This window comes from Maylandia zebra, linkage group LG15 (assembly GCF_041146795.1).
Source record: "Maylandia zebra isolate NMK-2024a linkage group LG15, Mzebra_GT3a, whole genome shotgun sequence".
Lineage (NCBI taxonomy): Eukaryota > Metazoa > Chordata > Actinopteri > Cichliformes > Cichlidae > Maylandia > Maylandia zebra.
Window position 1 is genome coordinate 10,908,314 of NC_135181.1, and position 443,314 is coordinate 11,351,627.

At 40.2% G+C, this 443,314-nt stretch overlaps 8 protein-coding genes across 22 annotated transcripts; 3 read left to right on the forward strand and 5 right to left on the reverse strand.

The window, feature by feature from the left end:
- Positions 1 to 3,151: 3,151 nt before the first annotated feature.
- Positions 3,152 to 5,901, reverse strand: ccdc167 (coiled-coil domain containing 167). The gene is made up of 4 exons (XM_004541763.6): positions 5,745 to 5,901; positions 5,473 to 5,567; positions 4,628 to 4,680; positions 3,152 to 4,157 (listed from the first exon to the last, which is right to left on the reverse strand). Exons 1-4 carry the CDS (start codon positions 5,793 to 5,795, stop codon positions 4,039 to 4,041), a joined length of 318 nt encoding a protein of 105 aa, XP_004541820.1. The 5' UTR covers positions 5,796 to 5,901; the 3' UTR covers positions 3,152 to 4,038.
- A 10-nt stretch (positions 5,902 to 5,911) lies between these two features.
- Positions 5,912 to 17,511, forward strand: kif25 (kinesin family member 25). The gene is made up of 15 exons (XM_004541762.3): positions 5,912 to 6,335; positions 6,483 to 6,548; positions 8,133 to 8,255; positions 9,775 to 9,916; positions 10,892 to 10,995; positions 11,081 to 11,166; positions 11,264 to 11,303; positions 11,384 to 11,451; positions 11,546 to 11,620; positions 11,803 to 11,949; positions 12,068 to 12,244; positions 14,064 to 14,218; positions 14,313 to 14,558; positions 16,057 to 16,212; positions 16,392 to 17,511. Exons 1-15 carry the CDS (start codon positions 6,267 to 6,269, stop codon positions 16,541 to 16,543), a joined length of 1,806 nt encoding a protein of 601 aa, XP_004541819.2. The 5' UTR covers positions 5,912 to 6,266; the 3' UTR covers positions 16,544 to 17,511.
- Positions 17,512 to 19,154: 1,643 nt separating this feature from the next.
- wasf1 (WASP family member 1) lies at positions 19,155 to 82,274 on the reverse strand. 4 transcript variants are annotated; one of them, XM_004541758.4, is made up of 11 exons: positions 82,188 to 82,274; positions 51,809 to 51,963; positions 50,225 to 50,359; positions 40,457 to 40,610; positions 35,627 to 35,744; positions 30,758 to 30,841; positions 27,263 to 27,319; positions 26,384 to 26,547; positions 24,156 to 24,335; positions 21,589 to 22,157; positions 19,155 to 20,859 (listed from the first exon to the last, which is right to left on the reverse strand). In XM_004541758.4, exons 2-11 carry the CDS (start codon positions 51,939 to 51,941, stop codon positions 20,702 to 20,704), a joined length of 1,752 nt encoding a protein of 583 aa, XP_004541815.1. In that variant the 5' UTR covers positions 51,942 to 51,963; positions 82,188 to 82,274; the 3' UTR covers positions 19,155 to 20,701. The 4 variants fall into 4 exon arrangements, with proteins under 4 accessions (XP_004541815.1, XP_004541813.1, XP_004541817.1 ...); XM_004541756.4 differs by lacking the exon at positions 82,188 to 82,274 and adding an exon at positions 81,802 to 82,178; XM_004541760.4 differs by lacking the exons at positions 30,758 to 30,841; positions 82,188 to 82,274 and adding an exon at positions 81,802 to 82,178.
- A 513-nt stretch (positions 82,275 to 82,787) lies between these two features.
- On the forward strand, positions 82,788 to 100,168 carry cdc40 (cell division cycle 40 homolog (S. cerevisiae)). The gene is made up of 15 exons (XM_004541754.2): positions 82,788 to 83,003; positions 83,418 to 83,504; positions 84,466 to 84,595; positions 84,686 to 84,772; positions 84,895 to 85,034; positions 85,394 to 85,490; positions 87,450 to 87,589; positions 88,507 to 88,581; positions 88,770 to 88,815; positions 90,335 to 90,436; positions 91,574 to 91,689; positions 92,712 to 92,845; positions 95,327 to 95,403; positions 98,920 to 99,064; positions 99,594 to 100,168. The coding sequence occupies exons 1-15, from the start codon at positions 82,812 to 82,814 to the stop codon at positions 99,769 to 99,771; spliced, it is 1,746 nt and encodes a 581-aa protein (XP_004541811.1). The 5' UTR covers positions 82,788 to 82,811; the 3' UTR covers positions 99,772 to 100,168.
- Positions 100,169 to 100,919: 751 nt separating this feature from the next.
- On the reverse strand, positions 100,920 to 140,487 carry mettl24 (methyltransferase like 24). 3 transcript variants are annotated; one of them, XM_004541755.3, is made up of 6 exons: positions 139,758 to 140,401; positions 137,698 to 137,785; positions 118,560 to 118,658; positions 112,346 to 112,479; positions 106,903 to 107,128; positions 100,920 to 101,386 (listed from the first exon to the last, which is right to left on the reverse strand). In XM_004541755.3, the coding sequence occupies exons 2-6, from the start codon at positions 137,707 to 137,709 to the stop codon at positions 101,042 to 101,044; spliced, it is 816 nt and encodes a 271-aa protein (XP_004541812.3). In that variant the 5' UTR covers positions 137,710 to 137,785; positions 139,758 to 140,401; the 3' UTR covers positions 100,920 to 101,041. The 3 variants fall into 3 exon arrangements, with proteins under 3 accessions (XP_004541812.3, XP_023010246.3, XP_023010252.3); XM_023154478.3 differs by lacking the exon at positions 137,698 to 137,785; XM_023154484.3 differs by lacking the exons at positions 118,560 to 118,658; positions 137,698 to 137,785 and having other exon boundaries at positions 139,758 to 140,487.
- A 4,359-nt stretch (positions 140,488 to 144,846) lies between these two features.
- On the forward strand, positions 144,847 to 158,155 carry slc22a16 (solute carrier family 22 member 16). Of its 2 annotated transcripts, XR_190948.4 has the most exons (9): positions 144,847 to 144,998; positions 147,372 to 147,848; positions 148,732 to 148,849; positions 151,056 to 151,617; positions 152,949 to 153,076; positions 154,288 to 154,397; positions 154,764 to 154,863; positions 155,002 to 155,233; positions 156,537 to 158,155. XR_190948.4 is itself a non-coding variant. In XM_004541753.4 (8 exons), exons 1-8 carry the CDS (start codon positions 144,955 to 144,957, stop codon positions 155,167 to 155,169), a joined length of 1,707 nt encoding a protein of 568 aa, XP_004541810.1. In that variant the 5' UTR covers positions 144,847 to 144,954; the 3' UTR covers positions 155,170 to 155,454. The 2 variants fall into 2 exon arrangements, 1 of the variants encoding a protein (XP_004541810.1); XM_004541753.4 differs by lacking the exon at positions 156,537 to 158,155 and having other exon boundaries at positions 155,002 to 155,454.
- A 56-nt stretch (positions 158,156 to 158,211) lies between these two features.
- On the reverse strand, positions 158,212 to 217,498 carry usta (uronyl 2-sulfotransferase a). Of its 2 annotated transcripts, XM_004541751.5 has the most exons (9): positions 216,956 to 217,498; positions 191,300 to 191,416; positions 185,421 to 185,464; positions 180,028 to 180,183; positions 170,518 to 170,597; positions 170,251 to 170,404; positions 161,114 to 161,211; positions 160,841 to 160,998; positions 158,212 to 159,978 (listed from the first exon to the last, which is right to left on the reverse strand). In XM_004541751.5, exons 1-9 carry the CDS (start codon positions 217,182 to 217,184, stop codon positions 159,686 to 159,688), a joined length of 1,329 nt encoding a protein of 442 aa, XP_004541808.1. In that variant the 5' UTR covers positions 217,185 to 217,498; the 3' UTR covers positions 158,212 to 159,685. The 2 variants fall into 2 exon arrangements, with proteins under 2 accessions (XP_004541808.1, XP_004541809.1); XM_004541752.4 differs by lacking the exon at positions 191,300 to 191,416 and having other exon boundaries at positions 216,956 to 217,494.
- Positions 217,499 to 221,065: 3,567 nt separating this feature from the next.
- Positions 221,066 to 384,117, reverse strand: sash1a (SAM and SH3 domain containing 1a). 8 transcript variants are annotated; one of them, XR_190947.6, is made up of 21 exons: positions 382,608 to 384,117; positions 262,610 to 262,738; positions 253,959 to 254,009; positions 253,704 to 253,753; positions 249,181 to 249,221; positions 248,220 to 248,309; positions 248,017 to 248,129; positions 246,814 to 246,912; positions 241,916 to 242,051; positions 241,220 to 241,641; positions 238,045 to 238,119; positions 237,708 to 237,851; positions 235,985 to 236,117; positions 235,028 to 235,197; positions 233,868 to 234,077; positions 231,674 to 231,824; positions 230,718 to 230,846; positions 225,645 to 226,663; positions 224,106 to 224,237; positions 223,410 to 223,722; positions 221,066 to 223,263 (listed from the first exon to the last, which is right to left on the reverse strand). XR_190947.6 is itself a non-coding variant. In XM_004541747.6 (20 exons), the coding sequence occupies exons 1-20, from the start codon at positions 383,106 to 383,108 to the stop codon at positions 223,462 to 223,464; spliced, it is 4,056 nt and encodes a 1,351-aa protein (XP_004541804.3). In that variant the 5' UTR covers positions 383,109 to 384,117; the 3' UTR covers positions 221,066 to 223,461. The 8 variants fall into 8 exon arrangements, 7 of the variants coding, with proteins under 7 accessions (XP_004541804.3, XP_004541807.3, XP_076729984.1 ...); XM_004541747.6 differs by having other exon boundaries at positions 221,066 to 223,722; XM_004541750.6 differs by lacking the exon at positions 382,608 to 384,117 and adding an exon at positions 291,981 to 292,126 and having other exon boundaries at positions 221,066 to 223,722.
- Between the last annotated feature and the right edge of the window lie 59,197 nt (positions 384,118 to 443,314).

The following is a 443,314-nucleotide window of genomic DNA, read 5'->3' on the forward strand; positions in this document are numbered from 1 at the left end:
GGCACCAAGCAGCAGCTCCTTCAACCTGCTGTTCAAACCTTCTGCTTGTAAGAGGAACTATAGATGCCTGTTTCAAAAAGCAGGTGAAATAAGGGGCTGAGTGTCTGCAATGTGGCCAATATAAAATAAACAATGAACATTTTTGCAAAGTGAGTACTTTTATATTTTAATACTATAATAAAGAAAACTAGCTAACATGTTTAAATGTAGGTGTGGATGTGAGTCTGTCGAGTAAAATGTAAACAGACTTTAGGTGAGCTGACCAAAAGGGACAGCGTCCAAAAAAACTTATGTAATGACATCTGACCCGGGTGGAGATGCTGGGCCTTCACTGCAGCTCAAACATCGTTCTGTGTTAGAAACAAAAGAATTCAAAGTGACATCTGGCATTTTCATGCTCAAACAGACCTCTTTTTTTCAGTTATTTCATTGTTTTTAAGTCATGTACTTTCATGACTTCAGGAGACTTAACACGGTGTGGCATGAAATATGAAAGTGAACACAAGGTCACTCGCTGACTGCAGGAGGAGCAAGCAAAGGCTGAATGTGCAGGAAGCACATGGTAACAGCTGACCAAAAGTAAAGCTAAAAAGTTTTTTGGGTTTTTTTTGCATGGGAGTATTTGTTATTGATTTATTTCTAATTCAAGAAGTTTTTATTTTATAAAACCAATTATTTTAAATGAGCAATAAAATCAAATACAAGGTGAAAATGAATATTCAGAGACTGCAGTCACCAATTAAACCCCACAGTCGTGTTGCATAATAGGCTTGTTTACATTTATTTTATCTGGGGCTGAGAGAATGAGTGTGCGTAGGTCTGACGAGGACTGAGTCGGTGATAATAGACAGCGTGGGAGGTAGGGCACACACACACATTTGTTTGGTAAGGTGTGGTTATGTTATATAGTTGTTTTTTGTTTGTTTGTTTGTTTTTTACTGTAACCAATGCCAAGTAGCAAATAGGGCAAGCAAAAAAATGCATCTTAAGTTTTTCTGCGTGGAAAAAAACCAAAACCAAAAACAAACATCGTTCAGTCCACTTCCTGATTGGGCAACACATCCCCCCGCTTTTCCAAAAATACTTACTTGAGCATTTAAAATTTGTTGTCATCTGTGGCTCGAAATAGCCTCACTGTTTGTACAAAAATTATGCAAGGTTCAGGAAAGGAGGAAAAGCCGTATAGAAATGTATTATAATCATAAAACATCTGTTGAAATAAAACACACACACCGTCTCTACCGTCTCTACACACTGCTCCCTGAGTGCTGGATTGGTAGCTGTCCACTGCTTCACATTTAACATGAAAGCAAGATGAAATGCTTTTGTTTTACAGTTTGGGAAAAGTGCAAGGTAAAGTGTGCCTAACCCAACAACCTAGACACAAAGAATTTTATTTCCTGTCTGATTTCCATAAATATTGGACATGAAGAAATGAGCTTTAAGAGTAAGTCCACAAAAAGGGTGATTACTGATCACGCAGTGGTGAAAGTCAGGTTATAGAACTAGCAGAGGTTGATAGTTGGCTTCCTTAATGACCTTTAATTTCTCTCTCTCTTTCTCTTTGTTGTTGTTGTCTGTTAACACCATATCAAGAAATAACCCACCCGCTCCTTGTGGAACATCTGAAGATCTATTTAAAGGACTTGCTGTCCTTTTTTAAGTTGTCTAAACGTGGTAATAAGGCACAAGTTTCAGATAATCAAAGTTTAATATTAGGCTAACGTCACCAAAATATATATTTTTCTTTTTTTGTGTGAAAAAGCAGTTAACAACTAGTTAACTAATAACTAGTTGTGCCACCCTTGGCTGCAAGAGCTGCAATCAAACCTTTGTGGTGACTGGTAATGAGTCTTCTACATTGGCCCAGTCTTCTTTGAAGAATTGTAATTCATTCAGCCTGTTTAAGATCATTCCAAAGCATCTTTCACTGGGGCACTAATTTTTATTTATATTTATTCTATTTGGTTTGTTCGTTTGTGGAGTTGTTTTGGATGACTGTCCTGCTGCAAGCCCTCTTGAACTTCAGAGCATGAACTTACGGCTGAACTTTCTTCTTCAGGATTTTCTGGTAGAGATCATAGTTTCATGAATTCACGTCCAGATCCTGAAGCAGCGAAAACCATCACACTACCACCACCATGTCTGACTGTTTGTAAGACGTTCTTACAAACAGTAAGTGTGTTTTTGGTAAATGTGAGACGAGTCTTTTTGTTCTTTTTGGTTAGCAGAGCTTTTCTCCTTGGAACTCTCCCGTGGATGCCATTTTTGCCCAGTCTGTTTCTCATTGTTAAATATTTAACTCTGGCCCTCATTGTTGCTCACTGGCATCCCAAAGCCTTATAAATGGCTTTGCAACCCTTTCCAGACTGATAGATATCAATGACTTTAGATTGTGACATGATATCATCATTTAAAAATGTACCTTTTATATTTATCATGTTTTTTTGGTCTAATATTAAAACTAGTTTGAAGATCTTAAACAACCTATAAATAAATGCATTTAAAAAATCTCACACTGCGATGGATTACAGTGCTGTCATAACCGTACACTGATATTGCTTTTTACAGCTGTCCAGCTCATCTATAAGGTCAGATCACATATAAGTAAAGTGTACAATATTAAAAGAGTACGATTTAAAAACTTCTGACTTGCTGACTGTTGTAATGCTTCTCACGATAACAATAAAAGAACAAAAACAAAATGCAGATCATATTTTGGTGGTTTTAGTCCCTCATGTGAATGTTGCTGATGAAAAAGGACAGGCTAAACAGATGTCGATACAAATAAGACACAGGAATGCTGCTTTAATCATTACATTCTCAGAACTATAGGAAGGCCTTAAGACTTTTTAAATCAGACTTCCCCACCCTGCCACAAAAATCCTGCAATGGCTGTGTGACTGGGTGAAAAATGTCACCTCTGACACTAACAATATGTTTCCTGAAGAGATCACGCCTTCTGTACCTGTGAAATTATAAAAAAAAATCTCCTACATGTTCTCTCAGAACATGATAAATCCTAGTCTGCTACTTTCAGGAAGAATGAATGGATAAGTTATCTAAATAAATAAAAAAATAAATAAAGGTGTCACTAAAAAAAAAAACCCTAGCACATTACAAATAGTACATAAACAGTAAACAATATGCATTGAATTTGGCACAAAGCATTTATTATATGGATTTAAAAGACATACGCACAAATGGCAAAAAAAAAAAAAAAAGCATTTAAACAGATCAATTATTTAAAAAATCCAAATTTCAGAGCATAACTGTGTACAGTCATATTTCAAAGGACATTTGTGAGCATGTTGGCCATTTCTGGAAGCGCAGTTATTAGGAGGTAGGTGTACGACCAGCATGAGTATCGATAAAAGGAAAGAAAAAAATCTCCAGGCTCGGCCTTTGACTTAATGACAATACAAAGGGCACAAATATCAAATATTTTCATGCATTTAACTGCACAAATACTGTGTACCATGCATACAAACACTTACTGAAATGACTGAAAAGCAGACTTGTCCGGCACTGCTTGATAAAGTATCTATTTGACATGTTGCGCAAAATACAGCAAGTACATGGTGGTTTGTTAGGAGCACGATGCTGCTTTCATTTGATGTTTCCTGTCAGACTTAGAAAGTCGAAGCATCCGCAACCAAAACTGCAACACTTGTAATTTGTACTATTACTATTATGTTTCTGCGACTTGCTAAAAAAGTCACATGCAGAGCAATGTTTTTTTAAGTGCTAAAAGGCAAAACAAATCTCACATTTCCTTACTTTTGTTACCTTACTAACTCAGGGTTGATGTCACTCCCAGCTCGGACATCTGAGGCAAATGGAAGGCAGCATAAGGTAAACATTCAGATGAAGAATAGTGTTACAAGTGTACAGAGGTCAAATATATAAAGGCATAACCAGAATTCATTTTCTTTGTCTGCTGGGCCTTTTCATGTGTTCACAACCGTGTCCCTGTACCAAGATGGCTTTGAGTTTGATGCTCTTTGCAGAATCATGGGTCCCATTTTTAGTGTGGTTTTATGACTTGTCTGTGTTGTAGAAAAACCCGTAGTAGAAGAAAGCACTGATAGCCAGCAGAGCGACTGACAGCAACATGTTCCTCCGGTTTTCACCTCGTAACATCTCCAGCTCCTTGTCTGGAAAAGCAAAAGAAAAACTGTATAAAATATGCAGCAGCCATCACTTTCTATTTATTTTTAGTCCTCTGGCACGAGCAAAACCAGCAAATGATCTGCTGTCGCAGCCTGGGGCCAGTTTACAACATACTGAAACTATTTTTGTTTTTTTATATGGGAAAGCTGGCTCAGTCAAAAGAAGACAGAAGACAAATATTTTGTATACTACACTCAAAAAGCACGACATTCTTCAGTTTCCTTAAATGTGTCATCAATAAAATTTTACTTTCACCTGCTTTCTTTTTAAAATGCACCTTTCAGGATGACTAAATATGACATGTTGATTAGTTTGCTAATCAGTTTGTCAATTAACCCTTAGTGAAAACGGGACTATGTGGTCCTCGAGCGCTCAATAAATATTACAAATACACAGGAAAAGTAAGAACACACAGTGAATACACATGAACAAGAATTTTAATATTAAGGCTCACCTAGCTTCTGCACCCTCTCATTCATGATGGTCATTTCATCCTCCAGATCTTGTCTGATTTTTTTTTTTAAAAGAAAGAAAAAAAAGGCAATATTAAGGAGAAACATCACTGTTGGGTGAAGTTTTTACATTCTTTCTTTCTTTTTTTTTAATCTCTAAGTGGCACAAGATGCCTTTTCATGAGTTCTTGCTCACTAAAGAGCCACGCAGACCTGCAACTACCACAAAACAGCCACAAACAGGAAAGCCAAAGACATGCAAGAGCAAATCCAACACAAATCCTTCACACCTCATGCAACAGAACAACACATTCATTTGTTCCCTTATGTTCATCGTTTATTTCAATCCCTTTTTAAAATCTATATTCTCAACTCATACACTTTATTTAGACTTCAGATTAGTGTTCAACTCATTAAAATATTGTTTTTTGTATTAATAGCTACTTTTGGTTATTTCCTTATTCACAAGGGGTTTCAAAAGCAGGAAGCTTGGCTGATTTTGACAGACACGCTTCCTGAATTCCTCAAATGTGATGGATGGGCAATTCATTTTCCCAAAGAGCCGCATGAGAAACTGGGACTGTTGTGGAGGGCTGCACCAACTGAGTTCAGCTTATTGGTGTAGCCCTCCACGAGGGGCACCAAAAGTTGATATCACTGAAAACAGGTATAATAAATAATAACGTGCTTTAAGCAGGAATAAATAACAAGTATATATTTTAACAAGGACAGTCTTGCAGGGAGTTTCCTCCACAACAGTCCCAGTCCCAAGGCCAAAGTTGCCTTGAAATGCCAGTGGGAGGTATACACACTAACGTGGAGTCTTCATCATCTCCTTCAGCCTCACCTCTGCTTTTCAGAGAGCTTCTCCTTCCTGCTCTTGAACTCCGCCCTCTCTAAGTTGTCCTGGCAACGCACCCGCTGCTCCTCCAGACGATCAATCTGTAGGATTTTACAGGTGTGACACACGGAGAGGTCAACGTACAAAACACAGAGGCAGGGAGCGACCTAAACGAATGAATTTTAAGAATGTACACGGGGAAAGCTACAGCACCTATCAGACGTCAGCTAAACAGAGAGATAGATGGGAAATGTGAGACAAACGCTAAAACACTGTACCTCGGAGGCGACGCTGATTTTCTCTCGCCTTTTCTCTTTTAGCCTTGCCATGTTGTGACCAAACCGGAGAACCACAGTGCAGTGAGTCTCCTGCCTGACAGGGGAAAGAAAAACCTGTGACTATGCGGAACTATTTTTCTTCTTCGTAATGTTTACGTCTTCCTTTTGACGAACCGCTCTTCGCGCACTTTGCTGCCCTCTGTCGGTGGAAAGTGACAAACACTTGGCCGCATAAACACAAATAACTCCCAACACCTGAAAGTGAAGAAAGCCAAGTCATTAAAAAAAATGCTGTCATGCTCAAATCACAATTAAACGGTTATTGTTCTCATGCCAGTATGAAGGCAACATACTGTAGTCTGCACCTGCCAAACACAGACAGGTAAAACAGAACTGAGAGAGTTGCTGCTGAGCGTTGCTAATCTGATTATGTGACCTGAGAGGACAACACATGATCAGCTGAGAAAGAAAAGGGACGAGGCCAGGCAAGCTGCTCTATACTTGCTTCCTTCCTTCTACAAAATGCCTCTCTTTATAAACCGAGACCAAATATTTGCTCATCAGGTACACCTGCTGGAGCACAAATTAAGGGTGAGTCATTGTTAGACATTAGGGAATGGTTTATTAGATTATTATTGGTTTATTATTGGTTTATTAGATATTTTTTTACAAGTTACTGAACATGAGTTGTGCAAACTGCATCCCAAATCCTTCAGGACACATTTCTTCGTATTTCAGAGTAAAGAGGAGAGAATACTTGAACTGGAGACCGAGAATGCCCTTCTTCATTTAAGACTTGCAGAGGTGAGAATACTTTTGACATCTAACACACATATAGGCTTATCTTTAGCCAAAAAGTAGATTTTGATCATTTTATTCTAGTATTTTCCTGTCTGCACCTTATTTATCATGGTTTTTTATGGACCTCAGGCACAGCTTTTGTGTGCATAACTTCTTTCTTTCTTTCTTTTCTAAATTATTTTTAGTGCCAATAGGCGTTGGAGTGTGCTTGTGCACTTACTTTAAATGCATGAGGTTTATTACACCTTAGTACTCACGCTATGTGCGGGAACATTTGAATCGGTCTCTATTTGAGTGCTTTAAATGGATGGTTAACTGAATGTGTATCTAAATGGCACATTGGGACAAAATGGATCATAATTTCTATCAAGCTGTTTCATTAGTTAGGCATGTAGCTCAAATGCACCAGAATTATGTGCAAATGACTGTTACCCCCTTCACTGTACTTTACAGATCACTTCATCCTCATTTGTTTGTTTCCCTTCCACTCTCTAAGACTTAGATCCATAATTTATTGGGCAAAGGCACATTTTATTTTGTACACCACAGTACAAAGGCAAACAATCAAGAAGTGATTGAAGTGCAAACTTTCAGCTTAAATTACGTGTTTTTACAAGAATTTGGCAGTAACTTTTTAGGACTTACAGCTATTTTTATACACAATCCACCACCTTCAGAGGCTATGAATTGGACAACCGAACATAATTTTAAATATAAGGATTCTTTTTGTTACATGGATGATGATGTTTTGCTTCTATTTGACTTCAGTTTTTTCTTCAATAAATAAAAACCACATTCTCTCAGGTTGACATCAGGTGAATGACTTGGCCACTAAAGCATATCATATTTCTTTGCCTTAAGGAAATCTTGGATTGCTTTTCCTTTGGATCATTATCCATTTGCTGGATAATGAGTGCTGTTCGATCAGTTTTGCAGCATTTGTCTGAATGTGAGCAGAGAGTATAGGTCTGTACACTTCATCCTGCTGCTTCTATCGGCAGTCACATTAGCAGCCCAATGTCATCACACAACTGCCAACGTGTGTGACAGATCACGCAGCGTCCTTGAGATCTTGAGCTGATTTTCTCCTTCTCCATACTTTTATGTAATCTTGGTTTCATCCGTCCAAAGAAGTTTTTCAAAACTGTGCAGACTCATTTTGATGTTTTCTGGCAAAGCCTAATCTGGCCTTGTTGTTCTAGTGTAACCAGTGGTGTGCAGCTTGTTGTTAACCCTCTGTATTTCCATTCATTGATCGCAGACCTTAAAAGTGATGTGGTAAGTTTTTCAATTCAATTCAATTCAATTCAATTTTATTTATATAGCGCCAAATCACAACAAAAGTCGCCTCAAGGCGCTTCATAAACCCAACAATCATATGACTTCCTATGAGCAAGCACTTTGGCGACAGTGGGAAGGAAAAACTCCCTTTTAATAGGAAGAAACCTCCGGCAGAACCAGGCTCAGGGAGGGGCAGCCATCTGCTGCGACCGGTTGAATTGAATTGAATTGTTGATGTTGAACTACGTTTTAACTTCATATAAAAGAGAAATTTTGATGACTCACTTTTGCACGTTTGATTTTCAGTGTTCGGGTAGACAGCGCCGGGACCATGATGAGGGAACCAAGGCTGTGAACGATCATCAGCTTCAGAGTAGTACACGGAAGATAACCCAATCAGCCCTCATCAAGCTTCTCTCAGGGGTTCAGGTAAAAATATATTGAGATGTGTGTATATGTGGTAGATAGTAACTTGGGTTCAGTTCACTTTACTTCAATTCAGTTCAATTGTTTATTTATATAGTAGCAAATTAGAAAAAAAAAACCCAACAATCAGGCAACTCCCTGTGAGCAAACACTTTAGGATAGTGGGAAGTGGGAAGCCACGACAGGTTGGGAGTGAGAGGGGAGAGAAGAGAAAATAAATAAGAGAGCATAAAGAGACAAAACACAGACTAAGAGAGGAAGAAGACAAAGGCATGCTGCAGTGTTGTATTAACATGTGTTGACTGAAAAGACAGTGGTGCAGTCAGCACCAGTCTGAGCTTATAGCAGCATAACTAAAGGAGGCTTTAGAGTCACCTGATGCAACCTTAACTATAAAATTTACCTTAAATCTTAAAATTAGACAGTGTCTGTCTTCTGAATCTAAATTGGAAGCTGTTTCCACAGAGGAGGAACGTGACGATGAAGGCTCTGCCTCCCGTTCTACTTTTAGAAATTCAACAATAGGATAACTTGGTGGGGCCTGATTGTTCAAGATTATGTCAGTCATGATGATCATGGATTTTAAATTCAGTTCTGGATTTGTAAAGGAACCAATGAGGAGAACCCAGAATAGGAAAAATCTGGTCTCCTTTTCTTGTCCCTGTCATTAGTCTAGCTGCAGTGTTTTGGTTTAACTGATCTGTTTAGGTCGGGTTTAGATATAACTGAGTATCATCTTCATAGCAATGAAAATATATGCAGTGTTTTCTAATATTATTGTAGAAGAGAAGCATGTATAATGTATATAGTACTGGTCCCAGCAGAGTGCCCTGTGGAACTCCATGACTAACTTCTGCATGTGAAGAAAATTCCACATTTACATGAACAAATTGGAGTCTATCAGACAGATATGATTCAAACCCCAGCAGCCCAGTTCCTTTAATGCCAATAGTTTGTTCTAATCTCTGTATTAAATTATTGTTATCGAACGCTGCCCTGATCTCTAACAGGACAAACATAGACATGAGTCCACTGTCAAAGGCTGTTTCTGTGCTACAATGTACTCTAACTCCTCAAAGAAACTATCCCTCTGCAAACTATAAGTTAGCTGTTTGAAACTAGGCTTTCAAGAAATGTTTACATTTCAGTGCTGGAGATTGGTGTATAATTAGCTACCGGTAAGTCAGTTGGGTCAAGTAAAGGCTAAAGTAAAAGCTATATGTATATCCTCCTGAGAACCAGCCTATTCATTTATATCCTGTGTAATTTGTTTTTTGTCTATATCTTTTTACTTATTTGAGCTACCATACTAAGTCCTGATGTACTAAATAGAGGACATCCTGGGCTTTCCATTGATATTTCATGTGTTTGGGTGGCCTCTTTTAGCTCCAAAGAGGCAGGAAATCACAAAAAAGTTGAAGGGGAAGGTCCTTTTTTCCTCGGTTCTTAGGAGAATATGTATAGTTAGGAAGGCTTTGTGTAAACACTCCCTTCATTTGTCCACTCTGTGTGTTTGTGGCAGGCTGTGAAGCATGACCTGAGTGAGTTGTTTGCAGTGTATGTGAGTTTTGCCACCGAGTTGGAGGAGCAGAGCAAGCAGCTCCTGGAGAAAGTAGAGCAAGCCAACTCATCTCTGAACGGTCACAGTGAGGATGGATTTCAGAGTAAGTATCTGAATGGAACCTCAGGTTAATATTAAAGTACCATCTGTAGGCAGTGACGGTGATACTTTTGGTGTTTTGAAACCTTTTTTGTTTAAAATGTGAAAACTGCAATGCATCCCGAAACAGTGAAGCAGCAGTTAGAGGAGGCACATCTTAAAGCATGTGGACTCTGACTTTAGGATTTCATTTGATTGACTAAAATTTCACATAAAATTATTTTTAGGCTGACAATAACAGTATTCAGAAGTTTAAGATGTTAAAAGGTTCTGCTGCAGATGTCACCAGCTGATCACAAAGACAGAAGGATATTAGATAATGTTCAGGTAAACCTGCCAAAAAATACGATGCTGTAAGTTGATTAAAACTAGGTGCACTTTGATATATGAATACCTTAATATCCATGCCTTTTACTGTATATTAGTGTCAGCTTTCTGAGACGATATCCTTTATATTAAAGTCCAGTCCATTTTCTCAAAGCTTCCCCAATAAAATAAAAGTATTTTCTTATAGTTTCAAATAAGGTTTAAACACAGAGACAAAGTTGTGGCCTTTCACAGTTCATTTTTACAGTCATGATAAAAATCAAATGGCATCCTTTTCAAATTCTAAGGTTTTACATATCAAAATATAATTTAAAAAATAACATGATTTACTGGTCTGAAGCATTTAGGTGGCATCATCCCAGCAAATTCAGCCCAAAGTCAAGCTGTGCAATGATCAGAGAAACTGCAAAAAACCCAAGAGCTACAACTCAAACTCTACAGGCATCAGTTAGTATGTTAGTTGGTGTAAATGTTGGCGTTCATCTGAGGTTGTGTTGTTTACCTGATATGTAGAAGTTTAGAATTAACACAGGGTGCACTTTCTTTTTACCATGACTGGATATGTTGCTAAAAAGAGGACAGCATGATGTTGAATATTTGTGTGATACACTGAACCTTAGTTCTGACTGAAAAATGTGCACACCATGTGCAGATTTGCAGGTTCGTGTTGCAGCCCTGGAGCACTCTCTGGAGGAAGAAAGGGAGAACTGCAGGGCAGAGAGGCGGAAGCGGAAAGAACTTCACAACACACTGGTGGTAAGAAGACAAAAGTGTTAGATGATGGAATAAAAAGAAAGAGCTGTACTGAATCTTTTAATCACTGATGTTTGTTTCACTTCAGGAGCTCAGAGGGAACATTCGGGTTCACTGCAGGGTGCGTCCAGTTCTTCCTTTTGACCAGATCCAGTCCTCAACTTCCGGATCAGGGTGAGTGAACAGGCAATGCAACATGAATACACAATTAAATGAAGAAAAGTTGCTAAAAATGAGAGAACTTAAGATAACCCAGTGTTTTCTCCATCAGGTCTGCATCATCAGAGGAAGTAATCCAAGCAGTCAGTGATGTCAGTGTTGCCGACTCTTACAAATGATTTTCATTGATTGCTGCATACCTGCCTTTACTTTAATCCCTCTTTTTATTTAGGATACAGTGATGGTGAATTGCATGAAGGCGGGGATGCTGGTGCAAAACAAAATGTTTGAGTTTGAGAGGTAAAACAATATGCTGGCATCACCATACAATGGACGACATTTCTCCAATTATTTTTCAGTTGTTAGTGACTGTGGCAATGCGCACTTCTTTCAGGGTACACGGACCAGAGGATTCCCAGGAGGCTGTGTTTGAAGAAGTCAAGTCACTTCTAACATCTCTGCTGGATGGGTGAGCATGAAACTATGCGGAAAAAAAGAGCTCTATATCAAGTCAAATGTTATTCCGATGGATTAATTCAACTGTCTTCATTTAACACTCTGGTGCGTGAATGAGCGGAGCAAACTGAGCAGCATAATATGACTGCATGGCTTCGACAGTAATTGAATGTCACCTTGCTTCCTGCCTTTCAGCTATAATGTGTGTATCATGGCATATGGGCAGACAGGCAGTGGGAAGACTCACACCATGATGGGATCCCAGTTCCTGGATGAGCTCTCAGGGACACAGCAGGAGGCACAGCAGGGTATTATCCCAAAGGCTGCTGCTGAGCTCTTTCGGTGAGAGAAAAAAGGGTTGGATGTGTTTCTCAAGTCTTTTTTAGTAGTTTGATCCACAAGAAAGCATAATATCTACTTTGTTTTGCTTCTTTCCTTTCTGTTACCATGTGATGCCCAGGCTGATCTCTGAGAAGCCTGCAGAAAGTCACACAGTGGAAGTGTCAGTGATGGAGGTGTACAACAATGAGGTGTTTGACCTGCTGGCCAGGGATGAGCACAGCAATGCAGCTGGCCAGAGACGGGATGTCATCACCTCCTCCTCCGGTGCCAGCCAGGTCCCCTCCCTCACATCTGAGTGAGTAGAGCCAGAGCTAAGATACAGCAGTTTATGTGGGCTTTTGTATGACTGGTCTACATACTAGAAGAGCAATATACTAGAAGGCTTTTCATAAAAATACTAAGACCAGTGTACCAATCATCATCATCACCATTCATAAAAAAGAGGGCATGTATACCGTTGGGCCCACATGGAATTACAAGCTGTCCTCCTCTGGTTTTTCAGACTTTATTTAGTTCTTGATCACACAGACAGGAATTCTGCTCTTGGCCACGTTTCTGGATGTAGTGGGCAGAGAAAAGAAGCTCAGCCCACTCCGAGCTAATCTATGAACGCATGTTTATGAAGCTTTAAAAAGATAAGACGCCAGAAATTCAGCTCCGAATTGAAAAGTGGTGAAAATGAAGCTAAAGGAAAGCAAAAGGGTGACTCCTGACTCCTGATGAGCTCTCAATTGCTTGAAAGGTTTTTACCCTTAGCAACTTCATAAAACTGGAAAGTTTCACTTTTTTCAGCAGCAGAGTTGAAAAAATGAAACAGCTTAATCCTTAAACCTTCACTATTTTCTGTTTATTGGCTAAATTAAATTAAATCTAAAATGAGTAGTGGTTGTAGTAGAACATTTTAACGTCAGCTAACAATCATTATTGCTTCACAGTAGTTTGCCTTTGCCAGCCCAACGAACACATATTTCCACCCATACAGGTCGTGCCTCATCTAAACAGAAGCCCTTAAGATAGAGGTCCCTGTTTGTGAGGTCATTTTTGATGGTCTGGATAGCTTCTTTCCCCATAATAAATAAAACGATCATTTTAAAACTCCATTTTTGTATTTATCCGGGTTATGTTTTTAATATTAAAATTTGTTTGATGATCTGAAGCGTGTAAGTGCGACAAATATGCAACAACAACAAAAATCAGGAAGTGGGGAAATACCTTTTCACAGCACTGTATATAGTGTACATGCTTCAAATATGCATGCTACAGACACATTTTCAGCCCAGCAGCAAAGCAGATCTGTGTAATCACCACCTCTCCATATCCCTGGCACTATTGCTTCGCTTTGTTTACTAAAAAACAGGTTTAAATTGTCTCGTATTCCTCTAGCCATTAAACGTCTAAACACTGGTGACAGCCAGCTTGCTGCAGCAAAGCTAAGTTTGCCATGTGTTTTACCACAGACCAGCTCACTGTTGAGGATCTGTTATATAACTCAAGAATTCATGTGCCAATTATGACAACATCCATCTCTCCATCAATTTTTCTTACTCATTATTGAGGCTGGATTGAAATCACGTGATATTCCCATACACGTACATGGAACAAGCATTTCAACATAAAAGCATACAATATATGCAGACAAAGACATCCTCTAAAGCGCCCTCAGCTGTGCTACAGATGTCTCCTAGTTTGACACAAAGCCCCTGGGACCCTCACAGCTGATTGCCCAAAGCGGACAGGCACACTGGGACAGGAAGGTAATATAGAAACTAAGAAAGTGGAGCTGTCAAAGAATGCAAACAAGTCTAATCTGATTACATATGGCAGTGAAATTTAGTAGAAAGGTTGTTGTTCCTCTAGATATCGAGTGTTTTACAATTAAATGAACAAGCATTGTTGTCGCCTTTTAAAGCTGATTATGAATTTTTAAGAATGCCTCTGATGTGTATCCAAGAATCCAAGAATCCAAGAATAAAACCAGCAGACTCCACAGAGCAAAGAAGAACTGCAGATTTGACTGATAATATAATAAAGAAATCTAAAAATACTGAAAACAGTTTTAATAATGTAATCTTTTTTTTTTTGTATTTTAAGGACTTTCCCTTTATGTTTTTCAGGCCCGTGAGTAATGCCTCTGAGGTGATGCAGATTATTAGCAGCGTTCTGAAGCTCAGAGCTCACTGTCCCACCCTTGTCCACGCGGACTCATCACGCTCTCACCTCATTGTGACCCTCACGGTTTCCTCCAAGAGTCCCAATGCAGTGGCCCTGGGTGAGATGCATGTCTGGGAATTCATTGAGGACCTCTTTCAGTGACCTGCCGTTCACACGTTCTTGCATCGTAACCCTTTCGCTCTTCCAATCAGCCCGCAGGCTACAGAGTGCCAAGATGGACATGCGGCGCTCCACCCAGAAGGAGTGGTGGAGTCCACGCTGTCGCCGTGCCAACCTCGCCGCCCACCACCCAGCGGACGAAACCTCTGCAAGCCCCGCGTCCTCTCCCTGCTCGACCCCGTCCCTTTCTCCCTGCCCCTCCCCGAGACACAGCATCACTCAGACTCCATTCAGGACAAAGCTTCAGCTGGTGGACCTGGCTGGCAGCGAGTGTGCTGGTAGGTGCTCCGTGCAGGAGGACATTCTTTGAAAAGGTTGGCATTCTGGGAAGTGGTTTATGGTGCAATAATTTACTGGGAAACCGGAGACTCGAGACATGACAAATCTGTCTAGTGCTTAGTTTTCCATGACTATTTTTTAGTCTGTTTGAGCTAAATATGCAGTTTAGAAGTTTCTTTTTTCCAGTCAGAGCCTGGACTAGGAACTACAAAATAATTAATCAAAAGGTTGGGCTTCAAAGTACAATACAATACAATACAGTTTTATTTATATAGCATATTTAAAACCCGAAGGCACACCAAAGTGCTCCACAGTAATATGGAGAATCAACATAAGTCAATAACAGGGTACAGATCAGGCATTAGCACAGACAGGATAGAGGCACTAACAGACCAGAAGATTTAGATAAATACAAAATCCACTAAGAAGACAAAAACAGCAGTAAAATTAATAATAAAATAATAAATTTAATAAAATGTAATAAAAAATGTAAACGATTTAAAAGTTTAAAGTTTAAAAGATTTAAAAGGGTATTAACTGGTCATGAAAGCCAAGTCAAATAGATATGCTTTCAATCTTGATTTAAAGGATTGGATAAAGTCCAAGGCTCGAATAGAAGCAGGGAGGCTATTCCAAAGGTTGGGTGCAGCTGAAGCAAAGGCACGATCGCCTCTGGTCTTCAGTCTAAACTTAGGTTGGGCCAGGAGTAATTGACTTGATGATCTTAATGCACGACAAGGAGTGTACAGATTGAGGAGGTCAGTGAGGTAACTGGGCGCAATGTTATTCAAGAAAACAAAAGTAAAACAATTCAGTTCAATTTCTTTTTGTTATACTGCCAAATCACAACAACTGTCGCCACAGAGCGCTTTATATTGTAAGGTAAAGCCCTACAGTAATGGAGAGGAAACCCCAACAATCAAAAAATGCCCTTTGAGCAAGCACTTGGCAACAGTGGGAAGGAAAAATTACCTTTAAACAGGAAGAAACCTCCAGCAGAACCAGGCTCGGGGAGGACAGCCATCTGATGTAACCAGCTCTGGCGAGGGGTGGGAGACAGGACCAAAGTTATCCTGTGAAAGACAGCCAGAGATTCTCTTTCTAGTCCCTGTCAGTACTCTCGCTGCATTATTTTGGATCAACTCAAGACTTTTGAGGGCATTTTAAGGGCATCCTGATAATAATGAATTATAATAGTCCATCCTAGAAGTAATAAATGCATGAACTAGTTTTGCAGCATCACTCTGTGGCAGGATGTTTCTAATTTTAGAGAAATTGCCCAAATGCGGGAAAGCAGTCCTGCATATTGCTATAATATGCACAGTAAAGGACACATCCTGGTTATAAGTGATTGCTCACAGTGTTACTGGAGGCCAAGATAATTCCATCCAGAAGTATGTGGTTAGACACCATGTTTCTAAGATTTTTAGGGCTGACTACAATAACCTCAGTTAGAGAGCACATTATCTAACTTTAGGCCGTCTAAATGTGTCCCAGGTATGTCTGGAGTTTCAGGTGCAGCTCTCTGGGAGTCATCATGTATAAACCGTAGTCTCTCGGCTCTGTCCGATGTCCTTGGAGCTCTGGCTGAACACAGACCACACATCCCTTACAGGAACAGCAAACTCACTCATCTGCTGCAGGATGCCATAGGTGAGTCACACACACATTATTTATTCTTTTTATGTCCAGTGACTCACTATTTCCGGGTCTTCTGGAAAAGATTAACTCAGCTCCACAATAACCAAATCCAGGGTTGAAATTTGTACCCAAAAATGACAGGAAAAACCCATCTGTCTTCCACCTTATGTACCTCTCATTTCATCCACCAGGTGGTGATGCCAAGCTGCTAGTGATGCTCTGTGTCTCCCCGACGCAGCGCTTCATCACAGAGTCCCTGCAGTCTCTTGGTTTTGGCACGCGGGCACGGCAGGTACAGAAGGAGCCACCCCGAAGAAAAAATAATAGCCTCAAAGTTAAATAAGAAAGCAAAGGAAGATCTTTAACATAGATCCTTTATGAGTCATTACAACAGATAGAAGGGCGAGTGTTATAATAGGGGCACAACATTCACCCTTATATTCTAGCCCAGTGGTTCTTAACCTGGGTTCGATCGAACCCTAGGGGTTCGGTGAGTCGGTCTCAGGGGTTCGGCAGAGCCTCCACCGTGACATGCACCGCTCATTTTGTGCACCAATAAAAAACATATCTATGTCTTGAATTTGAAAAAAATCATATTTTATTTTTCACTAAAGAGGGGTTCAGTGAATGCGCATATGAAACTGGTGGGGTTCGGTACCGCCAACAAGGTTAAGAACCACTGTTCTAGCCTTAACTAGTATAAGAGTATTTTTGATTTTGCAGTTATTGGAAGTTTGGTTACTTTGTGCTGGAAGCAGATCACATTTCACCCTTTCCACAGTACTGTTTTCCTTACTAATAATTATGCAGGCATCTTTTAAGAAACATACATATATGCATTTACTTAGAATTTAATGTCTTAAAGTTTTCTGAAACTACTGATTCTTAGGAATGCTGTGTGCAATGACATTCTTGCACTGCATGTGTAGTTCATGATATACAAACTTAGTACATGTGAGAAGACTTTATTAGCACTTTATTAAATTGATTAAAGCTAAAATAGAAAACATGCCAACAGCAAACAGAACTGCACTATATATGGAAAAACAAAAGCTGTTTTAATCCTAAGGCATTCTGCTGTAAATTCATTTCAACACTACCTACCCCTGCTTTGCCTTCTCTTTTGTTTTGGTTTTCCACCCCAGCATTTATGTTTACACAGTATATATACATATTTTTTGTTACATATTAAAAATCTTTCTAAATATTTGATGAAGTAGAAAAGTGTATCCGTATTAGAAATAAACAGCTGACATGCCTGTTCTTGTGTAATCAGTCTTAAGAATCCTATAAATAAAAAAAGACAAATCATTTAAAGTTTATGGCTCACGCTTTATATACAAATTACAGTGGGCTGTAGTTCCACTAAGCTCTCACTTCTGTGTAGATAACACGGGGGATCCATGCACGTGCAGGTAGGGAGCTATAAAGTTATTAGCCCAATGCGACATAATGCATCAGTGTGATCCTAAAATACACACCCTAATGATTATTTGCAAATGCAGTTTCAGGTCGGTTGACTCCAGTTTAATGCTGGGAAGAAAAATCACACAATTCCCTCTGAAGTGAACCAGTTGGACATCTTCCCAGCACGAATAGAATAACACACTGTATCTGGTAATTAAATCTCTTTTTCATCAGCTCCCCTTAGTTCCACACACTCGCACTTATTAATAAGGCTTCCTCCTACCAGCAGGCTGCAAACTGCGAAATGTTGTGATTCTCTAATCCGTGCAGTCCCAAAGCTGGCATGCTATTGAGGCACGCATGTCATGTGCCACCCTGACAGGAAAACTGAAAGGCCCAAAGTGTTTTGTTTTTTTTTTGTTTTATCTTTTGTTTTGTCTTTTGAAAACAGCAGGCTTAGAGGATAAAGAGTGACAGAAGAAAACAAAACTATGACTTGAACAGAAGTGAGAAGATAATAAACAAGGAAACTACAGGAGTGTTTAGGGAGGTGACAGACGAGAGGAAATGTGAAAATGAGCTGAGAGAGAAACGGGAATGAAGGAACGTAAGAGTGTGAAAGCACATGTAACTGAACTTTTACTTCAACCTTCACTCTTTATCTGCGTTATTATGTTTCTAACAGGATGAGTTTTTGTACAGCGTTCAGGATATGGATCATCTGTTGAAATTCTCCTTTACACATAGATTACCTGGAAACAGATTGATAGGTAAGAATGTGTATTTCCCAGCCGGTTGGTTAGTGTTTGTTGGAGGTGGCAGGGAGTCACTGCGAAACATGTTGCTTAAGCCCCAGTCATGCAGATCTACAGACTGGTCAGTGACCCTCCCTAACAACCACAGTTTGCTAGGAAAATATATTGGTTAGTGGTTGCTTGCAGTTGCTTGGTGAAATTGGTTGCAAAAAAACCAAAAACCTCGTTCTGAGTGCTTTGGTCTCTCAGCAGATTATGGCGAGCCAGGAAAGCCAAATATCACCAAATATCTCCTCAAACCCATCTGTTGGCTCAGCTGGCTTGCTGGCAATCAAGTTTAGCAATCAGCCTTTATTTGGTTCATGTCAGCTGGAAATATTTCCTTCAATTCCCCCCAAATACTGGAAATACCTTACAATCTCCCAAATTAAATTTGAGTTGTCTCTTTTTTCTTAATGAACAGATATTTGTAGGTTTTTCCACTATATTTAAGTATTTAATTCATGTCATAATTATAAAAGCAAAATTGCACCAGCTTAATGAAAGGAGCAACTCGTCTCTAAAAGCAACTGGTTCGAGGTCTTGGCCATGATCCAGTTACTTGTGAATAAATCTGCACTTTTGGAGGTTTAGGGGCCGCTGCTCTTATTAATTTCATTTTTAATCTGTGTAGCACACTGAGAAATCATGGCTTGTGTTCAACCGTAATCAAATTAAGCTAACTCGGTTATTGTTTTACAGAGAACAGGACTCCGATCAAGCAACCTCAACAACAACAACAACAACAAACCCTGAAACATAACATTAGATTTTTATTAATTCAAGCAAACTGTTACAGTAAACAGTTACATAAGTTACATGGTATACAGTATTGATCCAATCTTTTTTTTTCCTCCTTTCAACTCCCTCCCCCCCAGCCAAACATAGAAACAGCGAATTCATACAAGCGCAGGCAAGTAAGTAGTAACAGCACAATACATTCATCAACTCAACGATACGTTTTGTACGAACAATAAGGCAAGTAGAAGAAAAAAACAAAACAAACGAACGGAAAAGGATGGCAGACATTTCCTTTCAAATGAGCCAAAACAAGGCAGAATGTAAGCTTCTTGTCTTACGCCTCAAACGGCAGTACTACACAGAGCTGTAGTCCCAAACGAGGTAAGGCTTCCCGTTAGTGAGCAGTTAAACAGTAAAAGGGCATCTGAGAGAAAAGCTGCCATCAGTGACGTTGACTGGTTTGCATCTGGTGTCAGTCAGATTCCCAAAACTCGAAAAAGTTTCTCTCTGTACACTGTATTTTTTATTTTTTTTTTAATAAATCAGGGATAATAAGAGAGGCAGGAATTCTGATGTTTATCTACAGAATCAAGTTGCTTCCACCGTCCATTTCTGCGGCAACAAGCGTGAGAAAATGAAGGGAGCTCGATATAAACAATGGCTTAGTGTTTCTCTTTGACAGCGCCTGATGTCAACAATAGCAGAAATGGCTCCTCTGAACCCAGACAGCTCAGTATCTAGGCATACATTTCCCTGGGGTAAAGGTTAAATGTAAGTGGATGGATATGCACACATGTGACCAAAGCAGCCATATGGTTTCCCCCATCATTTCAGCCATACAATATTTATCACATGACACAGCAACACAATCTTTTGCTTGTCCTTAGTGGTAAAGTCATTCCTGATAACAAAAAAAAGTGTGTGGGGGGGTGACGACAACCCAGCCTGTGGTCAGGGTTTGATACTACTGGCCTGTTAAAACAAGTGTTTCAGTTGTACTAGGTAAATAAAAGATGATTAAAATAAAGCAGCATTCACTCAATGCCATGTTCAGCAAAACCATATTGGAGAACTAAAGATAGATGCAACATGCCTTCATTTGTTCTTTTCAAATTTCTTCTTTGTTTTTGTTTTTCCCCAACATCAAGGTACAGATAAGAAACGAAAACAAGTGGCTCTTCAAAAAAGTTATCTTCGTGTATACCGATAGTAAACATGAGGGATTTCATCACAAGAAATCCAGCCGAAACAAAGTCGCGTGGTAGGTGCAGAAGAATGAATTCGAAAAAAGAGAGAGAGAGAGAAAAACGACTCTTGGAACACTAGAAAGACCGACAACGGCGACGTGGAGTCCCTCCACTGAACACAAACCACAACGAGACAGACATATGACAAGATATAAACCAAAAAAAAAAAAAAAAAAAAAGAGAGAGGAAAGGTGGTCGTAACGGTGTTTCGGTTCTTTGATGTCGAGGTGTGGAGTGCAGGGATGCGATACTGCTGGAGGGTGGGGCACCTCCATCCTCCCGGTATTCCTTCTGTTCTCTCCCTCGCCGCCGTCATTCCATCCAGTCTCCTTCGTCAAACTCGGACTCGTCCTCGGAGTCGGAGTATTCCACGGCGATGCGGCGTGACAGGATGGTGGCCACATCATTACCCACTCGCTCGTGCTTAGCCTCTTGTTCTCGCTGCTCCTCCACTTTTCGCAGCTGTATGCCTGCAGCAGGGAAACGGAGAAAGATGATTACATATCATCGCTCCTGAAACTCCCGATTAGGATTATAACGACTACAGCAACAATAACTTGGATATAGATGTGTATTTATCCTGCTTTATTAAAATGTATTTATGTGAAATATTAAAAACTGGTCTCCGATTTGATTAATCTGAATGAAGCTGGATCTTATAGACACAGCGTGACACTATGTGCGCAGCACCTGCTCCCACTTGCTATTTAAATCTGTTTGCAAGTGCCAGCCAATCAGAAGAAAGCTTGCTTAAAGGGAGGGGTAGGAGAGCTAAGAATGAGAGGCTTGTTTTATACAGTAGATGAAACTGAATGCAAAGCTAATCTAATAGAGACCAAGCTAGGTGTTCTTTTCTCTAACCATTTAGTGTGAAAAATGAATCCTATGGTCCTAGAAGAGTAATGAAAAGGGCGGTAAACAAAAGAGTGGCATCTTCAAAGTTATTTCACGGCCTTCTTTTACAGATTTACAAAAATACAGTTATCTATGATGTAAGACGAGAAAAGCAGCAAAGATTGGAGGAAGTTTTGCTTCAAGACAGGCTTAAAAATATCTGAATATATTCTCTTATCATCACATGCAGAGCTGGCATTACACAATCTTTTCAAGATTTGGAGGCAGTTAAGCTGCTACTATGAAAAAGTGGTCACAACATGGTTTTAAAGAACTATTTGCACATGCATTTACAAACACTTCACCTTTTCTGATAGCCTCCAACAGGACACTGCGTGCATCGCTGATGGGTGGCAGATTGGCTGGATGGTGCCTCTTGGTCCCCATGTCGTGGACGGCGTGGGGGGGAGGGGAGGCCATGGCTCCTGCTGAAGGGAAGGCGGGCACAGGTGGTGGCCCTGATAGGCACGGTGATGAGCTCCGCGCTCCTGTGAGGGGCAGGGGAGGTGGTGGCGGTGGAGGAGGCAGGATGGTGCTGTCTGACTGAATACCAGAACCCGAGGATGGACCTTTGTCCAGGACCTGCTGGAAACGAGCTGGAGATGAGGAGTGGAGGGGAGGTGCCACGGGTGGAGGGGCTGGATGGAGAACACCCGGGGCTATCTGGAGGGGAGCGGGGGGAGGCGGGATGGCTGGGGGATGCTGCTGGACTGGTAGAGGAGGAATAGGAGGAGGAGTGCCGCGCAAGCCTGTGGAGGGTAAGGGTGGAGGAGGAGGGGGCAGAGGGGGAGGCGGAGGAGGAGGAGTGTTGGAGTTGTGGCCTGCTGTCCGGGCTGGAGACTGGGGTCTGCTGTCGGAAAAGCCCGAGCTGGAGCTGGAGGGAAGAAGAAACACGAATGAGGTGGAGGCAGTGGTGGTGCACTGCTGTGGCTCTTTAAGCCTTTCAGAGTACCTGAGAAAACGTTCACCAACAGGTAAAAAGGAGGCTGGACTTTGGTCACCATGTGCTTCATGTGCAAAATTTGAGAGATAATTGAGGTAACTTCAACTTTTTCCACTTGGGAAGATTGTTATATGCCATAAATTCTCTCAAAACACAACACCCACCAAAACAGCTTGTATATACATGTGCACTTCAGTTACTAGTTGTTTTTTTTTTAATTAATAGTTTGACAAAATACATGAAAACTGTATATAGTGATAGAGGTTATGAAATATAAACATGCCAAAATATTATGGTTCCAGCTGTCTGCAAATTGTCTAGTTTTCCTTTGGTAATCTTGATCATTTAAAAGTGCATTGAACGAGTGTATGCAGGCGAGATCAAGATGATCTGGTGAAGTTCAATCTGAGCATTAGAATGGGGAAGAGAGGAGAGAGGATATCTGGTACGAGGAGAACAGTTTAACAAAAAACCATTGAACTAGCAGCTTAGTCAAGCCTCAAAATTGACTAATATTTGCTCCACATTTTGCAGCGCTGAGTGTGATCAGCAGAAGAGCACATTCCACCTGGCAGGGACAGTCTAACACCAGGCTTTGCATTTTCCCAATTAAACTTTCTATGAAACTAATTTGACTCAGACTGCGAAAGAAGAACATAGCTGCTTATTTATATCCATGACATCCACCTTTTTAGCCTCAGACCATCTGTAGCACATCATGCATAATAAAACCCCCCCATAACTCCAAAATTATCTCTATCATCTGTCTGAATTTTTAAATCTGTCACCGACAAATGCACGTGTGCCAAGTAAAACGGAAAGCCTGACTATTGTAACGACAGAAACTGCCTGTTCACAAAAGGTGCATGTCAAGAGCCGAGTTTGTTTCGTTCTTATCTTTTCAATTAAAAATGTGCAGCAATGCGTCAGAAGCAGCTGCTGGGAGTGTGGAAGTAACCATAAATACAGCTGCTTTGTGAAACTGCAGAGTTGTCACAGGAGCATGGATAGAGTGACGAGGCCAAAGTATTTCCACTTCACTGTCAGTTCAATAAATTAGAGGTTAAAGATCACCGAGCAACCGGCTTATTGTAACTTGCACATTAAAGACAAGAGTGTGAATAACAGTGGCCGTTCACTGATGCCAAACCTGCGGGGGTTGGTACACCGCTAACACTGCGACACAGAGGAATGTGTCCACAATCAATCCTCCTCCTGTGGTGAAGGAGAAGGGGAAAAAAAGGCACAGCAGGAGGAAGAGAAGACGGAGGAAAAAATAAAGTGTGGAGTGTTTCCTCTCAGGACAGCAGTGCTACTTAATGTGCTGTAGTAAAGGAAAGTTTTCAGAGGAGGTGAAGCGAGAAAATGAGATACAATGGAACATGGTGACGGGAACTTTTAAAATGGCAAAAAAAAAGGAAAATCAGCACGAATTAAAGGTCAGAATAAAGTAAATAAAAGAGCAAGAGGAGAAGGCAGATGCAAGGGCAAGTGCAAAAAAAATAAAAAATCAATGCAAGATTTCTCCAGTGTTACCTTAATCATTCCCTCTGATCTCTTCATCCTTTCAAAAACAGCTACATAAGCGGCCAATATGTGCAGCAGAAAAACAACCTGTAATATGTTCAGTGGCCTTAACAAACAGCTGATCCTGCCCTTCAACAAGCCTTTTTCTTATTTTACTTCATCTTTGTTCCACACACTCTCAAACCACACATTCATCAACCTCTTCAGAACCAGTAATTGAAGGTCGGTCTATGATACTGACAGATGTGTATGAGAAAATGAGATAAACAAGGCTAAGAGATGGGGAGGGAATCGCAGTAGTTACAGATAATTCCTTAGCACTTTTTTAAACTGCTTGAAACACACATTTATGTTTTAGGTGTAGGTAGAACAACAAAGTGAAAACTGAGGCTGATGACTCACCTGATCACAGAAGGTGGCTTTATCTCTCCCAGTGGGTGCATAGGAGGTGGCGGCGGTGGAGGGTCGTGAGGTCGGGAATACATTCTGTCCCCTGTACGGTTAAGCAGTTCGTTCATCTGAGTGTAGGGCAGCGCCGCCAGTGAGAAGGGCCCGTCCAAATGCTCCATGTACAAATGAGTCCTGAGCAGAGAAACCCAGTCATTCATTCACACTGTGTTTGGTTCAGCTGTGAGTCTTTGTGTGTGTGTGCAGTTTTGTGTTCTTTGCACTTACTATTCTTACCCGCATAAAGCTCATCTGTCAGAACTTAAATCATGTCACTTAAACAAAACCCTACATATTCTGGGTAGGTGGAGGTGCTGTATATAGAACTGAGGTATGTTCCCAATCATTTTACCTTGTGTGTGTAGAATATTTGTAAAGGATTAAACAAAAACAAACAAGAAAAACAAACACAAAGCAAACTCACACACAAAAAACAGAAGATATACTAATACTGATATACTAATTATATTTACTGTGGAGTTTGTGTTTGATTAAACACAGCACTAAGACTTTTTGATGATCAGAAATTATGTAGTAATTGGGTCATGGAATTCACAGAGTCCAGTAATCGTAGCCAGCAACACAAATATTGAAAGCCAATATTTAGTATGAGCACCTTTATTCTCCACTACAGCCTGAACCTTTCTTGTCATTTCTTTAAGTCGTCTTCAGGAATAGTTCTCCAGGCTTCTTGAAGGACATTCAGAGCTCTTCTTCAGATGTTAGCTGCCTTTTGTTCTGTTCTTTGTCAAGAAGATCCCACATTGCCTTAATAATGCTGAGGTCACGGACCAGTATGCTTTTACTGTACTGGCAGCGTGTTTGGAATCATTTTCATGCAGAAAAATGACAAATTAATGTTTTCACTCAGAGACCATCTAGATGGTCTTGTATGGGGGATCAAAATATGATGGTACATTTCTGTGTTCATAATTCCATCAATTTTGACAAGATCTCCAACAACACTGGCTGAAACGCAGCCCTAAATCATGACAGAGCCTCCACTGTGTTTTACAGATGTCTGCTGTGCCTCTCTCCTGATCTCCACACCGATGATGATTCGAAAATCATCAAAAAATGTGGAATCGTCACCACATGAAACTTGTTGTTCAGTTGGCATACCTCAGCAGTGAGCGGCTTCTTGACCAGCTGAGGGTTTAGATCCATCTCTCAGGTCCTGAGTCCAGTCTTTGCAGGATTTCTTTCTTAGAACAATTTTTAACTCTTCATCTGCTGGGAATAGTTTTGTAGGCCTACCACGTCTTCATTTCTCCTCCACTTGTTTAGTTTCCTCGTTTTAAGGACACTAAGCCTGAAGAACTATTGCGCAAGACCTTTTTTTTTTTTTTTTAAATGTATGAGGATGACTGGCTTCTTTTAAGCAAAATACTTTTAAAAAACGACGTGTGGCACAAGACCTGCGCTCATTATGTTCTTTAAGGTCATGTTTATGGTTTCTTCTGGCCATTACAGAGATCTGGTCACACAATATACATATACACATAAAAACAAGTAAGTAATAATAAGTAAAGAGGCACTTTTCATAAAACAAACGTATTCTCACAGGCCACAAAAGTATACACACTTCCTGTTTCCATTTCTCAGCAGTTTAGAATATTTTTTATTCACAAGAATGAATTTCTGCTACAATTATTCTGTTGACAATGCCGTTGCAGTCTAGGTGAGTGCCCATCAAAAGACACTGTTATCCACAACATTGTAAATCAAATGCCGACAACCACATCTACGGTCCATTTGCTTGAAATCTATTCTCATCAGTGCTCGCAGAAAAGATTTTGTGTCAGCTATCCACGCTACTGACAAATCCAACAAAACTACCAATTTGCATAAAATGTTTTCTTATTAATCACATTGACTGGCAGGGAAATTACTGAACACGAGTGGCACTGCAGCTCTGAGGCACAATAAAAGCAATCACAACTTTGAAGGACCTTAATCATCCCTTTTGTGGCTGCATTTCCCCAGTGCCACAGAAGTGTAAATTGTGTGAACAGATTCTCTGTGGACAGGACACTATTTATTTTTGTCCATAGGATTGATTTAATCCTGCAGATGAATCCGTTTTTATCAAGTTTTTCAGATTTTCAGCTCTCGTGATGTAATGTGCACGTCATTTCCACCAGGTGACACCTGACTAACTAGTGCCGTCCACCTTCACTCACCTGTTGTCGTGATAACCCGCCGATCCGTTGGCCTCTCTGTGTTTGTCTTCAGGTAAGTCCTGAGCGAGCTCTGCCCCCAGTGCCAGTTTCTGCCACTCCTTCTTACGATCGTGAGGTGCTCGCGGTATCTTCTCCGGCTCGTGTGGACGGTCGATCGCCTTCAGCTTTAGAAGAGGAGGCGAAGATGGTGACGGGGATGGAATAGTTAAAAGGAATAATGGGAAGTGGTGGATGAATCCACATGAGGTGTTTTGGGGATGACAATGAGGATGAGAGTGGAAGGAGAAGAGCAGGAGACAAAAAATAATATTAGCCATTAAATATATTTTCCAAAACTGATGGATTGTTAAACATTTGAACGACAGAGCTTGAAAATTACAGTCAAGATTTATCAATGCAGAAGTAGAAAGAAGCGTTCACACACTCAAACAACCAAATCCAAAACTTAATAACTGATCCAAACTGTCCCTCTTTGTAATTTACTTTAAGGTGCCAAATAAACATCAACCTACCACAACAGTCTTAACAATATCTGTGCTTTCTAATCATCTTAAACTTAAAAGCACATTTTTTTAAAGGGGTAGCGCTTCACAGAAAATACTGCATCACACAAGCTTGGGAGCAGGGAGTGCTCATTGACTGACTGAATCAAATTGTGGGTAAATATTTTTTTTTCCCCAAAGCTTAAAAGTCTATAAAGAAAGATGGGTAATATTTTGTGATAATCTCGTGCCCATCGTCAAACAGCAATCCCTGACTCCCAGATTTCAGCATGACTGATTTGCAACAGAGGGAAAAAAAAACAGCAGCAAGCTGCTGAGGTAGAAGTTTGTTCTTTTTTTTGTTTTTAAATCAAATAATCGCTGTTTTTTCACATACCTGCCCTGGAAGGTCTAAGTACCTATAGACCTGATCATACATGCGGGGGTCCTGCAACTACAAGAACAAAAACAAAAACCACAAGAGAAGCACCAGGGGTGAGGGGACGGGGTTCAAAATAATCAACACGGCACAGGATTGAGCACAGCACTGCTGCACACAGTCAACGGGGACAAAAACAGAGTGGGCGGTGAGAAGTAGGACAAAAGGGAAAGAGGGGGGAAAAAAAGTGCTGTTAAACAGAAAAATGACAACGTGCACAGCGCGGGGGACGTCACAATGGCACGCAAAGACCCACACACACCCACGGTGAATATAACAGAGCGCCGCTTCATCCCAAACAGACAGACTAAGGCAGAAAAGGAGAGATCTCACTGGAATGGGGGGAGCAAATCTACAAAGGTGTGTTTCTACATGCGATGCACAGCAACAACCCACACTGGAGAATGACATGCAAAACAGAAAATGCACACACTCGTGCTAGCCAACCCAAAACAATGAGAGAGCAGATTATATTAAAGAAGGGCAATAAAAACATAAAGGGGACTTTTCACAGTCAATCTAAATATAAAGATATGCATGAAAACACTTTACAATCTTTAGTCAACTTAAACCAGCTAACAATATAAATCAATGTGAAAAATTATTCTCAACGCTAAACATAGACAACTGTAATAAAAGCAAACTTACGAACTAATAAAATAAAACGTATTTATTCTGCAAAAACTGGATAAAACAAGTGAGTTTGGCTTTAAATATTATGTTTCTACTTTCTATCTTCTTGTGGTGCTCAGCTTATTTGCTTTATTAAGGACATGCATGTAAATTTTCACAAATATATTTACAGTCTACAGCTGCGTATAGCGTAGATATTAACCAATACACCATTAACTTCAGTTTGCAATTAAGAGTGAACAGCATATTGGTTCAGGGACTCTTTTCAGCTGCTGGTCTATACACAGCTGGCACTTTGGAGAATATTTACAGTATGTGGGAGCAATTGTGTTCATGATAATGAGGGATCATGTCAGCCAGTACAAGTGCATCATGTGGCTGTGATTTAAAGAGTTTTACAAGAAGAGGGGGGAGGACTGCAGCACAGGAACACTGGTTTTTTTCTAAGGCTACACAGACAATACCTGTTAGTGGGATGCTTTTATGATGCATTTTTTGTGCCTTTTTTTGACATCAAGACAAAAAAAGAAAGCACAGACATGCTTGTGTGTTAGTAATTTAACAAGACGTATTTGTGCTGATTATAAAAACACAATCCGTTTCAAATAAAACTATTTACAACACAAGCCGATATTCAGTTAGGGTATCAAACAATACCAATATTATATCTAGCTGTAGACGTACCAAACAAGAGTGAGTGTGAGTGTGTGTGTGTGTGTGTGTGTGTGTGTGTGTGTGCGCTCAGATGAAGCATGTTGGCTGAGGTGACAGGTTGTGGACAGCATCTTCTCTGGTTTGGTTAAATGATGCTGATTTTGTTCGCTGAGAGAATAAATTCCAACTGTAACGCACATCGATTCGGTTCTGAATCATCGTGGCCTATTATCCCTGATGAGGCATCGACTGAAGAAAAGCATCTCCGCTTAAACACACACAGTCAGACACACAACCGCCTCCTCCTCTGCTTAAACACATTAATATATCTTAACTAAAACTTTATTATTTATTAGATTGTCAAGACCTTTTACCGTGTCTAAGCTGCGCTGGGCCTCTAAAATCCAGCTGCAATCATCGAATCAGTTATGAGTTTTACTTTTCCTAAACTCGGCTTCCTGAAAGGTTTTCAGTTTTAGCCTCGTGGCAATATAACATTAAATAACACTTGAAATAAAAATAAGCTAATGTACTATAAAATTCCATCTATGGGTCTATAGACTATAATGAGTGAATTTTTTGCTTTAATGACATAAGAAGAAGGGTTGGCAGGAAGGACAGGTGGCAGTCAAACGTATAGTGTGACACAAACCGTCCATCAAACAGAGTGTCTGAGTGATGGCTTTAATGCTGTAGTGCAGCAATCAATGTGAAAATAAGTTTTTGTTTTAATGGAGGGGAAAATAGATTAGATAGTGTTCGTACAAGAGAGAAAATGAGACATTTTTTTCTGTGAGAGTGTGTTTGTAAGCGTGCATGTGTGAGTCACAGCTGTTATATATGTAGCTAATTTTCAATGGGCTGTGTGCCTCTGCTAGGTCGTCATCTTTCATCTGAATGGACTGGTACTGGCAGAGGAAGTGCCGCTGTGTAAGCACAGTGTGTATATGCAACACAGTGGTTATAGATTTATTTTATATACAGACTGTATTCCTGTGTGCACACCTGTGTCCAGACCGTTATACACACTACAGGCATCATTTGTGCGATCATTTGTGCGTATAGTTTCAACTGACAGACTCAGCAGAATCGTGGCTATGTAACCCCCCCTCCCCAACCCCCATCACAGGAATGCCCACAGAGGCATTCAACCACTGCTGACAATAACGCTAACCTCTCACAATATGCACGCATAGCTGCTGCTGCTGATCTTTGTAAAATAAACCATTTGGATGCAAATCCTTAATGAAGCCTCATGTCAATACTGAAATAAAGTCCTAGCAAGGTGAAGAAGGCTCAAAAATAGCACGAAATATGAAAAGTTACTGATGCCTTTACTGCAGCAAAAGCAAATGTCTTCCTGTACAATGCACTCTGACGTGTGCTTTTCTCAGTGTGCTTTTGTAACAATCCAAGCAGAAGACGTCCCGCTTTCATATGTCCTTTAGTGTTAGTTTGACCAAACCACAAATCAAAAGACATGTGGAGGTAAGTCAAAAGCACTACCAACTACCACACAGGTAAGTTACTGCTCTGAGTTGTTTTGCAGTTAGTATAGTGAGTTCTCAGCGCTGTATCCCAAATTCCTTATTTTCAAAAGGTGTGCACTGACACGCCTACAGGTATGGCTTGAAATTATTCATATTTAAACTCAAACAGTACACTTTTTTTTTTATGTCATTGTTCATTGCTCATCGTTAGACTGCACTAAAGACGTAAACATAAAGTATTATTAGAAGATTAGAGTATATTAGAGTATATTATTATTAGAGTATATTATCTAGAAACACACAAAAGATGTTTTACTGAGCAGCATACTTTGTGTGTGTTAAAGCCACAGCCGTATGTATTTAAAGCTCATGTAACCACAGGCTATGTTTAAAACTTGAGTTTTGTCATCTGCCCTTTTTTGTAGATTGTTGGTAAAAGGCACATCAAGGGCTCTTGCCCCCCCCCCCCCTTTTTTTTTTTTTTCTTAAACAGAACTGGGATGCAGGTAAGTGTTAGAGGGTTGTTAGTGATGGGCTTGAGGTGGGCAGCTCACTTGCCCAAAGCAAACCAGAGGGGGGAGTGGAGAAGTGGGAGGATAGAGAGGGCTGCAGGCCACTGCAAAGCAGAGCAGATGCTCTGGTGGAGGTGGAGAGAGGACAAGGGAGAAGCTCTTACCTCTGGGGGAGTAAGGGAGGGAGGAGGGGTTTCAGAGAGGACTCTTATAAGGCTCTTGGGACACACAAGATAAGGCATTTCCAGCTGCACAGAGTTAGATAAAGATTCAGAAAATAATGTAAAAGCAATGGTAGAGAAGAACAAGGACAGTGGAAGCTAGATCCTGAAGCAGGATCTTGACTGAACTTTACTGTTAAAACATTACTTGCTTTATGCTTTACATAGTATTAGCACTTAGCTCAAAATTTAAGCTAAAATGGAATCAAAAAGCTGTAAATTGACTGTAGACAAGCTGAGTTCATATAAATATAGCTAGTAAATTGGGATAAGAATACTGCACTGTCTGCTTGTCTCTTTTTTGCTTATTAGCCATCGTTGCTATTGCAGTAACAAGCTATTAAACTAACACAGCTCCACTAGCCTGCAACAAGCCATAAGAGCAACAGAAGGAGGTGTACTGTTATGAGGCAGGTGGCAGAATTATGCCTTGCGTTGTAGGTGCAGATGTCTCCTCTACATGTGCCGTAGTATCACAGAAATTCGATTAGAAATAAACAGTTTCTCATACCAGTCTCCTAAAGCAAAACATCTTGATAGTTAAGGCTCTCTAGCATATATGCAACAGTGACTGCAATGTCGTTTCAGAGTCATTACATTTACTCGGGATGACTTAAGCTTCATGAGAACCTGAAAACAGTCACAGATCTGCAGCTGCATTATCAGTTGGTGAGCAAAAAAGTAAAGGACGACATTGTCAGTGGAGACATGAAAGTGACTTTTCTATATCATGTGTTTAAAAAAAAGAAAAGAAAAAGCCATTCCAGTCCCACTCAGGAACAAATGCTAGAACTGCCCACTATTAAACAACCAACACCCACTGGTGAACTGGGAGCCATGTGAAAAAAATGTATTCCTGCTTATAGGGAAGTATTTAAAATTGGGGGGAAAACATCAATAGATATCTGCTCCAGCCATGAGTGCTTTAATGAGACAGGAATAGCAGAGGAAGAGCAAAGGGGATTCTTCATAAAGGGGATTCAGATGTTGGAGATCTCAATGCCTAGTGGACCCAAACACTGATCTCAAAGAGAAACACACGATTTTACGTCTTTCTCTCTGTTCATGTTCTTCTCATTCGCTGAGACTTTCACCCTCCGTTTCCTCTGACTAGCTCAGCACATAGTCTACTGCTAATCCACTGAGGCTAACACAGAGGCTAATGAGATTAGGAAACTGCAGGTTTCTTCCCCCCCTCTCTCTGCCATATGCTGCTTGTCATTTATCACTGGCTTCTAGCTGGCTGGGCCTGTGAATACCACAATTTGTTAAATGTGGCTTCAGTCTAATGATTAGTGATGTGACCATGTAAGAAAATAGTTTGGGGATGAAGAAGATTAAATACAGTGCTGGGAAACACTTACATGTTTGAGATCATGAAACTAATTTATAATATTAGTTAAAGATAACAGATTTAATACAAAATGTAGTTAATTAATGAAATCATCATTTATAAAGTGGGAAAAAAAACTATCCAAACCCTCAGTTTTTAGCTTTCAGGCAGTTTTCCTCGTTCTTACTTTAATCATTCCTTCAGCTTTCATATGCTTACCACATTTTCCACGGCCGTGAATGTGACCTTTCAAGTAAACTTAAGACTTATTTAACTTTGTCTTGATTCCTTCTTTGATTATTCTTAATAACAACCCTTACAAATTGAGTTCATTCTAGCACTGACATTTTAAAAACAGGAGACATCAAGGTTGCTCAAGAAACTGACCATTTACTTTAATAAATATCAGAAATGTAATTTGAAAAAAAGAAAAGAAAAAGAGGTATTGCTTAAGGCGCGTGTTTAACATTGATATCGGTTTCATTATTCTGGCCACTGATCTATGATGGATGTCCTTGTTGTTACTTTGTTCAAGGAGTTATTCACTCCCAGCCTTCAACATCGTGAGCTGAAATAATATATGTAATTTTTTTCATTTTTTGTAGTTTAAGAAAGAATGCAGACGTGACCGAATCAGCTAAGCTGAGTCTCTGTTTGAAAAGTACAATAATTCAAAATACCCACTATACAGTATATGCATCAGAAAGCTTCTATGTTTAAATATGTGTGATGGCAACGAAAACTATATTTCTAAATGATTATTTATTGACTTTTTGTGTGGATTAATTCTCAGAGCAAAAATAAGCAACCTGCCTGGGGACTGCATTTAATTCTTTTCAAATTTGAGACTAATTGCAGTGAAGGCAGGTTGCTAGTGTGAAGCAACCTGCCTTCACTGCAATCAGTCTCAATCTGACTCAAGATTGTGCATCCACACAGTGACAAAGGTTGGTGGCAGTAATTTTGGCTGTCCTAGTCTCCAACCACCACCTTCACTAGTGTGACTGCAGCCTAGATATACTGTTTTTATGTTATTATAATATGTTATTTAAAATTAATGTCAAATGAAAAATGTAATTAGAACTTTTGCAGGTTCAGTTTAAAAAAAAAAAAGAAAGAAAGAAAAAAGTTTAAGGTTTAAGAGTTTTGTTCTTCACGGTACAACTTCATCTGCTACTCCAGTTTCATTTACTAAAAACTATGGCGTTCACACCAGATCACCATTAAGGTCTAGAGCAGTACATATGTGACAAGAAAAGCCATCAAACAAAAAACTAAACTAAATAAATAAGACGAATTTAAAAATATAATTCAAGATAAACAACACAGCTGCTGCAGCCAGAGCCCAGAAGCATAAGCGTAATGTCTTAGTATCTCGGCATCATCATTAAGAATATATCTGACTTTAATTAAAACTGTGCATCCATTAAATAAATGTGTTATTTAGATGGATTCTTCTGGCGTGTAAAATAGTTTTAGGCTTAAGTTGCAGTGTTAAATGATGTAAAGAAAATTATTTTAACTATTAAGTTAAAATAAATATTTACAATACTTACAAATATTTTATAAGGCCAATGAGAGACCTATTAAGGTTTAGTGCCTTTTGATTTAGGATTAGGTAGCTATAGATAAAAGCTATTTAATTGTTGTATATTTCAGTTGCTTGCAGCTAGTAAGGAAGAAAAAAAAAAAAAAAAAAAAAAAAAAAAGGAAGCACTTAATAAAGTTTCTATCTAATAACTGATGCTTATGATAGAAAGCAAAACAATTTACACAGTCTGTAGCTCCACAGACCCTCTTATTATCCACACAGCCCCAAATTATGGTCACTTTGTACATGTTGATCTATTATCTTGAACAAAACCTGCTCCGTGATAAAAAATGAACTTGAAGCTTCCCAGCTAATGTTAATGTTGTCAGAAAAAAATAATTCAATTTGGAGGAGCAAAGCGTCTGCAAACTTCTGAATTTTCTTCTGAAATTATAAGATGAAGTATCAATGGTAAACATAATTACAGCTACAAATGCATAAGCACGCGCACACACACACACACACACACACACTGAACCCCATGACTGAGAGGGCCATTAAGATGATGTGGCAGAACCACTCAATCAGCAAATTGATGAAGTGTAAAGTTATCAAAGATCTAAACCCGGAATTTATGTGTGTATATGCGAGTGCTTTTTCTATACTTAATCTTTTCAATGAGTGATTCTGCATGCTTCCAGCGCGCATGTATGCACGTGCACCTTCTTTGAGCCATCTTTGTCCTGTTTCTCCATGTGACCATGTATCCACCATGATGATTACACAAACCACCATATATGTTTGTGTAATAGCTCTATTCCTCCATATATCCGGTTCTCCCTGTGAATATCTTTAAGGCCTTTCCATGGGGTCTGTCTAAGTGCCATTGTGGTGAGAGGGAAATGAACATGGCTTTACAAGCTGAGCCCACCCGGAGCTTTAATTAGAAGGAAATCATTGGAATGAGCTCTGGCTGCAAGCGGTCATATCAGCCTAACCCTCTGGAGCAAATAAGCTTTACCTAATGTTGCATGTTGTAGCTTTCTGTTTCATTTACTGCTTAAAAAAAAAAAAAAAAAAAAAAAAAAGTGCACACAGACTAGTAAACAACCACAAATATCACTACAGTTACTCTTATTCTCTCAATCCTCCAACTAATTCTCAGCAAAACTTGTCCTCTGTGCGTCATTCCCACAATCATTAAAAACCTCATAACCAGCAAATTATATCCTCAGTGTTCACATAAACCCTCAACAGAAAATCTCTTTACTCCTCAGTGACATGATTGTAATGAGCTTTGATTGACTGCGAGGGGGCAAAATGGGGAGCATGCACCGCTTCCCACGCAGGAAAATGCAAGCTGGTGCTGATTAGAGCTCCTGATGCTGAGGGTGGGAAACCCCTCGGTTTGAGTTGGGGGGGGTCATAACTCAGCACTTGGCGAGGAAGAGCCAAAGCCACATAATTTAATTTGTCTGTGTAAATACATTGAAAAATAAAAACAACCTCAGAATGCAAATGCTTATAGATATTCCTCATGAGGCTACGAGTGACTGTTTATTTGTCGAGAAGAAGAGACGTGACGCACAGCGCAGGGGCAACTGAAGACCAGATGCTCCCATTAATTAGATGTAATGATCACACAAGCAATAACTAAGAGGGTTGACAGAGGGAAGAGTTTATAATCTATGAGTGGTGACTAATTAACTCATTTGGATGTGTGGTATAAAGCCAGACCTCTGAATCTATTAGTGAATCACCCTGCCAGTTTTTTCAAGCAGGACAGATCAATCTGTATCTGTGAAGCCTCTTCGCTCTTCTACTCGCTAACCTCCGTGTGCTGCTGCCTGTCATAAACGCCTCCGTCTACGGCAGTGCACTCGTAAGCTGCTGTGTGAAAAAGCAAAAACGCAGCCGAACCTGTGCTTTTTAATTCTTCTAGACTTACCTTCTGTTTCCGCCTCTCCTTCCTCTTGTCCTCTGTGTCCTGAAGCATCTTTTCTCTCCACAGGTCAAAGAAATAGGATGGATTGGTGTAGAACTTTAGACCCTCCTTTCCATCGTCTCTGTAGACGAGCAAAAGAAACCAAGGAATCTGAGATTCGTGATTAGCAAATTTCAAATTAAAGCTCATTTATTTTCCTCTGAATCCCTGTTGGGGTATGTAACCTTTCATTTAAAAAAAAAAAAAAGAAACATCACTTTCTTTTCTTTAAGCATTTACTGCTCCTAAAACTTATTTTCATTTTCAGCGAATCTGCTCGCTAATAACTGGATTAAACATTTGATCTATTAAACACAGTGACAGCTTTTAATGTTTTCCTCCCCGTAATTTTACTAAGACAACACAAGACCAATTAAAGCAGAATATTCTAATGTTTAAGGAGCTAAAAACCAAAAAATATTTTGCCATCCATTCCTGAAAACTGTGACCCAAATATCAAAATACTTGCAGGTTTTATTTTTATATCTCCTGAATAATTGTTTCAGTGCTTCACAGTGTAGGCTGGCAAGAGTGAGAGGAGGCACAAGACAAACTGCAACAAAAAGTCATTATTCTGATTTATTTGCTTTTTTTTTTAATGAAGAGTTTCCAAAAATGCGGGAGCTGCAGAAGTTGAACATCACTGAAACTCAAGAGCAGAGGATGAAAAAGGAGGGTAATGTTTATTTGCTTGTGCCCCTGCTCGTCTTTGTCTCTGTTCCCTGTGAAAACAAGCACTTGTCATGAATAATAACTAATGGTGTGTGTTATCATTCATTCCCAATTCAACTCTCATTCTCTTTCTGAATTCCTCAGTAGCATTACAGAAGGGCACGGTGGCTCGTGGTGACTGGACGAGATCAGTGCTGCGAGTATAAGGAGGGAAACATAAAGGGACATCTGACAGATGCAGATAGTTATCGCATAATATCATTTCCTCTTGACAAGGAAGTAATCATACACAGGTGCCCCCAACATGCCGCCTGGAAATGCCATTTGATATCAGTATGGGGTACGACTAATTTGCTCTGCTGATGTCTTTGTCCAAATAAATTCAAAAAATCTTTCACTGGTGTTTAACTCATCCGTCCAGAATGTTTTTAAAATAAATGATTATTGTCATCTGCCCTTTTTTGTAGATTGCTAGTAAACATGGAATCTTTCTGGCATGTAGTCACCAATGACTCAATGACTAAATACTACTACTACTATTACTATGGTTTCGTTTATCATGTTGTTCTTCATTCTCTCCTCGCTAGCAAAGGCAAAGCTGTATTTACGTATTATCACCTATCACCTGTTCATGTGCATAGCTATATTTTTTGAAAATGTGTGTGTCTAACACAAACCTGTATCATCACACTAATAGAGTAAGGTATCCACATATAGAGCCAAGCCGAAAGGTGACGTGAGGGTGAATTAGAATTGCGTAGCAGCTCATCTGGCTCAGTTTACAAGTCACTGCCCGTAAGACAGCAAATGTGACTCTGGCCTCGAGCACAGTTTGGATGAAGTCCCATTTGGGTAATCTCTGTGTCCAAGTTCCTTGTGAATTATATAAGGATAGACAGACAAATGACAGATGCCTGGCTGTAGAATTAGCTTGTCCTTCATTCGGATGAGTTAAAACCTCCACGTGTGAAAGTATGTGTCCGGATATTGATACAGACCCAGAGAAGAAATATGATCTTCTGAAGGCTACTCAAGAGAGAGTATCCCCATGATGAGATACCGAGTGAATGCTGAAAAGAGAACTCTTATTTTTAACCTTTTAAACCTCGGCCAAACCAGGAGCAGGAACTGCGTCGGCTGAGGCTGTGTGTCCAGACCGTTCGGTAGTCCTAACGTGAACCTGTGAGCACTTGCATTCACCCGCTGTTGCCCACGCCTAGGGAGTCAATTATTTGGCAATGTCATGTTCATGAAAAAGCGAGGCTTCAGAAGGCAAGAGTGGAAAGTTTAATGATATGCAACACAATAAAGGGAAGAAAAGCTTCTGCGGTGTGCACTGCAGGTCCTCTTTGAGAGTTAAAGTAAATTATTATGCCTGCTATTTTTTTGTGTAGTTGAGGTGCATGTTTATGTTGTGTATGAGAAAGAGAAGCTCTTTTCAGGGTGGATCTGAGAAGTAACGGCATAAGGAAGTATCCTAGGGAGCCTCTTAGTAGAGAGAGTATAAATACAGGAAAAAAAGGGGGTGGGGGAGGAAGGACAAGAGGAGGAGGGAGAAATCTAACAGCAAAGAAAATTCAAAAGATCCCAAAATATGGCCAGATTCTAATTAATTAAACAGAAGAATGAAATCACCACCCATGACAATCCTAATCATTAAGCCAGTGCTGATGAACAAAAGATAAATAAATAAATAAAAGCAGCTCCAGATGACTCCAATGACTGTAGATGCCAGTCTTTATCTCAAAGGAACATCTAGTAGAGAAACTGTTCTCTATATAACGGCAGTTACATCGAACACACTATTGGACTATGTGCCCAAAGCTACCCTATCACTTACTGGAAAGTTGAAATTATTTTTTCAAACATTAGCTGTTAACCTCTGAAAATAATAAATGAGAATAAATGAGAATTCGTTTTCTGCTAGCGTGACAGCAAAGCACTTAAGCGAAGCAGAAACCTGTACCCGGCTCTCCCCTGGTCTAGGCCACGTCAAGGCCCATGGGTTAAAAGCACAGCAGTGACGAGGTTTGTACACCTCAGCCTACCTCTCTCTTACAGTGCACGCATCTCTATAAGCACATCCACCAACAAAGAGATTATGTTTGGCTTTTAACCTTTTTGCAAGTGGCCCTGTCAGGGGGAAAGCATTAGATAGAAAAGGAGGGGAAAAGGTGAGTGAAGAGTGAGGATGAAAAAAAAAAAAGGAACAAAGTGAGAAGGTCATAAAATAGAAGAGAGAAAGTGCTGCCCAGCAGAACTTTTTATGGATTATTCATCTTTAAATGCCTCGCTCTTCTTGCTCTCTTCGCCCCCTACTTGTCCACAAGAGCCAGGAGAGATGCCTGGTGTCAAGGACTGACAAGCCTGCCAGTAATAATAAAAAAAACAAAACAAAACAGTGTCCTCTTGAGTTACACTTTAAAGCCAACCCAAAAAAACTGTCCAGACACAAACCACACAAAATAATGTTTAACTGTTTATCCATTCTAAATTTAAGTAAAACTGCCACATCAGCATCAGTGTCTTGTTTAATGAAAGCTTTTATAATGGTAGGCACAACCGTAATACGAGTGAATGGGCCGAATGAAAGCTGTAATTGAGGACCGTTTGGGTACATTTTGCTGACACAGTGGGGTGCAATCAGCCTCTTCTGGTGCCCATCAATAAAATACGAGCGCAATAATGTTTTCCGCTCTCCAGAGACAGAAAACACAGGGTAAACTTCTATTAACGGGAAACATGCAATTGTAGGAACATCCCCTTCTTTTGCAAACCATTTCCAGAATGCTAAATTAAACATGTATTATAATTGTAAAAAATACAAATAAAAAATACTGGTGGTTGCCAGTCCCGCCCTTTAGACTCCTAGTAAATGCACCTGTGATATCAATTTGAAAATCTTAGGTGACATGTTTTCATAAGATTTTCAGAAAACTCGAGGTCAACATCACTGATATTCATATTTGTGTGAGATTTTTAGGAAATGCACCTATGGTATTAATTTAAAAATCTTGAGTTATCGTGTTCACAAAGTTGTGTCACACACTACCCCAAGCCTATTCAAATGGCGGCCCGCGGGCCAAATGCGGCCCAGAAGCAACCTGCGAGTGGCCCTGCCTGTGGTCCTGGCAGAAACACAGAGAAAACGCAAAAAATTAATTCATTAATTAATTTTAAAAAAATTTAAAAATTTAAAATTCCCACAGCGTAGTGTAGACTGTGAATGCAACACTCCTAGTAGCCTAGCAATATTTAACCCACAATGCACCGTGATGTAAACATATTAAACAATCATCGTAATATATGATGCGACAACAGCATGTCTTTCTCACTCCAAAAGCGCAAAATTGACAATGAAAACTGTCGGTTTAACCCTGCCTGGACTGACAAATACTTATTCATTTTACCGAGTTTAATAATCTTACAACCGGAGTTGTACTACCATGGTGAGGGTCCTGTACAGCCCAAGAGAGAGCTGCAGCATCTTTCCTTCGTGTTTGCTTCTTGGCGAAGAAGAAAAGGCCTTTCACAGATTCTGAAACAGTGAAATACTGCATGCTGGCCGTGGTGGATGCGGTGAAAAGTGATGAAAAAATTAAAGTAAGTGTGACATCTGCTATTAAAAACGTACCCCTGTAGGACAGTTCAAATATTCGTAGAGTTGAAGTTCTGGCGTCAGACGAGTTTGAAATGCTGTTAAATGACCTGAAGAAAACTGATAATGCACAGTTGTGCATATATGTCTGTTTTTTGGATGTGAGAGATCACCAGATTTACAGGGGAAAAGGAATAAAAAAAATTACTTGTTTTTCCAGTACAGTTGTGTGGGTTTGAAATTGATCATGATCTGCTGCTTACTGGCTTCAAAAAAAAAAAAAAAAAAAAAAAAAAAAAAAAAACCTGGCCCAGATAAATTCCCCGGTTTGAAAATCTGGCCAAACTAACTTCGTAGTTGAATAGCCATGCACTACCCGCTTGCCCACTTGGTGGGATGATGACAACACCCCATTACCCCATCAGTCTTTCATGGTTGAGAAGTAAAAACCCCAATACAATAGAACCAGTTACAATGGTTTGCAAAAAGGATCCCAGAGTCAGTGAAACTGGCTGGATTCAGACCTGTAGGGTGTGAGGATGTTGAGCGGTGGGGGCTGCTCGCAGGTGTGGTACGTCTCCTGCAGTGGGACAGGCAGAGACGTGCGATCAAACAGCTGCTGGTCCTGAACAGTAGAACTCCTGAAGGCCTTCCTCATGGTGATGTCCTGAAGAGACACTAGGAAAGGAGGGACAGATGGAGAAAAGAGAAGAGAGGGGAAGAAAGCAGGTTCTTTGTGAAGCATCTGCCACATGTATGTTTGCTACCTCTATGAAGGTAGAAGGAGAGACAGCATTTTAAGACCAACGCTTACTGCTGTTTGACTGTACCTGCCTAACAATGTTCAGAAAACACACACACACATCCCAACCAACAGGCTCTTTGTCTCTCTCATGTCATTGATGAACACAATAATTAGCATCTGGTTCCGTCTCCCCATTATCATCATCAATCTGACATCATCAATCAAACATTCACAATCAACATTACAGCAGACTAAACCTATTATAAACCACTAAGCGTCCTCCCTCAGGCTAACGCTACATTGCTGTCCTAACTGGTCGTCTTCAAGTCCCTTAAAGTAAACAACAACATGATGAACAAGATAAGCTAGGCTAGGCGAAGCTAAGGTCGTCTCTCAGAAACCGTAGAAATGATTGCCCTTCTTTCATCCGGGAATAACTGACATTTTCAGAGGGCAATAAAAAAAAAAATAACAGAAGAAAATCAATTCTGTACAGACGAAGCTCACAGAAAAACAGGATGGAGAAAGCGCTAAAGGGAAGATGGGACACACACACACACACACACACACACACACACACACACACACACACACACACACACACACACACACACACACACACACACACACACACCAATGCTAACCCTCAATCTGGTAAACAGAAAGTCTTGGAAAGAGATCTAGAACGTTGCAACTAGATCTGAATTATACATGAGGAAGTGACAAATGGATGTACTTTAATGGTGCCCAGAAGAAGCTCAGGAAAAGAAAAAGAAAAAAAAAAAAAGTCATGGCACGGCAGACCAACAAACATGACAGAACGAACGTACAATCTAAAAAACACTGCAAGGAAATCACTTACAGTCATTTAACCATTGCCTCAGCAAAATGAGATAAAGCCCAGTAAGGGTCTACTAACACAATTCAGTCCTCTACATTGCAGCAATGCAGCTGGATAATGACTTCCACAGACTGTCAGTGTTGTGACATACCAGCCACCTGAGGCACTGAAGTATCATTATGAACAAACACCATGAGGGAGCTGAGCTTTCGTGAGTAACACTCTGCAAGGGAGATAGGAGGCCATAGAATGCAAGAGGGAGATAATAAAATGACTTGGACACACCAGAGCCGGTATAATGGCAACAGGGGACAGACAGAGACGGAGAAAAGATGTACCAACAGTAAAACAAAGAGCAGCAGCTGACATGAAAGAACCATTCGTAAGAAATACTGGCAAACAAATGGTGAAAAGAGAGGAAATTTGAAGAGAGAAAAGACCTAAAACTAACATGGGAATGTGCAGCGAAAGAGAAGGAGGGGGCCGTATTAAAGAGAAAGAGACGGAGAGAGAAGATACATAAACACATCAAGTAGGATTTTAATAAGAAAAACAGAAAATATCCCACAGAAGCCCGGGACCCAGAGAAGCACAGTAACCTGAGCAGAGCCAGAGGGTGGATTAAGCTTCAAAGACAGCACAAGGGAAAAGCTTTAACAGCCATTTATACTGGATACACACACACAGGAGGGAAAATAAAACATACTGCACACAGCATTTTGTCCCAAGTTAAACAGAAAAGGCTACAAGATGACACTGAGGGGGTTGATCTGTCTTCTGTGGCTTCCTGCTACAAGATTTATGGAAAAACTACATGCATTTTAAAATGTGCTGTGTACCTGCATGCATATACACATAGCATTTGGAGCACCTGGGTGGGGGGATCCCATAGCTCATGATCAACTTAACTGTCATTTTTGTCTTATATGTCTAATACAAGTAGCTTTAAAGTTTATCCATATAAATTAACTCATGTACCTTACACATTCCCACTGACCTGTTGGCTTGCATTTAAAAGTGCACTCTATATGTATTTAGTGTTTGTCTATGCAACCTGATTAAACTTTTAAATAATGATTTTGGTTTATTACAACCTTGTTCATAGTTTTGACAATAGTTTCTCATCTTTATGATAAAGTACTACACCAAATACGATGATTCCGCTGATTTAAATACCTATGTATCAGTAGAACATCGTGTTAGCCAGGCATTGGCTGATGAGATTAGTCTCTGAATTCAAAGTTTGGGTGTTCTTACATCAATTTTGTGGTGACAATGAAGAGCTGAGGTTGTATTTTGTATTTCCTCATTTTTTCCTGGCATGAAAGTGGGAATAAATAACAACAATAACATCGCATTTCTATCCATAAAACTTGAATTATGCATGGTATAGCATGATGCCATCAACTTGCCTAGCAACCACCTAAGAACAGACTAAAAATCACAGACCAAACATGGGCATGTACTTGCTACTGAAATCTAGGAACAATGTAGCAACGTTAGACTTGATGATCAGCTGAAAAAAGCAATTTAATGAACACAACACTGAACACAACTGCAGTAGCATGAGTCAGAGCAGGAAGTCAGTATGTAATGGATGTTTATGATTTACAGACGTAACGGTTAACTTCAAAAAAAGAAATATGAGTATGTCTAACTTGTGGGGCTTTTTCATGTATATAATATTGTTGCCTGCCTGCTAGTATTAACTTGTTTGTAGCGATGCTGCAGTCATCAGCCTCCGCATATCTCCAGAGCTCGAAAAATAAGAACCCATGCTGAAAGAGAGATTAATCCTTTAAGATTTTAACTTGCGCTTGTGCCGGGGGTGTAATAATATACTTCAGTCGCTCCAAGATCAGACACACCAGGGATGATAAGGGCAAAAAAAAAAAAATCAAAGTCAGAGCTACAGTGGCATGACAATTTGACTGCCCACAGTGATCAGAGAAGAGCCAGGGATAATTGTAGGAGTAATGTTGAGATCTAAGAAATTAAAGTGCATTTTCCTCTAGCTGAAAAGGGAGAAGGTAAGGGATACAGACGTGGGAAGGGTTATGAACATTAAAGTGATATTTTATTATTTTATACTTTAGTGATCCCTGTAGGGCATTTCTTTTTTGTACTACCCCTGTTCCACAGGAAGGTTAGGCTGAAAGTCAGGAAAGTGCACCATGAGCTGATGCTAGTACTCCCACTCCCCGCTTGCAAATGTACAGAAAAACCCCACAGAAAGGACTCTTATAGCCACATAACAGCCTGTGAGGGCCAGGTACAAGCAGTGGTCAAAGGGTGAGTGCCAATTTGGTATTGTTGTATGCTGAGCAAGAGCACTGTGCCCTGCTGCCCCTGTGAATTAAGGGAAGTGCATGAGGCTGTCAGATGGTGTGACAAGTAGGTGCAAAAGCGACAAATAAGTGAGAGGCAGCGCACAAGTCTGTGCCAGGACTCATTTGATGCAGCGTGAGGTGCTATAAACCTCCACAAAGCAATACTAGAGCTTCAGTGCAGATTACTACGCTAATCAATGCGGGCAGAGAAACACAAGGCACACAAACACGCGTGCTCAGATGGATCTCTTAACATGAGCATTTACATCCTAATTACAAAATGTCATTTATTCAGCTGAACTACCAATTAGACCCATTTAACGAAGACATTTAGTTAATGTGAAAAATGTGAGTGTATGTATAGGAGAATGAAAGTAAATTAGTGAGAGATATAGCGAGTGTGTGTGTGTGTGTGTGTGTGTGTGCGCGCGCGCGCGCGCGTGTGTGTGTGTCTCAATTGATGAGTGGCCAAAATGCTCTCAAACCTTGAAAGAACTGTTTGAGGGTTAAGATTTGGTTTTAGGGTCCGTGTAGGAATTGGGATATGGGGTCCTTGCAGAGGCATAAGTAGAGTGTGTGTATACGTGTATGTGTGTGTTAGGTCAAGCAACACCAGGTGCAGCAGACTCTGATCTCAGGATGTGAAGCTTCTTATCAGCAAGCCAGTTCTGGAAAGTTTCTCTCTATCCCTCATATCCTTCTCTTAAACAGATAGCATCTGTCTAAAACACTTCAACTAAAGAGAGGTGAGGAAGTTCTTGTCGTTCACATACCCCTCCCTTCAGCTCCCCTCCTAGTTTCACGAAAATTATGTTTTCCCTCTTTCTTCATTTCATCCCCCTATCTCATAGACATGCAGTCCTATGCGCAGCAATACTAGATAAGAAAAGTCACAGGCCAAAGTGTCTTTTAGTATGCAGGCACGTCTCCCGCTGCTGTTGTACTTCAATGCAAATGTTGCCCTATATTTCCCCTTCTGCGCAGTTCTTCACACTCTTTCCTTTCCCTGATTCGGTTTTTGCTCCGTCTCTCCGCCCAAGCTTGTTTATTGTTTGTCCTCTGTCTTTCATTTTGTCCTTTAGTCAAATTTATCTAGAAGTTCTTCCATGTGCATAGAAAACCCTCATAAATTACAAGTGTTATGCACAGTTTTAGAGTAAACAGAGTGAGTCTTGTACTGCAGTGAGACACACTGTTGCAGAAGAAGAACAAATAAAAGACACACGAAGTGCATGCCAACCATCTGAAATTCGTACTGGGACATCGTGTTAGTATTCACAACTGCACTGTCAACTAGTGTGTACTAAGAAGAAAGTATAAACTGTTGAAGTCACCTTATCAGTTTGGGGTTGACTTCAAGTAGGCTTTCATCACGGCTGCTTGCTAGTCATCACTCATAATGCTTTTGGGTGTGCAAATGCTCTTTTAGCATCTGCATAATTGTCTGAGTCTGCCTGAAGAAAAACTTTGTCACATGACCATGTCCCACTGGTTTCTACATAAATGGTGAGGCAGACCAGAAAAACCATCTAGTGCAAGAAATTGAATGCCTGGCAAATAAAAACATTTCATAATACAGTACTTTCAACACAAAAACAACACAAAACATAAACACTGACAGAATTATAGAAAAATGTCTATAATGTTATATTAAAATTAATAATTAAATTATACATGTAATTATGTCCATTTTTATTGCATTATTACTTGTTTTCTATTTTGTTTTTTCCCCCCGGGTGTATCAGCCCTCACTTTTCAGCTGCTGAGGGCTGCACTTTTGCTTTCCTGTAAGCTTTTACCAGGGCTTTTATTCAAATCATCCATTCCTTCACAGAACCATTCATCCATCCGCTTATCCAATTCAGGGTCACAATGAGACCATCTTAACTGTCGTGGATGAGAGGCGGGATACACCCCATCGCAGGGTTAACAAAGAGAGACAAACAACAGCACATTCACATTTAGGTTCACCAATTCACCAAGCAAGCACATCTTTCAACTTTGGGACGAACCTAGAGTAATAATAATAATAATAACTTTATTTATAAAGCGCTTTCAAACAAAGTGCTGTTCAACTATTTGACCTAGAGTAGACATAGAGAGCACCACACAAGCACCAAGAGAACATGCAAACTCCACACCGAAAGGTCCTAGCTAGGGTGGATTAGACCCAGAACCTTCTTGTTGTGAGCCAAGAAGTGCCACCATGGGGGATACATAAATATGTATACATAACAAAAGAAGAGGACATAAATGAGAAAAAAAAAACCTCAATCTGAACATTATTTTCCCTGCGATTCTCAGGGATGTGTATACTATAGATCTGACCACTTGATACACTAAACACATTTAAACAGATGCTTCCTCTTACTATCTCGGTCTTTCCAGTCACAATGGGAAATGGAGACAAAAAAACAACAACAACAAATCGGAGCTTGGGAGAAAACAATTTAGCCTTTTTTTTTTTTAAATGCTCTACCTTTATATACTCTGTACACATGTAGTACTTTGTAAAAGATAAAACGATAAAAATATGAGGAAAGATCAAAGGCAAGAACAAGAAAAGTGAGAGGAGTCAGGGAAGGTTATCAAGCAACTGAAAAAAACTGAAGTAAAAGAGAGAAAAGCAAATACAAAACGATCAAAAAAAAATCATGTTAGAAAAGAAAACTGGTGATAGAGGAAATATAAACCATGTATAAAATAGGTACACAAGTAAACAGATGAGAAGTACTAATAGGGGAAGCGAGAAATGGAATAAGACACCACATAAAGAAAAGTGCACAGGGAGTTGGGGTGGCTTTGTGGCCTTCCATAATGGCCCGCAGCCAGTGCAATGATATAACGGGGCCATTAAATAGGGGATACAGGTCATTAGTTTGGCTGGCTACAGTGATAGGGGGAAGAGAGCCTGACAGCACACAAATAGCATCCACGCAAGATGGAGGAAGAGCAGAGATCAATCAGAGAGATGAGAGTGAGGAGGACAACAAAGACAGAGGGGTGCAGGGGGCAATGCAGACAGAGACGAAAAGGGGAGTGGCAACTGAGGTCTAAAGGGCAGAGTACCCTTTGAAAAGCCTGCAGGATGTGGGCAAGCTATGGGTGTGTGTGTGTGCGCGTGTGTGTGAGACTTAACATACTGTATATAAATTCATGTGATATAAAACTCTTTGACCTTAACCACTGCAGGGATAGCTCAGTAGGTAGAGTGGTGGCCCTGTGATCGGAAGGTCGGGGGTTCGACTCCACTGAACGGCTACCCTGAGGTACCCCTGAGCAAGGTACCGTCCCTACACACTGCTCCCCGGGCGCTGCACTGGCGGCTGCCCACTGCTTCACTGGGTGAATGGGTTAAATGCAGAGGAACTATTTCCCTATGGGGACTAACACGCACACACGTTACGTGCACCAGCAGTGGCACTGCATACATCACTATGGCCATTCCTTCATCCCACATTTCTCTGCGACCTTCAGCTGAACTTCTTTCAAGTCCCCTACTTTCCTTCACCCCTTTTCCTTACGATTTATACTGTATGTCTTTAAGCGGCAAAGCTCATTTAGACCCATACAAGCTCCGTATGTACATATACACAGAAACAATAGGATGTGTCTGCTCGTCACAGGTATTATTAAACCAACATTTGCAATCCTCGGTGCGCAAAAGGTTTAAATTTAGCCCTTGGGTGTAAAAATACCAATTATGATTCAGTGAAAGGTGCTAATCTAACAAATTCCAAATATCTCATCTTATTTTAAGTACAGCTATAACACCATTAAGGTAACAGGGAGCAGTCATTATCACCCACCATTTATTTCATAAAGCAGTCATTCTCTTTCTGTCAGGTGCAGATTATGTATATTGGCAGAGTTGGCAGAAGTGCTTATTATGATATGTTATGCCTACCACAGTACACTTTTATGGTGTTTCCCTGCATCATTGCTAACCATGACCCCTCTGGTAAAGCTAATGTGAGATTTACTTTTTTTTTTTTTTTTTTTTTTAAACATACACTTTTTTTATTGTTTAAACCTCAAATCAAGAGTCTAAGAACTTAGACTCTTTGATGGTTCATTATTTAGACTACCATCACTATAGACTACCCTGACCCGGGTGCCTGAGAACCATCACAAACAATTCAAGATCTGAAAACTTTAATATGAAAAACTCAATATTTCACATATTTACAAATCCTGTAATAATTACTGCAACACTGATTATGCCTGGCAAATTAAAAGTATTAGCACTGAACATGATGATAACTTAATCACAAATTACAGTATGTGTGCACTAAATTCAGTAGCACCAATTGCTAATAGCTCATAAAAGGTTTTAAATTGTCTCACAGAAACTTGTTGTGGTTTTGTGGACAGCATCTGTAAAATATAAGTGCACTCCTCTACCTTGCCTGTGCCCCATCCTCCACCCTATCTTTATTCCTTCACTGTCCTGATTTATGGTCCAATCCCTTTGTGCACTCATTCTCCTCTCCTTCACACCTCCTTCTCATGGCAACCACAAGGCGAAAACACACACTCGCCATATTACAAAGCAAGCTATGTGCTTACTCTAAAAGCATACAGTTGAACTGTGGTGTGTGTTTGACCATGAATGGGTAAAGAAAGAGGAAAGGGAGGTGGTAAATGCAGGGTCGTGTTTACAAAAACCCTAAAATCTTCGCACAACTGATCATCTTTCTGTTCATCTCCTGTGCAGTCATAGCATACTCGCTTAGTTTGCCGTTTATAACTTGATTTCACTAATCAGTTATTAACATATTACGAGAGAACAGTAAGTGTGGGCTTTTTGATTCAAAGACAACTTTCTCTTGGTAACAAATGAATACCGAGGAGCTGAACTGAGTGGGAAATCTCTGTAACCTGCAGAGGAGGCCATTTCAACCTGGCCCAGAAAATTCTGCGGTACAGTCCTTTTACACACCACTGGTTTTTGCTGCAGTGTCCTGTATTATGCACCCATCCCTCTATCCTTCCATTTTTCTTACTCTCCACCCCTCCAGCTCTCCCCCACCACCACCACACACTTAAACTGCAACTGAGCTGATTCTTATCCATTGTCTCTCAAGCCAATACTTTGAGCTAAAAGGGGATAAGTCAGGCTTGTATGTGAGGGGAGATAAGACCATGGACCACATGCACACAGCGAATAAAGACAAAATCATAATCACATATTTATCAACTCAATCACAGTAACATCACATGAACAGGAGCTAGTAATCTTTTACTTAAATGATACAAAGATTGACTTAGTTTTTGCTTGGGTATTTCCCAAAGTAAATCCATAGATGTGTCTCTAAAATAATAAATATTTATAGTTCATACTCTGCAGGCTAAGACAGTGAACCTTTTGAGGAGTGCGTGTTAGCCCACACGTGTTTCCCCTCCAACCTCTGCACACAAAAACATCTCACTTCCCAGCAAAGACCTGCACAACAGGCTTCTACAATTAGATCACTTGCAATTATCCATTCAGCACAGATATTATATGCGGACATGCTCAGGATAAAGGGTGCAGACAGGATGGGGAACAGCTGTGAGGAGATGATGAAGGGAAAAGGTGAAAATGGTGTTGATTAAAAAAAAGAAGAAGAGTTTAAAGTGATTTGGTTAATGTCAAGGTATCATTGCACGAGTGGGAAAAGAAAGAGACCAAAGTGAAGATTGGAATGTGCAGTCTACCGTCTATCTGTGTTTAAAATAAAAACCTATAATTCTGCACAAAAAACGAAACAATTCATTGCCTTGTTTAACAAAAAAAAAAAAAAAGTCTCTGGTTGCATTCACAGAAAAGTTATAAGTGAGTACAACTGAGTGAGCATTTTACCGTCTCTGTCAGTGACAAGGCAGCAGTTACAGTAGCATTGTGCAAAGCCGTAAACACACCGCTGGCCCACAGGAAATCGATATGGCGCCTTGGAGCATGGTATTATACAGCTATGATTCTCTCCCCTTTTAGTTTGCAATGCATTCCCCACTAGATACCCTATTGTGTCATCCTGCCTACCCTTTCTCAGGATAACCTAGATTACCTGACAGTCCCACAGATGATCACATTCCATTTTTGTTACTGCTAACAGAAGCTACATTCTAACCACTGGATTTCTCCTCACATAAAAACTTTATTGGGTAAAGAAACTTTTTTTTATTACTGGCCTGGGTTTTCACCACCGGGAGGGTTGGAAAATTTGTGTTTAATATTAGTGGAGGAGATTCAGTTTAATCATCCAACAGGCACATTTACACATACACAGAGCTGTCTTACAGACACACAAATCAAAGTAAGAGAGACAAAACCAGAAATTCAAAAAGAATGGGATGTGGTGTGTGAAACGGCTCGTGTGGATACAACACTCACGTTCCTCTTCTTTGGGGTCCAGCTGTGTGACACTGATGGAGAGGCGGTCCACGCGCTCCTGCAGGGAGTTGACCCGGAAAGAAAAGGAGTGTGCTTCATTGAAGAGCTCTCCAAACAGGTCCTCTGCATATTTACCTAGGCACACACAGAATTGAAAAACAGAGATGAAAATAAGTACTGAAATGGACTGAGTAGCTTGATTAAATATATTTATTTTAAAGATATTAAGAGCCGAAAGGTATTCAACTGGTGGCTGTGGAGGTAATTTTTATGTAAAGCGAACTTCCTGTTGCACTTAAGAAACCAGATGAGATGATTTAAACTTTGTGACACGGCTGCTGGAAACAACCATTAGAATATCAGCAACAATACTCAGATAGGCTGTGGTGTTTAAATGACACTCAGTTTCTTGGAGTGTGTCTTCTGCATACCGTGGCTATAATGAGTGGGTATTTGAGGTACTGTTTCTTTCCCTTTGGCTTAAAACAGTCACTGTCCTCTGACAGTCAGATAACAGACGCTCATTGGCTAATTTCTCTTTTTTGGACCATTCTCCGTAAACCCTAGAGATGTTTGTGTGGGAAAATTGCAGTTTCTGAAACGCTCGCACCAGCCCATCTGGCACCAAAAGCAACACCACCTTTCACTTAAATCATCTTTCTTCCCCATTCTCTATTTTCCACTGAAGGCAATGGATTGTTTTGCAATTTTAAAGAAAAATGTGCAAATCTTCTCCAAAATTCAGTGGATTCCCTCTTTGTCTCTGTTCAACTGCTTTACCAGTTTTCATGGAATTTGGCACCATAGCTTTTGCATAGCTTTTCTGACAGACAGACAGACAGACGTCTTTCCTTTGCCTGAGCTGTGCAGTTAATGATAGTAGGGGAAACACTGGCTCACTGGTGAGGTGGAAAGCCATTAGGGACATAAAGGTGCTGCCTGACTGCTTTGAAAGAGACGTAAGCATTGATGTGTGATAACAAAATTTAATTTAAAAAAAAAAAGAAAGAAAGAAAGAAAAAATGGTGTAGATTAAGCCAGAATGATAAAACTATTACTTTCTGCCAACATTTTCTTTATGCTAATACATTTCAGCCAGGTTCACTTATACATCAGCGTACATCCCAGTTTCTGCCCTACTAAATGTAGGCAGTGATTTTACATTATCACCCACCATTTATTTCATGCACTGAATTAATTTTTTAGCTTCTATAAAATGAAGTGGATTCATGCCATGGCCTGTGAGTCATAAACATATGCTGCAATATGCAAAATGTTTTCTCAAATTTCCCAGCACGAATGAATTCATCACAAACTATGGCGACCAAAATATACTATGAATGAGATGATTTACACTCAGGCATGTTGGTAGAATTTTAGAGCACATACTACTTAAACTAGAATTGTGTACAGTGCAAATATCTCAGTCTTTAACTATGGAACAACCTCACTGCCAATATAAACAAATTTCATAAAAGTTATTATACTTAAAGGAAGCAAGTCTGTGTATGTATAGTGTGCCGTGTCTGTTTAAATTATGAAAGAACACATGTGTCTGTACACGAGTGTCCTCAGGTTACTGACTGAGGCTGCTGAGCTGGCGGATGACGTTGGCCAAGGAGATGTTAGTCACACATTCCAGCTCGTTCTTGATGTTTCTTGGCAGCACCGTGTGGCACAGGTGCCTGGGCTCGATGGTGCGCTTCACCAGCGGCATCCTTCTGCTGAGAAACTGCTACCTGATAGAGGAAGGGGGGGCAGAAAAAAGAAAGAATACAAAACTTCAGTGAATCAATTCTTGTCATAAATCTACTTTTGCTATTTATTACACCTTCAAATATAAGAGGTACAGAAAACGCAGTCTTCACTCACACCCCGACTGAGAGAACGAGAGAGATGGGCTGCAGGGTGAATATGAAAAAGGACACGTATAGAAATGGAAATAACTGTGGAAAAGGGTCTCAAGTTATAGAAAATGCAGAAAAATAGGACACAAGTAATGTTTTGACATTGCCAATAGCCATGTTGCCTCATCTGTTTCACTGACGTCCCGCTGTCTTGTTCTTTTCATCATGCATAGCCTGCATAACACACCTCAGCACTTTGTCTGCCCACTCAACCATGCTAATGGCATTAAGGCTGCACTGAGAGCTGCTAAGGCTCACATCTCCTCCTGTCAAACTAACACAAAAAAGAAGGACAGCTGGGTAAAACCACAGAACACAGCGATGATACACACCCACGACTACTCACTGTTGTGTCACCTAAAACACCCTTTCACCCCCAAAACTATACGAGAGGTGTTAAGCAGTACAAAGGTATAAAGTGTAACACGTGGAGTATGCTTAAAGTTCACTCCGTTTATCTTGGTTTGTTTTTGACTCATAACCTGCCGGTGACCAGGTTTTCTCCCACAAACAGCCCCTCCCCTCCTGCTGCACCCAAACCAGGTCATTTCATTTCCCTATTACCGGTAATACATTCACTATTAAAGCGCATGAGTGCAGTCATTCACTGAAGTTTATATCTTTACAAACACAGACAGGTGTTTGACTTTGTTTTTTATTCTTTATATTTAATAGAAACACTGCTGGGTAAAAGTCTTGATACACCCTACGTTTCTTTATATTTTTGCTAGGAAAATTAGAAAAATTTGGAGCAACGATTTTCTCAAAAACACTGGGAAATACTGTACACTGCATGCGGCAAAAACAGAATTTGAAGAATTCTAACAAGATTGAATATTTTTTATGACCGCCTTTAGTCTTCAGCACAGCCTGAACTCTCTTAGGCAAGCTTTGTTGTCATTTTCAAGAATAGCTCTCCAGGTTTCTTGAAGGACATTCAAAGCGCTTCTTTGGATTTTTGGCTGCTTTTTGTTTCGTTCTCTTTCAAGATGATCCCACACTGGTTAAGTAATGCTAAGGTCCAGGTTTTGGAGAAGCCAATCAATGACTGATCGTATTCCATGTAATAAAAAAAGAGACCAGTAGCTAAACATAGCCATTCGCTAGCATGATACAAATTGTCATATATAGGAGTTATGAAAATAAGGAGGAAACAAGGACCAGCAATAGCAAGTAAAGAGGGCTTAATGCATGTCTCCCTTAGTGACCAATATGTGCAATTTCTTAAAGATCAAGTACTCAGATGAACCAGCGGACCAACTGACAGGTATGGTAAATGGCCTGTATTTGTATAGCGCTTTACTAGTCCCCAAGGACCCAAAAGCGCTTTACACATCCAGTCATCCACCCATTCACACACACATTCACACACTGGTGATGGCAAGCTACATTGTAGCCACAGCCACCCTGGGGCGCACTGACAGAGGCGAGGCTGCCGGACACTGGCGCCACCGGGCCCTCTGACCTGGTATGGACAGTGATTGACATGTGATGTTTCCAGTGCCCCAATATATTATTAGAAATGCTTCCATCATTGAGGAATAATCACAACTCTTCACTGTAACCATAGAAATGTAAGACCAGAATGTATCCTGGCTAAGGATGGTAAGATGAGAGCGAGAAGGTCCAGAAAAGACTGTGCTGAGGGGAGTCATCTAGGAAGCATCTTAAATGGGAGCATCAGTGTCCATAAAAGGAAAAACCAACAACATGTGCCTCTTTTATGTGTTGCTGAAATGGTTTGAAAGAAGAGTGGAAGTGATGTTAAAATGACACAAACCCAAACATGGTGCCAATCTCTGCCCACCACTAAAATAACAAGAGATCCTCTCCACTTCAGAGATCCTTTGAGTGTACACACACTCACCATCCTCCCCTCACTGGGAACAACTCTTGACACAATGGACACTTGTCAGAATCCAGATGTCTTCAGAATATCAAATCTACCTGCCAGCTGTTACCATGTTGACCTTTAACAAGCAGGCAGAGCAGTACTACCCAAAGTAGCATGTAGGAAGATCATCTTGAAATGCACATTTCCAAGGGAAACGCATGCCATAAACTATACTCTCATATGAAAAATATTTGCCACTTGAACATTTTGAATGTACATTCAACTCTGTTTAGCTTCTACTGGTTGTCAGACAACTGGCTCAAACCTAACCCAAATAATTCAACACCTAGTCTGAGGCTTTTTACTTTACTAAAGATTAAACAAATGAGCCATAAAATATAAATGAATTAATTCATTGCTAAGAGGCTCAGAAGTGTTGATAGGGCTAGGCAGATCATGCCTTTCTCCCGGCTTCTGGTCTTTGTGTTATGTAAAGCTGCCCAGCTGCTGCTGGCAGCTTTGTAAAGACTATGAGTCCACTTTTCAAAATGTCAAACTCTTCATGTCCAAAACAGTAATATTTGTCATCTTAATTTATAGTCTCTTCTGAAAATTAAGCTGCATCTCCCTAAACGTTCCTTGTCAGAACTCTTTAGTATGAGTGCTGTGCTCCTTAAAAAAAAATAACTCCATCTCTTATGCAGTTTTCACATCAGAAATCAATAACACATTTATTTATCTATCTATCTTTAATTAGTTTATGTGCAAAGTAAGTCACTTTAGATTGTATATACTCAGCATATCAGAGAGGTTCAGTGAGAAAATGGGCAGACACGCTCACACACAGACGTGCGCACACACACACACACATACACACTTTGTAACATGTGGGTTTATTTCAAAAGGGAAGTTAGTAAAAAAGAGTTTAAAAAAGATACGTTTTTTTAGTTATTAAAATGACCTGTGAAATTATAAAAAAAATACTGAGTTAAGTTAAATGAATCTGGGAGAAAAAAAACAAATTCAATGAATTTAAAATACATACATACCTGGATAAAAAAAAGACAAAAAAACAATAGGACACCAACAGTCTTCAATTGGCCTTCCCAGAGCACAAAACTCAACATTACTAAAGTGTCAGATCTCCTTGAACAGCCAAAGAAGAGATCTGAACGTCTTTCAAGAAGCCTGGCGAACTATTCCTGACGACATCTTAAAATAAATGACAAGAAAGCTTGCCTAAGAGAGTTCAGGCTGAAGAAGTTGAAGAATAGAGATGGTCATATCAAATATTGACTTTCAAGCTTGGTAGAATAGTACAAATTCTGCTTTTGCCTTATATATTTTATTCCCTTGTAGTAATTTTCCTGGCACTAAAAGAATAAAGAATAAACGAGGGGCTGCTCAAAACTAAAACAACTGTTAATTTACATTAAATAAATCAGAAAAGGCCAAGAGCCTATATGATTTTTTTTTTTTTTTTTAAACAGTGAATGTGTTGTCCTTTTAACAACCTTCCTTCTAACCAATCACAAGAGTTAGTTTTTTTTAAGCTGACAGAGAACAGGTTTGTTTAAAGGGGGGATTAAAAGCAAACAGTGACAGAATATTAAGTTTCCAGACAGCAGCGAAATAACAATGAGAAACAGGAGAAACAAACAATTTTTGGCAGAGGCGGGAGGCGTGCACAATCTCAATATTAGTACTTTTATTTTCATCTGCCTTTTTAAACAAGTACGGCAAGGATGACAGACTTGATTTTGATTGTATCGAAAACAAAGCAGCAGTAGATAAAACAACACAAAAAAAAGCACAAAAAAAATAGATGGTAAGTGATAATACTGATCCTTCTTGGTGTGGGCATTTCAAATAGTAGACACTAACAGTTTTCTTTGGTCTCAAAAACAGATTTATGAACGATTTAAAAATACTCTGCTCAACGATTTGGTCAAACTGAAGCGGTTATGAATTTCAGTGTTTCAAAGTCACCAATAAAAATCAAAGTCAATGAAGAGATTCACTTCTCTTATCTAGCTTTAATCTTGTTTTCCAATAAACACGGACAGAAGGAGTGTTGATCTAGTACAGGCAGGCAAGGTTACTGCATTAACTTAAAATAAGTTGGCACATCATTAGTAAGTAAACACAGTTAACTTCACATTGCCTTGCTTTTCAGTCAGTGTCTTGCCGCACTGCATGAGCTTAGATTGTGATGAATGACTGCAGCATACAGTACATACTGCCTGCTGACAGGATATGAAATAATTTAGGACTGCCGTCCATGATGGAGGAAGATATTCTCTACCCACACACGATTGCTCACAAACTGCTAGCACACACTTTCATTCTGCGTTTTTACACTTACGTTTCCATATTATATGGTGGCATGATGAAGTATATGACAGCTTTGCTCCTGTTAGAATTTCTTCAGTCATATATACAATCTTGGTTGTGATCAAGAGATAAATTGGGAAAATATAAGAGAAGAAAAACAAAGAAGGGCTGACGGGACAACTGCAGGGCACTAAGCTCAAACATATTCACATTTAGAAAACTAACAAAACTATAAATATTGTCCTGAATGAGATAAGGGGTTTGATAACAGGTCGGTCACGCTAGAGTAAAAATTAGATGGCATCCTGCTTGACCTCATTCAATCACAAACTGATAGTAGACTGACTTCATACTATTGCGGGTTCATTACAGTCTTGATTCACCAAACTCACTTTAAAGATAGCAACTGACTGCAAGTGGTCGCAGACCTGGTACCCAGTTTCAAAGGCAACGAGATCACAATTTCATTAAAGACGGTCACAGTAATTATGGTCATGCTGGGGCCTCCAAGCAGTTTTTCCAAGTGTGCCACAAAACTAACATTCAGATTAAATAAAGAACTCAAACATGGTGATTATACTCTGGAGTATAGAGACACCATAGACAGCAAATTATTCTTGTTATAGTTCTTCAAAGTCTGACTGAAGTTTGCCTGCAGGGCGCATGCATAGTTAGTGTAATGTAATGTAAAATCTCAGCATATGAATCAACCTGGATGCTTGCTCAGAGACTTGCACTGGGTGAAATTTACGTCACCCAGGCCCAAGCAGAGCCCATAAAAACAGCTGCGTTAACGACAAACCACCGAATAGGGGATTTATTGAAACACCCCCCCCCCCCACCCCCCCAAAAAAAACAATACAAAACAAAGCAAAGAAGTGCTCAACACCCTGTTAAATAATGAATGCTCATCTTGAATGGTTAATCTTATGAAAAGGATTGAAGCATTTTCAAATCTGAGAGTCAACGGTGTGCATTTTGTGGGATAAAATGCTATAGGCATACGGATACAGTATATTTTGTTGTTCAAGCCCTGAGGAGATGATTGCCCTAAAACTGAAAGGCAAAATTGTAGGTTCAGCAGAAGAGATCATTTCTATGGAGAAAGTACAGTTCACATGACAGAAAAATTATTGTGTATGCATTTTTCTGTTTCAGATTTGGTCTTTGTAATGTGTGGCATAAGCACAATGAGTTGCAAAATATAAAATCTTGTAATTATCTTAGACTTTGATTCACTTTTACGTCTAAGTATCAAAGTATCGAAATAGTTTTCACACAAGTATTCTTAGATTTTTGACAATGCTGCACAATAGCTGTTCAATGAAAGAAACGTATGTAGATGACAAAACTGACAGCTCATATTAAGGAAATATTACACTGCTCCATTTTCTCTTTTATCTTGATTCAATCAGGAAGACACTGGATAGGTGTTTGAGAGAGTGCCACGGTCTCTCTATACTTTTTCTCTATTGGGATGATTACTACACATATACGCACACAACAAATTAACATTCATGTGATTTTACTTTTCCCCCCCCCCATCCCATCTACGGACTAGTCAATCCCTGTCAGCACACCCTTTGGCACTCTGCTACTACTTTTATGGCTCATTCATCTTGATGGGAGGGCGCGGGGGGTGCTTCCCGCTGTCACCTATCACCATAGCAACAGCTGCAGTGGGATGTCATCGGTCACTTTATAATATCGCATGTTAGGCGGGGGGCAGGAAAAGGGAAGAGGAAGTGAATGGGTCAAGATCACAGTGACACTTCGCAACAACGATAGCACTTGATGAATAAATGCAATATGAGTGGGAGAACAAGCCAGAGATCAGGGATTGCTCATCCATTGTGTACAGGCACAAAGTGGGGTGAGGGACGGCACATGCCAGGAGAGAGCTAGGGGCCTCCTCTGGTGCAGCTCGTTGCACCCGAACAATGAGTCCAACTGAAGGCTCTAATGAATCCTAATGGAGTATTTACTCACTCACACTGCAGCACAATATAGCTCCCGACCCCTCAATGTGGAGCTAGTCAAAGACCTTTTATGTGGAGGGTTTTCAGAACTGCCAGACTACACCATCAGATACACTATGAGATAAGAGTGGATAAAAATGTAAGAGAAAACAAGATGATTTTTGTGTGTTGGTAAATTATACAAGGAATTTTAAATGAATACAAAGAAACCTCAGATAAGACAGAATTTGCATTTCTTTACAAAAAAAACAATAAAAATCCAGCGTTGATCCAATTTGCTGAGTCTTAGTTTGCCATTAGTAGCTGCATCAGAGTAGTTTGGGGAAAAATAAATATATATTTAAAAAAAAGAAATATTTTTAAAAAATAAATAAATAAAAATCACAAGATGACTAAAGTAAGCTGCGATAAGGAAGCCAGCCAGTGGTAAGGAAAGCAAATTGCCTGGGTCTCAAGAGAGATCTCATCATTAAGTGATGTAAAATTCATGGTCTGAACTCTGATTTTTCTGCTGGATCACCATGAAACAGAATCCAACACAAGGCACACATAGAGAGTCTGCATGCGCTCATGCACTGATTCTAAATGTAACTTTTTTGAAATTTCCAAACAATATGCAATTTCCTATTTCATCCACAAGCGTACTGACCTAAGTACGAAGAAAAGAGAAATATTCGGATCCTTTTTGTTAAAAAGATTTTTTAACAGTTGATTTCTTAGATTAACAGTTTGACTGAGCTAGTATGAACTTTGGTTGATGTTTTTTTTTTGGGGGGGGGGGGGGGGGGGGTGGATAAACAAAATGTTCATTCTACTTTCGTTCAACTTAACACTTCCCTATGACGTGATCTAGGGCTGGGCGATATGACCCAAAATTCATATCTCGATATTTTTTAGCTGGATGGCGATATAAGATATATATCTCGATATTTTTTTTAAAGCCATAAGTTGAGAACAAAAAGAGAGTTCTTAGTCACACTGTGTCCCAGATGTCACACGGGCACTTTTATTTACATACAGCGTAGATGTACATGAAGAAATTACTTAAAAATAAATTATCAGCATTTATTAAATAATCATGGTCCATAAATAAAAGAAAACAATGTTGTTTTTGTGCATAACAAAAAGCTCACAATTGTGCAGTCAAAATGTAAACTAATAGACGCTGAGCATAATAACAAAGAGACAGATTTCACAGCTGCACCACCTCTCTGAACAGGTGCCATTTGTGGTCCTTATACACACACAGTACGTATCACTCCGCGAGGCTCCTCCCCGGTAGCCGTAATCCTCCGACAATCCATCAAGCGGTGCAGCTCCGTAGCTTAGCAAAGTCATATTAAAACATTTTTTGACAGATTGCTGAGCGCTGTGTACCACATAAAATCGGTTCGCGGTCAGTAAGCACAACCAGAATTCATACATAAGGCGCACTGACGATTTTTGAGAAAATGAAAGGATTTTAGGCCGTGCAGCCCCTCCGGGCTGCATGTCGTTAGCGCGGTTAGCTCGCTAGCGCGGTTAGCTCGCTAACACGTTGACGCCGTCCAGCCCCACGCACGGTAACTCGCTAACGGAGATTTTCCGCTTTCATCTTGTCATTGCCTGCAGGTGAAGCTATGAGGGAGGCGGAGTTGTGTTCAGTGAATGAGAGGCGAGGCAGAGTAACATTGCGTAGAGACAAAAGTGGACGAAAGAGAGGCAAACCTGCGGCTCCACAAGTATAATTATAACATAACATAGACTATATCGATATAAACGATATTGTCACATCTTATATCTCGTATGAAAATATATCGATATTTTTTAAAAACTCGATATATCGCCCAGCCCTAACGTGATCAGTATCCTTGGAACTGTAGCTTGCAGTAACAGCATGGTATTGAGTAAAATCCAAGCTATAATTAAAATCTACGCACCGGATGAAACCTCTGCATTCCTAGTATGCTAATAAAAAACATCTTTCATCTGTACATTACACATAACACTTTTCTATTTCTGAAGCAACATAATTCAGTACTTCTTCAGACCATCCTATTTGTGTGCTATCACATTAAATGCACAGAAAAGAAACTGCAATTGAGTTAGTATCTACATGCTGACATCCAGTCACCTGTGGAGGTCAACAATTTAGCTAATGAATCTGGCGTTCTAAATCCAGCATAATAGTTATACCACTGGCACCATCTATAGGTGTACGCCTATAGATGGTGCCATCTATTAGGAAACAAAACAAAACTCTCATACTGACAAACTGAACCAATCTGTTAGACTCTGTTTTGAAGATTTCCTGTGTACTGATGTTTCCAGGGAGGATCTTTGCCAGTTAAGGCACTACTTTGCACAGGAAGTATAATGAGGGATTTCTCGTGCTCACTGCACAGATCTACGATTTCTGTGTCAGTGACATCTTACTTTCTTTTTGCATTGATCCTGCTGCAAATTAAAAATGACAAATTAGCAAGACAGAGTGTGCTGCTAAGCAACAGCCATAGTGACATGAGCATTCGAATGAATGGTCATGACCAGGTGTGTTTAAAACTAGCTACAAGTTTGGTTGGTGCAGCTCATAAAGTCTGTAGACAAGTCTTAATAGATAGACCAGTCACTGCAACCAGCCCTTGGGATTTAAAAATGCAGCTTCAGAGCATTTTGATTCTTACAGCTTAAAAATTAATGCATTTTCTGTGTCAAATTAGCCTGAACATTTTGTCCTTTGTTCAGTGACTCTGGGAACTACAGCTGTATTCTTAGAGTTCTCTATGAACTAAGAACAGCTGCAAACACAAAACACGGGCATATAATCAGTGAAGCTGGCACAGCCTCAGCAAGCCAATGGCACTGGGTTAGGAGTTCAAACTGGCAACGCTTAATAACAGCTGGTTTAAGTCAGTAATGCAGATTTGCAGTGCAAGAAAGCTACTGCAGTTCATTTTCCAAAGAAAACATAGGCAAATAAAATAACTGGGCAAAGCTGAGCTCAAGCTCTATCAACAGGTCTGTTTCTTCCTTTAGCCTATTTAAAAAAACAAAAAACATTTTTAACAGCTGCAGAGGTTAACAGGAGCAGTACTATATCTGGCTCATCATCCAGCTATTAATTTTTTAAATGCCATTTGTTGTGACTGAAATTCTCTTTGCAACACATTTTAAAGCAGCTGAAATGTTGTTACATTTTTAACATAAAGAATAAAATTCTGAATTCACTTTGTTCTTTAGGCAGTAAAGTAAATCAGAGGGTACAGAGATGGAACAAAAAGACAGATTTTTTTCAAATCAGTGATAAAATACTGAAGGAAAGAGGGCCTAATGTTAAAATCAATACCACTGAGGATTTATTAGGTGACCTATCTAAGCCGGACACCTCCCCTTTAGCCAGAGTGTCCAGGGTTTAATATGCTTCAAAGAAAGTGCTTATCAGATTATAGAGAATCAAATCTTGGGGTTAAGAGCCTGCTTCAGACAACTTTTGTGACATTCTGAAACAGAAAAACCAGCGAGTCTGATGCAAGATGCCTACAGACTTATAAAAAGAGTGCCTGTTCAAGCAACCCCCTATTAAAGCTTTGCTGCAGTTGGTGGGAACAGACTGTCAAGCCTGACAGATGAGGTGAGTAGCCAGAGGAGCGATCATATGTACAAAATGAAACAAAATGCACAAATACCCTGATGATGTTGCAATCTTCTGACAGCAACCTACGAGACCGGTGGAGTTTCTCATCAAAGCATGTATTCAAATAGCAGGCCCGCATCACAAGAATAACCGCATACATGCATCAGCCCCTGCTCCCCACCCTCAATTCTTCAACTCACCCATCACAGCAGATCACGTTGGCAGAATATATCATGGCATGCGCCAGTGTGTCATCCTCCCAATTAAAATTATGCATCAGCAGACCCCCATCCCCCTTCTGGGGTGAGTTGTCACCTTGCAGGCCCTCACCAGCATGGTGCTATAACACACAGACACAGAGACCTCTTGTTGTCGGGCTATAAATATACCTGCAGCACCAGTGCTGTCACTTTTGGCTCACACAGCTATGCTAACTAGGTTTGCTGGTAGTGGGAAACTTTAGAGTGCTTGTGGCAAGGGATAAGGGAAGATAATAAGCTTATTTCCTCGTCTCAATAACTGAATTTCTGACTGCACCATTTCTCATGTTATCCTGTCTGATATGCTGTATTATTTGCAGATAAACAAAAGCTTTTCCTCCATAGTGGTGCAAACTTTATTTCAAACTGAAGGCTTCCTTGGTGGTTTTCCCTCATCTGAGCTCAGCTGTTTGGACCCTGGGTCAATCTGTGGACTTTTTTCATGTACACTTAAGCAAGGCAGTCATTTACCATGATGCCCTGCATATCCTTTTGATCAAGGTAAGCATCTTGGAACACTGGTATTCAAATGATACATATCCACTCGCTGGCTGACTTTCTGAGCTGTACTGATGCTGCCTGGTAGCTGTGAACAATTTTCAAGAGTTGTTTCAAACAACAACAAAAAACTGCAGTTTGTTTGTGTTAAGAATTAACAATTTCCATCTAATATAACATTGAATTGATTGTAAAGGTCTTGATAATAATCAATAAGTAATTGAATCGTCAAGCATAAACAATTTCTAATCTTAAATATGCACATAGGCCCAAAAAAACCCTCCAGATTTTGTTGTTTCATTGGTTTTGGCATGTACTACTCCCTTTACAAAATAGCGGCTGTATAATGGGTTCCTTAATCCGCCACCCACACACACACACACACACACACACACACACACACACTGCTGTGCAAGTTGTTCGCCTGCCAATGATGCAATTAAAGGGAACTCGTTCTAGCCCGCTCTAAGACCTCAATCACAACTGCCCCTAGAGGATAGCAAAGAACCGAAACGTTCCTGTCATCAAGCGTTATCTGTCGGTGCGCTTGTGAAGAGAAGTCACTGACTCAACAGTGAGTTTCCGTCCACTATTCTTTACATTCAAAATCTTATTCAATGAAGAACCTTACACTGACTGAGCAGCTGGACACAGGCCACATTGTGATTGGTTACAAAGAGATTTGATCCCTTCGGACGTTCATTTAGCAAACATGCTTTATCCTACTGTAAGACGTGCACAACTAAATATTCATGGACATCTGTGTGCCAGCGTCAATGAGTAAAGTGTCTGATGAACAAACAGACTCAAAGAAGTTTATCTGCTGAGTGCACAGAAACCCACTGGTATGAATAATGAAAGCCCGCTGCTCAATTATAAATGTCTGCATGCTTGCACTGTGCAGCTGCGCTTGTTTGGCCTGTGAGGGAAATTTCATTATACTAACTCCCTTGTTGTTCATACAGACGTGAAGGACATGCACACACAGTTACCAGAGCAGCCACCCCAGTCAACTTAAAACTAAAAACACTAACATTTAAAAAGGAAAAAAAGAAAGAAAAAATTACCAAAAACTAGAAGCACATACAAATTTACAAGCCCAACACAGAGTAGATATATTTGATCCAGCTTAAAAGCTGGTTGGGAGGGCAAAATAAATAAATCAAAACCATTTTCTCACTTTGGAGAGTGAGAAAACGTTAGACATTAAAATAAAAGGCATTTGACCCGATTAATTTTACGTTTTTGTTGCCTTAATATTGACTGGCCATTAGTAGGTAGCCAGTTCCTGTAGAGATCCACTTCCCTGTAGTCCGATTCCTTGGAACCGTTAGTCTGCCTGCCTCTCAATCTCTCTTATCGGTTCTTGCACTCTTGCTACGATCTTGCTCCTCTGTGACGGAGGAAAATAGTGGCACAGTTTACAGTGTGGATATGGAGATTACTTTTAATTTAATTGCAAAAAAGGACGAGTGCCTTGGTAAAGCAGGAGCACCTGCACAGCTAGCACGCAAACGCTAAGCTAGCCAAGTGAAGTTAAAGCTGAGTAAATGCTGAACCGCCATTCACGGTGAAGCCAGCCACTGCTGAACTTCAACACGTAATAAACTAATGATCAGTCAGACTGCAGCCTCTGTTTCTACCTGGTCATGTTTCTACAGTCGAATCACCGTGACGACGCTTTGAAGTCCCTTTGTGCTGGTTTTAATTTTTGATTTATGCTCTTGGCTTTGGGTTCATACTTAAATACTAAGAGAAAGATATACATGTTCTCATGCGGATAGGGATTTGTGTTGGTGTGTGGGGCTGTAGCCTGTAGGTTTATATTGTTAAATGGTTATTATGAGACAGTGTGTTTCAGATCATTTTACAGAGTAACATAAAAGTAACGTAACGAGTCATATAACGAATGTCTTTCTCCTGGTGTAATTAAGTAATGTACTGTATTACTTTTAAGTGTTCTGTATATGTGTAATACCTTTTTTACTTTACCTTTTTTGAGTAATGACCCCACACATCACAACAAAGAGGGGAAATACCTCTAACATGCACAAACATTCGACTAAGCGACACATAAGTTGTATCAGTGTAACAATGTAATGTCTTTGATGTGCTGCGTAGAGATGGTGGTGACTGATAAATTATATCAACAATGGAATTGGAATCGCAACATTCTTATCAATTCTCATCTGTTTGGATGGTCTCCAAACGTCACATTTTAGTGATGATAGGCTCAGCTCTGTAGGAGTGACTAACTCTATGATTTCCTAAATAATAACAGTGATGTTGCAATAAGATGACAATGACATAAAAAATAATCAACACCTAGCAAGAGCTGTTGTTTTATGTTTCACTAGTGCAGCTCTCGTTCAAGAAAAAGCTAGATCAGAACAGTCCAGCTGTCAACAAAACACACCACTGATTAGACCTACCAATATTTGGTTGGAATCCTCAACACTCTTGAACTACAATCCAGATATAAAACATTATCTGGCCTGGTTTTCCACACATAGGCTAACATTTATTCTCACACAGCACGCATTTGGACTACTTTTGGCACCTCGGGCTCAGTTTGGTTGTCACATTTCGATACACAATGCTGTGGGGTGAAGTCTGACAGCCCTTGGAGGTCCCCTTACGGGCTGGTGTGCCATACGGTTGAGTGTCATGCCATTTCACAAGCTGCATCTCTGACTGTTGTAAAAGTGTCACAGTAAACAACATTTAGCCAAAATATAGACATCCAAACAACTTCAAACTCGACATCGCACTTCCTTGGATCAAAAGCAAGACAGATGCCAAGTGAGAAATGGATCAATTGTTGGGAAAAGTGAAGAACAGAGACACCCACCCACCCAACAGATTCTTGCTTTACTAGATTACTGGTCAAGTAAAGCAGTTCCCTTCGGTTCAGAAACCCAGGTGCTGCTTTATTTCTTTTCAGCATGTCATTGTAACACCAAGGCTTATTCTCATCTTCTCTAGTGTTGGTCTCATTCTTTTTGTGACTTCTTGAACTCTTCTTCTTGTACTAAAGACATAATTTCAATATTCTTTTACAGTCTTTTTATGTTTCAGTTTCAGACAATGAAATCACTCACTGATGGTAACATCTGCTATGGCGTCGTCCTTGACGTCTGCACAATTTGTGGAATGGGAGAGCAAGACTGTCTCTCAAATGGCAAATCCAAATCTCTTTAGAAAAAAAAAATTAAAAGGTCATACATTAGCTTTCTAAGAAATAAAGTCATGACAAATTTGAAAAATAGTTTTATTTTTTGTGCATTTTGTCATGTTGTTATATTTTTTTAAAAAAAATGTATGCCAAGTCATTATATTTACTCCATCTTCACTATTCATAGTTTTGTTTTGAAGATTCTTTGTGAAAGAAGACTGACATGGTTTCTTTAAAAACAATATTGTGCAAAAGTTTTGAGCCGAACCTCCTATCTTTATATGTTGCTTCCAAGGAGGCAGACTTTTTCATTTGGTCTTGAGAAATAGTTCTCTAGACTTTGAGGGTCTTTCAAAGTTTTTCTTTGGACTTTGAACAAAAAAACAAAACAAAACAAAACAGGATCTTCTTTGATCATTCATACAATGCCAAAGTGTCTGACTGGCAACAACTTTATTTTTCAGAATGACAATGATGCCTATGGATTAAAAACTTACCTGAACAGAAAAAAAACATATGCCATGAGTTGCCTTTCCTAAAGCCTGGACTTCAACATTATTAAAGCAGTGTGCGATCATCTTTGAATGTCCTTCAAGAAGCCTGGAGAAAGCCTTGATGAATACTTAAAGAAAATATAAAAAAGTTTGTCTAAGAGAGTTCAAACTGAGTTGAAGAATAACGGTGGTCATGCCAAATATTCACTCTTAAGCTTATTAGAATTGTTCAAACTGTTTTTGCCTTATATACCATAAATCCATTTATGTTTTCACATGTTTCAATAATTCACTGCTGCTATTCTAGGAAAATGGATGTCTCAAGACCTTTGCAGAGTACTGTACACAGTACCACGCAATGTATAGCTCATGTATAGCGGTGTGCCCTTTTTAAGGTATCTTCTTTATGAATAAAATTGGACAGACTTTCACAGAAGAACCATAACTTCTTCTGCAAGTTTAAAGTTTTCTGAGCTCTGTTCAGAAATAGAGGGTCTCCAGACAAAGAGAGAAAGAGAAAAAGGGGGGAATATGAGGTGGGCTGAGAGGGGGATGCTTGCGGCAGAAAAAAGAAAAAGCTGTGTGGGTGGTATCAGGGGAGAAGGAGAGAGATCATCTTTTCTCATTGAGATCAATCCCTGAGTCTACAACAGGGCCTCTGTGTTCTAGGGCAGAGAGGAGAAGTAAAAAAAAAAAAAAATCTGGACAGTAGAAGCTAATATTTCATTGATACTGCAATTTTTCTCATATATTGCAGTACAGTAGGCATTGTTATTCAGTACTGTACAACATACCAATTCACATTCATTTGACTGAAATAAATACCCCAGGGGGAGAACAAGTCAGAAGCAGTTATTCTCAAAATAAAGTGACATGAATCACAAGATATGGCACCCTGCTATGCTGCGCCTGCGCCTTAAGCACTCACATTTTCATGTTGATCACTGCATCACACCTCTATCTACCTACCTCTGGTGCAAAAGTCCAAATTCAGCACACTATAGTTGAACTGTTCTTCTGTCAATTCCCTTTGATCTACATCTAAGAATGCATCATGGTCTGAGACTGAAAAGACGAGAGGAGGTTTGTAAAACAGCTTGGAGGCAAAGTGTATTTCAGTCAGTCTCTCCTGCACCACTGCCTTGAGTACAGTGAGATGTGTTTAAATAAGGCCAAAAAAAAAGTCTTTAACTTCCAAAGTTTATATAAATAATTTTTTTAAATTTACATAATAAAAACCAAACAAAACAACCAGTTCCATAATTTTTTTCCTATGCAAATTTCATATGTTGAGACAACCTGAGACATGCACGCACAAGGCACACCTACCATGAACCAATGTGTTTGTGAATACAACAATAGCAACATCCATTCAAGACCATTTAACGAACCCAGTAGCATTTGGCAGGAATTGCGAAATGGTTATATGAGAGAAGCAAGAGGGAAATCAAGGCAGATTTGTGGTCTAAACTAGACCGATCAGACAGTGCCCAGAGCAGCTGTGCAGACCTCTCATGGGCTGTCTTGTGGCTGTGTGCAATGTCAGTGTTTGTATGTATCTGTGCATGAGAGATGATTCTGAGAATATGGCGCCTGGAGACCAGAACAATGATGGTTAGTGAAGATGCCCTTGCTGTGAGGAGGCTTAAGGCGGCACCAGTGGTACAGAACAGCAGGGCTGACCACTGGGGTGATATCAAGTGCTCATTTGAGCAAGCTCTAACTGATTCAGCTAACTATAACATTTTCTAATGATACATTCCTCAAGCAAGCATGCCATGAGCTGCATCCTCTTTGTTCACACTGTAGCTTACCAAAACCAGGGACGGTCAACTAGTGTTGTGCCATGTCATATCAAATTTATATGTGAAATAAAAGTGTCACAGCAATGACATTGCGACCCCAAGTGTTCACGTCCTCCAGTACAAACAATGAGATGAGCCAGGGATGTCTGAGATCAGGCATGTTGCAGCATGTTGCCTTCCTCATCCTGGCTCTTCCAGAGCTTTCTTCCCATTATGAGAATGCACTGTCACCAAGTGCGTTCTCATAGCGGGTCATCTGGTTGTTGGGGTTTTCTCTGTATCACTGTAGGGTCTTTACCTTACAATATAAAGGGTGTTGAGATGACTGATTTGGCACTATATAAACAAAATTTATTGAATTGATGCCCTTCCCAACACAACCCTGTGTCTCCTGCCAGTCTCAAACCGAGTTGTTTGTAATGCAAATTTGCAACATACTTCTCCAACAGCTCTGGAAAATACACTTCATTTTGCTTGCACAAATAAATGCTTCTGCTTGACAACTGCATTCCCCAATAAAACATCACCATTTTTTAAAATTTCATCATGAATATCAATATTGCACATTTCCTTTAAATATCTTGATATAATTTTGAGTCCACCCCTACTGTCAGTCTAATTGTGACTTAGAAATAAATAATCAGTGTTTAAATATAATTTAACTGACTTACCAAAAAGAAGTGTCAAGTTACTTGACACCGTAACATAATGCATTTCTCACCAGTGTTGGTCACGTTACTTGAAAAAAGTAATCAGTAACTAATTACTGAAGAATCCGCGAGTTTGTCTGTGAATTTCCCACTCCGTGGCAGCGTACTCTGTGCTTGCTCGGACATTTAGGGTTTTTTTTAGCTGTAAAAATAAGTTTTCTTCCCACGCAGTGAACAGCGGACGCTAATGTTTTTGTCACTTTTTACGGAATCAAACTCAAAGTAAGGTCAGTACTTCCACGCTTTAAATGCTGCACGCTCATACTCTCTCCCGCACTCGATATATTATCCGTTGTTGATCTGCACACAGCTGTTGCCATGAAAATCGCACTCGCTTACGTCACTGTCATGAGAGACACTTGCAAAAAAAAAAAAAAAAAAATCATCACGGTTTTAGTAATGCAGCGTGCTTACGGGAAAGTGGCAGTAATCTAATTACCTTTTTTGCAATAGTAATCCCTTACTTTACTTGTTACTTGAAAAAGTAATCGGATTACTGCCCATCTCTGTTTCTCACTGCTGACTTGCATTTGTGTAAACAACGACAAAGAGCCACATGGGTCAGTATGACTTGGGTCAAACACTAATTGAGCACCTTGAAAGTGTAACTAGTCATTAAACAGATGTAAAACAAAAGGATATAATAAACTACAGTATCAAATACATATCTTAAACCTAAAAAATGATAGTAATAGGTGGTCCTACAGTAGCAGCCAAGAAGGCAGAGGCCAGTCACTGCCCTTTAGGCCCTTTTCCATATATAGAAACAGTTTGCTCATTAGGGGTCAACAGGTCAGCCGCAGGCATTTTTTGACCTGTGCCTTCTGATATCTCATGACCACCACACTGGCTTCCTCCACCTTATGCACACGCACACATTTAATCCTGGACGATTTTAAAATCCCTCTGCAAGTCAAAATGGTAGATGCTAATCTAGACAACTGGGTGGGAGGAAAGAATGAATCTCTACAGAAAAAAAAAAAGAAGCTAAAGCAAATTATAAAATGTGGTCTAACAGGCTTGTATTAACAGTACTATAGAAGATTTGACTCAATTAAGGCTTTGGTCATTCACTTACTTTGTCATTACATTGAATAATGGTAATCTCCAGGCTTACCAGGCAGTTTTTCCAAGCAATGAGAAGACATTTTTATATTATGGCAGACTGTTACTTAAGGTGTCTGCATGATTCAGTTCACTATATTCAGTGAATAGGAGCGCTTGTGTGCATGCTGGTCTACAGACACAATCCTGTCTTCCATCTGCATCCACACACATGGACACACATACACACACAAGTCATCCATATAGATTTGATCATTAGATCAAAAAAAAAAAAAAATCCAGTTTCTTGTCTCTAGAGAAAGCAATACGGGTGACAATGGTACAAAGATGAGGGAGACAAAGCACCTCTTGGTCCCTTTTCTCCCTCTTTCTGTTGGCTGTCACCAGGCATTGTGAGGCTCTCTGCTCGTCTCCTGTTGGCACATCTTGAAAGGGAAGCAAAATCCAATTCTTCCGACAGGTAGAAAGCCCCTGACTTGCGTATTCCCTCTACCTGTTTGCTTCTGGGGTTTTTTTCTCTTCTTATCGGTGGGCATATTTCAAGCCTCTAGTCTCCTCAGCCGCAATAAGTGAGGCTTGCGTGTGTGTGTGTGTGTGTGTGTGTGTGTGTGTCTCTACACAGGCAAAAGTAACAGACGAATAAGAAAGAGACATAATCTATAGTAGCCATTATCTCTGCTCCCACACGATTCTTTGTTATCTATTACGGTTGGTCAAACTTTGGCTTCTCTGCCACCCTCCTCATCACTGCACCCCTGAGAGTGTGTGTGTGTTAGGATATCTGAGACACCCTGCCCTTGTCAATCATAGTCACCACTGCATCATTCGACAACCCAGAGCTCTCGATGCTCCTCTGCTACTAGATAAGCACTTCCTAAGCTAAACTAATAGTCCAGCTCTCCCTCCCACACATAAGAGCCCTTCACTTTGCAAACATAGAAGTGTCTTCCGCCCCTTAACAGATATGCAGGAGAAATTCAGGAAAAGAGGCCCCCTGCAGTAAATACACTACATATATTAATCAAGTAAGCTCAGACTCAGGAACAAGATTCGTTAAACTCCCCAATGCATTTTAATAATTTGTGATCCAAATCAAAGCCCGGGGAAATAAGTTTCTTCTATTTTCTATAACTAAGCAAAATTTGGGTATTTGCAAGGAATAATAAGACATTCAAGTTAATGCACTCTCTCAACAGCATTTCGACTGAACAGCTTGATGGTTAGTGGAAAATTTTCTAGAACGGCACCAACTACTGCCTGTGTTTACTTTGGCAAATTTTGTGCCTTTTTACAGTGAAGAAAATGCTAACACATGCTAGCATGTTAGCATGTGGCTGTGAGCGAGCTTATGGTGCTGTGCCCATATTGCACATGCATGAAAGAGAAGATCAGGGAGGCTGACTGGCCAGTCACCAGTAAGAGCCGAGAACACTGGCAACTGATTCCAGACTAAGTTCTCACCGGCTCCATTTTGAGAATAACCACCGTTGCCAAGCAGCAATAAGGAAATTATATTCATGCAAATTAGTTGCATGCTGTGCGTCAAAGGTTTGCATGTTTGTTGAGGTATTTCCCCTGTTTGTTGTGATCACTGTTAGAGTCGTTACTCAAAAAAAGTCATCATTACACATATTACACAAAACGCTTTTCTTAAGGGTAATGCAGTACGTCACTTAACTACTCCTGGGAAAATGTAATTTGTTATAGTACTTGTTAAATTACTTTCATGTTGCTCTTTCATGTTACTCTTTAAAACAGCTGAAACACGCCATCTCATAATCGCCATTTAAACCTGAGGCTACAACCGCACTGACCAACACAAATTCCTAATGAGTACACACATCTCGAAGATCTTTCTCCTGGTAGAATACAAACCTAACCGCACAAAGCAAAGATGAAAACAAGCACAAAAAAGCAACCGTCACATTGAATCTGCTTTAGAAAAGGGAACAGGTAGAAAGAGAGGCTACAGCCTGACTGCTCATCTGTTTGTTACTTGTTAAGTTAAGGGTCTGGCTGCTGGGGTCGGCAATCACTAAGCTTTTACTCTGGGTTCTTGCCTAGCTTAGCTTAGCATGCCGACCTAGTAGATGCTTGCAAAAAAACAAACTTGTGTTAGCAGCATAATGCGGTCGTTTCTTTCCTGGATGCAGTTTTCTACTTTACCACGTTACCATTTATCTCGCCCTTTTGTGCAATAAACATAAACGTGCATATCCATGCTCTAGACTGCCTCGCTATTTTCCTCCTCTGACTTTCGAACTGAAAACAGCTGATTATAGTGAGAGTGCAAGAACTGATAAGCAGGATCAATAGACAGGCAGGCTAATGATTCAAAGGAATTGAACTACTATGAACTGGTTTTCTACAAGAACCGCTTCTCGATTCCAATCTCTAATATGCTCTCTGTTTCAGTTGCAAGGAAAAAAAAATCTGAACATTGAAAAAAAAACAATAATAACAATAATAAGGTGTGAACAACTTTATGTTTCCACTCTCTTTTTTGATATTAAAAATTAAAATAAATAAATAAATCAGGAAATGGGATTTTTGACCTTGTCAATGAATGATAAACCTAAGGGTGACAGGTTTGCAACAACAAAATACAACAACTCACGAAGTAAGCATGTTAGTGTTAAGGAAAGCAATGAAACCAGTGACTCTTTTAGAATCAAACCGTGATAGTAATACACTGACAATATAAACTTATCTTTTAAATTTGATAACTTGAATTAATTAAATACATTTTTAAAGATTAATATGGTTTAACTTATATAGGAACTAATTTTATTTAATTTAAATCAGAAAAATAATGTTATGAAAACCGTGAAATAAATTTGATTCCCCCCTGCTTGTTGCAGGTGTCTATAGAAAGTGAGAAGGTAACTGTCAGGTGTTTGCAACAGCTAAATACAATAAACAACTCACCAAGTAAGCATGTAGGTTCTAATGAAGGCAATTAAACTAGTCATGCTTTAGACCATAGGTGTCAAACTCTGGCCCGTGGGCCAAATTTGACCCGCAGCCTAATTACATTTGGCCCGCGAAGCCATACCAAATTACTATTAAAGCTGGCCTACTGGTATTATACAGCTAATATATATATATATTGTTTAGTATTAAGCTTTGCTTGTTCCATATTCAGTTTTCCAGCAAAACTTATTTGAGTCCATAAGGAAAGATTCATTCTTATTTTCAATAAATATTAAAGTTAGCCCGCGACTTTGTTCCAGTTTTGAATTTTGGCCCACTGTGTATTTGAGTTTGACACCCCTGCTTTAGACTAAGACCTTGATGGTAGTATAGTGGCAATTTAAAATAAGCTTTTAAATTAAATAACTTAAACGAATTAAATAGCTCAATTGGCTGAAAAAAAAAAAACTACAAATATTCTTTTTTTTTTTTAAATTAATTATGCATTGGGAAAATTATATATAAAGCTCTAGGCAACATGTGCCCTTGTTTCTTCTGCTTCCTCTCTGTTACCGTTACTCTCTGTCACCTTTCCTTGCACTCACTTTAAATCTGATCAATCCTTCAGACATGGCTGATGTACAACTACAACTTAATGTTGACTGCAAAACCAGCAATCATGAGCTTCACCGAAAGCAGTCAGCAGTGAATGTGCAGCTTCTGCTTATGTAAAGTAGGACACGACAGAGAGGAATATAATATATATGTGAGAGGCAGTGGATGAGAGGTGTGAGTGAGACAGGAAGCACACAGGAAGCTTGTAATGAAGAAGGCGAGACAAACTAAGGGAAAAAAAGAAAAAAGAAAAAAAGCTTTCCAGCAGGCCAAGTGCCGAGGCCAGGTCTGTCTGTCAGCACCCATCTGTCCTCCTGAGGCTACGCAAACTAGACTTCTGCCTCAAGATGCCGCTAGCATTTATACAACCAAACACACTAAAGTAAAATGGTTCTTTGACCTTATCCTACACTCCAGGAAGGACCTATGTGGGCTGCCTCTTTACTCTTTAGATAGAGGAGGATGGCTTTCCTCCAGGCAGCTCACGCTATGCTAATCCAAATAATGACCTGGCATTTAACCAGCTATAAGGCTGATTAAGCAAACACAAGCAGACAACATTCTTTGGTGAATACCCATCTCCTATATGTCATAATCTGCAGCTCAGAAGGGAGTGCAGATTATGACAGAAAATCATCAAATTTAATACTCAGAGAGCACCTTAAGTGATCACCCACCATCCCAGCGATTGACTCTTTTTTTTGGCTCTTGCCATTATGGATTGCTTTAGAGCCTAAACAAGGGCTGAATAATCTTTCCTGCAAAACAACAGGACCATTATTACTGCAGTCCACATGCCACCGTTCACAGAACTAACTTTTCCAGGTTATCACGGATGTTTCATGTGGTCCGTATGTATTTCTGTGACAGTTTTTAAATGTGACCATTGTGCTACTGAATTTGAATTTACACCTTGCACCAATAGGTTGGAATAAAGGCACGCAAACGTCTTTAAATTTGGGAGTAAAATTTCAGGCGGCAACAAAAACCTTCCAGATATATGTATGTTATTTATCCAACTGGTGCACTAGCCTGAACACCTGCCATCTGGGGTGTACACTGCATCTACACCCTAGATGGCAAGATAAAGTGAATGCATTTTATTTTCATTGTGCACTTATGGGGGAAAAAAAAAAAAAAAGTTGCTAAAGTGAACCCAATGATCTAATTTCTAGTCCCATCATTTTATTCTGGATACTTTTAGGGCAGCTTTGCATGATTCACAGTTCAAAATAATTCTTATTTACCTTATCCATGGTGTGCATGGTGTTCCCTCAGTTTATCTGAAACTTTGGCCACGTTTAATCCAAATATAAATGTAAATAACCTTAATAGTATACATATCACAGAAAATATAGAAAGGGATAAAAGGTAGCCTTTAAGGTCTTCAAAGAGCCTTTATTCATGTAATGGGGAGGTGTGGTGCTAGAATTATGTTTTGTTTTTAATAAAGGTATAGCAGAAGAGAGTTGGGATTCAGGTGTAATATGCAAGTACCTTCTAAGAACTTACTTTATACCTGTGTAAATGGCAGATTTACTGACTGCCATGTTGACTGTATTCTATTGATATTGGTATGCAATGGAAACGCAACTGACAGAGCAAGTAATTTTGAATAGAAATGCATACTGTACTGATAAAGTTAGGAACTGTCAACCAGCCAGTTGCAACACGACAAACAAAATTAACATTTCTCTGCAGCAGGAAAAGAGCAGAATTTCCTGCCGTGGTGAGCTAGCACAATCTGTTATGTCATTCACTATATTAATGGCGTGGAACTAGAACACATTAGAGGTTTCAGCTTAAAGTACCGACTGAAATAACTGTCATCAGTATTCTTTTTGCCACAGTCCTATTTGCATTTTTGTGTTCTCAGCTCAAACTAATTCTGCAATGGGCAGACCATAGCCATCAGTGTCCTGCATCATAAAAACAGCGGAGTAGTAAGTGGCTATGTCAAGCGGATGACAGTTCACAGTTACAGCTCACTGGCTGGCTACACTCTGACCTCTGAGGCAATGAATCACATTCACACATCGGCCATCTTGTGACCCACTCAACAGCACTAAATGTTTAAAAATAAATAAATAAAAATGCACCAGGATATGCGTGATGTCAGGTGTGATACACAAGCAAAAAACACACACATTGATCCCCCACCTATTGCTCTAGATGTACAACTAATAAATAATCCATACTGGTAATGTTAGTCTAGAAACATAACTTATCTCAAGATGTATCATCTCTAATGTATATGAACACAGAGGATTTTTCTCTTTCTTACATAACAGTGAGCCTAGACACGCTCTTAGCTGTGGGCATGTGTCTATAAATGAAAGACTGTTATGTAAGCAACTGCTGCATCTCAGACCATTCCCATGGCTTGGCAGTTTAGAATGACTTTGATTCAGCATCATATCAGATACATTTTACTCTACTTTAGAGAGGCCTGACAGTAGATAATCACAATCAATAACTACCTCCATATTTCCTCTGGCCACAGCAATGAATTTTACAGGAAAATTACAGCATATAGGATTCTACTGAAGCAAAACCTTCACACATTGACGCCCTATCCTACAGCCAGTAACAAATGCCTAAACTCCATCTGACCCCTGCTCTGGAGCAGTTTTTGTGCTGGAGGACTGACAGAATCGCTTTATGATAAGCATGTATTTTAAAAAAAAAGAAAGAAAAAAAGATGAAGTGGTTACTGAATAGGAGGTTTCTTGCAGAGGGTTTAATTGAATTTGGCATTTGCTGCTAACCATCAGAGACAAAAGGAAAGGCGAGCCTCCACTTCCGATCGTCCCATCTGAGAGGGAAGAGCAGCTTACACTCACAGCCTCTGCTGGGCTTCCATCCAGTGCAAATCAGACAAGCCTTGTACTTGGGCCTCATGCAAATCAAAGCAGAGCTGGATCCTTGCTGCGAGCTGTAAATGAACAGCCAGATATTGGCTTCTAATTGAAAGCAGCAGTTGCCTGTGTGCACAGGCACCCCTGCTGTGAAACAGTGGACAAACACACTGAAGGTGTACACTAAGGTTACTGCTCCATTTGTGTCCTCTTTTCCCACCATTTTCCTCCATCCCTTTTTGCATTTTTTTTTATTAGCCATGGCTTTGTTTTCCTCTTTTAAAGACTACTATTTAAATAACATTTTATAATATTAAGATCTTTTATAGCAGCAGCACTTCTAACAAACATGGTAGTCTTCAGGGTAACAATAATCCTGAACTAGATCTAAAGAAATTGTGTAAAACATAATACGCCCAAGAGAAAATCTCATCTGCATCTCTTATTTTCTTCGTTATTCTTGATGGTAACGTATTCCCTGCTCCACCACAGGGAGAGAAACAGAGAAGAAAAATGAGTGCTTATGAAAATCCTGATGAAAATTCGGTGCATCTGTAATTGAACACAGACATACTAAGTCTTGACAAGAGAGATTCAAGCTGTGGCTGTGATAAAGGTGCTTTTGCTTTCCATTTTTCAGCCTCCATCAATCATCGCACATGATCACAATGACCAGGGCATCAGCCATTCCAGCTCAATAAGAACCAATCAGTGAAATGGGCAAAAATAGGAGACTGAAGATATGGCTGAAATCAAGACAGAAAAAGAACACACGTATTCAAAATGAGGAAGACGGGTAAAACAGAAGAGATTATATTTTTATTCTGTGCGAAACATTATGGCTCTATTTTGCCTAACTTTGAATATTCAAATGCATTCAAATATGCACATGCTCTAAGTGCAGCTGAGGAGATCGTTTTGAAGTCAGAAAGCAGCACTGACTAATGGTAGCAAACAAGGCAGAAAAAAATAAATGGTGATCTAAATTGAGAAAAGGCAACTTACAATTTAACTGCTTTGCCAATATAAACACCTAGAAAACCCCCAACTCTGGACATCATATACGCACAAATACAAACACTGTTAGTCTCTGAGCCTAAAGTTCCCAGGGAGAACCGTGTATCCAGTTTGCTCCTAAAGCAGATGAAGCCTACATTGTGCCGAGAAAGGGATCAGACTACATTTACCTTCCAAACATACACTTGACACCAGGGGAGTGGCTTCAACCGTCCACAGTTTACCCCATTGTGTAGCGATTTTGGCTTTCAGCTGGCAGAATAAGCCAGGTCAGTCATGGGACACCATGGTGCTCCATTTCCCAAATGCGTGGCTATTATGTCAAGTCCAAAGAGGATTCTTTATTAAATTTGCAGCATGTGAGCCCAGAAAAGACCTCATGATTGTTATACTATGAGCTGGAAGTTGACAAAATATTTTTAGCCAGAATTTCAAGCCTTCAACCTTTTTTCCTTATATTTTTATTTATTTATTTATTTACTTGCTTGCTTGTTTTTTTGTTTTGTTTTTTTAATCAGCTCTGTACCATAGACTGCTAAGACAGCACGTACATACACTTCCTATTCCTCAAGCTGCATCTGACAGATATGAAATACAGTCTCAACTCAAGACAAATCCTTTTTAAAACTCGTCAGAGCCTCAAGTGATGTAGTGAATGAGAGAACTCTTGCATGTGTTTAAACACTGTGCAGCTGTGGCAGCAACAGCGTGCTGTGTAGATATAACGAAGGCAAATAAACTGAAGGGAATAACGCCTTGTGTTCCATTCAGCTTTAGATGACGGAAAGACAGATAACAGATCGTTACAGATGGGAAAGGGGTACCCTTAAACTCAGTTGTGATATCTTTCTTTTTGTCCAGTTGACTGTCCCTCTGGCACTATCAGGCAAGTCTTTTTCAGAGTTACCTTGTCAACTCTAAGAAAGCCTGTCAACACCCTCTCCTCCCTTGTGTGAAGATAAAAGACAAAAGGCAGAGAGTTACTTACTATGCCAGATTTATAAAAGACATGGTATAGCAGATTTTTAAGACTAAAGATCAAGTTATGGTGCTCTGTGATCAAAATTTTGGATTTTATATATCTTTGGAGATATTAAGCCTTTCTTCTCAATAGAAGTAATGTATTTTATTTCTGAAAATGGCGTTCTACCTTTGTTCCAGGGTGGCATCACTGAAAGAAAGCAAAACATTATCTGCCATGAGGCACAACAGTAAGTCCTGAGTTAAGGCACACTATGACAACTTCCATCCCTGGAGTTTGACCGAGGACTGGATTAAGACATGGAAGCAAAGCAAAAAATTAATAAAGGAGAGAACGTGGACAGCATCCCCTACTGAAGAAAAGCAAGTTAAAAAGAAATGGTTAAAGAAATACAGTGAGGCAGTTGGTGTAAACTCTTGGAAGTGGTGGAGGCAGTGGTAGTAAGACACAAGGAGCACCAGTCAGGGAGGCTTAACCGTGCACTGGTGTCTCTCTGTCAGACCAGTTCACACTGCAGACAGAAGCAGTATTATAGAGCTGTGGGCCTGGCCAAGAAGAACAATAGCTCCTGTGTGCTGGGCCCTCTGGAGGATCCTAACAGCTGGGAGATAGGAGGGCTGCCTGTAGCTCAACTAAATGGCACGCAAGCTGGCATTACACATTACGCACACTCGCATTCATTTTTGCGCTCTCTGCCTTTCCCAGAATCCCTAGCCCACCTTCCTCCCACCACCTCCTCTCGCCTCTTCATGCCAGGCACCCATCACTCACTTAACTCTCATCTATTCCCCTCCTTTCTCTTTCTACACACTCTTTCCTTATGACCCCTGTCATTCTGCGTCCCCCTATCACCCTTCTCCTCCTCTGAGGAGAAAGACCAAAAAGAAAGACCCTAAAAAAAGACAGCAGAGGAGAAAGAGATTTCTTGCTAGCATGAGAAAGTCAAAGACTGGCAGAGGATCAGAGCACTGTCAACAAATAATAGACTTCCAAAAGCCTCCACAGGAGGCTGTTCAGTCATGAGGGCCTATGAAACACATTTAAATAAAAAAGCACGAGAAGTGCACACTGATGAAATGTCATCCCTCACAGCAAAAAGTTCACAAACAGCATAACATAAAATGGCAATAGGCTCGATTCTATTCTGAGGAGACACCTGTAGCAAAACTGAGAAACTTTTGTATATATTCATGTATCAAAGAGCGGCCAATGTGAACAGAGCCCTCAACTGTGTATTTGTCACCTTGGCATGACGTTTTTCAGGACCAAAAAAGACATGCATATAACATAAAGGTCAGAAAGTCGCCTGCTTTAAAAAGAAGTTGCCTCAAACTGAACTACTGCCTCTTGTCTGGACCACATCAGACATCCTTTAAGACATGTCCACTGAGGCTGAATCAGACCGGTGGTTAGGGGACAGTCTCTGGATTATGTCCTCAAGCCAGCTCTGAATCCAAACAATATGACAAATGGTCCCTGCATGATCCCTCTGAGCGCTTATGAAAGCTAGGCTATAGTTCTCAGTCATGTGATAGTTTGGAGGCCACTCCTGCAGGCTGATATATTTAACAGCTGCAATGGCCCACAGACCATTTTGTTTCTGCCATATGCTCTTAACCTACAGATTTTTTTTTAAACGTTTTTAAAAGATATCCATTCATCTGGAGTCTTGGTGACATTCACTGCACTACTGTAAATTTTACTCATCTGCAGTTCAGGTCACATACAGTTGATCAGAACAAGACTAAAGTAGTATTTCCCTTGAAGTTGAGTTCTTCTGCTCCAGCCATCATACAGGACCATGACAGATCTTCTCGGCCCACAAAGTCTTTTTCAGGTGGAACTAGGTGGGTATTCAGTGGTTGTAGCCAAATAATTTTATTTATATATATATATATATATATATATATATATATATATATATATATATATATATATATATATATATATATATATATATATATATATATATATGTGTGTGTGTGTGTGTGTGTGTTTGATGTGGGCTAATTTGATATAACAGGTAAATATTTAAGGTCATCTGGAAAGAGTCAACATCTTCTCTATCTGCATTAATTATTAATGCAGCTTCTGATCAAATCGAGGAATTAAGTCTTATTTATGCATTCCACTGAATCACAGCCAAGGCAATGTGAGTGTACAGAGCTCTGCATTTGTTGATTTGGACAAGATGTCTAGCCTTGTAGGATAAATAGCTTCTTTCTTTTTTTTTTAACCTCACTATTTATTAGAAAAAAAAAAGAATAATTATTAAATTCCTGCCATCACATGTAAACCCTAGTTTACCTCGCTCTGTATTTGTTATTTTAACACATCAGAGGCACACTAATCCACTGTCAGAAGCAGCATCCACAGTGGCATACATGGATTTTTAGCAATAGCTCTGCAGCTGATGTTTCTAAAGGTGATTCATTCATCATCAACCACGAAGCTGAACCCACACTGTCACTACAGGCTGTTCTTACATTTACTATTGCATTTTTAAAAGAGGCAAACCATGAAATATGCTGCTGGCCACTCAGCAGGCAATAGTTACCTGCAGCAATCCAAAGACCCAACTCTTAGTTTGTCTCAACTGGACAGACTGTAGAAAAGATATGCTCACTTTGATGAAGTGCAAAGCCCATATTAGCCGGCCTCCTGTGTATCAAAGAACATATTCGTGCTGTCACTACATATAAAAGCTGATTACTGCACAGCGGTCACAAAACGACGATGCCCCTCGTGCCCACTTTTCTTGTTGCACTTGAAGTAGTACAAAGAAGGTTTCGGATTTCACAGAGCATGATTTTCACTGGGCTGAAGGCTTACCATCCCCCCATGACTGCAAACGAAGCTGGCTGGAATAGACCCCAACCCCTGTCCTCCTTCTCCTCTGCCTCGCAGAGGCAAATCAATGCATTCTTATAAAATTAACTGCCCGTGGTTCCCTTCATGACACTGTAGCAAACTGCCCACTCCACAAACTCGCTAACAAATAAAACACACTCTACGTCTTTTTATTTATTTGTTTATGCACGTTGGGTTAATTGGGGAGCATTGCAAATATTTGCTCTCTGCTTTTCTCACTAGTGTGATATTCTTCAGATTCACTATGTCAAGACGCTGCAGCGGGATCTCATGCAGATGTGCAGCTGCAATTTATCACCCAGCGGTCCCATTACCAATTCCTCCTTTAGTCATTCAAAAATAAAAATGCTACTGGTAGGTAGGCTACTTTGTGGGATTTTGACCACTTTGGTAGCCTAACGTTGTTCTCATTGCCACATTTGTCAACTGTACACCGGGTAAACGTGGGAGTCAGTGATGGCCAGGCAGTTTTAAATTACCAAGACCGTTATTAGTCGAGCAGCTCCAGTTGAAGTCTAATGTTACAACACGGTGACTCGGTTTTATGACGGTAAGTTGCCGCTGTGCTAATAGCGATAACATAACGTTACTAAAGTCCCATTTTGCATGATGCACTGCAGTGCAAAATTTAAAAAGAAATTATTTACCTGATACGTTTGTAAGAAGAAAAAAAAACCCTCTTATTTTCTCTCCATCCTTACTGAGCAGCAGAGTGTGCCACCGTGTCCAAAAATTTAAATCCCCGGGTCGGATCCATGGTTGTACTGTCTCCGTAATCAAATGTACTCCTGCTGGAAGAGGCGGCGGCGGAGATGAATCCAGCCACTTTTTTTCCAAAGGGATTCTCTGGGCAAATGTTGATGAAATTGGCAATAAAGCTAGTCCGGTTAAGATTACATCAGGTTTCACGTCATAAAACCACTTTGATTTTTACCCGTATGCGACATTTGTTTTCTTTCTAAGAGAAGTAGTGTGAAATTACGTATATCCACAAGAAAACGTCCCCATTGAAATCGGTAATAATGGTACGTACCACTCTATTGTTGGGGCGCGAGAAAACGTCCCATGCTGCTGCTGAAGTGTACTCGTGGGAGGCTCGTGCGCGTTCGCGGTATTGGCTTATTATCTCAAACCTTGGTGTTGTGCTGTCCAATCGATTTCAGGGAGGGACACACTGATTTGGATTATTTCAAACATTACAGTTGAAGAGAAAATAAAATCACACAGTGAATCAATATATTCACAACAACACATTAAACAACATACTGACAGCTTATCTTGAAAAACAAAATACTGCCTCGTTAGTATTTCGTCTCATTTTACAAACTGCCGCCATAATTTTGGTAGTTTTGCCTAAAAGTGTTAATTGTAATAATTCTAATTCTAGCAAAGTAATATTTAAATGAGTAATATTCTAGCCAACTGAAATATCTGTTTTATGAATGTCTTCAAAATATATAAATTAATACATTTATATTTAATGAATGTAATGAATTAATAATTTTAAGTTAATAATTCCGGTCATACGTATAAGATTCAATGCTATAGTTCTTTAAATTCTCAATCCTAGAGAATAATAAATTATCTATAAATTCTTTCTTCATTTCTATAACGGAAGTACCGCCCTTCTGCTTCCGCCACATTCACAACATCCAAGATGTCTGCTGCCATAGCTTCCCTCGTTTCATACGGCAGTGATTCCGATTCAGAAAATGAGTCTGAATCTAATACAAGTGTTGAAAAAGTGAACCCAGTCGATACGGACGCTACGGCTCACCTTAAACCGTTGCAGTCAGAGAGCAGTATGTCTCTGGCTGTTTTAAATTCCGCCCCTGAGGTCGCTGTCAAGGTAAGCTAAGCTAAGCAGCTAACGTTAACCTCACTTTATAATTAGATTATTGGGAGTAACTCTGGCTTACTTACTTGTTATGCTGATAATAATAAAGGTTATTCAAATTACTGTGGAAAGGTGGTGTTGTAATTAGAAGTTATTTATTCTCTAAAATTACAGATTTGTTCTAGTAGTACTAAGCGGGAAAGATTCCGCAAAGTGTGTTGTAATCTTTGCGGAATTACTCCTGAGCTAATTCTAAAAAAAATACACACTGATTGAGCTCTGTGTAACTTAAGGTCCAACTACATGTATCTTACACTGTACTAGTTAACGTGTGCTTGTGTAAAACAAAACATGCGAATTACCAACCTAGAGCATGTCTCCTTTATCAAGAAGCTCGTTTGCTCATTGTTCGAATCCTGATTTTAGGAGGCTGTTGAGACGGGCATACACCTGGACCCTGCTCTGAAAGAAGTCACTTATAACCCAACATATGAAACCATGTTTGCACCCGAGGTAAGTCTGAATATTTGTGAGCTGGGTTACACATATAGTTAGTTAACTGATAATATAACATGAGTGGCATTTGATCACTTTGTTATGCAGTTGTGTGAAATACATATATTTAATTATTTTTAAACGGCACTAAACGATAAAGGTGATACATATATGAGCAACATGACAGAGAAATTAGAAAGTTATTTCAATTATTCATCCTTAAAAGACATTTCATCAACTGACATAATATTCTAATATGGAAAAGGTAAATTAGCCTTGCCCTTAGAATGTATTGTATTATTGTCAGAAATAACTTTAAAAAAAATAGTTTGCTGAAAGCCTTGACCATCTTATGTGCAGAATCACTTCAATGCAAGATTTTTGTCCGATTCCTGCCTGTTTCAAGACCCCCTGCAACATTTCAGTTGCACTGCAACCCAAACTAGTAACATGAATGTGTACTTACTTTTTTTAGGGTAGGTTTTGCAGAAGATTTGCCAGAATTTGTCAGTATCAGAATAAAATCATATAAGAAGGTAAACAAGTAAATTATTGTTTACCTTCTTATGGTTATTTTGTTTCAAATTGTGACCAGATGGGAGTGATTTTTAAGTTTATGAATCAGAGTATTTATTGCTGTTAATGGTTATTAATGTTAAATTATTCATGATTGTTGTCATACCACTGCAGTGTCCCTAACCTGAGTATTTTATGTTATTCATTGATTTTTTTTTTTTTGTAAAACAGATACTTAAGGCTGCTTACGGTAATTGCTCTTAATTGCTCCTGCAGCCTATCAGTCTAACTGCTGGTACATTGATCACTGTATCAGTTGTTATTGATGTTGTGGGGTTTTTTTTGTTTTTTTAAGATCTACATGTATGAGAGGGCTTGTGAAAAAATAAATTCGTTTTTTATGAGGATCCACAGAAGTTTATCTGTAGCATTGCTAATGATTTTATATTTTTTTTCTTCATAGTTTGGCCCAATGAACCCTTTTAAAAGCCAGCAGATGGCTGCCCCCAGGAACATGTTATCTGGCTATGCAGAACCTGCTCACGTCAATGATTTTATGTTTGAACAGCAAAGGAGGACTTTCTCCTCATATGGTAAGCCTAGTGATTTGGGTTTGGATGATGCAGTGTATTGATGCTGTTTAAATTTTAATGACTTTACAATTCTCCCTTCTTTGCTTAAAGGTTATGCTTTAGATCCATCTGTTGATACACACGAGTCATCCTCTAATACCTACATTGGTGCAGTGGAAGAGGCTGAGAAACATAAAGGTAAATATTATTTATATTCAATATGTTTGAGTGTTAAGATCTACTGATATGTTCAAAAAGCTTTTCAGTTATTTAGTTTAGGGGAAGTTTGTGATTCTAGTACCATATGGCTTCTCCTACAGGTCTGACTGTGTTTGAGAGCGGTCTGAAGAAGTCACAGAAGAGGAAAAAGGTCAAAGGTGGAGATGCAGGAGAAATTGACAATTACCTTGGACCATGGGCAAAATATGCAGATGAGAAAGATGTGGCCAAACCAACAGAGGTAATTTTGACTGCTTCTCCGTGTGATTAATCTATTTGTTATCCTGAAAGGCATTTTTTAAATACTTTATTTATATTCATATATTTTGCCATAATGCAGTTAACGTCCTCTAAAGACAAATTTTTTTAATCTTCCATAGTGCAGGTGATGCAATGGAACATATTTTGTTTAAGTTATGTAGTTGTGTACTAGACTTTAATAGATGACATGCACAACTGGCCAAATGCTGATTATTACTCACATTTCCTTTTTACATCTTAGATGAAATCCATTTCAGTTCGCTGTATTTGTTTTCATAATTATATAAAAGGCAGTAAGTGTGAAGTAATCCCCTGGTTGTGATTATTGTTATTGTACAGGATGAGCAGAAGGAGCTGGATGAAATTACAGCCAAGAGGCAGAAGAAGGGAAGGAATGAGGATGATGCTCCTTCAGAAGAGAAGACTATTCTCCATGGTACTGACTTTTTTGTTAATTTTGATCGGCTGTGGCAATTAGAGACATGATTGAAAATGTAGCCTAAACGAGCCTATTTATTTATTTATTTTTGAAATTATATTTTGTGCTGTTATAAACAGCATACAGAAACAACAGGTCATAAATGTCTTGATGCATGCTCAATTATCCAGGTAAGTAAATTCCAAATAGTTGATTCTGTTCATCTGGACGTAGCGTTTTCAGTGGGAGAAACATTTCGGCACTCGTCCAAGTAGGGCTGTTCGATATAACGATATAGATCGGATGACGATATAAAAACGTCTATCGTTTCATTTTACACTATTGTTTGTTTCGTGGTGTCACAAAATAAACTGTTTGCGGCAATATTTTTTCATCATTTTGATGGTCACTGTAGTGGCTATATTAATTTCTTCTTTCTCTCTTTCTCTTATATTTAATATAACCACACTATGGACGGACAAGCGCCTGTTTTTATGTGTTGTCGTTAGCAATAATGACGGTAAAACCATCGTGTGTCCGCTTGTTTATCTTCCACATAAACCTTTCACAATAAAGCTCAAGATCCTGTTGAGACTTTTCAAAATAAACTGAATCACGTGAAAGAGTATGCAGAGTGTTTACGGATGAGAAGCAAAAAAGAGCCGCCAGGTGCTAAAAGATAAACCTTAGACTCAAACATTAGAACAGGCTTTTCCCCGCAGCACGCCGTGTAATAAATACTCACAAAGAAAACGGCGGCCTTTACAACTTATGTCTAAAAATGCATTGTTTCATGCATCGGTTAAAACACTCGACTCCAGCTACAGGACGCGCAGCTGGAAACGCTTCACGCAAGACGAGCTGCTCGAGATTCACAGAATTTACAGAAAATGTTAAATTTTTGTGATTTATATCGTTATTGGGACGATAGATGTCTTATATCGGGATATGAGATTTTGGTCATATCGCACAGCCCTACATCCAAGTGATTTCTTCAGTCTCAGCTGACTGCAGGTTTCCCCAACCTTATAAACAGTACATTTGCACAATGACTGAAACGAGTCCACTGACTGGACCTCATACCACAGGCTTTACCCACGGAAATCTACACCAAGTCTGTATGGTTTACTGAAGGGTGTACCTTTAAGACCATTTGTCTGTAGGACCAACTCAGTCACCCATAACGTCTCAAAGTTTCTGTGAGTCCTTATATGTCAGGACTATCAGAACAGTTGAGAGGTATTTTTTCTAAACACCGCATCTCTGTGGCTTTTAAACCCCACACCGCGCTTTGATAAAAAATTGGTCCGCCCAAAGGATCGGGTCCCCCAACATAAACAGAGTAATGTAGTGTACGCTGTGAAATGTTGGGAGAATTGCCAGGGAGGAACTGGGAGGAACGCTGGTTTGAGCGCGGAGTCAAGGAGGCCATTTACGTGAAAACGGAAAGACCATCTCTGAATCGAGGAGGGCGCCTAAGGGTACATCTTTCGCCATCTTACACTGCTGTGATTGCAGCCATTCCCCAACTCTCTGTGAATAGTATTCATGGCCATTGATCAGCGGTCTTTGATCAATGATCAATGAGCTTTGATCAGTGGTTGTTGATCAATGGTCATGACAATTTGCATATTAATGATCAAGGAACTGACCTCACAGCCCATTGTTGCCTCAGTGGTGCTAGTTTCAGTCATTGTGCAAATGTACTGTTTATAAGACTGGGGAAACCTGAAGTCAGCTGAGACTGAAGAAGTCGCTTGGATGAGTGACGAAACGTTTCTCCCACTGAAAATGCTACGTCCAGATGAACAGTATCAACCTTTTTGGGAACAGGTCGTAAAGATATTTCACAAAGTTTACTCATTTCTGTTCTCAAGTACTTAATATGTCAGGTAGTTCCTTTGTCCGGCATAGATCCAAATACTGCAGGATTCTTTTACATCACATTTTGTCTGTTTCTTTTGTTCTCTCCCACAGTTAAAGACATGTATGATTACCAGGGCAGGTCGTACCTTCATGTCCCACAGGATGTGGGCATCAATCTGCGTTCTGCGGATGCTCCAGACAAATGTTACCTGCCAAAGAAACAGATTCATGTCTGGTCTGGACACACCAAGGTCAGTTTGAGGCGGGGGAAAAAAGTTCTAAAAGTATTTGTTTTAATGATTTTGAGAGCAGTGAAACATGGGCATTTGTGTATACATATTTCATTATCCAATCCTTGTAAAATGTCTGAGAAAATCCATAAAACCTTGTAGGTATTTCTGAACACGGTGATAACACGGGCATATACCAGCTGCTTCGCACCGACATATCTGAGATTATTTTGTTTGATTCAAAGCCATGTCTTTATAATTCACATATAAAGGCAAACACTGGGTTATTCCAAGAAAGATGTGATTCAAGTGTCTGATCTGCCAGTGCGCTTCAGGGAGAGGAAATCACTCAAGTTTTAAATTGGCTCCTTTCTGCTTTGTGCAGAAAGTTACAGACTTCAGAGTCTAATTTGAATACAAAGAAATTTGAAAAGGATAAGTGTGTGGAAGTGCTGATGTTGAGATAATAGTTGGAGAGTGGCTCATGTGGTGTCACCAAAGTTTTGTGACACTTTGAAACTTTGGTATGTTGCAGAAAATCATGGATATTTTCGATAACTATTACAGAATTAAGATGATAATAAAGAGTCTGCACACATGCTGTCCTGCATGCATTATTGTTTTGGCCGGTGTGTCCAACTTAAAAATCTTTGAATAGCAATAGCCTGGCCATGGCTTTGTGATTTCAAGTCACATTTATATGATATACATTGCAGCATTTTCCTTCTGCTAGAATATTTTTCTGTGCTTCAGCCAAGAGTAAAAAACCCCCCAAACAAAACAGAAAAAGACCCCCAGAAAACAGATAAGCACAATATCAAAATTTACAAAACAGCTTGCTTTTACTGTAAATCAGCCATAAGCTGTAACAGTGACTGGGATACTCAAAATAAAGAGTCTTGGTTAAATATAAATTTCTCATCCCGTGTATGTTCTAGGGTGTCAGTGCAATCCGATTGTTTCCAAACTCTGGTCATCTGCTGCTCTCCTGCTCCATGGACTGCAAGATCAAGGTAAATAAGCTAATAAGGTTTCTGGAGAAAAGGGGGGTGGGGGTGTATACACATTTATCTAAGATGTGATCTTTATGATTGTGTAATAATCTCTGTAGCAATAAAGTAGCCTGTTACCCCGTATTTTAAATACGACAAAGTATAAATCAGTTTTTTTCTCTTTTGTAACTGTGCTCTCGTCTTCACAGCTGTGGGAGGTGTATGGTGAAAGGAGGTGTCTTCGGACTTTTATTGGTAAGTGTGCAAAATGCTCATCCTACATCATCTATCATAATGATGTGGTACATGATAAGTGTTGGTGTCGGTTAATAATTCGCTGTATAAAATTGAATTGTGTCGTTTATTCAAGTAAATCCTTTTATAAATAATAATGGATCATCAGCAAAGATGCTGACATTAAAATATGGTCAAGGTATGAAGTGCGCTCAGCCTTTTGGGAAATACAAAGCAGTGACACATTGTGAGCTCAGCATTACTGGAGGACTAATGACATGTCTGCTGACCGCTGACAGAGCGCGGGGGGATTTGGGATTTTTTATTTATTTTTTTAATATACGGATATATGCGTATTTGGAGTCTGGGGGCAGGTTAGGCTAATGCATGCAGGACTCTCTTACACTCTTTCCAGAGATGGCACGCTGTCAGAATAGAGATTGTTTGCAGCTGTGGTTCTGCTTGTCAGCTCCTTCACTGAATATGCATAATTCAGCAGCTCAGAGGCCGGGGGGAATGAGGGGCAAGGGAGGGCACAAGACACGAGAAGATACAGAAGGAGAGAACACAGTTTAGGAGTGAATAAACTGACAGAGATTGACTAGCTTAGAAAGTAGTGAGTAGGAGAAACAGCAGAGCTAAATATGATGTGTGTTAGAGTTATTGGCTATGCCTTGTGGACAGAACCCTCAGACTGATATTGATATTCATATTTTCTCCAACAGCTTAAAGAAATATTTCTGGGGTTTTTTGTGTTTTTTTTTAATTTTCTAGAGGAATTTGCACATAGCTGTTTATAAGGTGATGTTGTTTGTAATGTCTACCAAACTAAGCAGTGATCAGCACTTGCTTGGTTGTGTGCGCCTGTTTCCGTAGTTTTAATTGCAGTCTGTGTGGCCTCAGTGGGCTCCGTTAATGCTGTAAAAACAGTACAGCCCTGCTTAAAGACTTTTTCAATGTGGTAAGCCTTTGCTTGCATGAGGCCCACAGGGACCTCTCATCACCTCTACTGTATGAGGGGGAAAACCCAAAGGATTACTTTAGTATTTAGTATTTATTTATTTATTGTCATTGTCAAGAACAATGAAATTGCGTTTGGGGCTTCCATACAACCCAAAAAAAAGAAGAAAATAATAAATACCCCTTAAAACCCAAGTGTACATATTTAACCCAGTGTGACTCCAATGCAATAAGACAATCCTTAGCAATAATGTTCGTAGAAATACATAGACTGATATTAGGAGACAATAAGAAGGTGTGTCTTTTTTCACCACCCTGTTTTACAGGCTCATTTTAAGATTCCGTTTCCTCCATTTTCCCAGATTCCACTTCATCTTCCTTTATTCATCTCCCTTTTTTAATTCCTTTATTCAGCATCTTTTATTCCCCTTAACCAAATTTCATATTTCTCAAATGATTTTGCTTTCAAAGGAGGACAGCTGGGGGATTCTTGGTAACAAGATTGGGAAATGCAGGAAAATGAATTTTAGAGGATGTATTTATTTGTCTGTAATATATGTGTGGTCTGTGTCTGTGTTAGGTCACAGCAAAGCAGTGCGAGACATTTGTTTCAACAACACCGGGACCCAGTTCCTCAGCGCTGCATATGACCGCTACATTAAACTGTGGGACTCTGAGACAGGTACGTGGGCCACTGACAGCAATACATTCTTTATGTAGGCGTACGGCTCCTTTTTAAATCTTAAAGTGACCAAATCAATAAAACTTCAAAGAAATAATTAAATAGAGAAATATATAAATGATTATCTTGAAGATGAATGATTTAATTAACCATATATATTCCTAGATGATAAATATTTTCTCTGCACGAACTTTTTAGTAATATAAACTTGTTTTCAGTCCAAGATCACATGAATTTTATCACTAACGCTAAAACCAATTAATCAACAGAGATTTTAATAATTAATCATTTAATTTTTTTTAAGCAAAACTACCAATACTGTAATCCAGGATTTGGATTTCTTTTTTCTTTCAGTAATTTATATCGGATGCAAAAATAATAATTTACAGGTTAACTGATTTAAAAATGGTTATACCCGGTTAACATAATAGATCAATTAGGATGAATGACATGATGTCTAACACACCTTTATTGTGGAGGTGAAGTCTGCTAGTAAAACCAAATTTTAGTTGATCTGCTCGATCTGTGTCAGTCTGTGCTCCCTCTAGAAGTTGGGCCCATGGTTTCCCTTTAAAAAAGAACCCACTTGGCTCATCTGTCACATTTTTACCCCTTTCAGCTCAAGAGTGCCGCTCCAGCAGAGGGCAGAAAAGCATTAAATCCCCCACTTGTTGATATCAGTGGAGGACACATCATCCAAATACTTCTCCTAAAAGTTGATTTGCTTGAGTTAGATTTGTCAAATGAAAAGCATTGCTTACTTTTTTCACACAACTAGTTGTTGTGTTTTGTTTTTCTGGGGATTGTTTCTTCCTATATTATAGCAGTAATATAAAAAGCGTGCTATTTTAGCATACAAGTGCCTCTCAGTGTTTTCAGTCATTTCAATTTCCTGTTTCCTTGGTTGTAGCAGTAGTTGGAGCATCATCCCTGTGATGATTCACCTTTACCGAATGAACACTAGGAAATTTTTGTGTGTTACAGCTGAGTTGTCACCACCTGCAGGGATATGGAGCATACAGCATTGAAAGTTGTAGAGTGTGTCCTTAAATTTTAAAGCAACTTCAGTGTGCCTTTGTGAGGGAGCCACTGTGGATTATTCTGGAGCTCTGACTTTCAATTTGCTTCCCACCACAGGCCAGTGTATCTCCCACTTCACCAACAGGAAGGTACCATACTGTGTGAAGTTCAACCCAGATGAGGACAAACAGAACCTTCTTGTGGCTGGCATGTCAGATAAGAAGATTGTTCAGGTAAAGCTGACCATTTCTTCCACCGCAAGAAAAGTCGATCATGTTGGCCAAGCAGGTTGCACACATGAATTTCTCTGTTTACTCCCTGTGCCCGCAGGACCGTGAAATATACTCCTGTCTCATCCTCCAGCGCTAGTGTGTGTAGTTGTGTGGGAGTTGTAAGAGGTTCAGTGGCTGACAGGACTAGAGCAACTCATTAATCACAAGAAGCATTAGGGTAAACAAGAGGCGAAGGAAAGAGAACAATATGTGATAAAAGTAGGAAATCTATAAATACACTATCACGTTTTTAGAACGAGTCATGCGAACCTCTCAACATGCTGAAAGGACAGCTCAAGTGTGATATAGTTTTTATTTTCGACATTTCAGAGCAATGGATGTTTGGAAATCTCTAGAAAGACATTTTAATTCTGGGAGATTAGCTAATAGGGGAAAAAATGTTGAGTTGTAATTGTCAGTCACAATCTGGCACAATAATCAGGGTTAGCGTTAAATCATGCAGGTCCCCTTTTCGGGTTATGAGAACAGATGGCTGTTCACCCCAAGGGTGGGGAAAAAATGGAATTTGGTGTGAAAGCCATCCGAACAGACGAGCTTCATTTTATTTATTTATTTGTTTGCTGTCCCTGGAGGGGTTTCTGTGTGGTTGCCTTTTATATTTTAATTTGTACATGCTGTTTTCTCTCAAAATATTAATTTTTAGGACTAAAGTCTGTTTGATTGCTAATCGCTGTGATTACATTAAGGCAATTTAAAAGGTTCATAACATCGGTACAGTTTATAGCTGCTCTCATAGGGAGTCTCCCACAGTGAGCCATATTCTCTGTTTTTGCAGTGCGATTGAGACGAGCTGTATTTATTTTGGTAATCATCACTCCATGCGAATATAGCAAGGCGCAGTGGAACAAGTGTTGGAGGGATTGTGAATTCATTTTAGTACTCCACTTTTCGACTCATGGGATACATTTGTTTACCTCCCTTCTGTCTGCTGTGCTGTCTGTGCCTCTTTGTGTCTCTAAAAGTGGGACATCAGGACAGGCGAGGTGGTTCAGGAGTACGATCGTCACCTGGGCGCCGTCAACACCATCACCTTTGTTGACGAGAACCGTCGGTTTGTCAGCACATCAGACGACAAGAGTCTTCGAGTTTGGGAGTGGTAAGTGCCGAGTGCAGCCTGAACTGCTTATGCCATAGTTGAAACTTGAGAGTGCCGCTGTAGTTGTTGCTGCCGTTCTTCCAAGCAAGTCATGTAATCCTCCTCCCTAATGCTCTGCGTTTAATAACAGAAGACTGTAACTGATATTGGCTTGGAGAAATCAATCAACAATATGAATGTAAAGCAAGAAGGAAGTGAACCAGTGTGGACTATAATTAAAAAACGAAACAATCAGGAGTTACAGACAGCTGGGTATTCAGTGTAATTTTGAGCTGTGCAAGTATTAGCTCTGGATTGTATTTTTTTAACTTTGTTATAGGCTTGTTAAGATGCACCTTGGGCACATCAAGTGCTTTTATATATTATTGTTCTTCTGTGATGAGCAGGATACAGATTATAGTGTTTTACGAGATTCCTTTTATATACGAGTGTAACTAACTAAAACGATGTGAATGAAATGATTTGTAATGTGTATGTGTTGGGATGACTGGAAGGTTTAAATCCCACTTTTGGGGATGGTGAAAGAAAACGCGAACATGAATTTTAATAACAAAATTAAAAATGTCCATATCCTGCTGTTTATAATTGTTTGGACAACCAAAAGACCACCGGGAAGGGCTTGTACACTGTCTGGGGTGCCCTGTCATGGTAAACAAACTCAGCTATTTGCTGTTTATAGATAATAAATATTTAAAAACCACCAGATAAACAGAGCTTTCCATGGAATGCTTCAAGGGGAGGTTTTGTATCAAGGGCAGCCATTTGTATTTAGTTTGGTTTAATTGTCAAAACTTCCTCATGAGCTTGTGAGATGGATTATCTGCTTAAAAAAGTTTTTTGCACACTTTAAGTCAATGTGAAAGACAGAATTAAAGATAAACACAACAACAACAACAAGCTAAAGAATTAAATCCTAAGAGTCTGCTTTGGGCAAACTTCGGGCTCCCATGAGCTTTTTTTTAGTGCAGCGTGGGAGTAAGCGGGCAAGTGGTATGTCAGGCCAAAAAGGGACTTGACGGTCCCGCTTTTTCCCATGGATACCACCTGGCTCTAGTCCCCCTGCCCCACTCTCCCTGTGAGAGCTGCATTAGGCTGAATTTACAAGAATAGTCTCATGTTGCAAGAATAGAAGCGGCGTCTAGCAGAGAGGGGCATGTTGAGAGCACGCAGAATAGACTGCGAGGCAGCAAATCCACAAGCCATTCACGTCATAGTGAAAACGTCTACACGCAATTTAAATTCTGTCCACGTTCTCACACATAGTGTTCCCAGGATTGACTACTTTATCTATAGCATAGGTTTGTCATCAGGAGAGTCTGTGAATGCTTTCCAGGAGGATTACAATTGATTCGAAATGTACCAAACTGCACAAAACAAGGGGAATTAACTCTTGATCATAAAGACATCATGTAGAGAGCGATGAAGCCCACGGGGACACTTGGAATGATAATAAAATGAGAAGGAAAAGGATAGCGGGAGATAAGTGGTGGAGACTGTGGAAGCATATTGTAGGAATCACTCAGGATGGTCAAAGAACTGCTAAACCTCCCCAGAACTTGATTTCTTAAAAAGCCTGCTTTTTTAGAAGCGGTCGATTTATCTCAGCTTAATAAAACTCCCAAATCGGAATGTTCTTAGAATAATTTGAAAAGGAAACAAATGAATAAATGAATTAAATCTGTCAGTGCTTGTTTTGTGAAACCATCCTTCGTTTCAAATTAGCACATATAATGAGATAAATTATATTATAGAAATCTTAATTTCAGACCCACTGAAGTAGTGTGTCTAAAAACAAAGTGTGGGTTCTTAGTTATGGAGTTTAGTTTGGCTTGACTGCAGATTCTGGCTTGAACAAACACAGAAGCTCCTTAATCTCTGACCGTGTGACGGTCGTGCAGCCCCAGCTGTCACTCGTCACAGAAAGAAACAAGGACGTGGTTTTAGTAAAGCTGATGGCAAGTTGAGTTTAGGACTTTGCTTTATTTTACAGCAAGTCTCAGCAAATTGGCACGCTGTCATCCTGACAGACACACATACATGCACTGTACATTTGAATGATCTTCTTCAGACAAGTTAAGATCAAATAGCCAAGTTTGCTGTTTCTCCCAAAGCAGAGAGACATAGCAGAGCATAAAAGAACAGCGAGGCCGGGTGAAGGAGCAAAGGAGGGTTTCATAAATAATTGGTGGCTGGTGCAGCATCAAAAGCATCTTTCACATTATTTACAAGATTTATTTATTTACTGTAGCACTAATGGTGAAACAGCCTGTTTTTTTTTCCTTCTTTACCTCCACCACAGCTCTTCTCTCTCTAGTAAATAAGCAGTTTTGAGCTGGCATAAGCACCTTCAATGTCAAACAAACAACAGCTCTGTCGATGTTTTCCCATAGAGCTGTTATTGCTAAGGGCCTTCTCACGTTGTTCTCATCCACTGTTTAACCCGTCTTCAAGTGTACTCACAGTGTTTTGTGCCTTTTTCAGGGACATCCCTGTGGACTTTAAGTACATTGCTGAGCCCAGTATGCACTCCATGCCAGCTGTGACTCTCTCCCCCAATGGTAAGTAGACTAATCATGGCCAAACACTCATAAACACAGTCAAGGACAGGCGACTTGAGGGAGTAAAACCTGCATTACCACACTGAAGTAGAGTCACACCTTCTGAGATTTGCCATCGCTCAGGCAAGGTGGGAAAAACAGATATTCTCAGTGTAGTAAGTTTGTTGTACGTGGAGATTTCTGCTTGCCACGAGATCCAGATTTTCTATCAATACATGTTAGCTGTCTGTGTTTCCAGTTCTGTGTTTAGCTCTGGCTGTTTAATCGTCACAGATAATGCATTAACTGTTGGATAACAGAAATATTTGGACACTTGAGTGACTTAAACTGTGTACATTTGATGTCAAAACAAATGTTTAATATTTGAGAAATTTTGCCTTTTGGACACTGGAGCAGTAAGATTAGACAGGGAAGTGGGGCGAGGGAACAAGAGAAGACACACAGGGCCATGGGTCGGACTCAAACCTAGGACCTGTTGACTGCTCCATCAGTGAGCTACACTGGCACCCAATGCTATTTATTTTTAAGATGAACAGCTGTATGACTGTATACTGTCAGTTAGCATACCGTCGTGTAAAAAAGAGGGTTTTCATAGTGTAATGGAGGAGGTCACGAGAATGGGTTGCCTCACCGCTCATTGGCTAAACGGCAGCAGTATGCTGATATCTTACTCAGCAGATGTGGCTCCGTTCGTGAGTTCTGCCGACTGGCTGGCCTTTTGTACACATAGGACTCAGTGCAGCTGCCATGTTTATTTTAGAGACAAGTCTTTCTTCGGGCAGCCCTTCCAAGCAAGCCACACTTGTTCAGTCCCTCTTTCTAATGGCACTGTAATGTTTTCCACTTTTTCATTGTGGAATTATGGACTTCAAATCAATTTGGCCTTATAACCCTTCCAAACTGATGGGGAGCAAAAATGTGATTGTTGATTGTTGATGTCTTTCTCCACACGAGCAAAGCTTTTACTTCTTTGATAGTAGAGATTTAGGTCAGGGTTGTAGGACTCTGTTATAAGCCTGTAATTTTTTTGTAATTGCTGAATTTTACATTTCTTTTTGTGTAAAGTACCTTTACCATGCCTTCATGCAGTGCCGCCAGATTTCAGAGCAGTATCACTCTGTGAGATCCATATATCCATTCATATTCTTACCAATTACCGAGGTTATGGTACTCTTACCTGTACTGTAAATAAGCTGCAGCCAGGAAATGTTATGTTGATTAGACCCAGTTAACAAATTTTAGATTACATAATAGGAGTGGGCAATAAAAGCCTCAAAATTAAATCACAATTATATCAAGAAAATTTGTAATGTTATTGCTGTGGTCTCACTTCATAAGAGAATTTTTCTGAAAATTACTCAGGATTTTTTTTTAATTGTAACATTTTATCTGTGATTGCAGGCAGTAGCGTTTGTAGTGCAAACTAAATAAAGGGCATTTTTCATCTTTGTTTTTTCGATATGAGCTACAGCCATTGATGAAAGAATTTACTAAATCTATTACTACATGGTGCCAGCAGCATAGTGTAATAGGAGATACAACATGGATCAAGTATTACCACAAAAGTAGCCAAAGTAATATTTTCCACTGTGATTTTTTTTTTCTTGATCAAGGCATTTATTTGTTTTTATAATATAAAAGTGATCACATATAACCAAAAATGTGCTCTGATCACAGGATAAAAGAAAAAAAGCATAACAGTCAGATCACACAAAAGAAAAGAAAATGAATTTTAAAAGCCACTTATTCATCACAGATCTTTTGCTTCTATATTTGACACCAAAGACAGAAAACCATTTAATAGATCCTTTTTTTAAGCAGTGCATCTTTTTCCCCTCCCCAAGTTGTAAAAAGTATCTGATGTCACTAATACTCTGTCCTTCCATTTGTGAAGATGAACCTTCCTGCCACAAAAGGCTGCATTTGGGGTAACAATGAACTATTATTTTCCAATAAATTTAGAAAACTTCTTATGTATTGGACATGAGCAATTGGATAATTTGGGACATAACCAAAACATATGAGCATAAACATGTGCTCTAGCCCTCATGCCTGGGCTTGTTGTAGGGATGTAGACGCATGATCACAAAATTTAACAGATGAAGCATAGCTTGTTGAAGCTGGCCTGTTAGTACAGGATTAACTTTGGCTGGTAGTCATTAGTTTCCAGGACTGTCCTTGGTTGAGCTGCTTCTCTCCACTGCTCCCAGTTTCACCCTGTGTGTCTGCTTGAATGCGTGTGTTCTGTGTGTAAAGCTCTTCCCCACACATGGAGCAGAACCTAGCAGAGGAGAATCTGCCCCCCACCCAAGTATATTACACTACCATTTTGTATCCATGGAAACATCTCCATTGTAATTTATGTAATATCTCTGTAGGCAACCTACAAAAACCTTTTTTTGTCCTCATTTGTTCTTTTCCTTTCTACATCCCCCCCCCCCCAGTTTTAAATTTTTTCTCTCCTCCTGTTCTCTTCGTACTTGCCTTCTTCCTTTGGGCAATATTCGTATTTGTTCCAGCGTGGTTTGTTTATCTTTAGCATGTGAATAATGAATGAGCTCTCAGTGGGAGACCATTCAGTTTTCTCTCAAGCCTAAATGGCGCCCAGCCCCACTTGGCACCATATATACAACCCCCCCCCCCCCCCCCGGCTCTTCCCCATCTCTTTTTCATGTTGACTAAGCAGACAGGGCTCCAGTGCGCTGCTGAAATTGGTCAAGTTGTTTTCATTCTCCTGCACTTATTCTATTTGACATTTGCTGACAAGTTTTCTGGAAGTGGTGTAAAAAGAGGACACACATATCAGAACTACATTTCTTTCTCAGATCGAATTAGTAATTTCCTCATGTACACTTTTAAAAAGTGCGGAGAATTGTATAATGCTTTGACACTAAAGCACTGCCTCTCACCATCGTGCAGTGATGTTGAAACTGTTGGATTGTCAGGGGCTGAAATGCTCTCTAAAGCAGATCTCTGCGGAGCAGCCACTGATGCAAAACCTCGTTTTATTTTTTTTCCCTAAATTGCCTCAATCTTTCCAATTCACTGATGGCAGAATGATGAGTTCATGCCCTTTTCAAAGGGCTGTCCACTTCAATCCAAATTTCCAGTTTTGCTGTTTTGAAGAATTTTGGCCATGAGGCAGTTTCTACCATTTACTGTGTAGCTGCTGTTAGTTAATGTCCCTCCAGATCACAGTTTTTGCACTGTCAGGTTTAGCGCATGCTAGCAGTGTCATCAAAATACCGCACTGAAGATCTGAGGGTCTGCTTGTTAAACACTTGGCTGTACAGAATCATGCAAATAATACATTTAAAAGGTTTGGGGACAACTTTTAAAATTTATATGCGTTTGAATTTGAATTCAAACATTACCTTGAAATTTCAATGTGAACAACCAAAAATGCTTTTGTTTTCTCTTTGATTTTTTTTTTTGCAAGAAATGTGTATTGTGTTATCAAGGGCACAAGTGCTTTGCAGCATAGTTGGCCAATGGTTTATTGTTTTGTTTTTTAAGGTAAATGGCTCGCCTGTCAGTCCATGGACAACCAGATTTTGATCTTTGGAGCCCAAAACCGCTTCAGACTAAACAAAAAGAAAGTCTTCAAGGGTCACATGGTAGCTGGCTATGCATGCCAAGTGGACTTCTCCCCAGACATGAGGTAAGCCTTCACAATGTCACTCTGAAGGGCAGTTTTATTAAAGCTTTAGAATATTCCACTAGTAAATACTAAACAGTACTTATGAATAAAAATTTGCTATTAGTGTAATGGGTGAATTAAAAACTGAGTCCAAATGCACCATTGTGCAGATGATCAGTATATTGAGATATCTTTGCTTGTATTCTGTAAGCTGTTTCTCATCCTGAGCTTTAAAATGCATCCAGGTAATGAAGCACTCTTGGTGAAAAAAAAACATACAGCCATCGCTAGGAGAGCTCACAGGACATCTTCCTATTTTTACACAAAACGCCCATTAAGACCCCTTTTTGTCCCTCTTCTCACCCACCACCCACGACTGTGAGCAGGTGCCCTCACTTCCTTTCAGTATCCATGGCAACATTGCAACCCCTGCCTAGATTAAATACCAAAAATTCCAACTCCCACCTTTTGGCTGCTGAAGTGAAGATAGAAGTTATTTCTTTATTTTTATAACCATGTGCTAATTATGAAACACGTTTCTTTCTACCAGTTATGTGGTGTCAGGAGATGCAGATGGAAAGCTGAACATCTGGGACTGGAAAACCACCAAGCTTTATCACAGGATCAAGGCTCATGACAAGGTGTGCATCAGCGCCCTGTGGCATCCACATGAAACCTCCAAGGTCATCACCTGTGGCTGGGATGGACAGATAAAACTCTGGGATTAGATCTGTCCCTGAGGACGGGTTTCTGGAAATAATGGACATGACCTGACTGGTTCAATAAAAAGGAGGAGGCCAATTGTCTCATGGTCTGGAACTGTTTTTGAGTCGAAGCCAAAAGACTGGCATCCAGTCTGATTGTACAGGTGTATTTGTTTTTTTACCCTGTGTAGGATCAAAATACTTAGTCATGTAATATCTGTACAAACAAGAACTTTCAAAGTATTGGTTCTACTGCAGAAGAAGTATTACAGGGGGTACCTTGTTATTCTTAATGTTTCTTTTTTTTGTTACTGTATTTTCCAATGTTCTGGTAGTATACCTTTCATATTCTTGATAAAATATATTCTTTGTTTTCAGCTGTATGGCCATCTCTTTGTGGAAATAAACAACCTAAAGTCTACCTTTTCAAAAAATGAAGCACTCCTTCCTTTGGGGGGGAAACCCCCCCCCCCAAAGTGTTTATTCTTTAAAATCAAAATCATGAGGAGAAATTCGGTTCATCATCAAAAGGTTTGGTAAATTTCAATAACTGAACAATGTTGTTATTTTAAAGTGTTACTTTTCCTGATTGTTGGCAGTGTTGCGGTGCTGAACAGACAAACGCCAGCTGAACACGAGGAAGGGAACTGATGGTGTAAAATTCTTATGTGTGAAGGTTTTTTTTGGGGGGGGGTTATTCTATTATAATTCCAGAAACTGGAATTACAGTTGTTTTTCTCTTACTTGCACAAATATCCACGTTTAAATAGCCAACAAGCAAACTCTGTACAAGTGTACAGTCCCATTTTTTCACATTGTCATGCTGTGGTGATGCATGGAAACTACTTCTTCAGGAGCAGATCCCGTCTCTTTCCCGCCTCCTTAAAATATTCACTCACTGTCGGTGACCCTGTAACGCTGTATCCGCTTCCTTGAATTCATAATTTAGCTCGTGGACTTCTGCTGTCTACTATCAGGTAGGACTGCCTGGCTTTGGGCCAGGCTTAGATAGGACCTTGATGATTTTGACTGTGACTTTCCTGCAGCCAATAATACAGCCACTATGAGGTAGAACACAGAGCCTCTGGAGGTAATTATGCTGCTCCTTTACTTGGCTTAGGTCATCGCAGGCCAGCAGAGGATGAGCGGGAGGATAAGTAGGAGCAGAGATTTTTACTTTTTTTTTTTTTTTTAAAAGGTCGGGCCAGATAAGAGCAGTGTATTTGAAGAGAGCTGTGCCCCAGAAAGTCCATGTTACACATTCAGATTTCCAGTTATCAGCGACGGTAAAAAGTTATTTTTGAGTTCTATCTGGTTTCCCTAAAGGCTTCCACTGAGTATTCACCCAGCTCAAGGTGTAAGCACTGCTGGCATTAAGCACATTCTTCTGTAGAAAAATGTGAGGTTTAGTAGGATCGCTGTGGATGTGGAAGAGGTGGAAGCCGGAGCGCTCAAGCTCCTTCAGCAGGCTGTACCAGTACCGCACCACAGATGGCTCATCGCCACCCACCTCAAAGCCTGCCCAGTGCAGGTGAAGCTCCAGCAGCAGCTGTCCCACTGAATCCAGAACTCTTTCGAGGATCAAATTTTCCAAAATCTTCCATTCTGCACTCTCCATGTCTGCCTTCAGTACATCCACCTGAAACACAACCAGAAAAACTTCCGATTTAAATGCATCTTGTTTAGGTAATAAATGACACCAAGCTGCATGGAGTTCTTACATGCAAAAGCTATTAAAAGATGAAAAGTGAAGCTTGATTTTGTTCTGCGCCGGGGATCTTGATGATGGATTGAGTGAAAGAGCAGCCTGACAAGACTTGCTGTGATAGAGCAGGGAGGAAATTTTCAGAAGATGAATGTTAATAGCACCCTTAGGTCATATTCATGTAAGGACATTCATGCATGCTCAAAGTTTAATGCATATCCTCAGGACACTGGGTTTCCTCTCAGGTCTAGTATAGCAGAGTCTTTCAGGCTCACCAGTATCTCATAATTTTCTCAGGAAGTCCATCATGTAGCCATAGTCAATAATACATTAACCAAAGAAAATATCAGGGATTAGTGCATTAAATAGTCTTTCCTACAAAAAAAAAAAACTAAACAAATAGGCTGATAACATTTCTTGAGCTAAACTAAGTGTCGGGTGGTATGGCAGCATATATATTAAACAAGCTCCTCTCCAATTGATGCATTTGACACCGCACAATATCCCCAGACCTCATTAGTGTAACTGAACAGGATTCAAAAACAACTGTGGCAAAATATCGTCCTCTGTCCTCCCCACCATTGTCCCTCACTCCCACAAGCAGAAACATGTTGTTTTTTTTGATTGGACAAAAATCACGTGATGGAAAATGATGAGACATCGCTGAAAACTAATGCTAATGTAATTTCTATCTGCTTATGTGTGTGTACATTGTGTTGTGTTGTAAGGATTATAGATGATCACACAGCTTCACTCTATCTGTCGTCATTTTTCTCTTCCGTGGACTTCCCAGAAATGGCCTTTTTGCCTTTGTGGTCCCATATCCATGTCTATGGGTGGAGCATGGGGGTTATTTCTGTTCAAATATTCTGATTTCCTTTGGCTTCATGTTTAACTGCAGACAAGCGAGCATTTTTATTTTCATGTCTTCTAAATGGAGTGTACTCACTGAACTGGTCAACAGTCTAGCACAGGTCCAACACAGAGAGGCAGATAAACATTCACACTCACATTATGTCAATCCAGTTAACCCAACATGCACATTTTCAGACTGTGGGAGGAAGCCAGAGTATCTGGAGAAAAGCCACACTAGCACAGGGACAACATTTAAACTAAGCAAAGAAATGCAGTCAGGTTCAAAAAAAGGAGGTCATGGGGGTGACAGACAACCATTATGTACATCTGTGAATTCACTCACGATAGTACGCTTATGGCCATATCACCACGAGCAATCCCGATCTGTTTGTATTTTATATTTTATTATATTTAACAATGTTAACTTTTATCTTTTAAGCTTCATTTGAATTTTAAACTGTGCCAGCAAATCAAAAAGCATGCATTTCAGTGGCTGTCTTATTAAAATTCATTTAGAACTCAGGATTAGATTTGAAACACACACAAAACACAAAGAAAAATTGACTCTGCAATAATGAAGCTGATCAGCCCCGGTGGATAGCTTCCATAGACAATTTTATGTCAAATGACTTTGCACGCTGTAAAATTCCTGCCCTCCCTAACAGAGATATTAATGTGAGACTGCTGTAAACGGTTTTAGCCAATGAGCAATGAGTTCCTCTGCTTCCAGTGAGTCATAATGTATGTGATTACTTCTGTACAGCAATCTCAGCATTAGGCATTGGAACACATTTTCATTTTAGAGAGGCTTTTGATAAAAAGTTGTCTGAGTCTGTGTAAACAAACAAGTTTGCTGATTTGAGAGCAGAACAGCAAAATGGGAGTTTACATTCGGGCTTGTTAATTAAATGGAAATGTATTTATTTGAGATAAATCCTAGCTATTACCCAGACTTTATTTTTTCTTTTTATTGCACACAGAATACCTCAACTGACCAGCCAAACAGGACACAAATCCTGACATTATTACTAGGAATGTGTGCCTTTATTGGTGACTATGCCACCAAAGAGCAGATCATACTTCCAAATATTAATTTTACTAGAATCTAAAAGGTTGGTGAAAACACTTCAACAGCTGCATTAACCTCTCTTTGGGCTATTTCTGCAACCGTTTAAAAAGCAAGCAAAAATGCGTGAGTGTAACATTTTTTTCTCTAATTATTTCAGTGCATCGTTTAGGCACAAAAAGCACATTCTTAGTCCAAAGATTGTTAGATGTAAGTTTTTCTGCTTAGGCTAATTAAATCCCGTATGGTAGCATCTCTGGGCAGTGTTACGCAATTACTGTCATGATCGATTGTCCAATGTGCAGCTCTTTTTCGCTAAATGAGATGTGACTTCCTGCTACTGACATTTGCACCCGCCGTGACAGTGTGTGCGCTGTGTCAGCTGGTCACTAGAGCTGTGTGAATGAGTCATCTGTGTGTGTGTGTGTGTTTCTTTTTTAACTAACGGAGATAAGAAGTGCCGCACAAATGCATATTTTGACCTTTCAGAGCGACTCCCGTCTCTTGATTGCTGCCTTTCCTGTCGCCGAGGATTGGAGAAGAAACAGTTCTCCTGCTGTTTGCTGCTTGCTCCTCCTGCACACTGTGTACTCACATTAAAACCTCATTACAAGAATGCATGTGTGGCTCTGCATTTAAAACAGGTGAGGTGTGTTATCTATAACGCAGCATGGTGTACAAACCCACCCACACATACTGTAAACACGCCAGCCCTTATTTGTTCATATCTCGTCACACACCGACATCTTCATATCTTTGCAAATACCTTCTATGATTTGCGTGTTTGCTTTTTACCTGCAGAAAAGGGTTTAACAACTCGAACCGCTCAGCTTAAATCAGTTAAAGCAAAGCACCTGGTTTCTTCGCCAGGGATTCTGCTTTAGTCTAATTTAAATTTAGTCTATTTAAAACAAAAAACAATGATAAGCCCAGCTAGCAATCAATATATATTAACTGAAATGTTCACTTTATTATAGGAGAGAGGGTTAGTGGAATAAACTTTAGAGTGTTAACAGTAGTGATGCAAAAAAAAAAGATTTTGCCCTGGAGGGTGATACAGATGCTCTGCAAAGCTCACCCCAAGAAAAAAAAAAACAGAAAAAAGGATAACCTCTGTGTAAAACACACACTTTATCCTGAGGGTGGAGTGGGAGCCCAAATTTCATGAATCAGTTTGGTTTTCTTTGGTTTTTTCATACACCAGTGAAATTCAAAGAAAACAAATAAGCAGGAACTTGACTATCAAATTGTGTTCACAATAATTAAAAGCCACCCACACCCTTTAACAGTTGGATTTAAATGCATCATGGGTGTTTACGTCAGCTAGAACACGTCTGCGTTTACACCTGCTTTTGTCACGTCTCCAAGCTATCCAGATGCCCACTGTTGTTCAGATTTCATAAATATATCATAATCTGTTGCCAGTAAAACACCACATTTGTTCAGAAAATGCAACATATATATATATATATATAATCCACTCATAATATCAGCAGGACCAAACCATATGTGAAAGGCGAAAGGGATAACATGAAACAGGGTCGCCGCACCCTGAACTGATTCTTGTTATGTCCCTGTGGGGGACACATCAGCGAACATGACCGTTTACACTAAACCCATATGTGACCACAGAGTCTCAGGGAAAAGGATTTGGCTTATTGTGCAGCATCATAAAGCTCGCTGTACTGTAAAAGCTAGTACTGCAGAGCAGCTATACTTCCAGCAACACTACACGTACAGAACAATTTCTGCTGGGAACTTTCACATTTTTCAGCAAAAGAGCCTTCAGCTGCACAAATGTTTCAACTTCACTGTGTCTTCACTGGCAGTTTTATTAACGAGTGCACTTTAGTCCTTCCTGTCCTTTGAAAGTTTGTTGTCCGCAAGCTGAGAAGTACCTGATTCAGCTGTGTTTTGCTGGAAGCTGCATGCTGAACCCCGTTTCATATTTTTAGTTCATGCTGACTTACAGATATGACACACATTCCTTGAACCAAGGTAGAAATTGGTTATATTCCTGTTTTGTGTGTGTGTGTATGTGCAGAATTAGTGGCACAACACAGCCATTTGCACTGTTAGCAGGTGCCTGTAGGCTTCTTTCAGCTGCTCCCTTACTTATGAGCAGTTGCCACAGATTTGGCTCTGAGGTATTTGTACCTCTTCCTGAACTCAAACCGAGAATACCGCACATGTTAGGCAAATGTGTGAAACACAATACTGTGGAATCACTCATATCTATGACTCCTCTAACAGGAAAAAGGAGGATAATCAGAAAAGGTGGCTGAGGGAAGTGACAATAATGGCTTTTAAAAAACAAGCAAACAAACAAAAAATTACATATTGGATCCTTAATGGTATCAAGGCATTTATGTACCAAACTGAATGCTCTGTCTTTAATCAGTGTTCTGTAACCGTAACTATTAAAGTTACCCGGTGAAGTGGATATATTACAAGAAGAGAGCCTTGATGCCTTTAAGTCATGATTTAATTACCTCTTTAGAGAAGCATGGCTTCCTTGACCTTGAATTACCATTTAGCCTTCCTATTCAGGCATGCTTATTGGCTCTATAACTGTGTTTATTAGCATGCATGCTATGACTGGGCTTGGTGCGTGTGTTTATGATTGAACGTGAATGCAGATCCCTATCTGATGAGGTGAAACACAAACCCTGAGGAGTTTTGGGGAGGTAATACATCCAGCACAGTCATATTTACAAGAAAAAAAGTCACATATACGTGAAGATATTCACCTGGAGTTTAAGACAGACAGAGGAATTAATCATAATGAGCTGTTTTATGTTGAGGCGCGCAGGAGCAAACCTGCCCTTGCTTGCTATGCATGAATAATGCCGACGTTGATAAAGGAACACCTTCATCAGGTTTAAGGCAGAATCTACAACCATTTATCCATTTTATTCTGCTTATCCAAATTCAGGGTCATGGGCAGGCAACTGTTAGGGGACCTAGACCGCTGTGGGACCACTGAGAGCTGACAAGCTTGCAGTATGAAATGTCACTAGGATTGACCTGACCTCCCTAAGTGGGCTCCACCTGACTCCACTCACTTATGTATGCATGATTCTGTTTAAACAAACTGGAAAAACCACAGAGAAAAAAAGGAAAGAAAAGAAAAAAGAAAGAGGAGAAAAGCAAGTTAGAGGTGAGCGGAGCAGACAACCACCATTAAATAAAATGCTAAATAACTAAACGCGGCTAGCCTAGCCTTAACTGTGGAGGGCAGGCAGTTGAATGACTTCCACTATCATCATGTTAGTTCTTTTTTTTAGTTAGATCTTTGGCTAATTTGGCTAGCAGAGTAGCCTAGCATGTTATTTTTGTTGTTGTTGTTGTTGTTGTTGGTGTTAGATTATTACACTGGTTGTATGTGCCCCCTTTGGGAGGAAACTGGAGAGAACCCATGCCAACACTGGGAGAACATGCAAACTCCACTCAAGAAGACCCCAGTCTTGCTGTGCATGCCATGAGCACGCCTATCTAGAGCCTCAGTGGCCTATTCTCTATCTCTTACCTCTCTGTGTCCAAAGTCATTAAGTATGGTGGCTAGTTTCTTCGTGCTGGCATACTGACGCTGGGCAACAACGGCCGGGCTGGGATCCCTCCAATCTACAGAAAGACGATGGAGCCACATTTCAGCTTGTTGCAGGTGAGGCTGCTTAAGGCTGGGATCAAAACAGTGAACTTCACAGCCTGATTGGGCGAGAGAACTTTCCAGGGACCGGTCATCCACTCCTAACCTAGAAAACACACAAAAATACAGACAGGGCGAATATGTGAGAGTCAGCTCCATTTACAGGAATGCATATTTCATCGTCTTGACTTCATTTGTGTGAAATGTTCCAATGACGAGATGAAGAGATTCTTCATGGGACACATGAAGACTAAGTGGTACGAGTGGCCCAAATTATGATATTTTGACAAAGTTATATGGCAACTAGCTATTGAATTTCATACAATCTCACCCCTTGTGCACATTTTTAAGGAAGTCAAAGTGTGGTACAGGTACAGACAGTCAGGTAGGAAAACACAGGTATTAAAAACTTTCTAAAAATAGCCATCGTTAGAGAGGGATGTTTGCATGAATGCAGCTGTATAACTTCAATGCGTGTTTATTTCATGCAGGGTTGGATTTCATTAGAAATTGGTCGCCTACTATAAAACCATCGTCTTTATTGTTGCTCCATCATTTGATAGGGCCAAGTGCTTATGAGACCCATATGGAAAAGATATATATAAATCTTATAAAGTTTTTATCTGTCTTGTATGAAACTTGTATGAAAAGCATACAGGAGTGAAAACACATATAAGATCCCTTGAAAAATTATATAATGAAACTTGTATGTTTTATATACTTACTAAAAAAATATATGAAAGTAATGAGAAAGTGGCCACTTTCATGAGTAAATCATATATGTTTTTACTATTTCTTTTCCATATGGGGAACAACGCAGGATGAAGCCCTTCTGTTGTATTCCAGTGATCTAAAACTTTAAAAATGTGCTCTGAGGCGCCACTAAAGCGAAAACATTTGATCAAAGACCCAAAGATCGGTTTTGTGACATGAAACAACACCTTAGCCGGTCGTTACACGTGTCAAATGCAACAGAGCGAGTAAAACTGATAAAAGGATACAGACAAGATAACACCACGGCGTCACTGTGATCTTACTTGGCCTCCGAGCCAGAAAAGAATCAATAATTCAAACGAAGGGAATAAAGATTTTAGCCAGGAGATACTTGACGCTTGTGTTTCTCTCTTATGTCTCCTTTGTTTCATGTTTCTCTCCTTTGCTCTCCACATCTCTTTTCCTACAAGTGGCCTGCTTCTCTATTTTAAAATGTGTAAATCTAAGCAGACAGACACGTTCCCTCGTGTCTCTGTCTCTTTCATGCCTTCTCTCCCTTCTCCCCGCACTTTTTCACTAACCTCTCTCACTGCTGTTCACTGTTTATTCCACCCCTCCCTTCTCTAATTCCACAATTTTCTCCTTTTCTTCCTGTCACTGTCTCTGCATCTGCATTCCCCTGTGTCTTGTTTGCGCGGCGGCTGTATTCTGTAATCGTGACAAAGGGAGTAGATTTCACAATACGCGTCTTTTACAGATGAGGCACCGGGTCCCCAAATGCATCACGCTGGTGGGAAGATGAGAAATGAGCATATGTGAGGGATTGAGATGCAACTAGATGTCTCTTTTTAAAGCACTAAATATTTCATTGAGAGTTTTTCATTCTCTGGTGAGGTTTTGGTGAGCGGCTGAGAATCAGTGCAGCGAAACTACGGGGATCGGGGATGACTCATGAGGCGGCAGGAGCAAAAGGGGGGAGTCACAGTGCATCACATGCCCTTCAGAATAACAATGTTCATAAAGGAGGGTCTCTACTAGGTCTCTCATGAGAGCAGGAGGGGTAACATAATGGATGAATGGCTACATAAATGTGGGTGTTCTAGAAAGAAATTTACTTCATACACATTCTTTATAGAGGCTGTAAGGAGACTGCTGTTGATGTAACCAAATATGAAGATCTGTGATTGTTTAGATTCTTGGTCACAAACTCCCAGAGGATTGTAAATGTAATAAAGAGCTATGAATCCACCTGACCCATTATGTCAGCAGCCTGTCTGGGTGTGGTGAAGTCTGGGGCTGATTAACAAACCCTTGGTGGGTCGAGAAACTGTCCCAGTTTGTGCCAGTTTTTTCTCATTCTGGCCTCTGTCACTGTCTGTCTCTCACTTTAAATTTCACACTTGGACAAGATACAAGGGAATTGGTGGCAGAAAACCATAACCACTGGCGTGGCTTTGCCTCAGGCACAGGTATAGCAGTTCGACCCCTGGCTCCACTATCTTCGGACAAGATACTGAACCCCGAGTTACTTGTGACATATTCATCAGGGTCTGATTGTTATATTGATTTCACTTAGGCAAAGAAACAAGATGTGTATTGTTTCTTTGAGGGTCCACGTAGAGAAGAAAGGGGCTCTATACCAGTCAATTTAGAGTTACTAGGAAACCTAAAGGCCAAACTGAAAATATAATCAAGAAGATAACGACATGAAAATAGTAAAACTACAAAACACCATAAACACAGGAATCCTAATGGACTAGAAATAAAGCAATAAGAGGAATAAAACCCATTGCAGTCCAAATACTAATAGAAAAACTCAGAGTTAAGGAACAAAACCCAATTTTATGACAATATTTGTCTCCAAAGGACATGAATAAACATGTCCTTTAAATGTGAAAAGGTTTTTTTGTTTGTTTGTTGGGGGTTTTTTCACCCTCATGTCCATTAGCCTGTGTTGATGCTCTAAAGTTGTGTCATTCATTCTACAGGTAACTTGTCAAGTTTAGACCAGTTTCATAGAGCAGAAATCTTTTCTGCCCTTCATGTGCAAATCCAACATGACTTCACAGTTCTGTCTCCTTGAATGTTGACTAAAAATGAGACAGTATGATCTGAGCAAACATTTTCAATATTATCTGTGAACTTGAATGTTGCCCCTCCAAAGTTTTACCTGCGAAATAGAAAATGTGGAGGTGTAGTCAACGACAAATTTTAACGACAAACTTTTCAGCATCTCGCAGGAAAATGACAGGTGTAAATAATTAAATTAACACTGCTGTTGCTGCTTCAATTTCAAGGTTATGGTTATGGTTTCAGGCTCACTGTCACACTAATGGATTACTGATCGCTGATGTCATTAAAAACAGTAAAAACCCAAAACTTACAGTTTGTCCAGTGGTCACTTGACTAATGTTTAAATGCCCAACTTTACAGCAGAAATCCTCTTAATGAGAAGTAAACATCTTGACAGCCTCATTAAAAAAGGTCCTTACAGGCTAATTTAACCATTTTTCGCAACACTGTTCATGTTAAGCTTGTTTTTTTTTAAAAATTTAGATTATTATCAGGTTATTGTGACTGATGGGTTGCTGCCAACACAGGAAGAAATGTCTAATAGACATCTGCAAATACACTGATTTGGAAATCTCAATTGGCCTTTTTTAATAAGCCTGTGCTACAGTTTTGATGAGTGAAATAAGAGTATATGTGTTGTGTATATATTTAGCACTGAATTTCTTAGCACTGTCTCTTAGAACCCTGTCAGGTTGCCAGTCTGTTGCAGGGCTTGGCTTCACATCTATCTTCGTCCAGCTTCTATATAAAACCTATGGTTATTAACTGGTTGTGGGGGTTTTGTTACACTTATTTAGTTCATACTAAAGCCATCACTCATAGAATAATGCTTGGTTAACTTCCTAAAAATCACCAAACAGCCTTTACTCTGGGAAGAACAATAGGTAATGGTGATGAGATGGCTGATTATCATATTTTCTTAATTTTGCCCAGAAGGGGAGCTAAAGGAAACAAAGCATGAGAAGCCAGAGCCACCGTTGCTACTAGCTATACTGCAGGGATTTATGCTGTTATCCACTAGCAGCATCTCACATGCCCACATTTATGTTAAAAGTCAAGTCACTTTATTTATGTAGCGTATTAAAAATGCTGGACCTCAATATTCGATCTCAAGTTCTTTCCACCGGAGGCAGATGGACTAATTATACAAATACTGAAGAATACACGGAAGACAAGGGATACAAGTTTAAACAAAGCCTGCTTTAATTTGAGCAGAATGTGGGCTGTTTTTACAGCAGTGTAAAAGGTGGCTAATTGGTCTTTCATGTGGAAAAACATCCTGCGTCCCCCCCTATACACCAACATGTGACAGACCAATCAGTGAACAGCTGCTCATCCTTCCCAGGCACAGCCATCCCCGGCTCGTTGCACATCATGCAAATGAGATGTATCAGCTGCACACGTTCAGCAAAACACACGAAAGTGTACCTAGATAATGTGCTGAGTTCAAAGGCACATACAGAGGCGTACTAAAAGCATTTGGCTTTTCTATTAAATCCCTTTTAATCTTCTGCAGTTGACTACAGTTGAGGGCTTTGCAAGTCAGAGAAACTCTCCTGAGAGTAGGATGCTCAACATACCTGGCAAAGAGGCAAGAGTATGACCAAGAAGTGTGTGTGAGAGCATGTGTACGTGTATGCACGCGCGCGTGTGTGTGTGTGTGTGTAATGAATGTAGGTCAGATAGGGGACATGGGGAGGAACTTCAGAGAGCAGTTTGCAGGCTGACTTGATTAACTCTCTCCGTGAGATTCTAGGAAATTTATTTTGTTACTTGGGAAGTTTAATTTTTTTTAAAGAATTTAATGTCTTTTTGGGACTCGCTTTTACTGTATTCGACAGAGTTGAGTTGACGTAGTGTAAACTGATTTAATTCCAGAGGTATTAAGTGATCAGTTAGATAGGAAGAGATCGCCAAGTAGCTTTCATTGATTTGAAAAATTAGATCTGAGTCACATTTTCCAAGCCGATATTCAAGCCAAATATCAAAATGTTTGTATCAATCTCTGAGATGTTTGATAAAACTCATTTGAATTTTAGTGCGTGTCCATGTAGCTTGTCTGCACAGAGTGCCGTTGCAGTCAGCCAGAGGATATCAGATGTTTTTTTCTCCTGTCTATTTGGCCTCTGACACCCTTTTGACCTCCCCGCCCCTCCTGCCACTCTCCCACACCTATCTGCGCCTCGCTTGCCTTGATGCCAGCACACCTGTGCTGTCTCTCAACGGTCAAACTAATAAGCCTTCTCTCCCAGCAGAAAAATCCCTTCAACCATTGCTGCACCTCAGCATTGGCCGAGCAGACTTAGACTGAGCCGATCCATGGCACAAAGCTAAGAGTGAATGACAGCCTGGGCTTAAGAAGGTCAAACGCCTTGGTGGTCTGGCTGACTGAAGTCAAGGTTACATGCCAATCCAGTTAAAGGAACCAAAGGTAGAATAGTTATGTGTTATGTGTTCCCCTAACAATTCCTTGTTAGGGGAACACACATTTAGCAAAAACAAAATTATGTGTGAGTGTCTAACAAACAATACTCACCCAAAAGAGTACACCCTGCAGTGTCTGCTCTCTATCCTGCGGATCAGTTTATAATTGGGATCTAGGCACACAGCCCATGCCCCAATGGACCCTTCCTGGTCTGCTTTCTTGCCTCGAAGTGACGCACATGACACCTGGACAAACATAAATGTAAACACAAAGCAAGACATAATAACAGCCATTTTTCCAGGAACAAGGAGCAGAACTTATTGTCAAGACAGCCATGTTATCTGACACAGTGGGAGTCCTGTATTGCAAATATAAATGGAACAAGAAATGAATGACAGAGCAACAGAACCACATCGACTCGATTCGCAAAGCAAAAATAAGTGTCTGTGTCTGTATGCTGGACATTCAAGACCACCTGCGCTGTTTGGATATTGATGTCCAAGTCTGTTCACTGCACTGGTCACTGAATGTGAAAGTGAACTAGTCGTTAACTGGGCAGGGGGTTGTGGTGAGATAAATCTTCTGAGAAGCGGGCATTTCATGTATAAGAGCGCATTACTCTTTGACAGCATTACTCCAACCAAACGAGTGAGATTTCATTCTGTACAATAAATGGAGTCCTAGGGATTTCAAGCAAACACGAGTCAAATGTGGCAGCATAGTTGACACTCTGATATATCCTGATTTCTTTAGGTGAGTTCTACAACTCAGACTCAGACATGATGCACAGCTGGTGCTGATGCACTGCCGAGTGTCACTGGGTTGACAGAAAGAAACTAAAAACGAGGACTTTAAATCCTTCATTTATGATTAAGATTGTACTTTTACCCCCTTTAATCCACAAAATTTGTTGGATTTAAAACACAGTATCCTTTTAGCTGCTTCCATATAAAAGTCTTTGGATCCTGCCATATCTTTAACAAAAATATTTTTTCAGTACTGTACAATAACAGTGTATTGTTCTACAATGTTGTGGATTATATTTTTCAACCTTAAAAATACAGCTTTCATAATCAATTTCAACCAAGACTCCAAGGACCAACATTTGCAAAAATGCTGTATACACACCTGCATATACCAGTACAGAGCAGGAGCTACTGCTCAAATGTTTGCTGTGCGGTTTCTCCACATTCTGTCTGATGCCGAGATTAACTTTGCAAGGGAAGAAACAATATTGGCTCAGACATCAAATGTCTGGCTTTACTGTACTACACCATTCAAGTCCAAAGTAGCATGTTCACAGCTACACTTTGTTTGTGCTACTGCATCTTATCACAGCTAGAGAGTTGCTAGGTAAAATCATTTGCAATGACGTATACAGTGGTGCACTGAAAACCTCCATGCAGTTGCTTTGGTTGCCAGCAGATTGCCACTCTTACATAAAGATGCTGATTTGTCTGCAAACTACCCTCTCCGTGGCAGTGAAACTGTGTGCAGAGAGAACATTTTGTGATGAGAATATTTGCCTTCAAAAGTGAAAGTTGCGCCCTTTTAAATGTCTTAGTTGCAGCAGCAAGGGGCAACTCTTAATTTGAAAGCAAAGCAAGCATTTTCGGTTTGCGTCACTTTTGGCAACCGCTTATTGAGTGGTTGGCAGACAAGTTAGCATTTTCTATGCAAACTACAGGTGACTTCAGCAATTTGCTAGCAAACAAAGCCACAAGGAGGTTTTTAGCATCCTCTTTGCGACTAATTTCACCAACAAACAGCCAGCAACCACTCACCATCTAGTCGGGGAGTGCATATTTTTTCCTAGTGATCAGAAGTTGCCCGGGGATTTCTCACCAGTCTTTAAAAAAGCTAAAATCTCCTTGAGCAAGAGACCAAAGCTTATATTATTCCCAATAAAAGGCATCCACCTTGCACAGCAGCTTCCACAAACTTCTAGTCTAAAAAGAGAGCCTAATGTGAAAGTATGCTGATTACCATTACATATCTTCTGGCTGCAAAATGAAATCTGAGTGTTTAGAACTCTGTATTGAAATGAGCTTTTATCTCCCCTGATTCATAAAATCAAATTGCTTTCGCAGCTTTCTTTATTTCCTAATCAATCTCCCATTTGCTATAATGTCTGCTTTCCAAACACAACACATTTAAAACACTCAGCCTAAATTTTCAAAATGGCACTTTGATAACTAGTAGGTGACGGCTATATCCATCTTTCATTTACATTCATTGGTGAATAAGAAATACTTTCTAGATCCTAACTCAGGTAAAAAGACACAGATGGCAGACGTTTTGCAGCCAAGCGAATGTGTAAGAAGAAATGTACTATGTCCCAGCCTCTTATAAATCCACTTACTGTTCCTAAAATAGAAGAAATTTACATTTGAAACTGTTCATTAGCCGTGTTTACATTGCCAGCCTTCCCTTTTTTGGCAAGCTGGATTTGTACAGTTTCAAAAGAACCTCTTAGGCGTAATTTCTTACTGTGGCTTTTGTATAAATCGCCCATTTTAATGAGATCATTCTGTGACAGGTCACGCAGGAAGGAACCAACTGAATCACTGAAGTGCAGTGTCACCATCTGACAAAGGACAAAAGTTGCCCGATGTGTCTTTGTTGCTCTCTATTTAAACCAATTCTTACATATTGAACATTCTCTACAATGTCCGTCATCGTTAATGCGTTCGAGTTGAAAGCGTTTATCTGCATACAATGCACTGTGGAAAATTAAATGCGAAATCACTCTTGATTATTTTGCCACTTCACATCTAAAGACATATCAGTTGCATTGAGCTGCTGAGTGCTGAACAAAGCTAAAAAGAATACTGAGCTGTAAAACCGAGAACATTCACTGAGCGTGAATGAGAAGTTCATTCTTATTGTTGATAAGCTAATCAGAAATTGATCCCACGCTCCTGCTGCCTTATTCTTTCACACTATTATTAGTAGTATTATTAATATTTTTATATAGACTTACTCTTATCTGTGCATGAACACGTGAAAGCTGCTGACTGGTATTGATTGGACAGTTGTGTCGCAGGCCATCTCTCTTAGTAACAGTTCCACCAGGCACTATGTCAGTCAGCATTACAGCAGAGGATGCTGCTATCCCCACACCAGCTCCCTCCACCCTCGCCTGTCACTGTCAATGACAGACAGTTCCCTTCCACAGCTCCTCACAAACACACACTTGTACACACATGCTCACAAGATCTCTTTCTCTCTGTTCCTGTCCTTGTCCCTTCCTTCCTCACGCACAAAAATCCAAAAGTACCTAAACACACACACACGCACATCCCAGCACTAATTCATAATGAACTAAATTTCTGCTTTGTGAAAGACAGACTGAGTGATGCTTAGTCATTTGGAGATTGGTACTCTGTGCTCTGGCTATGTTGTGTGAGGGATAAAGATAAGATGTTGATTTGTCTCCAAGCCAATTTACTGCAATAGAAAAACACACACACGCACACACACGCACACACACGCACACACACGCACACACAAACTACATGAGTTCAAAGAATGCCTCCATCATAGAGACAAAGATTTTCCAACCTTCCAACCAGAATTCCAACCTTTCTCAGTTCCTTTTTATATTTTTCCTTTTTTCCTTCTTCTTATTATTATGATGCAAAACATCTTCATTGATTTGTAGTAATTAATACTGATGCAGTCCAAGGAGCAAACCACAACAACTCATTGATTAGATCTGAATAGAGTGGCTGTGAGCTCCATCTGTATAGTAATCAATAGAGTAATGAATTAGTTGCTTACTGTCAGGGCAAGATAAATGTTTTGGCTATGCTGAATGTGAAAGAGATGCCAGTGCAGCTCAATCATGGGCTAAGAGATGCAGTCTTATTTTTTTTTTAAAAAGCAGCCAAAGGTATGTGTCTCATGGCTTAACTACTTTATTTATTTTTGCCTCAAACTCTAGTCTTAGATTTGCATTCAGTGTCAGGTTAATTTTTGCTTTGAGGACAGAAAATGTGATTAAGAGTTAAAGATGATTAATCCCCCAATCGATGGTGCTTGCACTGCATCATTAAGCACAGCCAATATCGCAAATAAGAAATAAATAGTAAATATAAAGCACATTATGTCACAGTAATAATTGAATAGGGCTTTAATAGTGGACATCAGGAAGGTGTAGGCAAGCTATAAAGCATCAGAAGTAAAAGTACTTATTCTCGATTTAAATATTTCCCTTAAGAGTTAAACGATCAATATGCATCATAGTCTATTAAAAATCACATGTTTGCATTATGGCTGTCCTGTCATGACCAGATATCTAAAAATAATATTAAAAGTGCTTTTAATGAGCTCAGAAAACAGACCTAGACCTCAATTAAAAAAATTATATTAGAAAATATTCATAAAAACAAAAAGAACCAACAGGGGGTCGATCAGGTTACCTACTAATCAGAAGGTTGGTGGTTTGATCCCTGGCTGCTCCAGTAAGCATGCCAAATATCCCCGGGCAAGATACTAACCCCAAGTTGCTCTCCAACGCATCCATCAGTGTATGCATGTGTGTGAATGTTAAATAAAAAGCACTTGTATAGAAACAGCATAGAAAACAGCTTGTGAGAATGAGTGTGAATGGTGTATAAAGTGCTTTGAGCGCTCAGGTAGAGTAGTAAAGCACTATATAGGGAGTGCAGAATTATTAGTCAAGTTGTATTTCTGAGGAATAATTTTATTATTGAACAACAACCATGTTCTCAATGAACCCAAAAAACTCATTAATATCAAATGATGAGTTTTTGGAAGTAGTTTTTAGTTTGGTTTTAGTTTTAGCTATTTTAGGGGGATATCTGTGTGTGCAGGTGACTATTACTGTGCATAATTATTAGGCAACTTAACAAAAAACAAATATATACCCATTTCAATTATTTATTTTTACCAGTGACACCAATATAACATCTCCACATTCACAAATATACATTTCTGACATTCAAAAACAAATCAGCGACCAATATAGCCACCTTTCTTTGCAAGGACACTCAAAAGCCTGCCATCCATGGATTCTGTCAGTGTTTTGATCTGTTCACCATCAACATTGCGTGCAGCAGCAACCACAGCCTCCCAGACACTGTTCAGAGAGGTGTACTGTTTTCCCTCCTTGTAAATCTCACATTTGATGATGGACCACAGGTTCTCAATGGGGTTCAGATCAGGTGAACAAGGTGGCCGTGTCATTAGTTTTTCTTCTTTTATACCATTTCTTGCCAGCCACGCTGTGGAGTACTTGGATGCGTGTGATGGAGCATTGTCCTGCATGAAAATCATGTTTTTCTTGAAGGATGCAGACTTCTTCCTGTACCACTGCTTAAAGGTGTCTTCCAGAAACTGGCAGTAGGACTGGGAGTTGAGCTTGACTTCATCCTCAACCCGAAAAGGCCCCACAAGCTCATCTTTGATGATACCAGCCCAAACCAGTACTCCACCTCCACCTTGCTGGCGTCTGAGTCGGACTGGAACTCTCTGCCCTTTACCAATCCAGCCACGGGCCCATCCATCTGGCCCATCAAGACTCACTCTCATTTCATCAGTCCATAAAACCTTAGAAAAACCAGTCTTGAGATATTTCTTGGCCCAGTCTTGACGTTTCAGCTTGTGTGTCTTGTTCAGTGGTGGTCGTCTTTAAGCCTTTCTTACCTTGGCCATGTCTCTGAGTATTGCACACCTTGTGCTTTTGGGCACTCCAGTGATGTTGCAGCTCTGAAATATGGTCAAACTGGTGGCAAGTGACATCTTGGCAGCTGCACGCTTGACTTTTCTCAGTTCATGGGCAGTTATTTGGCGCCTTGGTTTTTCCACACGCTTCTTGCGACCCTGTTGACTATTTTGAATGAAACGCTTGATTGTTCGATGATCACGCTTCAGAAGCTTTGCAATTTTGAGACTGCTGCATCCCTCTGCAAGATATCTCACTATTTTTGACTTTTCTGAGCCTGTCAAGTCCTTCTTTTGACCCATTTTGCCAAAGGAAAGGACGTTGCCTAATAATTATGCACACCTGATAGAGGGTGTTGATGTCATTAGACCACACCCCTTCTCATTACAGAGATGCACATCACCTAATATGCTTAATTGGTAGTAGGCTTTCGAGCCTATACAGCTTGGAGTAAGACAACATGCATGAAGAGAATGATGTGGACAAAATACTCATTTGCCTAATAATTCTGCACTCCCTGTATAAGAACCAGTCCATTTACACTTAATCTGTCAGTGGTTTTAATGTTGGCATTTTAAATGAATAATAATCAAAAATACATTTCGGTAGCAAATGAAATTTAAAAAAAAATCTCACTTGCTGAGTTGTGATGTAGCTGAGGAACCTTTTAGCTTCATCCTCCAGTGACTGACTCTCACTGGCCCAGGGCTCCAGGTCTATATGCCACCGTGGAGTCTGAATAGGGGAACATACGCATATACATGAACAGTTACAATGTAAATAATATGAAAATAAGCAACTCACTAACATCAAAGTAGGCCACTCACAAGAAATCCAGTGCAAGGACAACAATAAAGGGAGCTTTATTCTTTCAGGTATTATAACCCTCTTGTGTATAGCCACTGATAGAACTAGGTCACAGTGTGCTCTGAGGAAAATTTCCCCCCCACACACGTGTTAGCGACAAACAGCTAAAGTTCATTTCTGTTGTTATTTTAGTAAAATGGGGACTGCTAGCCTATTTACTCACGTGTATGCTTTGCTGGAAGGTATGGATTGAGCTTTGTTTGAAAGTGGAAGAATAAGATCTTAGACCCCTTCATCAGGGGGCTTTAGCAGCTTTAGCTCTGTGCTGCATTCCTGAAACGTGGCAGAACCTTGCTTTAAAGCCTGCTTCCATGCTACAGGAATGCGCCTGTTTGTGATTAGAGGAGGGTTAAAGAGTATGCAGTACAGAGGGCGACAGAGACGGCTCTGTGATGATGTATTCGTTGCTTGTACAATCATTTCTTGGGTCAAACACCACAGCCAAGTGTTCATTAGCAGCCCTGGAACAAATTATCTGCTGTGGTTTGATGAGAGTGCACGTCCCTGCCTAGGGCGCTCCTGTGTATGGGCACTGCAGTTTATTTCATAATTTCCCATAGCTGTGCAAATTAGATTAGGCTGTCTTTACTGACAAGATCGTGTTTAGGTTTGTTGCTGTGGACACGTGTGGCATGGTTCTCTCATGGTTAACGTGGCCTCAACACAGAGGACTATAACTAAGACATTTGACACTTTCACTAACTGATCCTTCTTTTAATCTTCATTGCACATGTACACACACTAGAGCTTATACATATATTTAAAAAAATATATACTTGAGTCTATACAGTGCACACTTTGCTTGACTTTTTACAGGTCTGTACGTAACCCCACACCACTCTGCTAATATGTTATCTGACAACACCATATGTGTTATTTTCTTCTCCACTGAGGCAGATCCTGGACCTGCCAACACACAAAAAATCTGCTTTTGCTTTAATGGCTGCAGAGCTTGATCCACACGACACTTTTCAGTGTTTGGCATCAAGCCTTCAATCGATTTACAGAGTGTCAAAACATCCGAATGCTTGCCTTGCCTCAACCCATCCGTTCTTTTCTCTGCTTCCTTTTATATCATGGCTTCTGTTTTCTTTTGTCTTTCTCGGTCTTCTAATATCCTGTTGCTCTTTTCATTGCCTGTTTTTTCTTTCTTCTAACATCCTGCGTCCCCATTGATTGTTTACTTCTGCTTTCTGCTGGTCTCTATCACTGACCTCAGCTTCGTAGTTAAAAAGGCACTCAGGACCCACAGACACTCACCGGCCACTTTGTTAAGGCCAGAGGTCAGAGGTGAACAGCCAGACTCCTTCGAGCTGTTAAGAAAGTAGTAGTGACCACTCGTTACAAACAGTGCACATGACATCAAACCTTGAAGGCGACTGGCTACTGTAGCAGAAGACCACACTGGGTCACACTTCTATCAGCTAAGAACAGGAAGCTACGGCTAAAGTTTGCGTTTCCTTTCCAAAATTGCACAAAAAAAGATTAGAAAAATGCTGCCTGCACGAGTCTCAATATCTGATGCAGTATTTGGATCAGAAATTGGTGTAAACATCATGAAAGCATGAATCCATCCGCATTAGTATTAAAGATTCAGGCTGGTGATGTATGTGTGTAATGGCTCATTAGTACAAGTTAAGCATTTATGAAATGCCACATCCTACATCCTGAGTATTAATGCTGAAAATGTCCATCTCTAATACATGTTTATATAAAGAAAAATGCGATAACAGACACTGAAAACAGAACAGGTTTTGTTTTTAAAATCTGTATGTGTATCAAGCACAGAAGAGATCATTATCTGACAAATATGCTTGCGCATTATGAGATAATTTGAGTGCTATAGTGGCAGCTATGAGTGATGGGTTGAAGATCCGAAGAGTCAAGGTAAATAGTCATATTGGCATTAAACCCATGGTAAAGCATATGTCTGAAGTGTCTTGAACATAAACTGGTTAATTGGTATAGTCATATATTTACTTCTGGACAAAACATCTCCAGTGGAAATATGCAGCTTCTCAACAAAAAGAGCTCAATTCAATAAATTTAAAGCTATTTAAGCATAAACCATCATCATTAATGTACAGCAGGGCTGCACAGATTTTGTGTTTATTTAATATCAGATGCTATGAGTGTTAACAATCATTGGGCTGTCTGTCTTTTGATTTTTAACTCGTGGAGTATTTGTTGTTTAGATTCCACCATATAATTTTAACTCAGGCCATAAAAAAAAATCTCTCTGGCAAAGCCCCCAGTCTGACAAACAGCCCCTGACAAAAAGAAGAAAATAAAATGCCACTTCTAATCAACATTGTTCCTAAACTGCAGTATTGAAGCCAGGAGGGTTTTACAGAGACAGAAAGACGGCATTTGAAGTACATTTACACGTGTACAAATAACATCTACCTTTCTGCATCCCGGGGACTCCCAGAGCTCTCTGTCTGTGAGCTGCCCTTTTCATCTCCTTACCCAGTCCTCCCTGAACAACTCAGCTGTCAGGCCCCATACATCACCCTGGTACAGGTTGGGACTAGGGTACTGATCAGAGGGCAGATATCTGGGACAATGAAGTCTCTGGGAGGTTGCAGTATGTGCTGTAAGCTGCGGTTGAATAGAAATGGAAGAGGAAAAGGACAATGGGAGGTTCCAAAGTGCTCACACAAGCACGAGTGATCCAGCACTTTACAGCAGAGAAGAAATGGAAATATTTGGAAGCATTTGCCAAGGGAGGAGGTGTCTGTCAAAGATTTTATGGCTACTTTGAGACTTTATGGCAGTGCTGGACTGGAATAGCCAGCCTGACTTGTACAGTGCAAGTTTAAATCTAGTGTGTTTATACTTCCCTCAGAAGTTAAAATGATTTTTGCCTTAATGGGAAATTAAAATAAATTCAATCTTTAATCAATAGGCTTAAAGTGCAAAATAGAGACTATGGGTTTGTGCAGGTTCTACACTGTGCATACCTATCAGGATTTTTTTTTCCAACTGGTGATTATTGCTGAGCAGTGATGCGATTAGTGCTAAACTATGTGTTCAGTCAAGCAACAACAAGTCATCAGCACCTAAGGTAGACAGAGAGAACATCACTCATCAGCGATGCAGCCTTAGTCCTGTGAAATTAGACATAATTCTGTCCTCAGCAAGAGATTTTAAGGTTGTTGCCTTTACATAGATGACATGGTCAGTGGAAATGAATTAAATAGGGGGTTCGTTAATCTGAAAAAAAAAATGTACATGAAACATTATAACAAGAAAAGCATGTCTATTGAGGAAAGCAGCAGCCGAAATACAATTACAGCGTCCGATTAAGTGTGTGAACTGAGTGAGGTTGAAGCATCAGGTGAATTGGAAGTGCTGAAAACACTTAAAGATTCAGTTTTACCCTCGAGCACTGAAACGAGTGGAAATGTCTGCGTAAGTGTAAGTGATGAATTAAGGTTGAAGGGTGAGTTAGAGTGGAGGAGCTGAGAGAAATTAGTGTCAGTTCAAGTGTGTCAGCCAAACTTTGTCAGTGGAATGACAACAGGAACTGTAAAGCTTTCCAGAGGCTTGCTGCGGAAAGTCTGAATTTAAAGAAAAAAAAAGATTTCTCACAAAATATTTCAAAGTATGTGGCAGCTGAAATTAAAATCAAGAAGCATTTAAGACATTAAATAAAAATGATGAAGGAGACTGCTTGCCGATTTCGGTGTGAGAGCTCAGTTAAGTTGAAGTATCACTTCAATTAAAAATCCAATGAAATGGTGGAAGACGTGCTGATATGTGCTTCAGTTTAAGCCTGGCGAGCCGCATGAAGCTGAAGCACAAATGCTGAGACAAGCAGAAGTATCAGATCAGATTTAGCTAAACTTCAGCTGCTGACAGGAGATGAACATGCAGGTATAAAAAAACTAATACGTATTGTTGATCTTTGAAGTTAGAACTAAAAATATATGCAGAACACACATTTTTATTTTTATCACCATAAAATCCCAGAAAATGTTCCAAGAAAATTCTACTTTTCCCTGGCAGGTAGGAAAACCAAACCCCTGGTATGGAAGAGAAGCTGCAGGAAGGGTTTGTGGTCACGGGAGTAGTGACTATGGAAACAAAATGATTTGAGTACATAAAGTAAAGACTGAGCTCTCTGGCAAAAAATGAGCAGCATTAATTTAAAAGAGCACCTTGCCTGCTGCTAACCAGGTGGGTGGGAAATACTTTACTTTAGGGTTTTTGGCAGTCATTGGCACAGATAGCAGGAAGACGGGATATCTTTAAATGTCAGCAAATTCTGGATGAAAATGTCATGCACTCAAATAATGAAACAGATCCGAGACATACCCGAAACACCATCACTGGCAGCTTTTATTATGAGGTGCTCAAATATCTGCACAAACTACAGTTAATGTTTACACTTTCCATGAAATAAAGATTTGAGGGGGTTTTGTATTTCCTTCTTCTTGCGTTAACCCCCCATCAGAGATGTAATCTGATTACTTTTTTCAAGTAACGAGTAAAGTAAGGGATTACTATTGCAAAATCGGTAATTAGATTACCGTTACTTTCCCGTAGGAACGCTGCGTTACTGCGTTACTAAAACCGTGATTTTTTTTGCGAGAATGTCTCATGACAGTGACGTAAGCAAGTGCGACGTTGGTGACAGCAGCTGTGTGCAGATCAACAATGGATAATATATCGAGTGCGGGAGAGAGTATGAGCGTGCAGCGTTTAAAGTGTGGAAGTACTGACCTTACTTTGAGTTTGATTCCATAAAAAGTGACAAAAACATTAGCGTCCATCGTGCGTGGGAAGAAAACTTCTTTTTACAGCGAAAAAAACCCCTAAACTTCCGAGCAAGCACCGAGTAGCTACGACGTGATGAGAAACTCACAGAGACACTCGCGCGGATTCTTCAACTGACCGCAGCACACCTACACCAGGGTAACCCTCCGCCTACCCTGCTCCTGCTTTACAGGTGAAAATAGAGCAAAAGGACCGCTGAGTCTTTGACTTTATTTATTTTCTGCTGTGTTTTACTTGCATCTGTTTGAAAGAGTGAGTGAAAACACAAAAAATATTTTATTTTATGTGCTGGAATGTGTAGAAAATAGGTTTAAATGTTAAACTAATTTATTCAAGTCAGAGAATGTTGCATATAATTAAATGTTTTGCTTGATGCATAAAGTTAAAAGATTAAAACTGATAAAACAAGTTAAAAAAAGAGACTTTTCCATTTGATTACATTTTGTATGATGGATTATGTAGAAAAAGTAGAATTGGGCTGAAAGATCTATCACTTTATCACCTCTTCAGGTTGTAAATCGTGTTTTTAAAAAGTAACTAAGTAACTAAGTAACTAAGTAATTAATTACTTTTGAAAATAAGTAATCAGTAAAGTAACGGGATTACTTTTTGGGGGGAGTAATCAGTAATTAGTTACTGATTACTTTTTTCAAGTAACTTGACCAACACTGCCCCCCATCCACCAAAAAAAAAAAAAAAAAAAAAAAAAAAATCAAACAAAGATGGAATTTGCCCTTCTCCACAGCCTGGGAGCTGGGTGTGTTATTGGATCGGTGCCTCTCAGCCTGGGAGAGAGGTGTGAGCAGCCAGGCCAAGCATGAATAATCCCTTGGGGAGAACAGGATGGATGGGTGAACAAGAGATGACTGGATAAAGCAAGAGAGGACTGTCTGCCAGAACAATGAAGGCGGTAAAAAAGAATGGAGAGGTGGGAGGTAAATAACATTGGGTGGAGCTGACAACAAACACACAAATTGTGGAAAAATGAGAAAAAAAGGATGAGTTACACTTTTTTTTTTTTTTTTAATTGCCTTTACAACAAGAATGAATTAAGTCTGTGTATGTAGCGATCGCTGACAGTGTGGGCAGAGTGTCTGAGAGGACACGGCACAATCACCACTTGGATAAACAAATTCTCATTAGTGTATCAAATGTCATGCAGGACCAAGCCACAGGTGGGTTGGGTCTGCCTATTTCGAAAACATAAGGTGTCAGAGTGAATGCTGCCAAGTCACTCCTATCCACTGGTAGAGTGCCAGGGTGGCTGAGTGTCAGACCTGCTGCTCATTTTAAGCTATTGCTCTCATCAGAGTCCAGACACTTCAGAAAAATATCACCAGGCTGTACAGTTAGGAGGTCAACGCTTTTAGTTCAACAGCATGTGGACTGTTTTTTAACACCATGAACTGTCCTAAAGTTCAAAAAATGGTCTTTGACGAGGTGTATTTTTCTGACAGCTTGGACGGAAACCCAACAGTATCCAATGGCAAGCGAAGGTCAAGACGTGAAACGGGCAAGTGGGCAGACAGAGAATCTGCGGTTTAATGAAACAGCTGGTGGCTGATTCACATTAACCTCCCTCTGTTTCTGAGTGGGTGGTGAACCCAGGTGTGAGATCATATCAGAGATTTATGTCCCACAGGGTTGTGTTAATGTGGTTCAGGGAAAATGCAGAAAGATTCTGATTTTTAATGGTGTTGTAAACACTGGTGCAATGCAACATTTATCACACGACGAAGCTTGATTTCTTTTAAATTAAAATCTGTAACTACTATGAAGCCTGTTACTAAAGACAAACAAATCTACATAGTACACACATGACTTCAGTGGCAGATGGGGACATTTCTGAGAGTGAAAAATAGTTTCCCCTTCCAGATTTCTTAGGGTTTTGTTTCTTTTTGGACATTTGTGACACTTACATGTTTTAGTTAATAAAGCAAATGTTAATTTTACGCAAAGACAAACCCAAGTAAATATAGTTTTTGATGATGAAAACTTATCCAACCATACCTGGCCCTATGTGAAAAAAGGCTAAACCTCATAATGGTATACTCACTTTTCGTTTTTACGCCAGATTCAAAGAGTTTAACTTTTATCTCGTCAGTTCATAGACTATTTTCTTGCTGATCATCAAGATGTTTTTTGGGGGGGGTTTGCAAAATGACCCCTTATGTTCTCTTTAGTCAACTGTTTTCACCATGGAACTTTCCCATAGACTCTATTTATACACAATCTCTTTCTTATTGTTCAATAATGAACACTGAGCTTAACTGACATAACCGAGGCCTGCACTTGTCTCGGTTAAGCTGGTATAGAGTGTAAGATATGTACATTAGTAGATCCCACATGCTGATTTTAATTTGAGATACAATGAATTCTGATCCTACAGTCTTACGTACATTGCTGCTAATTGTAATGGTCGGATTCCATAGGTATCCATGTATACTTGGGTTATTTAGAGGAGATGGACGGCCAAAATTATTATATTAAGAGCAAAATCAATCATCTATTTACAGAACTGATAGTCTTTCAATACGACGTGACTGTTCTGAATGGTATATAGAGGATAATCTCAAAGAATGATCCTCACTAAGCTCTATCATTCTGACTAATCTGGGATATTGTGAGACTTGGATATAGACCATATACAGTCATCTCTATTCCTCTGGCAGGCCCGGCTCATCGGCCAATCCCAGCTCACTGACAGCGTACAGTGAGAGACAGGGAGGGTATAACAGAATTAAAGTGGAGGATTACACTGATCTTTTTTAATAAAGGCAGTAATCTCAGAAGACTTGAGCCTTCATCTCGAAGGCAGTGGAAGGCTGCAGAGGAGTGGAGGGATACACGAGGAGGAGGAGGGCTGAAGCAAAGCGTTTGGATGAATGACGAAGAGAAAGCAAGAAATTGGAGGTTGAGGCACAGACGGTGAGGAGGGAACGTGAAGATCGTCTTTGTATCTACGCTGTTTCTCATTTGCAGAAGTCTACGAAGCCACATCTGGAATGCGTTTACTGTAAAAGAGAGACTGTAACGTATGAATCATGTGGGTGAAAAAGAGAGAAGCTCTAACTGGAATACAATGCACCCGGTCGATCCCAGAAAACTGTTTTGCTTGACTTTGAGGTTTTGCATTCATGCGCAACACAATGTGTTACATCACAGATATTGCTGCTGGCAGCAGAATTAACCGCCCCCGTGCTGTAGACCAAAGCTGGTCGAACACCGGCACATGTCCATTTTGACTCTGCATTTTGTCATCAATTGCATGGCAGCAGCATTTTGTGTCCGTCTAGTTTAAACCGAAACATATCTGCAAGCAGCACCCAAGTGTTTTGGGTAACAAAGAGCTACATTTCCTTTTTTGCAGGTGTATCACAAGCACACTCAATAAACTGTGCTGGATCCATGAGTCTTTGCAGCCTTGAATTTCAGGAGTAACATAGCAGGAGAATAAATAACAGAAATTGAACTTAACTAGTTATATAAAGCATCAGTTCACCAAGACATAAAAGAACAGGATAGTTTCCTTTAAGTGTCGAGGAACAATGTTAGAAAACCTATCAAGAACTCGGTTGCGATTGCTGACCATTTTCAGCTCAATATTTGCAACTCTGAATGGGAAAGGAGAAATCGAGGCACTCCACAACAAGAGCTTGTCGCTTTGCCATTAAAGCTCAATCTTTTTCAAAGCCACAGCGGCTGTTAGAGAAAGGAAAGGCAGTGGTGTCTGACTTGGTTTGATAGATTCCTATCAGCCAATTGTGGTTTCCAGTTAACACTCAGCACATCCACCGGGTTAAGAAGCGGCTCTTGTCAGAACAGAAGCTGATCACTGTCCTCCCTATTTCATGTACACACACAAGCGTGCATATTTGAGACCTGTGTGTGGTTTGTGCAGTCGTTTGGCTTGTCATGACACATGCTATTAACTTCTATAGGAACCGGCTGTTGCCTTGGAAATGCCTTCCAGTCACATCATGGTAATTTTGCTCATGCATGCATTCATAAACTCAACACAGGTATAGGTGCTCCCATGGACTGAAATATTTCATATATAGCTATTTCGCATAATAGAAAAAAAACAGAGTGACACTGCTGAAAATACCCCGTCTTCTGTCTGGATTGTGTTGTGTTTGAATTGGGCCCTCTTGGCCAGCATCTCAGGAGACAGATGGGGCCTCATTGTTTGCAGTTACAATCTCTTTGTGTGCGTGTCTGTGTGTGTGTGCGTGTATGTGAGGCGATCTTCCTGGACAATATCCTAGATCTGAGATTTATGTTTGATGTCTGGTTGGGAAGAGCAGAGGGAGCATGCTGAGCACCATATGACACTTTCTTCCGAAGATGGAGTTGGAAAAAAGACCCAAAAAACAAACAAACAGGGAAACTAAGACAGACACATGGAGGCAGCAGTTTCCACTCTTGGCTCTTCCTCATTTTCTTTCTTCCTTTATTCATCTATTAGTCCGTTTGTGTCTTTTGTGTAAATAATTGCAGTATAGAAATGAAAAAAAAAAGATGGCTATATCATATAGCAGTATACAGATATCTTGAGCTACCCCTCATTTCATCATCCTTTCTTATTAAAATACAAAATAGTACAAAGATTTTTTGACATTAACATGTGCAAACATACATGGAAATGTTGCATATGAGGCAAAAACAGACTTTGAAAGTTAGCCAACGTTTTTTCTGTTCTAAGTCAAATTGATCCCTCATTTCTTCAAGAATATAGAGGTTTGGGCTCTGAGGGGGGCAGTTCATGACTGATAGTTTGCCATTGTGTGTTTTTCTACCTGAATATAGTTTTACTTGAGTGGCAGTTTGTTTGGGATCAATGTCATACTGAAAGTTGAAATTGTTTCCCTTTTTTACGAATGGCTTGTTTACAGCCATCTACTGTTTGAAGAAGAGTAGATACTTCTGAACCTTTAGTTGATGTATCTTTCAGACCCTCTCTCAGGTTGGACAGGCTGGATTTTTTCCCTGTTTTTAAAGGACAGGACTTTCAGATATTTTTCATCTTCTCTAGTTTTTTAGGTCTGACACTCTTGTGTCCTTCACATGTGCAGTTTCCTAATTTTTTTTAAGTACACACTGCACATAATGCTGAGATATTAAAGATTTTTTTGGCTAATAATGCTTTGGGAATCAGTTTGTTGGAGCAAAAATAATATATTTGTCAAAATGTGTTATCCTTGGCATCTTTCATGGATTCGACTAAAGACATAGGAACAAATTTTGTTTCTGCAACAGGAATTCTCTTTTTAAGCAATAAAGTTTTTTCTTTGTCAAGTTGTCTGTTATGTCTAGACACAACACTTTTTGTGCTTGAATGGTTCATATATGTAAAATGGCTTAAGGAGCAAACGAAATTCCTCGAAAATGGTCAGGTACAAGGACTGGACTGAAAATGAGTGAAAAAGCAGCCAATGACCAAAGACAGCCTGTGAGACCTCCAGAAAGCCTGGAGAACTATTGCTCAGGGAGACCACTTTACCTCTTACTCCTTGACAGCACTGTAAAAAATGTGATTATACTTCAACAAGAGATTCACTGGTGTCTAAAAAGTTGATGTTCTCTCTTGCATAGAACATGGGGTGGCTCAAGACTTTTGCACAGGGCTGTAATTTTAACGATAATCCTTTTTGTGATATTCATGTATAATTGTTTTTTTTTCCTTTGTGTTTCCCATTCTCATTCTCATTTCACATTTGTTTGTCATTAACATAACTTTTATAGAGTGAAAGACTTTAAGGCAGAAACTTCCTTTCCAAACAGAGATAGCACCGATTTAAATGAGTCTCAAAGCAGCTGCATTCTCTTTAAATGATTGTTCTTGAGGTTCATTGGCCTTCTCTGCTGCTGAGTGGTGTCTGCTGCCATATTAGCATGGTGCTACTGAAATTTCTGCTTCATTAACAAGCAAGTGTTTTGCTGACATTCTAAGCACTGCTAGCTTGAAAGCTGAATTCACAACCTGTGTGTGCATGCATTCATAGATGGGCATTGAAGGTGAGCAGCAAAGATGGGAGTGAGGGTGTCCAGTTTCAGAGGTCAATGCACTTATTCATGACGGTTTGGATGGAGGCTGAGAACTTTCTGGAATGTTCCAGACAAGTCTGAAGGGAGTATTGTGCGATCAGGACATTGGACTCAGATCCTGACACTGAACGCCCTCTGTCCTCCATTGGGCGTCTTTGTGTGATGGCAGCTAGCACACAAAGCAGACTCACTGTAACATAAAGTGCACTGAGTGATTTGTGACTTTCCTCCAGCAACATGTGGTTGGAGGTTGGGTTTGTACAAAATAACACATTTAAAAGTTGAGAGTGAAAGCTCCCAGCTGTTATCTTAACAGTTTGACAAATCAAAAGAGTATTAATATAGCCTTGGCTGCACTAGGCCATGTGCTCTCAGTTGTTTCTCATGGTTTAAAAAAAAAGTGCAGATAGCTTGCTCATGAAAGTAAAATAGTCATATTTCTATAAACTCTTAAGAAAATAGGTAATTGATTATCTGAAAGCTCTCTTTGTGCTCTCCCTGACATAACTTGGCACAACCACGTAGTAGCTTGTTTTCTTTTGGCTGGACTTTGATACTAATCTCATATTGAGAAAAAAAAGCTACGTGCCTGTCTAGAGCTGTTTGTTTTTCTAGGGGATGGTCTACGCATAATCTGTGCTGCAATGTCACTGCAGCAATATGATCCAAAAGTTGAGAAAATCAAAGGTTTTGTATGTCTAAACATATTTACACCCCTTTCTGTGATTTTTCTGCCTGCGGTTAATGCACAACTTCCTATGTAGCCTGCTTGTGAGGTGCTTGTGATCCTGCGGTAAAAGCGGATTATTCTGCTTGTGCTGTTCTCTAAGAAAGATCACTTAAATAAAGTCGGTTTTGCACTCAGTGTGGCAAATGCAAACCTGAAATGCCACAGCAGTGCGCTTGCAAGTTTCAATGAATTAACAACAAAACCTAGATGCTTTCTTAAAAGTTTATAGTTTGCAGATGCATTTGCTTTGCATTTGACTTTATAAATATTCGACTTTAGTTTAGTCAATTGCCCCCCCCCCCCCCCCCCCCCCCCAAAAAAAAAGAACAGGTTTCAAATTGTGAGTTTAGATTGGTGAAAAACACTAAACAAACAAAAAGATTTATGATTAAATCTTTGCTTTGTAAAGTGACTAAGTGAAGATAGTGTCTGCATAGCCTTTACTCAATACATTATTTATGCACAGTTCATCTGCAGAATTGCATGGCAATTGCATTATTTTTTTAAAAGTAATGCAGACTTGATGGTCACTTTGATGGAGTACACTCTGATGTAATGCTATAGGGTTTAGGTATAGGGTAGTAAATGTGCTAAAAACATACCAAGCCACTGGTATGGTTCTTTAAAGCTTCATAGACTGTGCATTAGTGATGTGTCGGTCGCAAACGAAACGGATCTTAGAGCCGACTCTTTGAAGTGAACGATGCGAGCCGTGTTTTTTTTCTTTTTCTTTCTTTCACCCTCTCTCTCTAACTTTTTGTTCCGCTTCACTCCGCACGCGAGCCTCGTGCTTTGCGCTGGGAAGAGGGGGGAGGGCCGGTAGTTACACTCGCAGTAGCACAGGAACAGAGCCGGAGGGAAAGAGAGAGAAAGAGAGCCAGGGACAACAACGTCACATTAGAAAGGTATAGTAATCATCCACAACTATTTTCAGTTGCGGATGATAAAGGATTCAGAAAGTTTATTCATGCAGGCCCATATGACAGAGAATGTCCATCCATCCATTCGCTTCCGCTTATCCTTTTCAGGGTCGCGGGGGGCGCTGGAGCCTATCCCAGCTGTCATAGGGCGAGAGGCAGGGTACACCCTGGACAGGTCGCCAGTCTGTCGCAGGGCTGACAGAGAATGTGTATCTTCTTTTTGTTTTCAAATTTTTTCATATTTATATTTGATTGTGTTGTGGTTTGCAGTGTTTTGTGTTGTTTCACTTTAAATTTGTTTAAAAGGAAAAAGCTGAAAATTTAAATAGTTAAAAGTTGAAATGTAAATAGTTGGTTTTTGTATTATATGATTGATTTATTACATTTTATGTGGAGTGAATAAATAAAAGTATATTTACGATGGCCCCTAGAGACAAAGCACGTACAAACTCCGAAGCACGTACAAACACAACAGAATGCTCCAGGATGCTAGGGGGCAGTGTTGAGCTTTTTGTTACCTAGTGGCTACACTAGCCAGGAAGTACCAATAACTGGATTTGGTGTGTGGTAGTAACAGGTAAATGATTTTTTTTTAAATTATTTGAATATATATGAGTGCTTGTGTATAAATACACAAACAATACACATATGCTTTCAATTGTGTAATTTAAGTGATCTAGGTAGCTCTGTTTTGGAAGTTCAGTTAACGCTAGAAATGCATTTTGGAGTTTGTACGTGCCTTGTCCCCAAGGGCCACTGCATATATTCATATATAAACATATATAAATAAAACCACTTTTTTTTTTACATTAGTAACTCCTTTTGTGCATAATTTTATATTGTTGTTGATAATAAATTAATTAAAGCAACACAACAACCTGAGTTGCCGGTTGGGAGCCGAAAGAGTCCTGTCATAAAGCTTGTCTTTTTAGTGAGCCGAGCCAAAAGAGCCGGTTCTCTAAAAAGAGCCGGAAATCCCATCACTACTGTGCATACTGAGAAGTTTCTCAGGCACTTTTATCTATATTTATATTTATTTTTGGCAGGTGTGTCAGATTAGCTAAAGTTTATATTGACATTTCTGACAAGTGACTGAAGAGAAAAATAAAGCTCTCTTATTAAACATAAGAAAATGTACAGTGACTACTCAGCTCATGTGTTACAAATTTGTCATTATAAGATTATATACGTTTTTGTGGAGTTCATATAGAGATGTAAATATTTTATCTGCAACATGCAGTGTTGCTAATGGATATGGAATTTTTAGCTTAAGACCAGGCAGGTAATGTACCAGCTTTCTTAGCACTTAGTTCTTGTGACTTCTTAGTTCTCTGAGCATCTCAGTTGGTGCTTAAGGGTGCCAGTGATCTGACTTGAGTCACACCTTTGGGATTATACAAGGTCAACCTCTTTTCTTCTTTTCAGCAGTCTTTTATCTTGCTCTCTCTGTCTGCAGAGGCAAATCTTTCAGTTTTCCGTGACATAAGGGTGTCTGCTTAAGAAAATCTACTGGGACCTGATACCGCCTGGCAGAGATTGAAGCAGGATTGCTTTTTCTGTTCTCACTTTATCCTAACTCTGAACTAATCAATGCTCAGAAGCATAGTGTTCATTGATAATCAAGCTGTTACCCATTTGAACAAAAGTAATTAAAAATTGCCTTGCAATGAATGAATTTGTGTCTCAGCTAATTAAAAGGATCATTTGAATTAAACTGGAGACTGCTTTGGCTTGTTGGTTGTTTTTGAATATTATAATTATAGGTTTTGAGGCCATATAGTAGCGTTTATTCTATTCCTACAGACAACAAGCATGTAGTTTGCAATTTTGATCATCTTTCACTTTAGTGGTTTGATTTACTCTCATGAGAAAAAGTTTGACACGATCACTGTTTTTGTCTCTCACAGATGTAAATTGATTCATTTTGACTCAAGGCTACAGATAATGTGAATTAGATTTTGGAGCATTTGTCTTTAGATGTCATTTGAAGCTGGAGTTGGAGCAGTCCCATCACATAAAAAATGTTAAAAAAAAAACTAAACAAATGCAGTGGTTGAAAAAAAACCAAAAAAAACCCCCCAAGAGCCAAAAACCTCTGGAGACCTCACTCTATACTCTAAATTTACTTTTAAGGGAATCATAATGTATTTTGCATATATTCCTTTTGTTTTCTTTATAGTGCAGTAAAAATCAGGCAAGGGTAGCATGACCAATGTTTACTGTGATTCCACAAACATTATGTAGGTAGCAGGTAATGGATAATAACTGGACACGAGTAACTTGAGCTTAATATTATAATATAACATTTCTAACTAGGTAGACAGCTCGTTCTCTTTCTCTTGACAATGCTTTCTTTAAAGATATAACATATTTTGGGAACAACTTGAAAGAATGGCAAATAGCGTGATATTTAGAAAGCCTGTATGCCAATATCGTTCCCTACATGTTGTCGACAAATATGCAGTTTTCTACAAGACTGCAAGAAGCACAATAGCGACAACGACAACATCTGACTGCAGCCACAAGACGGCAGTAATGTAAAGGATGGATGCACATATTAATTGGCATGCGACAAGCTTTATGACAGGACTGTCTGAGATGAAAGGAGAGAGGTCAATTTGCTTTGGTACATTTTCACTTATATCTGTTTTTAGATTTGACAAGGCAAGCAGTGCCTGCCTTGCTTGTCCTGATGGAACACCACTGGTAAAATAGTCTAAAATGAAAAGAGAATCCATGGTTCATCTTTGCTTTTCACTAGTGATTTACTGTATTTACAGCCTGTCTGTGGGCTTTGAGGTTCAGTGTGTTTGACATGTGATTGGCAGCCGACCTATCTACAAGTAATCTCTGAATAATGCTGCCACTGAATTCCCGAGTAAAAGCTTTACAGGTCGCAGACTCTCAAAATACATTCACAGTGTGAAATAGGACACTGTGGATATGGAAGGGAGACTTGAGAAGATAGCTATGAAGTGATTTCTGGTACAAGTAGCAATTTATGAATAGTACTCCATTTCTATATGAATTTTGATGATGATGATGATGATGTTTTAATATTAAGTGATGGCAAGGTTGGTTTTAGATTTTAGAGTTCATTACAGAGAGTAAATGCAGTAGTAACAATCAGTAATGTCTTTTTTTAACAGGAAGCAGTCAGACTGAGTAGAAAGTGTCCTTAAATTAAAGAAAGTTGCTCCAAGCACAGATTTCTTCCTCTTGCTTCATAGCAAAATTGTGGACTGAAACAACATCACTGTATTAAGATTGATCAGTATGATGCATGCTGTTGTTGCTGCTGAATTTAACTGCGTTTAAGCAGTAAATGATTACAAGTCAATACTTTGAAAAGCATAAGCTCTATTTAATGTTACATTTCAGTGTTATCCATTTTCCTCAGTGCCAGAAGTGTCTTTCTGTAACACAGCTGAAAACTTTCTTAAAACAATATTACTACAGATACACCTCTTAATTCTGAATGCTCTGCTACGCTCAGCTAAAGAATTTTAAACAACACAGTAATTTGTCTTTTCAGTTTATACAACCTCAAAACATCCAGGGGTCAGGGGATTAACATTTCTTTACAACATACTACATCTTTTTATGCTTTTTATAAAGATTATTTATCTAGAAGACTCTTGAGATGGACAATCTACATTGATTGTTGTATTGTTAGGTTTGCTGTACATTTGTAAATGTACATTTGTAAATGTACAGCAAAGACAGCACTGAAGTATTGATCACTGGTAGTGCAGGTGAGCTGTTAATACAAAAACCTATTAGCATCACAAACCATACTGTACACAAAATTGGACAGGGCACTAAACTACTTCTTAGTCATGCAAAGCTTTAAAGATAACAAGATGTTTAGTCTTCACAACAGATGCAACAAAACTTTGATGCCCAACTCAGAAAAAGTTGATATCCGACCTGAGTGCTTCCTCTCGCCTTAACATCAGCATAAAAACTGTGTGCCAGAAACTTCATCATGCATGTGCATTGTGTAATTATATTATATGGACCATACAGGGAAAAATTGAGATTACATACAGACTCCTAATACTGACAATTTGTTGCACCACTACAACTGCTACACATCAGGATATATTGTTACCACTTTTTTTGTTGCAAACCTTTTAACCTTATTATGGCTACATTATACAATGATGGTATTTGTTACTATTATCCAGTTATGGCAGTGGCGGCCCTTCCTCTCTAACCAATGGGAGGATAGTAGGTCAAAGCAGAATCCGCATAGAAAGAATAGTTGCTTAAATTAGCAGATATAATATGGTGACTTCTCGTGACTTTGCAAGTCGCCAGCATTTCAGCTTGGGAGATGGACCTGCGTTGGAGTGTGTAGGTTATATATTTTGTGTGTGCGTCACTGTGAGAAAAGGCCAGCAGTCTGTTTATTGCTGTTAAAGTCAGGGGGCTGAGTCACCAGAGCCCTGCTGTGTTTGCTCTCTTCTGTCTTTCTTTCTTTAGCCCTTTTCAAACATTGGATATGTAACATTGCTATCCCTGTAAATGTGTTAAATGTGACAGAATTCTGCCATTCAGACACTGGTTTGCCCGTGTTTCCCCTTCCACCCCCGCTGCTGTTGTTTTGACCAGCACATTTTATATGTGTCTATAATTTACCAACTCACCCCTCTGCTCCTTTCCCAGTGGGGAAGAAAGACTGCATGAGGTAAATGATTCAAGAAGACTCACGCGTGTGTGTGTGTGTGTGTGTGTGTGTGTGTGTGTGTGTGTGTGTGTGTGTGTGTGTGTTTTAACGTGGATGTGTGACAGCCAAGAGATTACATTTCCTTTAGATTGGTTATAAAAAAGACCCTGAGGCTCTAATTCACACTCATACCTGTACAGTTTATTAAGGGAGACAGAATGTGTCAGCAACCGTCTGTTATTCAAGGTGGTAAAGTGTGGTACAGTAGCAACCTCTCCTGTGCTTTACCCTCTTGAATGAGTTTTAAAATGAGATTTGCCTTTTCTAATGACCTCTCACTTCATCTTGCTCAGAAAATGCCTCAAAGCTGAAAATCGTTAATGTCTGACATTTTCAAAGTGTAGCAAAGATGACAGATCAGCAAGTGCTGTGTTTATAAAGCTGTTGTACTTAAGTTGCTGGTGTGCAGTAGCAATATCATCGACCAAGCAGCTAATGTGAAAGAGAAAATATTGTATATGGATTTGTACAGACAGCTATACATTAGATCTGTGTATCATTAAGCCCTAATTACTAAACACAGGCTTTATTTTGTTCTTCAATTATCTTTTACTTTTATTCGCTTTTGCTCAGAAGAACCTAAAAACTGTTAGGCCTTGTGCATTTTTGATTAAATGGATGACCACTACTTTATCCATCCATCTGGGAATCTATCCCAGGTATAACCTGATAACCTTTTAAACCTATCCTCTATTTACAAATTAACATCTTTTGGTAGGGGGATGAAGCCAGATTACTCAGAGAGGCACAGGACACAGAAACTCTTAGAAATTTGACCGGTGGATTTGAACCCTGACTTCCTTGCTATGAGGAAACTGTGCAGCCACCTACTTTGTTCAGTGCTTGAATATTTTGTGATCTAATGACTTGCTTCTTTATCATATATGTGCAATGAGAAGACCTGGAGACCACAATTACTGTAAAAGGCTTAAAATGTAGCTAAGAGGGCCTTAAAGTGCGAACCAAAACTGCATATATAAGTATCTGCACTCAAACATTATTTTCTCTTGCAAACACAAAGCAATAGTTTTAAGTAAAATGAATCTGAAATCTATAAAATCAAAGATTTATTTATTCAAATAACTACAAATTTAGGATAATTTGCTTGGTATAAATGGAATGCATACCAGTCATGTCAATTTCATTTGACCTGATGTTTTACGTTGCACTTCTGTAACAACACTGCACGGAAAATTTACATGTAATCAAATAACTTCAAGTCAGCCATCTGGTAATAAACGTTATGTGACATGCTGAATTGTTTTGTCAAATGTTGTTTCCCTTCTCAAGACTCGTGTTCAGCTGTTGCTTGTAGCATTTTCAGCAGATCTGTTACAGATTTTTAGAATCTGAACACAACAACTGATACTCTAGTCTATTTGTATGGGGTTTATTAATGCACCTCAGTCTGAATACTGCCTCACGTACATGTTATCAATTGTCTGGTCAGAGCTGTTTAGTTTCATGAGTCATCTGTAACATAGATGCAGTCACATGCCCCTTCTTTTATGTAATTCGTGAAGATCATCCAGCCATATGAAGAGGTATAAAAGTACGATTATCTTTACTAATTATCAATTACCTTCACCGCAGCTCACAAGGAGGTAAAAGTGTGAATGAAACCAGTTGTGTTCATGGTAGGTGTAACACTTTCCACAATAGTGGCATTAATACCATCCATCTTCTTCTGCTTACCCAATTTAGCATCAGCTGGAGACTATCCCAACAGCCATAGGGTGCAAAGAAGAGTGCAGCTTGGTCAGATTGCCAGTTTGTTGCATGCCTAACACAGAGAGAGACAACCATTTGCACTCACATTCACACCTATGGGCATTTCAGAATAACTAATTAACCTAACCCCACTAAGTGCATGTCTTTGGAGTATGACAGGTAGCCAGAGTACCCACAAACAACATGCAAACGCCACACAGAAAGGCCCCAGGCTTTGTGCCGCCGTGGTGCCTTAACTGATACCCAGATCTTTTAAATGGCATAGAAAGGTGGACTGGGATAAGGTCTACATGCTCTCATTTTTACAGTACCAGGAAATGCTGAACTGAACAAATCATTCAGTACATAAATTCCTAAATCAGTGAGCGCTTATAAAAGCACAATGCTTTACAAAGCCTCACCGGAAATTAGGTTTTAAAATGTAATTTTCCTTACGGCAGCCTGCAGCTTTTTATTTTATTTTATCTGAGTTGCATGAATATGTTCAGGGAGAAGAAAGCAGTATGCTAGTGAGACAGCAAGAGAGCGATGTTCAAGGAAAAGAGAGAACATAAGAGAAAGACAGGTTAGAGAAAGTGGAAGGCGGGTTTGAAGTTTTAAAGTGATTCAGACAGCAGAGATGAGGAAGCAAAACGGAGCATGAGAGGGACAAGGTAACATGACAGAGCAAAAGCGTTAACACACGTCTTCGAGATGAGAGGGAAAGGAAAGAAAAGCACAGTCTAGGTAGAGAGGAAGCGAGAGAGCTAAATAGCAGCAGCGCATGACACAGAAAATTTTATCTGGGCACCTCCGGGGCATCTTAGGAGACAAATTTTATGTTAGAAATTAGGTGGAGTGAGCATATGGTGCTATGTAATATTGATGGTGCACAAGTGCCCATCTCAAGGCATGGAATGATAGCCCTGCAGTGATTTTTCACGGCATTTAAAACTCTTGTGCTGAGGCTTCTTTGTCTCTAGTTTAGGTCATTAAAGATTTAAAGACAGAAAAGCGAAGAAGCATTTATTATCCCAATGTAACAGAATGAAAAACTAAAGTAGGGTGGAAAGAGCTCACCGTGTGTGTGTGTGTGTGTGTGTTGCTGGTGGGAGGGTTGACAGAAATTGGCAGTGAAAGGGGAACAAAAGGAAGAATGATGGATGGGAAGATCAAATGACAACATGAAGGCAACGGTGGAGAGCAGAAATGAATCAAAGAGAAATGCATGAAGAGACAGCAGAGGGGAGGGAAGTGGAGGGTTGTAATAATGTAATGTAATGTAATGTAATGTGTATGTGTTAGTCCCCATAGGGAAATAGTTCCTCTGCATTTAACCCATTCACCCAGTGAAGCAGTGGGCAGCCACCAATGCAGCGCCCGGGGAGCAGTGTGTAGGGACGGTACCTTGCTCAGGGGTACCTCAGGGTAGCAGTTCAGTGGAGTTGAACCCCCGACCTTCCGATCATGGGGCCACCACTCTACCTACTGAGCTATCCCTGCCCTTGTTAAGCTGCTGCACTAACACACCCTTCGTGGGTCACAGGGTCAAGCTTCTGGAGTTCATGCATGTGTGTGTTTGAGTGTGTGTAAAGTAATGTTTGCTCCAGAAAAAAAAAAAAAAAAAAGGGGGCAGGGATAGCTCAGTAGGTAGCTATCCCTACACTTTAGAACACACAAATGAAGTGTTTCTTTGTTAGAGCTGACTGTCTTAGATTTGCAGCTGATGCACTAAGGGAGTGCTTGATTTGTCATTGTGTGTTAGGCCAACACTTGTCTCAGAAAAATAAATGCAGTCCTGTACTGCCAGAAATCTGAGTGGCAAACCCTCTCTTCTTTGACATCAAAGCATTTCAGAGGCACTCGTTGAACATGCATCAATTCTGCTGCCTGTTCTTCCATCATCACCCTTCTGGGATTTACCGAGCATTAACTCAGTAGTTCTTACTCAGTAAGAAACCACTGATCTAGGAATCAGATAAACCTGACAAAAATCTTAAACACAACAATTAAGAGCTAAGAAGTTGATGGTATATCAAACATACCTTTCTGTGTAGTTGCAGAGGCGGGCAGCATCGTGGTGAGGGGCCCTCTGTGTCTCCCTCAGTCTTCCTAACTAGACTGTCCTTCTTCAGTTTGTGAACATAAGAAATTCTCCTTTTAATGCTTTTGCCCAGCTCCTCTGCTTCTTCTGCAGACACCTGTTTCATTTTACTCTGTTCACCCCACTTTTGATTAGATTTAGTTGGACGTCTCAAAGCCAAGGGTGCTGAGGCACCCTGCCAACCTCTCTCCAGGTAAAGATGAATGCACACACACACAGCAGTGAACAGGATGCCCAAACGCAGCAGCAGTCCCAGAGTGAGTCGCTCTCTGCCCATATCCATCCACTGTTTTGTCCTCCCTGTCTCTCTGACTCACCCAAATCCAGTGTCTCAACTCAAGGTGTCAGTTTGATTGCTTTTTCTATCCCATTTTGGAAGTTCTCTTCCCCTTTGTCTCAAGGTTAAAATCCACCTTTACACCAACAGCGGTAAGTTAATGAAATGCAAACATTTCCACCGTTGCTCATAAACCAGCACACACGCACACATATTTGTGCTTCCTGCAAGGCTGTGAGGCTGTGTAAGTGCTGAGGCTTTGGAAGCTGAGAGTGAAGTGCAGAATATGCCACCCTCTTTGAAAACTTTGGAAACTCCCTCCTCACACTTGTAAGTCTCTTTCTTTCTCTCTTTTTTTTTAACCCAAACACACGCCCCTTTAATTTGCTTTCTTTTTCTTTCTGAGGTTCACATCACACTCACACACACAGACACACACACCACTCTGTTGTTCTTCCCCCTCCTTGGTGCTGCTTCATCCCGCCCAGCAGAATCTCATGTTACGGTGTAGCTCCAGTTATGGGCTGTGTCTCCAGCTCCATAACGGGTCCATGCAAGATTTCCTCTCAGCATCTGTTGGGCTCTCTCTGGAAACAGCAGCGACATTCATACACGAATGAAAGTTTAAGTATTTGTGAAAAGTCATTTGAGGTGCTCCAATGCAAACATTTTGTTAGAGTGATAAGTTTCTAAGAACTTTTTGTTTTTACTCATTTATTTGAAGTCATTACTCTTGAATTTTGTCTGTGTGCACATGTTCTAAAAAAAAAATACTATATCAATTCCTATATTTTTCTCTGTTATTGTACAAATTTAAGAAAATGTGTGGGTTTTTTCACATAAATTCCATACTTCTCTCGATTCCTGATTTAATGAGGGCATATTTGATATTTTGGACAAGAAGAGAACATTCATCTGGTGTTTTCAAGCTTCCTTTTTTTGTCTTTTTTAGGGGTGGGGGAGGATTAGACCTTACAACAAAACTTGAGAATTAGAATTTGCTTGACGTGGCACTGCTAAATGTAAGAAGAGGCAGATAATAAGAGAGCTGATCTCCCACCTACTGTTTGGAATCAGTTACAGCCTTTTTGAGCCTACAAATAATTCTCTGCTGCCCCCCTTTGAAGTACAAACAACACTCCTCTAAATACCAGCTTCGGCACACAAGCCAATTACAGTGAATCAAATAAATTAGATCGGGAGAACCAGAGAGAATAAAGGATGTCGGGTACAGTAAGACGATCTCTGCTGCCACCTAGTGGTTAATTCTAAACAGCTGCATATGGAACTGATTACTGTTTCTTCTGTGTGATTACACATAAAAGCGTCCAGCTTTTACCTCAAAAGAAGTTGGAAAAACTCTAAATTTTAGACGTGTGTTTTGTATCAAACATGTAGCAAAACAATGTTTCTTTTGTGAGATGCAGGAGACTTCTCTCTCTCTCTCTCGCTCTCTCTCTGCAGACAGCATTATTCATATTGGAATGATTTGTCCAGATCTGGTCAAAATCAGCTGCCACGTGCAATGCGTTTGTTTCTGGCTGCCCCCCCCCCCCTTTTTTTTTTCATATCCTCCAACAAAACAGGGTCCAGAGAGACAGAGAGAGGCCGTTTAAGCTCTATCTACTCACATATACTTTAAAAGCAGTGTCTCAATATGGGGCCTGATATCACAGACCGATAGACCACCTGCTAATGAAGCAAAGGCAAAAATGCCTGCTGGATAAATTTGATAGCGGCAAGGCTTATAACCACACAGTAAGCTCTAAGAGGGCGAGAGTAAACCCAAAAGGGCTCATTTTGCTAATTATAGGTTACAAAAAAAATATCTAGAAATGAAAATCTCTTTTCATGGTTAGATAAGATAAACTGTCGAAGTTGCTTGCAAGTGGAATTTACTCCATGGTATTTTGTAAACAGCAGCTGGTCTGATATCTGCAGTGGCAAATACAGGTTTCCTAACACAAAAAGCAGGAAAACTGGAACAAGCTGGACTAATACAGGTCAATCTGCACCATAAGATCAATGTGCTTCTTGTATTTTGGGAAACACACCGATGTCTGGATGAACTGCTGAAGTTTTGCACAGTGGGAAGTGGCCAGTTGTATCAGGAAGAGGTGAAGGTTACCGTGTGTTTACTTTCAACTGGGGTCCAAAATGACACACACACACACACACACACACACACACACACACACACACACACACACACACACACACACACACACATAATAATAACTTGATTGTTTTATAAGATTCAGGTCCTCAAAACACTGTAAGCACTGTAAATACATAATAAATAGCTGGCAAGGGTCTCAGCTCACTACTCTTGAGCCTTGTGAGATAATTGTGTAAATGGTCTAAGTTGCCTTGAAAAATGACAATATGTACAACTCACGTGACTGCAGAATAAACGTATTGTTATAATAATATTGTTATAATAAGCTTGTAGTTAATGACCTTAAGTAATAATTCAACAGTTGGGATTTTTGTGTACATTTGTGTAGTCTCATCTAATATGTACACATTGCACAATCAAGATTAACTGGATCATCAAATAAAAAAATAAATAAAATAATAATAAAAAATAATAATAATAATAATAAAATAATAATAATGATCTTAACGTATATTTTTAGCTTTTTATTTACAACAACGGTAACATGCTCACATACTGGTTTAATAATAAGCATTAAAAGGGTCAATATGTTACAAGGTTACACATCTGAGGCAATAAAATAAACCTGTTTGACCTTTTTTCCACACCTCAATAAATGATTGCACAGCAACCAGTGGCAAAGATAAGCACCTTCTACCCCGAGAGACCGCATGATATACATATGCATACATACAGAAAAAGCTGTGAAAGTTAGCAACACTTCAAAAACTGGGATAAACGATCAAACCTATTAACTGGACTGACATAGATGTAAGAATATAAGATATAGTTGCTTATATTCCACACCATATTAACGCCATACAGCCTCACTTAGATGTGGAAGACGATTTATAGCTGACCATCTGTTTGTGTCATAAAATCTTACCCTTTTACATAAAACAAACACATTTGTGAAATGCAATTGACACAAATGCAACATGCAGTCTTGCTAGTAATGTGTCAATTACTTTTTAATGTCTAAATGTTAAACCTGATGACTTTCAAAGCAGACCTGCAGTTAATTTCACGGTAACACGCTGTTTAACAAATTGCCACAGTCAGCACGTACAACCTATTTCAATGATCCTTCTCCCGTTTTATTTCCCAGATGAGAAGGTGGAGTGAAAGCAAGTCAGTGTGATGGCAAAAGCAAACGCTGTTTAGTTTATAGTTTGTATTCGTATTCCTGCTGAATCCAGCCAAGACAAGATGCAGTGAGTCAATACAAACACAACGGCTGAACGTATCAATCATTAATCAAAGGATTCGTTAGGAGCACTTGGAGAAGCAGAGACACAGAACGGGCTTTTAAGTTCTAAATGTGGGTCTTGCACAGACGTGAATAACCTGTGATCTCACCCCACAAAAATGTGGTGGAGAAGATTAAATGCATTCATTAAATGTTTTTTTAGTCGCTCAAACTAAAATCAAATAAAATGCACACTTTCACAGAAGTAAGGACTTGGTCTGTAATCCATTGCTGTGTATACAAACACTACCCAGGCCAGCTATGTGTTTATGGTTACAGCTGTTTTGCTTGTTTTAATTCGAAGCAAACTATACATTTTGGAAGTTTGGATAGTTTATTAGAGCCATGTGAGGATGCTACTTTGGAGTCTGGGCATTTCTAGTTATTTCTTACTTCTTAAAATGTTAAATGCTTACTTAAATAAGCAATTAAAATAGCCATTGTTGCTGTTGCCACAATTTTGAGTGAGCTAGCCAAATAGAAAGAGGGAATGATTGCTGGTGCAGAGACAGGACCTTGAGATTATTATGAACCCAGCAGCTCATTACTGCTTTGCTTAAACTGTAAACACCAGGCACATTTAGAGTAACTAGTTGTTTCAGTGGCCGCTTGTTTATGTTGACCCTGATAGGGGTTAAACTTTACACGTGGACGTTATGCAAGGATAACCAGTTAACAACAGAATAAACAGATCTAATACTTCTACACATCACATCACACTACATCACAAGATCTTCAGTTTGCAGATAGGTATAGTCACAGGTGTATCAAAGCAAACAACTCTCATCACTACTTCACTTTGTATCAAAATGTGAAAAAAAAAGCCCTTGGATACATCATAGGTGCCATTTCCACAACAAAAAGTTCAAATTAGACTGATAAAACTAATGTAATCAAAGAGGTGATGTCATCAAACAAATGTTAAGTCATCATACAGACCTTTAAGTTTCCAAAACGTCATCATCATCACCAGTGATTTTCCCAGCTCATTTGGGGGTTTTAAGTGAATCTGAAGTTGGAAAGACACCAGTCTATTTATTAAAACCACCCAGTCACGTGTTACCAATTATGAAGACGCAATTCTGGAAAAGTGTTGTGCTGACTTTTTCATTTTAGTATCGCTGAGGTGTTGCACTCTGTAGAGAGCATGTGTCCAGATTTGAGGGCGGCTCGCTTAGTTTAAAAATAAAAATTAAAAAGATTTGGGGCAGTTGTCTATTTCATTATATCTGGGAAGAGAAGAGAGGGCGTTTTTTTTTAACACCAGCGTCTCGCTTATAAGGTAGTTGCCCCAGGAGCTCGAGTCTGTCAATAGCCGTGTGTATGTGTCTGCCCCTCCCACCCTGCTTTCGTGAAGGCCTCTGTTCATTATTTGGTGCTGATCCGCTCAGGAGCTGCTGCCCGCCAGGGAGAGACGCACCGGGAGCCACCGCACACAAACGCGCCGTCAGAAAATGTCTGTGGAGAAAGTATTCGACGAGCTCGGACATTTCAAAAGGTACCGTGAGGATTGGCATGTTTTCTCTATAGTCAGTTGAAACTTTACATTTTCTTTATTCTTTATTCGAGTGGGGGGAATTTTGTGGTAGGAGGCACCAACTTTAGAACCGTAAATATTACACATCCCACTTCACATTGCTATTTTGAAAACAAACACTATTGAAAGTGGGAGATGACGTAATTTGTTTTACAGCAATGATACGGTATTTTTTTTTTTTATCTATACAGATATATCCATGTTTCAAAAAGGGGGTGGACATTCGCTTAGAGAAACTTTTGTCACCTCTTTGTAATTTTGAAAAATAACTAATTACAGTTAGAAATGGGCCTGTGTATCTTTAGGAGACACATGGTTAATGTATTTAAACTATAAAGTTTATATATTCGTTTTTAGTAGGCTTTTTCAAAATGACTTAATAAACACACCTAGAATTATTTCTTTCTGTGCGGGTTGGTTTTACCTGACTACCTCTCCATCAGTCAAGTTGTTTTCCCACTTTTTAACCTAAAAACGTTTAGGGTTTTATTAAAAAGCTGGTAAAAAAGTTTTACCTTTCCACACAGGTTGGGTACACTGCTAAAATCGCGAGTCACCATTAATTTCTTTATATTTTGAAGATGGAGGAGCAAGGGTTGGATTGAAAATCAGTAAAAAAAAAAAAAAGGCAGCCAGTGTCCAAAGAAGAACATGGATAGATTTTCAGAAAGCCCAGACAACTATTGCACAAAGTCACTTTAAAAATGACAAGAAAGTCTGACTCCTTGGAAGAAAACCGAGGCATGAGGGGTGTCTCAAGATGCTGTCTATGATATGTCCAGTGTTGGGAAGGTTACTTTTAAAATGTATTCCATTACAGATTACAGAATACATGCCCCAAAATGTATTCTGTAACGTATTCCGTTACGTTACTCAATGAGAGTAACGTATTCTGAATACTTTGGATTACTTAATATATTATCATGCTGGTTCATCAAGCGAGGGAGGGAGAAAAAGGAAAAGTACGAGCTGTCATCGAGCAAAAACAGGAGCTGAAGCATGTAAATATAATAATAACCACTGCAGCCAAGAAGAGTGCCTGAAGAGCCCAGTTGTAAGTAAGCTATTAAGACTTGACTGCACACCGTGTTCCTCTGAAAACAATAAGTTCCGTTGGAGCAGTCTTTCAACGCCTCTCTCTGTCTCTCGCAAGCAAAGTTGACCCACACAACAAAGTAAAGCTATTTTTCGGCTAAGAGCCCGACACAGAACCCACCATATTAGCCAGAGGTCCCTTTACTATGGTTCGGAGCCGCAGACCTTCAGTAACAGTAATAAATCACACAGCAATAGTACATTCACGTAGTTGTAAACAGCATGATAATATATTAAGTAATCCAAAGTATTCAGAATACGTTACTCTCATTGAGTAATGTAACGGAATACGAATACATTTTGGGGCATGTATTCTGTAATCTGTAATATGTCTGTGAAGGTTCTCAGTCATCCAGGTCATCGTAGTCAAAGGAGCTTGCAAAGAAAAGCGTCTGGACTTCTTTAAGTTGCTTGAAGACGTTTCACCTCTCATCCGAGAAGCTTCTTCAGTTCTCCCTCTGTGGGGGGTCACTCCCACTAGGTTTATATCTGGGACTCTCCACCATTTGACCTTAGAACTAAAGAAGCTTCTCAGATGAGAGGTGAAACGTCTTCAAGCAACTTAAAGAAGTCCAGACGCTTTTCTTTGCAAGCTCCTTTGACTGTAATCTGTAATGGAATACATTTTAAAAGTAACCTTCCCAACACTGAGCACGGACTACACTGCCTATGATGCTACATTCTTTAGAGCTATACCTGTAGCATTCTGCCTATTAGCTTAGCACAACAACAACAAAAAGTGCTCTCTCACCCAGGAAACACGCAGAGAGAGAGCATCACCCTGTAACCATGGCAACCGTAACGCCTGGAACAACAGAACATAGCTGTCAAACAAAACCCAAACAGTCCTGACCCGCGACAATATGAATTTCATATTATGAAACCGGAAAGTACCGCCGTGTAATCCACTTATTTCAACAAAGTAACTGTATTCTGAATACCACCTTTTTAAACGGTAACTGTAACGGAATACATGTACTCATATTTTGTATTTTAAATACGTAACGGCGGTACATGTATTCCGTTACTCCCCAACACTGGATATAGACTTGTTTTCTGAATAAATTACTACATTCAAAGCAATTGTCTTGAAACGATAATGCTGTTGGATACCTGGAAATGTCTTTTAGATTCCATTAAAAGTTGAACTATTAAGGTTGCCTTTGTAGAAGTTTTTTGTTTTTGTGGTGATACTGTAAAATCACCACAATAATTTTCCTGTATTCTCCTTCTGTCCAGATTTCAGGCATGTCTGTACTTTGCAGCAGTCTTCCAGGCCATAGCTTGTGGAATCCACTACCTGGCCTCAGTTTTTCTGGTGGAAACTCCAATTTTTGTGTCTAGCGTGCCCGGCAACATCACCGACGTTCTGTATGGTAACGTGACGGCAAGCAGCCTGGAAGAAATCTTACCAGTCTTCAAATCAGGTAGTGGACCACTGGTGGTGAAGACAGCAGAAGGAGAACAGTGGGAGCTAAGCCGGTGCCGCTGCACCCTTCGCATCAACCCAACACACTTTTCGTATGACTTCGATGGCAACAAAACAGTGAAAGAATGTACAGGGAACTTTGTTTATGACCACACCGAAGTTTACCAAAGCATTGTGACCGACTGGGACTTGGTATGTGATAAAGAGTGGCTGGCCAAGCTGTGCCAGCCCACATTCATGCTCGGGGTGCTGATTGGAGCGCTGGTGTTTGGGGACGTTGCTGACAGGTAAGCAGGGGCTGCTGTAAGATGAGGTCAAGGTTATTTTCAGGCAACATGTAGAGTCAAAGACAGGGGTTAAATGTTACCATGTGACACTTTTTGAGTTAAGTTTTAAACAGGAAGGGCTGTCCTGGCATAGACTATATGTTTAAAAAAAAAAAAGGAACTTGCCAAAGTAGTTGTAATTCATGTAGTTGTAATTTCAGGATGTATGGCTTCACATTAGGTCAAGAAGGTAGTGGAAAGAAATTATTATAGTGAAAATGAGGCAGGACAAGTGAAAGCATAGTTGATGTAGATTGGGGGAAAAAGAAGTGGAAGGTAATGACTGGAGCAGAATGCAAAGCCAGATTTGAGTGGTTAGCATTTACATGTGCAGGGGTGGCTGTAGCTCAGGAGGTAGCGCAGGTCACCTACTAATCGAAAGATTGGTGGTACGATCCATGGTTGCTCCAGTCTGTTTGCCAAATATCCTCTGGCAAGAAACTAAACCCCAGTTGCTCTCCGAATGCGAATTCGTTTGATTGTTAGATAGAAAGCACTTGAGCAAAAAAGTGAAAAAAATGCTTGCATGAATGGGTGAATGAGGCTTGTTATATAAAGAGCTTCGGGAGAGTAGAAAAGCACTATATAAGAATCAGGCCATTTACCATTTACAGCAGTAAATTTTAGCAGAAAGCAGTCAGTCTTCTCCGTAACTTCATGCACAAGTATCATATTCCTGTCAAGCACTCCTGTCGAAATGATTTAAAACCACGTGCGACTGTGACAACTTTATAAGCCCCTTTTAATCAATTCCTTAACTGAATATACAAGCTCTTTTCTCTTCCTTTATTGGTCTGCTTGTCTCTGTAATTCTTTTTCACATAGTTTTCTTTCTCTCCACCAGAGTTGGGCGTGTGAAGATTCTGATGCTCACCAGCGTTTGTCAGTTTGGGTTCGGAGTAGCTGTAGCATTCTCCGGAAACTACTATTTCTTTGTGGTGCTCCGCTTTCTCCTTGCTATGGTGGGTACGGTTGTGAATGGTTACGTACCTGTGCGTGCGTGTGTTTTATAAAAAGCCAACGTGGGACAAGAGAAGTGGCATATTTGCAATGTTCTTCTTGCAAACAGCCACCAGTGGATGTTTCTCAGCTAAACAACCTCTTGTCCAGTCCCTAATGTTCTCAGGTAATATACTTGAATACACCCCCTGTAGGCATATTGCAGCTAAGCCAACATGCAAACCAAAAATACTCCTTAAATATGTAATTTAAGGAAATGTGACACAAACAGTGACAAACAGGTTTAGTTTCTGTCTTTATATTTAAACATGGGTTTGTTTGCTTTAGATGCAGATTATTTCATATCTGCTTAAACTAACACCCCTAAGGAAGGCGGTCTGTATGGTTACAAGTCCACATGTCAGTACATTAGCAGTGGTAGGGCAGCTACAGCTGTTGTTTTTCACATAGAGTCAGGCCCTTGTACACTGATACTGCACAGCTACACTATGAAACCACACGGCAAACCTACAAAGACTTATCCCCAAATCATTACTATGAACTATAAATTTGTTGTGTGCTGGTACTGTGTACAACAAGAGCATGCAGTCAGTTTCTCTTTGTTCATAAGTTCATAAGGTTGAACACAAAGGATATACTTCAGGTTTACTAGCATGATCATAACCTTATATTTAAAGTCTGAGGAACATAAGTTTTAAAAGACTAATACAGATATTTGCTGATTTAAAAATCTGATATTCCAATATATCGACCGATATTTTCCAAAACAGATTTCCCTAACATTTGTTATGTGTAGTTATTTGCTTATTTGTTTATACTCTGTCCGACTCTGTTGGGATTAGCTGGTTGTTGGGCGTTTCAAACACGGTTGCCAGCAGGGAAGCTGCAGAGTGCCATCTTGTGGACAAATTATGGTACTGTGCAAAAGTCTCAAGCCACCTCTCACTCAGCATTTGCAGCTGTTTATTGAAACATGAGCTAACATACAAGGAAATACAATAAATAGGACAGATTCTGCAAAGGTCTAACAAGTTTTTAGGGAATATTTGGTATGACCACCTTTATTCTTTGACAGACCCTGAACTCTCACTTTTTAGTAATTTCTTTAAGTTGTCTACAGGAATAGTTCTCCATGCAGCGTGAAGGACATTCAAAGCTCTTCTATGTATGTTGGCTGTCTTATGTTCTGTTCTCTATCAAGATGATCCCATAGCACTCTGGGGAAGCCAATCCACGACTAATAGTGTTCCACTGTGATTTTTTTTTCTGTCCAGGTGTAAATGGGTTTAGGATTATTGCCAATATGAAAAATGAAGTGCAATTACATTATTTCCTAACGGTATTGCATGGTGGATCAAAATCTGATGGTGTTCAAATATCCATCAATTTTGACAAGATCCCCAACATCACTGGTTGAAACGCCACCCCAAACCACGACACTGTGTTTTAAAGATGGCTGCAGACAGTCGCTATTGTACCACTGAACTGACATCCTCTGTAAATATTGATGATGACTTAAACCAAAAAATTTAAATTTCGATTCATTACTCCATAAGATCTGTTCCCACTCAAATTCAGTTCAAGTCTTCTATAATTTGGTATACCTCTGCCTTTTCTCCCATTTCCCTTTCATAAGAATGCCTTCTTGACAGCCACCTTTCCACTCAGACCGTTTCTGGTGAGGCTGTAACCAACAGTAAATGGATCAACTGATTGACCAGATCTATCTTTCAGATCTTTGCTGTCTTTTCCCCCCAGTTTATCCCTGAATGATTCATAGGTCAGTGTTAAGTGGCTTAACAAACAAAGAAACAAAAACCACAAACCTCCCAAAGACAAATTAAACAAAAGCAAAAAATTTCAGCCACCAGGTCAGGTAAAAAGTCTGGACTGAAAATGAGTGAAAAAGCAGCCAATGTCCAAAGAAAAACTTCAGAAGGCCTGTTTCTCAAGTGCACTTTAAAAATCTTAAGAAAGTCTAGCTCCTTGGAAACCAAATATTAAGAAATGATGGATGACTCAAGACTTTTGCACAGTACTATATACAACATCAACATCTGTAACATGTTAGAAGGGCATTTTGTCCATCTCTTATTTTATTTTTTTACATTTTCATTTCTTGGCCACTTTATCTGTTTTCTGTGGAAAACTGCTATTAAACTGCTATTAAAATGACTAGTTCCTATTTCTCATCTTTGCTTTTGACAGGTGTCTAGTGGCTATCTGGTGGTGGTCTTTGTCTATGTAACAGAGTTCACTGGCAACAAGGTACGCACATGGACATCGATGCATGTGCATGCAGCCTTTGCTGTTGGCGTCATGATGGTGGCTCTGACTGGTTACCTGGTGCGGGTGTGGTGGATCTACCAGATAGTCCTCTCCGTATGCACCGCACCTTTCTTGCTCTTTTGCTGGAAGTTTCCCGAGACTCCCTTTTACTTGATGGCCAAGGGCCGCTATGAGGAAACTGAGAAACTGCTGAATGTGATTGCCCGCGTCAACGGCCTTGAATGCAGGCTGAAAGCTGAGGATCTCCTGGAGCCAGGGAAGAGAGAAGATGGCAAAAGTCTGCTGAAGGGAGACACAGACGAGCAGTCATCCAAGCCTGAGAAGAAGCTGACCATCGTGGACCTGTTTGGCAGCTGGAGGATGGCCGGTCGTACATGCACAGTGTGGGCCATCTGGTTCATCGGCAGTCTGGGCTACTACGTCTTCTCTCTGGGCTCAGTAAATCTGGGAGGAAACCAGTATGTTAACCTCTTCCTTGCTGGTAAGTGATTGTCACATGAGTGTGAATTTGGTACTGAGATTGCAAAACTATAAACATGTATTTAATATTGTGATCATATTGGCACTTTTTTTTTTTTTACCTTTGGTGTCAGATGTAGAATAGTGTCTCTGCTTCTTACTCTACTTCAGAGTGTTTCCAGTGAGTCTGGAGATGATTTAGTTCACCTGTTTAATCTAAAAACAACTCTTGCTACTTCTAAGTTGAGCAGAACCTTATGTGGAAATTTCAAACACAGTAAAAATGATATGTTCCTCTACTTTGCTTTGTTTAGTGCTCTGTATATGTAACCGAGAGTGAAATCAGACTGCGAGGACTCAACAAAAATAGCAGCGCTCCATCTTTAAGCTAAATGGCTTCCTCGTGGTTTTCTGTCTGATTGAGAAAATAGGATTTACAGTCTAACAAACATCTTTTAGTTGAACTGATATAGTGTTCATGTAATGCTATTTGAAAACACGGGATTTTATTTAACCTTTGACTCAGGACAGAGGAGGTGGAGCCTGGACAAAACAAAAGGTTAATAGGGAGAAGAGACATCCTCCTGGGGGATGTAACAGTACGATCACTTAATTATAAAATAAGTTTGCAGAATTTATTACTAGCTGTGACTTAGGTAGGTAGGTAGATTATTAATCCCACAAGGGAAATTGTTGACATTAGATAAGAGTAAAGATTGTGGCAGATAACCAAATGTGTAACCAAGTCGACCAAGAAAAAGTCCACTTACCTCCATCTTTACCTAGAGGTCGAGTAGAAGAATATTTCTGCCACCTCTCCCTTAAAACTGTCATGAGTCTAGAAGCATGATTGGATAATGATGTTGTTTGGCTTGTTTTTGGGTTTTTTATTGGGGTTTTTTTGCATTTCACAACTCTCCAGTAGATTTCCATTCAGGACAGTAAACTTGAAGGTTTTTTTCAGATTTGAGTGTTGATTCTTAACATGCAGATTGGATGTCTAGGTCATCACTGAAATTGAGGTTAACATCAAAATGACTGCTGAAATGTGTTTCAGGATGACTGCTTAGAAATATAATTGTAAATTATGTTAATTCAAGTCACAAAGTAATTGTTTTAAATGAATTGTCTTGTATCTTCACGCTCAACGGAAAGTGTATTTTTAATCTTGATCATTTAATTGCCAGAGGAATATTTAGTGAGTGATCCCCATTTACTTCCATTAGAGGCACAGTGAAGAGCATATCTGGGAGGCAGCTTTTCAGATGGTTATTTAGGTCCTCCAGATAGAATGTCACTGTCAGTGCCAGTGATAATCCCTGACAGAGAGCGGCTGTGGTTGGTTGTTTCCAGGTGCAGTGGAGCTCCCCTCTTATCTGGTTGGCTGTTTTGCAATGGATCGAATTGGAAGGAAGAAGACGTGTGCCCCATCTCTGCTCCTGGCTGCGGTCGCCTGTTTTCTCGTTATTGTGGTACCTGCTGTACGTACAGAGATGCACCCTACCCCCACCCCCACCCCCCACCACCAAAAAAAAGTTCAGCTGTTCACAGAAATCTGCAGTCATCTTTAGGTGCAAGTGTCAGAGTTCAACAGTACCAGCCCAGTGACAAGGCGATAAATCAGACAGTCCAAACTGTACAAGTACATGTACTTTAAGAAACTCTCTCTAACATGTGTTAAGTTCTGAGGCAACTTTGCAATCCTAAGCTATACCGCCATGTCTTTTTTGGAGGGAAGAGGCTTCGTCTTGGTAACTCTTACAAATGAGCCATGCTTGTAATCCTGCATCCTAACTGCATGTGGAGCTTTACACATGTGACAGTGATGCTACTGCTTACAAGATAGAATAAATATAGCATAGAGTTACTTAAAGTACTTGTACTCTAATGAACTCGACTGTTATTGCGATGTATTTTGTGATCACTGACCAGTACTAATGAGATCCGACACTTGAAGCTCCCAACATGTGTTCTGAGCTCTGGCCCAAATTAGCACTGTTCATGGATGAGCTGGCAAACAGCTGGTACTTCATTTTTAAATAAATATGACCTTTGATCTTAGGAGCCACGCAAACAGTGAAAGATGGAAAAAAAATAGCAGCATGGAGACAGGGGACACGTCTAAAGTTCTGTGTCGCAACCCTGCTGACACGGCAGTAGCGACCCTTTTACTCACACCTGTTCATTCCAGCTGTCATGAATCCAGTTGCAGTCTCATTAAGTTCCAGTTTGTTTCCAGCACTTCTTAATAGAAACCACACGATAGCTTGGCTGTATACAGTTTATACACTGCTTTGTAGTCAATGGGAATTAATAATCAAATACATTTCATTTTACATTCAAGCTTATTCTTCACTTAGTTACCATATATTAACATGTATGTTTTTATGGATGTTTTAAGTCAAGGGCATGTTTGACACACAATCAGAACTTGTCAGAGAGTATAATAATGAATTAAATTATAGTGACTGACAGAGCAACACTTATTAAGTTCGTTAAGTCTCTGATGAGCAAGGGCAATCAGGTGTACAAGTACTTAAGTACAAGTACTTACTTGTGCTTTCTTGAGTTTTTAAAAGTAGTATATGCACCTGGAATTTAGTTTTGTTATTTGGTGCTACGTGATTAAAGCTAAATTGAATTGAAATCTTTGTCTTTCTCTTTGTTTTTCTTTCTCTCTTCATTTCTACAGGACATAGAGATCCTAACTATTGTTCTGAGTATGATAGGAAAGTTTGCTATTGCAATTGCCTTTGGTCTCATCTACCTCTACACCTGCGAGCTTTACCCGACTATCATCAGGTAAGCACGCTAAAGAGTTTTGTTTTTGTTTTAAGGGTTTGCTAAAACTGCTAAAACTATTATTTTTTTCATATTGCAAAAACTAAAGAACTCTTTATACGTGAAACAGAAAATTCATGCATTCATATACAACCATAATTTCAGGTTAAAGTTGATTTGATTTGGAAATCATTGCATTCTGTTCTTGAGAGCTTTACTGGAATAGGGGTTTGTACTTTGCTGCTATATTAAGGGCAAAGTTTCATGTTTGAATCTTCCACTTTAGAACTAGCTAGACCTGTGAACTAAATTTAAAAACTGAAATCAATGTAATATTCCGACTTTTAATTAATTCTAACAGAGGGAGTAATGCTGCTCTTTCTCCAGGTCTTTGGCAGTAGGTAGTGGCAGTATGATGTGCCGTGTCGGCAGTGTGGTGGCCCCTTTCTGTGTCTACCTGGCTGACATCTGGATCTACCTACCTCAGGTATAGAAATGCATTTAATGTTTTAGCTGTCAACTTCCATTTGTTCTCATTTATCATAGTTTATTTCTAAGTTTACCCTGGCAGCACTGCTAAATTAAAAAATTTCCCCCCTTTTTCTCAATCACAACCTGTGTTTAGCTTATTGTAGGAATCCTGGCATTAATTTTTGGAGTACTCGCACTGTTTCTGCCTGAGACCCTTGGCAAACCTCTGACAACCACCTTGGAAGAGGCTGAATCTCTGGGACGTAAGCCCAGCAAGATGAACGACAGACTGGAGCTGAACCAGCATGGAGCAAAAGCTTGAGCCGTACACTTCAGGGAACACAGAGATCTACACACAAGGAGACAAGCTGTGGAAGAGAGACGAGGTAACAACAGTTAAATACCTGGAAACAAAAACGACAGATTAATAGGATGGTTGGAAAAAAGTGAAAAACAAGAAAAGATACGTTTTTATGATAACTTGTGAAGTGACTTTTTTGTTGACATTTTGTTCTGTAAAGTGACCAACAGCTTGATATTTTAGGAGGCCTGAGAACTTCCTCACAATCTTCTGCTCTATCATGTAAACACCACAAAACAATGAAAATCATGTGCCATGTGTGGTAATTTGTGAAAGCATACTTTGAGTCTTTTTTGTAGTTTCGATCATAATTTCTATTACTGATTTTAACTTTGTACTTAAAATTTTTTTCAAAATTTCTTGGAACACAGCTACAAATAAGACAGACATGACAGACAATAGAAAGACTTTATTTATTTTTAAATCAAATGAAGTTTTTGTAGTTATAGGCAGAACAAAAGCAGATTTTTATGTTAGGTCGTCAGGTGTTTCTTGCCCTGTTGGGCTTCTTTCAAGCAGTGTTTCAGCGGGTATCCTCCTGCTCTTACCACAGTGTTTATATTACCGACAAGAAGTGATGACCAAAACTATTAAAATCAGACTCCAGCTGTACTGAACCAAGTCATCCTTTAAAACAAAGTTATCAAAGCTAAACTGCTGCACATTTTTTGGCATCTCCGACCATCTGACCAGATCATGGCAGTGCCTTGGTTATTTTATACCATAATAAATCGTATGTCGTGTATCTAGAATGTATTATTCTAATATTAAATAAGTGCCTTCAACTTGCCTTTTAAGGCTTTCTTTTAATCTCAGGACATCAGTTTTGCTGTGAATCTATCACTGGATTTATTCTCAACTGCCTCTTGTTAAAGATCAAATATTTAAAGGTAACAAAAGAGCAAAGTTTTGCACACCATTGTTAGACCTTTATTAGTTCTTCTTCTTCCTATTATTGTGACCTTTATTAAAGGTTAATGAATTTTCTAATTACCCATAAACATTACGGCGATCACAATAACAGTGTGCAGGAGTTTTTTAATTGCTCATCTTGTCTAAGATGCCATTGCTGAGCTTTACTATGCCTTTGTTATCTAATCTGTGTGCATGTGTGGGTATAACTGAGTAGAACAGTCAAGTTAAGATTTTTTTTATATGCGCTTATATGCAATCAGACGCTAGGCAGATTAAGAAAAGAAGCATAATAGTACCTTATAGAGTCTTCAAGAGTCAAATATGATCTCCAGATGTTTGGACCAAATACAGGGATGGACCACAACACTGTGGAGATGTACTGTATATACCTGATTTACAATATTATGTTACAGTTATGGTGCATTAATCCAAAGGAGAAAAAGAACAGCGGCTGGTGTTCTAAAACTGGTGACTGGTCTGCAATCAACAGTATGGACTTTTCCATTAATAGCATCCTCGTCTTATTTTGATTTACAATAAATATGCAGAGGATTGACACTGGGGTTTATGGCTTTTTCATTCTGTTCATATGAACTGGCTTTAGTTAGCACAGTTTTACAGTGATACAGAAAGAGACTTTATAAACCTCGGTAAAGGAGCAAGTGAATTCCTTCCATTTGTCAATAAGGAAAGTTTGAACTTGGTGCTGGAAATGCAAAAATAATACAGCAGGTCTGAGGATACGGTGCCTATATACATTAACAGCTTTGTGTTTGATGGTGAAGGGGAAGTCCCACAGCCACAGTGACATTCCCATCGCCATTACCGAATACATAAAGGTCCTCTGTGTTCAACTTTTCAGGAGAAAACTACCAGTTTTTATGTGTGTGTGCTTATGTGTATGGAAAAGTACTAAACATGAGTTCTTCTAACGTGAACTTCCAGTTCTGGCGTGATACTGGTGCCTCAAATAGAGTGGGGGCTATTACTGGGCTAAATGGAGCGAGTAAGGATGTAAGGATGTTGTTATCAATCTGCTTCATGTAAGTGATTATCTCCTGTTGTTGACGATGTGCCAAAATTCTGAAAATGTAATGAATGTTTGTGGATATTTCCAAAAACATTTTGTCACTCAAATTTTTCAAGATTTAAATAAAAAAACATTTGAGTATTACAATGAGTGATGACTATTTACGCTTTATTGAGTGCACCTTGCTAGTATTCGGTTGGAGCACCTGTTGTGTTCAGAACAGCTTTAGTTATTTGTGGCATATATTCAACAAGGTGCTGGAAATATTCACACATTCACATTGTGCTCATAAAGCAGTGGTAAGATGTGGCATTTAAACACTGTTCAGGTCCCAGAATACGGCAAGAAAATGTCCCACACCCCATTTAAACACCATCTGTGGCCTGAACCATTGATATAAGTCGGTATAGATCATGATGGTTTTCATGATGTTTACGTCCTAGCATAAATGTCTGAGCAGAATTCAAGATATCGGGCAACATTCTTCCAATATCCTGTTGAATTGTAGCCACAGTTTCCTGCTCTTAGCTCAAAGGAGTGGCACCTGGTGTGGCTGCTTTAGGCCATCTGCTTCAAGATTTGACATGCCAGAATAAATACTCTTGTGCATACAGAGCTGCATGCTAGGTATGTATAGTAACTCATGCCCCGAGTTACACAGTTACTTAGCTTGAAGTGGTATGGCCATTCTCTTCTGACCTCCGACATCAGCATGGCATTGTCACCCAGAGAAATGCTGCCAAGTGGATATTTTCCATTTTCTTCTGACTCTACTCTGTTAACCCTGTGGTGGTGTGGGAAAAATCCCAAAACATCATGGTACCAACAACATGCCTCAACGTCCCCAAAATTACCTTTCTGTCTTTAAGGGCCACTTTTTTTAAAGTGGTCAGTGAGTGAATGCCCTCTCTTAAACAAAGGTTCTTGGAAAAAATGCCTACATATTATATATATACATATAGTTAGCAATTCCCCGAATGGAGTCACCATAATAAGTCTGTAAAAAGTACGTTTTTTTCTGTATCAAAACCATTTTTAAGTAAAACAGGGGCAATAGCTGCAATAGTAAGAGGACATTTATTGACGGTCTTTGTTAGTTGTTCATTCATTGTCCATTGTTCATTCTAGACACCCTTAAATGCCGAAAATTGTTTTATAGCCACCAGCATAAACAACAACAAAAAAAATGTGAGCGTTAAACATTGTTTTTTTTTTATCTTCCTGAGAATTTTATATGGAATGCAAATGAATAGAAAACAATAAATAAAACTAGCAAAAAACAAAACATGGAACATAATGATGAAGATACGCAGAACAGAGATTAAGATGGTAGAGTGAAATGTTTAGTCACGTAATAGCTTATGGTTAATTGTTTTTTTTAAATCTGTGATGAAAAAGCACTGTGGAGCTGCTGGATAATTAGAAATAAGTATTAACTGGGCTTGGTAACACTTCACACACTTTGATGATAACATTAATATACAGAAAACCCTTAAACAACAAATAATCTGAGTTGAAATGACAGGCAAATCAGCATTCAGTTGTGACCAAATCCCTCATTTTGCTGCAGATGTTAAGGAAATGTCACCTAACACAAAGTGCAGTGTATTCATACAGTTTTGCAAAAAAAACTGCTATTTGGCAAGCTCAATCTTTTAAACTTTGGAATACAAATTAGGCTTCATAAAGGCTTTTAACTCACTCTACAGTATCAACATATAGCCTGTCCCAAATAATAAATCTTTGCTAAAATACACAGCTTGTTTGGTCAAACTCAATCATTCATGCACACTTTTGGAATTCTCTGAATTCATACTTGAGTGCTCGCAGTTTAACCCTCATTTACACCTAATAGTATTTAACAAATTACACAAAATTACACAAAATGTTATAAACCAATACTAAAACAAATGAACTGACTATGTCACAACTCTGCCAGCTGTGCACAGAACTTTCTGCCACACAAATCCCAGAACCCTTAGTAAGGTCTGACAACAGTCCTGGAAGACTAATATACCTAAAAGGCTTATGGCACTTTTTAAAATTCACAACAACATCCAGCTTTCAGGACATCAAACCTCTCATAAAGTAGTAATCTGTCTTGGGAAATGCCTTTAATTCCTCTCCTATAGTAAACAACCTGGCGATAACATTTAGCACATTTCCAATCACAGTTAGCTGTCCAGATCTTGCACTAATCTCTCCCTGGAGATGACAGCGACAGTACGGTTTTTAAACGAACCCAAAAAGAAGCCCAAATTATAAAAAGGAAAACTTGAGTCAAGCAGATTGAGTTGAATATTATTTCCCATTGCCCTTGGTCAATTTATAAATAGAGCATTTTGTCCATCCAGTTTCTCAACTCTACAGTTTTCAGTGCTGAGCCTGTCAGTTTGGGAGTTGCACCTCAATTCTCTGGGTGACGCTGAAAGATTGAAACTCCTCCCCTTTGTCCTCAGGGTACAGTTTTCTTTAGCCAGTCCTAGCTAAGCAGCCGTTACGTGGCTGCGTCTAATGTTCATCGAGCATCCCTTAGGGATGAACCAGCCAGCTATTTGCATCCTCCAGATCCGTTTCCAGTTCCTCGTCTTCATCCAGAGGCTCTGGGGTTCGAAGGGCCAGTTGCCGCAGGAAATCATTTGAATAGGCGGGGGGTTTGGAAACAGACTTCAGGCCGATTTTTTTCTTCGTGAGGTGGAACTGGTCACGGACGAAGTTGTAAAACTCGTACTCATAGCGCATGCGGTGATACAGCACCTGCAGGGCCTCTAAAGTGGGGGTTTGTTTACGCACAGTGCCTGTCATGTTTCCCATTTTCCTATAATCTGCAACAAAATGATGGAGAGACAAAAAAACAAAGTTCAGCAAAGACTAAAATCAAAATGTTTTAAAAAAAGTTTCAAGCACATTTATTTAGACAGGAAATTACTTAATAACTATATCATATATCATCATCTTAAGCCACTTATTTTTCCAGTTAAGTAGCAAGTGATTGCTGTTTAATGTGAATGATTCATATATCACCTCATCTATTTAGATATCTTGCTACTAAGTCATCATGACAAGCGGTTCGCTAAGCTGGACAAAAATAACATGCAGCTCTTGGTATTTCTTCCTAGCTATATCTGTCACTATGGCCTTCTTGCTCTGCTTGTCCACCACTACTATGCCCTGTTGGTTAGCCATCACCAGTTTGTTTGTCTGTATCTGGAAGTCACAGGATCTTGACTACTATCCATATGAGTGCTAAGAGTGCTACCTAACTCTTATTGCAGCTCTTATAAAGGTGATATTTTTGATAAATCACATACAAAAGGTGTTGCTACCTTTTGTATGAAGTCACTAAATATTTCTCGTAATAAAGATCACCCCAAATCATGTAATAGCACATTTTTATGACATTCAAAATAAACAGATAAACTGTATCTTGTGATCAGAACCTCATTAAAAAAAAGGTATGGATAAATCAAATCATGAGAACTAACTCTGTCCTGTGTGGAAGTTAGAGCATTTTAACGGTCACTACCAGGCTATGCAAATTTGTGACAAAATACCCGCAAAACTATTCACATTCTAATTACGTTGATCACGTTACCATGCTAAAGACTTTTTTATTGTCTTGTATAGGAAAACATTCACTCGATACTCTGACAGCATAAAACATTCTATATCACAAGGTGCAGCTACCAGGGCTCTTGTAGATGTTGAGTACTCCAGTAAAGTAATGAGGTAAGAGCCTCTCTAGCAGGAGCAGAACGTCCTCCAGCTCTTCCAATATCCCCACAAGGAGGTAGTTCTCCAGCACATTCTGTTTGGCCCTCTCCAAAGCCCATACTCCTGGCTCTCTGTGTGAGACAGAAGGAAAATAAGACCAAGAGAAAGTTTGCACTAGAGTAGCATTACTTGGAAAGAAATATTACCAAGCTTTTGTAATGCAACTTGACAAAATCTCATAAATACCTGCACTGAGGATGCTGTCCACAGAAGTAGGGGATGATGTAGAAAACCCTTGGGTTGGAGCACTCAGGGTAATTCTCTAGGATGCAAACATTGATGTCCTGAAAGCAGACAAGCACATATGAGTCTTTATATTTTTGCTTTACTAATAATTTATGCTTTTTATTTTGATCTCAATCAGAATTGCAATTATTTCTTTTTACCACTAGAGGAAGCTATTCACTTGCACTGCCGTGAACCTGGACTGCTTGCCTGTCATTACCCCACAAGCCAAAGTGCTTTGTCAAACCACATCTTGTGCACAAAGATAAGCTCTTCCCTCTCATCTCAGTTGATCTCATAGGCTATGATACCACATAGGAAGAGAAAGTATTTTCAAATGAATTCGTGTTTAACTTAAAGATGTCACGATTAAGATAATGAGACCAGAGTTGTGAAACTTGAAAAACCACTTATCTGAAAAGCTATTGAGTAATGAATGGAAAAAAGACAGTTGCAGGAGTGAAGCTGGCCAGCGACTGAGTGCCACGGAAACAGCAGTCAAATCCATGTCAGGTGACGTAAGCCTCAGGGATAGCAACAAGTCCTGAGCAACAAAACACTCCACGAAGCATGGCTCACATCCACACACAGCAGCAGGCACATGTGTGCACAAGGCTTGCGCTCAAATATGTCACCTACAGTAGGACCAGACTACATGCATGAGGCAAATTTAGAACATTTTGTCATAGGTTGTTGTTTAGATTTATACCATAATGGCTCTGTAATGACTAACTTAAACAGCAATTTGGCAAAAATAGTCTAAGCCTAACATGGATCATCACAAAAATGGCCAAGTCCGACAGGACAAAAGTCAGAGAGCCTCACGAAGGATCCAAGCTGCTGCTCCTGCTGCTGCAGGTGTGGCATAAGAAATCATCTGAGTGCAATAGGAAGCTTGAAACAGAGATGCTGACTGGAGTGTAAACATAGAAAAAGGCATAAATCATGTGTAGAAGAGCATGTTTATATGCTTAAGTGTTTATGTGTCTTGGAGACATTTGCACACTCATTGCTAATGTTTCTATTAGCCTCGACTTATTTATTTCCAGTTGTATTTTCTGGCATGAAAGCCTTACGAGAACCCCTCATTGAAAAATGTTGCCATCAGGTCTGCTCAGGGTTTTTCATACAGTCTCAAACATCTTTTTCTAAGGTTGTACAACCTTTGTTCTCAGACTACATAAAGAAAAACTGAACCCAAAAGCCTGTTAAAACAAATGCAAGAAAGATCCTGGATCCTCTGTAGGAGGGGCAGGATTGCAGTAGATGTTGCATAAAGTCTGAAATACTTGCAAGTAAAATGACTTAAAGGCTCCAAACGGAGAAAAGACTCAACTACAACATCATGGACTTGATATTTGAAATAGTGATATCACTTTAGCATCTATCTAAGCTGCAATCACAAGATGAAGCCTTGTGCAGCATGCGCTGGAATGAAATAAATTATTCACCTGATTAGTTAGATTTTTCTTGCGGCTGAAAACTGTGGTACAATTGTGCCTCTGATTCACAGAGTGGCTGCAGGGTGTGTTTGAACTTTATGAGTGACTCCTCTCAGCTGTGCACTGGGAACAGGACTTATTGGTGATCAGTGAAGCAAAAGACTGGAAAACCCTTCAAAGGGAACCACAACAATACCCCAGAGGAACCTTCAGGGAAAAAAAGAAAAGTTCAGCACTGTACTATTGTTAGTGTACAAGTCTTGCGCAGACTTGCGTAAAGTTTGCCATGTTTTTCTTTCATTTTTCATTTCACTAGCACGGACCACATCTTCAAGACATTGTTTCTTGAAGGAAAACAGTAGGTGGAATAAAGCTAGATCCAGGAATGGAGATCTAGACAGCGGTTTTGGTGAAGGCCTCAGTGAGGACTGGAAGGCAGCTCGCGGACTGGGCAGATCCCCAGGTACTAATGACAGGTTTATGAAGCGCCATTCTATTTAAAGAATGGTGATGTGAGTGGATCCAGTTTCATCAATTATGAGTATGTTCTTTGATGGTAAAAGATGCAAAAGCCATATACACTAAAACAAACAAAAACAGACAGGAAGTGGCACATTCGCTGACAGAGACCCTCATGCGTCAACATTTAGGCGATTTCTGGGAATCCAGCCACAGCTTGTATACAACAACGCACACACATACACACACACGCGCAGACAATACGCACTCTCTTTAGAAAGCCTTATTAGTATTTCAAAGACAGTTCCTGTGTGCACACTCAAGCTCATTGTTCCTTTTCTCACTGTGGATTATGCCAACAGAGCATTCACAGAAACTGTAGCAAAATAGGCACTAATCTGTACAATGGTCTCCCATTTCACTGAATGGAATGTAGACATAAATTAAATCAGGGGTAATTGATGATGTTAACCTTTCCCATGGGACGTTTTGCATTCAAATTTGAGAAAACAAAAAAAGAACTTTTTGTTTGTATTTGCTATCTGGAGGCAGTGGAAAGACGCTTTCGCTTTTTGAGTTAATCTTTTGAACACATGAGCAAGTGGGTGCCTTTTAAACAGGTACATCAGCATTTCTAGTAAAGATTAGAGGTAATAACTGTAATTTTAATATTCTTTAAGTTTTAGGCCTATTTTGGGCTTAACCATTCCATTTATTTTTCTGGTAATTTTACAAAATGGTCTTGAGGCTTCCTGACTGAATTTAATATTTAATGTTGGTAATCCACTTAACACTGACCTATGAATCATTCAAGCAGGAAAAGGCATCTAACTCAAGGGATGAACCAGCGTCGTGTCTACATAAAACAGACAAAATAGCAAAGAAACTATTTAAAACTTTACCTTTAGGCACTTTTTACGCGCAGCCTGTCACAAGAAAACAGAATCTGTTCCCATGTCTTTAGTCGAATCTGTTAAAATGCCAAAGTTGACTAAGTTTGACATATCTTGGCATAGTTTGCAGTGTGTCCTTAAAGAAATTTAAGGCAGCAAGCCAAATTAGGTTTTAATTATTAAAAGAGTGAGGACCTATGCTTTGCACTCATGGTTTTCCTCAGTATCAAAACACTGATTATAGTTATGTTACACAAACCACAGAAATTCATTAAAAAAAAAAATCTGTAATGAGTGAACCTTATGTGTTCGTTGTGCCTTAGGCCAACAGTGTGACACACCACCTGTCTGTTATTGTAGTGAAGGCAGGCTAAGGCAAGACTGGTGCCAGTAAACCCTCTAATATAATTTGTGTATTTATTTAATAAGTCTACTTGTCATTTTAAATGTTGGATTATGTCAAATTACTGTGGGAATCTCATCTGATCGAACCAGTATTTCCAAGTCTTGAGAAAAAGCTGGGCCTTTTAGGTTCAGTGAGGACAGACACTCTTTTTTTATAAGTGTTTGCAAGCGTATTCATATGTAGGCTGCCACGCATGCACTTTGTACTTTGCGGCAAGACAGAGGTTGATTTAGTACTGTCAGCGGATGCATCTGTATTTTGTTTTAATTCATTAAAAAACATGCACATGCACACACACAAAACAGTCAAAAACTCAGCTCAATACAATATAAATTATCCAACCACATCATTCCAAGTTGGCATTTTAAAGCAACTTAAATTTGCATAATGGTTCACAAAATAACTGCAAATGTGGTAAATATCATGTGTGTCTGAGTGTGATTAAGTGTGTGCGTGCTATGTTCAACTGACCAGTGCATGCCTTTGTATAAAGTAGCATGTGTGTATGTAAAAGGGGGTGTGGGCACTGACGGAAAATCCAAGCCGACCACAGGAATGTCTCAGTAACACGTGCATCAGGCTCCCTCGGCCCCGGCTAGCAACTGACAGCGCTCTTTCATCAACACCTCACATACAAAACCAACACAGGGCAAGCAGGCTGAAGCACACCAGGTGGAGGATACAGCCATGCCCAGTCTGAGGGGTGATTCTTAACATTAGGGGTACTCTTTCCGTACATACTTGAATTTGTACTTATAGTGTGGACATTCATCTTCCCAATACTGTCAATGAAACTTTAACCATGAAAGACCTACTTAATCTCCCTATAGAGGTGACTTGCCAAGAATCAATGCAGTCATCCTCCTCTTTTCCAAAAGGAAATGGTCGTGTGAATATGATGCTCTTCACTGATTTGATATTCTTCGTTTTTCTTGTTTATTAATTTGTTGCTTATATGTGTGAAATAAATATTTGATTGATCAATTGATACATGAAGCCCTAAATGTATCTTTTTGCATATAATACATTTCTGTGCATATTCTGCAGTGTGTACTGTTTTCAGCAGCCGTGTACACCGTGCAGATGGAAGGCATATTTTTGCAACAACTGTTTTTTTGGTTTTACTGATTAGATACTAGAACTAGGTTGCTGCTGTTGCTAATAAAGACAGTACAAAAATAACACCAGGAGTAGCAGTGTAACATAAAAAGCAAAGTAGGAAACCAAAGGAAGACTGAGTTTGAAAAAGTTTTGATTTATGAGATGCTGCCACGAGACACTTTATGCCAGTACAGTAAGACAAAATCTGTGGAACACCATCAACATATTAATTCCTGATATTTTCAGAGCTTTTGGTCAGTTACTTCAAACCTTATAAGACACTCTAGTGATTTAAGTACAACACAGCATTCCTAAACTATACTCAATTAAAGGATTAAGCACCATGGTTATAATAATCTAAAATTTACTTTTCTTTACCATTTCTGGAATACTTTCTCCTCATAAGTGTATCTAAAGCTAAATGCACACACAGGTAGGCTAGTCGATGACAACACAGCCTTCCCCTCTCCTTTAACTGTAGCAAGGGGCCCCTGTGGTCTGCATACTTTAATAACTCAACTCACATGGTCCAAAACTGCAGGGCAAACAGTGCAATACTTAATTACAGCGAGTCAGACTCAAGCCAGAATGACATTCGCTCCTCTTGTTAGCTTCTCAGAACAGCCTCCTGAACCCTTTAGGTCTCTCATAGCACTTACTGTGGGAGGAAAGAATGAGAAGAGTTTGTGCCTAATCTTAAACAAATATTAATACGATTTTGTTTTGACCTCACTTTTGTTTTGACACACTGTTTTCCGTTTTTGTTGGATTCCCCCTAAATTTTATATGAGGCTTGGGCGTCTCACTTCAGGGGGATTTCCGACCTCCGATCAGATGCTTCATCTCACTTTTAACTTTTAACTGTCATCTGCTTAAAAAGTATATAAGGGAATGGAGTGAACACAAAGATCAAAAAATAGTAGCTTGAAAATTACAGTATGCTTCCAAATGGTAGGTAGAGTTAAAAAAAATGGTATGCAGTGACTTCAATCTGGTGCTACAGGGATAAACAACTCTGTGAGGCAGATGTAGGATATCAAGTTTCTGATGTGGTAAATCGAGTCTTTAATTCGAATCCTAATCAGATTTATATATTGGGTTAGCGTCAGACTGCCATGAGTTTACAATTTGCCATCCACCCTGGAGCAACACCACATGTGGAACATCTTCAAAGAGAGTAGAGTGTGGTTTTAATATATTGCTTATATTTTTGAATTTAGGAAGTTAAAATTTGTCTTGAGACAGCAACAAACAGAAATACAGAAGAAAAGGGCTAAAGCAGAATATTAACGTCAGGAGGATCATCTCTTCTTAACATTTTTTAAAGAGATCCTGCAGGCTAATTACAGTGCAGTGTATAGTATCATTACTACATATATGTAGAGCATGTATAAACATTCCTCAATATACATGCCCCTTTAATTAAAGTCTACATCATGGAAACACCAGAATAAGACTTCATTATGCAACATTTCAGTTCATGTCTCTACTGAGCATCACGTTGCGAAAATAGTGAGCCTGCAACCAAAGTTATTCAAATTTAATGCACTGTTACCGGCCAACCAGTGATTCACGCATAGCAACTAAGTGTGTTAGCTTGTCAAACACTTCTAATGCATTCATATTTCAAATCACAAGCATCTCTGTCACTGATTTAGCAAATGTCAATATGAGAGCAAATGGGTTTGGGGCACTCGGACCAGCATTAAAAGCAGACAGAGGAAAAAGGTTCAGTATTTGTTTGACCCATTAAATAATACTGTTATAGTTTGTGGGCACTGGATATTGTGGGATCACAACACCATGGCGACCAGATGTCTTGCCCCCTCAAAAGTCACAGCGTCACCTGCTGTTACGAGTGTGTTTTCTTATTGTTGAGACCTTCTCTGATTTGGTTATTGAATTTGAACATGCGAACATCAGATTTTTGCAAAGTGGTTTGTGGACTATAATTATGACCACATAGACCTCATTGTGGTGAGTTTTTAGCTAACCTTAGCCAGTTTGGTTAGTATCTGTGAGTTAAGTGTGATGACCCACTCCACGTTGCCTTCCTGTTGGCCTGTTTGTGGTGTAGGTATTATCTGCTGGCATTGGAGAGCTGTTGTGTCCCATTTTCCATCAATAACACTGTCAACACCTGGGCCCAGTGTGGCAATGCTTTCTAAAAGCCATCGAAGTTGCAGAGTGGAGGCTCTCCTATCTGAAATAACCTTTTGGATTTTGTTCATTTTTTGGGTTTTGCAATAAATGTTCCATATGCCATTTTTTCACCCTGACTGCACACGCCACAGATGATTTCTTTCCTTGTTTTTTATTTTATTTAAAATAGTCTTTTCATTGGCATTTGTGTGCATCTTCCCCACTTGTTTGTTACAAGTACGACCTTATCTATTTAAATGAATTTGTTTGTGGCTGTTTTGTTTTGTTGTTTGGGTTGTTGCCATTACATTATGTTTTGTGTGAAGCATGCAATATGCATTGTGTTTGCTGCAACTTGTGTCCAGGAGATATATTGTGAGTCAGAACTGAGTTGTTTGAATTTGACTTGTTTGGTTAATTTGAACTGTGTCTGTCTGGTAAGTTTTTGATCCTACAGCTACTGCTGTGTGTGTGTGTGTGTGTGTGTGTGTGTGTGTGTGTGTGTGTGTGTGTGTGTGTGTGGGTGGACACCTGGGCAGGTGTGAGCTATTAGCAGTGATTGCATGGTTCTCTAGTATAGTAGGTGCATATCAATGTGGCCCATTTGTGCTAGTTGTAGGTTTTTTGTTTTGGTTGTGTCAGGTGAGTCACCAGCTTGCTGCTGTTTAAATGGCTCACCTCTAATTTCAATGAAGACTAGGGTTCATAAAGTAGGTAAGCAGAAGGAGGCTTTTCCGCTTTGGTTCAGGGACATGTTGTATCTTTCATGTACTAACCGACCTGGGGCAATGCTGTTTGCTGGCTTTGTTTTTTTCCCCTCTCTTCCTGGGTCTTAGACTGAATCATGGCAGGGATGGAGGAATTTGTTGCATCACCATTAGACGGTTTTCTGGATTGTTGTACAAAAGTTCACCTTCTGATATTTACAGACAATTATGAACTTGATTTGACTGGTCTTGGTGATAACTGTCATAAAGAAAACACAAACTCTGAGAGTAACTTGCAGCTGACTGAAATAGGAGAGTTAGTGGCTGTGCAAATGAGAGCTGATCACACATCAATACTGTCACGTGTGGTTACACCAGGAAACCTGGCTTTTGAACAGCAGAATCAGAATCATCAGAGTCAGAATAATTTATTAACCCCTAAGGAAATTATGTAAATGACTCACTTTGTTGCAAATGACATATGAAAAGGAAAAGCAAAGCTGGAGATTGAGAGGCAAAAGCTGGAAATGGAAAAGGACAAGCTGGAGGTTGTTAAACAAAGGACAGTTGAGCAAATGCAACATGAGCAACAAGCAAGATAGACTTGCAAAATACTTGGCTGGGTTTGGTAAGTTTTGCTGGAGGAGCGAGTTTTACTGGGGTTATTAAATCGGTGAACAAATAATTGTTGGGGACTGGCAAATGTTTTAAGCAACTTACCGTTTGTGACTGACAGCAGGTAGACTCTGGGTTTTTTGCACTAACTGACACTGCATACACCATTTCTTTGCCAATGCACTTATTTACACTTCTTATCATACTGACTAAACACAGCATGAAGTTCTTTACTTGTTTGTTATAAATGAAAAAACAGTCTTTTAATTGGCATTTGTGTGCATCTCCCTTTTTTAGTCATGGCCATGTGGCCCAGTTTGTGATAAAGGTCTACCATATTAATAAGATCTTTAAAAAAAAACAACTTGAGCACAGACTACTTAGGCAGCATGTTTATTACCATTGACCTACTTTATTTTGTGAACAAAAACTGCATTAAAACCATTCTAAGAGACTTAAACCACAATAGAGGTTCAGATCAAATACCCCCCAAACTAGTTGCTTCCTGTTAAAGGGGAGGTTTTCCTTCCCGCTGTCGCCAAGTGCTTGCTCACAGGGGGTTATCTGATCGTTGGGGCCGAACTGAATTGAACAGTTAGGAATGACCTCTTCAACAACTGTCTTTTAGATTATTTATCTGAATTTCAGGTTCGGGATCACACCTCATACACTCCCCTTCTGGTTCCACGGCTATATAAACCTTCCTACACTATAAGTTAGTTCACGATTTTGTGCCCCACCCTTCCCCACTTTTCTCAGCTCTCACGCCTCTCATTAGTATTTGGGGATTTGCCAGGCCTGGGAGCAGCCACCACTCCTCACTGAGGCCTTCCACAAACTGCTGTCTCAAACTTCGGTCTATCCTTATGCCACTTGTCATTCTCTGTTAAGAATCACCATCAAATCAAATTGAGGATGTGGTGCCTTCTAGTGAACTGAAGCGTAGCACGAGAGGCCAAAACTATTTTTTGTACTATGCCGTAAACATGTTTCTCCTGTAAAGTTGACCATTTCGACACTGGAGTTTATGGGAACTCTTTTGCTTTTGCAGCCAGCCTCAAGTAGCAAACAGCTTTGAAGAACCGCAGTTTTTGCCGCTCTGGTAATGATTCCTTTTTGTTAGTCTCCGAGGCTGTGGTGAGTTCAAACCTCTTTGTTTATAAGAAAAGCAATACATTTATTCACCAGCTTGGTTTCTTGTTGTTTCATCAAAAACGAAAGCCCAAAAACCCAAAGCATAAGACGCATATCTACGAGAACTTTAAGCAAGTAAGTCCATGTGCACTTAAGGCTTTTCAAAAATAAAATGTATCTCTGCAGAAAAGCTTCTCACCAGGTATCTCTCGTCATCTTTCATCCCTGGAGTTCGGATTAGGTGGTTCTGCTCGCCCCTCCAGTCACCAAAGCGACGGAAGAAATAGTTGGAGAGGAAGCGATTGATGGGATCCCGGATTATGTTGATATACACAGGCTGCTCTATCTTGAACCTGACACAGATAAATAAAAAGCACTCAGTAAGAACCAAAAAAAGAAACCCAAACAAAAAAAAAACAACCCCACATTTTAGCCAACACTGATGAAATACTTTTGTAGACATTACCTTGTAAAGTTGAGGAAGTGAACGTGTCTGGTATAAAGGAATGGCTGAGGAATACTGCTGATATTTTTCATTAGATCCACCTGGGGAAAAAATGAATATGCATAAAATCAAACATCTGCAATGGATACGGGCAATTTAGACAAAACAGCATCTTTAATTTTTGTTTTTTAAAGAGAAATCAAAAATTCCCATCTGAATTAGTTAAATATTTGACCTCAAATAACCTCTCATAAAATAAACAAGTCATTATGTAAATAGCTATGGGGCAGCCTGGATTCACAATAAAGAATCAGAATGTAATATCACTGTTTTGTTCATCTCACAATGTTCATCACCTCAACATCTTGGATCTTTAGCCAAGATTTTGCCAACACCTCTAAAGCTGTTATTCAAAGTTTCTCCACCCTCTGCAGAATGAACAAATAAATCAATTAAGAAAATGAAATAAAAAGATTCCCACTGGGCTTCCAGGTCTGCATGGAGAGGCAAGCAAAAAGTACAACTACAGAGTGCAGAATAGCATAAATACTAAGCAACTGGATCCAAAATCTTAGTCATTCCTCACATAAAAGGTTCCATATTGGAGTAATTCACTATGTAAGATCCAGTTATCAAAGTCACACATGTAAAAAGTTAGTTTAATTCAAGTTATGTCTCTGCATCAGAAAATGATGCAGTATGCCTAATTTAAAAATAATAAAAACACAGAACAATGACTCAAAATATTGGCTAGCTTGTAGCGACATTTAAGTACTTTGAGTGGCTTTTACTTTAAGATGTGAGAGTGCAGCACTCTTTTCCAGTTTGAAATATACTAAGCTGCATTTGTCTATTTGTATGCAAGCTGTGAATTTATTTTCCCCTTACTCATTTGCCTTTCTTCATTCCAGTCTCTGTTGTGTAGTTTAACTTTGGCAAGTTCATTTAGCTGAGCCTTTAAAGACAGAAGATAAGTGTAAAAGAGATTATAGGCCCAGTCTTTCAGTATGGCCACAGGGGAAGTTAAAAAACACTGGTACTTTGAGTCCAAAGATGAATGTACCTCAAGTCCAAGTAGCTTCTGTTACCCATTTGTCTCGTCTTACTTTAATTTTCTTTCATTTAGTCTCTCAAATTACGGAGACCTTTTCTCCTGCACCAGAGTCACTTTTAATTACATGACACATTGTTTTCAGGAACTTTTTCTTTTCATTTTACCAGTGATAAAACTGCAATAAAGTTCATCCTATTTCTCTATATCAAAGCCCTTTCGACCAGTGAGCAGGAATCAGCACTGCAAAGCCAGGAAACAGACCGCACATTACAGCTCGAGGTCATATTCATGTGAAGTTTAAGTCAAAAGGTGTGTTTGTGTGTCTGCGTGTGACTTTGCCCATCAGTTTCGACAGAGAGATAGAGGCTGAGGACTGTACTGAGAGGCAAGGCTAACCCACAAAATTAACTGCAGAAGACGGGCAGAGATGGTCTCAAGGCAAGGTTATAATGAGAACCAGCATGACCATGTCTAGCACGAAACAAGCTCAATGGCAGAACAATGCAGGCGATTTGAGAACAAGGGAACAAAACATAGTGATCCCAACTCCTCCATCCTAACTATATATAAAAGACTGACAGAGCTTCTGATACTTAACAATTCCTGAAAGCAGTATTGAAGCACCTTAAAATCTGTATTATTTTCTACTGGCTATCAGCGGCGACTGCTGTGGTTGGGGGAAAAAAAGGTCAGATAAGGAACGGTGTCCTTTTGTAAGAACCTATCTTGTTTTTAAAAACTCATTATATCCCACTACTTCTGAGTGATATCCACTTCTAGCTTGTCATATCTGCTTCAAAAACACCCAAATGGCTGAATTGCTCATCATAGGGTTTCAGGATGGGACTTGTATGGTTGCCCTCAAAACTGCTGTGATATAATTGCTTCTTTTCGTTGTATTCGTCTTTCAGCTTGTCCCTTTATTGTCGACACAGCGAATCATCTGTCATCTCACCCTATCCCTAGCATCCTCTTCTTTCACACCAACCCTCTGCACATCCAACTTTACTATCCGTGAATCTTCTCTGTGATTATCCTCCTTTCCTCCTTCCTTGCAATTCCACTCTACCCAATTTCCCCCCCTCTGCCCAAACCATCTCAACCTTTGTCTCTCTTTGTCTCCAAACCGCTCAGCCTGAGCTGTACCTCTGACATACTCGTTTCTAATTCAGTTCATCCTAGTCACTCCCAGAAAACCTTAACATTTTCAACTGTCACCTCCAGCATGGCCTAATGTCTATTCATCAGTGCTGCCATCTTCAAACCATACATTACAGCTTGTAAACCTTCTCTTTCACCCCTGCCACTATTCTTCTGTTACAAATCACAATCCTGACACTCATCTCCACCCACTCTACCTTGCCTGCACTCGTCTTCACCTCTCTTGTGGACTGTCCATTGCGTTGGATATAATAGATTTAGATATAATTGGTTCTTCTTGTAATGCCTTCCATACTCCACACTTATCAGATGCTGTCACTGTCACCTCTGAATAACAATATTGTTGCTACAGAGAGCCATAGTCATTTCTGTCTACAATCTGCAATTCTACATTGCTGCAAATTCAACAGCATGGTGTGCTTGGGTAATGAGGATCTGTAAGACGTGACTCTAGCACCTTAAACCCACATCTTGCATATCTAGCGGAATCTGGATTGTTGAGATCTACCTTTTATAGAGGTGCAGAAAAAGAGCAAGAGAACTTCAACAATATAATCTCAATAAATCAGTCTGTTTTTATTTGTGTTTTTTTGTTGTCGTTGGGTTGTGGGGTTTTTTTACATTCCATGCAAGGTTTCATTCATTTATTTTAAAAAAGAGTGGCTGAAAGGGCTTCTTTGTGTTCTGCATTGGTCCATGTCCTCCTTTTTTCATCCAGTGGCAATACACAGAGCATGACTCTACCGGGAGAGGTGCCTGCTGTTAGATCATTATCGCAACGAGTACACACAAAACCCTTCAAAAGAAAAACACAGTCTTTGTAGAAGAAAACGAAAATCTATAAAGCTGCAGCAGGAGAAGAGGACACCAACTTGGCACATTTAAAATTCTCCACTACTGCACAGCAGAAGGACAGCGGAGGTGAATTATGCATTACAAGGGAATAATGGGCACATTAAGAAAATGTCGCTGCAGGCAAATCCTTAACAAGTTGGAAAGTTTCTTTTTTAATCTTGGCTTCCAGGTTACAGCGGCTAGATGTCAATGAGCCAAGACTCTCTCAGTGATGAGTTTGTGTGTCCATCAACAAGCTCCAGGAGAGACCAAGCACAGTTATTTCAGAGGTTACCAGCAGCAGCAAACTAAATGCAAGGCAAAGAAAGGTCGATTACATGAAATTTCTTTCAAGACTTTATTTTTGAATACATGACCTGCAGAAAGGTGCAAAGACCCTTTCCTCACATCCATCAGGTAAGGCTAAGAAAAGTTTGGGACTCAAGTGTTTGTGTTTGTTAAAGTTGCTTTAATGCGTTACTTTTCCTTCTTTCTGTTTCCCATGATCCATGACGTCAAGAGTAAATCTTAAAATACAAGTGAAAAGTAAGTCTTGGTAAGTTGGGTTTCACTTTAAGACGTAAAGTATTGTCATTGTCGCAGAATAAAGATTACTGTAATTGGCATAAACAGTTTCTTAATACTCTCAATACGTCTGTAAAACTGGGGCCGATTCTCAAATCTTACTTATAACGGTCATGTTCCCTGTCGTTACAGTTTCGGTCTTTATTTAAAATGCTCTCAGTCAAATGAACCGATCGGTTAAGTAACAGTTTGAATGACCTGCTCTTAAAAAACTACATACAGGCAGCTGTTATGTCATAGACTTACTGTTTGGATAGCAACAGTAATATGTATACTTGTTTATGTACGGAGAGTGGTTAATCTGAGGCCCCAATCAGATTTGGGCTCAGTACATTTCCACTCACTCTGCTTCCCCTTCTGTGGATCTCTCCTGCTAGAAAAGTAAAAAAAATGTAAGAGTTTCATTAGCACTGTGGAATTTGTTAAGCCACTCTACAGCATTTATTACTTTACTTGAATTACGCATATAAACGTACATTTTAAAAAACATTTTCCCCTGATGTTCCCACCCCCGCGCCCAGGTTAACATGCAGGCACTGAATGCATTTAGCACGTTTGCTGTGTTTGTGTGTTTTTCCGCCCCACCCCTTTAGTCCGTCTGGCCAGATCTCACTTTCATTCACCAGAAAGAAAGTAGAGGACGGTCTGAGATTCCAGGCATACCTGCAACCCTGCGAGCCCCTACTACCTCCTCCCCACAGCTCTGGTGGTGTCCTCACAGGGCTCATCAGGGGAAACGAAGGGGGAACCACAGAAAGATTTGACTGCTGCCCTGGGTTCAGTTTGCCTTTATATCACAATCAACTTGTTATAAGCCTAAATAATCAGTAAGTGTGGTAAGGTACACACTCTTATCTTTGGCCAGACAGTGGTAGGAATCATGACTTCGATGGCAGACAAATGGATGGTAAAGAATTTTTCTCCTTGTTTTTTAAAGGTCTTACGTTTATTTTTTATAATTATTATTCAGGAAATGCCACAAATCTCTTTCACTAAGCCTGTTCTGGTGCACAGATAGTTCACGATACTGTGTGCCTCAAAGCCCATAGCAGCTTTGCAAAGTTCCAGAGAAACATGGCACCATCACTTTTGGTAATCAGCAAACAAGGCATCGACCCTGGGCAAACCCATTAAAGCACTACTGGGAGTGCCAGCAGGAAACCCATCCAAAACTGCAGTCCAGAGCCAGAACCACAACTGATGAGACCAGCATTTCTAAACTTAGGTGACATGCGTCTGGATCTGCGTAAGTCAACACAGAAGTACACATGCGAGAAGAACACACAAACACAAGCACAGACTTACACTCTTAACCGGACCCCCCTTGAATGTGCACAGTCTTTCTAAAAAGATGTTTTATACCCCGTGAATTAATGAGACTAACCGTGTTCTGCCACTGTCTGTGCAGCCAGCATTCAGAGATTGATGAATGGGCAAACAAGTAACTGTTTCAATATTAGTGTAATATTTACATCAGTTTGGTCAGTAATGGTTATATATATTTAGTGTCTGCTGACCATTCAGAAGTGGTTAGCAGTACCTTACTTCGAAAGAAGGCTGCAAATGTGAGTCACTACTGCAGCACTCCCACACAACCACATGATTAAATTTCTTTTTTGCCCAGATGGCTTAAAAGAGCATTGCATTACTGAAAAAGTGAAATCTAAAAAGTACATGTGACTGGTATATGATACAATAATTCTAAATTACTCCAACCCACAATACAAAAAAGAGAGAAGTAAGACCACACAAAGGTAAGGACTGGCAGCTCGCAAAGGAGACCCTAACCTCCAGGAGCATAATTGATGCATACATGATGGATGATTGCGAGCATATTTTGAATAAAGTTTGATGCTGCGGGAGAGGAGATCAGAAGTTAACGATAGACAGCGATAAAGATGCATTTGATGCTGAAGGCTTGTGATGAGTAGACACGGTTGAAATGGTGTCTAATTTATATGACATCGATGCCAATAAGACAACATTTACTGTAACATTTGCTATTTTAATGCACAGGAAAAGATGGGCATAGGAGATGAAGTAGCAACAATGAAAATTCAGGACAGTTGTTGAAAGTTTGACAATTTAGGTCCATTAGATAAAAGCAAAGATGGCAGTTTCTTCTTCACATAGATATTTCTACCAAGGCTAGGTTGTCTGCATGAATGAAAATGGATTTATCAATTTGCTTTATGCCTCCAACGCAGAGCTGCAGTTACTACAGAACAAATTTAAAGGCAGCTAAGAACTGACATGAAAGAGTTTAGTGATATTGACCAATTCTTTGAATTCTTACTGGTTCTTCTTTGGAGTTCCTGCAAAACCCCCCAATACCAGTGAAAGGAGTGGCATCTGTGTAGAGTTAATTTGTGTTGGAGGACATCTTAAATGTCAAGTTCCTAAAAGAAGATACCATTTAAACTCACAAGCGGGGTCACCGAAGGCACATTTGTGATTTAGAGGAGCTGTCATGGGTAATTATGCTGATAAGCAAGGGTGTAAATGATGCAGCGAGAGAGTGGCAATGAATGACTGGTCAAGAAAGATGATGCACAGGGCTAGTATCAAGTGCCAGAAGAGGGAGCAAATTGGGGCAGGAAAGGGTAAGAAGAACATTTTGTGAGGAGGACTATCAGACTGATGCTGCTGAGTTTCACAGAGTAAGAATTAGATGGTTCCTGCCATGGCATGAGGAACTTGGAGGATGTTGTCACTTTTTGTTATTATCGATGTGGATCCACTACCAGACTTTATAGAGCTGGCATCCGTAGAACGGAGAATTGGCTCTCAGTAGTTCAAGGACATAGCAACCAGTAGCTAAAATGTAGCCAGATGATGAAAATGCAATAAGCAGTATTTACATCTGGCAACTTATGCTAAGAAAGTTGATGAAGAAGCAGGTTGAATTGTTAATTAATCAGTGCATCAGTTTGCCAACACTTAAAAGCCATATAGTGAGACTGATGTGCCAGAGAGAGGTACAGAAGATTTTTAATTTGTAAATGTCGTCAGTGGTTTCTGACAGGAATGGTTTAGAGAGTAAAGAGTGTTAATGGGTTTGACAAGCACTGGATGTTTAACTTAACACAGCGTGCCTGTAAACCCTGCTGGACAAAAACATAGCGCAACACTGGCTTGTCATTAATAGATGGAATGCTTGATCTATCTGTTTTCCCTGCATATATGTATTTGTTATTGCAAGAAAAGGAACAAGACCAGCTGGTGCAGAGAATGCAGATTCTTTGAACGCAGCCCCAAAGAGACTTGAAATGATGGGACATCAACTGGCATCCTGGTGCCAAAGATGAGCCAAGGGCACTTAAGAGCAATTTCATTTGCATCAGTTTCCTATAGTTTCTTGATTGAACTATGAGGAATGATTGTCACAAGTGTACCCAGTCAGCAGTAATACACCTTGCTGTATTAAATGACAGAGTACGCCACAGACCACCGTAATCCCATTTGAGGCAATACTTGTATATGATAGCATCTCGTTGCTATGTTTTATCGAGGCTAAACGCAACCCAGGAGAATGGTCAACTGTGGGGATGGAGAAAGATTTGGCAACCTGGTCCTAGAAGTTGGAGTAGATAAATATAACAAGTAGGACAGAGAAATTGCATCTGGCAACCCCGCTGCCTGCAACTTTTTCAACATACTGAAGTATGTTGAAAAAGTAAGATAGAAGAAACGGAAACTGGCATCCTGGTGCTAACTGTGGAAGTAATGAAAAGATGGTGCTGAAAACGATGCCATGAACTATGTTCTTGAAGGTAGAGGCTCATTGCTGCTCAAAGATTAACCTTGCTGAATGGGCAAGTGGAAAGGATACTGATGCTGTAGTGGGGTCAGACTAGAATAATAATAACTTGATTTTCCTGGTCTTGGACCGCGAGCATCATTAGGGTAAAACACTTTCAATAAGTTAGCTGTATTTTTTTGAGCAATAATGGCTCATCCTTTCACTTGGAGGACTCACTGCAAATTGATTCAATTATCCCAATCACACTCCCAGTTTATTAAAACCATACCTAGATAGAAAAACAGTTATAGATTGACCTCCTCAGAGCCTAGACCTCAACAATACTAGAACAGTGTGGGATCATCTTGACAGGAAATGGAACAAAAGGCAGCCAACATCTAAAGAAGAGCTTTGAAGGTCCTTCAAAAAGCCTGGAGAACTATTCCTGAAGACTATTTACAGAAATTACAAGAAAGTTTGCCTAAGAGAGTTCAGGGTCTATTGAAGGATGAAGGTTGTCAACCAAATGCTGATTTTCAGAATTGTACATACTCTGTTTTTCCCTTTAGCTACAAAAACTTCAATTTTTCCTAGCAAAATCTATAGAAATGATGGGTGGATCAAGACTTTTGCACAGTACTGCATATATCAATTAGAAAAAGATTTAAGAAAGGGCATTATTTATACACCTTAGCATTTTCACTCTTATTCCTACTAGCATGGCTGAGCACTACGTCTTAAAAAGCTGTGGTATTTTTAAAGGAAAGCAGTTTTTCCTCTGTAAACCCAATGCTCATGTCTTCAAGATATTCCAGGAAATAATAAAAGAAGATTCATGATCCTTCAGTCTTTTTCTCACAATAACTACAAAAACAAGCACTGAATAAACCGCTGCTGTTAATTTGACACTGACCACACAGTTATTTGAACAATGCACAGTTGCTTTAGCTTCACCTGGGGGACACACGCTGCTACTCGAAGGATGTGACAATATCATCTGGCTGTTTAACAGTGAAATGATTTAGACCTGTTTAACTACACTCATATAAAAACAAATGATGAATGAGTTAGGAAACAGTTTAAAGTTGACGGATTTGAAGACCACAAACCCTCACATGAAAGAAATTATTTTTTAGTGTCATTTTTTCCCCCATATTTTCCAGGATGATTAAATTGTCCAAGTAAAAGGGAAGAGAAGAAAAAAAAAAGTTACATTTCCATGGCAAACTAAGTTTAGATTGTTTTAAATGATCCAAAACTGCTATTAAGGGACTCCAATGTAGACTTTTGATAGTTCGGCTATCTTTTTGTGTAATGTACAGTACACTTGTTGTATTGTTTTACATGTGAGATGTAGTGCTTCGGCGAACCTTATTTTTGGTACTAAGCTTGCATCTACTGCTCTGAAGAGCAGCTGGCAGATTTTAAAGCCTTGTGCCTCTTTTTTCTTCTTTTGATGAACTATTAAAAGGACGTTTTTTTCCATAGCTGAACTGCAAATGATTTTTTAGGATGAACTAGGATATTGTTTGGGGCTTTCACTGACCGTAGACTTATTTATAGCTTCCAAGACCCCAAAGAGATTTTCAACATAATTTTATACAATTCTGAATTGTATACACACACACACACACACACACACACACACACACACACACACACACACACACACACACGTTTTCATATCTTATCGAGGACATCTCATTGCCATAATGCTTTCCCTAACCGCTTACCATAACCCTAATCATCAAAAATGAATGCCTAATCCCAACCTTCAACCTAAACCTATCCATAACCTCATTGTAACCCTGACACTAAAACCACATTTTGAGCCTCAGAAATGCCTTCAAACTCTTGGGAAGAGCATATTGTCCCCATAAATGACTGTTGGTCCTCACAAGTATAGTAGCATGACAATGTTCTGTCCTCACAAAGATGTCTTAACATCTAAACATGTACACACACAAAATATAATACGAAAAAGATAGATTTTGCTATATTTTGTGCTTTCTCTTTTGTTTCCGTTCAGTTTTTTGGTTCTTTCTGTTGTTCCACAATATAATGTGTTATGACATGTTAGATCTTCCCCATAATCTTCTACCAGTCTTTTAAATCCATGCATCACTGGACCACAGTGCGATCTGGGCTACCTTACCTGTTCATGCTTAGTGAGCCGTGTTTTGTTGTGGATGTCAGAGGAGACCAGATTGAACTGGTGTTTCTCAGCGAGTAACCTCAGTAAGATGACCACCGTCCGGCTGCCGCACTTTCCCACACGATTATAGATCACCTGGCTTGGGAAGGGGAGTACCTGCGAGGACAGAAACGCACACATGTATTCTGTATTTTACTTTCACTGTTGATAAGTGAAATGTGCATTTACTCTGTGCCATTTTGACTATAAAAAAGCAGCTAAGGAAAAAATATTGTGAAAAAAGCAGAAAAAGGGAAATGAGGAAATGTATTAAATTCTTACGACATTCTCCTGTAACTTTGTGTCTGAACTTTGACCTCTAGTTATAACCTACTCTCTCTAGAGCTGAACTAAACTGCCTTGACAACACATTAATAGTACATTAAAAATAACAGACACAAAGACCTAATATGAGTATACAGTGCTTCACTGTTCTCCCCTTAAGCTCCTCCACAGAACTTAGTCAAAACGATACTGAGGCAAAATCACTTGGAAGTTCACACATGACTCACCAATTAGCTCATCCATGATTCACAAACTTAAAACTGTCGATACCAGTCTATTTCATTTCCAAGAAATTGACTAATGATTTACATTGGAAGGTTATCGCTGATGTGTAATTTAAATATGAAACACATTTAAGCACAAGGTCAGCAAGAATGCACTAATTTGGCATTTATCTCTAAGAGTTCACAAGGCTTACACAAGTGGCCCCTAAAGAATGAAAGCACTCTGAGAAAATTTATCAGTGAGAACACCCCCCTCCCCTCCCTGACACACACACACAAAGCCTTATTTTTCTGATTCTCCGCTAAGAGCAGCCCCACCCCAGCATAGAATCCGTACAAACAGTGAAGGCCTCTCGGACTATTTGCCAGAATTTAGTGGAAAAGCAGAGAAAACAATAGGACTGATGTTGAAGCGTTCAAGGAGGGAGAAAGAAATGATGAGAGGGCCAGAAGGGAAAGATGACACCACCGTATCAATATCACTTCCCGCATATACGTCCCAGAATCAAAGCCTGTTCCTGGATTTCATTAGCAAGTGAATACGTTTGATTCAAATACACGAGAACACGCCCTCAGATAAAGAGGTAAAGAACTGAAATGACAACATAGCTTCAGTTAGGATAAGATTATACAAGTTTAGAGATTGTTTTTTTATTACCTAACAAGAAAAGTTTGTTATTCTAACAAAAATATGAAAAAAAAGAAAGAAAAAGAGCGATATCATTACATTTGGGAAAAGTTTTTGAGCTGACAGGAAATAGATCTCTTGGACAGCAGTTCAACTTTCCACAGTGTTTGCCAAGTAACTACAGGCTGAAATACATTCAGTGTTTCACAGGACAGCATATCATGACAAATGACTGTCAGACTTCTAACATCCTGCTGCTGACTAACAGGAATAACAGCAGACATGCCTTCAAAAGTCCAAATCTCCCGCTGGCACTGACAACACAGAAAGGGCAAGCTTTCAGCTTGTGCTATTGTTGTTCCCACTCTGTAGAGCTTGGTTTCTGATACACGCTGGGAGAAATGTCCACAGGGTCTGCCAGTAAAGATTCTGTCAGAAAGTATTATGTAACCATGCTGTTTCCCATCATGTTAGAGAATGACACTTTTTCCTGTTAATATTCATGTTGTTATGGGTTTTTTTAATCTCTAGCTTATATCAAGCAGACTCGGAGATGAGCAGTCCACTTTCCTATTCTCCTTTTCCCCCTCTCTTACTTGCTATTCCACAATTCTTCCCACACATTCACACAAAAAAAAAAAGTATCGAGTTTCTTTTTCTTTTGCACAGTTTGAAATGTGTCATTAGTTCAAAAAACACACATAAATTATTATGAGTTTCTCATGGCTGGACCGGCCATCTCTGATATGAATATGATTAGCGGTCATTTTTCTCAATCTTCAATCATCTAACAGGAAGTTTGAGAAAATGTCCCGGTCGGCTGCGCGTTACGACCACAGCACACACACTCATCTGTCTTTTGCAGCTGCTCCAGGAAAGCCACACACCGATATGCTGCTAACCTGCCCTTTGTTTGTGTTCACCCTGGTTTTATTTAGGACTGATTTGGGTTCAGTGCTCCTTAGTATCAACGGCTCATTTATCGCTAAGTGAGGGGTGGCAATTAGTGTTAGGGTGCAGTCGACATTCTCAGCAACTTCCTCTAAATACTGACCAATCCATTCTTCTTCACTCTCATCCAAAAGAGGAGAAAGGGAGTCTTACTGCACTCAGTAGCAGTAAAAGTGGAGTTTCAAAGTATCTAAATAAGCACCACTAATGCTTTACATTAGTTGAAATGAACAATGACTTGATTTGTGCCTTAACAAATGAGACAAGAATAATTCAACTCAGTTTTAATCATATAATGCCGAATCACAACAACAGCTGCCTAAAGGCGTTTTATATCATAAGGTTATGACCCTACATTAATACAGAGAAGACCTTAACAATCAGATGACCGACTCTGAGCAAGCACATGGCAACAGTAGGGAGGAAAAGCTCCATTTTATAACATGAAGAAGCATCTGGCAGGACAAGGCTCAGGAAGGTGCAGCCATCTGCCTTTGGAGGAGGGAACCAGGACAAAAGAAAGCTGTGGAAGCCCGATAAATAATAACTTGGATAGTAAGAGAAATTAATATAAGATACTTGTGCTGAACGGCCCTTTAGGATTATGCTTCAAGTTTTCTAGTTTAATTAATATGCCTCTATAAGCAACAGGGTTCCATATGATGCTGGAGTTTAGCTTTGGTTATTGGTTCCTCTTATAAAGGGGGATGCTGCAGCAAGCTGCAGTAGAATTAGCCTAACACTGAAACGTTTGTCTTTATTGTCAATGTATGGGCATATATGATGTAATTAAGGTTGTTGCTTATGTGTTGTATTATGTGTTATTTGAGTAGATCATCATTTTGGGATTCTTCAGTCACGGGGTAAAGGTACTACACAGACTGCAGTACCTCTCAAGGCCTTGAGGGAACTATTGTTGCGACGCTATGTAAATAAAATTTAATTCAATTAAAATAGTGTCAACAAGAGATTATGCTTTTCAGTAAACATGCCATTTTTGCACTTCCACAGCAGAAGTTCATAAGCACCATGTTGTGTTTGATGGAGCATAATGAGGTCCCCTCTAGCATATATCTGAGCCCCCCCCCCCCAAATCTATACAATAACAAATTCATCAAAGCTTAAGGGCAGATGGCTTCTCCTAACAATTCTAACAATTAAATAAACTATGTAATTATATTGAAAAGTGCTGCAAAGTGTGTTTCATAAAGTGACGGATATACATTTCACACATGTGCAAAAATTGTAGAGAGGACATTCTTGTAGTGCTTGCACACACAAAGGCTCATAACTCTATTCTGAGAGCTGCGTGGTTTTTCCATACACCCTCATTCATGCTGAGCTTTCAACTCGATTTCTAATCTTTCCCCACATTTACCCAAAGCTCGACCTTCTGCACACGCATGCTACGGAATGTCAGACCTCTGCTGAAGGTGCAGATCAACTGTAACTCTAGGGGGATGTTAAAACGATAATGAGAGATGAGGCTCATGTACTGCTTGCCACTGACATGGCAGTTGCATCATCTGTCTGGGAAGAGATGACAGAAGATATGGAATCAGTCAATGCAAGCAAATAACATATAATCACTAGTCTGTGCCTCCAGATGCGCAGACTACTCAACCTAGTTTATATATTTGGAGGCTGTATTTAGTTATCAAAGCTGCTACAGTGGTTGCACATGGCAACTGTCATCTAATTTGAAGTCAGAGCCCGAGTGAAAAATCTAGGAACTTGGTGGGAACTTTAGAAATAAACCACCGCCAAATTAAGAAAATAATAGTAATGATAATGATAATGAAGCCTAAAAAAACAAGAAAGAAGTGTCCTATACTTATACTTCTGTTAAATCAATGTATGAACAGTCTACCGAGTGGGTGTCCGTGTCTATGATGCATCCACACGGTTTAAAGCTGCACCGTGATAACCAAGCTACCAAGAACACCATCATTGGCTCTAAAAGAAAAACAACATGAGATGTTAAACCAGAGATGTTCATCTTTTATGTACAGTCTATGCTTTAGATTTTATTGTTGTAAAACACCTACAACTAGAAAGTGAGCAAAATTGTGATATCAAGTTAGTTATAGACACAGTACACATCTTTAATGATATTTAATAATATCTGGTAATATATTTAGACATAAAGTAACAGATTCAATTCTTAAATGATCTCTTGTTGTTTTCAAAAGTTAAAAATATTCCCCCTTTTCACACTTTTCTATGTCAAATGAATTCCAGAGCTTCTGTGTTTGCATAATAAATATTATAATAAGATGCCTCGGGACATATTTAAGCTGTCCAACTCTATTCATTCTTCAGGAGAAACTTATGGAAACGATTTGTAATTTATTAGGCCTACTTGAAATTCATTTTCTGCAATATCCTATATGACATTGAAAGCTTGACATCAACCCTGCACTATGCAGTTTAGAGACTAAGAATACTTGTGGGGTCTTGCTCTAAGTAAAAAAAAAAGTTTCTTTCAGATAACAGTACCGTGTTAAAAAATAAAACCGCATAAAGGAAATTACGTCAATCTTTCCACTGTGTTCCAGTCAGCCACAGTTTGTTTCACGTACTGTAAATAAGACCCCACTGTTCTCTTTACGAAACAAACACAGCAGCTGCCAGGTTTGTCTGAGTGGCCAAAACGAGTTTGAAACACACAACTCACAAAGGCCAGATGTGATCTAACCAAATCCAAACAGCTGCTCACATCGGCCACAAGCAAACCTCGTAACCATACTTGATAAAGCCTCAAGTTAGCAATGCAATAAATCCTGTGCCCGGCAATATAAACACCAGTGACTCCTTTAACTAAAAAGTGAATAAAGCAATTAAGAAAGGGATTCAATGAGGTGAAAATGAGGTGATTGACTATAGAAGCAGATAATAAACAAGGGGCCGACGGAGACAGAAACAAGTTGGCAAGGAGAGAAAAAGGGAGCACAGAGGAGAGATAGTCCCGTAGACATGCAGCTGGATGAATACAAGGCCCCTGTGTCGGCACTCTGTGTACGAGAGAGACTGCGTTCAAAGCATTACTGTAGCACTGAAGCCAGGTCTAGCTGGTATTTCGAGTGCGTTTGCACGCAGCTCCCTTGCACAGACCAAACCATTATCCTAACTGCACTTAACTGCAACTGTGAGGAGATGGGGAGGTGAGAATGCAGGACAAAAAAAAAAAAGAAAAAAAAAAAGGAAAATTAGACAAAACAGGAGAAGAAGCACAGTGACACTGAGACATGATAACAGTGACTCACTCTTGGAGCAGGCTGTCCGTGATCATCCAGATACGTGGATCCACCTGCAAAAGCAAGTATCCAAGTTGAAATACTGAAAACATCATATTATATATATATATATATATATATGTATATGGAGAGATTATATTTTATAACGAAATAAGAAGTAAACTAATCAATAAATAACATGAGGGTAAAAATGACTCATTTATATCAAAATAGAAAAACACCTGAGCTGTATTGTCTACACGAATGCTTTAGTTCAGCCACATTCTTAGATCTGATATCGGATGTTTCTTTTTTATTAAGGTCATTCCAGAGTATCTCTACATTTTTTGTTATCATCTATTCTCTTCCTAGGCTCGTGCATATACTGAAACTATTCTGGAGTTGAGTTGATCAAAGCGGTCCTATCGCACGCCTCGATTTTTGTCACTGACTGGTTTCCAGGTTTGCAAACTACTGGCTCTAATTAGTTTTTGCTGATGCCAGCAGACCCAAGGGTTCATGTTTCCCAGCTATGCTGTGAATGTTTGAACTTTCTCCCTTTTATGACTCTGTATGTTTATTTTTGGCCGTTTGGAGTTTTTCAGGCAGTGAAAGACTTCTCAGAAGTCATAGTTGTTGTGTAAAAATTGTAGAAAGGTAATAGTAACAAGGAGAAAAAATTGCATGCAATGCCACTAACCCATTGCAGCAAATTTTGATCATCAACTTGTCAACACACTGAAATATCGCTATCATGAACATAAAAAGTACGAAATCAGTGACATCAATCATCACATTTTAGTTTCCACTGATATGTTTTACTGATGCGAACGCCTGTCTTTTAAACCCTTCTTCCTTTAACCACTTCCTCTACCGAAATGCTTCAAAACCCTGCCGCATCTAACCACGTGAAAGCCTGCATCACACGGCGCAGCTCGACCCAACTCTACATCATTCGTCGAAACCACACATGGCTCTTCAGTGTTAAAGGTGAAGATGTTGTGACGAGAGCTCTAGTCGAAGTAGCTCCATTCGTAGCTGTTTATGGAACAGAATAATGGTGTTCATTGAAGGCTGTTCCTACACTGAGGATCTGTGCCCGTCTTTCGGCCCACGCTCCAAATGCAAGCCCAAGCCTATGACAGCGACCTTTTCTTTCATCACCTGTTTAGACACAAAGGCTGCCCATCACATTTACAGCACTTAGACTGCAAGAAAGAAAGGGAAAAGACAAGCTGGCGAGCGTGCATGGGTGGAGTCTGAGTAAAGTAATAAACTGAGGAAATATTACATAACAGAACAATCTCTCCTTTTGTCTCTGAAATGTGATCCAGAAGAAGAAAGAAATGATGCGTGAACACACACGTTGTTTTATTTCAGGCCAAAGTTTCCCACTTGGCACATGCTTGTAGATGTTACTCTGCTGGAAGTTCATAGCTTTGTAAATACTGTTTACACTTTAGATAGTGGTGTGTAAGCTTTGGGTAATTAGTCTTACAGTGACATAAAATCTGCCTGACTGTCTTGCTTTCCCACACACACACACACACAGTAGTTACTATATATAAGACTTGCTTGGATTCAGTTTGATGTCGCGGCTCATTAATTCATCGGGCACTGGATGTATAAATACAGCTGCACTCTGCTCACCCTCAGGTGTTTCTTAGTCTCGTTCTATCTTTTCATCCGTCTTTGTAGCGCTTTCGTGGCATTACACAGTTTTCCTGAGGAATGCAGCGGCAAGCGCACATTTGCACCTCTACTCCGAGGCATTTCAGGTCACGGCAGGGTGAGGATGCAGAGACGCAGACAGACTCTGTTCCTTCCTCTGTCATCCATCATAGACAACCACCCCCCCACCTGCCACCACCGCGACCTCCAACCCCTCACTGCCTCCTGTGTGTGCTTCTCATTAGCGTTTTGGATAGAGGATCGGAACTAATTTTTTCCAGGGTACGAGGCTCGCAAAAGCTGACAGCTGCCCTCCGCCCCCACCGCCCACAGAGAGAGGAAAATCAACTTAAAGAGCCACTGTACAAACTGTACTCATTGACCTGATTGTGCTGTGAGCCTATGCCAAATATCAGAGACGACAATGACAGTCTAATGGGACTTGAGTAATAAATATTTTAATTCCCAAACTGACTTTTTATGACTGCCCTGGACATAATTCTTTTCCACTAAATAATCTGATAAGAATGACTTAACACATGTAGCCCAAAACAGCCCATAAAGGAATGTCCTTTAAAAACTAGCGAAAGGAATGCAAGTTAATTGGAAACAATACACAGTGCTGCTGTTATGTCTCTTATGATTTCTCCCATGCTCACAAGGGAATTTGTGGATCAATAGGTTGATTTAAAATCAACAATCCCATCACTAACATGAGGAAAACTCCAGGGCCATAGATTTCAAAGATCAGTGAAGTTGCTCTGACAGCTTTTGTTAGGCTAAAGGCTGAATGTGGGTCCCAATGACACATGGGTCAAGAAAGGTCAAGTAGAGAAACTATTAGGTTACAGGAAGAGCAAATTTACAAATTTAATCTAAACTAATCTCACATTTGAGCATATCGTCAGGTTAATGGTTGTATTTTGTGAGTTTGTGTGTGTGTTTGTGTCAATGGCTGATTGACAAGGAAACTAATGGAGTGTGGGTTTGCATTGGTATGTAGCTAAATGGTTAATTGGATTACTGAGTCACAAGATCCATGGACTTGTTGTTAAGAACAGCTGCATTACTATTTCCAACTCCAATTAATCAATACCACATCATGGGCAGCATAAAGCAGCAGTGATTTTAAGTTTTAATCACCGAAAATATGAAACATATTATACTCACAAGTGCAAAGCTAATTTAAAAATGCACAAAACCAATAAAACAACAGAGCCTAAATGGCCTAGAGGGAACTGTGCCATGCGGGGATGCCAGCATTCTGTAAATTACTGTTACATCGTCTCCCAAAACAGATTTTCAAAAGATTTTGTCCCCAACAAATTAAAAAAAAGAAAAAAAGTAAGTATCGTACAGCTTCAAGCTGAGATATTACGCAACAGGATTGATGCAGCAAAGAAAATGTGAAATTCATTAATGCACAAGATGCTGTTTTCTGCACTGATTAAGAAGCCCACAAGAACTAATAAGAGTAATGGAAATGTGTTGAGGGGAATCACAGCCCAGCCTCACAATCTTCAAGAAGTTTAAGAATATTAATGTCTAAAACTCACACCAAAACCAACAACATTCAGTTACATTTTAATACAAGCACACACACACACCAGGCCAGCAGCTGCCCCTGTTCAGGAACTTCTTAAACCAAGTGACCATGCACATCAATTAATCACCTCATTAGCTGAACTGATTTGTTTTTCTTCAGTGGAAGAAAAAAAGTCACTTGTTGTTAAGTCAAAAAGTTCAGGTATAAAAAAAAGAAAAGAAGAAAGGTAAAAGTGCATCCGTCTGATGTTTCTATCGTGATTACTTCAAACAACAAAGCTAAGACTGGCTTTATTGTCGCGCCCACAGCTAAAACAGGCACAAGTATAGACCTCCGTATTCAAATTCCTAAGCAAACAAAATAAAAATCTAAGATGTGGACAGACATTTGGAGGTTAGGTACTACAAAACACACAGGTGGAACGCCAACATAGCTGGAGGAAAAAAGCGTTTGAAGGAAATTTTGGTCTTTAGGATTGTATTCTGTCAACAAAGCCCAGAATCAGTCCTTCAAACTCTGGAATTTTCCGTTGTTGTTGGCCTACTCCAGGAATGCTACAGTAAGTTTGGGAATTTTATAAACATGTATTTAGAGCGTAGACCATTTCATTTGCTTTGCGAAGCTGGCAGCATGGCTAAGTAGAGCTTAGGAAAGAACACGTCCCAGAATAGGCAGAGGTGGGAGTGGGAAACCACACAGGAATGGCTGCTGAGAGCAAGGCCAAAAGGACAGGCACAGGGTTGGAGTTAAGAGTCCTCTAGCTTTGCTGTGGGACGCGACTGAAAGCGCTGATGGAAGGTTACAGAGCTGCTGCCATGGAATGTTCTACAAGTGTGTGAAACCAGATTACAGGTTCCCCATGTTGTGAAGACTAAGCTCTTTCATGTGTAACCACATCCTGCTGTAGTTTCTCTATACCAGACGGAAACGACTATTAAAGGTGTCGGCGTGCTGAAACTCAAGCAGAGAAAAGAAAACGCAGGACTGTTAGATACAGAGATCACGTGATGTTCCTCAGTCCAGTCAAAAGTGACATAACTCCAGCCTGACCAATCTGTGTAAAAACACACCCAGTTAGATTCTCCACACGTCTATTGTTACAGCCCTCACTAAACACTTGTGTCACTATTGTCTGCACAGGCAAACAAAGTGAGTGTGCAGGAGTTAGATACAGTACAGGCTTTTCTATGTGTGTTTGCTTGTGAAATGAGGGTGTGCGGTCACCCGACCCTTTGATCCGACATGTGGGAGTCGCTCTCCATTAAGACGAGAATCGCGACCCATGTCGCTAATTACAGGAGGAAGCTAAGCTGAGGGTCAGGGTCTCCACCCACTTCGCCCTGCGTCAGCTCAATCCCACAGTCACTTGAGAATCAACAATGATCAGACAAGTTTGTGATATAAATAGAAAGGCAGAGCCACTGCTCTGTTATTCCAGGTGCCCAAAGACCAAACCCTGGTCGGCAGCCTAATTTGTGGACTTGATGCTCCCTTAAAATTTTGGTTGCTGAAATATAGTAAGAACATATACATGGGCATGCAGATGTGCAGGGGATGGGAGCGTTCAGCATGACTGTTGGTATATGATTTGCAGGCACCAGTGGTTGCCACCATGTATATTGTATGACAGGGAAGTACCAGTAAATTGGTGACCCAGCAAAGCAGTGTTGACTTTAGTGGCTGTGCAGCTGGGAATGCCAAGAAAGCCCAAAATAAAACAGATAATTTACAGAACAAGAAGAGGTAAAGCTGAAACATTTCCAGTGATTTATGTTAAACACAGAACAAAGACATCTGACTCAAGAATTAATAATAAAAAAAGAGGAGTATAACTGACAGAGATGATAACTGGTTTTTGAACTGAAGAACACAACTCTTACGGTCGCGCTTCTCTGATGTTTGGGTGGTTGATCAGCACATTAGTGCAGCTAAAATTGACGTTACAAATAATACACTTTGAGCTGTTTCTCCCAAACTATCATCAGTAGATTTTACAGTTGTCAAAATCAATTGATTTACGGGACCCCCAGCAGGCCATTTCATGTCTCCAAACTTGGAGAGGACTAGAAGCAGTCATCCAATCAAGTGAGGCAATTTAATCAAGCAAAGCGATGAGCAGATATGCATTCACTTCTTAGAGCCCCAAAGCCACGTTGCTGCTGCACTCTTGTATTTTAAATCTGTTTGGGGGTTTTTTGGACTGAGGGACTCGCTGCCCTTTCAGAACCAAATTTCACAGCCCACAGCAAAGACTACTCTCCATCTGCCTGTTATGAGTAAACGAATTGAAATATTTTTCTTAGGTATGCATCGTGACCGTGTGAGACCTTAGTCTATCCGGCAGGCTGTCACAGAGTTTACGAGCGCTGAACGCGCTTCGAAATGAGGTGGCTTTGAAATGAAGAAATGAAGCGTGAAGTAGAAAATTGGACAAGTCTGACGCCACACAGTCAAAGTCAGCAGCGTAATCATCCTCATCAGCTAGTGAAGAAGTGATGCGAGGAACAATGTTCTTCTTTCTCTGGGATTTTCTGTGGGTGATGTTAGTATTTGCGCAACGGCAAGAGACACAAAGTACTGGCGCGTCACAGATGTGATGCGCTCGAGGATTTCTCATAATCTGAATGCTTTGTCAGCCAATTTTGGATAATTCTTATTAAAGGGCACTCGTGCTTGTGCAGTTTGTACATACCTTTTCTCCTCTTGCAGTCATGTAGGCACGAGACCAGATGTCTTGCTACCCTGTCCTTATGGATAAAGAGCCTGCTGGGGGCCAGTTTGACTGACCAGTGATTTTTTCCACATAACCCTACAAAAGAAGTCAAATGGAGGGGACCTTTTAAGTCTGACTTCTAGATTGTTTAATTGAACAAAAATAGCCATTGGGGCCAAGGGGGGCATCATATAAAAACATAGTTGTTGGTGTAAGACTACAGATGTGAACAAAAGCTATATATAAATATATAGTGCATTTCTTTTATTTTAAATATTTTGCCAGGAAAATGGGAAAGAGTTGCAGAAATTTATTGAAATGTGCAAATATAAATGGAAATGCAGTATACAAGGCTGTAAAATTCTAGAGAGCTTGAAAGTCAATATTTGGAATGATCCACTTTGTGCTTCAATATAGCCTGAACTCTCTACGGCAGGGGTCCCCAATCCCAGTCCACGAGGGCCGGTGTCCCTGCAGGTTTTAGATGAGTCCTTGATCCATCGCAGTGGATTTAAATTGATAAATTACCTTCTCAACATGTCTTGAAGTTCTCCAGAGGCCTGGTAATGAACTAATCATGTGATTCGGGTGTGTTGACCTAGGGTGAGATCTAAAACCTGCAGGGAAACCAGCCCTCGTGGACTGGGATTGGGGACCCCTCCTCTAGGGGAAGCTTTCTTGTCATCTTTTGAATACTCTCCAGGAATAGTTCCTCAGGCTTCTTGAAAAGCTCTTCTTTTTAGATTTTGACTGACTTTTGCTTCATTCCCTGTCAAGATGATCCCACACTGCTTCGATAATGTTGAGGTCTTGACCAGCGGTCCCCAACCCCTGGGCCATGGACCAGTCCGTGAGTCATTTGGCACCGGCCCGCGAGAGTTGAGGCTCAGGTGTGAAAATCATAGTTTTCAGGGTTTTTATCATTTTTTAGCGTTATTTCTTTATCGTTAACTCAGTTTCCCTGGGTCTTTTCCCTTGTGTTTTTAATAAATCTTCTTTTTTTGGTATTGGTACTGGTTTTATTTTGTTGTATTTATCCACGACACCTTAAAGTCCGGCCCACAAACATAAACCTGTCCGTGGTGCAAAAAAGGTCTAGACTGTGGGGAGGCCAATCCATGACTGATACTCATCCATTCTGTGTTTTTTCTTTATTCAGCTTTGCTTTTACTGCATTGGCAGTGTGTTTTGGATCACTATCATGGTGAAAAGTGAAGATGTTCCTGTCTCCATAACTCAATCACTGTTTGAGTCATATATATATTATATATTGGACTGAACTGCATATTAGTTGGTAATGAAAATGTCTTAAAAGTCCTTCAAATTTCTTACGATTTTTAGATACAAATATTGGTACACCCATATGTACAACAGCAACAACACCAACTATCCTATTAAAAGCCAACCGCAAGCAGGGTAACTACTCACCCTTTGTTACTTTGCACCAGCTTAGACTCATAAACACACACCAGATGTGGAAATGCATCTTGCACAAAGGGCTGTTCCCCACTGCTACACCAACACAAAACTGGTGACAACTGAGCGATACACAGCTGGAAATGACTGAAAGATCATAGTTTCATTACTCAATTAAACAATTGCCTTGTTGTGAGCACTAAGATCCTATAAATACACATGGTTTTGTCTAGCATCTGGCTTCAAACTGGTCTTTTTATAGTTAAAAACAAAACTGTTACTAAGTGTTTTCACTGTAACTGTGAAATTAGGGCTTTGTTATTCAGGAAACAGAAGAAAAAAAAACAGTTGCTTTTTCTTGTACTATTCAAGCAAAAAAGACCTTGTTTCGTTTGCTTTATTACAGTGTTTTTCGGCAAGATCACAATTATTACTCTTTAAATTTACCACAACATTTTCTCTGGGGACACAAGGTTCTGCTTGAAGCTACGAAAAGACACAAAAACACCCTGCTTTAATTGTTTGTTTACAATACAGCTCCCTTGGCCTTGAGCCTAGACCAAGCTAAAACAGTTTTTGAAAAAAAGAGCACATTTTTTTTCCCAACATGCAACTGCTTGTTTGTGGCTTGGTGGCCTGCTGCTGTGCTTATCTTGTATATCCCTGCGCCGATAATGGTTTTCCTGGTGATATGTGGGAAACATAAGCAAAAAACAAAACAGAAAAAGTGAATTTTTGTGAACAACCAGGTATGAGTCTTAAGCTCTTGTTCATTTTCTTACATGCACACTGCTGGAATGCTCATATTAAACATGGTCAAAGTTTCAGACCATCAGGCCTGCACATGACCAAGTTATTTCTGTGAGACAACAGCTCGGGCTTCAGACTGTCGTAATCATTCGGTTTCAGTAGCTTCACCCACCTGCGGTTCAAATCTTCTGTTTATAAGAAGGAACCAATCAAAATTAAGTTGGCTTAAAGGAAAAATTACCAGACAATAAAAGGTGCTAAGACAGCTTCTTTCAGATAGTACAAGCCTTCAGTTCATCCCCTAAGGAATAGAATAAGATGAAAAAGGAATATTTTGCACTATGAATCATGCATAACTGCTCTGATAAAGAATAAAGGTAGAAGCTGGAATGAGGGGCATAATTGGTCCCCTTGAATATTTTTCATTAACACACTTTTTTAAAAAATATACGCATACGTTATTGCAACCATGCAGCTGCTGAAGCTTTAAACATCCTACACACATCTTTTTGGGATCAGTGGTGATGCTTCTGAATCTTGTTTGAGGCATAGCATAGATAAACATGTCAAAAGACAAAGAGCTGGGTGCGTACTCATGCCTTCCTGTACATAATAAAAACATCTAGTGTTTTTTCTGTTTTTCTTGGCATGTCATGCTGTTAGTCATGAAGAGTTCTTTTCCCACATAGCCACTGATCAAACTAGAAAAGCAGCCTTAAGCCAGAGAAACAGCTGCTTATAAATGCCAAGGAACTTTGCTACATACATGTAAGTGTCGCACAGAATTTCAAAAATGGCTCATGAGTCTAAACCTGAAGAATTTTCTCCTACTGTGTGTTTTTTCACAGAGTGCCGGCTATCTGTTTGGTTTAGGTTTTATGCTCGGATGTGCGTGTAGCCACCAAGAAAGCCTTGAAGATTTATAGATGCACAGAACAGCTAGCTTGAAAGGATCTGAAAGAGAATCAGGAAAAGTGTCTGAACGCTCGAGAAGATTGACTCAAAAATGCAGGGAAAATTAAACACTGTCACACTCAACGATACGAAAACTATTACAAGTTCCCAGTCTGTAAGTTACGGGAAGTCTGAATTTGAGCCAGGAAACAGTTAGTTTAGATTAATGTATAGCGTGAAAGCAATGGGAAACAGAAGGCCTTGCTTTAATCAAGGGTGAAAAAAGCCCCAAACACTTTTAGTCCATCTGAATCTCACTTAGTAGATTTAGAGATGCACATCAACAGATTTTATTATCTTTTGACAGAGCCGGACTAGCTGTTTTCCTATTTCCTGTCACTGTTTCCTGTTTTATGATAAGCTAAGCAAGTCAGCCACTGGCTGAAGCTCACACATAAACACAACAGTGGTATCGATTTTCTTATCCAACTCTTGGCAAGAAAACAAATGTGCATTTTCCCAAATGTCAATGTACTCTCTTCAACCACATATCATATTATGGTCTCTTAAACCCTGAAAGGAGAAAAACAGAGCATGCAAGCTCTCAGACAAAAATCCATGAATGTCTGTGGTGTGCTATGTAAATCGCCTTCTGCCACGTGCCCTGTGGGGGTGTTTGGGGGGTTGGATAAAGTTCTGGATGGAAAAATAGGAAAATGCTAGAATGGGATGTAAGAGAAAGGGTAAGAAAAAAAGCTATATAAAGGAGGAATGAGAGGGAGTTTGTGATTTATTACATTTCGTTGTGTGGCACAAAACAGATTCAGGAAAAGCAGGTGTTATACTATACAGCACACAGGAAATGAAAAGAAAGTCAGGAGGAAGGATCAAGAGGGGTGGAGTGGGAGACAGTGAACAGGAAGAAATTATTACCTAATCAGTTTGTGAGCCCTTTCTGGAGGTCAGCAGAAGAAGATGAATTGCAATATTTGAAATCTAGGGGTTTTCCAATGACCTTTGCAAAGTGCCTTCAACAGAGAAAAGCATACAGATTCCACCAGGAAGTGCACTCATGCACGTACACACACACTGTTACAGCAGCCCCTAGATACGAGTACATATGTACTTATCTGAATGTTAATGAAAATTAGGAACTCATTCATGAGTTATCTAAAATGATACCTGATGGATCTAATGATTAAAAAGTATATAGGATAGGGAGTGTGATGGTGCTTTATTGCTTCTTGACAGATGTGCTGGCTCAGAAATTCATCCAGCTGTGAAAAAAAATCATCGTCTTTTCAGCGATGGCGAGAGATACATGCATTCCTCTTTATATTTTTATAAGCTACGACAGCACTTTAATAATAACAATTTGTGTGTCCATGTGTGTCTGTGTCGGCGTACGTCTGTCAAGCATTCGCGCACACGCACAGAACCGCTCGAGTCTCAGATCTAATATCTAGTAGCTGTCTATCTCTCGCAGTAGCAGCATTTCTCATCAGACTTCGCTCACCAGCAAGGCCGGGATAGAGCTGACGCTTGGTCCTGCAGAACAAACAGACTGCATAAAGCACCCCTGTGTGGTGCTAAGTCTCACACTGAAGTGAGGGGCAGAAGAGAGAAGAAGAGAGAAACATAAAGGCTTTTCAAAGAATGATGAGACGGAGGTAGATGTAACAGCAATGCACAGCGAAATGATGAAATGGAATAAGAGACTTATAGTGCAGAAAAAGTTTGGTTCTTGTAATAGCTTTTTGGATGCCTTGTCAAAACTGAGACCATGTCATAAAATATTTCCAGAGGGGGGGGAAAAAGTGAGAGCCCTACACAGTATGTGACTGTGGTCAACTGAAGCATGCGACTTTTCTCATGGGCCCCAACAAAAGACCTTTCTAGGACTTTTACAGTGCTCTGTTTGACACAGAGAGGTGTGATTTCAGCACAGACGTGATCCATTCCAGATATAAGGTACACTACTGACATATGTAATGGTCAGTTAGCCATGTGAGCAAGTTTATCCACTATTCATATCTGCTTATTCGTCAAGAAAAAAAAAGCAAGCGCTGTTTTTCTAATTTGTGTAACTAGTCTTCAGGAATAGTTCTCCAGCGTTCTAGAAGGGCATTCAAAGCTCTTCTTTGTCAGCTGCTTTTACTCTATCAAAATGATCCCACACGGCTTCAATAACGTTAAGATCCCGGCTCTGAGGAGGCCAAACCACGACTGATAGTGTTCCATGTTGGGTTTTTCTATTCAGGTATACTTTTACTATACTGACAATGTGTTTGGGATCATTGTCATAGATCCTTCTAAAAAAAAGAACCTGTTAGCAATCAGATACTTTTCACATGGCATTGTACAGTGGTTTAAAACCTGACTGTACTTTTCTACAGTCATTATTCCATACAGTTTGAAAATATCCCCAATATTACTGGCTGAAAAGTAGATCAGAATCATGAAAGATCCTCTAACATGTTTTAAAGATGACTGTAGACACTCTTTTGTATCTCTCTCCTGATTTCATACTGTCAATGATTTGACTTGAATTTAGATTCATCACTCTACAAGACCTGTTGCCACTTATTTCCAGTCCAAAACCTATGAAGTTGGCATACCTCAGCCTTTTCTCCCCGTTCCCCTTCCTTAAAAATAGCTTCTTGACAGCCACCCTTCCACTGAGATCATTTTTGATGAGGCTTCAGCGAACAGCAGTTGGATTAGGGGCCAGATCCATCTCTCAGGTCCTCTTTCGTGTCTTTGCTGGATTTCATAAGGACGTGACTTTCAGATAATGCTCATTTTATATAGATCGTTTCTTTTAGGCTTGTCACTTATTCATTTGTCCTCTACTTGTCCAGCTTCATCAGATTTTTTTAAAATAGACACACTGCACAGTGTGTTGAGATATGCCAGGTTTTCAGCCAATAGCACTTTGGAAATAACGTGTTGGTGCAAAAATAACATTTTCTGCCTGTCAACCTGTCTTACATGAAGCGAATACAGTTACACAACATGGTACTTTAAAGATACTATTTTAAATGGGTTTGTTGATAAGTTTTCTGTTATGGGCAGACACAACACTGGCTAATCGTTTAAGTTAAGAGCTTTTTTCATGCTTGAATGATTCACAGGTAAGTGTTAAGTGGTTTAACAAAAAAATATTAAGATAGTATGTCCTCTGAAAATGGGCAGGCAAGAGGACTGGTCTAAAAATATGTGAACGGGCAGTCAGTGTCCACAGAAAAACTTTGAAAGAGCTTCAGAAAACCAGGAGAACTATTGCTCAAGACCATTTTTTAAAAAATGACAAATAAAGTCGGGCTACTTGCAAGCGAAATATTAAATAAAAATGAGGGGTAAACTCAACACTTTTGCAAAGTATTGTAAAAATAAGTCTCATAAAAATAAATCTTAAACATAACTACAGCAATTGAAATTTCATAGACATAGAAATATATCATAAACTGCCAGTAAAGGAATACAAAGGACCTTACGGAGCTTAGAAAGAAGGTGACTGGACTTTAAGTATACTTGACCTGGATAATGGAGAACCTACACAGACAACACAAAGGAGCCAAAATCCATTGATTTTTTACACACACACACACACACACACACACACACACACACACACACACACACACACACACACACACACACACACACACACACACAGCTAGTCAGATATCATAATGAGGTAATTGCTTCGCTTTAATTAAGCTAATTTATCATCATTATAATCATATTTTGGAAATGTTTTTCTAGCTTAATTGCAACTTCAGAAGAATTAAACTCATCCAAACCATGAGTCTCCCTCTCTGGATTTAACTGTTTTCCATAAACAGCAGTGATGTGCAGCTGTAGAGTACAGCAGCTGCCAGTGGGCATGTGCTTCACATACATAGAGTATGTGTTCTTCTGTACTGAGACTTGGTCCAATCAGAAAATAGGCATGTGCATGCACATGAAGGTCAGCTTGTCAGCTTCACATGTATGCGATGAGTGCCTTTATGCACGTGTGTGTATTCGCATGTGTCACCGAAACCCCAAACCACTCACTAATCACACAGTAGATGGTGGCAGGGCCCTGACCTCTAAGCATGCATCATCTGTTACATAAATACTCATTTGAAGGAAACTGCTGTCAGCTTCCATCGGTCTAGAGAACTGGTCAGTGCCAGGTTAAACCACTGCTGGATCAGGACATGGCCACTCCCTTGTTTTGGGCTCTCTTGTCTCGGGATATATATGCATGTAAGTGAATGTGGAAGTTAGGGGGCACAAAAAAAAGAAAGTGCATGCGTCTGTGTGAGTGTGTTTCACAGCGTATGAAAAAAAGGAAAAATGCTTGCGTATTTTAAAATGCAAGTCAAGGACATTTTGCAGTTTTGGTAACAGAAGCCACAGGATGTGCGTCTGCAGCAGACCACCTTGTACCACATGACATCATTCCATTGCCTCCTGACGCTCCACGCACACAGGCAGGGACGCTCGCTTCTCAATACGCGCTATTTTTTCCGTATTCTCATCAGGTGCCAAATAAAGCGCACTTGCCATGTGTGGACCACATGTTGGTGACGCTGATCTGAGCCAGTGAAGAAGAGAACTTTAACACACTTGTTGAAGAACACTTGAGAAATCAGATATCGCGCTTGTGTAATCAAAAACATGTTCACGGCAAATCAGTCGAGTTGAACAACTTTTTAATATGGAGATTAAAAAACTGTGTAATCAACTAAAGTGAAATGGAGTGACAATGTTTGAACAGTTTGGTTAAAATGCAGTGACAGGCATTTGGTGCCTGAATGGACCACAGTGGCCAGAAAGAGAGTAAAGAGCAACAACTGAACAATAAACAACAGATGGTAGCTCGCACTTCCAAGAACAGCAAAGCAGTGTTTGTAGATGAAGGCCTCCGAACAGGCTCCTCACTGCAGTTAAAATTGGGGAATTTCAAAGTCTAGGAATCAGATTTAACGGCAAATCCCAAACATTAACCAGTTTGTAGTGTTTACAAGCTGATGCATTTATGTACTTTGTGGTCATTTAAATATTTGACGTAAGTGTAATTATCCACTAAACAAGGCTGGTATTTGAGGTAAAACTGTCGTATAAGGCTCACTTTATAAACTGTAGTTCACTCAGCTGACAGTCATATTAAAGAATGGGCTGTAATAGTACTGATCACATTCTTTGAATTCCAAGTACAGTTTTCGCGATGAGCGCCAACATTTTTGGCATAATAACAAAACGGATGCTTCGGTTGGTATAGAAAAGATTTTTTAGATAGTTCAGTTCCAGCAGAGCTACTCCAACTCTCAATTAAATGGTGTCTTCATCATAGGTGGATTTTTTTCTAAAACTTGGTTTCTGGCCCAGTGTCCAAACTCACTTTTACCATTATAGAGACTCTGACTATGATTCTATTAATGTCTGTCCAATTAGAGATAAAATAAGAAGTGCATGGAGATCTTGGAGCATAGACCCCTGCTCAGATTGCGCAGTAGTGACAATACCAGTCAGCAGTCTATGAAAAGGCTCACAAAGCAAGACAGCTGTTTATGTTCATATGCACAGTCACATGGTCAATCGCTAATCCATTCATCCACATACTTCCGCTTATCCAATTCAGAGTTAGACAAGGCGGGGTAGATCCCAGACAAGTCGCCAATCTGTCGCAGGACTAACACAAAGAGACAGACAACCGTTTATGCTCACATCCACACTTATGGCCAATTTTGAATAACAAAAAAAAACTTAATATACATTCCCCTTGAACGGTGAGAAAACCTTGGCAGGCACACGGAGAACTCCAGAAAGGCTCCAGAAAACCAGGATGTCTTAAGCCCAGGAACTTTCTGTGAGTTGACAGGGCTTTAAGTTTTACATTCATTTATAATTAACCTTCTTTTAGTAATTAGTGTAAAAAGACAAATATCACATTGGATTTCAACAATAGCTAACAGTTACCACGTTATATTACATTTAACTGGTTATGATAAAGAATCTTTGATAATACACGTGGTATTGTTAGCTTCTGAGTATATTTTAGTCATTTCCCTTTTTTACCATGCCTTCTTACTTCAGCACTTCTCTGTCAATGAAACCCAAACCACAAGCTTTAAGGAGAAGCAGTGAAGAAATATATGGCTATTATGGGTCATTAGAACATAATTTTCGTCATAAAGTGGGTTCCCTTGTATTAACAGTGGATTGCCAAGAGTACTCCTTCTCTGGTTGTCATCAGGGGCAGAGGGAAAGGGCATTAGAAAGGCTTACAAGTGCTAAATGTGCTGTGCCGTGTTAAGGCGTGGTCACATTTTGGCCTTTATCACATCTAGGTTAGAGGCGGCACACTAAAACCTTGTACTGTATCCACCTTCCCAGCAGGGACACTGCTTAGTCTGACAGATCTCGCTCACTCTCACACACACACATATCACTACTGTACACAGGCATGCAAGGCAGAGGCAAACAAACACGGCATCGACCCGCCGACGCTGTTGATTTATGCGCAGTGGTGGAGCAGCAAGGCCTTAAGGTGAGAGAAACTCTCTTACCCTCGACTGGCCTGTTGGAAACACGGGCATGCCTTCAAATTCAGGCCAAATATTAAGTCAGAGAACTGCAGCAAGAAATAACTAGCCTTCATTCATAAACACCATCTGACGGTCAGCTTGTTGTCATTTGAGGGCAGCTAGGACAATTAGCTCTTAATTGTGGCTAGGCTGTTTGGTTGTGAATGGCTGGCATTCATTCATGGTCTGTGACTGGCATGCGGCTTAAAAACATGTTGAAAACTGAACCCGGTACTGAGTAATGAGTTGATATGGGCCGTAAAACTACTGAACATTGCATCCTTACCCAATTTCTGAACTATTGGCTTAGTCAGCGTTGTCTGGATCCTAGTTATATTCTCACCTCAATACATGTACTCTATTTAGGAAACATCAGGACCAAGCCGCACAACAGCGGTGCTCCTCCATGTGTCTAACTGCAACTCCGAGCAGGTCGTGGTCATTTTTGGTCACATCCTCCTGGTCACGGTTCAAAAACGCAGACAGTCTGCACAGACCTGTAATTGCTGTGTCAGTTGTGAGATTTTGTGCAGGCAAATGCTTGTAGCTCGCCCTATAAATATAAAGGCAGGAATCTGTCTGACTCATTAAGATTCTAGTCTGGGAGGTGGCACTGTCAGAGGGATTTCAGAAGGAGAAAACAGAGGGAGAGAAGAGATAAAAGAAGCAGTAAAGTAAAGGACATCTGGCAAATGAGGATATAGTGCCAAGCGGGACGCCATACATTTCCATCCGGTACCCTGAAAAGCACTTAATATTCCACAGCATAAACATCGACCGGATCGCACAAACCCTTTTAAAGCTCGACTCGAGGGGCGTGGCTTCTATCTCTGCAGAGCAACACAGCCGGGGAAGCTTGAATTGTTTTTTGAAGAGAATAACCCACATGAGTCCAGTTTGAGCTGGTCCTTCACCCCCTTTATTTACACCAACCCAGAGGGATCCTCTACTCTTATAAATAGACCGGCACGGCACCAGCTTGTACAGCATAGCGTGTCATTAAGCAATGGGTACCTCTCCATTAATGCACATTTGGTACAGATTGTCCGCAGCCGAATCACTGGTGTGGTATTAACTGTGTACATTTATTACCTCATTTGATTTTGAGGTCCTCATACTGTAATGGAGCATTTTTAGGTTTCTTCTGAAAAGAACGATCCCCCTTTCTACAACACTACATTTATCTGACAGCTGCAGCATACATAAAACACTACAACTGATTAAAAACCTGGAACAAAATAGAATAAAACTGTTGCACGTAACTGTAAAGGCAAAAATCTTTTATACTGGATACTACTGAATACTGTATACTAATAATGTCCTGTACAAGCTCTGAATAATACTTTCACCAGTTGGTGGCAAAAAAAGAGTTAAACAGGAACTATCATGATTGAAAAAAAATGAAGTCGAAGTTAAGTGTCAAAAATGGCATTTCCTCAAACGGCTAATTATGGCTCCAAATTAGTCATAATACTAAAACGGAAACTACTCAAACTAGTAGGTAAGCTAATGATGGCTGTCTAAAAGCACAGCAGATCATGTGATCATCTGCCACCATCTCATCCTATCCTTTGTACTGTCAAACAAACTTTCTCTGTGGTTTACCTCCTGCATATTTAACATCCTTCGCTCAGTATATCCACTATCCCTCCTCTGCACATGTCCAAACCATCTCAGAGCTGACCTCACTTCCTCTTTGCTAATCCTCTGCACTTCCTCATTCATTTACTTTCCTCTCTCCATCCTCCTCTCTTTCATTTTCCCCACTCATCAAAGCACTCCTTCCATCTTCTCAGCTCACTCTCTTCACTTGTTAGTACATTTCCATCTATATCTTTAATCATCCTAACCTGCTGCCCATCTTTTCCAGCTCGATCTCTGTCTAGCCAATTGATACAAGTCATCTTCTTCTTCATCAGTGTCCACCCTCACACACACACCTGAGTAAAAGCCTTTGGCACCTCTCATTTTGCCGCAGCCCTAGACTTCCAGTACTCCTCTCTACGTTACAAGACATGAGAGGACAAAAAAGGGCAAAAGTTAACCTGCATGTTTTCAGTAACGCGCGTTTTTGGCTCATATGTAAAATAACTCAGACACAATGCTGTGTAACTCCGATGTAATGCCAAAGATAAAGCAAACGTACTTGGTCCTGCACTTCCACTATTTTTCCACAATGTTTTCTATGTTTACCACTCACTAAAGTGCACTAGCCTACCATCTGTGAGTGCTGGCTCAGGCTAAGCCTGGCCTTAAAGATCAAGCTTCTCTTTAATTTGGCAATGTGGGCTGAGCTACGCTAGCTGGTGGTGAGTGGTTTTCTTCAGCCCTTCAAAAACACCTCATTAGAATTGAATGGCTAATTATAGAAAAGATGACACTAAGCTCCATGGTAAATGTGAAACAACCTGTTATGAAACGCACAAGTGAGAGACAGAAAATTTTTGAGGGTCGTCTTCGCTGTCGAGCAAAGAGGCTCAAACATATCTTTTGTGCTCCGAACCCAGACATAAATATACGCAAGTGCATTTGCAAAATTGTGGACATGATGACACTTCTTGACTTTCTGTAGACACACACAGACAAATCTTTAAAAAAAACATGAATAAACAGTAACACACGCAGATGAATAGGCAAGCGACTGAATAGAGGATACAAGAGAGGTTTTGAAATTGCGTGGTTGAGGATGTAATGGAATTGCACATAGTGATTAGGGGCAAATGTTCCAGCTGGCAAGATCGCACGGCCGGTATACCCAGTGGCACATTTGTTTGTGTCGCACATGTCTACTGCAGTGTGCACTACAACACAGAAGTTGCATCTGTTTGCTGTCCAGGAAAGAATTTAGATGGAAGGTTTATGCAAACACTTCCACCAGAAGAGGGGTGAGTGGGGACTTGGAGTGATACATAACATTAAGATGGAGGCCAGAAATGTAAGAAAATGGAAAAAGCAAAGCAGGATTTGAGTGTTGCAATACCTCTGGTGAAAATTTGGGTGAAAAAATTAGAGTTTTTACAGATTGATGGATGGATTCAAAGGAATGGCAGGTCCAGCTGGCACAAATTCAGTACAGTCTAAACCAGACGGGTGCAGCAGCAGAGTGGTGGTGGGCCAAAAGACAGGCAAGTTGTTCTGGGCAGGTCAGTGGAAATGCTACACAACCAGGATCTGTGCCAATGAACCAGGCCAGACAAGTGATGGCTTTTTAAGGGATGTACCAACACAGTAATTGTAAGAAGTAACACTAAATTATGAACAGCAACCCATTTAACTTCATACTGGATACATCCGAAACCTCTCTGACTGGTTTTAAAAAGTAGACACCGTATAAACTATTACAATTTAGCCCATCACTTTCTCTTTTGCACACAGACACACAAACACTAGTCAGATACAAATCATCCCTCTCCAACCCTGTAATTAACACCTCTAACCACACCTGCTGATTGCTTTGTAGAAGCAATTCTGTGGGAAGAATAGGGACTCAACCTCAGTCTGGACTGTAAAACTGGACGGGAAAAAGAACAACTTCTTGGACGCTACGCGTTCTTGGATAAAGACTTTGTTAACTTTGTGTTGCTTTCACTCAAGATGTCTTTTTAAAACATCTGGAAAATGCGGTTTCCCCAGCGGAGCAGAACATTTGTACAGGGTTACAGCTACACTGCTACAGTACATCTCTGCTTTAGTACTTGAAAAAGCTGTTGTTTTGAGGGTAAACGTGACAACAGCGACAAAAGCGTCGACTCCTATAATGTCCAACTTTTTTGGAATTGTTTGATGAGAAGTTAGCTGTAATTTTTTTTGTACACTTGACTTTTGTACACATGCCTCGTCCCTGTACCAAAGACGCCTCGTCCCAGTGGCCCCCAGGATTACAGGCCCGTGGCACTGACCTCCCACATCATGAAGACCCTGGAAAGGCTCATCCTGGACCAGCTGCGACCCATAGTAAGACCACATCTGGATCCCCTTCAGTTCGCTTATCAGCCTCGTCTCGGAACAGAGGACGCCATCATCTACCTGCTCAATCGTGTCTACACCCATCTGGACCAGCTGGCGAGCACTGTGAGGGTCATGTTTTTTGACTTTTCCAGTGCTTTCAACACCATCAGGCCGACCCTCCTGGGTGATAAGTTAGCAGCGATGCAGGTGGATGCTTCTCTGGTGTCCTGGATTGTTGATTACCTGACAGGAAGACCACAATATGTACGTCTCCCACAGTGTGTGTCTGACAAGGTGATTAGCAACACAGGGGCACCACAGGGGACTGTCCTCTCCCCCTTCCTCTTCACCCTCTACACCACAGACTTCAGCCACTGCACAGAGACATGCCATCTTCAGAAGTTTTCTGATGACTCTGCGGTGGTTGGATGCATCAGCAGGGATGATGAGACAGAGTACCGGGCTATGGTCGACTCCTTTGTCACGTGGTGTGAGCAGAATCATCTGCAGCTCAACGTGGCAAAGACCAAGGAACTGATCGTGGACTTCAGGAAGACCAGGAAACACTTGACCCCTGTTTCAATCCAGGGGGTCAGTGTTGACATTGTGGAGGACTATAAATACCTTGGAGTACACATTGACAATAAACTGGACTGGGCTAAAAACACCACAGCACTTTACAGGAAGGGCCAGAGTCGTCTATTTTTTGAGGCGACTGAGGTCCTTCAACATCTGCCAGAAAATGCTGAGGATTTTCTATGAGTCTGTTGTGGCCAGTGCGATCCTCTATGCTGTTGCATGCTGGGGGAGCAGGCTGAGGGTCGCAGATGCCAACAGACTTAATAAACTGATCCGTAAGGCCAGCAATGTTGTGGGGATGGAGCTGGACTCCCTCAAGGTGGTGTCGGAGAGGCGGATGCTGTCCAAGATAAAGACAATGTTGGATAACACCTCCCACCCACTCCATGAAATGTTGGTCAGTCACAGGAGCTCGTTCAGTGAGAGACTGAGATTACCGAAAAGCACCACTGAACGACACAGGAAATCATTCCTGCCTGTGGCCATCTCCCTGTACAATGCATCCACTTAACACACTGTTTGCTGCTACAACTACACATGTTTCTTTTCCAAATATTTATTTATAAGTGACTTATGTATGTATGTATGTATATATATGTATATATTGTACTATTCTTAGTTAGCGTATTGTCTGTCTTGTCTTAATGTTGGTTTAAAATGGAGCACTGTAACAAAAAATAATTTCCCCCAGGGATCAATAAAGTATTCTGATTCTGATTCTGATTCATATAAGCGGCAGGGAGGGTGTTGAAAGAAACAAAAATGTAATGAGGGACACTGGGACAGAGGTGGGTTTCAGAGGAGAACACATTCTGAGACAGAGGTGTGAGATTTGGCACAGGTGATGTTTGCTTTTCGCTGGGGACAACCACATTCCATATTGAGAATGCTTTTCGGGCTATGATCCTTCAAACGCTCTAAAATAATTGTATTTTCTTAGGATGATAACTGGACACATTATCGCATTTATTTCACCTGTTACGAGGTTTAAAAAAAGAAAAACAGCTGAGAGTGTCCAACAATTTGCAAAAACGAAAGTAAATGTAATAATGTGAGCATTAAAATGTGCGATTCTATAATAGCCCACTGAAAGCAGAACACACAGGTTTCACTTCGAGCTGTTTCAGTGGTAACAAACTGCGCTGTGTAACAATAACAACTTCTATGACCAAAATGTGTCAAAGTTTGTGCTTGTGGTTGTCTGTCTATTTCAGTCTCGTGTCTCTGATACAAAGTGACAAATTGAAATATAAACCAGCTACCTAAAGCTTTGTTCGGGTGGGGAGTGGAGGTTGTTACTAGAAGTGCTTGCTTGTGCATTAAGGTATGGAGTCTTGCTCTAAAAAATTTTTTTTAATACTCATCACAAATATATATTTTTTTCTAGTTTGTGTGAGGAGTGGTTTTTTTTTTTTCAAATATCAAGAATATAGAGGGAGAAAAGCTCATATTAAAGAAAGGGAGAAGCTGCTGGGCCGTGAAGTGGAATGAAATCGATAAAGTCAATATTTGCACCACTTGCACAGCAGTGAAATAACGGCATCGTCTACGTGACGTGTGGGTTTTTGTGCATATGTGTAGGACACCCTCACCTGTTTATATACAGTGCCTAACAAATGTATTAGACCATCTGTAAAAATAAGAACACGCAAATATTTTAGGAATACTACTTTAAAAAAGTTTGATAAAAAATAAAAATGACAGAATTCATGTTTTTATATCCAAATTTGAACTTGTACACTGGACTGGACAACATCGGTCACCTCAAGGCACTTTAATTTGTAATGTATTAGACCACCTGTGGCAATACAGTGAAAACACAATTAAAAATGATTTTGGTAAGATACAATAACGTATTGTTTAATAATCCCAGAGTTGGGAAATTCCCATTGCTACAGCAGCAGAGTCCACAGGGCAGTAATAAACGGCAGGTAGCTACCACTATTGTTAATTTAGGGTGGTTGTGACAAAAAACCTTACGTAAATTTGTTAAGTACTGTATGTAACCAGTAACTGTAATAATATCAGCTTTATCTTTGTGTCAGGGTTTTGAAGTAGATGAAAGACTTCCTACAATCTTAAAAGCTAGAGGTTATAGAAAAGGCTAAATTGTGCTTTACGAAAGAAGTAAATTCTCACTAAATCCTTCAGCTGCCTGTAGTACATCGTTATTATAGACGTATTAATAAGTGCAGCTTTGAAGTCTCAAATATACTCAAAGATGACTTTTGCAAATAAACTGAATCTAGAAAACAGAAAAACCAGTTTAACTCCGCTGAACCTAAAAAGGGAAACAGGCTCCATAAAACTTGCAATGCAGTTCCCCAAAAGTGCATGTAGTGGTTTCAAGAACATGGGCTGGGCCCTCCCACTATATCTCCCCTGCTATATATTTAAGTCAGCTATTTTAAACTACTTCTTACTTTTTCACTTCCATGAAATGAGGGTGGGCTGACCAAGATGTGGTAAGTTCACTCTGAGAAAAGTTAACCAGGCTTCCTTGATCTCACTGACCACCGGGCAAATATGTTTCTCTTTAACAAGTCCTGTGGCTTCTGGTAATGTGTTTCACACTCTCAGTCCAGTTGCTTGATAAAACTGGAAGATAATTGCTTGACTTTAGTGACCTGCTGTTTGATCGGAAACGTATGTGGCCAGCTGGCAGAAACAAGTCCTCAACATTTCAGATGATCTGTGGCAATAAACTGGGGAATGTGGGGTTATTTACCACTCGCCAAAGTAAACAAAGAGACTTCCCAAATGGCTAACAACACCAGGACACAGAGATATGAGGAAGGGTGCAGCTTAAAAAATTCTCATGTAGCAGGGTGCAATTATTGTATTTCTATTTTTGACATGAAAGGACTTGGATTCAGATTAAAGGTCTTTTCTTTCTGAATGAACAGGGAGGAGTTGATTAAAGCCGGGAGCTCAGTTTACACGCTGTAAGCAGACACTTAATTCTCTCACAGGACCTCTATTTATTTGGTCAATGATGTTTTAAATTATGGGATATGCTGTGTGTAGTCACCTTTTTTCAAAAGCATGAGCCTGGGTACCACCCAGTGGCTCCGGGCCTTGAGCCACCCACCCATTCACACATCACCACAAGCACTACCATAAAAGTCAACACAGCCAGCCGTCATCAGTGACTTGGCAACCCTTTAAAACAAGACAAAGCTTTTTTGAGATGATGTATTCTTGACTACACAGCATACAAACAAGTGAAACAAACAGAGTCCGTTTTATAAATGCTTATGGGGTATTTTCACATCATAAACTTAATAAACTTGAAGCAACCACTTTGCTTAGCTTCCTAGACGCTCTGTGAATGGGGGGAGACAGCTAGCTAGACTCTTTATATGACAGCGAATCCATCTACTAACACCACAACACATCAATAACTAAGAAGGTAGAACTAAAAACTACTTTCGGCTGCTCCTTAATTCACAAGTGGGTACCCATATGGAAAAGAAATAGTAAAAACTTATATGTGATTACTCATGAAAGTGGCCACTTTCATGAGTAAATCATATAAGGCTTACATGATTTACTCATGAAAGTGGCCACTTTCTCATTACTTTCATACATTGTTTTAGTAAGTATCCAAAACATACAAGTTTCATTATATAATTTTTCAAGTGATCTTATATCTATTTTCACTCGTATATGCTTTTCATACAAGTTTCACACAAGACAGATACAAACTTTATAAGATTTATAAATAGCTTTTCCATATGGGTAGCTCCACATGTTTTGATTTGGCAGATTTTTGCACTAGATGCCCTTCCTGATGCAACCCCAAAGGGGTTTGGTTTGAATTTCCTCCCGGGAAGCCGCAGATATGCTTGAAGCACGTGGCCCTTGACAGTGGTGTTGGGGATGTGGCCCTTGACAGCCCTTTTATACTTGCTGCTAAGCAAAGCAGAAGAAGAAGAGGCAACATACAGAAAGTATGCTACTCCGATGAAACATAAATGAGATGCAGCAGATCAAGAAGGAGGGAATTTTCCTTTGAGCTGGCACAAATGATGGTGGCCCTTTTGTCGTTTGCACGAGGGAGACTTCAGTGAAGGCTAGTTAAAGCCAGTAGGTCCTCCAGCTCTTTCATTTAGCATATGAGTCAGGCATGCTGTGCACATCGGGTTACCAAAACTTTGGATATGCATGACAAACGCCACTGACAGGCCTAAAAATGCCACTCTAGTGACAAGCGTGAGTGCCAGCACATTTACGGCTCAATAATCAGAAAATATCGTCTAGTTTTACAAACCATGGGGAAAGGGTTCATACAATTGAAGACTAAAGTTAGTAGCATGCACTAATTGCTGCATGATATATGCAGAAAAAGCAGGAAAGCAACTGCAAAATACCCGCTCAATTTACTGAAACATCACTGAAAACAGCATTACAGAAACAGTTTAACTGGACACATCCCAAGTTTGTAGAACAAATTTCATGTTTTTCTTCAGTGACATGCAAAAAGAAGAAGCACTGTACGTTCAGTAGCGCCGCGCAAAAACCCGATCACAAACCATTGCCCACAAATTCATCTGGGATTTCTCTTCGGTTATAACCATCATTGCTCAGCAAGCCTTGAACAGCAGTTGCAGTTTAACAGCACTGGTACATTTGTAATGTTCTTTCCATCTGCTCTCTTTTCATGTGGCAAAAACAAATGCACTAATGAAAGATAATTACCCTGTGTTGTTTTAGTGTTTGCCTGTCTCTCTGGAGAGGGAGAGCAGTCTCTCAAGCGTGGAGATGCTAATTGGTAATGCTAATTGCTTCCATTATGTAATGACAGGGTCAACACAAATATTTTTTTCAAATGATTTCCTATCCTGAAAATTCAAAACACACAAAAAAAGATAATAGATTATCATCAATGCATGCCTAACGGAGTACTTGTAACAATCATAAAATAATAACTTAATGACTGCATGTCTTCATTGCGAACCCCTCTAATTTGAAGCACTGAAGCTTTTCCCCTTTGGTTTCCATTCAGTAAAAAAAGCCGATTATCCTTTATTGACCCTTAAACTCAGTTAGAATCTGGCGTGTTACAAAGCAGGTAAATACTCTACTCAGCAGGCAAGGCTGCTTGTTTTACCAACCCTAAGAAAATTATGGGCCATCTGATTGTTTTGGCATTTAAGTTGGATGTGCTGCCAGTTAGGGGTTATTTTGGGGTCTAGTGGAAGTAATGTGTAGTTTTTCTCAACACTTGAGTCCTGCAGTTAGAAGGAATACAGAGTAAGTAGACCAAGCTGTCCTGCCTTCACTTCCTAATGAGGCTTGTCAGGTGGAGGTGCTGGATGGATGCAAAATATTATTCTAAATATTGGATTATTTTGAGTCTTTAGCATTAAAAATAAATGTATGTCTGTGCTTGGGTTGGTAACCTCTGCTTATCTGCTGCACAAGTCAATAACAAAAATGAAAAGGTGTTAAGTAAAGAATTAAACCGGGAGCTCAAGCACCTTTCCACATCACCGATTTCACTTAGGCTCAAAGTGCACATCTGGCAACCCTGTTAGGCAGCTGAAAATGCTGACTGACAGCTTGACCAGCACTGGCCTGATTTTCACTCTATGTGACATTTGGTATACTGCCATGAAGCCTGGAGACTGTCACTTTGGGCAAAGAGTCAGTGCCAATAAATCTGTCATTTAAAAGTGCAAAATATGATTTAAATTTTAAAAAGAGCTTGTTTTTAATATCCTTTAATAGGAAGTGGGTGTATTTGTGTGACTACAGTGGCGAGTTTGCTCCAGAATTCACACTTACATGACTGCCTCATTCAAAAAAAGCTTTTTAATGTGACTAACTTGTCAGCTTTTTCAGTATGAGTGTAAACATAAATGTGCATGCATGTGCATAAAATATATACTATTAACTGTGAACTATAAAATATTTAAATTCAAGCAGAAGGTGAGATTTGAAGTTAGAGGTCTGTAAAGGTCACCGGTGCAAAAGGTAAAGCGAAAAGGTTATTCTGATTAGGGCTGCCACAAACGATTATTTTGATAGTCAACTAGTCACCGATTATTTTTGCGATTAGTCGACTAATCAGATCATCATCCATTAGACGTAAAACTACAGCTTATTGCACCAGCAGCATCTGCTCTTATATAACTATCATTAGCTTACAGCTTTAAGTGTTTAAGGTCTGTGCTAACTAAAAATAAAGACAAGATGATAGTTTATTAAATTTTAATGAAATTTGCAGATTGTTTCGGTGAAGTTTAATAAACTCCTTGCTATCTAAAATATAACAGGACACCGGAGTATATTCTGGAGCATCTCACACTTCTGATAATCAGCTGTCTGCTTGACGTTTATTCAGCTGTGTAAAAACTATAACTTTAATCTCAGACAAACTGGTTTACTCAGGAACAAATAAAATACTAAAAAAAAAAAGCCAAACAATAACATTTTAAGTTATCTAAGTGACTCATATATATTTAACCAGAGTAGCGAAAGACGGCGGTGGGTTTGAAAACGATTTGCGGGGAGTCCGGTGTTCTCACGGCGCTAGTGAGCCTAGCCCCCGGCTCGCTAACGAGCTAGTGGGTAACAGATGTCTCCGAAAACGTCGGAGCGCTTTTGAAAATATGTGGTGTCCTGATAAACTGAGCAGATATTTGAGGTTTACACAGCTACATTCTCGCCTGAAAATATGTTAAACGTTTATTTTGTGACCCAGAAAGAATAATAAGAGTAACATTAAAACTAACTAGCTGCCGCCATTGTTGGAAACTGCGCTGTGCCGCGCTATGAATTCTGGGACACAGCTGCTTCTTCTTCTTCTTCTTCTTCGGGGTTTAACGGTAGCTGACATCCTTGTACATGCAATGCTGCCATCTTCTGTTTCAGTCCGTTATTACACTCTTAAATCCTGCCACTTATTCCTGCGTCTTTTGTGATCGTACAAAGTTTCAAACAACGCGTCGACTATTAAATCAGTCGTCGACGATTTTGATAGTCGACGTAATCGTGACTAGTCGACAAATCGTGGCAGCCCTAATTCTGATGTGAAATAAAGGAATGATGAGCAGTTTAATGCATCTGATCTTTGACCACCAGAATATCAATGATGTAGTAGCTCATCTGGCAGGTTAATATAGTAGTGAAGCACAAAAAGAAAGTTGTAAGCTGTCATTGGTTCGCTGTACAAACCAATGAGAATTAAAATCCATGAAGAAGGCAGGAAGCCTCTCAATTAGACATATTCAAAACAAATTAATCTAATTTCACTGCAATCTGAGCAATACTCAGTGAGGAGAAGAGCATAAAAATTGGAAAAAGGATCCATTAGTTGGTCATTGTGTTCAATCTTCGCTAAAATCTGCTCAGCGCTCTAAGAAAAGTAGCTAATTTTGTGAATTGTGGAGGGAGGGATGGATGGATAGACACACTGATGGACGACAGAGGCCTCGCCATCTCATTAACTTCCAGACTTACTTACAACAATTACTCCATTAATGGATTCACACCTCAAACTCCATCATTTATTTTAGAAAATAATAAGCATACAATAATATAAGTAGAGCAATAGAAAATAAAGGTAAGCACAATATATCACCAAACTGCTATTTGTTTATTTCCCGTACTAGAATCTAATTAATTCAGTTTAGTTTAACTTTGTTATCACCCACACTAGTCTGGTCCACCCCACAGTTTAAGCACCTCTACATTAGCGGTTTCAGCCCTGTTAAGGTATGTAAGACACAGTGTTATACTCGTTGTGTATTATTCATGAGTCTGTAGGAGGTCGAGGAACAGTATGTGTTCTTCCCTTTCTCTCTCTGCAGCAATTCCCAACTCATCCTCCCTGAATTTATTATATACATATAAAGTGTGTCACTACACCTACTAAGCGTTGACCAGCCAAACTAAACTTTATTTGAATTCACTTAAAAAGTTTGCTTTGAACCAATTCCTGGCCAGCAAAGGTGCAAACATGACACAAACTGAAGGGAGGCCGAGCGACCCTAAAGCTTCTTCTGTGTCTACGCATACTTGTCTAATCCCTAATACCGCCCCAGAGTCTCCAACTCGGACACTTTACTGGCCCGTTTCTGAAAAGTTAAATTTACGTGTGTGTGTTTTAAAAAGGTTAAAGGGTTCTTTTGAGAAGCAGAGCAAAGTTAGTGGTGAAAGACTCCCAGCCACATCAAGTTCAGCATTTATGATTCATGGCAAGAAGACTGGGGGCTATAACAACACACAAACACTTAGAAAGACGTGCATACTTAAATGTTGCTTAAAAGTCCATTAAATCGAAATATATGTTAAAGGAGTAAGTGCACCATGTATTGAGTAAGAGCACAGTTAAAGAGGACATTTTGCTTCGCTCTGTTTTGCTGTCTCAGCTCCAAGCACTTAAAAATATGGCATAAAATATGAAGAACGCTTCTTTCCCAGTCGTTGAAACTTTGTTGTAACTTTTCATTTATATACAGATTTTTGCCACACAGACGTGTCCATACACCCCCTGGCAAGAAGAGGCATTTTCTGGCAAGGTAGCTGGGTCAGCATACAGTTTATGAGCAAAGGAGGGAAAGACAGACACGAGAAAGTGTTAGACAAGGTCAGCGAGTGTGAACGCACAGTGGTGAGCAGGCTGTAAATTCAGCAGGTTTAAAGGTCTGCACGGCAGTTTAGTTACTGCGACTATACGGCATGTTGAGTGACATCCTCATCCACCGACCTCCCCACCGAGCCAAACAAAACAAGGTCTGTTCCCTACCGGCAACATCTGACTGAGAGAAACCCACACACCTATCACACAATCACACTAAATCAAGCTGCCAACCTCCACGTGCACGCCCACACTCACCCACCTCAACAGGATTCCTCACCTTCATCTTGGCACAGCGCAGCCAAAAGTAACACAAGTTAGGTCACACGTGTGTTTAACGAGGCACAGCAACAGACATAAAGTATCTCTTCATCAGAGAAAATGTGGTGCATTAGTTAGAAATGCCAACGCCAGGCTTAGAGCTATTATATTAAAAGTAATTGATTTATTTTATTCACTAGAAGGAGGCATTTATTTTAAAGGTCTGCTTCTCCTCATAATTCTGGTGATTTGTGAAGTTTCCCCTTATACAGTTTTTGGAGCTTGCATCTGGGTTCTGAATAACAGACACAACAAACTAAGAGTGAAGACTGTGTGAGCTCTTTGTGAAAATGACTTTCCTATGAACCTGTTCAAAGCAGTCCCAATCACAGGAGTATTTTGTACTGTCCCTCCTTTATCCTAGATTTCTTCCTTCCACGGTCTCTCCCTCAAGACCACACACACTTCAGAACAGAGACAATGAGCAGACCACATCTCAAGCTCTTTCACACACCAGCCCAACTGGATTTCTCTTTCTACAGCTGTTTTACATGCAACAAAGTTACCTGAAATGTGTCACAAACCTGCTGACTCAGACTCAGGAAACAAAACAACATCAAAAAAGGCTTTAACTTTATATGATCGATTTGACCCTGTCACAACTTTCAGCTACAAAATCGTTCTTCATTGCCTCAGCATCATAATAAATGCAGACGATTAGTCATCCACATCCCAGTTGAGGTGCTACACTGTGGCGCTGTTACATAAAGAAAAACCCTCCCGAACTCCATACACTACAGTGGAGTCACTGTTTAACAAGGCTCAGGTCCACAGGGTCTCTGTGTAGAGATGCTGTGGAGATCAATCGTGGAGGTGGGAGCAGAGACTAGATTTTCTAGAGGGATTCCTCATCCTGGTCCACAAGGCTGAGTGTCAATGGCTTATGCCCTATAAGCCATTAACACTCAGCCTTGTGGACCAAATTATACATTTCTTTTTTCCTAATGGTGTTTTGATGTAATTTGCTTGCTTGCTCGTCTGTGGTAATAGCACATACATCTGCCCCATCATCAGCCTAGGCATATCAGTGTATTTGTTCAGAATAGAGCACTTCTTAGAAGCAGTACTGCAGTAAGGAAGCTATCTCACCATGCATGCATTAGCTTTGTGCAAGTACTTTAAAATAAAATAAACTGGTGTTGACTGCCATGATTTCTAGATTGCATTATTAGGCTCCAAAGTTGAATGTTCTGCAGTGTGAACTTTTAATATTTTAGCACTCTTCAAAAAAAAAAAAAGGTAAAACGTTCTATTTTAGGAATCTGTGCTTATGCTTTGAATGAAATCCAAGTTATTTTTGACAATATTGTGCAGCTTTAGTCTGCCTATGTATTTGTATGCCAGTCGGTTAGACTGTGTGCTTGTGTGTGTCTACAGGAAACCAATCTGACCCAGGGGATTAGTAGCTGACCTGGAAAGTGACTCTCATTCTGTTCCAGATGTTTATCACGTGATAAAAGGTTAGCCCCCTGTGAGAAATAGGTAGAAATGCAACCTAATTTTTTCAAGACACAGGCCGTGTTCTCGCTGGAAAATCACCTTTGCATCTGATTCTGTTTAGGGTATCAAAGAGGTTGAAGTCACAAGATCAGACTTGTACAAGCAGACACTGCCTTTTGACTCTTGACAGATCTTATCCTAGAGGCTGACACTCAGACATATGTCTATGGCAGATGTGGCCACAAATGGGCTCTTTTTCACACACACAGTAGACTTTATCCACTTTACCGTAGTTAAGATCCAGTGCACTGTAATGACAGAAATATAGCTGCCAAGTAATGTTAAAATATATCTATATAAATATTTAAAAATAATCCCTTCAGGCCAGAATATTTTAAATTGGAAACCTGCCTGACATTAAAAAACTGGCAACACTGTGGCGTGCTTTTTATTAAAACAACCACAGATGCACTCTAGGCTTTAAATAACCGCATAAATTCAGCCTTTCACCCCTTGTTCAACCGGTGCAAGCCGTGCGTAATGAGAGCTGCGCGGCTGGAGCGCACCAGCTGGCTGTACAAGAAGAGGCGTCAGTCTTCAGCATGAATCCTAACAGTTGCTAAGTTCTAGTTGCCATAACACCTCTCAATCATGCTCTTAGAACTCACAGCGGCGTAAAAGTGACGATAAATACCCCAGGTTTAGGTGGTTAAACAAAATGAGTGAAAAAAACTTCACATTTTTTCACACATCTTTGTAGACTGACGGGATGATATTGACTCGGGATGATACACAGCTGTGTATATGCAATAGTTAGTGTCTGCATTGATATTAAAATGTGGGGGTCTTTTTGGGTTTAAAACAAACTTCACATGGATAAATTAACACTTAGAAATAAGCACGAGAGAAAATCGGTTTCGTCCACCTGGGCTGAATGAGGTTGAGGAGACGATGTGGCCTCCGGTGGGTTTCATGAAAGAGACCCTTTCCATTTTTGATAAACGTTTCTTAATAACTCCTACCGATAAAAAAAAATGTCCAGACGCGGAGAGCAACTTCTTACTATTATTTTGATAACGACCTTCAGGAAGGAGGGTTTTTTTAAGGAAAAGTTCTTACCGAGATACTGTCTGATGTCTAGCAGGATTTTAGGAGGTCCTCCGTTCAGCTGGTAAAATAGGGAGCCGAAACAGAAGAGAAACAGCGTAGCCATGCAGACCCCATAACCTCGGAGAGAAAATCGCAACGGTAAAACAGAGAGTAAGCTGTACTTTCTGCTGTTTCGCTCTCTAATGTGGTTGGTAGACTGGCTATGGCTGTGAAGGGCACTGCTGTTGAAATTCTTCATCCTCTTCTCCTCACAAAGCGCTGCGGAAAGTCACCCATTCGCATGCGGAAAGTGAAACTTGTCGCTTTGAGATCATTTGAGTGAGACGGACAGTTAACTGGAGACGCGCTGGCACCCAGATCTTCTCCGCTGCTGGAGCCACGGGGCTGTTTTTTGCGTACAGCGTTTCGCTTCTGCTCGCTCCTGCTCGCTGGATGACTGCTCCTTCCTTCCGTCCTCCCAGCCGAGTTAAGGGTCCATCCTTCTGCTCAGAGTCTGGGTGTCAGATTACTAAACGTGGAAATCAGAAAAACTTCCACTTCACACAGGATTTGGTTTGGATTGCAGTGCGTAAAACAGCGTCGCCTAAAGGCCAGGGAGCGGACTCTCATATGATATCGGTGGAAACGAGTCAATTATCATGCAGCAGCTTTTTTTTTTAAAAATAATCGTAGTTCTGTAATTTGTGTTTACAGAAAATTTTGAAAAAAAAAAAAGGCTTTAAAAAACAGACGGAAAAGTTTATATTCTCTGATAAAACGGTCATTACTCGGAAAAAGCTTAAAATTGTCTTATCACCAAATGAAAAGGAAGTATTTGTCTGATAAATGTTAAAAAGAAGCTACCGAGTAAGTTTATCTGCTCACCCCTCGTGTGTGTGTATGTCGTAACTTTCTCTTTCCCCCTCAGGCCTGTTGTTAGAAGCTTTGCTTTCCACAGCACAGCCAGAACCCACCATTACACTACACCTGTACTTAGGAGGCCATTCAAAACAGTAACTATTTCCTTGACAGCTACACAGGAGCTGTGACAACAATTTGACTCCACAGGGCAAATGTAATAAAGAGGAATAGAGAAAAAACTGTGCGCACACTGAAATGAACAGCATAATGCAAGCTAGACACAAAAATAAGGAATTTAGTCAAAATCTGCCATACAGCACAGAAGTTTATTTCATGGTACTACAGTATGGAAAGCACTGAGGACACCACAGTACCTCAGGCGTAGTCTAATTAGAATTACTGGACATGGCTCCAAAAGTCTTCTCCTTTTGATGTGTTTCAAGTCTCACATGCACCAAGAGGAAGCTCATAGTCTGCAAGGCCACTGCGAATGTTTCAGATGTTGGTCATTTAGATGTGTTTACTTTTAAGCCATCTTAACTTTAAAAGACTACTATGAAGATACTATAAAGATATTACTGACCAACTCTGTGTTGGTCAGTAATATCTTTGGACTGTAGTACTACTGACGTTTCTTTGAGTTTGCGCTTTAACATAGATGCACTGTGCATCTGCGAACCAAGCTGTGACTCCTCAAAGATTTGTGTGAACTATACAGATTAGTAAAAGCTTGAAAAATACCAAGAGGAACAGAAAATGAACTTCAGTTTTGCACAACAAACCTTGTGGTGGTGGAGTTATTTAAATCAATATCGACCTCTTTTATGGGATAAACGGTGCAAACAAATTTAATGATGGATTAAAGTATTGCATTGTCTTCAATGTATCACTGTGTTTTGTAGAATCTTGGGATAATGAGGACACCTCTCAGTCTCATGGGACTAAATTTGCTGGTGGTTCCTGCTTTTGATGAAGTCCACAATGATCCAGTCACACTCGTTGGTCACTTTATTATGTAAACCTTGCTAATACTGACTTGCACCCCTTGCACCTCCAAAGTTCAAAACACACCTCAGAGATTTTGGTCTATACTGGCATGAGGAAATCACACATCTGATTTCTTCATGTCAGTTCTCAGTCATCCAGGTCGTGGTAGTCTAAGGAGCTTGGAAAGAAAGCGACTGGACCTTTTGAAGTTTCTTGAACTTTCAAAAAACTTAAAGACGAGTTGCTTTCTTTCCAAGCTCCTAGAATAGCACAGTTGCAGACATGCCAGCTACACATCCATCATGTGAATCCTCCATTCCACCACATTCCAAAGGTGATCTACTGGATTTAGATCTTGTGACTGTGGAGGCCATTAGAGTGAAGTGAACTCATTCTCATGTTCAAGAAACCAGTTTAAGATGATTTGAGCTTCGTGTAATAGCATGTTACCATGCTGGAAGTAGCCATCAGAAGATGGGTACGCTGTGGTGAGTAATGATACTCATGTCGGCTGTGGCTTTTAAAGAATGCTAAAATAGTACCAAAAGGCTCAAAGAGTGCCAAGGAAGTATTCCCTACACCAGGGGTGGGGAACTCCAGGCCTCAAGGGGCTGGTGTCCTGCAGGTTTTAGATATCACCCTGGGTCAACACACCTGAATCAAATCATTAGTTTATTACCAGGTCTCTGAAGAACTTCAAGACATGTTGAGGAGGTAATTTAACCATTTAATCTAGCTGTGTTGGATCAAGGACACATCTAAAACCTGCAGGACACCAGCCCCTTGAGGCCTGGAGTTCCCCTGCCCTACACCATTACACCACCAGCAGCAGCCTGAACTGTTGATACAAGGCATGACGGAGCCATGGTTTTATGTTTACTTTAAATCAAGAATCATCAGATCAGCCAATTTTTGGTGAACGTGTGTGAATTGTGGCCTGGATTTCTTGATCTTAGCTGACAGAAATGACACTCAGTTGGTCTTACACATGTTGTCTGTTCAGAGATGGTCTTCTGCACTTTAACAGTTTCTACTTATCAGCCCAAAGCAGTCTGGCTATCCTCTGACCTAAACAAGACATTTTTACCCAGAGAACTCTGCTCACCGGATATTTTCTATTATTAGGACCTATTGATGGTTATGTGAAAAAATCCCAGTAGAGCAGCAATTTCTGAATACTGCACACCTAAATACATTGATATGCTGACGCATAAGTGCATGTTAGATGTGTACCTAATAAAATGGCCAATGAGGTATCATGTATGGTGGATTGTTCTATCAAGAATCCCTCAGGATCTTAGGGAGCTTTCATTATAGGCTGTGGCAAGATGAAGTTATACAGCATCCATTCAAAAGCTTGGAAAGAGAAGTGATTCAGAATAATGGCAAATCAGCTAAAGCAGACAAGGTTCACTGTAAACCTTTCCCCCTGAAATATGTCAGTTTCAATGAGCAGTGGTTCTTTCTGACATTGAGTCGGGTAGGCATAAAGTATAACTATAAGACTATAAAACTATAAGAGATTGTTGAACTGTTGCTGCTTATTTGTTGGAGGGTTTCTTTTGCAGCCATCACATATTTTTGATCTTATCCATCTTGAAGGAAATGCTTGTTTAGCTGCGTTTTCACTCCGAAGAAAGATAGATATGAGCCGAGATAAAAGCCATGCAAGTAAAATCGACTCCCAAATGGCGCATGCAGTCATCGACAGGGATGGGGGGGGGACATATAACCAAACCGGGGTTTACACTCTGCTCTTTATCCATTTGTGACTCCTCAACATGAATAAGACTGGAAAACCTCAGTGCGCTTTCGCTGTCAACAGCTGCACTGCAACAAAGGCTAGACAGACTGCCTGCAGAACAAATTTGCTTTGGATCTTGTTGTCATGAGCTGATGTGTGTATAGTTTTTGAAATGAGGCATTATGAGCCAGACAAAAGACACTGTTTCTAAGCTCCTTGTCTTTACAGAGTTCTGCCAACTGAGCCTTTGGCATTATAGTATCTACATGAGGTTATTCAGATCTGCCAATTCCAAACATGATAACAGATCATCTCTTGCCTCTTTATTAGTTTTCTGTGGCACAAGCAAGTTCTCTAAAAACAAAATGCGCTCAGTACAGTGCAAGTCTTGGGTCTTTGGTTTTTTTAGGTTATTGTTTTAATATATATTTAAAACAGATCTCAACAGTCCAGCACACAGGCCCAAAGCCAGTGTATAGCTTACACATAGCTTTCCACTACTTTGCCTTTGTGGGTACAGCTGTATAGTTGCAATGAGCAGGCCACAGTCATTGCAAGAAACAGTTTATTATATTTCAGAATGACAAATAGTTATGGACATTGCTTTTGTTGTTTCAATACACAGGCAAATCTGTATGGACAATCATTAGGTAGATGAAAACCAAATAAAATTATTTGTACACATATTTTACAATACATACTGTCGCTCCTTACTGGCTAAAGCAATATGCATTACGCAGGAAGGTATTGCTATTCATATAATACAGCTAATTACAAGATGACATGAAAAAAAAAAAGCAAAAAATAAGTTATTTAAATATCAATTACATATACAGAATGTGCAACTTCTGCTAAGCATTTCATATATGTAATTAAGAATTTAGGTTGCAAAACAAACTGGAAGTGAGTAACTGGAACTCAGTTGAATTAAACTTGGCATTGGGAACTCAATACTACATTAAAATACCAGCATAACCCCTTTGAAACTCTTTACATTACCTGACAAAGTTGTCCATTAATGGACCTGTGAACAAAATGTAGCCAATTTTTGCCTATAAAACAGTTAGACCATCTAAAGTGCATTTACAGTGTCAGTATTTTCAATCTTTACAAAACACTTTTCGGGTCTTCTACTAACGACCCCCTCTCCTCACTTAGCCCAGAGCACCACTTTGATTGAGAGGAAAAAAGGCATCGTATATCCATCGATCCATCTGCCTGCCAAGTGCCCACTGCAAAACATAACCTCTAAATTTTGGAGTAACTGTTGTTCAGAATTTCGATTAATGAAATGAAGTAAGTCATCAGCTTGATTCTGGCTACAAAAGTTATAACTGTTAGAAATAAAAAGGGAGGGAGAGAAATAATATTTATTTGTTCAGTTTCATTTAGCGTGCGCAAACGAAAGACTAATGAGATTCTGGATAGTTTCAGTTGTGTTTTTGATCCCAAGATTCCCTCCCCCCTCAGGCCGACCTCGCTCAGCATTTCCCTGAATTTTAAAACTTGTTTTTCTGAACACGGAGGTCAGCTTTTCACCTGATGTGATAGCTTGCATCGACTATTCCTTTTAACTGTTTGACAACTCATACTAGCATTGATTTGAAGAAAAGAAAATACATCCCACACAGCTTATTGTTCTGCTATGATTTAAATTCCTCAACGCTGCAGCCATTGTCGACAGTCCAGTAAATTCGGGACCTGACAGCCCAGACGTCAGCTGTGTCTTCGTGCTTCCCGGTTCCATAACCCCTCTGTAACGCGTACAGTCAGTGTGTTTTAATATGGTCCAGAGATGTTCAGCAAGCAATGGTCATGCCTGTGGCAAGCCTGTGGTGTTGTGGTATTAGCCTGGCTTCACTGGAATGAACACTTCAATCACTTAGAAACATGTTCTGGGCTCCACATCCATGTATATCAGTGAAATGATCTAGTTGAGAATGCATGTATAATATGTATAGTATAGGATATATGCCACAGTTCAGTCTCAGTCTTTGTAGCTCCTCAATCATAATGGTAAGGCAACTTAAAAGGTCCGTTGACACACCAGGGAATGTATTATTTCAGCGAGAGGTGATTGTAAATTCTACAGCAAAACAGAGCTTTCTTTAAGACGTTATATAAGAGCAAAGTGCCCATCCAGGATATTGTTGTGAAAGGGTAAAGTATAAAATACAGAACTATAAAATGACAGGGTGGGCTCGAAGTAAGCCCGCAACGATCAAAATGCAAAACACAAATTTTAACACGAGTCATTTTGAAATTAAGATGTGCACTATGCTACAATATATAAGCATGACACAAAATAAGCCACCTCGAAGCCATTGTTTGGTGTGTGTATTTAGTCGATTAACAGTCCAGATATTAAATGTGTCGCGTCATCGTGAAACTATTAGTGGGTAGCAAACATCGAATTATGTTGCTTTGGCTGAGCTACTTCCTTAAATGACCCTCAGATTAAGTTGCCTCTGCCACACGACAGATGAAAAATGAAGCACTTATGAAATATGCAGAAAATAGTCTTTCTTGGTTTTCTTTTTTAAAAAAAAATCCATCCTTAAAAAAAAAAAAAAAAAAAAAAAACCCTGTGTGCTATCTTCCTTAAAGGCAGATCCAAGTCTTTATTTTAAGACTTTGGGAGATGTCTTCAGAATGGAAGTCATCCCACACAGTGAGTCTACAGTCTTTTTTGTCTTTTTTCTTTTAAAGGCATCTGATATCTTGTCTTGGCTGTTTGGAGGAACTCCTCGATGTCGTAAACATTTGGAAAAAAGACAGCGTGATAAAAGAGAAAGGAAAAAAAAAATCAGAGAGCAGGATATGTCTTTAACATGTGCGAGAAGAAACGCTGTAGTGCCGTGAGGGCCAATTTACCCAAGGCCACCTACTGACCACGAGATGGTGCGGATCAGTGAGTTGATGCGACTCGACTCCACCAGCATGATTACGACTGAACCTCTCTGTGTGCGTGGACCGATCGCGCCTCACAGATCAGGCGGCGGACGTGACGTTCGTCCCGCACCCCAGCTTCCCACGCACTGCTCTCGGTTAACAAGGCCACGCGGCTCAGCGTGTCAATCCCTGCTGTTGCCAGAGTTGTGGAGTACATGGGTAGGCCGATGGAGATGAGCCAATCGGAGACTGTGCTGATGTTTCCTAAGGTGGGAGGCTTTCGGCACATCTCCGTCAAACCTCCAGAGGGGATCTGAGTGACACAGTGGTTTAAAAATCATTAGTTTCACAGGATGATGGTGCATTTTGTAGGCAACTTTGGCCCGAAAGCTCTGTTTCTGAACAACTCATGAGGCTCTATTAACATCTTTAGTGCTTTTACTGTTGTTTCATAACAGTAATTACATAGCCATTCCCTTTATTATTTCCACATTTAGCTGGACCATTAGATAGCCAAACAACCGTAATTTGCACTTCACCCCAACAATGGCTTTTGGTCCTTCGAACTGACCAATTTTCCAGGCTTCATTGTTACATTTCAGAAAAGCCTCACAGCATTTATCTCACACTAAAATGCATAAAATTGCCCAAAAGTGGACTCTATCGAAACACTCAGGATAATTATTGTTCCCTTACAGCCATGCGGTGTTGTTTACGGAGCTCTTTGACTCTGAGCTGGTCTATGGTAGACGCCACGTCTTTGACTGGCTGCTCCAGATCCTCGGAGTAACGCTGTACCAGCGGGTGGGGGATGCCGCATCGGCCGTGCTGAAGGAGGAAAGTTGTGAGAAAGACATTGAATATGGCTAGGAGAGAACAACACTTTGAAACCACTTAAAGCTAGTATCATTAAACGCCTTCTAAAATCAATAAGCAAATGCGTTCCTGTTCTTTGAAACGTCTATTCTTTCATTTGACCTTTTAGACAGCTATTCATGCAAATCACCTCCTCCCCATTTCCAACATCAGTGTCATCCAAAAGTGTCCATCTGCTCCTTCACCAGGAATGTATGAACCCCTGGGTCCTGTCCTATTTCCTACCTTCATTCAAAACTTTGCTATGCTGCTCCATCAAATCGCAAAACACTTTCATCTTCTTTCCCCCCCCCCCCTACAATCTCTACTAGCCATGCCCTAACGCCCTCCTTCACTGAAATCTGTAGATACTGATTCACTCATAATCTAAATCATTCATTAAGTTACCTAACTGACTTCTGACAGCCAGAGTGAAGCCTCAAGGCGCACTGGCACACGTTGCTAGTAAGACAACAATGCGCCTCTCATGTCTCTGCCAGTCCACTTATGACTAACAGGAATCCAGCAGAGCTCTGCTGTGGTCGAGGGTCCCACTTCTCACCTCATCACTTGATGCCTCTGTTTGCATATGTGTTGTTTTCTTGCCAGTGCTGGGGGCTCCAACATGTTCAAGGGGCCCAGCCTGGGGTCTGGCAAGAGCCAGGAGGTTTTATAACCCCGTCTGCCTTCAGTAAGATTCAGCCCATAAACTTAACAGTCTGAACCGCATCATAGTGAGACTCAAGCCACAGTCTTTCCTTCTCAGCTCCAGCATATTTATTATTGCGCATGCACACACACACACACACACACACACCCTCACCCACCCACACTCACAAATAAATGCCTTTAGATATAAAACGGCATGCGCACACAATGAGAAACACACAGACTCTAGACTCTATTAGCGTCTATTTTTAAACCAAGTTCCAAAAGCAAGCTGCTCATGTTTTTGCCCTGAACACAAAATTATTTGGATCAGAGCTTCGGTAAAATTATGACTGAGTTAAGTTAGGCATGTTACAATGCTGAACCAAAAGACCCTGACGCCAGAAAAGTATGGCCTGAAGGTGGTTTGGATTTTTATAAATCAAATATTTTTCTTGAGCACTGAAAAGGATGTGATTCTTTTTAAAAACCAAATATCCTATCTGTGTGTGTACATCTATTTTTCAGCACAAAAACTTCTGCTTCAAGAACAAACAGTTACTGAAGGAAACCAGTTTTAAGCTTTTTAATGATTCAATGTTAAACTGTCACCCTTCATTTTAATGGTATCTGAACTGGTTATAAATTCATCTATCACCAGTGAAAGTAAAATGTAATTTGTAATGTAAAATATGAGGTAACTTTTCATGTTTTAGATGATGCTTAACTAACCTTGTCAGAGTAGGGCTCCTCGGTAAGATCAATGCCCTCACTCTGCAGCCGTTGCTCCAGGAGGGTAAAAAGATCAGGACCTATCTTGGTATGGGAAAGTTTCCTCGTAACAGCCATCTTGCCTCCAAGATCCGAGAGCCAGGGAGGGTGCACCGCTGGTGGAGTGCCGGATTCCTCGCCCATGGATGAGGCTGATGAGGTGGCACATGGACTGGCTGGAGTACTTGGGGTCTTGGGAGGCAGAGCAGGGGCACTCAGGCCAGGGCTGCGGATTATAGGGCTGCTGGGTTGAGAGCGATTGAAGGAGTGGGTAGGCGAGGCGGTAGGGGATGGCGAGGAGGGAAGGGAGAGAGGGGGGTGACGAAGGCCATTGGCTAGTCTCTCTCTAGATTTCTTTGCAGGTACAGGGGGAGGGATGGGAGGCTTTTTGGGGTGAGTCCGCATCACCCTCTCCCCACTAGCACTAGAATCAGGAGGACTTGGAGTGGGGCTGGAAAGGGGCTCTGGAGGGTTGGAGGACATTGATGTTGGACAAGAAGAGCGTAGGCGAAGCTGTGAGGGTACTGGCGGCCTATCAGCCCTTCCTTTAGGACTAACCGTTGGAGTCCCATTTTGAGCTGGAGAAACGGCGTCTCTACAGGGCTTGATGGGGCTAGTTTTGCCTGATTTGGGTATTTCCTTACTAAGCTTAAGCTCCACACTGAGATCGTTCTTCTGCTCAAAGTTCTGCAGATCTCCCAGAGAGTGGGAGCGCTTCCAGGGTCCGGTGGGCTGCGGGGGACCATCAAGGTCCTCGCAGCTGCGGCTGGCTGGGATTGGAGACCGTCTTTGGGCTTTTCGCAGCCCGAGCAGGTTGAAGCCCTTAAGGGAGGGCTTGATGAAGAAACTTTTTGGAAACTTTGTGCGCTGATTTTTGCTGTTCTGCTGAAGAGCCTCTGTAGAAAGAGTCATGGGCAGTGTTGGGTAATCTGGAGACTGGTGTCCTGCTGAAAAATGACTGGTTGCTTTCCTGCTTTTACCTGGAAAATAAAAAAAATTCTCTTAGCTTTGAACTCTAGATAGTTTCCAAGGTTTCTCCCTCTTTACAGTGAATACGTTTCTCACTCTTCCACTTCTCATGGAAAGACTTGCGCTAATATAAATACTCTATTCATGCAAATACCGTGCATGACTCAGCATGAGTGTTCTTTACTGTCTTGGCTGCCTTTCCTCCCAACTGTTTTACATTTTTATGTCTGTAAAAATTCAGCAGCTTGCACACTGCAGGACTCCAATTTGTCCATTTATTGCACCACAGACATTTGCTGTCCTCTGTGATGACTTTTTGCAAAAATGAAGAAAAATTTATTAGAGGAAAAAAATGAATTAACACCAATACTCACTTTCCTGTGGGTCTGAAAACTAAATAAAAAAATAAAACTGATAGAAACATCATATCCTTACAACATTAGCCAGTCAAAAGCAGACAGGGCTTCTAAAGATGAGATATGAAGATAAGTGTTCTGATTCATGAACTTTTGTTGGCACTATAGAAATAACCCCAAAGAAAGCTGCCTGAACGGGGGACTTCAAAAGCCTTGGAACAAAAGTATGAAGTAACTTACCATATATCCTTTGATTTACAGAGCAAAATGGATGAATGAAATGGATGAGAGCCATATAGTGCAACTCAACAGTGGAATGACAGGAAGGAGTTCAATAGATGAAATCCCAAGAAATGCTTCAACAGTTCTCATGTGTATCAGAAAAGTTTGTTGACTGACTACGAAGGTTAAAAAGGATGGTAAGCTATACCTTTAAATACATAATTGCATAATTATGCACATACCGTTGCATCACTCTTAATTACAATCTCTAAATTTAATTATTTCTTTAGTCAGGATACTATACTTTGCTGTGACAGCGGCACACAGATGGGAAACAGGTAACTGGCTGAACTCTGTTCTGTGACTAATTTAGCATCTTTCAGATTATAAATGAAATATAAGCTGAAAATGTGTTTGGGCATTCAGTCATTTTTGGGGGAAAATACCTTAATGGACTGCATTGATGCCCCCAAAAAGATTTGTTTAATAAAAAAAATACAGTTAAAAAAAGTTCTGTGTGCACTCATGATACACATACACACACAAATTACATATTATAAATAATATTTTTAGCCAGCATTAATTAATGCATTAAAGGAGTATTTTAATAACCGAGTTATTTAATGATTGGAGGAAGATCTGCTGCATCTATACAGAGGAATCAGAATGTTAAAGAAGAGCAGACATTCAGGGCTCTACAGTGACGTTTTCCCCAAAATTATAAAGTTTAAATGACATCTGTTGGTTGGTTTTGAGTTATCTTCCATTATAAAAATTCATGCTGCCCTTTGCCAATACTCTAGATAAATAAATATTCAGAAATACTCATTAATATACAATAGCATATTAATGAATCTATTCTTTACGTTGGAAACATCCTTTAAAAGAAATGGAAGCCTTTCCCATTCCCTCTAATAGTAACTACTACCAAGTTTATTTTGATATAAAAAGTCATAAAATACCAGATAACATGCCGGATACTATTATTTACTCCTAAAAAGTATTCATTCACATTTTTCTCAAAATTTACCAGATTCAGATTTAATTGTTTTAATTACGGTACTTTGCAAAAGTCTTGAGCCACCACTTTTATTTTTATATTTTGCCCTGAAGGAGCCAGACATTCTTATAGCTTTTAAAAATGGCCTTGAGCAATAGCTCTCCAGATTTTGGGGCATATTTTTTCTTTGGACATTGACTGCTTTTTCAATACCTGACCAGGTTCAGATTTTTTTTGAGTTTAGTGAGTCAGACGAGCACAAAAAGGCACCCGACTCAAAGCATGAACTAGTGTTGTGTCTACACATAACTGACAACTGAGAAAGAACCAATTTTAAACGGGCCTGTGTAAATGTTTTGCAGATCCAACAGGAACTTCAAAGATAAAAGTTTGATAGGCAGGAAATCAAATGTATCTCAGCATTGAATGCAGTGTGTCCTTAAAAATAAGGAAACCGGACAAGTGGAAGACACAAGAAGTGGTAGGCCCAAAAGAATATGTACAGCAGATGAATAGCATCTGAAACTCATGTCCTTAAGATATCCAGCAAAGACCCGACACAGGAACTAAGAGATGCATCAGGGATCTTGTCAAAAATGATGGAACTATGAATGGTTAAAAGTACTGTCAGGTTTAGGCAACAGCTTCATTTTTCAGCATTTTAGTGATTGCAAACACACCCAATGAAACGCTATCAATCATGGATTGGCATCCCCAGAGCCCAGACCTTAACATTACTGAAGCAGTGTGGGATCATCTTAACAAGACTGGAACAAAAGGCAGCGAACATCCAAAGAAGAGCTTTTAATGTCTTTCAAGAAGGCTGGAGAACTATTGAAGACTGACAGTAATGACAGGAACAGCTTGTCTAAGAGAGTTCAGGCTGTGTTTAAGAATAAAAGCAGCCATATCAAATTCACTTTAAAGCTTTTTAGAATTATATAAGGCAAAAACTGTATTTCCACATATGTTTGCACATATTTCTATAAATCACAGCATCTATTTCCTGGCAAAATATTTAAAACAAAAAACAAGCGTGTGGCTCAAAACTTTAGCACAGTATTGCATGTTGCATGAGAAAATATGAAAATCTAGTATCAGGTCTAAATCTTAAATTAATAATAATAATTGCATTAGATTACACAATACTAATAATACAAAATGACTACTTTTCCCTTACTGATTTGTACCGAGAGAACAGCTGTGGAGCCCTGAAAGCACAAGAAGAAATGCAGAGTGTTTACTAATTGTTAAGGAGCTAGTTTGTGAACAGCGTTTAGAGGCATGAAAGGAAAAACAGACAAAAAAGGCGAAACAGAAATCAAACAAGCAGCACCAGAGTCCTTTTTTAATCAGAGAAGTGGTTTTATTCCACAGCTTAAATCTCTACTCTTGCAGACTGCAAGAGTAGAGATTTAAGCTTTGCTTTGCTCTTCAGCCTTAACAACATATATGTACATAAAAGGGAAACCAGTAGTTACACTGGGGCCATACAGATACAGAAAAAAAGCAGTAATCGGTGAGTGTTTGAGCTGTTAAAATGATCCTACGTGTGGAGGAAGAATACAGTCTTTTGCAGAGACCAGTCTCAACACGTACACAATCGATTGGAAAAATAAGACCCCAAACCTCTAAGAAAAACAACAAAACTGCACTATAGTTTGAAAATGTTTTCATCCACATCATTTTAGGCACATACTGTATATGACTGTGCAATATGGTCGCTATAAACAAAACAAATAAAACAATGAATCGGTGATGATAAGATGAGCTGCTAGCTGTGATCTGACATCTGACTGTTAAATTTGTCTAAATTTCAATCGGCTGAGAGAATCAGCACTGCAAGAAAGCTCAAGCGTGCACTGGCAAACTACTCTGCAAGTTTATATCTGGATTAGAAACACTCAACAGAAATATTCTCTGAGCTCACAATCGTCTTCCTCGTATCCACCTACAGGCCTTGCGCCCACAGGTGAGACAGTTGGGAAGCAGAGTCCATGAGTGGGCAGTGATTTTGTTCTCTTCAGAACGGTTTTGTGCATTGGGGAGCGCGTCCCCCTCTGTGTTCCCAGTATTGTGGGGTGGACTAGGCTTAGTGGTCTGGGGCTTGGCTCCTTCTCAGTTACAACTGGACTTAGGCACTGATGATAAAGAATGCCTATAAGATGAAAAGAGTGGTGAAGAAAGTAGAGTGCAAGCACAGTAAAAGTGTCTGAAGTGAATAAGGGCTTTGTAAAGATTGGGGGAAGGTAAGGCAGATGGAAAGATGAGCTTTTAGGAAGATGCTAATTCAAAGGAGTGACATGGTCAGGGTGTTAAGATGCAGTGCAATACAAGTGATGGAGAGAGGTGAAGGTCCAGACAGGAAAAGGGCAAAGGAGTCACTGTGGTACTAGGACTAGGGTAGAACAAGAATAGGCCTTAGTTAGCCTAATACCCAGTGGGCTTTGGGTAATGGTGGCACAAACTAAGTAAAGCAAGCGTTACCATTCTCCAGGTTCTCATTGCTCTCGTAGCACCCAGAATCCCGTGGGGAGTCTCCCACTATGCTCCGACCCTCCAGCAGCAGCTTTTCCTGGGAACCTGACATTCCACTGCGCTCTGGATCGCTGCTACCTGCTCACAGAAAGTCACAGAAAGGCAAATGATTTCCTTGTACTTTAAAGTATTATTTTCTCATAATATATACATAATACATACAGTGGTCCCTCGCTATAACACAGTTCACCTTTCACTGTTTTGCTGATTTTTTTTTGTGCAATTTTGAATGCCTTTTTTTTTTTTTTAACAGCGCATTGTGTTCTGTGTCCTGATTGGCTGCAGACCATTGTCAATCAATCTCGTGCCGTGTCTCCTATACAGTACAGAATGCGTTCAGCTTGTCAAGTTTACATAAGTCTTCGATCGCTGGCAGTGTGACTCTGAAGTGCTGTAGTGTATGTTGTATTTAAGTTTTCTCCCCAACAAACAACAATGTCGACGAAATGTTTTGGTTTCATTCTATAATACTGGACTTATTTTTCTACGAAGGTTTGAACTTTCAGAGTGTTTAAGCAAGAGAGAAAAGTGTGAAAATGTTCATGTCTGTCTGAGAAAACTGTATAAAGTGTGTAGTGAGGGGTTTTACAGCCTTAAAACATCTATAATAATTGGCTACTTCGCGGATTTCACCTATCGCGGGTTATTTTTAGAACGTAACTCCCGCGATAAACGAGGGACCACTTTTTAGTCACTTCCTTCAGATTTCCCTTTCCCTGTTTGGCTCCTGTAATCTGCTGCTGCATAAATCTAAATTTATATTTCAGTTTGTCAGGTTTCCTTCACTGTTATCCTAAAAACTCTGGCACACAACAATATTTTGAGGTTACATGAAGATGTCCTTATATAAAAAAACCACAATCAAAAACATAAACTCATGGAAACAGTCTAAACGGTCTACTTACTGTCATACTCCTGCAGCAGCTCCACTGCAGTGAGCAGTACAGCTCTGTGCTGAGGATCGCTGATGTTCAGTTCATCCAAGTCCTCTTCTTCCAGCAACTTGAACGTGTCCAGGTCCTCGTAGCCATTGAACAAGAAAGTGGGCATGTAATCCTATTCAAGAGAAAGCAACAAGCTAAGCTCGAGGCTGTTTAAAGACCAAATAAAATAAATGCAGCAGACTAAAGAAAAATACACTGATCTCAGTCACACGACCAGGAGCAGAAGCATAAAATTCAACAGGTTAAAAAAAACAAAAACAAAAAGAAGAACTTCTGTACAACAGATACTTTTCATCTGCTCATAATTTCCTGTCTCCATTTTTAAACTGCAGGGCAACATCTGAACTGCTATTTTGATATTTTTGGTGCCATGTAATCACATTACGCCACAGCTAATTCTGTTATGGCTGCTAATCTGTCGACACATTTTAATGTAGCGCAACTTTTGAAATGGTGACAGATATATGAGGCCAAAAATAATAATAAACGAGCGAGCTAGCATCACCATCGTGGAGAACATGGCCACAGCTGGCTGTGACCAAAATGGCAAGCAAGATTTTGAAAAGGAAACCAACACATGTGGGAACAAGTGAGGGTTCAAAGAGTTTCATCAAAATACTTCTCAACCACAGATGTCAATGTATTACCCACCAACACAAACACACACTAAAGCAAGTCACTCAAACCACTGTGTTATCTGAAGTGACACAATGAAAGTTTTTTTGATTTTATTTTGGGATACACCCCGTGTGAGCGCAAAGTCCACTGACAGCAACACAGCGACCGCTTCCACTTTGAATATCGCTCGGTTCCACGCCTGTGCGACCCACACGTTTTTGTTGGACAAATATTGAGACCGTGTGTCATGAGCAAGACCATCAATTACAACGCTGGAGTCCAGGGCAGAGAACTAGGTTGGTCTGTCCCGTTTCTGCTGGATGATGCGGGACTAAACAAAGGACCACCAACTAACACAAACACAGGCAGCTGGCTCCTCTCATTCACCAATTTTTTCGTGTTTTTGTGCCAGCTGAAATATGTAAACACGCTCCACATCCGAAGACTATTTGGCAGAGTCCACTGGTGGAAAACAACAGGGATGAGGAGATTTACACTTCAGTTACAGAGAGGCCCTGTTGAAATCTGATTTTCCAGTGTAACCAAATGTTGGCCTAGAAGTTCCAAAAACACAAAGTAATACTACTACTTTGGCCTGTGACAGCTCAATTTTAGAATATTTAGTGCTTAGATAGCTTATCCTGCTGGGATGGATACTGCAACGGAGGAAAACCTGAGAAAGGCTGGAACTATAAAAGATTACTGAGGCATTCACTACAATTGATTTACATCTAGTATAAAACTGCCACTGAGGTAGCCAAAAATGATCTGAAGATAATGGATTATTTTGTCTTTTTTCCTTATTCACTAACCAACTTTCACTTTTTAGGTTTCTAGCTACTGGGCTCAAGATGACATGGCAGGCTAAAAGGAGAGATCGAGAAAAATGTTGAGCTTGAAGTTATTTCTCACGTTTTCTTTGCCATTTAAACCACCTGAAAAAATGAATGCACTGTGGTTGTATATCATGTATAACATCCGTTCCCCACTGCACAAATCTGGGAGGACATGAGCACTCTGATGCACTTATAAGAGCCAGATTCACAGCTTAGTAGCATTAATCTTTAATCTGCGGCTTGGCCACCAAATTGGAATGGGATGAAAGAGACAACACACAAAACTTCTCTCTCTATTTGGGGAAGTGAGGCCTGCTGGCTGCCCGGGTGGGAGGAAATGATATCACGCTCACAGTGATGTGTAGGTTTTGATGAAAGATGCGAACTATTTGTCGGGGTGTGGCAGTCACAGTGTGGGTGTTAATGTTTATGCGTCAGTGGCAAATCAAACATCCAAAGCTGTGCAGCCTGTAATTAGATATACTATATTTATCTCCGCTTGTTTGCAAATGTGCTTGAGATATTTGCCTAACACAATATTTTCATTTGCTTCAAAGCATTTGTTTGCTTTTACCGAAGTGCCAGATGGGTGGGCTTATTATCCAGTTAAGACAGCCGACTGATTGCAACCAGCGAACGTAACTTTTTACATTAAAGCCACTTCACTTTCAATACATGGCAAAATCTGGCTGGTAATGTACCTTGAGATCGATACGATCCAGTAGCTCCTCCACTGAAGTGGGTTTGGGTGGCCGGCCCTTCCTCCTCCTCCGAACTGGCCTTTTGGGCTTCTCCTCTTCTTCAGTCAGCACATCCACATAGATGAACTTGAAGGTGCCTACTTTGTTGTTCAGCAGGCCCATCCACGTTCCCATTGGAGGCTTGCTGATGATGTCAATCACATCCCCACGCTGGAGAAAAGATAAGTTAGCTGAGCATGACATTTTAAATTTGACCCTGAGGTTTCAAACCGCTTTGGCTGATAGAGGATTCAATGTTTCTGTGAGGGCAAGGAATATGCTGAAAGCCTATTATTACATCTGTAAATAGATTATAGTAGAAAAACTTTCAGAGTTACAAGGCAGCATACAGTATTGTGCAAAAGTCTTGAGCCATCCATCCATTGTGTGTTTTGTTCGTGCTCATTCTCATGCTGAAAATAGAGCAGATGCTTTTCTGATAAGTCAGAATAGGGCTGCAGTTTTCTGCGTGCATAATTCCATCAGTTGAGACATGATGCCAAGCACCGCCGGCTAAAATGCAGTCCCAAATCATCGCACCTTACAGATGTGCAGTGCCAGATCTTTGCTGGATTCTTTCCTATTTCTTAAAGAAACGACTTTCCGATACTGTTCATCTGCGCTAGATATTTTATTTAGTTTCACCATTTCTTGTGTCCTCCGCTTGAGGAATTTCCTCCAATTTTTTAGGGGAACACTGCACACCATGCCGGGTTATGCCAAGATAATAACGCTTTGAGAATCAGCTTGTTTGGGTAAAAATATTATTTTGTTATTATTACTGAGAGTCCGCTACAGAAATGGGAACACATTATGGGTTATTGTGACAGGCTGTTAGACTGGCTCATGCCTTGAGTTAGGAGCATTTTTATGCTCAGGTGATCGATAAGTCAGTGTTAAGTTGTAAAACAACCAACAATAACTAGACTAACACTGGACTCAAAAGGAGTGAAAAAAACAGCCACTCATTCTGTCCAAAGAAACACCTTCAGACAGTTTGGAGAACTATTGCCCAAGACCACTGTAAAAAATGAAAAGAAAATCTGGCTCCACAGTAGAAAAACAGAGATATGAAAGGTGGCTCAAAACTTTTGCACACTACTGTCAGTGTCCAATAATACCTTCAGTTTGAGGGAGTCCGTATCGTAGGGGCTAGGAGTGAAGTCTGTATGGACTCTGGCACGGCCACAGAATGGTCCTCTATAAGGAGGCTCCTCGTCATCGCCGTCCTCCGACTTCACGCTTTCTCTGTTACTGGTTGATGAGTCGGTGGTGCTCACCGTCTGACCACCTGAGCATAGAGAGGCAAAATAGTTAAAAGCTACAAAATAGTTGCCTATAAATCCATTACTAAACTTCTCGAAATAAAAGTGCAGGCCTTCCATTACACTCTACATCAATAACCATGACAATAGGTAACAGGTAGCTTTACTTTTTACAGTGATTGAAACTTTAAAACTGGGTTTTCATCACTTGTATTACAAACTATTGGGAAAAACAACACATTCCCTCTGATTCTGAGTGAAGTGTGTTGAAATCATGTCGATGTGTGGGAATATGAGAGCTAAGACTTCCTGTCTAATCATTACCATATGCTGGCCTGTGTGTCTGCTCTGTGGCTCACTGAAACTTGGCCAAGTCTTCATTTCAGCCACAGCTTGAAGTGATGCAGTGTATTTTTTTTTTCACAAAAAAACACAAGGTTGAAGACTCCAAATAATGTAATTAAATGAAATAGCTAAAGAGATTAAAAGAAAAAAAAATTGAAAACTCCAAGGCCATAACACAAGGATCAGGTGGTAGGTCTGGGTATAATCATGCCACAAAAATCATAACTGAAGCAGAGAAGAACCAGCCAGCAGCAAATGCTATAAGCACCATCTAGTGTTGTGGCTGCCTCAAAACAACTATTTTTTTTGTTTAAATCTATGCAAATGCATAAATTGTCCTTATTATTTGTTGATTTGAAAGAACCTAAATACAGTTTTTATTCAGAATCGGGTAGGAAAAATATGAAAGCAGCTGTTTGCACAGTCAAACCCTTGTCTGAATAAAGGTTCTTTTAAAAGAAGTCTTACTCATTGAACTCTGTCCGCTGAGTGAACTGCGCAGGCTTTCCACAGAACCTCCGGCCTTAAGCTTCGGTTTCTCGAGAGAGTCTGTGTCAGGCAGAGGGGATTGTGGAGAACCAGGGGCTGCATCTGGACTGGACTAAAAGACAAATGGAAAGGAGAGATCCAGATGTGTAACGAAGGAAGAGAAAGGCACAAATGATTTTGCATTCAAGAGACGAAAGCATGTGATAAACAGCAGGTGGACGTATAACAACAAGAAAAAAAAAAGAAAATTACGTAAGGGAGACAATCATAGCTTGGTTAAAATGCAGGTGAGGGTATGACAGGGAATGTCAGCATTTTTTGTTTAAGCCATTAATCAAATTTTTTACCAGCTAGCAGGATTAGGGGTTAAACATTTGCGTGCGTGAGGCAAAAAACAAAAACAGTATGAACCCATTAATTTATTCACACCATAATCAAATCATTAAACATAATGAGAATAGCAAATGAGGAACACATTAGTAACAACTAGATGAAAAACCTTTGATTATTGGTCAAGTCTTCTCAGCTAAGCTTTGAATGTCTAAAAACAATAAAAACATGACATCTTTTTATTGACAGTCGGTCAAATGTTTAGTGCTGTTTCTTTTTGAAAGAAAACAGATTAGAAAGATGTAAATATTAACCGCTCGTTCTTAGCTTTAGTCATTTATGATTTTTAAGAGCACATGTACGAAGACCCATTTTCAGCTGGCATCACTCCCATGCTCCCAAGTGTCACACTGTGCTTCTTGATAAAGTTTATTATGTTCTTCCTTTACCTTAGTGCAGGTCAAACATCAGGCTTTATGAGATGATTAAAATTTCTTTGAAAGTCAAACGGATTTCTAAATGAAGGTAAACATATTGATGTATGCTCAATCATCCAGGTAAGTAAATCTCCAAAAGTTGATTCTGTTCATCTGGACGTAGCGTTTTGTGGGAGACGCTACGCCCAGATGAACAGAATCAACTTTTGGAGAAATGAAGGTAAACTTTGGAGCAGTGATATATATTTTTATATAGTGACAGGTCAACATTTGCTGTTCGTGTCTCATAAATCCACTAGGTGGCACTGTGGTTTATCAAATAGCTGACAAACTGTAACATAGCAATTCATCTTTCTTCACTCCTCCTCAACCAGTATCTCCATGACTCATGTGAGGATATCTGGGTCACTTTGACCACCATGGCAAGCAGATGGCCGACTGCATGTTAATGACACGTCCTATGAGGTGACATCAAACTGTGGAGCTGGACAGGCCACTGGTAAAGTGAGAAGATGCCCAGAAAAATTAGGTCAGTGCAAAGGAGACGATCCTTTTAGACTCGCATACTTTAACTCTCCATCTCCTAAGTGCTGGCCTGGGGGAGGTTTGCATCACTCCCTGAGCTCAACTTGAAGCAAACACCCCACCCAAGACACTTAGTCCAGGAGGGGAACAGCAGAGAGAGAAATCCAAATGTGAATGTGACGTAGTGCTCTCTGTTTATCTTGTAACCAACATAAATACTCCCAACCCAGCCACAGCTGATGGACAGAATATGCAGCTTACTCTGCAAACATCCTTTATATGTGTACACGATAGGACTCTTTTTTTAAAGCCTTATTTTAAATACTAGGAAAAATAAGGCCAAGATAGGGACAAATGAAGCATTCAAAAACTGCATCCACGTCTGCATCCATGTTATATTTATGTCAAACCTGCTCAGAAGGAGAGCTGCTGTACTTCTTCGACATGCGCTTCCTCATCGTCTCTTTCACTGACTTGACTTTCTTGCCCAGTGAAATCCGAGACGTAGTGGGGGATTTGACCACTTCTCTGTATATTGCCTCCTGCTCTTTACTCTGTGATCACAAGATAGAAAAGCGAGAGCAGAAAAAGACAGAAAGACAGATGAGAGGAGATGGGAATGAGACGTTACAGATTGCACAGGGTACGACTAGGACCAAGAGAGATCACAAAAACAAAAGGGAAATCAGCGCGATTAAGCGTAGCAGGAGAGTTTAGCTCGTGCTCTTCTGTTTTATTACCACTTACATTGGCCTCATTGCCTGCGTTGACCACATGGAGGGAACGGTTGGACAGGTCAAAGCCTCCAAAGCTGCATGTTCTCTGAGGGAGAGCCAAAACACAATCAAATGAGTCACACTCACCAGGCCACGTTACAGAACTTCCCCTTCCACACCCAACGAGTCAACTCACAGTGATTCATGCTCGGCACAACACGGCAGCAGTTTGATTAATGCGCATGGATGTATGGTTCGCATATATGCGAGGGCATGATGTCATATGGGACTGCAGACAGCCAACAGACATGATGTAACAAACTTTTATACTAGCTCCTCTTTAAAATTGCGAGTTATTGCTTGGTCCCAGTCAAATGAGCTGTTATATTGTCGGCTCCAAAAGGTCCCTGATATGCTCGGACAACATTAAGTTTTTCTTGATGTGGCTAAGCTACTTTTACATGTGGATATATATAGTCCTTGCATCTCAACCCAATGCAGTTGGCCATGGTTAGCAAACATGCACAACATATAGAGCCAACAATATATTAGTCTCGCCAGAAACATTTTCAGAAAGAGCCAACTGTTTCTGCTGAGAGGACAGAGAAATGTGGATTTTTTTTCTCAAGATCAAAAACTAAATAAAGGCAGACACAACAGAGAACTTCGACACGTAAAGAAAAAATAAATTCTTTCATTCGAATTGCTAAGTTAAACTCTAAACACAAAGATGGAGACACGGACATGCACACAAAGCATCTGCCAACAACGCTCACAGTTCAAGTGGGGCACGTGATGGCATTTCCCTTTTGCTTTCTGAGCAATTACAAAACTGCTCAGCTCAACCCTGAACAAGTGGGTGAGCGGTGCACATTAAGAAAATGGCCTTTCTACTTTACGTTTAATGCTGCGATCAACGCCACAGCTTTCCAGGAAACATAACCTGTTGCAAAGATGCTCATAAATAAGCCTGAATGTGATGATGGTGTTCAATGGAATGGACATGCACCCAGATAAAAAAAAAAAAAAAGATGTTTCTTGGAGATAATTACAGAGAAAGAGAAGAAAAATAAAAATCACATCTGCAATAGAGGCACGGGCCAAAAAAGAAGACGAAAAGCAAAAACAGAAATAAGTGAATTCAAAGTTTTTGGATGAGAACGACCTCCAGTGACGTCACTAGAACACGATAGGATTCAGGTACCCTCAAAGCTGCAGGATAGCTCTACTACGTCTTTACCTCTATGTGTCACTATTTCTGCTGGTATACACAGATTATTGAGACACATCACTACTAGCAACGTGACTTTAAATTGTCCACCATTTTCGACATGTGACAGGGTTATGGTGACAATGCAGAGTCAAGTCAATAAGGCCCGAGTCACACAAGCCTAGAGACCACAACCATCTGGTAACCATCGGTCGTCAGGGCAAAATTAGTATTCCCCATCTGGTTGGCAACAACCTTTTTTTGGTCACTAGCTGATTTCCGCCTGTAGGTTGCACGGCAGTGAAACTGTGACACAAACTGGAAACCAAAGGCCTTCATATTAAACATTTCATCTTCTGAAACAAGCTGACTGCAGCACAAAGGGAGAACTTTTACTTTTCTGGTTTTCGTGGTAAGTTTTACTGCTGCTTTGGTTAGCAGTTAGCAAGTGTTTGCAAACAAGGTGGCATTTCTTATGTAAACTGCAGGCAACTGCAATCAATGCAGCACCCTTTTTGCGAGCAATTTCAGCTTAGTGACAGTGTGGAACTCTGCAACCACTCTCCAACCAGTTGGGGAATAACTGGTGGTGTATCATGTCCAATATGGTGGACAACTTTCGATCAACGTGCAAATAACCTCATAACCTCACATGACAAACCTCTATAGGGAAGGTTTGCCAAAAAGAACTAAAATATTTAAAATTCCACCAGACTACTTTCATTTGGGTTAAAGTCAAAAAAGTCATTACTGGCTTTTTACAATCACTGTATGATGATTAAGGTTTTCTGACCTTTCCATCATTTTGTTGCTATTCACAGCCTTATAAATGTGCAAGACAATAAGCATGGCGACTATTATGTCACTGAAGTTCACCTAACGAGTCAACCCATTCAATAAGTCTTTGAGTGTTATGTGCTGCAGTTATTATGAGGATGAGCAGCTCCGAGCTTGTACAACATCCCCTGCACCCACAGGGATCAGTGCGACTACTGATCTGTAAGTGCATGCGTTCCTCAGGGATCTGACATTTATAAAAGGCACTTATAAAACCTCTGCTGTAACTTAACCTCCCAAGTAGGGCACTGCGCTTTCCATAATCATTTTATATTCAGCTAAAATAAAAAGGCTTGAAGGCAAAGGCATTCGCTTAAAGGTCACTGAAGATGGCATTCTTATAAGGGCAGTTAGGTCTGACACTGATATGCCAGCTTTTGATGTTTTCAAGATAAAAGAACTTGTGCAATACCTGCATGTTTCCACATACACTATATTAAATGGGTACGTTTAATATAGGGTATGTAACAGCTGACCTGTTATCTTATTTGTGTATGTTTGTGCGACAGTCACCTATAAACCTCTGGGCTATTCTGCAACTTTGAAGCACACTGAGTCCTTCTCACACGAGGCGGCCGATTTAAACCTGTAGACCTAAACTCACAGACTTCTGCTGGATGCGCAAGAGCACACGCTTGGTGCAGCGGTCCACGCTGGCCGCCCACTTCCTGTCCGCCTCACGGTCCTCCTCCAATAGACAGCGCCGCTCAGCGCGGCTGAGTGTAACCGGGCGGACCAGCTGTGCCCAGTTGAGGTGACCGTACAGGCTCCGCTCTACCACATAGGTGATGTTGAGCTCACTGACTGCTGTTCGCCCACGCAGCCTGCGAGAGGGGAACACCCAGCCCCCTCCCCCACTTCCAAAAACCTTTGATTTGGATACATCACAGCGGACGGGGGAGGATGGGGTGACTGACAGGGGAGAAACGGGGGACTTAGCATTGCGCGAGCGCTGGTACAGGAGGTGCTTGGTGGAGTATGCATAGTTGGGATCAGGTTTCCGGTGCGTCCAGCTGCCGTGGTGCCGGCTGGCAGGTTGATGTTTGGGGCTGCCTTGCGGACCGTCATCCAGGGAGATCAGAAGGCGGGACTGGGAATGGGGTTTGGGGCGAGGTTTAGTCAGGCCATAGAAAGCATACAGGGCCTCGTTGCTACTTACCCCATGGGAGATGGAGTTCAGGGCCTTCCTCATCTCGCCATCAGTTGTGGAGCGTGACAGCTTTCCATCATCGTCCAATCCACAGCCATCGAGCTCTGAGAAGGAGGAGCCACTACCTGTCACACCAGGAATAGAGCCTCCCAGGGCACTGGAGCCCGCTGGGGTCCTCCTGGGGGGCCGGATAAGACCGTGGGTACTAGAAGACTTATTGAACGTTTTCACCAGCTTGTGTCCAGACCAGGTGTCCAAACTGCTGGAGGAAGGGGAGGTCGTCAGGCCATCTGTGTCTCCATCCAGAGAAAGCTGGTCATGGGTGAGTGAGGGCAGAGACGCCTCCTGGTTTAAAAGGGGCTTCTTTAGAACCCCAGTGTACAGAGCGGTGTTGTCTTCACAGGTGGGAGGTGTCTCCAGATTCATAAAATCTAAAGAAACACAAACAGTCAGTTAGAAAGTTTGTTACTCAGGAGGGTTAGACAGGAAAGTCTGCCTGAGTTAGCTACCCATCAAAAAATTTACATTCTTAAAATCTGAGAATCGGGAAACCCCAAAAACATTAAAACGCCTACAGCAGTTATTCGTTGAAATTAATGTAAATCCAATTACATTAACATTATTTAGCTGGTTGGAGTGTGTAATAAATCATAAAGATAATCAAGTAATCAAATGAATATATTGCTGCCAGACAGAATCACAAACCTTCGGAGGCATGTTTCTTGCCCTCCTCCACCTTGATGAGTTTTTTCCTGACCCGGCGTGTCGAGTTAACCAATTTGTGAAGCCTTTTGAATTTCACAGAGTCCTCTGATTGCTCATCATCTGACTGTTCACGAGACTGGTGGAGAGAGAGTGAGAGAGGGCTGATATTACAAAGAAGAAGACGAGAAAAGGTAGCTAGGGTCAATAAAAAGCAAAAAAAAAAAAATTAATAAAGAATTAAATAAATACATAAAGAAAAAAAAAGCTAACACTGAAAATTTCTTTCCAGTTCAGCATAACAATTCATGGTTGCAGTTGTAACAGAAACAGGTGGTTTAAAATGATTAGGCAGAGAAGGTATAACACTTGGATGAATATGCTTTGAGATTTTAAGAGATCTTTTACAACGCGTCAGATTGTGGAGCTCTGTTTAGGATGGCGGCAAAGTTAGTGAGGTGAGGGATGGAGGATTGGAGGGATGGTGGCACACTGCATTGTGTGAAGGTCATATTCAGTTGAGACATGAAATGCACTAAAACAACAAACCAGGTGGCATGTGATCTGGAGGAAGTGACAACCAAATGATGTAATCAATCAGTATTTTTTTTTTTAAAAATAGGTTATCTTGAGTTATGTTGCCTTCAAAGACTTTGTTTCAGAGGAAACCACTATTTAAACAACACACACAGACAGACACGACTTTTTTTTTTACTCCAATTTCTATTTAATTTTACTTTTTATATATTGTTTTCAGTGTTATAATTTTTTTTTTTACATCTTTATTAGCGTCATTACTTTCACTGCGATTTCATTGTTTTGTAGTGGTGATGTTTCGACTGCTGCGAGAACAGATAAAGCTTTTTGTTGTCATTGTCATGGAAACATGCTCCCAGCTCACATTCATGGGAACATCTTTTGCAAAAGGACAAAAGTGTATTTATCTTTTCCTACACATAAACAACCATATCTTAAAAAAAAAAAAAAAAAGTCAAATACTTTCCATACACACTTTTTTGAGTAAATTAACCCTCATGTGGTCAAGTGGGAAGAAAACTCACAATCCTATTACAATTTTCTTGTCCCCAAAACACAGAATATTAACATTTGCTTTTGTTGTACTAATGTAGTCATTTTTTAACCATTTTTTTTTTGTCAGTGTTTGAGATTAGAAAAGCATGCACACGCTTCTAAATCTGACAAGAATAATATGCATGCACATTTCTGCCTTTACGTTAACACGCAGTTTTATGCATCTGAAAGAGGAAAAAAGAAGAAAAAAAAAAAAAAAAAGGCTTTCCCGCCACCCTAAAAACAGACCACAGCTTGGCGCAGAGGCTGTTGACATATAGTCAGGATGATGTTAACAACTGTGGCTCAGTTTGAGCAAACATTTGACAGTGACCACAAATCCCAAACAACACCACACCAAGGCCACAACAACATGATGACTTTTCATTTTCTGCAGGTATGCAAGTACAAACCTTAACTGTTGCCAACGTGAAAAGGGAAAAACTACACATCATTCCTAAAAGTGTCATTGAGTAAGTCCGTGCTTTCCACTTCATCATTGCTTTCAGAGCTACATTTTAGGTCTGATGTAACCCTTCTTATTAATAGATAACACATGTCACACATGATCATATTTTTCATATATGTGGATATTGTGATAGACTGTGCATTTAACATTAAATCACTGAATGAAACTCCCACAGGAAAACAACTGTCCTGCACCTCTGCACGAATACAATGAAGGCCCCAAGGGTCCGATCAATACATTTTTATACTGAGCTTGAGCAGTGTGCAGGATATTTCCTTTTTTGAAACTGTAGTCTTCTGCCATGTCTGCCCAGAACACCAGACCACTCGTTTGGCGGATGACAAACCTGCAGAAACAGGCTAAGAAACCCCACTCCACTGTCCCTCCAACAACTTAACCATGTTGGTCTGACTGCTATGATAGCTTTTTCTACTTGCCATTCACCCTGGGTGATGTTTGAGTGCATTAGTTTCGTTAAATTCAATGTAAAGAGAGTCTTAGTTTAAAAAACTGGAAAAAAGTCATTTTATCATATTAAGAACTATGTGCAGCGCTAATGCCCTAGCAACGTCAGGGTTGAATGATGTGATTCTTCTTCTATTCTAATGAATAGAAGATTTAGAGGAGATAGTGACATAAATCCCAACCCATTCCCAAGAGGCACTATCCATTTGAATGACCACATAAACAGGGGAATGGGGACAAACTCAGAAAGAAAGCCTAGCAAAATGAGGACGTAAATCAAGCTGGCCAAAAGGCTGCCATTTAAAACATGGGAAAAGTAAAAATGCAAACGGCGACTTTACAAACATCTATAAACAAAAGCTACGACTGAACGTCCTTTTCAGGCACACGAAAATTTCTCTGCAAATACAGAAAAAGAGCATTTACAAGAAAATCTAACAGTGAGCTCAGAAAACCAATAGAACTTACCACTATATTGGAAAAAGCAGGGCAGCACTTCCTGTGTTAATATTCCATAATTCAATCAAGCAGGATCATCAAATCCGTAGTGCCCTGAGCACATTCCCTCGCATGCACAATCCAAAATAATATCTGTGCCCCTGTGCACATGCAGGCAGACACAAACGCAGCCTATTTAGCTCAGAGGAATGAGGGACTGTTTGGAAGGGTCGTGCTTCATGGCTAGCAGAGAAAAGGCATGTTGTGCATGGAGAACAATCCCAGCGTTTGAGCCCCTCTGACCTGCCTTGGCCCCCAAATCGCTAATGGCCAGCCCTGGAATGCAGGTTCCGTTGCCGGGGCAAAAAAGACCAGAGAAAAACAGCATCAGGACGGAAAAAGTCACAGAGCAACCAAAAAAAGGTTTATTGCAAACATTTCAGCTACAACCATCAGCTGTATATTTGTGTCCGTATATAGCATACAGGAATGCACGGACGAGCAAATCTACTGATCTTGGAATTAACCTAATTCTATTCACTAGAGAGGAGAAAGGGCAGTATGTGACACCAATAGAGGCCCCAGCAGAGAAGAAATATTTCCTGTAATGGCCAATTCTGGAACATGGGGCAAAGGGAGATGCATAGCTCCCCCTTTCCTGGCCTTGGGGGCTGAGTCTTTATCTTAAGTCTCTGTCTCCCTAGTTTCCTCTCGGCTTCCAGCATTTGCCTCCAAGGGCCAAACTGTGTGTTCTGCTAAACAATAATCCTTCAGTACTGTAACTCTTCCGTCTTCTCTCAAGTCTGTAAAATCCCCCAAATGATCAACCATCTTCCCACAGGAAGTGAGCCGCTAACAACAGAAAGTTTCAGGAGACTGACAAGCTGATCAGCATACTGCACTACATCAAAGAACCAGATAACAGATACAAGTTATGCATGGCATAATTGACCTATTTTTCCATGTGAATGGATATCATCAATCATTACCCAGAAGAATAAATAATGGAGCCCCTTGATGGTGTGAGAAAACTGTTTGGCATGGGTCTTCATTCATAAAGTTACTGATTCAGTCATATAAAGAAACGGCAATGCAGATCTGATTTCCATATGAATGCAATCGTTACTTAAGCTGAGGAGTCACACTGGGTGAATGTGCAAAAGTCTAGAGCATTAGTCACCGAAGCATGTTCATTCACTTAAATGAAAGATTATGGTACTCAAACTCTGCTTGGACTGAAATCTGTATTTGTCTGCAGAACATGGGGTCAACTTTAACAATAAGACCACCAAACGCATGTTCATTCAATTAGGTGGATAAAGGGGAGAAACAGGACAGGTAACAGACTCTGGTGAAGAACCGATGGCATTTTCTTTTCAAAACAACATACATGTGTGTGGGAGTTATTTTCAGGGAGCTTGGAATTTTTGTGTTTGTATAAATTCACTTCCTGCAAAGAAAAAAAAGTGGGTCACGCATAAAACTTTGCATGCTATTCCCAAGCGATGCCATACAGTACATTCTTTATAATCTGCGTGTTCACATACAACTGCCCTGACCACTGCAAGTCTCGATTCTGCATCAAGGCTGACCTCCATTTAAAAAAAAAAAACACTCAAGCAAAACACACACACGTAGCAGCACATAATAATACACAAGAAAAGAACCGACTGATTGTCATCAAAATCCAAACAGCGGCCAACAAAGAGGTGATTGTCGGCGCTCCTACCTCTGAACACATAGCCGCCGTTATGCAGCTGACTTTCGAACATCAAGTATCCTCAATGCTGAATGCTGCAAAAGTTTTGGAGTGGATTTTGTGTGCCTCTCCACTTGGCTTTCCAAAAGTTACAATTATAACCAACTGATGTAAACAGACCTGCCCTAAATTTCCACAAGACAATTTCCCTGTCACTGCAGCAGCCAATTATGACGTTTGGTGGGACAATTTTCTAATGAGATGCCCAGGCGAGGATTAAACTGATGACTAAAATATGGAAGAGGACTTTCAGAAAATTGCACAGTTCTTGTTCTGACTGCCAAAAAGAAAGAATGAGCAGAGCCTAAGGAAAACCAGAGTTGAGCAATGAACTGAAATGTTCAGAGGCAACATCAATACTACTAGGATGCACTTGACATGGTGGAGAGAATGCATATGCAGAGGCAGTTATGTTGTAGTTTGGCTATCGAATGCAGAACAGAGAGCGAAATATAAAGGAAGAAAAAAAAGGAAATTCAAGAGTAAAGTTGAATCATTCACATTTGGATAAACACATTCACATATATAATCAACTCAATGTCGCTGTTCTACATCCCATCCTTCTCCTGTGAAAGTTTAAACTCAAAGTGAGAGTGGCTGAGGTGAGAGTGTTAAGAAGAGGGAGAGTAAAAGGGAACAGATCAAGGCTTTGATAGGCTTGGGTAACGGAGGAAGGGGCAGGGGTGAGGGTGTACTTACGTTGCAGTTTGAGGACTGGTTTAGATTGGGTGCAGATCCGTCAGCCCACTCTGCAGTGTCAGTACTGCTGGACTGTCTGCTGCGCTCATACTCCTTCAGCTACGTGGAGAAGAAGAGGTCAGAGAGGCAGAGGAACAGGGCGGGACCACCCACTCTCACCCAGCATGCTATGTCTCACTATATACTAGACTGGAAAACATCAGCAGTGTGCATTCACGAGGATAGAATGGCTACTATAGTTTGTGAACTGACGGCTGAAGCCGGTGACCATGAGGGAAATTAGCAAGGTTACTGATTTTATAAACAGGTCTCTGCATCCTTTCACCATTTTTTTTTCTTTTTCAGATTCTATGATTGGTTTGACAGAATGTCAATCATAAGACAGGTAAAATCCTCCAATTTAAAATTAATATCCTGGAAGAAAATAAAAAGACATGTAAAAGGAAAATTAACATCTGCCTTTGGGAGAGCAATCCAGTCTTCTAACTCTGATGGCCCGGCATGCTACCCAGGAGAAAAGCACCATAAATTGAAATTGACAGAAGGGGAGGAGATGAAGAAAAAAAAACAGACGACAGAAAAGTCACAAACCAATCAACAGATATTGATTGAGAGTCAGATCAAAATGAAAGTGCATTGGGGAAAAAAATGGATAGGACAGCCAAATGAATATCCACCATGTCCAACTAAAGAGAAAGACCACAATGCACCACAGAATCCCTCCAACAGATGGGGCTATTGAGCTACTATGACCGTCAACCTCGCAAGTATGAGCTGAACAACACACCCACACACTCCAAGAGCTCACACTCCAAAATCCCTGGACTCCTCAACCTCTGGAGACACCATTAAGTCTGGAGTTATGTGTGTGTGCTGTGTGTGTGCTGTGTGTGTAAAGAGGACAATGCAGGCGCATAAAAAAAATAAAAATAAAAATTATATATATGTATATATATATATATATATATATATATATATATATATATATATATATATATATATATATATATGTATAGGGAATATATATAGGGTAAAAAGGGAGGGGGTTGGTTAGTAAGAGTAAGTCGTTTTAGAAAGCCAGAGCTGCTGAGGGAGTATGAAGAAAGGGAGGGTTTAAAGAAGATTACAGCCCATCAGTCGTTGGGGCATGAGGGTCGATGAGGGAGGGGATAAAGTGCAAGAGACAATGAGGGAGGTTCCTACCCGAGCCAGAGCTTCTTCTACGGTGATCATCTTCTCTTTCACCATCATCATCAGCTGGATCCGCTCCTCATCGCTCATGGTGATCTCGCTGGCCACGTAGCCAATATCTTCTCCTGATTGTGGTAAAGACCAATGAGCAAAAAGGAAAACACGAAGCAACAAATATCTGGTGAACCTAATGTGTACAATAGAGCCGCACAAACCTTTGGACGTCTGTCGTACAACGGGTTTGTGCTGAGATTTGCGGAAGTTCTGCCAAAAAGATTTGTTCTTCTTCTTACTGTCCCATTTACCTTAAGGGAGGAAATAAAAGACGAGGTTACACACAAGCAAGAAAACACAATGAGCATGAGAAATACACTAAACCGGGTTATGCACTTTGCTGTTTCAGGAATACAGGAAAGAAACTGTTCGGTTCAGTGTTTCAGTGCTTTAAACACGAAAACTAGGTCAGTCAAAACAACTCAGTTATTAAACACTAGTATGTACTCTACAATGGTTAATCCTGTAATGGAATTTCATTAGAATTACTCTGTCTGATAAATGTCAGTGTCTTTTAAACCACAGCTTGAGTTTATATCAAAGGCAAAATTGACGATCCCACTATGACATCATCGGGATTTTACTTCTCAAATCTAACAAACCTTCTCCTGAGCACAGGAGACAAAATATAACTGTTTTCATAAGATCTCTACCCATGACTGGAATGTGTTTCACTCTAAAATTTTATATGTTTACTAAATTAATTAATGTAAAACTAAAATGCAATATTACACTTCATTCAAACTTCTGCTGCCTCATCGTCCAGACCTGAGAAGATGTGAATAAAGATGTGAGTATGATGCTGGTTTTAGGTGTGAGAGATCCTGAGGTTAAACCACACAGGGTACCCACTTATGCTTCCACCCTGCTTGATGTAGGACATGTAAAATGATATTGGAGGTTTACATAAACAGTTATTTTGCCTCACCTATGCAACCAAACTCTAAACAGATTAAAAACAGCAAGGAGATTATGATTACCCTAAAAGAGCATCAAAACGTAGTGACTATCCCACAGATAGTGTCAAAAATAGGCAATTTAGCCCAGACACTTTGCACCGTTACTGGAAGTCCAGCTGGGTTCAAGGTGGCATAATTGTATATTGACTTGAAATCTATTTACCTCCAGATCCATCTTCAGAGCTGGACTTGTGTAGAGACATTCTGAAAGAAAACAGAAAAATATCACTGTTTAAAAAAAAAAATGAAAAATTTACAGTGTCTCTTCTAATCTCAGTGAACCACATAAAAAGAACACTGATGCTCAGCGACAATTATACACGTTCAGGGAGTGGGTCTGCATTTCTGTGTATCCACCACTTGGGGTCAGTGATGGTACTTTAGTGATTTAGACCAGGCTCCTGAGGCTTGAGAGGGAGAGGGAGGAAAAGAGATGTGGGTAACAACACCCCTGCTGCAAAAACAAGTGGGTAAGATGAAGATGGCAGTAATACAGAAGTGTTTAAGGAGCAGTACAGAAAGCAGGAAGGTCAACAAGACGAATGGAAGAACAACCATTTAACAGTGGTGCGCAGATTGAAGAGGGAAAGTAAGGAACTGAGGAATAGAGAAACAGAAGGAGACAGATGGGGTAGGAGGAGGAGGAGAAACCACAGGGCAGACTCAGCCTGTTTGTGTTTCCACTTCCCTCCACAGGATAGACAGTCACGAGGAAGAGAGATGGGAGACTGAAACTAAGGGCATAGAGAGAGATAGAAATGGAAAATGTGTGAGTAAAAACAAATACCCCAATGTGCGCATAAATCTGTCTCAAAAAAAAAAAAAAAAAAGAAGTAAAAGCCTCTGGTAAAACATGAACTGCGGTGTTCTGATGAAAAAGCCATGTATGAGCAACCTCTTGCCATTTTCTCGAAAGTTCAGCAGCATGTTGGATCTCAGCTGACTCCCTGGTTATGCAGAAGTTGACAAACCACATCAAGAACTCTATTTTGGTCTTAAAAGTTGTGGATAAAGCAAAAATATTGAGTTTTCATGTATAATAGTGTGGGAGTGATAATGAGTGGTGGTGGCTGCACACTGTAAGCTGTTCTTTCAGTTAAATGGAAATAAATCACAGGGGGAACAGAGTACTTTAAATTTATCCAGCTGATAACCTAAGAGACTTATTAAGCTAATCTCTCTTCTAAAGGCATGTCTCGCTCTTTTACCGTCTCTTACCGGCCGGTTTTCACACACCCGTCTGTGAATTCAGCCAACTGCGCACGTGCATACAGCTGCTGAGTCACACACAAAGACAGGTGGTTGTCGCTGAAGCATCATGAAAGAGAGTGACGGGATCAAAACAAGATGAACAGGTCACTTTTCCTCTCCAGTTGGTACACGGCCCTGTATGCGCGCGCATGCGACCACGTACATTTGTTCAAATATGGTAGCCCTTGTCTAGGTGCAATGGGAAATCTTTGCACGGCTTAAAGCCCGGCTGCCATGGCAACGTAATGAGATGCTAATTGAATGGATGCCTGTATGGTTTACTCCTCTGCTCCCCCTCCCAGACAGGCTAGGGCCAAAGCTAATGCTAAAAGAACTCCCTCAATAGAAGCTTTTCTGTAGCGGCATCGTCACCCCCCACCCCACCTTCATGCTCTATAAATTAACCTCCCATGCAGCGCACAGAGACATGCACTCACGCGCACACATCCGCTCGCTAAAAGAGCCTGAATGTCTTCCAAAAGTGTGTTAACCCAGCATAGTGTGGCTAGGCAACTTAATTGGTTTAACCTTAAATCTTTGGCATGCCTTCCTATTTCAATTCTCCTCTCTGCAGTGAGAAGGGAACATGTAACTGCTAACAGAGGTACTGTATAACATACAGTATCTCTACTATGGGTTGAACCTGTCCAGGACAAGCACAGGTTGCTTCTCATGATGTGTGTACAATATGAAAATTAAAGTTACCATGTGTTTGCTTATTTAAGCCCATATTCACTATACGTGAATGCTTGCTTTGCGCTCTGAAAATGATATGTTTGTGAGCACTATTCCTAGCTGGGATGAACAGCATGAGTAATTTTCAAAATGATAAGCTGCAAGTACCATTTGTGTTACAGTACAGGGCTTTGAAACTACTGCAGATATGTAATATAGCTCATATGCTGTGTGACAGAGGTGCTGTCTAGAGCAGATGATGATAAACCAGCACATGGGAAGATTTGAACACAGCTGTGTGAGCTCATGTTTAATGGCATCTTACTGCCATTTTTTTGCACTGCGCTCAGGTGAAATTACGGGAATGGACGCATGTTTGTACACAGACACTGTGTTTTTTGTGTGGTTACAAGGTTGGCCACCTGGAGCAAAGCAATCCCCGGTGTTCTTGACGAAACAATGAGAGGTGACAGTATGACGGTAGCAGTGTCCACAGGAAGAACAGAGGGACGACCTCTTTAGGGAGTCAGAGAGGTCACTGCAAAAGGGAAGGCAGGAAAATAGAAAATTATGCGCTTAGCTGAAAAAGTACGTGGATATCAACTACGAGCGCACTTTCCTGTCGTTCAACTTGCCATCTACTTTGTTCAACTTAAGGCTACAATACTCACCAGCACAAGGTAAATGTGCTGACAAGGTGCTTTAGTTTCCCAACGTGGTGCTTGTTCTGAAACCGATTCTTCCATCTGATTATTGCGCTTTCCAGCAGCACAGATGCCTCTAAGCGCACTAGCATTTTCAAACCCAGTTGGAGCCGCCAATTCGTATATTCTGTTTCTGCATGTGCGTTTTCATCAAAATCCATTTACCTCTTTTTTTTTTTTTAACCTTACTGATAAGCAAGGTGCCCATTCTGCACAGCAATATCCACCAACCAATCAGCTTCCAAAAACAGGATGTTGCAAACTTGAATCTTTCAGCCTTCTGGGAGCTCTCTGTCAACACCACTTGTAAACCCGGCACAATCAGAGCTGTGCCCACGTCTTGCCAACAAAGTGACATAGAAACAGGGAAAAGAAGGGTGACTCCAGCCCCTGGATGAAGACTGGGAAATCTTATCTGCCTGCTATTGTCCCGCAAAGAGGCGACAGTGGGGTACCCGTGCTTGTGCGCATGAACGTGCAAGCGTGCCTTTTGTGCGGCTGTAAGGAATCGGGTCCCAGGAATGCACGGGGCATGCCTATCAGTCTGCCTGCACATGATAAATCACTCCACCTGAAATCCATTCACCATGGTGGAAAGTGGACAATGGACAACTTAATAGAGAAGAGAACTGGGGTGAGTGGGAGCAGACAGGCTGCCAGTGAATGATAGATTAAAACAAAGAGGGTTATTACAAGTGCGATGTGGGAAGTTTTGTAATTTAAGAATAAAAACTCAGAGAATGGTAGGTTTACAAGTTATATTATACACACACATATATATATATAAATATATTTATTGGTGATGGTAAGGGAAAGAGAAACCATGCAACGCATGAGAAAGAAACCAGACTGACAGTAAGAAAATGGATAATATAGTACAGTTAGGGGCTCTTTTAGGGTCTCTTTCAAACAGTAGAGAGACGTCATTTTGGCATCTGGATCCCATCATCTTCTGCATTTGTCTGTGCAACATATAAAGCCATGGGAATAGAGATCATGTCTGCGGTATGCACTTCACTGGTCATCACGTGAAGATGGCAGCTCCACCGGGGCTGATTACTTTCCTAAAATTTGGGGGTTTTCTTTATCACTACCAATGACCAACACTGCCCAAGGAGCTTATTTTGTAACGAGGTCTTTACTAGACAACTCGTCATGAGGAAACAAATATATTCTTAACATGCCGTCTCATTTATCAAACATACGTGGCCATAAAGCGACCGTGTGTGTGCGATCAGGCCATTTAGCCAACTTGGATCGCTTTAAATTTGCATAGCATTGTATAACAGTGACCTCATGGTGGGCTACGACCTAGAAATTTTATGCAAGCAAAATACAGTGGTATTCAAAAAAAAGAACATACTTTTGTGTAACAGGATCCAGTAAAAAGGAACCCCACCCATGCCCAGTTCCATCCTGCTCTTTCGTTCATGCTCTTTTGCTCTAATCTTTTGGCCATCACCCTCTCCGTCTCCCCCCTCCTGTACATCGCAGAACACAAAGGCAGGAAGGAAGTATAGACGGCCTGGAGAATAGAGAATGGCTGCTGGTCCAAGCGAGTCAGCCAGAGGAAGCAGTCACTGGGTTTCCTTTAACTGCAGCAGCAATGTGAGCAGAGAGGCATGGAAGACCAACTACATCTTTTTCGAGACGTCCATTAGTGCAGATTGCTCCTTAACTTTAAACTCTCTTGAAAATGACCTTCTAAATAGTCAGTGGGTAATGTTTTATTACCATCATTAGAGCAAATATGCACACGTAAACTAGCATCTTCTGCTTTAAAAAAAACAAACAAAAAAAAACAAAACAAGGTTCCACATAATAGATCTACCAAACACATTAGCTGTGTCTGAAGCTGTGTGTATTTCTCTCCATATTTAGCCGTGGACATGAAGAAAGTGTGATTTTGTGTGCAGGCATGCACAACTTGATATGAGCCAGACACAGGCTGCAAATTGTTTGGAAATGCAGCAGACAGACATCTCAATCCAAGCATACTTCACAGATGCGCATTTGCTACAGTCACATTTTATCAGGGACAAAAATGGAAACTTACTTTCTGTCCGTTTCAGGAGTGGACACCTCGCTGCTGAAGCCTAAAGATTCCTGGAGAGAGAGACAAGGAAGGGGGTGGAGGCACGTGTCAGACTTTTGGTAACAATGACATCTGACATCTGATTTCTCTGTATCTATGAAGCGCCTTGAGGCGACTTTTGTTGTGATTTGGCGCTATATAAATAAAATTGAATTGAATTGAATTGAATTGACGGTATTTCACAAGTGCTACTCTTATGCAGGTGTCTTCGCCTACCTGGATCTCATTACGGAGCTGCAGAGAGGTGCTGCTTGGGTCTTGTTTCTCCTGAAAAATTAGATGGGGAGGAGTGAGAAGGTCAAGCATCACAATCCAAGAGGCAAAGGAGCAAATCACAACACCGGGAAAGTAAAATAGTTCTTTAAAGAAAGCTAAAGACGAAAGGATAAAAAAAAAAAAAAAAAATACAGCAACAGTGGAGGGAATGCTTCACAGTGCACTCATGCATGTACAGACGGTTTTTTTAAAAATTATTGTCAGAGTCAGACATACTTGAAAAGGCGTCAAAACAAACACAAGCACGTGTGTGTACACCAACAACTGCTGCTGGGCAAGTCATGACTTGCTTCAGGCGCCCCAGTCTGCGTGAACAGTTCTGAAATGTAACTCTGCACCTGCAAAACTGGCTCCGTGCATCTGATTTTGTAATGACAATTACATCAGTAAACTCGCTTCACTCAAGACAAACACCTGCTAGTTTGCCTCTTATCTTACATTAGAATACAACATGCCATATTTGACTAACTGCACAGGCAGACATGCAAAACAGACATCCAGACCTGGCTGAGCTTTGCTCGTAAATTTAACGGTGGCTTTCACTACAACTGTATGAAAACAATATAAATCGCATTTATTTTTAAACTCTCTTTATACACAAAATGTTGCCAAGTTTTTCCAGCTTTTAAACTCGCTGTCAGTGTGTTTGCACTACTTGGCTGGAGCTAATGAATGTGTCTGAAGCAGGTGCATTTATAACAACTCCAGATACAGATGTGTCTTGAATAAAGTGCTGAATAAAGGCAGACACTGAGGCAGATACCATCACAGCGAGTCTGCAACAAGATTTTAACTTGCAGCGTGTGAGTATTAATAGCCAATTAGACTCCTTGAGGGAATGGCTGACTACATAGTTCTGGCGGCACTCTTGTGTCCTTTTGAACTGTCAAGCAGGAGATATCATGACTCCCTATACTGAGACTTGCCCAGTGCTACCACTGTTTTTAAACTTCAGGCCACTAACCAGCACAGAAACAGACACAGTCAACAACTTGCTTAAGGCTGGTGAGCATATTTTTTCCAAAGGCTCTCAGGCTTGAAGACCCAACATCTGAGGTTAACATCAGGACAAAGCTCTTATTTGCTGAAGGTCATACCCCTACTCGTTGCACAGTTATCATTATGTGACTTCACTCTTAATTTGTTGTCATCCCTTCTATCATGTGAGTAAGCAAGACTGGAAAAGACCCCATTAGTTGCCTTAATTTGCAACATATGTAAGAAAATGTCAATTATAACATTGCTAAAACTACTAATGAAGCACTAATAAATGATCAGAGTATGCAGGGCTTGGGTTTGGGGGTCTTCAACCAGATGGGTCATCGAATTACAAAAAAGGTGAAGACCCTCGTGAAGACCCCTTTGGTTTGGGTCACTGTCAGCAACATTTATGAGATTTATCAGGTCCACCTAAGAATAGAAACCAAAATCTAAGACAAGTTCGCACTTCCACTTTCTTTCTGTCTGACCTTTATTATTTAGCAGTTCATGAAGAATTACAGGAAACAAGTCCCGATGTAAATGCTGATATTACATTTTTATTTTTGGTTATTTTGTCTGTCCTATTATATTGAAATTGTCCAGGATTTCTTAACACATCTAAAATTAAAAACCATTTCCCCATCTTTCTACAGAACTCTAAGCTTTCCGTTTCACTGGCTCTCTCGCTGCAGGATAACAAACACGATATAGGGGATGGTTGAGGGTTACTTGGACTGTCTTGACTTCTACAATCAGTAAAAAATTCTCTATTATAAGCCCATTAACAAAAGACAAATGTAATCTAGAATTTCCCCGAAATGGAGAGCGGGAAAGGAAATTGGCATCCTCATCCTGCATCTCCACACCCAGGTATTAAGCTGACAGCAGTCACGGGAAGCATAACACAGACAGTTTCCTACAGTTAAGAGAGTCACGCTTCCTAATCTGGACGACCTCCAGTTTAACCTTTTTATATTCATATAATGGTTGAGGGAGTGCAATCCTTCCACACTGTTGCCCCATGAACATGAGTAAGGCATGAGCAAGTGTATTAGTCAGGAGTGACATAACTACCTTTAAGCGTTCTTTGGAACTTTGGAACAACCGTAAGTTGCAAGTCAAATGAGGAGAGGACCTGAAGTGCTAAAGTGGCTTAAAACCTCTAAATTAGCCCAAGTCCCACAATAACCACACACAACTGAGAGGTGGCTGTAAGGATTTTAGCGAGACAGTCATTAAACAATCATTTTTGCTCAACACAAGTCCTACTGGCCATTTGTGTATTTGTCTGTTACTTCAATCAACGAGACAGAGACATGTGACTGGAAGCTTCTTCGTGAAGTAAATCAAGTCATGTCGGAAGACCATTTAATTTGTACATCCCAGGGAATATGGGGATTCCCATAAGTCAAAGAGCAGGTACACATCTACAGTCGTGGAAGCTTGTTTCTACAGTCACCAAGCTGCACGTAAGGAAAATCTCGGAAAGGACTGTTTGTCTTTTTTCTTGCAAAGGCAGAGATTACGAGAGACAAAGACACAACACATTCATCCCTTAAGCAAGCACCACTTTGGCAGCTCTATTTAAACAAATGAATTGTGCAGAATATTGTGGACCCACGTTAAGAGGGAGGCTGTGAATGAGGAGTATACTCCCATGCAAACACAGTGCACAAACGCTTTCTAAAAGGTAGTGGTTGGCTGGTTTTGCTATCAGATCCTCTTTGCGGCTTCTCCGGACAGCAGCTACAGGACAGATACCAGTTTCACCAGTGGGTAACTGTAAGCACCATGCCAGCTCGTTGTAAAAGTGATTTTAATGTACAATGTCTCTGTACTGCTTGGATATTGGATAAACACAAAAATACAGCCGGACACTGACCCTGGCATCGCCACATTCATTCCACCACAGACATAAACCCAGTTCAAGGAACATCTACACACATTCACACATCTCGCCCCCACTTTCACACACACTAAAAGACCTATAAGACACAATGTGGCTCTCTGTTCCTCCTACTCATCCTCAGCTTCCCTTTATTTCCTGTCTGTGCGTGCCATCTCTGACATGGAAAGAGAGTGAAAAGCTGAAAAGATGAGTGAAAAACAAACAAAACCTACATGTTGTTCACTCTCCGCTAGAGATCTGTGGGATTAATCTGTCACAGAGCAGGATGTGATGAGACAAACAGTAAATGGTTCCAAAAGTAAATCTCCATTTCTCTCAGACACACAGTTAAACGATGAATAACTTGCTGACACGGTTACTTGAAAGAGAATATCAAGGCAATCTGTGTTTGAGGCGGTGCCTACGAGCGTGTGTGTGTATAAAGCATAGATCCCACAATGCATCCCCCCCAGAGGCGGCAGGCTATCCTTTACACGAACTTTGCAGAAAAATCTTAAGATGCTGCCCTACTTACCTAAAAGTGGCATGTAAGCGTGTGAACGTGCATGCGTTTTTCCCCTTAGATGTCCAAAGGCGTTGCTTGTGCATGGTTCGCTTAGTGTGTATGTGCATGCAATTGTGATGGGAGAATGATTGGTTAAGCATGACTGAATTAAGTTAAAATGAAAGGGAGAAAGAAGGGAGAGCTCTGACTAATGAGGATCACGATGTCTGAGCACAGGGAAACTGGCATCGGAAACGACTAAACCCTAACACACAAGCGCTACTGAAAAGTGACTTTACTTCCAAAAACCACAGTGCTTTCCATCATTAACCTGGAAACTACAACAAAGTTTAGCTGCGCAACAGGAGATCCAGATATATTTTTTTAATTAAAGGGAAAGCTTCAAAATACAGATGAGTGCTAAACACATATTCCATTCACTGCAAAAGCCTGTTGAAGTCACTTTTACTTCACCAAAATTACTCCCAACCTCAGATGGAAAAAAAGGTGTATGTGTAGCAAAAAGACCAGGTGGCGCAGTAGAGGTAGGCCAGCTGGCATGGCTGAGTGAACCTGGGTGGGCAACTGTAAGTAGCCCTGTAGAAAGATATGTAGTGGAACAGGTACCTACTGCAATCCCTGAAAAAGACGTTAGAGGTGGAACTAGTACAGCACAGTGCAAAACCTGCGGGACTGGCTGTTCTGGAAAATCCACACACACACACAAAACCCACACTTGTGTTTTCTGAAATTCAACCACGCCACACCAATCAAGCTGCCGCTTGCCTAAATGTTTTTTACAAGAAACACATTAGCACACCAACATCTCCATCCTCTTCCTTCCAAGGACGTCTGGGAGAGTGTGTGTACGTGCTCGCCGCACAGGGCTGCATTCTTTTATAGCGCGTGGAGCATTCCTCAGCTTTGAGAATCCTCCTCAGCTTTGGTATTTCAAAACAAATACCAAAGTTATTACAACCGATGTCCCATTAGTGACAAATAAATCACAAAATACATTTAAATATACCACTTGCTTTCCACAAGGGTTTTGCCAATAATAAAAAAAACACAGCGGCACGAACGTCCTTTGAAAGCAATCTTACAGCAACAAAGTCTCTGCTGTTTGAGCGTTTGACTTTGCTATGTTTCTAGGCAAAAATCTGAGAGTAGAAAGGATAAATAAGCAGCAGAGTTCACAACACGGTTTGTCTTTCCTCTACACTGTAGTTTTAACCCAGCTGAACTGACGCACTTTGATGGTTTAACTTCATGTGGGCATTAACCACACGGTTCCTCGTCTCACGGTAAAACAAAAACACAAGTCCGTGCCTGAGTCTTGACCCACGGCTGTCAGGCAATTCAGGTATAAAACAAATAAAACGCCTTCGTTGAGTTAGCAGGTTACGATGAACAGATTTATGATTGATAGGATGCTTTGTTTATGCAATTATCTAAAATTATCCTCAAAGATATTACCACACACAGCAGTGCAATGTCTCATTATGGTTAACAGCAAGTGTTAAAATGTTTGCCCAACAACCACAAACGCCAAAATGAGCTCTCTTGATTTATATTTAGCGTACTTCATTTATACTATTGTGCTATGGTTAGAAAGTGATGTCAAAGTAGAGTTTGGTATTTCTCTCCCTTGGCCAGACAAGATTAGTCATCCAACAACCAGTCCCTGCATGTTTAAGGGATCCCTCCTCTGGTGTTTTATGTCTGCGTTTCGGCACTTTTTTTTCTTCCCTTTGAATTAAACTAAACTTGCACTGACATAACTGTAGCGTGACTTTGTGGCTGCTCATGGAGATAGCTTGAATAACTTTTCCAACTGCCTTGATGTTGAAGAAACAAGAAGAAAAAGACAAAAGTTAACTAAATGTATTTACTTCAACTTCAGATGACTTCTATGGAGCAGTATTTAAAATGATCATCATCCGCTTCAGAAACCAAAGAATGTCATATATTGCAGTTGTTAGCAATGATAATATGCAATGATAATTTATGCTACTTCAAAGCCACTGGTTAAAACCTTTACAAACTTCTGCCTTGGTGCCTTTTAAGAATCCGTCCACATCTAAAACAGATCTGCAAACCAGTGATTGAATTGTGTTACTAACCAAAATTGGGATCATTTCCTGGAATCTGTGGGCTGCCAATCATTGTTTTGTTTTTTATTTGAGGTAACCTCTACCATAGCCACCGACATCACTGTTTTCAACATTGGGCCAAGCAAATTTTCGTTGCTATGCTGAAATTTAAAACTCACTTTTTAAAAATTATCGTAAAAATAAACTACCGTGAAGCACCTATTTTGAAAAGGGACACTGAAAAACAAATCATGTTTATGGTTACAGATGTAAGATACATTAGGACGGTCAAATGCATCTACTTTATTCTAAAATATAACTAAATTCTTTTTTATTTAGCTAAGAATTAGAACACTGAAGACTAAAATGTAACTGAATCCCAGGCAAAAAAAAATAAAAAATAATTTATCCTTCTGACCTGACCTTTTACTGACCCGTTATTAGAGACAACACACTTTATTAAAACTGCTGAATATATTGCTCTTTTCCAGCATTTCCTGTCACTCCAATAATAAAAATCCTCACGCAGCATCCGAACATTAATGTATAAGAGTGCTGGGAAACTGCGAGGCCGTCGTGCTAATCCATATCCACATTCCCAAAGAGGATGTTTATTTAACCCTTTGTATCCCACTAACTCATAAAACTACAGAGTCACAGAAACAACTGAGAGGAAGCCACGCAGAAAGGAGGTGCATCGATAGCCATCTAAGCGAGAGCTTCCGTCATCAACTCTTAATAGAGAGAGCCCCTTGCTTTGCAACAACACAGACAGCCATCACTATGTTAAAAGGGGCACAATGCAAGAGCAGGCTAATAATATTGTGCAAGTGGAAAAAAAAAATCCAAATGTTACATTTCTCGTTACTTTAAGGAAAAGAGCCCCAAAAAACCAAAAAGCCCCCAAAACCCCGAAAGAGAAGCTGAATGGTTCCCATCATGAGCAAACTCGCCGTACCAAGAGTCAAGTTGAGAATGCTTTGGAGAACAGAAACTTAAAAAGGCCTTCTTCTTACTTTTTGGTGTTATAATGTTGACCACAGCAACACTTTAGACAGTGGGGCTTTCGCATGGGAATTTTCCAGTAGCAAATATCCAGTCAGTGTTTTCCTCAAGTTATATTTAACCTGGAGTATGAGGACTTCCATCACAGATTTACTGGCAACCAGACAGCTTTCATGGCGTCTTCTCCGATACCACATTTATCTAAACTTCAGCCTTCTCTAGTACAGCATTGCAAACCAAGAAAGGTCAAAGCTTAGGTGACTTTTACCCTAAAATCTCTACTACATAGATCAGATCTGAACTGAAAAGCATATAGTAGGAGAGATCTGAAGAAACAAGTTAAGTACTAGTAAAAATAATAATAATTTAAATCAATAACTGATCTATAAATCTGACATTATGAAACGCATGAAAATTAAGACAATGGCTAAAGAGAGGTGAGCCTTATGGAGTCCTGTCTGCTTTACCATCCACCTCCACTAATAAAATCTGTCTCTATTAATGTGGCTCTTATGACCTTGCCTAACCATCTGGCACTGGTCCCAGGGGTGACGACTGCATGACGCTGGCTTGCAGCCACTGACTTCTGGACACACTTCAAAAGCTGTAACAGTCATTTTGTTACTCTCTTTCTGACTGGGTGTCCGTTGCTCTGTCTAAGCTCATTCTCAGTTCATTTAGTGTCCTGTGCTCTGTCTCAGTACACGCCTTGTGTATTACTTTCACAATGCCTCTTAACAATATTGTCTAAGAGAAGAAAAGTTTGTCTTAATCCATTGCATCCTAGAAGGGTTGGTAAAGAAAAGACTGTTCTGGACTTGAACAGCACCCAAAACTAATTTTAGAAAAAGGCCTGCACTCAAACGCAAGGCAAGGTTAAATCCATATAGTGTGGGTTGATACTGCACATTTGAGAGCTCTTGATAAGGTGTTGTCTGACCTATATCCCCTCCTCCATGTATTTTTCTTCTTTTCTTCTATATTTTGCTGCCAAACTCTGCAGAGTGGCAGGACAGCTGCAGGCTCTCACATACTCCACTCCTCCTCTTCATTCCCCTCATCCTCCTTCCTTCTCATTCTTCCACTATTCATGTCGTTAGCCTCCTCCTGCACTGGGCTTCAGGCTCAGGTCCCACTCAGCACAACCCCCAACCCCTCCCCTGAGCCTTCACAGCTTCCTTTTCCCCTGTTTTAAGAACTCAGAAGGAGAGCTTCCCTTCAAAACTAACAAAAAAAAATGCCCGAAAGGTAAGCACAGATCAAAGTCTGCAGCCAAAGAGACAGCACTTAATCTATAATAAGATGCAAAATGCATTTACAGTCTATCATGAAAGCGGTGACAACTGGATGTCTGAAATCATTAAATGCACAGCACAATAAATCAGCTGTGCCTTTCAATGCAAGCTGAGCCACATGGTCGCCTTGGAGCAAGAGGGGCCGCCTATTAAACTGGAAACGTGATGACAGAAAAACATGCGGAAAAATGGGGAGACAATCGGCACAAGGTCTAAAATAAGAAAGTCCAACGTGACAACAATGTGTGCAAAGTCTGTGGATGGAGAACTGAATCGTTGTTTTATCAGGCAATAACACTACTATGTCTGACTTTCTAGCAAATGTGGTGGAGAGCGGCAGCTAGCTTAGCAGAAAAACAGAATTGACCATTTGTTTTTGTGTGTGTTTGAGAATTTATTTGCCCAAGTTCTATTTACAGGGACTTACTGAATTGATCTTATACTTGCTCTTGCAAGCATGTGGACCCATTGGGTTGCATGCTGCACAAAGCTAGGCCCTCTGCAGCAGCACCAGCAGCATTCCATCATAGATTTACTTGCAACTTGGCAACCAAAGAAGTGTCTTGGTATCCTACATCTCTCTGAAAAGGACTTGTAGTGGTGTTCAGGCACACTGGCCTCGGGGAAAGACTTGGACATTAACACAAATTCATCTTGTTTGTTCAGTCTCTGCTGTTCTTTGTCTGGCAGTTAGTAAAGAGCGTAAAAAAAAAAAAAAATCAAGCATGCAAGTTCAGAAGCGAGGCAAAGAAAATGCTGTGCATGAATAGCCGTTCACATGATTTCATTAGGCGAGGTAATTACATGGGTGAGCGTGTATTTACCATGTCGAGTTCCTGGGAGACTCGTCGTTTGCGTAGCTCCTCCATGCGGTCGTTGACGTCACTAAAGCAGGTATTGTAGTACTCAGAGTATTCCTGTGCAAGGTCATCTATGTTGCCCAGAGAACCATCCTGAGGAGAAGAAGAGGCATAGTTTTAGCCAGAATACTAAAACCACTAAAACCACTGATAATTTCGCTGACAATGCTCCCACTGGAAAAACTCTTTGCATGAATTATGAACACTCAACTGCTTTGTTTCGATTTACTTTCTGCACTTGGTCTTTCCTTTCCACGCTTTCATATAACTGCACTTCACAATATTCCACCAGTACTGCAGGGAAAGGAAAAAGCCTAAACGAGTTAGCACACTGCGTGACATTCACATCCCCTCAAAACTTTGTATAACCAATGTAACATACACTTACAATTAGTGGCAAATAGAAGTTAACTAGGATGCATTTTTGTATGCCTAACACAGACATTCCCTCTCACTCCTACGCAGTTTTGGATAAACTAAATATTTTCTTGGATAAGTAGAAACAATATTATTCTTTATATGCATTCTTCTTAGCGATGCCACTAATTTCAAAGTGTCAACTACCGTTCAAACTGAGACCACGCTGCGGCAAACTACGCCACACAAACAAAAAAAACCTAAAAATACCCCCGGTAAAAGGGCTTTAGGCCCATTTATTCATTCTTATCAGGTTCCATTCAGTGTCACTGGCAGGCCTTGGTTTGTTCCTGGGTTTTTGTCTTTATTTCAAGATGCCCTTTACCTCCTCAGACATTCACCAAGCTCCAACCCAAACACACTTTTTCCGGCAAGCTTCAGTTTACATTAGCACAGTTCCTGCCTTTGTGAGGAAGATCTGTTTAGGAATAATGGAGGAAGTTCTGCTCCAAACATTAAAGAGCTTACCAAAAAGAAGATAACACTATGAGGTAGTCGAGCACATTTTAAATTCAGGTTTTATTGAAATGCGTAGCTGAACATAAACTGTCAACATAAAGGGGCCGGTTATAAAGCAATCTATGAAGTTAATTAGGGTGACTTGTGTTTATGTCGGCCCACCTTTCAGATTTAGAATATCTTAATTATTTTCTCAAGGCTTAAAAAAAAAGGAAGAAAAAAAGCACTTAAATATTAATTACTTTCTTGAATTAAGTCATTGATATTTCTTTGCAGGACATAAAGCAACTTTTGTATAACTTTTGTGGGAGAGAAGCTCATCTCCTGCGTCTTGCCTTGGTTAAAATCTAGGCCATTCTGGCAGCGATGGCCCACAGTTGAATATTCATCAGTGTTGATCTAATCTGTGCCAGGCAGACAGCTAGCATTGAGTCACTGTGCAGGGTCCAAACAGTCTCCCTCAGTCTCTGTCTTTCTCAACTGGACTCCCTATCTGGGTGCCAGGCCACAAATGAATGGATCACTGTGAGTAAGGTGTCACACGCACACCCGTGCATACACACACAGGTCTTCTTCAGACCTAGGTGTCTAGTCGGGGAGAACACACATTAGTATGCGCACACATTGCATGCTGGGGATTTCAAAAGCATCAGACCAAAACAAACTGAGTTAAGCCAATCACAAACACAGCTCGGTGAGACAGAGTTATGATTTATTAATTGTAAGATGAGCACATTACTGAAAATAAAACAACAAAAAACACACAATTGCTTTGTCTCAAATGCACACTTTGGCTTGCTGTGATCTGTCCTCCCAGCATTTTTTCTTGAGAAATCCTGTTTTGGCCAGACATGTGGTTTGAGCTGACTGAGGATCCCAGTGGAAACACTCCCCAAGCAGACACATGTTTTCGCCTTCATTCCTCACATTGACTGAAAGCGCACACTCATTAGAGAATGCCAAAATGTTACAATCAGACATCAAGACTGTGCACATATATTTGCAACATCCAGATAGAAAGACTAATGCCCGTTTTAAAGTTGCACAAATCATTTTTTTAGACGACGACTCCAATTTATTTTTAAACAGTGATGGATTTTTCTTTTTTCTTTTTGCAGAAGAATTATTTACGTTTTCAAGTCTTTTGTCTCCACTTGCAGTACTATCTCTCAGCTGTGGACAGGTAAAGCTGCATATATTTTGATGTTTTCAGATAGACTGCTAAAACAGCCCCCCCCCCCCCCAAGCCCCGTGTGTGTGCAGAGATGACTGAGATTCCTCTGATTCACCAGTGGGATTACCTCATAGGCGCTCGACACAGCTGAACCTCGAGCCTTCACTTCCACCGTCACTTTGTACAGTGACACATTCACATGTTCTGTTGTATAATGACTCCAGATGCTTTTGGGTGAATCACAGCCTTAAGAAAAGGTAAACCAGCTGTTTTCTCATAATGCCTGGTCATGTCATCGCACGAACAAGTGCTTTGTCCACATTTTAGAGTAAATCTGTCAAAGTGGAAGTGAAAATGTGGTAGTATTGTTTGGAAATTTGGCAGGAGGGTAGGCATTGATGCTGGAAAAGGGATAGTCTGTGGATTACAAACCAGGGCAGCTGTTTGGTGAGAAGAGAATAAAACCGCTGTAATCTGATAACAGAGATCCTTCATTTGGTAAGAGACTCTAACGCATAAGTCATTATGTAACCTAAAACAAAACAGGCTCTGTTGGCAATAAGTCTCAAAAGATCCTTACTGTAAAACGCTTACTCTGAAGCCGCTTTACATGCGCACATATAGAACTATAAACACATCTAGTTTCATGACTGTGTGCCGATGTACGTGATGTAACAGCTACTCCACCCTCGATGTGAAGGAGGCCAACTCCCCATTTAAACTTGAACAATAGCAACAATAGTCGTACCAAAAACTCCACCCAAGCAAGAATGGGTGAGGTCGCTTGTATGAAATCAAAGAGTGTGCAAGTGTCACAAAAGCTCATCATTCCATTACGATGGGTACTTCTAATTTCAAGATGAAAAATTTCCGTTTTGTTTAAAAAAAACAAAATTAACAAATCACTCGTTTGTGTGAAGACCACTGCAAATTAATGGCTGACATGTTGCGCCACCATCAAAATAGAAATTAACAGCGCTTATTAATGCTGAATGATTTGCGGTACCTAAAGTTCCTTTACAATTGCTTCAAAAGAGATGATTTACATCTATGGCAGAAATAAAAATGAAGTCAATATGTATTTCTACACAAATCACGTATAATCTGCTTTATTTTAGATATTAAAAAGTAAAGATATACATGCATATGCTTTGTATGCAAAGGTTGCACAGAGAAGGGAAACAGCATGAAGGTTTAGTAGCCTCGGGTCAATTGGCCATGGAATTCCTTGCATTCTTACTGACACAGGGTTCCTCTACAGACATTCAGAAAGTCAATTTGGAGAAGCATCACTTTAATCATGAGGCATGCCTGTGCGCTAAACTTCAGCAGCTTCAATTTCAGGCTCTTTTTTTTAAATCATGAATTTATTGCCAAAAAATAAAGTAATATAATTACAAAATATATATATTGACATGCACCCCCACTGTTACATTATGAAAATGAAACCAAGTAAGCGCTTTATACTCAAGTAACCAACATCAAGCACATATTAAATATAGTATTTTAAATTAAATATGATATAAATCTGGAGAGGAAATTCCCCAGGATTTAACACTTTTGCTTGAGCGTTTCATATAACAGAATACATAAAGGGCTGATCAGTCCTTTCAAAAGAGGCAGTGCACTGTTGAAGTGACAGTTTCTTTAAGAGGGAAAAGTCAAAACTATGTGAAAGGCACCCAATGAAGGTAATTCACACAACTAGCATGCAAGGCACTGATAACTTGCAACCTTGGGAACATCTGCTCAAAAGCGCTTTCTTGGTATATCGGTGACATGAGAAGAATATCTGCTAAGGCTGGAGCTTCACTCAGTTTATCTTCTTCACATCATGTTACAGAATATCTAAACAAAAGCTTGGTTGTTTATTAGCTGAAGAAAAGCCAGTATATAATACGTAAAAAAAAATCAAATATTTTTGTTCTGTTTCAACCTTTAACGTCAAATTCCTCCATTTATCATACCGGTGTTTAGTTTTACATGGGCTGAATAGAAGTGTAGATGGTATTAACCATTGTTACAATCACACCCTTGTGTCTACCCATTTTGTGTGTTCGAGAACAATGACAATGGATGACAAAAGAGCCGTCTGATGTAATGCTAGAAGGTTAGCAGCGTGATCACTTTCACTTGCTAAGCAAACTCAGGACAGGACTGGCAGACTGAAACTGCTGCCAGCTGGGTTGCATTGTGGTGCACTGTACTAATGTTTTTATAAGTGAATCTCTTGAGTCACCAACACTAACAATACATCACCTCTCCAATAGTCCAAACATCATAAGATAAATTAGCCAGTTGTTACTACATCCATCAATCTACTTAGTTCCTCAAACGCCTCCATAAACTAATCCCGCCCTGCTTCTCTGGATTAATACCATTCTATTGGTAACAAATAACATGAAAGAGAACATGCCATCTGTTAACAGTATAACACAAAATATACATTTGACAAAAAACTATTTGATAAAAACATCACTGGGTGTTGCATCAGCCGGCTGCAATTCTTACAAATGTTAAAAGTGCTGCAGGTGAGCACGAAACAAATCCCCAAACCAGGAGACATCTGACTAAAAGTTGGCCTTCAGGCCAGTAGAGGAAGACTGTTAAGGAGGGTAAGGCCAGGGGCCACAACTCAGTCTTTTAGAGAGCTTCCTCAGGATATCCGTGGCTTGAGCAGAACAGTACTCTGCCATCGCAGCAGAGGAAACCTGCCAGATCTCCGAGTGACCTCAATAATGAGTCTGGTCAGGGAGGGGTAGCAAAGGAGAAGTGACCAGAGTTGGACTTGGCACCAATAGACTAAATCCAGCTATTATAGACTGTGTTGAGAACACTGTTGGCAAAGACAAACTGGCCCAGCTAACCATGCTTTAAGTGAAAGCAGACAACTGAAGGACATGCTGCCACTATGTATAAAATGCTATGTGGGAGGAAGCACCTAGGGGTCACATCATCTAGCCATATATTTCCCAGACACAATCAATAATCACGTCTCAAGAGCAGAATCACATTCTTAGGTTTAAAGATGGAGCACTGTCTCCTACATAATCAGTTTTCCAAATGGACAAACTACCACCCACACTGTGTAAAACACCACAAAACTCCTTTCAAAAGACAACAAGGACTCCCTGCAGGCAAATAAAATATTACCACGGCTGTGGATTCAGATGGCCTTTCAAGCAAAAAACAGAGGAGAAATTTCTGGAGAGAAGGAAAGAGGGAGTGACTGTCAGCTGTCCAGGTTAGTGAGCATACCTTCCTATACGGTGAGGGGGTACAATTGAAAGCTTGCCTTAGGCCACTGCATATCTGAAATCTCTGTTCTGTCTCTCCTCTACATAAGCAGCAGTGAAGCAGCAGTTATTCCAGTTAAAGTCAAATCCCACAGGATATTTCCCAAATGGGATCCAATGAAAAGGAACTGAAATCTAGACCACCTCCGTACAAATTCATAAAGCACATTTGTGTTTAAACTCAGATTAATTTAAAAGCTAGTGAAGAAGTTCTGTTCTGAGGGACACCCCCATATCTCCAGACGTGGGGCGGGCCAAGCAGAAGCAAATTCCCTTTTCAGACATGTGTAAATCCAACCACTTAAAACAATTCACAGCTCCTACGCCACACTGTCCTAAACTGCCTTTGAGTTTTAATTACTTCAAGAGCTATTTACTGAGCTTAAACCGCACATAAATGAATGGCTTTCTAAGGTATTCTTATTAAACACATTGCACCACACGTCACTGTGGATGGTTAACCTCAGAGACGGGAAAATATAAAGCAGATTGAAACAGCATTTGATTTACAGTTAAAGCATTATGAAAACCTATTTTCAAAGGACAAACACTTTGCTGTGGAGCATTTTGGTGTTTATCTGAACGGTTGCTTAAAGTTTAAGAGTACTTTCCAAGTTTGGTATGTGTGCTGAAACATACGGTAATCTGTGGAAGATGGAGAACAGTAAGAAGTCTGACCAGATCTTTATCATGATAGAAAACTATCTCTAAAGAGGTATTTAGGCCTGTTTCCACGTGCAAAGACCAAAGATCAGGCACATGTGCAACAGTGAGCTAAGTTGGGTCAACAAACTAAGACCAAATCCCAATTCAAAGGGCAAGCTCTCAAGCAAAACAAAAGGCATTGAAATCCATAGTGGGTTGGTTATATATAGCATCCATTTTGCTGAAGGAGAGCGCGGTGTTCATTGTGTTCAGAATCTCACGATGTGTTTAGAGATATGAGCGTGAGCAAAGTGTTAAGCTCAAGGTTCCCCGTGAAATGATTTAGTTAAATGTTAACAATTTAGAAATGTTTTCCAATACGTAAAGAAACACTGTAGTTAAGTGCAGCATTCTAAACGAGCAGAAACTGAATCATGTAAGCAAATTAAACAAAAGCAAAGAAATACTGGCCTGGAATGAAGGGACATTTCTGTTTAAGTTTGCAGAACAAACAAAGTAATATCTCATAGCCCTACGCGCCAGATGTTATGTTATGTTCGTTCTTTTCTTTCATCACGGTCGTTAAATCAGTTATGGGCTTGCCGATTCTGCTAAAGACACTAGTTTTCAGAAGCTGGAGGAGGCCAATCTACATTCGTTCACATTTCTGAAATTTCTTGCACAGCAAAATAGGAAAATAAGATGATCTAAAACGACAAACTAATATGGGAAAAAACAGCAACAAAGCTGAGGTCAGTGACATTGGGTTGTTTCTTTGTTGTTCTTTTTCAGTGCCCTTCAGGCTGTTTCTTCATTAGATGGCCAACTACTTGGAATTCAAGGTAAAAAAAACAAAACAAAAACAACAATGTTGTCAAAAAAAAAAAAAAAAAACTTTCCAAGGATAGGATTTTATTTTCACTGTTATCGTGTTTGAAGCAATTTGGGGGGGGGGGGGGGGGGGGGGGGAAGACTTCAAAATGATGGTAAAACATTGGAGTGTATGCAATGCACTTTAGCAAAACTTGTTGCTTTTCCCTGTATGCGTGATTCCATTCAAGGTGAAAAAACCAACAAAAGAGAGCAGCCTATCAGACATATGCCTCCAGAGGCAATAAATCTAGATAAATTGCGTGGCTGGGAGCCAGGTCTAGTGTCAGCATTCTCCTTCCCCATATACACACAGTTCTGTACACCATACACACATCCCTCAGTATCAGACCAAAGGGACTCCAGTGTCAATAGATAACAGATCTATTACATCCCATGTAGGCAGTAAAATAAAGAATGCATTGAAAGCCACACAAAACATTGCTTCAGGAATTTGGTTTCCTCAACACAGAACAACTCTGAAGTGATAACGATTTCAAAGCATAAACCTGTAACATACACTAAACTTCACTTGAATGAGATAACAGCAGTTTACAAAGACAACAGGAATCTCAAAACTATATAACCCATAAAGGGTAACTTTTCGGTGCATAACACACCACACACAATCAACTCCTGTTTGCTTTGATCTCGGACTGACTTGGCTGTATGAGCTCATCATTGGCAGCCTAGAGCCAACTCCAGTAGAATACAAGGCTACACGCAGAGCACCGATGGATTTGGAACATGGGCCTGTTGGAGAGAGCTGATGCGTAATTTGCATACGCCTATAATTCGGCGAAACAAACACTCATTTCGCAATACAAGTGTTAAAGGAAACAATTTCAGTTAGTTGGGAGTCTGTGATGTCAACCAATTATCACGTCACCCCTCCCCCCCAAACTTACCAGCATCCCCATAACGTCCGACCACAGTTGGGAGAAACTGTCGGAAGCAGCAGCGCTATCTGCCTGAGGCTCATCGGAAGGCGCACCGGTCCCCTGATCACCTTCCATAATGTTAGAAAACTTTGTTCAGAGTCACACCAGTATTTTGTAGCTTGCTTCCAAGCCCACAGGCAGGAACCTTAATCTCCAGCAGTAAACAAGATATCGGTGCCAAGGCTGTTTCACAGACAGTTGCCCTTGACGCACTGGTGAAATGCTCCAGCATTGCTTGGCACGATTTGAAGTTTAGTGCGCAAACTGCGTCCCGACATGTTTAGCAAAACTCCGAGAGAGAGACCAAAGGTAAAGAAAGTCGGCCTTGAATTATGTAAACCCACACCCGGTCATTCGTCTGAAAACTCTCAAGCGCGGTGTCCCCTGCTCCACAGTCTGCAATGCACGGATCCGGTGCCCCAGGGTATAAACCAAACCCCACAACTGAGGAAGAAGAAGTCGTCGAAATGGGGCAAAAGTTTCCGAAAAGTTCACAAAATCCCCCAGTAAGTGTCACAAAACTTTCAACACTGCAACAGAGAGCACACTCAATCGTATTTCCATTAAAAATTCGAGTGAGAGAACGCCCGGAACACACAGCAAAGCCTCCAAACAAGGCGCCTCCCCCTCTCTTCACCCCTGCTCCTCTCACTCCCTCACTCTCCTTCCCCCTACACACCCCTCCCAGCATCAGGAGTACAATGTCCCGGAATTAGCGCACACTAGTGACCAATTATTCACATGATCGATACATTTTTCCCTCCAAATGAGTCTGTTGCATTTGATTGAGTAACCAACTTCACTGTAACCTTAAAAACAGACTTTGTTTAACCCTCCCCTCAAATTTCAATCATCTGCTAGTCACTGACAACTTTGCAATGCCCAGTTAATAATCATTTTTATCTGTCTATTGCTTTCTGTGAATATATTTGAATCTAGACTTTAGAGTTTTGCTAAAACTGAGTTCATTTAAGGGATTCGGTCAGAGAAATCGCTTTAATCACATGCTGACATGCCTTCCACCAATACATCTCTGCAGCCTAGTGAATAGGGAACGTGAACAAAGCACATTCTCCACACAATTGTTAGAAAAACAAAAAAGCCTATGGGAAAAAAATGTTTTTAAGAGGTTCATGCATGTGGTGCCCTATGCCCTCGTAAATCTGTACAAAACGCTGGACAATGACACCGAAACACTAGACTTTTATTGAACCATAAGATTCTAACTTGATTTACATATAGTCCAACAGCTATGTGATTTTTTTTTTCTTTTTTTGTGCCACAGATGCTATTTGAATAAAAGTGGGAGAGAGATACTTTATGCATAAGCATGAAATTGCACAGCTACCCTGTCTGATCAGCTGTTTGTTATGCTCTACCAGCAGGCAGGCTTCTCTTTTGTAATGAAGTCCTGAAACACTCTGGCTCTCTCTGTTGTTGTCAAGAGCATATTTTCTATGAGCAGCTACAGCTGCCAGAAATAACGGAAATTAAGAGTAAAATTGAAATTTTCAGTTCACACTAAGCTCCAATCCCTGTAGTTTCAAGTCAGCATAAAATGCTGCCTTAGCTGCTGTTTACCACATAACTCTGCCACACCAGGACAAATTTATTCAAAAGCAGCATAACCAAAGATGAGATAGCAGACAGAAAATTTGTCAACCCCACAATCTTTTGCGCAAACATGAAAACAGCTACACAATAATCCATAAAGCTGCAGTTTTGCTTCGAGAACTGCTGTCAATTATGCAAAAGGCTCCCAGATTTTACTTTGTTTATAAGCTGTTTATTACATATCAGTAAGGCCTTCCCCAAACTGCAGTGTCTTCTTTTAATCATCATATCATTATCAAAAAACAGTTGAGACTGTGGTCCTTGAAAGTGATTAAAAGCAGCAGATACAAAAAAAGAGGATGTCAAGATGTTGATAAGCAGGTCATCTACCAACTGGAAGGTTGGCAGTTCAATTCCTGGCTCAGATAGCCTGCATGTTGAAATATCCTTGGACTAGATACTAAACCACAAGTTGTCCGTGATGTATCCATCAGAGTTGGTGTGTGAATGTTCGGCAAAGAGCTTAGGCATGGAAAAAAGTAACTGTATGAATGTTTGTGTGAAAGGGTGAAAGAGGCTTGTGATAAGAAAGCACTTTTGGTGCTCAAACTGAGTAGAAAAGTGATATATAAGTAGAGTCCATTCAAGTCCACAGGATTAAGACTAAAGGTCTGTTACACAAGATTAAAAAGTAATCTGTGAAATGATTTCAGTCTAGACTAAAATGTTGGACTCCACAACACAGCACTGTTTGTGTAGCTAAAAAAAAGAATTTGATTTTGCTGCTCTTCTGGGACTGTTAATTCCTTTATATACAATATCGCGGTTTTAAATTTGTGTCGGTGAGCAATGGCTTTGGATGAGTGGCAGCTGCTCAACAGTGTCCTGCTTACAGTCTAAACACACAGAACACACGTTCAAACAAGAGCAGCTTTGTTGGATGACATGCTGAAAGTGCGGGGCTCTGCACTACTGACTCGTATTTGTAACCTTGGGGTGGCAGCAGCAGCAGCAAGTGGCAGGACTACTAGTGTTTATAATGGCATTGCGTCATTGCTCTGCCCATCAGCTCTCCTTTGTTGCTACAGAATGCTAACTATGTTTGATTTGTAGGTGTGATTTCAGAGCACCACCCTGATTTCCCTATTATTTTCAGTTGGATTGAGCTCTTTGGAGTCATGCCCTTAAACACACAGACACACAAGCGCACATATCGCTCAGTATGTACAAACACATGCTGGAACTCCCTTTACTCAAAGACAAGAAAGTGTGACCCCCACCTGGAGTTGCTGCAAACAGAGGGGTCAAACTATTAATGAGAGGAGGGCATCTGTTGACTTATCAAACACTGCTGGTGTGTTGTCTCTGTGTGTAGCTGCCGAGTTTTACTCTTTTCACACTAACCACTATTCAAGGTGTCATGTTGCCAGACAAGAGGAAATAAAACTTACTTCGCAGATGCTAATTGCACATGTTAACAGTCTTTTCTCTCTCGACAGGCTCTTTGGAAAAGATTCAGAGTGAACATTTGGTCAGAAATGAGGATAAAATGTGTAACATATGAACGTGCAGAGGATACACCTGCAAGCAATTCACGGTGGAAATCTGTTGAGAGGAATGGAAGAATGTATTTGATGGTTCTCAAAATATATAGATGGCTCCGTCAGGAAAAGGGTGATGTCATGAACATAAATTGCTCAGATAGCATATTTTGAACAGACCTCTTGAAAGCCTTGGGGCTTGACTGTGATTGATTGGTGTCAATTGCTGTACTTATGTCGACATCTTCCCCGTCTTTCATCTTTTCCCATGTTTTAATTCTCAGTAATAATCATTTTAATATCTTATTAAACTTCATTTTAATATTATTTTCTGATCCTGGTGAATTGTGGCACAGTTAGAAAATTGCACCGTCACTAGGATTTAATTTACATTAGGAATCCTGAAACTCAGTTCTTCATGTGTGTGAGATTATTTGCTGATTGTTTGCTTATTAGCAGAAGCTGGTCAGGGCTAATAGTCTGACAACTAAAACACTGCCTAAAATGTTTACTTTCCAAATAAGAAATACCCTTATTCGTGCTTTGTACTCTATAAACTGCCCCAAATTACCTTCAATTAAAGCATGATTAGGGCTTAGAACTAGACATTGTGATGAGAATGGGACCAATACTGCTAAAAAAGTTCCACTTTCTGGAAAGAGAATCACGTGTCCTGCAGCTATCAATACAGGCATGAATTGAGAGACTCATATACAAAAGTTCTCATTCGCCATGGTGAAAAACAGACAGCATGTCTAAACAAACTCACAGGAGATGAGAGGAATCATTGCGACTCGGCTGAAAGTACGTAACTGTAATATGTACAGAACTGCTGAAAAGTCGAGGTTAAGATAGGTCATCGCTTTTTCACTTTCAACACCGAGTTGTTAGGATTCCTCAGTGGAGTGATGAAGAGAGGAATAAGGGATGGAGACGGCAGCTCTAAGGAAGGAATGAAGATAGACAAAAAAAGAATGCATATCATGTTAAAGCAAACCAGGGCTGGACCTCCGCTGATAGCGAGTGTGACCCTTCCTGGAGGTCACTAGACCTCGGGGCTTTAAAAATAGCTCCACAGGGAGTCACAAACCCCACTGGCAGGGTGGGGACAGATGTTCATAAATATGGTGGAAAGACATTAAGGCCACCATACTTGAGTGATGCCACAGATGACAAAATAATAATTACATGTATATTCTGTTAGATCAAAAAGAATATGATTACTCAGTTTACAGCTTTCATCTTTTCAGAATTAAAGGTATAAATCAGTAAAAGTCTGGTGACATTTTGTTAGTTTTGCCCTTCTAAAACAGGCTGGAACGCATAAAAATCAGCTCTTCATAAAGCAATTAGTGGAGCCGACAGGATGACATCCAGTCCTGTTATACGAGCATGACATGACTCATCATCACCTCTTCTCACCCTGCACTGCTATATTTTCCTCCTTTGTTCAAGTTAACGTATTTAAGTTTACACTCAAAGCTAATTGGATCCAAAGTCTTGAACCCTTATCCCTTAGCTCTCAGGCTGCTTTCTCTTGATAAATAATTGGGATCAAGATTTTCGCATCATTAATTCTTCTTAGTCGATGGGTCAAAGGCCTGACAGTCCCTTGGCATTTTCTGTGAGCTGTTCAGAATGTGAACGTTTGCCTTTCCTATTTATCGGTGTGTGTGTGTGTGTGTGTGTGTGTGTGTGTGTGTGTGTGTGTGTGTGTGTGTGTGTGTGTGTGTGCGCGCATATACATGCATGCTTATGTGCATTTCAATGTACAAAAAAAAAAAAAATGTGTGCGTGAGATGAACAGAGAGGCAGGCCAGCCCCAGTGTGCTTCACATGCGCGTGAGAGTTATCATGCAGACATGCGATAACTCCCACACAGACCCAATTAGCATGACAACTAATTACTGTTTCCTTGGTCCCCTCCCTCAGCTAAGCTAACTCATTAAATTAAATCAACACTCTGGTCTGAAAACAATGCTTTGAGGGAGTAATAATGATCGCCTGCCACTTGCTATTTATGTGTTCTAGGTATTACTTTTCATAGGGCGGTCAACCATAACACTGGAGCCTTTTGAAAGCTGAGAAAATGTTAGCTTCAAATATCAACACAGGAATTACCTCTGGGCTAGAGTGAGGCAGAAAGCAGAAAGAAAGAGGATGACAGCTGAGAGTGTGTGAAATAAGCACACCGAGTGATATGCATGGGCAACAGGGAGAATACTGAGAACAACAACAAACAGATATAGAAAAAAAAAAAGGAGATGGTCTGCCTGGGGTATGAGGTGCATGTGATAACCAGCTGTGCATAGCATTGAGCACACTGGAGGAAAAACAGTAAAAACGTATGTCAGTAAAAACAGTCTGGATAGTGCTGTCAAAAAAATGCCAACTCTGTACACACAGATCCTACTGGATAATATTATGTGCTTTAATGAGATGCAGGAATTCAGGGAAAAGGAGAAAGTTTGTGTCACTGAGATGTGGAAAGAAGAAAAAGTCTGGAATGAAGCAGGAAGTTCTCAGTGTTACAACATGACCTTCTAACACTGTTGATAAAAAAGGAAAAAAAGACAAAGCATTTTCTTTGGAATCGCTCTTGGTGCTCATTTTGCCCCCTCCTCATGTTTCATTTAAGGGAATTAAGTTGTAAGACTCCCGCCACTTAAGCATGCATACCACTGAAAATGTCTACACGATAAATAATATCACCCATGGCCACATGCATATGCGAGTAGCATTCGCAAGTCTTCATCCATGCTTTCAGTAATGCACTTGCAATTGCAGGCCCCTTTATTGTGCTTTGTGTAATATAAAAACAAAGCATATTTCCGCTAAGCCCCGGATTCCCACATTCTCCATGCAGTGCAAGCCTCTGTGGCCATGTGGTAGCTGATTAAGTTACGCCATTGTGCGTGTGTGACTGAGATTCCAGCGCGTTTTAATCAGGCCTGACTGAAAGGACAGATGTTGTTTTTGATGTGAGCGAATTCCAAAAGGTACGAGCAGCACAGAGCAGCCGGTGTTTAGCGTGCGTGAGCTTAGTGATCATTTGGATGTATGTATGTGGGAAAGACTAAAGGCCATGGAAGAAGAGTGTGCTGCATCTGTGTCAAAATGGTGTCCGCAGGAGTGCTGGGAAAAAAGTAAGCTAGCTTGTTTGAGTCCACGGGTGCAGGTGGAGGCGACGGGCTGGTCTCGCTAGAGATGGAGGTCATGAAGCTCGGCCGGCAGCTGCGTCGGTGTCAGGGTGGCACTGCCAGGGTGACTGCTAATGTCCAGTGAGTCATCTCACTCTGTGTACTGGGGGTCTGCACTAGATGCACTGCGACAGGCTAGTTTTAGAGAATGGGAGAAATCCAGAACTGAACACAAAGTCCCACAAAAGAAATTATACTTGTGCTGACGTATCACTATGCAAATATATACATGTACACAAATGATTAAAATTAAATAACTTTAGAATAAACATTTTCAGCAAATATTTTCATCAGTGCAGTTTTATAATAAATTATACTAGACTGATATGAGTACAGCCACAGGGTGTCATTCACTGTCTACATGGATGCTTGTTAACTGTTATCTGGTGGGCAACTACTTTAACGTCTATAATGTGTATAATGAATTGAGGCAAAATAAAAAGGACGTTTCATTAAATATAAATACTTTGACATGATTTTTTGAAATTGAATTCCTCACATTTGTTAGATTTATTAAAACTTAAAAAAACAACTTTCACCCTCTTCATATTCTTCCACGTGCCTTTATGCGAGAGTGAATATGGGACATAGTGGGTCCCCCTGCTGTTGCCTTATATATTTACAAGCCACAGTGCGCATGCCCTCCTCGCCCTCTCCTCCATGCAAGACACTGGACTGTTAAATGCTCTTGCACATATTTTTATGTCAAATCAGCCAGGCTGCCATATGTTAGCCTCAAAGCTAGATACAGTAAAAATAGGCTTGGCCCCCAATGTTATTAATGACCATGTGTGCTGTGAACACGCTGCATAATTATCCCCTGCAGTTTTATCCAAAAATCAGTTTTATAGTACTGGCTTCAGGTTTATGGGACTCAAATACACACTGAGGAGCAGAGACATGCATGCACACTGAAGCTTACGCAACCAGAGAGGGGAAACGATAACATAGCTTTTCCTTTACTATACAAATCCAAATGCTAACAAGACAGTAGCCAGTGGGGCTCAATAAAGATTTCATGGGTCTGTCTCTGCTGTGTTTCTCTGCCCAAGTACTCTCACCTGTTGTTGCATCTGATGTTAGTGAGAATTTAAACACCACAGGAAGAACAAATATTGGTCCAACATTCAATTACTGAGCACTGCCTGCAGTGAAATAGATACTTCTTTAAAATCTGGGCTGTAAAAACTAGGTGTGTATTATTTAGAGAGCCCATTTCATGGACCTTTTTCACAGCAACCACTCTGACATGAATTAGGGGAGATGGGAGTTACAAATGAAGGTTCAGGTCCATTTAGATGTGAGCCTTCATTAATGTGACTGGTAATTCTTGCATTTAGTGCATGGCAAAGCAGCTGATGTGAAAAAGGCCTGTTAGTGGAAACTAGAAGACAGAACATTCAGGTCCTGCAGGAGCACAGAGAGACGGCGCTTTTATGTGTATGGCGCGGAGAAGAGTTCCTGTTCTAGAGATGCCACATTATCCCTGGCGCACGCGCGCACACACACACACACACACACACACTCTAACTGTCAAAATAAGAAGCAGCACGCAATCTGCAAATCAAATCTAAAATACCTCAAGCCCAGATTTATCATCTTTTCAGTTAGCTATGCATCACAAGCATTTACAGCTTCCTTCACTATCCCTCTAGATTTATATCACTTTGCAAGCAGCAAACAGAGATGGCTGACATTTGGTTATGTATTAGATGTTATAATAACTTGTTAGTCAGCCAGCTCCAGGCTGCTGTGGTACACCCTTCTGTAATTACTGTCAGCATTCACGCAGCCATCATATATCTCACACGCACACAACCCGCAGCACACGATCTGTCACACATATTTGGCCATTTGCACATTAAAGGAAAATAAACAGCCATGTTGAAATACATGCTGACTCGCACTGGTGGATGGATATCAAAACCTCAGCGCAGAGTGCTTTTCAACACAAACATGTGCCCTAATGCTCTCTGCTGTTAAAGTCTTACTGGTAAAGATATTGGTATGCACTCGACCAGTACCACAGTTGAATATTTTCCCAAAACTAATATTTAATTTCAGGAGTCAAAAATGGAAAAAATAAAATAATTTTTTTTGTTCCCTCGCTTGTGTGACAAAACCTCTATTTAAACAGAGATAATGGGATTTAAAACCTCTGCTGCTTTGCTCACAATCTGATTCATTTTCTTATGTTTTCAATTTTCAAACTGAATAATTCAACTATAAACACTTTATTACCACATTTATTTCTCAGTATTAAATCACAAATTCTCTGGTGAGGCCTCTAATCAATAAACTACATAGAAATACATTTTTAGATTTTTCTTGCTAATAAGATAGACATGAAATCTGAGAAAAGGAGAACAAAACTACTGTTTAATAATAGATTAAATTACAGATGGGCACAAATTAAAAACCTTAAGCTTCAAAGCCCACAGTCCATTGGCTCTGTTAAGTTAAGCAGGGCTTTGCTGGTATGGTTTGGATCCATTTGTCCCCTTAAACGAAAGGATTGAAGGAAAGCTTCTCTACCAAGATGACAATGTCCACATTCATAGAGCTTAACTAGTAAGTGAATAGTTTTGTCAAATGAAAGTGATGTGAATCAGATGCTGTGGCTTTTTGCAGTTCCCCTGGTCTCCATGGATACTGAACACCTTCTGGAGATTTGGACGGTGCTCTCTGCTACCATAATCAAAACACCCAATGAGGGGATATGTTTTGAAAGAATGGAGTTAATCCCTCCAGTAAGAGTTTCCGAAATTTGGAGAGTCGGTTCCACGACCACTGAAGCCGTTGTCGCATTGTGGCTCAACACCTCAAAGTGACTTGGTAGATGTTTTTCCATTAATTTCGATGTTTCGTTAAGTGACCATAAACTAATAATCTACTAGTGTGAAAAGTTATAAACCGTGGCCTCTGTTCTTCAGAGTAAATGTGTAATTCTGTACACCTCACTTTGCTTTCCACATTTAACTGTGGTCTGACAGCATGTACAGTATGTGGATTGGTTAGAGCACATTACATAAGACATCCCCACTGACACCAGCGGCTAGTTCGGTTAGCAGTCTATACTTCACCACAGCGCTTTCACATTTCCTTTCCAACATTTTCTGAGTCCTACTTGTCGTTTGTCTTTCCACTGTCCATTTATATTTCCTTATGCATCCTGGTGGGACATCGAGGTTTATGCTTGCACATGTATGTGTTTCAAGCAACCAGTATCTCAAATAAAGAGACTTAACGGCTGACATGAACATCAGAATTTAAAGTGGATTTTTGTGTAGATACACTTTGATGTTTAATTTAATAATCACAATTTGAGCAACATAATTCCATTTTCTTACGAAGCAGCATAGTTGATTGTCAAGCAGGATAATCACTATACCAACTGTTTAAAAAAAAAAAAAAAGAGAAAAAAAGACTTCTCTTTGTCTAAGAGTAACATGTAGCAGTTTCAATCCGTCTCTGTCTGTCTGGCTGTCTACTCAAAACTCAACCACACAACACACAAACATAATGCAAACTCAGCTCAACCACTGCAGCCCTCCACTTTCACAGGAATTTCCCCCTATTTCGGCCCAGAGGATCCTGCTTACACCGACAAAATATGAACCCAGTGGCAGCATTGAGCCACAAAAAACACAAAACAAAACATGTATATTTTCCCAATGACTTAAAGGGGTTCACATGGTGATGTACAAAGCACTGGTCAAACTTGTGGATTTTGCTGTCAAGCAAGTACTTTCAATTCTCACAGACACAGTTTTCCTGTTCTCAGTAATCTGCTTCTGTTCAGTAAAGCCTTTAGTTTCAAAACTGTAAAGCGATGTGGGTGTTTTTAACCATTTTTCAAAGTAAATAAGTTTTTGTTATAGAAACATACCGATACCTTTAGTACGTTTTTGAAATCCATTGCCAAATACTCCCAATTAAAAACGGGGTGTCTACAAAAATCTTTAGGAAAAATTGACAAATCTCAATTTCACCTCTATATTTTCACCTTGCCAACAAACATGCCAACATCCGAGCCACCTTCTCATCTTTGTGTATAGCGCATAGAGATGCATGGCAGGAATGAGTTCTTTTCAAAATCCCCCTTTCCCTTCTGCCATCTATAACCATAATTATTCCATAAATCACTACAACCAATAATTGAAAAACACAACTGTCACCTTTGCTGCCTGAATGTTTTTAAACCACATTTTTGTTCTGTAGCTGCCTCATTGAAACAAAACCTCTGAGATGGTAAAGTGACTTAGGTTACCATAGTGATGGCCCGATGTTTGGCAAACCTGTGTTGATGCTCGTTTCGACCTGACGAGACCTCATTATGGGCTGGTGGGGAGTCCTGTCTGAAATCTCTGGCCCAGACGGTCACTCAGACCTAATTAAACACACCTTTCTAAATCTGACTCGATTCCTTCGTCACTCTCCGTTATCCAAGTCCCTGCAGATCTAATCAGCGTGCAACCTGCCAACTTACAAACACAAACAGCAAGAACAAAAACCCCACATCCACGGTAATAAATGACACAAACGAAACAGTCGGTGGTCATTAGCTTTGTGGCTTAAATGGTTGTCCTTCCTGTCTGGGTTAGAGGCCAGCCAATGAACCAGTAAAAGGCCTGCTCCTTTGCCCACTCTCCCTTCTGGAAGAGCGAATCTTCTCTGAAGCCAACACAACTCAGTGGGACCAGAAGCAGGATAAAGGTTAAGAACCCCATGGAGATAAAATTCATGTCGGTTAAAGTAGAGGTTTGGCTACAGATTAATTTGCCTCGAGTAAAGACATGTTTCTAATAATAGTTGCTGCTTTTGAATAGATAGTAGGTTTCCTTACTGATAAGTAAAATATGCTATAAAAAGAAACAGGCAATCCAAAAATGGGACAGTTATTAGTTTTTAAGTGATTTTGTTATTAATAATATTTTCATTATTTTTATTATCACCAAAAAATGTTTCCTGTAAAGGTGCCATGATCAAAACTTGGCCCATATTTGCGGAAAAGGGGGGGGGGGGGGGGAGAAGAAAGAAGAAACCCTGGTCGATCTAGTAGGTTTCAAAATATGTAGAAGCAAGATAAAGAATGTGGCAAGGCACTGATGGTCAGAGGGATGAGATCCCCCGGGGGACATCCAAACACACATATATGCGCTCACAGGAGGCCTGAGTTGGCAAAGACATTTTGTGCCGCAGGGTTTGGTTCTGAGCCCATGCTGGCTAAAAAGAGATCCATACCCTGTGGCGCTTACCTGGCATTTAGCCGAGACCACTCTTTGATTATACAGAATTGTGTTTCTTGCACCGTGTTGTCAGTTTCTAGAACATTTAAACAAAACAAAACATACCAACCATACCATACCAAAACAAAACTTCATACCACTCTGTTTTTGATCAGTTGTATAAACCTAGAAGTAGTTCGATATAAAAATGGACACACCAAGAGGCAAATGACATGAAATATCATTACCAAATCCCAATCCAAAGGCACACACATGTGAGCACATATGCTCAAACAGTGACACCTCAGTTTTAATTATTTTCTCTCCCTTGCTTTCCTTATACACACAATTTTTCCTCTTCGTGTCAAAGCCTGGAATATATTGAAGGACAGCTGCAAGATGATCTGATCCAGATGATCTCAAAGGAAAAAAAACCCCCCAAAACATAAGCACACATGGTCTATAAAGCACAGACCTGACGTGAGCAAAAGAAAAAAAGAAAAGTAAAAATGATGGCTTAGAAACTTATGTTGTTTTTTTCCTTTAATTTGTCATCTGGCTCATTTTGTCTTGTGACCACAGATAAATAAACTCCAACTTCATTCAGGTAATTCACATGTCACTATAATTAGAAATAAATGAGCCATGTTGAGGTATCTCTGTTCTCCAGGTACCACAGAGTAAATTGCCGACTGGCTCTTGTATACCTCACCCTGCTCTCTAGATTCAACTGTGGTCTGAAAACATGTAGTGCATGTGGATTGGTCAGAGCACATTAAGCACTCCTACTGACATCAAGAGCCTTGACCACAGCTAATTTAACTCCTTTGATTTCCTTCTTAGTTGCATGTGATTCCTACCACCGTCCTCTGACAATTATATCGCTTTATGGCATCACATTTACACATATACATCTATGTGTTGTCTGAAAAAAACAAACAAAAAAGAGCATAACTTAACATTTTAGGTAACAAAACAACCTCTTATTTTGGACTTAATTGCTGTGTGTTTCAGTCTGTAAAATATATTTCGCTTGAATGGCAGTATGTGATGCCCCAAAACCTGCATACATCCTACTGCATTAATGGTGCCTTCACAGATGGGCAAGTCACCAATGCCATGTGTGTGAATGCACCTCCATGTCAACACAGATGCTGAACAAGCTGGATGGTCCCTCTCCTGTTTACGCACTATTGTACAGATATTATTATTTCAACTAGTTTAAAATTGTAATTACACAGTTGGTTTCATAAAAGACTGGGCGATAAAACACACACACACAGAAACGTAAACCTTTTCTAACCTTAAAATGTGGGGCATCAAATTTAAAATGAGCATATACTTATTTTATTTAGCATTAAAGTTTGATATGTTGTGTTTGAAATTCAGTAAATATGGGGTAGAATGTATAGCACAGCAAACAACCTATAAATACTATAATTTATTATGATACAAAATATAAGCATAATGAAATGCAAGGTTTTTCCACTAATTACCAAATTAAGAGGCCACCAAATAATATAACAGCATACATATGTACCTGGTGACAAAACATTTACTTTAGTTACTGAGACAAACAATTTAAGCATGCATGGTACTTACACTATATGGGTGTTAAATATCTAAAGGAACAGATTTACTCACAGAAACAGGAAAAGAAGGAAAAGATCTCCAAGGATAAAATCAGAAGTGCCCAACACTGCACTTTACTTTAACTGGAGCTGGAACAAAGTCTGCTTCGATTTTCTCCAACGTTTAGCTCAGTCATAACCTCAGCTAGACGTCTGATTCAGTCTGTTTATGCACGCAAATGACTGGCATTAGAAACCCATGGACATGTGGTGGAAACATGTTTACAGCTGTGGCCTCGGTTTGGGCTATGATGTAATGGCAAAGAGAAAGGTGGGGAAAAGTTTGCCTTTGTCCGTGACTTGAAAATAGGGACATTTTTGGTAAACCATGATGAGAGCAAACGATTTAAATAGGAACGTAAATAGAAAACATTGATTGAGAAGTGGATAGAACAAAACGGGGAGGTTAAAAGAGGATGTTTCATGGGTCCAGGGGGTAGGAAGGACCAAGGTAGGACAACACACAGCTGGAGCAACAGCTCCCCCTGGGGCAAAGCACTGATAATGCTTTAGAATTTCTAGGTCAAGTTACGTTGAGCCATACAATTAGCCATGAGAATAAACCACTGAGAACTGAATAACATCAATATATTCCATGTCCTCCTGAGAAAGCTTGGGCTCTGGCATTCAAGTGTCTATTATTTTCACATGTTCAGTTCAATTCAATTTTATTTATACAGGGCCAAATCACAACAACAGTTGCCTTAAGGCGCTTTATATTGTAAGGTAAAGAACCTACATAATAGGTTAATAATAATACAAGGAAAACAGAGAAAACTCCAACAATCATATGACTCCCTGTGAGCACGCGCTTTGGCGATAGCAGGAAGGAAAAACTCCCTTTTAACAGGAACCTCCAGTGGAAGAACCAGGGGGGAAATCAAAGGCTCTGCCTCCCATTCTACTTTTAAATACTCTAGAAACCACAAATAAGCTCACAGTCTGAAAGTGAAGAGCTCTAATGGAGTGAAATGGCACTATAAGGTCATTAAGATAAGATTGGGCCTGATTATTCAAGACCTTGTATGTGAGGAGCAGGATTTTAAATTTGATTCTGGATTTAACAGGGAGCCCGTGAAAAGAAGCCAATAAAGGAGAAATGTACGCTTCTCTACAGCACCATGTCAGTGCATGTCACTTAAAGCACTGACATGGACTAAAAATGTAGATGCTGACTGTAGATGTGAATCTAAACTAGCATCTGCATGATGTGTTGGGCCAAGCCCTGTCCATAGAAGCCCCACCCGGAACCCACAGGACCCAAGGCATCCAGTGCCAGCGTCCTATGCCAGATCCCACAAAAGGCCCCATACCCCAAAGGGTAGGCTGTTTTGACAGCATACAGGGCAAGTACATGATATTTGTAGTTTCTGCACATCATAAGTTCAAAATAATAGCGCCTAATTTTTTTGTGGAAATTGGGTTGTACTGATTTGTACTTTCCTCTGTTCTCGCCACACTCTCAACATACTGTTTTATGCGTTTACCAGCCAGCAGCCATTACACACCCACCTTCGAATGACACATCAATCAAGGCAAATGCAAACACGATAAATAATTCACCCATTGATTCATTAGTGGCAGTTGATCCCTCGATGTTTCATAGTTCACGACTCATTCACACACCAACAGGTTCATGAGCACACGTGTGCTTGCAAATGAGCACAGGCACCGTGTACTTGGCTTAGAAAACACACACACAGTATGCGGTTCACGAATGCGGTTGGTACTCTTGTGATCATTTTTCCCATTCATGCCTGGTAACACAGCTGTCCTAGGAAGAGGCAACCATTCATTTATGAACTGACTGTTGCTTGAATCAAGAGCAAAGCCTGGACTGTAGTTCAGCAATCTGGACAGAAAACCACTCTGGAGGGAGGGCGCAAGCTGTGTTCACATGCTAGATGTCACCGCAGTGATGCAGCTGGTGTGTTTAAAAGCAGGAGGACGTAATGGGTTTAAATATCCGATAACAATATGTGTACGCCAACAACAGCCCACAACATAGGCATAGATGATGAGGTTACTACCACTAAAAAGGCAATGGGATGCGTGCAGGTCTCAAAATAAGGTTCATCAGTATAACTACTAGGTTTACTTACAGGAAATGCTTTCATTATTATTTAAATTACAGCACACAAAACTGATCTTTTCAAAACACTCTCACAAATGCATGGAAAATCTGCATTGCATACACTAAATAATGCTCTCTGGTATTTATTTTACACATTAGTACTACCGAAATTCACTAAAATTTAGCAAGAGTCATCAAGCATGGATTGGATAGACATGCAAAGAATGTTTGCTGCACATGTAAAAAAAAAAGTTACATTTGAGTTGGAATATTTTTCTTGTTACCAACTTTAAATAAACATAAAATCACAAAAAAAAAGGTTGCCAAGTAGAAAGTCTCGTGCAATTTTTGATATTTTGCAGTGAATCACAGATAAATGGAAAGAACATTTATCAGTTTCACACATTTATCTCTCGAAGAAGAATGCGGTGATGAGCACAAGAGAAAGACTGATTTTCTCAAAGAAAACTGCTCTCTTCAATAACTCAACATTTCCAAAGCTTACTCCCAGCCTTTTTGAAGTGTTTTTATACCGTACAGTGAGAGAACTAATACGCTGTCACTGTTTAAACCACATTAGCAATATGACCAATGCCACTTACAAATTTTAAGCAGTAAAAAAAATGGAGTACTGATATATTGGCCAATATATTTCTGATAGACGAACCCATTTATACACATGCTCTGTCACAGATATACTATGAAGGCTAAAGCCTGTGATCATTGTTTACCAGTTTTCCTGCAATACATTTCACAAACTAGTTAGCATCAAGACATCCTTTGGCTCGCTCTGATACATACTCTGCTGCATGTGCTAACAGTGCTAAGAGTATTGTAAACAATAGAGTGAGTGAAACTATGTAATGAGACCGTTTCAAGTAATGCAGTTTAGTTGTGACCAAACAAAATATGTTCATACAGTTTATTATATGAAGACATATCTGCTAATAATATTTTCCAGCTTGTATATTAGTCTGGCTTTACAGTGTTAGGATGTATAAAGCATATAAACATGGACGTGACTCATTTTAAGCCAGTTCATCATATTTTAACTATCAGTTCAATTGCTGATTAATTGCTTCCCGAGATAAAATTCTCACTTTTGGGAAGCTGGGGGGGAGAGACTGCATGCTTCTTACTGCACTACAAGACTTTAAAACTAACTGACACAAAAGGAGTCGGTAAAAGGAAAAACGAAACATTTTAGAGAAAAAAAAATATTGTCAAAGGAATGGCTTTTCCCCACTAGGCAGTAACAGTTAATTTGCCTATTCCTCTTCTATGTACTCTCAGCATTGGCTTTGGGAGTAGGGCTTTCTTGTGTGCATGTCAGAGCTCTTTGCCATGTTGGATGCTGGTGATTTGTGATGCCTGTGAAGGATCAGAAGGAGGGGCTTCGGGGGGTCGGCAAAGCTGTAGTGTGAGAAAGTTCTGAAGGCGAACACTGGCTGCAGCTGATATGAGTCTCCCGGGACTTCCCCTCTGCTGAGGTCATTCCTCGCACTCCAACACTCGTACATCACTGCTGACATCACCACTGATCCTTGCCAAACCGTTGCCACAGGCAACACAAACAGGAAAAAGCATGTGTGTGTGTGAACGCTTGTTGTTAAATAAGACCATTAAACTCCAATGGTGTACTGAGTGACGAATGATGTGTTATACACAATCGTGCAAAAAAGCCTATCATCCATAAAAAAATAAAAAAAAACATTTAATATATTTCAATATTAGCTCTGATCCAAATGCCTGCAGCTGTTCTGCGTGTTTATTATAGGTGAAATCTGTATTAAATACACATTATGAAAATAGCTGTGCAATTCTTTTCAAGAAAAGACTGTGCTTTTCATTAAAACATGATGTTAACATGTGTTTAATGTGTCTCTGCATGTTTGCCTTTGTGTTGGTACATCTATGTGTGTGAGTGTGCGTGTATGCCTGCCGCCTTTCCTGCACCCCCTGCTGTGCCAGTCAATGCTTAGACTCTTGGGAAGTGAGGCGGCAGTGCCAGCAGTAATCAGAACTCTTTGTATCCACACACAGGGGCGAGCTATAATCAGGGAATGTTCTTTAAACAATAATAGCTGTAATCCTCTCATCTCAATATGATGTGTAACCTGCTCAAAACTTGGATTTTTGCAGGCGATTTATACCTGGCCTCCACCTTGTTTCAAAATAGATTTAATGAGCTTTCAAAGCCAGCTTTCATAATAATTGCTGAACCATAGAATTACAGCAGCCAGAGCTACAGAAGAAAAAATGACAGGGTGGAAGAATAGCGATAATCTTCAGGGATAAGCTCAGCAATGCACAGCCCTTTGAAGAATACCTACAGAGAATCAAGCGTGCAGGACCCTCTGAGTATATGCAACTACCACGTGTATGCATACCCACAAATTTTTTTGATAGTAATATATACTATAGATGTATTCAATGTGACAACTAATAAAACTGATGGTCGATGCAGTGACTTCTGATTCCTTCACTCATTATATGCCTAAAACAAAGACTTCAGTGTTGGTTATTAGCAAAATTTTAATTAAATTTGCCAGGACTCATTCAGACAGAAGCATGCGTGCACACACACACGTGCACAAACACACACAGATATCTTGTTCCAGATGAAAGACGAAACTGGCACAAAAAAAAAAAAAAAAAAAAAAAAAAAAAAAAAAGATACGACTGATTGAATTTTTGGAAAAAATACAAATGGGGGGAAAAGAATCTACCTGCAAATCTTCTGCTTCACAGACTGTAGAATAAACTATTGTGGCAAAGCTGCAAGCACACCAAAAAGCAATTAGGCTGTAAAATGAAGAGATTTTTTAGCAGATTGCAGATTACTTGCAACGATAAAGACATTTGGTTTGCTACATAAATGCCCGGTCAGTCTACACAGAGTATTAGCATCATTTGTATACCTTCTGAAAAACAATTAAGGTGAAAAACAGAGTTTAGTTTAAATTCTATTACCTCTCTTGCACGCAGCATGATTATTATTGCTAAGCATAATATTAAACATACATACATGTGTCACTTTGAACATATTTGCCTTTATTATAAGACTGTCACAAGTACTAGTCAGGGAGCAGATTACTTTGGACATCAGCCGTGAAGCTCTGTGTGCAGCCATTGGTCTGTCATTAGACCCTGCCACAGTTGTATTCATGGGAAGAAAAACAAAGACTGCGTGAAATCCAAAAAATAAATTCAGGAATGTCTAACAAGGGATTGAGTGCCTCTCTGCAAGCAGCTGCAGCAAAGAATGCCTAAAGTCACAAAGTTCATCCATATTGTTTGTAAACTGGAAAATTTACTAAAATTATTTATAATTATTTAACTGTAGACATAAAACACTACAACACAGTACCACAACATGCAAGTAGTAATGTGTGCACTTTACACATGTGCGCACACATGTATATAGCAAACATATCCTCCTCTACTAATAAGAGATTTGCCAAAGTGAAGTTACTCTGGCAAATCTCTCATTTAAGGCCACAGAAAGTGTGATGTATTGCACATGAGCCGAGATAAGAGCAGAACCAAACTCGAGTTCTACTCTTATTTGATGGTTGTCATGTAGCCTACTTTCGCCCATCCACCCGTCTGAATATCTGAAGACCTACTGATATGCTCAACCAGATTTGGCTGGTTTGAATAAAACACAAAGAATGCAAATAACCTTTATGTTCGCTTCCAGTACTTTGGTTTCTCCTTGTATTTATCCACACTGACTTTATCATTATCCATTTAGTCCCTTTTTGTCAGTTTCTTTGACATCAGTCAGTTTTTTTGGTCTTGTTCCATAAATATGAGAAAGATCGTTGTACACGATGCACTGACACCACTGCTGAATGAATGTTATTACACAGACCAAAACAAATCAGGGCTTTTTAACGCAGCTCAACACATGTCACTTTTCTCCTGGCTGATTGTTGGTTGGCACACAGACAGTGCGATGTAGTGTCACTTGTGCCAAGTGACACTACATCATTGGCTGTAGCCCTCAGTCCGCTTAGTGACATCATGATGTAAAACATACACACTTGGTCGACATCCACTACCACAGTATAAGAACTATATGGATTACAAAGCCAAAACAGGGCCACTTTTCCAGTCCATCACTGTTATGCTGTATATGTTTTATATATCAAAACATGCTTACTATGAAAAGCAAAAACTCATACACCCTAAAATTATAGTATTCACAGTGATGTCAAGTCACAAAGAGAAGCTATTCACACTGTAAACCCATTCAGCAGTGACCTCAGTCTTACTCATGCCACCTGCACTGTAACATCATCCCTCTTGCCTATATTTCGCACAATGATGCAGGCTTGACTAAAGGCCATAAGTAATATGAAAAGTAGCGATACGGGCAGACGCAGACCAGCTGCACTGACAGAGGGAGATGGCTGAATTACACATGCACATATGGCAGAAACTGCATAGTCAAACAATTCCTGGGAGGCTGTGGAGGAAATAACTGCTCGTGTTTTATCAATGTCCCCAATCTTTACCTCCCCCAATCGTGTGTGCTGCACAGAATCTGCTAAAGCAGATGTAAGGGGGACGTTTACCCCTTTAAATCATCGTGCATTCACGCAGCCTCGCCTGTTGCCTAATATTAATAATCAGCATACACCTGTTGCCATGGCACATGGCTCTGCCCTGGTATGGATAAACAGGCGAAGGTTGACCAGCTTTGGCAGAACATTGCAACAGTTGGCCTGCACGGCTTCTTCTGGCAGATATATATATATATTTTTTACTTCCAATTTCAATCCAGGAAACGGATTTAATTTCAAATATAGCTTAGCAATGGGCTAATGAGCTGGAAGGCAGTAGAGTAAAGAGACCGAGAGGGAAAAGGACTTGCTTCGACAGCTAAAGCCTTGTGCAAAATTTCCTATTAAAAACTTGACACATGGTAAGGCCAAAGCCCTCCAACAAGCACCGGCACCAGTTTTTCTCTGAGCCTAAATAGTGACGCCGCATGAGTGTCACTTCAATCGGCTTAACGCTGGCTTCACAGTCCTTTAAATGTGTATTGCATGTGTTTAAATGTGTGTACATTTGCCCATGTTCATTTACTGTATTTGCACGCATGTGAACTTAAGGACTGTGTGTGTGTGTGTGTGTGTGTGTGTGTGTGTGTGTGTGTGTGTGTGTGTGTGTGTGTGTGTTTTTACGCACATGCAGTGTTTGCGCTTCCTCCCATACATCAGACAATCACAATAACATTGTGAAGTTTGCTCTTCCTGCATGGAGGGAACTTTGGCTCAAATACACTCCCCTTCCTCCAATTTCTAACCTTCTCTTTCCCTCCCCCCCCCCCCCAATCCATGCCTTTTTCCTCCCTCCATCCGCTCCCTTGTTCCTTGTCAGCTGGTGGGGAGATCCAGATGTGAAGGGAGACTGGGACAGGAAAAGCAAAGGGAGAGAGGGAAGGAGAGGGAGATAGAAATCCACATCCCCCGGTGACAGACTTCATTGTCCAAGACCTTTTTGGACAAGGCCTTTACAGACACATACACACAAACAATTATGCACACCAAACAATGAAGTCCCTCTAGACGACAAGGCCCGATTGAGTGTTTGTGTATTTCTCCTCCGTATGTATGTGTGTGTGTTTGTGTGTGCACATCTGATGACAAAGCAATCAATGAACAACATCTTGCTGGAGATTTGCTGTAGATATTTAGCTGAGTTATTTACTGGGGGGTCTTGGCCAGGCATGAAGCTATTGTTCTCGTTTAGTGGGGAGAGAGAAGGAAATCAATACAGACCTGAGAGAGCGAAGCAAACAGTGAGTAACAGCTGTATGCCAGCATCCCCCCCCCCCCTATGTTTTGCTCCCTCCATCTTTGTTAAATTCTCACATTTACACCATCAGGTAGGGCCAGGGGCTGATAATTACATTTAAATGACATATACACGTGCATGTGTACAGAATTCCTTAAGAAACTATACACAATGGCAAACACATGCACACAACACACTTCTACACACCACGGAGCCATATGAAATAAGTTAATAGAGTGAGTCAGCAAAAGAAACAAGAGCCGAGCTAAAAGGGCTCTCACTACCAGAGCATGTCTTTCACCAACTTACTCAATGAAAAAAAACTAATGAATTATGTTCTTTACATGGCATGCCAAACTGATTGTCTTATTTAAAAATCTTCCACTGAAGATATCCCTCAGAAAAACTTGTTATGCTACTGAAAACCTTTTGACAGGCACCACAAATGAATGAGACAAGAATATTCCTCTCTAAAAAATTAAAATGTCAGTACTCACCGCGAGGCTGTCGCTGAGTATTTTCCTCCCACTCTTTCTGCCGAGCTAACACCGACTAACTCTTTAAGAACGGGAGCAACAAGTAGTGTACAGTGGAGAACAATGCATGTCTGCCAGAGCGCAGCAAAGCGTAAGCAGAGTGGAGACACACAGAGATCCAGTCATCGGGCTGCTGCTCACATGGGACGTGGAGAGGAGGGGAAAAGAGGAAGGGTTAGCTATAGAATAGTCAAGAGTATAACTCGAGTTTGGCAGGGGGAGGGATCTCATCCTTCACTCCGCATGTCTTGCCCTTTTCCTCTCCTCTATCCAAAAATGTTTCAACATGTCTCAAATTTCTTCTCCTTCTCAAAAGTGGAGTTTTTTTCTGGCCTTCCTCTTTCTCCGTACACTCCCCTTTTCTTTCGCCATCTCTTGTCTCTTTGTTCTTACTGTCTTTTCATTGCACACACACAGACACACACTCACACACACGCGAGGGTCTCTTTGTTTTCTGTTATTCGGTTATGAACAGCCCTCCTGTAAAACTGTTTTGCTGTAAAAGTCAACAATGTCAAGCTCCACCTAGACACACAAGCAGCGCAAACATGCTAAAATAAAACACAGACACATGGGGGATCTTTACTAATGTAATATACACGTACATGTACAAAGTGAACCAGCTAACCGGTTGTCTGTTATGGTCATATATGCAATCACAGAAACAGAACAGAAAATTACAGGGCGACTTTAGATCCCTCTCTTTCTCTCTCTCTGATGTCACTCGTTTTTTTCCTGCCTTTTCACTGAAAGGCCCCAATTCACAAGTGGCCCAGATACCGCACTGTACTGGGGAAAGGAAGAAAAGTAAAAAGGGAGTCAGAGAAAAGAGTAACTTGATACAGTTAAAGCAACAATTATTTGAATGAGTCACTCAGCATTGAGGTTTGGGGTGTTTTTTCTTCTTTTTCTATGCTAATTTGTGAGAGGGAAAACGAGACCAAAGAGACAGATGGGGAGGAAGGGAAAAAAAACAATCTTCCCATTTTGGAAAACTTTACCTCCTGAGGACTCCTTGAGGTCATGGGAGAGGAGGAAGGAGAAACTGAGGGGATGACAGATAGTAACAGTGAGGAATGGAATGGCGGGGCAGACATAGGCTTGGATAGGTACCAGAGAAATGTCCTACATCCACTCGCCAGGAGATGGCTCACCAAAGTCAGTGTTGCTGACACAACCAAATAGCATAGGGTACGCCACTCTTTCAGACGCGAGGGTGATGGTGAGCAGACAATGACATGCTGGCAAATCAGAAACAGTGCACATTATTTAAGCAACTGAAGCTCAAAACACTGTGAAGCCATATCTAGAGGTGATGTGTAGCTGCTAAAAACTTGTAACTACAAAGGAGGAAGTCTATTTGGTCAGCTTGCATTTTCATCTGCGTTTCCAAAGCTGGTAAAGATGGGCTGGAGAGCCTGAGGCGAGATGTATAGCTCAACTGTAAAGACAAGCTGTGCAGCAACTCATTGCAACTCCTGCTACATGTAGATGTTTGAAGTGTAGCAGTGCAGCTTTGTCTCAACGCAATAAATGCATCAGGATCTCCTGTGTAAACCATTTCAGCTGACCTGCATCCTGTTTAGACCTGCCATCACAACGTTTAGAGAAGCAAACAAAGTGCAAAGGTTCATGTAAATGCGCAGCGAAGGACTTGCAAAAAAAAAAAAGGAAGAAGAAGAAAAATAAATAAATCACACAAGTGAATCTCAGGGATGTGCAGAGACCAGGGAACATAAACAGGCTGTCTTTAGGAGTGTATACACATACAGATGAAGGCAGACTGAGAAAATGTGGTCAACATTCTTTGTTCAAGTGGTTAGACAGCACATTTCCTGCAGATGAAGTTAAATATTTTTCATGTTTTTTAGCCGCTAGACGAGGCAGTTCCCGATGTTGCGTATTACACCTTCAGTTCAGATCAGTCAGTTATAACAAAAGCAGCACAAAGCTCCAGCCTTTAATACAGCCCATAAAACCTTCTAATGCATGAACAAGAGGCAATGATTTGTATTCTTTTAATTTCAGCTAGCAAGCTAGATACAAACCCAATGAGCATGGCCACTGCAATTGAAAAATTAAAAACAAAACAAAACCCCAAAACAGTTCAAAGGGGCATGCTGTAAAATAGCCACGCATACTCGAAAGAAGCTGCACAAGCAGGTACAGGTACATCAAAGGCATTCCACTGTTGCTTAACTGGCTTTGACTGCATGAAGTTGCAGGTCACTGTAGTTATGACAAACAGATATACTTTGATGACCTAAAGAGCAGTCCTTTCTAGTGTCTAGTGTTTATGAAGTATAGCTTTTGATCAGGATTTATTAAGGCTGACTGTTTAATTTATGTAGCCCAAAGCAAATAAAGCTGCTCTCTTGTCACAAGGGGTCACCACATCCAATAGCACTGCATTTCTGATTTGGTAGATTTTTTTTAACAAGAATAGATTTGTCTCTCCTCCCAGGGAACTTTTGTTTGTCAGGTGAATGTGTAATCCACTACATTATGGCCTAATATATACATTTTTTCGAAATCTTGGAAAAAACCCAATATATTTTCATATTACAATTACTTGATCTGTTTATTGTTTGATTGTAAAGGTTTCATTTGCTGCTTCTTGCTGGACTCTACTCTGTCTTATACAGGGCAACACAGGAAAAAAAAACCCTCATTGAAACCCTCACAATCAATTAGTAGAATGTAAATGGGCCATTCAATTACTTTAAGCACTATCCTTGTTCCTCCTGAGGCAAACAATCAAACAGCAGACACAAATTAACTCTGAACAAGAGAATTTGTCTAAAATCCGATCCCCCGCTAGCAATAGATAGGCAGCATCAGAGCATGGGTGTATCCTGTGCCCAAAACAATTTGTGACATGCCCAATTTTAATTGTTCTACCTTGGTTTGTTCATGTTGATTAAAAGGTTAGAAATAGGTTAGCTGTGGTGCAAAACATCTAAAATCTACAGGGGAAAAAAAGTGTTTCACATGCATGTTTTTGCAAGTCCCAGTTTGAAAATTAACAAAATATTTGCACTTCCAGCAGAGACTGTTTCTGAATACTGATTATGGTAACCAGAGATAACTAGACAGTGTACATTAACACATCGATGCCCACAGAGACAAGGCTCTCTTCACCAGCCAAGACTGGGTAATGAGTCTGAATACACACACGCGTGCGGGGACAAACACACAAAGAAATAAAGAGAGAGACGGCTTGAGACAGAGGGAGCTTCCAGAGCTTTTCACAGACAAAATAGGAGAGAATTTCACAAAATCTCAGGCCAAATGCCTGTGCGCATGCACACCTGCAGGGTTTTTTTTTTTTTTTTTTAAACGTATCAAAGGTTTTTTTTGACAGCTCAACCATGCCTGACAAAATTCAAAAGCATTCATGAATTTTAAACAAGTGGTGGTTAAGGAATTTAGGAGCAACATCACGTTTAAAGCAATTTATATGCAAATGTGTGACGAGTGGCAGTGCACAGGACTGCAGAGGAATTAGCACTTGCTCATTGACTTAACTTGACCTGCTACACTAATATGGACTCCCATTAATGAAGTACTAGCATCAACCACCACAAAGACACATGAGAGATGTATATGAACAGTGTTTAGACAACACTCCACACCACTGTTTTCCATGCATTTCTTTTTCTTGATCTCCTTGACCCCACAGGAAGGGCAGTGGTTTTGTTGCCACTAGATGGCAGTAAAGTTCTTGTCTTATCCCCCCCCACACACAACCACACACACACACAACCACACAGATACTAGTAGGCATGCCAGAATGGGGAGTGAACGTGATGAAAGACCACAGCAGAAAGCAGACAACCAGACTCAACCGCAGAGCACGTAGGATTGAGGGTAGGAGACAAAAAGTCCAAGGCTTTTCTCTCACACAGCACCACTGACATGTAAAAGTTTACAGCTCCAAAGACAGAGCTGGCATGACTGCAAAAACATGGCTCTTTCTGTCCATCAGTCCAGGTAGATTAGACTATTTTTTCAGGGTTTTTTTTTTTTTGAGTGACACCAGCATGCCTGGCTGTAAAATTAAACGAACAACCATTCTGTATCGCATATTACTATCAGTGCTGCAGGCTATGTGGGGGTTGTTGTGTTTTGATGAAGAGAGACAGACAAGCTGGAAGAAGCAGAACTCCATTAGTTTTAGCCTCGAGGATTTTGAAGTCACAGTCCCTGGACCCACCACGTCAAGCTGCATGATTTTATTTATTTATTTTTTTAATAGGGTTACCTTCTGTAGTCTTCTTACTGACCTGCAGTGAGACATGCTTGTGGATCTTTTTTTTTTTTGTTTGTGTGGAGTTTGAAGATTTCTTGAATGAGGGGTGGATTGTTTATTTTACACCCACTCAGGTGCTGTGAATTCTCTGCACTAGAGAAAGTCAGAAGAAGGCCAATGTCATTACGATTGAAGTTTTCGCAGTTATCAGCGGTGGACCAACCAAGATTGAGTCAAATTGCAGCTACGATGACTAATTATTATGGACATTTTCTCATACTTGCACTGCAACCCTCATTTTTTTTCCCAGACTGTCTTACTTACTCATACAGCTTTTTATTGATCTGTTGGTTAACTGATCGGTCTACCACTACAGACACCTTTGAACTGACTGCCAGGAAATTTCAGACAGATACGCATCGTTGTGAATTCACACCATGTTGGTGTTTCCTTGGCATTCACTCGTCCCAGATTTACTATAAAAGTCTGAGCAACTCTTAAATGGATTTTCTTTTATTTTTTTTTTAAGATGATTTTTTTGGCCTTCTAGCCTTTATTGGGTAGACACATTGTAGATAGATGGGAAAGTGATGACAGAAAGGGGAAGACAAAGGGCCACAGGTCAGACTCAAACCCGGGCCTACTGCTCTCTAGGCAATATTTAATAGATTTTAAAGAATTTCGTGTCTTGGTGATAAGGACTTTTTCATGTAACCCCCCCCTCCAGTCAAAATGTGACCACATTTAAATACCTGTCTTCAAATAAAATTTGTGTTTTAGCATGTTAACACACCAAATAAAGACCATGAACATCACTATAATCTCTCAATTGTGCATACTTCATAGTGTAAACCTTTATTGTTTATCCTCTCCCTCCCCTTTCCTTCGGTCTCACTCACCTTACGGCTCAAATCACGGGTTTAGGACCATACCGTTCAGTCCAGAGTAGCAGAGATCTAGGAAGAGAGCTGATGATTGCCTGTGATTACAGTCTGGCCATCTCCTCTGGGCTCATCTGGCCAGGCCTAGCTAGGGTAACACTCTCCACACTCGAGTCATTAACTGGAGAGAGCCGGAGCGAGAAAAAGCTCAACAGGGAGGCGCTGACACGTTTCCTTCACCTTGACATTGCCTTGAGGTTATAGCACTCATTTCGTAGAAAAGTACAGTTCTGGGAGGTGAGATTCATAAGAATGAAAAGGGTTTCCGATACATAAAAGCTCTCTCTGTGTGAGTGTTTTATTCCCTCTGATCTTGCTGTTCAGCGTGCTCTGAACTGTTGGAATGCGTGTTGACAAAATGTGTTTGAAAGTAAATGTGTGAGAGAAAACAGCGAGAAAGAACAGTATAGATGGTAAAGCCCACCAGGGAGAATTTGCAATTTGGGATACTGTAATGGGAAAAATTGGACTCAACAGAGAATCTATGTGGACGTGCAATTGTTGATAGCTGCACGTGAATGAGCATATTCAGTCTAATGTGAATATGGGCAGCAGACACACACAAATACACACAAACTAGCCTTAACTTGATCTTATCTGTTGTCTTTCTGATCAGTCAGTTTTACAAACCATATGTCTTCTCACATTACCCACTACAGAGCACTAGCTACCTGCCAGTTGATCATTAAAATGAAACATTACATTTTTGCAAAAAGCTAAGCACATTAACTCAGCTGAGGTTTCTCTACAAACTGGAAACGTAAAGAGGGTTTTCCTTCCTGGGGAAATATGCATACGTGTTCTAAAACACGGGCAGTAAATCCATGTAGAGTAAGGGTTGTGAGTCTACTGCTAACTGACAGTTTTTTTCCACTACATGTCAGTCAAAATACTGTGGAATGATTGACAGCCGCCTGTGGCTCTTGTAATGTGTCTGCTGAATTAACCTCGCGCTGCCCTCAGAGGTGCAGGTGATCCTTCCCCTCTCCCCGTCTCTTTCTGGTCTTGACGTGAGCTTCACCTCAGCTCTCTGGGGATTGAAGGCCATCCGGCCGTGTGTAATTAAAAGCGCATAAAGACAGATCAAGCTCTCCGCTGCTCTTTCTATTCAAGGCCTTGCCTCCAGGCTGAATCTGCTCATGTCCTGCTCGGTCAGGCTCCAGGGAACTCATTTATTAACGTGTTTAAAACTTTTATTTTGAGGAAAATGATGAATAAAATCTCATCCACAGGCTTCAGCCATGGAGAGAATTTAGTTTAGAGGTTGATAAATGGTGGGGAAAAATAAATTGAATGGAGGCAAAGCGCTACAATTCTATCCTTTACAGAAAAGTAATGACTGTCAAGCTATTTGATGACCGATTAGTAAAAATTTACACTTTGGGTATGAAGGACACTTGCATTTGAAAAAGTATGATATTATATTAACATACAGGGTGTATGAAAAAGAATAATCCTATTTTTAAGGGCTTTAATTCCCCAGCCACTCACCAGTCCCATGTACTGTTAAATAGGGGATTCGCAAGTTTCACGTGGTTGCCGGTAGGCAGCACAACAGCAGCAGTGGCTGCAGTGGCTCCAAACAGGCTCAGAATTATATGGGGCATGTTTGAAAATCATATAAGCATAATCCACGTGTCATGAAGGGGACACGTTGTAAGTTTTGCTATGTTAAACTTTATATTCAGCTAAGCATTTCAAAATTTACCGTAAGCTTCTATATCTATGCCTTTTGAAAAGGGATCATTCTTTATTTTACGCACTGTGTATCACACAGGCACGTGGGTGTGGTGGTTAGCACTACTGCTTCACAACAAATAGGTGCTGGGTTTGAATCTGCTGGCTGGAGCTTGCATGTTCTCTCTGGTTACTTCCACTTCCTCCCACAGTACAAAGATAAGCATGTTAAGTTCTCCTAAGATCTCCTCGTGATACTTGGCAACCCGTCAGTGGCGTACCCCGCCTCTTGCCCTTTGACAGCTGGGATGGGCTCCAGCCCAACCTCAACCCTGTTTGTTGAGCTTACAGTCACTGGTGTTACATAATAAAGTTGGATTCTCCATCCAGGCCACAGAGCAGTGAGCAACAGCATGTTGAACTCGGGTCAGTGGTCTTTCCCTCTTTTTCTTTTTCACCATCACATTTAACTCTTGCGTTTGTGTAGGCTTCACAAAATTCAGCCTGTCAGCACACACTTGTCTCACCATTTTTGTGGTGATTCAAACAACAAAGATGCACGAGACATACAAGTGTTTTCGTGTTTGTTTGTTTTTTACAACTCTGTCAACAATGCCGTTGGAAAGCATCTTAATTATCTTACTTGACATGGTGACAACTTACATTCCCTAATTTGGGTGGGTGTGTAAAACAATATTGCTTTTTGAGTTATTCTCTGGGGTTTCCAACAATTTTTTTCCCCCAAACAAAGCATTCTGATTAATGTAAGAAGCTTTCACTTATTTAATACAGTAGCCAAATCTATCAAAGATGGGATGCATAGATGCATCTTGGCACGCTGCACGAGTCCCTTTGCCAGTCGCCGAATCAGCTTTAATCGCTGCTCGCCTCAGTTTCAAACGAGTAATTCAGTTTCTCTTCATGAGAACAGCGGAGGCATGCTGTTTTATCGGCTGAAGATGATTCATACCAGCACAATAAGATGAGAGTTCAAAAATTCAATTCTCACCTCCTCTGACTAGCGGCCCTTCTTGTCACAAATCTGATTATTTACACCCACGGTGAGCAAGGCTCAGCGACGTCAAAGTGATCACCCCTTCTCAGCAGCTACTGGAGGAAACGAGGGAAAAGCCGACAGCCAAAATTCTCCGGAGTTAATGCACAGAAGAAAGAGGCAAGAGGTAAAGCGCAGTTCATCTTAGAATGAGTGCTGACTTGGGTTTCAAAATTCCTGTGTTGGCAGTGGTATCCATGAACCATCTATACTCCTGAGGCTTTTCCACCGGGGGGAGGTTCGCAGAGAGAAGAAACAGTGTATTAAATAACCAGAGGTAGACCACAGTTAATGATGTGTTGTATATTTTGCAGACACTGTGATTGTACTTTGGTAAAGTCTTGTATCTGGAAGGTATGGTGGTTTAAACTGTAGTGGAACATGGAGATGATGGTTCATGGGGTCTATTCTGGGGCGACTGACATTTTGTTTTCTTTCAATGGGCTGTAACACGACTGATGGATAACACTACTAGGAAATGATTCCAAAGGTTCCTGGAAAAGTAGAGGTTTCTCCGTTTTGTATGGTTTGGGGTTATAAGATAAATGATAGTTATCCTGCAGCAATTTATACGACTGTGGGTATAGTCTGTCCTTTTTTTTTTTTCATCCTTGAATTCAGTAATTCAGTCGGGATAGCCTGTTCGTAAACAACGTTTTCTCAAAGGAGCCTTCAGGAGATAAATAAGATTTTACAAATGGCTGTTTATTTCATGAGCTGCTAACGGTTTCGCATTTTTCAAAACCAAATCGAAGGACATCAACCCGATGATGTGCAATCGATGCATATTTATGAGAGTAATGCGATAGCCATTTAAAATAATCAATATTTCCTACCTTGCTGATAACCAAGGCTGCTTATTTATGGAAGCCCAGCCATGCCCTTCAGGCTCTATTGGAAGGTTTGTGTCCCTATAAATCACAGCACATGCACAGACCTGTGTATATGAACCTCTACACACCTATACACACAAAGACGGTCTGTGATGGCCCTACTGGGTCAGAGACCCCATTACTGCGACAGGTTCCAATCTTGTCCAATTCTAGCCAGCGTGGGCCCACAGATAGAGCCTTGGCAAGGGGTTACACTCACAAAACACTGGCATTAACATTTGCAGGTCTCCAGAGGAAAGATGGGGGGAAGAAATGGGGAGAAGTTTGAGATTTACGAGTGTGAATAGAGCGTGCTTAAATTGTGTGAAATTACAGTCATAGAGTGTGCTGGTGAGAATTGTTGAGTATCACCATTATTTACCCACACCTACAACCCCCACAAAGAATGAGATAGGGGTGCAGGCTTCTGCACTCGTTCTAAGGTGAGCTTATGGCTTTCATGACAAAATTAGGTCTCCGGAGGGAATGGACAGCATTAGTTATTGCACAAGACAGGCTGTATGTCCAAATTGCGCGATTTTAAAGGTTTGTGCGCTGTATCTGATGGACAGTTGATCAATTCTCCAGCTTTATTATTTTGGCTAACGTTACAGTAATCCCTTTCTAACCTTTACGGTATGAGGACTTAACGTTAACACACACACACACACACACACACACCTCGGGTCATGGAAAGCCGCAGATCCTTCCTGTCAGAAACCCTTTGTGTGAAACATGGACACCCAGCCTGAGCTCTTCCCCTTTCTCGCTCCATCTCAGTTCCCTTTGGCTGCGTTTAATTACAGATAGAGGGATAATAGAACAGCGGAGGGCCAACCTGCCAGTAGAGGGGAAATAAGGGCAACCAGAGGTGGCCACACCAGCCAGCACAATGTTGGGATTAAGAATCACCCCTTTCTGGGAATGCCCAACGTGGGCATAGACCCCCTACCCTTCCATTAAAGCCTGTCAAAAAAAGATTGATTACCGTGTCTTTATACAAGAAAGAACCAAGCTCGAGGCCCACAAGCTGTGCACAACGCCTGAGCTGGTGATAGCTTACTGACAGGGTGAACGTGGGATTCTGTCAGGGACTAGACCCTCGGATGACATTATTCAAAGAGAATGAATGAAATAACAGGTAAGGGGTAGAGATGATTATTAGGCAATGTTAATACCATGCCGTATAATGTCAGTGTGGTCTTTTCCCTTGGTTTCTCAAGGTTAATTGATGAGAATAGATTTTAGTGCTGGGGGTTTGTAGTGTTTGTTGGCAGGATGTTTTGTAACTAGCCCTGAAGCAAATCAGTGTCCCAGAAATTCCATTTAATAAAGATTAGCTTGCTTTCTTACAGACCTCATTCTCCTCCTTAATTAAAAGATGGAGATAAAAAATTGGTGGGCTCCAAGTATCAGAAAATATCCTCAGGACTTCTTACACAAAACACAGCTCAGCGCCCACATGAAAGGCTGGGACTAATGCATATTTAATGCCAATGGGAAACAGCTTAGATCAGTTCCTTTACTGAGAGCACTGGGAAAACTGAAAATACTCCTACTGTAACCCTCTCTTCCTTAGGCTGTGTGAATGAGCGCAGCACAACGAGTACACACACACACACACACACACACACACACACACACACACACACACACACACACACACACACACACACACACACACACACACACACACACACACACACACACACACACACACAAAAACAAAAAAAAATTGTGCTAGCTTCAGTAGGTTTATTCTACTTCATTAAAGAATGAAATGGGATATTGAGTGCAACAATAACAGTGACTTTAATATTTATAAAATAAAGCCAAAGGATATATCTCCCAATTTTACTTATTAGCATGAAATTTACCTAAGACTGCTGTTATGGATTGACAGTACGTCTCTGCAAAATGTGTACAATCTTATCAGGTCTAATGATTCTGTTTACGATCAGCAAAAGTTACCTGGGTGCCCAGAATAAAATTACAAATAACAAAACATTGGGCTTTTTTGCAGGGTATATTACTTTCCCAATCAGATACTTAGTCTGAAAATACTTTAAAGGCCCATGAAAAAAAAATGTTACCACCTAAACTAGAATAATCCTTTTACCATAGGATTGTTTCAAGTTCTTCTCAACCGCACTGTACTTTGTACTGAAACTGCACCAGAGGCCCACGGCATTCTGGTCACACAGGAAGCCTTCAGCCAGGAAGGAAAGAGCCATATTGAGTGAATCCAGGTGTTTCTTGATATCAAATATTCACTTAATAATCCAGCCATCAGATTATAGATTGTTATTTTTTCTTTTTTTTTTTTTTTTTTTTTTTTAAACTGGACAAACTAATAGGGCTGTAGTCACATTAAAAAAAAGGTTTGTTTTTTCCCCCTAACAAACAGGCTACAAGAGGCAAATCAGGGTGAGTTACCCAAACTATTAGGAGATTCCTATGTCAAACCTATTTATTGTATACTGATACTGAACTTAGTTGATGGCCAAAAAGTTGATTATAAACTTAAGAAGTTTGCATTTTGTCATGGGAATAAATTATTCATACTGAATAATAATAATAATAATAATAATTATGAAAAAGGTCATGACCTAAAGATTTTTTTTAGTAGCCTAATCCTCTTCCTTAATGCTAAAATGCTCCAGCAGCTTTCATGTTTAAACTTTGGGGATTTTTGTCAACATATCAGAACTGGCATATTTTATTATGTTTGGTCTACTGATCATTTTATTTACTTATCATTTAAGTATTAAAATGATGGAGGACTGTGTGGGCTCAGAATCTGTTGTTGTTGTTCAGGTAAAAAAAAAAAAAGTTGCAGAGTTTTAAGTGATAGTTCATTATGTTGATTATTTAGGCTTATGAGGCTAAAGGTGCACTCTAGTTAATCTAGAGATATTGCACCCTTCCATGATAAATCCACTGGCTGAAGAGAGAATACGATTTTAGCCGATCAAGATGTTCTTTGGTTGACTACAACCATACTAAGGCGCTGCATTTGTAAACCCACTGAAAGAGAAACACCTTCCTTCTTTTGCTGCCTGCTTTTCTCTGCCCAAAGCTGCTATGTTTTTTGGTTTTTCTATTTTTTGCTCAGTCTTTTCTCCGTCCCTTAAACTCTCGCACCGATGCCTTACAGACACGTTGCCATGGCAATTTTCACTGAAATATGAAGGCTGGGAATGTGAGAGTAAGATGAAAGGAGCTTAAATACATAATGCGTCTCTCTCTTTTGATTTGGCTTCAAACTAATGCATTCAGAGGGTGACAGCCGATCACGCTGATTTTGTATCACTAAGTCATGACAGGTTGAAAAGATAACATGGGGAAAACATCGATGCACAAGTCAGTCTCATATGAGCTTGGTTATACACGCTTCCACAAAGGAAGCATTCACCAAAATTCCTTGATTGAGTAAGATGAATCCTAGAGTTACAATTGTGGTGCATTAATAAGTAAACCAACTTTTCATTCAACTTACACATTCAAATTCTGCACTATTAATAAAAAAAACATGTGCTGACAGGCTCACTGTGTAGACTCCACAGCCACATACATTATTTAAACCACACACAGGATACATTTCATTTATTAAATCAAAAAGAAAATCATGCTCTTCCTTCTTTGAACTTAGTTTAGTCTTTATGAGGTGGCAATCCTTATGAGTAAGCCACAGCTGTATGGTGTGCAAAGGAAGCAGATGGAAGCTTCTATACATATACAAGGTCATGGTGCACCAGCAGCAGAGCTCATCCAGCAGGTGGCTCTACTCTCTCCTGGGGCAGCTAGCAATAAAATACAGAAGAACATCTGGTGTTCCTGTGTGTGTGAGGAAATGACACAAAACACACCGATACGCACAGCTGTATTTTCTGGATCAGATTTCCACTCTGCCAGAGTGACTGTCTAGCGCCTTCCAGTCCCCTGAGCACCACCAACTTCATTTTACATGCATCAAGAGTCACAAGGGGAAAATGAATGCAATGAAAGTCTGCAAACTGCTGTACAAACAGCCTGTCCTTGATTTGATTAAGAGTGAGAAAAACAGAGCTCTGTGCTACAGTTTGGTGTCGGCATCCTTTGGCTTGTTGAACTTCATGGTGAATGCAAAACAGAGCTTGAGGACCCTTGGGGTGCTCCAAAGTACTGGAGAGCTCACATAAATGCATACTGCTCTTCAAGAAGGGCAGATGCACTTGACATTTTTTTTTAAACAAATATATTAAATGTATACAACAGTGAGTAAAAAGATATCCCAAAACCTTGTTCCATCTCTAAAAAAAGAAAGAGAGAAAAAAAAAAATTCTCGATCAAAGAGTCAAATAAGGAGGCTGATAGATCTTCCTACAACCAACCCAGAGCACAGATCAACTTGCCTTACATACAATACATTCACTAGAGGCATGGAGGATTATATTGAGACTCAATTCCCTCCTCCAATCCCACCAACTCCATGATAATTATGCAAAAATAGAAACTCGTTAACACAGTAAATATCATGACCTAATTTCACTGAGATTGGGATTTGGAATAATTGGAAGTGTGCATGTGAAACTATAAGGGCTGACACGTTAATGGGATTTACGCTTTACTGTAACAAAACCAATCTATGGGATACTACTCAATAAACCGCACCCTAATGCACACTCACAAAAAGGCCACCACTCTGGATTCATTCAAATTCTTTACAACCAGTTAACCAAGCGCTGCAACATCTGAAACAAGGGAAAATCAAAGCACATGTTTATTCAGATGTGTAATGTGTGGGCAACGTTTGCTGAAGGACTGCCTAAGAGTGACACATAAACACAATATGCATAGGCATGTTCGCAAGTGCGAACAGTGCATGTGTGTGCATGCACTTGCAGCCCTGTGACTGAAAGTGTGTGGGTTTGTGTGTGTAGTAATGAGAGTGTGGGCAGTAATGAGAGGTTTTGTGGAGCTGGTTCCACTGCAGAGCCATGCTGGGTACACTGTATTGATCTGCTCCACTGCTGGGTGGACTGGAGCTAGATAATGATGACTATCTGTGATTTTCCTTTCTTGCCCTCTGTGTCTCCGTCTCACTTTTCCGCCAGCTTGCATGTCTCTCTCTCTTTAAAAATACACCGGAATTGCATTTAATAGGCAAGCTGTTAGTCTTTAATGCAGCAATTCCTTCTATACCAGGCATTAGCCTACGTGCGAATGTACATGTGAGCGTTCGACAGAAAAGCCTGAAACACACTTTGAGAGACATTCAATAATGGGAATTTTGATAAATACTTGTCAATCTAACAACATCTCAGTGGACAGAACTGTATTTTTCAATTCCATTTGATTAAATATTGCCTTGTATTTGGTCCCCAGCAGCAGCAGCACAGTTCCAGTAGCTCAGACAAAGTGCAGATTCAGAGCGTCAGTTCTCAAAGGCTTGCGCCTTCAAAAGCACCAGACAGCTTTTATGTCAGCATCAGCCAGCCTAGTCAAAGTCTTTTTCATGTCTCATAGGCAGCAAGCAATTTATGAAACAGCACAGCTATTTTTTTTAATGTTTCCCTTTCCTCTCAGCATTCATGAATGAGAAAGGGCTGTACTCATAAACATATTTAATTAAAACGGAATACATAGTAAGACAATGCAAGAAAAAAAGAGACTTGTTTCAAAGAGGACAAAAAATCCCAAATTAAAGATCAAACTTAAAGCCAATTTTTCCAAAGAATCTGAAGCAGATTGTTAACTACAACCTCCAGCTAGCTGACTGGTGTTGTCTTTATTCAGTAAATCTCAGTAAATCACATTAAACACAGTACAGGTGCTGAACTTTGATGGTTCTTTGCTATGGTACAAAGAGATAGCGATCAAAGAAAGAAGAAACTGGGGCACACACGGAAAATAAAATCTTGACATGTTCAAGGATGAAAGCAATCACAGATCAAGGCCGTTGATGGTGACTAACCAATATATAGATTGATTGATTGATAACCCCCTGATCAATATGCTGATTCTGGGGGTGGGGGTGTCTAATTCCACATAAAAGGTGCCTTTAATCTTTTTGCTCTCTTTTGAAACTGCATTATCTAATCAAACACTGAGCCACGAATAACACAGACATCAGTTTGATGAGAAACCAGCACTGGCCATTTGTCATCCACATCTCAGGCCTGTTGACAACATGCTCAAACATCCTCCTCCTTCACCACATCACCACCCTGGACTGCTCTTCTAATGTGCCCATCATGTCTGTTCCATGGCTGGCTGGAGCCAAGATTAATTGCCGGTCTTCGGTGATGATTGGGCGAATAATGCGAATAATTGTTTGCTGGTAGCCAATAATTGGATGTTTCGCATGTCTGTCAAGTGATCGCTGAATGGTGTGAACATGCACAGGGTTTTGCCAATGAAGGGTTGATAGTGAAGTTGTGTGTCATTAATAACATGGCTGCTTTCAAAGGAGTGGCAGAGAATGGGATTTTAAGGGTAATGAGAAATGGATTTGGAAGAAGATACCAAAATGCCAAAGATAAAATGGTATTGATTAAATAAAATAAAGAGAAGTAAAAACCTGGTCTTGGACTTTCACTTTTAGATTTACCAAAAATGTAATATCTGCAGCAAACACCCTCCCATATGCTGCAGATGTTAAAGAACAAATATTAAAGAACACATTTTTCTCTTATTCATCTGTAGTGGTGTCTCCGGTAGGTTATCCATCTTTTTGTGTTAACTTTTAAGACACACCAAAATAATAACTGGAAAGAATCCAATTTTGCAGTGCTCAAGGACAGATGTGATGACCAGAGAGGAAAACAGTCCATGTCTCTACACTGACTTTGCTAGCAGACAGATTAGACAAAGACATTCTTTCAAAAATTTCAAAGACCTAAACAATGCTCCAAAGTTACCATCTTGTGTGATATAAAACCAGTAGCATTATAAAAAAGCTTAACTTTTCAGCAGTAGGCCCTTGTGCTGCGCTACACAAAGTAAATACAGGGCCACTATATTGACATTAATATTGATACCAATACTTTTAACTTAATAAGGCAGCTTATGTAAGAGAGCTTATGTAGGCAGTGTGTCATTACTTATGGGATGAATCATCACTTTCCAGAGCACATTTTAATGACCTCTAAATCACTGTAATTTTTAGTTTCCACAATAATTAGTTAACACAACAAAACACACCTTTCAGCTTTCATGTGCTCTAAACTTGGGTATTTGGGGGGCAGAGTATTAATTGTGCCCGTCTCTGAAGGACCAACTTCTGCAGTTTAAATGTGCTATAGGGTATAAATAACAGACAAAAGAAGGTTCTGATATTTTTCATAGTGCATGTTTGAGTATTTTCTTTTCGGTTACAAAAGAATTCTTAATTTAACACAATTCAGTGGGCTACATACTGAGTTTACAGGACAGAAACTGTTCCAGTCACGCTAGTAGCAATCTGATACCAACAACAGCACTGGTATCGATATTTTGATCTATCCACATGGCTCTAATGTACAGCCAGTGTTTGCAATTTTAGGGTAGCACGGTGGTTCCCTCACAGCAATAAGGTCCCAAGTTTGACTCCATCTGGTTGGGATCTTTCTGTGTGGCGTTTGCACAGCTTTGTACTTCCATTTTTGTAAAGCTACTTTTGACAACATCTAGCAAAAAGAAAAATTAGCGCTTTCCTTTGCTCCTCCAAAAATACTGATAAACTTCAACGTTGGAATAACGCTGGAGATTTTACTTTACATTTTCCATCTCTGATCAAAAGGAATCAAGTGGTGTCTTCAAGATAAGCTAATAAGTTTGTGAAATACATAATACTTAGTAAACCAACACCCCCCACCCTTTTGTGTCTGTGGATTATGGCTCAGTCACAGAGTAAAATTAGGACGGCAACCTTCTTGCATCCAGGAAAAGAGGGGAAAACAACAACAACAACAACAAAAACTCACCAAAAACAGTATTTGACTGGTGACTGCATTGAATTAATTTACTAAAAGACAGATTGCAAGTAGCTGCAACGACCAACTGAATAGTTGCAAGTACCTGCAGAAACCACTTTCAACGGCATGGTCATCTGATGGGGGACAACCAGTTTCCAATTCAGAGTGACCATACTCATTCGCCGACAGATCAGTTTGCAAATAACCTCCTTCTAATTTATGAATTGCAGATTTATAAAATTGCATACATGTTGCAATCAATCGAAGCCAGTCTGCTTTGACGACTGCGACTTATCTGTGATGCATTTTCTTTGCAATTGCAAAACTCAACTCAAATGGTTTCCTACTGGTTGTATTCGGGTTATATTCCTATGTAAAAGCAAGGTTGCTGAGAGCCTGCGTACTTTTGCTTTCTTCACCATACTTGAGCAACTATGTCACTGATATTATAAATAATCACGTAATATAGTATATATTATAAAAGCTTATTCTCAAACTTAACCATGCAGGGAGTATTATCAGAGAGCACTTGTGCAGAAAATGGCAAATTAAAAATGAACATTCATATGCCAAGATAGACATAATCTACCTGGATATGTGTGTGTGTGTGTGTGTGTGTGTGTGTGTGTGTGTGTGTGTGTTTTACATGGGGGATGTATGCAAGGAAAGCCGGTGGCATTTTTAAGAAAAAAAGTGTGTACAAGTGTGTGTGCCCGAAGCAGAGGCTGTAGCTTCTGTAGTGGTATGTCCTTGAGGAGCCGAGCAGCAGTGTTATTACAGGAAGTAATCTCATGAGGAAATGGAATATTCATGAGCACTGTGATGCCCTTAAAACAAAGCTCGATGCCTCTCAAAAAGTCTCAAATGGCCATCCATACAAATGCAAGAGCGGATTGGCATTTAATAAAATGAAACATTCCACATGCATAAACATAAAGTACTGTATGAATGTCACAGAAGAGCTCCATTTCAAAATAAGGTGCCAGTTAGAGAAAAGACATGCATCTATATTAGCAAAGCATGACAAGTGCAACCCACAAGCAAATTTTATTTGTCATCTACTGTCATCCGTCAGACTACAGATAGACCAAAAATAAGTGCACGCATTTCTTAAATTACCTCTCTCAGACTTGTGGATTAAAACTAAACAAATAAATAAATAAAAATATAAAACTAGGCCTAGAGACTCTCGTAGCCATAACAAAAACTAAGCTATTATTCTAAGAGTAAACAGGAAGCAGATTTATTTATTTATTTTGTTAATGCGAAAAATCTCTCAACCTTGGAACATGAAAAAAATAAGCAGAGAAAAACAGGAATAAATATACAGACTATTCTACCAAGATGAATGATGGATTATAAAGACTATCCACTGGTTTTTCCCCTCCACCACTGAATCTGCTCTCGCTCACTCTCACACACACTCACACAAACACAAACCAAAGGACCTCAGCAATTACCCCTGAAATAACCTCCTTGATTGATATCTCAATTACGCTATGCCATTCTTGTGTGTTATCTTGTCTCACGCACACTTCTCCTGTTCCTATTCTCAACTGCTCAATGGGTGCTCAGAAGAAGAATGGGGTGACCTTGTTGGGGTCTTTTTTTTTTTTTTTTCCTGTGGAGCTTCTTTCCGAAGGCCTTTGTCTATCCAATTACATGTGTCTGCGATACTTTATTAAATTCCCCTTTCATCTTATTTGACTAAATGTGTGGAGAATTAGAGAGGTGGACACATAGCGAAATGAAAAAAAAGGGAGAAAAGAAAAAAAAAAACATTCTAGGAAGTCATTTTGTTTCACGGTTCAGTGAGCTGTTCGGTGAAATTCACCAGAAACATCCGTGTGTTTCTTTTACTGGACTCCCACAGGCAGTGAAGCAAACTAAACTATGACAAAATTAGGTTCACTGAATTAGGTTAGTTGCATTGTGGCAGAATCAGCAGACAAGAACAAAATGAGACAGTGTTAGAGCACATGCAAGGTGATAACAAAGGTATAATAAAAACAATGATGTCCACACTTTTGCTGTAGTTGCACATCTGTCTGAATGTATTATAAAAGCCAGCGCAGGGGATTCAGGGAATTACTCTTACCTGAAAGCAATGGAAGAAGTCATTACAGGCAGGGTCCACAGAAAGTGCATGGAAGAAACAGAGGAAACATTGTATTTCAGTACAAATACTCCAAAACCACCATCCTCTAAGTCATTTAATCACCATATTGCATCATTAAGACATTTAACCAGTCATTACAGAGTTAGGAATCAGCACTGTGATTTGAATGAGAGATATCGCCCGGTGCAAAGTATAAGCAGCTAATGATGCTTGGGATTACTAATTGATTTAAGTAAACTGCAGCAATTACTCTTAAGTCAGGTGTGTCAATATAGTCGCGACGAGGAACTACACTGCGAACAGGGGTTCAGCAGCAGTTCAGTATTACAGCTCAGTTCGCCGTTACTGTACCCATCTGGTCCGGGTCCCACCTCAAGGCGTGGGACAGCTGACAAGCAAAACACTCACCACATTTTATAAGTGCTTGGAACGGATTTGAGTGAAGTGTCGAAGCGGGCCAAGCACAGTGCGAGCCAGTATCAAATATTTAATGAGGTATCGCTGTTTTCATTTTACAGACATGCAGATGTCACCAGATCTACTCTGGCAGCCAAATGACACGTTGTGAGCTTCTGTGATCTGCTTAACAAAGTGAATGAGAGGGGGAAAAAAGACATTCTTTTGCACTCTGCGGAGGTAAATTGCTTGAGGCGTTTGCTCAGTTACAGCTAACAATTTAATGCTGTCAGTGTGGGAAGGCTCATATTCAAGGAAAACCTTTCATTTATTTTTCATACTCTTTTTTGCTACTCTAGGAGCTGCCCTCAGCAAGACTGATCACCAGGAGAAATACAGCCTCCTGTTTGCAATAACACACAAGTTATTACTCCCCGTGCACTGAAATGTTCTCTACAGCCTGCTGGCTGGAGCTGGAGGTTTACGCTGAATTACAGTTGGCGCTGGCTCAGCCCACGGTACAGTTGTGGTTTTCAAACTCTCTCTCACAGGAAACAATTTTTAAACATATTTTTTAAACCAAATATAATTATCTTCTGATTTTATTTTAGAAGAAACCAAAAACTGACAAACTAATTCAGTGTTAATTTTTGGATCTTTTTTTCTATCATGTATCAAACTTCGAGCAGTTTAATCTAATCTAAGCCTTAAGCAAAGAAAATTAACATGGTTTTGGGAAGCACGGTGGTGCGCTTATGTGCTGCTCTCTCCGAGTTAGCCCTGCGATAGACTGATGACCCTTTCCAGGGTGTATCCCACCTATCGCACCATAACTTTTCGGATAGACTCCAGCCCCCCTGTGAATCCAACCTGGATAGATTGATGGATAGATATGTAAGCTTCAAGTGTCAGTGAGCATTTCCCATGTAAGTGATCGAGTGACCTACATACAGTGGCTTGCAAAAGTATTCGGCCCCCTTGAACTTTCCCACATTTTGTCACATTGCAGCCACAAACATGAATCAATTTTATTGGAATTTCACCTGAAAGACCAACACAAAGTGGTGTACACGTGAGAAGTGGAATGAAAATCATACAGGATTCCAAACATTTTTTTACAAATAAATAACTGAAAAGTGGGGTGTGCATAATTATTCAGCCCCCTTTGGTCTGAGTGCAGTCAGTTGCCCATAGACATTGCCTAATGAGTGCTAATAACTAAATAGAGTGCACCTGTGTGTAATCTAATGTCAGTACAAATACAGCTGCTCTGTGACGGCCTCAGAGGCACCATAAAGTCCCAAGAACACACCAGACAGGTCAGGGATAAAGTTATTGAGAAATTTAAAGCAGGCTTAGGCTACAAAAAGATTTCCCAAGCCTTGAACATCCCACGGAGCACTGTTCAAGCCATCATTCAGAAATGGAAGGAGTATGGCACAACTGTAAACCTACCAAGACAAGGCCGTCCACCTAAACTCGCAGGCCGAACAAGGAGAGCGCTGATCAGAAATGCAGCCAAGAGGCCCATGGTGACTCCTGGACGAGCTGCAGAGATCTACAGCTCAGGTGGGGGAATCTGTCCATAGGACAACTATCAGTTGTGCACTGCACAAAGTTGGCCTTTATGGAAGAGTGGCAAGAAGAAAGCCACTGTTAACAGAAAACCATAAGAAGTCCTGTTTGCAGTTTGCCACAAGCCATGTGGGGGACACAGCAAACATGTGGAAGAAGGTGCTCTGGTCAGATGAGACCAAAATGGAACTTTTTGGCCAAAATACAAAACGCTATGTGTGGCGGAAAACTAACACTGCACTTCACTCTGAACACACCATCCCCACTGTCAAATATGGTGGTGGCAGCATCATGCTCTGGGGGTGCTTCTCTTCAGCAGGGACAGGGAAGCTGGTCAGAGTTGATGGGAAGATGGATGGAGCCAAACACAGGGCAATCATGGAAAATCTCTAGGAGTCTGCAAAAGACTTGAGACTGGGGCGGAGGTTCACCTTCCAGCAGGACAACGACCCTAAACATAAAGCCAGGGCAACAATGGAATGGTTTAAAACAAAACATATCTATGTGTTAGAATGGCCCAGTCAAAGTCCAGATCTAAATCCAATCGAGAATCTGTGGCAAGATCTGAAAACTGCTGTTCACAAATGCTGTCCATCTAATCTGACTGAGCTGGAGCTGTTTTGCAAAGAAGAATGGGCAAAGATTTCAGTCTGTAGATGTGCAAAGCTGGTAGAGACACACCCTAAAAGACTGGCAGCTGTAATTGCAGCAAAAGGTGGTTCTACAAAATATTGACTCAGGGGGCTGAATAATTACGCACACCCCACATTTCAGTTATTTATTTGTAAAAAATGTTTGGAATCATGTATGATTTTCGTTCCACTTCTCACGTGTACACCACTTTGTATTGGTCTTTCACGTGGAATTCCAATAAAATTGATTCATGTTTGTGGCTATCCATCCATCCATCCATCCATCCATTTTCATCCGCTTTGTCCGGAACAGTTCAAGGGGACCGAATACTTTTGCAAGCCACTGTGGCCCTTTCACTGCACTTCAAAAGATGTTGATAAAAAGTGTTGAGATAGATGTAAAACATGAGCAGGGAGTGTTCACTATTAACTGTTAGTTACTTAAGACATCTATCCTCTTACCGCTTCAAATATTTACATCCCCCAGAGTCCTGTGAAAGTCCGCCTCATTACTCAATAGCTTGCAAAATCACTTTAATCACCAAAAACTTGAAATAGTCATTTACTGTATGACTTTCTCAGTCTCTCACATTGTTGTGGAAGAATTTTGTCCGTTCCTTCTTTACAACGTTGGATCAGTTCATTGAGGTTTGCAGACATTCATAACCTTTACGGACCACAGTGTTTTAATTGCGTTCATGTCTGAAATTGATAGGCCATTCGTTTAAAAAAAAAAAAAAAAAAAAAAAAAAAAAATTGTCATTGATTTGCTGCTGTACTTGAGATCATCGTCGTGTTGCATAAGCTAGTTTTGGCTAAGCTTTAGCTGTTTGACAGATGGCCTCACAATAGCATTGCATAGGTCCTGTGTTTTTTTGACTCTTTGGTATGCAATGTTTACCTAGAGGAATTTATCAGCTCAATGACTGGAAGCTGGCCAGGTCCTGCGGCTTGATAAGGAGTGATAATCACCAAATTATCACTACAACACTTATTAACACTACCGTGTTTAACAGTTACTGTTGATATGCTCTGCTTGCTCTTTTCCTTTGTCAAAAGACATTGCTCCAGGAGTCTTGTGGTTTAGTCAGATGAAACTCAAGATGTGACCATGCTCTTTTTTTAAGAGAGAAGAGGCTTTGTTGTGGCAATCTTTCCAAACAATCCATACTTGTTCAGTCTTTTTCTAATTGCACTGTCTTGAACTTTAACATTTAGCATGCTAACTGAGGCCTGTAGAGTCTGAGATGTAGCTCATTGGTCTTTAGCAATTTCTTTCATTGCACAGTCTGAGCTTGGGGTGAAATTGCTCAGATATCCACTTCAGTGAAGATTGCAGCATTTTGTTAACACACACCTGAGTGCTCCAGATCAGAAACTGCCAAAACCTCTGCTTTTACGCTGCAATCACGCTCACTGATGATCAGTTGCTTTTGATTAGCAGCACCTGACTGCTACTTAAACTCTTCAAACTTACATTTATAACAGCACCAAAACATCTATTGAATGCCATTTGTTAAACACCCAACAAATCATCATGGTTATGTCACCTGTTTCTAGGTAACATACAGCATGACTGACTCATAACAATGAAACAGTCCAAACTCGAATCTCTTTTGCAGTTCATCTCATACCCAGTTCCCCCCCGAAACTGTCACTGCAAACTGCAGCATTTTTACTTACAGGAACAAAAAAAAAGGAGAGAATAAATATACTGCCACTGTGATTTTTGTCCTGCTAGACTCATAAATTTAATCACTAGTACCCCCAAGGCCTAAGCTGGTTGATAATAAATTCTCAGGCATTAACAAGAAGACCAAGCCATGAGGTCAATTGTTCAGGCATGTCTCCACTAGAAGTCTCGAACCTGTCAGACTGTAGACATGCTTTACGGCCTAAACTCCCCTCTGCAAAACCTGGTGTGACACTCAGGCGTACACACACATACACACATAATGTGACAGTCTGTCATTATAATAATATTCCTATTTAAATGCATGGACTGCTATTTTGCTAAAGGACCTTGTGTGAAGAGTTCTGCAGTGTGGCTAGATGCGCAGATATGTTTTTCCCTTCGCATAGATTCCCTGTAGGTCACAGTGGGAACAGTCTACGATTTTCAGAGATAATGCAACTGAATTCAGAAAGTCATTTTCTACATCAGCCCACAAAATGACATATTCTATATCAATACTAGCATTCACATTATTTCTAGCCATTTATTTATTTTAAAATAAAATTTTACATTTAAAAAATAATTGTGGGAAAGTGGTAACCAAGAGTGTAAGAGTTGGTGATCCCTTAGAACTTCAGTTTGAGGAACAGTAACTAATGCTGTCAAACATTTACTTGGACAGCCAAGGCTTAAGTGTAACAAAATACAGCTGAGAAACAATATGTAGATAAAATGAAGAAATTACATAACCGGACAGCGCCTCTAATACCGTGCAGTCACTATTTGCCGTATAATCTGGATCAAATAAATCCTCCTGTTTCTTCTCTATAGCTATCACATGGAGTAGTTTGACATATCTGCCATAACTGCTACAGCACAAAGCCACAAGCCTTAGGGAATGTTAAACACAGCTGAAATTCCCAAACATCACATGCTAGCTGCACGGAGGCCAAAGGTCTTGGACATCCATCAACAATTGTATTTATTCTCACAATGTTTGAAATAACAGAGCAACACACCAATGTTTTTCCCCCCGTTATTATAGAAATTGTTATTTCTGTGTTTGACAATAATAAGTGTCCCCTTCTCCCCAGGATTCCATGGAGCTTTTCCATTTTTCTCTCCATAGGCCACCATGATCGTCCTATTTTCTTCCACAGAGAGGAAGCGGAAAGATAAAGCACCAAGGAGGGTTAATTTACCAGGAAACGCTACCTCCGTATCTGTAGTAGCACTCCTTCACTCCTGACTGTGCGAGGTTTAACTGCTAAATAATGTGTTCGTAAGAGGGAAGTGACAACAAAAAAAAGTTAGTAACTGCTGAGACAGACTCTGACTGACATTCAACAGAATCTGCTTAAAAATCTACTTTAAATGTAAAATGGGCAAAAAACTTAGGAAGAAATAGCTTGAGGATTGGCTTTACTAGACAGATAAGGCTAAAGAGTCAAATATTAAGAAATCATGCTGTGAATCTGAAAGCCAAAACAAACTTCCTGTCAAAATAATATGCCACACCATGATACAGAAGTATGACCATGTGACCAATTCCCCGATGGGGTGGTGCACTCTGCTGAAATGATACCGCTGGGCATCTCTCACCTTTGACCTCTATGTATGACAGTCAATGGCAAAACATATGGCAGCACCAGGAGAAGAAAAGCCTGTATAAGGGTGGAAAAGGGCAGCGCCAAGCGGCGCGCAACCACAGCCTTGTTTGAGGTCACACTGGTTGCTGGCTAGCACCTGCAGGGTGACACTGTAGTCTACACTGGCATAGGATGGGTACTGTGTTTTCCCAGTACAGGTGTGGGGGGAGGGGGTACACTGTCAGAATGACCTTCACACCTCACCACCCGGAGACAACTGCTGCACTTCATGAGAAAAACAGTGTGATGAAAATTTAAAACAGAGAATAAAAAGGAAGGCATACCTTAACCAAGTGGCAACCTCCAGGGCTGAAAATTACAAGCCGCTGTTGAGGTGCCAAAACCTGCAGTTCCCCCAAAAGGTCTGCTCTAAACGGCCTCCAGCTTTCTGCGTTAAAATGCCCAAAATTACAGGATAAAACTGGGCTGTTTCTCTTTAAAAACCTGTGCTTAACATGAATTGCTGGCCCGAGCAAACACGATCAATGCAGATTATTCCCAGCAGAATAGATATGGTGGTGCTCTGTTGCACTTCCATGTCGTTTGGGATGTCATTTTACAGCTGAGCCATAACTGCACATTTACACGTGTAACTTTTATGAGGCTTTTTAATGCTGACTGACTCTGACAATTAACCCTCAGGATGGCGGTATCACCTGAGGCAAAAAACAGCAAAGCCCTCCGGGAACATGGGTTCAAAGTGTACCGGCATCCTCTGCACTGTCGAAACATCCAACCATCCATCATCATATCACACTTGCACTGTACAGACAGGTGATGGATGTGTGCATGAATGTGTGCGTGTACTTTCCAGGGACAATAAAGTGGTCGGGTAAATGTTTGTAAAAAAGTAAACTGAACATTGGTGTGTGTGTGTTTATGCGTGCAATGTCTTCGCTGTCTATGAAAGACATAGATGGTTTTATCCTATTAAGGCTTTAACACACTTTTTAGTCCTTCAAGGTCTTTAACTGTCTCCCACCTCCAGCATTAAAATGCCAGCAACACAGGCAAACAATTACATTCATCCAAGGTTACGTGTCTGCTGTCATTACAACTAGAAAGACACTTTCAAACCAGTCTCTCTTTCCAAGACGATGGCAAAAACAATTGGTATTCTCTTATTTATACATTGTGTATCCTGACAAAGGCGACATCACAGGCATAATACTTCTCTCATCTTGGTTTCTGCAGCTGAATAATTTGTTGTTGTTTTTATTCAGCCGTTCCCAGCATGAGGCTTTGAGATAAAGAAGAGTGGTTCGAGATGAGCTGGCAGAAGACAAGGCCCATCATGTTCAACCCACAACAATGACACATCAAAGAAAAGGCGCCGGCCCACAAAACTCCAGCTGTCAGACTGTATCTGTGCTGATCTATGACCCGAGTCAGGCTGCGGCACTTTCAGCTGCGAGCACTAGCTTCGTGCGCAAAGAAGAGAGCTCTACTGTAACGTGTATAAACACATACACATATTTTAATGGCAGCATACCCATTTGATAGCTGGCTCTACCACTGTCAACACATCTTGCCTCTGAAAAAGTTTTCATCTGACTCCCAGTGGAAAATGTCTTAAAATAGCTTCAGCATAGTTCTCGATTTGATTAGAGTTAAACAAAAGGACCCTGAACATAAAACAGGACTATATTAAAAACTGAAATCATGCAGTGCGTTGAAGACAAACCAAAAATGTCAGAATGACAAGACAAGCTGTCAGTCTTGCAGAAATAAACAAGTGGGTGGTTTGTCTTCCTTCTTCAACACTGAAAAACAAAAAAAACCAAACATCTTTGTCCACATACAACACTTTTATTACACCAGTAACATTACTATACTGGCAAAAAAAAAAAAAAAAAAAAAAAAAAAAAGAGGCAAAAATCCGTAATGATAACATGTTTGACAAGCTATGGACCAGCTGTCTGTCTATCACTTTTCTGCTGGCCAAGAATGTTGGACATGTGACAGACAGCCTGGCAGCTCTATGTTCCTCCAAGCCTTTTCTGAATTGCAACTGCCTGGAATTGGTTCAGTCATAAAGTTAACACCGTGATCAATGAGCTGTCTTATGGGAACGCTTGTTACCCATCGACCTCGTCAGAGAAGTAACATTTCATCACGTATCAAAGCAGTTTATAATCAGATCACACCCTGAGGTAATATCATCAAACATGGAGGTGATATTAAGAATACAAACTGTAATTAAACTTCCTGACACATTCATCAAGCTGTGAATAGGATGAACTCAGTGGTCAGAGGAATGAGTCTTCTTAAAGTGCCTGCTGGAACAAGCTTAGAGGCCTGCTGTTAACTCCAAAAACAGACTCGAGAACCAGAGTCCTTTAAGGTCAAATTTCTGGCCAATTGCACAGCCAATCAAAAAGCAGGGATTGCTAAATGGAGAGTAGAAGTTAACACAATCAACTCAAACTTCTCAGAGGCGTAACACTCATTGACCTTTTCTACACATTGTTTTCAAAAAGAGAGCATTTTCCACTAGAAATGGCTACCTAGCTACCTCACCTGATACAATATTTAAAATTGGGAAACACACATATGTAAAGGCCTAAATGGATCACTTTCAGATGACAGGGACAAAACAACAAATATGACTCTGCTCTTGGAGTTGTTACAAAGAAAGACGACTATTCCAATGAGAGTCCAAAGCCCAAGACTGCAATTCAGGGTGCTGCTTGGAAATAAAAGCCTCAAAGGATTGTAGAATTTTTCTTCTTTATAACACAAGTGCTTTCTTAAATTTTGTATTCCTATTATGTTTTCTTCTACTGTAAGTTTTTAGTTTAAGCTTTTGGACTGAAAAAATAAAAATAAAAAACAATGTTGCAGTCTTGGATTAAAAATGTGCAACATTAAAATACCATCCAGAGCTTTTCACGTATTTGAGAAAACCCCAACTTGTAAGGTAAATGTTCTTTATTGTCCCTAAATGGCACGACATGCGAATTACCCCACAGGAAAGAAATTGGTGCATGCGGGCTCATTATTGTTCTGTTGTTGCTTTGAGGATTGCAATTCAGCGCAACATGAAAGGAACACAGATGAAGCCAATCATTAAAACTATTTGGCCTAGTCTGGAATCATGAGTGCGGATTACAGTCATGCAATCCTTCTCCATCGGGAGACCAATAATACATCAGTGTCTGATTTAAGTGAAAAGTGGGAATCTTTGCAAATAAACTGCAACTATTCTCAAGGAAAAAACAAAACAGATTCAGCTTAGTAAGTACTTGGCAAATATTTGGAAAATGTGTGCCTGCTTGTGCAAGTGAGCTTGGCTATACCTGTGGTTTGTGAGTCACCTTAGTACTGGAGGTCTACATTCTTTAATGTGCGTGTCTATGTCTGGCTTTTCAAACCACAGACCGAGCACTCAGAGCACACCACTATCAGAGACACCAAGACCCATTTAAAGCCATGACAAAGATAACAACTGTCAAGTGAATTGTCACACCTGACGTATAGACCATCACCAGTTAAGGATCATGTGACAGAAATCCTCTCAGTGGAAAATATTCCATCGGGACAAAACCGAACCCTGACCAGAAAGTCGTCACTCACGACAATAATCAGATGTTAGCCCCGGTCCAGTTTCGATGTGTCCTCTTGACCTTGCAGATGTGACTTTGTTTCATGAACAATAGCTATGCCTCAGAAATAACAGAGTGTAAAATATATCACAATTACTGCTACTCAGCCCTTCCCTGGTTTCTCCATAATTCATCTGAAATAGTAAAAAGAATTGCCACATTGTTAACAACATTTACAACAGCTGCACACATTGTTAGGATCGACGTTGAACTTTGAAGTCATTACAATGTTTTTTTCTTTATTCTTGCTATGACAATTCCTCAGAATAGTGTAATGGAAACAAAACAGTCGAGCAGCTCCTTTCTCAGCCACGGAGTTACAGCTGTGTACACTAGATGTCACTTTAACCAGTCACCATGTCTCCCAGTTTGTTAGCGAGCAAAAGACTTACAATGCTTAAGAAGTGTATTAGATCATTTCCCAGAAAACAATAAAGGAAATATATTAGAAAAGTACAGTAATTCTTTAAAACTAAAAATGAATTCATATTTTTATAGCCAAATTAACCATCAACCACTAGAAACTTTTTTTTGTTCATAATGCAAGTAAATAACTAATCTGGTCTCTTAATAAAAAAAAAAAATGTTTTATACTATTTTTGATTAAAGACCTTGCACAAACAACCACTAGACAAATTATTTTGGTAATTAGCAGTACTACGAATTCAGGGCAGCTGTGGCATAAACATTAGATTAGATGGTGGCTAATACATTGATTAGGCACTAATATATTAATAATATTAATACATAACTCTCCAAAGAGTTGATTCTGTTCATCTGGACGTAGCGTTTTGTGGGAGAAACTCTTCGTCACTCATCCAAGTGACTTCTTCAGTCTCAGCTGACTGCAGGTTTCCCCAATCTTATAAACAGTACATTTGCATAATGACTGAAACCATACATAAATACAAATATATACACAAATATATACATAAACACACATACACACCATTAAATCATGGAATTCGGGATTCTTAAGACCAACAAATGCTTCAGTCTAAAATACCTTTCTCTTAGTTTCTCTATTAGTTTTGGAAATAAGGAGTGCAATTTGGGAGAAAGTTCTTTTTTCCTCTCAGCACACAACAAAGACCCCCCCCCCCCCCCCCCCCCAAAAAAAAAAAAAAACAAAAAAACCCAAACATGCAGGCCTGTGAAAGTTTTTGTTCTATGTCTCTGCATATTGTCATAATGAAACTCTGATTGAACTGTAATTAGTTAACAATGTAAGAAGCATGTTCTGGCTGACCCACTTAAAATGTCGAGCAGAGAGGAAAAAAATGTACAAGATTAATTTACACTGTAAACTTCTGAGCATAGCGGCCGTATACTTACAATCTCAAGTTGTGGCGCTGATGATGAATATTTCATCACCATTCCTTTTACACATTTTCACAGTTCAAAGCTCTGATCATTGGGACACATACTGATGACTACAAAGTTCTATCTAAAGAGGAAAGGCTACATGTTAACGCTATACCAAAAGGGAATAACTGATTAAAAAGAATGACAAATTACAATTTTTAAAACTTAGCTGCATGTTGCAGTGCAAGACATCGAAACATAGAATGAAATAATTGGCTTAACTATTTAAATATAATACAATATTTAAAATGAAAATGACAATATGACATTTTCTTGCACTTATAATATGAATTCATTTTGAATTGGACACCAGGGGAAAAAAAAAAATTCAGGAACTTTCTCCATGATGCACCAAATTGTTTTATTGGGCAACAAGTCTATACAGCAGGAAGACCAGTTTGGCATCATTACTTTTGTTATAGCATAATGGTGTTGCAATAGCAGTAATCAGTGCATTGCATGCTTTAGATTTGGCAATTGCTTCATCTTACTGAGATAGGAAAGGCCTTCTCTGATATAAAATAAATACAACAACAACAACAAATCAGATCACACCCTGAGGTCATATCATCAAACATGGAGGTGATGTAATATTACAGGCCACCCCTATACTTTTAATACTTTTTACTGAATGTGTAAACAACATTCCTATTTGAGAGAGAAACTAAAACAGCCATTCATCCATCATTCTGCTTATCGAATTGAGGGTAGCCTATCCCAGCTACCATAGTGTTGGAGGCAGGGTACATCCTGGACAGGTCACCATTCTGTCACAAGGCTCACACAGAGACATTCACATCCTTTGGATTGTGGGAGGAAGCCGGAGTACCCAAAGAGAACCCGGGGGAGAACAAGGAAACTCCACACAGAAAGGCCCCAGCCAGCTGGTGGATAAGAATCCTTGGACTGTCTTGCGGTTAAGCAAGAAACAGTGCTAACCATCACTGCACTTTGTTGGCCACCCAAACCTTTGACTTAAATATAAACTAGTGAGTGGAAACAATTTACAGTTTCTATGAAAGTAAATTAATAAGGAACGTGTTGGTACAGTTTGCAACTGGAACCTCAGTTGCTGGTTAGTAATGTTAAGGAAAGTATTCTGCTCTGATATTAAGCAATGTTTCTCAAGTGTTAATTACTTGCTTCCCTGTCATAAACACAATCCCACCAAAACAATATCATTAAAACATGTGGTTTCTCTTATATTAAACGATGAATCATATCAAAGGAAATAATACTGTTGGAACAAGATGAGTGTTTTTCTTTTTCTTTGATCCAAAACTGGATTGAGACCAAAGAGTCACATTCCAGAGGCATTTTAAGGATTAATCATGCATTCCTTGCTACATCCAGCCTTCCATTCCCAGGAGTGCCACTCACTTCATTAAAGTCCTGAAGGAGTTTTCCATGGAAAATTATTTCGGCTGTGCAGTAATTACAGTGAGGCATAATAAGCATAAAGATACAATTTTTTTTAAAGTGGATATGCAAGGTGTTTGTCAAAAAGGACTCAATTTTATGGTTATCTAAACAGTAACACAGTGCATGTGTTTAAACTATTTAAGCACAAGTAGCATCTAACCTTACACAGCTTTACCCTAGACCCACCCAGAGTTTATAATAATCTGTGCAGAAAGATCACAGCGTTTGATTCCACTATAAACATAACTCAAAACAGCAATATCGAATACTGAGAACATTATAATAATTGTCAGCAAATAAAATTACATCTTCAGACCAGCTGAACTGAAAGGAATCCAAAATGGGACCATAATTTAACTCAACTTCACAGTTTAATACACGGCGGCAAAGGACACAAACCACAGTGTGTAAACTGCTGGTTGTGAGGTTGAAAGAGGTGAAAAAGAAGGCGGGTTAGATCTTTTCATCAGCATGGTGCCATCCGCTGGGAGTCCCGCAAGGTGCAAGAGAAACGTCTTGACTGGGAGCCCTGCTAACCCCGAGTCCCACTGTGCTCCACAGGCTAACAGTGCTCAACCATCCAAGGCTAGCCAGAGAGATAATAGATGGCAATGGTTGACAGCTCTCTAAGGAGCCCCCCTCCCTATTTGAGAGAGACAATAAAGGGAAGCTGGAGGAACGGAGGGGTATATATAATCTGCAGTTTCTTTTTTTTTTGAAGCACTGAGTTTGGGAGGAGAGTATATTAATGCAATAAGTGCATTTGAAGCTTTAATTCAGTATATGTAAATAGTCACAGGCTACAACAGGAACTCCTATTAACACATTTTCCTGGGAGTATCAACTGCAGGCCATTTATGAAATCTATTGTTTCAGGATGGTGAATATTTTACGTAGTTTTTCCTGTCACCATTTCAACTTATTGTCATCTTTTTTTAAGCCCCCCAAAATCCAGTGATTATTTCAAATCATTAGATATTTACTTTCTCATCCTATTCTGACCTTTTCTGAGCAGGTTTTATTTTGAGAGAATCAGAACGTTGTTTTGCTAGGACTGAAGTTATAGATTACTTAAGCCTTCTGTGTGTTTTCTCATACAACTCCAGCAATCTTATTTACATCCAACAGATTACCGAAAGTAATTGTTAGGTTGATGGAGATGCTCCCTCAAAAAAAAAAGTAAAATACAGTAAGAACTAACTGATGCACTTCCATGTAACGACAGTGGGATTAATAACATTTCCAAAGCCTACAAGTTTGTAAGCTTCTATTTGTAGCATCACCTTACAAGGATTATCCCTTGGCTCTTCGACTGAAGTGATTTTCAAATGTCTGTTTTTCCACGCAGCAGGCACATTTGATCAACAGCTCGACTAGATTTGGCTCAGCAATGGCCTTAGCAACTAGAAAGAGTATATTGGAGCGGCTTTAGCCAATTTCACTCACAGTTCCAATCTGTAACACACAATACAAAGCTGAAACTTGTTTTGTAAGAAGAACCCAGTGCAGGTGGCCATCTGTCATTATGCATACACTCCAGGTGACATTACCATCTGCTGCTCTTTAATTTCTCACCAGAGTCGCCTTTAAATATGTAGATGAAGTGGACTAGACAGTTAACAGTGGAAATATAGGAAAACGACAACAACTGCCAATCGTTAAAAGACGCGCGCGCGCACGCACACACACACACACACACACACACACACACACACACACACGTGTATTTATATCCTTGTGGGGACATGTCATTGACATAATGGTTTCCCTAGCTAATTACCCTAACCTTAACCATAACCCAATTGTAACCCTGAAACTAAAACCACATTTTGAGTCTCAAAAATGCCTTCAAACTCGTGGGGACTGGGATTTTGTCCCCCACAAGAGCTGTCGGTCCCCACAAGTATAGTTTGGTCCCCACGAAGATCTTAATACCCATCCACACACACACACACACTTAATGTTTTGTTTCTTTTGGGTATACAGTGGGTGCCAAAGAGGTCAGGAACAAGACGGCCTGCCTGCCGCTATAGAATTCTACCATTCTTGTCCACAAATCTTCTTCCACTCCCTGGGGCCACTGCAGCCATGTTCCACTCCCAGACAACATGCCAGTGACAGAGAAAATAAATAAACAGGCAAATAAATAAATAAACCTTTCCATTTTATGACGCTCCCTCGCTTTTGCCCTCCAGCTCTTTCAACAGACATCTGTGCTCCTGTAACAATGTGCCAGTGTCACTGAAGTAACCGAGATACAAGGACAAGGTCGACCTCGGTAAAAAAAAAAAAAAAAAAAAAAAAAAAAAAGGAGTTTTGTAAAGGTCGGGCTAGAGAAAAGCGATATCCAGAAGATGCTGCTTTAATAGCAGCTTGTTTTGGGTTTTTGTTTTTTTTAAACATATGCACATAATACAAGCCTGAATTCATTCTTTTACACAGTAAAGCAATAGCAACATCAAATCTGGGCAGCAGCAAAGCATAATCACAATTACCAAGACCTCATGAATAATAAGCAGGTTAAAAACCACAGAGACTCTGTGCAAGCAACGGATGACTGCTAAACTCATTAAAATCATAATGCGTGCATTCACATTCCCAGAGGACTTACAGTACAATACTGAAAATAAAGTTGGATTTGAGGTATGAAAGCATTTTGGAGGAGGGCACGTACACATGTCCCCTATATTCTTTAATTTAACACAGTAGGAGACTCACTTAGATTAAAAAAATAATTTTCAAAAAGAAGACAGAGAGAGAGAGAGTGAGAGAGAGCATGCTGCTCTGAGCATGCTCACAGGGGGAGAGCGAGATAAAAGGTCCATCTCTCCAGACCACTTTTGTATCTGGGAGGCAGATTTTGTCCTAGTTGTCTTCAGTGGTGAGAAGAGAAGCAGCGGGGGGAGGAGTGAAGACAAGGGGAATGGGAGGCCAGCGTTGGCTGGTAACGTCAGTGCCCTGGTTTTACTGGCATCTGCTGTTCAGCACACAAATGCAGTATCACGCGGAGTGGCAGTAATTGGTGCTCAGAGAAGCCACGTGAGGCCAATCAAGGAGCCGTTCAAGTACATGTTTGCGTATTTGTTTGAGGGCGTCTGTATCTGCATCCGTCTGAAGAATTACACTTGCAGGGGAAGCTTCTTTGATTTTGGTATCTGGCCTTTTTTTCTCCACTGGGTGGGGGGGCCGGGTGTGGGGATTCCATGCATTCTTGACCTTATACCCAAGTGTTTCTAAGATTACTGTGGCAGTGGCATACATGAGCTCATTTTAGTCAGTGTTCATATCTGCAAGCATCTCCCCCTGACAACACTTTGAGATGTGCCCTCAGCTCTGTCATTGGAGATGGTTGGACCTCATCTTGTTCAGTTTAAGCATCAGCTGCCGCTCACAACTGGTCACCCTGTGCTGTTGCACCTGGATCTCCAGTTTCGATAGTAGCTTTCTTCCTTCATTTGCTATTGTTATAGCACTGAGCAACCAGGTGCTTCTTGGATGTTGATCTTCTGCTTCTGAGGCCTTAAAACACTAGTCCTCACTGGTTTACACTGTAAAAATTCCTAAATAATATTTTTGCAATAAATATGCTGAAATAGGCATAGCTGTAAAAATGTTCCTCAAGTTTCCCTATCAATATTTTTTGCCGAGAACACAAAACATGATATATAATAAAAGATAAATAAATAAATACTGATAAACGATATTTGAGTTTGTGTAAAAAAAATGAAAGGCATAAATCAGGCACATGTCTCCTGGACTACGCGCATGTTGAAGTAAACCTTTTTGATTGTCCTCTCTCATCTCGGTTGTACCACACAAAACACACACACACACACACACACACACACACACACACACACGCAACCTCAATCCCCAATTAACTTCCTTCTCAAATAAACACCCAAGGAAATATGAGCGATTGCCGCGACACTGACAAACGCTTCCATCGATTTCTAACACGACTTTATATTTCAGTTAACACTACAATCAATCGTTGCCGTCTGCTCTCCGCAAGTATTAATTGTGCCGAGGGGTGAAAATTACCAGATGTGTGCGTGGAGTTCACGCTGGAAGGCTGGAGTGTGACTTATTGACCAGTTCATCCTTTTCCAACTGCTGCCATTTTAGATTTCAGTGTAATTACAGCCTCACTGGGCAATCTGTGCCATCGACCGCCTCCTCCAAACAAACAACTCCCTACAGGCTGGGATTGCCGGTGTTAGTTGCCACAAGCAGAATAATGGGGGCATGAAACACGCTTGTACTGTGGAAGGCTGTAGAGAAAGATGTCTGTATCTGCACAAACAAACAAAATTAATGTGCGCGCCTCCATTCTAAGCAACAGGGGACATACATTCTTTAACAACTATACCGAGCACTGATAGCAGGTCTGCTGTATATTAGAATTTGATAAGTGGGGGCTTAAACACTTGCTTTTATGGCTTGACACTGAAGTTTGACTTGTGTGTCGCAGAACTCATCAGGCCAAATTCAAACAAATGTATGTAGAAAGTACTACTAAATACTGTTTACATATAAGCTGAAGCTTACAATTATATTAAAGTTTAACAACTGCACTATAACACACACAGACAAACAAGGTGAAAACAATACCAGCCATGCTGCAGCAGCTGGTAATAATGGTGCCACGGCATATAATATTACCTAAAACTGTGATTTTCTTTTGACTCATCTATTCCAGTCAGGTCTACCATTTCCTCTTTCTTTTTCAGAAATCCACAGAGCATTTCTTCAACTTCTATGCTGTCTCTTCCCTTCTCAGAGGAAATGAACATCATATACCTTGGCAGAGTGAGGCTGACAGGGAATAGTACGGAGCTATCTTAATGAGCTGAGCTCAGGGCTGTTTTGGCTTCTCTCCCTGTCAGCATGTACAGGGGAAGAAAACAGACATGACAGCACTCCAAATGTTTGATATAGCCATGACATCTAACATACAGCATATGGCCGCGGGTCTTTTGAAAACACCCAGAATACAAGTATTACACCTACATCTTCCTGGTTCTCGTTATGGCATTTGGATCTGATCAAATGGCCTATAAACAAGAATATATACACTTACAGGCATGTTCTTAATCTAAGAGTATGACTGACTGTAACATCATTGCTGGTATTGCTGTTACAGACATGAAGGGTCAAAAAGTATTTCACAAAATCTTTTGCAACCATAAAATAGACAAAAAAATAAAGTAGAAATTAGAAACTGCTAATAAGTTAGATGGGCCCGCTCCTTTTCAGGCTGGAAGATATGGCATTCATGTTTCCCACCAAAAAAGATAATATTTCCCACTTTAGCACACTTGGGCTCAGAAGTGTTCCCGTGTCGAAATTCCCATGACATAATCATGCTTGTTTTTAAATGCAGTGTCGTCTAAAGGGCCAAAAGATCACGGTCATCCAATACTGATCTTGTACCAGTTTCTCCAGTACCCTGGCATCTTTTGATAGGATCGTGTACTGTAGATAGAGCCAAACACTTTTTTAAGGTTAAGAAAACATTCAGAAATTGTCCCGTAATTTGGAAACTTTTATTTTTGCAGATGGGTCAACCTGCCCAATCTTGCTTCTGAGAAACTCAGCTTTTTTAAGATGTTCTTTTTATACCCGATTACAATACCAGCCTGTTACGAATAACCCAAACACTTGCTTCTTCAGCCTTTTGTTGCCTCTGTCCCAATGAAATTCAAAGACAGCTAATATTTTTAATTAAAGAATAAAATCTTAGTTTAAACATTTGATATGGGTTTGTGAGATTTACAAATCACTGCAATCATTTTTTTAATTGACATTCTGTTTTACATTTTGTCCCCATTTGTACGAATTGAGGTTGTAGTTTTAAACATGAATCCAGGCAGAGAACTCAGTGGCATCATCACAAGATAGTCTCTTGTTAATTCTACAATCCAAACGTGTCCCCTCCATTGTAACCCATTGTTGTAAAATACAGAGATTTGGCAAGACTTCCCAAAGCCTTTCATTGTGCTCCAGTGAGAACACTCACATTATTGGGCGCTGTGATAACTGCTTATGCAAGCACATTGTGGCAGGCAGAGGGATAGGGTTTTCTATAAAAGAAAAAAAACTTTTAGACAGAGCTGAAGGGATCGATTTTAGTGAAACAAATAAAATAAATAAAAAAAAATGTCTTGGCTTGCTTTGTTGCATTTCTCTAAGACAAACGATCACTATCTGTAGCCTTTGCTGGAAAAATTGGATTTCCACACCTCGAGTAAATTGATTCTCTCTGTGTTACAAATAGTTTTAAGAGAGACAGCAAAGTCCTGCAGAGAACCACATAATAGTATGGTTGCCTGTTCATTGGAGGAATGCCTATGTCTGTCTGGACCACGATGATGATGTCACTGGTGAGACTTTACCCAGAGTGCTGTTTGCACATCTGGGACATGTTAATGTGGTGAAAATGAGGGATTTTAGGACTTCATACTTCATCGCTGAGCTTCATCTTATATCCTAATCCTGCAATCATGGACACAGTTCTGGACATCTAGTCTACAGTTATCATTGTATCAATAACTTTTTGATATTTTAATGAGACAGATGAACAATTAAATCAGGACTGATACAAATCGATCAAATGAATTTGAAACACATTGACTGATGTCTCCCTACCTTATGCACAGCCACATATTCTGAAAACGGGCTGTTTTATGACAACCATTAACCAGACAAGGCAGCGAGGGGCAGCGGGGATCTGAGAGATGGAGATCTCTGACTGGGACAGGCATGACTTCAAAGCAGCCAGGATCAATGATGCCATTTGCCTATCGATCCCCTCTACCTCTCAAGAGAGAATGATCCATCAATAAGGCTCAGCTATGGGCTGGAGAGGGATTAGGTACTCAGCTTTAATCTAAGTCCTTTTACTAAATTTGAGCTAAATCCCCTTTGTAATCAGATGTATAGTATTCATTTAGGTATTAGAATAAATTCCTGCACTGCTTCAGATTTACAGATAACATGCAAACACAATAAAGGGCGTGGAATGGAATGGAATTCCAAAATAAAAATTGCACAATTGAATCTATTCTACAAATAAGCCTACATTTAATAATAAAATTGTTCTCGTCTCTCCTTCAAAATGACGTTTAATCAGTGCACTCTGTGTTGCTTTAACTCAATTTATAGTTTATAACGAAGATGCTGTTTGTCTTGGCAAACAGGGGTTGGGCATCCAAGCCAGTAAAAGGTCACATCTACACATACAAGCCTGCCCGGCATATATTTTTCCCTCTGCTGCAAACATAAAAATCCACACCACCCTCTACTTACCTTGGCTGACCTCGGTGTATGAAAATCACTGATTGCCTCCCCTTTTTCACTTAGATTTCTTTCTGGCTTTCCAGCAGAGCCATACATGGATTATGTAACAAAAATTAAAGTCAGACGTAGCAGTAAGGATCTCAAGTACAAGCTACTTTTTTGTTAAATGTGGTAAGACTTTGTGATATTGATTCCTTTATCTCACTAGGAAGCACTTCCAGTTGGCAATCTGTATCAGTAAGCAAAGCTTCCCTTGGACACGACTGAACTCTAATGACCTCGGGATGTATGTCAGATTTCTCGACACTGTGGGAAGCGGCAATGCTTTTAGACAAAGAGAGTGCGCAAACAACAGGCTCGAAAACAGTGTTTTATAGTGAAGCCCTGTAACTTATTATAAACAACCACCTAACCTTGAACTTCTCTGGAGAAATAAACAAACTTCTATTTTGGGTCATAATCACAGGTCTATTAGTCATCCGTCAGTGAATTATGGGAGGAAGAAACCACACAGAGATGGTATGTGGCTCGGGTATTAGTGGTTAAGGGGACTCTTAATAGCAGCTATCAGGGCTGGGCTGGATGGCAGCCTGCTGTCTCTGCCTGTCCTATTGATCAGACTTGGGATCTGTGATTGCCAGAAATAGTAGTTGATTCCAGAAGTTATTAGCAATGCCGGCGTCCTGTGAATCAGGAGAGAAACACCCCCTATCTTTAGTGTGGAGGACAAAGTAGGAGGAAATTTAAAAAATAAAAATGACCATGACACAGTTGCAGACAACAATAAAAAAATGAAGCATTTTAATGTTAGTACTCAGTCAATATATGGCTATGGTAGCTTTCAGTCTGTATATGTTAAAAGCAAGGCTGTAAAGTCATTTTCAGGCTTTAATCCATCTGCACAAAACACTAGCATATATAGTAATGGTAAATGGCCTGTATTTATACAGCGCTTTACTAGTCCCTAAGGACCCCAAAGCGCTTTACATATCCAGTCATCCACCCATTCACGCACACATTCACACACTAGTATGCACAGTGCATATAATACAAGCACATTTTCCCCAAGTCAAAAGTGTTGCGAGTAAAATTATCTCTAAAGTCTTTGAATGTGAACGCAGTCAGCACGGAGATAAATAAATACAAAGAGCAATGGAGTAGCACAACACCTACTTAGAGCTGAGAAATGAATTCACAGACTTGTAAACCTACTAAAGCCCCACAGAGATTTACCAGTTTACACCAACTGAAAAGAAGCATTAAATATAGCAAAAACATCATTACTTTGTCCAGCACGTTAATATAAAACATATTAAATGTAGCAGTAAACCCTTAGACATCTAGGATCAAGCCAGAAATAGCATTCAAAAAAAGACGATCCCACTCTGAACGAGGTACTAATAATGACTACCATTTCTCCTCAGGAAATTTAGTGGTGCTCTTGAGGCCATTTTGCAGACAACCGCATCTCTCTCTTCTTTCACTCTAGTTGGCAAAATGAGTCCCACATAAAATCTGTTTCAGGGCCCAGTGCCTCTTGTAGGCTTTCATTTCTTTATGGGTTTTCCAGCTGCCAGCCACCGATAACAAAAGCCATTGGCTCCTGAAGAGCACTCTTCACTGCCACAACCAATGGCTGTCATCCACCGCGTCATCTAATTACCATAACAAAAGATGCTTATCTGCAAGATTTTCAACACAGCACAAATACCTCTTTCTCTGTCATCCTCTTCATCTAAAGAAGGCCTCTACGTCCTCCCTATTTTAATATTTACATTCCGGCACCACTGTACCCCATTTGATCGTGACAGTTTTGGCAGTTTGGACAGGTGTAAGATATGCAAATGCTTTTGTGGCTGCTGTGCTGGTTTCACTTAAGTCACATCAAATATTCGTTTTCTTTAGATATTCGTCCGCTGTGGATAATCACGTTCTTTTTTTCCCCCTTTATAGTGCTAAATGACAAGAGTCCCAAACCTTATTACATGGTTGCTTGTGCATGAATTGTAGCCCTCGTTCTTTGTTACTAACCGGACTGGTATGATGGACTGCACGGCAAAGACTTAATTAGTCACGTTTGACAGCTTTACCAATCAGATAGTGAATCTATTAGCAGCAGGTTTGTGCGTGAAAAGGAAATACTAATCTAGCCTCACGGCCACTGCAAAGCTTTGATAAGGATACCAAAGCCATGGTTTGGGAAACACTGAACAAAAAACCCCAAAACAGCTACTTCAAATGTGCTGTAGTTTTTTTGGTCTTCCAGTCCCATTCCCCAGTTTAAGTGAAAGCTACCTGGGACTAAAATGATTGGCTGGAGTCCTGACATGGGCCAATAGATGTGGGCCCGTGCATCACATGCAAATAAAAACACAAAGATGCACCTGTGCCTTTGCAATTATGCAAAACCTCAAAAGACTAAAGGGCAGACTGACAATTTATGTGCAATACTGCAAACCTCGAATCACAGATGACACCCTTAAGGAGACACTACAGGTCAACGGGGGAAAAAAGAAACATGTAAATGAGGCATTATGTGACTAAATATGGGCAGAAATGTGAACATTAGACGCCATCTTCAAAATTCTGGTATCATTATGGCAGGATTATTCTGAGGGGGTGGGGATTTTGGAAACTAGAAAAATAACCAAGTTTGTCATGTTTCTTGTTTTTTCATGTTTTTTTGGATTTAGTTGTCTATTATGTGTAAAAGTATGATAGAATATCAACACATAGGATGACAAATCTTCTGTATGTTACGCTTTAGGCCATCCAACACGCCCCAATATTACTAGTTCGGGGGGGGGGAAAAAAAAAAAAAAAAAAAAAAAAAAAAAGAGGAACCATGAGAACTGTTTGGAATCAATCTACACATTTAAGTTTATTTTACTTTAATCGCTTTGGAAAACACTATCTAACACGATAAAGTTATGGTTGGGGTTAGGATTAAGGTTAGGTTTAGGGCTGTAATACACGGCTGGAACGTGTATTACCACTGGGAGCGTCAATCTATTGGATTCCATCCACAACCCAGTGTGTATCATAGGAACATGGAGGGTTACCTTTCACGTTCATGAGGGACAAATTGTCTGTATATTACGTGGTCGGAATGAGAACGGGCTCAGAACATACACGGGAATAAAATTACAAAAGTTGGTAGATGTGAGATTTCTGGCTTAGCGTATGAGAAAAGAAAATTTAGGAAAAAAAAACCAAAGAAATTTTCTTTCCACAATTTAAAAAAAATAAAAACACATCACCATGAAAAACACCTCAACGAGTTATTATTTTAAAATAATTATGTTTCATTTTTCCTTAAATGCTATGTTTTAATATGCAAATCAAGTATTATCTCATTAAACATGCTGTAATTTGTACAAATGCCAGTGCACGAATGCAAGACCAGACTGACCAACCTGTGCACTGCCTGGATTGATTACAAGAAGGCCTATGACTCAATGCCCCACAGCTGGATACTGGAATGCCTAGAATTGTACAAGATCAATGGGACCCTAAGAGCCTTCATCAGGAACTCAATGGGGATGTGGCGTACAACACTAGAGGCCAACTCCAAGCCCATAGCACAAGTCACCATCAAGTGCGGGATCTACCAAGGAGATGCTCTGTCCCCACTGCTGTTCTGCATAGGCCTGAACCCCCTCAGTGAGATCATTAACAAGACTGGCTACTGATACCGACTACGGAACGGAGCAGTTGTCAGCCACCTCCTGTACATGGATGACATCAAGCTGTATGCCAAGAGTGAACGAGACATCGATTCACTGATCCACACTACCAGGCTATACAGCAATGACATTGGAATGTCGTTCGGACTGGAGAAGTGTAGTCGGATGGTATCAAAGAGAGGGAAGGTAGTCAGAACTGAGGGGATTGAACTACCAGAAGGCAACATTGCAGACATAGAGGACAGTTACAAGTACCTGGGGATCCCGCAGGCAAATGGGAACCATGAAGAGGCCGCTAGAAAGGCTGCAACCACCAAGTACCTGCAGAGGGTCAGGCAAGTCCTGAGGAGTCAGCTGAATGGTAAGAACAAGATCCGGGCCATCAACACGTACGCCCTGCCCGTGATCAGGTACCCTGCTGGGGTAATAGGCTGGCCAAAGGAGGAGATAGAAGCCACTGACATAAAGACAAGAAAGCTCCTTACCATGCATGGAGGGTTTCACCCCAAGTCCAGCACCCTGAGGCTGTACGCTAAGCGGAAGGAAGGGGGCCGGGGACTGGTGAGTGTCAGCACCACAGTCCAGGATGAGACAAGGAACATCCAAGAATACATTGGGAAGATGGCCCCAACTGACCGAGTGCTCAGTGAATACCTCAGGCAGCAGAAACCCAAGAAAGAGGGGGGAGACGAGGAACCATCATGGAAGGACAGGCCCCTGCACGGTATGTACCACCGGCAGATAGAGGAGGTGGCTGATATCCAGAAATCCTACCAGTGGCTGGACAAAGCTGGACTGAAAGACAGCACAGAGGCACTAATCATGGCAGCACAAGAACAAGCTCTGAGTACAAGATCCATAGAGGCTGGGGTCTATCACACCAGGCAAGACCCCAGGTGCAGGCTGTGTAAAGATGCCCCAGAGACAATCCAGCACATAACAGCAGGGTGCAAGATGCTAGCAGGCAAGGTATACATGGAACGCCATAACCAAGTGGCCGGCATAGTGTACAGGAACATCTGTGCCGAGTATAACCTGGAAGTCCCGAGGTCAAAATGGGAGATGCCCCCAAGGGTGGTGGAGAATGACCGAGCTAAGATCCTGTGGGACTTCCAGATACAGACGGAGAAAATGGTGGTGGCTAACCAACCGGACATAGTGGTGGTAGACAAACAGAAGAAGATGGCCGTAGTGATCGATGTAGCGGTTCCGAATGACAGCAATATCAGGAAGAAGGAACACGAGAAGCTGGAGAAACACCAAGGGCTCAGAGAAGAGCTCGAGAGAATGTGGAGGGTGAAGGTAATGGTGGTCCCCGTGGTAATCGGAGCACTAGGTGCGGTGACTCCCAAGCTAGGCGAGTGGCTCCAGCAGATCCCGGGAATAACATCGGAGATCTCTGTCCAGAAGAGCGCAGTCCTGGGAACAGCTAAGATACTGCGCAGGACCCTCAAGCTCCCAGGCCTCTGGTAGAGGACCCGAGCTTGAAGGATAAACCGCCCGCAGGGGCGTGCTGGGTGTTTATATATATATATATATATATATATATATATATATATAGAGAAAGAACGCATATTATAGAACCAATATCTCAGTGCCTCGCCTTACTAAAAAGCCAAAACAAGATCATTGCTACTGGATGAGGGGTGTATGATTGAAAATGGACAATGCAGTGAACACTGGTGCAGCTTCCTGCCATAGATAATGTCATCACAACACAGTCCTGGTGGAAGGTTGGCTTAAGAGGCTTAGTGAACTGTCATGTCAGCTACAAGCCATTTGAACACGATACATTCACTGTGGCATGCATTCCTCACTGACACGCTTAGAGATTCCGGGGCTTTATTGTCAAACATGTGGCTTTGTGTGCTCTTTGAATCCTGATGAGGTTTTTCTCACCGCAGTTTTCGCAGACTACACTCTCATTCATGAAGCACTTTCGTTCCTGGCGAATAAGGCCCCACAATGGATCGTGTGACATAATGCAGTAACGTGTGAGGACTTTGAGTTAAGAAACATAAAACACAGATTAACAGTTCCTATTTCTAAAAAGCATTTTTAACTTTAAAGATGCCATATACAGTTAATTGATTGCTAATGGGGTAAGACTGTGACCAGAGAGGTTTTACAGAGAAACTCGATACATTCCCCCTGACACTGAGTGCAGCAGAGTTATTTCATTTGAAATTTGAAATCACTTAGTGACTCAGCAAGAGCTAATTTGGGACACATGGCCTCTCAGTAGTGTGTTTTTGTTCTGGACGCCTAACTAACCAAATTCTAATCCACTCAGAGTATGTTTGCAAAAAACGTTGGGGCAGAAACATGTTTACCACTGCGTTGCCTCTATTAACAGCACTTTGTAAGCACTGAGGAGCTGGGAGACCAGATGCTGTAGGTTGAAAAGCAAAGATTTCAGGATTTTCTTCTTGACCTCACATTTCAACTGGTCAACACCTTGAGATCCCTACATTTTGAGATCCAAGTTCTCATTTGATTTATTTTATTTAATTTCAGCACATTCAGCATCAATGTGGCCTTAACAAATGTGAAAAGTACCCATGTCCTCAGGGATGGTGGGTTTTGAACTGTACTGACAAAATGCTGAGGCACACATAGACCCTTTTTTTTTTTTTTAGCTAAGAAGATATAGTATGCATCTAAATCTCTTATAAAACAATTTTAAGTTTTTAGTTTTGATTTGTGGTGTTTACATGTTCTCCCCGTGTCTGCGTGGGTTCCCTCCGGGTACTCCGGCTTCCTCCCACCGTCCAAAGACATGCAGTTTGTGGGGATAGGTTAATTGGATAATCCAAATTGCCACTAGGTGTGAATGTGCGAGTGAATGTGAGTGCGAATGGTTGTCTGTCCTTGTGCGTTAGCCCTGCGACAGACTGGCGACCTGTCCAGGGTGTACCCCGCCTCTCGCCCTATGACAGCTGGGATTGGCTCCAGTGCCCCTCGCGACCCTGAAAAGGGTAAGCGGTAGCGAATGGATGGATGGAAGTTTTGATTCGTAAGATATCTTGGACAGTTCTCCAGTTTACCTCAAGACATCTTAACTCGTTACCCCTTGAAAGTCGACTAGAAGTAATCCTTGAAGCTCTGTCATACTTTAGGCCTGCTTCTAAATCAAAATGATTGGTTGTTTTTCAGAAGTTAGAGAGGTTGCCTATGAAGCTACCTTAGGAAAACTCCAGAATATATTCTAATGGCCAAACCACATCTTTTATATATGTGTCAAAGCTCGTGATTAAGGGTAGAGGGGAGGGTTATCAGAGGTCTTCTTTAAGTGGGAAAGAATTAAAAAGGTAGAAAACGGCAGGAAAAGGTTGCACAGATCTGGATGTTTTGGGGCAGGATAGAGTTTTGCCTTGCAGTTGTTGCTGCAATGAACTGTGTTAACTGACAATGGCTTTCTACATGGAGTGATTACTAGTACTAAATGGAGTCTGTATATGATGAGGGTGATGAAATCCACAAATGTGTTGCAGTTTTATCCTCAGAACTCTTATTCTTAATTTGTTGAACCATCTGTCGAGCCACTCTTAACAGGGTGGTTATCCCCTCCCTTGTCACTTTTTGTCTTAAAAGGCTTTTGATTATCCTGTCCTGATGATTATGTGCTGCTACCATCAAAGTCAAAATGAGCACATAAAGCATTCAACATGTTGTCTATGTCCCATTTTTAATGAGATGTGATTTAAATCACTTGCAAATAATTGCTTTCTGTTGTTATTTACATTTTACACAGCGTGCAATCCTTTTTGAAAATGATACGATGGAGTAGAGTATGTGCTCTTATGCCAAATAAGATTACTGACAAGTGATTAACAATCATAGTTTGCTAGAGGCACATGTCAGAAGAAAATGAGTTGCTGTGTGCGAGTATTTACGGCTCAAGCTTTGGAAAGTTGTAACAGATTATTATATTTGAAAAGATCTGAGGTTAACATTAAGGGACCTGTGCAAAGGTTCTGCAATTTAAACATCCAGACTATTTTTGATTTATTTGAAGTAATTTTGGCAGCCAAAAAAGAGTAACTCAAACGCTGAGATGTGACAGATACCCAAAATTTAACCTAAACCTAAGATTGTATATAAAAAATGTTTTAAAAAGGAGCGGTTCATTTTCAAATCATGAGAAATGGGCTTCTTTTAATCGATGTAGATGATTAAAATATGTAAATCGCGCCGTGTGAAGATTAACTGTTTTTCTGAACGTCTTGATATTTGCGACACCTGTGCAACGGGAGATGGAATCAATTAAAAAAGGTCAATTACTAAAATGAAACGATACTCCCCCTGCGCTCAAACTGAAATCCCGATGCTGTGCTACTGAATTAGCTGCATTCACAGTGTGCAAAACCATATCACATCCACTGCAGTTATTATCCTGACCTTCATTAGAAAACATTTAATATGCTGCAGATTACAACCTCAAAACAACCTGGAGGTGATTACTTTTATTGGATAATTGAGGAAAGAAGATTCTGCCTGGGAAATAGTAGTTATAATATTTAACAATAAAGTGATTCTAAATGTTGTGCTGGCAACTGGAGGTCTAAACTTTCAAGAAACCAGGAAATGAACAAGAAATAAATATACTAAACTACAAGACAAATAATGCTGCTCATTTCTCAGCATTAAGCAACAAATAATTGTTTCCACAGTTCCACACCGTCATCGATCAAAAATGCATCGGAGCTTTAAAACATTGATGTGTATGTGCTGCGTGGTGGCTGCAGGGCCACGCGCCTGTAGAGATGTGTCCACAATGCTCTACTTCCACATTTATAGGATCCGTGTGTTTTTCTTGTTGCCCTTTGCTTATCTGCACAGCAACGTTTCTTGAGGTAAAGCTAATCAATTGTGTGTCTGTTCGCGTTACGCTGCGAACTGAGGGTGATCCGGAGAACAGCTTAAAGCAAAAGCACGGCTTTTAAGGTGAGCAGCTGTTCATTCAGCGTGTCTGAATACCGGGAGGAATGGGCTCGTGTCCTGAGCTGAGAAATGACTCTGTGTTCAAAATGATTCTGCACTTACCACCCCACAGCCCCGTGGACCCCTCGCGGCAAAACTCATCCACTTACCTGCAAGAGAGGAGAGACAAGAAAATCAATGACTACGCACTCAATTATGTCACATGATACCAAGGAAATGCTCCTTTTGATTGCTCCAGGGGAGAAAACAAAAAACAAAAAACACACCATATTGTCACAATATACTGCATGTGGTAGCTTATTGATATTTACACTTGTTACTTAATAACTAAAACTGTAAAAGCCAATACAAAACATGTTCCTTAGCATAGGACAAGGTGCACTCAAGCTAAGGATGAGACTACTCCCATTTATTATTTGCTAATAAAATGGCTTTGCCTTTATTATACCATAAAGGACAAGGACCCTTTTATAACCTTGAGTCTGCTCTTTCAATCGTGATACCATACAGCAAGATATGAATGCCTATTTGTCAAATATAGAGTGACGGAAATCCAATGTAAACACTAGGAAACAAATGGCATGGAACAAAGCTATTGTAAATTACCTTGAGAATAGCTAGATTCATCATGTTACATTTCTTACTATCTGCCTGTCCTACTATTACGCACTGTTAGTACTTATTGTACTGATCAAATCTCTGCACACCATCACAGGCAGGTCCAAGACTGCAAGTGATATATTTTTGCACATATCTGACAGCAGGGTAGCTATCAGCACTGATATCTGATGCTTTTAAGCATTAGCAGAAATCCTGCGATGAAGCATCTGAACTTTCAATCATTTTTCTTTTATAATGATGAAAGAATAGCCAATCAATAGCCAGCCAAGATTGATCCACGTGGCACCAGGAGGAGACTACCAGTAAAAAAAGTGGTCCATTTTGACCACCTTAGTCCTTGTGCCTGTGCTGCCAGTTGATAGAATTTTATTTTTAGAAACATGTGACTATGGCAGGGGCGAGCTATAAATATGACTCGTTTTGAGAGATTACATTCAGTGCTGTGCCAATTTAGTTTTAGAGATAATGTGCAGATTTTTCTTCCAATGTGACAGTTGGTTGATTTCAGTTGACCAAGATTTCCTAGAAAAACCCCACTCCCCCCCGTCTTCATGACAACAAGATGCAGAACAAGATCCATAAATGTGGAAGAATTGACACCAACAATTCCAGGATAAAAGGCAACCACAGTAATGATCCGCTAACACAGGCAAGGGGCTAAAAACAAGACACAGCTGATATATATTTAATGGGAACACAAGTTGAACAATAGAGGGAGAGCTGGATGTTTTGTTTTACACATTTCATATTAAAGCAAAGTTGGCAACAAAAAAAAAAAATTGTCATTTAATTAAGAAAAGCTTCATGCCATTTTTCTTCTTCAAACATGTCTGACCCTAATTGCCGTTAGTGCATTAATAAGCCACATGGTCTCCAGAGTTCAGCATTCTATTAAACTAAAAAGTGAGGGGTGCTTAGTAAACATATTAAACGTACATTAACACTGGGACTGAGACAGATGGGTGTGAGAGTAAACCGTGATTAACAGTTTTTAAACGCATGTGTGCACGCACGCGTGTGCATCGCTGCCCAGCAGGGAGAAGTGTTGAGCCTCAAAACCCAGCATGTGGCCTTCGGTGAGTGACTTATCTCTGCATAGCTGATCAATAATTAACCATGGGACACGCTCTAATGAGGATGATACTGCACCGTTAGTAAGATAACACCTCAGCGCGAGGTACTGGACCACTACGATTTATTTAGATCCTCTCGTCACCCTATTAGTAATTGTCAGTTGGTTGATTAGCATATTTCACTATATTGACTTGCTGAGTTGAACAACTGTCACTCTGTGTCTGCCATTATCCTTTTTGCACTTAAGAGCAAAGGAATTTCTGCATTCGAGCCTTTTTTGTGTTTGATATGCTTTCTTGCTTGATGCAACCAGCTGTAACAGTTCGAGCAGCCCTCCGCTTTAGCACATCAATACATCTTCTGATGCTGTATGACACATGTGGTAAGGACCATTTCTGAGACCATCCATTAGAGGGAGGATGGGCCCTTTCCCATCCCCGATACTCGTCTCTGCCGCCTCCCCCCACCAAGCACGTCGAGCAGACGGGTTTTAATAGGGCCCATTAATCAGCGGAGTCATCCACAAAAGGCCAGACTGTAATTCAGCATCTTTGGCAATAAGAAAGTGCTACCATGCATCATCACATCTGAACATGGACATGACTGGACAGCTCAGGACACCCTGGAACAATAAAGTTTTATATAAAATTTGGTGTATTTTGGGTCTCTTACGATATTGTCCAAGTCAGACAAGCCTAGCAGTGAGAAGTAATTAATACTTGGTGCGGTGGTGATGTTAACAATGGCTAGCATGAGGCAGGTGCTGATAACTGCTTGAGACTACTCTGTGTCTTTCAGTAGCAGTTCTTAGACGAGCACAGAGAAAGTTCACTTCTCTATAAATACAGTGACATTATGGAGTAGTGTTTGTAGCAGGAGTGAGACCCCTAACACAGAAATACGAAGCAAATACACATACGCAAACCCAAACAGTTCATCTTGAGTGAAAATAATCTTCGTCTAACTTGCAGCAAAGCCAGGACCTCTGTTTTCTGAAGACACCTCAGGCTTTACCAGTGCCATCTGCTACACCAATACCTTCTCACAGCAGAGCTGACTAAGGGCCAGTTGGCAACCAATCTAAGCAGAGCAAAACTCGAGAGATAACTGGCAAGAGAAAAACGCAGAAACTCAAGGTGGCCAAGTTTGAGCAAACATTAAATCTGTTCCCCTTGAAAGATAAGAGATTCCTTAAAAAGAAGGCCTTTAACGTAGACATGCAGGTGGACCGGTTCGATTTCCAAAGACCTGTCCTTCTAGACATTGCGCTATTTCCAGCTTATAATACCTGCCAATGCTCATACTTTGCCTGTGAAAACCACGATTAGATTATCATTATGAGTTTGCTTCCTACACAAGCCTCAGGCAGGACACACAAAAAGGCATCAATTGTAGAAAAGGCGATTGAGTTTCTATGTCTTATTTCAAGTCCCCACGCAAAACCATAATTGAATTAAGTTGTTAAAATGAAAGGAAGGAACAGAAAAAAAAATTAATTTAGGGACCATTACTCGCAACCAAATATTATTAGTGGAACGCAATCTACATATGCCTCCATATCATACGTAAACAACAACAATAGAATCTGTCAGGCAGTTCAATCCCCAGAGGAGATGATTCTAAAGACAGACGGTTAGGGCATCAATAATTAAAACAGATGTAATTCCCATTAGCCATCGGAGCATACCCATAAATAGTTAATGTAGTCCTTGTGTCCCTCCCCCCTCCCCCACTTCTCCTCTGATTCCCTTTCTCCTCATAGCTCAGTTCCTCCTCTCATCTTTCATCTAAAGCATTTTCCTCTCCCCCCGTTCTGCTGCTCATGGCTTCTCCTCTAAAAGCCCCCCCAACTTCAGAGAATACAAACACATACTAACATACTCATTATAATGGTCCCACTGGGGAGGTTGGATAGGATGAATAAGGAGAGAGGGCAAGGAGGGGGACCTGGAGGGAATGGTGGACACAATTTATGACCCAGCATCATGGGACTTGTTAACTTGAGTGTGAGGCTCTTATGTCTGCTTAAATTTCTTCCTACTGACATTGAAAAAAAACAACAAAAAAACAAGCACTTTCAAGATGAAAATTATAGGGAAATTTTACATATATGACAATGCATGGCTTTACTGTTGAAAAGTTGATCGGCCAAATGGGAATAAAAGACTTGAGAAGAAAAAAAGGAAGGGGGGGGAAAAAAAAGCAATAACTGCTTTAAGTTTAGCAGCGAACGAGTTTCTGTACTTCGGCCCGATGAATAATATAGGCAGGAAGTAGAGTGGGAGGCTGAAATTGAAACAGCCATCTACTGATGTTGCCCCATCCGTCACCAGACGCCCCTCATTAATCCACACTCTCCCCCAACATCCAACCTCTCCATCCATCCTCCCTGCTGCTGGCATGTCTCCCCTGTTGAAAGAGTCGCCCGTGAAACTGCAATGCTATCTACGCGCCAGCTGAGAAGCCACTGTCCATCCATCTCCTCGATGACAGAGGGCCTAATGCGCTGGTTTTACAGCAGGCAGAGACAGGCCTTAAGCAATGCCAACTAAAGAGGAGGCCAAAGAGGTTTGCAGACGGTACAAGAAACTCTCTCTAAAAAAAAAAAAAAAAAAAAAAAAAAAAAAGAGAAAAAAAAAATTGCCACAAGCAAAATGCACAAATTAGCATGACAGCTATTTGAAATTTCAATAAAAGGTGCTTTATCGTCTAGCAAGAGCAGAGTGGACTCTAAAAAGCCAAGCTGACAGTAATTCCCTATATTGTCATTTATAACAGTATGAAACAGCCATATTCGCATAACGAAGTCCTGTCAGGGTTTCTTGACAGGCACTTTACTGGTGACATGCGACCTGCTGTTAAAACTGTGTGCAGGCACTACAATATCTAAGTGAAAAAGCTCAGATTTAATTTGCCTGACCTACAAAGCCAACAGCAAGAACACGCCAATGTACGCTGTTAATCAGCCTAACATCACAGGGTTCCTCGGCATTTGGCTGAGACGAGGCCCTCTGAATTAAAATCTGCTCTCCAGCTGCTTGTGTGCGATGTTTGCATAATAAAAGCACTCCATGGATAACTGCAGTTATCAAAATATATAGGAAATGCAGCAGGGTTGAATTAGCACCGTCGTGACTGAGTGGGACCGCTGACAAGTAGAGACAAGGCATGCTGTCAGCAGCTGATAAGTAAAACTACTGCGTGTTATTTTTTCCCCCCTTGTTTTTCTTTGAATTTTAAATACAAACATTCGTTTGCCACCCAGAGAAACGCACATCCAGACAACTTTCACCTACACGTGAACCCAGAAGACTTCAGTCTGAGTTTGTAATCTATCACATGAATGAAAGCACTGTGATGAAGGCAAATACATTGCATTTTAGTAGCTACACGTGTTAAGCTTCTTGTTAATGTGAGTATCTAGTCAGCCAATTACAATGTAGCAACTCCATGTAGTTAGGCTTATAGACATGGTCCAGACAGCCTACTGAAGTTCAAGCTGAGCATCAGAATGGACGGGAAAGGTGAATCAAGTGACTGAGTATTTCAAAAATTACATTACTTCAACAATAATAATGTTTAGACAGCTAATGGCAGTCATGAAAATTATAACCTTGTGGATCTGTGTGTTAATACATTTAGTTTGAAATTATTTTATTTATTTAGTGCTTGACCTTAATTTCAGCTGCCTCCTGCAATAATTTGGCAGTTTCTCTAAACAAAAAGATGAAAATGTTTTCAGTGACCTCAGATTGTTGAGACACAGTATGCACAAACACACATTAAAAAAGGGAACTGCCTTTAATTCCATCAGAGGATTTTCCAGGGTTAAATTAAAGTGAGGGTTATAAACCTCATCGTGCTCCATGCGCAACCTAAACCATCTTGAACGTCAGCTTGTTTGGCACCACCACTCTTCCGCTTTTGCCACCAGAATCTATATTCCAGTCTCTAGGGCCAACATTTCTCCCGCTGGAGGGGAGTTGGCAACTCTAAGCACCACAGAAAGTCATTCATCATCTCTCAAAGGAGTGAGCACTACATCAATCTGTCTGTCAGCAGCCTTCCAGACCAATAGGCCCCTCTGACTGACTCTGTACATTCCACACTGGATCTCAACACTTCACAGATTTAACTCTGCTTATGGCTATGTTCATTATATGGAGCTGCAAAATATAGACATGGCGATAACTAGCAATCCCTCAGTTTGCTAGCCAAAAAGAACCAAAATAAAAGAATAATCAGTACACTGTGACACTAATTTCCCTCTTGATAGAGTTCTTGTATTCAGTGTGGGGGTTTGTAATGTATTTTTCATTTATGAAAAACTAGAATACTGACTTTGCTGTGCTGTTATATTTTATTCATTTAAATAATAACTGAGATGGCTTCATTTTACTATACTCTGACACTAGACTGGATGAGAAATCACATCAAGACACTTCGTCAAAAAAGGAATGGCATACAGGCCAAAGAAAAAGTGCTGATCTTCATGCTTTGTGATATTAGTTTCTGTTCTGTAATTTAGTATAGAAATTACACAGGAGGACTTTGATAAATCTGTAGAAGCAGGGGAGGAAGTCTGTGGATTCCAGACATCTCAGGGTTAGAAGCATCAACACACTTCTGCTCACAGTTGTCTGAATTTTGCCAACTCAGCATCCTTCTCTGATTAGGAATGTAATGGGATTTGTATCTCATCTTACACCAACACATAAATTCACCCAAATATGCTCTTTGGTTTAGAGAAGGGAGGTATGAAAGATGCTTCGATTGGAAAGGACTGCAGTCAGACACACAAACACATATGTGGTCAGTGAGGCTTCAGGCTTGACACCGCTTTCCTGTCTGTTTAACAAATACTGAGAGTGAACAGTTCTGAACATGATGCCATGAAAGATAACCCTTTAGGAGGTGCAGAAAGCCTTCTTGGTGTGAAAGAGGACCCAATAAGAACCAGATCCTGCATCATTTATCAGTGGTAATATCTTGGTGCCACACCAAACTTTGCAGATGCATGCATGTTGTAGAGACCACTTGAAACCGCTGCTAATGTAGACTACTTTTGTCCATGTTCGGGCTGCTATTGGTCTTTCATTTTTCTCCAGCTACAGAAAATGATAGAGGATATCCGGTAGCAAGAATGTTTTTTTTATGATGGACTAAAACCAAACTTTTCACAGTGATTCCCTTTCCGGTTCAAGCTAACCTTGTACATAGTTAAAATTTGACCTTTGCATTTAGCACACAGGCTAGGTGCTAATGCTTGGTGAGGACTGTTCACAAGCATGCAGCTTGTGGATTTCCCATAATGCTTCACTTGCACAGGTAGGGAACTATGCAGACACAAACACCAGATGAATGTTTGCCTTTATTTTATTATAGCGCATGGGGCTTTTCAAGGACATGCCACCAATCTCATAGACCAATCACATTTTAATGATGCAAGTACCACAGTTATATTTTATAACTGTTGCTGAATTAATTGATGCATTAATGCACTTAATGCTGCAGTCACACAAAGACAATGGTGGGCAACTGCAGCACTGCCAAACCTGCAATGAACCTCGTGCAATAAACTTCCAATCATGATGGTTACTTTAAAGGGAAAAAAAGGAAAAAGATGGTAATCATGTCTGTGATGACTCACAGTCAGTTGCCTGAATGACTGAATGCAGCATGCTGGAAATTATGTGCAAACATTCACAGGGTTTAGTCAGTCCAAGGCAGACTGCAATTGTTTGGTGAGAGGTTGCCTCCCACCAGGTGACCCATACCTTGTTATTGAAGGTGTGAAACACCCTAAATCATTGGACTACCAGTTGGTCGGGGCATCTACTCACTATCCTGTCATCAAACGTGAAAAAAAAAAAATGTATTGCAACCACTGATTTATCCTAAGTTCCTGCCCTATTTTTACTCTGCTACCAGAAAACGACGTCATAGTGTGAAGCATTGCTGTAACAAACTCTTTTCTGCATTTTAATTTTCAGCACTAAGTTGTCAAGTCTGAACTAAAAAGACAATAAATCAATGCAAACCAGCACGCTACACATGGGCGACTAAGCCAGGAAATGAGTGTGTATGTATGCCACCTCTGTGTTCCATTCACAACTCCTCGTAAAGCCTAGCGGTCATGGAATATAAATTCGAAGCATGCCAGCAATCAGATCAGTGACAGCTTTGAATTCAAATGATCATATTAAGGAAAGGGCAGCTGCCGACCTCAACTCTTCTAGCAGTGTTACACTTTCTCATTCCCTCGCTCCAGCCATCTGACAGGGTGCCACTGACAGCCGCAGCCCTCCAGCAACAGATGATTTGTGCAGCAACTTGATTCGGGCCTGCGCTCCCTCCAGCTATCTTTTCACATCCCTTGACAGAGCTCTGAGAGCTTTAAGCTTCTGAGGTGATGATAAGCCACAGGTTAGGGCACTCTGAAAACAGAGGAGGCAAAAATGTGGCTTTTACAGGGATTAGCCATATTGACTCCTCCCCAAAACCCAAATTAACACACAGATGGTTGCAGACGTGCACAGGTGTGGAGTATACACAAAACTGTCTATTCTTGATACGAAATCCCTAAAACTGCTCTTTTTTTCCTTCTTCTATGATTAGCCAAGTAAATGCTGTACTATTAAAGGGTGACATTTGTTCCCTACTAACTTCTGCCCCCCTCTTCCCCCCCTTTCTTTTTTGTGGGGAAAAAAAAATGCAGCAGGCAGGACGTAACATGGGGCTAATCCAATGGGATACTCCCAACAATAAAAATACCTTACTGGCAGTGGCTGGTGGAATGACCCATTTTAATTGTGCATGCACTAATCTATCCCACAGCAAAAAGTGCTGCAGTTATACCCAACACTTTCTGCAGCTTAGTGGTGCATTGTGTGGGAGTGGGAGGTCTGGAGGATCAGCAATATTGTTTTTGTGGGTCTCAGCAGGGCTCACAGAGATGTTTCCACCCTAAGGTATGTGCTAAACTTAATCCCGTATCAGGAACTGTGCGATGGGTGGTCGCGGATGCGTTTGATCATAATTATGTTAGAGTAGGAGAACACACACTCTGATTGGTAACAACTGATTTGAATCTGGTTGTCCTAGTCTGCCTAAAAATATCCTTTGTTGCACGCAATGATTCAGCATGCAGGCACCCTAAAGATCAAGGTTAAGCCGGGACATGCCATTAGCCTGTCGAGCTGAAAGGCTGTAAAGCAACAGCATTAAACACATTAACTAGCTAATAACAGGCTCTTCTGCCCAGGTTTGAAATATACTGCTTCAATAAAATGTTGGACGAGGCTTTTTCTTTCTGAGAAATGGAAACCAGTGAATCCCGAGAATGAATGTACCTGTTATTGATTTAATGTGTTCAGTCATGAGGGTGATATACACTGTAAATGAGTGGAGGAGTGACTCTGTTTATGTTGAACCTGAAAGAATGATGGGTTATAGCTGACTATTAAAGATGCTTTGTTCCTCATGGTGTAAGCCATCGTCACCCCGCTATGTAAAGCAGCGCTGTGGCATTTGCCATGACATCCATTCAGTCACTGCTGCTAGGCAAAATGGACAGTAAGGGGTTTACTGCATATTCCTCATTGTATAATATAGTAGTTAATCAGCTTTTCTCTTGTTATAAAGCGCAAATAAGACTTCTGGCCTTTTTTGTTCATGAAAAATCTCACAGCCTGTAGGCAACGTTGCCGAAGGTTGGTACTGACATTTGGAACTTCCCATGCATCTTGCAAAAGGTCAAGAATTGTAGCAGGTTCTGTAATGAGTCGTGTGCAGAATGGATCAAAGTTCACAGCAGAAAGGTCAACTGGCAGGGCAGTTTGCCCCCAGGGTCTTTACTCCAAGTCACTCATCAATAATTTAAATGATCTGTTACTTTAGTTATTGAGCACTTAAGCACACCCATTTATTAGCACACAGGGAAAATACCCACACCCCGATTTCATTTTCAATTTGGCATTTTTAAAACCTAAATAAAATACATGATATTAGAGAAAATATGCACGTCACAGATATCTTTCATGCTAAATACAGAAGAAGCCTGGTATTTAAAATGTGTAACATTTGATTTAACAGAGTTCAGTGAGACTCATCCAGGGGCTTCTTTCTACCCCCTGGCATCCTGGCTTTCCCCTGAATCAGTTTAAATGCCTGGCAAGAGTCTTCACTCAGTGACATGTTAATCATGCTTGTCATAACAAACACTTTGTGGTCAGCATCGGCAAAGCCTGTGAGCGAAATGAGAAGGTCGCCCTGTAAAGCTGCCCTAAGTTAGAGAACGTCAAAAATGAAACTCAAAGCATGCGATGATTCAAAGAGTATGTGAATTAATTAACATACATAAATATGGTAATACTATATGTGACTCATAAGCAGCATATCAGCATTAATTCAATTCTTTTCACCCTGCTGTTACCATTAATGCAAACAGGAATGAGGAGAGGAAGAAATGTTAGTATTGATATCTGAACTGCTTGTAACATGGACTCAAATTATTCTACTTAACATTGATTTTACTTTATTGTAGACATGAATACACCCAGAGGTCGTAGGAAGAAGTTCTCTGTTATAAGTCCACAACAGAAAAAGTGCTAGAGATTTTGTGTAGTTAGGAGCACCACCCTGTGCTACATGGAGGTAGGTAAACAGTATTTTTGGCAAAACTTGTGTAATCCAATACAAACCAGCAACCATGAAGCAAACACTGGCTTTGTAAAGTTGATATAATTCTTAAAAATCTGTAGAGGATGTGTTATCTGAGTGCCGATTACTTTTTTAGATAGTGATCTCAGCATCTTAGTGTAACATGAACAGTGTTACATGAATACTGCATAATTTTGGACTTTGTCATTTTGAAAATGAACAGACACAATGCCAAAAACCTGCACGCTGAAAAAAATAACTATAATCACCTTTCATACAAATATCAGATTAGACACTGCATAAAATTTCTTTCAAAACGCACGCATACGCACAGACACACAATCATCAAATGTGAGAGTTAATAATCTCTCTGATATCTTTTCGACAATAAGCCAGCTAGCAAGCAGCCCCCCTGATATCCTGCTTAGCTGCTGCTGAGCCAGGATCCGTGTTGCTCTACATCCTGTGTTAGAGATAAGAGATAAAGAGCGGTCCAGGCCGGTGCCACCAGTACAGGCTGATAAGCACGGCTACAGGCTCGGTGGTCTGCTGGCACATCACTGTCCACACCAGACCTCTGTAACAGATAAGACCTTACATCCTTACAAGACCTTCACGTGAAACAGATGGAAGTAATGATAAAAATAAAAAAAAAACTAAAGTGGGATTTAAAAGAAAAGTAGAGTAAAAAGCAAAGTCATGGATTTAACCTAATAAGTAAGAGTCTGCCTGGGATCCAAAACAGTAGCTGATTCCTCCACATAAGTTTTAAAAATAGCTGGCCTCAGGCTCACTGGGAAAAAAAACTGCCCTTTTCTTCACTGAAGTAGAAATGACAAGGTCGGATAGATTGCATCTGTAAGGCACCGCTCGGTCCTCTAAACCAAATCTTTGCTGAATTAATGTCACAGAGTCATGTTTGTAACCCCTTGCTGAACAAGTGTGGCTCACATACCTGCGATATGTGTATTTATATTGAGGTCTTTGGGGAGCTGCTTTCCTGAAACATCTGAGACACCTCTGACACTAAAGTCAAATTCTTTCTGCCTGAGCCTGTGAGCCCTCCTGAGATCAAGCATGTCCCCAAATTACTGACAATGCAGAACTCCAGAGAAACAAAGAGGAGACAGAGATTCTGCAGGAAGAAAAAAAGAAGTTTGGTTTAGAGTAAAATCTGTGTCTCTTTCCTTTAATGTTCACAGCTAACTTTGAGCTACGGTTATTTAATCAAACATGTGATTAAAACAAATCTAGCAGGAGCTGAAGCCAATCTTTACCAAACCACAATCCATTTCCCAGCAGCAGCAGTAGCAGCTGTCCTGTGGTATACCAATACGCAGAACTGTAATTGGGTGAATCTCATTGGAAGAAGAAAATTGGCTCATTGAGATTTAACAGCAGGCTATCAGTCGAGGTGTGCTACCGCATCACAGATAGGCACTAGTCCGGGCGAGTGAACGACTGAGCGAGCAGATGAGCGTGAGCTTGTGTGTATTGTAAGTGTATTTTAGGACCATACAGTGCGAACGATTCTAGCCTACACACCAGATGGTGTGTGGAGCCATTCAGAGGCCAATCTGAGGTAACGTGGCATCAAATAATTGGAATCCTATTTAAATGTACCATGTATAATGGAAGGCGCTTTTTGACAAATAACAAATCTCAGCCTATTTGAGACAATTTACAGAAATCTGGTTGGCAATGCACAGAATGATGCCAAAAGTGCACACCCAGCACTCTCTAATAGGTAGGTGTGATTTTCTGCATTCTTACCTGCTTTGCGGTTAGCCTTTCCTTAATTAGCAACTTTTTCTTCTCAGTTACTGATTTAATCTATTGTGTGTTTTAACAGCATTACCATTTTAGCTCATGCATTAGAACTTTGCACAACGTATGGTTTTGAACATTGCTGGCTGCTGCCTTTTCCTTGCTTCGTGAATGATGACCGATTAAAAATGATCAGCTATGAAGTGCCAACAGAGACAACTAATATACTTAAAAACCACACTGGTGCTGAATCTCCCCGCAACAACCTGGCAGGATGCATCAGCTCCCAGCAGCACCATCGCCCGCCATCGTTCCCTGTGTGCCTCTGCATCTGTTGCAGTCTGAGAGGCAGATGTTCCTATGAGGAGAGGCAGCAGGCAGATAGAGCAACCTCCACCCTCCATTCCCCATATGATTACCTCTCTATCTATCCGACAGCAACAATAGCCCGCCCACCCCCCACGCCATCCAAGCACCACCACCTCTCCCTCCAGCAGTCCTTTGTATGAGCTTCATCGACTCTCGTTTCCAGACAATTAGGATGGATAACAAGAGGTTGGAGGCCTACTGCTTGCTCGCAGGACGTACAGACAGCAAGGGATTGTAAAAGGCCACTTAACAGTCAAAGAAACGGTTGTTTACTCTGGTAGCAATGGCATATTTTTGGCACCCTGGTGAATCTTCATTTGTGTAATCCTGCATTTAAAAAATGTTTAGGAAGCTGTAAAGTACTACGCGGCTTTGGCCAGGTTTCAGCTGAGCAGTGAAAAGAAATATTTTACAACGGTGGGTTTTGATGGCAGAGATCTGGCCCAGGGCCATATCCGACTGCTGTTAGGGAGAATAATGATGAATATCTGAGGTGCCATTAATCTTTGTCAGGTACGTGTGAGGCAGACTGTGTGCGTCCTGTGTCACACCACATTTCCCCTGGAGCCAGGTGGTGACTAGACAGTACAAGGTCAGGAGGAAAGGTCAGAGAGCATCGGTGACAGGGGGACACACATTCATAAAAATCACTTAAACCTAGTAGCTGCTTGATTTAAATATGGAACATGTCTAAACGCTTAAGTATCTATTGTCTAGAGGTGTCTATGCTGACTGGAAAATGATAAATGGACTTTAGAGGGTGGTGAATAGTGTTGCTACACTGACATATACTACACCACCTTGTATGCATGGAGACAGTGTGTGAACATGACTTGCAGCACTGTTCATTTCCCACTAACATTTGGGATCTTTGCTCGAATTGGACTTGGACTATTATTGGAAGACAGAAAATACATGGCTACATGTACTGTAATGTGTGCCAGAAATCTCAGCTAGCTGGCTCATGTTAATCCTTTGAAAAACTTCAAAGCAAGATGCAACTGTAGGACCTAGGCAGGGTTTGTAATTTCGAATCGATCACAGTCAGAGAACAGGGGTGGGGGGGAAAAGAACAACTCTGCACTAAAGTCTAATATGTGCTGCTGTATTGATTGTAGATTCACGGTTGGACGTGTCAAGTATTGGGTGTCATTGTGAAAAGCTTCCATTTCTCCCTCAGAGTGGTGCAAACCTGCAGGCATATGTCAGAGTACACCCACCCAGAAATCCACACATGCAGACGTATTTACAAATATGCATAGACACACACAGAAGCATACACGCTCCAGTGATTAAAAATCAACGCACAGAAAGCATCAGCAGCAGATTTGGGTTGGCTCGTTGATTTGGAGAATAATTACGTTACACATTTTCTTCAGGGATGCAACCATCCAATACTTGTATTGGAAACTCTGTCAAATAGGTGGATTGGGTATCTGAGACAAAAAGGTCAATCCATCTAGCCGTCCGCTGTGCTTTCCTCATCTCCCTCTCTCACTCTTTAATTTTAATTTAACAATATTTAGGATATTTATACTGTGCCTCCTCTAATTGTCATCAAATTGATCAACATTATTTTCTCTCCTCACCGATTTACAAAAAGCTGGGCTGAATTCTTGAATTCTCCTCACCAGCTACTTTTCTCCATCTAGAGTTAAGAAGATTTCTCTTTGCTAACACACAAGCTTTACCACCGACCCAGCAGCTAGGATGCAAGTTGAAAGTGAACTGTACATCACCCCTAACACAGCCAAAGGGAATCAAGTAAGACTACAAGGAAAGCCAGTAAAATATGCCAACTGCCCACTCAGCCAATCACGCGTAGGATGTCAGCTGAGAAGGATATCTTGTGGGACCCGGAAAAAAATAGCATACAGCTAGATGAAAAGCTCCTATCCGCCTTTACTTAAAAACATCCTTCTCCATTCAAGACGTTTGCTCATTGTTAGCTCTTTTCTAAAACCTGACTCCTGCTGAGGGAAATCACAGCTCTGTGCCCCACAGCCACCTGGTTCAATGTGCTTTGCATGTTAACTAAAAATGACACACAACTAGAATACACAATTTAAGCAAACAGCGGGAACGGGGACATTAGTTATCCTTAATGCAAAGAGCACGGAGGGAAGAAGAATGAGGATGGGAACTGAGGTGCTGCTTTTTCATTATTCTGGAATTTATCAGTAAAGCTTTAATCTTTTTCCTCTATCGCTTCTCTCCCCCATCCGTCTGTTGGTACAAAATCTGGCCACAGCCCTTCTTGTGGAATTAGCCTCATTAGCAAATAGCCACATTAACTTTACCACAAACCTTTTCCCATAATGGAATGGATGCCAAAGCCAAAGCATTTTGACTTGCGATGCCAACATACCACGTGGGAGGTGTCTTGGTCTCTTTGACTAACTTGAATAACCCTACTTAAAATCTTAAGCTTATCTTGATTTTGAAACCTATTTCAAGAACACTGAAAAAGCATGTTACTTGTTATTAAATGCCCAGTCATTTGGATACCATTGTCTTGAAAGAGACTTGACCCATTGTGTTATTGCTTATCCACTGACTACACGAGGCGTTTCCAGCCACAGCCAGGAAATTCATCTTAAACAAAATGCACTCAATTAAACATAAATGTCCACTTATTAACAATAACCTATGAGTAATTGGAGTAGTCATTTAGTGGAAGCACGGTCACGTATTATTGTTTCTCCATCGCATAATCTGTCTTGCTTCAACAAAAGGAAACATAGATCTTAACGCACAGGTATGTGCAACAAACTGCCAACTGGTTGTATTCTGGTTGTTTTCCTATATATAAGCAAGGTTGCTGAGCGCTTATGTCATTTTGCAGTGAAAGCACTATTTTTGGAGTCTGGTTGGACTCTTGAATAGCAGTGAAGTGGAGGGCAGCAGATTTGTGACTTTCAGTGATTTATCACAGTTAAACGCCATATTATTACAAACAGATAGCATGTAAGTTCCAACTTGACCCCATTTGATCAAAAACTGATGGCAACCCGACTTCATCTTATTGTTGTTTCATCATCGTCTCGATGCACTGAAGTTGCTTTGAAGACGGCAGCTGACTGAGGTGTCACAGACATGGTTCCTGTCAAAGCAACAGTTTTAAAGGATTGCATGTTCATTGCAGATTGCAATAATTTTGGTTGTGCTGCAGTCTCCAACCACTATTTTACTTCGTATAACTGTAGCATTAGACAAATGCAAAGCTCAGTAAATTTCTATTGCTGATCATACACTGCTATAATTATTTAGCTGTCAGTGAAGCATTTTAGATTCAAGACTTTTCCATTAAATGGACGAACATCTTTTTATGAATCGTGAGAGCAATAGCGTGACATTCTGAGAGCAGATCTGGCCCAGAACAAGTACTCAAGAGGTGTTATTAAAAGATTCCATGTTGCCATATGCTAGCCTTCATCTGAGAGACGTTACTCTGTGTGTCTGCATGTAGGGGGCCGAGAGTAGGGTTGTTCACTGGACGAAGCAGTGCAGAGATAATGTGGTTTGTCAGGAAGTGTGAGGCTGAACTGATAGGTGTGAGGAAATTTGTGTCACACTACTAAGAAGTAGGAAAAAAAATGGTGGATAGAGATTGGACGATGTACAGGGAAAATGAAAATAGGGAAAATGTGTGACAACTGTAAACATGTGTCTATATATAATGCACGCACACACGGTTGCGTATATATTGAGGTTGTCAGATAGGGTTGGTTAATAAACACAAGAATCAAAATGTTGTAAAAGTCCGGTCTTTTCTTTTCCACCAGCTTTTGAAATAACCCCCCAGTTATGGGCAATCCTTTTCTTCCTATTGTAAATGTTAAATGTACAAATTTACAAATGTAACTAAAATGCGCAGGCTGTGTTTTCCTACCTGCTTCATTAGTGTCACAGTCAGTGAAAAGATTCTGTGCCTATAAAACCTTAACATTCACTTTTTATTCATTTTCAAAGAATACAATTCGTTATACAGCAGCCAGGCTACAGTTAAACATTTATCCTTTGAAGAGGAATTTGCAGAACAAGGCAGAAATAAATGGCCGTGTAAGAATTTGTCTAGGCTAATATAGTACCAAGTTGGGTGCACAGCCAGTAGAGGCTGGTTCAAAGGCTGGAGTTAAATGACTCATTAATGAATATGTATAGCCTCATCTGTCAAGCCCTTCTTGCTTCTGTTTACAATTTATGCGCGAGTGTGTGTGTGCGGTTATATATGGTCCATGTGCGCTTATTCCAGCCACCCGAGCATGAATTTACCAAAAGTGTTAACAATGACATAATTACTTTAACAAAAACATTTTAATTAAACGAAAACAGGGCTTAATTAAAGGCTGTAATATTAGATCACACTAACGTTCAGATCACACAAAGTGCAGCCTGGTCTGCAGCGAGCCTCAAATATATTCCGTTGAGGACCCCGATCGATGGGGATCGCCCTGTTAACATTGCAGATGGCCATCATGTGAAAGGTATCATGTGGGAATCAATCACGACAGCAGCACTGAGCGCTGGAGATTCCACAGGGATAAGTTCGCTCAAATCTGACGGGCTGGGATTTGGCACTCCAGAGCTTTGCTTGTCAAAATATTGATTTAGAAATAATTACTCAGACTGCTTAGCGATTCCTTGCATGTTTGCCAGTATCCTGCCTCAGCCTCAGCATCTTTCCCTCATGTCACTGCAGCAACCTAGGCCTTATTTCTCTGCTGATTAGACGTACCAAACATAATTTGCCAGAGAGCAGTCTGTTTTAAAATACAGCTCGAGCAGTCAGCTTCTCCTGCAGCGAAGGCTAACAGAGCCGCTAGTAAGTAATTACCATCAAAGCTGGTTGGTTAGCATACAAAGTATGAGTGACAGCTATAAGCTCCCTACTTGCTGATTGTATCACCGTAGATACAAATAATTGAAATACACTATCACACCAACAGATACGCAATTGCTTCTTACTCTCACTGTAACCTTACTTTCAGCAAAGGAGGCAAGAATTCAAACAAAGCCAATTTTCTCTTGCTTGGATCAAAGAGAACTTCCAATTACAACACTGCAAGTCTGTAACGTAGGTTTAAAAAAAACAAACAAAAAAAAAAAAAACACTCAGATTTACTCTGTACTAGACAGATGGCTGTAGCAGCAATGAGGCCCGTGGTTTCACTTATTGCTTGGTGTTGTACAACGGCTAATGTATGCGCCACTGTTCAGGCTGCCACGTGTCAATAAAGTCAGAACAGTGGCATAAATATCCATTGCAACAATGGAAAACAAACCACGTGGAGCACATCATGCACAACATGTAACGAGATATTTCAACCACTGCGGTTTGCGTGGGTTTTTCTGGCATTTCATTTCAGACGAGACAATTTGATAAAGAGTCCGTGCAGACCATCCGCCTTAATGGCTCAGCGGGGTTAAATGAGCAGGAGACACGCTGACTTTAAGTGCTCTAATAGCAGTGGATCATATAACCCATTGCTACTGCCCTGCTGTAATAGACTAATTAAAGCTCTGTGCAATACATAAGGCAGCAGCTGAGCACATTTTCTTCTGCAAGCTCCCAATCCATTTCTCATGCTTTCTGCTGGGTTACAGCCCAAATTAGGGGAGGGTCGGTCTGTAATTCCCTTTGCACATCTCATAAACTGGACATGATGACAGAAAAGAATAAATTTCTGAACAAAGCAAACATAACTGCACCATAATCAGAATCTGAGCAACTGGCCAATACCAGTTTATTTTTGTTTTAAAGGACTGTTATTGTCACAATTGCCTTCAATATTGGTGGTTTAAACACAAGAGACAGCAGTTTATGTAGCAACACAGGGAACCTTCACTAAGAAACTATAAGAGCGTCCTCAAAATTAGAGACCCCCCACACCAGATGCAATTTACACAGCATATGCTTCTAATAATCAGTGTGTGGCAAAGCAGAGTCTAGACTTCCAAATATGTTTCTGATTAGCCCTCAGCACAAGTAACTAGAAAGTCAGCGATTAGATATATTAAAAACACATTCAAAATTTCGCAGATGAAATTTAAAATAGCTTTGAACTACACACTGCGACCGAAGATTAAACAGCTCGGCAATGATAGAGTGGATAAATTTCATGAATTATGCAAATTCGTGTGTCATGGTTTGATGGTTATGTCACAAAACATTCGCCTTCTTGGGTTATAGTGCCTTTTGAAAATACTTAATTTTTCCCCCTCAGCTATTGAGTAAGCATGCTTGCAAAACCTCCACAGAACTAAAGCGTGGCCTGAGTTAACATAATAACCATGTTAAGCACTGAAGGGTTTGAAGTTGGGTCTCTGCTCAAGACCCTTAAATCTCCTTATCCACAATTACACCATATTTACCGTAGGTATCCTATTAAAAACTGCTGTGTGGCTTAGCCAAGTTTGGTGAGAACAAGAGCGCTGGTTATTTAACCTTTGCCAACTTGTGTAGCAAGGCAGCTCTTGTCTGAGTCCTTCTGAGCATTAGTATAACAGCATCACGCTCCCTGTAAACACCCTCTCATTACTTGTCATCTCAAAATGAATGCTATTTACTGTATCTGATTAACAAGCCTCACAATGGAGCAGCAGCACCTCTGTTGCCACGGCTACTCAATCCTGCCAAGTTAATGACCACCTCTGCGCAAACACACAGTCCCTGAATGATCAACCCCAAGAAAGCTATGGGCTAATTTGCGCCACTGGGCTCATCTCTATTAACCAAATTCTCTTTGCTCAGTGGTAATAAGACATCAAATACTGGCAGATGGTTAGTATACCTGTTGAGGCCAGCTTCCTACTCTTCATGGAGCTTATCACCCGGGTCATTTCAATAAGGACCAAACTCTTCCTACCATCATCATCTTATGCATAAACTCCTACTAAAACCCATGAATTGCTCCTTTGTTTTCAAGCTCATCTATGAAGAGGTGTGGGTGTAACAGAGGCATGTCATAGCACAAACAGCCCAACCAATAACCCAATAGCACACCCTTGAGTTGACTAATCAAAGTCATTACTCAATTCTTGGCTAAGAAAAATATTCATGGCTATTGTGTGACCCTCAAGAGGATAAATTAACCTTTTCAAACCACAAGCTCATGACCCGCCCCAGAGATGACCTGCAGGACTTGCGTCAACTAATCAAATGTAAAAGTTATTGTCAAATGTAATTAAATCAAATGGGGCTCCAGCCAATACTTATTTACATGATCAATTATTTGCCCAATTACATTTTATTACTTGATTTGAATAAGAAAAAATAAATACTATGCACTGAAAATAGAAAAATAATAAATTTGTCAAAAATGTAAACACCCAGAAACATTTAGAATTATTTTTACATTTGGCGCATTAAACTAATGCTGCAAATACAAATAATTTTAAAGATCTCAATAAGATATCAAGAGCATATAAAAGTTATTTTACAGTATGTACAGTACTGTGTAACACCTTTAGGCCCACACACATTTTTTTTTAGGTCTGCCACTTCCCCTGTCCTTTAATTTTACAGCGCCCCTTTTCTTTCTTTTTTTTTAACCCTGTCATGCATGAACTATGACAACCTCGATCAGGATTTTATAAGTATCTTTATTCATCTTTAGGCATGACAAGATTAATAAAAAACACTTAAGAAAAAAAATCCTGATTGAGGTTGTCATAATTCATGCATGACAGGGTTAAATAACAATAATTACAATGAAACAAGTGATACATCTATAGTAACATTAAACAACCAGTGGGTGCGCAGGGTATGGAGTGACCCATCAGTGTCCAGTGTAGTGGTTTATGTGCAAGTGTATCATCAGGAAAACAGCCTTTGAATAGCTGCCCACTGTAGTGACCACTATGCATGAAAGGGTTAATTAATTTATGTTTTTTTGCCAAGATATGCAAGTCACTGGTTGACAGCACTGGTACATCTCTTTTGTTAGCCTTTTTTATGCCTGAATAATTCATTGGTCACTGTTAAGTGGCCTAAAACAAAACAAAAACAGAACATTCCTCTGAAAATGGTCAGGTACAAGAACTGGACTGAAAATAAGTAACAAAGTGTCAAAATAAATGCTTTAAAAGACCTTCAGAAAGCCTGGAGAACTATTGCTCAAGAACACTTTAATAAAAGCAGAAGAAAGTGTGGCTTGATGGAAGCAGAATACAAAGATATGAGGAATGGCTTAAAACTTTTGAACAGTATTTTCCATCTAGGATTCATAGAACATTAGCTAGTCTGCTATGAATTGGCCAGATGCCATTTAGCATTTTTTTTAAAAATGCTCTAAAGTTAGTCATGGTGTGTGTCTAATGATGTACATACAGCAGAACTGCATGACTTTACAGGCTCTTCCTAGTCTACTGAAAGTGGGGTCTTCTAAACATTAAGGCTGTGTATTCAAGAAAGCAGACGGTTCATGGTAAAGAACAGAAGACAGAAATCAATTCGGGATGTAAAATCTTCACAACAAACGACTGAAAAAAATAGATTGACAGCTTCTTCCTTAATCCTTTAATCCTCATTAATTATTTTAGCAGCTTCACTTAATTGCAGCGCCTGAGCATAAAGTGTGTGAGCAGAGCTCTACACCCAACCGTCAGGTAAATACTGCGCTTGGTGCCAGTGCGTGACCGTGTGGCCGCTGCCATCACAGAGGCACCATTAGCAGCTTTTCACAGAGGAGGGTAATGACGAGTTCTGAGACCAGCTATTCATGCAAGATAATGATAATAGCATTTTGGTGCCACGGCTATCATTAGCTCTAAATGAGTATCAGTGTGAGGGACTTGTTCAAGAAAAAACAAATCTGAGTACTCAGATCTCAGTACTTTGGAAACATTCAAAGAATAATCAGGTTCTTGTTTTAGCATGTCACTACTTTTTTGTAATCATATGCTTTTAACCATTTTTTTGTATTTCTTGTAATGCTAAAACGAGAGTGATAATTATAAGCTTTAGATGAATGTGCACATTATTTTTGCGTGCAGACAATTACAAAAAATAGCTACTTTTACTTTGACAGGCAATATAACAGATCCCTGCAGTTTTATAAGGATCGTGTCACTTAGAAGTGGTATGAGCTGCTGTCATTTGAATGTATTATTATGAATGTCTGGTGTTTGCAATACAGAAGGCAAAAGTTGAGCAGTGGGGAACCTTGCAGGGAGTTCTACTGGGCATTTCTCTGTTGTCACGTTGCTACTCATTTACTCCCAGCAGGGATTTCAATTTCAAGCGGGAGAAGTGTTAGGAATGAGATGCAACTTCAACAGAATATACACTGACATCTACAATCACAGTGTCTGTAGGGAGACCTGCATCTCATTATGACTGACACTTTTATACTCCCAAGCCATTTGGTACCAATTAGAATCAAACTGATACTCACATTAGCGTGGTAATCACAAACAACTGTTGCACTTGGCCTAAAATGGCTTGTGACATCCCTCATCTCTGCACAATTAGAAGTGCGGTTAGCTTTGACACCATGCATTCTGGAGAATCATCATGGGAAGTTTTCGCCAAAACTTCATGGGAAGTTGCAAAAAAAAAAAAAAAAAAAAAAGGAAAAAAAAAGACGACCCTCAGAGTCATGTTGTATATATTTCCAACTAGAGAAAAACATACAGCTGTAAACGTGAGTGCAAACATGCAAACAGTAACAGGAGAGAAGAGGGAAAAAAAATCTTCAAAGACTGGCTAGATTACAGTTGTTTTTTTCTATTTTTTTTTAAAATGTAGTGAATATATTAACAACATCTAAAGAATGTCTTCACTATTTCAATAATTGACATAAACAGAAAGCGCAGTTGCTCGTTATTGAGCAAAATAGCACGTAATGGCAAAAATAGCAGCTTTATTTTTTTTTCCGTTTGGCAGTCTTCTGAAAAAATATCAAAAAACTATTCCGACTGCAGAGATTAGTTTATAAAATATATATGCTTTTGGATTATGCAACACATTGTCATACTCCACATGTGAAGTGAAACCAATGTTTGGTTTGTTTTACCAGATCTACTTGGATAAGTTTAGTAAAAGAAAGGGATTCGGCTAAAAATAGACCCTATCACAGGATTCTGTGTTACTCATGCAGGCCTAGAAAGTGGTTGGCCACCTCCAGGGAACCTGGTCAGAAAACACCAGCAAACACACAAACTGTTTGTGTCCAGTTTGTTGCACAGTGTTTTCCTAGCTAAAAGGTACAGCTGCTGTATTTCTTATCAGAAAAGAGCCTGATAAGTTCACTCAGAGATGGACAAAGACAAGAAAGACCAGACAGGAGAGGAAGAAGAGAGGTTATACTTAAAGTTAAGCACTTGCTCAGTGATGCGTTTTCATTTTTAATCAAATATTCGCTCTGTATATGAAGTGTTTTGGTAGATTATGCATTTCTTATTGTAAAACTTCCTGCAGAACAAACAAACACACCAACTTTGTATAATTCAAATGTTGCATGAAAATACTCTGTAGTTTTTAAATGGGGTAAAGAGGTTAGCTTGCTGTCCTGTAGTGAATTTATTGTGAATCTATTTAATTTTTTTATTGGTGTACAGTGGTTTGGTTGCTAGCATATGCAACGTTTGGCTGCGGTTTGCATGGAAGATCTGCAAACACTAGTTAAGTACTTAAAAGCAGTAAATAAGCCAGATTTAACTAATTTTTACTTTAAAGGCAAGCATACCGTTTCTGGTTTGCTTTGGCCTTTTTATAGTTTGCCCACTCTTGATGAGTATTTAGCCAGTGATAAATTGGTGTCTTTATTGTAAACAATAGGCAACAGCAAAAACACATTTTTCCCCTGTGACCTGTGGTTACAAGGGAGTCTAAGCCCTGTGTGACTGCCTTTTTAAGTAATCTATTCACAGCAACCAGTCCAGGAATACTCTTTCCCCCCCCCCCCAGCAAGCAGTGGTTGCCAGGGTGTAGCCAACTGATCTCTAGGCCTGTGTGACTGGAGCGTAAAATCACATTATTACAAATATCTTAAAAAAAAATTAAAAATGACAACATTTTTGCAACAATCAGGGAGGTCGCCTACATAATGAGCTGTCGTTTAACCCCCCCTGGCTCAACACCACTCAAGCTTTTCTCATAAGGTCAGGCTGTTCCCCTGCTTCCCTGCTGTCATATTAATTTGACTGGAAATGCTTGTCTGTTTTTTCACTAGCCCAGCATCTAATTTCAAAAAGCTCCCACCTTTGTTGTGTGTGTGAGAGACAAACACAGACAGGTTGGGTCAGACAAGCATGCAATCTGTTCTTCCCTATCTCGATTTCTAGTGGTGGTCGTCTGCTGTCGCCTCATCCAGCATGGGCATCGTGCGCAGGTGCTCCATGCATGCATTTGCATTAATGCACCTGATGCAAGCTAGAGTCAATCGATACGCGAACAGCTACACAACACACAATGCAGCAACAATTCCACAAGTGATACAGCACCCCGCTGTTTTGCGAGCAGAGAATCTTACCTCGCCGTGCACAAACACTTATCTAATTCATCACAGTGCACGCAAACAAAATTAAAGCAAACGCTCGAGAGATTCCACCTGTAGAAAATCTTACGGTGACTACTTTGGAACAGTGATGAAATGTCACACTGTGATAAGGAAGCAGAATGCATGCATTACCGAGTTGCGTACAGATACCTGCAGCCACGAGGGAGAAATTCCTCCAAGTACAGTCAAATTACATTTGTCATGTATCATAAGGTAGAAAAGCAGGTACTAAAGCTAAGTGAAACAGCTGCTATGAGTAAAGTCTCTCCCAGAACACTCATTTGAATAACCCTTTACTGCATTTATATATTTTCTTAAGTGAGTTTAGCACAGTTCTCTCTGACTTCAGGCACACAGATGTTAAAATTGGAAAACAGCAACTTTTGCCAATGCAACACAAATAGAAAACATGTGAATGCTTCTTTTTTTTTTCTTTGGTTGCTTTCTCTCACTTGGTGTTGCCTCCCAACCCCGAGTAATCTTGAGCTTTATTTGCCTTGACAAAAGTGCAGACTGTATTTGCCCTTCAGTGATTTAGCCTGCTCCCATTTATCCCTTAAAGAGGAAGGAAGGAGGCGAATAATGCACAATTAACACTTGTATAGCAACACAACATGCAAACAGTTTAGACAACAAAGCACAGTAACGACAAATATTTGGCAACACATAAAGAATTTTGGCAAAAGGGAAATGTGAAAGAAACATCTGGAAGATCTTCAATGGTAATTGTTGCCATGGTAAAACTGAAGCACTTGAACCGTTGATTTGAGGTTCTCCTCTCTTTGCTGTGCTGCTGATTGATAATCTAAAATATTAGATGGATTACATTTTTTTTGTCAGCTCTGCTTCTTGAATTTTTATTCATTTTTGTTCAAAACCATTTCTCGTTTGGCGGTCTCCATATTGTGGAAATTTTCTAAAGCATCACACGACTTGAGCTAATCATTTTCATCAGCTTGCTTTAGTTCAGCTGTGAAGGTTAGCTTTGTACTCTCATAAAAATCATATTTTCCTTATAAATGAACGCATATTAAACGGGTCGATGCAGGTTGATTGCATTTGCACAGGAAAATTTGCCAATTAATTCTATTAGTTTAATCAAGCAATACGTTTTTTTCTATTTACTAACAAGTTGTAATAGCTGTAAGAAATCCAATAGAAGTTCTGAAAATGAGGAATCTTTTTTGTGGATATAGACTATAGGGATTTTTCTCAAATGCTCATAACAGTAGCACTAGTAATTTCGCATTCTTACCCTTATTTAAAGGCAAATAACATTACCAGACAAAATCCTTCTGTCGGCCTCGGCAGTCTGAAGAACTTGACAACACTGAGCATTGATGCTGAAAAATGTGCCCGGCTCACCCGAAACGCCTTAAAGTGAAGATCACAGAAGAGTGAAACATTTAAAGAAAGAAAGAAAAAAAAAAAAGTCGGCTTCCAGACAGGTTTGCCCAACGCTCCAGTGCCAGAACCGCATAAAAATGACATACATGGAAAAAAAAAAATAGCATGCTCAGTATTTGTTTACAAAACAGTGTCAGACATAAGTGGATGTGGCCAGGATTTTGAATAGGTTCACGAATGAGGTCACAAGTGGATTCCAGCAGCACTGTGTGGATGACCCCTCCTATAGGATTTCAGCGAGCACTAATCTGCCTGAATGACCTATTCTCATCTCGCTCTCCCCTCCATTAACAAAGAGCCTCTGTCAGCGAGTTTTCCTCTGAGACAAAAAGGGGAGACAGGCAGACACGACAGACATGGAGAAGACATACACACAATAGATGAAGCCACTCTGTTCCTATGTAACCTTTCTGAACTTAGAATGAGGAAGCAACTCGTGGTAAAAGTGTAAGAAATAAACAAAGCACAAACACAAAAAGCAAAGACTTGCATAACTAATGTTCCGGCTGCAAACCAACATCTCTTGAGATGAATCTACATCCGTACATTTACAAATGAATCGAGCACTGTGTTTTGTAACTTAGCTGGTCATAATCGCGGTGCTAGTTGACTTTTTAAATGTTGTACATGGTTTCTTTGTGCTTGACCCACAATGCTTTTGGCAGCTCAAACCAAAGTCATGATGTGCCTATGGGTGTTTTTCTTATTTACAGAGTGGAGCTAAAAGGAGGTAATGGAGTCTTATGCCTTAACTCAAGCCAGAATGGGAGCACTGATCATGCAGGCACATGAAAATATTAAAAAGAGACTACTCGAGCTATGTGAGAATATGTTTCAATCATATTTTGCACCCAAAAGAAAAAAGGAAAGCAAAAACTGAACGGTCACTTAGATAGCACATCCTTCTTCAAGGACATAAAAATATGTCAAAATTTTTAATGCAGTTTCTGTTTCTTGACTAATGAGTCGTGGTGTAACTTTTTATGCTAATCAGAAGTATTTCATAGCATTAAAACATGCCATATGGGAATAAATGCAATACATTTTGGATCTTTTTTTTTTTTTTTTTAAATTTGCACATGCAAATTCCCATCGAATCTTATTGGAGAATTTCAGTATTCCAATACTGCTCAAACAAGCCACTCTGGTAAAAGCTGGAATACCACCACAATATGGAATTCATTTAGCATTTGTGACTCAATCCTGATCAAGGGATCAGACCAAAAAATTTTGCCCCCATCCCAAAAATATACATACGAATAAATAAATAAGTAAAAAAAAAAAATCAAAGTATGATCTGAAATGTGGGAAAAAAAGAAAAAGAAAAAGAAAAGCCCTTCTTTCCACCCACCCTTTTCCTCTCTCTAGATAAGCGGAATATTAATAATAACCTCCTGCTTGTGTGGAAAATAGGGGGTTGGCATGTTCCAGGCCCCTGAGCGGCACTTGTCACCCTGCACAAGCCACATTTCCCTCTTTGCCAGTGCCTTTTCCGCCTTTGTGAAGACCAGATGAATGATTCCACTAAACCTCTGACCTTCAGTAGGGGGATACGTGACATGCAGTTAGGAGCGCATTAGCAGCTGAGAGCCCGCAGGCATGCCACGATTGGCTGACTCAGGCTATTCCTACAGGACATGCCTCAGTCCAACGCTTTAGGATTGAATGGCCAAGGATCTTCATCTATAGTAATGCATTCTTCCAAGGAGTTGATATTTAGCAGAATGGGGTTTAAGGGCAGGAGCTTGCCACAGTGCTTCCACATATACTCACACAGTCACTCAGTTTTCAACACATAGTGACCTACTTCTTTAGCTTTGGCTTGCACCCCTGAGGAGTGATATGCTAAATGAAAATCAAATGAAGCAGTTGAGGGAATTACAGCACAGGCTTAAATCCCCTACTTCCTGTCAATAAATGACACCCTGACAGCTCTAACTGGGTAGCAAGCCCTGATCTCAGTCATTATGATTACTGTAGCAGGCATATCAGCGACGCCTGTCACTGGGCTTATTGTCCACGCGATCACAGGAGAACATAGCACCAAAAACCCTCAGCGGTGTTCCTAAATGTTGCCTTGGTAACCTATTAGAGTTGGAAAAAAATACTTGGAAAAGAGGAAAGATGGCAGACTTGACATCGCAAAATGAGCTGGCTGTGAATGGGGTTCAATGGGGGGTTTCACTCATGGCTGTGGGGACTGTCAACATAAATAACCCAGGCTTCATGCTCACTTTTAGAAACAGGAGATACCCAGAGGAGATGTTGTCACAGGGGACAGCCAAATATGAAGAGGCTTTAAACGCATACAATATTTTGATGCTCTATAGTGGAGTTCAGGTGCATTGCAGTGTTAATGTAGTTCACAGTGCAGCCATCTGTGTAAGTGCACGAGGGAAAAGGATCCTGGTTGGCAGTAATCAAACTGAGCCATTTGAGTATGTGCTTGTACATGCACGCTTGTATATGCACGCGTGTGCACAGACACACACAGCTTCAGCACATGGCTTCCACGAAAAAAAGAGCATTGTCACTTCTGCTTGTGTTTTACATCCACTGCAGTTTTCCATCTCATCTCTGGAGACTCAGAGTGCTGACTCCATTGGAAGTGTCCTTGGCTCAGATGGTTTTTACTCAGCCACTGAACTATATAGGTACAAAAATGCTAGATATAGAACACGATTTTTACTATTAAGGTGACCCAAAAAAGTGAATCTGTGCAGACTGCATATTTAGAAAAATGATCAATTTTTAAAAAATGTAACTAAATATGCATTTTGTTGCCCCCCCCCACAGATTGTGAAGTGTTACCCTCTCACAGCTAGCAGAGGCAGTGATATCAGTTCACATGTTTCTATTCATCTCCCGATTCAGTCTGTAGCACACCGGCAAACTCCCAGAGAGAAAATAAACATCAAGCCAAATTAGTCTCATCAGACTCTATCTGACAACCCCAGAGCCTCGTAGATATCGAGTAGTTGATTTCAGAGACCCCTGCGGACGAGGGAGATTCTAACCCGTGCTGAGATGCATGTCTAGTTTCTCATGCAGCACTCACAATGATGTGTATCTATGGCAAAGATCGGTTTCACAGCAGGCATGACATGGAAGGGATGAGACAGCCATTACAGCTAGATCAAAAAAAGAAAGAAAGAAAGAAAAATGCTGCTTCCTCTGATTGGAGGGGCTGACAAAAATCGGGGCGACCTTGTGTATTTGTGAAGCTGGAAAAAGAAGGCTGCTGAATATTTGAGGGGAACACTAATAAGTAAAAATACTTTTTTTTTTTCAAAAATGTTTTCTAATTCGTTATTTAGAATGATCTTTTGGTTGAATGGAAGTAATGAATTTAAGATTTAGGGAAAATTGCAGCAATAAAGGAGAGTAAACTGCAGAAAATGAACCTTTTATTAAGTTATTTTTAAATACAAAGACATAAAGCCTTTATACAAACTATGTAATCTGAATCTAAAGCTCTACATGAACTGATTATATTGTACATATTAACAAGAACTAAGCCAATTTCCAAAACTGACATTCAGAACCTTTAAGTCCACAGAGTCTTACCATGTTGTTACTTTTTTGTGGTTTTTCACTCTGGTAATACTTCTCTCCCAGTACGTGTTCATGTACTGTCCCCTTAAAAACGTACTACTGCTTGAGTTGTAACGTGACTGCCCCATCCATGTCCATCATTTGCACACATTTTGTAAAGAGGACATTAACTAAAAAGGAAGTCACATGTAAAAACTGAAGAAAAACAGTTTCAGCAACCAAAGGTAATACAACCAACCATTCTGTTTCAACACTTGGAGCACAATCGCATTACCTAGAATGACGCCAGAATATTAAAAGTACAAACCTCTTTCAGACCTCGTCAGTGAACTATGAAGGCAAGAACCCAAATAATAATGACAATCGTTCATTAGTCGTAATTGATGTAAAATGTTCAGTTAATGTGATGCTGAGGTCATATTGCCCAGCCCTCATACCAACCCAAATTTAACACATACTGCGAGGTTATCTTGAGTGATTATTTTGTGTCTCGTCTAATAGCTTGCGCTTTGTGCCTACCGAGTGCTTCCAGTTACCATCTTTTAATGAGTGGTAATAATAAACCAAAGTAGGCAGTCGCTATTGCAGCTACTTTGGTGGTACTCTGATGCCATTTCCTCTTTAACGTTGTGTTGTGTTAACCTGAAAAGAAAGCTTGTGGTTCTTTTTATTGTAGAGGCTGATGGCTCATTTGATGGCTTGATAGCTCATGTAAAATGTCTTGCGGAGCCTCCGATTCCATTAATGAGCTGTTCATTGTCTATGACTTTGTGGATGGCTCCATAATCTTCCGGTCTCAACTGGTCTTGGATCCTGATTCACTCTCAAGAGGTTATGTCCATAATAACATGTTTTCATTTGAGAAAGATGAGATGAGTATTTTAGCACCGTTTTAGAAATCATCCGTATTACAAACATGGCTAAAAATGCATATACACCATTCTGCAGAACCAGCTTCCAGTTTGGATTCGGGAGAAAAACACCCCTCTACTTTTAAGATTAGGTTTCCTTTTTGATATCATAGTTAGGGTCACCTGATCCAGCCCCGACTCCCACCTCAGGAATGATGCATCGTGGGAACACGATGCACTTAGTGTTCTTCTTCAGTCACCTTTTTCACTCACTATTTGTTCATACACAACTGTGCATTTAATCATTAGTTATTATTAATCTCTTTAACCACAGCAACCTTGCTATGAAATGGTAGATGGTTTAAAGTTACAGAATGGGCTTGCTGAGTGCGTAAAAGTCACCAACAGTCAGTTAAAAACCTCCACTGGCATTAACATCTGCACGAAAAATGTGCGCTGGGAGCTTCATGGCACGTGTCGCCATGGTAGAGCAGCTCCTGTAGGTGTAGCATGTAGGTGGCCCAGTACTTTTGTCCATATAGTGCATATGTACACCTGATATGGGAATTGTCACATCACTGGTAATAAGAACCTGTCAGTGTAGACAGTAGATGCATAAATTAAAGTGTGCAGCATTGACAGCAAGGTCAGAAACACCTGTAATTCATTATCCATGTTGAATTAACCACTGGTACTGATGTCTTTGTTTAATTCCCGAAAAAGGGCCATGTGATAAGGGCATGATGAATAAGGGAACAGCACACGGTGACCTAAGAGGCCCAGTCAGGAGGTGAATGTGGGAGTCTGTGTCTGAAATAAGGTGTCTCTTTTTCTCCGTTTCCAAAGACTCTGCTTTTGCCCATCCGGACTGAAATACAAACCAGGAGTTCTCAGACTAAAACTGGGTCAGCAGTGTTTTAAATGTCTAACAGAGACAGTCATAAAAAGCCAGAGCATCGAAATAGCCATTAGTCTTATGTGCCAATTTCTAACTGCAGTGTTTGTTTCCTAATGAGAAAATTTTGCATTAGGAAAACATGAAATGCAATTATACAAATTATCAGTATTTCATATATGACATTACTATATTTCCTTTTCTTAATATACAGTGTCTTTTCACTCTGTTTAGACTTGTACTGTATTTAATCATTACCAATTATTAAACTCCAGTTCTCTCTGCTGGCTGCCCCTCCCTGTGCCTGGTTTTGCAGGAGGTTTGTTCAGAGGGGATTGTGTTGAGGTTTCTTTATGATGTTGTAAGATCTTTACCTTACAATATAAAAGCACCTAGAGATGAGAAATTGGTGTGAATTGGTGCTATTTAACTAAAATGGAATTGAATTGAATATTAATTACTATTATTCTGTCTACAGAAGTAGTCATTACGGAACTTAATCAAGAAAAAGACAACAAAAATCAATCAGAATTTCTAGTAAAGTTACTAAAATCAGTACAGAACAGTTTTTAAATGTTCTCCCTTGAGGTATAAAAACATTGCTAGCGTGACTGCAGTGTGCAGAATGCATCCGAGTCTGAGCCTCTGAAGACATAATGCCATTTCAAGACAAAACCCTCTTCAAGCCTCCTAAGTGAAGAGGGCTCATCATCAATATCCTGATTAGAATTACAGGAGACGCCTCGTCGTAATCAACAAGAATGCTTGATCTTTGTGCACTCTGTTGTGATTTTGCAGGGTAATGATCATGGAAGTGAAAAGTGGCTTTGATTTCTAGACAAACATGTTTAAGACTGCCCTGCATTTATCTGTTGTGGGGGCGGGACAAGAATGGCTTCTTCTACAGAAGTATACATCTGATGATGGAAAAGAAAGGAAGGGGTAGTTTGTGTGCAAGTGCATTGTACTCAAAGGATGGGGGGAAATGGTAACATACTTTCACATGTCTTCCTTTAACTTTTCTCTGTATCATTTCAACATAATGTCCAAATCAGAAACTCGATTGAAAGGAGATTATACAATTTCAATGGCCGCTTTACATAACAATTGATATAAACTTAGGCTGTGGGATTCCTGCATGACAATGAAGGCAGCCTCCACACATAATCCCTACCCTAAACTTCCAGTGCAGCATTGTAGTCTTCCTTCCAAACAAGCCAAAGAGTGACTGCCACTGGAATCAGTAAAGGCTTTTTGTCATGTTCTGGGAAGTATTAGCAATGTAATCTAATCTTATAATGTACCTGTTTCACATAAAGATCTGAAGGACAGAAGTTCCTAGTAAGTAGCTGACACTTAAAATTCCTGCAGGTTTTGTTCCTAAGTTTTACCAAAACCAGGTGAAGTTGTGGCATCGCTCGTTTTAGGGGAGGGAGGGTCAGGAGCACTTGAGGGGTAGGTGGGTGGACTCGCATTTAGCAGTCTCATAAATGGAGTGGACAGGGATTAGAGATGCAGAGGCTGCTGGGAGAATAAACCCCAATCTTGAAGTCCATTGTTCTGAACTGGCAGTGTGTTCTCATAAGTGGGGGGGGGGGGGGGGGGGGGCAGTTTCTTCTCTAGGCCGCAGACAAAGCTAAGTGACCATAACACTGACATCACAATACCGTTCGCCTGAGAACCGATCAAAACAAAATGTTCCCATGCTGCGATGTAATCCAAAGCATACATTTCCTACAGGCTCACAATTACTACCATATGAAAATCTGAGGGAGAGTAGGTGTATGGTCCCAAAGGGGGTGGGGGTGGGGGTGGGGGGGGGGGGGGGGGGGGTTAACGGTGCTACATTTCCCCATCTGAAAATGTTTTTTTTTTAAATCAGGTGACAAAATTATGTAAAACATGCCGTTTCCACACTAATAACTTTGTTCTCTGATAGATAAACACTTCCCTCATTCACCATAAATTCTAACTTCAGCACTCATTCTTGTATGAAATCAGTGTAACTGCCTCATACTCAAAGCTGCAAATGCTGATGAATACAGTTTCTTGTAAATATAATTTGTTATATGCATGGGTAGGAGAGCAGTGGGGTTCCATTAAAAAGTCTCAAATGAGAGAATACTCTTAATGACTCAAGATGCCCGTCACATATTTTAGCTCCCTGTCAATCAAGCTTGTCTCTCTGTATATTCCAGTTTTTCTGTCGGTCTAAAAGTGCCGGTTTGTCCGCCTGTCAGACCAACTGTCTGTCTTTATCTCTTCCTCTCTTTTGGTTTGACAGATCTGCCAGTCTGTCTATTTGTATTTCAGCCTGTCTGCACTGTCTGAAAGAAAGTGAGAATGAAGTGAAACTGGGTGAGGATGTTTGGCGGAGCAGAGAAAACGTGCGATGCATGACCCCAGCACTTAGGTTTGGATGAGGACTTGTCAGTTGGCCTGTTTATTGTTTGGCTTTTGTGTATGACATCAGCACTGATTCACAGCAAAGAGGTAAGATACCAGATTGATGACCGTTTCTCATGCCGCTGTGATTGCTGCCTGTTCGGGGCACATTATCAGTCTGCTGTTACCACACAGGGGTCAGTGTCGTGAGAGGAATCTGGAAATATTCATATCCATCCCGTCTTTGGCTCTCCTTCTCATTAGTCTGTACTTTTCTTGCTATAAAACTCCATTATTCAAATGCTCTCCACAAGCTTCTGTGTTGTAATATTTCTTCAAAGTCCTCCGTGTTGGGAAAAAAAACGAGTCTAATCCTCTTTAAAACAAAGCTGACTATCAGAAAGCTGACTGGTTACACAAGCTTTTGCCTTTCAGTAGCAGCCACATCAGGTCAGCTGCAATAAAGACATGGTTTCAGATGGATGCATTTAAAAATGAAGCTAAATCAAGTTAAGGCAAGTTTTCTCCTAACTTTGTTCATAGAAGACTTAAGACCACGTTTACCTTTTACAGAGTTAAGCTGAGGTTAGAATGTTCTTAGCTCTTCAGATGATGGGACCAACCTCTGAATGTCAACCCCATTAACTCACCTAAAATACAGCAGGATCGGTGAACACTGAGGCATGTTTCTTTTTTGGAAAGAATTCTGAAGGGCTATTAAAGTAAACAGTGGTTGGTTTGGCAAAGCCTTCTTTAAAAGAGCTGCTAACAAGAAAACTGTGGTTATGCTGTTGACCCACAGCACATGAAGCTCCCATTAGAGTGCACGTCAGGCAAAAAGGCATCATCAGCAGCATCAAAATGAGAGAAAAATATTCCTTGGGAACATGATTTACTCTGATAAGGTTAAGGAAAAACCAGAATGTTAAGCCATTTCACAAAAATACTTTTCACGCACAATAAATACCTACGTGTAGAGTTAACCCTCTTTTGGTGCAAGATTAAAATGACAGGATTGAATCTGCACATTTCTCTTTGCAGAAACTTAAAATGCAACATCTTGCAAAGCATGTAAAGTGCGAATCATTGTCTGTCTCTGTGTTAGCCCTGAGATAGACTGGCGACCTGTCCAGGTCGTACCCCGCCTCTCGCCCTGTGACAGAAGGCCACCAAGTGCCAAAAAACTTCAGATCCTTTTGAAGTCTGAGAAACTTCTTTTCTGACTGGACCTCTAAACACTTTTCTGGCGATGCACTCAGGCACTCATTTTTGAGTCTATTGAATTATAGCTTGTAAACCTTGCTCATTGGCTAATGACTTGCCAGTCAGAAGTTGTTAGCCAATGAGCAATCCTCATTTCTGAAACCACCAAGTTTTACAGTCAGACCTGCCCCTCCTTGTTACAGTTTTGGTTTTATTTTTCTAAACCAAGATGGTGACAGTGAAAATGCTGAGGCTCCAGAACGAAACATCAGAAACCAATGGATGACGTCTGACCACGACTGTTCTATCAGTCTCTTTTTGCAATCCAAAAACCCCTGTACTCCTTATACAAACTGACCTAATGGCAGACTCGTGCCTCCAGTCTTGCTGCAGAATACAAAAGCTGAAAAGTGTGCAACAAGCTGAAACAGCACCATGCGCCAACAGTGATGACGTAACATCTGGCATGTGCAACGTGCACAAGGACAACAATGGTGAGTGTAAACTGCCTGTAAGACGCTACAGTGGAATGTCTTCTTTCCATGCAAGTGATTGACACTTAATGAATAGAACTATTAACTCTAACGCACACGGAGGTCAAAAACCAACAATTAGTGTGATGAACTCTTCCTTACCGAGCATGTCTGGATTGACGCACTAATGAGTTTGACTAGTTGGCAGCATCCCATTTGGGCAGAACTGCTAGAGTCAGCTTAACCTTCGCTCAATGAAAATTAATTAAACAGCAAAGAAAATGTTGCTTCATGCACTAATTAATGGCATATTAATTGTATATGTTAGTTTGCTACACATCAGAATGCTTTGTTGTTTAGTCTCCTGTAAGAAACAACACATGCATAGGACAATTTCTCGGAAACTGAGCTCTGTTTATATAGGCAAAGAAAAAGAACAATTACACAAAAGCCAGACTCATTCGTTTCAGAATGTGCTGTAAAAGCCACAAGTGCTTTCAATATCAAAAGCAGCAAAGCACACAAGACTTTTTTTTTTTTTTTGGGGGGGGGGGGGGGGGGGGGGGGTGTTAAAACAAGAGCTACAATACACAGTACGCATTTGAGTGTCCTTGCGTGGGTGTATTTGAGGAATGTAGTAAAATGCCAGGTAATTAGAGTTCAGATTCAGGTATGTAAAGCCGCAGGGAAGCCAGAGCAAGACAGGCAGACAGACACTCAGTGGGTTCAGAATGGCTTAATCCCCTGCCAGGCACAGCCACTACAAAAGCACTCAGGTAGGGACGTATCTACACTGGTGTGGTCTCCGTGATCAAAGCTTTCAGCACAGCCCTGCCCTCATGCCTTGGAAATGGACCAATTAGAGGTAGAGGGGTGAGGGGAGGGTGACTGAGGGTTGGTTGCGCTGCGTTCCATACACCTAGCTGGCAGCAGCTTCAGACAAGGTAATTATACACACTCCTGTCTGTCTCTCTAACACTCACAGTCACTGCTATCATGCCTTACTTGTCTCTCTACACCCCTGCATTACATCCTTTAAACACAGTCCAAGATAATATGGGCTGACATGAGCCAAGCTGTAGCTACATGTGAGACAATTAAGCTCTGTTGCAGGTAGTAGGGCTTTAACCCACCCAAAACTGCACCCTGCTTAAGGAAATCCACCCACTAAGATGCAGTTAACATTAGTAAGATACCACATTTCTCAACCTTCATCATTCTGATTTATGATGCACGTCTGAGCCACGTGCTTAGCAAGGAATACAGTCATTGTTCATCCTTAACAGCTTCTTCTTCATAGGAAAGAGGATTATTTTATCCAGTTAGAACATTGTAGTCGTGTTGCCCTATGTCACATGTTCTAAAGGAGCAGAGCAGGGCTCATGAAAAGAAATTTCATGTCCAAGTCTCTTTTTTTCCCCCCCACTGTTGCAGCTCATATGCACACCCATCCAGATTATCAGCACTGATAAAGGTTAGTTGAAAACTGCTATTTGAATTTGATGAGCCAATTTAAAAAAAAAAAAAAAAAAAAAACTGCAAATAAATTGATTAAAAACTGACAGTTTTATCAACAGATTGATTTAACTCCTTTCTAAAACTGAAACAGTCAACATCTGAAATCACTGCTGAAAGAGGTCGGGATTCACTATTTGATGAAAATGACTAAGCCATGAACTGAAAATAATAAGCACATGTGATATGAATCATTAGCTGGCAGTTATCCATTTATCTAAAATCCATTTTTCTATGTTCAGTTTCTCTAAAGAAAGGATTTGCAGCTTTTTGGAATTTTAAATGTGATGTTTGGATTACGGACTGCTGATTGGGCAAAGCAAGCTACTGCAGTGGCAAACTTTAAAAATAGTCATTACTGGGACTCCTATCATAATTCTCCATTAGATTTAACTTCTAGGAACCAGTTGATAAAATACAGATTTACCAAACTGTAGCTTATTCATTGCTGAACTGCCCCCCTTCAGCTTTATGAATTTTAACTTTCAGAAACACCAGTGTTACGAGAAAGCAGCTTAACCAAAAGCTTGAGCAACATTTAAATATATGGAGCGCTCGTTTTGCAGATAGAATTATTGCATTACTGTGATAATCCCAACCTCTGTGTTTGCCATTTAAACCTGCCATTCCTGGCAATGTATTACAGAGATTACAGGATGAAACATCTGGTTTAATGTTTAAATATCATTCTGTTAGTCTCCATAGTAACTTTTTAACACAGCTCTTTTAGTGTGTGATCTTCTGGTTCGTAGTTGTGTGGGAGTCCTGGATAATTAGCTCTTTTTCCAAGGACTATAGGTCACACACGACCACCTAGGACATTACAGTAAAAATCAGTACTTGAGATGAGTGACAGCCCTAGATTGCACTTAATATCCAACAGTGTGGTTGTGCATTTCTAGTAAAATTTGTCACTTTTTATAAGAAAATTCAGCCCTTGTGAGGCAACCACTTTGATTGTAGTAATGAGTGTGTGGAAAATAGAGATGTAGAGGGATAGAAAACATGTGCGCTCATGTTGATTTGCAAGCGAGTGCAATCTGGATCCTGACACAGACAGATGCTCCGGCCTGCTCTCTTGTCATCTCTCTTGTCTTGCCATCCTGTTGGGGAGATGGGGGGGGGCCTTGATATCTTCATTGTCAGGACTACGGGGTCATTTATTGTGCACATATACTGCAAACACAACAGGGTGCTCTTACGTTAGGATTTCCTTTATGCTTCTGCACACGTTTTGGATGCAAGCAAGAAGCTGTTAGTGCATTTTGCATTTGCACAGCACCGAGAAAGACGTGGAGAAGAAATGTGTTACAGTAGTAACCGAGCATGTAGTTTCTGTTTGCTGTGGCTGACAATGAATCTGCCTTATGTGCACAAAACCATAAATTATATGGAAGCTTTAAAGGCTTGGATCCAAAAGTGCTAAGACATTTTCTTTTAATCCCCAAGTCAAACTTTGCATGTAAATAAAGTCTCTTTCTCCCACCTGGCTTAAACAGTCACTATTAATGAGGTTTCTGCAGTACAGCTAAAAATGCAGTTTTAACACTCCCATTAGACTCAAGCAGTAAGACTTTTATTGACGCTAAAAGCAAAAATTAAGTATACGAAATCATTAAGTTTGCAAACGTGCAAACTAAAAGGTAGAAAGTGGAGTCTAAAAAGAAGCCAAACATACTTTAGTATTTATAATGCAGCTGGCAATCTTTTCCCGATGCAGGTAACATAGTATGCATGTCATCTGGACATGCTGTTGGGAAGCTGAACCTTGGATCAGAATAGCTCCGATAATGCATCTGTCATGAATGTGTGTCATCAGGACCCGTTCCCCAGCACACTGTGGAAAATGAAATGGCCCTGATGGCAGCGAGGCCTGCTTTATTTAAAGCTGTTACCATGACCGCATAACTTTAAGTGATACATATATACTGCACATCTCCACATGTTACTTAAATACAACACATCTCAGAAGACTGAAGAGGAGGGCCTTAAAGCAGAGGACAGAAATCCAATCCTTCAACACCAACTGAAGGTCTAAATGTTGAGATTATCATTGACTCCTGTTAATTGGAGAATGTTCAGTGTGTTTCTGTTGAATTGTAAGTCTCAAGCTTACATCAAGTTCATGTAGCTGGAGAGAGAGGGAAAAAAGTGGCTTAAAATTTAGCTGATCATGTGAGAAACGGCACAGTAGGAACAAGCTCTTCTCGCTCCTTCCTGCTAAAATGAGACTGCCAGCTGCATATATAGTGTAAATTCTGCTTTCCCACATTTGCTCATGCTCCCAGGAGATGGGTGGTTCAGCATTTCTGACAGAGGGACAGACAGAAGCTCTCTGACTCACAGTACAAAAAGTTGAAACCCATCCAGCGAACGGATATCTCTTTGCAGTGATAACGTTTCTCAAAATACTGGACTGAACTGCTTTTGCAGGTATTGCTTTTGGCTGAATGGCAGAGCAAGACCGTACGATGTGCTAAATTTCTCATGAGTTATTGCACACAGCAGTTTTTACAAATGGGAAGATGATCACATGAGCTTGAATCAATAGGCCGTCTAAAATACAAGATGAGGAAAAAAGAAGACTACTCGACTGCAAGATCCAGAAGAAGACTCAAGGTGTGCAGCCTGTTTTATCGTCTAGACGAGATCAACATGACAGCTTTGTGTTTTGATCCAGCAGGGCACACACTGTGAGGTGAAAAGGTCTGTGTGATCGCCATCAATCTGCTTATCAAACTGATTTGAAGAGGAACTGAAAGTGATGCGTTCAGTTTAAGCTTTACATAGACTCTTATAGAGGTCTCCAAACATGAGTTGTTTACAAAAGGAGCAACTATAGGAGTGCATATAAGTCCTTTTCACTCTGCTGGGAATGTGAGCAATCATATAACCCTGACACGCTATATAATGTTAAGAGGAACTCACTCTGCTAATTAACTTTCTCTGTCCTCTCAGGACAATAGAGTGGGTCCTTGACTTCTTTATGACTTCCCCTTTATGAGTCCTTGGTTGATTATGCCTTTAAGGAGCTTTTAATAAGAACTGAGCAAACAGTGCTTTCAGCAGAACACAGACAAACCCGAGGCTTTCGCCTTCATTGCGGGAAAAAGCCTGTCTTAGCCTGATGAACAAAGATTGAAAGTATTCCGCAGGGAAAAAAAACAAAAACTACAAAAGCATTCACTTGTGTGATGAAAAGGGTCCTCATTTGGGAAAAATGTCAAATTAATAGTTTTCCTTGCACATATTTTTCATTATGGGATAGAGTAGCAGCTACATAGCATGGGAGCTTAACTGGAAATCTGTGCCAGTTTTTTTTTTTTCTTTTCTTTATGCAAGCCAAATTCTGTGTCTTAACCGCATTTGGCAGTTGGCCGGTAAATGTATATGATCTGACAGCGCTGATGATTCATTAAAATTGTTTTAGTTTTTTTTTCCCACCAGATCTTGGCAGCTTTCCAGTGAAGCCCGAGGGCCATCAACGGCCACAGCGGGCCAACAGGCAGTCACCTTAAACAGAACTCAAATTTCCTGCTGTGTGAGAGTGTTGGGATAATAACAGAGATAAGAGTACAGAAACAGGAAGTGAGGTGAGTGTTTGTCATGTAAGATGAACTTCCTCTTAAAGGCCATCTCTCTTTTTTCTTTAGCACCACCCCACACCTCTAATGGCCTGCTGCCTCTCTTACATTCTTAAGGCCAGTTAGGCTGCAGGCCTGTCACTTGTGGCACCTGCTACATGTGATCAGCTGTTCTGTGGGGTCAGACAGAGCTAACTTTCCCCCACAACTTGACAGCCCGTTCCTGACCAAAAAACGCCCACCAAGCCTTCACCAGAATTCAAAAACAATGTGCCCATCTATTTACAACTATCTTTCTCTGAATGATACCAAGGTTTTTTTTGTATTTTTTAAAATCATCCACCCATCAGCACAATGCTGGACACTTGCCTCCGCAGTTTGTTTCAATGGACGGAAATTGGGAATGCAAAACAGACCAGTAGTGAAAGGACATGTGGCTCCATCAGCTTCCATACAAACAATGGAGAATCTCCCAGTGTTTAGCTTCTGCTTCCTCCTGACACACAGCGCTAACAAAGAGGCGCTATTATGACTGACTATGTCTGCTGATGCTGAAAGCAGCAGCCTCTGGATGAGATCAGCATGAGAACACATCTTCATAACTTGGCACCGAGCGGCCGGTACATCAATATTGAAAAATTTTCTTGCTGAAAAGGCGCCATACGCTTCAACACGAAATATCCAGTATGGTTGAGAAATTTAAGAAATTATGTTAAAAGAACTGGATTAGAAAATAGAGCAACTGGACACAATGGGGGAAATTTAGGTAAATACTGTATTTGCTTACTGCAATTATTTTTCTTGTGCAAAAAGGAAAAAGAACAGGTAAACAAAATCTTCAAATGTCCTCAAATACTGTAGTTGTACATCAATGCACCCCCCCCACACACACCTCCCCCCGTTTTGGTATTACAGCTGTATGGATGTAAGCATGTCAGCTGCCTGTATCCTGTCCACATGTGCTGCGCCCCTTACTGGAAGCAAAACAAAGCAGCAATTAAACACGTACAAGTCAGATCATCAGAAATGATAATCTGTATTATTCCATCAACGTCTCACAATCTTTCAACCAAAACAATGAACATTAACTCCATAACTGCTGTGCATTCAACAACCAGAAAACTGGCGGCAGCATCTTCGCCGCTTGCTTTGTTCCCCGATGAGAAATCGAGAAATGTGCAACCGACGGCACAAGTGTTTGTTTACATCATAAGAAATAATATTCTCTCTCTCAGACAAGAGGTCTCCGCGGCCTTGATAAGGATCACGGGTATTTATTACACCCAGCAGAGCCCTTACAGTGAATTGTTTGATAATGGGTTGTCTCCCACGAAAACATTCAGCACACACTAGAGAGGATTTATGAATCTCGGTGCCTATATCGCCTATGGTTTTGCTTGCAAAGTACCCACGGGCCATGGTTCATGAAAATCCGAGGACGGTTTAAATGTGGATGGAGATCTTGGTTATGCTACACAATGACCATCCCTTGAGATTGACATTGTGTGTCCTGTAATTGCCCTATGTCTGCATCGCTGGTCTCAGTCTCCACTGGGGATGACATCTCATCTCAAGGGCAGGGCGAGGAGAGATATCTACAGACCAATCACAGCTCAGTCAGTCAAACTCTATCAGCTGGTCACAGCTCCATGTCCCACACTCCTCTCACTCCTAATGTGGAGGAGGGAAAAAAAAAAAAGAAAAAAAAAAGAAAAAAGAAAAAAAGAACTGTGCTGGAGCCAACTCGAAACTGCAGGGCTACACATATGCACATAGACACGCGCACACACAGAAAGAGTGAGGGAAGCAGAAAGACCTTGACCTGCCCATTCCCCTCAAAAGCTTCAATGCCAGAGCTCCGGCTCTAAATAAATACAGCCTTCAAATGGAAAGATAGTTTAACCCTCTGGAATCGACACTTTGTTTCAGGCCGAGTCTGACAGTTAATCCCTCACAAATCCCAAATCTCTGTGGGATTCGCAGTTAGCCAAAATGGTTAAACGGACAAAATGAGCTTACAAAGCATGCAAAATACAAAACTGTTGTCAATTTCAAAAAGCCAATTTGGGAGCGAGCAAATACTGAATACCGAGCATGATACCAAAGTTTAGATCCTACAAAATAAACGGTAGATGCATGTGTTAAGCCAGAAATAGTCATCAACATTTTCACAACTCTGTAGCTTCAGGATTATTTTCAGTCTGACTGGAACTAGATAATAAAAAACGTTATTGGGAACACACCCTCAAATAAATTTGCAAGCCATGACCAGGATTTTTAGAAATACAGAGGCCCTTAGAAGCATGAAGACTTACTACAAATCCACACATTTTCAGAGCAAACTCATTGCACTTGTTTCTGCCTTAATTCTTCAGGCTCACTCAACATCTCAAAATACTTAATCAACAGGCTCAAAAGTGGCTAAATCAAGTGTGGAAGTCCCTGGCGACCACAAAGATAAATAATTCAGTTGTAATAGTTCAGCACCGAGCATCTGATTTGCCTGTTCTGCTGACAAGTTAACAAGCCTGATGTTACGACGGAACAGACCTCTAAAGATGCCCGTGCAGTGTCAGGTCAGTTCTTAGCTGTTCAGAGCCTTAGACAGAAAAAGAATACAGATCACATGACCTGCTCCTTTTCAGTGGCTCCTCTCAAAAAGCCCTGCTCTATGAAAACAGCAGTAATTCAGCGGAGGCCTCTCAGCTGGTAAGGCATATGATTCAAACACTTCTGAAGAAAGGTCACTATCAGTGCTGTGAAAACAAGAGGCCTTCTCAGTCTGGCTCCTCACCGGACAGCAATAGCCTACCCAGCTGGGCTCTCTTCATTTACTGCACCTGCAATCGACAGCCCGCTGCCAATTCATCAAGGCAAAGAGCTAGGCCTGAGCCCCATGGGTCTGGCTGATCCACCCACACTGAATGTCGAAGCAAGTCGGGGGACAGGTGAGGTCAGAGTGGATTAATAATCAGGGTGTAAATTCCTCCCCACAAGGAATCGCAGACAGGGTGAAAGCTCCTCAGGCTCTACTCTCTTCTTATCGATCCGCAGCAACTTCACTCCCATCATTCACAATGACAGCAAGTACTCACACTTCTGCAAAGTGCAATGGTCCTGAAAATGTTTAGGCATCACACTGACATTTGCCTGTGACTCAGCTCTTTAGATGACGTTGAACACGTCACTGAAATATGATAAACACCTTTTAGCTGACAGAGGGCAATCTTTCAACCGAATGATAGATGATGTGAACATGTGACAGACCTTCCTTGCCACAAGCATCTCAGGCACACTACAAAACAACCCTTTCGGAAAGGATTTATTACATGTTTAGTTTAAAAAGCTTTACTCTTTCGGCTTTGGCTGATTTCTTTGACTCTTGTTGTGAACAGTTTCTTAAATCTGCTGTAATTTTTCACCTGATAATGGCAGTGAAGCAAAATTCAATAAGACTTATTTAGGCGCAAAAACGGAAAAGCTTACATTTTAGTGGTCATCATACTAAATTGCTTGTTAAGTGGGTTAATTTAAAGTATGTGTTTGCATAATTGCCTGTATATCTTGTGCTTTCATTAACTGATTTGATGAGGTCACAGAGTTCACCGGCGTTCCTCTTACCTTATTAGAGTAGGGCGGCTTGGCGAGGTTGATGCCATCTCTGATGAGTTTATCCCTGATCATGATCTTCAGCTTGAGCTTGGGGTAAATCATCAGCTCCCTCCTGTTGCCCAGGGTCAGGTTCCTCTGCGCCCCAATGTACCCGCCGTTTCGCCCAACCCGGTCACTGATGGGCTCGGTCCAAGACTTGGATCCCCGCAGTTTAGACTCGCACTCCACCAGGTGCCCGCTATAAATTTCGGCCGCGGGTGGCATGGGTTCAAGGGTGAAATACAGTCCACTGGCTGTCTCTTTGGCTTCCTCCTTCAGCCTCCGCACAGCATCGTGAATCCTCTGCCTGTGATGAGGGATATAGACGCCGATGGCATCCAGGTCGGGGTCTCCTATTTGTTTGCAAACCTCGAGGTCGTCATATCCATTATCCACAAAGGACTCGACATACTGGGAAAGCTGGAGGGTCTTCAGCCACTCGTAGACGATGACAGGTCCGTTGCTTGTCATTTTGCCTGTTGCCAAATCGGCTACAACTCAAGAGCAAGAAGACGCTAAAGTGATCGTTGCTTTCCCATTCCGCGTTTCAAACGCATTGTAAGGTGGTCAAATATAACGCGTGTTTCCTTTGAGCGTGAGAGGCGCAAATAACTGGATCAAAATAATTGTGCACGAGCCATTCCAAAGGTCTGGTTACCATAACCAAGTCTGATGTGGATGAAATCCTGAAAAAAACGACTGAATAAAACACTTTTTCTGACACGGTCTGAATGACAAACACCTGTCAGTATTTAGACTACAAATGAAGAACCCTTGGGGATTACTTGAGGGCAGCTTTCAAGCCACGTTACTTGATCATCGATTTTACCAGACTACAGTGACTTACTATGTGCAGCCACTTAACCAATAATTACGTTTCCATTAAACAAATATATTTAAAAAAGAAACTGTCATTGAAGCAGTAGCGTGGCCAGATTTCATTCCTTACGCGGGGCAGCCTTTAACAGCTCTTGCTCCTTCCCCTTAAGTCCTTTTCTGTCGCCAAAACGGCAGCAAGCGAAATCCAAATAATACCAAAAGATCTTCAAAATGACAGAAAGTCCGCAGCCGACGCCTGACAATCACAGGGCTCCGCGTCCAACCGCTCCGTCTACGCGCAGACCACTTCTTCTTCTTCCAGGCGGCACATCACCACACTGGAACTGGAGCCAAGAGCCAACATGCTGCTCTGCTGCTGCTTCTGCTCCTCTCACGTCCACGCCCCCCGAAATTTCTCTGTACCCATTTAAAAATAGTGAGCCTTCTTTTTAAAACCCCCCAACAGCAACTTGTCGCGCAGCTCCGAGCAGTCAGCGGGTCATCAGGTTCCCATCGAGTTGTCCGAAGTTGCTCCAAAACGAAAAGAGAGTCTGTTAAACCTGGCGCACAGTCCGAATGGATTATCTTGCTGCTGGTTTGTTTGACATTATTACTCCCCTACGATTTGATTTCGTCCACCTCTCTCTCTCCCTCTCTCTCTCATACACACACTCTCACTCATTCAGCATTTCCACGCTTTGGTTTCTCAACACGCACGGGCTCCCTCTACGTGGTAACTATGGAACTGAAGATTTCAGCAGCAGGATCCGACTTAATAACCAGAAAAGAGAGAAATAAAGAGAGAGGGAGAGGCTTGTTTGTCCATGATGAAATGAGCAGACATCTCCTGACTGTCCAACACTGCACTTGAGTCCCTATCAAACTGCTAAACCACTCGATCATTTAGTATGAGACAACAAGTCAAACTGTCAGGGAAACACGGAGAGGCAGACAACTAAGAGAAATAACACGGCTTGAGTAGGACCTGTCTGGACTGTCCAAACGGATGCCAGGCTGCCCAGTGCTGATGCATGCTTTATGAAATGTGAGCTGACAGCTTGTTAGGGGTCATTTTGATACAATCACTATATCTGCTCTAAGCTGGAAGTGATTTGCCTCAGCCTATTATGACATATGGCAGTGCGAGAGAACAAGTACACGAGTCAGGGAGGAGTGAGAAAAGCATTGTTTTTGGGGAAGCTGCATCACAAACTGCCAAATGCATGTCAGAATGTCAGAGATGTAAGCAAGGGGAGATGTTTCCAGTCCAATCAGACTTGAGTGGGTTAGCATCTCGTCTGATTTACATGTCTGTTGCTGTCAGTGTAATTACTTCAGAATGCTCTATTGTCCCCCTATACTTTGCAAATAAATAAATAAACCATATAAAAAGGGGTTTAGCTGCTGTGAGCAATAAAACCCCAAATGAGAACAGCATGATATGATAAATTGGAGTTTATATTTAGCCTGCACACAGCATAGTGACATTATCATGTATGGTGAATGTTCAATATACAAATACTACTCAATCAAGTTGCACACTACAGGGCTACAATGGCCATCTGAGGTTTCCAGAAAAGCAAGAAAGTCAGACACCAGTGTTAAAATGCTCGACTTCACCACAAAGACAAGCACCACTGGTAAAAGTAAATAAGATAAAGCTAAATTGGACTCATAACAATGCACACTCATGATCATATAGAAATAATAAACACAATAAAAAGAAACTGTTAAAATACCAGAGGGTAGACAAGAAAATCGCCTCTAATGTCTCAGTTTAAAGAGACTGTCTGCAGGCTTTGGAGAACTCATGACTGCCACAAGCTTGATAAATACTGGTATTACCCTTTCAGTCACTATAAACACAAACCTATTGCAGTGTTTTTTTTTCCAAGTGCTCACAATGTTTTGAGCAAAGATGCGTCTCCTGCTCCAGTACGATCGCTTACTGGAGCAGAGGATTACGAGAGAAGAGTGACAGATGGAACAGGGAGACTGGTGCGCTCTACGGTGAATGAACTCAGAGTGCGTATTGGCAGTGCCAGGATTGCTGTGTTTCCACTCTGCTGCCCTGCGCGATGGTAAGTGACCAGAGGGGCTTCGACACAGGCAAGGGAGGGCGCCTTTGCACGAGCGTTCTGTAAGCTGCATGGAAAAACACAGGAATAACGATGACGTTCACGTACACGCACTCAGGAATGTGGTGGTCATTCGTGAGAGGATGCTATTTAATGACTGGGACTTGGTGTTATTTTCTCAAGATTATTCTATAGATTATGGTTTGCCAGACTGCAACATAAAAAATGATCCATTCTTACTGGTTCAACTAATAAGTAGAAATGATAAGATAAGATAAGATAAAACTTTATTAATCCCTCGGGTGGGTTCCTCTGGGAAATTCGGAAATTCTGATCTACTACAGAGTGTTGTAGAACTCATTTAGAGATTTTATAAACTGCTTGAAGACTTTCTTTAATTGTGTTAAGTGCATCGTCATATGTGATACAGTATTGTATTACATAATGTGTAGTAGATACATAAAAAGGCAGTGCGTGTCCGTTTTAGGCAACAGAAGCACTCTTCTTACTGAGTGTAGCAGTACTGCCCTGGAGCCAGAGAGCAGCTGCCACATCAATAACACCTCAGTGTCTTAATAAAATCTGAAATATAGAAGCATTACCACTGGCAAATGTGACTCTGTGGCAATGAGAGCGCACGTTAACATCGCTCCTGGTGAATATGTATATGAGGCCAGTTTGACTGCGTTGAGTGAAAGCGTGTGACTGCAGCAAGTGGAGGGACGAAGAGTTCCAGCAGGTAGATGAGAGGAGATATTCACAGTCAGACAGACAATAGCAGCTCTGGAGACAGCCAAGCTTTCTCTATGCTAATAGCGGTGGGCTCCTGTTTCACTCTGACAGGGAAGACGTGGGTATTAGAAAGTAGGGATTTCTGCTGGATGAAATTTTAGGGTCTCTTTGGGCCTCAGACATCTACGTTGCACCTTTGAAGACCTCAATTTTAAAATCCTTTGAAGCAGAGAATGGCTTCTGTCCACCTAAATGCAAAAGCACCATGAAGGTCATGGATGGTGGGTTCTAGATCGAGGCTTTCTGTGTTGGTGTGGCTATCTGTCAGTCCCTGATAGATATGTAGAGTGCTTTGGTATTGACACAGCCGAGATGGAAAAACAAATTCATAAATATGAGTTCATGCTTCGAATTGAATGCGGTCCTGCAGTAGATTTAGGTAAGCGTGTCAGCTATCTCTGACCCGTGTTGCTGCACAGATTTTCCTTTTCGAAGTTATTCACTTCAGCTTTTAGAGCTCGGCTTTACCATCCATTTTCACAAGTTTAAATCAGTGCTAAATGAAAAATCTGTAATTAAAATTAAAACGCAAAACACCCAGAAATGTCTTTGCGAGTCGGTTGACGACGATTCTTTAGGGGACACGTCAGATCTGGCTTTCTAATTACCAACATAAATGTAATATTTGGTACCATTATTATATATATATATATATATATATATATATATATATATATATATATATATATATATATATATATATATATACACACACACACACACACATATTAGAACTGTGGATGGTTTTAAGAGAGAATGTGTATAAATTGTGTTCAATGTTTGCTCTCCTGGGACACAATTAAGGGCTAATCGTGAAATTTTTGTTTCAGGTTTTAAAAATGAAAGCACTCTCCAGGGAGGCTGGTGGTCCTGGGAATCTAGTGGATTCCTTTTCAGCCTTCTGGCATTTTAAATGGAGAGAGAAGGAAGGAGCTTGATCTGCCTTTATACGCTTTTAATTACAAATGGCTGGCTGGGCTGCGGCCTCCAGAGACTAGAGGGTGAAGCAGACATGTCAGGACCAGCTGCCACTCGGCTGGCAGCTCAATATCAACCTGAACATCCCCAGGCCCACCGGGAGTGGGGGTGGGGGTAGGGGGTGGTCAGGATCAGTTCAATGCAACGGTTGAATATCTAAACACATCAGCTACAGGCACCTGCCAATCACCAGACCAGATCTGTCAGTATAAGGAACAGGTCAGTTGTCTATGTTAGCAATCCCAGTGGAGCAATAACAGTGACGGCATAACTCAGACCGCCACTCTGGGCTGCTGCTGGAGGGAGCGTCTTAACTTCTCCTGGGGTCTGGTTCAATAAGAGCTGCGGGTGGTGATGGACGGCTCTCCGATCAGACAGTGGTGGTGATTGCAGGCTGAGTGCAGACTTCTTTTTAGATCAGCTCCTACACTCCTGAAGCCTTTTTCACTCCATATTAACATTAGATGGAGCAATGGGAGGGTGGTGTGCTGGTGCAGTGGTTAGTACAGCGAGAAGGTCCTGGGTTCGGATCCAGTTTAGGGCTTTTCTGTGTGGAATTTCCATGTTCTCCCTATGTCTGTGTGGGTTCCCTCCAGGTACTCTGGCTTCCTTCCACAGACCCATGCAAACACACAGGTCTGGTTAACTGTCAATTCTAAATTGGCTGTAGGTGTGAATGTGAGAGTGAACGGTCGTCTCTCTCTCTGTGTTGGCCCTGTGACAGACTGGCAACCTACCCAGGGTGTGCCCTGTCTCTCGCCCTATGACAGCTGGGATAGGCTCCAGCCCCTCCCCCCTGACCCCGAATTGGATAAGCAAGAGAAGGTGGACGGAGCAATGTGGATGGATCGCTGCAGAACAGCGATACAGCTCTTTGTCCCCACCGATTGCAAAGAAGTGAAAACATTGCCATCCTGTTTTATCTGCTTAAAACATGATTGTAAACAGGCAATATAGCTTAATAGCTGAAAATCTTTAGCAAGACACAAAGCAGGAGGCACATAAAAGAGATAAAGTTTGCACAGTGGAAGTGCAAAGCCCACTGCAATAAAAGCATTGCTAATTAAAATCACTCGTGTTGCAAGCAGCAGCTCAAATGAATTGTATTTATTGTGCCAAGTATTAAAAAAAACTTACACAGTGAGCTAATGAGCAGAAAACATTTAGACATACATGGAGACAAACCCTTTTCATAACAGGTAATAAAATAATTTAATGTAAATGGTTCAGGCTGCCTTCAAACTTTACCTGATGTGCAAAGCGTCTTTGTGTTAAACTCTATTCAACACAGCAAAACAAACAATGAAAAAAAAGGCAAGAGTGTCTTTTCTGCCAAAGCAAGTAACCTAAGAAATGAAGTTGCTTTGTAGTCTTAAGCCGCTATCACGGAGACCCAGGATTTTCCAGGAGAGCATTATCAGGCAATATGAGTTCTTTTATTGCCTGTGGCGATACTTTAATAAGACCCAGCAAACCTGTGACCTGCGTTTGCAGCAGGAGAGGCGGTTGTAGAGGAGATTTAGCGACTCAAAGGGCATAGACATACCCACAGGAACCCCCACTTAATTCCCAGTCAGCTGGCCTGATATGCCACCACAGTGAACCAGAGTGCTTATAATTAGTATGGACAGCAATGCAGAGACCAAGCACAGGAGCGTAAGTGGATTATGTATATATGCAAACGTTTTTGGCCAATGCCGATTTGAGACATGCAGCTGCGAGTGAAAATAAAATTGTGACATATTTTTCTTTGGCATTGGGTGACTTGTAATGTAACCCTGGAACACTGGCACACACACAGTTAAAAACATTTGTTTATTAGCTGACAGCTAATTAAAAATATAGACGTTAGAGTGAAAAGACAAAACAAATCTTGCAAACACACATACCCAAAGTCAGGAACCGTAAGTCTCCTTTACATACCTGTTGATTGAATGCTTGAGATAAAGAAATATACATAATTTGGTCAGTCAGTCTACCTACTGACTACTCAAGAATAGTCCTTCTCCTTTCCACAGTTGACATTAATTAAAGATACAAGGATAATCTGGAGAGGTGAGAGTCCAACTAAAGGATCTCTGGCAGATATTGACTGAAGGCACTTCCAGCTAGGCACATCACCTTGTGATTTAAAATTCACCTCAGAGCACAATGGCACCCAGAGGTATAAAGCTTAACCACCAAACCAGGTGGCTACATGAGCGATTACTGCTGACCTGAACATTCAGAAGGTCCCTTTGAGACTAGTTCATTGGTGAGCATTGCACCCGACTTGTGATCAAATCCCGAGAGACCAAGACAGACAAGGCTTTAGACAGATGGAGAAACGTATCGCATCTATGACAAGACTGCGATGACATCGGCATTGCAGTCGCTTGTGTGCATCTGAGTGTGTGTTTGAGTGCGTGTGAGTTGCTCTGTGCCCTAAAGGGAAGGTTTCCAGCTGATGATAAATGAAGCGTCAGGTGACTCCGGAGAACGTTTTATAACAGCCCCCTCAGCAAAGCAGCGGAGCAGTGAGCCCAATTAATAAAGATCAGTTCTTTTCATTAGAAACTTCTATTTCTTTCTTAATTAAAAAAAGGCAATTGAAAAAAAATGAATAATGGAAAAGGAGCTTCTGACAAAATATACAAGGCACAGAATTTATATATATAGATATATATACTCTTGCCCTGTGCTAGATAGAAAGATAGGTTTATCTCTTAGGAGAAACACCAAGGATTAGCCTTACTAGGCTTCTTATTATAGAGCTACTGAATGATGAACTTGAGTTTGGTAATATATTTAGAAAATGTGTAAAACAGTGTCATTTAGGATGACTGCAGTGGCTCTAATTTTTGGAGTGAAAGGATTTATTTAAGAAGCTATGGGTCAACCCTCTCCCTCTATCTGTACCTCAGAGAACTGAACAGACAAAAGAGCAATTAGACACAGCACCACCAGTCTCATTATAATAAATCTATTCTCGATTGGATGGGAAGATGATGGCTGTGAGCCCAGGTTTGTTAATATGTTTTATTACTATATAACCCGTATATATCTGACCCATCCTTGAGGTCCATGGAGATGACATAGACTTATAATGTTGGTGCAAAGCAGAGATCATACAGAAGATGAGCACTGGATGAAAATATCTTAAAACTGGAATAATTCAAATAATCTCATTAGGTCTTAGCTATTACACTTCACTGCAGAGAGGAATGACATTACAAAAAAGTGAAAAATGAGGTAAAATAAATGGGTTATCGAACACGGGGTTCAGTCTGTGCAGTGAGACAGAGAAGACAGATGGAAGGAATAAAGGTGCAGGGGTCATTATGAGTGACAATGATGGCTGTGGATGAAGACTCTGTCATAACCCAAACAATTTCCCAACAAGGGAATGACAAATCAATAAGGTTCAATGTCTCACAGTGAGCTCAGCCTCGGGATGATCACCTCTTCAGTTATGGTCCACTGCTAGCATTTTACTTCATTACAATATAAAAAAGAAACTAGGTCATTTTGCTATAAAGCAATTGAGTTGATAAAATTAGGAGCCATATACTCACCTTCAATACGAACAACCTTTTATTCAAGGTAAAGAAAACTGATGTTCAAAGATGACGGTTAGTCTGATAGCTGTAGTATTTGATGGATGGAATTATATCTCCCACTTTCCTCTTTCCATTGAATTAAACACAAATTGATTTTGTAAGAACATTGTATTGGTCTCATGGTGAAGGGTCATTCACAATTTCTTGCAAAGAAGTTAGCTTTAATCCTTTTGGAGCCACAAATAAACCCTTGCGATATGTTGTAGGTTTATTCATACAAATGTCAACCAGCTTCAACTGAAGTTGAAAAATGGCATGGAAAATGTGGTAGCTGATTTTTTTTTTCCCCTCGTGTACAGACATGCTTAAATATTGATTATTCTTTTGAGTAAACTATGCACACTAGATTGATTTACAATGAGCAAATATAAACTGCCTTTGTCTGCTGACAATAGGATGACATTCCTCAAAACACACACACACGCCCAGTGTAATCTCTCTCTCATCTCCACAGAAGCCCTCCTTTTACCCAACCCCCCCTCTGCGCTCGCAAGATAATGTATGAGTCTGATGACTCAAGTGTTTTATATTCAATTTTCTGCTCAAGTAAGCTCCTTCAAACATGCTACACAATTAAGCAAAGGAATGGCTCTACTACATTTGATCTACTGCAGAGACCCCCAGGGACCCTGAAAGTTTCACCTTGCTGCCTGCAAGCACCACAAAGCACCTGTACTTCCAGACATGCACGTGCACATACACACACACACTTGAATTCCAAGCCCAGAGTTTTATAGTAGTGCATCGTGGTCTGGTTTGGCTCTAGAGTCTCACAAATGCTGTTTGATCTCAGGAAGACGCTTTTCTCTTTTGGTCTGCGAAAGCTTTTTGGATAGATGAGAAGCTGAAACTGAGTTTTTTTTTCTTCTTTACTTAAAAGAACTCACTTTAAACTCTCATCATGTGCCTCTGTAGTTTAATGATTCCCACATTCTCTTGGTATGTGAAAGGTTGCTGGTTCACCTCCAGCCAATGATACAGATTCCCTTAAGGGTAGTGTCAGAAAGGGCATCTGTCCAACTCTGACTTGCAGAGGTGCCTCTGTTTGTGGTGACCCACAAGCAGAGCAATTGAAAGTAGCTTTAAAGGACTTGCCATGTAAGGTGATGCTTCTTTGATGGATGACAGGTAAAAAGGAGAAATTCTAGATTAAAAAGAATAAAACATTAATACACAAGTGATTAAAATATGAAGTCTCAAATACCTCAATAAGATTATAATAAGATACTAGACTACAACAGTAAAAATCATACTTATTCCAAGGTATTTCATCACCTCCAAGATCCTGTGACAGCCTCACTAAAGCTTTTCATCAGGCAACTAGCAGACTTACTGTAACACCGAGGACCTGTACTACATAGCCAGATGATGGAAAGAATTTTAAAATCAATATAAAAAGTAACAAGGAATCAGTGTAGGAGTTCAGAGCACATGTAATGTGTTCTCAGCTTCTGGCTCTGCAATGCAGTCAGACCACAGAGTAGCCTGCTTCAACTTTAGCAGTCTTGTCGATGTGGGAATACATACCTCATGAAGCTATAAGTTTAGGACTGAATCTAATTTTAGCATAAGATTCAAATCTGCAACCAGTGTCTTTTTCCAAGCTTGTGAGTGTGACTAATATTTCCATTTTATTTTAGCTGAAATATAAAAAGTTTCTTGACGGATTGTTGCTAAAGTTCACCTGGTTGAGCAGGTGGCCCACATGTTATAAAGTCTGCAGGAGCCTGGGTTTGACTCCTCCCTGACCACTTCCTACATGTGATTTCCTTTGCTCTTTTCCTACTTTCTTGTCACTCTCTTCTGTCATCTGCCTGTCATGTCTGTCATAAGGGCTGAAAAAAGTTCAATGACATTCAAGTAAAAATATCTGAAACACGTAAAAAGTCTAGAATTGAGCTGCTTTCTGTGACTACCACATGAACGTTCATACGCAAAGGAAGAATGAAAAACCAGCTCACAAAGACCGGAGAGGTGTGTGGTCCCAAATTCTAATCCTTCACCCTTTCTTCTGCCTCAAAGGCATCTAACTTTTTGTTAAATCCTGACAGACTGCAGCATACTATAAAGTTAAATTTCTCATTTTGATAGTGTTTAGATGAGTGGGAGAGGGAGACTGGAATCCTCGTGAACTACAACAGCGGGTGAGCAAAGTGAGAGCGGCAAGGGGTCAAATGTCTAAGCTCATTTTTTTTAAAGACCCTAACGCTATTCAAAGAATTATAGATTAATACTCAGTGACACAGAAAGAGAAAGTAACAGACAGGCGCAATAACAGAAACTACAAGTGGAACGTGCCCATCATTAAAATAATATTCCTATTTAAATGCATGAACAAATGTTTTTGTAGCAGCGATGCATTTATACAGGAGTTTCATTCGTGCTCTGATTGCTGTGCAGATATTCTCAGTGGTTATATTTGCACACAGCGAAATGCATGTCGGTGATTTTTCAAGGAATCTTCGAGTTAAAGAAATCCATAAAGTACCACGTGAACGCAAAGTTGAACAGCTTGAAGTTAATTTGCTGTAAGTCCGTAGACTACACCGAACAGCTCACGCATAAACAAGGTCGCTTGCTGAGGGCAACACTTCCCACTCTCACTCTGATAAGAAAACTCATTTTCCTGTCAGGAGTTGTAGGATGCTTTCACACAAACAATTTCATACTCCTTCACCCCAGCGCATTGTTGTGTTTCTCCGTCTGCATTAAAAAGTCAGAGCACCGGTCCCGTTCCATATGTTGAAACGTTGCTTAGAAAGCGCGGCGAACATCCCCCAAGCCCATTTTATGTCTAAGGTTCTACCTGCTGAAGCTGCTTTTATTGCTCCTGCAGCTGTGTTTGTGCAAAGAGGCCGTGGAATACAAGCACCCGAGGCTTGTTGTGCATCCTTGGTACAATTACAACTAAGTGCATGCATTCTTTTTTTTCTTTTTTTTACAGCTAGTTCTGTGTGGAATGTGAGCAGAGCAGAATAAATTATGAGTAATGAAAGTCAGCACTTTCAAATACTTTTCAAAGCCAAATGAGTGAGTCATCTACTAGCCTCAGGTTGAGAGTTACACATCACCTCGGCTTCATGACTCAGTTGTATCTCAGTGCAGATCTCGAACAAAGCTTTATCCCTCTGTCAAGGCTCATTCGCTGCCCTTAACACATTTTATTTTCATAGTATGCGCATCTTTATTTACATCAAACTCCAGGTTTTCTTTATATATCCTTTACTGCCACGCTGACATATTTTGTACTGCATTTTATTGAGTATGCCACTATTAGAAGATAATCTGTTATAGCAAATACAAAAAGCTATTTTTTACTTCATACACAGACATACCTCGTTGCGAGATAAGCATGATTTATGCTGTACATGTAGTACAGTACAGAATATCTTTTAATCTAGCAGTTTAAAAAAGCAAAAACAAGCAAACGTTTTGCAGGCAGATTAAAGAGGAGGCCACTAGTAGACTGTAAAGTACAGCAACCATCCCGGCTGTCACAGGCCATAAACCATTCCCTGGAGAGGGCCAGCTATTTACAGCAAATAACTGGCTTCATGTGGAGGGGGCTGAGGCATGCAGAGTCACACAGAAGAAAATCCTCATCTCTTCGGGGCGGATTAGAGAAAGAAATGGATGTATTCTAAAGATTTAGAGGAACGTGTTTAGTGCTACGTACAAATACACGAATTGGTATTCTAAGAGCGCCGAAATTTGCAGGCACAGAAACGCTACTGCTGCTGTGTTACTTAGAAACAACAAAAAGGCAGGAAAACAGAGGGCTAGAATACACTCGATTTCATCTAAACTCACATCAGCTGTACAAACAGTGCCATAAAAAGATTTCACCATGTCCAGTTAAAATAGGTCGCTACTTTACAAATAAAATCCAGTGTTTAATAGAACAAATAAGCAGCTTATCAGGTAGTGCTGCACGCATAGGCTGATAAGCAATAAACTAAAACATAGATTCAGGGTTGGGGTTAGGCTAGAATCTGACCTGGAATAAATAAAAGAGGAAATTTACATACAAATGATACTGCTGGCATTTGCTGTAATTGCCGTTTGTGGTGTTCATTTGAAATGAAACAATAGCAGCACCTTCAAACTGCAGGGAGAAAGGAGGAGGGGACCGTGGGATGAAATGTTTAAGACGTTGAGCATTCAGTACATTGCCTTGTCTGCCTGACTGCGTAGTCTTTTTTTTGTAAATTAGCACATTAAACTTGTTTATCTCTAAGATCTGTTCAATCTCAGGCACTTCAAGTCGCAGCTGCACTGCATGAAAAGGCTGCGAAAGACTGGCGTTGGCATAGCCGAACTCATTTGAATCCAAAACATTCTGATCACAGGCTAGCCCGAGAACATGCTAAAAATAACTTATACTCAATGGACGCGTCGTAATTTCAGCGAGATGAAAGGTTCTGATGTGGTTTTTGGGAAGCAGCAGGAAAAGTGTTTTCATCTCCGAGATGTGAGAGCACCGATACAATAAACACACACAGTACGAGTGAAGAGAAAAATGCAAAAACAAGAAAAGATCATGACCTCGCATTCCAACAAGACACGAAATAAATATATAGCACCGAGCTCAAATATAAGGAGGGAAGGAAAAGAACCAGGATGCTGTACGTCTTAGTATTTGTGACCATATTCCTGCACACTAAATATTTTATTTGTCATACAGCCACATAATCCATATACTTTCAAGAATTATGTGTATTATCATAAAAATATAAGATTTAAGTATTATTTCTCAGCTCTTTATGAGGGTTAATGTAAATATGTAGACTTGAGCAAACCATAGAGGTATATCTGCTAAGACAAAGGCCACAGAATACAGTCTGTAGTATTGATTTCTCATTGATTTAGCTGAGACACTGTTCAACTCTCGTTATTTCATGTCCCCGTTGCTTTCAGTATGACTTGAAGTGCTGTGAGGGGCCCACACTTTCAAGTTCCCTGTCCCTGGTGGGATGGTTAGCCGAGAGTAGCTCTGCTTGAACAACACAGCAGTCATGGGTTAGGAGTCCCGGAACACCACTGGGAAGAAAGGTCATCTCTAATGAGTAGCTCTGGGATTATCTTGTGGTAAAGACAAACAACAACAACAACAAAAAGAGGGACATGAATAACCAGCATGAAGTTGAGATGAGATTCATGAATTTTTTGCCTGTTTGGGGGTGAATATTTATGATTTAACATCTTTCCTTTACAGCAGACACACCAGACAACACAGTGTAAACTAGAAGAAGCTCTTCTCACCAACGGTGTACGCTAGCATGAAACTCTTTCTTTTTTTATTACCATCATTGTAGAAATCAAAGGCATCACTGAACAACTGACAGCTCGAAGGAACAGAGTGGAAATCTTTGCATTTCCACTCTTTGGCTTCTTTTTTAAAGAAGGGGTTCAGCCGAGGAGCGATGCTTTGAGCTCTGTGAAAAATGCATCAGCCGCACCGCTCGTTTCGCTTTCTGCTCGGTAAGGAATTGTCAGTGACAAAGACTTGATTTTAAATTCAAAATGTTTTCAGAGGCAATAAACGATATTTGCCGAATGCTCACAATGGTGAACATAATTCACTCTTAAGAAAAAACTAATTAAACTTTCCTGGACTTTGTGACAGTTGAGACGAGTCTGACAATGCCTCAACTTTAAAACTTTTCATATCCAAGTGTCTCTTTAATTTGTAAGTAAAAAGAGAAAAAGCAAAGATAGAGCACAATAGTGGTTACGTACCCCAAATTCACAAGACGAATGTGAAAATAATAAAAGGAAAATAAAAGGAACAAACTCCAGTGCAAATTATAGTAAATCACAGTTATAATAACAGTTAGAGATGGATGGGCTGGTTTTCTTTCATCAAAAGTTTTTCCATCCTCTATACAGACTAGTTAGCCTGAGGTCTCCAAAGCACAGTGGCTCAGAGACATCCATTGGTTGATGATAGATTCCTGTAGCTAGATCCAATTGGTTTATGTTGCTGTCCTCTACTGCCCAAAATAGCAGAACATATAGATATAATGGCTTAGAGTGAGAACAATATCAAATAAATGACTAGTTTATACTTCAGAGTTATCTAGAAGAAAGAGTGCAGCAATATCAACTGAAAACAGGGAAGCTATGTTCAGGAGACAAAAAAATAACAGATCTTGAGAAAGATGCATATAATCTGGTTTATTTATCAGTCTTTGTTACTAACAGCTGGTAAAAACACATAATTTCTTCCCATTTCTTTTGCCGAATCTAAAAAAAATGCCAAAGCTAATACTTTGACAGGCATGAGAAGGCATTTCTGCACCAACAAGATGATTCCCAAAGAGCTAATAGAAAACTTGGCATGTCTCATCATGGTGTGCAGTCGGTTAAACTATTTGAGGAACCTGGACAAGTGGAGGACAAAAGAAAAAGTGGCAGGTCTAAACTACTGTCTAAAATAGTATTTCAAAGTCATTTCTTTAAGAAACAGGAGAAAATTCAGCAAAAGCCTAACACAGGAGATGCATCTGCTTCTTCAGCTGATCTGTCTGCTGTTCGCCGAAACCTCATCAGCACTGGGCTCAGTGCAAGGGTGGCTATCAAGAAGCCATTCTTAAGGAAAGGAAACACAGAGAAAATGCTAAACTATAGCAAACTACACAAGAACCGGACCGCAAGTCAGTGGCAACAGTTATTATAAGAGGAAGGCATATTGCAAATTATATTGACAAAGAATGAAACAGAAGGCAGCCAACATCCAAAGAAGAGCTTTGAAATGCCCTTCATGAAGTTTGCTGAAATATTCCTGAAGGCGACTTAAAGAATGTCCAAGAAACAGAGTTCAGGTTACACTGAAGAATAAAAGTGGTTACACTAAATACTGACTTTCAGCCTCAAAATCAGACTTGTGCAAACTATGATTTTACCATACATACTGCATTTCCGTGTATGTTTGCTCATGTCAATAAAGCTCTGCATCAGTTTTCCATTTCCCTAGGAAAATATAAAGAAACGAGTAGCGACGCAAGACTTTTGCACAGAACTGTATAAATTGTTCCAAATTATAATTTCAATTATAAGAAAGCAACTGAACAAAGGGTATAACAAGAGCAAGAGGAAGTTAAAGCTGCTGCTCAGTAGCTTATGGTTACAGACTATCAAAATTAAATCAAAACTCTTGTGCTCATTGCATTTTCAAGGTAACTCAATGTCCATCATTTCAAGACTCCTCATTTTATTTTTGGCCAGCCTTTAATACCATGTTTCCAAAGTTTTAGCTGACATCATCAGCATTGTTGGCACTCAGGATCTGTTGATTTTATAATGCAACCTTTCTTCTCTCGGTCCCAACCGTAAGCGAGACGCGGTACCGCACTACAATCATCTGATGACCATGTTTGAGCAATGCAATTGTCCTCATTCCATAGCCTTGATGTTAAACTTCCGTGACATGTGTGAGTTAAACTGTCAAAACAAACAATGTACTGTAACTCAGGGAAGCAGTGAGACATCACAGATAACAGACCTGTTTTTATAACAGGGATAACCTGCAGTAAAAATGTGCTCCAAAACTGACCCTAGGTAACGTGAAGACCTGCAGAAAGAACCGAGAATCGATGAGAATGCCGAATCTTGCAAGGCTGCGGTACAAAGACTTAAGACTCTGACACTTAAGTCGGAAAAAAATAAATAAGAATCACATATGTCACAATTAAAACAAAAAGAAACAAACTGAAATGCAACAAAGTGCTTGTGTTCAGCAGACTACCAAATGAAAATCACTCAGGCACAGAGCTCTTTCATTCAAAGACCTCCCATAGGGCAGGATACTGTACAGTACATGGTTGTCTCAGCTGTTAACCTCCTCCTTCTCTCCCTTTCCTCCTTCCTCCTCTCTGATGCTGCATTGTGTCTGCTTGACTGCTGCTAAGACAGGCCTCTGGGTGGGCAGATCAGCAGTATCTGAGCGTGCATCCTCTGACACCCAAGTCAAATGCCTCGTGTTTGGAATCTGCCATCGGCTCTCTGGAGAGTCTGCCTGTTTTCCCGAGATTGCCTCCCCGCTTGACAAACACAGTCAAACTGAACAATGGAAAGGATGACGGATGGGAAAATGAAGAACTGACATAGGTTCTTGAGCAGAGATGGGGGGTGGGGTGACGGTGCTTACCTGAGCAGTGTAAGACAAACATGTTCAAGAATTGTGCTTGCACAGAATTCATCGGTTTCATAGATTGAACTCAGAGAGGTCAGTATGAAAAAGACACAGAGATACCGAAAATATAAATGACAACAGAAAAATCACCCTGTGACCCCCAGGCGGTCGAACAACCACGAAAAGCTGGCAGATAACCTTGTACGAGATAAATCAGAAATGTCACTTAGAAGTGTCAGCCTTTTTTTTTTTCAGTTTGACTATTTGAGCCGAGAGTAGGCTCAGTCTCTCAAGCCCTTGAAATCTCTGGATTACCTCAGTTGTTCTAATTTAGGTGTAGCCTCGAGGAAAGAACAGGCTAATTTCCTTTTATGTCAAAATTAATGAAGAAGATAATTTGCTACAATGGGAGAAAACACACATGAAGTCACAAACGGGTTTACTCTTGTACGCTACATACACACACACATAAATTCACACTAGCCTTCAAATGAACCCCAAATGGGGCCAGAAAGTGAAGCAGAATTTCTGCAGCTGAACCCAAAAGTAGGTTAGAAGCATCAGCAGGGAAGCATGTGGGATTTGACACTTTTTTAACAAAAGGTCTTGAATCTCAGCATGCAGCTAGAGATGAGAATCAGTTCATGAGACTTTTGGAAAGGACAGCTAAGCATTTCATTTTACCACTTGAAATCTTATGTTCCCTCAAATTTGCCTTTAAGTAGTTGCAAAGTATAATTGTACTCATCTTTCTACATTACATCACACATGTATCATGGGAAATCAGATAAAGGTGTCTTAAACTGTCAGCATTATATGCATAATTCCATACAAATTCTCCTCTAGTTTAAGCTTGATATATGAAGCCAAGTCAAAAACTGGGTTCTGTGCTCGAATCTACAATAAATGCTAGAAGTTAGCATGTAACCAATAAGATCTATATAGCTTAGAAAGGCTATTTTAATTTCACTATAAATTAATTAACTGATTCTCTACTTGCCAAATACACTTCGTCTTTTAAACTCTTAGATTAATAACAATTTGAAGTATTCCATGTTGGTTGATTTAATATTATAATGGCTATTAAATGCAAAATATAACACGTAACAATGTCATTCTAAATCACCATTCTCCACTTTCTCAAACAAACTGTCTCACCTTTAAAGCATTTTTTTTGCACTTTTTTACCTCGGCATTGAACAAAAAGCTTTAAAACGCTTTGCTTCATTTAATCATTCTCTCTCTGAGTCTTTCGCTTCCTCTCGCTCTCTCTGTGCCACACACCAGTGGTGACATAGTGCCATGTAGGGTGCCTGCCAGTGGCAGTGGGATTTAAGTGTCCTACTCAAAGACAGTCTAGCATGTGGAGGTGGGAATATAGTGTGAATAATACCAGAGAACTAACTCCATCACCTGCGCCACAGTTATGCATACAGAACGGTTACAATATTAGTCCCCGTATATCTTTTAAAAGTAATAGCAACAATTCATTTGATTCTCGTTCCTCCACATCCACCATTTAATCTGAACAAATCAAGCAAACTGGGGCAATCTTTTACCATTTCTCACCATCTTAAATATATTACCCTGCTGAAGCCTTCGGGAGGTAAACAAAAAGAAGCGGGGTAATTGAAAACATCTCTTTCCTGCAGACAGGCTTCGTTCTGATTGAATTTAAATTCTTCATTAGAGTGTGTTCCACTTTGCACAGCACACAGAGGGGACTATGTTATGGCGGGCTGTAGATAAGGTATACAACAGCATTGACCACTTAAGTGTGAAATAGAGAAGTGACGTAAATAGCGGAAAATCGAGCTGGCAGGGAGGCTCTTGTAATGCTTTGATGAGCGTATAAAAGAAGAGTAAAAAGCAGAGCTCCATGTTGTACCCTCAAAGTTAATTTAGTAACACAGACATATACTTTATTTAAGAAGAGAAGGGGGTTGGAGAAAAGACCAAAGGAGTTGTCAGGCCATGTTCCCCCCGTCTGTGAATCTACATCTGCTACAGTCTGAAAGACAGCTGTTCCTATGGGGAGAGTCAGCAGGCAGACAGAGCCCCTGCACTCTCCCTCCACACCCCTTGACACACTTCCTTCGTGTATCCATCAGCCATCAATCACGCTGTATTCTTCCTCCACCTCCATCATGTTCTTTGTTGCTAATGCCCTCCCTCTGGACACCTGCGTTACCTACCCTCAGCCAGTTTCCCACCTCATTACCCCCTATTTACAAAGTGAAGAGACTCCAACAAGAATATGATGTCTGATCCAGCAGATTAGAAAATCGTCTGACATGAAAGACCCAAATGAAGCTCTTATTCCTCTACCTCTTTAGCAGTGGGAAGGGGGAGGTGCAGATAAAGTAACAGATTGCCCAAGCCTTAGAAAACAAAGAAAGTGTAGGGGAAAGCAACTGGATAGCAAGTTCATCCTGATATTGTGCATGCTTAGCACCCTTTCCATAGCAGCCAATCGTGCATCGGTGCTGCTAGTGGAAGCTTAATACAGCTAATTGTAAATTAACAGTGACAAAGCTCACACTGTAGTCTGTCCTGAGTATTCAGTGACACAAACAAAGCAGTGGGATGCAAGGTCAGATGATCACACTGGTGGTCAACGTGTCTTACATACATGGTTGAGCAAAGCCAAGTCCCACTGTGTTTCGGCGTTCAGCCATCTGGAGATGACCCCTACCACATAATGAGGCATCCTCTCCTATATAACATGAAGTGATCTTTATTTATCCTAAAGCAATGCCCCTGCGCCTCAAATTGAGCACAATGACTCTCTGGATTATTTCTGTCATGTTGAAAGCAGGATACATTGTATTCATGTTGACAAATCACTGACATGCACAAGCAAATGTGCTCTCACTCCACCTCTTCCTTTTTCCTTATCTCCTGCTCCTGCTTAGCACAGAGGACACTGGCATAAAGAGGAGGATTTTCCACAGTCCTCCACAGCTGATTACGAGGTTAAACAGATCAGGGTAATACTCAGCCTCCTGCTGTTTGCAAAAGGAAATGGTGTTCATAATTCTGTCTTTGTTAACAGCCCTAGTGTGCCACCAGACCCACACTCATAACCCAGCCAGACCTATAATCCTAAAACGAACTCTATATCACTGCCTCTGCTGCTTGAAGGCCATAAAAAGAGCAATGTTAAGTACACTAGGTATTTGATATCTACACATACCACTACACAAGCATTTTGGTGCTGAAAAGTGCATATACACATGGTGCCTAGTCCCTCTGGGACAGCCATAGAGAGAGGGGAGAAAACTAGACACAACTAGAGAAAATATAAGCGAGTCAGTGAGAATCCAAGAGCTCCTGTGCAAACACTATGAGTAGTATGAGCAGAAAAGACAAGGCGGAACGCATGAAATAGAGAAAAGGAACAACAAGAACTGTTTTTCTTCTTCTGCACCGACTCACGTTTGTATTGGCTAAGGCTGTGGAAGACACAGAGCTGAAAGCAGCACAGTGAAAGAGAAAGGGGATTTACAAGCTACCTACTCTCAAAGACAAACACATGAGCAATGATGACATCCAGCACAGGTAAACAGAAGATGTGATTTGCATACATTTGCTGCATTGTTCCACTGAATGTCATGCATACTGCATAAATTTCACATATTTAAAGAGACAGCTAATTAGGCAAGATGAACATCAGGTATTATGCGTGTGCTGGAGAGAGAAGTATGTATAAGTTGGGTATTTATGAGGGGTAGTGGTGTCTGTGACATCTGCATAACCTATTCATGAGAACCGTGATGGAAACTCAGTTATCCTGCACTCAAATCCTACAGGTGAAAAAAGGAACAGTGAGGTTAGAGTGGGGAGAATGGCAATGAAGATGAAAATAGAGGAGGAAGCAAGCGAGTGAGGGAGAGAGAGAGAAAGGTAACAGAAACAAAGTGGATAAAGAAGATGATGAAATAGGGCTAGTGGAGGGAGTAACAAGGGATGCCGTAAATGGTGGAAGACATACAAGACAAACGACAATGAACAAGGAATAAGATGAGAGGAATTGAGAGACGCAGTGTAGGGAGACAGAGAGAAAGATGGAAGCAGACGAGCACAGGAAAGACTAAGAGCAATTACCGGTAGGACGAGGAGTGTATTTCAATAAACCCGTACATGTCGATTCTGCCCAGCATACCCGACACTTGTGTCCTGCACTCTGAATACCAATGAATCAGATGTGCCATAACTGGAATTCACAATCTATACAGACAGCAAGGGCAACAACATTAGATATTCTCCCAGAGAATGGAAAGAGAGTGCAGGAGAAGAAGGGGAGATGCATGGCCTTGCTTAAAAATGAAGGACAGAGGCCAGAAGCAAATCAATCAAACCTGCCAGTTTTTCCTTTTCTTTTCTTGCAAGGAACAAGAATTTCTTTCTTTTATCTTTTTAATTAGACTGAATTATAAATACCTGTTGATACATGACCATACACTGTGGTTTTACCTGCAGTGCCTAAAAGAGGCTGGGTGCGGGACATGCACTGGACTCCTAAAGATTTTCCTGCCTCAATGACAACAGATGGCATTCAACACTGCCTGGGCATGACGTCAGGAAGACACAAGGAGGGCTACAAAAATGCCAAGAACTCAGGAGTGCACTAGTTGTGGTTTACCACGGCGTATGTCCAAAAGCGGCGAACATCTTGTGCTTTATGTCCCTACCGTGACTACAATTGTTGTCCCACTTTGTGGAGACAGAGCTGGGATCCCAACTCTGAGCAAGCATCATGACCAGTTGAAACAGCATGGTAATTATGCAAAATAAGAATAGGGGAAAATCAGAAATTGTGATGTAGCGGGTGCCAAAAAAAGACATTTACCTTCTAGACCAAACTCTAGGACTCAAGAAGTTCCGCAATGCAAATCAGCTTTACTTCTATTTAACCCATAGAAGGTATCAAAATGGTTATCAAAAATGGTTATCAACAGAAAACTGGGATAATCCTAATGAGCATCGTTAATAAACACATCCTTACACAAATTGAGATGCTGTGTATTAATCAAAAGAATAAAAACAACAGAAAAGCATGTTTTATAATAAATCAGTTAGATTCTGAACCTCAACCAGTTATGTGTGATGTGTGATAAGACATGTTTCAACATTTATAGCAACTCATAAGAGCACTCAGACTCTATACTCAACCAAGACAACAACAACAAACCTTTTTAAAAAAACAAAAAACAAAAAACAGACTAATATTGTAGGTTACAAGTTTTAGATTTTATTTTACTTCTAAACCTTCTTTATGCCTTCAAATTCTCTACTGATACTCTCTAACGGTGTGTTCACACGCGTTCGGTGTGAACACACCGTTACGGGAGCCGCAATCGCGGGTCATCACGCTTTCTCATTGACTTTACATGTAAACCTGACGCTCTGTCCGCGTATATCGCGTTCGGTGTGAACACACCATAAGACGATTTCAGTAGTCTTTTAATGTTAAGTGGACTTCCAGCTGCAGTGTCATCAGTACATCTGATTTTAGGACACATCATATATCTTGCACTACTCAGCACCTTTCACTCCACAAGCTTTCTAACTCCATTGTGCACCGCTGCTCTTCAGTTACCTGCACTTACCCCGAGGCCAACAACAAGTACATTAACGCTATTAATGGATTATTGATCATAATGATTCAGCTAGCTTTAAGCTAACGCCAGCACCTGTCCTGCTGAGCATGATGACTGGGACGGGAGAAAGTTCCCAGAATTCCTCAGTGCAGCAGACAATGGAAGAGCACAGGCCATTAGTTTTTGTCTGAATGATAAACGACCACTAAGAGAAAGGAGTTGGGACCTCTGTGGTTGTGGTGAGAGCAGTGATGGTGGGCAAAGGCCACTGTGCTACATAAGCTGTGATTAAAATGAGTCATACGAGGTTAAGCTGATAGATCTTCTCTAGTGAAGAAGCATTGCTAATGAGAATTAGCTACGTTTTGGTAAGTACAATATAGAATACGAAAACCTGACTTTACCTGACTGTTGAATAAAACGAGTTTATAATTTACAGTTTATCTCTACCAGGCTTAGCTGTTTTGTTTTTTTTAAGTTAGCTAGTTTCCTGTCTTTATTTTGATTGAGCACTTCACAAGTCTCACAAGCAAGTGGTTTTTTTTTTTTTGAAGTATTCCTTTACATTTAAGGTATTATTTAAGCATTTAAATAATACCCAAATGCTACAATTTATCTCAACTGAGTTTAGCATTATTTTTTGCTAGCTAGCTAGCTAGTTTCCTCACCTGTATTTTGACTGAGCAGTTTGAAAGTCACATAAGCAAGTAATGTAGCAAGTAATGTTTTTGTGTTATTGCTTTACATTTAAGGTATTATACACTTTATGCCAAAAAAAAGAACTTGTACAAACAAAGGTATATTTCGCTGTGTTGTTCCAGTGATATAAAAAACATTTTATGGATTCATGCCACAATGTGAAAGATCCCTAGGTTCAGAGTTCCCCATCCCAAAAGCCCATTTTGAAACAACCTGGGTGGTTAGAGTGGTGGGGTAATGGTCTCCTCTCTCTCAACAACTATCATTAAGCTACACTTACAATGGCCTTGAATGCTCAGTCCCAAGCTGTTTTTACACAGGACAGCTCAAAGGTGTTGATGTGTGCAGCCGACCACGGCCCAAAGAAAGGATGCATGCTGAAAACATCTATGAGATAGAAGCTAGAAAAAAAAAGACAAACAGACAAACAATATAAAAGCTGCCCATAAAAACTGATGAGGAGTAGACCAGACAAATTAAACTGTCCGGGCCCATTTTCACCACAGCTCAAAAACACCACGACTGGACAGGAAATTGACAATGTAATAGCATATTTTGGAGCATATTTTGAGCAATTTGTCATTTTCTGACAGCACACTCCTTTCCAATAAATTGCGCTACTCTCAATACAAAAAGCATTGAACTGAACTGACAAGAATGAATTTTCCTTGTCCAAGCTCGAAAATGAAAGGAAAGAAAGTCTGTTTTCATCTGGGGGTGTAACACAACTAAAAGTATTTCCCCCTCTCATTCTGACAGGAAAGGAAAATAATGTTACAGTTAGGTGAATTATACACAAACCTAAATTCTTCTGTATATCCGCCCATTTCCATGTGTGCGGTATGGAAAGGTGTGGCAGGGTTAACAATTGTGTTGTGGCTACAGAAGGGTCAAATGGGTGGCCTTGGGACAATGACATATCATGAGCACTCCCTGAATAGACAAAGTGGATTTTGGCTCCCATTTTTGGCCCTGGATTTAATATTAGTCTTTGTTTAAACATGCCTTTCATAGATTAGCATACTCTGTGAAGTATTACACAGTATTCGAGCCGTGTGCTGATATTGCAGCTACATGGACTTTATCTGTTCTTTTATTCTGCAGCATTCTACTGTTATTAGAAAACAAGGACTCATTTTGTATTGTGGTTTTGCCACTGACAGAATCCTGGCTACAGCTAAGCTGAATCCACACACCATGTCTGCTTTAGTCAGCACTGTCTCCAGAGTGCTTCTCCCAGTCAAGCACCAACAACCCCTGAAAGAAACAACTGGTAAATAAATAGGCTCTGCTCGTTGTCTTGTCTCCTGCTATACATAGAAATGCACAAAACCCTGATTGCACAAGAGGGAGAAAATAGTAGGAGGGCAAATTAAAAGTCTTGGAAGTATGTTTCTGCCAAACCAGCAGCAGAGTGTTTTTGCTTGCATGGACACATTCCTCAGGAGTCGCACCCTATTATTATTAGAAGCGTGTGTATGTTTGTGCGAGGGTCTCCGAGTGTGGTGTGCAAAGCTTGTTGAGTAGCTTCTTGCTATACAGTAATGACCCACAGGATCAAGTTTGTCCATTAGCTGTCATGGTTTATAATCTGATTTTGGAAAATATGTCATTAGACATGTGATGATAATTTGAAGAACAGCAATTAGGTAAAATTGTACTAAGAACTAAAGTTTCCCAAGGAAACAAAGATTTATTAGTAGCACCAAAACAATATGATGGAGAAATTACTAAAGGTTAGGTTACTTGCAGGATTTCATCATAATCATCATTGGTGGGTCTGATTCTGCACATCAGTGCACATTAATAATAAGTGATTGGTATGGCAAACAAATAATTTATTTAATAAGAAAAGGTCAAACTTTATAAATGTTACCTCTGTACACCACCAAAGTGGATTCAGTGCAGACACACAGTTTATTATAGACAGGTGAGGCCTGATCCCTTGACAAATAAAGCAGAGATAATGTCTGAAGTTTATTCAGAGCGTTGAATTTTTATCTTATAGCTTTTTACTGTAACTTACTGTAAGAAAAACCCTTTAGAAATTGCCAATCTGGTACATTCTTAAAAAGAGTGAATGCACTGCCCAGCTCAGTAACACCAAAAGGGCTGAAAGACTAAAAAGGATAATGATAGAATCCTTTCAGTAACTCAGAAAAAACTACTTCGCAACATCTAACAAAGTCAAGAAAACGCTCAATGAGTTAGGCATATTATTGTCAAAGTCTGCTATGAATGAATGGATCTATAGATGGTTTACAGCAAGGTGCAAACCACTGGTTACATACAAGAGCAAGGAGGCCAGATTAGACTTTATCACAAAATATCTAAAAGGTTCTGCGAAGTGCTGAAAAATAATTTCTTTGGACATTTCAAATCTAAGATTAACCTGCAGCAAAATGATGGGAAGAGAAAAGTATGGAGAAGGAGAGATGCATACCACATTATCTGTCAGACATGGAGGCAATGTTGCTGCCAGTGGAACCGGGCCACTAGTGTTTATTGATGATGTGACTGCTGATAAAAGTAACAGAATGACTTGTGAAATGTACACAGCTATACTCTCTGCTCAGATTCAGCCAAATGCGGCAAAACTGATCGAACACCACTTCACAGTGCAAATGGATAATGATCCAAAGAAAAAGCAATCCAAGAGTTTCTCAAGGCAAAGAAATGAGATATACTCCAATGGCCAAGTCAGTCACCTCAACCAAGTAGACGAGATACTGGAGATAAAACTGAAGGCAGGGAGATATGCAAACAAGCAAGTGTAAAGGCCTGACGTAGCATATAGGAAACACAACACAGGAGTTAAGGCTGCTTAACACAGGGAGCAGAAGCAGAGAGAACTGGCTTTCTTGGCAGGAGCTGAATAAAATTAATAACAGGCCTCCAAATCTGTTAAACATGATCTTGCAGCTCCAAGACAGTTAGCTTAGCTCAGTATATTTTCATAGAAGCAAGGGAACTAGTGCGGCTCTGTGTGAAGAGTTATAAAGATAAAAATATAGATAAATATTACATTATTATTTCAATTATGTTACAGTTTAAGTTGGTCTAGAGTGAGGGTGGTGATTTCCTGCAGCTTCCTGTCTAAGTACTAAGCAAAAATAATCATTTGCTGCTTGTAGTTTCATAGTCAGTGCAGAAACATGTGCTGTCAATATTAATAGAAATTAAAAGTCTAAACATTGGATTCCTGACCTCACATGAAAGAAAGCTATTCTGCTTTTTATGAGCAATACTATGACTGAGAGCTTGTGCTCAGTGGAGCCAGGACAGATGTTTACCACATTAAACCACGTCTACGGAGAATAGGTTACAGTCTGAAATCCGTTTCACCCCCTGACATTTGAATTCTTTTAATTCCAGCTAATATTGACCAGGCTCCAGATATTTGACTCTGTTTTAATAGAAGCAGCGTGACCTTGGATTCAAATGAAGCACATTATTCAGTAGAGAAAATTAGAAAGTGAGAATCTGTGAACATACAGCCAAATAGGCTCACACTCACACACCACAATAAAAAAAACACCTCCCACCTCATGCACAGTTTCCCCAGCAGAGACAGAGACCACACAGCTTGCCGTGCCATTGCTTCTCTGCCTCCACTGTGTATTTACCACTCAGAGACAAATGGTCTCCTGGTAGAGCAGCACTTTAATGCACCTTGGGGGGTCTGCAGGAGGCACATTTATCAGCACAGTTTTATTTCACTCGAGTTTTATTTCAACTCTTGACATACAAACATGCACAAACAAAAAGAGACAAAGGGGCATACGACATACTTGCTAATGGAATGTTCCATTATGGGGCAGAGCAAACGGCATAGCTTTCAAACACTGTGCCCAAGAGACACAAGGTGCAAAACAGTTTGGTTAAGTAAAGATAAACCAATAATGCTCCTTATCTTAATCCTGTTCTCACTGGCTTGGAAGCCAGGAAGTAGTTATCAAGTTGCCAGTGTCTGATATAGATTACAGATATTGTCATTAATATTAATGAAGCTGATTTTATGGGTTGGGTTTAGGTCAACTTGCACCATTATTGCTCATGTTTTGATAAAATAATTTCATCTTGACAGAACAGAAAGTCAAGTTTATAAATGCACTCTAATTAAAATTAAGATGACAAATTATTTATATTATAAAATATTCCAAAATGAAAATACAATAAATGTATGATGACATGAACCAGAGTAAAGAAGCAAACACACATTTAACAAGCTTCAATCCACTGAACAATTGGCATTTTAGTCAAATAACTGACCAGAGTAATCAATGATCAGAACTGGTAGTCACTGAAAAATAGGTTAATTGAATAGCTGTGTCAGCACATCCAAAAAGAGGACATTTCAAACAACACGGTGCATGTGTGTGAGTCCATGTCATGCCTCAGTTAAAGGTTCTGTCCAGAGTTGACAGATGAGGCCACAGCTGTCCATTAAGGAACCACTTACTGTAACTTCCCCTCTCACAAATCTATCCCATCAGCCATCATACCTACATTTGGGCCAGAGACTTGCATCCAAATGGCCATGGAAACACACTTGCGCACACACACAGCTATGTTGCACAACTCATCAGATCAATTAATTAGTCCTTGACCACTCATTTATCCCCCTCTTATTCAGCCATCGTTCCTGCCTTGTAGTATAAGCAAATCTGTAATTCTGATGGGTGCTTATGACCTCAGTCTCCGGCACAGCCATTTCATTAGTTGGATCAATTTGCCTTAGCATTTGTTCCATTTTGCCATAGGGGGGAAATACTTGACACAAATGGAGAGAAAGGAGAACTCAGTTGCTCAGATCTTTTCGATTTGAGTTGACAGCTTCAACATGCACATATGGTATCTTGTTCTCCTTGAGCAGAATGCTGTTAGTATAAATTGAAAGACTGGCAGATTGTGCATGGCAATACAACAAGATTACACATGAAGTAATTAAGACCCCCGAGCAACTGGTTTATCTTCATTAAGATTACCTGTCCAGTGTGATTTCTTACACTTGGGGTTTTGGCTCAAAGACGGCCATCCCATTACTTCTGATGTCTTTTCTTGCTAATCAGTTCATCAAGGGTGTCTTTTGTAAGCCAATTATGACTTTATCTATTTCAGCTGTCAGTGTTAGCCTCATTCTCCCTTTTCTGCTTTTCTCTTTATTATTGCTGGAGGCGAACACATTATTGTTAACCTGCTTCAGAAAACACAACAGTTTTTCATAGTTTTCACTATGTAAATAGCCATGCACATTTCCAACAATAAGACTGTCAGTGCTGATAATGGCAGTGCTGATCTATAACCTTCTCAACTCCAAAAACCTACTGTTGGAGTGGTTAGCACTGTTGCCTCACAACAAGACGGTTTCTGGTTCAAACCCTGGCTCGGACCTGTCTGTGTGGAGTTTGTTTTCCCTGTTTTTCGAAGACATCCACGTGGAGTTAACTGATGATTCTAAATTAGCTGTGGATGTGCAATAGGTGAGTTGTATAGAATACTTCTGCATTGTTAAAATCTTAAGATTGCAGTATAAAGTACTTTGAGAGTGAATAAGTCTAGAAAAGCTGCATATAAAATGTGAGGACAGTATATTACTATACACAACAAATCTACTGCTCTAAAAACACTCTACGCTCTACAAAATTGCTTCAATAGCTAAAACTATTGAAGAAGGAATTTCCTTCTGTTTTCACCTTAAAGCTTTAGTTCATATGAAGAGTAAACACATGTGCCTTTGTTTGTTTGGCGGTAAGCCTGTACCACAGAGATGTGAGAACTGCAATACGAGAGCTGCATTCCAGATGTTGATCTTCTGCAGCTTTAATTGTTCTCTAAATGGATGGAAGTATTAATTTCATTTTTGACAGAATTCTGCCAAGTAAAACCCTTATATACTACATTTGTTTGCATTTATAGATAGCTGAGTGAACTCAATCATAACAGGTTCCATCCTGTGTTTCACTTATGTAAGTTTCTTATTAAATGTCTGTATCCTGCAAAATCTTTCCCACCAAAACTATAATAGGAATGTTCTAATATGGAGTGCTTAAAAATGACTTTTCTTCATGTTCTAAACAAAATGCATTTCTTTCAACAGCTTTTGTGTTTTAATGATTTTCTAAAAATAAAGTATGAGTAGAATAAAAATCAAAGTTTATATATTGATGTCTTGAACAATAATCACAGGATCTGGATAACAGATCTGAAAGATCAGAGAAGGTGATCTGACTTCAAAAGAAGTCATTACACAGGCTCCACATTTCCATCTGTCACTTAATCCGAGTACAAGTTTACTGTTTATAACAGTCCTCCCACACAAATATGTCAACCAAGTATCTGTGTATTCTCACTACTCATTGTTAATGAACTGACACTGAGTCTGACTGCCAGCAGTTTCTTGGTGTAGCACGCTGAGCTTTAGCCAAACAGTCAAGCTGCCTTTGAATGGGTGTTATAGCTGACTGCGAACTGGATTAGAGGGTTAACCAATTAGCAGTAAGAGGATGGGTCAGAGTACCAAGTCAATCCCAAACTGTAGTCGAGCTGACTAAGAACCTGCTAATCCACCGCCAGGTCAGAACCTCCAACACTACGGGGGCTGCAGAAGTCATGGAGAGGGAGGAAATTGTTTTGACTTTTTTTTTCTTTACCAAACTGAAAATATCAATATCCATCCATCCATCCATCCATCCATCCATCCATCCATCCATTATCTTCTGGTTATCCAGTTCAGGGTTGCAGTGGGGTTGGTCCTTAACCCAGCTCTCATAGGCCAAGAGTCAGGGTACACCATGGACAGCTCACCAGTCTGTTGCATGGTTCGTATTACTTACATAAATCAATAATTATAAAACCATTACACAATTTGTTGTTTCTTTTCTTTTCTTTATGTTCAAAGGTCTTTGTCACTCAAATCCACCCTAGCTTTTTGTGCTTTACTGCCTCCAACAAAGCAGTGTAGCTTTCAGTAAAACACAAAATGTTTTCTTGTATTAGCTCAACAACTGTAAAATTTCAGAAACTGTTTTTATCTTTTAAATAAAATCCTATCCAGTCAGGCAGAATCCTAAGACTAAAATGCAAAACTAATCATTCTACATAAAACATAAAAGCTTTCTCTTTATATTTAGGCTCTATTTAGGCTATTTACCCTTAACCTTATAAAACATCATTATGGTCAAATTGTTTGCATTTCATTTTGTCCTGCTTGCATATTAGGGACTGCCGAGTCTCCACAGAGAGCCTAACAACATCTTCTCAAGGTTCAATAAATCTGGCCTTACCTGAGTGGTTTGAAAGCTGATTTCTACCAACAGTAGGTGCTGGATATCATCAGAAATACGTATCATTTTGTACCTATTGCTACAATGGGATTAAAGAGATGATCAGCTGAACAGTAGCGTATTCATTCATTCTTTATATGTGCAAATACACTACAATTCACTTCTCACGCACAGAGTGTCCTTTCTTTTAAGTCTCCATTTCCCAGCAGCTCCAGTTAACCTTCGAGGAATCCATCGAGGAGCTGTTTTTACTTTGTCACATGGAACTTGACAAAAAATAGCAAAAATGACCATTTTTTGTTGTAAAGCTTTTACCCCAACACAAGCAGCCATGTGGAACCAAGCAAGCAAGCAAGCACACTTACATGTTGCAAGTGTTGCCACTCTTATTTCCATTACAGGCTTGAGGAAAACCAACCTAAGAGATCGAGGTGTTTATATGAATTTACTATATGTGATCAGTGAATTTTGTTTTCTATTATTAGTTATGTACCAGGTAAACTTGTCCATATTTTAACCTCTACTTCAGATATGTTATCATTTCAGATATAACAGGTTTGTCTTTGTCATGACCTTTTTAAAATGTTTTGAAAATGAAATAAACATTATCGTATGAATTTTATCTTATCTTTTAATTCACACTTGCTCTTCAATCCCACTGCTTCCTAAGTTGACTGAGGGACAGTTCTCATCTGAGGAAAAAAAACAGCCTGAGCTTATCAGCCAAATTGGATGCAAGTCAGAAAGATTTTTACTTCATACCGTGCATGTGGGGAAAATAGATAGGTACAACTTCTGAACTGAAAATGCATTATCTGAATATATGTATGTATTTTTTTTCCATGGAGAGTGAAGGAAACGGAGAATCTAAATTATGAGATGTGATTTATGAGGTAGATCAACAGAAAGATCTGTTTTACAATCTTACCAGTTAAATTACAGAAGTGCATCTGAGGACAGAGTTGCATAAAAACAAGTAGGTTAAGCCTGAGGTAAAATTCCCACAGGGAGAAATCCTACAAAACAAGTGGAGGAACTTGCGAACACAGCTGCACAGTTACTGACACTTCTATAAATCCTGCTTCTATCTGCATCGCACTGAATGTGCCATCCAAATGCCTAAGCCCCTGGTGCTAATGGTATGCACTCAGCTGTCAGATTAAGGCTCATTTACTCCCAGCAGGGTCTTCAATTACCAATGATTAAAAGCTCTTTTGGTGTTCTGTTTTAAGAGACACAAGGTCTGTCTAGGTTAAGAAGAGCATGAAGGAGCACGGAGCAAGGCAGTGAATTTCAAAGTGGATTTTTGAATTTACTTACATTAAGGGAAAATCAACAATAATGTTAAAAAAACATAAATTGACATTAATATCTAGTAACATTTGTGATAAAAATGAATATTATCTCCTTTAAAAAGCTATAGCTTATTAGAAGGATTTTGTGCAGGTCTGAGAGTCAGGTCCTGCATCTGTGCCCAATAGATGTATACCTCTAGACTTATTAATAGAGGGTAGTTACAGCAACAATGTGATTTTTAACATTGCATATGAGATGTTAAAATTTGCTCTAAAGCCCCGTGTTGCTTTGCGGTCTTGTGTGACTTTGTTGTTTCAAAAGATTAATCGAAGTATCAGTGTTGCAAAAATGACACAAATCACTAAATGAGAGCAATATACTATAACAATGTCAGGTTAATCTTAGTAATAACAGTCTGACAGGCAGGAAAAGTAGTAAAAATACTCCAAATATAACATGCTGATAATGCAAGCCTTTTATATAATCTTGGCAGTAAAGCAAATGAAGAAGACCCAGTGGATTACGAGGGTTGCTGGTTTTCAACAACCAACTGCAGTGAGAACGAGGACAATGAAGAAAAACGGTTACTGTAGGGTTGGTTGCAGCTCTATGAGTTATCAAATACATTACATTTTTAAGAAAATACTAGTCAGTTTTTGTCATTTGAACCAATTCTTTCAAACGAGAGAGGTGACGCGGTGAGGTTAAAGGAGAAAATATCAGCTAGGATGGGAATGAAAACGTCCATATCTGAGGCCATGTTTCTTACCTGCAAAAAGATGCTGTGCCCACTGATTTCAGGTATCTCAGGGTCTTATTCATAAGTGATTGCAGCGTGGAGGGGGAGACTGACAGATGGATTAGTGCTCTGTCTGCGGTGATATTGAAGAGAGAGCTGAACGTGAAAGACAAGCTGATGATTTATCGGTATATTTATGTTCCCACCTTCATCTGAGGCCGTGACCTGTGTGGTTAGTAAGCGAAAGAATGAAATTGCAGATACAGGCAGTGAAAATGAGCTACTTCCATAGGGCGTCTGGGGTCACCCTTAAAGACAGGTCGATGAGTTCAGTCATTCAGGAGGGTCTCAGATTAGAACCACTGTTTCTTGACATCAGTGTCTCCTCGGGGCCTCCTGGATGAGGTGTTTCAGTCGTGTTCTACTGAGAGACTGACCTGAGGTAGACCCATGACATGCTGAAGAGCGATTACACCTCTTAGCTGGCTTAAAAATGCCTCAGTCTTCACCCAACTGAGATGGAAGTGTGGCTTTTGAGAGGGAGGGGTCTGGACATCTCTACTTAGGCTGCTACCATCCAGATAAGCACTAGTGAGCAATTGGATGGATGGATGGATGGATGGATGGATGGATGGATGGGTTGTCAAATGGGCAATTCCATGACAAAAATTAATGAGATACCTCCCACCTGACACTCTCAGATTCAGCTGGATTTTTCTGTAGAATAACCACACCATATTTAATGAGGCTATGCAAAACTTTAGCAACTTTCAGCAATAACAAGGGATATACCATAGTTTCCATAGCTAAACTCATGTCTATGACAGAGAGTAATAGAACCAACCACTGGAACACTAGATGTTTCAGCTGGTAAGGGCCTAAATGTATTCTCAATACTAAAAAATTCATGTGGCTAGGTTATTTCACCTAAGAAGTCATGAGAGCTTAAAAATGGTGGGGAAAAAATAAGGGGGAATTAAAACCCATGCCTATGCACATGGAGGGGCAGTAACTTTGCACATATAGTATGAAGCCAGTATATTAAAGTTGTTATATTTTTCTAATTTCATACAGAAAGATCCTGCTCCTGTCCTCTATCACTTAAAGACCTCTTGCATTAAGAGGACAACAGCCGCAAGTTACATTTACAGCAACAGCTGGAACCTGTTTAGAACTACTCTAAGGATATAAAGGATCTAAGGATATAAATATCATTTGTAGAAATTAATGTAAACTTCCAGGACTGTAGCTCTTAAAAAAAAACAGCAACTTTCCAGTTAACCTTAATATCCAGCAGTTTGACCTGAGGCTGATAAAAGCAGTACCAAGTAGCCTCAAGTTCTATAAGCAGTAAAACAGAACCAGATACAGGTAAATAGATATAACAGGACACAGATACCCTATTAGAGCTGAGGACATTGCTCTAATTCAATTTGTTATTCATAGAAAACACAGGTCCACTCATCATATGAGGGGCCTGCTTTTGTTCCACATTATTTTCATGTGTCCGTTCCTCTTGTCTTCTCTCTCTTTATGCATGTTTATTATTTGAGGATACAGACACAGACAACTCTAATCCAACACGGTCATTATATGTACACCACTCTTAAAGTACAGCGTTACACACTACTGAAATCTTCACAAAAGTAGATGAAGTTGCAATTGTGGTGTTAGGCCTGGGTGTATATTGTCTAGCTGAATTAGTGTGATCATTCTTAGTGTTATTGCCCATTTTATTTTGAAAATAGACTATTTCCTGTGTGTTTCTTTTTAAGCTGTGTGTTTTAAATGCTGTCTTGTTACTCTATCACTCCAGGCCTTGACTCAAGTCCAGTAGTCTAGTGGGTTTGAGCCCTATGCATTATATTCTAAAGCACCACGCCGACACTGAACAGAGAACCATGCCACTCCATAGATGACAAATCATTTGAGGTTGCTAATCTTAAGATGAGGTAACAGGCCTTTAGCAGACCACTGTCCATATTCCAGCCTGCTATTTCTGTGCCTGTTTCAGCTCATATGTCTGCCAGCCTTTGGCTCACTAACTCCAAGTTAATCTCCCTGATAACTTGGAAACAAACTGGCCTACTAGCCTCCTGTCTGTTTTTATACCAAAGCAATGAGCCCCCCTGCCAGCATACCAGATACGTGTGGTTACCATAAGCCTTCACATCACTCTGTTAAGTCCCCCTGAGTTGGCCTGTTGGGTTTATTCTAACCTCAGCTGCTCGGCTGAACCGTCTGCTTTACCTGGATAGACTAACAAGTCCTCTGTTTCTGGGCTTGTCAATACTTGCCATGTTTCAAAATTTGTTTCCAGGTAGGTCAACCAAGGCATTCCCTGTTCCTTAGCCAGTTCCATAGTTGGCTTCTGTCTATCCTCCTCTTGGATCTGTTGATGATCCTCCTGTTCCTGAGTCTATAGAGACCAATCAGTGAAAGAAACATACAGGTACAGGTGTAGTTTTTGTCATTCTAGTGCCGCGGTCTTGACATGTACCAAATTTGCCTAGAACTCTAGTACCTGCTTTTATTTCCTGTTGGGATCTTGCACAGCAATCCTTGGTTTTGACTTCACCACCAGTCCCACCTTTCTGCCTTTCCACTATCTTCATGTGTGTACTTATCATTCTGCAGTGGTTTCAGGCGACTGACCTGACCAGCTCACCCTGAGTATACACACATGTGCGTATGCACAGCCATGCATAAAGAACACAGGGATGTAGCAGCGAGCTGCTGTTTGTGTATGACACTGTAGGTGAGGATTTAAGTGGGCAAAAATGATCATGTCAAGGGAAGCACTGAAGAGAAAAATAGGATGTATGTACCACACGCACACACAACTGTTACACACCCTAATTTTCTCTGAAATAGGCCCAGCAAGCTTGGCTGCTTGAGTTAAACTCCTTTTAGTCTGTACTGCAACTTCCAGGGACCTGCAGCTGCAGGTCTACAGATGTGATGTAAAGCTTGGTGTTCTAACTCAACTAGCTGTGGAGGTACTCTTGCTAAATATTGCCAGGTAAATCATCCATGATTTGACTTGTAAATAAGATGTCTATCCTCTCTAAATGAAGATAAGTGATGCGAGTTATTCGGGCAAAATCTGCAGCATAAATCAAAATTAAATCGTGTTTGCCGTTAGTCGTCTCTCTTTCTCCCTTGGTATTTGTGTGTCTGTGCATACTCTACTCATGGCATGTGATGTTTTTCTAATTACTCTGAAAAATGACGGAGGGCGTCTTCATTCAAGTGTGTCGCTGACTATGGCACCACTGGCTGCCGAGACATACATCACTCTAATTGGCTCAAATGGCTCTAATATATGCCACCATGTTGCCTTCATGGATCAGCAGCGTCGCCTTTTGAAAATCAATATAAGAACAGCACGCCGGGATAGAAGAGTGTTGCATTCAATAAGCAGCCCAATGACTTTGGCATTTCAGTGTTAATCTTTTTGCTATCCGCCGGTGGTGAGAGCGGTAATTGGCGGTAATTGAAGGAACATTAAGGCCTAAGATTGAGACAGGGAGGCTTGACACTTGCAAGGAAGCACTGTGTTTCCTGTGCATCTTTGTGTGTGCATGTCTTTCATAAAAACATATGTGTCCAGTGAAATATTTGTGTAATTACAGCTATCTTGGAGTTTGACCCTGCAGGGTACTGCTATTTAATCGCTAGCATATAGCTTAATGTTCCATAAGAGGCTGGCACCTCTTATGTCGGGTAAACTAGAAAATTACATGTTGCGTCAAGAGGAAATTATGGCACTACTTTTGCACAGGTCAAACATGAGGTGACTGAGGTTTTATGGCAAAAAATGCTTCTGAAACATTTACTTGAAAGCTCAGTTGAGATAATACAAGGTTTTAGGAAGCACCACCACATTAAGTTACTGAAATTCCCCTTTTCCCCCCTCATTAACATATCAGTTCATTAATAGATGTAAAAATAGCAAAAGGAACTTGAAGAATAACCGTTTACGTCGTGACATTGTGGATCTAGCATCTGTACAACAAAGTACCCAGCATTTTGATGTTTTGTCATACACTGACACTTTTGATCATCCCACATCCCACCTGCAGTTGTTTTATCTACATCTGAATGATCTTCAAAAGTATGTCACCTTTATTATTTTAATAACAGCTAGTAACAGCCCTGACAGGTTGAAGACATAAACAAATCACACAGATTAAAGCTTGTTGTATCCTCTACCTCCCGAGTGTGCCGCAAAGTAAAAAGTGATATCTACTTTCAAGAAAATTCTCCAATTGCTTTAAGAAAAGCTAACATGGTTAAATTATTTTTTGTTAACTTTTTATGAATGCAACTCGTATATGCTTACAGTAATATGTATTTCTGATCAAAGCTACTATCAAATGGCCTTTCTCGGCATTACGCCGAGGCCTTATTGTATAGTAGTTATGTGTCAAACCTTGAATCAGTAGGTGGGTGTGGCAAGCTCGGTCCATAATCGTCCAGAGCATTGCCAGAGCAGCAGTGGCTCAGTGTGGGGGGGTTTTTCAGGTGGTGTAGGGGTGGGGGCTCATCCTTCATTCCGTGAACTGATGTATTCACTATCTGTATAGTCTATCTGAGATAAAGGACAGAAGGAGAAAAACTGTATTGCCTGCTAGGAAACATAGATCACTGTCACCGTGGTGGAAATGGAAATGGGCCTTCGTCAGGATTTTTTAACACACTATTTTCCCTACATCGTTCTCTCTTTCTTTCCTGTCTCTTATCTAGATGTTCTTTGATTGGAGGCCCTGTGGAAAATATTTCAGCCGATGTTACTGGTCTCCATTTAGAAGGACACAAAGGTTTGAGGAATGATAAATATGGGCTTGGTAGCCATGTAACTCTGCAGTGCAAAAACCTCTGTCACACTGGGATTCTGACCATGCCTAAAGAAATAAAACCCAGCGTTGGATTTTTGCTACCTTATCACACCATTACAGCTGTTGGTGCTCAAAGAGGCTCAGCTGCATTCCTCTGTGTGTGTGTGTGTGTGTGTGTGTGTGTGTGTGTGTGTGTGTGTGTGTGTGTGTGTGTGTGTGTGTGTGTGTGTGTGTGTGTGTGTGTGTACACGCACATAGATGTTTCACAGAGAAAGACAGCAAATGGGGAAAGCAAAGGAAGCAAAACAGAGAAACGCAAGTAACTCCATAGTCACCCAGTAACATTGCTCTTTGCTTTCACCATTAATATGCAGATGTCATAGATGTGTTTCTCCAGCAATTATCTGTATGGTTACCATTCTTTTTAGATTCTTGACTCCTTTAAATCATTTAATACATCCATCTATCCATATCCAAATTTAGGTTAGGGGAGTGGCATTCCAGACAGTCTTATTCTCAGCAAAGCTTTCCTAGTCCTTCAAATGTATCCTAAAGCATTCCCAGGTCTTGGAAGATATAATATCTTTGGGTTGTGTGTACCTAGAAAAGCGGTGGGAAGTGCCCAGACTTGAGCAGCGGCTCTACTCTGCAAATGTCCAAGGTGCTCAGCTTCTCCCAATAACATGGAATAGAATAGAATCTGTCGGGATAGAAATTGGGATACCGAGATGCATGAAGGGTACTCATTGTGTGCCAGGTAACATTTCACATGTATTTCATCTCCAACTTATCAATAATGGAAATAAAAGTTTGCGAGCATCTGTTTGTGAAAACAGAATTTGTGTTTTCCTATATATAGAGAGAGAAATTACCATGAGAGCCATGTAGCTCCAGTTAGCCAGTATGTAAATGTGATTTAACGCTTTAAATAAGGGGCACAGAGCTGGTGACTGCTCAGTGGTCTGCGGGAGACCAGGAAACCCACATTTAACAATATTCCTGTTTCAGAAGTATTTGAGTTATGGAGTATATAAACAAGTACCCAAAGGAGGACAAATAGCTGGATTCAACTATGCATGCACATAAAAAGCAAATTATACTAATATGAATTTGCAATTCCTCATATGTTTTACTATTACAAAAGCAATCACCTTGTGGTGCTGCCACATTAATGTAGACACATTAAGTGCTATAGGAATGGTCTTAAGGACTGATCCACTACTGGGCGTCAATGTCATCTCCCACAAAAACAGTCTGACCACAAAATATCTTTTCAGACATTTTCCTAGAGCCATATATTTAGTATATTAGTAGCTAATTGAGGCCACATTTACTTTGTTCACTTATTTTACTTAAATCAAGCTCTTTTGTATAAGTCTGAAAAATAATGAGATTCTGTTCTTCATTTAATGCAATACTCGTAGAAAACTCATATAAACTCATATATATATATATATAACTCATATAAAACTTGAGATATGTGTATATATATATATATATATACACATATCTCAAGTTTTCTTTAACTTTCCTTCCCATCAACAGATTTTTGGACGCTTACTGCAGAAATCTGATTATCTTAACCTCCCAGACCCAGCTGGCAATATTTCCTGAAACTCATTAATCAGACATCAGCTCTGCTGAACATTTAACTGATAACATTACAGATAACATGACCCATCCTGTTCCCTTAATAATCTCTGAGCCCATTTCCTAAAGGATGTAATTCAGCTTGTCTGTCCATTTATTTTATCCGGGCTATATGATAAAATGAATGAGCAGACAAGCTCTGCCAGCCTCATTGTTCAGGCAGTCACACGTCCCTTTGGAGTGCTTCTTTTTGAGAATGTTGGGTTAATATAAAATAAAAGTAGCTTTTATTTACAGGATTAGAGAATTTTCATCACTTAAATATGCGAAAGGTATTATCGTTGCAGTTTGCAGTCTGCAGTCTCATGTAGACCAAACCATGTTTGATTTTTGGCTTTTAAATGATATAACGCTTTCTCGTTCCTATCTGTATGGAATACATTGGTATTAAAGTGCTTGTGTGTGCTCAGGTGCGAATGTCCCAACAAAGAAAGTAAACAATCGCAGCTGAACAGCATGCATAAAAACAAGGGACAATCTCTTCTGGGAGCTCTGTGCATAATGAGTTGGCAGATGATACCAAGGTTTCTACTAAAGGATTAATATACCGTGTAGCTATAAACACAGTCCTAAAAATCTGAACTAGAGCCAGAGGAAACAAGGTCACCTTTTTAGCCCACTCACATAAACTTTCCAAACTGTCTTGTTGTGTTTACTTAGCCTGCCAGATAAGACTGGTGAGAGCTCTTTACAGGACCACACAACTGAACCTCTGAAACATGAAACTGAACAAAAACCACTCACTCACATAAAATGGGGGTTAATCGGGGGCAGCGATAATCATTCATTTAAAAATCCCTGCGTACATCTGCCCTTACAAATATACAGTCAGCTATCAGAGTTTACTTTTCATTCAACGAAGAGGGAGACGTCTAAAGAGTCTATACTTTTGAAGGAACTTGTAAAAGGCAAATTCCTGCTAACACATTGGGAGCTCCAGATAGCTGATTTTGACCTTTACTGCCTTTTTAGTTCACAGTGAATCAAGCTGGAATGTAAATCGGCTGTCTGGCTCCCCTCTAAACACTGAGTAGGCAAAGAACCAGACATGACCCATGATAACAATAATGAAATACTTTCTGACTTGTGGTTAAGATTTTCTTATTTGGTCCAAAAGAATACACACAAGAAATTGAGTGAAAGGAGCATTTTGTTAAGGGTTATAGTGTATTTATGCCATCAGTATAAACAATTTGTCTCACAACTGAACAGCGTTATCCTTCCATTTTTGGCAGCGTTAGATGGCATCCACGTGGCGGATCTACAGGCGGATCTCTGTATATTTATTGGCTTCTTCCCAGACTGCATTGTACAACTGCACTGTTTTAACCTCCCTTTAAATAATAACAGTGTTAGTTAAGGTCGTGTCTTTAAGCTGAACTTTTCAACTCTGTCTCATACACAAATAAGCCTCTGGTCCCGGCCGTTTGTGCACAGCGAATATCTTCAGCGGGCATGCATTTGCAAATAAGCAACACTAAAAGCTTTTGACAAGCAGAGGTCAGGAGAAGGGGTTATCTAGCTAACATTTTTAGGATGTGAGTGGAGGGTCTGGCCCACATCTATGACCCCAAACATCTCCACTGCTGTCAAAACAAATAAACAGCGCCAAACATGGTGTTCCAGGTCTCTGCAGAGGTGGTTAGAGTTCAAAGTTCTGCAGGATTATTTTTCTCCAGGAAACACAATAAATGTTTTTCAAGAGATAATTACGTTTTTCCTTGAAATGAAAAGGCTTTGGATGAAGTCAAAGCATCTGTATGATAACCCCAATTAACCCATGAACAAAAACAGAATGACAACAAAACTGAAAAATAAAAGAAACTCCTGTACCAAATAATACTTAGTGTTTAAGGATAGTCTTTAAGGAATGGTAGTCATTAAAGTGACAGCTGCAACGGGGGAAAGTGAATTTGAAAGTGATGATAAATTAGAGCCTCTCATCTTATAGACAATTGTAGAAACTACTCAAAGTAGGCTAGACCTGATATCATCTAAACATCCAATAGACACTAGAAAAAGTTGCATTTCCTGCGAGAATGTGGGGTGAATGCTATGTAGCAGAAATCGTGCGCTGAAAACAGCTGAAGAAGTAGAACTATCTGCTGAAGATGACTTTTTTTGAAAGGTTACACTGAAGAGCGACAAGAAAGCAGAAGGCGCAAGAGTGGGAAAGACATGTGGCAACGAGTGGGATTCAAACCACCCGTTTCCGCATCAGGGTGCCCGCTAATCTCAGTGAGCCAAACCGGCATTCATCCCAAAGAAAGATACGACGATACAAAAAAACGGCTTTAATTCCAGAGTTTGAAATCTCAGAGGATAGATTTCCTATCCTGAAACAAACGTAATTCATGGGTAAGCGGTATCAAAAAATTATTTCGCTGTGAGTGTCTGAAGATATATTGGCACAAGGCTCATGTCTCTGGAGTCCACGGTTTAGGAGATATGACGAGTAGAGATGTTCAAAAACTTAATATTTTAAAAAGCATAAAAGTTATGAGCACCAAAAGATATAGCTGGCATTAGCAGAAATAGCATAACAGTTTAAAATTTAAACGGTGAAAATAGCACAGAAACACTCCCCCGTTTTCAGAGGCTGAAAATTTGTTTGACACTCAAAAGTTTGGTGGCCAGTTGAGGCCTGGTTCCATGGCTTCTAAACTGTATAACCCCCCATTCTTGAAGGTGAAGTAGAAATATCTGAAGCTGATTCCAGGTTTTTAATAAACTTTTTATAGTCTTTCATTGTAATTTTAAGCCGGTCAAGTCGGTCTTTCCTCTGGTTTGATCCTGATAACGTTTGTGAGCTGAAGGACTGACTAAACCAGCAGCGAGCAGGTTGGCGCCTGCGGCTTCTTTTGCCGCACTAAAATCTGAAAGCCCAAAGAAATGGTGATGCAAGTGCGTGAGGCCATCATTAGGCTAAAGAAAACACATTGTTCTCAGAAAGACAGTGAACGATTTCGAAGAACTAAAGAATCTAATCTATCTCAATGGAAGTGCATGCGGTGCCGTCCAAGTATTCACTGAGTGAAAGGATTTTTATCCAAGTATTAAAAGCAATCCTTATGTTTAAAATTAAGTTAGTTGGTCCAATTGATTCTGAGCCTCCACCCAAAAAAGAGTAATGCTGTATAAAGACTCACTGTAAAATGACTGAACCTAACTGAAGTCATAAATCATCATGTGACAAAGGAAAAAAAAAAAGATTACATTTTTGGGCCATTTCACCGAGCTCTATTTACAGCAGTAAGAAATGGTAGGGCAGACAGGAAAAGACTAATGGTGACCTAATCCAATGTCTGTTCTTTCCTAATTAAAACCTCCAATCCATTCATTTTCTTCAATAAGGACTCTGCAGAAAGCAGCAGACGGAGGTCTGATTCAAATGAATGGAGGAATTAAACACAGAAACAAAGGCCACAGCCGTAGATAATTGCAGAGGGAAAGGCAGTGCAATTGAAAGTGACATCACCAACATAAACAGTCTTCTTAGATGAAAGCACATTCTGAGTCAGATGCCTCATTTTCAGAACAAGGAAGTACGGAAAGCTAGTATGTTACAGTACATCAAAATAATACAAGCATGTAATTTTTTTGGAGGGAACTGAAGTGGTGGGATTAATTGTTGTTAGTGGCTCATGCAATGAGCAACTGCAACGTCCGTAGGCTACAGTTGGTGCTCTGTGTGTGTGTGTGTGTGTGTGTGTGTGTGTGTGTGTGTGTGTGTGTGTCGCCCCTGCTAATATTATTAGCCGTAACATCTAGGCCATTTGAATACAATAACCTTTCTGGCGACGGAATAATAAACACAGGGAACTCAAATCAAATCATCTGTAAGCAACATTTCCATTTTTTCATGTGCTCCTTTGTTTGTGCATCAGAAGATTCATTAAGGTTACTCAGCGCTCAGGGTGTCACTGCATAGCCTGTGAGTAATCGCGTCCGACTGCAAAGTAAGTAAACTGTATGTGATAAATGTACGCAAAAAAAAATCTGATGTCTTTAAAAATTAATTTTCCATTTACTAGCTATATCAGCACACATTAGTCATTTAGTTTAGTGTTTAGCAGCATCAGTGCCCTCTCAATGGCATTGGTGGCACTATCACATACTATCACATTATGAATAATTAAAAATTATATATAAAATATACATATATGAAACAAAAATAAAAATGTTTTATGACATTTACTATGCAGTACATAAAAACACTCTTATCAGAAGCAAGTGAATGTGCATAAAATATAAAACATAGGAACTATTGGGTAGACCTGAATGTGAGCATGAATGGTCGTGTCCTACTGTAAGCCTTGACTGACTGACAAGCTCTCCATTTACCAGATCTCGCTCCCAAAGTCAGCAGATGGGCTTAATTGCTATGCCCATTACACTGGCATAGCAAACAAGCAATACAAATACATCTCTTTGGCCCATCAGAAACACCAATTTGAATCAGTCACAGAGCCGAGGCCTCAATTTTTAGATCACATTTAGTTAAGTCAGTGCAGAATTCCGACTTGTTATGAGGGGGAAATTTGCTGTGGCAATAAATGGAGAAGTAACATGCAATACAGTTTCACATCTAAATAGCTGTGGGTCTCGTTTATTTCATTTATGTTTTCAGTCTAAATATAGACTTCTTTTCCTGGCATTCTCATCCAAGGAGCAGAGACAGATCCATTGCATGGATGGCTGGACAACTGCAGCAGCTGGACGGGGAAGCATACATAGTCTATACTGGGATTAGTGCAGAATATGGAACTGGTTTTAGCCTTGTGATTGAAATGCAAATGCAAAAAATGTACATCTGGTACCAAACAGTGTGCACAAGTGTAATTAATATGTAGTAGGTATAGATGTATATGACACCGGGACACAGCAGAGGCATGTGTTCTTTGCACTATGTGGTGCAGCTGAGGAATGGCTGTGTAACAGAAAGAGAGGGGGTCACTGCATGCCTTTCTACGGGATATTAATGTCAGGATTTTTTTTGGACCACTGGTGCTCATTCTTAGCAAGTTGACTGACTGACGTGGTTCTAATCGCACCAACTGGCCAAAGTCTTTTTGTATAGTAGCTTCTGCACACTTTACTGTGATTTTAATATGCTTTAGAAGTGTTCAATAAACCTTGAATACAGAAAACTAGAAAATTAAAACCTTGTCTTGCTACCTAGAAAAACTCATGCCACGGGACCTAAGAAATGGGTTATACATTCTTGAGAAGTAAAAGGATTTTAAAATAAATACAGATACTTACACACAACCACCGTGAGGTCTTTAAAACAGGAGTCATTTGCGCTTTGCTCCCGGCCCGAGTTATTATTCAAACAATTAGTTGTAGTTGATTTTTGGGGAAGTTAATTCATTTTGGCACCTAAGGCCCTCCATATCTAAGAGCCTTTACCTTAATTTTAAGTAGGTTTCATCCTGGTTTAGCCTTAAAAGGCTGTAATATCCAAGTTATGTACTTAAAATTGGTTCTTTTCCAACAGGAGAGCAGCACGGCAGTCTGCTGATTACATCTCAAAGGGGTATAAAGATGGTGGCTAAAATCAACTTAATTCAACTCATTCCTATTTATAGAGTGCCAGCTGACAACAACAGTTTTCCCAAGGTGCTTAATATACATTTAATTATGCCGAAGATGCTGGATTGTCCCAGCCCTTCCACCAAACAGCCAATCATCTACTTTATAGTGGCTGAGGTGGAAACCATAAAAATTGGTCAGGATGTTGCACTGAAGCATGTGCACAAGGTTCAATAGCATGGTAGCAGATATATCTATACTTTAATATATCAAAGAGATTTATGGAACTCCTTTCTCTGGGCACTCTACATGACAAAATGCTTTCAAAAATGCTTTGTGCGCCCTCTGAGCCACAGCCACACTATCTGTTCTTGCTCAACCAGCCGTTTGGCCGGCGAAATGCCTTTTGCCTTGTTATCCCTTTGCTCCCACTCCCTATTCTTAAGCTTGAGCTCTTTATCCTTCTCATCCTACCTGTCGTTATTCTGTCTTGAGTCTTTGAAATCCCCAAGTCAGGGAGATATTCATCTTGAAAGTAAAAGTGCTGACTGGATATGATCTTGATGGCAGAAGAATTTAAGTATACTAGTTTGTAAAATGCTCTCAGCATGACAGAGATTCAGAGGTGTGTGTAAGCTCAGCGCTTTAGAAGACTATATAATGGCAATGTTTGAACACAGAGTGCACTATGTAGTCTAGTGACTGACAGTGCCAATACAGAGATCTGTATTTTTATAACATCATTTATATTTGGACTGATTTTTTATTGAATGGTTGAAGTTACTGTGTTGTGCAAAAGTCTTAAATCACCCCTAATTTCTTTAGATTTCCAGGAAAATGTGAAATAGGTGTGGAAATTTATTGAAAACCGTCCCCACAGACGTGGAAATGAAAGACAAAAACATTTTGTACTACTTTTTTGTAATTTCTTTAGTCTTCAGGAATAGTTCTCCAGGTTTCTTGAAGGACTCTAAGCTCTTTCTTGGATGTTGGCTGCCTTTTGGTGTGTCTTTGTCAAGATGATGCAACACTGCTTAAATAATGTTGAAGCAAATTTGGAATTTATCACTCCATAAAACCTACTGCCACATATTTTCAGTCCAATTCTTGTGTAATTTGACATACCCCAGCCTTTTCTCCTTGTTTCCCTTCCTTAAGAATGGTTTCTTCATAGCCGCCCTTCCATTGAGACCATCTCTGATGAGCCTCTGGCAAACAGTAGATGGATTAGCGTAAGGCCCAAGTGTATTTCTCAAGTCTTGTGTCAGGTTTTTGCTGGATATTCCCCTCAGTTTTTTCTTCTTTTTTCTTTTTTTTTTATAGAAACAATTCATATGCTGGAGATAGTTTTTTAAGCCTCCCACATTTCCCTTTATCCTCCACTTGTCTATTAGCCTCAAATCTTTAAGGATACACAGCAGACCATGCTGAGATATGCCACATTTTTGGCTAATAGCTCATTCAGGGTGTTGCTGCCAAAAAAAACTATGTTATGCCTGACAAACCGTATTAGCTAAACAAGAGAGAACAAATTGTCTTCCTTCAATAGGCTGCTAGTAACAAAATGCCTAAAGATACAGAACTGAAAATTGATTATTTGCTAAGTTGTTTGTTATGTGTAGACACAACACTGCCCTGGAGAACTACTCTTTAACACCACTTTAAAAAGCAAGAAGGGAGACTTGCTATTTGGAGGCAAAATATAAACAACTGAGTGGTGGTTCAACACTTTTGCACAGTATTATATATGTGAATTTGAATATATTGTGTTATAACCAACTATTCTTCCATTTTATTCTACTTATCCCATTTAGGGTCAGGGTTAGTTGAGCTATCTTAGCCATCACCAGGCGAGAGACTGGGTACACCCTGGACAAGTCATCAATCAGTAAGACCAGGAAGAGTTATACTATATATCTTATGTGCTTCTATTATTCTCATGTGTCCAACAATGCTTAAACGTATAATTTTAATACATGTAAAAACTCTTACCTTTACCTTACAAATCACGCAATGGAATAAAAACTCTCCCAGTTAATATTGAAAGTCCAGTAGTAGTTCAGGTAAGGAAAGCCAATAATATTTGCTGGCAGAGTTTGCATTTCCATTACACATACATCAGTCATTACAAAAAAAAGATGAACCATGGAATGAAAGAGAAACGTCTTGGGACCATAATTCATTCCATGAGGGTAGGCTATAATAAATTCCTGCTAAATAAGTTTTTCAGAAAATGGAAAGAATATAAATATATACTTGAATCAATATATTTTCCCTTTCTTTTACACTACATCATGTTTCTCAGTGTGCTTCTATATTAAAGGCAACACCGAGCGCAAAAGAGGCATGAGAAAATAAAACGCATTAACACTAGTTATGCAACAGCAGAGAATGTGATGTTACAGCTCTATTATAGCATCAGATGTGCAAAAATCAACACATTAGAAGGTGCTCCTCTTCACACATCAGCTCTGATGTAACTCCCTGCGTGTATGCGCACGGTCGTGCTTCTACATCTGTTAAATAGACACGCTTTTCAAGAACTAATATAGCATCTGGATAGTTTTTTTGTCACCAAAAGGCTTCTCAAATTAATATGACTGTCAAAAAGTTTTTAAACACGTCACATGAAAACTTTGGAGCACTTTTAGCTTATACATTTTCATTAAGGCTCTTAAGAAAATGTGTTTTTAACATGATTTTTTATTTTAAAACATGCAAATAAGAGAGTTGACTGACTAACCTGACTAACTGGCTAAGCAACATTGTTCTTGACAATATGTATTTGATTTGAAATGTTTAGGCTAATATTTAGGATTCTTTGTACAGTTTTTTTGACTATCAGATAGTAACATTGATGTATTTACTGACCAGTGTTGGGTGTAAAGGGTTACAAAGTAACACATTACTGTATATCCATTACCATACATACAGTGGTCTACAGCCTTTAAGAGTGGAGTAACATTACTTTTATTTTTATTGCACATAGAACAAAAGTGTGATGTGTCCCCATTAGGATAGGGTTTCGTTGTAGCCTATAGGTTTATATTGTTAACTGGTAATTATGAGACAACACATTTCAGGTTATTTTACTGAGTAACGAGAAAGTAATATAACAAGTAGGGTGATAAATTACTTTCTTCAGCAAATAATTTTTGTATTCATTACTTTTATGAAAAGTAACAAGTTATGTGTGATACATGACTTTTTTTGAGTAACTACTCCAACACTGTTATTAAGATTGTGAAACATTTAAGTGTAATCCCTTAATTATGCTTTTGAAAAGTAGAGCCCACGCAAGTGCCACTGGCAGCATTTATACCTGTGTGCGCTGTGTTGGTTCATGTCAGGTTATGCCATAAGGTTACAAAAGGGTTTGTGGTTAGTATATGCGTAGCATAGTTATAACACAGAAGTAAGTGATTTATTTTATTTTTTGGCTGATCAGGATAAATCACTGACAAGGAAGGTCTGGAAACACATTTAACAGTGCTAACAGGAGCTCTGCGTGTACGCACACAGAGTGCAGACAGTCCCACAAACACAAGTCCCACAAGCATCAACACTTCTGGTAATGATTAACTATCTGTTTCTCTAAATAGTGTCCCTAGAGAAACGATTATAAATGAGCAGTTTATGTGGGTGTGTGTGTGTGTCTCCCAGCATGAGCTCTTCACACAGGCTAAAACTTTCTCCCCAGTGAATATGGGCCAGTAAAGAGCTAGTCTGCTTACCTCAGCACTAATCCAGGAAGAAAGCACAAGCCAGCTGAGCCATGGATCCACTGCTGCTATTCATGGACAGGGCAAGGTTGGATTTCCAGTTATAAAGAGGCAGTACAGGTTTTCAGTACATTTTGCAATAAAAAGCCTTTGTGTTGAATTTTTTGTGTTGCTTTTATCCTTGTACTAAACAAATAATAATAACCAACAGATACCTCAACTCACAGAAAATTAGCTAAAAGCTGCAATTACAACATTTTAAATAAGTATAAGATCTTCTCCTAGGCCTACTAATGAGCAACTTAACGTGTATTCTTTTTAAACACAAAACATGAGATCTAAATAGCTATATTCATACAACACCAGCATGGTTAAAATATAGGATCACAGTATTTACTTATGCTGACTTGAATTTGCTGAAGACAATATAAATTTTACCATCTTGTCTCTTCAAGATAATCTCCCGTTTCTATTCTTTATATCTTCTTCTGCACGAAACAGCATTTGGATTCGTGAAAACTTCATAGCCTTGGAATGACTGACAGCAATTTATCCAATGTGTAATTCACAACCAAGTTAATTATAAGTCTGTGTATTGTTCTTCTGCTCTCATACATGTCTAAATGTCTAAATGAATCATGCAAATTAGACATTTGTGCTCTATGTTGAACATTTTACCCAGTGCTGGATGGAGGTTTATGAAATGTGACCTTGGACCACATTTCAGAGATGGCTTCTGTTTCAGAACGAGTTGATGCAAAACTATCTGTAAGTCTGTCAAGTGAACAATAAGAACTACAGTTATTGGGTGGAAAGGGAGGCAACAAAGGAACTGCTCAGATAGTCAAGACAATCATTGTCTACTCGTCCCCAGTAAAAACATGCCATTGTTGTACTATAATTTCAAATTCACCCCAACAAGTATTGCAGTACTCTCTTTTTCTTTACACTGCTGCTCACTGGAGAATTCTATCTCCTTTTTCAAAACCTAATAGCGATTAAAATGTCAGCTTTTATAAAGCTTAAATTAAAAACCATAACATAAATGGGAAGACTGACACAGTTAAAAAAATAAAAAAAATTTATATCAAGGGGTTAGGATTCAGAATTAAAATTAATTTAGTTGTAACAATGGGAATTCTATTCTTATCAGGGAGCGCTTTAGTTGAGAAAGACACTGGCATGTAAGTAGTTATTACTTTGATGAATAAATTTAACAGCTTTAGGGATTTGGGGTTTTATAAAAATGTATTTATGTATTTTTTTTATAGACGTATTCAAATTGACAGCCTAACACACCGATTCTTTTCAATATTATCATCCGGGTTGATTCTCTCTCTCCCTCTCTGTGATTGGTTGATACCTGTCATGTGTGTTCACATCTAATACTCTGTTTTCTGTGAGAATGACAAGCACAAGCATTGTAAGCGCATTCCCTGAAATTGACATAAAGCAACTTATCATCTGTCTGTCAGTGTCTCTGACTGTATGGACAAAAGAAAGCAAGTATATATAATGTTGAAGCTGTAAAAAAATATACACATATGTACTTGTTTATATACCTAGACACAAGTATATAAACAATTTAAAGCTGCTCTTGTCTGCCTCTTCCTCACACATTTATACTGATGAAAAAGTAGGCAATAAACATGCTAATGTATGTTAGATTTTCAAAATAAAGTACACTGTTCTCATTGAAAGAACGGTATACTGTACAAAAAAATGTGGAATTTTATAAATAAAAGCCTGGGGAAACTGAATGTTTTGCTTGTTTATTTTTGTTTGTTTATCAAATAAAAGCCTGCAATTATTTGTTGGACGTCACTGCAATGCTTTAATTCTGTTAAATAAAATCTCTTGTTAATTGTATATTTTACACAATTATCACAATGCTAAAATAATATCTCAGATTTTCAAAGTAAAGTCCCTTCAACTTTGTTAGACAAGTACAGCACACAATGGAAAGTAATGCAATGCAGCAATGCAACAGGTTAAGTCCAGCTGTAGCAACAATCCCATCGCATTCTCCAGAAACTCAATGGCCTTGTCATTGGCTAAAATTACATTACTGGAGCAATAACAATAATTTAATTTGCCAAAAACATATGAACCACTGATGTATTTTCAGGTGCATGTACAGGTGCAATATGTACAATTTGTAAGCGTAAGCGTCTCGACCTCAATACAACATCAGAAGGAGAATCAGACCTTTGTGCACACGCACAACCCATGCTAACAAAACGCTCTCCAGGGAGAGGCATTTGGACATGGAAAAACATGCTTCTTTTTGTGTTTGCAGCTGTGTTCAGCTTGGGCTTGAAATGTGATAGTCTCCTTTACATTTTGTCTGTTTTAATTAAACAATTTCATAATCCAGAGTACTCGGCAGATACCAGAACTTACTGTACAGTTAAAAGGAGGAAGAAATTAAAAATATTTCTTCCCCATTTGAAGTTCTATCCGGAGATGGTGATGAAAATATTTGTGCAGCATTCAAAATGACATTGTGCTTTGACACACAACTCAGGCATCTTTAATAAGTTGGAACACAGAACCACTGTAGGAAACAGGGGATTCAGCGTGGAGCAATTATTTGATAAAAGCTTCCTATTTGATTTCTCAATGGTGAGAAATGGTTGTACAAATCCAGGCTGACAGAAATTGATCACGCTAATACCTCAAAATGTAATCCCTCAGCCTTGGGGGGATGACCTCATAATGAACCCAAATGTACTGTGTAAGTTTTGCAACCGTCTGCCTTTAGCCTGGCTGATATTTACATTTAGATTTTTGCAAACAAACATGAAGAATCTGTTTTTGACAGGTTGTCCTTTGCAAGGTGGTTAAACGTCAGCGCAGCCTGCATGATAGCAGTCAGATAGCAGTCTGCACAGTTTTTGCCAAAAAAGGATTGCAAGCCTAGAATTTTTGTTTTATATCTGCCACAGAAATCACTGCGTAATAAACTCGTACATCAACATGTGGTATATCTAAAAGATAGATAGATAGAAAACAAGACAATGTGGAGCTTTTCATTCAGTGTGGTTAACTTGACACAGAGAAGCAGCATAGTCTTACATTTCCATTACATTCCTCCAAAGATAACAAAAATAACTTTGGACGTCTTGCTGAAAGGACATTTTCAGTTCTCATAAAACAAGAAACATTCATGAGTGCAGTCTCAACACCTCAGTGATAAAATAGTGATGGGTAGCAGGCCTCTTTAACATGCTGGTACCTAAAACACAGTTTTGGCAGGCCCAGTGTAACACTTCTATTTATTTAATAATGGTTCAAGCGGCTTTGTTAAAAACTGAGAATGAGTTTCGATTAAACCAGGCTGAACATCACCAAATTGTCATCTTTTCTCTGTAAAAAGCCTCTTTTAAGGGTACTGTATACAGTAGGTTGGCGATAGTGTCCCAGAGAGATCAGTTCAACAATATTGCCCAGTAGTATTTAATTACAGAACAGTCCGTCTTGTTTAATTGTTGCTAAAATTAAGCAACAAAGTTTATTTAATTAGGAAAACCATGTAAAAACTGTGAATATGTATAAGTCTTGAACACATGGGGCAAAATAAACACTTTTTTAACTACAAAAAAATGCTCTTACATCATATGAAAGTGCCTTTTATGTGTTACTTCTGCCACTTCGAACATCGAACAACTTGACAAACTATATGTGTGCTGGCATCGCTTCAAAACTTGGTTATTTTTTTAATTTTTGATGTGTTTTTTTTTTTTTTTACATGACTAAAAAAAAACCTAAAAAATAAAACCTGTCAATCCAAATTACATTTCTAAAGGAAAGAGGCATTCAAATCACTGTGAAGCTCTTTGGCACCGCTGGCAGTTCCTTCCAGGCAGGCGGACCGAAAAGAGAAAAGAAAATCTCGGGTGAGAGTGTTTGTCAGAGAAAGGAACCAACACATGAGTTTTAAGGTACAGTGCGGGTTGTCATTTTTGTATTGAACGTTTGACAGCTTGCATGTCTGATTTTTCGCTGGGGAAAAGAGCACCGGCGCATCAGGCAGCCGTAGAAAGTCCTTTTAAAGAATAACTGTTTGTCTGACACGAGTGCTCCAACACTTCATATGTAAATTTTCTTTAAAAAGACACTTTTGCACTCAAAGAAAATTAGAAGGTTAAAAAATGTGGTGATGCCAACTTGAATACAACTAAAATGATGTAATTAAAGGAGTCATCTTTTGATTTATTTATTTTTTTAGCTAAATGTTATTTGCCAAAAATCACTCTTTTTTTAATCTCCTAAATTATCCATCCATTCACTTCTTTTCAGGGTCACGGGGGGCGCTGAACTCAGGGCCTTCTTGCTGTATGGCAACCGTGCTAATATATCATTATCTATTTATTTCTTATTTTATCTGCTTTTACTTTTAATTGACTTATATTAATTTAAGGTCTGTTCTATTATCATTACTAATTTTTCTAACCCCTTGGAAATACGGCGTCAGCCAGGACCGATTCTTATCAAATGAACTTCAAACTTCAGCATCCATTCCAATATTATAGTAACATGACATCCCTGGCGCAAAACAAATTCTCTATTTGTGAAGTTTTTGTAATAGAGAACTGCCATCTGCTATTTCTCTCCTTATCTTTCAGCTGTCTCATGTGAGTTGGATTATGGTGTATGTCTTGTCTATAAACACAGAGTTGGCCCTTGTCAGCTCATTCCTGCTGTCAGTGAAATTTGCTGTCTTGCCCAGCTGCTGATGTCTGCAGCTGCTGGATTCTGCTTGTTGGGTCATGGCTGAATTTAATCGGGCGAATGTCACACGCGCACATACCGAAATGCACATCTTTGGATTGGCATCACAGCACAATGGGTTAGGGTGTTGATCGCTCCCTTTCTGCAACTGAGCACAAAAGCTGGGTTTGTGTCTTGCTGTGATAGAGGAAGCTGGAGCATGTTCCTCACTGATGACACGGGATGGTGAAATTGAATCTTTCATGGTGGATTTGATGAACAAAGGCTTCACCAGCTGTTATTACTGTCTCCGTGCAATAATATCATATGATATGTAATGACCCCATGACTGGCAAATTTACCCAAAACACGGGTCAATGTCTCATTTAGCACTCAGGCACTCGCTCATACTTTGTGGTTAGTTACCATTGTAACAAACCAACAATATTTCAGGTTTGCACATGTGTGTCCTACATTTACAGTAGTCCAACTATGATTGTTCATTTTGGTGTACTATTGTTTTATTTTAGATATTAGGTATGTTGTTCTGATCTAACACTGCATTTTTAGCATATTTACACTACATATTATGAGTAATCTGTTAATGCAAACCTATAAAATAAGGCCTGGGATAGCTTTGCATGAAATGTATTTTATGGTTGTGTGAGAGATGTTGACATAGTAGCGGCTAACTGTAGAACTGCACCTCTAGCTTTATTTAACAGTCACCTTAACGAACTTTACACCTAACAACCGGCTTATGTCTGATCTGTTGGGGTGGTTTTGATAGGCCTGGTGATGAGCTTCCATCTTTATCCACTAACCACAGAATCCCTAGTCATTTAATGTCATATCTGCACTTCAGTAGCATGTTAAGCTAGCAAAACATGGCAGCGAAAAGTGTTTAAAGTGGCAATCTGTCATCCGAGTCTTGTCTGGAGTGTGGAGACTATTTTCCCTTGCCTCCCTAGCTGTATATATTAGTGTCTTATCAGCAGTTCTTGAGGTCTAGCTTCTGCACCAGAGAAAAGACTTTGAATGAATTACTGAAGGTATGCATGAACTGATACCATCAATAAGAGAGTCATGCATTAGCAAGGGTTCAGCTAAAGAAGCAGATATGGACCACTCATGATATTGCTGTATCTGCTTTATTCCCATGAAAATTTATTCATTGGTCCATTCTACTCTGGCTGAAGGGTTTCGGCTGAATTTCTTTGATGTAAAAAGTAATTTATGAATTGCAAAGTTGCTTTAGATTAATTTGTAACATTAAATTGAGCCAATATCAACTTCCTCTTCTGTCTGTCAGCTGGTCACGTCTGAGCAGGTCAGGATGTGTTTAAAATAACACATACAGAGTATAATTGTCATGTTTCGGCTGTGTGGCAGGCAGGAGAGGACCCAAACGCAAACTCACAGAGACAAAAGGTAAACTCAAAAAACACAGCTTTATTGCTGGCGTGAAGTGGGACACGAAAAACAATACAAAATAAACTAAACTGGGAAAACTAAAGCACAAAGAGCCACAGGGAAAAATCACACAGCTATGATGGAGACTACGACACTGACAAGGAGAAACACAAGGCTTAAATACACAGAGGGATAAGGAGGGAATGAGACACAGAAGGGGAGCAATCAGGCTGGACGAGACAGAGACGCAAAACTAGAAACACTCACATGAGGCATGGACCTACAAAGTAAAACAGGAAACACACTGACTGAATTCTAAACATGCAAACTTAACAGCAACAGGGGAGACATAACATGGAACACAGGGAAGCCATATGACAAAGCCAAAGAGCAAAACCTAAGATAACCATAACAGATCTAGGGAAACACGAAACAGTACCACAAAGGACTCAAAACATAATCCATAATATAAAAACACGAGATCTCTCCAAAATGAAACAGGAAACATGAGAGGCAGACATGACAACATAAGACAACTGTGATGGCATGCCACACATGGTAAGCTCCACACCTCATCACCCGTTGATTCACTTTAGTTTAATTTACAGTCACTACTTTAAAATATTCTATTTATTGTTCAATATCGTTTCTTTATTAAATGTATTCATTTTTCCATCACACCTTCCAATGTTTATATGGCGTGCACACATATTAACCTTGCAAGGTCAAAGTTCTGTTTTATGTTATATTAATACATCTTTCTTTGTTTGAGTTACCTGGGGGTTGGTGTCTCCTCCTGTCTGGCAAAGGGCTGGGAGACCTGAAGTACTACTGACAGCCTAATTGGATTGCACCACATGCTTCATTGCCTGGGGGGTGTTTCATGTTTGTTTAAATGTTTTGTATTAGTTGGTTATATGGCAGCCATCTTGTTTTCCCCCGTGTGTGTCATTTGGTTTAGCTAAACCAGTATTTAAGTCCCCCTGTGTGTCATTTCAGCAGGTCAGTTTACTAGTGATGGCCAAATGAAGCTTTCCGAAGCTTGTATTGAAAAACGGTTCATTACTCGAAGCTTTTCAACACAGTCCTCTCCGGTGACATCTGGTGGTGAAAATTTTGAAGAGCAGCTTGAATCTGCAAAATAAAACGGACTGCTCAATCATCGCTGCTCACTCAAGAGTGGAGTTCTCTCTGATATTGGGCCACCGTTCCGTTGCTTTGAACATGTAATTGGTTTTGTTTTCTCGATTGGGGGGCTGAAAAAAATGTAATGCGTATTTGCGTAATACATTTTGATCAATAAACTTTCCCTATTTAAACATGCACTATGGTGTGGCCTTTCTTTGCTCATAACTCCTTGATGTTGGTAAATACAATAAGTGAGCAATATATATAATATACATATGAGAATGCACAGCACATTATGGAGTATGCCCCTGCTGTGAAGTCCTGCCTCCATCTACTTGTCGTTTAATCACTGGACAGCTGGACAGGTTCATACAAAATATTAGATGAGGCCAATTGTCCTATACATATTTTTGACCTAGGGGTGGGATTGATTGTGAACTGGAAAGGGAAAATGCTTAGGGAGCTGAGTAGGGCTGCATCGTCACTGATTTGTAGAATCATTTTTGATTCGATACAGGATCCGATTCAATTTGATTGGAATCTGGAAAGTTTTGCCTCAGTCAGAAATATTACAAGTCTGATCATTTAACAGTATATATCCATAATTTCGTATCTATTAAAAGAAAGCTGACACATGTGAGACTTAATTAGAGATGTAAACAGAGAGTTATGAAACCTGCAGCTGCAGAAGCCAGCGGGAAAAAAAAAGAGGCAAACACAGCGCGGACCCGACGACGCACCAAAATCTGACTCTGACGCGTCGGGTCCGCGCTCTGTGTTCACGTTTGTATGCAGAATCCGTAAACCTGCTCCCAGTTACTGTTTTAGCTGTATGGTGTTTGACGACATGTTGTGAGGTTTAACCTGAGATGCTGGCGTTTCAGGCATAATAACGTTAATTTACAAATCGACACGGGATTTTAATGAATCAATATCACTTTATTCAATTTAGCATGGATTGTAATCAGAAAGGCGATAATCAAAACCCACCCCTAATCAAGAACTTGCAAAGTAAAAACATGCTCTATGTCAGGTAGCCCTTTTGTTATTTACATTTAAAAAGAGGATTAGTGTTACTGTGCGCTGGCTGAGTCTGTTTCTTTTCTTAGAAATAGTTTCTCCTGCCCTGGAGAAAATCCACTTGCATGGAACAGAAGAGGCTGTGGAGTGCAGGAACTACACTGCAAGCTGGTAGATATGCAGGTATTCCTGGGTCCTGCAGACTATCACCTAACAACAATAAACAAAATGATTTTCTAAACTGTGTAGCAATGTAATGTACGTATAGTGTCAAATACATTTTTGTAGTCTTCATTAGCTTTAATTCACATGGAAGTGTTCCTGAAGTCATATGCTGTAATGATATTTACATTATGAAAACATGATTTTGGACATTTCAAGTTTTTCACTTCGGCAGATAAAATGAATTGAGCAAAATCAACTCAAAATATTCCCACACGCCAGAACGTCCTCTCTTCCTCGCTGGCTCCATATCTGTCAGTGGAATGATCACCTCTTCGCTCTCTGTCACCATCAACACACTCCACGAATCCCGTGGATGATTCACTTCCTTATATCCGTTTGAATCAGGTACCGAAGCAGTTACGTGCGTAATGAAGCTTCGGACGTCACTGGTCACGTGACTTTTGCCAAACGAAGCAAGCCTCGACACAGTGCTTCTGAACCAGTGTGTTGTTTTTTTCGACACACGCTCCGGAGCGTCAGCTTCAAGCGGGCCATCACTACAGTTTACCATATGTTTGTTTGAGGTTTTGTTAATTATTATCTTGAGTTTAGTCTGTTGAGTTGACCTCTTTTATTGGTCTGCCTGTTTAAGTTTTGGCTTTGTTAAATATATTTTCATATTTTTGGGTCAATAAAACCCGTTTTTTGAATTAAAACCACCTGTGTCCTTTATGCTTTACTGCTTGGTCCCTGACAACAACAGACATGAAACACACGAAGGGCAAGGGAGACTTCACAGGGGTTGAAAACACAAGAGGGAACTAATAAGCAAATGAACATAGGAGACCTGATGAGCTTAACATACTATAAACATCAAAATGAACTAAAACTCAAAACACTGGGTCCTAAGACCCAGGATCGTGACAATAATGAAAGTAGCTTATATATGAGATAAGTAATCAGGGCCAGTATATCAGTGGATTTGCTGCTAATCGACAGCCCTTTGTGTCTGTAATTAATTGCTCCTGTTTGCAGTGCAGGTTTCTTTTAAGATGCTATCAAATCCACATTACTCAATAACTGCCTATATAGTGGTAACACAATCTAGTTTATCTCGAAAATTTGGCAAAATAAAGTTATTATCACCAGTAATTGGATTTCTGTACTGATATCATTCAGGACAAAATGTTTAAATAGAAAATATACCATAAAATTAAAAACAAAACCGGTTAGTTCACTTTGGCATTAAAGCAGCTGATCAGTTGACCTTCAATTTAAATCCCCAAGTAATATTAATACTAAATAAAGTTGTCAAACTTCTTTATTTTTACTATTTCACAAAAACAAACAAAAATACAGGGTATATGGAAAATATATCTACAAATACATTAGAATAACTGAAAAAAAGGAAGGAATTGGGTCATTAGATATTAATACTACTATCAATTACTTATAAACATAACTTTTATTGACTGTATATAATGAAACTTTTGTTTATTAGGAATTGGGCAGATTTACATTTTTTCTTCTCTATTTCTCATGTAAATGTAATTATAGTTCAAGCCACTGTTTGATGCAAATGTAAATCACTGTTTTTAAACACAGGACCTGGAGACTTTCAATCATTCTGTCCTTTGCTATGTGTGCTGAGTAGAGAATGTGACAGTGACTTAAACCATACGGGTTTTTCCTAACCGAACACCTTGGATGAGGAGTGAAGTACAGGCTCCGATTAGAACTCAGCCTCCAGGGCTGAGTGACAGCTCTCTGTACAGCACTGCCAGAGTCAATCTGAGGAGGGGCATCAAACAGGCAAAGGAGGCCTACAGGAGGACAATACAGGGTTTCCTTGATCCAAGCCCCCCTCCCTCCCTCCAGGAACACGAGGTCAAGAGAAGACTAGGAGCAGTGAACCTCAGGAGAGCTGCCAGCCCAGAGACTGTGGTTAAAGCTTGCGTACGCAAACTGGCAGGAATCCTCACCAGGCTGTTCAACCTCTCCCTGACTGATGCCACCATTCCCACCTGTCTGAAGGCCTCCACTATCATTCCCATCCCCAAAAAGACTTGAATAGACAGCCTCAATGACTACAGACCTATAGCCCTCACGTCTGAAGTGTTTTGAGCGCATTTGGTCTCAGCACATCAAAGACTGTCTACCACCCTCCCTTGACCCCCACTAGTTTGCGTATACAGAGCAAATCAGTCGACAGAGGATGCCATCACCCTTCACAGAGCGCTGAAGCACCTGCAGAACAGGAAGAGCTACATGAGAATGCTCTTCGTGGACTACAGCTCCGGGGTCAACACCATAATCCCAGACATCCTCACCACAATACTGGACCGCCTTCAGATTCCCTGCCACCTGCTCCTTGAGACTTCCTCACCAACCTGCCTCAATCAGTCTGACTCGGCCCCCACCTCACCCTCTGCCACCCCTGGAGGCAGGCCCACCACATGTTTGACCCACTGTCCTCTGGTCTGTGACTCCCACATCAGGTCCCACACCTCCAGGCTCATAAACAGCTTCTTCCCCTGGGTTATTCGGACCGTTAACAAACACTATCCCCCCCACACCCCACCAATCTTTGCACTTTGCAACTTGTTCTCTAATCTGTGTCTTTTCCTTAAATTTGTATATATTTCTCTAGTTTTGTGTATATCCCTTTTTCCTGTTTGCTTTTCATTGCTGCTGACTACTATTTATATTTTATTGCAGCACAGTTTGTGTGGAGCACCCACAATTTCGTTGTACATGTACAATGACAACAAAGCACTATTCTATCCTATTCTAAGACAAAAGATGGTGTGATACATTATAGGAAGGCAGTAAACATTTACCACTTTGTCTAATATTTAACCACTGATGATAATTTTACTGAATTGAGTCAGCACAGACTTTCTGCTATGATTAGCGTCGCTGCTTTGCCACATAGCTCATGCTAATCAGAGCAATTAGGTAACAGCATGTGTATTAATTTATGCAACTGGGGCCAACTCTGAACCTCATTTAAAAATGCGGTACAGTGACAGTGATCGTCAATTATAGACGTGGGATCAGGGACATGCAATGCCACAGATGGATAACACATCATCATGATCCCTCCCGCTAATTTATAGCCTGATTTGCATGATCCATTTAGGAAGCATTTATGAGAATGGAAAATGGCTGTTGTCAGTGATGAGGAGGCAAGTGGGATAGATAGTTAGTGGTATTTTTTTCCTCTATTGTAGCTTATTTATACCTGCTTTAATTTGTGCAAATGGATTCTCAACGCGAACCAGCAAGGATTTTAATAATTAAGTGATATAAGGAGGGAAAATGAAACTGAGCTCGTGCTGTTTTGTAACAGCCGGTGTATGGTTTCCCCAAATGTTACGCTGAGGCAAGACTGAGCATAACAGTTAATTATAAGTAAGTTATAATTAGTTTGTGTAGTAGCCTTTTGGCTAATGAGGAGCTGCTTTACCACGGACAAAAAGTAGGGCAGTTTGGGTCCAGCAAATTATGATGCTTGAAAACAACAGATTAACCAAGTGACTCTGAGGTCAACTAAAGGTTAACACATGCTAACCTCCACTAGCTGTAGTATTTTCTTTATAGAAATAAGATGCATTTAAATAATGTTAAGAAAAGAATGATTAGGTAGCACAACGTTTGCAGCTTTTATTAGTGATCAAGAAAATTCCTTCAGATCTGAGCACTGGTTTCCACCACTCATGTTGATGTGGACAGCTGCCAGGCAGCTGCAGGGAAGTGCACTGCCATATATTTAAGGGTTTTCCTACTTTGGAGGCATTGTTTCCTCTGTTTCACACACACATAGTCTTCTCTTTCTTTTGTTTGATTCAAGTTGTAAGCCGCCAACTGTGTCAACTGCAGCCTCTCCCTTGAATGAGGTCAAAACTCGTATTATGTGTGAGGGAAACAGGCAGTAATTACAAAGTAGAATAAGATGTAAGAATCGTGGCGCTTTCCTCAATCCGTTGCTTTCATTTTTTAACAAACCACCCCATTGATCTAATTTGGTCTTTTAAAACATTTATCTCCCTTCTTTCTTCTCTATGTGTTTGTTACATCCCGGAGCCATTATGCTTTCAGATTCATCTTCTTTGTGGCTCCATTCAGATCCAATAATGGTTGAACTGGGCCAGGGTTCAGTGGTTGTCACACATCCTCGGGCTATTTCAGGTCACTCCAACAGATTGAGATGTAGACTCGGAGTCTCGGTACAATTTTATAGGCAATGATGCAACCACAAAACCAGCATTTCTTCTGTCAGCAGATCTCGCCACGTTGCAAAACACAGTTTTTCAACAATATTTGAATCTGTTGGAAATACTGAATTTCACTGTGCTGAAATTCCACCCCACAAGTAGGCCCTTTGAAAAGAATTGGTGGAAATAATGATGGTCCTAGTTTGGCATCTATGCGAGGCTGAATCAATGGGAATTTTGTTTTCAAGAA

What these genes read in the sequence shown, in the direction of transcription:
- kif25 (XM_004541762.3), top strand. Translation starts at nt 6,267, where the DNA reads ATGCCTCTCTTTATAAACCGAGACCAAATATTTGCTCATCAGGTACAC. An exon ending in AACTTCACAACACACTGGTG is followed by an intron (nt 10,996 to 11,080) that starts GTAAGAAGACAA and finishes GTTTCACTTCAG; the next exon opens with GAGCTCAGAGGGAACATTCG. An exon ending in AAAATGTTTGAGTTTGAGAG is followed by an intron (nt 11,452 to 11,545) that starts GTAAAACAATAT and finishes CACTTCTTTCAG; the next exon opens with GGTACACGGACCAGAGGATT.
- wasf1 (XM_004541758.4), bottom strand. Translation starts at nt 51,941, where the DNA reads ATGCCGCTGGTGAAGCGCACCATCGAGCCCAGGCACCTGTGCCACACG. An exon ending in GGACCCCAAAGAAGAGGAAC is followed by an intron (nt 40,611 to 50,224) that starts GTGAGTGTTGTA and finishes CTCCTTTCCTAG; the next exon opens with TGTCTCTTCAGGACATCACC. An exon ending in AGGAGAGGCGGAAACAGAAG is followed by an intron (nt 30,842 to 35,626) that starts GTAAGTCTAGAA and finishes AACTCTGTGCAG; the next exon opens with CTGGAAATGCCTTATCTTGT.
- sash1a (XM_004541747.6), bottom strand. Translation starts at nt 383,108, where the DNA reads ATGACAAGCAACGGACCTGTCATCGTCTACGAGTGGCTGAAGACCCTC. An exon ending in CTCTGAAGATGGATCTGGAG is followed by an intron (nt 248,310 to 249,180) that starts GTAAATAGATTT and finishes TCCTCCCTTAAG; the next exon opens with GTAAATGGGACAGTAAGAAG. An exon ending in TGAACTCCATCTCCCATGGG is followed by an intron (nt 238,120 to 241,219) that starts GTAAGTAGCAAC and finishes GCTCTCCCTCAG; the next exon opens with AGAACATGCAGCTTTGGAGG.
- cdc40 (XM_004541754.2), top strand. Translation starts at nt 82,812, where the DNA reads ATGTCTGCTGCCATAGCTTCCCTCGTTTCATACGGCAGTGATTCCGAT. An exon ending in AGTCTTCGAGTTTGGGAGTG is followed by an intron (nt 92,846 to 95,326) that starts GTAAGTGCCGAG and finishes TGCCTTTTTCAG; the next exon opens with GGACATCCCTGTGGACTTTA. An exon ending in TGTGACTCTCTCCCCCAATG is followed by an intron (nt 95,404 to 98,919) that starts GTAAGTAGACTA and finishes TTGTTTTTTAAG; the next exon opens with GTAAATGGCTCGCCTGTCAG.
- slc22a16 (XM_004541753.4), top strand. Translation starts at nt 144,955, where the DNA reads ATGTCTGTGGAGAAAGTATTCGACGAGCTCGGACATTTCAAAAG. An exon ending in TTTGGGGACGTTGCTGACAG is followed by an intron (nt 147,849 to 148,731) that starts GTAAGCAGGGGC and finishes TCTCTCCACCAG; the next exon opens with AGTTGGGCGTGTGAAGATTC. An exon ending in TGTTAACCTCTTCCTTGCTG is followed by an intron (nt 151,618 to 152,948) that starts GTAAGTGATTGT and finishes GGTTGTTTCCAG; the next exon opens with GTGCAGTGGAGCTCCCCTCT.
- mettl24 (XM_023154478.3), bottom strand. Translation starts at nt 140,099, where the DNA reads ATGGATATGGGCAGAGAGCGACTCACTCTGGGACTGCTGCTGCGTTTG. An exon ending in CTCTGCAACTACACAGAAAG is followed by an intron (nt 118,659 to 139,757) that starts GTATGTTTGATA and finishes TCCCCTATTCAG; the next exon opens with ACTCCACGGTGGCATATAGA. An exon ending in GCTACATCACAACTCAGCAA is followed by an intron (nt 112,480 to 118,559) that starts GTGAGATTTTTT and finishes ATGTTTGTCCAG; the next exon opens with GTGTCATGTGCGTCACTTCG.
- ccdc167 (XM_004541763.6), bottom strand. Translation starts at nt 5,795, where the DNA reads ATGGCAAGGCTAAAAGAGAAAAGGCGAGAGAAAATCAGCGTCGCCTCC. An exon ending in AAATCAGCGTCGCCTCCGAG is followed by an intron (nt 5,568 to 5,744) that starts GTACAGTGTTTT and finishes AAAATCCTACAG; the next exon opens with ATTGATCGTCTGGAGGAGCA. An exon ending in AAGCTCTCTGAAAAGCAGAG is followed by an intron (nt 4,681 to 5,472) that starts GTGAGGCTGAAG and finishes AAAAAAAATCAG; the next exon opens with ACAAGATCTGGAGGATGAAA.
- usta (XM_004541751.5), bottom strand. Translation starts at nt 217,184, where the DNA reads ATGAAGAATTTCAACAGCAGTGCCCTTCACAGCCATAGCCAGTCTACC. An exon ending in GGCTCACTAAGCATGAACAG is followed by an intron (nt 170,598 to 180,027) that starts GTAAGGTAGCCC and finishes TTTTTTCCCCAG; the next exon opens with GTGGATCTAATGAAAAATAT. An exon ending in CACTTCCTCAACTTTACAAG is followed by an intron (nt 170,405 to 170,517) that starts GTAATGTCTACA and finishes TATCTGTGTCAG; the next exon opens with GTTCAAGATAGAGCAGCCTG.